This window comes from Lissotriton vulgaris, chromosome 1_2, assembly GCF_964263255.1.
Source record: "Lissotriton vulgaris chromosome 1_2, aLisVul1.2, whole genome shotgun sequence".
In the NCBI taxonomy this organism is placed as follows: domain Eukaryota; kingdom Metazoa; phylum Chordata; class Amphibia; order Caudata; family Salamandridae; genus Lissotriton; species Lissotriton vulgaris.
In genome coordinates, this window is record NC_141686.1 from 146,871,989 (window position 1) to 147,448,704 (window position 576,716).

General features: G+C 45.7%; 1 protein-coding gene across 1 annotated transcript; it reads right to left on the bottom strand.

The window, feature by feature from the left end:
- Positions 1 to 125,986: 125,986 nt before the first annotated feature.
- Positions 125,987 to 455,675, bottom strand: LOC147734718 (uncharacterized). The gene is made up of 9 exons (XM_086952477.1): positions 455,400 to 455,675; positions 355,197 to 355,418; positions 247,486 to 247,614; positions 213,229 to 213,514; positions 137,023 to 137,871; positions 131,244 to 131,317; positions 130,806 to 130,995; positions 127,541 to 127,600; positions 125,987 to 126,135 (listed from the first exon to the last, which is right to left on the bottom strand). The coding sequence occupies exons 1-9, from the start codon at positions 455,673 to 455,675 to the stop codon at positions 125,987 to 125,989; spliced, it is 2,235 nt and encodes a 744-aa protein (XP_086808603.1).
- Between the last annotated feature and the right edge of the window lie 121,041 nt (positions 455,676 to 576,716).

A 576,716-nucleotide genomic window follows, 5' to 3' on the forward strand; every position in this document is an offset into this window, starting at 1 on the left:
TCCGCCGACTTCTACATCAGGCCCTTTGTTAGGCTTGTTTTTAGTTATACTTCTTGTTTTGGAGTTGTTTCCCCATTCTCTCCAGTTGAGTGACAGTGGCATCTAATCAATTTCCATTAATACTTAATACGATTTTTTGCATTGATTGAATGGTTTTAGATTTGCCTTGCTAATTTAGAGAACACCGTTTTTTGATGTTGCCAATTTGTGACTAGTTCCTATTATTTCATCTAGTTTGATCTTAACCATTGGGTGCATTGATCCAGATTTAACTAGTGAAGTAGAGAAGACTGTGGCAATAAATCCAAATTACAGCGGGTTAGCCTACCTTGTTAGTATGAATTAGGTAGGTCGTGAATTGCAACCCATGGCGACTGGCTAGAGTCACAGACATGGAGGCCTGCTGGGGACAGCAGCCCACCATGTCTGCGATTGTTTTTAAATAAAGCAATATTTTTTTTTACTGCAAGCCATTTTCCTAATTTTCCTACAAGAAATAACAGGACCCTATAAAAAAAAAAAACACTGCTGACTAAAAAAATATTTTTAGCAAAATACCCCTGGTTGTGAATGCCTTACCTTTAATTTTAAATTGGTGGTAAAATATTAATGTTTTGCACCCGGAGTATGGCGGTCCCAAGACCGCTGTACCCGTGGTGGTGATCCGACAGCCACCTGCTCGCAGTCCGACCACTTGATTACAAGGCTAGCGGTCGGACCACCAGAAGCCTGACAAAAGACCGCTGGCACCATCAGGATCCTGGATCCTAATGTGGCGGCGGTGGGGAAAGCGGTGACCAATGACTGATCATGACCTGCCTTTCCGACAACCTGTTCATGGCGGGAACCCCACCATAAAAGGGTTGTTGGAAATGAAGGGAAAGGGCCCCAAACAGGGCCCAGAGCAATTGGCCCATGGGAGTTGTGCATGGGGGCACATATTGTGCCCCCCTCTGCATTCACTCTCGTACGTACACTGTGTGCCATGCATGACCTGGCACATGGTACACAGTGCACCGACATGTAAGCGGCGCTGCCATAGTGCCGGCACATGCTTCAGTCTCTTTCTATGAGCTGAAGCATGCTGCAGCAGTGGCACCACTGACACAACACCGCCATTCCAGTGGTGTTCTCGTAATATGGCGGTCGGACTGCCTCCAGCTTGGTGCGGTTCTCCTGACTGCGGTAGTGGCAGCTGTACCGCCAAACAGGCCTATGATCATGTATAAATGTCTCCTTAGCTACTTACCTAACCATTGTTGTGTGGGTACTTTGTACAGACAACCTCCTTATTACCAAAACCAATGACTTGGTGAGTTTCACAACAGCTCATATTCTTTGACTCTAAATGAAAACCAACATTTTCATATTACACCTGCAGCAACTCAGCAACAGTTTCCAATACAGGTTTATGAGTTTTAATTTCTTGGGATGACAATACCCCCTCATTTTGCTAACACATGAAAACTAGAAATATGTTTTTTTTAATTCATTTTCCAAAAAATAGAACAAGATAGTAAATAAGAAACCATAACAACACAGCATCGTATTGTTACATAAACCATGATCAAAGAGTGTGACATAGCATCCTTGTTGATTCAGCAGGCAAGAGGCTCAGCATTTGGAGATATTAGCTCAGGAGAGGTTTCGGAATGAGGAGGGGAACCAACCCCCATTGTTTGCAGCAGGTAGAAGCGAAACAGGGTCCAAATGTCCTTAGGGCGAGCAGGAGGGTGTAGAAGGTCTGCCATGATGCAACAATATGGTATGTCTTGTAGCAAAGGTTTGATAGCTGGGACTCTCGTTTGCATCCATAGTAGGGTGATCTGCCTCTTAGCAACCACCAATGCGATGGGCGCCAATCAACATACACAGAAGGTAGTGCTAAAGCATCACCCAGAAGAGCTGTTTGGGGTGCGGGATCAAGACTCAATTCCAACATGTCCAAGAGCATATTAAATGTATCATGCCAAAATTGAAGAATAGGATAACATGACCAGACCTTACCAGTCACTGGGGACCTAGCGAGTCCTCCCATCTGTGCGTTGCATCGCGACCTTCGTCGCCGATGTGTAAGTGGAGTAAAAGAATGAAATGGCATGGCCCATATCAGCTCTGCCCAAATATGCAGTGCAAAGAGCCATTTCTGGAGGAGGGGCTGAGAAAGCTGGCAGGTTGGCACTGAAAGCAGAGCATAGTCTATGGTAGCATGAGGGGGGCATTGCCATGACGTCTGCAAAACTCATGCATCTATATGAAGTAAGCATGGGCGGAAAATCCGTTTCGCTCGCGGATTTTGCGGATTTTCGGTAAATTCGCAATCCGCGAGATTTGCGAATCTCCCGCAAAATCCGCAAATCCGTGAGCAGTGGATTTTGCTCGCACTGCTTGCACTGTTCGCGTGAGTTCGCGGCTTCCCAGTACAACTTCGCGCCCCAAAATTGCAGAAATACGATCTTAGCAAAACTGAAACTACTTACCAGGTTCAAAAGTTCAGGCTCATCATTAGTAGCCATTTCCTGTAGTGCTTCCTGAGGGGCCCCTCCAGAGTTCAGTTGCCAGTTGCAACTATTATGTGACCCTGCTCTGAACCTCAGAATAGTTACACATATGCCACAAAGGTCCTGAATTACAGCTAAGGGAGACAAGCAGGAGCCAGGCTGGAAGTTCAAATCCATTAATCAGCCCCTAATTCATTATTGTCAGTTGGGGCAGGGCAGGTGTTGTAACTAATTTTGCAACAATGAAAGCACTTAGCAAGTGCAAAAGATCACTAATCAGGAAGCACTAAGGAAGCAGGTGCCAGCTAAAAAAATATTCTGTGACACATTAATCAGCCCCAAATTAATTCAGGTCACTTGAGGCAGGGAAGGTGTGCTTGCGTTGCCACAATAATGTACACTGCCTGGACAACCAGAGGGTGCTGTGATGAAACAGAGGGTGGCATGGGTGGGCCAGAGGGTGGCATGAGTAGTCAGAGAGTGGCAGTGGTGACAGAGAGTGGCAGTGATGAAGAAGAGTGTCCCAAACAGGCTGGAAACGTAGAAACAACAAGTTCGCGAAACTTGCGACCCGACAGGTAAGTTCGCAATTTGCGACATTGTACAAAACCCTCGCGAACTGGCAGAAACCCGCGCAAACACACAAAAAAAAATCCGCAAATTCGCGAGAATTCGCGGATTTTGCGGATTGCGAGTTCGCAAATCCGCAAAATTCGCGAACGCGAGATTCGCAAAATTCGCCCATGCTTAATATGAAGATCCCCTTTAAAAAAGGTCTCCCAGTGTGGTGAACCCCCATTTCACGTAACAAGTTGTTTATTAACTTGTCACGAGTAGGAAGGAGTAGGGGGTTGTCTGCCATTGGCAGTAATGGGGAAAGGGTCTTTCCAAAGTCATCCCCTATGCTGACGCACACCAAGCGGGACAGGTCAATGTTATCACGTCAACATTGCTTCGGGCAGTTTGAGAGGGGACATCTAATCCAGGGAGGATAGAGCTCTCCCAACGTTTGCATGTGGAGCCAATGTATGTGGCATTGCCCATTACTTCAGATAGTGCGCCTGAGCTACTAAGTAATAAGTATGAAAATACATTAGGGCATGTAGCTGTCTAGTGACAATGTCCCAGTGTGTTCTCGGTTGACCTCCATGCCACACAAAGCGCAGTAAGGCCAGTTGCAACTCCTCCGCTAAGGCAGAGAAGCGTCGCCCCACTGAGCAGGCCAATAAGGAGAAAAAAAATAATAACTCATAATTATCATTTTATTTTATGTTTTTGCTCAGCTGGGTAGGCTGCACTCCTCACGGAGCAGGACAGGAGTGGTTTGCCCACTCCAACTGCGCAAGACTCTTTGGCTAACCGTCTCCGGCCAGCCAAACCATCATGCGCACTTTGCATGTTCTCCCCCCTGTAATGCAACAGCCTGGGTGCAGAACATGCCCAGCCTCCCATTCCCTGGGTGAGCGCTGAACCACCGTGCACAGACCAATCACAATGCTGCCTGGGAGCCAGGTGCTTCCTGCTCCCTGCCCTAGAAGTGGGGAAGAGGAGCAAGAGGTGGCTACAACAAGTAAGTGTTTTAAATTTTTTTCATTCCCTACCCCTCCATCCCGCCCCGCTACCTGCCCCCCAACCACCGTTAAATGCCAGCCCCACTGAGTTGGGCCTGCCACAACTGTTTGAAAAAATGGCAAGTTTATAAAGAGGTACAAACATTTGGTTAGGAAAACCATCTTAATCAGGGGGACTTATCCTAACAGGGAGAGAGGGAGAACATTGAAAGTTGGTAAGTGGGAAGACCTCAGATTTGGACCACAGCAATTTCCAAACCATATAATCTCCCACACAATAGGAGAAAGGTTTTTTTTTTGGTTGCAGGACATAGAGGATTGCGTCATCCAGGTACAATGATATGACTAGTGACTCACTGGAGAAGTGTGGCTCAATGGTTAGAGCAGCAGACCCTGATGCAGAGGTCTAGCCTGGGACCAGGGTTCAATTCCCTGCCGCGGCGGGTCTTGGGCTCAAAAATTCCACGGACCTGATAATTCTCGCCTCGGTGCCTATTCCAATCATGGAGTCCCACTCTGGGCAATAGCTTGCTTAATCTCCACAACGGCCCCCACAACGCTAAAGATGCCTGGCCTCCACCTTGGGGGTGCCCAGGAGTGGACGCCTCACAGGGAAAGCCAGGATGGGTTCCACAGCGGTATTCGTACAAGCGCCTTGAGACCCTTGCGGGTGAGTAGTGCGCTAAACAAGTATCAATTTACATTGTTGAGGCATACTCCAGGGTGTGCGTAATGTTCCCTGATCAGGCATGCTAGAGGCTCCATTGCTATGGCAAAAATCAGGGGGGTACGAGGCAATTTTTACCAATATTTTCTGTGTTGAGACTTGACAACGCCTATAAGCAGAACATAATATAGGATCCTTACCTGGTTTCAGCATAACCGTAATGATTTACACCATCATGGTTGTGGGGAGATTGACTGCTGTTAGAGCAGTATTGTACACATCAAGGAGCCATGGCGCCAGGATATCTACATCGGTTTTGTAAAAATCTGTTGGTAATTCATCCCCCCAGGAGCTTTCCCACTGGGGAGAGCCATAATAGCTGTTTGACAAATTTAGCAATTCCCTGGACTCTCTGTCCAGCGAGGCTTGCACTACCTGATCCAAGCACTCTGCACTGTCCACCTGGCAAGTGTTGTTTTGATACCAGTAGCGGTGTATGAACTTTCTAGGAGTCTAAGCTCTGTCTCAAGGTGTGTGAGGTGGTGTATAATTGATGTAAGCTTTAAACAACAAAAGGCGTCCATGGGTCTCATCAAATGAACCTTCAACCTGTAAGTGGTAAGAGCCCAACAAAACTAAATATTTAAACAGAGTGATACTAACGGGGTGTGACTAAAGCAAAACAGGATATCACTAAGGCGTAAAAGATACCCATCAGTTACTATCCGATACCGCCCTTGTCATCATCTGGGTCTCCTCACACCAAGGAGATCACAGTTGTAGCCATAGGTACTAGATGTAAGTATTAGATGCTACAAAGCTAGTGTTGCAAATAGATTATTTAAGGTATCAAGATGTTATATGTTAACTGATTTGCAGGGCATAAAGTGGTGAAAAAACAAAAATTGTAATGTGTATAAAATTGGAGAGATGGGAGGAATTGAAATTTTAATGGTGCCTCTCAATCTTCCAGTGATTAAAAACAGTGCAAAGAGGTAGCAGTTTGAACAAATGTCTGCTACAAAAAACTTATGGTCAACATGTTTCAGCAGAATTAATGGACTGGATTGTCCTCTGCCTTCGTCAGGACCTAATGTTCGCTACTGCAATGGGTGAAAAAATAATAAAGTGAAGAACTAAATTTCAACCAGGTCACCTGGTAGTCCTGGGTACATCTGGTTGCTCCTCCTGATTGTTAATAGGCAGAAGGGTATTGCTTCACCTCACCTGGCTGCGGTCCAGGTAAATGGAGCACCGCTCTCTCCGTCGGTACTCCTGGCAAACAGCAGAGCCGTCTGGGTGACATGGTTGAAATTTAGTTCTTCACTTTATTTTTTTTTCACCCATTGCAGTAGCGAACATTAGGTCCTTGAGCAAGGGTTCAATTCCTGACTGCCTCAAATCAGGACAAGTCACGCCACTTCTAAAAATACCTGGCCTTGACCCCATGGACATGAACAACATCAGACCGGTCTCGAACCTTCCGCTCCTATCCAAAATTCTTGAAAGATGTGTGCTCGCACAGTTCACCCAACATCTAGAGAACACTAATCTACTTGACCCACACCAATCAGGGTTCAGAAAGGGCTGCAGCACTGAAACCGCAATCCTAAATGTGCTAGACGATCTGCACATGTCACTCGACTCCAACCGATGTAGCCTTCTCATCCTCCTTGACCTCTCGGCTGCGTTTGACACAGTCGATCCTTCCTTGCTACTCAATGTCCTCCAGGAGAGAGCGGGCATTGAAAAGACGGTCTTAAAATGGTTCTCCTCCTTCCTCAACAACTGCACGCAAAGAATAAAGATCAACAGCTTCGAATCGGACCCCCTCCCCATCAGTAGAGGAGTTCCTCAAGGGTCAGTACTCTACCCGCAACTCTTCAACATCTACATGGAACCCCTCACCTCTCTTCTAAGGAACTCCAACATCCCCTTCCACCTCTACGCAGATGACACACAACTCTATTTGGAAACCACATCGATTGCAGACATTCACAGACTAAACGGTACACTCATGGTGGTCCAACACTGGCTCTCAGCCAACCACCTCAAACTGAATGAAGAAAAAACAGAAGTACTACTCATCTGGAATAATGATGATAACCCCCAAATAGCGGAATGGCTCAAAGCCTTAAACGCCCTCAATGTTTCTCTGGCGCCAACGGACTCCGCAAAACCCCTAAGGATTACTCTAGACCCCAAACTGGACATGAAAAAACACATCTCAAAAACAGCTAAAGGTGCATTCCTCAACTTGAAACTTCTCTACAAAATTAAACCCTTCCTACCCCCAAAAGATCTGAAACAGGACACTCAGGCACTGGTGCACTCCAGAATTGACTATGGCATTGCAGTACTGACTGGAACAGCCAAATCTCACCTGGGACCTCTTACCACCACCCGCAACGCAGCAGCAAGAATGCTCACAGGAACTAAGAAATATGAACACATCTCTCTGGCACTCAAGGAACTGAAGTGGCTCCCGATAGACCAACGAGCCAGCTTCCGCACAGCTTGCCTCACACATAAAGCCCTGCACACAGGCAAACCAGAATATCTGGCCACCAAACTCAAAACGGCCGGTCAGTCCAGGAACCTCAGAAGCTCCAACACGCTCCTACTCATCCCCCTGAAATCAAAGAAACACCAAACCTCAAACAAATCCTTTGCGGGTAATGCCCCCAGGATCTGGAACTCCATCCCCCCCATATCAGAATGACTGCCTCCTTCCCGCAATTCAGGACGCGACTCAAAGCCCTCTTCCTTGAGCGCTCCGGTTCGTAATGAGAACCCCACGCCTGACTGTTATAGACCGCTGTCTCTCTGAACCCAGAGCAGGTTGTACCGCTCATTACCTCTGTTCCCGTGGGGCACTCTAGTCGATGTTGTGCTGATGTTACCCTGGCCTGCGTGCCTTGTTCTTGTTTATCTGTCCACTCTTTCCTTGATGCTTATTTGTATTTACTGTGAAGGGCTCTGATACCCTCGGGTCCAGTCAGCGCTATACAAAACTTCAATAAATAAAACAATAAAAAAATATCTTTTACGCCTTACGGATATCCTGTTTTGCTTTTCCGCCCCGGTCGCCTTGCGGCCGGGGCAGACAGGGATTAATATGGTGGTGGTGTCTTTCAGATACCGCCAGCCATATTACAATAAGCTTCTTATGATGCCTTTCTGCGGCGGCGATGCCGCCACGGAAAGGCATGCGGTCTTCACTCTGGGGGCCCCCTGCGGGCCCCCAGAGTGAAGGAGAGGTGGGGGGTGCACACGGGGATGGTACCTGTGGTACCCCCCTTCATTTGCAGTGACAAAGCGACAGGCACCGCGCGGGGCCTGCCGCTTTGTCTATACAAATGCTTTAATGCATTTTTAGCATTGTGGCGGGCGGTGCTGAGAGCACCGTCCGCCACAATGCAAAAAATGCAGGATGTGCCCACCACAGTGGTGGGCAGATCCTAATACCTCCCACGGGACCCCTGCCCTTATGGCGAGCGGTCCCAATCCCCGCTAGGATGTCCGCCCGTCATCCTAATAGGCCCCTTAGTTTTGTTGGGCTCTTACCACTTACAGGTTGAAGGTTCATTTGGTGAGAACCATGGACACCTGTTGTGGTTTAAAGTATTCTGTTGGGGGTTGTGTCCGTGCCAGGTCTATAAACATGCCCTAGGACCCTTTTTCCAATTGTGTGTTTTGATGTAATTGATTTAAGCACCACTAAAGCACTCCTAGACAGGCACATACCCCTGATATAGGCCTTGAACACCTCCCAAAGGGTCTCCACTTGAATTATAGATTGTTCATTGAGGCAAAAAAATGAAAGTACGACCTCTCTAATCTCATTCTGAAACAACTCACTGGGAAGCTCTGTGCCTTTTAAATGCCGGCTATCGCATGTTGGAAGTGGGGTAGGAGTATGTAAGGTCAGCGTGACTGGGCAGTAATCAGACAGAGTAGGGGGGAATATATCCGATGTCCTAACCATCAGCGATCTCGAAATGAACCACATATTAAGATGAGAGGACATGTCGCTTACCTGAGATATTAGCTATGGCGGGAGGATTGAAGGTGAAGCTCCCTCCAAACATTTGCCAGGTCACAGATCTGCATTAATGTTCCTAGGGCTGTGGAGGGTAAACACCCAAAATATAGAATTTTAAATATGGAGGGCCCGATTCACAGAATGAACTTAAGACTCAATCCTAAACTTACTACTATTTTGCTATTCACAGAATGCGCTTACTACTTTTGGAATTCACAGAATGAACTTTCTACTTTTGGTATTCACAGAAGTTAGGATTTTGTCTTAAGTCTGTCTTAAGTCTGTCTTAAGTATGTCTTAAGTTTGTCTTAAGACAAACTTAAGACAAAATCCTAACTTCTGTGAATACCAAAAGTAGTAAGTTCATTCTGTAAATGCCAAAAGTAGTAAGTGCATTCTGTGAATACCAAAATAGTAGTAAGTTTAGGATTGAGTCTTAAGTTCATTCTGTGAATCGGGCCCGGACTGTCCAGAATATCGAATCATAAATATTGAGAGGTCAGAATATCGAATTGCAAAAATATAGTTGTATAGAATATCTTATCAGGTGAGAAATATAGATTTCCATAATATCGAATTTTTCGTGTGTGTTATGTATGCTAGTATATGTGTTAAAATTATATATTATTTTTGTAATGTATGTTTATTTTTTTTAAAGTAAGGAATTTGATGTTATTTAATTGTTGTACAATTTAATTCTGTAGCGGGTTATGGGTTTATAGGGGAATATGGGGGGAAGTAATTTAATTATAGTAAATTAAATATGAATTTTTAGGAATTATTAATTATTTTTAATTTAATTTTGCAATTTAGTTCTGTAGCGGGTTGTGGGTTTATAGGAGAATAGGGTGGGAAGTAATGTAATTGTAATTAAGTAAATATGTATTATATTTATATGTATTGATAATTAATTTATTGTTAATTAATTATTAATTGGTAATTCTTTTTCATTAATTGGTAATTCATTTTTAATAATTGATAGTTATGTTAATTGTATTAATTTATTATTTGGAGTGGGTTGTGGGTTTATAGGGGAATAGGGTGGGAAATAATTTAATTGTAATTAAATAAATATTTCTTTTTATTTATATGATTTGATAATTAATTTATTGGTAATTATTAATTGGTAGTTATTTTTTAATAATTGGTAATTAATTATAATAGGAGTAGGTTGAGGGTTATAGAGGAATAGGGTGGGAAGCCGTTTAATTGTAATTAAGTAATTATTGAAATTATTTTTGTGTACTTATACATATTTTATTGTTAATTAATTATTAATTGGTACATTTTTATTACTTATTATTATATTTTTGGTATTCAAAATTAATTGGCTGATTAATTATTAACAGCAAATTAATTGTTGATACATAATATGTATTGGTATTTATAACTAATTAATTATTAAATAGTTTTGATTGGTAATTCATTTTAATAATTTTTAATTGGTATTGATAATTAATGTATTCTTATTTAAATATTAAATCATTAGTTTCCCTACTGTTGCACTCTCTGGCATGGGAATGGTAATTTTTACCCTTCCGCTATCCAAAGCTTTCCCTGTTGTTGCACTCTCTGGAGTGGGAATAGTAATTTTTACCCCTACGCTATCCAACGTTTTCCCTATTGTTGCACTCACTGGAGTGGGAATAGTAATTTTTACCCCTACGCTATCCAACGCTTTCCCTACTATTGCACTCATTGGAGTTGGAATAGTAATTTTTACCCTCCTGCTATCCAACACTTCAAGGTAAGCAAGTACCTGGCGGGACTTAAGTGGGTTGTTGGGCACACCAGATATTCCAGGTCAGCATCTAACCAGAATAATACACTTAGAAGGCAGCCAAGGTGGCCCTAATCATAGACCTTTGATTGGAGAATCAATACAGAAACCTTCACATAATCAATAGGGGCTTTATGCAATGAGATGGCTGTGCAAACAAAGAAATTAATCATGCATCAAGGCATCACATAACAACCTAGTCACACCCTCCCATCACCTGCGCCAACCCCAATTCTCAGCTGGATCCCCATAAAGAGAAACAAAATGTAAATCCCACAACCAGAGAAGAACCTCAAGAATAATGTATGCACTCCACACATGGGGGGAACCAGGGAAAACAAAAAAACCCATGGTGCAGCTCACAAGACCATAGTTATAACTACTAAACTAACACAAGGAGATGATGGACGGAGCGCTGAAACCTTTCAGACACTCAACCCCAGTCACAGATCTGGATTGAATCCATCAGAATTCTTCAGCTCAATTAGCCACCTCAGTCCAGACCCAGGTATTGCAAATCAGTCTTGACCTTCATGGAAACAGTCCAGCCCACACTGCCAAGCCAAGTCCTCCCTGAACCGGAAACATGCATCCTGCGATCAGTTTCTGGGTAACACCCTTCATCAGCCAGGCTAGCTTGAATCCAGTCTCAAAGTGAGCAAGGGACCCATGTCTGGGCATAGCCTGACAACTTAGGTCAAACAAAGCAAACACAAAGAGATGATGGATGAAGCGCTGAAACTTTTCAGACACTCACCCCCAGTTACCGATCTGGATTGTATCCATCATCATTCTTTACCTCACTTCGCCACCTCAGTTCAAACCCAGCTATATGTAAATCAGTCTTGACCCTGTGCCTCATGGGAACAGTCCAGTCCAAATTGCCAAGCCAGGTCTTCCCTGAACTACTAATCTACCTTGCAAAAAATGGTTTCAATTGCTGGGGGGAGGGGGTACATGTCAACGCAAACTTATTCAGTACAGTATCAATTTATGCAAATGCATTGTAGCAGAAATCTGGCATAGAGATCACCCCACAGTCACAAATGTAAAATAACTAATTCAATTGTAAATAGAAAGAGAAACAATGTTGCCAACTAATGTCCACATACAGACATGATATCCGGGCCACGCAGTTATTATCAGAGTTCTAGAAATTGTTGCTGAGGGTTGAAGCACCACGTAGACGGCCATTCTTGGTGGAGACTGGGCTGCTCTCACTGGTTGTCTGAGCACTTCCTGGGCAAACAGAATGTTCAATGGTTTTTACACACAGAGACTGGTTTTAGGAAGAAGTGGGTTTTGTAATTGTGCTCAATGTGGAGCTTTGCCGGATACAACATTGAATACTTCATTCCATTCGACCTGAGAAGTTTCTTGATTTCCAAGAATGACCTGTGGGCTACCTGAACTGCAGGAGGGAAGTCAGGATAGAAAGATATCTGGGAACCTTCATATTGCAGGATGGGGTGTTTCTGTTGAGTGGCAATATATGGTCACGATCTCTGTAATTTAGCAGTGATGCTATAATGGGAGTAAGATATTGGCCCTATTTAGGCTTGGCCACAAAAGAGGCCAGGTAAAAATTTGCTACAGTCAAATAGGGTATCAAGGGGATTCTCCATAAAATACTCCATGATGCTGGGGGTGACAAACTCGTGAATGCCCAGATGCGGACATTGTTGCATCGGAATTAGCCCTCAAGGTCCTCATTTTTGTCCTTAATAACCTTCAGTTCTCGCAGAGTAGAGGTCAGTGTATTTTCCATGCGGTGTTGCGTGTCTTCCCAGTTAGAAATTCTAGCTTCTGTGTGTGTTAATCTATTATCATACTGGTCAACACGTTCATGGAATCTATCTAGTATAGAATTAAGGGTGTCTATTCTAGAGCATGGCTGCAATATATAAGTCGGACATTTCTGGTGGAGTGGACCCCTGTGAGTCGTGTTGTGCCACAGACTAACGCTTCTCAAAATGAAGCTTGGTCTGTTTATTGTCTGTCTTTCCCATGGTGAGTATAAGGCTGGTGATATGCCAAGAACATTAGAATCATGATAGGTTGTTGATTACAAGTGGAGCATCACCATAGCACAGTGTTAAGGCAAACCTTTGTGTAAGTTCCAGGGAAGAACAATTGATAACTCCTGGAACCTAGAACTGTTAAACGGGTAGTAGCCATGGAGGAGGAGAAAGCATCAGCAGGGCTCTGGTGCTGTCTGGGCTCCAACCAATCCAGCAAGGGGTCAAGCGTCACAGGCGGCAATGGCAGATACCAGTAGATGACTGGTGGGGGACCGGGTCTGTAAGGGTGGAGGCGTAATGCAATTAATTTGACTTAGCTGCAACAGTTGATCCCCTCCATTGAGGCCCCAATTTAGACCAGTGAGGAATGTTATAAGTAATGGGGCGACCCAGTGTCCCTCAGAACCTGGGTATAAGTATTAAAGTCGAAAATGGTTCTGTCTGGGTTTTCAATTGCTTAGAGTGAACAAGTAGCAACAGCATTCTTTTTACACATATCAATGATTTGAGAATGAAGAGAGAAATAATACAACACACGCCAAGATTAGAATTCAATAATGTATTCAGAGAAGGGTATCATGTGGTGATTGGTGATGAAGACAGTACACTATATACAAAACAAATAAACGTGCAGTCAAAGGAGGGGAAGATTTTTTCATTTGTCCTTGTTATTTTATCACATATGCTTCAGGATTAATTGATAAATTAAACTTTGATCATGATCCAGAGATTGTGGTTGCTGCTTGAGTAGGTTTTCATCCCCTCAACCAGTAACCCAATTTCCAACATTGATGTTCAGGGTGGGATTAGAAGTTGTGTTTGTGTAGTGCCATATAGTGATTTTGTGTTAGACTCAAATCCCAGATATATAATATGAGATCATTTCAAGCCTTTTTCAAATTCTCCTTTTTTTTCTCTCATTTTGTCATTTTTTCCAAATTTGATTCCTACCTCACGTTTATACACGTGGGACTTTCTTTTTTGCTGTTGCACCGGTGATACCTTGCCAGAATGATACTGTATCTCAACTACCTGTCTTACTACAATATATGAGGGAGCTGAAGGAATTTTGCATGGAGAGAGGGCTGGTCATGGAGAAAAAGACAACCAATCAGGACCTTCGGGCATGGTGGTGGAGGACCAGATGTCCTACACCACCATGAAAGCAGCCCTTATCAAGAAGTTTACTCTCCACCCCAGAGAGATACTGCTTAAGGTTTAGGGACAGTGACAGGGTAGATTTTCTGGACTCCTCTAGTAAGGCACTGAATGGTTGGGTGAAGGACAGCCAAGCGAGTAGTTATGAAGGGCTGTATGATCTAATTTTGAGAGAGCACAAGCTCAGTAACTGTTACAAAGAGTGGCATCAACACCTGGTTGATTGCTAACTTATTGACCCCAAAGAGCTTGCAAAGGAGGCAGACCTATGGGTTAGTAGTGTCTTTGAAGGTACCTGGGAGTGATCCTAAGGAGGGTAGTTCAGGTTTCTCCCGAGATAGTAGGGGAGGTACGCAGTGACCCAGACAGGTCCTATAATAGTGTGTGTTGGGAGGATTCCCATAGATTCCCGACTGAATTTAAGAACTACCGCCCCATCTCGCTCCTCCCTTTCCCTGCCAAGGTCATAGAGAAGACCGTCAACAATCAGCTCGCAGCCTTCCTCGAATCTAACGGCTCCCTCGACCCCTCACAGTCCGGCTTCTGAGCCAAACACAGCAGCGAGACCGCCCTCATCGCAGCCACAGACGACATCCGAACACTTCTCGACAACGGGGAAACAGCTGCCCTCATCCTCCTGGACCTCTCCGCAGCGCTTGACACGGTCTGTCATAGCACCCTTGTACAACGCCTCAGAAACGTCGGGATACAAGGAAAAGCACTGGACTGGTTCATCTTGTTTCTCGCTGGAAGAACCCAGAGAGTCTGCCTCCCCCTTTCAGGTCAGAGGCCACCGAAGTCATCTGCGGCGTACCACAAGGATCATCGCTCAGCCCCACCCTTTTCAACGTCTACATGAGCCCCCTCGCATCCATCGCACGCCAGCACAACCTCAACATCATCTCCTACGCCGACGACACCCAGCTGATCCTCTCCCTCACCAAAGACCCAAACACCGCTAAAACTAACCTACACGAAGGGATGAAAGACGTTGCCGAGTGGATGAAAAACAGCCGCTTAAAACTGAATTCTGACAAGACGGAAGTCCTCATCTTAGGATCATCCCCCTCCACATGGGACGACTCATGGTGGCCACCGGCCCTGGGCAGCGCACCCAAACCAACGGACCATGCTCGCAACCTGGGATTCATTCTAGACTCCTCCCTCTCGATGACCAGACAAGTCAACGCCGTCTCATCATCATGCTTTAACATCTTACGTATGCTCAGAAAGATCTTCTGCTGGATCCTCACCGAAACAAGAAAAACGGTCACCCAAGCACTTGTCACAAGCCGACTGGACTACGGAAACACCCTCTACGCCGGAACCACAGCCAAATTACAGAATAAACTCCAAAGCATTCAGAACGCCTCCGCCCGACTCATCCTAGACATACCCCGCCACAATCACATATACGGTCACCTGAGAGACCTTCACTGGCTCCCAGTCAACAAGAGAATAACGTTCCGTCTCCTCACCCACGCACACAAAGCCCTCCATGACCTGGGACCCAAATATCTCAACACGCGCCTGACCTTTTACACCCCCACCCACCAACTACGATCGTCCAATCAAGCCCTCGCCGCGATTCCACGCATCCAAAGAGCCACCATGGGAGGAAGATCCTTCTCCTACTTAGCGGCCAAAACCTGGAACTCTCTCCCCACCCACCTCCGCCTTACACAGAACCACCTCTCCTTCAGAAAACAACTCAAAACTTGGCTATTTGATAAGCAACAAACATTCCCCCCCCCCCCTCCTCCTCAAGCGCCTTGAGAACCTCTGGGTGAGTAGTGCGCTATACAAATTTTTGACTTGACTTGACTTGCAGCTCCTAAGAATATGGGGGGAGGGTCTGTTGGGCAGACTGCTCCCAGTTGGTGAACAAGCAAGGGAAGATTGTCTGTACCAAGAGCCCATCCACTGGAGGGAGCTCCACAGTTTCAAGGCACTGGGTGGGGGGCTGCCCAGAGATCCCTGAATGCCCAGTTTTCTGGGGGTACCACTCTAAAGGGGAGGGTGCAGAGGCCCAGATGGCGGGACATGAGGGGGAAATAGTCAGCAGTAGGAGGACCAGTGGATCAGGGGTTGACTGCTCTGACAACAGAGCACCACAAGACTGAACCTGGTAAGCACACTTCGGACCTGCAGGTGCTCCCTCTGCCTGTCACCTTCGGACGGAGTGGTGGTTGCCCCCTGGAAGTCCTGGTTCACCAGAAACCTGAACCTGTTCAGCCTCAGGGTACCATCCTTGGACTAGTGGCCAGTCTCAGGCTACCATCCTTGGACTAGTGGGGAGAAAAGTACAAGAATGGTGCCTAAAACCTGAGGCTATTGCCCTCACTCAGCGAAACCTCAGAGGTCAGAGACCCTTTGATGACCTGGGGCCTGATTCTTGACAGTGGCCCCTGGTGGTTGCCGCCCTTACGGCAGAGGTTTCATTTGGTTGGGGACAAAAGTCTGATCCAAGGGGTGGAATGGGCCACATCACCCAATTAGGTGTTTCACAGGTGGAATCCACAGATGAGGATAAGATTTCCCCATGAGTCAGTCCAGTGGCTCGGGAGAATGTAGACAGAGACATCCAATTGAGTTCAGAGAGGTATAGAACTGATAAGTGGCCCTTTATACAAAGGCCTGCATCCATGTTCTGTCACTTAAGCAAGGAGGCCCATCAAGGGATTGATTTGCCTACCGTGACTTTAGGCTTGAGGGGAGTTATGTTGAATGTGGCCAGTTTGGCAGGGTCATCCCCAAACATTTTGCGTTCACCTTCCTGTTTTCTGAACACATTTTTATTGACTTTGAGGACTCTGTGCATTTTACCAAAAATAACCAGTGGAAAAATTGCTTATGCTCTCTCCCTTAAACATGGAAAAATTGGCCTACACCCAATTGGCACATTTAATTTACTTGTAGGTCCCTAGTAAAGTGGTACTATACGTACCCAGAGCATGTAAATGAAATGCTACTAATCGGCCTGCAGCCCTCATTGTGCCACCCACTTAAGTAGCTCTTTTTAACGTGTCTCAGGTTTACCACTGCAGCATGTGTATGCATTTTAACTAGCCATTTCGACCTGGCAAAATAAGCCTTTTGCCAGGCCTAAACCTTCCTTTCTAATGCATTGTCCCCATACCAAGTACCGGTTGGTGGCTGTGGGGAAAAGGCGCAGGGTGAATGGGGGGTGGCGGACCACCAGTCATTGATAACAGGCTCTTGGGAGTCGGCTCCGTGACATGCATATACTTCGCCCCTAAGGTAGGCCCTAAACAGCCCAGATAGCATGGTATAGTGTATTTAAAAAAACGTGGGACATATAATTGTAACTTTTACATGTCCTGGAAGTGAAAAAGACATACATTTTGTTTATCACTGCTCCAAGGCCTAAGTCTCCCATAGGATAAATCTGGGTTACCTTATTACATTTATTAAGTGATAACTTTCAGTTGGGAGCAGGTAGAATGATCGAGTTTGGTGCCTGAAGAGTTGTAATTTAAAGCCCTCTTTAAAAAGTTGGATTTTAAGTCACAATTCTGAAAATGACACTTTTAGAAAGTTGGTATTTTTTTGTCCCAACTACTTGGTGCCTGCAGGACTCTCAGACCCAACTCTACAGCACATATCTGGACCTGAGGAAGACTCAGAAGAAAGAATGCTGTGATGCTTTTCTGCAAGAAGTACTGCCACTCTGTGGCCCTGCTGCCCTTCTGCCTGAGTGAGAAGGACTGTAACTTGAACTTATGACCACCAGAGTGGCTCCAGGGGCTAGTTATCTGGCCTCCTGATCAGAGCCCCAGGGACAGACCAGGCACCAACAACCGTGAACTCAGCACCTGGACTCTATCATTTATGAGTACAGTTTCCCTAAGTGGTGCAGTCCCAATCCTAGACCTTCGGAAGTGGGCCTTAAGGTGCTCTGCCGTCCCATTTGTGGTCCCAACGGAACCGACACGGTACAACACATCGCCTCGCAAGACTACGCAGGACGCAGGACATTGCATCACCACCACAGCTCCTTGGAACTGCAGCTGCACTATGCATCTCCACACAAGGATCATGCATCGCCTCTGCTATGTGACGCATTCCTTGAAGCAGAACTTTGCATCACTCCGCAACCAGGATCTAAGGTACTTTTCTTCAGCAGACCTAACTTGGTCCCTGAAGCTGGGCTGTGCTCGTTCATGGTCGGTATGAACCTGTAACTTTGTCCCACTCCGGCACAACCGCATAACGACAGTTGGTGCTTTGTGCTTCTAGGCAAAATCATTTTAAATTGCATTTCTCAGTTCTATTGATCACATTTTTACCATTTGGATCGTACATACTTATTTTGCTCTATTTTTCTAAACTTGTGTGGGATTTACTGTGTTGCATAGAATACTTTACACATTGCTTCTAAGTTAAGCCTGGCTTCTTTTGTGACAAGCTACCAGAGAGTTAAGCACAGGTTGAGTTGGGGTTTGCTTGTGTTTTAGCCTGGCAGACGTTGTGGTTGTTGCTTGAGTAGCATTTCACCCTCCTCAACCAGTGACCCAGTTTACAAGAGCACGCTTGGTGCATAGAAGCCAGTGGAGGTCTTTGAGTTGTGTGGAGATGCCAATGTAGAGTATATTCCTGTAGTCCCGCTTGCTGGTGATGAGAGTGTGTCATGGTTCTATGGGTGTTGAGCGCGACCCATCTGAAGGTTTCTCTGAGGACCTGAGTGTGTCCAAACCGGAGGTGGAAACAGTTGATCTGGTTGGTCATGAAGAGGTGATTGTCCACAACTATTCCTAGGTTCCTGGTTTGGTTAGGTGGGTTGGTTGCTGGTCCTAGTTCGGCTGGCCACCAGGCTGTGGTCCATAGTGAGGTGTCTGTACTGAAGAGTATTACCTCTGTCTTCAGACAGATGGTCTTCTCATGTTGGTGACTCCAGAGATGCAAGAAGCGAACTTTTTCTGAAAGTTCATGGTGTTGTCAGAGAGGTAGAGATAAGCAAGATGTCACTGGAATATGGGATGATGCTCATTGCATGTGCTCAGATGATGTTGGCATGTGGTGCCACATAGACATTGAACAGAGTGGGGCTGAGCACAGATTCTTGGGGGATTCTGAAGATCAAGTTGGCGGAGGTGTATAGCCCCAAGGTGATCAATTGGGTGCAGCCAGTGAGGAAGGAGCTAAACTATCAGAGAGCAGGTCTGTGTATGCTAGTTTTGTGAAGGCGATGGATGAGGATAGAGTGGGAGATTATGTCGGACGTGGCTCAGAGGTAAAGCAGGATGAGCGCTGCTGTCTCCTCTGTCTAAAATCATACAGATGTCATCAGTCAAGTCAAGTCAAGTCAAGTCAAAAGATTTATATAGCGCGCTACATACCCGGAGGGTCTCAAGGCGCTTGAAGAAGGGTGGGGAGTTACTTGTCGAATATCCAAGTTTTAAGTTGCTTTCTGAATGCTAGATGGTTCTGAGTGAGAAGAAGGTGAGTGGGGAGTGAGTTCCGGGTTTTAGCTGCGAGGTAGGAGAAGGATCTACCTCCCAGTAGCAGCTATTAGCTGATGCTGTTTTTAGATAAAATCAGGGCTCAAATTGAGGATAGACATGGGTAGGTGCTGTATACTCACAATTTTCAGAGGGTTGGCATCATCTACTCTTCTGCATAACTGGCAATTATCGGCTGAATGCCACATTCCTTTCCTTCTTCTCCTGGAATTGCCACATTCCTTTCCTTCTTCTCCTGGAATTCACAGAAATATGCTGACCTCATCCTGGTGTAATTCTCTTACACCAGAACACTTTCAGAAGTGCCTGCATGTTGTCTGCTTTTGTTCTGAACAGATTCCATCTCGTCCATAGCAAAAGTCAGAGTTAGGGGGCCATTAGGCCTCTATTTGTTGGAGTAGCCTGGCAGGGAGGTATCTGGAACTTCATGCCTACATGCAATGGAGGGGAAGCCAAGGCTCACAGTTATCACAGATTCATAAGAGAGACATGCTTTTGACTGTGTTCAGTCCCTGTATGGAAGGGATATGCATAATGTAAATAAAAGGACTCCTGTTACTAATTAACATTCCTAGGACAGGGAAAATGTACGATTAGAAGAGATATGCATGCACTGGAAAAATTTCAGATGTGTTGCTCTGTCCCAGTATTTACACAAAATAATAATTTAAATACCACTATTTAAAAATGTTCATTTATAGCGCTTTAGCACTACTCATCCCAATGTAGGGAGTCAGAGTGCTTCCCATCACATGCAAGGATTACACATTGACAATAAATCATATGTGTGTATATCAATATAAAGGATGTGTTACTTAAGACTGTGAGGGTTACACATGTGGGAACCGCATGTCATTGATACCTCATTGTGCTATATTAGAAGGATTACAAGTTCTGAACAGCTAGTAACAATAGGATTACTGTCTTAACAGCAGTAACTCACTTACCCATCTACCTAAGACAAAAAATCTGCCATCTGCATGTTACATAATGTACTTTGCAGGAGACATATTAACCCTCTATGCTACTTTGATGCAAAACTAGGACTAGGCAAAACATCGACCTCTCCAGCAAATACGTTATACTCCAGAGTTATCTTACCATTATTATTATTTCCCTGAGATTTATCTGGCACACAAAGATCTCTGCAGTTGGTGCCTTAACCACATGAGATTTTCTAAAATACAGACATTGCGACCAATTAAACAGAACAGCTATACTGCCTCATTTCTCCTAGTAGACAATTTATTTGTGCTTAGCAATAAATGATGGACGGAATTCTGAATAAATCAAACATTCCCCCCCAGACAAGAGATGTGGTCCTATGATCACCATGCCACTGGATTCAAGCTAGCCTGTCCCGAAGCCGTCCCAGGATGCTGGTTTCCAGCCCAGGGAGGATCTGGCCTAGCAGTTCAGGCTGGACTGTTCTCTGTACTGGGGGTGAATGTTTGACACTGTTCAGCATTCTGTCCATCAATTGTTCTTTTTGCATTTGCCAATTTCTTTGTGGCAGGGTATAAAAAAATAAATGTTAAAGTTGAGACCAAGATTTTGTGTCAGGGTTGCGTCTATATTTTGGCACAACCCCAATACAAAATCTAATTTGTTAGTTATTGTATGCGCTCAAATGTACTCATAATAGACCCGCTAAACATATGTAAGATTTTTAGATCTGATCTCATTTCCTGTGAGGTCATGGGTTGTGATACCACTTCCTATGATACATGTGATTTCACAAGCTCGCTGTCACTTCCTGTGTTGCCACTTACTGTGATGTCACATATGGTAATGCTACTTCCTCTGATATCACATGCAGTGATGTCACACGCGGTGATGTCAAACCCATTCTTCCTAACTTGGTAAGTACCCTCACTTCGGGGAAGATTTATGAAGGGCTTGCGCCACGTTTACACCGCCGTTGCGTGACGCAACGGCGCAGAAACGTGGCGCATCCCTGCGCCCTATTTACAACGTGACGCATCTAGGAGATGCGTCACGTTGTACAGCACTGCGCCATGAGGAGGCGTTCCTGCGCAGGAGGGGGCGTTCCTGCGCAGGAACGCCTCCTGAAAGTGGCTGAGTGAAATCTATGAGATTTCACTCAGTCACTTTCAGGGCAATGCTGCGTCAAAACCCTGCGCCTGCTTGAAGCAGGCGTAAGGCTTGAGGCAGCATTGAAAGAATAGGCCCCCCCAGAGCATTGCTGGAGCTGCGTCGCGCTTGCGACGCAACTCCAGCAATGCGTTACTTTTACGGCATAGATGCATGACGCATCTGTTCCGTTTTTGCCCCATGGTGCGCCGCATCATAAATGCGGCGCACCATGGGCGGCGTAGCTGTGGCGCACTGTGGCGCATGTTAACTGGCGCATCCCTCGGGATGCGCCAGTTAACATAAATCTGCCCCTTCTTTTTTTAGGATTTAATCCCTGTATAAAATAAACATAGGTTTTATGCACAGCACTTTGCCCAGTTTCCTCCCCCAAAAACAACATTTTGGGATATTTTGGCTATTTTCTCAGTTTCCTCCAGGTGAATCTACAAACCCTAAGTACCAGTTGAATCCCAAAGATGTTGGAAAATAAAGGATGCAAATTTGGAGGAAAAAATGTTTACAAACGTTTAAACACAAACTATCCCAAAGATTTTTAAAAAGTGCTTAGCATTGGGGGATGAGGGGAAATTAGGTTAAGCAAACAGGTCGTTAAGTTATTTTGTGGCACTTTGGAAAATGCTAAATTATAGTTCTACATCACAATGTTTGGGGAATGCCCAAGTTTTTCACCCTAACGGATGTAGGGTCCCCAGGCACACCTGGCCAGTTAGCTGGCACGCACACACCGACGATCCTGGCCGCGTGGCATCGATCGTCTATAAAAGACACAGTTAGCTGACCTCTCAGAGCCAGTCACCAAGATTTCAGTTTTGTGCGCGTTCTCTTTCACAACCTCACACGGAGAACAACTCTTCTTGACTTGCCTTCCCACGCCATTTGTAACAGCTACTGCTATTTGTTTATCAGGATCGTCCTTCGCCACTTCACCCGCTCCCCTCCTTTCCGCTAACTGGCTCATTTGCTGCTCAGTACGTGATTAATTAAAAAGGATTTTAAATTACTGTGTTGGTGGTAATTCACAGCCGTCCTTCCAGTACACACGCATTTTGTGGAGGCAGTGCACTGGCAAATGCAGTAGATGGCGCTGTGGGAATAGTTTCAGCTACAATCTTTGACAGTGCCAACGCTTTTATTCAAGAGCAGCAGCACCTTGAATGGGAACAGTCGACCTGAAGATTGTAGTGAACCTCTTAATTTGCAATATTTGTATTTTGTTGTTTCTTGTCAATCAGTGCTGTTTCTTCCAACTTAAGTTGTTTTACTTGATCTTCTAGATTATATCTCTTCTTTTCTTTTTTTTATTATCGAGAAATAAGGTGTAATTCCATTAAGATCCAATACATATTCACTTCATACATCATAAAGAGATATAAAATTCATAATATGCAATAAATTAGTCACCATTATTCGATAATAATATAAATACAATCATGGCTCATGGAAAATTCATACATTCATTTTTAAAAGCATAAATCAGCTTTAAAACTCCTAAATAATGTGATCATAGAACTTAACTTTTTATTTCCTCCATTTCTTCAGTGGCGCCCAGATGTTCCTACCAAATTTTTGTGACTTCCTCCCCTTAAATTCATATAAACATGCCTCTAAATTATGCATACCCAGGAGTCTGGAGAGCCACATATGAAACATGGGGGCGATGGTGTCCTTCCACCCAGCAGAGATGAGGATTCGTAGTACCGCAACTGCAATGAACAATAGCGCTTGGGTGTCCCTCCCAACCTTAAGTTTAACATCCGTCCCTGTAAGAACCAAGGTAGGGGATAGATCAATATTAAGACCTAGCAGCCCCCCCAAAAACAGAGTTATCTCACTTCATATTAAGGCCAGATTGGGGCAATGATAAAACATATGCAGTAGGTCTGCCACACCTGTGTTACATTTAGGGCATTTATCGTCTTCTCTTAGCCCCCACCCATACAATTTCGCCGGGGTATAGTAGAGGTTAAACAGAGACTTATAATGTTGAGCCCTCAAATTTGACGCTCAAAATACTTTCTTACTTAAGAGTAGGGCGAGGTCTATGTCAACATCAGGGTCCCCCAACTTCTGCGCCCATGTGGCCTCAGTTTTCTCCAAATCATCTGGAATGCCCGGCAGCAGAAGATTGTAAGCTATACCTATCTTCTTTCCCCCTCTTTTTAAATATTTAACCATTTGACTGTCTGGGGGCAGCAGAATCTTTGGTCTATATGCTAATAAGGTTTGAGCAATTTGCCCATGTAAAAACCAGTGACTGTCGGGAATCCCATATTTCTGCTGTATTTCACCAAAGCTGAGGATGACGTCGCCTGTCATAATATCACCCAGGCATCTTATCCCATGCTCCCTCCATACAGTGCAGTTCGCTCTTTGGCCCAGATGAGGAAATAGAGTAGATTTCCACAGATTAGTATTGGCGTTTATTTTAGGGATCTTCAAGGTTTTACTGATGGCCTTCCAGGTTCCCCAGACCCCTTCAATGATCTTATACCTTGCCTTCCTATAATACCTTCGATCCACCTCACACTGCAGTAATCCATAGGCCTTTCTCCCTAGTAATAGCTCGAAAATAGAGGGAGGGTCCTGACTCTCAATTTGGCCTTCAAATGGTAGGGGATCAGATTGAATCAGTATATTCATTGGCGTAAAGAGGCATACCAGATTGTATAATTCAAGGTTCGGCATAGCCAGGCCTCCCCTATCCCATGGTAATGACAGGTGGTTAATTGAGCATCTAATTATGCCATACTGCCAAACAAACCTAAGAAATGTGGCTTCAATTTTCCTGATCACACTCTCCCCTAACAGCAGTGGAATAGCCCTAAACAGGTATAATATTTTGGGGAACATTGTCATTTTTAAAACATTCACCCTGCCAATCAAAGATAGGTGTAACACGTCAATTCTTTTCAGATCTGTTTCGATTGAATTAATGAGGGGAAGATAGTTCTCTCCAACCATCTTCTCAACTGATGCATTAATTCTGACCCCAAGATATACAGCTGAGTCTACAAATCTATGATCAGCCTTCGCAATATTTTTAGTACAGATAATCTGGGCTTTCCCCTTATTTAACCGATAGCCTGATCGAAGCCCAAATTCATTGGACAATTGTATCAGTACAGGCATTGCTTGGTGTGGGTCCGGAGTTGTTATCGCCAGGTCATCGGCGTAGGCAAGCAGTTTTGTAGTAAAGCCATTAAACACCACAGGGCTAATTAGATGGGAGGCCAAAATTCTCTGTATAAAAGGATCTATATATAAGGAAAACAGGATCGGGGAGCAAGGGCAGCCCTGGCGCGTCCCCCTCTTAATCACTATTTATCCGACCGTTGTCCCATAACCATGACCCGTGCCACCGGGTCAAGGTATATAGCTTTAATTGCCCTCAGGAAGTTACTACCAAAGCCTCCGCCGGCCAGGATACCCCAGAGAAAGTCCCAGACCACTCGGTCGAAGGCTTTCTCCGCGTCGAGGAGGATCATGGCCATCTCCCCCCCGCGGCACCATGGGCATCGAATAGCGCTATTGCCTGTCTAGTATGATCAGTGGTGCCCCTTCCAGGCACAAACCCATGCTGCCACGGGGAAACAAGACGGCCAATAATCCCCCCCAACCTGCTAGCCCAGACCTTAGAGTATAACTTTGTGTCCGCATTAACTAGCGATATTGGGCGATAAGACCCCAGCAGTTCCGTTGATTTCCCCTTCTTATGAAAGATAACGATGTTAGTCTCTTTCCAAGACTCCGGTATAATACCTGAGCACAAAATCCCATTAATAAATCAAGGAGAATTGGGGCGATCTCCTTTTCTAAGCATTTATAGACCTTGAGGGGGATTCCGTCAGGGCCTGCAGCCTTGCCTGCAGCTAACTCCTGTAGGGCCTTAGTTAATTCCAACATATCTAGGTCTCTATCAAGTTCTTCTCTACACTGTGCATCTATACCAGGACCACCATCCACATAGCCAGGGCCCTGCTCACCAGTCACACCCTCCTCGTCATACAGTTTTTTCTGAAAACCCCTTAAAATATCTTTAGGCTCCGTATACTCCTTGTCTTCATCCTGTATACGGGAAATTAAATTCTTAGTCCTCTCTTGTCTTATCTGCAAAGCCAATACCCTACCCGCCTGTTACCCATTTTCATAGCGTCTTGCCTTAGAAACCCGGTACTAGCTGGTTTCCTTCTGTATAACTATTTTCTGGAGATCAGCTTTAATAGTAGTTATTCTTTTTAAACTCTCCTGTCCATCCCGTCCTTGGCCTATATCCTTAATATGCTGCTCTTCAGCTACCACTAACGTGTCCATAAGCTTCTCAATCTCTCTCTTATCATCTCTCCTAAGCCTAGCTGAACAGCTTATCGTCTCTCCCCTTAAAGAGGCCTTAAAGGCATCCCACACGCCGTTCCGGGACGTGCTATATCGGTTAGCATCATAAAACTCACCAGTCCATTTTCTAAGATGTTCCACAAATCTGGTATCTAATATTAATTTCCTCTCAAAAGACCATCTAGTTTGTTTTCTCTCAACTGTAGGCACTTCACAAAACAACACCAGGGGATTGTGGTCCGAAATTGACTTTGGGAGTTTCTTGATGCAAACCTTATTCAACTCTGAGGAGGAGATCAGGAAGTAGTCTAACTTAGAATACCTCAAATTAGGACTAGAGAAGTAAGTGTAGCCTGGATCTAAGGGTTCCTTGACCCCCCCCACACATCCTTGAGGCCATGAGACTTCATAAGAGAATCAAGGGCTCGGAACACTCTAGGTTTCCGCCCAGGATAACCAGCTGGCTTATTCCAATCTACTGAAATATTTAAATCCCCACAAACTATTATGGGTGTTGGCCAGTTGGCTAGCTCTCCATCCAAGAAGTCAAAGATTTCTGGATCATCCTGATAAGACCCGTATATCACACAGAGAGTATAACCTAAATTGAGTTCCACTATCACCCATCTCCCTGCGATATCGGCCTTGTGACGCTTAGCCCCCCCTAAATAGGGTTTAGCTAGGATGGCCACCCCCCTAACTGTTGATGTTTGGGATGAGCAAGCCAGGATTTCAAACCCCCTAAAATTCATCATATTTCTTTTTGCCCAAGGGAGATGAGTCTCCTGTACACAAAAAATATCAAAGTTATTATATTTAGAGAAGTGTCCCACCCTTTGACGCTTCCTCGCATCATTCAGACCACCCACGTTGGCTGTACAAATTTTAATGCTTGACATATCCTTGTATCAAATTTCCCTGACGAGCCTGGATTATTGTTATAACCTTCAATGAGACCTTTAAGGCCAATATTATTTACCATAACACACCTTATTTTCTCTTTTTTTGCTTTTTCCCCAAACCCCTTGTCCTCCCCCTCCTGACCCCCACCCTTCCCCCCCACCCCCACCCTTCCCCCCCACCCCCCTCACCCCCCCACTCCCCCCTCCCTTTCCCAGCACCCCTGCACCCTTGCTCGTGAGGCGCTCAGACCAGGTCTGTGCCTGTGATGGTCACAGTGAGAGCAGTGAAGCCCTTAACACGATAATCCGAATCAACATCCTGTTACCCCTTAAAACCATACTCCGAATTCACCTGGCCCTTCGATAATACTTCAATAGTGCTTCATACACCAACATATATACGTCCAGTATTGAGTGATTCTACTTCCCATAAGAGTCCAAATCCTCTTTGGCTTTAATCTCGGAGGCAAAATAAATAGTTCTCCCTTCATTGATAATTTTTGACTGAGCTGGGTTGATCAGGTAGGCCTGCATTTTTTTCTCCTGAAATGGGTTGATCAGTTGCCTAAGTCTCCAATGCCTCTTCACCGTTACATGGCAGAAATCCGGGCGGACAAAGAAAGAGACCCCTCCATGTTCCTCTTAGCATCCGGTCTTGCCTTCTCCGCGATTGCCTGCCTCAGCACGAAATTGCCCAGGAAAATTAGAATTGCTCTGGGTTTGTCGCCTTCCTTGGTACCTTTTTTGATTTTGAACGGGGTGCGATGCGCTCTCTGGATCTCCGCTGCCTAGTCCCTGCTTAAAAGCTCCAGAAATGCCTGCTCAAATAGTTTAATAACGTAGGCTCCGACATCGGACCCTTCCACTCCCTCGGGTACCCCAAGAATCCGGAGTTTATTCCGTCTGAGCCTGTTCTCAAGGTCCTCCAGTTTCCACTGGATGTCTATTACTTGTGAGTTTTGGGCTTCGACCTTGTTAATTGCGGCTGCTGCCTCCGCCTCCGTAGAGACCACTCTGTCCTCCAGATTAGTTACCCGATCTCCCAGGTTAATACAGGCCTTGGACAACTTCCTAACAGCCCCCTGTATTTTCCTAACAGCGGCTTGAGACTTCCGACTATCCTGCGGGGCTTCCTCCCTGTGGGCCAAAATCTCACTATGAATTGTTTCCAGAAGTGACATCTGGGCAGCAGCCCCCCACGGGCTCCCCTGCAAGGGCATTGCTGAAGAGTGGTCCCAACTAAGCTCGCATTGAGGGAGCCCGCGGCTTTTCGGTCCCGCTTGAGGTTTGACTGCTGTTACCGGAGAGCCAGGCTCGGGATCACTTTCTGCGTCAAGGTCTGAAACCACGTTGGAGCCAAGATCTTCTTCATCATCATCATCCTCTGACCACTCACCTCCCTTGGACAATGAAAAAACCATTCGCTCGGGACCTTTTCATTCTCTTTTCCCTTGTTGGCTTCCGGGCGGGTCACCGCGTTCTCCTGATCATGCCCGTGGCGTGCCTTTGTTAACTCGCCGGATTTCTGCCCATCTTGGTCTTCTGCCTTGTTTTTGACTTCATCCAAACCAGCTGGACTCCTTTGAATGGCACAAGCAGCTGGTCCGGCATTAATATCCCCTGGCTCGCACTCATACAGTTTCTTATTGCTGATAGTCCCATTTTCCGTAGTCTCACTTTCCAAATTGCCTGGGGCATCAAGCTCAATTATATCAGCTCCTTTCATCATACTTTGTCCTGCGGCACTCAGGGGCAGAGGGGGGCCAGTCAAATCAGGCATGATTGAGGAGGTTACATCATCCCCTGCCTCTAGTTCAGCCTCGCCTCCCTCCCCTGCTAGTGTTGTAATCTTTATCCCCTTCTCTCTGCCAGCCTTGGTGAAGATATCTGCAATTGGGGCTGTGGCTGTAGCCTGCCTCGTTCTAGCCGCCATCTGCTTTCTTACTGGGGGAGGGTCTGTATTTTGCCATCAGTGTCTCCCGGTGCTGTCTCCACTCCAGTCTTCTTTTTCTTTTCAGCGGCAGATTTTCCTCCCGTATTAACTTTGGGAGCTATTGCCCTTCGTCTTGTCTCTGCCCAAAGCCTCTTTGTGCTGTAATCCCCTTCGCGTCTTGCTGACTTCACCAGCTCCGCCTCATACGCTGCTCTTCTCTGCGAAGCCCGCAGAGTTTCGCCCATGCCCCGCCCCTTCACTCTCCGACGGGTGCGGGAACACACAGAGAGAGCGGACCGGGTCAGCTCCTGAAGCAGCCGTAACGCCGAGCCGCGGCAGGTGAGTGGAAAGAGCATCCGTTTAAGTGCTCCGCCGGATTTATTTATTCAGTTCCGCAGTTTGTTCCTTTACAGAGGGATCAGGGACCTCCGGAGTGAGAGGGGAAACATCCCTGTGGTTCTGCTGGGGTGATTACTCGAGCTTCACTGCTCTGCTGTGCTCGGCCACAACTAGGCGGCCGCCATCTTGCCTCCCTGTACAAAGGAACCTTCTTCTAGATTATATCTCACGGTACCAGGGCGTGAGATTTCAGGGCTTTGAATTTTCATACTTGCCAAGATTTCAGATTGCTTATATGTGACACTGCAATGCTATATGGCTGACAAACACTTTATTACGAGAAGAACAAGCCTGTCATGCCCATTCAATGAAATGCATTTCAGAAGTCACTGCTCCCCACTTGTGCAAAGTAAAGGCTTAGAAACTGCTTTGAAACATCTGTTATGTTGCAGAAATGTTATAAAGTGTAACACACAAAGAAGGGTGGTCCAGCATCGTCCATCCTTACATAAACACAGTACTTTAACATAGGGGGGGTCCCTCTAGATCCCATTTCTGTCAGCTGTTTCTGGCCCTTATTGGGTTCTGGCTCCCCCAGGGAAACACGCTGAATTTGCCCTGGTGTCATTTTCCGGCACTGGGACGTAATTCAGCTACGCACGTTTGGATCAGCAACCTGTAGGCAGAGAGGGCCCTTTCTAATTTTCACTTCCATCCGAGCCAAAGCAAAGGCCTGATTTAAAGGGCCATCAGCCCTTCTTTTGCTCAAGTATTATGTTGACTGGGAGCCACTTAACAGCGAATCACTCCACAAGTAATCCAGAGAAACTGTCACTTGGAGGCAGGATTTTAGCCTTGTTCAACTACTTACAAGAAATGTGCATGCACAGTAATAATGCCAGTTATCTGCATGTTTAACAAATCACACGTAAAAGGATTTAAATGGCACCTACTAAAGGTCTAGGAATCACTAAGGGACCGATTCCGATCTCGTCGGTCGTATCGGGTTCGGCATTAGCATTAGCGGACTCCTGCAGTCCGACCGATCCGGACTGCAGGAGTCCGGATCGGTCGGAAAACACCCCGGATCCGGCTCGGTCGGAGTGATTTCCGACCCAGATCGGAATCAGCCCCTTATTGTTCATACTTGGAAACATTATGGGGCCGATTCCGATCTGGGTCGGAAATCACTCCGACCGAGCAGGATCGGGGGTGTTTTCCGACCAATCCAGACTCCTGCAGTCCGACCGAGTGAGTACGATGCGGCCATATACTGTCGGACTCGGTTCAGTCACACTCCCATTTAAGTCAATAGGAGCTGCTCGTACGGCGCGTACATGGACTCCCATTGACTGAAAGGGTACGTTGCGGACAAGTGCACCCCCCTACAGTGGGTACGCACCGGTGTCATCCGCACAGTACATGCCTGTGTTGGGGAGACCCATGGGTCTCCCCCTGTGTCCGAGTCGTAAGGCTGCGGGTAACAGGGGGTCCGATGCGGACCCCCAAAGACCATCTCCGGGAGCTATTGCGAGCCGGAAGCTCCGACTTGATCAGGCTGTCAGAATCGAGCATCGTACTAGCTCGGTTGTGAAACGTCTCCATTGCACGCCACGGTTAGCTTACGGCGGAGTCATATGGAGCGGTTCAGACTTGGAAACGATTCGGACGGAGAATTCACGCTTGTTTGCATCGTACTTTGACGTCCGGACCCGTGTGCGAACCGGACGGAAATTCTGCCTCCGAATCGGGTCCGCTAATGCCCTTCCGACCGAGATCGGAATTGGCCCCTGAATATAAAGAGTGAATAGTCGGGAGAAACCCAAACAGCTAGAGCGGTCGACCTTGAAACTGGGGAACCAGGTTCGAGTGTCAGCAAGGATGCTCAACATCCTGTGATTCTAGGCAAATAACTTAATCTCCCTGTGCCTAACAAAAAAAATGTAATCTGTAATGCAATTGGTGCTTATGTAAAGCGCTCTGATATCTACGGGTCAAATTTGCGCTATATAAAACAAAAAATAAAATAAAACATAATACAGTGATTGTGGTTGTCTGCACTAAGAAGACTTTATTACTTTTTATTAGGAACCCTTCTTTGCAATCTCAGAATAACAGATTGAGAAAAAAACAATAAAGATCTAACCCTTTGACTGACAGTTTGCATGCAGCTCCTTGATGCTGGTAAATAGATCAGTGTGCCTTATTAGAAGGATTGCACCTTATGAACTGGACCTAATAAAATTATTTCAGTGGCCTAAGCAGAAGCCCACTTACCTACTTACATACAATACAAATCTGTGATCTACATGTTACACAATGTGCTTTGCAACAGACACATTAACCCTCTATGCTACTTTATGATTCAAAACGGTGACTGGACAAAACACATAACACTTCCAGAATTGCAGTAACCATTAGAGGCATCCTACCAATATTACAATCCCTTCAGAATTGCTGGGCACACAAAGATCTCTACAGCAGGTGTCATTACCCTTAAAGATATTTTAAAATGCATCCTCTTCGTAACCAATAAAGTAGGTTAGACCAGCTTTACTGTCACATATGCCTTTATTATACATTTCTTTGCAGTAAATTGTTTTAAAATAAATGTATAAGTTGATTGTCAGACTCTGCTTTTGAAGCTTCGATGCTCGTGACCCCAGTCCCTTTCCTCAGCCACACCTTAACCCCCATTTATACATTCCAGGAGTAAATTGTTTCCAGTTTCCGAACTGTATAATTATCTTACATTGTTTTACCCATGTACATAGCTACCAAGTTACCCAGATCCAATCATGAATAGTGGCTCCAATATAGTTTTTTTTGCATTCTGGAACATGTAGTTGTTTTAAATTAGATAAACAAAATTACGAGTAACAGGATGCAACCTGGATTTGAGAAGTTTCTTATGTATCAACTTGGGAAACTTGCCAGGGCCCAATTCGTCCCTTGTAGTGCCTGTGGCTGCCTAATAGCCTTCTATTTGCTGTTGAGGGTCTAAGTGAGAGCAAGAAGGTAAACTGGTTTATTTGAGCCAGATTAAGATTCTCTTCCTGATATATATAGGACCTTGGAAAGGGGTAGGTGATATCTTTCTCAAGTCAGGAGGGTAGAGAGGTTCTTCCACATTAAGGAAGGGCTACAGGAGGGATACTTCCTCCCAAATTACTATCGGGTTCACCCTGACTCCTAAAGGCCGGGTGGGCTTGACCATGTTCCAGGGAGCACTTGAAAGAAAAAGACTAGGGGGTATAAAGATAAAAAATCCTCCAGCTTGCTCCAACGTATCCCTTTATTGATGGAGTAGTTGGGGATGTTAAAAATTAAAATTAATATGTCAGGTGTTAAGGATACAATGGTCCTATGACCCTAAACCAACATGTGTCAAATCTTCTCCATGGCCCCAATGGGTCCGGGGCTTTCATCAGGATGATTAATGTCATCTCCCTGGTATGTCACCTCAACGAGATGTCTTTTTCGTATACAGAATAGATGCAAGTAACTAACTGCATCCAGGGTGGGCGCCAGAGGGCACCAAGCAAGATGGCCACACTTGGGTGAGGCTCTTGCAGCTCGGGGCACAATCCTGCTAAGATCCTCTTCATCTGCTGCTCCTAGACGCTCAAAAAAACACAGCACTGACAACGGAACTCAGCTGCTGCCTGCTGCTGTGGGGGACATTTGCGAAACTGGCTAATTCGCCCCAATATTCGTGTTTGCAGCCGGGGCGCCTGGTTGCCTAAGATGGCGGCCACAACTGCAGCCTAACATCGCCCCAACTGACGCAAGACCAAGGACCCCCACGGAGGCCAAGAAGACACAGCAACGTCGCCTGCAGTTGCCCGTGTCAACCTAAGCTGACCACGCTGTTGCAGTACTGATAGCTGGGCCCCCACCCAAGGCGACAATGCTGTGATACACCCAACGGACCCCTGCGACATCGGGCCTTCACCCGGCTGCCATGATCCTGGAAGGCCCGAGTTCTGCCTTGCTGCAGTTCATCGAGGCCTGGCACTTCTACCACAGCAGCCACCAGCCACGCGACCAGCCTGTCAGGTGAGTTCGCTCTGGCCAGCAAAATCTAACTGCCTGCCCAGTCCTTATCCCTCAAAACACCATAGCTGCTGATCAGTGCACGCACCCACGCTTTGCCGGGATCTGCGTGGCCTGCCAATGCTACTCACCCTCCAGACCACCAGCTCAGTGCCCCTGCTCACTGCAGAGCCCGCACAGATAACGCGCCGCTCTCCACTGCTGCCTGTGGTCGCTTCATTGCCCTGCCAGCCTTCAGCCCCCAACCGCACGATACCACAGACGGAGGGAAGATGTGCCTAGTGCACCTCTGTGGAGATGAGGCTTGACACTGTCTGCCCCTCCAGAAGCCATCCACAACCGGGGTCCCTGACACCACTAGCCCTTACTAATGGCCACAACTAGGGCGGTGGGTACGGGGCGCACCGATACTCCGCCGGTAAGAGACCGCTACTCTGCACCCTGACGCGGCCCTCCTGCCTCCTGCAGAGACCACTGCCTTTGCCCTCCATGCTGGAGTCTCTGATGGCCGCCTTCCTTGTTTAAATACTGCCTCGCCTCTCCAGTGGCGGGCCTCACTACATCGCTGACAACCAGCAGGGTCCACTGGCCTGCGTGCCAACAGGTGGGGCACTGCCCAGCCCTGTCCCCACTTTGGACTAGCCCACGAGCCTCATTCCTCCTGCTCTGGGTACTTCCCTATCCATCCATTGCTCCACCTGCAGCTTCGCGACCGCTCAGAAGGGAACAGAGCTCCTGACCCGCGCCATTGCTCCATCACGGTCTCCCAGGGCCAAGGCTTAGCGTCCTAGCATCGCCCCGGCCATGCTCCGCCACCTAGCGCAGGATTCCTTTACAACATAGCGCTACCGCCGGCACCCCACTGCGGACCGCGTCCAGATCTTGCATGCCCTACTTATCAGAACTTATCCACCTTGTGGCCGCCTCACAACATCTTCAACGCATCTCCTGGGGAGTTGACGATGAGAAGCCCTCAATACGATGCACACCTCTCTGCTTTATTAAAACTCCCCCTCCAGATCAACGTTTTTGACTGAAGCCCCACTTGGGTGGCGGCGGTGCCGGGTGCTCCAGCGGCCACACGTGAAGGGCATACCTGACTTCCTCCTTGTATCACCATCTCCCAGCTAAGCTCCACCCCGGCAAAGCCAACTACGATCCATCCCTGGTACCTCACTCGGCCTTTACACCACTCCGACTCTCTTGCGTCCTCTGCAAAACACTACATGGGAACCTTGGCTCGCAGCTCTCACCATGGGCAAAACTGACAGGAAACAACGGAATATTACATTCGAGGCCCGCAAATCTGCAAGAACACAGGCTGAGATGGACAAAGACCACACTGACACTCCAGCGACCCATACATCTACCTCCACGGAGGACCTGAAAGAACTCCTCTTCGTGATGATATCCAGCCTGACCTCCATTGAGGCCAAGATGGACTCCTTCAATACGCGACTGGATAACCTCACCCACAAGATTGATCGGCATGAAGACCGAATCAAAGACACTGAGTGCTGCATCTCAGATATTGAGGACACCGCGACCACAGAGAAGACCCTCAATGTGGAAAAAATCTCAAAGGTAATAGCCCTTCAGAATGAAGACCTAGACTCCCGCTCGAGAAGAAACAACCTTCGGATCCTAGGCTTGTCGGAATCAATGGCCCGGGCAGGATGGAGGATTACATGGAACGATTGCTCACCTCGCTCTTTAGCAGAGAGGCGTTTTCAGCAGTAATAAGCGCGGAAACGGCTCACCTGTCGTTGGCCACCCGACCTCTGCCTGGAGCTCCTCAGAGGCCAATCATTGCGCGTTTACCTGACTATAGGGACGGTGATGTCGCTCTACGGCTGGCCAGAGAGCAACTGAAACTGCTGTTTGATGGCGCAGAAATAACCCTATATCCGAACTTTACAATGGCACTTCAGGAGGCCCGCAGAAAATTTCTTCCAGAGAAGAAAAAACTTCAGCAGGCATACATCGCCAATGCCATGCTTTTCATGGCACGCCTGAAAGTCACATTCCGGAGAAATCAACACTTTTTCAACAACCCTCAACATGTGTGTGACTTTTTGAAATCATTGCCCAAGACGCTCTCTGACCGGGAATCCCCTTCCAACCACACTGCTGACACTGCAGCCCTATCTGACATGGAATGATGGACATACAGTTTTATGCACACCACTCATTCGGCAATAACGCTTGCGCTGGTTCCCTTGGGACACGTACTTGATCTGATACAACCACGCAAAGGACTGCTACATAGACTCTGTACCTATTATGCTGGTGCCACACTTACTTTTTGCCTTGCAATGACAGCTGAACAATTAGCATGATGAGACTTTTTACTTCACCCCGAGCACCCTCGCACTAGCAAGGTGAACCTGGTTCACCCTCTGTCCGCTACCTAACAGGGAACGCCTACACTGTTCTGTTTTTTTCTTAATACAGACTTCACTCTGCACTCCCCGTTGGGAGTTTGGCCTGTGGGACATTTGGGGAGGGAAGGATGGCCATACGCCACAGCACGATTGGGCTGCTGATGTGGGATGGGGAGGAGGGGTGTTTTGTTTACAGCCATTTAACAACAGCCTGATAATCACCTGCTTTTCACACACAGACGATCCGCCAGACATGACCACAACACCCATTGCGAAAACTTCAGACGTGCAATTATGACAAGCCGCCCTAACCCCCCTAACTATAACCTATTAATATGGAACGTTCAGGGCTTGGGGGACCCCGCAAGCGCCAACACATTCTAGCGTACCTAGATAGACACAACATACATGGCGCCATGCTCCAAGAGACGCACCTCGGCCCTATGCCCCAACCTTGTTTGCAGTGATCTATATCGCTGCTTTTTCACATATTCCACTTATACGTGCAGTACTGCCATTTTGATCAAATGTAATCTCCCTTACACCACCATCACACAGGGCCGCTATTGTATCTCATGGTGGCGGTTGGCATCCCAATCCATAACATTTGGCAATTGTTATGGTCGAACACTGACAACCCTAAATTTTTCAGAGTCCTATGGGGCAGGATGCTGGACACTGGGTCGATGCACGTATTATGGGGAGGAGATTTCAATGTCACACTAGATCCATCAATGGACCTCTCGCACCCACAACCTCACCATTACTCCAATGCCCAACGTCTCCTGAACCACATAATCACAGATCACGGGCTATCTGACGCCTGGTGTAACCTCCACCCTCACGACAAAGAGGAGACATGCTTCTCCACTGTCCATTCTTCCTGGTCACCCATTGATAGCTGGCTCATATCCAGGGGGTTGACGCCGTGGCTAACCCGAGCGTTACAACTCCCACGCACCTAGTCCGATCACTCACCAGTGCTCCTCACGCTTGCTCCCCCTTGTGAAGACTCGCCATACATGTCCTGGCGGCTACCCACAAACGCGCTATTAGATCCTATTTGTAAGTCTGAGCTAGAGCAAGAAATAACAGACTTCTTCCCACGCAACGAGCACTCAGTCGCCTTCATATTGAAAAACAAATACAAACCGCACCCACCCCAGAGCTGCAGTCATGACTGAGAGACCAGCTCACTGAATTCCAAGAAACAGCAGACAGGGAATGTAAATTTAGGGGTAAATACCACCAAGCCCGACACTACGGAGAACGAGAAAGACCAGGTAAAGCGCTAGCAGCACTAATCCGCCAACCTAGATTCTCCAACACAGTACTTGAAATCACTGACGAGGAAGTCCACCTACACAGAAACACCCCAGACATCGCTGCTACCGTTAAACGATTTTACAGCACCCTATATACTTCGCATAGAACGCAGCCTGTCAAATTCACCCCCTTTTTTCAGGATACAGCAATAGGCTGGCTTGGTGAGACCCAAAGGGAATTCCTTCTTGCAGATTTCGAAGACGACGAAATCACTGCTGCAATCATGAAGCTGCAGTCTGGCCGAGCCCCCGGCCCTGATAGCCTAACTGCTGAATTTTATAAGACCTTCCGCACCACACTCCTTCCCATTCTTTGACAGGTCTACGAGGAGGCTAGCGAGACAGAAACCCTCCCCCAGACAATGTGTGAGGCTCTCATAATATGTTACTAAAGCCGAGGAAACAGGCCGCACAATGCGACTCATACAGGCCGCTTTCCCTCATTAACGTTGACGCTAAAATCTTAGCTAAAATAATTGGGAATCGCATCAGCCCCTTCATGACTACTCTTGTGCTCTGGACCAATCGGGTTTTGTGCCCGGCAGAGGAACTTTCCACAATATTCGTACCTTGTTTGCTATTTTGAAAGATATTGAACCTGACACAAACGAGGTGGCTGCCTTTCTTGACGCCATCAAGGCTTTTGATTCCCTGGAATGGGACTATCTCGCCTTTGTACTCAGGCGTATGGGCTTCCCCACTCCTTTCCTGGTGTAGATTTAACTGTTATCTATGGGTCTGTAGGCCAGCACATTGGTCAATGGCACCAGGTTTTCAGCCTTCACAATCGCCAAAGGCACCAGGCAGGGATGCCCCATATCACCCCTCCCCTTTACCCTAGCGATCGAGCCCCTAGCAGCCAAGGTCCATCAACACTTTCGTGACCATACCCTCATCTACCCTGAGAGGCAAATCTCAATTTCACTGTACGCTGACAACCTCACTCTTTACCTCCGCAACCCGGAGGACAGTCTCAACCCAATATTACGGGCGCTCATCCTTTTTGGGCGTCTCTCTGGGGTTAATATAAACTGGGGTAAATACCATATTGTTCCCTCCATGATGCAACTACAAAAATTACACCCGATTATCCCCTCGCTTGGTGCAATGATACAGTAACATACCTGGGTATAGTGATAACCAGAAACAGGGACGACTTGATGACAGCCAATTACGGGTGCGCATCAGACCTTCAGACAGAAAAGATCGCTAGATTGTAGCCATGCCGATCTCGATAGCCGGGAGAGCCTCGCTGATAAAAATGGTAATCCTTTCTAAACTATTATATTTATTTATTAACATCCCCTACGCCCCCAGCAGACACTTTTTCAAAACACTGAAAACTCAACTCATTCGCCTCACCTGGGCGGTAAACAACCCAGATTAAACTGGGACACCCTTACCTGAAATTCCATATCTGGAATTGTACTTCAGCTGTGCGCAAGCCCACTGCGCTGTGTATTGGAAGGCCAACACTCTCTCCCTGCCTCATTTAGCAATTGAGGACGGTTATATGACCCGACCCCTTGTTCAGCTTATTTAAGTTCACCTGCTACTCCGAGACACCTCACTTCAACCACGGTAGACTGCACCACCAGTGCCTGGCGGGGCCTAGCTTGCTGCCTTCACTTAGACATAATGTACTCCCCCCTGTTACCTCTCCAGGGCAGACTTGACCTCCCAGTCACACAGGAGAGTGGATGCCGTCAGGTCCAGACCTGGGGAGATTAATATACCAATGGGAAATTTTGCACTAAAGAGGCAAATTTTGGAGATACCCCACCCACTCTAGTGGAACTTTTCCTCTATATTAGACTGAGGCAGGATGTCACAGCCCTTACCCCAAGCTTTCCACAAGAACCCTCACCATGGCTCCACCACACGCCCTGCTTCGGAAAGACACTCTCACACATATAGTGTCTCCGCTGTATCGCACTATCCTAACAGAAAGCTCACACAACGCTTCCTCTGCCAGAGCGCACTGGGAGGGAGAACTTGGCTCTTCCCTCACCTATGAACAATGGTCTTACTGTTGCCAACAGACTTGGAAAATATCAGCTAGCAGCAGACTGCGCATTATCCACTACAAATACGTACACCGTCTTTAACACACACCTGCACAATTAATGCGCCTCCATTTGCGAGACTCTGATTGCTGTGACCGATGCGGTAGAGAGGGAGCGGACTTTAAACACCTAGGGGCCCATTAGGATGTCGGGCGGATCGCCACTGCCATGCAGGCGGTGGCGATCCGCCCGACATCCTTTGCCGCCCACCACCCATTTCCCCCTGCCATATTAGTATGGCGGGGGGGGACCGCGGCATACGGGAAGACCTTCCGCCACTTTTCCACCCCGGTCGCCTTGCGGCGGGGGCGGAAAATGTTTAATATGGTGGCTGTGTCTATTAGACACCATCAGCCATATTATGAGGGACTTTGTCCAACGTGCATTTTTACCATTGCGGCGGGCGGCGCTTTCAGCACTGCCCGCCTGAATGGTAAAAATACAGGATGCTCCCGCCAGTGTGGTGGGTGCATCCTAATGGCCAAGGCTGGACCGCCGCTCCGATGGCGGGCGGTCCCGTTTTGCACGGGGATGGCGGGCAGGCAAATTCCGCCCGTCATCCTAATGGACCCCTAGTCTGGGACTGTGCCCCTATTCAACGTTACTGGACAGAGGTATTGGAGGCGCTTGATCAGATAACCGGGTTGCATGTCCCTGATGACCCCCTTATTGCGGTCCTTGGCTACACAAGGGCACTGACCACTCCTTTTGGGAAATACATATCCTTGGCACGCCTGCTAGCTAAGCGACGAGTGGCCTGCAGATGGGGAGGAGGGAGGGCGCCCAAATTCAAAGATTGGCTGAATGACTTCATATTTTGTCAAGGTCAATTAAACACCTATGCTGAGCTCCTGCCACCTGCGCAATATTTGGTCTCCCCTACAGTTTCACCTTTTAGCGCAATCTGCCTCCACTGACACCGCAACAGAAGCGCCACCTGATGGGTGATGGCACTCCCACAGGGGGTTTGGACTAGCTCTTACTGAGGCCTTGTTATTCTGAAATGTAGATCTCCCAGTATTTATGTGATTGAGATGGTTTGGATGTTTATAAATGCATTGTGCTAATGACGTTCCTATACTATATGACTGGGTAATAAGCTATGTTGGCTATGTCTTGTGGCACTTTTTGTCTATTAAATCTTTTTGTTCTGTGATTAAAACCAATAAAGACATTAAAAAAAAAGTACCTGACTGCATCCAAGGGCCAAGTGTATACTTATCTTTTTTGTTGTTTTGTTCTTTTTTCGTAGGTCCACCCGTTTGGTATTGGGTCTCTTTTGTCACCGGTTATGGCGGCTGCGGGGGTCGCCCATGTAGTCACACTTACAACAAGGGTCCTACCTCGCCGGTAAACTTACATTCTCTTCCTTTACTGCTTTTATGTCTCTTAAGGCCATGAATAGGAAGGGCAGTGTCACACTTAACAAAGGTCTAGCCAGCCATTTTAGTTGCTACCTATGGCTACCTGCATTTAATGAGACGGCTATAGAAAGGGACTAGAGGTCAAGAAAGGTCCAGCATGCACAGCCCCTTTCAGGCTATGTAAGTAAATTGGTATGCAGTTCCTGACAGTTAAAAGAAAAGAAAGAAAGAGGTCGGACTACAAGTAGAGTAAGATCGGAGGATCTGATCCCTCAGGAGCAAGGGCCCAAGGGGTGTCATGCTTTATCACCTGGCAGCTCCTCATTGGGCCGGCGCTGGAGTGCCCAATAGGTCCCTCGGGGACTCTTTGCCGGAGTTCTTTTGTTTTCTTGCCGATGTGAAGAGTGAGGTGTAGTGTAGGTGTGATAATGTGAGTAGACTGGTGTAGGGGTGAAGTAAAAATAACTGAGGAATACCCAAAGCAGTTTATAATAACTAGGGGCCAGATGTAGGTGGCCGAAAATAGCCATTTACCGACCGGTAACGGCCGAATTCGGCCGTTACCTACCAGTAAATGGCCATTGACATGTAGGGGCCCTTAAATCTGGCATTTTCGGTAATTTTACCTATTAGCTACATATAGCCAATCGGTAAAGTTACCGAATCGGTAATTTTACCGAATCGGTAAAATTACCGAAAATGCAAGATTGAAATGTGGGTAGCTAATTTTCCACTGGCACATGGCTTTCAGAATCGGTATTTTACCATGGAATACAAATCCATGGTAAAATACCGATTCCTGTGTACATGCACATCTGTGCATGTACACATGTGCCATGTGACAGACAGACGTACCCTTAGGGCATGTCTGTGTGCCACATTGCACACATGCCCGCTTTGGGGGTGTTAGAGGGTGTCAAAGTGACACCCCCTGCACCCTTGACAAACTCGGTATTTACCGATTCGGTAAATACCGATTCGCTATTTGAATTGAATCCTATGGGCTTCAAGGCCCATAGGATTCAATAGCAAATACCGATTCGGTATTTACCGAATCAGTAAATACCGAGTTTTTAAGGAATCGGTAACAAATCCAGATGTTGGTACCTACATCCCATTTACCGATTTTGAAATACCGAATCGGTAAAATTCGGTAACATTCGGTATTTCAAAATCGGTAAATGTGATTTACCTACATCTGGCCCCAGGTCCCTCTGTTATGGTTAAAAACAATGGCTGGCTAGAAGTGGATACGATGGTCCAATCAAGCAGAAGGTGATGTTTAAAAGAAGGTACAACAATTTTCCTCCCTATTTATTGTCAAAGTGATCAGGGCAATTCATCAGGACCAACATCTAAATCTACTCATGTGTGAGTCAGTAATAGGTGTCTATGAGTTAAACTGTACCCATAAACAAACACACTACTATGTAGTATAACTTCAGTATAAAACCGACCTAGAGAGGAGAATAAAGCAAAGTAAGTCAGCAAGACATGCAAACAATAGCATGCTGTGCATTTTGGACAGGTACATGCTGAGGTCGTCTCCACCATAATAGTGCAGGTGTGGCTCGCCCTTGTCTCATCATGATTTTCAACAAAGATACCACACACCAACAAACAGACATGTAACAGCAATGTAAGCTAGGTGTATAGCTAGGGGACAGAAGTGAAGGTAAGTTCCTCTGTCCATAGCATAGAGGTTTACCATGTATGAGGAAAACTTCACCCCAACAATGAATGTCAGAGTAGAACACTCAATGGCGTATAAGTACCCTGGGGGACACAATGAAAAGCATCAAAAGTACACGAGCATATGAGACAAGCAATTCCAGCGGGGCCAGTCCAGCGCGTGTAGCGGCCGAGAATTGTCAAGTCCATGGACATTTTAGGACTCAAGACCCCGTAGAGCCGGAAATTGAACCCTGGTCCCGGGCTGACCTCTGCTTCCACGTTTGCCTCCTCTAACCAGTGAGCCACACGTCTCTGGTTAAACCCTGTGCACGCTAGCAGATGTGGAGCAGTTGTGAGTGTAGCCATGTGTTAGTTACTACGTCGCTGTGACTGAGTCCAAGGTCGGGCGCCATTTTGGGTGTAGCGAGCAGTCATGTACAGTGAAGGGAGAGTCTCTCTTTATTTAATAGGACTAGGGTAGGTGGTATTTTTGATTATGCCAGACTTATATCATGAGATATAAGAGGACCAAAGATGATCTGCCTCCAGGAAGAGGGCCTGATAGTAAGTGACCTCAAACTACCCATCCCTGTAAGGCAGGTGTATGGAGGGGCATTCAATGAGGGGTGTAATATTGGTAGTGGCAAGCTCATATCTCAGAGGGCCACAGTATCAAAGGTATGAATAAAATGAAGTCATGTTGATGACAACAAAACCAAAAGAAAAACGGGGTATGCATTTAGGCAAACAGGAGTCCAAAATGACATGTGTTCTTAGAAGGCTTGGTGGATGAAGGATATGAACCCTCTGTGCAAGGCAGAACACTGAAAGTGTCCCTGCACGAGTGTCTGTCTATATTCTGTGGATGGCCACGGACAGAGGACCTGAAGTATGTTTGCGCATGCAAAAACAGCATGGGGAATGTACAAACCCTATTTTGCGACTCGTAATTTTTTGAGACTCGCAAAATAGGGTTTTGCAACTCGCTGTTAAAAAGGGGCGTTCCCTTCCTAATAGTGTGTGCAACCCTATGTACAGATGTTTTGTGTCGCAATACACTTGTACATTACCACCTTCTTCAAAGGGGTGGTAATGGGGTCGCAAAAGGGAAGGGGTCCCCCCTTCCCCTTTGCAAACGCAGGGGAATATATTTTTTAACCCGTTCCCAGCGTCGAACGTTCAGCGCCCAGTGCTGAACGTTCGGAGAACGAATGCTGGCCCGTCGGCCAACGGTCGTGCGCAGCACTGGGGAGGTAGCGCTTGTGACGACCGTTGGCCGACGGCAGCAATTAAAGGGTTAAGGGCAGGCAGTGGTCCCAGTGAAGCATTTAAAAAAACAAACTGCTCTATTTAAAAGCAATCCCAGACATGGTGGTCTGCTGAGCCCAGCATGCCACCATACCTGGTAGGGCTTGCCATTCCCAATGGGGTCGCAAATTGTGAGAGGCTCATTAATATTCATGAGCCTCTCTATTTGTGACCCCATTGGGAATCGCTAATAGTGCGTGACACACTGTTGTACATCCTAAATAGCGCCTCACAAATTGCGAGTAGCAAAATACTCGCAAATTGCGAGTAGCAAAAGACTCTCAATTTGCGAGGCGCTATTTAGGCCATCATATATCTGGCTCTAAGTCTCTTAGGACCAGATGTAGGTGGGCAAATACTTTTAGCCATGTGGGATGTAGGGAAGGAATCGGTAATAAGGAATCGGTAAATGCCGATTCCTTAATGGCCTTGCATGTAAGGAATCGGTAATACCGATTCCTTAAATGCAATGTAGGTAGCACTTAAAACAGTGCAACTCAGCCTTAAGGAATCGCTATTTACCACCAACTTGAAGTTGGTGGTAAGTAGCGATTTCCTATCAAAAAGCACTTTTTTGCTTTTTGAAATGCGCCATGTGGCACACATCCATGCCCTTAGGGAATGTATATGTGCCACATGTGCACACATGCACATTTCAGGGGTGCAACAGGGTGTCCTTTGTACACCCGGCCACCCTTGAAATACCGAATCAGTAATACCGAATGTCTGCACATGCATTCCTATGGGCCTCCAAGCCCAAAGGAATGCATGGGTAGGTATTCGTTATTACTGAATCTCAATTACAGATTCGGTAATAACGAATATTAAGAATTCAGTATTTTTTACCAAATTCTTACCTACATCTGAAATACCGATTTCTAAATACCGAATCGATAAAATTCGGTATTTAGGAATCAGTATTTCCCTATTAACTACATTGGCCCTTAGTGGGATCCTGTATATTTTGAGTGTAGTATTTCTTGTTTGCCAGCTGATGTTGGCATTCACGATTGCAATCAGCAGTTGCCAGAGGCGCAACTAGAGCCAAATTTCGGGGGGGGGGGGCGTAGAAAACATTTCGGGGGGGAGGGGGCTGAACTTTAATCAGTAGGCAGAGTGGAGCTGCAGGGCCTCCAACAAGGGGTGAAACAACAACAAGGCCTAATTAACATTCAAAGGGTCTTTTAAAGACCTGTGAAACGTTTGGGTGCGGCTGCGTGTGTGCCCGGGATCTGTCTCTTCCCGGACTGCCACACACGAGGGGGGGGGGGTGGGGGGGGGTGGGGCTGAGGCCCGGTGAGTCCAATGGGTGTTGCGCGCCTGGCAGTTGCCATTATCACGATCGCCCCACCCTTGTCAGCAGGTTTGATGTTGATCTGGGTGTTGTTAGCAAGGGACGGCAAAGTGCCCATTTCCAGGTTACCAGTCACTGGAGCAGGACGTCTCCTTCACACTAAATACTGACTGTGCCTTCAGCATGGCTTATACCTAATGACACAGTCACCTTAGCAGGACGTCTCCGTCACACTAAATACTAATTGTACCGTGTGCTTGGTCTTCCAGATTGTCCACTGCTTAATTCTCGATAAAATCACCCAAGATAAGTGACAATCTACTCGAACTTCGAAATAACAAATCCCTTTTTTCCATGACATATACCAATATGAAGATTAACATAAGAACATTTACAATTTTGATTTCTGAATCTTCGCATGACTTGACAAATGGAACTTTAAAACTAACAACTATCGCTATGTGTAGTCTTTTCACCATGGCTTAAATCGAAAATGCCAACCAACTACGCCAACCGAGGACTCAACTATGAGTCCTTCTTCTATTTTTACTTTGAGCGCATGAAAATACTGGCTCTGGGCGGGCCCGCATCACCTGGGGTACCACGCACAGAGCCAGTACAAGACTTTTCCTTGAACGGAATCGATGAGGAACCACAAGTAGTCTCCACCGACGCGCCCAACCAACATCAATAATATAAGATTAACCCTCCTTTTCATCCCCACAGAATTGGTATCTAAAGCTCATCAGCACCCGGAGGAGGCTTGACATAACGACCTTAAGGTAAACGGGTGCAATGAGAACATACACAATGAAACCATTAGCAGGTGTAAATATTAACAGCATGTTACCTCCCAAATACAAGGCATGTCACCAGTACATTTTACCCTTCGTACACGATTGAGACACACATGTCTTTTGATAACTAGGATGCGCTGATAATCATGACCGCCCAAGTGTATTGCAATCATGGGCGTAGGAACTGTGGGGGACATATCCCCTCCAGATTTTGGAGTGGGAGGGACACGGGGGACAAGGGTGGGGGGGACGAGGTGGGACAAAAGAATTGCCCCTCTCCCTTCTGTTATGCACAGGGCCATTAGCGCGCGAAAGCGCTACCTAATGTCCCTGTACTTGATGTGTGGTTCACCTGCCCGCAGTCAAAAGAGGCCACCCGCCCTCTGCCCTTTGTTATTCTGCCGTAAGGGTTGGCCAGTCTGGGAAGGGCAGAGAAGGGAAAAAACTCTTGTCTCTTTACCGTCATTCCCAGAGAAGGCAAGGGCAGTGTCCGCTTCTCCCGCTCAGCCTCTGGTAGATTCCCTCCTCCCCCCTCTCTCTCCTTATTCCTCCATCTCTTTCTGTCGCTGTCTCGCTTATCTTTATGTGCGGATTTCAAAAGACAGCTGTTACATACTCTCTCTTGCCTCTCATTTTCTTTATGTGTTCCCCCGTGAAATGGATCCAAAAATGAACAGAATACTTTAGCTGGAAATGTCCGAATTTTCTAACAGGGTTCTATTCCAAAATACAACCTCGGGACGGAGAGAAAAAAGTATCAAAATAAGAAAAAATATTAAATAACCAAATAAAGCAATACAGAGTGGTCAGCAGACAGGCCAGATTGTTATTTACACCCATGCACCTTAGCGCTGCTTTACAGAGTTTTCCAGTGAAGCTCTACTTTCTTTTTATCTTCTTTCTTTGAACAACATTGTTTTCCCAGGGTGGGCAAGTGCACCATTCATAAAGGGACTGCAATACCTGGTTGAGGGGTTGACTGGAAAATATTTAATATGAACGTTTTTAACTGTTTTAATTATGTAAGCCTATAAAATGTGTACCACAGCTCTGTGTTGAGGGATTTGGTCTTCTTTTTTAAACCAAACTGCTTATATTTTATAATGATATAAGCAATGGACATTAAAACGGCCCTTCCTAGTCCTGAAGTCATGTCCAAAACTATTCAGGCAAAATCACTTACTGATTTCTGAATAATGAGTTTAAAACATTTAAGGTAACCTTGTTGTTCCTGCTTACATTTCACATGCTTTGCTCATCCTTGCATTCAGTGTTTGCTTTTTACAGGGTGTTGTTACTTTTTTTCAGGCAGCATTTTACTCTTGTCCAATGCATAATTTGAATTGAGTCTCAGCACAATTGGATTGCAGCTGAAGGCAGTGCCAGTTTAACCCAGTGGGGCAGTATGGTGTTCAGTGGGGGACAGGATGTGGCACTCTGGCCAGAGCTGCTAAATTTGGAACTGGAGCATCATTTTCAGCCTTCATGACCAGTCCACCAATCCACACTCCTGACAGAGCTCATTCCGATGCTACACCTTAGAAGGCCCGATAGACCTTAGAAGCCCTGGTGTCTTAGCACCAGCAGGTGGACCCTAACGGTGGCAAGTGTGGGTTAAACTTGAAGGCCTGTCCACCACAATCCATGCAGTTCATCTCCAGTCTTGCGAGCAGGCATACGAAGAAGCACACACTAGAGCGACAGTGACTCTGTCACTGAGGTCACAGGACCCTTGAGGCCAGTCCACCTCGTCCATTGGTACCTCCATTGGACTTTTTCAGCACTAGTAGTGCAACTTACATGGGGTTGGTAATGTTGGATTTGCATGCACATTAAACTCAGGGGGTGATTATAATGGTGGTGGGACTGCCACATCACCGCATCGTTGACAGTCCCACCACCATTGATGACTGTATTACTGCCCGCCATATTCCAATGGCGGGCGGCTCCCTGGCACTCGGAGAGACCGATCGCCACGCACACTTCTCCCTTCCATAGGGAAGGCAGAAGTCTAGGATCCTTGTGTCTTGCAGAAAGGAGAGAAAAGGGTGTATCTGCTCTTCAGGAAGGATATACAATGCAGAAAGGGCCAGAATAGCCAAGCTGGCATTTCCTTTGTGGGCTGCAAGCTAATGATGCTTACTTTAAGTTGGTGTCTGCAGGTGAGGCGAACTGTATTCTTTGTTAGAGACCGGTACATTATTTAAACCATCAGACTGTAAAACTGAACAAGTGAAAGGCATCAAGAGTTGTTGGCAGAAGGAGGAAGGGAAATATGGAAAACAGAGAATAAGGAGAAAGCAAAGATGAGAAAGAACCTGGAAGAGTGAGATAATGTGGAGGGAGAGTATGTTGGGGGATAAAGGAGGCAGGAGATGAAATCAGATAGACAGCCTTGGTATTCAACAACCCAGCTCCAACACAGATTCACTCACTACCACCCTTTAATAGTGCTGCCCAAGTCTCCATACCTACTCTCTCAGAAGCATTCAATTAGTTATATAGCGCCACTCATACCAGTGCAGGGTGTCAACACTTTACATCATTCACACTACACAGAGGCAGTCAATCATAGGTGTGTAAATCCGTGCATAGGAAATGTTAAATAAAATTCCAGGGTGTAGGAGTCACATGTCATCCATACTTGTAGACAGTATTGTTTAAGAGTGTTTGGTCTGGATGTTGGAAAGTGGGTTAATAGTGGGGGCAAATGTATATCTGTCCCAGGCAATAAGGACACTACCTCAATATATAGCTATACCAGTCTTTGAAAATTATTCTCATGCTCAACCCTTGCTAGCTTGGCTGTTAGCAGGTATGTAAAGCATTTAAAAACACCAATTCAGTAAATAATTAAGACACAACACAATAGAAATCCAACACCAATTTATAAAATTAAAAAATATTTTTTTCTTTAAAATGAAAAAAATCCAATGCAGGGAAACGGGAATATGACTTTTAACATTTTTTGCACGATATAGCACATAGAAACGTATATCCCCTTTTGGTACATCTGGTCATGCTGGACCTGCTCAAAGTCAAAGTTTCAGGCCAACCACGATGAAGCCCTGCAGGGGCTACTCCTTGCGGTAGGTCTCGGTCAAAGTTATTACCTTCTGACTTAGAAACTTTTCTGGAGCTTTTCATCACGGGGTCCGTCGAAGCTCTCAGCCACCCCTGATTCGGTGAGGGTTCGCCAGCTTGTCTTGCAACAAACTCCCAGTCAAACTTATGGAAGTCCAACCTGCGGAGCTTTCCAGTGGTACGAGCTAGGGATGCAGGCTGGCACACAGTTGTTAGTGGGTGGCTTGGCTCTCATGGTTGGCCCGGTCACCTTTTCTAAGTTGAGAATTAGAAATGTTTGCAGAGCTTTTTCTTGCAGGGTCCCTCAATGCTTTTCACTAGGCCGGATTCGGTGAGTGTTCGCCAGCTTGGGTTTCTACCTATGCCCGATCAAACTCTGGAAGTCGGACCCCTGGAGCCTTTCAGCCGGAAGAACCTGGGCGGCAGGCCAACTCATGGTTGATGGTTGTCGGCTTGGCTGGACAGAGTGAGTCAGTCCACTTATAGAGCTTTTTACCAAAGTTGCTCCGAACTTCTCCAAACCTCTGGAACTTCTTCCTGAAGTTTTCCAAAGGGTCTCAAAGTGTCCAAAACTTACTCCACGGGTCTGGAATCTCCAAGATGGTCCTTGAAATGGACTTCAGTTACCACAATCCACTTGGACAAAACCCTTTCAAATTCACTGGTAGTTCTCCGGGCTGGGGATTCTTGGTGGGCCAGGTTAGCTCTGTTAACCTTCAGCTTGCAGGGAGTCCACTCTTTAGTCCTTTTGAAGCAAGGTAGTCCATAGGACTGTAATTCCAGATTGTGCAACAGGCACAATCTTCAGTCCAGAGCCTGGTTGGTTCAAATCAAACTTCTCAGCAGGGACCCTTCTTCTCCCAAGTTTGAAGCAGCATCATCTGAGAGGCTTTGTCCCTTTCAGATACTTATTCCAAGTTCTCTGGGTCAAGAAGGAGGACACTCCTGTCCAATGAGGTGCAGGGCAATGCTCCAGGGTATGACCACATCCTCTGAAGTGGGGAATTATTTTCCCAAAGAGAGCATCATTTCTCCAAAATTCATAATGGCTGATTTTCCAGCAGAGGGAGCAGAACTAACTCAACCAGCCTACAGGATGGCTTCATATACCTAGGTCCACTCCCCTTACATCTGGGAATTCCTCCTTAATCCCCCCATCCGGCTGTGGGAGAGGTGTAAATGAAAGTGATTTTTCCAGCTTGTCTCATTCTCTTGAAGAGCATTGTTTACTACCACTCCCCCTGGCTCTGGCGTTCCTCTGCCCAGCAACCTTTACTCTCAGACAGGCCACCTAATTCCAGGGGTCATTTATCACCTCTTCAAACAGCCAGTCCAATCCATTTATCTCTGACAAATCATGGCAGGGCACTACGGGCTGAATTGGGGCTTACAGACAAGAAAACCTTATAACTTCTTGTCTGTAAATTTTAGAATAAATTCAACAATACCACATTGTTGCATTTATCATTAACATTCTTCTGAGTCCTTTAATCCTAGTTGTATGGCTTTCCTTTCTCCAGTTATTAATTAATAACCTCTTGCTATGTTAACCTATGGGCTGGGGATCTGCAATGGAAAAATTAACTGGCCAATTTCTCCAATACCAGGGCCTGTATAAGGATCCTCCTTATACCTACAGGACCCCCACCCCTAGAATACATAGGAAAGACTTTGGGGGTTCTGATTATATCAAAATATTGCAGATCCTCACTTCACAGTGCTCAAAGCACAAAAGCCGATTTTGGAAAGCACTACACTACAATGTAGGCAGTGAAATGTGCAATTTCACTAAACCCAGGGCATATAACACTCATTTTATAAGGGCCCTCCTTGTAGATACCTGACCTCTAACCCCTAGGACACCTAGGGGACCCCCTGGGGATACCTAATATGCCCCAACATTGTAGTTTATCAATGTGTAAGTGCCCTAAACCCAAAATTCAAGATTGGGCACACTTTGCATTTTAAAAGCAGTCCTCCAACACGGTTCTGCTTTTAAACTGACCTCAGGCTACAGCAGTGCACACATGCAAGAGCAGAAAGGGGTTCTGGCCTCTAAACCACTATGCCCTAATATATACTAGGGACTTAAAGGTAGTTTCAATCCCCATGTCCTATTATGCACTAGGGCCGTAGGAGAGGAGAGAACCTGTAGGAACCCTAACCCATAGTGCACCCTAGTGTATGTAGGTATTTTTACTGTATTTGTAAGTGTCTCTTTCAACATAGCACTGGCCCTGGGCCTGGTTAGTCAGAGTCCAGGGTCAGTCAGAGTAAGGTACCACCAATACCAGTCAGCAAAAAGTTGGGGAGTGCCCAGGGCACAGATGGCTTTGCAACACTAGAGAAGCACAAACCCAGAATTTAAAACATAACACCATGGTTGGGGGTTCTCTTTAATAATCAGAATTGATTTCCATCCTAATGAACCCATTTTCAAACTTTAGGATAATGAAACACTGACTGGGTAAAAATCATAACGTTCTAATCTTTAGCTTGCAGTTTTCATGCAGCTCTTTGATGACGGTTAATAGCTCACTGTTCAGTGTTAGGATTTTAACTTATAAACTGCAAATAGCAAAAGAATCTCTCAGACAAAAGCAGTAACTCACTGATCTATTTACATTATATGCATTTTGTGATCTGCGTGGTACACGATATTTGTAGCGGGCATATTACCCCACTGTGGCTACCTTACCATGAGTCAAAACTTCCAGTACTCAGACCTCTGATCTCTCTCAATAAAGATCACTAATCACCGAAGTTATCTTCACATTTTTATTGTTGCCTGAAAATTTCTGGAGACCAGGAATGCAGCAGCAGGTACTTTTCAAGCCATAATGCACTTACAACCATGACGCCCTCACCCGAAGTCAGCATCCTTTTTTGCTTGGTGCATGAAGATGCAAGATTCATATACATTTTTTTTTTAACATTTGGTCTGATTACTATGTGAATGTAAACAACAATAAAGCATACATGCAAACTGTGACTACATGCCTGCTTTTCTCAATATTTCACTTCAAAACGATGTGAATGTATTTGTTTAACGGGTGGTGATTTGTATAGGGTCAATGGAAAATCCACAAGGTTGTCCCTGTCCCCCTAGAATTTTAGTGTCTCCTACACCCCTGATTGCAATGATTTAAAGGAGGCACATAGAACCTGCAGTTAATCTTAATCTTAATTTTTAATTTTAATTTTGACTGTTTGCCTTATGCAACATACGGAGAAAGCAAAGGGCCTCGATACGACTTTAACATGTGTCTACTTTGCAAAACAACCTCACATATATTTCCCTCTCAACAATGCTCCCTTCCCCTTGGTACATTCGCTGTAGGTGCTTGATTGAGCCTTATTCATTTGTATTCACTCTGTGAGAAACGTAGACGCATAGTTTCTCATCCCGAATATGGTGATTTGAGTTTGTGTAATCTGTCTTCAGCAGACTCCAATATAGCAATACCTGTATGCAAGTTATGAATATGCAATTGCACCTTTGTTTTTCTTCCAAGTACAGATACTACAGGTCTGACCTTAAACTACAAGAGTGGTCAGTACACCTCTCTGGTAAGAGCCACAATGTGCTCTTACTGATACACCTCGGTCCTGACGAAAGCCGCTAGAGTTTCCACAGGGCTGAAACATGTTGACCCTTTCAGTAAGAAAGATTAGTAACTTGATCTGAATACGCACCGCTAACCTTTTTAACTTTCCACGTCACCACTTACCGAATAAAATACCAATGATGATAGTGATGGAGGGAATCTTAATTCACTACACTAGAGCACGAGCACACCCTCCTTTTTATTCCTGACCACTACTGACAAACCAGTAGGTCTTCCTCCAGGTGGAGGTCAGCATATTCACAAACAAAAAGACCCAATGATTATGCTGAAGCAGTACACGTAGGCGGAGAATCAAGTTATAACACCAACGGCCTGTGTACTCATATGAGGGTTTTTTACGACGGCTCCCACACGAACTAAAAGACCCTGGTTATACAGGACAAATGGTCCATTCTCCCCCCTCTTTGATTGTTGTACTAACCATTTGTAGACTAATGGATCACAGCTTCTCTTTCCCTCCACATTGATTATTAAAAACATTTCCAGGTTAGACATATTGCAAAAGGTGGGCGCCTGGGTGCATTTTTACACCTCCTTGAGAACCACCTGTTGGAATGTCAATACCTTGTGGGGAGTCATTGCTGCCGAAAGGGTGAAGGTAGAAGTATTGCCTAATCCAGTGTCATGATTCCTTATAAATTGTTGTATATCGAAAAACGCTTGAAGGTGTATTCTCTGAACAAATTGGTGCAGCTCATAGGCAATACGAAACTTGTGATCTTTGGGGGTGGGGACAAAGCCTAGCCCTTTTTGTAAGACCTCCGTCTTGGCACTAGATAGTGTTCTTGTGGAGATGTTTTCCTGTTGCTAATCTGACTCCTTGGCTATTGTTAGGTTTACATTGGTGGTTTTGCCACTGCTCTATTTTTTGGAGTTGTGTGACTCTTCTTCTTCCTCTCCCTCTACACCAACCTCTGCCTCAAAAAGGTGGGTTGTAGGAATGTGGAAATGCCTGATGGGGGCCCTGAGGGTATATGTGGTAAGAGTGGGGCCACAATGCCGGGGGGCCCTGACATGGGACCATCCCAAACCCAAAGAGGGAGGGAAGTGGGCCCCACTGAGACTCATCACTCCTCCAGTTTCCTAAGCTGGAGTTGCTACTAAACAAAGTATTCCTTTTCGTGAGTTGTTACTGTCATCAGGGGAAGGGTCTCACCCCTATCAGGTAGTCCTCCCGTAAGCGAGGATAGGCTTTCTCCCCCTCAAACTTTTTAATGTCTTTTTGAAGCTTTTTTATGTTTTGCTTCATCAGGTAGTCCTTATTTTAATTAATCTCATTATTGATCCTAGCTAATTTGGATTTTTGAACCGAGATCAAAATTCCTGCCTTTAAGGCATTTTCAGCTACGTTGATCCTGATAGTAAGGGCATCAGCAAGGTGTTTAGCCATGCTAATGATCGAGGAAAGCCAGCCCACAGTGCGCGTCCATGCTACCAGGGACCAGTCATGTTTGAAAACTAGATCTTCCAAGAAGATACGAGGAGTGTTGGTGACTATCAGCTCATTAGGGGATATATTAGCCCGAAGGTACTCTGACATGAGTAGCCTGTGTAGTGTCATCTTAACAAGTTGTCTCTTAAGGGCCTGCCGTTGTTTTGCCGGTCAAATCTGTATTCTGACTCCCTGAGGGGTTCGTGCCATTGGCCCCCAGGAGATATGGGGTCTTGAGGATCTCGGAGACCATGTCATAATCAAAGGACAAGCCCTGGTGATCGTCCATAGTGGAAAGTGTGGACACGTATTCTGCATGTGGTGGATGAGCGAGCTAAGTCAGCCAGTGAGAGGTAACAAAAAAAAGCAACAAAGGAAGGAGAGATGAGGGATAGCAAGCCAAAGTCCAGCTAAACTATGAAGCACCGCCAGGCTGCTTCCTGGAGAAGTCCCACAGCTGGGCTTACGCTGCAGTAATGTGTTTGTTTGTCGATGTGTGGTAATTTTGTTAAAATTATCTTAAGACTAAGGCGATCCACACCTGAACTATTAGGGTGGAGAAGACCTCAGAATGTACCTGTCCAAAATACAAAGCATGCTACTGTTTGTATGTTTTGTTGACTTACTTTGCTTTATTTTCCTCCCTAGTTCGGTTTTATCCTGAAGGTATACTACATACTAGTGTGATTGTTTATAAGTAGAGTTTAATTCATAGACACTTGTTACAGACTCACACACGAGTAGATTAAGACGTTCGTTCTGAAGAATTGTCATGATCACTTTGACAGTAAATAGGCCAGAAGCATCACCTTGTGCTTGATTGGGCCATTGTATCCCCCTCTAGCCAGCCATTGTTTTTAACCATATCACATAGAAAGAAATATATCATCTGAAAGGGATTAGCCATTTTGTGTAGCCATCCCTATGTACTACATAGGGGACCATTCACGCGGCACAAAGTCACACACTTACAGGACTCACATATGATGTCATAGACAGCATATATCAGACCTGCTATCTTGGAGGGGAAAGACCACACACATTATGGGGAGATACCATAAGGTTTTCCTTTTCTTCCCTTCTCTGTTATAATCCAAAGGACCTCTGCCCTTGATGTGAATACACTAACGCCTTTCTTACATGGTCCCTACAGCCTGTTATGAGGAGCCTTTGCCACTCCTGACTCAGGCTAGAGTTAACACTTAAGTGCTACCTGAGTTGAAATTTACACTTAGACTCACCTGCTGAAATTCAGAAAGGCAAGAAACCCTGCTTAGGGTATTTCAGCAGTCCTTTGAGGAATCCTAGTTGCGCTGTAATTAAATCCACAATAAAATAAATAAACAAATATGGAGCACCCCAGTGAACTACTTGGTTCTTGAAAGCACAGGCCAAAAAAGGTTCTCTCGAAGCAGGGTGACAAGTCTTTCCAGTCATGCATGGCCTTTTATGCCTAGGCATTCTAGTCAGGGACACCTTGCTATTAATTGCGGGCCATATTATCAAGAAATGGTGATACATTATCGCCGCTTTTATCGGCAGGAAACTGCTGCTAAAGCGGCGATAATGGGCTTGATAATACGCCCTTGTGAATTCCCATAGCAGCCCAGGTTAACACCAGAACCTGGGCTTCTATGGGAATTCACAAGGGCCTATTATCAAGCTCATTATCGCCGCTTTAGCGGCAGTTTCCTGCCGATAAAAGCGGCGATAATGTATCACCATTTCTTGATAATATGGCCCTGCATTTCTTAAAAATGTCATGGCCTAGAAGTGACACCATGGAAGGCACATCAACGGGTTAATTAGCCTAAGTGGTCAGCACGTTGCTCTCTCATAGATTCATTGCAGAGAGGGAGAATGGGGGAAATTATTAGCTCGGCCCTGCGAGCATTTTTATAAATTGCAGACTCAAGAGAACAGAAAAGGCAAAAGAAAACAAAACTTTCTTTCCTGGACACACTGGGCCGATTCACAGAACTAACTTAAGACAAAATCCTAAACGTACTACTTTTGGTATTCACAGAAGTTAGGATTTTGTCTTAAATTTGTCTTAAGACAGACTTAAGACAGATTTAAGTTAAGATTTTGTCTTAAGTCTGTCTTAAGACAAACTGAAGACCAAATCCTAACTTCTGTGAATACCAAAAGTAGTAAGTTTAGGATTTTGTCTTAAGTTAGTTCTGTGAATCGGGCCCTGTAAAGGGAGAACGTCCCTGGTGCAATAACCAGGCTTAGCGTGGCTCCTGATTTCATCATTTTAGACGGACCCGTACGTCGTCCTGCGCTGGAGACTGGTGCCGCTAGTCACCGCAGAGGCATCCACAATGATTTAGGAATACATTGCTCACCAAAAGAGCACCAACTCTACTGGAGATATGACCCTCCCAACTTCCAAGCCAGAATAAGACTGCTTATTGGTGCAAATTGATCGATAGTCATAGGTGTGAAGGACTCTTTGATCGCCCTTCCCTGTAATTCTATAGGCATTCAATACAGGGACCCCTCACTTCCTCCCACGTGTGGGTTGTAAATGTGTGATATTTTACATGTATCGGTGGTGATCAGATATCACAGGCTGGGGTTCGCTATGTGCCTATGAAGCCCCAAGTTGTGGCCACCCCATTAGCCTCCACAGGCCTCTAGATACCTGTCTGCCTTTGCCAGTCTGCAGGTAAGGGAGCTGTTCCTTTATCGCAGATCATTGTCGCCAGGTTGTCGTGTCTGGAACAGACCAACACAACCTCAATTGGAGACGATGAAGGTGGAAGAGGTGTGGCGCAGTGGCCAGGGTGCCTCACTCCGGACTATGGGGTTCACCGTTCGATCCCCGATGCCGGCGGCAAGTTAGCCCACCACCATGTGACTCTGGGCAATAGCTCGCTAAATCTTCCCGACGGCCCCCAGCACCTCTTCGGAGGTAGCTGGGCGCTTTACAAATACTGGTATTTCATTTCATTTTATTTGTGTGCAGCTAACTGGGCCAAGTCAGCTCATAAAGGTCAGCCTGTGAGAAGTAGCACATTGACACAGACGGGTGCCCAGTGGATGGCCCCAGATCTCCACTGTACAAACAGGACATGCTGCCTGCAAACCTCCCTGCGTCATGAAAGATGGAGCCCCAGCAAACAAAAACAATCCTGCCTGTAACGCAGGCCCCCTTGGACTATAGCACGAAGGAGCCTGCATTGGTGCTTGTCAACCACAAGTGCACCATCACAGAGAGACAGCAAGAATGCGCTATATGTTAGTAATTATGGTGCGTTCCTGCTCCCTCCATTTGAAACCGCAAGTGTCTTGCTGTGTTGCACTGCATCAAATGTTCGTAAATCTGGCCCTAGGTGTTGGGTTAGACTTTAGATGCTTTGGTCTGTTATGAGGTGGTTAAGATTCGTAGCATTACTTTGACCCCACTGAGAATTTTTCCTCAGAACTAATGACCAGGCTTGAGCTACCTTTGACATGAGATGCCTCACCTTTGCTAGTAAAGTCATTTATGAATGGAGGTGTCTTTTTGTCATTTGCCCTTGGCTTTGGCCTTATAGTGGTCATCTGGTGAATGACGTTGCAATAGGTCTCACACTCAAACAGACATCAAACGTAGGGACATTCGTGCATGTCTATTCTTGGTGATTGTTAGAAATGCAGGAGTGGGTAAAGAGACCCTTGTTTAAATGTGCCTGCCCGTGTGCCCATGCTTCATACCGTGCCCTGCATGTTACCATCTGCAGAACACCTATCGCAGGAGTACATTTACCTTCCAAGCAAAAGAGAAACCAAAGGATCCACAACTGGGCAGACATTTGAATTATTGTGCTATGGTATCACTGTACTAGCTGACATACATGTGACTATAGCACTCCATCTTTTGCAAAACATATAATGATGCCTTTGCACAATTTACAGAATAATATTCCCATGTTAACTGAGTCTGAGCTTCCAAAGAGAAAACCCTTGATTATTTGACCTTGCTACTCCCTGGCAGGCATAGCATAAATAGGCTTCCCTGAGATTGCACCGGTAACTACTTTCCTCCGTCCCCACATGGAAAAAACACAATATACAAGCATTGCTCCTTTGACCCGGGGATCTGTAGGCCCTCCAGAACAAGTGCTGACAAAGGAGGCCTTTCCTTCTGTTGACCTCTTCTTGGCCAGAGCCCTTCAGAGAGAAGGCATGGCCAAGTGGACCACTCCAGATAAGGTGTGATAACAACATCCATCCCAGTCGGGCCACTCGTAATGAGGGCGTAAGTCTTCAGCGAAAGGCTACAGGCCAGTTTACAGAACTGTTGCATGTTTGGGCGGGAAGTTTCTGTGCATGAAGTGACATGGATTTCAATGAGGGCCTTCAGAGTTGGGCTAAGTCTAGACACTCTCAGATACTTTATACTGGTTTAGGTGGTCCCCATAGGTTGGGTTAGGTCTAGGTAGGCCAGAGATAAACAGGGACAACAAGGCCCAGATGTTTGCCTTGAGTGCGAGTAGGTGTGATGATGTGTCAAGGGAGATGGACTGCGATGAAGTCCATGCAGGAGCCAATCATGGCTTTAGTCATATGGTTCTGTGGGAGACGGAAGTCGCTAAAAGAGACATTGCTCTCTCATGGGTCATAAACCTAGGTGAGGCTATTTTAGCTGACTATTCCACATTAGAGGTCTTAGTTTGGAAGCACTGACGATTTAATTATGTATTTAACTATATAGGTTTATTAGACTTTTTTAAACACATGACATATCATGTAAAATAACAATGCAACAACAAATAAGCCAGAATTGCAGACAGGCACCTGAGCGCTAATCAAAATATTGGGCATGGATATAGTATAGCCTAGATTATTACATATAGTGGATACAATCAGCAGAGGAATCGTAGAGATAAAGTCATGATGAGGCTGCCACATATGATCTTTAGGGTACATGACATAAAAACAGAGGGGTCAGGCAGGTGCACAGAGAAGATACGAATTTCAGCCCTAAGTGTGATGTTCCAGGGTGAGTAGGTAGCCCCTGAGAGGTTGCCAGATGTCTCTAGGCCTTGAGGGAGGAGGTTGTAATTGGGCATAGTCCCTACTGACTGTCACTGTATATTATGCTAGTCAACCCGTTTGAGGTGGGAAGGGGCGGTTAGCGACCCCAGAGAACTACGATCGTACACTTAGCCAGCAAGGGCACCAGCAATACAAATCTGCAAGTGGATCTAGGGATATCCCCAGTATAATCTAAGATTACAATGAGAGGGTTTGGTGTTATCTCCAGGTGGACCATGGTGGAGAGAAGGGAAAAGGGAAAGGACCAATAGGGGTTGATCTGAGGGCACGTCCAAAGGACCAATAGGGGTTGATCTGAGGGCACATCTATGTGTGTAAAATCCTGGACTGGAGCAAAACATTTGACACAGTAGGCCGGCATGTCGGATTAAACTTTGCAATAGCTGTACAGGTGATGTAAGCTTGATGCAGGAATTTAAAATGTAATAGTTTGTGTCTGTGATTAACCACTATATGGCTTGTTTGAGCGCAGCAATAAGATCGTACCTTTTTGAGAGTGGAAAGCCCAGGTCGACACTCAAGGTCTCCCTGACTTGGGCTGTAGTGGACAGACAGGAATGGTACAGTCTAGAGACCAGTCTGTCACCGTCTGAATCCGCTAGTACTCCTGAAAGTGGAGGAAAGTCTTCAGGGGCAAGGGGGGAAGGTAGTTAAGCGTGAGCGCAGAGTGTTATGAAGTTGTCAGAGTATAAAATGGTCCATGAAGGAGGCGTTATGAAAACGTGTATCATTGGCATGTGCAAGGATATGCCCATCCGTGAAGACGTCTCCCAAGGTATGGAGGTCATAGTGTTAACCTCAATACAGGCAATGGATCGACGACTTGCCAACACTCTTGCCCCGATCAAGAAACCCTCTAACAGACGCACCTACAGAAAGGCAACATGGTTCACCGCCGACCTCCAGGCATCCAAGTAGGCCAGCCGCAGGCTCGAGAAGAAGTGGCATCATGAACAGACACTGGATCGCAATGTAGCCTACAAGAGCGCCATCCGCAGACACTACCAACTCATCCAAACTGCCAAAAGGACCTCCTTCAAAGAACGCATTGACAACAATGCACACAACAGCAAAGAGCTCTTCAAAATCGTGAAGGAACTCTCAAACCGCAGCTCCAACTCCAATGACACACTGCCATCGCAAAACCTCTGCGACTCCCTAGCCACCTTCTTCCACCGCAAGATCGCAGACATCCACGACAGCTTTGACAACCAGGCCCCCCCCCGGCAGATGCCGACAACTCAGACTCACCGCTCCCCAGCCACACCGACCCCCTGCTTTCCGGGACCCACGTCAACGACGACGACACCATCAAAATCATGTACACCATCGACTCGGGCACACCATCAGACTTCTGCCCGCACCACTTCATCAACAAAGCTAGCTAAATCATCGCACCCCATCTCCGCAAGATCATCAATAACTCCTTCGAGACTGCCACCTTCCAGGAGAGCTGGAAGCATGCCGAGAGCAATGCCTTACTCAAGAAACCCAACGCAGACCCCAAGGACCTCAAGAACCTTCGGCCCATCTCCCTACTCCCGTTCCCGGCGAAAGTCATCGAGAAGATTGCCAACAGGCAACTGACCTCCTTCCTCGAAGAGAACAACATCCTGGACCAGTCCCAATCCGGATTCTGCAGCAATCACAGCACCGAACCAGCCCTCATCGCGGCCACCGGTGACATCAGGGCCCTGCTAGACAACGGAGAAACCGCGGCCCTCATCCTCCTGGACCTTTTGACCGCATTCGACACTGTATGCCATCACACCCTATGCACACGCCTCCACAAAGCAGGGATCCGCGACAAAGCCTTCGACTGGACCACCTCCCTCCTCACCGGCAGAACCCAGAGTGCCCGGCTCCCTTCTTTCCAATTTAAAGACACCAAGATCATCTGCGGTGTACCCCAAGAATCGTCCCTCAGTCCGACACTCTTCAACGTCTACATGGCACTGCTCGCCAACATCGTCCCATCACACGACCGCAACATCATCTTATACGCCGATGGCACCCAGCTGATCCTCTCCCTCACCAAGGCCCCCACCACCACCAAAACCAACCTCCATGAAGGAATGAAGGCCATCTCTGAATGGATGAAGAATAGCCACCTGAAACTGAACCCGGAAAAGACGGAGGTCCTCTTCATCGGATCCACCCCCTCCGCCTGCGACGACTCATGGTGGCCGGCGAAGCTGGGAGCTGCACCGACGCCCACTGACCACACATGCAACCTGGAGGTCATTTTTGACTCATCGAAGTCAATGACCCAGCAAGTCAACGCCGTCACCTCCTCCTGCTTCAACACCCTCTGCACGCTCCGCAAGATCTACAGATGGATCTGTAAAAGGGGTGCCGACAACCAGTGACCAAAGACCCTTTAGTGTTGCCCGGCGATGTCGCCTCAATGACCCACCAATATTAATCAAATGAAGAAGCAGGCGCTGGAGACTGAAAGGCAGGAAACGAGGGTTTATTCTCTCCGGAGGAGAACACATCAATTCAGACAGCAAGTATCGTCACGAGGTGCTCTAACCGCATCTCTGAGGCCTGGCCTCTTATACTCAGGTTTACTGCTTTATTACATGAAACACATATTTGTCAGTACTTTGATGTACGGAAAAGCATCCTAGGAATCCCTGCTTCAAGCCCGTTCCCACACATTTACAGTTGAAGTCCCTACCCCGGTCACAACAGGTGGTGATTATCGCGCAGCTGGACATTCCGCCGATTCACGGAATGTGTGGAGTTGATCGGATCTCATGGGGTGAGGGGTGTTCGGTCGACCCGAAGGTCCTTTGATAGGGGGATGCTTCCTACTGTACGGGGGGGGGTAATAAACAGTGTCCATAGGGCAAGGTGGCGGCTTGGGAACAGGGGAGACAGACGGGCACACAGGAAAAGGGGGTTTGCATCAAAGGGCCTGAGGCTATGAAAGGAATGAAGGGAGGTGTCCGTGCTGGGAACAGGATGGGATTCTGAGGCCGATCTGCGCTGAAGAGGGGTTTATGACCCAAGGCATGTGAGAGCGAGGGGGTTGTCAGCGTGCGGGGGATGTCTGTGAGGTTGAGAGAGAGAGTGAGAGACGCGCTGGCTATCAGCGAGTGGCAGAGGGGCCATGGTGCCTAAAATGGCTGCCGCCTACGCGCACGAATGAGCCTGAAAGGGGCAAGATGGCGCCGATAATGTTGACGTTTGCAGTCTAATCTTTAACAGTCCTCCCTTTTCAACATATCTTAGCCAATCTTGCCTACTCAATGTCAATCCTCATCAAATTCCTAACCTCGGCATCATATAGTGCTTTCATACGTTCGTTTCCAGAGTCCACAGTCTTAGGGCAAATACAATTTACGCATAATGTACACAGAGGTGGCAGACATTGAATTCCTAAGCATAAACCGCATATCACAACTACAGGAATCAGGATAATGGTGAATAGTCTCCAGCCCCAGTTCTTAACGGTGTTCCAGAACCAACCACCAAGCGACCATTCTTCTTGTTCTTGGTGGACTTCTGAAGAGAGTCTATGAAGATGTTCGATGGCTTTGTACACTGAGGGTGAGTTGTCCGGTATGTACGTACAGCAGCTGGACCCGATAATGCGGCATGCTCCACCACGGTCCGCAAGAACCACATCTAGGACAAGGCGGTTCTGGAGGGCCACCAAACGGACCGCTTGAAGCTCGGCGGTGTTATTAGCAAGGATCCCAGCTGTGATGTTCATTGTTGTCTCGACTGCTTGAGTCAGATGTCGGATGGCACGGCTGTTTGCCATCGGGCCCCAGAGGGGGACAAGTCCCTTCATAGCATCGAGGAACTGTGCTCCTGTTGAGTCGGCTTGTTCAATGTCCTTGGCTCGTTTTTGTCTGTGATGATTTGCTGGTGCCACATATGTCGGAGGAAGGATGAAGGAAATGAAACAAGTGCCCCCCCAGCCTTTGGGGAGCCAGGTGTAAGCTTTCGTGCCGCATACGAAATACATGTTTGGGGATGCCACAAAAGAAGGTGGGTCGGTGGAGTCCAGAGTTCTGGAAAACCGGCAAGCACTGTGGCCTACCAGCTGAGTCCCAAGCCCTTCTATGCACATGTGGCCGGTGACGTTGATAACTGACAGGGCCACAGTCAGAGTGGCAGCCGTTCGTTTTCGCAGGTAGGAGAAGGTGGTTCTTGTTGGATTATTGAACACCTGCATTTCAATTTGCTCTTTAGCAGGAATGTCCAAGTGGATTGTGTTGTTGGTGGTCTGTGGGCAGAAATGTGTCTTTGTTCTGTTCCGCCAGGCCCCGTGGTAGAAATGTGTTACGGTTTTGCTGGAGGTGGCATTGTCCTTATAGCTTTCTTGCAGAAGGATCAGCCAAGCAAGACAAGAGCCGTGAACTGAGAAAGATGAAGGGATGAATGGTATCGAGTGTCCAGTGGCGTGGGGTAGCAACCCACAGATCCAACAGTTGGTGGCATTGGTGGCAAGGTTGTGCTGGTGAAGTAGTTGTATGAAAGAGTTATTCCAAAATTCCTTTCGCCTCTCTCTGAGTTGGGGAGAGAGCGAAATCAAATAATGCTCCTTCATGGTGGTAGGCTGAGCAGTAGTCAGGAATGTTTTGTGAGCAGGTGTATTTTCTTCCACAATCCAGAGTGTGGTCATGAGGAGAAAGCAGAAAAGGATTGTGATGAAGAGTGCAATTGTCTTTGAGCTGAGGAGTCTGTCTGCTCTTGGGTTTCTGTAGTGGGTATTTCCTGTTGCTTCCATCATCTTCTTATTTGGCGCTTCCATCATCTTCTTATCTGGCGCTTCCATCATCTTCAAGGTGCTCGGTGGTGGGCAGAACCTCAGACTTCGTTTAGCTTCTCTCCCGGTAACCCTTGGTTGTGTTTAGGTCACCGTTCTGAGATTCAACTTAGTCCGTGGTCTGCTTAACCGGAGCTCCCTCCCTTCGGCGCAGGAAATACCCTTCTCTGGATGGTACAGTAGGATCAGAGAATTTTGAGAGTTCAAGTGCTTCGGTATCAGGATAGCAGGTCAGTGACGGTCGGTCCTTGTTCAGGAGCTCTTCTTGGTTGTCGATGTTTTCTGTCGTGGCCAGGGTCGAGGAGATCTTCTTACAGTGGTGCGCATGCACCCAGTTGCGTTTTCCCTCCACTCAAAGTGCTGTTCGGGTGGTGATGAGGACTTGCCAGGGGCCCGTCCACCTGGGTTCCAGACTCTTGGTACGCTGGAAATTCCGGATCAGGACGAACTCCCCAGGTTGGATGGTGTGTCCGGGACCCCTGGAAGTGTCAGGGATGGCATGCAGCACCTGTTGATGGATAACAGACAGCGTTTTAGTCAGCTGGCATAAGTAATCAGACATTAGGACGTCCGGGACGTCATGAATGGAAGTTGGTTTCGGTGCAGACCAGACATTCATAGGTCGGCCGAATACAACCTCGTATGGTGTCAAGTGGTGTTTGGTAGGGGTGGAACGCATTGAGAGCAATGCCAGTGGGAGTGCGTCCGGCCATTTCAGTCCTGTGGTAGCCACTATTTTGGCCAATTTTAGTTTCAGTGTGGCATTATGTCGTTCAACTAGACCAGCAGATTGGGGGTGGAAGACTGCGTGGAACTTTTGTTTTACACCCAACCCTTTCAAAATAAGTTGGATAACTTCGGCTACGAAGTGGGGGCCATTGTCGCTCCACAAAATTCGACAAAGGCCGTAACGGGGAAAAACTCCTTCAACAGAACTTTTGCTGTGGCCATAGCAGTGTTGTCACGGGTTGGGTATGCTTCCACCCATTTGCTAAATGCGCATACCACAACAAGTACATATTTCAGGCCTTGACATCTGTCTAGTTGGATGTAGTCCATCTGCAGGACTTCAAACGGGTGATTTGGGACCCCAAACCCTCCCCGGGGTACTACAGTTCCTTTCCCGGGGTTGTGTTGCAGGCATATCAAGCATTGCTGAACCAGACGTTTGGCGGAGTCCGTGATTTTATCGTTGTGCCAAACCCTGGAGACAAGTTCAATCATGGGGGCTGATCCTATGTGGGCAGGGGAGTGTGCCATAGTCAGTATGGGAATCAGGTACGAGTCAGGTAGCAACCATTTGTTTGTGTCTTTTGTCCGCCAGCAGCCTTCGTCATCTTTTAATCCCACCCGTGTCCATTCTGTGAGTTCGTGTTGTGTGCTAGCCATTTGAATGTCCCTAATAGTGTCCCTAGCATCAGTCCATTTTTCTGCTTGTGACCTGGTCACGTACATATGTGTTGTCGTCCTACTTTCGGCTGTCGTTCGGGCAGTGATGTCAGCTAGTGCATTTCCTTGTCCTATAATGTCCGTCACCTTCTTGTGTGCCTGGCATTTGATGACTGCAAGCTTTTTGGGGAGAAGGACGGCTTCGATCAAGGCGGAGACTAGGTCCCCGTGCAGAATGGGGGTGCCGTGTGAGGTCAAGAATCCCCTCTCCCTCCAGAGGAGCCCAAAATGGTGAACCACCCCAAAGGCATACTGGCTTTCGGTGTAAATGTTCGTTGTGGTTCCTGCTGCTAGAATGCAGGCTCGTGTTAGGGCGATCAATTCCGCTGCCTGGGCAGATCGTTGCGTGATGCGGGCTGTCTCGACTACAGTTCGAGCCGTGGTGACTGCATAGGCAGCTGAAGTAGTGCCATCGGGGAGTTTGATGCAGGAACCGTCCACCCACAGCTCTCCGTCAGGGTCAGGAAAAGCCGTGTGTCTGAGGTCAACCCTGCTTCTAGTCTGTTCGTCCGTAAGGGTCATGCAGTCATGCACAGGGTGCACATTGGGATCGTTTTCTGGTAAGGGTAGCAGAGTCGCCGGGTTCAGTGTGGTGCATCTCTTCAGAGTGATGTGGGGTGCGAGCAGAGTCAGTTCGTATCCAGTCAGTCGGGCACTCGTCAGGTGTTGCGTCTTGGTTTGGTTTAGGAGGGTGTCAACTGCATGGGGTACCAGTACTGTGAGGGAATTCGAGAGCACGATCCCCTCACTCTGTCGGATAGAGATTGCAGCAGCAGCTACAGCTCGAAGGCAGGCAGGCAAGGCTCTGGCTACAGGGTCAAGAGTGGCAGAGAAGTAAGCGCACGGTCGTTGCTTTGGGCCAATGGACTGGGTCAGGACAGATAAAGCGCACCCTTCCCTTTCGTGAGTGTAAAGGGAGAAGGGCTTCGTGTAATCGGGAGTACCTAACACAGGGGCCGAACAAAGGGCGTCTCGTAGTCGCGTGAAGGAGGTCTGACACTCAGAGGTCCAAGGGAGTGGGAAAGGGACGTCTTTAGCTAGCAGTGCAAGCAGTGGTTTTACTGTGAGGCTAAAGTTGGGTAACCACTGTCGGCAGAAGGAGGTGAGGCCAAGTAGGGAGCGAACCTGTTTCTGAGTCTTAGGGATAGGAGTTTCGAGAATGGTTTGGATCCGGTCGGGAGTGAGTTTTCTTCCGTCTTTGGACAAAAGGTTGCATAGGTAGGTGACCTGGGGTTGGCAGAATTGCAACTTCTTCTTGGAGACCTTGTGGCCATTTTCTGCAAGGAAGTGTAGGAGTTGAATGGTGGCTGTGACAGCTAATGGAGTGGTATCAGCTGCCAAAAGGATGTCATCGACATATTGCACTAACACCACTCCATCGGGTAACTGGACTTGATCCAGTTGTCTCTTGAGGGCTTGGCTGTAGATGCTGGGGCTTTCTGTGTAGCCCTGGGGTGCTCGGCAGAACCTATATGAGCGGGCTTTGAGGGTGAAGCCGAAGAGATATCGGCTGTCTGGGTGGATGGGGATGGAAAAGAATGCGTTTTTAAGGTCAATGACAGTGCAGGTGGTGGCAGTAGAGGGAATCAAAGTCAGGATGGTGGTGATGTCTGAGACCACGGGTTACTGGGGTACCACCACCTTGTTGATCTCTCGAAGGTCAATGATAAAGCGGTATGCTTTCTCATCTCCCTCTCCTTGCTTTTTGATGATGGGCAAGATTGGGCTGTTGCAAACGTTGCTAACCACTTCCTCTACCACTCCTGCGTCTATCAGTGACTGAATGATCTTTACCAATGCCTTCTCGCCTCGGGCGATATCCGATATTGTGGAAGTTTTGGGAGTGTTGCATCTGGTCGGACAGTAATGTGCACTGGGTCAATCATCATGCGCCCTACATCCGAATCCGTTTTGGCCCACAGATACGGAGGCAGAGTGTCAAGCAGGGATGTGTCAGCGTCGGTGATGGAAAACATGCGTCTGGGAGGGCAATGTCTAAGCAGAACGGGGTTGTCGTAAAGAAAAACTCGAACTCCGTCTTGAGAACATCTAATTGTCGCTCGGAAGTGTTTCAATAAGTCAAGTCCCATAATTGCGTCAGGGCTAATGGAGGAAAGCAAAAACGTGGTGTCAGTGGTGTTGTTTTCTAAGTCGAAGAGGATCGGGGCGGACAAAGGGTTAGTGGAGGGCGTTCCATCGAAACCTGTCGATGTTATTAGTGAGCCAGACAAGGGTGCCCTTGGAATCAGTCGTTTAGATAACGCACTACGTGTTGCGCCAGTGTCTACCAGGAATGGAGACTTTGTACCCAAGACCTTAGCAGTGACGTAAGGGCCTTGCTGGTCAACATGGAGCTCGACTGGATCCCTCCCTTGCCCTAGGCAGTCCTATGCAAAGTCGTGAACGTCATCGTAGTCAGATTGCTGGCATTGGTTCTGTCTGGGTCGGTCAAATGTGTTTGGCCTGCCTGATCTATCGTTAGTTGCATCATTTGGGGGCCCTCGCTGCGGTCCCCTATTTCTCGGCCCACTTGCTATGTCCCTAGGATCTTTATTTCTGTTGATTTCCAAAAGAACTGGGCACTGAGATTTCCAATGGCCCGTTCCTTTACAGAAAGCACACTGGTCCTCTCTAATGTCTGTACGTCCAATGTGGGGAGTCGAAGTGCGGTCCCTGGGAGGTGCAGTTTTAGGGACGTTCATCTGATGGTTTCCCCGGTATTGGTCTCGTTCTATAGTCACCCCTTGCAGTTGAGCAATCATCACCCTCTCTTTTAAGTCCTTCTTCTTTCTCTCTGTTGCTCTATCGTTTTCGTTTTTCTGATGTTCATAATATTGGGCCATCTGGAGGATAGCCGTAGGTTTGGAGGCTGCCCAGCTACTCTCGCTGGCCTGCAGTTTCTGGGAGACCTCTGGTGATAGACCCTTAACGTAATTCTGGACAAACAGATGGTGTCCGGTTGCAGTGGTCAAGTCCTGGCCGCTGTAATCGGAGAACACCGTTTCAAACCGGGAGAAGTAGTCCGATACATCCTCCTGAGGTTTCTGGCGACAGGCCGTTACTATCGACCAGTCCACTTTCTTTTCTGGGATCAGGGTTTTTAATTTCTGTACGATTTTATCCGGGAGGTCTAAAATGGCTTTCAAAGGCTTTTGTCCGGGTTCTCGTTGTTTATCTATGCCATCGAGTTGTGACCAGTTATGTCCAAACAGCTCAACGTGGTCGACTTTCCGGATTTGCTTCCACACATCAGCTGGTAGGCATAACCCGAAAAACAAGTCGATGTCAGCCAGGGTCATAATCGTCGATCCTAGGGCTGTACCCAACTCAGTATAGAAGGCAGTGGGGTTTTTACGTAGGTCAGGCAGAGATTTCCGGAATGTCAGAATCTCTTGCCGGTCCCATGGCTGGTAGACCCAGTTGTACACTACCCTCCCTTTTGCATCTTTGTTGTTTGCATCATCGTGAGTCCCTTCACCTCGTGGAGGGACCCAGTAAGGGGCAGCCTCTCGTATCGGCATCATGGCGTTAGATTGTTCAGTCTGAGGTTCGGTCACTACAGATGCCGTAGGTTCAGTCGTCGGTTTTCGTTCAGTGAGGTGGCGGAAAACCTCAAGCGTACGCGTAAGGAGGTCCGTCACATCACACTCACCCTCATCCCCGATATCGACCTTCCGGTACAGAGTCGTTATGCTCTGGGGACCTTTGTCTCGATATCGGTCCTCGTATGCGTTCAAGACATGGTAACACAGTTGTACAGTAAAGTGTCGTCTGTGACTCCCTGTATACGAGTTAAACACATCCGTGATGTATTCTTCATCTTCCCTCCTTTCTACCAGTGTCCTTGCTATCTTATCAACCCCTGCTCGCTCATCTTTGCCTAGTCTGTTTGTTCTTGGAGAACCAACCCTTCGGGCCTCGGGGTCGCCTTACGTTGTTGTTTGCGTAGTATCTAATGCAAGGGGTCCGGCCGGTACAGAGGCCCTGGGGGCCGAAGCTGTGGCGTTACTCTCGCCTGTACCTGGGGGTGGTGGGTGCTGTGCTAAGGGTTGGGAAGGGGCATATGGAGGGGGCATGTAGATGATCGGAGGACCTAGCAGCAGATCATCGTTGGCTCGTTGTTTCGAGGGTAATTCAGGGTAGAGCGTGGAGGATGTTCTAACCGGACACTGGCTTGACGTTTCTATTTCTAGTTTCAGTTTGGCTTCCTCTCTTTCTTTTATCTCTTCTTCTAATTTCTGAGCCGCTAGGTGGGCTGCTTTCCGCAGCTCCTTTCCCAACCTACTCTCAGTTCTCTTTTTACGTTGTTCAGTTTCTTTGCGCCACATGCCGAAACTATCAAGCATAGTGGGCGTCGTCTTGTTTTTACCAAGGGCTGTTTCTAGTGCGTTTATTTTATCATCATCGAAGGATCCTATCAGTGGCCACTGACTTTCTCGATCCTTTTTCGTATATTTATGCCACAGCTTGCTATAGGCTATAGCGATCAATCCATGCTTCATGAACATGTCCTTATTAGGGGTGCCTTCCAGCGGAGCCGGATGGTTCATCTCTAATAAGCGGTCCGGGCTAAACAGGCTACTAACCAGTGGGGAGAAGACAGGCATGACGGATCGCAATAGGGATAATAGTCAGCACTACCTATCTTATCACTGCGTGCAAAGACTAGACAGAATATTTCTATTCTACGTTGTTTGCAGGCAGTGAATACCTCAAGAACCAATATCGGGCAATCAGTGTTTGGTCAATAAATAAAAAATAAAAAATGGTCAATGGGGAGAATAAGTAGGCCCGCAAAGGTCTGCGTCACCTACCCTTTCACTATCTGCAAAGAGGGGGACCTATTCTTTCCTATTTGCAGACAGAGAATCTCCAGAAAACAATCCGTAACAGTTAATCAATGGGGAGGGGCAATTGATCAGTGGGGGAGAAAGATAGGTCCAACGGACGCGTACCTATCCTTCACTGTTTGTAAAGGGAGAGCCTGTTGTTTCTCCGTTTGCAGACAGCGAATCTCCAAATAAATTAACAAAAAGTAATACTAGTATTTTTCATCAATTATCAATCATTTCGCGATTTGTCGTGTTTACACGACCTTACCCGGACCGCATGGACAGTTTCTTGTCTTCCGAATCCAGCGCCCGATCGTCCTCTTCTCTTCGTACTCCTCGTGGCACTCCTGATGGTTCCCAGTCAGGACCGTAGATCACTCGAGAGAGGTCCGTTCGGAACCAGTGAAGTTCGGATGATCGGCTGTCAGACGAGGGTCTATCGGACAGGGTACCTTCCGATCGTTGCAGTCGTTCACTCTGTCGTCAGGACCTCTCCCACTGGATCCACGAGTCGCTGATGGGCCCCACGCTTGGGACGCCAATTGTAAAAGGGGTGCCGACAACCAGTGACCAAAGACCCTTTAGTGTTGCCCGGCGATGTCGCCTCAATGACCCACCAATATTAATCAAATGAAGAAGCAGGCGCTGGAGACTGAAAGGCAGGAAACGAGGGTTTATTCTCTCCGGAGGAGAACACATCAATTCAGACAGCAAGTATCGTCACGAGGTGCTCTAACCGCATCTCTGAGGCCTGGCCTCTTATACTCAGGTTTACTGCTTTATTACATGAAACACATATTTGTCAGTACTTTGATGTACGGAAAAGCATCCTAGGAATCCCCGCTTCAAGCCCGTTCCCACACATTTACAGTTGAAGTCCCTACCCCGGTCACAACAGGTGGTGATTATCGCGCAGCTGGACATTCCGCCGATTCACGGAATGTGTGGAGTTGATCGGATCTCATGGGGTGAGGGGTGTTCGGTCGACCCGAAGGTCCTTTGATAGGGGGATGCTTCCTACTGTACGGGGGGGGGGGTAATAAACAGTGTCCGTAGGGCCAGGTGGCGGCTTGGGAACAGGGGAGACAGACGGGCACACAGGAAAAGGGGGTTTGCATCAAAGGGCCTGAGGCTATGAAAGGAATGAAGGGAGGTGTCCGCGCTGGGAACAGGATGGGATTCTGAGGCCGATCTGCGCTGAAGAGGGGTTTATGACCCAAGGCATGTGAGAGCGAGGGGGTTGTCAGCGTGCGGGGGATGTCTGTGAGGTTGAGAGAGAGAGTGAGAGACGCGCTGGCTATCAGCGAGGGGCAGAGGGGCCATGGTGCCTAAAATGGCTGCCGCCTACGCGCACGAATGAGCTTGAAAGGTGCAAGATGGCGCCGATAATGTTGACGTTTGCAGTCTAATCTTTAACAGATCCCCACTGGAACCAGAAGGACGGTCACCCAAGCCCTCGTCAGCAGCAGGCTGGACTACGGCAGCGCCCTCTACGTGGGAACTTCAGCCAAACTCCAGAAACTACTACAACGCATACAGAACGGCGCTGTTCACCTCATCTTCCACATTCCCCTCCACAGCCACATCACAGCCCACCTGAAAGACTTGCACTGGCTCCCCGGCAACAAGAGGATCACCTTCAAGTGCCTCACCCACGTTCACAAAACACTCAACAACACTGGACCAGTTTACCTCAACAAATGACTCACCTTCTACACCCGAACCGCCAGCTTCTCTCCTCCGACCTCACCCTCACCACCGTCCCCCATATCTGACGAGCGACCACCAGCTGCAGATCATTCTCCTACCTCGCCGCCAAGACTTGGAACACCCTCCTCACCCACCTGTGACAGACCCAGGACCTGCTGACCTTCAGGAGACTTCTCAAGACCTGGCTGTTCGAGCAGTAGCAGCACCCCCTCCTCCCCCCAGCCCATTGAGACCCTCACTGGTGAGTAATGCACTCTACAAATGGATATTGATTGATTAATTGAAGGGTGCACTGGACAATAGTTTCACCCATAAGAGGGAGCCAAGGTTTATTAACCAGCGGTAATGCAGGAGAATAAATGACATCACCAGCCAAGAGTTAACGAAGTCTCCTCCACACGCCATGTTGTAATAATGGTTTGGATCTCCAAGGAGTCTAGAGGGATGCCCTCAGGGTCGGACTGGCCATAGAGGGCACCGGTCATTTCCTCCGTGGGCCGCCAGGGTTGGGGGCTGGTTTAGGGCCCCTGGAGGCCGATTTAGTTACAGGGCCGTTTTTGCAGCATAGCTGTAATATCGATTGCTGTAACAAAATCATCAGAAACCGGCCCTGGTAAACAGCTCAGCCGCACCACCAAACCCCTGGGGGCGGGCCAGCACTGTGCCAGAACCAGTTTTGGGTCCCAGTCCGGCCCTGGATGCCCTTTGGCAGTATAGATGAATGTAAGAGACCCCCCAATTGGTCTCTCTCTGGCTTCAGGTAGGGGATACACACATCTGAATGATACTAGTGAAATTAATAGTGAAATTGAGGTGCCACGTAGTAAAAGCGGAGATTTGGAACTTTAAAGCAGCCTCGTTCTTAAGAAAGTATGAGTGTCCCAGCATATATGGGGTGTGCGGCCAGCCCAGATTTGTTGTGTAAGTAGACTACGTAGGGAATTAAAAAAGTTCTGTGAAAGATGTATAGAAATGTGTAAGAAAAGGTATAGAAAGCAAGGCAGGACCACCATTTTGAATATTGCTACGCGACCAGACTTGGAAAGAGAATTTAATTATTTAAATTTTGAAGTGAAAAAGAAATTCACACTGTATAAATATGTTGACATTAGAAAATTCAGTGCAGAAGGGATGTGCAAATGTAAATGTATGTTCTGACATCTGGGCAGAAAAGAATTAGCTGCGGATGTGACCCGCAGTCTCTCTAAACTGCCTGCTCTTTAGGGATGCAATCATGCTTGCAGACCACCGGCCTGCTTGCAAGCGTGGGTGCTCGTGGTACCCAATAGTGCATGCATACGTCACACACAAAGCCATCAGGGCCACTGCATCACATTCTGACACTTTTCCCAATGTATACACTGCAGTCGAATCAGAAAAGCGTTTATGGCACATGAAGTGATGCTACAGTAATACTACTTTATTTACTAATAAACTGCTTAGTGAAATGAACCTGAAATATTTAACTCCCTATAGTAAACGTGCAAAAGGGCAGATTATTTTCTGTGTGTACCAAATTCATATGAATATCCCTTGAATATTCCTATTTCATTTACATGTTAGATATTTTAGGGCAAATTCACAATGAGTCACATACCCACATCTGCTAACAAAGAAGTGCAACTGTGTGCCATGTTTGGTGTGGCATTACTTATAAATTGCCAGTGCTTTCTTTATTCCATTCTTTATCTTTTTTTGTTCTCCTGATGTGTTTAAACTATGTCTTCAGAATATAGTAGTTCACAGCTGATTGTTTCTTTGCTTTGCACCAATAAGAATCCTGAGATGTGTACTGAAATAGGTCTCGCCTTTGGGACCTTATAAGTGTTTGGTTATGCAGCACAATATCCTTGGTGCAACAACATCAACTGTTGCATGGCTAAGCACTTATAAGGTCCCAAAGGCGAGACCTATTGGGTATGCCAATGCTTGTTTATACATAATAATCACCCCTAGGGTAGGCTCTGGACAGCCAAGAGTGCAGTGTGTTTGTAGCTAGTAGGATCTTTAACATAAGACTACATTGCGCACGATGTTAGGCATTTCTTCTTTATAAAACGAATCCTCGGATGTGTACATGGGATGCACAAAATCACACCCTACAGCAGTTTAAGAATAAGTACCAGGAGGAAGCGGCCACAAGAACGTCAGCCAGTCATTGCAACGCCATGTTTCCAGAATTCTGTCACAAAGCCGAATACACACTTCCGTGCTTCTGACATTTTATGGTACTTTAAAAAGCTTGTGGCTCGTGCATCTCTGAGTCGGAGGGTTAAATTAAAGATAAATGTGTACCTCCATGCCAGTATAGGAAAGAACAAGACATGTTCAGTGTTCAGTGTTCCAATCTTTTTTCCTTAAAATAATGATTTCTCAACCTTTTATTGTCTGAAAAGTAGAGGGTAATGGGACCATTTGGAGTTTGGTAGATGCAAACGAGCCACCAAATATTGATGAAACTCCCACCCGTTAGCCAGTATGCTGTCCATCCTCATTAGAGTTTAGAGGTTTGGTGGTCTGTGCATCATGGGTTCTCTACCACCATGTCCACGATATCCAACACCACCATTGCGACCAAATCACTGCTAAATGGCAGACGGAGTGGCTAAACCTTGATGGTCTACCTGCCTTATTAAGAGTCATTTGGCCTGAAAAGTTAATTAAAAAGTCAAGCACAACCTAGAACACCTTTAAATAGCCATGTGTGTACCATAAAAAAGAACCTGGCTTGTCAATACCATGATTTCGCAGATGCATTTTGGCACTGAACATATTCCAAAAATGTGACGTATGAGGAAGACCATAGTAAATAATGACCGGTTACTCACCGGTAATATTCATTACTCCGAGTCGTAGCCCTCCCCGTCCCAGTCCTTACTAATGAGCATAGCTCCTCCCACCAGAAACTCCCAAGCAACTAAAAACCCATCCCTTCCCTCCAGGCCACACCCACACCCGAAGGCAGATAACCATGTGACCCGCCCATCCACATCCTGTACTACCAAGCACAAGAAGCCGAACAGGGAGGGAGGGATGGGAACCAGGATTGGGACGGGGAGGGCTACGACTCGGAGTAATGAATATTACCGGTGAGTAACCGGTCATTACCTCCTCGTCAGCCCTCCCCGTCCCAGTCCTTACTAATGAGCAGATACCAAAGCAAGAATCGGCTTCACATAGCAGAAAAACAGACTCAAGCCGCACAAGCAGAAAGTCACACAACCCGAGCAGAACGCAAGCCAGCGTTCCCAAACCCAGGAGACACAGTCCCACATATCACTCAACGACTACAGGACAGAACAGCACGAGGAGAACACCCAGCAGCAACCACACAGAACACGGCCAGGGAGCCCCAACCCGGAAGCAAGCCCAACGAGCAGCCACCCCAGAGGCGAGGAACCTCGAACCGACCCAGGCGTCAACACACCACAAGCCCAACAGCAGGCCGCACAGCCAACACTGCCACTGACGGAGAGCAGCCACAGAAGGCCCCAGAACACGACCAGCCAGCCTAAAGGCAACAAAAAGGGAACACCACCCCATAAAAAAAAGGCACAGCAGGAAGGAGGCACACCGCCAGAGCCCACACAACCGCCAAACAGAGCAGCAGCACCCAAACCCCAGTAAGAGGTACAGGACAGAAAACAGGCAGAACCAGAAACTCCAACAAGGAGCAAAGGAACGAAAGAACGGCGCCAGGAGGAAACAACCCCCCAACCACCCGGACGCCAAGGGGCGCACCAGCCCAACGCCCGAACCCCGAAAGGCCAACCAACCGCCCACAGAGCTCGCAGGGAGGATACAGGCCGACCCAAGTCGAAGCCAAACACCCAGAAACCCAAGACAAGCCCCGGAATCCAATGCAGACACACCCTGTGTCGGACAGCAATCCAGGAAAGAAGACCCCATGACAGGCACAGGACAGGAGAGGCGAAGGGCTCCCGAACCGAGAAAAAACTCAGCCAGAACACCCCAAAGCCAGGAGGTCCAGACACACCACAGCCAACCCGCAAGTGGACCAGACACCCCGAGACATAGGGGAAACAACAAGGGACCACCGGCAAACACCAGCAAGGCCCCACCGTCAGCCAAAACAGAGGGAGCCAAGGCCACCCAGACCAAACCGGAGCCACCAGGACAAACGAGGCCCGACCCAGTCCAACCCGCAGCAGGACCCACGGAACCAGTGCAAACGGGGGAAAAGCACACAGCAGACCACCGTACAACAGAAGGACAGGGCAACTACCCCGCAGACAGAGCCTGACCAAACCAGAGAACAACCTCAACCCAAGGCACTCCCCGGAGAAGCAAAACAGGCCCAACCACGAGACACCGAACCTGGACAGCAAGAGGCATAACACGGACAGGGAGGGAAACACCCCACGCAGGAGAGCCGCCCCGGGAAGAAAAACCCCCCGGGAGACGAAAAGTCCAAGGGGCCACAAGGAATATAATGCCCCCCCCCCCCCTCCCGGCCGTACAGCCGAACCGTCAAGTGAAGCCATCCCAGCACAACAAAGGCGGACGACCAAACACACCACCAGCACACAGTCCGACGAGACCCCCCCGAACCTCAGGGGAACCAAGGCAGAAAGAGGCCAGGCCAACCGAACCGACCAAGGGACAGACCGAAAGCACAGGCAATCAGGATTCAACCCCAGACCAGAGCGAGCCAGCGCCACCAGAGGCACAAGAGCAGCAACAGCACCCCGGGCCACATGAAAGCACCCCACGAACGCAACAGCACCCGGCATACCCAGGCGACCTCCCAACCAGGCACCAACCAGGCCAGAAACAGCAGAACCCCAGATCCATCAAACAAGATCAGGTGCACCCAGGCAAGCAAGGCCAAAGGCACAACACCCCCATGGGACACCAAGAAAGCAGAGGCAGGAAATGAACCCACCGTCCAGCGGGAGCCTGCGACAGCAGAGGCACAAAACACTCCACAGAGCCCCAGAGCCCAGGTCAGAGAACCAACGTCACTCAGGACCCAAATGGATAGCCCCGCAAGAGGCCTAGTGCAAGACACGCCAGGGGGAACAAGAGCCACCGGGCCCAAGGACAAACCACACAGCAGCAGGAAACAGCCGCCGAACATGGAGCCGCCGGGGAGTAGAGGAAGACCGAGCCCCCAACCACCACCGTAGACTGCGGGGCACCGTCAGGAAAACCCCACCAACCTAGGAGCCGAAACCACCCCACGCACAGCAGCACATTCCAAACCGACGCAGGAGGCAGCAAACACCCCTTGAAAGGGCCCCAACCGGAAGGAAAGAAGAGGAAGAATCAACCCACCGAACAAGGCAGGGAACACCCGGAACCCCCTAGTAGGCAAAGAAGCCGCGGGAACCGGCCTAAGAAGAATGTGTCCCGGAGAACCAGAAGGATCGACGAGGGAGACACAAGCGTGCAGCCGCCAGAACCAGCACCGGACAGCAGACCCCAGAAGGGCCCCGGAACCGAAACAGGAGCGAGTACACCCCCAGACCCTGCCGAAACACAAGCACTCACAACACCGCCCCCACAGAAAGGAGACCCGAGCCCTGCGCAAAGAGCCCGCCACAGTGCCTGAGAAATGGGAAAAAGGGGCAGCACAGAACACAGCCAGAAGCCCAGCCCAACAAGGAGGGACAAGAAGAAGAGGAAGCACCCCGTAGACCCTGGGACAAGAGGAAGGAAGGGATCCCCCGGCCCCATTCCATACCCCCAAAGGGCAGGGCCACCAAATCAGAATGAAACGCCGCCCAAAAGCAGGCGCACAACCCCACAGATCCCAAAATAGTAAAGAGCCCGCGAAGGGAAGCACCATCAAGGGAGTCCCCCAAGCAGTACCATCCTCCAAGGCAAAACCCAGCGAGCAGACACAGAGGACCCAGCCACCGTCGCCAACGCCCCAAGGGTATCAAAGGAAAAAGTCTGCCCAGAAATGTCACTGCAGTCCCAACCCGGAAAAAGAGGCAGAGGGACCCACAACTAGCAAACCAGCACAGAAAAAACGGACAGACACACAAAGTGACCGACCCAAAAGCCAGGGCAAGACGCAGCCCGGACCGCAAAACCAGAGGAAGTACAAGCCAGCCTCAAGGTCCCCCAACCCGCAAGACCACAGGAGAAAAAGGAACCGCAACCACGGACACCACCAGGCACCGAGACGCCACACCAGCCACTGGGAACCACCCGCTCCACAGCCAGGAAACCCCAGGAAACCACCGCAAAGGAAACCTCATTGCCAGAAACCGGGGAAAGGCATGACTGCAACCTCCCCCCACACCCCTTTAGCAGGATCCGAACCCATGACTAGTGAGATCCACCATCACCACAGGCACAAGACATACCACCGAGCCACAGTTCCAGGCTAGAGATCCAGGAAAAGGGAGGCCCATAAGCCCCAACAACAGGCGAATGGAGAAAGGTCTACCGACCAACCATCCACCAAGGGCCACGGAACCCAAAAAGCGTCCCGAGCATGGAGCAGAACACCACGAAGGCACGTCCAGACCATGCCCTATGGAAGGAGCAGTGGAAGACCCAGCGACCACCACCTCCCCGTTACAGCGGAGCCCAAACTACAGAACTCCATAAGGGGAACAGAACAGAGAAATTAGAGCCCAGATCAAGCAATGCAAGATCCACAAGGGCTAATCAGGGAATGCCACACCCCAACAGGACAGTAGGCCAGCCCAAAGTAGTAATGGATATCCACACAGAAGCTGGGCTCCAAGTAGATATAATATCCAGAAGAACAGCTGGACAACCACAGATGAAAGATGTCTTACTTCCCAGTAAGAACACCCAGCAACAGATACAGAAATCAAGAATATACATTCCAAGTGACCTGTATCAATACCAAATGACATAGGCAAATTCCAAATGACATGAAAACATGGAATACCACACCAAACATGACAGAAAGAGGGAGTCCCGGACTCCCCCAAACCCCATGGTCCCACCAAAGCAGGGACACAAACGTACATGAAACAGGTATCCAAGGGGGAATAAAAAAGGCCGCCAAGCAGACCGTCACACACCGACCTGAAAGGAGGCCAGACCGCCATGCCACCGGGGTGCAGAGAAGCCAGCCGTGCACAACAAACCACCCCTCCCACCCCGGGCGAACCCGCTAGGGCAGAGAATCAACCCGGAAGAGGGGAGGCCCCAACAGGAAGACAAGACGCGCCACCACCACGGGTCACCGCCATAAACACAAGCAATGCCCCAAATTAAGGGGCAGAGAGCGACCCACGGCAGGGAAAAGAGGCCAGGGGAGAAACCAAGGACATGCAACCACAGCCCCAGAGTCCCGACCCCCCAAAGCACCGGCCCCAGGCATGTGTCATGAGGCGCAGCCCAACACCATCAGAACACCAGGGCGCCCCTAAAAACGTAAACACAAATGAAACGAACATAGAAAGAACAGGCAGCCCTAAAATAGGACACAAAAGAGAGAGTAGATACTACCCATCAAAGGAACCTGCCCCTAAACAGACACGGGAACCGAAAGGAGGCCAGAGCCTAAAACGTATTGGCGCGCTCTGCACGAGCACCAGCCATAACACATAAAAACTCCAGATTACGTTTGGTAGGAGGGGGAGGAAAAGCGAAACGCTCAGAACCATACGAGGTTGAAGCAACGCCAATACCCGAACCCAGGTAACCGAGTTCAAAGCCGGAAGCATTGCAGGGCACACCACATCCGTACCCCCCAACTCCCGGACAATCCAAATGGCAGCAAACAGCGGGAAACACGGGCCCGATACGAGCACCCAGCCTCCAAACACACCACCAAGTAGGAGCCAAACCGCCACGCCACAGGCGAGCAGAGAGGCCAGCCGCGCCCAACACACCTCCCCTCCCACCCCGGGTGTACCCGCTATGGCAGGGAACATACCCGGAAGAGGGGAGGCCGCAGCAGGGAGACACCACCCCACACCAGGTAGTCAAGGCCCCCCAACCCCACGATCCCGCTAAAGCAGGGACTCGAAAGTACATGAAAAAATAAAAACAGGTACATCAGGGGAACAAACGGCCGCCCAGCAGGCCGTTTCACACTCACCCGAAAGGAGGCACCGGTCCAGCGCCTCCCCACAACGAAGTTGCCAGGAAATGAATTCCGCTGAAAAAACAAACAGGATGTGGATGGGCGGGTCACATGGTTATATGCCTTCGGGTGTGGGTGTGGCCTGGAGGGAAGGGATGGGTTTTTAGTTGCTTGGGAGTTTCTGGTGGGAGGAGCTATGCTCATTAGTAAGGACTGGGACGGGGAGGGCTGACGAGGAGGTAATGTCAGTGAAGTTGCCACCCTAATCCATAACATTGATGTGTCCTGCCAGCAGAAAAAAAGGATAAGGAGAGCACCTGCCTTGCCAGCAAGGGAGAACTGAAGCGGGGTGCTTCTATGTGTACACCTCACCCCCAAAAGTTGCTGTGTAAGAGGCGGCACTTCACCTGCCTGGTGTGAAGCTGCTGACTGTTGGTGCGGCACTCTGCAAGTAGTAGGAATGAGCCTGCACCAACCCGAACTACCTGAGGCCGTACCTGCGCCAAATGCCCCCGGCGATTCTTCTGCAAGGACGCCCGCACGTGTTGGAAGGCCCAAAACATCTGTTAAACTGCCCTCAGTCTGAAAGAAGTGGCAACTGCAGTGACATCTAGTGGCCGTTTCCCTGCACTGTGTTTAAATAAAATATGAGCAAGGCCCGGCCCTCAGCTGCTCCCCGCTGTATCTCATCTCCTGCGCCTGTTCCTTCAAACTAGCCCGAGAGGAGCCTTACAACCGCAGAGTCAGTAAAGCTCTCAGCAACCCTGGAGGAGTGTGGCTCAATGGTTAGAGCGGCAGACCCTGATGCAGAGTTCTGGCCTGGGACCAGGGTTCAATTCCCGCCTCGGCGGGTCTTGGGCTCAATTTCCTCGGACCTGACAATTCTCGACTCAGAGACTATTCTAATCATGGGCCCCACGCTGCAACTCTGGGTAATAGCTTGCTTAACCTCCACACCGGCCCCAACAGCGCTGGGATGCCCGGCTTCACTCTGGGGGTGCCCAGGAGTGGACACATCACAGGGAAAGCCAGGAAGGGTTCCACAGCGGTATGAGTAATAGCGCCTGGAAACCGCTTGGTGGCAGTGCGCTCTACAAATACCTTGACATTTACATTTACATCCCTACATGCGGCCAACACAATGTCATTGAAAGGGACGTTGTGATGGTGATAGGGGCTTGTTTACCACTGCATTTCACACGCCTTGTTAACGCTGCGGCAAAATAAACGTGAAAAATATCGCAGTCTGCAGTATATTACGGTCTCTCGAGTCTCCCCTCAAATGCACTCCCTGCTTTCACACTACCGGACTATATTTCAGAATTTCTGCAGCCTGCCTGCAATCTCGTGTAATAGCGTAAGTGCTGCAAATAACTCTCTACTGGCTTTTAACATATGAAAAGAATGCCCCATGCAGGTGTAATCTTCCTATAAGTATCCAGACATTGCCTTGTGGCACAGATGAAAGACACAGAGGCGAGGAGGATGCTTTTCCAAGCGGCAACGTCCGTGTTTATTTTAAAGATGGTAAAAACCTGTGTTGATCTGCAAGGAAGAGAAAAAAGACTCCATTATTTTCTAGTTTAAGGAAGCTGCTTGCATCACTTCATTACAGTAAACTGCACTCTGTGCTTCTGGAACAATGGAATCAGCACATCCCATCCACTCTAGCAATTTGCGAATGTACCAGTCAATATTACGTCTTTATAAGTCTTTAAAATGATATCGCGCCCCATGGTGAAGATGTGCTCCCGCCCAGCACAATGAGAATGCATGGATTATCGGCTAAATTGGGGTGTTGGGAAATGGGATCTGGGAGAAGTATAGAGGAAACCTTATGATAACAATCATTTGTAATCCCCTCATAAATTCAAAACTAAAAACCAAAACATACCCATAGTGCTAAAGAGGGCATGCACCCCTTTTCTCAGTGGCAGCTTTTCCATTAAGGTCAGACCATATACAGGGGGCCTGAGGGTTTCACTGAACCCTGACTGTTGTTGGAATTTTCTACCCAGCCTTTGGACATGAGGTCCATTTTCCTTGCTTGTTCTATGGCCTATGGCACTCTTGTTACACTGCTGCTATACTAACTCCAGTGCTTAATTTGCGCTGGTCTTTGCCAGTGCTCAGCACCAGTAGGTATTTCTTAACACATCACGTAATTATCACAGTCTACCACATGGTGGCGATGTCTGACTTTTTACAAGAAAGCACATCAGCATAGTGATTAAAAATGCATGTATAGTTTAAAAAATAACACCAGAGTGCACAGGCCCTTGTTACAGCTTTGTGTGACATACAACAATTCAATTTGTCATATAATTAGGAGTTTTATGGTTAATAGGTAGCCTTGGTGCAGCCATTTGGCAGTGCTGGCGGGGACAGTGGCTGGTGGTGGTGAAGCTGCAGTGGTCTCTCGAGAATTCTGTTGGCCCTGGTACCTATTTGTATTTTATAACTTAACACCTTGGTTGCTAGAGGTATTCTCCTCCGGTGCTGCATTCCCAGATTTACCATTGTTCATGACGAGCTCAGCTCGTCACCAGCACAGCTCAACCGTGCCTCATGACGAACTGAGCTCGTCATGACCATCGAAGGGGTTAAGCACTGACACTCACACATTACACAAGCACACCCAAGCACACTGTTGCTGAGACACAGTGACACTGCAGCGCTTGACTATTGACTCTTTGAGGAAGTGAATGTTGTGATGAACATTGTATTAGTGTGTAGAAAGTCGGCAAGCTTTAAACAGAGCACAAAATAAACAGAGTATGAGTAATAGAGAAAAGCAGGAGTGATGATGGAATGGAAGGTACAAGGGTTCGATGCAGCCAGTGACGACGGGTGACATTTAAAAGTGGTGAGGCGTAAAAGTTCAAGATAAGTACCTATTGGCGAGCGAGCGTAGACACCCAGCCTGACCATCGCAAGGGGGATTGTAGTTGAGCCATCAATAAAGAGATTTCATATGATAATGATGCAGGTAGCTTCTTATTCAGAATAACCACATAGCTGTTAGTTTGTCTGCCATGGCTGCCTATCTGTCTCTGCCCTGGCTCATCCCCATCCTGCCTCCATCCTCTATCCTGCCAGCCCCACCTGTTTTTGTGCTCTCTCTTATCTCCACCTAGTTGCCAGCCAGTCAACCCCTGGTGGTGCCTGTGCTTCCTCGGTTCTAGCGCATTGCCTGGGGTCCCCCCCCCCCCCCCCCCTCCCTATGGTCTCTCCTCTACTGTGGACTGTACCAGAGGTGGTCTCTGCTATCTTTTGACACTTTTACATTGCTCGTGTGCTTCCTCTCTGGACCATCAGCCTCCTGTGGAATCCATCGACTTCAGTAAGTGTATTCTCCAGATCATTTTTAAAGTACACTGTTCGCAACAAACATACACAGAGTCTTGTACATGCAAAGAACTATCCAGAGAACTGTCAATCTGACAAACCTGCAGAACCATTCCTACAGTGACGTAACTGATCTGTATTATCCGTAAAATTCCCTGCTCACAAATCCCTTACTCCACACAGGCATTCGATTTGTGATTGCAAAAATCTCTTGTACATGAGACCTACATACACCTTTTGCTAGTGGGCACACTGGATGCACTGTGGGACAGACTACCGTCTATCATTCCTAATATTAGTCTGTCTTCTTTCTGTATCCACACAAAGGAAGGCAACAGACTGATAGGCAGCAACAACATCAAAATATAAAGAAGAGGAGAGAGGAGTTGGCCTAACGCGTAGGGCAGTCCAGCTCGAATCTGGGGAATTGGGTTCGAGTCTCGGCAATGACGCTGAACATACTTAGATTCTGGGCAAATCACTTAATCTCCCCATGCCTAACAAAAATGAATGTGTGTTCTCATGTAACGTAACTGGTGCTATGTAAAGCGCTCTGATACCCGATTCGGGTCAAGTTCGCGCTATAGAAAACTCTGCAAAAAAAAATAAAAGAGCAAAATAAGTTAACAACAACATAATTGAGGAAAGGAGGCAGTGAGGACTTTAGCTTTCCATTGCTCATGCCAACATAAACATTCTACGGAGTTACTTCTATTCGGTAAGATAGCTGAGCACATGCTGCAGTGACTTATCAGAACCTGCATGTAATAGTTCAGACACTCTGCTGGTGCTTCTCAGTGTTTCACTCTTTTGTGAATCCTAAAATGACTCTCAGTGGAGTAATATAAGCTATATTACACACAGCTCATGAGACAATTCTGTACATGGCGTAAGCTATTTAACACCAAATCATCAACAAGGTTAACCAAAGCAAATTTTGTTGATCCTATTCATATAAGGCTCCCACTGTCAAATGTCACTAGCCGCCACTGAAATGGCCTAGTAATCTGTTTCTGTGACTTTGTGTATATTTCCAGGCTGCAGTTCGAAGTACCATAATGTCAAACATTTACTGTAGTCAAAATAGTTTTCAGAAATCTGCCACTCTGATCTAATCAGACACTGAAACTCAACATCACCTGCTTTAAATCCTCCATCGACAAAGTCAAACATATGCCTTACAGACATGGTAAATAGCACATTCATGCGAGACAGCAAAATCCAGAGACGTTATTACTGTTTATTCTGTTGACAATTCAGTTCTGTGAAAAAAGTAGCAATTTCAATGAATACATTTAATACTAAACTGTAATAACAACGCATGTGTAAGTAGTGCGCCCTCTGCAGGTCTCTGTTGACCCGCAGGTAACGAGTTCGAATACCGGCAGGCACGCCTAAACTCCCATGCTTCTGAAGAGGATACATTTAATAACACTTAGTAGAAAAGTAAAACATTTTCGCGGTTAAAATTTTGCAAACTTCCCAATTTTTGCTCAATTCAACGTTGACATAGTTTGACGGATTTCCTTTACTTTTCTCAGTGCAATGTATTCCTTTGCATAGGAATATCATTTTGACCGCAGAACAAAATAATGTTGACCTTGCCAAATCCGGAAAATTTATGCAGAATTTGACTTTAATAGTTTACTTCTGCGTAGCTACTTTTCTATGACGTAGGGCTGTTTTATTGGTGTTTAGTAACAATATAGAAAACAAGACATAAATTGTGTCAGAAGTCACGATTTTTATGCACAAAGAGCTGTATTTTGCGGAACTTTGTAAAACTGACAAGTTTTCAATAGAGAATTATGAAGGTTGCTAAATAAAACACCTTTGCAATTTCGAACACTCCTGAATGTGGGTGTGTGTAGAAGGAGTAAGTGCAGTCTCTTCAATCACAACACTGCATTGCAGTGTTGTGATTGGTCAGGAGAGTCTAGGTGTGCTTCCTGGCTGCTGTTCGGCCAGACTCCCACGGAAGAGAGACAGAGCAAAGAACTGGGACGCGGTGACAAGGTAAGTGTTTTTTTGTTTATTTTGTACATTCCCTTTCCTTCTGCAATCCCCCCCCCCCCCCCCCCCCCCACCCAGCCCGCCACGCCACGCCACGCCAGTATCCATGCTGGCTGACACTGGCTTTAGCACTGGTTAGTAGTCATAAAGTGCGCAGAGTACTAAAGCCAACAAAAATAAATTGAGCAAAAATGGAGTACTAAGGCAAAAGGTTTGAAGGAAGACCACCTTAATGATTTGATGAAGTATTTTTAGGTCAAGCCTAGGTACCGCGCATGTGCTGTCTCATGACATGCTCTATCTCCACAGTCAACTTTGGCATGCTCATTGATTTCCAGTCATTATTTTGTTAACCGTTCTGACATGCAGTTTTTTTTTATTGGTGAATTGGTTGTATTTGTCCTTCCTTTGTGTGCTACGTTCCCACCCTTGGCGACTGGCCCTACTACGTCAACTCTTCACTCCTGTCGTTTTATGCTTGTTGCGGCAAACAATTTTAGTTTTTCCTCTTGCTCGTGTTTTAGGAATGTGGTGCTGCTATTTGTTTTCAATTGCCATTGTTTAACTTTATCTGTTATGAATGGCATGTTTTTGTTTTAGGGAAGAGCCGACGCCAAGACTCGAACCCTGTTCTCCATTACCAGGTTGGCTTGGGGAGCAGCCGAACGTAGTGAGGTCTGCCCCCGGGCAATTTGGGAGGGGCCTGGGCTGACCGGATCGGCCATTTTGTGGTTTTGGGCTTTTTCGGGGTGTAGCCCAATTATAGCCCAATTGTAGCCCAATTATAGCCCAAGTAGCCCTATGTTTATATAATCCTATGAGGGTTAGGTTTTGGTGACCTGGTGGCTAACAGCAGGGTAGCTAGTAATAATTTTCATTGCTGTTTAGTTAGTTGTTTTTTTGGCTGTTTAATTAGCTGTATTTAGCAAGTTAGGCATAGTTATGCAGGATTATAAGGTCTTGGAGGCGATGCGACTGCTGAGCGAGGCAGGCTGCCTTAGATGTATTGATCCCTTCAGCTGCGTTTATATTCAGTAGCATTTTGATTGCCGGAGCCTGTAGTATCACTTTTTCTGTTGGGGAAAGCATCCGGGGTAAATCATCAGAACTGTTCGAAGGTGTCACACAATACCACAACACCCAACTCCATGCCACATAAATCCACTACACACAACACATTTCAACATCTCATAATAACTTGCCACACAATCCAACTACACACACTTTTGCACCACACCATTCCACTCCATGAAACACAATTTACAAACCAATAAAATAAACTACACATAATAAAACTCTGCTCCATACCACAAAATTCCAATTCACATAATACCACTATGCTACATAACTCTACTCCACTCCAAACCATATAATTACACTCCACACAACACAATTTAACTCCAGATATTTCGACTACACATAATTACACTTCAACCTACATTTCATGCAACATATTTACACTGCACCCATATTCACTCAATTCCAAAACACATAGTTACACTCTACAAACAATGTCACATAATTGTACACGACACCACACAATTCAATGTCACATAATTCTGCACCACACAACATGATTACACTCCACATAATGCCACTCAGCGCCACAAAATAAAACTCCACATAATAACACGCTACAGAGTGCAACATAAATGCACCCACATAAATGCAGTCTATCCCACATGCCAGCTATCCACACTAATTCACTCCACACCATAACACATAATTCCATTTAGCATAACGTTGCTCAGTGCCACATAGTTCCACACTACACAGTTCAAATTCACACATTTCCCATACACACCACATATTTCCACACCAAACCACATATTTCAAATGCACAACACAATTCTACAACACACCACATACCTGCAATACACACCACAGATTTACACATCATACCACAACTAATAAATCCAATAGAACCCACATAATTCCACTCAACACCATATACATCCACTACACTCCAAACCAAACACGTAGGGAAAAGACATTGTCATTTACAACGCCAATAGCGCTAACTCTCACAAATGCATCATTTATTGCATTGCAAACGCTTGTTATCTCTGAGATACCTAACACATCTGGACCTGTGGCTGAACCAGTGCTTAATTTGTAAAATAATAAGTCCCAGGGCTCTGACCAGGAGGCCACTGCAGCTTGCATTGCTGCCAAAACAACTACTAACCATCTCTCTCACACGTAAATGCGAGAGTTCAGATTATCCCAGGTCCTCAAAGCTAAAGGAGTGGCTGGGGAGGCAGATATTAGCAACGTTAATGTATATTGTATTCGTAAACTACTGTTGTTCTGCTCATCTCCTAATTAGATGAGCAGCACCACTATGTGGTGGGCTATTCTAAGTATGGTGTAGACAATTTAGTGCTGGTGCTAAGCACCGGCTCAAATTAAGCACTGGGCTGAACAGTTTATAAAATGTGATGCATTGCCTGGGGCATGGTCTGCAGGCTTATCTATCAACTGTTACTCATAGCGTTTGGATGTCTGTAGTAAAAAGAAGAGAAAACACAATTGAGGAGAATGTAGAATTGTACAAACTAACACACTTTGCTTTGTTTGAAAGCAATTTAAAAAGGAGAGATTGTGGAAACGTTTCTCTACAAGGTGCAAATAACAATAGGCACTGATTGAAATTAGAACGTCCAACGTGTTATTGACGTTTCACAAATGGAATGTTATTTCAACAATGGACAGTGTTAAGGGTCTGCAAAGTGGTTTGGAGTTGTCATGGTGAGAGACGAATTATCTGCAGGGAAGGGAGCCTGCAGATAATTATATATGAGGGCGCCCTCTGAGAACAACATGTTGAGCCCTCCCCCACTCACACAAAAACAGAACATGGCAAAATAGTAAGAAATAATCCAGTGCAATGGCCACAGTGTCCCAGTGGGCAGCTGTGTTGCAGTTGCTCACGTGACCCGGAATTCCTAAATCTGAATTGCGCATGGCACATCTTACACCTGTTTCCATGAGTCTGTCCCCTGGTATAAAATACTCTAAGTATCTTTAAGAAAAACAAAAAAAATATTATGCGACATAAAGTGGGATCCCTGCCTGTGTGATGCACACCCGCTACCAACTCTCACCTATGGCGGCCAGGCTCTCAAGTAAAAAGGAAAACAGTATGATGCACCGCAGCCGGTCATTACAGTATTATATTTCGATTGCTCCCAATACCATCACCACCTGTTACTTGAGGCATAGAGTTTGTTCTCCAGGATATCAGTTTCACAAGACAAGCCAGGATCTAACTTCTGCCTAGAGGAGGAAGAGGAGCTCTGATACACCACAAGACCTGAGGACTCAAAGATGTTGCAACACCAGAGGATCTCTAATCACTAATAATAATAATCCACATTTGTAAATTGCGACGCAAGCTATTGCCCAGAGTCACATGGTGCTGGGCTAATCTGCCACAGGCGCCGGGGATCGAACTGTGAGCCCCCGGATTGAGACACCCTGGCCGCTGCGCCACACATCTCACTCCAGTAGCTGTGTCAGCCTGAGAACTAGAAAGCTGCTGAGATCCTAGCAGACAAAATCCTGAAGAACTAGACTACCGAACCGGGACATTGCAGGTTCATTCTCTCAGCCTACAAGAACCTCATACCAATTACCCCCTTGTAATTACTTGCCAGAAGCAGTGTACAGTTCCTGAGAACTGAGGCTCATCTCTGTAGAGGCACTTGTTGGGGTTTATTAAAGATTGCATAGGACTTGTTGGATGGTAACAAGAACTCATGGATCTGCAGGACTAAACGCAGCCTTTCTTGACACGTTGTTTCCTCAAATTTTCAGTTTCAGTGAAGAGTTTTAAAAGGAAAGTGGCTCAATGACATGGTGACCGATCAGTGATGTGCCATCTGTGACGTCTACAGGGTCAAAGGGATATAGGGCCAGATGTAGGTAATATCAATTTACCTATTCTTAAATACCGAATTTTACCGATTCGGTTTTTAAGAATAGGTAAATGGGATGTAGATAATTTTTCGGTAAAAATGACCGAATCAGTAAGATTCGGCAATTAAGAATCGGTATTTACCGATTCAGTATTTACAGAATCGGTAAATACCGATTCAGTAATTCCCATTCATTCCTATGGGCCTGGAGGCCCACAGGAATGAATGGGAATTACCGATTCGGTAAATACCTATTCGGTAAATACCGAATCGGTAATAGGGGAAACCCTTTCAAGGGTGGCAGGGTGTCACATTGACACCCTGCTGCACCCCTGAATAGTAAAAGGGTGCACATCTGGCACTCATACATGCCTTAAGGATATGTATGTCTGTCACTTTGCACTGAATAAAAAACTCAAAATTGCTTTTTAAAAGGAATTCGTTATTTACCACGAACTGATAGTTGGTGGTAAATAACGAATCCTTAAATGTAAGAAGCACTCACTTGAGTGCTCCCTACATTACGGATTCGGTAATTTACCGAATCGGTATTTTAAGAATTGGGTAATTTACCGATTTCTTAAATTACTGATTCGGTAAAATACCGAATCCTGAAATGTGGCCTCCTACATCTGAAAAGCCTAATACCGGTCGGTAACGGCCGAAATTCGGTAATTTAGGCCGTTACCGACCGGTATTAGGCTTCCTACATCTGGCCCTAAATCTCCAAAAAATGTAAAGTCCCAAAGGAAGCAAATGCCATAATAGAGAGAGGTCCCAACAAAAGCTCTCCACTTTAATCGATATTCCCTCAGGCAAGGTTGTTTCCGACAAAAACAAGCCCAAAATGTAGGCACCCTTCAAACAAGAATCTGCCATATAAAGTGCACCTATTTTCCAGTAGAACTAACAATCTCTTGTAGGAGGAAGTGAAGTCCTCCTGTAGAGATATCCCCAACACAAGCAAGTTCACAAATGACATAGCTCCCTCTCCACTCAATGTAGGGTCACCACCATTGTAGACAAGCCCACAAAACAACAGGAATACACCAATACCCCAAAAAGGCAAGCATTTTTATTCTCGCTATATGTATATGGAACCGTAACACCAAACAACTGCGTCCATACTTACGGCACTACTATACAATGAGCGCCCCAAAGGACCTCTCCACTGGATGTAGCTGCAGCACATGCAGCCCCCGACCCTCTCTGGGGCATAGTCTAAGACACAAAAGGGCAGCCCTACCACCCACCAGCAATACTGGTATAAAGTAGCCGCTCCTAGAGGAGACCGACAACACCCATAGGTAGTTCACTACAAATCAAATGTAATTGCAAACAGTAAAAAAACATATAGACCAAGGAGACACACACCACACCCCTATGTGTGGTGCCAAGTCAATTTTTTTTCCCTACTGAATGAACTGGAACTATAGATATGATTACAGGTCTGGTGGGTCTGGAATACCTTCTCTGGAGATATGTTTGTGGGTGTAGCCCTCTCTTGGGCTTGAAGCTCTGCATCTATAATGCCTGTTAGCACTTGCAATGTTCTTGTTACATGAGTGACTTGTTAAGTCATTGTTCTAGACTTTTCATGTCACTCTTGCAGCATGTAGTTTACTAGGTGGTTTACAAATTGGATACTCATGGACAGTCTTCAGTGCATTGGTGCGCTGCCCTCCTAACACTAGACACCACTTGTATCGCTAGAGATTTGGAAGAATCTGGACATTCTTCCAGTTCATTTGTGGTTCTCTATCTATGACCAACTTCTCAATGATTAGACCTATTGTATTTCGCGAGTTCCCTGCTTTCCCTCCAGTTCCATCCTGTGTATACTTTTCCTGCACCTGGTGCTGTAACTGGAAGCTCACAAGCGCTTCAGGTACGAGTGCACTCCTTGCGTTGCTTTTCCTTGCTAGTGCTCGACATTTGCAAGCAGTTGTGGCAACGCCAAAGTAGAGTTGCACGCAAAATCACAAACGTGTGTCCTGACCCTCTCAGGTAGAGGTCTGCGATTGCTGCAGATTGTGTGTAGTATTTGCAATATGCAATGAAAAATTACACACACCTATTGCATATTCTAAATACACATACCAGCCTTGTTCACACAGCTTTCATAGCCTGGCTTCACTTCTGTGCCACCCATCATCTTCCTCTTTGAGGGCAATCCAAGGGTGTGCTTGAGATGAGTATCGTCCCTTTCCTCATCGCATGGTACCATTGTACTGTAGTGCACACACATAATGTACACAATATGAAAAGAATACCTAGGGAACTGACAGCTTCCATGCTGCAGATCTGGGAGGGACATGTGCATCAGACCTGAGCATGCGCAGCAGGCGTTCAGATGGAGCAGGTGGCATGGGTACAGCACTCCACAACATATGAGAAACAGTCTGGGGACATGCATGCAGAAAGTGATAGAAGACCCGAACATTGAAAGCCCCTGGGCACTGCCCAACACGCCTACAATACAGGTAGCCCCAGAACATACTTGGGAGGCCTGCAGCATGGATAGCAGAGATGTTATGTGGCACTATACAGGTTAAGGAAACAATAGAGCAGACTCAACACATACGCACCATCCATGGTTTACTTGTAGCCACATACTCTGCATGCATTGCAGACCTGGCACAAGGGCTGCCCATTTATGACTATCAGATGTGTCACTTACAGAAGCAACACACACACGAAAAGCCCTAAACTAGACATAAAAGTAGCAAGATCCTGTCCTGGTGCAGGAGAAACAGACCTGGCAAATGATCATCAGACCTGCAGATGGGCAACTCAAGGCAGTCACAAAAATCAAATGGGCTACTTGAAAGAATCAAGCAGCTGGGCAGTCACCTGAAGATTAAAGACACCTCGAGAAGAGACAACACCCCTAGAGGGTGCAGGATAACCCTGGATAACCCACTGAGACTGAGTTCATCAAGGTCTTGGGCTGTAGGTGTAGCTATGTGGAAGTCTTCAGACTGTGCAGGTACCGCTTACAGCTGCGGCTCGATGCCGGTTCAGGGGACTCGGCTTGGCTGGGATTCCTGTCCGATATGGATGCTCCTGGTGGCTTGATGATCCGAATTCCAGGCATTGTTTGAAAAATACCAAGTACAGCTGCAGATTTCTTCAGCACTATTTTCACTGAAATATGCCCCTTCTGCCATTTCCATGAGCAGCTTCCTCAAGGCACAAGGTCTTATCGACTCTTGAGCACTCAGGCTCCTCATGTCCGTTCCTCCAGGGTAGGTAGCACCTTCCAGTCAGCTCCATGCAAGTTCCTCCACCAGCCAGGCTTTTCTCAGGAGATGGACGCAAATGTTCCCATGGACTATAGGGCAGAATACGAGCTCTAGAGGCACATCTGGAATAGAAAGTTGGGAACAACTCAGCCACCACAGGCCATGCATGAACTCCTCTCTCTGCAGGCAAGAAACAACCTCTTTTGTTCTTCTTCATTTCCAATCAGCTCCTGGCAGTAGCTTAATCATTGGCTTGTAATAGCTAAATCACTTCCTCTTTGGTGGTGACTCCTAAATTAATCTTCGTAGAAAAACCTCCATCCTTCCAAATCATATATCTTCAACAACGTGATGCACATCCTCTTCACGAAATGTACCATCTCATTGCTTTCCTAAAGTTCAGTAAGTTGGTACAGCCTTGTTTCATATGTGCAGAGCTCTTATCTGCCTCTTTTTCTCCTAGTTGAGCCTCAGGACTGCCAAGGAACCGCCCCCAATCAACACATGGCCTAGGCCTCTCCTACATGCAAAGAACACTGCCACAGTCCCATGGCCTTGTCAATAAAAAGGGAATGGTGTTGCAATATCTATTCACATGTGTCTTTACCAGGCCACATGGCACCTCCTCCATTCCATCTTGTGCCATGTGTGAGAGCACTTTAGAGCCCTTCTGGCGAGCCAAGTAATTAAAATGTGTGTAGTGTTTCTGGATCGGAATGTGGATGTGACTGGAAATCACCACAATTAATGCACTAGAGCCCAGTGCAGGCAGAATGTCTTGTAAGCCTGCAGCACAGCTGAAATATAAATTCACCCCTGGTCTGTTTCATTTAGTCCCAGATTACTCATATATTCTGAATTTGGTTCCGAGCATATATTCCACCCACAATCATAAATCAAATGTCACGTTACATTATATATTGCTCTGGATGTGTTCCTGCCGTAGCAGCTGCCAGAATACAGGCAGGCTAAAATAAACTATTTTGATTAAAAAGCAGCATGGATTAATTAATTTTTCTCTGCTACTTCCCAAACCCCCACGATTGCATAGGGTACCCAGCTATCAGGCAGATGCTCTACAAATCTCATAGCTTTGGTATTCAGCCAATAAACATGGCTAACTTAAACCAGAGCCTTTAGATATGAATTAATGACCAGCCACAGCAGAGGACAAACTCCAAATATCAGACTCCCAGAGCGGAAAATAAACAAGGAGCAACCAGGAAGATAAATTCCCTTTTAAGGAACATAGCAGCAAGCGTGTATGTATATGTATGTATAGGCATTTATATAGCGCACTAATTACCCGGAGGGTCCCAAGGCGCTTCGACCGCTGCGAAACCCTTCCTGGCTTCCCTGAGAGATGGTCCCTTAATGGGTATCTCCAGGGTGAGACCAGGCATCCCCGGCGGTCTGGTGGGGCCGTCAGTGAACATGAGGCAAGCTAATGCCCAGAGTTGCCGAGTGTGATCGCTGATCAGAGTGGGCACCGAGGCGAGAGAATTATCGAGTCCGCTGACCCTGGTCCAGAAACCTGCCGCGCCGGGATTCGAACCCTGGTCCCGGGCCGTCCTCTGCTCTCGGGTCTGCCGCCTCTAACCAGTGAGCCACACTACTTCACGTGGAACATAAGCAGCAGACCTGGCACATGAGCAAGGGCCAGGGAACATGACCAGCATCCTTGGTGCATAAGAGGCAAAGCTCTCGCAGGACCATGGGTTGTAAACACGAGCTGGAGACCTGGCTTGACATAAAATCCCGGGTACATGAGACCAATCATGAGCAGCACCAGACTTGTCACCCGAGAGATCACACTATCTCCTTCAGCATGTCTGGAGCATGACCAGAATACCAGGCCCCGGCAGAGCAACCTTGGCACAGTGAGTCCTGGTCTCCACCACAGAACTAGGGACTATGAGCAGCAAGCCCATCACGCGAGGAGTGGCACATGGCACATGCCACGAGAGAAGCAGGCTTGAAACCTCATGTGAATCCTCGGTATATGAGCTCTAGACCTAACTCTTGAGCAGCAGATCTTGCACACTTTGTAGCACCAGCGGCACAAGAGTAATGGAGCAGGACCATGAACAATAGACCCCGCACTAGAGCTGCAGGCTTGAAACCTCATGTGAATCCTCGGTATATGAGCTCTAGACCTAACTCTTGAGCAGCAGATCTTGCACACTGTGTATCACCCACAGCGCAAGAGTAATGGAGCAGGGTCATGAACAATAGACTCAGCACTAGAGCTGCAGGCTTGAAACCTTAGGTAAATCCCAGCTATGAGTTCTAGACCTGGATCATGAGCAGCAGCTCAAGTAAGTGATGGTCTGCAGCACTCACAGGTAGACAGATGTGGAGTGGCCTGGCATGAACAGTACACATCAGAGGTGAGCAGCACATGTAGAACATGACCAGCACAGAAAGCACAGGGGTAGTTGTTGATGATCGGGGACTGTCAACCTAAGGATTTACTCTTGCTTAGCTCCTATATCTGTTCACTGGATGATAAACAATGTCTAAGTTCAGTTTTTAGGATCCATACATAGATTGTTCCTGTTGTATCTCTCCGGTTCCTGTGATACAGAAACTTACAAGTTTACTTACACTTGCAATGCAGACCCTTGACTACCAAAAAACACAAAAACTGCACCGAGTTAAACATTCTCTTCTGGCTTGTTAGGTAGAACAACAAAAAAGACTTGACAATTGAGCACACCTAATTTAAAAGTCTCAATACAGATAAAGATAAGAAGCCAAAGTAAATTATAAACTTTGCTGTTTCTAGGCCTTAAACAACAGGTGCATCAATATAGTCAATGCACAGACAATGACAATGTCCTAGCTTGTCTGTAAAATTATCTGAACAGGAAAAGCCCTGGCACATGTCACCAGAATGAAGGAGTGAGTTTTTGGTGACCTTCTGAATCTGAGCAAATCATTTTGGAGTCTTGGATGTGGTGGAATAGTATTACACAGGGCGGTACCTTGATCATGGAAAGATCTTCTCCTGCACTTCTGTCAAAGTCAAAGTCAAAGTCAAAAAGTAACTTTATTTCGATTGAATTTACAATCATAAAAAGTACATTTAAAAACGAATATTTACAACAGTATAAAAAATTCCATTTGCTCGTTAATTACAAAAGAAAGCGGAGCGCTATTGCTTCAAAACAATAAGAAATCGTTTACGTTCAACTAAACACTGACACTCTATGCACAAATATATAATCACAGTAGTCATTTGCGCGGAAATAAAGTCTTAAGAGGCAGTGGCCAGTAATTGGGAATGGATTTTCAAGCAGGCTTTGAGTTAGCAGGCTACAGTTTTGGCAACATACGGGGTATCTAAGTATTGAAGTGCCAAAAGAGCCGGTCTGCATCTTCTCAATCCTAAGTGCCGGAGAAGTGGGACCAGCCAACGTTTCCGCGGGGTCTCGTAAAGACTGCAGAAGAAAGTTACATGCAGGGTTGACTGGCGAGTGTGACCATCACATGGACAGTTAGGTATTTCACGTGACCAAACAGAGGGCACAGGCAGTGAGACAAGGCGGTAAAATACATCAAACCGAAATCTGGTTAAAACATATCTCTCATAGTTAGACAGAAAAAAAGACAGATAAGGTTGAATGCCATAGGAGGATTGAATCATCGTTAAATGAACATTTGACTTTTTACCAAGTTCTGAACACAAACGTAAATCGCTTAAATGGGCGACACATAGTTTTTTCAAAGTTTTTCTAGGTATAGCCAATAGAGATTCAGGGTCAGTGAAATATGCAGGGCAATTCAAATCATTCAAAAATTTGAAAACATATAACAGCCAGGGAATCTTTTTCCAATAGGTCAGTGTGAGACAGTCAGATATTAGTGACCTAGTAAGATGACATTGCTCCTGGGTCCATATACGATGCCATAGGAGAATCGGCTGGTATCTAATGATGTCAGTTAGATACTCCCAGCCGAGCTCCATATGGGTGCCGTAAGTAGGAGCACTTCGGGGAAGGGCTAATATATATTTCAAAAAATCATTTTCGATAATTTTAAGCTCGTCTGCGGGCGTATAGCCCCATACACCAGCCCCGTACGCGGCCACGCTCATGCATTTAGCTTGGTAGATCTTCAAAATCACAGCAGGGGCGGGCTTGCCCAGTTTCCTTGTGAATGAAGTCAACGCCGATGTTGTGCGTTGAAACTGCAATTTCTTGCTGGAAATGGCAGGTTTCCAGGACAGATGTTTATCAATGAGAATACCTAGATAAGGGTAGGTGTTAGCAGATTCTAACCTGGTCTTCTCAATAAAAGGAGATTTGCATTTTTGGGCTTTCTTGCCAATATTATAACAAAAGTTTTGGACTTATTAACTTTAAGTCCAAGAGAAAGCATGAATTGGCAGTATTTATCTAGTTGAATCTGGAGTTGGTTAGGTGTCCTTGCTAGGATGACAGAATCGTCTGCATATAATAATGCAGGGATTGGGCGGGTGTTTATGCAGGGGAGATCTTTACTATCAACTAGCATCGCTTGCTCCAGTCCATTAGTGTAGATGTTAAATAAGAATGGAGCAAGGACGCAACCCTGCCTAACGCCTTTTGCAATGTTAAAGGATTCAGAAAGCTCCCCTTTGATGCCGTATCTCACACAAGCTTTTGCATCCGAGGAAATTCAGCAGTGCAAGATCTATGCCCAGATTACTCAGGATCGCCCATAGCTTGGAATGAATTACGCAGTCGAATGCGGAACTCAAGTCCACATAGACTAGGTAAAGGTTACCGCCTTTGGCCCAGGCGTATTTACCCATAAGCAGAGTCAGGTTTAAGGCCTGTTCCACGGTGCCCAGACCCTCCTGGAAACCAAACTGTAAGTCGGTTAAGATCTTATTCTCTGTGGCCCAGTCCCGTAGTCGCTCCAGAATTAGTCTGCCGGCGACCTTGCCCAGAGAATCCAAGAGGGAGATGGGCCTGTAGCAGGCTGGGTTGTCCTGTTCTCCCTTTTTAAATATGGGTAGGAGCACAGAAGTGGACCATGAATCAATAAGGCCGATCTGAGTCACTGCGGACATGACCTGCGTAACAATTGGGGACCATAGGTCTATGTTGCTCACAAAGATGTCTAAGGGGACCCCATCAGGACCGGGCGCTTTACCGGTCTTTGAGGAGGTCAGCGCAGCGGTCACCTCCACTAGATCGAAGTGGAGGTCAATAGGGTAGATATTGTTACTAGTGACAGCTGCCGCCTCTAGTCTAGGAGCCTCATTTGTCAAGGTGGGGTCCCCGAAGATCTGCGAGTAGTGTGCTACCCATTTATCAGCGGGTACTGCCACATCAAGATGCCGTACAGCAGTTGCATCAGCTAGGAAAGGGGCCTTAACTGTTCTCCAAAACAGGGTACAGTCCTTGCTTAATGTGCTCTGGTGTAGTTGGGCCCAGAGATTATTTTTTATTTCCCGTTTACAGGATTTTTGTGCCATCTTATAGTTTTTTCTTAAGGAGGCAATTAGGGGCTGGTCCCTGACTTGATTGTGTAGAGCGTTTTTTAGTGCACGCTGGGCTTTACGGCAGTGGGAATCAAACCACCCTCTGGAATCCTTATCGTTATCGTGAGTCTTATGTTGGCGAGTAAGCTCTTGTCTGATGGCTTCTAAGATTTTAACAAAGCTAGAGAGGATCAGCTGAGGGGATGATGACATCTCCAAACAGTGATAGATTAAGGGAAGGGTTTTTTGGATGATCTTGCTAGTGGCCTCTGAGGGATTGATCATCGACCATTTGACAGTATAGCCATTAATTTTACTCATCTCCAGGGAATGCTGCGTTAAGAGACTTGTTTTTGGGCAGGCTGAGGATGGGGTATTTAATACTATAGTGGTGCTGTTGGAGTAGTGATCGCTTGAGGGATCGGTACCAGTTATAAAGTGTTTCAAACGGTTGTTTAGAGATTGGGAACATAAGATAAAATCAATAATTGTGGTAAATCCTCTACCGTGAAAAGTCGTCTTGAACTCAACAGCAGGACTCACTAAAATGTTCGCGAATTCAAGTTCTAGAGCAAAAATACAGTTGTTTAAAGCGTCACCAACACTACTGTGGGCAAAGTGGGCCAGGGGGGCGTCGTGCTCGCCTTGGAGCCCACAGATACCTTTGTTATAGTTGTTACACAAATAAACATTGAAATCCCCACCCCACACAACATGGCATTGTAGCTGTTGGTTCTTGGCTTTCTGATCTTGTAAATATAAAGTGATTTCCAACAAAGATTTTACACAGTCGCCGGGCGTGGAATTATTGTACATATTGATGAAATATTAACAAGAACTATTGTCTGGAACTAATTTGAGAATTTGAAAGATGGTAGAGATTAACGGGACTTCCGTGGTCGTAAAAGGAATTAAGTTGGAAATGTAAATAGCTAAGCCACCCTTGGGTCTTCCATGAGTGGACCGTATGGCCGGAAGATGGAATGTTTTGAAGCCCTGGTTGTGAATAGGATCAATTGCCCAGGTTTCTTGAAGGCAGATTAGCTTATATTTATGGGTCACTTCTATCCAGGACTGGAGATGGATTTTGGATCTAAGGCCAGCTGCGTTCCAGTATATGACTGGAAGTTCCTGGGTTGATGAAAAAATAGGGTTTGAAAACTGAGGTTCAGCAGAGGAGTGTGGGGGTTGGGACGAGGACTGAGTGATTGGGACGGAAAGGGAGAGGGTAGGTTTTGGATCACTGGGTTGAGGAATAATAGGTTGTTGGCTCAGAGGTGAGTCAACTGGGGTAGCTGACAAAGTGTGACACGAATCCTGGTGAGTAGAAGGTGATAGCTGTTGGGTCAAGGGTTGCTGGGGAGGACAAGACTCGGGCTGGGTACCAGACAGGGGTGGCAAAATAGAGCCGACCGTCCGAGTGCTCTTACAGGAGTGTTTGGGTTTGGGCGGGACATTGTTGGGGCCACTGTCTGAGATGGGTAGAGTTGGTGGTCAGTCCACCATATCCAAACAGTCATATCTATTGGATAATGGTGGGCCTCTCCAGTTGTTAAAGTGGCCTGGTGGTGAATTGCTAAAACCGTACCCAGACCACTGGTCTCGATCTCTAATCCCACCCCAGTTCCCTACCCTCGTCCAGGACCACGGAGGACCAGCGTTACGTCGTGTAGTCGGGGGATAGAAGTACGACAAATTGTGAGTGGCTATCCCTTCAGTAGAGGTATGATCACCCCAGGAGCAGATATGCTCGACTGTATTGGGATCTGCAAAGTTTACTATAACGCAGTCGCCCTGGATGTTTTTCGGTTTGTTGCCTAGCCAAGGCACTCTGCGCACTGTAGTAACTCTGTTGTCCATAAAGATTGGAAGAGGTCTGTTGCTGGACAACCAGTATATTACTTTATTTTTTAAAGACCAAACCGGTTCGTCTTGGTTTGGGGAGAGTTCCGGAACACCAGTCATTATTACTACATATGGAGAAGCCTCGGTGGGAGATGAATAGGGGGAGTCCTTCTCTTACGGTTTTTCGGAATGGTATTAAATCCAGTAGGGTTTTTGGGATGGGTGGGGGCAGGAGTGGGGGCTGCGGTGGTAGGAAGGGAAGAAAGAGGATTTAATTGGGTAGATGATGTTGGGTTGGGATTGGTTGCAGAATGTGACGGTAAGGGATTAGAGGATTTGGGAAGTGAATGCGGCTTGTTTGTAGGTGCTGAAGAATGTTTTTGAGTAGGCTTCTCTGGGGCTTTTTGTTGGTTGGTGTTGGGATTCTGCGCAGAGGTTACAGGCTTTGATGTTTTTGCGTTTAAAGTAGTGGGCCAACCTTGCGCCAAGTTGGAATCCTTCTTGTTTCCCTTTCTTTGGTTTAGTCCTAGAGACAGTTGGGTTAGTTGGGACTGGACCAGGTGTAGAGCCTTTTCTATTGGTTCCAAGTGGGATTTAAATAAATCTCCAATTCTGGTAAGCAGTAAGCTATCGTTGCTACATGTGTTAGTTGTAAGGTTACCATTTTCCATGTCTCCTCCACTGTCATAGCTACTGGAGCTAGTACAGCTGATATTCGGGTTAACAGAGATAGGATCCACTGTTTGTACACTTGGCAGTGAAGGAGAATGGTGGGGGGTTGAAGGATTAAGGGTTTGCGGGGGAGGATCAGAGACAGAAGGAGTTGCAAGGATAGTTGTAGAAGAAGGAATGGTGGAGTAGTGCTACTTAGTAGTTGCCTTCTTCTTCAATTTTTTGGGAATTGCTCCTTCTCGTATACCCCTGGCTATTGGGGAGGAGGGGGTATTATCTGGTTGGGTAACAAAAATAACTGGAGATTTTTCAAGAGAGAAATGGGATTCGGAAAGATCTAGGGATGCAGATAGGTCCACTGTGCGGGGGACGGTGTGCATTTCTGCATGTGCTGTCACTGGAGGGGGTAGATCAACAGGACGTAGGGGGGTTTTTGCAGTGGCCAGTAAGCCCATTGAAGAGCGTCTGGCAATCATCAGGTCCTGTGAGATCCTCCGGTCCAATAGAATGATACCCTGCTCAATGGCATCGTTACCTTTGGTTATACATTGGTCTATTGGCCCAATGACCTCGGCTGCAGATTGAGCCTGCTTTTTAACAGTATTCCTGGTGGTTCTCGGAGACATTGTATCATAGGAATCGTAACAGTAGTAAGGTACAATGAAACTTCTAAGGCCAATAGCAAAAACTGGCGGGACCTAAATAGATGTATTGTCAGTGGCAAAATATAAAAGCAAACTGAAAATAGGGTGGCCCAGTCCAGTCCTGCCCGGTCTGGAACGGGCTTAAACGGGCCCGCCCTTGGCCCGGGCTTCGCCTCGCGCTTCTCCCCGCGCGCGTCCCGCGTTGCGTGAGGGACTGTTCAATTTAAGGGGAGGATCGTGCAAGGGGGCGTTGCCGCCGGGGGAAGAGGCACCAGCTGGAAGATGAAAAGGCTTCTGGTCCTCGCAGTCCCCCGGTACAGGCAGCCAATAATTAGGTGGTCAAGCGCTCGCTGGGAGCAAGTAGACAATCCGCCGACTGCGGAAAAGCTCCCACCAGCGGTGCGACCTCCCAAGTAGCTGATCGTTGCAGAGCAAGATTAAAATGAAAAGCACCCTCCGTTTGGCAGCAGAAATCCTTTCCTCGTGAAAACGAGAGTCAAAGCTATGTGAGCGGCACCCGCGGAGCGGGTTTCGCGAAAAGTAAATAGGCAGCAGGTGGGGGGGGGGGGCGTTGCCGCCGGGGAAGAGGCACCAGCTGGAAGATGAAAAGGCTTCTGGTCCTCGCAGTCCCCCGGTACAGGCAGCCAATAATTAGGTGGTCAAGCGCTCGCTGGGAGCAAGTAGACAATCCGCCGACTGCGGAAAAGCTCCCACCAGCGGCGCGACCTCCCAAGTAGCTGATCGTTGCAGAGCAAGATTAAAATGAAAAGCACCCTCCGTTTGGCAGCAGAAATCCTTTCCTCGTGAAAACTGCACTTCTGTGTTGCCTGCCTTTTGGTGAGTGGATTTTGATTGACTTTCTGGTGCTTGACAGGAAATAAACATCTGGGTAAGATAATTTAGACAGGTACCTTGAAGACCTTTATAGAGAAGGAAGTGGGTTTCAAATTGTGATCTTTCTTTTATCGGTAGCCAGTGGAGGGACTCTACTGTCAGGCTGAAGGGGTCTTTTCCATTTCATTAGTCGAGCATATTGAGTCTCCTGGATGATAAGAGAATGTGTTCCATGTGGCTGCCATCATAGTAGTCAAGTGGGACACTCTTATTGAGAGGAATAATGTGATTTTCTGAAAAGGTGACTATTCATTTGGGTTAGGAAGGCGTGCTCACTGGTGAACCTCAATCCAAATTACTAGAGTCTACCTACAGGCAGTAGAGGAGTACCCAAAGGATAAGGGCAGGCAATGAGTAGAGGAAGGGGGCTTACAGGACATGCAATCAGTATCTCAGACTTGTTCTCATTCAAGCAGAGCCAGAGCTCGAACCTATTCCTGCATCCAGGGTTGTTGAGTGCTCCAGCGTATGGCCGAAAGAGGGATGATAGCAAAACTTTGTGTTCGATCAAATGCGGTTTCATATGCCACTTCCAGTTAGAGAGAAGAACCGCACAGTGTTACTGGTCCCTGCACGAGGCAGCAACCAGGAGTTCACACAAATATAACATCTCAAAAACTGTATGCTAAAGGTGCTCCAAAGCTGTACATGAAGATTGGTCTGGTGTGGTATGGTATGGTTTCTGGTATTATTTAGATCTTGTAGCGTCTTTCCCAGCTATGGAGCATGCGGATAGATCATGCCACACACAGGCGCTGCAGTTAAACATATCTTTATTCTCCAACATTCATTCATGCAATGCTCATTACTCCCAGAACCACACCTTAACATCTCCCCTGCATATCACGTAGTTCTTGTTCAGAGTCCGCCCAGAACTACAAGAGTCCTAGTGCATAAGACATCAATATACTACAGCACTGATGAGGGACCGGAGAACTTCGCAGACAGGCAGCACAGCATTCTGTGTGGGTCTTATGTTAGACATGTCATCATGTATGAGGAATTACAGCCTATCATGCTGATTGTCAAACAGTTATCATATTGTTTGTATACACTCTGCCTGTCAACTGTCATAAATCTGGTGCAGTTCGAAATGCTGTTTATCACATAGCATGAAGTTTGTAACATTCTCTCATGCTAATTTGTTGGGCATTTTGTACATTAGGCTTTGTTGAATATCACACCGTTGTCATGTAGTTTGTAACACTTATGCACAGTTTTTAGGTTAAAATAGCTCAGTTATCATGGGGTTTCTAAACACTCAGGTATGTCATTGGTCGTACATTTCCTTTGACATGATGATCTTGATATGCATACATTCACATATACCTTACCATGATATCAAAGTCTGCAAGGCTCTCACAGCTGTGTTGAGGTGAGAACATACCCAATTTGGAGATGCTGTAGTTGATGTGTATCCGCTGGCCAATGTGGTATGTGCTGCTCCCCCAGTAGAATCAGACCATTGGGAGTCACTGTTAAACCCTGTTAGAAAGTCATGCTTTTGCCCTATCTACCCTCGTTGTTTGCTGAATGATACGGTGGTAACTGACTTTGACTGTACCATGTGCTCTGCTCTCCAGGCCCAGGGTCAGTGCTATGTTTAAAAAAGAGCATGTAATAGGGGACACTTATATGGCAATGACACACTCTATAAGTCCCTAGTCGATAATAGGACAAAGGTGTTCCATCTACCTATAGGTTCCTAGTATATAATATAGCACGGAGGTTTAGAGTCTCAGCAGATTTTCTGCACTTGCATGTGTGCACTGCTGAGTGCCTGCTGTCATGTTGAAGGCAGCCTTGCTTTGCAGACTGTCTTTAAAAGTAAATTGTATGCAAATTCGACTGTGGTAGTATGGGACTTTAAAAAGTGATAATCTACCTTATTGTCACGTATTAGGCACCCCCAAGATCTCCGCTAGGTGTCCCAGTGTGTGTGTTTTACTGTGTGCTTTGCTGTCCCAGGTGTGGGGCCATGTAACTAGTAAGCAGAGACCTTATAAAATATGGTTTATTGGTCCTGGTGAAGGAAAAACTGCTCATGGCATTTTTCCCCATTGTAGATATTTAGCTCCATAGCCTAACATTGCAATATTTTTATTTAGGTATAAGTATTGCTAGGAAAGGAGTAGAAATATCATTCAGGGACTTAAACGATTAGTATTGATAAATCAAAAAACTTGCCCCTGTTGAATTTATCATAGTTAGTAAAGAAGAAAAGTTAAAGAAAGTTCTCTTCTGAAAGCCACAATCTAGCCTTCTAGGGGTCTCTGCTGATGGGTCATCCTTAGCAGCCTTAGCCAGGCTGCTTTGATTTGGTGATAAGTGGCATGGCCGGCGCAGAGGTTATCTGATGGAGAGGTATCTGAAGCTGAGGAGAGTGGGTCATCCAGATGGGGCTGGGTCACTCAAACTGAGCTCAAAGAGAGAGCAGCTCAGTAAGAAATGCGAGGCATACCTACCCCACATCCTGTGCCCCAGCTAGATGGCAGACTTAAGACAGGAATTTACAGAGGTCAGGGGGAGGAAAGCTAACAGAAATGAGCTGCACTGTGGGTTGGTTTAGATAGCTCTTACTCCTCTGGAGAAAAATCCCCCATGTTGGAGTTTGGGTGTGCAGTGCTTTGTGGGATAAAAAGAGGCCACACTTTGGAGGAAGTTGTCATGCTTTTGGGTGCATCCCAGAATCTCATGGACAGAAGTACCCCCCTGTTTGTCACCCCAGAACACTGAATAAATAGGTGAGAGCTGCATAGTCTCTCAGATCTGCTGCCGGAAACTACAAGGAGAAGAAGGACTGCCCTGTGTGGAATATGGATTTGCACCGAAAGGCCTGCACTCTAACTGACTGCGCCTGCTGCAAAATCTGGTAATACAGCCCTGGGGACTGTGCCTTGCTTCAAGAAGGGTTAGGGAGTGGACTCCCTGCAAGCTACATGATAACAGAGTCCACCTGCATTGTCTCTACCAAGAATCCCCATCCTGGAGTGCGCCCAGTGAACATTTAAGGACTTGGCCAGGTGCATTGTGGGAATTGTGGTTGAGACATTCCAGAGACCATCTAGGAGATTCCAGCCAAGATTTCAGGTTTGTCCACTGAAAGCTCTAGAGCTCGAGATTGCCAGGATTTGAGCGGGGCAGCGCAGAAAGTCAAGCTGTTGAACCCTCTTTGAATCTGGCCTGCCGTGGAAGGTCGAGCAAGTCAGAAGAAAATGCTCCAGAGAAGTTTCAGTGTGAAGGCAACATTTTGACCGGTGCCTCCCGCTTAATAATAATAATTGGGGCATTTATAGAGCGCCTGGTTACGCACACCTAGACACAAATTTCACACACAATCTTTGATATTATTCCAAATGAATTGTCTCAATTCTTATTCCATGCACAAAATCAATCCTGTGTTGAAAAATTTCTTGGGAAACAAAAAGGAAGAAACATACAATAGCCCAAAAACAGGTGTTCAGTAAGCACACAAAAGAGATATTCAATTGTTTTAAAAATAGAGGAGAGAAGACTCTACTGTTTATTTTCAATAAAATTCCTCCTCAACATAACCTTACACAAAATAAAAATATATGCCAATATTTCAATTCAAATAAAGGGGTTACCAGGAAAAAGTACAGTTCATAGTGTGAGAGGTTTTGTGCTCGTGTGAAAGACAGAAAAGACCAAGAGGTCAAGGGGATATCAAGTTCCACAATTGTATTTGAGTCCAAGGCTGAGATAGTCCTTGGTTTTGTTCAGCAGGAGCCTGCCCTCAATGGTTTATGCAAAGAAAAAGTCAATCTTGTTGTCTTTGCGGCGGTCAAAATCGCTCGGAGCTTCGTGTCTTCAGAGGGGGTGAGTGGGCAGGGGCATAGGAGATGCAGGCTCAATGCAGGGGAGATTGTCGACGTTTCAACCCAAGGATACGAAGGGCAGTTTATATCCTCATGGACGGGTCTTCAACAGGACGGGAGGTGATGGGAAGGGCAAAGTTACATTATAATCATGTAACCCCAGTAGTGTGGGCTGACACCTGTAACAAACATTTTTTTTCAAGGGCTAAGTATTGCAAACCTACAACATGAAGGTTTTTGACTGAGAGATAGTACTCCAAAGGCACTCACCCTTTAATGGTGTGCCATTATGTGAAAGGATCAATTCAATTTATGAAAGCCGTCCAGACGTGCTCTCGAGTACTGGAGAGAGAAAGAGAACACATTGCCATCAATGCTGTGTTTTCTTCAAGTACAATTGGACATGAAATACAAGGACTAGACTGAGACAATACTACACATAATGACATACAAAAGCGTTTGAAAACGCTAGTTACACTCACCCTCGCTGTGTTGGGCGACGGATGGTGATTGATTAGTAGGTCGAAGGGTATACACGCTTTGTCTGTGGGCAAGAATGTATAGTTAGCTAAAGGGTTCAACAGTCCGAAGAGGGGAAGATAAGCTCAAGGATGCCTATTGCTATAACATACCTCCTCAGTAGAACTGCGTGGCCTATCAGTGGGGCTCTGTCAGTTGGCGACTGCTGGGAGATGCTCAGTCGGCGCCAAATTAAGTAGTAGACGTGACGTCAACGTGCACGCCACTCAAAGTCACATTATAGTCAGGGCTGTTGCCTAGCAACACGCATGGGTTGGAGAGAAGACAGACTCAAGGCGTCTTAGAAGTTGCGGAAAACATAGTAAACAATGGAAGACAGATATATGTAGAAGAAATTTACATGATATGTGTCATATAGTACATAATTACAAGATACAGAGATAATTATATACAAGCCGGTCACATGTTTACATATAGTCTCCAATGGCTGCCTGCGAACAGAAAATACACCAGCACGATTACATCAACCATTATACAAGATAGCCATTTGCCTTGTTGTTTCCTCATATTCATTCAGACCCCGGTTGACTGTGTCAAATATATGCATCCATTTACATTCTCGGAGGCTAAGGGTATTTGCAAAGTTCCCACCCCCTACATTTACCTGGACTTTCTCCGGAACCCACCAACGGATGCTTTCTGGTGGGTGACCGAAGGTCAGGAAGTGTTCTACCAGGGGTGCGCCCTGCACTTTGCAGCGTATTCTGCTTACATGTTGCAGAATGCGAGCTTTCACCTTCTGTATGGTCTGGCCAACATATAGGAACCCACACGGGCATTTGATCGCATAAATAACACCGGCTGTATTACAGTTGGTTTGTTGGCGCATAGTGTGGGTGTAGTTGTTGTGCGTACATTGTTTTATTTCCAGGGTCATGGGGCAGGCTTTACACGAGCCACATTTATAGTGGCCGATCACAGGTGGAGTATTCCAAAGTGTTGTTTGCGTGTTGCTGGGTTTACCGAGAAGCAGGGATCGGACTACATGGTCCCTCACGCTTTTCCCTTTTCTAAACGCATGCATAGGGGGTTCCGGGATCCCTATCTCGTCTGCAACTAAGTGCCAGTGACTGTTTATGATTCTCTTAATGTCACTACTCCTGATGTTAAAGGTAGTTACACAGGTCATTCTGTTGTTGGTATCTTTCTCTCTTGATCCTGGTTCCAAAAGGACTTCCCTATGGCAGAACCATGCTTTTTTGCGGGCCTTTTTTAGCAGCCTACGTGGATAGCCCCTGTCTGCCAAGCGCTCAATCAATAACGATGATTCATTGAAGAAGTCAACCTTCCGGCTACAATTCCTACGCAACCTCAGAAATTGCCCATATGGTAGGTTATCCCTAAGGTTGCGTGGATGATGACTTGAGTAGCGAAGCAAAGTGTTCCTTTCGCTAGGTTTTCTATAAAGCGTGGTACGAAGGTGTCCCTCATCTTCGACTATACTGATATCCAGAAAATTGATCTTATTGTCACTAAAGTCGAGGGAGAATTGGATATCATTAGATTGGCTGTTAAGCCACGTATGAAAATGTCTTAAGTGTTCCTCACTACCCTGCCATATCATCAACACATCGTCTATGTAACGACGCCATAGTACGATGTTGGCATGAAAAGGGTTGGTCTCATTCAGTACAAAGGTATGCTCATAGGAGTCCATGAAGATTATGGCCAGGTCAGGGGCGAAACTGGCCCCCATGGCTACGCCCTTTGTTTGAACATAGTAGTCACCATCAAAGTAAAAGAAATTCTTCTTCATGGCAATTTCAAGGAGATCAAGAATGAAAGTCGTCGGGACCTGGCAAGGTCTCGGTCTCTCATCCAGAACCCCTTTGATGACTTCAAGTGCTGCCTCTTGTGGGATATTGGTGTAGAGTGATGTTACATCCATAGTGACCAGCAAGTTGTTGGTGCGATCAAAAGGGTACTCATCCACCATTTGTATCACCTGCATGGTATCTCTTAAGTAAGCCGTGGTTGTTTCAGCAATGGGTTTTATGAATATATCCACGTACTTACAGAGGGGTTCTAACACTGAACCACAACTGGATACGATGGGGCGTCCCGGGGGTTTTTCTAACCGTTTGTGTACCTTGGGGAGCGTGTAGATTGTAGGTAGCCTAGGGTGGCTATTATTAAGATATTCGTATTCATGTTTGGTTAGAAAACCTTCCTCCAAGGCCTTGCTAGTGATAGATTTTATGTCAGCACTTATATCTTTGGTTGGATCAGACTGTAGTTTTTTGTAATTGCCTTCCACACCAAGCTGTGAAATTATCTCAGACTTGTAGTCATCCCTACTCTGTATGACAATTGCCCCGCCCTTGTAGGCTGGTTTGATCACGATGTCAGGGTTTTGTTTGAGGGTTTCCAGTGCTAGTCTTTCTTGTTTGCTGGTATTAAATTTAGTGTATTTCTTTTTCGCTAGCACCTGGTTGATGTCTCTCATTACCACTTGTTCAAAAGCCAGAATTTTGTTTGACATCATTTGTGCTGGTGGCGTAAAGGTGGAGGGAGGCCATAGACCAGTATTGCTAAATGTGGGTCTGAAAGGGATTTTGTTGAAGTGATGTTTTCATAGAAGATGTGTTGATGATATGGCAGGGTAGTGAGGAACACTTAAGACATTTTCATACGTGGCTTAACAGCCAATCTAATGATATCCAATTCTCCCTCGACTTTAGTGACAATAAGATCAATTTTCTGGATATCAGTATAGTCGAAGATGAGGGACACCTTCGTACCACGCTTTATAGAAAACCTAGCGAAAGGAACACTTTGCTTCGCTACTCAAGTCATCATCCACGCAACCTTAGGGATAACCTACCATATGGGCAATTTCTGAGGTTGCGTAGGAATTGTAGCCGGAAGGTTGACTTCTTCAATGAATCATCGTTATTGATTGAGCGCTTGGCAGACAGGGGCTATCCACGCAGGCTGCTAAAAAAGGCCCGCAAAAAAGCATGGTTCTGCCATAGGGAAGTCCTTTTGGAACCCAGATCAAGAGAGAAAGATACCAACAACAGAATGACCTGTGTAACTACCTTTAACACCAGGAGTAGTGACATTAAGAGAATCATAAACAGTCACTGGCACTTAGTTGCAGACGAGATAGGGATCCCGGAACCCCCTATGCATGCGTTTAGAAAAGGGAAAAGCGTGAGGGACCATGTAGTCCGATCCCTGCTTCTCGGTAAACCCAGCAACACGCAAACAACACTTTGGAATACTCCACCTGTGATCGGCCACTATAAATGTGGCTCGTGTAAAGCCTGCCCCATGACCCTGGAAATAAAACAATGTACGCACAACAACTACACCCACACTATGCGCCAACAAACCAACTGTAATACAGCTGGTGTTATTTATGCGATCAAATGCCCGTGTGGGTTCCTATATGTTGGCCAGACCATACAGAAGGTGAAAGCTTGCATTCTGCAACATGTAAGCAGAATACGCTGCAAAGTGCAGGGCGCACCCCTGGTAGAACACTTCCTGACCTTCGGTCACCCACCAGAAAGCATCCGTTGGTGGGTTCTGGAGAAAGTCCAGGTAAATGTAAGGGGTGGGAACTTTGCAAATACCCTTAGCCTCCGAGAATGTAAATGGATGCATATATTTGACACAGTCAACCGGGGTCTGAATGAATATGAGGAAACAACAAGGCAAATGGCTATCTTGTATAATGGTTGATGTAATCGTGCTGGTGTATTTTCTGTTCGCAGGCAGCCATTGGAGACTATATGTAAACATGTGACCGGCTTGTATATAATTATCTCTGTATCTTGTAATTATGTACTATATGACACATATCATGTAAATTTCTTCTACATATATCTGTCTTCCATTGTTTACTATGTTTTCCGCAACTTCTAAGACGCCTTGAGTCTGTCTTCTCTCCAACCCATGCGTGTTGCTAGGCAACAGCCCTGACTATAACGTGACTTTGAGTGGCGTGCACGTTGACGTCACGTCTACTACTTAATTTGGCGCCGACTGAGCATCTCCCAGCAGTCGCCAACTGACAGAGCCCCACTGATAGGCCACGCAGTTCTACTGAGGAGGTATGTTATAGCAATAGGCATCCTTGAGCTTATCTTCCCCTCTTCGGACTGTTGAACCCTTTAGCTAACTATACATTCTTGCCCACAGACAAAGCGTGTATACCCTTCGACCTACTAATCAATCACCATCCGTCGCCCAACACAGCGAGGGTGAGTGTAACTAGCGTTTTCAAACGCTTTTGTATGTCATTATGTGTAGTATTGTCTCAGTCTAGTCCTTGTATTTCATGTCCAATTGTACTTGAAGAAAACACAGCATTGATGGCAATGTGTTCTCTTTCTCTCTCCAGTACTCGAGAGCACGTCTGGACGGCTTTCATAAATTGAATTGATCCTTTCACATAATGGCACACCATTAAAGGGTGAGTGCCTTTGGAGTACTATCTCTCAGTCAAAAACCTTCATGTTGTAGGTTTGCAATACTTAGCCCTTGAAAAAAAAATAATTTGTTACAGGTGTCAGCCCACACTACTGGGGTTACATGATTATAATGTAACTTTGCCCTTCCCATCACCTCCCGTCCTGATGAAGACCCGTCCATGAGGATATAAACTGCCCTTCGTATCCTTGGGTCGAAACGTCTACAATCTCCCCTGCATTGAGCCTGCATCTCCTATGCCCCTGCCCACTCACCCCCTCTGAAGACACGAAGCTCCGAGCGATTTTGACCGCCGCAAAGACAACAAGATTGACTTTTTCTTTGCATAAACCATTGAGGGCAGGCTCCTGTTGAACAAAACCAAGGACTATCTCAGCCTTGGACTCAAATACAATTGTGGAACTTGATATCCCCTTGACCTTTTGGTCTTTTCTGTCTTTCACACGAGCACAAAACCTCTCACACTATGCACTGTACTTTTTCCTGGTAACCCCTTTCTTTGAATTGAAATATTGGCATATATTTTTATTTTGTGTAAGGTTATGTTGAGGAGGAATTTTATTGAAAATAAACAGTAGAGTCTTCTCTCCTCTATTTTTAAAACAATTGAATATCTCTTTTGTGTGCTTACTGAACACGTTTTTGGGCTATTGTATGTTTATTCCTTTTTGTTTCCCCAAAAATTTTTCAACACAGGATTGATTTCATGCATGGAATAAGAATTGAGAAAATTCATTTGGAATAATATCAAAGATTGTGTGTGAAATTTGTGTCTAGGACCACCATATCTGTAACATTGAATACCCAGGTCCTAGGACTTGTTTTGGGTTACCCCGTATGCAATAATGGTTACGCACACCGGCGTGTCCCCACGTTATAGTGAATAGAAGCGACAGAATCACAGCAACCAACCCTGGCATCTGTCTACCGGCCAAAAAGTTGGGTTTTGAGTTTGCCTCTAAATCTAGACTCTGACGCCTCAAGGCGCAGTTCCAACAGGAGTTTGTTCCAACTATTGGCTGCCAGGAACCTGAAGGACCTACCCCCCATGCGTACCATTTTTACTTTGGGGATCTTCAAAAGCCCCGAACCAGAGGATCTCAGGTCTCGAGGTGGCTCATATTGGGTAATAAGGTCTTGTAACGGTAGTGGTGCCTTACCGACAATGATGCGATGGAACGTGCACAGAGCCTTAAACTCGATTCTGCTCCTAACTGGGAGCCAGTGAAGCGCCTGAAGCGCTGCCTTCGAGGCCGATCTCCTGGGTAGCCTCAAGACCAGGCGTGCCGCAGCGTTTTGCAACACCTGGAGGCGGTCAAGGCTCTTTCCTGTTGCGCCCAGGTAGAGGAGGTTGCCATAGTCCAGTCGTGCTGTTATGAGGGCAGGCACCAGTGTCTTTTGGGCCTCTGTGGGAAGAAGCTCAAGAACCTTCCGTAGGCTTTTCAGGACACCAAAGCAAGCCCCCACCACCCGGCTAATCTGGGGCCCAAGTGTTAGGTCAGCATCGAGCCATACACCCAGGTTTTTGGCTTCCTGACATGGTATGGGTGCAGACCCCAAACAGGGTGGCCACCATGCCGATGACCACACCGACGGCCCCCCCCCCCAACACGAGCACCTCCGTCTTGCTGCCATTCAGCCTCAGGCAGTTGGTTGACATCATGCATGCTCTGAATCTGTCCGCAGCAAGACCAGGAGCGCGGGATAGGGAGATGACCAGCTGTGTGTCATCGGCATAGGACACTATGCGCAGCCCATGGCCCTCCACTATGGTAGCCAGTGGGGAGACATACAGGTTAAATAAGGTTGGGCTCAGGGACGAACCCTGTGGTACGCCCTGACCCAAATCGACAATTCTAGAGTAGTGGTCCCCCTGCCTGACCTGGAAGCCTCTGTCTACCAAAAAGGACTGGATCCATTTTAGGCAGCTCCTGAAATTCCACCTTTATTCAGACACTGTAGCAAAGTGGCATGTGCTACAGTGTCGAATGCTGCGCTTAGAACCAGAAGGATCAGGGCCATGGTTTGGCTCTCATCCACCCCCTGTCTAATAGTCTCGACCGCCATCAATAGGGCCGACTCAGTGGAGTGGCGGGGCCGGAATCCGAACTGAGTGGCGTGAAGGAGATTTGCTTCCTCCACAAATTCCATCAGCTGGATATTCACAACCTTCTTCGCTACTTTGGCCATATAGGGTAGAAGTGAAATGGGGCGGAGGTTCTCCAGTTTCTCAAAGCTGATCTTTGCCTTTTTTAGTATGGGAAGCACTACCGCCTGTTTCCACCCAATAGGTACCGTGTGGGTCGCAAAGGAAACATCTAACAAATGCCTAATATAGGGCTCCAAAGTCACTAAGCTTTCTGCAAGCCGCTTGGGGGATGTGGGGTTCCTAGGGGAGCCTGATTTTACGGATCTACAGATCTGTATAAGTGTCTCTGGGGAGGGGGTGGTGAGGTTTACCAGACCATGCTGACCCCTAACTTCCCCCGCTGCTTCAGCGAATTCAGACCCTGTTGTCGTTTGGCGCGGGAAGGATGAATACATTTTATCAACTTTTTCTGCGGAAAAATCTGCAATGCGGTTGCACGCGTCCACAGAGCAATCCCCCGATACCACGGATGACTTGGCTACCGAGACAGATTTATATAGTTTAAAGAGTTCCTTCGCAGAATTCTCCGCGTCCCTAATCTTCTCTGCGTAGTAGGCTGCTTTAGCCTTCCTAATCAGCCAGTGATATACCCGCCTCATCACTAGATGCTCCTGTTTAGCCTGGGTCATAAAAGCCACCCTCCACTGCCTTTCAGAGTGCTTACACTTCCCTTTAGCCAATCGCAGTTCCTCATTGTACCATGGGGCCATTCTCTGTGTGCGGCGCCCCGCCTTAGTCTGACAGAGTGGGGCCATGGAGTCAAGCGCCTCTATAATACGCTTGTCCAGATTACTGCTTGTTGTTTCCACATCCACCCTGCCCGGTCTCCCACCTTTGGTGAGTGCCTCCTCAAACCTCGCCTGAGAGAATTTTGCCCACTTCCGGCTCAAATAGTTAAGGGGTGCCTGTTCCATTATTCTCGCGCCCGGAATCTGTATCACAAAGGGCACCAGAAAGTGGTCTGACCAAGGAACCGGAATAGTGGGTTTAACCTCTACTTCCCTCCAATTCACAAATATCAGGTCCAATACGTGGCCCTGCTGGTGAGTGGGGGTCTTCACTCTCTGATCCAGCTGGAGTGCCTGCAGTTCCTGACAAAACCCTGCCGCCCCTCTGTCCAGGGAGTCTTCCACATGTATGTTTAGGTCCCCTAGCACGAGGAACTTATCTCTGCGTAGAGCGGCCTCTGTTATTCCCTCTACCAAGCTGGCAGCAAACCTAGGCAGGGGACCCGGAGGTCTATAGATCAAAAAGCCCTTCACCGTGGTACCCCCATTCACCCTAATGGTGAAAGCACTTGTCTCACTGTCAGTAATCAACATTTGCTCCATTTGACAGCCTAGCGGCTGCTTAAATACAATAGCTATACCCCCCTCTGCCAATAGGCCTGTCCTGCCTTGTCATCAGATACCCTTCCGGTAAGACCTCAGTAACATCAGGGTCTGAATCCATATCTAACCATGTTTCCGTGAGGAACAATAGGTCGAGTTGTTTATCCGCAAGCAGGTCATAAACATCTAGTCTGTGTTTGCGAAAAGATCTAACATTGAGCAGCCCACAAGCTAAGCTGGTATGCTCTTGCTTGCCCTCCCCTCCTATGTTGCATACATAGTTGCAGTGTTTACAACCTGCACCCTCCTCCACTCTTATGCTGTGTAAGCAAGCATTCGGGGTTTTGGTGCGGAAGCTCAGGAGAAGCTCTTTGCTCCAGGTCCTTCGGACTCCCTTTTGACCAGGGATCATGGCCCTGGGCCGCGCCCGGCCGCGGATGGGCGCAGACGGGCTTGCCTTCAGCGCACCGCCGGCGCGCCCGCTGCGCTCGTCTGCTGCGATGCCGAGCGGCCATCCGCTTTTTATCTCCCCCAGCGTCCAGATAGCCTAGAGCGCTGCCTGTCCTCCCCCGCGCAACGGAAGTGGCTGCCTTGGACCTTCCATGCCCTCCGCACAATCGGTGCTAGTCACCGTGTCAGAACGAGGCGGGAAGGAAGAGAAACGAGAGCAGCCCCCCGGAGCGGTGACGCGTGCCTGCAGGTAAGCCCTCAGCAGTGTCAACAATAGTGCTGAAGTGACAATAGCAGCGAAGATGTCTAAGTCGCTCTCCCCACAATGCCAGCAGCTTAGTGTATCCGATGTAGGTCTAAAACTTTGACTTTATCCTGGTCCAGTACGACCAGATGTCCCAGAGTAGCGCTATATGTTCTTAAACACTTTAAAATGGTTAAAATGCATATCTCCGGTTCCCTACATTAGATTTTTGTTGTTTTGGTATCATTACGGTCATTAAAAATATTTCCTATTTTTATAAATTGATGTGAGAATGTTATTGTGTGTTGTGTCTTACTTATTTTTTTCTTGACCCACAAGTTTGGCTTGACTGCTCGTCACCTACCAAGCGTTGAGCATGGGGCTAATTTACTGAGACCTTTACTCGACCCTTTACCATGTTGGTGGCCCTATTACTAGTGGTAGGTGCATACTTAACCCTATCAATAATCCACTTTCCAACAAACCCCAATTGAGTGGTAGAGACAGGGAGGCAACCTACTGAAGGCACTTTCAAGCCACAGAAGGAGTGCTCTAGGGTATCCACCTGTGAAATCTAGTTTCTGATACTGACTGATGATTGTCTACAAGTAACTAAAGGCACCTTTAAGCACCCGGTCAATGCTCTGCACACAAGAACGTTTTAGGCATGGTATAGAGGGAAAGTGCCCTGGGCCCCCGCTTTCCAAGGGGCTCCTAGGAAATGGAGCTTTTTCTCTACCTCATTCCTTTCTATTTCTCCTTTTCAAATGTAAAAAGATGTCAATATCGTTAGACATCACAAGGCTTAAGTTAGTAGAAAATGGGTAAAAAAAATCCGAAGTTGTTCCGAATAAAGTCCCCAAAATATTTCTTGCCCAGGGCCCCCAAAATACATAATACTAGAAATTATATATTCAGTCATGGTATTAATTCTGCGCATGAGCGGAGCAAGCCCAGTCCCTTAGCATGGCTTGCTGAGCTTTTTTAGAAGGAAACTCCTTATGTTGACCAAAGATGGGGAGAAGAGGGTGAGTGGGTGAAGGGAGGAGGTAAGGAAGTAAGGAAGTGAACAGACAGAGCACGAATTATGGACCCACCTGGCCTAAACAGAAAGATGCCAAAGGAACACAAACTTAAGCTGGTGCCCTTCAACTAGATGGAAGGGCAAAATTCTGTCTGGTCACTAGTATGTGGCCCCTGAAATATTTCTGAGAGTGTGTTTAGCTCTCAGAAAGTTGACTGGGTAGACGGAAGGAGGGGGAGGGAAAAGACTATGGCCCATGAGGGGGAAGCAATGGAGTCAGCAATATGCAGGAAACAGAAAGCCTGGTATACAATAAACAGCAATCATCGGAGCAGGAGGACTACATTTGAATAAGTTTACACTAGTTTTGCTGCTCAGGGCCAAATATGTGGATCAAAGCAGCAACTTACATGGTTACAATGCGCGTTCACTTTTGCCTCACAGTGAGGTTCTGGGGCCGGGCAGGGTGTGCAGTAGGTCTTCAGAGCACTGGCACAGTAGAGTCCTTGTGATGATCTGGCTGATGATGGTTTAAAAAAGCTCTTGGAAGTGAGTCTGCCTGCGGCTGAAGGTCTAAGCTCACCACCATTCTGAAAAGAGAAATCAATGGGTGTGGGGCCTCGAGAGGAATCAATAAAGCAACTCCAGCTCTAAGAGTACTAAATCAGATGCAAATCAATTTATATAGAGACAATTCAGTAACTATAACGACACACACCCATGTTGACCAGCAGCCAACTTAGATCTTGAAGAACTGCAACATATATTGTTATTCGCAAACAGGTGGGAGGCCACACATACCATAGAGGTTGGGCTGTCTAAAGGTTGCCAGGTCCTTCTCACAGTTCTTACACATGTCAACAACTGGCCCTCATCCTCTTTGACCCATCAGCTGACTCTGACAGAAAAGACCCTGAGCCCGATTCACAGAATGAACTTAAGACTCAATCCTAAACTTACTACTATTTTGGTATTCATAGAATGCACTTACTACTTTTGATATTCAGAGAATGAACTTATTACTTTTGGTATTCACAGAAGTTAGGATTTTGTCTTAAGTTTGTTGTAAGACAAACTTAAGATAGACTTAAGACAAAATCCTAACTTCTGTGAATGCCAAAAGTAGTAAATTCATTCTGTGAATGCCAAAAGTAGTAAGTGCATTCTGTGAATACCAAAAAAGTAGCAAGTTTAGGATTGAGTCTTAAGTTCATTCTGTGAATCGGGCCCTCTCTGATTCTGCTCAATGGCAACAATTGTCATGGGTGTGGACATGCTGCCATGGGGCTGCTTTACAGTTGCCAAGGGACTATATTACTGAGCTCTACTGGCAACTGCTGTACACAAATGAACATTAACACACCTTCAGATGCACATGCTAACTGGCAGCATTGTCTTAATGTATCTCAACAACATCTGAATAGGAAAAGCTACCATTTGCAGAATGGGATAGAACAACATTAGGGCTTGTAAAAGAGGTGTTGTGAGCTACCCTCCCCTCTCGTTCTCTTATCCCCATATTCTGGGATCAGCTCTCAAGTTGCAAAACATTAGAAATCTAAGAGCTGTATTTGACACATTCATTGGCTAAACAGTAATTTTCCAAGTTTCATACTGATTTGATAAACCCCAAGGTGGGCTACAATACATGCAGATCCATTCGGAAGCCGGGATGTACACACTATTTGCTTTGCAACTGGATAAGCAAGCCAGCTTCAAACTAATAAGTAGACCTCCTAACTGTATATTTGCAATGGGTTGCCAATCAGCCTACCTAAATATAAATCATTTAGACAGGCCACAATTTACTACTCCCTATGAATGGCTGCAGACCACTATCCTTGCATTTGCTTTCGCAAATGGATTTTTTTTTGTATGCAGCCGTTGTCCAGAGGAGCTGCTTTAAAAAAATGGGGCTTATATACAAGCCCTAGGCATTGCCCGTGTGCCACTTTTAATATGGGGAAAAACTGATATACTGGCGTCACAGGGGGTATGTAGTTAAGACCTAGTGTTTCCCGGCTGGGAACACAAAGGCGGGACCAAGCTGTGGTGCACAACTTCCCCTTTGCGAATCAGATCGACACAGGTGTCAATATCTCATCAATGGCCAAACTTGCTAATACAAAATCATATAGGGGAAGATTTACAAGCCCCTTGCGCATCATTTACGCCGCTGTTGCATCACTTTTGTGATGCAGCGGCGGCGCAAATCCTGCTCCATGGTGCAGGGGTACTTACAACGTGACACATCTGGGTGATGCGTCACTTTGTAATGCCCTGCGCCACATGTAGGCGTTCCTGCACAGGAGGGGGGGGGCGTTCTGGCGCAGGAACGCCTCCTAAAAGTGGCTGAGTGAAATCTACAAGATTTCACTCAGTCACTTTTTGGCCCATGCTGCGTCAAAACCCTGCGCCTGCCTGAAGCAGGTGTAAGGATTGACGCAGCATTAACTAGATAGGGCCCCCACAGCATTGCTGGAGCTGCATCGCGCTTGCGACGCAACTCCAGCAATGCGTCACTTTTACGGCACAGATGCGTGACGCATCTGTGCCGTTTTTGCACCATGGTGCGCCGCATTGTAAATGCGGCGCATCCATGAGGGGGGAGCTGCGGCGCACAATAACTGGCGCATCCCTGCTGATTTGCAGGGATGCGCCAGTTATTGTAAATATGCCCCATAGAATCTAGACCTGGTGGCCTGATTCTCAGGAAGTTTAACTCTCATGGTCTTCCTCAAAGACTTCCCGTAGCTCCTGCTCCAAAAACAGGAATTAATGAAAGATTAAGGGCTTTATTAGATGAGGCTCGGAAAGCTTCCGACCGCAGTTGCAGTTTTATCAGTGAAGCAACGTTTGGTAACTCTTTTATTCTTTTAATATTTCATTTTCTTAGCCCCCAGACACGCGTGTTTGCTTTTTATGAGCTCTTTGGTGAAACATAGCAGGTACTGGGCATTACACTTATTTGCCTCGTAACATTTAAAGCCCAGTGTTTCTTAACCTGGGAACCATTTTATAAAACATTTTACTTTCTTAGCTCCGCACACTTTGTATTTCATTCTTCACGAGCTCTTTGGCGGAACACAGCAGATATCCTCCTCAGGATGCTATGTCTAGCTCATCAGGCCTTTTATAATTTCAAGCCCTCTCTACCTCAAACTAAATTGATGCCCAAACATCCTGCTAGAGTTCTTAGGCCAGCCTCTCTTTGTCTGTTTCAGACCCCTTGCTTTTACTGCCGCAGAATAGGCGGTCACATCTTCTCCTGTCTTGCCACCAAGCAATGGAAACTTCTTCTAGTCAAGCTCTGACTCCATTTCAATCATCGCGCCTTCCCTAGGGTCACCAAAACATGGCTTTTCTCTTCTTAAATCTTTGTGCTCAACTGGTCAATCTTTCATCAGAAGTCTCCTCTAATGGCTAGAGTTGTTGACCTTGAAGCTGGGAAACCGGGCTGGAGTCTAGGCAGTGATGCTCAACAAACTGTGATTCTGGGAAATCTACCTGTGCCTAACAAAAAATAATGTGGCTGTCTGTAATGCAACTGGTGCTCATGTAAAGCGCTCTCATACCTTCAGAATTAGTTCACGCTATATACAACTCCGAAAAAATAAAAATAAAATAGCCTTTTCGGGTGATTGTCACACTTAATAAATGCCAAGGATAGGCCCCTTGAAAGACACAGCGTTGTTTTCATGAATAATACCCATTGAGCCTAATTTTCCAAAAATTATTTTCACAAAATACCAAAATCAAAGATGAAGTACATCCGGGGTCAGCATTGTCATTCATGCATTTCAGTCTATTGTGTGTGACTCTGCTGTCCCAAATTCTCTATACCCACAAAAATGACAACCACATGTTGATGATACTCTGACCCATCTCATGGTTGAGGACCACTCTGGAGATCTCCCTAATGTGACCCACTGACTATGACAGTTGAGCACTGGATGCAGGAATAGCCTCTGGCTCTGCTTGAATGAGAAGTCTGATGTACTATTTACATGTCCTTTAAGCCCCCTTCCTCTTCTCATTGCCTGCCCTGATCCACCGGGTACTCCTCTACTACCTGTAGGTAGACTCTAGTAAATTTGGAATGAGGTTCACTAGTGAGCACTCCTTCCTAACCCAAATGAATACAGTCACCTATTCAGAAACCCACATTATTCCTCACAATAACAGTGTCCCACTTTACTACTATGATGGCAGCCACATGGAGCATATTCTCTGAGCCACCAGGAGACTCATTATGCTCGACCAATGAAATGGAAAAGACCCCATCACCGCGACAGTAAAGTCCCTCCACTGGCTACAGGTAAAAGATCACAATTTGAAACGCACTTCCTTCTCCACAATGGTCTTCAAGGTACCTGCCCAAATTATCTCACCAAGATGTTTGATCCCTGCCAACCACCCGATAGGCAATCAAAATCCACTCACCAAAAGGCAGGTGATACAGAAATTTGTAGGAAGATCTGTCCATGATCAGAGTACCACGTTTTGTAATACTATTCCACCACATCCAAGACTCCAAAATAATTTTCTCAGATTCAGGTCACCAAAAACTCACTCTTTCATTCTGGTGACATGTGCCAGGGCTTTTATTGTTTAGATAATGTTACAGACAGGACAGGGTTTTCTGCATGGTCATTGTCTGTGCATTGACTATATTGATGCATGTGTGGTTTAAGGCCCAAAAGACAGTACTGTTTAGAATATACTTGGGCTTCTTAGTTTTATCTGTATTTAGACTTAGAAATTAGGTGTGCTCAATTGTCAAGTCTTTTCCCGTTTCTCTGCCTAACAAGCCAGAAAAAATGATTTTTTACCTTGTGCATTTTTTGTGTTTCATGGTAGTCGACGGTCTGCATTGCAAGTGTAAGTAAACTTGTAAGTTTCTGTATCAGAGCTACTGGAGAGATTTAACAGGAACAGTCTACGTTCCTGTTAAATACTAAAAACGTAGACATTGTTTATCATCCAGTGAACAAATATAGGAGTTAAGCGAGAGTAAAACCTTAGGTTGACGGTCTCCAGAATGGCGGGAAATTAGATGATAGGCCACGGAGTTGCTGTGGGAAAGATGACTGAATCAATTCCTGATGTTAGGTCCTACTCTAGACAGTAATGTAATGTCACATGGAAAGCCTGTTGGAAAGAGAGTTTTGGCGCTCATAGCAGGTCCCCTTCTCCCTGCGGCCTCCGGTTGGGGGTCAAGGTAGCTTGTGTCTGTTATTGAGAACTCTGCCTCTCTCTAAATTGCAGGTGTGATCTAACCAGGAGCAGCCAGGGCAGGTAAGCATGGTGGGGCGGGGTGGAGGGGGGAGTTGACAGACGAAGACAAGGGAAAATAACATAGAAAAAAAGAAAAGCACTTACTTGCGCTCACCACATGGCCAACTGTTTGTTGACGCGAGCGCAATGTAAGCGGTTTTCTTTTTTTAATGTTATTTTGTAAGACGGGTGATTAGAAGTCCTTTTCTTGCCAGCCCTGGCTCCAGACTACCTTTAGTGGGTAATGAGCCCTTTGTGTGGGGACAAGACTCCTCCTATTCAGGTGTAAGTGTCAGTCCCTCCCTACCTTCCTGCCCAGGAAGAGCCATCAAAATGCAGATGAGTTCTGTGTTTGTGGCAGTCTAGAGGGAATGCACAAAATAAAGCTGTCACCCACCCCAGATGTGTATTGGAGACAAGTTGCAGACATACACAGCTGTAAGAGCAGAGAAATGGCAAACCTTCTAAAAGTGGCATTTCTACAATAGTAATGTTAATACCAACATTTACCAGGAAAGAGTAGTTATTATTTCCATTCCAAAGATATAAAACATTTCTAATCAGGAATAACACCTTAAAAGTGGAATTCCAAATGGTGACCAATGAGAGGAGCAGGCCTCACAATCATGAAAAACGAATGTAGGTGTTTTTCACTACCAGGACATGTAAAACGTAAAAGTATACGTCCTACCTTTCGGTTACACAGCAAGCTTACCTTGGGACTCTGTAGGGCCTACCTTATGTGTAATAAAAGGGGAGTTTCAGGCTTGGCAAGGGTTTTTAAATGCCAAGTTGAGGTGGCAGTAAACTGGAATATTCTTTCTGCTGGAAGAGCTGAGGATCTGCCTAGTGCCAGAAGTCTCCCTGATGAGAGAGGTAAGGAGTGCAGGCCTGCACGAAGAGAGACTGATCAGGAGGAGAAAGCCAGCATTGTCCAATTTGAGGACACCCAGAGAAAGCAGATTGCCTGACACAGCAAATCCACAATCAACCCATTCTGTAGTGGATATCCAGGTCCCTCTCTTTGCTTCCTGTCGAGAACAATAACACCCTGAGATAGGCTACAGCTACCTTGCCATGTGAATATCTGCACTGTCTTAGAAGGGAAACAACTGCTTGCGAACAGTCTGGATTGGCTTTCACTGCTTTTCAGTTCGATCTGTCTCTCCTGCTCAAGTGGGCCACAACTGCTTTGTGTGAGATGTCTTTGCAACAGCCCAAAATTGGGCAACTGCCTGAGATCCGTGCACCGGCACGAGCTTACCATGTGATCTGTCTGTGTTGCAGGGATTCTGCTCAGGAATAGTACTAGGCTTGGGACCATAGAACATCAGCATGCAGGGACTGAGTCACCATACTGCCTCAGTATCCATGAGTGTGAGTCAGACCAGCTATAGTGCCTCACTTGCCCTCCTAACCTTACCAGAGGAACAAGTGAATTGGCACCCCCAGAACATAACTCTCTCGATCCTCTCAGGAACTGCGGTACCAGGATACACCCTTTCGTTCTTTCACTTGTCTACAAATGAGATAACCAGGAGACACAAATAATGTTTAGAACATTTATTCAAACTATCGTCCTCTGACATGTAGTATCCGTGCCACAATCAGCCAACAAATACATAATAAAAATACTGTTAGCATGTTTATTAATCCATACAGCATGAAAATATTCATGTTATAGAACTGAGTGACCTAACCCACCTCCCCTGCTACTAAAGCTAAATGATTATATGAAAGATTACTGGGATTATCAGCATACCCCGTACCTTATCATAAAGAGGTGGACGCTCTACATCTCAAAGGACGCAGTGCTCTTGTCTCAGAACTCTTATTCCATGTATGTGTTTGTGGCTCTTGTACCCATCTTTATGATAGGACATGTGTGCACATAAACAACAGCTGCATTCTTGTGTTATGTCTAGGTGCTTGTGCCTGGTCAGAAAGAATAACAAAGGACACTGTTTTTTGACCTTGTTGGTGGTGCTCAGACTAAATCCCAGGAAAACAACAGAACATGAAAACATACGGAGGTTACGTGTGAAAGTACAATATGGCACAAAGGCAAACATGTTTATACAATAACATGTGCAAAGGAAAATGAGGCCTACAGTGTGTAAAGTTAGGCTAACATAGGGAAAACTGCAATAGGACATGCAGAAAACACGACTCCCTCCCCTTGGTCAAGTTAATAGCAATAAGAAGACAATAGGTATTTCCAATGTATTCAACAAGTAAACACACTCAAAGCTTTGTTGCAGAAATGTGAATGACTAAACAAAAAATACTAACATTAGATGCAAAAGTCAACTGGTCAGGATAATAACACTAAAAATATATTAGGCATTACCAATGTACTCAACGCTTTGTTGCAGAAATGTGAATGACTAAAAAAAAATAATAACACTAGAATCAAAAGTCCAATTTGAAAAACTGTCAAATTATGGTGATTTGGAGGAATCCATAACGTTTCTCGCCATTTTAAAGGCTAAAGACTCCATGAAGGAATCCAACTCCGTGCATAATGATTGGTCAACAGCCTAAGTCACGAGCTCTAATGAACAAACATGCTCTCTAGTCTAAGCTGATGCCGAGAGAGTTAGCCGGCAACCTGCTTCTGGGTTAATAAAGCCTGTTTCCTGTGATCCACATGCCGCTACACACATTTCCTCATATGTTTAAGGCTCAAACCTTGCATTGTGAAGAAGTAGCAAGCCGAGTGCCCATTCAAAGGGACACAAGATACAGTGGAACATGGGTGGCATACAGGTAAACCAGGCAAGCTGGAATGTCAAAGACCAATAAAGATCCAGAACCTGTAGTAGAAGCATTCAAAAAATATGATCCATACACTCAATGTAGTGCTGGAGAAAAGCCAGTTCCAGAGTGCCAATAAAAAGAACATCAATTGCGGAGAAGCAGGAACAGGACAAGAATGCCACAAATGAGGAATAACAGTCACTGCAGACTTCCAAATACACTATAGCAAATGAAGTGAATAAAGCAGTTGAGTAATCGAAAGACGGTATGAAAAGACCTAATGAGGCCGGAGTCTACAACCTTAAAAAAGTGGGCAAGGCCGGAGGTACTAGAGGCATTAAAGCTTTGATGCACTAATTCCCAGAAATGCAGGGGAAGGTTAGTGTTTAAGAGTTAGTATATTTCACTAGATGCTCTAGCCACCTATAATTCAGAGGTCTCGCAAGCAGATGTAAGAGCTACTTCTTGTTGAAACAATAATTTTGAGTCTGCTCAGCTTGTTAAAGTTTGCCTTCTAAGTCGTAATGGAAGGCCACAGTGATCTATCTACTATCCCATGCAGAGTGCGGGAACAGGACGTTAATGCAACAAGTGACTAACTGGGAAACGGACACAATATACGGGACTTCAGCCCGCATTCCACAACAGGCTTGATCACTAAGCATTAGATAACTCCTGTTACAGAATACAGTAATTAAGGGGAGAATTGTGGGTTCAGGAATTCTTTTAGAAAACAAGCCAAATTGGGTGCTGAAGTGCTGCATGCACCGTGAATGCCCGATAGTAGAGTTGCATTCTTCACCAGTGATAAAAACGTCCTTGTCGCCATGTTCACAAAGATAAGCAAAGGGAAGTGGCCATACTTCATTTATGTAACTACTACCTAGGAGTTCATATCTACATACATTAACATTTTCATGCAAGCAGTGAATTGAAATATCAAAATAGGCAGTGAAATAACTCAGTGAATCAACCACACTGCTGAAAGCATTTCAGCTATAATGAATGGAAGTTGGTCTGATTTTTCTAAAAGCAGCATTGTGTAGGTTGCAATTGTCATGGCCATTGTTGTGTACATGTTAAATTAAAAGGTGTAAACAAGTCAGGACAATTCAAATAATGCCATGGACCGCGCCCATTTTTAAGTGTGTGAAGTGTCCAGCTAAACTGCATAATAGAGCTAAGCTGACTTTGCCCATGATACAGCGTAGACATATCGCTTTGCACAATATCAATAACAGATGATACAATATTGTTAAAGTTATAAATACGAGATGACAACGTATTAATACTATTATCGACAACAGCTAGCACTTTGTCCTAATTATCTTGGTCTATTTGTCAGCTTCCATTTGCGATAATTTCCAGATTTCATCATAAGTATCATATATATATATATTATAGAACGTAGAGATATGGGACATAAAAGAAAATCTGATGAATTCATGTCCTCGGACAGGAAAGGAAGATTTTATTTTACTTCATCCAGTGTGGAATGTTCCAACCATTGTTGACATAACTTACCCATTGAATAGGTGGTAATAATACTAGAATGTATTGACTGTAAATATCGGGGATCAGGTCTGTTTGATTTAAAACACAGTGTGGAATTATGAAAATGAGCACGTTTCTTTTTCCGTTTGGTACCTGTGGCTCGCTTACCGCTCCTCTCCGCCACCGCTCCTCCCTCACGTTTGCTTTGATCAATGCTTACTTTGAGCCCTACCTCATCCACCGCTCACCACTCCTACCCGCCGCCGTTCCTCACTGCCTGCCCGCCGATCCTCACCGCCTGTCACCACCTGTCCCCCGCTCATGTCCGCTGCTCCTCCGCTCGTCACTGCTCCTCCCCGCGCTGATCTCCGCCGCTCCTCGCGCTCGTGTATGCCGCTCCTGATGTAAGCGCGCACGTCACGGCCGGCGCTACTTTGAAGGGACTACTTTTTTTTTTAACTTGTACTTTTTAAATAACGTATTTATTTTTAATTTATATAGCCTATGTCCATCTGCACACCCTGAGGATTACAACGATGTATCGGGTATGTGGATTCGCACTGTGGTTCCCGAGTTTACCAGCCTCAAAGCCTCAAAGTTCTTCCTTTATAATAGTAGTATAGATATATATAAGCTTAGTTTGAGTATGGATATATTTCTTTATGAGAATTGGAGTTAATTTGAAATTATATGACATGGGGTCTGAGGTTTGTGCTAATACTGTCCTCACTGACACAGATGTGTGACATGCTTCATCATAGGGCTGCTTACAAAACACCCCAGCGTAGCCACGTGTGGGGTGAAGCAATAGGGCAGGGGAAGACTATAAAACACAAAGAGACACAAAATAATTATACAGTGACTGGGAGCAACGGTAGTGAAAGTGCAGTGTAGTGTGATTTAAAACTAGCTCAGATGTGTCGCTGTGACTAAAACTTTATTCCTGGATCTTCTGGCCAGAGTTAAAAAATGTTAAGGATGGTGGTGAGTGGGAGATACTATGTGCCACTAGCACCCCTCCTTTACTGCCAGTTTTGCAGAAAAGAACAGCCATTCTGTGGCATACTGTTATGTATCGGCCACACACAGTGTAGTTTGTCTGCTTTAAGTCATGGTTCATTCTCTCCACAATTAAATTTCCCTCGGGTCTATACGGAGAAGAAACATGCACCTGCTATCTTTGGACTTCATTGAATCATGGTACGTCTTAGAGGCGAAAGCCGGACCTTGGTCCAAGTGGAATGCACAGCAGGCTTACGTCCCGCTAAAGACACGCAAGTCTTTAATAACAGTTTGAGCATCAGCCAAGCGCTGCAGCCAAACCCAGAGGAACATAGACCAAGAATCAACTGCAACCAAAATATATTTGAATGCAGTATCAGAAATTAGAGGGACGCAGTGATCTAAATAAATACAGCCAAAACATTTGTTAGAATTAAACAGTTGTGTCTGTGGTGGATGAGAGACAGTACAACATTTAATTTGTTGACATAAGCCACAACATAAAACATATTTTCTGGTATGTTAGTATAAACCTTGCCACCAATATCTATGCTGTAAAAGTGAAATGGTGGCAGCCACACCGGCATGTGCAGTAGCTATACCTTTTTGTGCAGTCACAATGAAGTCATTTCTGTGGTCCGCGTTAGAAATCATGCGATGCCAATGGCAGGAATAGTTACAAAAGGGTCCTTTAAATGATAAGAAATTTAGAAGGAAAGCCCTTTGGCAAGAGGGAGCCGCTTTTAGTAGCATTTATAGAAACCAAAATATCATTGTCTATACGTGTCTTAGAGTGAGTATATTGCGGCTATTTTGGCTGTGAGAACTGCAGATTTGGCAGCTTCATCAGCCAAAGAATTCTCTAAGGTGTGTGCTCCCACACGCTTATGGTTCAAAATATGTATAACATGAGTGTGTAGCAACCTATCCTCAAGATATGCCACTTTAACCCAAAGCAACTTGTGCTTGATTGTGGTATCCTTAGAATCTCTGTAATAATTTTGTTTAAAAAAATGTCAATTATCATTAAAAGATTGTATGCATCGGGCAAACCGGGCGCTATTAGAGACAAACTTATTGGTGGCAAAGCGTGATATTGCAGCCCAATGGAAATCTCCCAGGCCCCCTATGCCAGCAATATGGAGAAGGGGAGTGGATTGGTGTGCCCAACAAGAGAAACCAGTCTATGAGGCTAGGGGCTATCCAGCTAAACATGTCAGGGTGTGGAATAAGTGGTTTGAGGGGGGAAATATGGATTTGATTTAGCAATGCTGCCATAGGGAATGTGATTACATTTTGTATTGGGTTCTTCGTCCTGTCACAGTCATACATGTAATGCTGTTTACCTCCATCGGGGGTTCTGTATTATAATGAAAACAATAAAAAGGTGTTCATAAAGGAAAAAAAGATTGTATGCAATAAGATGAATCACACACAATCAGTGTGCGGAATTTAGGATCTGCATTTTCAAGTTCAAGAAGCACATCCTTCAATTCAGCCAACAGCGCAGTGCTTTCTCCAAGAGACTGTGGGCGAGTAATTTGGGGGTAAACAAATGCCATCAGAGATAGTACCAAGAATGATGGTACATTCTGCAGAATATTGCTGCTTAGAACCTATAGCCGGTTGAGCCGAACCATCAGTGTAATGATGCACTTATATTGGTGAAGAGGCAGAATCGAAGACGGCAAGGGGTAAACATATTCGTATTGCAAAACTTCTTGTGCTTGCAGAGAAAGGTCAAAGACAAAGTCTACATCCATGCCTGTTAAGGATGTAGCCCACTGTATCCAACGAGGTGTTTACCTTTAGCAGGTGGCTGCTCCTTCAGGATGGCCATCTGCACAGTGGAAGCAAAACACATTTCTGTAGGTGAATTTAAATGAGTTTTATATGCAACAGAGACTGTTTCACATTCGTTAAAGGTGACATTAGTAAATCCAATTGCACCCAGTAAAGCGAGGATGACCAAGTTTGTAGTACTGACATGTGTAAGTAAATGGCGTTTCAAGCAACTCAGACTGTAAGGGCCCCATTTATGAAAAGTGTTGCAGCGCTGTGGTAAAACAGTGATGCATCACTTTTCAGTGCGCCCTCCTTCCGACACTATGAATGCTGTACGATGCTAATGTCGCAAGGATTGACAGGTACATCAGGAACCCTGACGTATCTGTTGATGCAAAAATGGTGCATCGCTGGAGCATGTCTGGAAACTCTAGCAATATGTCATTTTACATGGGGCAAGCTCCACGTGAAAAGGCCTGCGTCACCCCTTACTCCTACTTCAAGTAGGTGTAAGGATTTGATGCAGTGAGGCCATAGAAGTGTAACAATGAAATCTCATGGATTTCACAGCAACACTTCTATGAGCATTTTCTACCGTGGAATGCCCACCGAGCATACATTATACCTGTTGCAGGTATACTGTCGCGCAGGGGTCTACAAAGTGATGCATCTGCCTAGAAGGGCCACTTTGGTAAAAATGGCGCAGTGTAGCACATTTTGTACACCGCTGAGGTCACAAAAAGTGATGCAACAGCGGCATAAGGGCCTCATAAATAAGGCCCTAAAGATCTGAGTGGGGGAGTGTGCTCCGACGTCCAGCTGGAAGCAGAAAAATCAGGTTGTATTAAGGCATAAAGTAGTTTAATACGTTGGGCATAATCAGGTATATAAGTTCTGCCAAAATTCAAGAATCCCAGCAGAGACTATAATATTCTAAGTGTACTTGGAGGTTGTAATTGTGCACACTTCTCTGAAAGATGAGGGGCAAGACTTTGTCCCTCTTTGCTAAGTTTTTATCCCAAGTTTTTATCCCAAGAAAAGGACACTGAAAAAAGCTAAGTAAGGTTTTTAAAGTTAAACTTCTAACAATGTTGGCAAATGCAAAATAATATGATCCACTCTTGCCAAATTGGCGTACAGCTCATCATCTGTCAAGTAGATATCATTTATGTACGACGAGTTTCAAGGTTGACATCATGAAAAATTGACATAATCTGTGCTCCAAAGATTCCCGAGCTGTTCTTGTGGCCCATGGGAACGTGGGCGTAGTGCCTCTAAAAACTGAGGGAGCTAAATGCAGACCAGTTGCGGCTCTCTAGATCTAAATTGTGACTGAAAAAACTATTGGAAATATCCAAGGTAGTTTTATAATTTTTGTAGACCTTTTTATTAATGAGTACTGTGCTATGCATATTTGGTACAGCAAATGTGCATGCATGGCTATGTAAAGCTCTTTAATCTAAAACTATGTGATAGGAATTATTTGTTTTCAGAACAGGAAAAAGTGGAATAATCATCTGAGGTACATTGGGTTCAATCCCTCCCTGGTACTCCAGGTGGAAAATAATTTTGTTTGATGTGCGCTTTATAGTTTAATAGGATACTGTGGTTGTACCTGGGAGTAGATCATAGAGGAATAATGCGTTAAAGAGAATCATTATTCCAACCTCTATGATTACGATAAAGTGCAGAGGCCAATGCAATGGCCCATTCAGAGGCATAAGCCTGTTTGACTTCGTCAGGGACATGGTGTGAGAAAGAAGGTGTAGTGTAGTTCCTATATTCCCAATAGGCTCTGCGAATTGGAATAATATGTCCTATAGATAAGACGTAGGACTTAAGTCGACCAGGTCTCTATCAAATATATTAGACTTAATTGTGAGTGCCAGCTAGCTCAGAGGTCACTAGAAACTTTCTCGAATAAACAAGAAGGGATTAGTCTCTGACAACCGCATAAACATGACAACTTTGTTTCCCCTAGAACTGGAACAATATCTTCAGAGTCGTGGAAACAATAGATAACTATTTCACTCAGTCAATCGTGCATGCTTCGTTTCTACAGAGCTGCAGAGAAATAGAGAGACAGGCGTTTCAATAAAAGGGTTTATTGAACAGTCTTATTTCTCATGCAAGAGATATGAACTGCTACAATCGTTAGATTGCGAAGTGTAATGCGTACAGCGCAAACAGTAATATAAAATAATACTGTAATAGCAGAGGCTGTTGCTATGACATATATAAAAATACATACATAAATAACACTGGCTAAAAATACTCAACTGGTGCTTCTAAAATACGCCTACCCCAATATACCTAACCAAGGTCTAGTACCAGGGAAGAAGTAGGAGCTGTTTAGCATAGGTTTTAGTTCTGCCAAGAATTGCCAAAGGTTTCTCCAGGATCTAATCAGCTCCATACCTTAGAATGAGAGAGGTTGGTATCTCTTTCACGGGACTCGATTTCCCAACACCCTTCAAGGGAAGTCAGAAACACTGGAGATGGATTCTCGGCAGGAGGATGTCAGCTTCTTGTCAGTGTGTCATCTGGAGAGTTGGCTTCCTTCGGCGCTTGCTGTAGCGAGCTGCGTCGTGCAAGTAGGTAGTCGAACTGCACCAAACCACACAGGGCTTTACTATAGCAAGTGAAGGTATATTTATACCTTGAAGGTGTTTAGGAATGCCAGTATTGACGTAAAATGTGAGCATATGAACGTCATGAATGAACCCCTAAGAAATAGATGTTCATGCATAATAAATGAGTTCTTGGAGAAATCAATATCCAGAGGAGGGGAAGTCCCTTCATCTTAAGAGTCTGGTTTCCAAGAAATCGTTGTGACGTAGATGAATGTATGGAAGTAGCCATGCCTGTATTTGGGTAGCATGGGCTATGCCTAAATAAGGACTGGATTTCTATGCTTATATAAGGGCAATGTGAATTATACCTATATAAGGGCAGGAATCGGGAAATTAATTTGGAATCTATAATCGAAGACAACAAAGAGAGAATGACATCCTTCCCTGAGGGCATACAAGAATAAAAAAGAATGTCATAAGACGTAGTCAAATTGCCCCAAAAGATTGCTTCAATGGTGTGTTTAATATCACCTTCAATTTGAATATCCAAGTGACATAATCTGACCGGTGGGGCCACACGTGGGTCCACCTTTCAACTGTGATAAATGTTTCACCACTAGAGATTGGTGGAGACTCCGGCGTACTATGGTCACCTCTGCTGTGCTGTTGAGGAAAGTCACCACGCAACTCCTGTTCAGGAATTGTGTTCTCACCTTCTGTGACATATTTAGCTGTTAATGCTGCAACTTTCTTTTTCTGAAAAGTGGCTTTATAAGGAGGAGGTCTATCCACTTTCTTTATCTTCACATCAGACGAGTGCTTTGTCTCCCTCTTTGGTTGCACATACTCTCCTTGTCTGAAAGCAGATCTCCCTCCTCTGTCGTACTGTTGGTCAGGCAATTCCTGAAATGTGCAGGGATTATGGGGATCAGGAATCACGAAAATATATTGCCTTTCAGAGGAGTTGGGGGCAGAGAGGCTCTGCGTTTTCTAGGCTTTTGTTGTTGTTTAGATTTGTCCCATGGTTTTTTAGAAAACTCACAGGCAGGTCTGGCTTCCTTGTCCAAACTAGGCTTGCCAAGTGAATGTACAGAAGGACTGGTTCTCAAACTATTACATCCTAACGGCGTATACACTTTAGAAGTAATTACCCGCATTTCGCATTCATGGGCGGCGAAGGCCGCCAAAGCAAGTAGCTGGTGTAGGGCCAAAGACGCTGCTTTACCTTTAACATTTAAAATAATAATTTTGGAGAAGACAGGAAAATTCCCTACAAGTTTCATTCTCAAACCAAGGGCAGGACCTGCCCAATGTTCATTCTGTATCTGTTTGAGGATGTTCATAGAATTGCCATCGAGGGAGTGTCATGACAAAGAGTGTAAACTGTGGCAAAAAGTTCCCCAGGTGTTGCAGTCAGCCATAATGGTATCCAGACCATTAGGTAAGAATATAATAACAATATTGTGCTTGTCTTGTGGTCCCATAAGGGGGAATACAGCTTTGAGTTGATCTACTTTCTGGGCAATCCAAAAGGGGATTTGCCCATAAATTAATGAACAATTACAGGACTGAATAAGGCCCAGGAGGCTGCAGCGCCTGAGCCACACCAGCCAACTAAATACAAGAAATGAATTGTGTAAGGTGTTTATAGAGGCCGACTAACATATTATAGAAACCACACGTTTGAACTTAATTGAAGCATTCAAATCCGGATACGGGGTATAGCTCACTAATGTCGCCCATGTAGCCCCACCATTTAACAGTCCCAAGGACCTGGGGTAGGCCACCATTAAATCAAATTTGGTGTTCCCAAACCATGAGAGGATTTTCCAGAAGTGCATATGCTTGATATGCAGCAGGTGCCTGACGCACTGTATGTTCATGAGAAATATTGTCATTAGCGTCAACAGCTGGAAAGGTGACCCATGAATAAAAAATCTCAAAGAGGAACAGGGCATCCACCTCAACCACAAAGAGTACAGGAGCTCCCCTATTAGGGACTCCATGTTGAAGTAAATGCTGACTAACAGCCAGACAGCAATTAACATTAATAGGTATGGGTTGAGCCATAGCCGACTAGAAAAGGATTTAAAGTGTAGCAGGACAAAAACCTTTTTAATATTCAAGTTTGAATAACCAACAGACTAGAGGGTCCATTAGGATGGTGGGCGGGCTTTGGCCGCCGGCCACCCTAACAGAGAAGTGGACCGCCCGCTAACAGTGCGGGGGTCCCGACAATGTCATTAGGATGCGCCCGCCACACAGGCGGGCGCATCCTGTATGGTCACCATTGCGGCGGGCGGAGCAGGAATCTCCGCCCGCCGCAATGGTAAAAGTTCACGTTGTACTTTGGAAAGCGCAACATGACAGGCACTGCGCGGTGCCTGCCATGTTACACACTGAAACGCGGGGGGCACCATAGGTACCCCCCATGTGCACCCCCCAAGCCACGGACTCCCAGGGGGCCCGCAAGGGGCCCCCGCAGGGAGTTTCCGCATGCCTTTCCGTGGCGGCAATGCATTGTGCAAATCCCATTGTAATATGGCGGGCGGTGTCGAAAAGAAACCGCCACCATGTCACAGGTTTTCCGCCCCGGCCGCTAGGCGACCGGGGCGGAAAACAGGCAGGCGGTGTTTCACACCGCCACTGTCCCCTTCCCCATCCTAATATGGCGGGGGGAATTGGGCTGATGATGTCGGGCGGATTTCCTCCGCCAGGCTGGCGGTAGCCACCGCCAGCCTGGCGGAGGGAATCCGCCCGACATTGTAATGGACCCCTAGGTGCTATCTAATACTGTGAAGGAGAAACCCTTAACACCACGGACATCTCCAGGTAATGGTACAAGGGTATTGTGGGCATGCACAAGCAGTACTCAGGGTTCCCGCAAATAACTACCAGACCAAACATTGGCAACGCCATGTTGCAGGCCTTCTGCTCAGGAACAGAACTATGCTTAGGACCATAGAACATCAGCATGCAGGGACTGAGTCACCGTACTGCCTCAGTATCCATGAGCCAGAGTCCAACTAGCTATAGTGCCTCACTTGCCCTCTTAACCTTACCAGAGTAACAAGTGATTTGGCACCCCCAGAACACAACATTCTCGATCCTCTCAGGAATCATGGTAACAGTACATGGCCTTTCGCTTTTTCACTCGTACTTGTCCAGAATGAGATAACCAGGAGACACGAAGAACGTTTAGTATATTTTATCAAACTATTGTGCTCTGAATAGCTGTATCTATGCCACAACTAGAAAATAAATGCATAATAAAAATACTGTTAGCATGGTTAATGATCCATGTACCATGAAAAGCGCAGTCATTTTATAGGACAGTGTTCAACCCCCTTCCTCTGCTTCTAAAACTAAATGATTATATGGAAGATCTCTGGGATTAATGGCAGACACCGTACCTTAGCATACACAGATAGAGGCTCTGTATCTCAGCGGACACAGTACTTTTGTCTGAGAATTCTCATTCCATGTGTGTGTTTGTGGCTCATGCACTCATCTATATGATATGTGTGCACATAAACAACAGCTGCATTCTTGTGTCATGTTTAGGTGCTAGTGCCAGGCCACAAAGAATAACAAGGGATATTGTTGTTTGACCTTGTCGGTGGTGCTCAGATTAAATTCCAGAACTCGAAAACATATGCAGGTTACTTGTGAAAGTACAATGTGGCACAAATCAAACACGTTTATATAGTAGCATGTGCAAAGGAAAATGAGGCCTACCACGTGTAGATTTTGGGTGACATACAGAAAACTACAATGGCCCATGCAGGAAACAGATGATATCTGCACTGGTCCAGAAGCAGGCCATGACAGCCGAAGATTGTCACACCAAGGCCCATCAAAGGCTACACATGATGGCCCTGCAACCCCTGCAGAATCTGCATGCGGGCACAATGGGCCTCTGCTTAGGGTCGGGACCAAATTACTACAATGTGGTGAAGTGAGTAGACTGTTTCCTACTCACTACAATAATGGGGAAAATAATGAAGTGCATTCCACCTTCTGGCGATCATAATCTCTAGCTCATGGTCCTGCCAAAGTTTACTGTCAGTACCAGGGTTGCCCAGTGAAAGAGAATATGGAGAGAGAGGGTGGGTCTAGCAACCACATAGGACTCGTTATTTGGGGTATCACCCTGAATTCATAAATTGGATTGTGTAGTGTTGCTGAGCGAGTAAAAGTACTTTCTTTTTCAATTAGACAAGGACTGGGTTGTACATCAAGTTATTGTGTCCATTAGTTAATTGCTGAATTCTGAGTTTCCACCCCATACTACCTCCGAACGAAGGCTGTGTCCTTGCGGGATCACTGACAAAATATAGAATACAAAAATATAGAATACTAAAAATATCGAAGTAAAAATATAGAAAGCAAAAATATCGAAGTCCTATCTACAAACAGGTAAGTACAAAAATATCGAGAAAAAATATATAGTTTGTCAAAATATCGAATTTTCTTAAATGTCTTAAAAGTAATTTTAAATTAATGAAATAATAACTATAAATAACTAAAACATACTTAAAAATACATACATAACTTTAAAAGTATTAAATAATTAATTTAAGTTAAAAAAATAAACATACAATTTAATTTTGTAACACACATATATATATTAACATAACATTAATTAATAATATACAATATTTTTACTGTAGGATAGCGGGAGGGTAAATTTACTATTACCACTCTAGCAACTGCAACAGTAGGGTAAACGTTGGATAGCGTAGGGCTAACAATTTCTATTCCCACTCCCGTGAGTGCAATAGTAGGGAAAGCGTTGGATAGCGTAGGGGTAAAAATTACTATTCCCACTGCAGTGAGTGCAACAGTTGGGAAAGCGTTGGATAGCGTAGGGGTAAAAATTACTATTCCCACTCCAGTGAGTGCAACAGTAGGGAAAGCGTTGGATAGCGTAGGGCTAAAAATTACAATTCCCACTCCAGAGAGTGCAACAGTAGGGAAAGCGTTGGATAGCGTAGGGGCAAAAAATTACTATTTCCACTCCAGAGAGTGCAACAGTAGGGAAAGCGTTGGATAGCGTAGAGGTAAAAATTACTATTCCCACTCCAGAGAGTGCAACAGTAGGGAAAGCGTTGGATAGCGTAAGGGTAAAAATTACTATTCCCACTCCAGAGAGTGCAACAGTAGGGAAAGCGTTGGATAACGGGAGGGTAAAAATGACTATTCCCACTCCAGTGAGTGCAACAGTAGGGAAAGCATTGGATAGCGTAGGGGTAAAAATCCTATTCCCGCTCCAGTGAGTGCAACAGTAGGGAAAGCGTTGTAAGCGTAGGGGTAAAAATTACTATTCCCGCTCCAGAGAGTGCAATAGTAGGGAAAGCATTGGATAGCGTAGGGGTAATAATTACTATTCCCACTCCAGTAAGTGCAACAGTAGGGAAAGTCAATATTTCATATATTAATAAAAATAAATTAAATATTAATACCAATAAAAATGTATTAAAAGTAATTACCAAGTTAATATAATAATTAATCAATTAAAAATACAAATACAAATTAATTATTAAAATGTATTGCATATTAATACAAATTAATTACCAATTAACAATTAAATAATTAGCAATAAAAAATGTATTAACAATTATTCAAAATAAATACCAATAAATAAATTAAAATGTTTAATTAATTACAATTAAATTACTTCCCACCCTAGAAACCCACAACCTGCTACGGGGAATACATTTATAAAATTAACATAATTATCAATTAATCAATTAATAAAAATGAATTACCAATTAAAATGTAAATAATTACGAATTAAAAATTATTTAACAAATAATTCAAAATAAATACCAATAAATAAATTAAAATATTTTATTAATTATAATTAAATTACGTCCCACCCTATTCCCCTATAAACCCACAACCCACTACGGAAAATACATTAATAAAATTAACATAATTATCAATTAATCAATTAAGTAAAATTAATTGCCAATTACAATTTCATTAATTACCAATTAAAAATTAATTAACAATTAATTCAAAATAAATAACAATAAATATATTTAAATATTTAATTAATTATAATTATAATTACATTATTTCCCACCCTATTCCCCTATAAACCCACAACCCACTACAGAATTAAACTACGCAAAAATTAAATACCATAAAATTCATTACTTAAAATAGGTTATAAAATAATGTACACTTTTCATACATATACTAACATACAAAACACTTTACAAAAATTCGAAATTATTAAACATTCGGTATATTTAATACCTATATTATATATTTCGATATTTTGACTTAAATTCGATATTTTTGTTGACTATATTCTGTCCATTCGATATTTAGTCCATTCTATATTTTCACTTTGACATTAGTGCTATTCTATGTTTTTTTATTCAATATTTTGTCTGTATACCGTCCTTGAGAGCCAAGTGAAGAATGGGTTTTACTTGTCCCAGTTTGCAGATCTATAGAAGGAAGGAGCCAAAGTCACCAATAGCAAACAACCTCAATCACCAAGGTTGGGGTCCAGTAGTACTGGTCTGCCCTGTGGTACGCCCAGAAGGCAATTACGCTATTATTAGTAGATTTGTTAGAATAATTAACAATCAGTACATGTTGATAGGGGAAGATATGCCTTTATGTTTACTGGAGAGGTAGAGACTTGTGCTACATCACACAGGAAATGATGCAAGCCCATCATAATCCATAAAAAACAATATTACTGTGTTACTTTAATGATGCAACAAGTGGAGGATAGATCCGAAGTAATCAATAAAACATCCTTTTGCTGCGGCTCACGTGTATATGTTGGACAGATGTGCTGAAATGTAGATGACATTATGGGCATAATGAACAATTTACATCAGTGGTGTTTCCGTTTGCTGGCACTTTTGGGTCCAGTTGGTACATTCCCCTGTGTGTGAACTTTACATATCTTTCTTATGCTCCTGTTGTTGGCTGCCGCTGGGACCTGGCTTGTAGGCATGGGGGCGGAAGGAGTAGTTGTGCCCCCTGCTAGCTGCATGGCTGTGACTTCATTCGCCTGCTGCTGTTGCTGAATAAGCTGCATCAGTCGCTGATTGGTACACTGTGTGTCCTGCTGGCACTGGACTATTTCCTGAATAATACTGCGGTTCACCAACGCAAGTCCATTTGTGGAGCGTACTAGGTCTCTGTTGGTGGTGACTAAGGCATTAAGTCCTTGGCGCATCATTCTGAGCTCGATATTGACTCCCTCCAGTTTGCTGCGGCTGTCCGATGAATATGCTTGTAGGAGCTGCTGTATGGACTGCAAGACCTGCACATTTTGCCTGCTGTTGTCAAGCAGCTCTTGCTGTTTTGTCTCCAGGCTCTGCAGGTGGTCTGACATCTCTGGTAAGTGTTCACTGTGTGATGCCACTGGTGTGCACATGTGTCCTGATGGAGGCACATTTGGTGGTGCTTCACTAAATGATGGTACTGTTCTTGGTATGACTTCAATTTCAATCTGGTCTTCCTCACGATGGTGCATCTCCAGAATGACCTGGGCATGTGGCATTGCAAGGATCTCAGGGGGGATGTTGATTGTGGCTTCTAGGCCCGCTTCCGCTGTGCTGACTGTGGCCACTGCAGTTGTTCGGCTGGGTATGGTTCTCAGGTCACCCTCTGAGAAGTTGCCAGTGACTGGAGTGAGGGCATTGACAGTGATTGATCTTGCCACTCTTTTAGGCTGCCACTCTGGTGTCCCTTGCTCGGTGTCTCTACAGATGAGCACGGGTGATGCTTCTTGCTCCAGGACACCTGCAAAAGGGTGAATTAAATCAATGGGTGTTTTTTTGTGATGTGCACACATATACAATGGCATCACTAGGCAGTGGTTGACGGTGGAATGCAAGTGTGCTGCATCTATGCAACTGTGTGTCAACAAAAAGAAGTGGGTGACAAGTGTGTGACCCTCTGTATGCATTGCCAACTATGAGTGGGCCTCAGATATACAGGTATGGCAGTGGCATGCCATGGAGAGTGTACAGTTGTGCATGGTGCACATACAGAAAGAAGTTTGATTTTGGCATTTGTCTTGAAGCTATATGATGACTGCCAATCATCAGTGATTTGTTTTTCTGGTTTAGTTTTGGAGGAAGATTTGGCAGTCAAGAGAGTTTTGTGCAAACTTGAAAACACATTATATTACACGTAACTGTAAGGTTGAATAGATCACATGGCTCTCATTAATCAGTCATGGGCTAAATGCTGCAGAGGACCGAGATGTATCCTATGAGGTTAGCATCAACCATTTCAGGAACCTAACACCAATTTCAAGTATGTGACTATGATATGATCCTACCTGGACATACCCACTCCTGAACGTATCATTCCAGCTCTTTTATTGCTAGTGCACTTGTATGGCTTTAGAAAATTTACTGAATGATTTTGTTTTCTAAGATAAAGTTTGTGCCTAGACATTGTCTGAAAAGTGTCACTTGAGGACTGATCTGGAGGAGGCCAAATAATGTCACATGCCTTGCGTGTCTGCCCGTCCATGTTCTCCCACTTCATTCCACCAACTAGTCTATGAGGAAGACTTTTCAGCTATCTTGTACCCACTAAATCAGGCTCGCCACTGGATCCCTGCCCCACTGCAGTACTTGGTAAGCTCTCCCACACTGCCCTGAAGGAGCTAATACAACTGCTAAACTCATCACTGTCGGAGGGCATGGTTCCCAAACCTTCCAAATTTGCCCTGGTTACCCCTCTATTGAAAAAACACAATCTGGATCCATTTACCTGGTCAAATGACAAACACATATCTCTTTTACCCATTTTGGCCAAAGTGTTGATGAAACACATGAAACAGCAGCTCACAGGGACCTTAACGGCCTACTCCTCCTTTCACATTCTGGGTTTCAAGCAGGCCATAGCAGTGTATCGGCCTTCCTCAGTGTTATCAAGTTACTGAGGCACTGGTTAGATCAGGGTGGGGCCGCTGCACTGATCCTTTTAGACCTCAGTGCAGCATTTGACACTGCAAATCATACACACTCCGACAAAGATTATAGGTAATGGGAGTTTGTGGCTCTGCCCTATCCTGGCTAAAATCCTTCCTGCATGATCCTACCTTTCAGGTTCATACACACCAACACAGATCAAACTCTCACTCCTTAGCCTCAGGTGTGCATTAGGGAGCCACTTTGAGATCACTTCTCTTCAACTTATATGTTAGACCATTAGCAGAGATAGTGGAAAAAGGTGGCCTCACAATCTTCTCTTACGTAGATGATACACTAATTGTGTTATCTTTGATGTCTAAGGTCGATCAGAATGCATATGCCCTCAACGCTTGCCTTTCCCGTCTCGTCATGGATGAATGCCAACTCCAGGAAATTTACCAGGTACAAGCCTGATATTCTGATGGACCTCACATGTGGCCTGCGACCATAGACAATCTCCACAGCCCAGCACCAATTGTAAAGAATCTTGGAGTTTGCCTGGATGACAACCTTACCATGAGCCATGAGATCAACAAGGTGGCAGGCACTTGCTTTGGCATCTGGAATTGGCTCAGGAAGATTCTCTACTGTCTTCCTACCTCTGCCCGGGGAACCATAGTACAGGCCCAAGTTGTCTCTAGGCTGGATTGAGGTAATGTCCTTTATCTAGGGGCAGCAAAAGCACTACTCAAGCACCTGCAGATTGTTCAAAACGCTGCTGCATGTCTTCTATTTCACCCTCCCAAGTTCACCTCTATAGCCAGTATGCTACGCGACTTACACTGGTTGCCTATTGGATGGCGTGTGCAGTTTTAGGCTCTATGCTATATGAAAAAATTGCCAATTAAACACCGGACTACTTTATCTCGGTTCCTTGGCGTCCATGTACTCACCAGCATGCGCACTGCATTCAAACCATCTTATACTGGCCGTAACTCCCAGAATTAGAAAAAGCGTTGTCTTTTCTTGGACCAACACTCTGGAATTCTCTACTGCAAACTGTGAGAGAGTGTCACTCACTCTCCTCTTTTCACAAATTCCTTAAAAAATGGTTGTTTCAACCCCCTGATCTTTCTTAATCTTCCTTCTCCTTAGACACCATTCTGGACTGACCCATTATTCGCGATGAGCCTAGTGCTGGGAAACCTTTTCTAGGTTGAAATGCGCTTTATAAAAACATGTGTAATAATCATAATAATGCTTATATGGAGCCAATGGAAACGGTATAAAATCGACGGATGGATTTAGAATGGATGGTGCACTACCCTGTGCAGTGGGTTTATGCAAATCTGCAGTCCTGCACAGTTCTGGGTTTATGCAAATCTGCAGTCCTGCACAGTTCTGCTGGGAGTTAGCTTTTACTCTGCATTTGTGTTTGTCCATGTACAATGCAGTGCTACCTTTTGGCTAGGCTCACCTTTAGAAATACCATAAATATCATCTACTTACTTAGATATATTCATGTCAGCGACCTTTGTAATGTGGATAATGAATATATGCCCTTACTTATGATGGATAGATTTCCAGTACCCAGAAATGTTACTTTTATAACACATTACTCACACTTCTACCACTTTTTTTGTCTCACGGTGCCCTTTCTTTTTTTATTCAGATTCATTTCTTCTTATAATGTACTTTCCGAGCACAGGTAACACATTTATTCTGCATACCGAACAACTCCAGTACCGGAAGGTGCTGTATATCAATGAATGGGGTGCAGCAACATATGTTATGAACTACCCCTAAAATGCATAGAAAGGATATTGCAATTCACCTCAGAGGTCCATGACCTAAAAGGTCGCTGGGCTCCTTTAGCCCATTTGATACATCTTGTCTAATATGTCACAGCGTCGAGTGCTGTGCTCCATAAAATCTGGATGTATTAAATACATTTCTGTGTTATAAAAAAAATCTGGGCCCATATTTATCACTTCTGCATGCAGCAATCCCCTGTGTTGCTCTGCGTGAAATGGAAAGGGCAGTAATGCGCTGCATTTAACCTTATACGGCGCATTCCTGTCCTTTCCTAGCGCTGGTGCTCTTTTGACGGCCTAGTACAACGCAGGAATCCTGGCGTCATGGTGCATGGGTGCCTGTGTTGTAGGTAGGATTATTTTTGAGCCGGAAAGGAGACCTTCCTGCATAAAAAACAATCCTCAGAGGCATTGATACTCTTTCTATGTATGCTGCAGAATGCAGTACACAGCTAAAGAGGAAAAAACAAGGGCGCATATTAGCAAGAACTTGCGATATTTATCGCAAAAAGCGCTTAGCGCGTTTATTTTTATCGCTGCCTATCGCTGGATATTTTAGTGGTAAAAACATGCTATTAGCAACGTTTATCTCCACTGTGATAAAATATCTAGCGATAGCGGCGAAATGCCTGAATATCGCTGGAAATCCAGCGATATTCACTCATTAACGCCATGGTGGACTTATGCTGAAAATCCACCTCCCATTGAGGAATACAGGTAAGTCAGGTTTTCAGCAGGTGTTAAATACTAGCGATAATCGCACTGAGCGTGACTTTTTTTATTGCTTTGCCTGCGTTGGTAATAGGGGGAAGTAGTGTTAGCAACTGTTTTCAGTCGCTTCTAGTTGGGAACGCCCACCTTGCATGTCATTAGCGATAATCATCGCTGGCATGCAAGGCGATAGGAAAACCGGTCGCTATCGCCAGAAACTGTCGCTAACACCTGTTAGCAACAGCTTGCTGATAGGGCGATAAAATAAGTCGATACTTTAGCGGCAAAAAGTGCCGCTAAAGCGGCGATGAAGCCCTTGCTAATATGCCCCAAGGAGAAATAAAGACATTTCTCCTCATTACTCCTCATCTGGGGAGGCGTAGCATTTTGATACATTCCCAGGTTTACCACAAGTGGTCAATCTGGGAATGCATCAAAATCCATGAATGGATGCATGGGAACACCCACACTACTTATGGAATGCTTCCCTTAGGCGGAGTACCGCAAGACAATGACTTGCGCTGCTTTCCGTTACTCCAGATTTAGCAAGCCTTTCAGGGTCACGCAAGGTGGCCTTGCATGGCGTGATAAATCTCACATACGTTTGCGTCGCCCTTGTGCAGCCTTGTGTGGAGCAAGGGTGACGTAAAACCTTGATAAATCTGGCCCCTGGTTTCCTGCTAACTTGCTGTCAGAGACTTCTGCCTTAATATTCTTTCTAATAACTGGTATTACTGTCTTCATATCAGACTGCACAACCTTCTAATAGCACCCACTCTCCGATGTCGGGATTGCTGCTAGCAGAAGGTACTATGACCAACACCTAATGCTGTATACTTGATCAACATTAGACGAATAAAGGCTAAGGCTGCACAGCTTGGAATCTGGAAAATAACTTGAAGAATGCACGTCATTGTTTTCAGTACTCACGACACCCAGGTTACCATGTGTTCACTTTCCTAACTAGGAATATGGTCTTACATAATGAAAGAAAATTAAGTGATCTATTTTAAAACTTTGATTCACTGATAACTGGGGTGTAGTGCTAGAGGCACTCCTATGTATTGACTCCACATGATGACCTTTGACTACCATTATTATAATTGACTTTTGGTGTTTTACTTTACCCTAGCCTGAATATACGACAGTATTTCCCTGCATGTGCACATTTCCCTCGAAGATTTCTTTCATGCCTCTTTGTAGTTTTGAAGTGGGAGAGCTTTCACAGAGTAGAACAGCCTTGCCAGGAACAGAACGTGTGGGATGTGCATTTGAAAGCATAAGAGGGAAAGAGAGGTGCGGAATGTACTTCTTGACCTTGAAATGCAGTGTTGTAAGCAGTGGTGCTCAAATGTGCATTATGTTGTACATTGAGAGATGAAGTGTGTGATGATAAAGGCAGTGGTGCACAAATGTTCATTGTGTTGTACATTGGGAAGTATTGTAAAGTTCTCATTATTGGCTTTGACATGCTCTTATGTCATGTCTTGAATTCTGTCAGCTGACTTGAGCTTTTGCGCGCACAGGCCCCCAGATTACTTAAGTTGTTTAGGTTATTCATGTTCAAGGTTGTTTTGTTTTCGGTGCTTTCGGAGATTACAGAATGTACTGCCGGAGACTTTTGTAAGCTTTGTTGAGATAAGGGCTAGAACATGTGAAAGTGCAAAAGGAACGTGAGAACACTTTTGCCTTTGAAATGCTTGCTTGGAAAGGGGCCCATTCCAGTAAGTTTCCTTGGTGCAAAGGAGGGCCTCTATGAACCTTCTAGTGTGTTTTGAGATGATAAAGCTGGAATTTGTTGACTTGGAAACTGGGATTTGGGAAACTGAATGGGGACGGGCACTTCTCTTTCAGTACAGCGGAATCTAGTTTGCTTAGGGTCTTAACCCCGGCTGTGAATCCCCCAGTCTGGAGTGGGCTAAGATGCAGTGTTTGCAGCCAGTGAGGTGTTTTCTTTTTGAGTATTGACTTTGTGAAGTGTGAGTGAGTTTGTGTGCACATCCCAGTCTCCAGTGGTTATAATCATCCAAGGGGTTTTTCTTGTGATGTGTGAGTGTCTGTGTGCACATCAAAGTCTTCAGCGGTTGTAACATCTGCTGTATTTAGTAAATATATATTTCTGGTTTCTTGCAGGGCATCCAGCATTATCTACTTGTGTTTTGTTCCGTATTATTATCTGCACGTGTTTCATTTTATTATTGTTATCTGCTTGCATTTCACATCATGTATATTCCAAACAATGCACATATATATTTATGTATATATATATATATATATATGTATATATATATATATATATATATATATATATATATATATATATATATATATATATATATATATATATTTTTTTTTTTTCCTTTCACAGTGTGAAATGAAATTAATTAACACTGCAAAGTCTAATAGGTTTTACATTGCCCATACAGGGCAAACATTGTACCATATGAATTGAAGTAATTTGTTTATCAAAACTCTAACATATTTAACCTCATAAGTGCTGCGCCTAGTCCAACGGCCGACGGCACCACTACCTCAGGAGTGCTGCCGTCGGCCGTTGGACGCTCGAACCTCACCTGCGCAATGGAACGTTCAGCACTCGAGCTGGACGTTCCATAGCTGCTAAGGTGTTAAATATGAACTGGTATAGGATAAATGACCATCTACACCAGCTTAAGATGGCCGCTGTAGAAACCTTCTATACATAGGAAGAAAGATACAATGTAGTCCTCTTTCTGTCACAATGAAATAACTATACAGAGGAAATGATGTATATAAATTTGTAAAAAACATTGTTTGCTTTGACATTGACGAAGGGCAGCATGGCTGAATGCGTTTATCTGCCGAGGGAGCGGAATAAAGCAAATCTGAAATCATGGAGGAGTGTGCGCCACGCTTTTTTGTAAAAAAAAGTGCATTTGAAGTAATTTACCGACGAACTCACCAACGTCTGTGGTGGCACCCACCCAGAGAGTGTGCGGCGATATCGTTGGTGAAAACTTGGAGGAATCTCTATAAGGAAAATGCCGGCACCACCATACGGGCAACAACAGCGGGTCCAGGAAGGGATGCAGAGATTGTATTGGGCAGGACGGTTACCGGAAATGAAACAGGGTCGGAGGCAATCGGGTCGGAGGACGCGTAGCCTAGGGAAGATCAGCTCCGGTAAGCCAAATATGCCATTTCAATCGTTATACTCATAAACTCGTCTGGTTGGGTGTACTCTTTTGAATTAGTCAACATAAAAGACGCAACGCTGACAGAAATCGGCAAAGCGGACTCTGTTTGAAAATTCTGCTAATACGAGCCGAGGCACACGTTGACAATGTTTACCTCCCCTCCAGCACCCGTTCCGGGTAAACGGGAATGTCTCAGGTCAGCCAAGAATAGAGTAGCAAACCCCCCGAGGAAACACTCTGAGGAAGAGGAGCATGATCTGACTAATGAAGCATATATTACACTTTCGAATGCCCAATTTAATAAACTACTGGCTCTGATGGACACAAAAATTAAAGGTGTGGTCAAACCCCTGGTTAGCAAAATAGATAAGTTAACTTCTGAGGTTAACCGATTGGAAGGTCTATTACAAAAAACCATAGGTGAGATAGGGAAACTTCCGGAAAATGTCTCTGCAAAGATAGAGGAATCTGTAAACAAATCAGTAACTACAGCTGTTAGTGGTCTCATCCCTGTCCCTGTATCAAACCCCCTAATGGCAAGTAATAACACTCTACCAGGTGATTCTCATATTACCTCGATCCCTGCTCCTGCTGTTGAAGACCCGTTTATCGAAAAGGGGACTTTCGAACTTGTGGTTGAAGCTTCCCCATTGGTACTTGTCCTTGCCAATGTTCCTCCCTTGGCTCAAGGCGAGCGGGAAACAACATCTTCTCTAAGAAACAAATCTTTATCATGGTTAACCACCAACATGGTAATTACTCCTTGGGGAAAGCAGCAACTTTCTGAAGAGCTCGTCAAAGCGAGAAGGGTACAGTGGATCGGGGACAGGGTGAAAAAGTTCAAAGGGGAGTGTGTCGTCCTCCACTTCTCTGACCCTGGGGTCTTGCCTAACATCCTACCAAACATCTTACCACCACAAAGGCGAACAACTTCAATTGTTCCATTGACTTTGGACTTCTTTTATCCTAGAAAGGGAAGCGGACCAAACTCAAGTATTTTAAGAACCAAATGGAACATAGTGTCTAAGAGGGGGAGGAAGGATGTTGCTTCTGTGGACTGGGGTCTGGGGTTGGAAAATCGTTTTTCTGCATTGTCTAACTTAAGCGATTGCGACTGACAACCATCTACCTGTAATACTGTTACCGTGCCTCTTTGTGCCTAAAGTACACCAGATTTAGCTTGTAATTTCACAACAACTAGCCCTCTGGGGCTTTTGACTGTCGATTTACCTGGGGTTTCTAATGTTACAACCATAGACCAGGCTACAGGGGGTAAGGTGTTAAACACGCATACTACAAGCTCCGGTATTCCTATGACACCTATCTCAGGGAATCTTTTGTCATGGAATGTGGCTGGGATATCTTCCAAAATGGACAGCGCTGATTGGTTTGAATTTATTAATAAGTATGACCTCTGTATTTTTCAAGAGACTTGGGCGTGTGAGCCTACTTTTGCATTGGGGTATGTAAACTTTCATGTTCCTGCTATTAAGGGCCCTAAAGGGCGGCCTATGGGGGGCCTTACTATATGGGTTAGGCAGTCTTTAAAAATTGCTGTAAAATGTGTGGAACTTGACCAAAAAGATATCCAGCTTATCAGATTGACCAGTGATTTACCCCTCTCCATGGATATATATAATATCTATGCTAGAGGTGGTAGCAAAGGTAGATCCGAGGTTCTTATGTGCCTCTCTACACTTCTTGAGACCGAATCTGCAGGAAAAATCATCTTAATTGCAGGTGATTTGAATCGGACATTCGAACCTCTCATCACTGGTGATTCTCCTCTCGGATCGGAAGAAGATAAGCTTTGGGACATTCCCGCACTAGAGTCCCCCCCGATAACTCGGTGGACGGCTGACATTCTAGGTCTAAACGCCATGTGCTTGGAGCATGGGTTACGAGCCCTGAACGGCCGAACCCAATCAGACCGTGTTCCCGCCATGACGTTTAATAACGGGCGAAGCAAAAGCCGTATTGACTACGTCATCTGTAGTACATCGCTATGGTCATCTCTCAGCGACATGGTAGTTACAGCCAGGATAGAAAGTGACCACGACCCGCTATGCATCTCGCATAATTGGTGGACATCTAATGTAATCACTCCAATCCCTTGTGACTTACTTGTGCCACCAACGATCACGCAATCCAATAATATGCGTAGGTTAAGATGGTCTGGTGTTAAGACGGACCAGCAGGCCCTGGAAAAGATAGGCGTAGCGGCAGACAAGGCCATTCTGGCATTGGAAAATATCACTACTTTTGGACAAGGACAAGAAGATGTTAATAAAGTTCATATGACTCTCTTTGATGAAGTCAAAAACTTTTTCTTAAAACCCGCACGAAACAAGGCGGCTTGTCCATTTAAATCAGCAAAGTGGTATAACCAAGATTGCAGGGCAGCAAGATTTAAACTAGGAGCTGCAATCAAAAATAATAATTTGAGCGAGACTCGGTCTGCTAGGAAGCACTACAAAAACTGTATCGCCAGGGCAAAAAGAGACTGGGACGAAGACCATTGGCAGAAACTGAGATGTGCTAGTGAAAGTAAAAATTCTAGACAATTTTGGCATATTGTCAAATGGGGCCATGATAGATCTCCAGAGCCTCCCAACAATAATGTTCCCCATGATGCCTGGGTTAAGTTCTTCAGCGAGCAGTACTCTTCCAGAGATCAGCCTGCTAGTAATTCTAACCTTATATATCTGTTCGCAGATGAAGATATATTTATGCTAAGCGAAATCCTGATTGCACTGAAATCTGTTCATAGGGGCAGAGCCCCGGGCAATGACGGAGTTCCGGCAGATGTCTTCTTAGATGACATCGACAGGTGGAGTAAGTACATCTGCCTTTTATTAAACCATATAGCCAGGGGGGCTGAAATCTCGGTATCCTGGCGGGGTGCTGTCATTATACCAGTATACAAAAAGGGGGATCGTGCCCAACCCTGTAATTATCGCCCAATCAGCTTAATAGACACGGTCCAAAAGGTGGTAGGACGTGTAATCATTAATAATCTGCTTGATTGGGTTGAGGAGCAGAACGTCCTATCCCCTTTTCAGGCAGGTTTTCGCAGAGCAACTAGCACTGTAGACCAGGTGTTTCGCTTCCAACTGATACAATGGCGGACAGTGGTCCTGGGCGGATGCAGTCTCTACGCAGCTTTTGTCGACCTACGGGCTGCATTCGACCTGGTGCCGAGGGCAAAATTGTGGGAGGTGTTGGCAGCCCTGGGGGTCCCGATGGTTATTTTAACCTTGATCATGAGACTTCATGAGGGCACTTATGCTAAGATCCAATGGGGTGGCTACGGTAACGATACTATTGACTTCCCTGTCGAGCGGGGGGTTCGGCAGGGTTGTTCAGTGGCACCAACACTGTTTACCCTTTTTATAAATGGAATTGTTCCCCTTATGCAAGCTGAGCCCGTAGATGCTCCCTCACTCGCTGGTGCAAAAGTTCCTATTTTAATGTTCGCAGATGACACCTTAATTTTATCAAAATCCCCAAGTGGTCTGCAAAAGGCATTGGCAATTTTTGATAAATTTTGTTGTGATCATGGCTTGGAGGTAAATGCAGCTAAAACAAAACTCATGGTTTTTAATCCTTGTAGGAATTATAAATCCAAAATAACCATGAGTGGGCGCTGCCTTGAAGTTGTGAATTCCTTTACTTATCTGGGGATACATATCTCAAATGACAACAGATGGAACCACCACTTGAATTTGGCAATATTAAGACACAAACAACTGGCTGGTACCATCATTAAGGAGCACACGAAATCTTTAACTAAGCCAATCAAACCGCCACTAATCATATATGAGGCTAAAGCAATAGGGTCTGCACTATACGGGGCAGAGCTGTGGGGGCAAGAAAACCTCCAGGAGCTACAGAGGTCAGAGAATAGCTTCCTCCGAAAACGAACTGGCACCCCACAGAGCAGTCCCCTCTTGCCACTCAGATATGATCTTGGTAGGAAGGAAATCTCGGCTATGTGTAAACTGCGACCGATATTATATTGGCGCAGAATTTGGACCACTCCCGAGTTGTCACAATATGCAGAAGGATTTGCGGATGTGATCAAAGCAGATCGATTTCATGAAATTAAATGGTTTAGATCTTTGAGAACTGCACTAAGTGAACTAGGGTTAAGTGAACTGTGGTCGGATCCAACCGGGTCATCCTTTCCATCAAAGTTGTTTATAAAAAACCTTTATTGGGAACAGGTTGAAAATAAGAGACTCCTTAACAATAATAATGGGTCTATGACGACTGCCTTCCTTGAAGCTAAACTGTTTCCAATGTTTGAAATGTACTGGGATATTATAACTAAACCCATGGACAGGAAACTGTTTTTCCAAATGAGGGCTGGCTCTCTACCTCTTGGTAATCTAACATCTAAATGGAGAAATGGAGGTCCAGCAACTTGTCCAGTTTGCGGGGAAGGCAATGAGACGCTGGGTCACTTCTTGTTTGTCTGTCATGCATATTCTGTTCCTAGACGTGTGTGGTTGGCCCCCATGTGTAGAAATTTGGGTACTAAAAGCTCCATGGTAGCTCTACGCATTGTTAAAACTACCTCCTTAAATTGGATTATCATAGCGACCGCAAAGTACTTGGGGTGGGCGTGGGTAACTAGGCAGAGATTGCTAGTAGGGTGACTACTCTCTGCCTAGATGATCAGAGACTGCTAGTTCATCTATTCTCTGTTCCCATGCCAGGTGTCTATCTGACGAAAAAAATTTAAATTAATTTTTTACTATGTAATTGGATTGTTTTTTAATATGACTTTATAATATGAACTTTGCACCTCGATGGTAAATAACTGGATGTAATGCTATTTTAAACCTCTTTTTTAATGTGTATTGTGCTAAAAGTCATGCTGACTTAGTAATTTAATTGTATTTTATTATGTGTTTGTTTGTCTGCTTTTATGAGTAAACACTCGAATAAAGCACTTTTGAATTGAATTGAATTGACAATGTTTAGCGGAGAGACTGGAAGCAGCGGACCCAGCCTTTACAATTGGAATCAATGAAGGAGCTAAAGAAAAGAATAAACAAGCCAATAACACGCCCCCCAATTCTTTGAAAGGATTATTTCAGGTACTTGAAAAAACCTATGAGAAAGAAGTCCGAAAATGGTGGGAGTCGGCGTCTCTGAAGAGGTATCTCAAAGCTGATTGCATTCCCCGAGGTTTCAGGATATATTTAGTACCTTTGTATGAGAATCTGTACCCGAATTTACTGCTAGAGTGGTCAATGCATACCACCAGGTCGGCAAAGGGGATGGTGGAGATTTTAATAAAACACACCATCAGTGACAGAGCCAAACTGCTGGAAGAGATAAGAAAATTAGAAGAGCTGATTGCCGAGGACTCGGCAAAGAAAACAGCAGAAAATCTGAGGCAGCAGATGAAACATTGGCTAATTAAGTACGAAGAGGTCATTAGGAAACGCAAACATGAGAAGTTTGCGAGGGACCAGCGGGAATATGAGTCAGGCAGGGTCCTGACTTTTGCGAAAAAATTTGATCTTCCGAGGGAATCGGTTCAGGAAGCCAAAAAGACCAAAGTCATGATAACAAGAGATACCTTTGAATCGGAATTTGAAACTGAACAATCGGAGACGGAAGGAGCACCAGATGCGACAGAAATGATGGGTGGAAGAGTACATTTTCCCCAGGAATACGAAATCATTCATATACACCACCAAACACCTCGGGTAGGTCTAAACAGAGGAAAAGGAAAAAATGGAGAAAGGACAATGATAAAGTGCGTAACGGGTTTGCGGCAACAGTTTCCTCTATTGGAGAAGAGAACCTCTTGTGCCAAAACCCATCATTCACAAATTGTGATATCCCATCATTTGGGTCTGGCCTCCTCTCGCCAGGGACCTCTGTCTCGGAAAATGACTGGGGTGCCCTTAGCTGATAGAAGAGCTAGAGGATGGCTGATGACTCCATGCAACCCAAAGGCACAGCTACCAATTATGTGAAGAGGATTATTTACTCAAAAGAAAAAGAAAAAGCAGCGCTGAGTGATGCGAAAAGGGTGTGTTTAAAAATGACTAAGGGAACTCTGTAACCAGTTTATTCTAAGAGTGCCGTTGTCAAGGTTAAAAAGCAGTATGCTAACACTCGAGGCTCTCAAATGTTAGGCAGAGAAATAAGGTCAACATGTTTCTGCCCTCACAAGGATCTCACAGTATCGGGGCATTCTTCAGGACCAAAGTAGTGAATTATAAAGCTGCTGCTAACAGTGAAAAACTATAAAGTGAAACAGTATACTCCACCGGTAATGTCCCACTGGGCAAGTTTGGAAGTGATTACCGGGTACCCATATCATTTGGGTGTCACCCTCACCTCAACCTGGTCACTACTCAGGGAATGGGAGCCCCGCTCTGTCCGTCGGTACGCCGGGCGGTCATTGAGCATTGCCCGGAGGCGGTCATTGAGCATTGACCGGAGGTCACCTCCGTTCAATGCTCAATGACCGCCCCGGGGTACCAACGGACAGAGCGGGGCCCCATTCCCTGAGTACGGGAACGGGAGCATGGAGATGGGCCGGAAGTTCTTGAGGTCCTTGGGGTCCACCTTGGGCTTCTTGAGGAGGGCATTGATTTCGGCGTGTTTCCAGCTCTCCAGGAATGTCGCTGTGTCGAAGGAGATGTTTATGGCCTTCCGTAGTCGGGGTGCAATGGTTGCGTCTGCTTTGTTGAAAACATGGTGCGGGCAGGGGTCTGACGGGGATCCGGAGTGGATGGAGTTCATGACCTTGCGTGTCTCGTCGTCGTTGACGTCAGCTGGTTGGTGCGGGTGGTGTTCAGAATCGAAAATGTTATAAGGAAGAACATCTAAATCCTCTGCAGATTCAGATCGGACAATTGACCCGATGGATTCTTTAACAGGAAGTGAATTACCAGCACTAAGGGCACTGCATGGGTTAAGAGAAGAATTGGAAGAGGAAAATCTGACACAAGTGTCAAGTGATACAGAATTCTGAGCCAGAATGAGTACAGTTTTATTAAAACAGACCATCCTATGACCCCAACCTTTTACCACATACCAAAATTGGACAAAAACAATAAAAGACCACCTGGGAGACCGATAGTCTCCTCGATGGGTAGCCTTTTGGAAAATAATTCAATTTTGGTAAATGAAGCACGTTGTCCTTTTTTCTTTGATCTAGTATTCTATATTAAGGATAGCACTGATTTTATCAAACAGATAGCAAATACAGGCTATGAAGATACATACCTACTGGTAACTCTTGATATCACCAGCCTGTATACACGCATAAATCATGGTCAAGGTGAGGCGGTTGTAAAATCCTTCTTAAAAACAAGACCACTTAGATATACAGAGCATAATCAGATGATCTTACAATTTCTTTCATTCTGTTTAAATAACAACATTTTTTCCTTTGGTGAACAACTGTACATCCAGAGGCAGGGTACCGCGATGGGCACATGCTTAACACCTAGCTATGGAAATTTATTCGTGGGCAGGTGGGGGAACCACGTGACCTGGGTTGGTACCAATGAGGCATGGTCTCAGAAAATAGGAATTTGGACCCGCTTTATTGATGATATATTCTTCACCTGGACAGGGGATACACAAGAGCTAGAGGAATATATTGACAATTTAAACAGGATGGATGTGAACCTCCACTTTACCAGTATTATCAGTGATCGAGAAGTACCATATCTGGATTTACTAGTGTATGCAGATGGTGGAACTTTAAAAACAAAACTGTTCTGTAAACCAACAGGGAGGAATGCAACTTTACATTTTTCAAGTCAACATCCTCGCTGTTTAGTGAACAGCATTACCTATGGGGAGTGTCTACATCTAAAGAGGATCAGTACCACTGATAAATATTATCAAGAAGCCAGAACTGAATCAATGACCCAATTTAAACAAAAGGGGGACCCAAGGCAGATCTTAAACACAACAATGACAAGGGCAGAGGAACGTAGGAAGGAAGATATTTTAAATCAACCTCCAAAGGGAGAAAGCGAGGGCATAACTAGGTTGGTCTTAACTTTCTCCTCAGACTCAGGGTATATATGTGAGATTTTAAACAATCACTGGAAGTTACTCCAGACAGATGTAACTATAGGTAAGAAAATAAGTAAGCGACCAAGCATTACCTATAGAAAGAATGCCTCACTTAAGGATTTACTGGTACACAGTCATTTTATTAAACGGGAGGCAACCCAGCATGAAATCAAAGATTCCTATCCGTGTTTAAAATGCAAGGCATGTAAAAACAGTGCCACAGTAAAAAACCTACAGAATCCCAGGGAAAGAACAAGCTAAAGTTGTCACTAAGCTATTAAACTGCAACTCAGACTATACAGTCTATTGTCTTGTATGTCCGTGCAACCTACGGTACGTGGGGAGCACGATACACCAGACAAAGAAAAGAATCTTGGAGCACATGCGTGCTATAACCAAGAAGGTTAGCAGCTACCCCGTGGCTAGGAATTTTGCAGAAATGCATAAAAGCAATAGCAATTTACTGAGATTCTTCTGCCTAGATCGAGTACCACCACTGAGAAGAGGGGATGATAGGATAAGGGCTCTAAGACAGTTAGAATCCAGGTACATAATAGAAATCCACACCCTGACACCGGATGGTTTGAACTGTGAGGAAGAACTGTGTGTAAATGTGGGCTAAATCACACATACACTGGGGCTGAGGAGAATGATGAAATATCGATAAGATAAAGGTCATCTATATCTGAGAAACTTTTGTGATTAGAAGGATTTAAATTGTCTGTTTCCATCTAAGAAACGATCAATGCAGAAGTAAAATAATTGATTTAGAGGTTAACAGTTGAGAAAATCCTATATTTTTAACCCTGTAAACAGTGAAGCTTAGATGGATGAATTATTGTTATGACAAAGTGGTAGACCTATCCGCTGCATCTGAGACCAGAAGGGGATAAATGCTACGTAATCCTCATGAATAGTGAGTTTTTAATCTTTCTTGCAGAAAATCAAGTATGTTTTTTTGCATGAAAACATCAGAAAAAAACCTCTGGGTTTGTAAATAGAAAACATTTAAAGATGAGATGTTGTGACATTGCCCATTCAGGGCTGCATGCAGTACAGTGTGAAATTAAATGAATTAATACTGCAAAGTCTAATAGGTTTTACATTGCCCATTCAGGGCAACATTTCTACCATATGAATTGAAGTAATTTGTTTATCAAAACTCTAATATATTTAAATATGAGATGGTAAAAGGATAAATGACCATCTACACCAGCTTAAGATGGCCGCTGTAGAAACCTACTATACATAGGAAGAAAGCTACAATGTAGTACTCTTTCTGTCATAATGAAATGATGTATATAAATTTGTAAAAAACATTATTTGCTTTGACATTGACGAAGGCCAGCATGGCTGAATGCGTTTGTCTGCCGAGGGAGCGGAATAAAGCAAATCTGAAATCGCGGAGAAGTGTGTGCCACGCTTTTTCTGTAAAAAAAGTGCATTTGAAGTAATATATATATATATATATATATACTAGCAGCCCGTCCCGACGTTGTCCGGGTATGAATTGCTGCCGGCCAGTAGTATATTGTTTTGTAGGATCTCGCTTTGTTAGCATTTCTTATCTGTGACAGGCCTGTGAAATGCTCCGATTCACAGTGCACTGCTGATGCATTTAGAAGTGCGCGTTCAGTAGAGTGTGAACTCGAGTTTCCCTACTTTATTTTTCCTTGCAATATTATATTGCGCCAACTCGACAACATGGCATGAGCACAATTTACATTACAGAAGAACACATTCATTTGTGGTAGGCACGGGGAGACAAAGCAATTTGCCTGGAATCACAGGATGTTGAGTTGATGCCGAGATTCGAACGTAGCTCCCCAGCTCTAAAGTTCGCAATTCTAGAACTTGTGGCGGGAGGTGTGTCTAAAAGTGTATGTCAGTGCTGGCCATCAATGAGAGAGACCGGTGCATTTTTCAAATGGGTGGTGAAAAAATATGAGTATGTTGCTTGAGATGTGGGCCGCCGTGCCACCAATGTACTTACCGGGGAGGGAAACACCCATTATTCCGCAACTTTCTTTCCGCATACCATCACTCCGCATACTTTCATTAGGAAAGTACCTTGACTCCGCAATGCAATTATAACGCATGGCATTACATTTTATATGCTTTTACCACGCATACATTTACAACGAAATTCGTTGTAAATGCATGAATGTTAAAAGCATGTTTTTTATGTTTGGATATGGTAAGTATGGGTATAGGGGTATATGTTTTGGGGTACTGAGGTATATGTTTTGGGGTGTTTGGGTATTTTAAGGGTTCAGATATAGTTTTGGGTTATGGGGTACGTTTAGGGATAGGTATGGGTTTTGGGGTACAGGGTTTTTTTAGGGTTCAGGGCTAGGTTTGGGTTTTGGGGCATAGGGGTATTTTTAGGGTTCAGTGGTAGGTTTGGGTTTTGGGGTACAGGGGTATTTTAAGGGTTCAGGGCTAGGTTTGGGTTTTGGAGTAGAGGGGTATTTTTAGGGTTCATGGCTAGGTTTGGGTTTTGGGGTACAGGGGTATTTTACGGTTCAGGGGTAGGTTTGGGTTTTGGGGTACAGGGTTATTTTTAGGGTTCAGGGCTAGGTTTGTGTTTTGGGGTACAGGGGTATTTTTAGAGTTCAGGGGTAGGTTTGGGTTTTGGGGTACAGGGGTATTTTAAGGGTTCAGTGCTAGGTTTGGGTTTTGCAGTACAGGGTTTTTTTTAGGGTTCAGGGGTAGGTTTGGGTTTTGGGGCATAGGGTGTATTTTTAGGGTTCAGTGGTAGGTTTGGGTTTTGGGGTACAGGGGTATTTTAAGGATTCAGGGCTAGGTTTGGGTTTTGGAGTACAGGGGTATTTTTAGGGTTCATGGCTAGGTTTGGGCTTTGGGGTACAGGGGTATTTTAGGGTTCAGGGGTAGGTTTGGGTTTTGGGGTACAGGGTTATTTTTAGGGTTCAGGGCTAGGTTTGGGTTTTGGGGTACAGGGGTATTTTTAGGGTTCAGGGGTAGGTTTGGTGTTTTGGGGTACAGGGGTATTTTAAGGGTTCAGTGCTAGGTTTGGGTTTTGCGGTACAGGGGTATTTTAGGGTTCAGGGGTAGGTTTGGGTTTTGAGGTACAGGGGTATTTATAGGGCTCAGGGCTAGGTTTGGGTTTTGGGCTACAGGGGTATTTTTAGGGTTTAGGGATAGGTTTGAGTTTTGGGGTACAGGGTATATTTATAGGGTTAAGATAGGTTAGTGTTTAAGGGTGTTGGGTTATTTTAAGGAGTAAAGGTGGGTTATGATTATGGGGTGCAGGGTGGGATTAGCAAACGATATGAGACATGGCATGAAGGGCGGAACATACCACACGCAACCAGCGTTTTTCACGCCCACAGCACAACGCAGACACGCCCACAAGGGACTACTTTGCTGGCACGGTTCTTTTACTTTTAAAATGTATATGTGAGCGTCTGCATAGCCTATGTCCTTCTGCTGCAACTGCCCTTTCCAACGCGGTATTGGGTGTTGTGATTGATGCTGTGGTTCCTGAGATTACCCGCCTCAAAGTTTTGGGCTCTGTCTTTATTATATTAGTATGGGTATATATATATATATATATATATATATATATATTTCATGACAGACATGCCAGTGGAAAGCAGTTAAGGCTGTGGAGGGTCAGTCAGATGTTAGGCAGATCATGGCTGACTTTGCACCAGCCACACTACATGGCAGGTTGATGATTCTGAAAGGATGATGACGCTGAAAATGGATGAGTCTGGCGTTAGGTATTGCCTGTCTGACTTTGCCTCAGCCATATTTCATCTCTGGCCGGTGCCCCTGAAAGGCTTTCTGGTGGGAAAGTTTTCAAGCATGGCCGGACTCAGGGCCTGATTTACAAGCCCCTTGCGCAGAATGCAGCACACATAGAAACAGCAAAAACGAGAAATTAAATAATGTTTCCTGGTTAAGCCAATCTAATGCCTGCTTTTGTATGACCCTACTTTACTCACTGCCTCAGATTTACGGATCCTTGTAAATCTGGGGCAGCATCAAAAAGGAATGGCTGTTGCGGTGGAATGCCTACACCAACACCCATTGCACACTCCTTTTATGCAGAAAACTGTTTGAAAGGGTACCATATTTACAAATAAGTGTTGTGCCACACAAAGTGGCTTAAACATTTTTTTTATGGTGCAGGGCATAAATATGCCCTCTGGTCATTTATGGTGCACTGTGAGGAAACCATGCACTTAGAGGTGAGCAAGCCACTGAAAGCTTGAGCCCGGCTCTAATTCAGCTTGAGATTTACTCGAAGCATGAATCACTTCGTAAACAACTGCATCACATAAGTAAGCTCATGTTTTAACCTCCTGCCCATTTCCCCCCCCCTCCTTTACGCAACATTGTTGTTGTTTTGTTTTCTGGTTTCCTTCTCTAAGGTCACCACAGTGCCCAGTGCAGGACTACTAGGGCCCCAGGACAGGCTACCTTCAACCAATCTGGAACCTGTCTTTAGCTGTGCACTACACATTCATAGGCCCTGAAGAAGTGTCACACGATTCCATTAGGAACAAGCAGGCACGAAACATGTCAACCTCACACTAGCGATTGCCCACTGGGAACATTACTACCCACTAGGACATCCACTTATTGTATAGGACTATCCCTGACCTATTTTAAATCACCACCTCTGTGCACACACTTTCTCACTATCCCTATACCCGCACGTACCCATTTGGCTTTTCTAAAAAGATCTCCGATAAAGAGCCCCGGAAACGAGAAGCCGTCGAGCATTGCAACGCCGGCCCGACGAGGAGCATGACACCTCTCGGGGTATGTGAGGGCAACATGACAAAACTTTTATCTTTTCCATCCCTTTTCCTTCCTTAGGAACTACACTCTCCTTGCGTTACGTAATAGTTTCTAGGCCACAAGAACAACTGACTTACCACTGGCTTGCCTCTTAGTTCACTAATGACATTCTAGTCAAGGGGGAGGCAGTAATGTTTCTTAAACTCTTGTTGAAAAACTATAATCTTCAATAAACGCCTCTCAATGCAGAGATACAATCTGATGTACTTAGGTGCAGTCGTAGCCGGCATGACTCGCGGGTCGGGGTAGGGGGATCGGGTTGGTTATGCGGGGCAGGGGGATCACTCAGGGGGTTTAATTTAATTAAAAATATATATATATTGAAACTTACCTTTCCGCCGGCCTGGTCTCGCTTCTGCTCTGCTCTTCTGCTCCCCAGGAACAGGAACCAGAAGCAGTCAGGCTTCCACCCTCCCCATAGCCAATCACAACACTGCACACAGTGTTGTGATTGGTCAGGATGCCGCCCAGCCAGGGGCTTATGGGGAGCCCATTTGCTCCATGTAGGCTGCATTGCAGCTTGCATGGAGAAGTGCAGAGTGCGCATGGCTGGTTTGGGCAGCCCCAGGGGACTTATCAAACAGTATTTGCTCACTTGTGAGTGGGCAGGCACACTCCAACTGCCCGCCCGCAACCAAACATAAAATGGTAATAACGGAAAGTTATTGCCCTTTTATGATTTGCTTCTCGCACTGCGAGAAAGCAGTGAGACAATGCTCCTCCGCCCTAGTGGAGTAGTCACCCCTGCTTAGGTTAAACACTTCCCCAAGTGAAAGAAATCCACTCTTCTGAATTTTGAAGAGACTTTATCTTAGGGTTACAATGATGTTTGTTGCATGACTTACATGTCAAATATTTCCACGATTAGCTACTTTGTTGGCTCACTCACTCACTTCCACTTGAACTTGCCATCTGCCTGCCCTCTTTATCTGAAAAAAACAGGAACAGGGTAGCGATCATCATTCTTTCTGTCCAGCTATAGTACCCACAGCAAAAAGTTCATTCAGGCAGTCTCTGATCAATGATAGACCACACACTCGTTAAATTAAACCCCCTTGTTTTTTGCAGTTGGTTTTAAGCGCAATAGACAAAAAGCACAGTTGGTGGGCAGCGGCTGCATCGCCCTCCAGCACCAAAAGCAGCCCCTCACTTTCAGTATCCAGGAAAACTGCCCGGAGCCCAGTAGGACCAGTCCAGGCCTTCCAGCAAACAGGTGGTAACTGTTTTTTGGAAAAGTGTTGCCTCCATTGGTACAAAGTCAAAATGAGGCATACGGTAAAGCAGATCTGTTTCCTTTACCACACCACTGGTGTAGCCGGATTTCAGCCAAACACCAAATTATCCCTCTACTGTATGAGGTGATTGGTTTGCCTCAAATTTTAAGGGGCTGAATTAGGAGTGAGTGTTAAAGCACTCAGATATTTGGTTGAATTGTTAAATCCAGAGGATTATTCACTGGTGCGTCTCTTACATGGCTGCGATAAGGTGGATTAAATTGTTAAATATGGATTTCAGAATGCTGAGCATCATCACATAAATAGCTGCTAAGGGGAGCATGTGTTGTTTTGAACTACCTATTTAATCCCTTATTGCAGCAACCAGCAGTTCCCAAAGCCTAGAAACATGCTTAGGTTGTTTCTTTACTTAAGAAGCCTTCAGCAGACTCGAAAGTCTTAGCAAATTTCAGACCAATTTCCCTTCTACTGGCATTATCGAAAAAGTAATTAGTCAGTCCTCAGATTAATCAATTCCTTAAGACCAATCATCTTTTGCATAGTACTCAGTCGGGTTTCCATCCATGACACAGCTGGAAGTAACTGAGTTAATCAATGTTGGACTTGGACATTTTTGCAGGGTTATCCCTGAACTTTTTGCCTTCCTCCTGTATTTTGTCTGACCTGTTTTTGTTGGTTTTATGACTCTGGGCACTTTACCACTGCTGGTCAGTGCTAAAGTACATATGCTCTCCCGATTGTAAATTAATGTATGGATTAGTGATTCCATGATTTGCCGATTTGGTTTACTGGTCAGACCCTAATACAGTGCACTGACTGTGCCCAGGGCTTGAAAACAAGCTGCTAGTGGGCTTGCAGCACTGGTTATGCCACCCACTGAAGCAGCCTATAAAAGTGTGTCTATGGCCTGCCTTTGCAGAGCCTGTGTGCAGTCTGGTACTGCCATGCTGACTGGGCAAGTGCACCAACTTGCCAGTCTCTAAACCTTCCTTTTTCTTCGTATCAGACTCCCCTACGGTAGGCCCAAGGGCAGGGTACATTGTAAGTATAAGGTAGGACATGCCCTGGTGTGCGTGGCATGTCCTAATAGTGAATTACAGCCATTTTCGTTTTTCACCATTGCAAGGCTACCTGTTCTCCATAAGCCAGAATGGGCAGTTAGATTATTACATTTTATAATCCTAACTGACTCAGGAAACATTGTAGAAATTCGAGTTTGTATGCCTGAACTCAGAATGATAAAATACATCTTTTAGTGAAGTTGATTTTAACATTCTGTGTTTGAAAATACCACTATTAGAAAGTAGGTATTTTCTTGTCTAGCTTTATTCAAGCCTGCCTCTGGTAGGTTGTGTATTCCTTGTCTGGAGTTTAAGTGAGGGCTGGGGGATTCCAGGAGACAGGGTGAGTCCACCCAGTGGTGAATAGAGAGATCTGCATCTAGATGGGAGGGAGGAGTTGCACCTGGGACCTGAATAGGACTGTGCCTGTCCCCCACAGTGCTGGCTCCACCCCCTGTGATGCGTCTGATGTCTCTACCCTGCACTGTGAAAGGAGAGAAGGAATCATGTCAACAGAGTGCTCCAGGGCTGTGCCTTTCCTCCACAATGCTGGCTCCACCTCTTGTGGGGCGTCTGATGTTTCTCCCCTGCACTGTGAAAGGAAAGAAGGAGTCATGTAAACTAAGTGATCCAGAACTGGTTTGGACTAGGCAAAGGCCCCTCAGCCATCAGAGGACAAATGATTTTAGGGTATAAATATTGGGACCCTGATCCCAAGAAATTAGATCACTTTTGGACAATCAAGAAGAAATCTTTGCTGAGGAGATGAACCTGAAGAAACTGAGGCGAGACTATCCCTAAGCTGAAGTGTTGCTTGGGGGATTGGCCTGCAGTGGTTGCATGACTGCCAAAGAAAGGAGAAAGGACTTTGTGTGCACTTTATTCAACTTGTAAAGGATCTCCAAGGGCGTGAGAGAGGGGCTTGCCTCCAGCTGAAGTCTCAGGGACAACAGACTTCAACCCCCAGCTCCCCAGAGTTCCTTGGGAAGTGCCTGCTGCTGTTTTGGGCCTTCTGAGGGACTGCGTGTCGCAAGGAGCTGGAAGCGCGACTCAAGAGGAAGAAGCGTGTTGCTGTTGCTGCCATTGGATCTTGGATGTCGCCGCTGTAGCTGTCGTATTGCACCACATTGAGAGAAGCGTCTTGCAACGAAGAGGAAGCGGGTCGCCGTCGCTGCTGCTGCCGTCGCATATTGGATATCGCCGCTGTAGCTGTCCTATTGCACTGCATCAACAGAAGCATCTCGCAATGAAGGAGAAGCATATCGCCGTCATTGCTGCTGCTGTGGCATCTTGGATGTCGCTGCTGTAACTGTCGTATTGCACCGCATCAAGAAAAGCAGCTCACATCCATGGAGAAGTGTGCCGCCGTCAGAGCTGCTGTCGTCACATTGTGGATGTCGCCGCTGTAGTTGTCGCATTGTGCGGAAGCGTCTCGCAAGATCAGAGAAGAGGGTCGCAGCCGAAGCTGTTGTGGTCGCATCCCAGAACAAGGGTGTTACCGCTGCAGCTGACGCATTGAATCGAGACTTCTCGCACCGTCGGAGAAGCGTGTCACATCAGGAAGATTTCACGTCTTTATTTCTTTGCACCGGAACTTTGCAGCATTTCCATCGCTGCAACACTTTTGTTGTGGACTTGTGATAAGTCTATATAAAGACTACTTATTTTTTATATAAAACCTGTGTGGTGTCCATCCGTAGTGTTGTCACTGGATTACTGTATGTGGTCACAAATGCTTAACACACTGCCTCTGAGATAAGCCTGTCTGCTCGTGCCGCAGGGGTTATTTTAGGAGTGTACCCCCTTACCCTGACTAGAGGCAAGGGTCCCTATTTGTCACAAGTACATACCTGTGCCAACTAGAGACCCCCAAATCTAACAATCAACCTAAGCCTAGACATGGATCAAGGAGTGCTGTGTTCAAGGAAAGCAAGTCCAGTTTTGCTTTAGGTTCTTAAGACAGCAGGACAGTCCTTCTTCCAAATCCTCACAGTTCCAGGAATTTTATGAGGAAAGGTGCCAGCCTATGGTGATGGACAAGCATTTGTCCACCCCAAAACCAGCTCAGGTAGTTCATCCCTCTCACTGGGTTTAGTGTTAGCCTAACTATAGAGTCAAAAAGGAGGCAAGCCTAGTTTAAACTTTGTCTGCCAGTGACAAGATAAGCATCCTTTGAAGCTCAGGAAGGAGCTTGGTACAGCCCACAGGTCTTCCTGACAAGGGAGAAGTCCTCCTCTCCACACACAGATCCCTTTGTCAACTGTCTGGGAGCATTAGACATCTCACCACGTGGGAGCTTTCAGTGGTCAAGTGACTGCTAGACATTGGCAGGAAAGCCTTTTAGGCAGGAAAATTATAACTTTCTAAAAATGACACTCCAATCTTGATATAAAATCTGACCTCACCATTATGTTGGATTTTGAATTACTAATAAAGTGATTTGTTGAACCATCTTTTACCTATTCCCAAGCTGAATTTATCTCTAACTAGAAGTAATGGTATAAACAAGTGTTAACCTTTAAGAAATCCAGCCTTGCCACAGTCAAAAACAACTTTGGAGGTTTTTACGCCAGAACATGTGAAAATATATATACATATATATAAATATACGTGTCCCACTTTTAAATACCATGCACTCTGCCCTATTGGCTTTTACGGCATACTGTAGAGGTAACTTATAAGTATTAAATAGGAAGGTTGAAAAAGGTTTCTTTTGCCAGGTCGAAATGGCAGTATTAAACTTCACAACCAGGCTGCAGTGGCAGGCCTGGAGACATGCTTTATGGGGCTACTGCAGTGGATAGCACAATGAGTGCAGAATCCCACTACTAGCATTTAATTTGTGCGGAAGCGTCTCGCAAGATCAGAGAAGAGGGTCGCAGCCGAAGCTGTTGTGGTCGCATCCCAGAACAAGGGTGTCACCGCTGCAGCTGACGCATTGAATCGAGACTTCTCGCACCGTCGGAGAAGCGCGTCGCATCAGGAAGATTTCACGTCTTTATTTCTTTGCACCGGAACTTTGCCGCATTTCCATCGCTGCAACACTTTTGCTGTGGAAGCGTAACGCATCGTAAGGTACATTCTATCAAAGTGTTGCATTTTCAGAACTAAAGAGAACTAAGCTAAACCTACCATTTGAAGTACAGTATTGTGGATTTTTGTCATTTGTGGTCTTGTGATAAGTCTATATAAAGACTACTTATTTTTTATATAAAACCTGTGTGGTGTCAATCCGTAGTGTTGTCACTGGATTACTGTATGTGGTCACAAATGCTTAACACACTGCCTCTGAGATAAGCCTGTCTGCTCGTGCCAAGCTACCAAGGGGGTGAGCAGGGGTTATTTTAGGAGTGTACCCCCTTACCCTGACTAGAGGCAAGGGTCCCTATTTGTCACAAGTACATACCTGTGCCAACTAGAGACCCCCAAATCTAACAATCAACCTAAGCTTAGACATGGATCAAGTAGTGGGTTTTCAATTGACTTGCTCTCTCAGCTGCTTTTGACACTGTGACCCATTGTATTCTGTTAGAAGAGTGGCATCTGCGGTTCTGCCTTACTTTGGCTTAAGTCTCTCTTATCTGACCGTTACCAATCATCTACTTTCCACGTCTTCTAACACCATTTAAGCCATGGTGTGTCCCACAGGATCGGACTTAAGCTCTACTCTATTTAGTGTTTACATGCCCCTTTTGCAAGCATCATGCAGCCTTTTGATCAAAGGTTGTGCCCTATGTGGAGGAGATGCAACTTATGGTCTTCTTTCTAGAGACGTATTGTAAGCTATGGGACATCCTTAAGGCTTGTCTGGTGAAAGCTGCGTAATGGATGAAGAGCAGTTGTTTAAAAGTTAATTTGGATAGAACAGAAATACTTCTCTTCAAGTGTTCACATTTCATTTAGTACAGTGCATGGTAGCCCTTCAAATGTGGGTCCCCTACCACTTCAGGTAATGAGGTAAGAGATCTTAGTGTTAAAGTCTATTAAGATCTTTCTTTTCACTAGCAAGTGAGAGCAGTTACAGGATCCTGTTTCACTCTCTTTAAAAGCTTACAATTATCCTTATCATACACCAGAAAAATTGCCTACGCTCTTTGGTCACTTCTCATCTGGACTATGTAAACATTTTAAATTTGAGGTTTTCTGACTATTTACATTGTTGCCTTCAATCAATACAGAAAGCAGCTGCTAGGCTTTCACTCTATCTTCCCAGACATGAATCTATCTCTCTGCATCGAAGGAATCTTTACTGGTTTCCAGTGCGTCATTGCATCCAGTTCAAATGTTAATCGTTAACCTACAGGTCATTTCACAACAGTGGCCCAACCTATCTGAGAGATAGAGTACATGCATATTGTCCCTCTAGATCCCTGTGAATGTCCAATCAACTATTGTTGCAAGTCTCCAGAAAGTGTTGTGCTCCTTCAGGTAGATGCTCCTTTACATTTCAGGTCTGTTAACTGTGGAACACTCATCAATACAATGTTCATGCCTGGCCCAATGAACAGATTTTCAGAAAACCTTTCAAGATTTGGTCATTTCCCAGTACTAGAGTAAAGTTTAGAGTGGGTGAAGTTTGTGTCCAGTAAGGCTTTAACCTTGATCAAATGCTGCTCGGCGGTGATGCCAATGAAGCTCTCTACATTCTGACTTCGAATATGTTTTGGAAGCCAGAGGAGCAAACCAGCAAGCTGAGGTTGACCATCAATTCAATGTCAATGACTGTGCTTCAATGGCGATCCCATCCCTGGTGGTTCTCCAGGCAAAAAGTTGGCATAAAGTTTATATCTTCCTCATCTTGCAGTTAGGGAACAGGATGAGTATACCTTGAGGGCCAAATGTCTCTGGGGGCCCCACTTTGGGGTTAGGACTCACTCCAACAGAGGCTAGCAGCAGGGTCCAACGCAGGCCCTGTAGAAACTGGTCAGCTGGGTAGGCCTCTGGAAGCTTGTTGTGTCCCTGCAGCTAACACATGAGGTCAGCCAACTGAATCTCAGAGTCACCTCTGGAGTGCTGTGTTCAAGGAAAGCAAGTCCAGTTTTGCTTTAGGTTCTTGAGACAGCAGGACAGTCCTTCTTCCAAATCCTCACAGTTCCAGGAATTTTATGAGGAAAGGTGCCAGCCTGTGGTGAAGTGCAAGCCTTTGTCCACCCCAAAACCAGCTCAGGTAGTTCATCCCTCTCACTGGGTTTAGTGTTAGCCTAACTATAGAGTCAAGAAGGAGGCAAGCCTAGTTTGAACTTTGTCTGCCAGTAACAAGATAAGCATCCTTTGAAGCTCAGGAAGGAGCTTGGTACAGCCCACAGTACTTCCTGACAAGGGAGAAGTCCTCCTCTCCACACACAGATCCCTTTGTCAACTGACTGGGAGCATTAGACATCTCACCACAAGGGAGCCTTCAGTGGTCAAGTGACTGCTAGACATTGGCAGGAAAACCTTTTAGGCAGGAAAATTATAACTTTCTTTGAGTGACACTCCAATCTTGATATAAGATCTGATTATGTTGGATTTTGAATTACTATTAAAGTGATTTGTTGAACCATCTTTTACCTATTCCCAAGCTGAATTAATCTCTAACTAGAAGTAATGGTATAAACAAGTGTTAACCTTTGAGAAATCCAGCCTTGCCACAGTCAAAAACAACTTTGGAGGTTTTTACGCCAGAACATGTGAAAATATATATACATATATATACATATACATGTTCCACTTTTAAATACCATGCACTTTGCCCTATTGGCTTTTATGGCATACTGTAGGGGTAACTTATAAGTATTAAATAGGAAGGTTGCAAAAGGTTTATTTTGCCAGGTCGAAATGGCAGTTTAAAACTTCACAACCAGGCTGCAGTGGCAGCCCTGGAGACATGCTTTATGGGGCTACTGCAGTGGATAGCACAGTGAGTGCAGAATCCCACTACTAGCATTTAATTTACAGGCCCTAGGTGCATGTAGTACCATATATTAGGGACGTGTAAGTACATACAATTTGCCAATCTGGTGTATTCCAAGCTTAGCATGTGTAAAGAGGGGAGCACAAACACTTTATCTCTGGTTAGCAGTGGTGAAGTGTACAGAGTTCAACAGCCAAAAAACATAGGGTTTGAAAAAAAGGCAAAAAATCTTAGGTGAGCTTGCAGGAAGAGCAATTTGTCAACAGTTAAAATTTCAGCTCATTCCAGACATACTCATTTCAATTTGATCAATAGTTTGCTTCCATATATCTCAGTATTTTCATTTTGTCCTTTGTCATAGTTCCTGTTGATGTTTAGGGGTCAATGAGGATAATGCAGAAAGGCCTAATCCATATAACACCTGATGGGGATAAAAGGAAACTGGGAATCCAAATCATAAATAGGGGTGCTACTTTCTGGCAAAAAATACAGAGTGTATTTAGCTCTTCCTATTCAGAGGACTGGCGCTTTGGGGCATGGTTCTTTAGTGTGAGAAAGCTGTGCCCTTAGGCCTATTTCTTTTCTTTCTGGCAAAGTGACAGCTGTGTTACCAGCCTCACTTTTTTGACAAAAAATACATATTATTATAAATATGTACTCCCCCCCACAGACACCCATATAGGGGGCGTTTCAATCATCCTACACCATTGGTCTGTTCAAGGGCCATTCATATTTTTAATCCGCCAACCACAATCTGCAGCAATGAGGAAAGGGTCAGCGCACTTTAGCCATTGGTTCTCTTCACTGTGATTGCTTACATTTTGCTCTTTTATATTTACACATCCATCTCAAATGTGGTTCAGTTAAGTGCCAGGGCTATTAAGGCCATTTTTCTTTCATTTATTGATTTTCTTGCAATATTATTTTGCAAACATGCACTCCGCCTTTAGCTAGCAGCATTCCGACTTTTTATTACTTTTACACTTTTAGGGGGTGATAATGATGGCGGGAGGCTCGCCGCAGCCAGCCCAGCTGTGGCGATCTGCCCGCCACCCCAACCTGATTTACCCCCCACCATAATATAATGGCGGGGGGGATTGCGGCGGACGCAAAGTGCATCTACCACTTTTCCGCCAGTCGGCAATCAGAACGATTGCCGAGGCCGCTGCATGTCTGGCAGCTGGTCCCAGCACCGCTAGGGTGGCGGGTAAACTGAAGTCCGCCAGCCATTCTAATAACCCCCTTAGTGTCTATTGAATATGTCTGCAAAGAAAAAGAAAAACAATCCAAAATCACAGGCTTGCCAAGTCTAGATCTATTGGCATTGTCCAAGGCCTATTGCTTTTGTGATAGCTTGTACAAAAATAGGCTGTGGTCCCAGTAGAGGTGCTCCACATTTGACTTTTTCTCCTTCAACAGTGTGATTAGTTCTGTTGTGAAGGATTCTGCCCAAAGTTTGCCCCAAACTGATGATTATGGAGGACTTATACTTATAGTATGATGATCCAACAAATAATCAATATTATGCTTTGATTAAAACACTCTGCCTTTGTTCTTAATTAGCTATTGGTTGAACCTTTTCATAGGATAAGTCCCTATTTAAACCCTCTTTTTCTTCCTAGTAAGTTGTTTAATAATGTGACCACCTTCCCTGTTGACTACTTCTTTATCAGGTTCTCCTTGCCGCTAAACAATGTTTTCTATGACAACATGGATCTGTGACTCTGAGGGACCATCCCTAAATGATGCCTACTCCCTTAAATCATCATCTGTTCACCTCTAACTTCAAGAGGGTTCTGATTCAGGTCAAGGTTATATATTTTCTCCTGATGGATCTAGGATGATGGGTCTCACTCTGATCTAAAAAACACATTTCACTCTAAATCTGTCCTAGAGTACAAGGTTTCATTAGTCAAGCTAAAGATGGAAGTGCACCATGCTAAACGGTGGGGAGACTGGACTCTTGTTCATACAAGAAATAACCAAAGATAACTCGTACGAGTTATCACAATAATTTCCTACGCCAAAGGCCCTCAAAGTTAATTTAAAAAAATGAATTGGTAGATCAACCTACTGCTAACTTATTTGTTACTCATTTACACATACTGGGTTTCTCCATCGTGTTCTTTATTTTTCCGCAAAGTTATTCCCATCTGTGCTGAACATAGAGAGGGCAATTTTCCACTTTGGCATATACCTGCTGCCTGCTCACCACTTTGTTGACTTTCCTTGACTTTCACCAAAAATCTTTGATTGGGAGCCCATTATAAACTGAAGTTGAACTCTCCACTGCAACATTATCCCCTTCTGCATCTTAAGCAGGCCAGGTTTGTTGTCGCTGAACTACTAGAAGATATTCCTATCTACTCTTTTGTGAGTAGAAGGGTTCCAGTAGCCTTTAAAGTAGCTGTGGTTATGTTGATATCCAATCCAATTATTGGCATGCTATGCTCCTGCCTTCAGCTGGTAAACTACTGGAAGGTCACAACGCAAGTCAAGATCCCTCCATTCTGGAAATTTATGGGTTCCTTAAAGATGCTCCGGAAGGCTTTCGCTTCTCATGCAGCTCTGAGTCTATCTTTATTGCATAAAGAGATATCATTCAGCAATCTGTGGTTGCTGTGGTGCCAGACCCCTAATATTATATGACAGATCTGCTACTTTAGCGTCTCTTGCCGCTCTCACTGTGTCTCTTTAACATCGACTTCTTTTGTACTTCCGAAGGGTCATGTACACCGGTGACACCCCTTATTCCTTGGGTTGGGAAGTGGAGCAAGATTGGCTGAGGCTTCACAACTATGAATGAGGGAGGTTAGGAAGGGGATAGGCAGCCAGAGGGTCCAACTGAAAACCAATAAAATAGAAGTAATGATAATGAGGTGACCATTGACCATTTGCAGGAAGGGTTTCAGTTAAAACGAACAAGACACCACTAAAGCGAATATTTATTTTTAAGTAAAACAATAACGCACCATATTCTGCCTCAGTTTTACATCTTTAGTGCCCTTTGGCATCAAAGCAGTACGAACGCAGTCCGTACCCATACATGTTTTTTTGTGATCCATGCTTCTACCATGACCCATTCATGCAATGGTAGGAAGCCACATTATATGCAATAATGACCACCCAAAAGGTCCCTGGCCCAAGACCTGATTCTACTCTTGTTTTGGGAGCATGGTTCATCTCATATGGTTTTAGCTCACTGCCCACTGCACATTACTGTGTGGTGCCCATCTGGGTAGCAGCTGAACTCTGAGCAGAGTTTCAGATCAGAGTAAGCACCAGCACCAAGATGCCATCTTATTTCAGTGAGAGCAGGGTAGAGCTTTGCTTTCTGAAAGTTCAGGTATCAGGATCGTAGCCACAATGTCACTGTCCATGGGGTGCCTTCAGAATCAATTTTTTCCCATGAAGGGCTGCAGCCAACATTCCTTCTTATTTCTATATTGTGATGATAGTCTATGAAGCAGGCCTGTTTAAGCCACATCTCCCCATACATTAGGATCAGGGCTACATCATGAACACATTCTGCACCAACGTACAGGTTTGCTGAAATTCTGCAGTTTATGTTGCATATATTAATTCAACAAATCTACAAGTTAATGTATGAGCTGTTCACAGTACCATTTAGAAACATGTTGAGTCAGTCACTGTGATTCCTAATTTGTGCTTAAGGCAGAACAATTTCAGCAACAACAGGTGTATGGATATGTTGTGACCCAATACACTAACATTGTAAACGTTCATGATGCAGCCCCAGGATCAACAAGTTCAGCAGTCATTCCTTCTGCCTCATGTCAAAATTAAGCTTGGAACTTATGATGTTGAAACAAGCCTTGACACTCAGTAACATTAGTCAAATAAACACAAACTCTGAAAGGCACAGCCTAACCAGATAGAAGAAATTTCACTCACAGTATGAACTGCACCGGCAAACGATCCAAAGCATGCTGCATGTTATGAAGTTTCTACACTACCTTAGGTTGTCATGTAGTTCCCACTAAATAGATACTGCTATGAGATTTACAAGTAGCTCTACATTGGACTCCTTCTTTGCCCGGGCAGTAGAAGTTCAGTTATTTCTACTGAGATTTACTTGGCTGAATGTAGATTATCTCTAGATGTGGGGGAAGGCTCTAGTCCCTGTTAGGGGCTATGTCAGCACAATGTTTACAGACTGCATCCCAAGTTCAGCTATGTGTGGAGGATAATTATAGCTCCTCTAATGTTTCCGCAGTGGCCCAGGACCGCCTCCATGAGAGATTTGTGCTGGAAGCTCCAATTATGCAAGAGGAAGTGACAACCAAAGCACACTAGACCAGCCAAGGGCCCATCTCAACTATTAATGAATCAGGACAGTTCAAACCAGGCCCAAGGTAGCCCCTTGGGCAGGCTGCAGTGTATGTGAAAGGTAGGACATGTACTGAGGTGTGTGACATGTCCTCATAGTGAAATACAGTGTATTTTGTTTTCTCTATTGAAAGGCTATCTGTCCCTTAGGATAGAATGAGAGTTCATTTATAAAATCTTATAAATATAACTTCCCATTGCGACAAGATAGAAAGATGGAGTTTAGTATGACTGAACTCAGAATAGAAAAATGCATCTTTTAAGAAAGATGATTTTTATATTGTGTATTTAAAAATACCAAATATAGAAAGTGTATTTTGCTTAGACATCCAGTTTGCCTCTGTTGGTTTGTGGATTGATTGCACGACTGTGGATTGACAGGGGCTAGGGATGTGCATTCTGTTCAGGGGTGAGGTGTGTCCTGACTTTCCAGGGTGAGTCAGGGATCCGCTGAATAGACCTGGGCTACGTTCAGAGTAGGGGGAGGAGATTTCTTTCACACCTGAATGGGCCTGGTCTGCCTTAGACAATGCTGTCTCCACCGGCCAAGAAGCTGCACCAGAGAAAACAAAACTGGTTCTGGCTGGCCAAAGACACTCTATGCCTCCAGAGAACTAAGGATTTTGTACTATAAAAAGTGGGGCCCAGACCCCAGACTTTTAGATTACTTCTGGGATTCAATAGGAACCTTTGCCAAGGAGAAGAGCTGGAGAAACTGAAGGAGAAGTACTGCCCCTTGCTGTGTGCTGTTTGGGGTTGGCTTGCAGTGGCTGTTTCTGCCAAGGAAAGGACAAGGCCATTACTGTGTTCGGTGTCCAAGGGCTTCGAGAAGAGCATGCCTCCTGTTCTGAAGACTCAGGGACACAAAGACTTCACCCCAGGCACCCGTGAACTCCTTTGCTGGGAGTTCTGACCTCCCAAGAGGTTCCTGCCAGTGTTCTGGTCATCTGGAGGTTGTTTCTGGGGCTGGAGAAGAGTAAAGAACTGTGAAAATCGATGCATCACTGGGTTCGGACACATTGCAGCAGTGCAAGAAGCATTTCCGCTGCATCGCCACAGCTGAAGAATTGACAAAGCATGCTGAGCAACGAGTCCTCTGCACCGATCTACACGCCCGAGATCACTGCACCAATTCTCTGACACAGGCCCTGCTGTGTAAGAACCGACACATCAAGGGACACGGCTGGAATCGTCGCAGTGCAACCCAGATGTTCACACATCGCATCATCCCAAATCGTCACGCATCGCATCGAGGCGCCAGGTCTGTCACATAGCTTGGGGACGCAGTAAGAAACCAACGCATCACCTCCTCACATAGTAAGTAACCTATGCATCTTCTCTCCGGTAAGGAACAGACGCATCACCTCCCCTGCGCAGCAGTAAGAAACCGGCGCACCACCTCCTCCAGAGCAAGGAACCAATGGATCACCTTACCTGTGTGTAAGGAACCGACGCATCACCTTCCCTGCAAACCTTTTTGCTTGTGGTTACGACGCATTCAAGGTACTTTGTGTTGAAAGTGTCACATCCACCACTTTCTATGGACAGAACTGTGTTTACCTCCTAAAAGTCATATTTTGATTAGTGTATTGTGGATTTTTGTCATTTTGGTCTTGTTTGGTTTAGATAAAGATTACATATTTTTCTTTACTGGCGTGGTGTCCATTTGTAGTGTTTTCTAAGTACTACTGTATGTGTGCACAAATACTTTACACCCTGTCTCTGAGACAAGCCTGTCTGCTTGTGCCAAGCTACCAAGGTGTTGAACAGGGGTTATTTTAGAAGTGTATCCCCCTTACTGTGACTAGGACGAAGGGTCCCTAATTGGACAAAGGCTCAGGGACACAAAGACTTCCCCCCAGACACCCGTGAACTTCTTTGCTGGGAGTTCTGACCTCCCAAGAGGCGCCTGCCAGTGTTTGGTCCTCTGTAGTTTGTTTCTGGGCTTGGAACTGCAGTAGAGTAAAGAACTGTGACAATCGATGCATCACCGAGTTCAGACACATCACAGCAGTGCAAGAAGAATTTCTGCTGCATCGCCACAGCTGAAGAATCAACAATGCCTGCCGAGCAACGAGTCCTGTGCACCGATCTCCACGCCCGAGATCACCGCACCAATTCTATGACATAGGCCCTGCTGTGTAAGAACCGACACATCAAGGGACACTGCTGAAATCGTCGCAGAGCAACCTGGATGTTCACGCATCGCATCATCCCAAATCGTCACGCATCGCATCAAGGCACCAGGTCTTTTACATCGCTTGGGAACGCAGTAAGAAACCGACGCATCACCTCCTCATGTAGTAAGAAACCTATGCATCTTCTACTCTCCGGTAAGGAACCAACGCATCACCTCCACTGAGCAGCAGTAGGAAACCAGTGCATCACCTCCTCCAGAGCAAGGGACCAATGGATCACCTTCCCTGTGTGTAAGGAACCGATGCATCACCTTCCCTTGCAAACCTTTTTGCTTGTGGTTTCGATGCATCCAAGGTACTTTGTGTTGAAAGTGTCACATCCACCACTTTCTATGGACAGAACTGTTTTACCTCTTAAAAGTCATATTTTGATTAGTGTATTTTGGATTTTTGTCATTTTGGTCTTGTTTGATTTAGATAAAGATTACTTATTTTTCTTAACTGGCGTGTTGTCCATTTGTAGTGTCTTCTCTGTATTACTGTATGTGTGCACACACCCTGCCTCTGAGATAAGCCTGTCTGCTTGTGCCAAGCTGCCAAGGTGTGGAACAGGGGTTATTTTAGAAGTGTATCCCCTTTACTGTGACTAGGAAGAAGGGTCCCTAGTTAGACAAAGGTGCAAACCATTGCCAACTAAAGACCCCCCTTTCTAACACAGATGATCTTCATAAGGATGTTGATTTGAGTCCACTGTGAAGCAGTATGTCCTACAGGAAAGGAGGGGACTTCTTAGTTAGTGGGCATGAACTGCACAAACAACGTCTAATACCAGCGACATCTAAGACTTTGACAAGGAAGCACTAGACTTCCTTGAGTTACTGGTAGTCCTAATTGTTGTGATGTGTTTGCCTTCTACTACTTTAGAGGGATTGGATCTTGATGGCTACAACCTGTGGTGGAATTAGGAGGATGTTACACAGACTGCACATTTGGCCCACCACATTAGGAGTAGCGACTTTGTGTTCCAAATGGGGTAGGCACATTCCTTTGGCTGTGGTAGAAGCCAGCTTCGGCAGGAATAGCAGAAAGAAGCTAGCAAAACCAGAGATACAATTCCACTGCAGAATGGACACAGGAATGGAAACCACTTATTTTCTTCAGGTTCAGATCTCCTAGTTTGCTAGCTCTCTCTAAACAATGACCTAGCTATAATGGCATTCTGATCAATAGTGAGGTCACACTCCAAGAAGGATTAGAAGATATATACCAACAAGTCTTCTCAGGTAATGTAAACTAACGTGATCTTTTCTCATTTCTTTAATAAGAGGCCACAGTGAGAGGCCACATGGCTCATTATTATGCCATGTTATATTTCCTAGTATGGCACAAGCAGCTACATAGTGCCAAAAGAATCATAAAGAACCATAATAAAATATTAACTACCAAGAGTTATTGTTTATAGCTTTATGTAACTTTAAATGACAGAACATTGCATAATGGTGGAGCATAAGCTGCTCAGTGAAAGAGACCCTACAAATAGTAGGGTCTCTTGAACTCGAAAGAGCAGTTTTTCCTGTGAGACGACATGATGGGATTTTCAGCAACAAGTGTGAAGCACATTTTAGCTTATTTAAGAAAATATTTAACAGACATATACTTATGTATGTGGGGGGGCTGTTCTATTAAGCGCAGTGGGCCCTAGCAAGAGACTTAGGGGCTTTTTCAATGGCAAATGAATATTCTTCCAAAATTCGGCTTATGTCTAGTCCACACACCTCTTGGCTTCCCTGTCTCATTGAGAGGTGAGGTGGCCACTGTAGTTCCAATAATGTAGTCACAGCCGCAATCACACCCCAAAACACTCTGACCACTGCAGGATTGTCACTGTCAAATCATAGGCGGCAGAACACCACCCTGCATAGGGTGTGGCTTCTTACAACCCTCACCACTTTTTGTGACGTCCCATGGCGCAGAAGCCTGCGTGATATTTATCATGCAACACCAAGCCACTTTTTTTGGCTTAATGCTGTCTGATAAATATCAGTTCCTTTAACGCAGTGTTCTGCGTTAAAGGGGCGTGCAATGGGTGTTGCTGGGGGTGTCCCCAGCAACATCCATGGCATTTTGACACTACCCCAGATTTACGAGAAATCGTAAATCTGAGGCAGTGCCAAAAGCTTACGTCTCCCCAGGCCTAAGGGAAACGCAACAGGGAAAAATATATTTATTTCTCCCCGGTTTTTCTTTTTCTATGTGTGCTGCATTCTGCAGCACACGCAGAAAGAGAAAAAGCCTCTTGTGATTATTTTTGTACAGAGAGGTTTCCCTTCCTGCACAAAAATAATCATCCCCCGCACGGCAGGCTCCCTTGCACCATTGTGCAAAGGAGCCTGCGTTGTCGCTCGGCAGCCCACAGTCTGCTGGCGCAGGGGAAAAGGGCATGAATGAGCAGTATCTTATAGATACAGCGCATTCCTGCCCTTTTCTTTTGCCGTAGGGAAGCGCAGCAAAAGAAAAACCTCATAAATGAGGCCCTCAGTTTTTATTTTTCATCAAAATAATTAGGCTCGCAGCCTTGGGAGTGAAACTGTGAGTCACTGTGGTGTTTGGTGACGCGGGCCTATCAAGAACTTTGCCGTTTGCTCCCTGGATTGTAAGAAACGATCCTTGCCGTTGTCCCTGGATTCACGGAACTGACCTTTTCCGTTTGCTGCCTGGATTCCCTGACTGAAGAGGAGAAGCTTGCCGGGTCGTCAGGGCGGGACTGCGAGTCCCAGCAGGACTAGCGCTCTGGTCATCAGCGCACCTGCGACTCTTCCCGCCCCCCCGCTCCGCCTGCAGTACTTAGACGGCTCGCGGCCCCCGCTCCGCGGGAGCCGCTCGCAGCCTTGGGAGTGAAACTGTGAGTCACTGTGGTGTTTGGTGACGCGGGGCTATCAAGAACTTTGCCGTTTGCTCCCTGGATTGTAAGAAACGATCCTTGCCGTTGTCCCTGGATTCACGGAACTGATTTTTTCCGTTTGCTGCCTGGATTCCCTGACTGAAGAGGAGAAGCTTGCCGGGTCGTCAGGGCGGGACTGCGAGTCCCAGCAGGACTAGCGCTCTGGTCATCAGCGCACCTGCGACTCTTCCCGCTCTCCCCCCTCCTATCTACTTAACCCCGCCCGTCCACGCGTACGCGGGACGCGCGCGGGTCGCAGCCCGGGCAAAGGGCAGGCCCTCTGTGGCCCTCAGAGGCCTGAGGAGCCTGGCCTGGGCCATTACCCCTGCCCGATTTCCTTCAGCCCAAGTAACTATTGGACACAGAAACTGTAAGTCTGCTAATATCTCACTATATGATACAGGGTTGTTAGTTGCCATTCATTGCTAAGCCCTAAGTACATGGGCCTGTCATCACACTGTTAACATTTCAAACGGTCATTTGAGATCAGCACTGGGGATTGTCATGAATTGTCGGGAGACCAGAAGCATGGCTGTTGCAGGAGCGAAAAAGTTAACCGGGACTCTGAACGACTTTATTGTTCGCACTAACGCATTAATTGATGAGGGGATAGTATTAATGGACAGGAGGGTGTCCCAAGATCTAGCTATGGCCAAGAGATCTTCCTTAGGCCTCATTGCCCCGGCATGTACGCCCAACATCGAGTCCCGCCCCAACACTCTTGCCATGGTACACAACACTGGGGATATTGGGGATTTTGATGTCTTAAGCTCACAACAGGATTTGGAAGCTACCCCTAATCTTAATCTTCTGACAAAGAGTGGCTTAGACAGAAATGAGCTAGACAATCCACCCTTGGCAAGTGCCACAAATCAAAGGGGTTTGAAAGAAGGGGCAATCCCTAAACAAAAGGCCAATAAATCCACCACCCTTAAAGGGAAGAAAGCACAAACTGCCCACAACCGAGACAATACCATCTTAGACCCGGCAACTGTGAATAATAACTTGGCAGTCTGTGCAAATGATATAGGGGGGGGTGCACTCGACAAAAATTGGCTTGCCTCTAAGTCTTCCAGACGACACCATTATCGACAATAGTCTGGAGGAAATCCTGAAACTTAGTGGTGAAGTCACTAATCTAGCCAAACATAGCCAAGATGGGAGTGGGTCAAGCACGGCTAATAATAATATTTTTAATATGTTAAAAGCCCTACTCGAACCCATAGAGGTTAGATTACGTTGCTTAGAAACCATTTTGAAAAACATCCATAAGGATATAAGTGCCCCAAGCTTTACCTTGAACGCTAAGACATCCCACGTCGCGAATACAGCTAATAAGTCATCCGTGACTGGCAAAAGCGTCACTGTGGCTAAAAACAATGTTCCCAAGAACCCTAGTAACATTCCAAATCTGGGAGGCACTAAAGCAAAGACCCCTGATCTAAAACAATCAGAGAATTCAACTAAATCCAAGACAACTCCCCAAGTTAAACCTAATGATCCCACTCCCCTGACCCCAAATCCTGACCCGGCCCCAAGAGTTAAGGTAGCGGCCCGTAGAAACATCCATCTTCCCCCAGATGCCTGCCCTTACGTAGTGATTCTTACTGGAGTCACTGAAATTTCACCATCTGAAGTAGAATCCTACCAGGCCCTGAAAAATAAAGTGTACCACTGGCTCTCCAAAAACTATCCCCTACCGCCGAATATTCCAAGTAACATTCTAATGGTGGAGAGAACCCCATGGGTGGGAGGGAATAGAAAAAACCTACAAGGGGACTGCGTTGTGGTCACTTTCGAGAACACACAGGTGGTAGAATGTATATGTAGAGGTTCCTCTAGATATCAAGCAAGCACTGTTACTGCTAGGCCCCTCTCTTATTTCTACCAACCTGGGAATCAAGTAGATAAAAGATGGAGTTGGCTAAGGGGCCCACACGACCAAAAAGCCAGACAGAGGTTTAACCCCCCATGGGAGGCGCAATCTTATGGTTGGGATGAGGGTGAAGATGAGGAATGGAACTTGGTTAGGAGAAGAAGAGGCAGACCGCTTCAAGGTGGGTTTGTCGCAGGGCCACAAAATAGTCACCCACATTATTACCACCAGACTGCAAATGGGTAATTACTACAGCTTCCCAACTGCTAATCGCTATGAATGTCTGTCAACCATGGACTGGGTCGACTGACAAACACAGGGCTCACCATTTAGACAGAGGCCTAATATCTCCCCCACCCCTCTGCAAAAGGAAAATAGTATTTTGGACATGCAGAAGTTAAATCTAATTCCAACTTTTGACAAGGGTCCTGTAGTCGCTGAGGTCAGGGGGGTGCATATCTCTCAAAAAACATTTTACAAAATCCTTACTTGGAATGTGGCGGGAATAACCGCTAAGGCTCTAGATCCTATCTGGCAGGGGTTTGTTAAACAATACGATATTTTGGCCTTCCAAGAAACATGGGATATATCAACCTGTTTCTCATTGGATGGCTTTCACAGTTTCTCCACCCCAGCAGTATCGGGTGTAAGAGGGAGAGCTAAGGGAGGCCTGCTCATACTGTTTTCACTTAATCTGGTTGGGGTTTTAAAAAAAATAGAACCTGCTCCTATGAATACGCTAATAATTGAGTGGGCTATTTCGGACCATCAAACCTTTTTATTTATTAACTTTTACAATTCGAGGGAGGGCTCTTTTGTGAATGAGCACCTGATTGCCCTGTCGAGTTTTTTGTACGTCTATAAACACGATTGCACTTCCGTCCCAGAGATGGTTATCCTGGGCGATTTTAATATTCACCCCTGCGAGGGGGACTGTTATAATGATATATACGGAGGATCACCGGTTGAGGGGATTCCCCACTTTGAACATACTAAGGAGGGTGAGGGGCTTGAGAGCCTTCTTGCCAACTTAAATTTATTTGAACTAGGCCTTGGCAATAATGAGACCAGAGCGCCCACATTTATTGGGAGAGACGCAAATACCATCATTGACTACGTCTTTGTCTCACCTGGGGTGCTAGCAAAAGCACGGGAATACAGGGTGGTGACCGCTATTTTCAGCGATCACAACCCTGTCTTACTGGCCGTGGACCTGGATTGTTTCCTGACCGGAAGAGACACAGGTATGGTTGCCCCAAGAGATCTTTCAACTAAGGAGCAGGGTAGGAGGATAAAATGGGAGAAGATTGTCCCCGAAAACTTCTTCACAACATTAGCGCAGGAAACCGAGGCAAAGATGGCAGTCTGCCTCGATCCCACTTCACTAGGGCCTGACGTTGTGGCTGCCTATGTTGAGATATGGTCAAGGATCTCCAAGAACTTGGAGTCCAGGAATGGCTCACAAGGTATTAAGAAGACTTATAAATGGTTTGATAAGGAATGCTCACTCACCCATAGTGCCTTACTGAAAGTACTTAAACACAGACCTAGAGATAAGGCACTTGTGGCGAGTCTTCGAAAGGAATATAAATTTGCACTTGCTAATCGTAAGAAACAAATCAAGGAGGAAGCCTGGGATAAACTATTATCCACAGACGTACTGAGAGACAGCAAAGAATTTTGGGCCATTATTAACCAGTCATTTTTTTCACCGAGGACGGGAAAACAGATATGGACTGTGTGATCGAAGACGAGAGATGGCTTAACCATTTTAAACAAATCTATGAAACTGAGTCAGGGGCTCCAACTTCCCCAATTATAGCGGCTCCCCGAAACACCATGACCATGAAGTTTAATATCTCCGAGGTAGAAAGGGCGATTAAAGATACAAGCAAACATAAGGCCCCTGGACCCGATGGGGTCCCTGCCGATCTTTACATTCAGTACCCACAATTTTGGTCCAAAATATTAACTAACGTCTTTAATGCAATACCTTCAACAGGCTTCCCATCCTCCTGGTCCACCTCCATTATTGTCCCGATTTTCAAGAATGGGAACAGGGGGGATCCTGCCTGCTACAGGCCAATCTCCTTGTTGGACTCTGCTGTTAAAATCTTGGGCAGAGTCATTCTACAAAGACTTGGAGATTGGCTTGAGGGGAGTGGGGTTCTCTCTGACCTCCAGTATGGTTTTAGAGCACATAGGGGGACCATGGACCAATGTTTAAATCTTCACCTTATTATTAGTAAATACACAGTGGTGAAGGGGGGGCTTTTATATTTAGGTTTCATAGATTTATCCTCCGCATTTGATTTGGTTGATCGCTCTAAACTATGGTTTATTTTGCGGGACATGGGTCTGGACATTACTTTGGTTAATTTTCTACATGATCTTCATCAGAATTTGTCCGCTTCTGTTAGGGTAACAAGGGAAGGCAGGTGTACTGAGCAATTCAGATCAGGGAGAGGGGTCAGACAAGGTTGTATTCTGGCCCCTCTCCTATTCACACTCTATATCAATTCCCTGGGTAAATCTCTGAACCTAGCCACCCTGGACGTTCCGCGTATGGGAGGGTCATCCATCCCGGTCCTCCTGTACGTGGACGACGCCGTCCTACTTGCACGCACAGGCACGGGCTTACAAAGACTGCTAGACCATTTTGGCTCCTTTACGGAAGCCTTGGATTTAAAAATTAATACATCAAAATCCCACGTCATGGTAACTGGTCCCCGCAGGAAAACTATGAAGATCAAAACATTTAGATGTAATGAAACACCAATCTCCAGGGTGCCTTTCTTCTGTTACTTAGGTGTTACCTTTGATGAAAGGGGAACCTGGGGGCCTCAGTTGAAATTCAAGGGCAATGGGGTTGTAAGATCCACCACAGGTCTTATGAATTTCTCTAAAAGACTTGGCTCGAGACCCATGGAGGCTATGATCCGCATCTATAAATCAAAATGCTTAGCAATTGCATCCTATGGGGCCGATATTTGGGGCTATGTACCATCACCAGGCATTCAAACTATAGAAAACAATTTTATACGATCTCTTTTGTCACTCCCACAGTCATCCCCTACATTTTCAATTCATTGTGAAGTGGGCTTGGGATATATTAATGATCTCATAAAAATGGCCCCCCTGCTACGATGGGTTAAAACCTGGACAAATGAGGAGATTACGCTGAACCACCTCATACTTAAAGACTGTATGGCCTTGGATAAAGCGGATAGTATACCCTGGCTTGCGTATGTTAGAGCGGCATGCGTGAGGCTGGGACGCCCGGACATGTATTCATTACCACAGGGCCTCAGGAAAGAGGATGTAGGGTGGGTTAAGTTGCATTTCCGAAATCTGTTGGAGACAGAAAGGGAGGAGGTCGAACTTAGTAAACCAATGGTGAGATCAATATATCAATTATCAATCTCCCCAGTCATGGAACCTTACTTAAAATGCGTGACTAAACCATACCATCGTTTTCTTTTACTTAGGTTCAGGTTGAACCTCATTCACCTTGTGCTTGGCGCCTATACAAAGTGGGGGACCCCAGAAAATACCCCACCTTGTACCTGTGATAGTTTTCCTACACAGGACACGCTTCATCCAGTGATGTTTTGTGAACACTATCTGGTGGCCCGCAAAAAATTTTTATATCCAATTTTGAAAGATCTTAACTTTGTCCAGGTGAGGCCTGCACTTTTACATTTGCAAATGCTTAATTCTGTGCAGGTCACATATAGTGTAGCCAGCTTTTTGGTAGCGGCAGCGCGAATAAACAAATTAAGACTCACCCAGACGAACAATTAACTAGTTTGATATTCTGTCAATTACGTTTTGGGAAAATGTATTAAGAACAGTGGGAAACATGGGTGGCCTCTTTGAATCTGTACTGCTTAGTATCTACTCTTTGTATCACAGATTTTAATTGTTTTAACAATGAACGGATGAATTGCAATCATGTGTATATCTGTATATTTGTAAATTTTTACTTGTATATTGTATGTATGTTTAATAATGAACTGTGTATTGCTTTTATGGTTTTAATCAACCGAACTAAAGATATTTGACTGACTGACTGAATTAGGGGATTTGTTTGAGGAAATAAAAAATTAATAGCTGACATATTTTTTCGTTGAAGAGGAATTACTGCTAAGTCAGCTGACGTAAAAGGTAACAGTGTAAGGCTACTACTACAAACTTTTCATATGTAGGCAACACCACAAGGACGGAGATCTCCCTTTGGCAAGCACAGGGAAAGTTTAAAAGTTTATTAAACTTTACAAAAACTGCAATCATATTTGTATTTTAAATATTAATAGAAATTCATTCATTTATTGTATTTGTTTTTTTACTTTTTACTTTTAAATGTGGAACAAATAAAGAAAGCTAAAGCACTATTACATTAAATTTTAATTAAATATTTACATTTAAAAGATTAAAACATCTATTAAAAAATACCATTTAAGTGAAATGCTTATACATACTTTTTATTTGAGAAAAAAGGGGGAGTCAGGTCCTGGGGCGTGAATTCGGCTGGACCATAAATTGTAATTATTGAATAACATTTTTAAATTATAAATTAAGGTAAAAGGAATTCTTAAAAAAAATATTTAATTTCATTTAATCCTATACTTATCGCTTTATCATATTTAATGCCTAAAAAGTATATATATTGAAAAAACAAATTGCCAACTGCACACTTTCTTAGGTCCTCTATTTTGAGGACAAAACCAAGTGATTGGGTATCTTTCACTCTTACCCTCTTTAGTTTATTATTTTCGAATTATTACTATTGCACATATAAAAAGGACACTTGACGTTTTTACTTTGTTTACACATAAACAACACTTTTCTACAACATAAGTACTACATTTACTTGTACGCAAGACATTTCTACAACATAGATACATATGGCATAAAAAGAGAATAGACATTAGTTCTTTAACCCTTTCGATGCTGATGACGAGCTCAGCTCGTCATGATGCACAGTTGAGCTGTGCTGATGACGAGCTGAGCTCGTCATGAATAATGTACTATATCAATGTCCAGCACAGGAGGGGGAAAACGCCTAGCAGCCAAGGTGTTAATGGACCACAGAATTGATTTATTGTTTACTGTGTAGAAAAAAGTATTTGGTAGCATTAATTTGTTGTCTATCAAATCTTTGAGTTTAAGTACTAAATTACTGTTTATTTAAACTTTGAGTACATAGCGTGACTCTTGCCTTTTCAAGAAAACAAATGCTTGTCTGGTGTATAGATAAAGATGAATAATTGTGTATATATTAATGGTGTATCTATGTTGTAGAAATTAAATATTTTTTTTAAGAATTCATTTTACCTTTATTTATAATTTAAAAATGTTATCAAAATATTTTACCCATAAAGTAATATTTATTTTCAATTTATATATAATTCTGTTAAAATTAATTTTAATGTATATACATTTTAATAATGTCTGAATAACAATTTATTTTAACATTATTTCTTATGATGCAGGTAAGGAAACCTAACAGAGGAATCTTCTCAAGAACAGCACCTAACAACAAGTGGCCCCAGATAATAATAGGTACCCAAACTAATTTCATGGGGGTTCGTGTGCACACTGAATAGCACCCATTGTAACAGTGCTTGTTCCCTAAAGAACTAAGTCAATTAATCATAACAGCACAGGTGCGCCACAACATTTAGCATGAGGTAAGTCCATATTTGATAAACAATTCCAATAAGTCACGGAGATGGCAAATCCTCGGTTTGATTTCTTTATTTCAAAAACGTGTGTAGCACCATACAGCCGACGTGTTTCGTCCCAAGGAGGGACTTCTTCAGGGCTTCTGCTAATAGAGAGAGATGAAAGTTTATGGCCATGTGTAGTGCTGGACTTACTCGAGATATGAGATGGAGTATATCTACTAGTGTTTCGCGCTCTTTTGGCTTTAATAACTTTAAAAGTGCAGCTTGTAAATAGCAATTGGCTTACGCTTCTTTGGGTGGATGTCTGTTCCTCCTGTACCACTCCATAATCCTTGCTAAACCCCTTCTCACTCCACTCTGCACCCTTCCCATTTAGTAGTACATACTCCAGTTTTTCTAGCCACTCCCACAGTCCTTCCCACATTTACTACTATGGGCCTGAATCGATGTTGGTCGGAAAGCCTCCGACCGCTATTTAGAGGTTTTCCAACTGACATGGTAGGTTTAAAGTGTGACCGCTGTATTATGAAGATGGTGGTCAGTGTTTAAACCGGCTAGGAAATCTGAGGCGGTTCTGATGGACTTAAGGATCCCGTCCGCCAGTTGGTAAGCGCTCATAATCCCTAAAGGACGGCGTTTCTGCCCTCAGGATAATGTTGTCAGTCTCCGACAGCCAATATATGTCGCTCTTCTGACATGAATTGGCTGTTGAAAACTGACTTTGGGGGCTCCTAGCAGGGCCCCTTTCACCCTGACCATACGCATTTGGGCCTCGGGGCACTTACGGTGCTCCCCTAAACATCCCTGCACGGTGCAGGGATGTTTACAAACTCCCGGGGACTCTTAGGCATATTTTGGATGGGGGCATTTATTTATGCCACCCATAATTGAATGGCACTTGTAGGGATCTTGCACCTGGATTGGGAGCAGTTACGAAAGTGACAAATGGCTCGGTTTTAAATGTATCATGAATCATATCGTGCTGACACCGGCGATTGGGGATCATAATTCTTGATTTGTTTTCAGCTATAACAATATGCACAATGCAAGACTTTAGAGTATTGCGACGCTCCAGTCATGCGAAACGCCCCTTTTCTTTGGGTACTATTGACATATTCAAACTTAGCGTGGAGCACACTTCACGAATGGAGTGTAACGTGTAGGATTGGTAGACGTCAGATGCACACTATGCTGTATACAATGGAGGGCTTTAAAAGTTGCCTGGAATTCGTGAAACTTGTTGCTGGTTTCCAGTATCGTGGGACGTGGTGTAGGTTTTGCCGTTCTGTTTTGAAGGCCAACAGGGTAAGTGTATTGTATGGGTCCCTTCTTTTGAAGTATGTGGGCAGCATGCCGATAGGGATTATCATGTTTGGGGCCATTGGTATGATGGCGACCTGCGAGCCACGGGCGCATAGTTTTCATAGTTGAAACTTGCAGCGCACTGGGTAGAATACGTGATAATTTGAAGCAGGGTGGATTGACTGCAAGAGCGGCTCTGGCATTGTTCTTGGAACTAAGGGCTCATGCTGTATCACCTGTTTTTATGGGCAGACTTAATACGTGGTATGGGTATTGATACGGTAGCATAGTCTTTAGCGTATGTTTGCTTGCTCGTAAGTCATATGGCCTTAGTATAAGAGAAGTGTTTTTAATTCCAGATTTCTACGTTTGTGATTTATTATAACCTCGTGGGCATATGAAGATGGGCCCCTTACAAGAACGACCTGTATAATGTTTAACATATTGATTTGCACCTTTGCTCTACACAACGTTGGCGGTCTAGATTTGCTTAACCTAGGCTTGTGTAACAGTGCACTTGCCTTATAGGGCCTATGTGGGTGTTTTATACATTGATGGGCACCTTTAACTTTATTTAACACTTACGGATTATATTTGTTAAGCTCTATATACCCATTCGAGGTGACAATCCAAGATAGAGTAAATTGTAAATTGATACTTGTATAGCGCACTACTCACCTGCAAGGGTCTCAAGGCGCTTGTACGAATACCGCTGTGGAACCCATCCTGGCTTTCCCTGTGAGGCATCCACTCCTGGGCACCCCCAAGGCGGAGGCCAGGCATCCTTAGCGTTGTGGGGGCCGTTGTGGAGATTAAGCAAGCTATTGCCCAGAGTTGCAGAGTGGGACTCCAAGATTGGAATAGGCACCAAGGCAAGAATTATCAGGTCCGTGGAATTTTGAGCCCAAGACCCGCCGAGGCGGGGATTTGAACCCTGGTCCCGGGCTAGACCTCTGCATCAGGGTCTGCCGCTCTAATCATTGAGAAAATTACAAAAAACAACAAAAAACAATTTGATGGACAGAATGTAGATCAATGTCTTACATTCACCCCAGTACAAGGATCTGGGCCTAAATCCATCGTTTTTTGCACTCCACACCACCCTGGGTCAGATAATGGCTTTATGCAAATCAGCTCTGACCCTGTGCCCCATGGGAACAGTCCAGTCCGAACTACAACAGCCATATCTTTCCCAGACCGGAATCAAGCATCCGAGGACCGGACCGGTTTCGAGGTAACACCTCTCATCAGCCCGGCTAGCTTGACTCTAGTGGTGTGGAGGCTCTGGGACCCACGTCTGAGCTACCCCAGTACAAAGAAGCTAGCCGGGCTGATGAGAGGTGTTACCTCGAAACCGGTCCGTTCTGGGAAGGATATGGCTTTTGTAGTTCGGACTGGACTGTTCCCATGGGGCACAGGGTCAGAGCTGATTTGCATATCGCCATTGTCTAACCCAGGGTGGTGTGGAGTGCAAAAAAACGATGGATTTGGGCCCAGATCTTTGGACTGGGGTGAGTGTGTGACATTGATCCACATTCGGTCCATCACCTGTTGTGTTTGCTCTAATCATTGAGCCACACTTCTCCACAGTGACAGGGCACTTGCTTTACTAAACGTACAGATGTTGTATGTGATTCGCTACGTGTGCTGGGACATCTGAACACTACTCATTTAGTAGGGTTGATACCGAAAGGTCGGGTTTTTTAATTATATATGTGAACTAGGGTCGTCTACGATATCGTTAGGAACGTTAAGGATAATTTAATATACGATAGGCGTCTATCCTTTGTAGATACTCAAGTGAATGTGCACTATCTGTGATAACTAATGCTGCGATATGTGGTTGCAGGCTATCTGAATTGGATCCTTCAAAGCACGAGAGAACACCTCTCTTTCAAGTGGATTTCCCTTGGGTAATTATGACTACGAACCCTTTTGTGAACTAATACTGTTGATGTTACATCGATATGTATACATCTCTCTCTGTGCCTGTAACAAACTCTTTTATCTTATATAATTTTTTTCTCTATGATACCTATCTCTAGATGTTGTGGATACTTACTGTTCTCATTATCAAATTAGCTGATTGTAAATATTGTTGATATTAGAGCTCGGCCTCAGCCTGGTTCTGCTGTGTATATTAGCGGAACTACCATACTTAGGTAATTGTTATCACTTTCTTTTGATATAGAGGCTTTGATATAATTGATCGATGTTGTGGACATAACCTCTTTATATCTTTGTATCAAATTTTAGATTCAGTATTTAATTGCTTTTTCCACTTGGACTTCTCTTATATATTGGATAAACATTATACATACAAGGGTTTTGTTTTGTATAATCTGGAGTGATTACCTGTAGAAGAGGTAACTTAACTGCGTCTATGTACAGGCGTTTTTGAGGTGAGGCCATAGAGATATGATATGACACTGTGCGTTTGGGTTAAGATGTTGGCCTCTCTACCTTTCCTTTTTCCGCTTTGGGACAGAATTAATATTTGAAGTGGAAGAGGGTTCCATATGGTACTATACAGTTCTTCATATACATTTGCCGAAACCCCTCAGGCCAGATATTGGCTCTTCAACAATGATGACTGTGATATTTGATGATCCAATGAAATTATACTTTAATTGGTCATACTTATCGTATCTTTATTTGCTCTAAACAGAATCTGAACTACGCTTAAGATATCCGATCGGGTTTATCATTATCCCGACTCACCGAATTGAATTTGGTCCATCTAATATTCTATGTTTTCGGTGAGTGTTGCATATTTCTACTTTCATATTCTCTCTTCCGTCATGTTCATTTCCCCCTTCCCTTTCCTCCCCTTTCCTGGTGATCATACACCTCACTCAGTGAGAAAAGTGTTTCTTGTCAGGTCAGACATGCAAATTAATATCAACATTGAGGTTACAAGTGCCTACTATGAATACATCTCTAAAGAATCAAATAGCGTGTGTGTCTTTGAATAAGACTGTTATATTTTGACTTTGGTCCTGTTTCGTTGTAGTCTTCTCAACCATTAGTGCCATGCAGCTATCGTATATGATTGTTTATGCCAATATGTATATTTATATGTGAGTCTTTTTGTACATTTATATTTGTATGCATGTGCTTTTGAAATGTTATGAATATTTATGTGGCTATTTATATGTTGTTTTATGTTGCTTACAGCCGTGATGAAGTACCTATAACAGGAACGAAACGCGTTGGCTGTTGTCCTGTGTTTTTATGAAGAAAAATAAAGAACATTCGAAACAGTCTGGCTGAATTGTGACTCCATCCCTGGTGCTGCCTTCACCTTCGTTATAAATGTTTACAAACTTGCATTTTTCAATGGGAGCTTGTACTGCGGGCGGTTTCACCCTGCACACAAGCTCCCATTGAAAAATTGAAGTTTGCAACCGCATCATGTGCAGTAGCATCCTAATGGGGTTGTCGGAAGCACCGACCTATAGTCAGGCGGTTCCTTCCCCGAAATGGTGTCGATCAGTGGCAACTCCAACCGACATCGTAATTAGGCCCCAAGTATTACATTTACATGCGTGAGAATATTCCCATAGAAAAGGTAGGTGAGAGGGAGGTGGTGATTTTCTCTCATAGGTTGGTGAATTGCAAATTGTAGTAAGCAAGTAATGAGTCAGAGAAAGCAAATAATATTAACATAGTAATAGAGTGTCTTTATTTACCATACATTTAAATTTGTACGTTGTGACAATTATAAAGACACTGTACTCATTTTGTGTCTTACGGAAATAAAAACAAAGGGCCTGATTTTCCAGGGCCTCAAGAACTTCACCCGTGATTTACAGCGCTTAAATATTTTTTATTAATTTATTTTCAAACTGCATTTTGTATTGCATACACTACTACTACAGTAGTACTACTTAGTACAAAATACAATCCATAAATCTATAGGTGGAAATCCTAAACTTCTCCTCTTGCATTTATTCCACAGGGAAATGCACATGTAGGTTTACTACTTAGTAGCAAATGTGTGAAGGGCTAAAGGAGTGGTAGGAAAATGAGAAACATCTATTACTAAATGGGAGGGATTTAAGGATTAATAAGGAGGGTTTTGAGGAGGGGTAAGGAGACGTTTCCGAAAAGATATTCTAATATAAACATCCACTCACAAAAGAGTTTGACCATTGTTATTCACAAATTACACTTCTACAGTTATTACTGCCCAAATGGTACAAAACAGTAGTGAATGTAGTCCAGCCCAGTATTGGAGTACGTCTAACACCACAGAAGAGACCTCACATATACTTCAACATACTCCCAGAGAAATCACTGGAGGTATGGACTTAATATACCTGTCTATAGAAAATAATGTTAAAATAATGACATTTTTAAAGTTGTAAATTGTGTGTGTGTGTATAGGTGTGCATATATACATATACATATATATGTATGCAAAATTAATAATTGAATATTTTATTGGTTTAAAAAGCAATAGTTAGCTGATTAGAAATAAATAGAATTTTTCAACTCTCATTAAAATGTAAATCTAATTTACCTTAATGAAACACAACTTTTTATTAAATTTACTATATAGTAATTACAAATTAAATTGCTAGGTAGGGTGTACTTATATTATTTTATTTAAAAAATAACATACATTTTTCTTCCTGGCCTGTGTTAAGTTTCATCTATGAACATTCAATAAAAGTTTAAATAAAAAATATCAATAAAATAAGGTAATATATTTACATTTGTGGTTATTTAGTAAACATTTATTTTGAAGCACTGTGTTCTAATATTTTATTTTATTAGTTGTACAGTAAGAATAATAATTTTCCTTTTTTTACTTTCATAATTGGGAATAAAATAAACTTAAAATGTGAAATATGTGAATAAGCTTTAATAATTTTACCTATTCTTTCCCACGGGGAGATCTCCACCAAGGTGGGAGAGATCTTCTCTCCACATCCATGTGAAAAGTAACAAATAGTAACTTTACACTTATCAATTTGGCTCCTCCCCCTAGTTTCAGGCTGTGGATACACGTAAGTCTATGGTGAATGGTGAATAGCCAATAAATGTACTCCAAAGTGTAAGAGTACATTTACATGTGTAGATTTACTCATATGTGTTGAGAAAATGATGTTGCTCCATACAATGTAACAAAAATGGACTTGCAAACAATGTGCATGAGAACCTTACATGTGATAGGGTATATATAGGGTCTCTGGAATATTTCAAAATGTATGTTTACATTTTTTTTAAATGTCACTTAGTGCTAAGATATCATATCCTTCACTAAACTTGAACACTTCCAAACATTTTAAAGTTTTTTTTGTTTAAATGTAAACATCACTTATATTTTAGATGACATTTTTTTTTGGATCTGCATGTCAAATATTACAGGGCCCGATTCACAGAATGAACTTAAGACTCAATCCTAAACTTACTACTATTTTGATATTCACAGAATGCACTTACTCATTTCGGTAGGCACTTACTAATTTCCGTCTTCACAGAAGTTAGTAGTCCTAACTTTAGGACTCCTAAAGGCCTTCTGTGAATACCAAAAGTCTTAAAATTAGGATTTTTCTCAGTTTAGTAGTAGTAAAGTTAGGACTCCTAACTTTAGGACTACTAAATGCCTTCTGTGAATACCGAAAGTCTTAAAATTAGGATTTTTCTCAGTTTAGTAGTAGTAAAGCTAGGACTCCTAACTATAGGACTCCTAAATGCCTTCTGTGAATACCGAAAGTCTTAAAGTTAGGATGATTTTTCTCAGTTTAGGAGTAGTACAGTTAGGACTCGTAACTTTAGGACTCCTAAATGCCTTTTGTGAATACCGAAAGTCTTAAAATTAGGATTTTTCTCAGTGTAGGAGTCCTAAAGTTAGTCCTAATTTTACTACTACTAAATTGAGAAAAATCCTAATTTTAAGACTTTCGGTATTCACAGAAGGCATTTAGGAGTCCTAAAGTTAGGAGTCCTAACTTTACTACTACTAAATTGAGAAAAATCCTAATTTTAAGACTTTCGGTATTCACAGAAGGCATTTAGGAGTCCTAAAGTTAGGACTACTAACTTCTGTGAATACCGAAATGAGTAAGTGCCTTCTGTGAATACCCAAATGAGTAAGTGCATTCTGTGAATACCAAAATAGTAGTAAGTTTAGGATTGAGTCTTAAGTTCATTCTGTGAATCGGGCCCACAGTGTCTTGTTCCTTAGAGCTCTGCTCTTCATGTTAATTTGCTGGTTTGCTCAGCTCTAATCACAAACCTGCAACCCTCCAAGCATCTGCATTCAGTGTGCACTTATAGTCCACATTAAGGTTCTGCTACGAGCAACCCCCTTTGCTTCAAGCAAAATATGGGCCTGGGCGGTGAGTTCTGCTCCATTTGCAGAGTTTGTGGACTTTTCCATGCTTCGCAGAGCATGCAGAATGGCAAAAAACTCCACTCCGCGAAGTGCATCAGAGGTTCTTCCTCACTCGCGCCGCCAGCGTTAAGTTGGCGAGCGCGAGCAAGAAAAATCCAAAACTAGACCACTTCCCAGCACTATTTCTCAAAGTAGGCGGTCGCGGATGGTCGTGATCTCTCATGTTGGAAAATCATCTACTGCTGCTCGAGTAGAAAATGTAATCGAGCGGCAGAAATAAGCAGCACCCTCTTGCACTGTGCATGGTGTAGATCACGCTGATATTCCAGCGTGGGACAAACACCCGGGGGTTAAAAATCACTGCGACTGGTGCTACCTAACGCACTCCATCACTTGTGGAACTTTGCGTAGCATGGCAGAGTTTTTTGGTGCAGAACTCTGCAAACTGCACCAAGGCCTAGCAAAATACTGACATTCAGCCCTGCCATGCAATTTTCAAACATCCCTTTGCAGGAACATTTTATCATACACAATACATACTTATGTGTGCAAACACCCACATATTTGCTTGAGTTTTTTTTTATATGTTTACCGTCTTGCAGTATTGTCAGTGCAGCGCTCGGATTGGCCTCTTCAATGTGTTACTGGGGTCCAACCAATGGAGCCTCACCTCCACCTGGGAGAGGGGGAGCATAAATGCTGGCAGAGTGATGGATTGGCCAATGAGAAAGGGAGTATGATAGTTTGCAAGTGCCTGTAGTTCGCTCATGCTATGAGGTGACGTAATTACAATGAGAAAGATGGTGTTCAAAGTCAGGAGACTCAGCAAGCAGCTATACATCAGCTCAAAGGGCATGCCAAGAAAAGGTTCCGCTGTAGCATAACAAATGCCATGGAAGGAAACGTGTGTCAAACCTTTAATAATCCTTCTCAAAGCAGGTGATTTGAACAAGGAGCAACGGGGAAAAGCAGAAGTAGAAAATAAATAACCTTTTAGAGTGCACACTGCAAGGTGTTGCAGGGCTTAAGGCAAAACAAACCGAAGGATGTCTGACAGGTTCAAGAGGTCAGGGTTGCAAACACCACACCAGGTTACAAATTGGCACATATGGATATTGCGGAAGGTTGTGTTTCTTCAACGATGATATCAAAAGCGGTCAATTGCTGCTTCTCAGTCTCCATGCGAATATAATGAAACTGTGCAGGAGGACACTGCCCTGTCACTGAGACTGGAATTTCTTGTGAGGTGTCAGTCATATTGGTGAACAGATGCCTATGCCCACGAGTTTCAGGTACCACACTTTCCTGGCCCAAACCATGGCCACCAGGATGATGTGGGCGCAGTTGTTTCTGATCTTTTTCAGAACTTGAAGAAGAGGTAGTGGTAGGAAGGCCTACAAGAGTCCTTTGTTCCATTCCAGCCACAATACATCTCCAAATGAGTGCTCTGAAGCACAAAATAATTGACACTTCTCTTTCTCGATAGGGACAGAAGATCTTGTTAGTTTTGCCTCCACTTTCAGGACACACTCTCTGCCACCTTGACATGCAGGTGCCACTCAGGATCTGCCAGACAATGTCTCTTCAGCTTTGACATTCAGGGACTCTGCTAAGTGATTTGCAATCAGGAAGATGCCCTGGTTCTCCAGCCAACTCAAGAGATACAAAGCCTCCTGGCTCAGGACCCAAGACCCCAATCCACTATGTTTATTGCAGTACCACATGGGGGTGGTGCTGCCCATGAGAACCTGCACTTAATGGACAGCTGGAAGGCCTTCGGAGCCAGATGAATGGTTTATGAACAGGTTTATGAAAAGATCCGTCCTGCAAATCCACATATAGTATCCTGTTGCCCATGTCCAGAGCAGACAAAACTTAGGCCTACATGATCATTTTGAATTTGTCATTCTGCAGGAAGGCATTCAGGGGTAGAAGGTGGTAGAGTGGTCCCATTCTTTTTCGGGATGAGGAAATCGTGATTGGTACATCTACTGTAGCAGGATGGATAAATACTCTTCTGAAATTCGGTCTGGAGTGGGAGAGATAGCGGGCAAGGAGGACAAAAAAGTCAGAGTACAGCTGTTTTAACAATCTCTTAGAACCATATGTCGAATGCGATGGACCGACAACCCAAAGAGGAAATATTGAACCTTTCCCCCTAAAAATTGGCCAAATTGTAGCATGGGAGGGATTGGAAGACTATTACCCCTGTTGTCCTGTGCACTCACTGCCAGATCCACACCCACTACATGTAAAGCTGGGGTGCCTGCTGTAGCATGATCTGGGAAGGTTGACACTGTCTATGTGCCAGCCCTCCAGAATAGCCTCTGAATTTCTAAAATTGAAGCAGAAACTGGCTTGCAAGGGTCAACAGCTCCAAGAAATTTGCTGTAGCCCTGCTATCGATAACATGTTATAGAACAGAGTCAGCCTTAACTCCAGAGAGACAACACCCATCAAAGGGCATGTCCATTACGGAGGCCTGTATGGTGCTGGAGAATCCAGCGGATCTCATTAAGGAGTGTCTTTGATAGACAACACTGGTACTGACTGGGACCTCTGGCAAGATATCGTTGGCCATGTCCCAGCAGACAGATTGACTACATTCACAGACTGTACTGCCAGACTGGCAGAAGAAAACACACACTTGCCAAAAGCATCAATCCTCTTGGATTACCCATCTAGAGGAGTGGTTGTAAATAATAATAATAATAATAATAATAATAATAATAATAATTCTGAGTTTCTAAAGCGCCTGGTTACACTTGCCAATGTGTCCCCACGCTATCAAAGGACTGAGCAGCACCCTGAGCAGATAGAAGGGAAATATCCCTGCGTCAACAAAATTAAGGCTTCGGGAACAGGAATGTTTTCAGCTCCTTCCGGAACACCACCTCCGAGGGCTCCACACGAAGCCTGAGTGGGAGGGTGTTCCTTCTCCGTGCGGCTAAGGAGCAGAAGGATCTCCCTCCCATTCTCGCCCTATTGATTCTGGGGACCGAGAGCAGGCCGGAGCGCAGGAGCCGGGTGGGCTTGTACGGGAGGAGCAGATTTGCACAGAAAGCCTGGACCCTTGCCATGAACGATCCTGTGACTGACACAGAGTGCTTTGAACTCAATGCGTTCTTTGATGGGGAGCCAAGGGCCCTTTTTGAGGAGGCTCTTCTGGGTAGCTGCAGCACCAGGCGCGCGGCTGCGTTCTGGATATGCTGCAATCTTAGGATGCAGCTCGCGTTAGCTCCCATGTATGGGGCATTCCCATAGTCCAGCCTAGAACTAACTAAGGAATGGACCAGGGCCCTTCTGGCAGACGCTGGGAGGAGGTCGAGTGTCCTTCTCAGACTGCGGAGGATTCAAAAACACGTCCCTGCGACACGCCAAGTGTGATAATCAAAGGACAATTTGGAATCTATCCACATGCCTAAGTTCTTCACATGATCCTTGGGGACGGGTAATGGGCCCAGAACCTGCGGCCACCGGGCAGAGGTCCACACCGAAGGGGACCTGCCAACATTGAGTACCTTGGTTTTGTCCCTGTTCAGACAGTTGTTGGCCATCCAGCCTGCCAGATCTTGAAGGCAGGATGCGAATATGCTGGCTGCGTGCTCAGCTGGTTGCGACAGAGCCACAACCAGCTGCGTGTTGTCAGCATAGGTCACCACCTCTATCCCATACTGCTCGGTAATAGCAGCCACCGGCGCTACGTACAGATTGAACAGGGTGGGGCTAAGACTGGATCCCTGAGGAACTCCCTGCTTTAGGTCAAAAACCTCTGACTTATATACACAATGTTCCACATAGAAGCTGCGGTCATGAAGGAAAGATTCCAACCATGACCAAGCCCTCCCAGTCACTCCACTTCTCCTCAGACACTGTAGCAATGTGTGATGGGCTACAGTGTCGAACGTGGCGCTGAGATCGAGGAGAATCCGCGCCGCTGTCTGTCCCTTGTCTACGTGTTTCCTCAGCGCCTATGTGGAGAAGAGGAGGGCAGATTCAGTGGAGTGATAGGCACGGAAACCGGCCTGGGAGGGATGGAAAAGCCTATGCGCTTCGATGTGAGCTGACAGTTGATGGTTAACCAGTTTTTTGGCTACTTTAGAGAAGTAGGGGAGAAGGGAGATCGGGCGCAGATTACTGAGTTGAGTTATGCTGATTTGTGGCTTTTTCTTGAGTGGAAGTACAACAGCCTGCTTCCATGTGTTCGGCACCCTGCCCGATTCAAATGACATAGTTAAAAGGTGCTTGACATAGGGTGCCAATAGTTCCATGCTACCACTCAAGATTTTAGCAGGAGCCGGATCGCTGGGGGAGCCAGATTTGACTCCCCTTGCTACTGCAATTAGCATAGCCTCATCCGGGACCGAGAAAGTCCTGATGCTGTCTTTCTCCAAGATATCCCCTTCCATTGGCGTGTCACCGCTGAGGCCAGTCCTGGCCTCACTAGGAAAAGTGGTATAAATATCTTGCACTTTCTTGTAGAAGAAATCAGCAATCTGGTTGCATGTTTGTCCAGAGGAACCAACTTGTTCGCTTCTAGAAGCCAGCAGTGATATCTCCTTATAGACTACAAAGAGTTCCTTAGTCGAACACTCAGCCTTATCAATACGGTCGGTGTAGTAGACGATCGGGTTTTCCTAATCAAGGCGTGATAAACTCTGAGGCTATCTTTGTACGCCTTGCCCGCCTCCAGAAGGTAGCCCTTTCTCCAGGCTCTTTCCAAGAGTTTGCATGCTGACTTTTTTTCTTTCAAATCAGCATTAAACCAGGCAGCCGATTTAGTGCAGCACACCGGGCAATTCCTAGACCAGGGGGCAGTTTGATCTAAGGCTATCTCAATGCGTTTGTCTAGTGCAGCGCAAGCTTCATTAATAGTGATGCCCAGCCCATTAGGGGAGCCCCCCTGTATTAGACTGGCACCAAACGTGTCAGAAGAAAATTTAGCCCATTTCCTCTGTTTCTTTTTAGTGACAATTCCTTTCTCCGGGTTACTGCCCTCTATGAAATTAAAACGGAAAGGTACCAAGTAGTGGTCAGTCCAAGCCATCGGGACAGGGGGATCGGCCTTGATGCCCTCCCAATTACAAAAGAGCGGATCCAATTGATGGCCTAGCCGATGTGTAGGTAGCGCCGACTGCAGTGCCAATTGCATGGTCAGCAGCTCCTGGCGAACCTCTTGGGCCGCCACGTTAGATTCATCATCAAAATACAAATTAAGATCGCCTAATAGAAGGAATTTGTCGTAGCGCATAGCAGGGGATTAAGCTCTCCACAAACTTGCTGCTCCAACCCGGGGGTCTATATACCAGTAGGCCTTTGACAATCATATTACTGGACACTGTAATAGAGAACGCCCCTGTCTCACTGCCCGCTATACTAGCAGGCTCCATGGTGCAGATAATATTATCCCTGTGGATCAATGCGATCCCACCCCCCTGCCGCGGACTCTGTCTTACCTACAAATGCCATATCCCTGGGGCAGGGCATCGAGTATTTCAGGGTCCGACTCCCCATCGAGCCAGGTCTCTGTTGCAAAGAGAATGTCCAATTTATTATCCAGCAATAGGTTGCGTACTTCCATGTTGTGCTTTTTTATTGACCTGCAATTAAGCAGCGCACAGCTAAGCTCCTTGGTGGTGCCTCCTACACGGGCACCACCATTCAACGTGATACCACAGTGTTTGCAAGCCCTTACTAAATCCCCCTTACTGGGATCCAGTCCATGACTGCACTGTGGGCTAGCCTCTGTGCATAAATCAATCAGCTGTTGCCGGGTATAGTCTAAAACTGCCCCAGTTCCAGCAGGGGTTCTGGCCCCAGGCCCCGCTCGGCCGCAGACGGGCGCAGATGGGCTTGCCTTAGGAGCGCCTTCGGCGCGCAACCGGCGCGCCCGCTGCGCTCGTCCGCTGCGCGTCCTGTACATATGTGGCTAAATACCCTTCCTTCCGGTGGACGACTAGACCGCGTCCTGCCAGAAGTAGGGATTCTGTGGACTAGTGGTTACCGCCCTCCGCACAAACGGCACAACAGCCGCGGCGGAACGGGTCGGTAAAGCAGTGGAAAACGATTAAATGCCCCCAACAAAGCAGTTCACAGTACCCCATGCTCACACAATAAAAAAGTAGCAGTTAAAATATTCACAGATTTTAAAATGCAGAGCACTAAGAATTGCACAAAATTAGCACAGATTTTCACAGGAGTAATAACGCAGAGCACTTAAGAATTGCGGCGCCACCAGGGCTACTCGCAGTCCCATGAGTTTGCATTTACTTTACTGGTAGAAGTCTGCACAAAAAGACTGTCTGGAGTAGGGTGCTCAGTGAGAAAATCCCGGTCACCAGGCACTGGTCTATGACTCCTGGTCATCTGTCTATTCACAGTGGGAAAAATACATAGTTTCCACCAAGTAGCCATCACAGAATCTGTGAAGGAATCATTACAAAGAAGGAGGAGCTCAGATGTTGCTTTCCCAGGCTATATAATTTCCTTCAAAAATTGTGTAAATGAAGGGCAAATGTAATTCTAGTACATAGTATCCTTAGGTCCCTAGCACACGTTAAGTAATAAATTGGTTTCCCTATTGTATAAAAAGCTAAAGATTATATGCAATAAAATTCTTGAGACAATTCCGTCTGGTTCTTTTTTTGTTTATTCCAGTGTTCTTGTGTAACAGTTGAAACAGCCGCAGCCAACGCGTGTTTCGACCATTTTGGGGGGGTGTAGTCCCGCGACTTCTTCAAGGCTGTATAAATGTAAACATAAAAATGCCTATGTACTTCAAAATGACCTGCTTTAGTTACAAGAGAGTTACATGTACTTTGTCATAAACTAAAGTTATTGACACAAGGCTAGGCTGTACCGATTGAACTTGAAGTGTATATTTTAATCAATCACTAGTTTAGTACACAGACGTACCTCTTGTAAAGAAGACGGCTATAACCCGAATGTGATGGAAAGAAATACTGGAAAAGTTTATATCTCATCTAAAATGTAGGTGCAACCTTACTGCCCATAAGTCCATTGATATGTGACATGTTTTTATCCTCATAACTCAGAAGTCAGTGCTCTGTAGTGATCCGTGCACGATAAGTGCCATACATTTTGTGATGACTAAGAACAATCATGATGTCAATAAATAGTGGCAAAAGTGAAACAGGTGAATAAACCACGAGCACTGTACCACAAACCATAAATCCAGAATAAATACCTATATGCTTCATGTCTGTTACTTCTGTAATATGAAAGAATAAAGACAAAACAAGTGTCCAAAGCACTTTAGACATCTTGCTCTTAATCACTATGTATAATCTATTTTCCTAGTATCATCCTCAATCCTGAATCCAAAAAACAACCTACTTCAAATGTGGTGATAATTCCGACCCACATTGGGGTTTCGTAGTATGCGACATGTCCACGATAGTTAATACTGAAGTACAGTCTCCTTTCCAACTCTTATTCCCAACTCTTATTCTGGGTTCTGTAAAGTCCATATACAGTGAGTTAGACAAAGTTCTAGTCACCAGAGTGACTATCTATTTTCCATTCTACATACTTTCTCAACTCCATTGCTGTGGGAGCGAGATATCACATGACTGTGAATACTCTAATTTATTTGCATCAGGGCAAGTCCTTTAGATATATCATGACCCCATACCTAAGTATGATTAAACAAGATTAAACAAATATGTCGATTACTTTTGGAGACATAATGATAGATAAACAAATCAGGAAATGCAGGCCAAAAGACTGTGTCTCTTTACACTGCAAGCACGGAGGTAGATTAGACAAGATATACTTAGGTATGGGGTCATGATATATCTAAAGGATTTGCCTTAATACGAATAAATTAGAGTATTCACAGTCATGTGATATATCGTTCCTACAGAAATAGAGTTGGGAAAGTATGTAGAATGGAAAATAGATAGTCACGCTGGTGACTAGAACTTTGTCTAACTCACGTGTTGGCTGTGGCTGTTTCAACTGATACACAAGAACACGGGAATAAACGAAAAAAGAACCAGACGGAATTGTCTCAAGAATTTTATTGCATATAATCTTTTGCTTTTTATACAATAGGGAAACCAGTTTATTACTTAACATGTGCTAGGGACCTAAGGATACTATGTACAGAGTTGAGGCTCCAAATTTGTAGAGTTTGTGGTCCCCTACACCCTTTAGCACCGTTTTATACTGTAGTTGCAAACCCAAATCTCTCACTGTGATTCTACCAAGTGGCGCCACAATCCTATTTATAATACCACGCTTTTATACTTTATCTAGTGTAATTCTAGTACCTCTGCTGCCCTCAGAATCACAACTGCAAATGATGCCCATGTGACAAGTCAAGGAGAGGTATCAAGTCCACTGATGTTCTGTGAATCAATGTTTAAGGCATCATCAGTATGATGAGTGGGGAGCAAGATGTCCCTGTTCACCTTTATCATCACCCTACTCCGGCACATGATCAGAATCAGAACCAAAAAGATAAAAGAGCCTCTGCTGGGGGTTTCAATGTGGTAGAGGCGTAGTGTTACAGTTAGTGCATAATGACCTGTTTGTAATTTTGTAGCATGACATTGGTTGAGCTCAGGCAGGCATTAGTTTGGGAATCCGACATTGGTGTCACCATTCATTATCCTCCAGTGATGGTGGCATCAGGGGCTGGCGTAGTCCTTGGGGCTGGAGTAAAAGTCTGTACTGGGGTCGGTAGAAGCCCAGTAATAGGTCTCAAGAGGGCAGAAGATGCTGAAGAGGAAACTGCTGACAGTAACCCGACTAGAGGTCCCTGTGGATCCGTAAGGCCCAAAGACAAGCCAAAGGTAGCCAGAAGCATATTTAAGATTTGCAGCACAGTCTCTTTAAATGCCTCGATCTGCTGCGGGGTTGATGATGGCCAAGAAAATTCAGGGCAGGTCAGGGCCAACTGAGGAATTGGGTCCATGGGTGTAGACTTTAAAGCAGTGCTACTTCTTTTTTCTGGGTTGTTGAAGACTGTCCTGCGTAATTTACTATCCAGGGATGCCCCAGCAATTGCATTTCCAGCCCTGCCAAGTGTGACACTTCTCACATTAGTAACGCATTTTAAGTCACTGTACAGCATTACCGCAAGTAAAAGGATTGGCACATAAATTAGCTTATTAAACAAGCACTAAAAATGCATTAGGTCTTGCCTTTCATTAAGTTAAAGCCATTTGCATTGCTATACAATACCATTAACAAAGCAAATGGCTTCAACTTAATCAAAGGCGAGACCTTTTGCATTTTCAATGCTTGTTATTACTGTCGGTGCTGAGCACTGGCGGGACCCGGCACACTTAAATCCCTTCTGGGCCCCACTCTTCTACGCTGTCTCCCGTCTAGTGCCCTCATTTTACCTGCTCCCTCTTATCTCTTAATTTGTTCTTCACCCCACCCCCTTCCATCACTCTGTCCTCTCCGTCACCACTCGAACCTCTTCCTATCCACTCCACTCCACTCTTCCCCTACATTCTGTGTCTATTCTCTTCCATCTCAGACAGTTTTGCAACCTGTCCCATCTCTCCTTCACCCAACAATTTCTCTCCTCTGGTTCCACCTCCTTCTGCTCACCTCTCTTCCCCTTCCCCCACCCTGGCACCCGTGCCCACCCCTCTTCACATCACACTTACTCTTCTTCACACCCTGCCCCTTCTCTTCCCCTGTTTTCCTGATGCTGTCGCTCCCATCCCAACCCGAATTCTCTCCACCTTGCTGTTCTCCGTGCAGCGCCTACCCCGCCCTACTTCTATCCCCTGCCTCCCTCAGTGTTCCGAGCCGTGCTGCTCTTCCCGTCGCTGACGCTGTAGACACCGCTCTTGAATGACTTATTTCGAGTCATCCGCTTGTTTCTGCTGTATGACAAGCACGCGCTGCTCCCGCCCCTCCCACGCAGGGATGCTGGATGCACGGAACAGTAATTCCTCCCCAGCAGAGGTCCCTTTCATTTAGGGAGCTCTCGGTAGGAAACAAACTCTCAGGCAATGGGATCCCTTTTATTACTGAGGGGCTTCATTTATAAAAGTACAAACTTTTTTTATACCCATAGAGATTACCCGAATATAGATGTACTGTAAGCTAATGTGCAATTGTACGTATATAGTTCCCAGCACCATATTGTGTCCTGCTTCTTGGAGATACTAATGTTATTGAGATAGGAGGGAGTTGAAAAACTGATTAGCCCAAGATTACACATTGCGTGGATGGACGCTACCAAAGTTACTGAGATAGGAGGGAGTTGACAAACTGATTTGCCCAAGATTACACATTGCATGGATGCGGATACGTTGAAACTTCAATTCAGCTCGTCGTTTTCCACCGCCGTCTTCACGCACGTCACCACAACATATTATCAGATGCTAATAATAACTGGACAGCACTTCTCCTATCGATATTGTGAGGATGAAGGTGAAGTCACCGCAAGAATGAAGGTGGCGTACAGAGTAGTGTCAGGCTTTGAAGAAAGGGAGCGGATTTTCCTAGCAAGCTTTTCAACCTTCTGCACTATCTGAACACCTCTCTGTTGCGAGAGGCGTCCCACAAATATAAAGTATTTTAATGATTTACATTGTTCATTAATTTTTTTTAATGATTTACATTTCAAAAGAATCAGATTAGATGTAAAAATACTGATGCCAGGGAGGGAGGAGATAGCGAACTGAATGCTGGGAAAATGGCATAATTTGGACAGAACTGAGAGAGCCAGGTAGAGACGGCTTGAATGTTAGGGAGGGGTACACGAATGTAAGAAAGTGCTGGAGGTGAAAAATATATCAGATGCAGGCGACATGGGGTTGGAGGGCTTCCGAACCTTTTGATATTTCTTGTCACAGACAGAGCATGGGCCGCCGTCGGGTCCCATCAGGATTCCGCCTGTCTGCATTGCCAATAGTTCTTTCTAAACGCTGCAGGGCGACCAGGAAGCATCTGGTGTTTTTTTTAGTTTTTTTACCCTTTTCACCTTTTTTGAAACGCGGAATAAGGATAATTGATGCTTCTGGCGCACGATACACTATAAGAAAATACAAGCATTTGCAATGAAGCTGCCTGCTTATTCTTAGACTGTCACCTCGATTAAAAGCATGCCAGATGGAGCCGTGTCCGCACAGTGGGGGGTTCGCCAGATGACTTCCTGCATTCGCTCACACCGCCGGGACCAGCCGAGCTTGGCGCTTGTTTTATTAATGCTCGTTATTGAAGGAGAGCTAACGGGCCCACAATTACCTCGGAGCAATAAAAGCCAGAGGACTTTCTGCTATATTATTGTCAACCGGAGTACATACAAATGTTTAATATTTGCCAACGTGCTCACGTCTGCATATAGATAATATTTGCCTAAACACATATACATATGCATATACTGAAGCTGTCTGCCCATTCTTAGACTGTCACCTCGATTGGCAAAGAAAGTCCCTGAAGCAAGCCGCTGTCGTCATTGCGCTACCTCCCTGTCTCTTGTTCCGACGGCCCATACATAACACGTCTACTGAAGATAAGAAATTGCTTCTCGACAGCCATGAAGTAAACGATCCAGTCCAGATGGGCCGTCCAAAAAGGCGAAAGGGCGGTAACAAAGAAGCCTAATTTTCAATGGGAGGCCACCGTTTCCCATAAACGACGAAGCCTTCCAATGAAAATGAGGGGCAGGGCTTCAAACCCACTTCTAAAATGTACTCTCTCACTATAGGTCTCGCCAAGCGAGCAGCGCATGCGCTGCAATGCTAGGCGAGACCTAAAAAGCTGAGGGATTACCTCTTTTTTTGATTGTAGAATCCGCTGTTTTTCGTGAAGCTACTGTGAGGCAAGGCAGGCGATGCAGAGCAGCCAATGGATGTTCAGTTAAGCTTCAATAACGGCTGAACGTTACGCTGATTGGACTGTTTTTGGTTGCATTACACAGCGCAGGCTACCTGCCTACCTTCCCCGGCACTATTGTTCAGCATTAGTAGTACGCACATGCATGCGGTCGTAACACCTGCTGCCCACCAAAGAGGTTACTGCTGCAGTGTTAGTGCCCATGAACTAAGTTCAGCAGTCGCCTCTTTTTGAAGTGACAGTGACTAAAAGGCTCCAGTCAGCGCAGGCAGGATCATAATTTTTATTTCAAATTCATGCCACAGCCAGCCCAGGCCACCTGGAATTGCTAACGTGGAGAAGTGTGGCTCACTGGTTAGAGCAGGCAGACCCTGAAGCAGATGTCAGACCCGGGACCAGGGTTCAATTCCCGACGCGGCAGAGTCTTGAGCTCAAATGTCCATGGACTCGATAATTCTCGCTTCGGTGCCTGACCTAATCATGGGGTCACACTCTGCAACTCTGGGCATTAAGCTTGCTTAATCTCCACAACAGCCCCCCCCGCGGCGGGATGCCTGGCTTTCACCTTGGGGATGCCCTGTAGGGGCTATCTCACAGGGAAAAGCCAGGACGGGTTCCCAAGGCAAGCGCGGAGATACGCCTTCGGGGGTCGATTCAGGCGCTATATAAGAAACATAATAATAATAATAATAATTGCTGAAGCTGGAACTAAATGAAAGGACAAGGAGCGTCATCTGGGACCTACACGACACGTGCTGCCTTGCCCTGCTCCTGGGGGGCTGCCGGGGGCTCGGCTGTGTCGAGTTTCTAAAGGCACACGGTATGGCGCCGAAGACAGCGTGTCCCCCGCCCTGGCCACTTCATCCAGACTTCAGTCTACAGCTCAGATGCAGAAGAGATGCAACGCAGTAGTGACTCCACAGACTGCACCGGAGCTACAGGGACCAGGTCGAGCAAGAGGAGGTATTTTCCCAGCACTGTCAGTGACTCTGTTGGTAAGTCAAAGAGAACGCTTGTTTGCTGTTCTTGCTGGAGAGAGATCGGAATTGTGTCTAGTGTAAGTTTTGACCTATCAGTAGCACAGAGGGTTAATTGTGCCTGCTGCAAAGTCTTGTGTATCATGCATATCATAGACCTAATGTTGCTAAAAGGAGTTAGTTTGGTTACAAATGCATTTGTATTAGTAAAGCTAACCCAACCACTGGGGTACGTTTTAAAGCTGAGTTTCTTCTTCTCTATACCAAACATCCTTAAAATATACCACCTCCTAGCACCTGTGAATATGTGACTCCTACACCTTGTAATCCTCATTGTTTTATTTACCATTTCCTAGACTGATTTACAAACATATGATTCTTTGTCTCTGTGTAATGTGTGTGTGATGTTAAGTCCTCTATACTGGTATGAGAAGCGCTATCAAACAAATTAAATATTTGTGACAGAGGGACTATGGAGAGAGGAGGGGCACTGTTGGCCAGTGGTTGTGAGGGAAGCCAAGGAGAACGAGGTCATGAGGCACCCAAAAAGGTTGTTGCACTGGGCGCCATCTGCTTGTCCTGAAAGAGTGAGCAAATAAAGTACTCACCGTGCTGTTCATAGTTTTGTCCAGTTGGGAAGGAATTGTTATCGGTCTTGACGGTATGTATGCTTGAACTTTAATAGCACATTGCTAATTTAACAATGCAAGTGTCAAACCGTGACAGTATTTTAAGTAGGCAGAGTTAAATTATGTTAATTATATGGTTTGGGCGGAGTGGGCGAGCTTTAGGCCAGTGGGTGTGGTACATTTTAAACTAAATATTTGATAGCTGTGCTGTTAAATGTTCCTGGAAATGGTTTTCAAATGTTAGCAACTATGTCAGTGCGTTGTTATTGAAAATCTTTTTGTAAGGAATATGACCTACACAGTAGGGAAAGAAAGGTTTCAGTCATAATGTGAGCTGTGACCCAGATTGGCGAACAGAATGACTCTCATTGATGAACCATTTTTATTACTAGTAACCGTGACTTACATTGTTAGCATGCACAATAAACGTGTGAGTAGTTGTATGTCCCAATCAACCAGACGACCCTACAGTTAAAGGAATAAAAAAGCTGAAGGTTCAAATCTAACTTAAATAAAAAGAGGAAAGATTAATAAAAAAATAAAACAAAAATGGGGAAAATCGGACAAGGCATCTCTCTAAAGGCAAGACGTTTTGGGATAGTATTTTTTTAATTTTTAAGTAAATCATAACATATAATTTACAATACAATAATAAATAATAACGTGTTAATGCTGATAGCTGCTAATTATAATGTACTTGAAACTGCAAGGTTGCCTAAACATTGCAAACAACAAGTGATGCTATTAACTAGTTTTAACATATCCAATTTATCAATCAATCAATCAATTAAGCATTTATAAAGCACACACTGAAAAGGAACAGCCCCCGCTGCTGCTGTGATGGATGGGAGGGGGGGTTGAAGGCGAGTGAGGAGGAGCACAAATCAAATCAAATCAAATCAGGGACATTTGTCACTCGAAAGTCTCATGGCGCTTGCAGATGGCTCTGAAAGATTACTCATTTAGTTGTCAAACAGCCATGACTTCCACTTCTTTGGAAAGCAGTTGTGATCTGTAATAGTATGTAGGTTTAAGGGCAGTTTGTTCCAAGAAACAGGGGCAAGAAATGAGAAGGACCTTCGTCCATTTCTGACGGTGCAAATTCTGAGGGGTGAGAAATGATTCGCTGCTCGATCTTAGCGTCCTACAAGGCTGGTACCAACGTAATTTTTTTGACCAATACCCTGGGGCTCTTCCATACATATTTTGTGTGTTAAACAATTAATCTGAAATAGGATTCGTTTTTTGACTGGGAGCCAGTGTGGAGATCTCAAACTGGGGGCAGAAGGGGGTCTGGGCAGGAGATTCAGAACTAGCCTAGCCGTGGTGTTCTAAAAAATCTGAAATCTTGTAAGAAGGCCTTCGTTGATTGAGGACAACAGGGCATTTCCATAGTCCATGCAAATAATTATCAGTCCCTGGACTAATGGTTTCCTGACCTTGATCGGAATCCATTTGAAGACCTTTTGTAAGCTGCGCATCACTCGAAATCAGGAGCCAAATATAATATTGATCTGACTTTTCATTGACAATTGATTATCCATAAGGAAACCCAGGTTCCATACAGTCGATTTGGGTGTTGGACAAGGGCCAAGGTTCAGAGGCCACCAGTCATGAGACCAGTGCTCTTGAGCCTTGCCAAAGAGCATGATCTCAGACTTGCCTCAGTTTAATTGAAGGTGATTTGTACTCATTCACCTATCAACGGGACATGCATTCTTCGAAATGCAGCTTTATTTCTACTGGATCTGGGCCAAGAGTGACCAAGAGCTGCATGTTGTCCGCATATGACATGACATCAAAACCGTAAGATCTGATCACCTTGGCCAGAGGTGTTATGAAAAGATTAAAAATAGTCGGGCTCAGGATGGAGCCCTGTGGCACTCTCATCTTGACCGGTCTGTCACATGAAACGGTGTTGCCCACCTGTACCGTTGTAACTCGGTCTGTTAGGTAACTCTTAAGCCATTTTAGAGCAATCCCCCTGACACCAATCTCCCAAAGCCGATGTTCTAAAATGCTATGGGAGATGGTGTCTGGAGGGTTGGTGGAAGCGCAGTCAACAGTTGATGTATGCAGGTCTTAGGTTGTGAAGGCTTTTGTAGCTGTGTGAGGACATTGAACTGGCATCTCTTCAGGATGAGGAGCCAGTGGAGATCTTTCAGGTGGGGGGTGGAGTGGATTTGTTAGGGAAGGTCCAGGATGAGTCTGGCTCTGGCGTTCTGTATGGTCTGGAGTCTCGAGGATCTGGATGGGGATATCAGCATAGAGGGTGTTGAAGTAGTTGACGCAGCTAGTGATCAAGGCCTGAGTTATGGTCTTTCTGGTGTTGGTTGGAATTTATCAGCTTTCAAACAATAAAAGGCCGAGTTGGCATTGCACAATTCAAAATTGTGGTCTGCAGATCAGACTTCAGCAGTGAATGCTCAACTCATTCCGGCTCTATAAAAAGTGTTACATTATAGATCAGTTGAAAATTGAAAAAGAGCAAAAATATTGTCTGTGTCACCAAAGGTCTGTCCTGGAACAAGCTACGTCAAGAAGCAGTCTTAAAGTGCACATAGTTGGACAGAAAAATGCGGAACATGCTGGTCAAATGCCTATATTTGCCAACTGAACAAATGCTGGAGCAGGTAAATGCTGAATGGCTCCAGAAAGCCATATGCAGCGCGCAGGAGCTATGGATGAGCAACCGCTATTACCAAGTTTCAAACCTGACCAAGGGACCAGCAGGGCTTTAAAGCAAGTGCTCATAAATGAATCTAATGCTGTGGCTGGCCCTAGTCAAAGGTTCTACATTTCAACATAGAAATTTGCACAGCACTGCAGCTGTATACCGGTATACTGGTATGAAGTGAAAGGCTTAATCCAGAAACAGACTTCATAAGATGCACTGGCTTTGTGGAAAACCTAAATGAACACCTTCCTCAGGCTTACAAACTACACGCAGGAAGAGGTGATGTAGCTTTCCAATAATGTTGTGTCTTAGTTGGAAGGATGCTCCTGGGTTTATCTGTCATCTGCTATCTTCAAACAGAGATTCTTCAAAAGGATTTCAAGGTGCATTTGTCCTTCTAAGTAGGTATTGGTGCTGCTTTCTTCTGGATTTGAACTCCATAGTCATAGGACACCCCACAGTTGGTGTCAGTGTTTTCTGCAGCACAGCAGTTAACCGGGACCTTCTGGACTTTTTATTTAAGGAGTTTTGTATAGCGTGAACTTGACCCGAAGGTATTGGAGTGCTTTACATAGATGGGAACGTAAGAGCTGCAAAAGTTACATATGTGTGGATACAAATAAATAGGATAGGGGCGAATACAAAACAACAACATATAGTTGACCAGTGATAGATTATATATAAAACTCTCATAATGGAGCGGTTATAAGGGATAAACACAGATACACGTAATGGTGTGTACGAAGAGTAATGGGTGATAGGGAATTGAGCCTTCGGTAGCTGGATTAATTCAGGTCCGACAGACCGGCACCAATAGGGTAACACCAGGTGTCAGTCACGCCAACCGGGCCGGAATAAAGGCAGTCCCTTTCAAGTCAAGTGGCAAACCCTTAATCGGGCTGGGGTCGTGGTATGGCAGCACCAGGGGCCGGTTTCACTCTCCAAGCTGAAGTGAGCTGGCCACGGAGAGGGCTAGTGGATTGGGACAAAATGGCTTCCTCGCACTTACCATCCCCACCGATAAGATGCAGGCATGCAGGTGAGGTTTCCGATGGGGGAGCATGAGTGGGCCCCTGTAGTACTTCGTGAGACATAGATCAGGCTGTTGATCCTTGATAAAGACAGCCTGCATTTGGCATTCCTGCTTAAGATTTTTCCTGCCAAGATGGGGATTCCGTCCACGGTCCCCAGCCCCATGGACCTCTCCTAATCAATGGTGGAGTGCAGATCCTCTAGACCCCAACCACTTATCAGTGGAGAAAGCCTACTTCTGGCTGCTGGATTGAATGAGGGCAGTCACAGGGAAGAGAGGGTGGCAGACTCGTTGCTCTTTCCATTTAATGTGGGAATCCCTTATGGATGAGAGGGTGGCAGGCAGGATCTCAGTTGACTCACCCTGGTTTGTCTAGGGAAAACATCTCGGACACCAAGGCAGCTGCCTTGGAAAGTGTACAAGGGTCACCGCTTCGAAAGCTATCCAAATTTCATGCATTTTTTTCTTTATTTTTGCCAGTGAGAGGCTTTTGTAGCAGGAATCAGAGTAACATTGGCAGTACCCGGAAAGTAGATGACAGGTGTGGATTTACACTGGAACGGTGAATCCCAAGACAGCCTCCTTTCAGATGCTTACGAGAAGCTCAACCGTGCATTCGGCCATCTTCATCTCTGTCGGTGATAGCATCGGAGCGGCCCTGGAACCCTTCAGATCCCTGGGGTGGTGGTGTCTCGATGGGGGGGGGGGCTAGTCTCAGGGATTTTCTCCATAAGGTTAGCCCTAGCCTGGGAGCTCCCGGCGGGAGCTCCTTACCCGTCTGCCATCTTACTTCTTCCATGACTCTTCAGGCACATGAAATTCTCTGCCTTGTAACAACTTCAACTTTTCATGAGTCTATTATTCGATTAGGCAAGCAGCGGGTACCAGTAGACCAAGATCAAAATATTCTAGGAACCCGTTCAGGGAACTGACCTTCTTAGTTCCTCAAGTCAGCCCGAGGATGCACCAGCTAGCTCACCCGGTTATTACTGAATGGACAACAGTGTGTCTTTGTTTCAACAGCAGGCAGGAAAGTCATCTTTTATTCTCCATCATAGGACTGTTTTGGGCTTTGGGTGAAGCTAAGGTTGCTTAGGTTGAACTAGTTTTTCATTGGTAGATATATATAAACCAAACCCAAAATTACTCTCACACTGCCCCCTCCTATTTCCGCAACAGTGCGAGCACCAGTACAGGAACACTCTCAATATCTCAGAATCGCTGAACACTGAATCACAACATAGCAAGGGCTTCTCAAGGTAGAAAGAGCTCTTCCTACATCCTCGACTCCCTCTCCAATAAGTAAACATGAAATTCTCACTGATAAAGAGATTCAACTACCTTCCGTTAATACTCATCACATGGTACACCCAGGGAATGGACCAGTGGCAGCTCCTCCGCTAAGGCGGAGGAGTTGCCCCACTGTTTCAGCTGCAAGCTGAATACAAAAAAGAAAATTATAATAACGTTTGTTATTATCATTTTGATTTTTGTAGTCAGCTGGGAGGGGCAGGGCTCCACTCGTCACAGGGGGAGGAGTGGTGGCAGCACCTAAAGTGCGCATGACGTGTTGGCTGGCCGTCTCGGGCCAACCAAAGCGTCCTGTGCACTCTGCATGTTCTCCAACCAGGGAGTGCTTGAGGGTTATCTGTCATGCTTAGACTCTGTTCCAGTTGAGGTGTTTTGTGATGATTTCCCATCTCCCTTTTAGCACCTTTCTATTTGAATACCCTTGCTTGATGTGAGACGTCAAACTACCCAAGCACTCCCAAAAACAATCAACATAGAGTGTTTCCACCCTTCATATTATTTCATAATTCCCACAGTTAGATGACAAGAGACAGATGTTTATTGAACGAAGCTTGTATTTGAGTCAGGAAAAACAGGATGCACGTGTTTCGTCACACAGGTGAATTTTCCAAGGCTGTAATTACATATTTACAAATATATCAGTCGATAACATATTTTGTGTATATACATGACTTAAATTTGATACATCTGTTATGCATATCGCTTTGTTTTAGTGGCAAAATTCCAGGAAGGAAAAGAGCCATGCCATGTCCCCTTGCAAAGAAAGAGTGTATATTCTTTCGTGCTATCTATTTTAGATAACATGCCAACTATGTATAGAGAAATGGAAAGCAGCTGTGAGCAGTGTTCTTGTGGTGCACACCCCTGTAGAGGGTGGAAAGAGAAAACACAGAAAATTGCCAAGATGATGGCGTATGTGATCCTCCAAGTGCAAAACATAGAACCTGCACCAAAGAATAAAGTGAGATACACCAGGACCTGCACCAAAGAATAAAGTGAAATACATCTGGACCAAGGGTTCATTGTCCTTTGACTGACCTAAAATAGTGGTGGAGTAGTTATAATCCTGTAGGAAGACGAGTATAAATCAAGATGTGTCGTAAAAGGGTAATGAGAGGAAAAGTAAATAATTAATCATCTGTCAATTACAGATAACGATATAACCTTACATGTAAGTCCTATATCAGAGATACACATGAGAAATGTGTCTCACTCTCTCTTACGGTAATTGACAGATGATTAATGATTAACTCTTCCTCTCATTATCAGTTTACGATAAATCTCGAGTAATACTAGTGATCCAACTCGACCACTATTTTAGGTCAAAGGACAATGGTCCTGATCAATCACACTTTATTCTTTGGTGCAGGCTCTCTGTTTACCACTTGGAGGATCACATACACCATCATCTTGGCAACTTTCTATGTTTTCGCTTTACACCCTCTACAGGGGTGTGCACTAAAAAGTCACTGTTCCCTCTTTCCATCCTCAGCAGGTGTGTGCACCACAAGAACACTGCTCGCTGCTGCTTTTCTATTTCTCTATACATAGCTGGCAAGTTATCTAAAGTAGAGAACATGAAAGACGCTTTCTTTGCATGGGGACCTGGCTAGGGCTCTCTTGTCCTTCCTGGAGTCTTGCCACTAAACAATTCTATATGCATATCAAATGTATAAAATTTAAGTAATGTATATACACAAAATATGTTATGGACTGATATATTTGTACATATGTAATTAAAGCCTTGAAAAAGTCATCTGTGTGACAAAACACGCATCTGCTGTTTTTCCTTACTCAAATACAGGCTTCTTTCAACAAACATCTGGCTCTTGTCGTCTAACTGGGTGATTATCAAATAATACGAAGGGTGGAAACACTCTATGTTGATTGCTTTTGTGAGTGCTTGGGTACTTTGACTTCTCATATTAACACTGAGGATTTTGCCAAAGAGTATTATGCATTTAGGGTAGCATGATGCATTCGTACCGTATAGCACGACATTAAAAAAATTCTTTGGAGTCCTATTTAAAAATACAGTGGCACATGACAAAAGAGGTGCAATCGATAAAACCACCACTACCCGTTCTAGTTGTTTGACCCTTGCTTGATATAGATAATAACTTTGGATACCAGTGATAAAGAATCTATTCAAACTCAGCTCCTATCACACATCTTCAGATTGTTGAACTGTCCTCCGATGCTGCACCTGAAACAAATTAGTGCCTAATTTGTGCTGTGGTTTCCGGTGCTCGGCACCAGCATTTTATTGTTCACACTATCTGCAACATGGTGGCGCTGTTTGTCTAGTTAAAAATGAGCACAGTAATAGTAGTGCATTAATTCATCATACTTTAACAATGACTAATACCTGCCGCCCAAGCCATTCTTATAGTTTGGGGGCCTGAATAGTCTGAAGTTGTAGGAGTGTGATGAGTGGGAGCTGTGTTGGCACTGTGACTGGCAGTGCTGTCGGGAGCAATGCATGGTGCAAGATTCAGTGACCCTGATGAGGGCACTGGCACTTATTTCTTTACTAATTAAGCACTGAAGCAAAATATCTATCAGTCTAGTCTCCATGTGCTAATTTCATTTCTTTTCAGCCCAGAAGGTATAATTCTCAGCCTGGCCATATAAGACACAATACATTCAATCTCTAATAACATGAAAACTAAAAAGTTAATGTCTTCAGATTTGATCTTTTCTGGCCAGCTTACAGAAAGCGTGATGATGTTGAAATAAATACCCTACACCACACCATAAAGGTGATGTTATGGTGAAATTATACAATTCTGTGCGAGAAATAATGCTGGCTAAATTAAATTACTTCATGAACATTTGCCCTACAGGAAATGTAACTGATCTGAGTTGTCTAGAACTCTATAGTTAACTGGTAATGTTTCACTTATTAATATTGAAGACCTCTCCTCGTTTCAGACTGGTGTCCTGAATATGAAGCCAGGTGAGGCCAGCAGTGCAGTGTCTCTATTAGAGGGGAAGGATGTACATTCTAACAGAGCACATATGGTACTGATGCTGGCCCAAAGCAAAAACAGTCTCATTGGGGATACATGAGGCAAATGGAATAACCTACATTTGCTCCAGATCTAAATCCAATGCCCTTTTTAATAAGCAAAATAGCATAGGGTTCCCCCTTACAAGTGATACAGTTAACCTGCACTGACAATCCACACCCTCATCAGATACCAAAGTCATGAGTACATTTGGGAATTGGGATCATCAGTCTTTTTGGGAATTGTCCCTGAGAAATGTCAATGACAAATCCCTCATGTGGAGAGCAGTTTTCCACCACCTGCTTTGAGGAGCTGACATTCTGGGGCCAATTACGAGTTTTGGGTGTGCGGGAGCGGGTGGTACGCTATTGCTGCCTCCCTCACCCCTGAAACTCGCCGCCAACTACCCAAATATGACTTAAAAGTGCTTTGATAAAGGCACTTAAATGGGACCGCACAACAAGCTTCCTGCACGGCATGGTCTCAAATGTCCATGCCGTGCAGGAATTGTTGTGCATGCACACATGGGGGCCAATGTTATGGCTCCCTGTGCGAAACTGCATGCAGAGGAGGAACAGGGGGGCCCTTTTTTTTGCTCTCTGCCACGGTGTACATGGAGGAGGCACCTCCATGACACCGCCGGCGGAGAGAAACTCGTAATATGTTTGGTGGGACCACAGTGGTCTTGCCAAGTATATTGCAGCTTCTGTCCGCCACAACACTGCCAGGGAATGGCAGTTCCCTGGCGGCACTGGCGGCCTCAGGGCCATCCGAACGCCCAACTCGTACGGTTGGACTGCCAGTGCAGTGGTGGCTGGACCACCAGACTCATAAGCAGGCCTTCTGACTGAAACACTTTGGATGCGCAGTGTTCATGCCGATTGTGCAATTTGCAATGTGGCAAAATTGGGAAAAACACGCCATTTTTCAAAAGAGCACAAAAGTCTGAGTTCCCTAGTGAAGAATCTATTTTATTACAAACGGTTTCTTTTGAATCCAGTTGTTGGAACATGGGGGTTTTAGAAATCAGCGGAACGTTTCAATTGTTTTTTTGTGTCTTGGTATGGGTTCTATTTTCTACTGATTTTCTGTGCCATTTGTATTTACTCTGAATAATTTATCTTGATTTCTTCGGCATATATTGTCCAATTTCCAATAATCGATGAGGTAAATGGATGCTTCAGAAACTATTTGTCGCTGGCCAAGCCAGCTTCAATAGAATCAAACAATCCATTGGTGAGTGCAGTAGTCTGACTGTGAAACCTTACACGATTCCTAATGTACATTACAAATATAAAAACACTGTTAGAAATGGGAGATAAATAACAAATGTTACCTGGGATCCTCTCTTGACAAATTAAGGTCGAGAAGTCTTTGAAGTACTGCGGGAAACGTTCAAAACTTTCTCCATATGTTGTCAACTTCACACCAAGAAGGAGCAAGTCTTTTTGAAGCTTAAAAAACGAGTCGTCATCTGTCTTGCGAACCACCATGTAATGCTCTAATTCACGCTTTTTGGACGACATCTTGAAAAATAGGGAGCGGAAGATGCGGTCGTGAAGTATTCTTTGGCAGCCAAGAAACAAGAAAGTTTTGGTGCAGTATAAACGATGGAGAGCATCCTGTGAAGAGCAAAAAAAGACTATCACACGAGGGAAACTTGGGAGCAACTTTGCTCACATCAAGCGATTGGAATGTGCCTAACCATGGTGCATGCAACGAGGGTCTGGAAACATCAAATGTAGAGTCTGTGAAGGTTTGATCAGTCAGACCGAGCCCCGTACAACATGGGTAGGCAATCAATGCGAAAGCAATTAAAACACGAATGAATTACAAGTGGGAAAGAACGAACCTAGAGAAAAAAATCACATTACTTCCATGCAGGCACTGCTATTAATGGGCGACTTCTCCTTGTTCCCTTAACAATCATACCCAGTGGTCTGTCTCTTTTACAGCAGTGAACATTATTTGAATGTATACTTATCTAAATTCATCTATTACGAGTTTATTTTCATTTGTATGTAGTAACTAGCCACTATTTCTTGTCCAGACATGAATTTATCACGAGGATCTTAACATAGGTCACAAATATCTTAAAATATCACGTAAATCACTGAATTTTAGCATGCATGGTTCCTCAATATTTTGAATAATTGTACATGGTTACACTATAATACTTCTAGAAGTGGCCAGTATCAATAAGTAAGAAAATACACCAATTACATGCAGTAGATTTTATGTTTACACAATTAGCAATTTGTGAATAATTAAACTCATTTTGGGAGTTCCTTGAACTAGTCTCGTGATTGCTTTAATATCTGTTCTAAACAACATATTAAAAAAAACAGAAAAGTGGACCATTTCGTATCTTAATGATAGAGTTATGACTCATAATTGATCGAGGGGGCGTGGCTGACTGCCTAAGATGGCGGCTGTGGTCCGATAGAGCTCCGGACCTCCTGTACCGTCGTCTGATCTGTTGTTGGCCTGGAAAAGTAGAGCCTGTGATACTGGAGCCCTCCAACACTCGAAAATGCCCCGATTGACCCGAAGGACGAAGTTATGACAGAGTTGGAAGCTAAGGCCTATATGCCGCGGACCGCAGGCTGAGACTGGGACCTGCTGCGAGGCGCGAGCCCCCGCGCGGCTCGGATGGCTGTGGGCGCTGTCGCGTGGAGCCTGCCCTCGATCTGGACACGCTGTGGCCCCCTGGCTCCTGCTCAATTCTGCGCTGCCTGCTCTGCATGGGCCGCCGGAGTGCGGATATACAACAGAGGACCTCTGGCGTGAGGCGGAGTGCGACCGCGAAGTCTGAGGGCCATACTGCTGTGGAGTATGCACCGTGCAGAGAACGGCACCTACTGAGCGAGGGAAGGCGCGGGGGCACCCTGATCGACCCAGGAGATCGCACCACACTGAAGGTACGGACTGCGGCTTACCTGCTGCCGGGCGCGGAGGGGCAGACCAGGGCCTTTGGTGAGATGCGGGGCCGCGCGCTTGGGCGTGCCCCTGGTTGAGCACAACGGGGCACAATGGAAGGAGGACAGCGATAAGGCAGACAGACCCATGAGGAACGGTGCAGACACAGCGCGATCTTGCGCTGGCCGCCTCAACCTGCTCCTGAGACTGGCGAGCTGAGAGGTGTGCCCAGGTGGGCCCTTGGACACTGGAGGACGGCGGAGCTAGGGTGCCGCAGGCGACAGGCGCAGGCATTGGAGGTGACCCTGTCGTCTGCGGGGGGCCTTGTGTGGACCGGATTGACACATCCCCCCCCCCAATGCAGTGGAGAGCGACCTCCACAGGCTGCCCATCCTGTTTGCGCTGACCCCCCTGTGGAACTAGAGCACAGTGACAGATGTTCCCAGCTTGCTTGATCTACCACCCCTACATGGGGCCTATGCACTTACAAGGTTGAACCGCGTGTGGCCACAATCTAGCACGTAACAGGGCTCACATATAGATTAGAGCACACTGGCTGGACTTGGTTGGAGGCTCTGACCGAATACTGTGATACAACACTAGCTATCCCGGACAGAACATTAGAACTGCCTTGCCATACTCAATGTGAGACCAGCTCATTTACTCCTATGAGTGGCTGGACCAGCAGAATGTTGTGTATGAGAGGCATACTTGCGGACTTGCAGAAAGGGGTGAACTCTGGCACCTTTTCGCCCTCCCAGACTGATCCCCCCCAAGGCCACTGGGTCGCAGCAGCGGCACTCACCTAGCATCCACTGCCTGGGAAACAGAGGCCCAGGGTGTTGCAGGGATTCCTTCCGACAGTCCGCGGAGACGGGCTAGGGTTGCACTTAGCCTTGAATTCACATCATGGGCAGAAACCGGGCGAAGACGCTGGAGGGTCAGCAAGGAACGGACCCTCCTCAAGCTGTGACTGAACACTCTAGCCCCCCCCCCCCCCCACCGGGGACAGCCTCTACGGGTCACACTGATGGAACACCTAATAAGCTAGACCTTTTTTCTTAAAGAAATCCGGGACTCTAGAACAGCCCTCGAGCTGCAGATGGGAACCCTTACCTCAGGGCTGACACTACTCAGGGTGGACCATGGTAAGTTGGTTGACACGGTCAAAGAACACAGACAATCTATTGCTGACCCCCAGAGTTATGGAACACTCGTCTACTTTGCAGGAGCTGCAACAACAGATAACGACACTCCTGATCGGGTTGAGGATGCAGAGGGCAGAAATAGACGCAAGAACATACGCGTTATTGGCCTTCCGGAATGCAGCGAAGTGGGAAGGGTAGCAGAGTTTATGGAACAGTGGTTCAAAGACCATGTAGCACCTGAGGGACTCTCTCCATACTTCTGCGTTGAACGAGCCAACAGGATCCCCACTGGACAGCCCAGGTCTGGTGCACCACCACGCCCTCTGATAGTTAAAATTCTAAATTGCAGAGATCGCGACATGCTGCTTCAGAAGGCGAGAGTAAAGTTGCTTATACAATTTGAAAACTACTGTATATCGCTGTACCTCGACTATACTGTCCTAGTGCAGAGGCAGAGATCGTCCTATCAAGCTGTAAAGAAAAAACTCCAGAAAGCGCAACTCAAATAAGCACTTTTATATCCTGCCCGCCTGAAAGTTATTCATGACAAAGAGACTCACTTCTTCGAAAGCCCAGCGGATGCCGAGGACTGGATGGAAGTAATGTGAATTGGACCTAGCCAACTCAACCACTCAGACTTCTCTCCATAGGACTCTGGAAAACTCCCGAAACAGAACTCTCACCGATCCCAGACCTCCCATCGGAGCAGCGGGGACGCTGGTCCCTCACGAGAACAACAACAACGCGATCAGGAAGTGGCCATTGCCGTTGCCGGTGCATTCCGTGAAGATACCAACAAGCTCCATACAGATTCAGAGGACAGTATTTTACACTCAGACTCTGAACACAGTATAACTCTTTTGCTCACGAACACACCTCGGACGGCTGATGACATACTCGATAATTGATCACGGCAGACGAGTTTATCGCGCCCTGAGGAATACTCTGTACTACTAGTCTCTACAGATAGCAAGGACTCCACACCCCGGAGACTGTCATTTCCTTTTTTCAATATGGTTCATGTGTATGTTATTATTCTGACCTTTCCTGTTAAATTATGTACAGGCCTGAAAGATTTGGTACACTGCTATAAATTATGAAGCTTCATTGATACGACTTGGGTTGTGCATTGGTGGGGCTTCGGGATTCTCCTATTAATGTTCCATGGAGACGGAAACACTGTCTCTGACATGTCTGGTTACAACTCAACCCACCCCGCCCCCTCTCCCCCGGGAAAGGTCCAGTAGAGCCGTCAGATTACGGTTCTTTCTATGATCATGGCCATGTTTAGATACAGCTACCTCCCTACTGGCACATGCACCGTTATATGTTATGCACTGTTTGCACACTACTGTTGGGCACGGCGCCGAGCCAAGTTCCGTTGATGTTTTGGGGAAAGGGAACTCCCGGTCAGCTGCAAAATGTTGGCTCCGTATGTGCGGTAGCACCACACCACACACAGGGACATGCTCAGGACTGTTCACACTATAGGGTCTTATAATCTAATCACATGGAACGTACTGGGTTGGGGGCAATCCAGAAGCGGTATTGCGTTCATGCATATCTTCTTAGGTACACGACACAGATAGTATTCCTCCAGGAATCCCACTTAACTGAGTCCGAAACACAAAAAATGAGCAAGAAATGGAGAGGGCAGATTTACTCTACTAATTATTCTGCTTTTGCCAGGGGTGAACCGTTTTCTATCGAGCTCATTCTGAGCCAGAAACATCCCGTTGTGAAGCTGCCTGTATCGTCTCTACAATTTCCAAGGATAATACTCTTGAATGATTTTAAATGGCAGCTTTCACCAGTTCCTTTTGATGTCCTGCGGCAAACACCAGACCGTTACAGCTTAACTGTTAACAAAGTTATGAAAATTGATTACTTCGAGTCGTTCCTTTGAACATATCTCAGATTTTAACGCCGTTGCCCAGTCATGACTCTTATGTGAGGAGTCTTTACTACCACCATTCTAATTGAACATATATGGGCCAGATTTCTTTTTCTATCACGAGCCCACGGGCTCATACCTTCGAGAGTAATTACATTAAATAATACTTCCTTGCATAGATATATAGCTCTGTTCTATCTATACCGATATACAGATCGAGCTGAAACCACAGTATATTATTGTGTGCTATCAGTTTTATGAGTAGTGGACGGCTACCTGATGAAGGCATGTATGCCGAAACGCGCGTTGTGGACATCTGCCGCACTGCCTGAGTCAACGTTTTCGTCTATCACATGGATTTGTATTTTCATATGACTGTTCATTAATTTATTTACATGAAACTGCTAATTTGATTCTGAAATGCATAATCGAATCATTGTTTTGTTTGTTTAAGTATGAACTTTATATAACTCAGAAAAAAGTTTTAAAAAAAATAAAATAAATATACTTTTCAATAAAAGTTCTGGTATATGCACATCATGTCTTTGTAGGGTGCTCGACATACACATGTCTATATCTTAGACATAGAAGGGTATTCTTCGATATAGAAATAGCTATAACTTTCTAACACTATTTGCCAAGGGTACAACCATTTGGGTGCGCCACTGGGTCCCATTCCTTGAGCTGGAACGTCGGGTTGATGACCAAGGGCGATACATCCTGGTGAAGGGCACACTTGATGGCTCCCTGGTGATCCTCGGCAGCGTTTACCCCCCTAATTTTGATCAGGAGTGATTCTTGCATCCACTGGGGACAACTTTAGTGGACTCGGACGGTATCCCTTGGGATTTGGGGGGGGGACTGGAATGCTGTATTTGACACTGCCCTAGATAGAGCACACCCGCCCCTACATGGTACGAACGCTAGCAAACTGGCCGAACAATTTCTGACTTGGGCTGAGTGGTGGTCACTCTTTGATACATGGAGCTGCCTCTACCCCACCCATAAGGAATACTCCTTTTACTTTCCAGTACATAGTCTTCATACCAGATATGACAGATTCCTCTGTTCCAGCTCAATTATCACCCAGGCCCATCAGTCCACGTATTTAGCAAAAACCTTTTCCGACCATAGCCCTCTGGAGCTCACATCGGCTGGGGTACGGTGCCCACCCCAGTGCCCACCTGGAAGCTCCTTCCACAATTACTGGAAGATGCTCCCTTTCGCTCCACTCTCTCCAACACTATCACTAACTACCTGGGTGAAAACTGGAACACAGCCTCCTCTAATCTAATTGAGTGGGACGCCCTGAAGGTGGTGGTTAGGGTGGACTCGATTGGCCAACTAGTAGGGGCCAGGCAGGAGATACACCAACGTTTAAAGGGCATCGAACAACGCTTGGATGTTCTTGAACAGGAGGCTGTGTCTGACCCGGCCAAACGATAGGCGTTGCCGACTGCCCATATAGACCACGCCGAAACATTGGAGACACTTAGGACAATAGACCATAGAGCATTCCTACAACGGAAACACACAGAGGCAGACAGGTCTGGTGCACTACTAGCCCGTATAGTACGGGATAGACCAGATCCGCCAATTGTTACTAGTATCCGGGCACCTGAGGGACGCATGGTCCACACACAAAGTGAAATAAACACTGCCTTTTGTGATTACCTTGAAGTACTTTATGCACCACCTACTACTTTGGATGGCTCCTCTATAGCGGAGTTTTTACAAGATCTCCCCTTTCTGGTAGTCCCGGACGATATGCGAACAGACATAGACGACCCCATAACTCAACAGGAAATCCGAGTGGCAATTAAGGGTTTGAACCGTAACAAAGCACCTGGAATTGACGGACTCCCGGTCGAGTTCTATCATACCTACTTAGAGACCATGGTACTGACACTGGAATCTGTATACAAAGTCGCCTTTGAGAAAGGGCACCTACCGACTTCCACCATGCAAGTGCTGGTCACATCAATACCCAAACCGGTACGGGATAGTACAGAGCTGGCTAATTACAGACCTCTCTCTCTGTTAGCCACGGAGTACAACATTTTAAGTAAAGCCCTGGCCAATTGTATACAGCCATTTCTCATTACACTCATACACAGGGATCAATGTGGGTTTCTGCCGAACCGAAGCACTTCCCTTAATACCAGGCGGCTACAATATGTAATGACGGCCACCTCTCCTGATTACCCGTCTGCAGGATGCATAGCTATGGAACTTAAGAAGGCCTTTGACTCCCTTTCCTGGGACTTCATGTTCGCGACACTACAACGGTTTGGTTTCCCAGACACGTACCTTAAATGGGTGGGCCTATTATATACATCCCCCACGGCCAGGGCACGCACTGGCCGGTACATATCAGGGCAATACACCATTCACAGGGGCACAAGGCAGGGGTGCCCACTATCCCCCTTGCTATTTGTGCTAGCGTTAGAACCCCTGGCCATAGCTTTATGAGGCTCGGCAGACTAGCCGGGCATCCCCATCGATGGGGTAGACTACTTACTATTCATCTATGCAGACAACATACTTCTGTTTCTACCAGATCTGCAAGCTGACAATGCTCCACTCCCTGATATATTCACCCCTTTTGAACGCCTGTCGGGCCTGGCTATAAACATTTCTTCCGGGAAACGCTATACCCCTTTAACTTACAGTTTGTCAGCTATGTCCTACCAGTGGCCCGACACCTTTAAATATTTGGGTATTTATGTATACAGGACGCAGAAGGATCAGATCGAAGGCAACATAGAGCGAGCGATATTGAGCCAATGTGGCTTTCTGGTCCTCTCTGCCGTAGTCGTGGATTGGGAGGATTGCCATATTGAAAATGGTGATGTTGCCTCGCCTTTTGTGTTACTTCGTAAACCTGCCTGTGGTCCTTCCACAGTCTATATTTAACTCATTGATACTATCTTGGTGACCCTCATTTGGGGCACTGGCCACAGACGACTGAGTCTGCGGAAACTACAACTAAGGACTCAAAGTGGAGGTCTGGGTGCTCCTGATTTCAGAAGCTACTACTACACCGGTCAACTCCAGTGGCTCTCAAACTGGACAGCAGGGAGGAATCTACAGGAGATTGGGTTTACGCCACAGAAGTTAGACCTAGGTGAAATACACTCATTATTCCAGGAGGGACTTGGTACTGTTGAGCAGGCATTGAATCTAACCCTTCTAATAGGCAAATACGTAGGGGCAAAAGGAGGTAACCTGTATCTAGTTTACGTCGATCTCAGAGCAGCATTTGACTGCGTGATACACTCTAGGCTGTGGTCCATTCTCAGCGAATTGGGGGTAGACCCTCCTCTTATCCAATTTCTCCACGAACTCTACTCCGATGCTACTGCTTGCGTGAGATATGGGATCGGCGGCGAACTATCCCCATCCTTCCCAGTAAACAAAGGAGTTAGACAGGGCTGTGTCCTGGCCCCTTTCTTATTTAATCTCTACACCAACGGGCTGGAATCGGCCATGTTAGCAGGGAGCCCGGACCTTCCATCTATTAATCACCGCCCTATTACCGCGCTGCTCTACGCGGACGAATCTGTAATCTTAGCAAGAACACTAATTCAGTTACAAAGACAGTTGGACAAATACTGTCAGTTTATGCTTTCCTTGGGGTTGAAAGTAAATAAAAATAAAACCTTTGTTATGCACATGGGCCCCAAGGCGAAGAACCCAAAACCTGTCTTTATAGAACAAGTTAGATTGGAACGTACCAGGGAATATCCCTATTTAGGAATTTTAATGGACGACCAATTATCCTGGAAACAAGCTATGACAAGTAAAAAGTTACTCTACCAGAGAGCAACTTCAGCTCTTGTTTCCTTCTCGAGAAAATTAGGCAAACCTGCCCCAGCCGAGTTGCTTAAAATCTACCACGCCAAATGCCATAGCGTAGCAACCTACGGCGCAGGGGTCTGGGGCTACGCTCCTGCAGATAACTTACAAAAGGTCCAAAACGGGTTTTTAAAATACATTCTGGCACTTCCTCAAAGTGCCCCAATATACGGTTGCCACATCGAGCTGGGCATCGACTACCTGACAGATAACATCAGATGCCAGCCGATTCTCTTATGGCACCGTATTTGGAATAAACCGCAATGTCATTTAACCCGTTCACTAATAACCGATTGCTTATCCCAGGCAAATTGGAGCAAAACTCCTTGGCTATTATATATCTCCAATTTCCTCAAGGATTTGAAATGCACATCTTACTTCTCTGAGCCCATCTCAATATCAGACATCACCAGGAAAGCCCTGAAAAATCTCTGTTTAAACCATCTCGGAGATTTGCGTCTTTCCCAAGAAGTAATGAAACCATCTAATGTGCAGATCCTAATGATTCAGTCCGCCCCTGGGATTCAGCCATACGCAACTTTTTTCTTAACCAATTATGAAAAATATGTTTTGACCAGGTTTCGATTTAATTCTTTTTTTCGCCTTGTTACTTTCCCCAATGAATTTGACTGGTCACATGATTTAATGAAATATCCTTGTGACGGAATATCATCCCAGTGCACAATGCATGTAACCTTGTTCTGCCGATATTACGAGCAACCCCGCAAGCGCTGGATTATTCCCCTCCTTCGTGAAATGGGCTTGAGAACCTGTCGGCCTGCTTATTTGGCCCTGCAGTCACTAGATTCCCAAAACGCTGCTAAATGTGTAGCCTGCTTTTTAAAATCATGTTTAAAAATTTGCTGCAAAGTTTGAGCTACTGTTTACACGATTCCATGCTTCCTTGAACACCATTTTAATGAATTATTTTTACTAAATGTTTTTAAATGCCCAACAGTTTTTATCTGTATCATAACATTGTGATTTAAACATGTATTGCAAATTTTTATGTACTTTTTATGGTTCTGTTATGTGATAGCCGAATAAAAGTTTTGATATGATACGATACACTCATTACTATTGCCGAAGGCCAAGATTCCCATAGATAGTCCTCCCCTATTGAAAACTGCCCTACATTGCTGGAGGAAGGCACTATCATACACTTCTGCAGCGCCTCCTTACGCCCCTTACATCCCCATCCTAGGGATTCCTACACCTGAAGGAAGGCTCACAAGGGCCAGGATACAGGACTGGACAGATAGTGGGGTAGAAGATATCGGTGCGTTCTTCGGGGATGGTACCATACTGGATCATGACTCCTTTGTGCAGGCTACAGGCGCATCCCCTCTTCTATACCTATTACACGCTACAGTGACACACTATATTAGGAACATATGGGCCCCACAGCGGACTGAACCCCCGCAGCACAACCTGGTACATCTCTTATACTACATGGGACCTGGGGGGCACGTAGTGCGGTGGCCATATACGGGGGTCTGGGCGCACGCAGCGATCACACTCACCTCCCTGAGAGCGCATTGGTCCGAGGATGCTAATGTTGAACTCACTGATAAGGCATGGAAATGCATGTTATAACACCCCAAAAAAGTCTCGCGTAACGCAAAACTGAAGTTCATCAAATTGATGATCCTTCATAAATCATACCTTACCCCTAAGAGGATTCATTGTATGTTCCCGGACTCTTCTCACTGCTACCCCCGCTGCAAAGGAGATGAGGCTGACTTCCTGCATATGTTGGGGTCCTGCCCCTGCCTCCGAGACTACTGGGTGGGAATATGCCACACACTGCATGCGGTCACACAACTACCGGTCCCAGGTGAGGCTCTGAACTGCCTCGTAGGCCTACATAGGCGCTCAGGAGTGCAGAAGGTAAGGTTAAAATGTTTAGACTTAGCCCTCATATTGGCAGTCCGAGCTCCCACCATGAGGTGGAAATCCCCTAGACGCCCTGCGATCTCCACTTGGCATGCCGATTTGATTCAGTGGAGAAGGGCAGAGGGCTCAGCTTTTCGTAGGGAGGAAGAGAGGGGGCTGAGAAAACACCCTGTCTCGTTGGAATGGGAGGCTATGCTGTTTGATCTGGAATCAATGGACGAATTACCCACGCAGGATACTGCGACCCCATAGCACATAATGTCATCTGGTGACTCCCCAACCCTAGACCCCGTGATCCAGACCCGCACCTTATGCCCCGGGGAAACTACAGCCCGTAGAGGGGTCTATCTATGGTGATTTACCTTGATTGCCGTTGCAGTGGTAGCAGGATGGAACGGTTAGGGAGGGAGGGAGATGGGATTATACAGGTTATTGTTGTTCACTGAAATGTACTTGTGTTGTGTTGACGATTCCTATATTGAACCTTTGCAGTTTGTAATGCTAACGATGTCCTTTAAGATATTGATTTTTTTTTTTAAATGACTCATAATTGATCAATATTAATTGCATTGGGAAAGTATCTAATAAATGAGAGAAAAGGTGTGTGGAAAATTATTTTGACTGGCGTATACAAATGAAAGTCTTTTACTTATAAACTAGAAACACCACACATAACAAGTATCAGAGGGGTTAAACAAGTGCTAGCATTCAGCACTTCAGTGACCTATAGAAGTTCCAAGATTTGTAGTCCATAAACAAGGTCATAGACAGCGTTGACCTACCCTGGTAATGAACCAATCCGTGAATGATGAAAGTCCTAAATGGCTTGAATATGCAGAAACAACGTTCAATCAACGTTTCGGTCTCTTGAATAATAAATATGTAAGACCATCTGTAGAGTAATTTCAGGATAATTTCAGCTTTTCCAAAACTAGCAAAGTGAGCTGTTCATGCCAGTATTTTGTAACTAATGTCACAGAACCGTGCCCTGCACTCTGATTGGAGGAGCCTTTTCTGAAGTATTGAACTTGAAATTTACCTCAAACAACACAATTAGGAGTTTTACTAGCTTTGTAAAAGCTAAACTTATTCTGCAGCTTTTCAAATACAGATTTTGGGAGCATTGAAACTATGAGGTATTGTGCTGTTGCTACGCATTGTCCTGAAAATGGTGGCGCATATTAATTATTTAGGAAATTTCGCCTCCAAAACTGACCTAAAGTTTCGCGTGCAATCTGATGCCATGTGTTGTCTGGAGGTGCATGTTGCAGCATCTCTGTGATTGTCACCATATTTGTGCCTGTGAGGGTGCATGCTGAGGCACGGGTCACAGGTGTGTGAGTCGTGTTCTAACCACAAGCACCACAGGGAAATGGAATGGGGGTCTGTGATAGACAGCTGTCCATCACAATTCTGGCAGGGCTGAAAGCCTGAACACTTACTGCTTGAACAGCAGATTCCCAACCATTCCACCAGTGCCTTGAGACCCTTATGGGTGAGTAGTCGTGCTGTATAAGAAGCTTGATTGACTGCCTTAGGGGGCGAACTCCCTAACACTGCACCAAATTGTTTTGTGATCCTTTGATGGGCTGAGGGGGGGGGGGGGGGAGGCTAGGTAGTTCCTTGGCGGTGGTTGTTGATAGGCTTACTCAGTTAGTGAGTGTGAACCACCTGAAGTTAGTGGCTGTTTGTATTGCTAGGATTGTCTAATCAAAAGCTGTTGATTGAGTATGGGGTGGATGACAAGGAGTTCTTCCTAAAGTTAGGTAGTTTGGTTTCTTCCGTATTGTGTGGGTAGACGCCTGATTGAAAATTAATCAGCAGGTTTGACAGTGTGCAGTCGCTACTGGTTTTAGTGTCTGTAGGAATTGGAATGCCTGATATAGGAGTGAGGCGATGAATCGCTGTATTGACCCTTTTGCCGGAGGATATATTTGTATTGATGATAAGAATGTTGATGAGTGTGGTGAGTGCTGGGAAAGCACAAATGAGTTGCAATTTGCAGATGTCTGTAGCGGAGAATATAGTTTTGAAGGATTCTTTGATCTTTGTGATTACGACATGTGGATGAGAGCAAACTTGGAGAAGGATGATTAAATCCAGGGCCCAGTGATGCAGTAATTCTCAGTGGGTGGTCTGAGGTCACACTGTTTCCTCTAACTCCAGTGTGTCCTTGATTTGCACACTGGTACATTAGGGACACTCTTGCAACTCTTGCACGCCTTCTGACTCTGCAAACAATGCCATTGGCGGGCACAAGGTGCATCAGCAGTCATGCACAAGCATTTCAATAAGACCATTAACCTGTTAGTTGCGGCACAGACACCAATGGGTGGACCATGCTAGTTATTCTACATGAGATATATATTGTATCCCATCTCCTCTCAGCAAAATGATGAACACCAGATTCAAAAGCGAGGGTATGATACGAATGGCTCATGAGCCCACACCTTATAATTTCCTCAGACATAGTTAATACTTTCATGACACATTATTTACAAACCAGTAAAGTCAAGACTTATCATACTTTCATGCAGTGCAATGCAGCAAGCCACCTTGCTGCCTGAAAGGGAAAGTGCAGGAATGTAGCATATTTAACATTATATGGTTCATTCCTGTCCTTTTCTTGCGCTCGTGTACTTTTGGCTGCCTAGCGTCAACGCAGGCAGGATTGATTTTGTGCAGGAAGGAAAACCTTTCTGCAGAAAAACAATCCTCAGAGGCATTTTACTCTTTCTACGTGCAGAATGGGACACATAGAGAAAGAGAAAAAAAAGAACAGAACTAAAGATATTGGTCCTCATTACGCCTGCCCTGGGGAGGTGTAGCATTTTGACGCATTACCAGGTCTACCCCTTATGGTAAATCTTGGAATGCACCAAAATCTATAGGTGAAAGCCTGGGAACATCCACGCTCCACCTATGAAAAACCTACCTGGGGCAGGGTAACTCAAGGCAGCGATTTGTGCTGTCTTATTCTACTCCAGATCAATCAAACCATGCAGGGCCAGGAAAGGTGGCCGTGTGCGGCTTGCTAAATCTGACTTCGATGCGTGGCGTAAGGGTGACGCAACACTATGATAAATCTGGTCCTAAACCTGATAATTGGCTAACTGATAATCTCCAGTACATCTTGAGTCCCCTATTTCAGCGGTCGCATACTGTCTTACCTTGGCGGTCAAGAAACAAAGGGTTCTTGCATCCGTTTGGTCAATCTTGTCTTATGTTGCGGTAATACCCAGGGAGTGGATGTGCACTGTTTTATTAAACACAGGTAATGAACAGTAGCGGCTGGTGTCTTGATAGAGTGGAGGCACGGGGGGCATGGGTGAGGATGGACAGATGGGGAGACAAGGAAATAAAAAACAAAAAAACACTTAACTGCCGCATCGCGCTCCTCTCCACTGCAGGCACCGGCTCCTAGACTTCACTGTGGCCAATCCTAACTCTGCTTTCCTGCATAAGAGCAGCATCAGGATTGGTCTAAGCACTCTTGATTGATGCTCCCATACAGACTGGGAGCCTGTGGCTGCTCCCTTCAACCAGGCACCGCAGCTTGGGTTGGAGAGAGCTTCCGTGCGCATGACGGTTTGGCCGTCCTGAGACGACCAGCCAAACCGTGATGCGTACTGAGAGCAGTGCCACCACTCTCCCTAGTGCCTGTCATTCCTGGCCCTGCCCCCAAGCCTCGTCTCCGAAATGTTTCATTTCTTTGGCTGTTGGCAGGGGGGCGACACTCTTCCGCCATAGTGGAGGATCCACTGCTGGTAATGAACCTAGTATTAACAGCCCACCCTTTGTCGCTTAAAGCACAGTTGCGGACCTCAGGAGGGGTTCTTTCTGATGTCCAACTCTGAGGAGGTGGCTGCTTGAACATTGTTCACGCGAACGCAACTTCCTGTGTCACTATAGGCATTTTTCGCAGTAACCTCTCAACAAGTGAGCTGTTAGCATTCTTAACAGGCAAACCCATGATTCACCTGCCTCTTTTAGGATCATAGGAAGCACCAGGGTTAGCTGGGACCCAATGGACCATTTAATGTAGTGCCGTTGGTCAATGTACTTCAGAAGGACTGCACTATTGAGGGCATACCTTTTGAAATATATATTTTTTTCAAGGCGGGCAAGAAAAGCCTTGGGGTCCTAAGCAGGAATTAACACCCTGGAAGTACTGTGGAAAAAGGTTCGGGCCGATGACCTTTTTCAGAGTTGCCCGGCGCTAACCGCCTCTAATACCACTCAAGTTACCAAACAAAGAGGCAGGCGCTGGAGACTGGAAGGCAGGAAACAGGAGTTTTAATCCGACGGAGCAGAACACATCAATTCAGACAACAGGGTATCTTTACGAGGTGCTCTAATCGCATCTCTGAGGCCTGGCCTCTTATACACAGGTTTATGATCTTTATTACAGTTTATTGCATGTGGCACATTCTTGCAAATACTTTGAAGTACGGAAAGGCATTCTCGGAATCCCTGCTTCAAGCCCGTTCCCACAAACATTTACAGTAGGAGTCCCCACCCCGGTCACAACAGGTGACGATTGTCGCGCAGCTGGACATTCCGCTGATTCACAGAATGTATGTGGTCGATCGGATCTCATGGGGTGGGGGCTTTGATCAACTCGTGGATCCTTTGATGGGAGAAGCTTCCTACTGTATGGGGGGCAATAAACAGCATCCGTAGGGCCAGGTGGCGGCCTGGGAACGAGCAAGACAATCGGGCACAGAGGAAAGGGGGTTTTATCAAAGGACCCGGGATCATGAAAGGAATGGAGGGAGGTGTTGAGCTGGGAACAGGATGGGATTCCGAGGCAGGGTTGCGCTGAAGAGGGGTTTATGGCCCGAGCATGTGAGAGTGGGGGCTGTCAGCGCGCGGGGGATGCCTGCGAGCTCAGGAGAGAGAGAGAGACGCGCTGGCTATCGGCATTTAGAATGGCTGCCGCTTACGCGCACGAATGGGCCCAAAAAGGGAGCAAGATGGCGCCGATAATGTTGACACTGCAAACTAGATTTTAACAGTCCTCCCTTTTCGACATATCTAGCCAGCTTGTCTACTCGATGTCGATCTGCATCAAATTCCTAACCATGACATCATACAGTGCTCTCATGCGTTCTTTTTCAAAGTCCACAGTCTTAGGGCAGATACAATTCATACATAGTGAACACAGAGGCGGCAGGCATTGAATTCCCAAGCAGAACCCACATATTACAACCACAGGAATTAGGATAATAGTAAACAGTCTCCAGCCCCAGTTCTTAACAGTACTCCAGAACCATCCACCAAGCGACCATTCTTCTTGCTCCTGGTGAACTTCTGAGGAGAGTCTGTGAAGATGTTCGATAGCTTTGTACACCGAGGGTGAATTATCCGGTATATATGTACAGCAGCTGGACCCAATAATGCGGCATGCTCCACCACGATCCGCTAGAACCACATCTAGAACAAGGCGGTTCTGGAGAGCCACCAGGCGGACCGCTTGAAGCTCGGCTGTATTGTTTGCAAGGATGCCAGCTGTGATGTTCATTGTTGTCTCGACTGCCTGAGTCAAATGTCGGATGGCACGGCTGTTCGCCATCGGGCCCCAGAGTGGAACAAGTCCCTTCATTGCATCGAGGAACTGTGCTCCTGTGGAGTCGGCTTGTTCAATGTCCTTGGCTCGTTTTTGTCTATGGTGATTCGCCGGAGCCACATAGGTCGGAGGGAGGATGAAGGAGATGAAACAGGTGCCCCCCCCAGCCTTTGGGGAGCCAGGTGTAGGCTTTTGTGCCGCAAACAAAGTACATGTTTGGAGAGGATACAAAGGAAGGTGGATCGGTGGAGTCCAAAGTTCTGGTGATGCGGCAGGCACTGCGGCCCACCAGCTGTGTCCCAAGCCCTTCTATGCACATAAGGCCTGTGACGTTGATGACGGATAGGGCCACAGTCAGGGTGGCAGCTGTTCGTTTCCGGAGGTAAGAGAAGGGGGGTCTGGTCGGATTGTTAAACACCTGAATTTCGATTCGTTCTTTGACAGGGATGTCCATGTGGATGGAGTCGTTGGAGGTCTGCGGGCAGAAGTGTGTCTTCGTTTTGTTTCGCCAGACCTCATGAAAGAAATGCGTCATAGTTTTGCTGGAGGTGGCATTATCCCTATAGCTCTCTTGCAAGAGGATCTGCCAGGCAAGGCAGGAGCCGTGAACTGAGAAGGGGGAAGGGATGAAGGGTATTGAATGTCCAGTGGCGTGGGGTAGCAACCCACAGATCCAGCAGTTGGTGGCATTGGTAGCAAGATTGTGCTGGTGCAGCAGTTGCACGAAGGAGTTGTTCCAAAACTCCTTTCGCCTTTCTCTGAGTTGGGGTGAAAGAGAAATCAGATAATGTTCCTTCATGGTGGTAGGCTGTGCAGTGGTCAGGAATGTCTCATGAGCGGGTGCGCTTTCTTCCACAATCCAGAGGGTGGTCATGAGGAGGAGGCAAAAGAGGATCGCAATAAAGAGTGCAATTGTCTTTGAACTGTGGATTTTGTCAGTCTTTGGGTTTTTGTAGTGAATCTTCGGATGTCCGGTTGCTTCCATCATCTTCTTATCGGGAGCTTCCATCATCTTCTTATCGGGCGCTTCCATCACCTTCAAGGGAGCTCGGTAGCGGGCAGAACCAAAAACTTCGTCTGGCTTTCTCTCCTGACAGCCTTTGTAGTATTTAGGCCACTGATCTGAGAATTATGACTTAGTTAATGGTCTGCTTAGCCGAAACTCCCTCCTTTCGTGGCAGGTTATACCCTTCTCTGGATGGCACAGTGGGGTCAGGAATCTTTGCCAGTTCGAGTGTCTCTGTGTCCGGATAGCAGTTCAGTGATGGTCGGTCTTTGTTCAGGAGCTCTTCCTGGGTGGTCACGCCTTCGGTCATCGTCAGAGTCGAGGAGATCCGTTTACAGTGGTGCGCATGCACCCAGTTGCGTTTTCCCTACACTCGAAGAGCTGTTCGGGTGGTGAGGAGGACTTGCCAAGGGCCCGTCCACCGGGGTTCCAGACTCCTGGCACGCTGGAAGTTTTTTATTAACACATAGTCCCCGGGTTGCAGGTTGTGTCCGGGACCCCTGGAAGCGTCAGGGATGGCATGCAGCACCTGTTGGTGAATAACAGACAGGGTTTCAGTCAATTTATACAAGTAATCAGACATTAGGACGTCCGGGACGTCATGAATGGAAGTTGGTTTTGGTGCAGACCAGACGCTCATGGGCCGGCCGAAAACGACCTCATAAGGTGTCAAGTGGTGTTTGGTGGGGGTGAAAGGCATCGATAGCAATGCCAGTGGGAGAGCGTCTGGCCATTTCAGTCCTGTGGTAGCCACTATTTTAGCTAGTTTTAGTTTTAGTGTGGCATTGTGTCGCTCAACAAGTCCAGCAGATTGGGGGTGGAAGACTGCGTGGAACTTCTGTTTAACTCCCAGCCCCTTCAAGATGAGCTGGATAACTTCGGCTACAAAGTGGGGGCCATTGTCGCTCCATAAAATTCGGCAAAGGCCGTAGCGAGGGAAAAATTCCTTTAATAGTACCTTTGCAGTGGCCATAGCAGTGTTGTCGCGGGTTGGATAGGCTTCCACCCATTTGCTAAATGCACACACCACAACAAGTACGTATTTCAGGCCTTGGCATCGTTCTAGTTGGATGTAGTCCATCTGCAGGACTTCAAATGGGTGATTGGGAACCCCAAACCCTCCCCGGGGTACTACAGTTCTTTTCCCAGGCTTATGTTGCAAACATATCAAGCATTGTTGGACCAGACGTTTGGCGGAGTCTGTGATTTTGTCGTTGTGCCAAACTCTGGAGACAAGTTCGATCATGGGGGCTGGTCCTATGTGTGCAGGGGAGTGTGCCATAGTCAATATGGGTCGTGTCTTTTGTTCGCCAGCAGCCTACATCGTCTTTCAGTCCCACCCGTGCCCATTCAGTCAATTCGTGTTGCGAGCTAGCCATTTGAATGTCCCTAATAGTGTCCCTGGTGTCTGTCCATTTCTCTGCTTGTGACCTGGTCACGTACATGCGTGTCGTCGTCCTATTCTCTGCTGTGGTCCGAGCAGTGATGTCGGCTAGTGCATTTCCCTGTCCAATATTGTCTGTCACTTTCTTGTGTGCCTGGCATTTGATGACTGCAAGTCGTTTGGGGAGGAGGACGGCTTCGATCAAGGCGGAGACTAGATCTCCGTGTAAGATGGGGGTGCCGTGTGAGGTCAAGAATCCCCTCTCCTTCCAAAGGAGTCCAAAATGGTGAACCACCCCGAAGGCATACTGGCTGTCAGTGTAAATGTTTGCTGTGGTTCCTGCTGCTAGGATGCATGCTCGTGTCAGGGCAATTAGTTCAGCTGCCTGGGCAGATCTTTGTGTGATGCGGGCTGTCTCTACTACAGTTCAGGCTGTGGTGACCGCATAAGCGGCTGAGGTGGTGCCATCAGGATGTTTGATGCAAGAGCCGTCCACCCACAGCTCTCCATCAGGGTCAGAAAAAGCTGTGTCCCTGAGGTCAACCCTACTCCTAGTCTGTTCGTCCGTGAGGGTCACACAGTCATGTACAGGGGGCACATTGGGATCGTTTTCTGGTAGGGGCAACAAGGTTGCCGGGTTCAGTGTTGTGCATCTTTCAGGGTGATGTGGGGTGCAAGCAGAGTCAGTTCGTATCCAGTCAGTCGTGCACTCGTCAGGTGTTGTGTCTTAGTTTGGTTCAGGAGGGTGTCAACTGCATGGGGTACTAACACCGTGAGGGAATTCGAGAGCACGATCCCCTCACTTTGTCGGATAGAGATAGCAGCGGCAGCTACAGCTCAAAGGCAGGCAGGCAGGCAAGGCTCTGGCTACGGGGTCAAGAGTGGCAGAGAAGTAAGCGCATGGGCGTTGCTTTGGGCCAATGGACTGGGTCAAGACAGACAAAGCACATCCCTCCCTTTCGTGGGTGTAGAGGGAGAAGGGTTTCGTGTAATCGGGGGTTCCTGGGACAGGGTCGAGCAGAGGGCATCTCGTAGTTCTATGAAGGAGGATTGGCATTCAGGGGTCCAAGGGAGTGGGAAGGGAACATCTTTAGCCAGCAGAGAAAGCAGCGGTTTCACAATGAGGCTGAAGTTTGGCAACCACTGCCGACAGAAGGAGGTGAGGCCTAGTAGGGAGCGGACTTGTTTCTGAGTTTTAGGGACAGGGGTCTCTAGGATGGTTTGGATCCGGTCGGGAGTAAGTTTCCTTCCGTCTTTGGACGAAAGGTGGCCTAAGTAAGTGACCTGGGGTTGGCAGAATTGCAGCTTCTTTTTGGAGACCTTGTGGCTATTTTCCGCAAGGAAGTGCAGGAGTTGGATGGTGGCTGTGACTGCAAGTGGAGTGGTATCGGCCGCCAAAAGGATGTCATTGACGTATTGTATCAACACCACTCCATCGGGTAACTGGACTTCGTCCAGTTGTCTCTTGAGGGCCTGACTGTAGATGCTGGGGCTTTCTGTGTAGCCTTGGGGTGCTCGACAGAATCTATATGAGCGGACTTTTAGGGTGAAGCCAAAGAGGTATCGGCTGTCTGGATGGATGGGGATAGAAAAGAAAGCATTCTTGAGGTCAATGACAGTGAAAGTGGTGGCAGTAGGAGGAATCAAAGTCAGAATAGTGGTGATGTCTGAGACCACGGGGTACTGGGGTACAACTACTTTGTTGATCTCTCGAAGGTCGATGATGAAGCGATACGCTTTCTCATCTCCCTCTCCTTGTTTCTTTATGATGGGTAAGATAGGGCTGTTGCAAACATTGCTAACCACTTCCTCTACCACTCCTGCGTCTATCAGTGACTGAATAATTTTTACCAATGCCTTCTCGCCCTCGGGCGATATCCGATATTGTGGAAGTTTCGGGAGTATTGCGTCCTGTTGAACAGTGATGTGCACTAGGTCGATCATCATGCGTCCTACGTCTGAATCTGTCTTGGCCCACAGATACGGAGGCAGAGCGTCAAGTGGGGGCGAGTCAGTGTCAGTGATGGAAAACATGCGTCGGGAAGGGCAATGTCTGAGCAGAGTTGGGTTGTCGTACAGAAAAACTCGAACTCCGTCTTGTGAACATCTAATAGTAGCCCGGAAATGTTTCAGTAAGTCAAGTCCCATAATGGCGTCAGGAGTATTAGAGGAAAGCAAAAACGTTGTGTCAGTGGTGTTGTTCTCTAAGTCGAAGGAGATCGGTGTGGACAAAGGGTTAGTGGAGGGCGTTCCATCGAAACCTATCGATGTTACAAGCGAGCCAGACAAGGGTGCCCTTGGAATCAGTCGTTTAGATAACGCACTACGTGTCGCGCCAGTGTCTACCAGAAATGGAGACTTCGTACCTAGGACCTTAGCGGTGACATAAGGACCTTGTTGGTCAACATAGAGCTCGACTGGATCCCTCCCTTGCCCTAGGCAGTCCTATTCGAAGTCGCGGGCATCGTCGCAGTCAGACTGCTGGTACTGGTTTTGTCGGGATGTTCAAATGTATTCGGTCTGTATGATCTATCGTTATTCGTGGACCCCCCTTGCTGTCCTCTATTTCTCGGTCCACCCGCTACGTCTTTGGGGTCCCTATTTCTGTTCATCTCCAACAGGACCGGACACTGGGATTTCCAGTGGCCGAATCCCTTGCAGAATGCACACTGGTCCTCGCTAATGTCTCTACGTCCAACATGGGGTGTTGGGGTACGGTATTTAGGGGGTGCGTTCCTAGGGACATTTGTCTGGAAGTTCCCTTTGTATTGCTCTCGTCCTATGGTCGCCCCTTGCAACTGAGCAATCATCACCCTTTCCTTTAAGTCTTTCTTCTTTTTCTCTATCACTCTATCGTTTTCATTTTTCTGGTGCTCGTAGTATTGGGCCATCTGGAGGATAGCCGCGGGTTTGGAGGCTGCCCAACTACTCTTGCTGGCCTGTAGTTTCTGAGAGACCTCCTACGACAAACCTTTTACATAATTCTGGACAAACAGATGGTGTCCGGTTGCAGTTGTCATGTCCTGGCCGCTGTAATCGGAGAACACCGTCTCAAATCGGGAGAAGTATTCTGATACGTCTTCCTGGGGTTTCTGACGTCAGGCCGTTACTATCGACCAGTCCACTTTCTTTTCTGGGATCAGGGTTTTCAATTTCTGTACAATTTTGTCTGGGAGTTCTAAAAGGGATTTCAAAGGCTTCTGTCCAGGTTCTCGTTGCCTATCTATGCCATTGAGTTGTGACCAGGTATGTCTAAACAGCTCAAGGTGGTCGACTTTCCGGATTTGCTTCCACACATCAGCTGGCAAACATAACCCGAAAATTAAGTCGATGTCAGCCAGGGTCATAATCGTTGAACCTAGGGCTGTACCTAATTCAGTGTAGAAGGCAGTGGGGTTTTTAAGTAAATCGGGCAGAGACTTCCGGAACGTCAGAATGTCCTGCCGATCCCATGGTTGGTAGACCCAGTTGTACACTCCCCTCCCTCTTGCATCTTGGTGGTTAACGTCATCGTGTGTTCCCAGACCTCGTGGGGGAACCCAGTAGGGGGCAGCCTCTCTTATTGGCATCATGGTGCTAGCTTGCTCAGTTCGTGATTCGGTCGCTACGGGTGTCGTAGGTTTAGCTTCCGATTCTTGTTCAGTGAGGTGGCGGAAAACCTCAAGCGTACGCATAAGGAGGTCCGTCACGTCACACTCGCCCTCATCCCCGATATCGACCTTTCTGTACAGAGTCGTTAGGCTTTTGGGACCTTTGTCTCGATATCGGTCCTCATACGCATTCAGGGCATGATAACACAATCGTACGGCAAAGTGCCGTCTGTGGCTCCCTGCATATGAGTTGAACATATCCGTGATGTGCTCCTCACTCTCCTTTCTTTCTACCAGTGTCCTCACTATCTTGTCGATCCCTGCTTGCTCATCTTTGCTTAGCCTGTTCGTTCTTGTGGAATCTGTCTTTCGGGCCTCTGGGTCATCTAACACTGTTGCTTGTGTTGTATCTAGTACAAGGGGTTCGGCCGGTGCGGAGGCCATGGGGACCGAAGCTCTGGTACTACTCTCGCCAATTATTGGGGGTAGTGGGTGCTGCGCTAAAGGTTGGGAAGGGGCATATGGAGGGGGCATGTAGATGATCGGAGGACCTAACAAGAGATCATCGTTGGCTCGCTGTTTCGAGGGTAATTCAGGGTAGAGCGTAGAGGGTGTTCTAACCGGACACTGACTTGATGTTGCTAACTCTTGTTTCTGTTTGGCTTCTTCTCTCTCCTTAATCTCTTCCTCTAATTTCCTAGCAGCTAGGTGGGCTGCCTTTCGTAGCTCTTTTTCCAACCTAATTTCATTTCTCTTTTTACGTTGTTCTGTTTCTTTGCGCCACATGCCGAGGCAATCAAGCATAGTGGGCGTTGTCTTGTGGTTCCCAAGGGCTGTTTCTAGCACGCTTATTTTATCCTCATCGAAGGATCCTATCAGTGGCCACTGACTTTTCTGATCCTTCTTCGTATATTTATGCCACAGCTTGCTATAGGCTATGGTGATCAATCCATGCTTCATAAACATGTCCTTATTAGGGGGGCCTTCCAGTGGAGCCGGATGGTTCATCTCTAATAAGCGGTCCGGGCTAAACAGGCTACCAATCAGTGGGGAGAAGATAGGCATGACGGATTACAATGGGGACAAAAGTCTGCACTACCTATCTTATCACTGCGTGCAAAGACTAGACAGAATATTTCTATTCTTTGTTATTTGCAGGCAGTGAATACCTCAAAAGAACCAATATCGAACAGTCAATGTTCGGTCAATCAAACAATCAATGGGGAGAATAAGTAGGCACGACGGGTTACAACGGGGACAAAAGTCTGCGTTACCTACCCTTTCACTACCTGCAAAGAGAGAACCTGTTCTTCCCTGTTTGCAGACAGAGAATCTCCAGAAAACAATCCGCGAACAATAATGTTCGGGTCAAACATTCAATCAGTGGGGGAGAAAGATAGGCACGACGGATTACAAGGGGGACAAAAGTCTGCGTTACCTATCCTTCACTACCTGCAAAGAGAGAACCTGTTCTTCTCCGTTTGCAGACAGCGAATCTCCAAGAAGAACCAACAATTCAAAGAGTAATACTAGTATTTTCTAATCAAACAATCATTTTGCAATCTGTCGTGTTACACGACCTTACCCGGACCGTATGGACAGTTTCTTGTCTTCCGAATCCAGCGCCCAATCGTCCTCTATTCTTCGTGACCGTCGCGGCACTCCTGATGGTTCCCAGTCAGGATCGTAGATCACTCGAGAGAGGTCTGTTCGGAACCAGTGAAGTTCGGATGATCGGCTGTCAGACGAGGGTCTATCGGACAGGAGCTCTCCCGATCGTTGCAGTCGTTCACTCTATCGTCAGGACCTCTCCCACTGGATCCACGAGTCGCTGATGGGCCCCACGTTTGGGACGCCAATTGTGGAAAAAGGTACGGGCAGATGACCTTTTTCAGAGTTGCCCGGCGCTAACCGCCTCTAATACCACTCAAGTTACCAAACAAAGAGGCAGGCGCTGGAGACTGGAAGGCAGGAAACAGGAGTTTTTTTCCGACGGAGCAGAACACATCAATTCAGACAACAGGGTATCTTCACGAGGTGCTCTAATCGCATCTCTGAGGCCTGGTCTCTTATACACAGGTTTATGATCTTTATTATTATAGTTTATTGCATGTGGCACATTCTTGCAAATACTTTGAAGTACGGAAAGGCATTCTCGGAATCCCCGCTTCAAGCCCGTTCCCACAAACATTTACAGTAGGAGTCCCCACCCCGGTCACAACAGGTGACGATTGTCGCGCAGCTGGACATTTCACTGATTCACGGAATGTATGTGGTCGATCGGATCTCATGGGGTGGGGGCTTTGATCAACTCGTGGATCCTTTGATGAGAGAAGCTTCCTACTGTATGGGGGGGCAATAAACAGCATCCGTAGGGCCAGGCGGCGGCCTGGGAACGAGCAGGACAATCGAGCACAGAGGAAAGGGGGTTTTATCAAAGGACCCGGGATCATGAAAAGAATGGAGGGAGGTGTTAGCTGGGAACAGGATGGGGTTCCGAGGCAGGGTTGCGCTGAAGAGGCGTTTATGGCCCAAGCATGTGAGAGCGGGGGCTGTCAGCGCGCGGGGGATGCCTGCGAGGTCAGGAGAGAGAGAGACGCGCTGGCTATCGGCGATGGGCAGAGAGGTCATGGCATTTAGAATGGCTGCCACCTACGCGCACAAATGGGCCCAAAAAGGGAGCAAGATGGCACCGATAATGTTGACACTGCAAACTAGATTTTAACAGTACATTCAATGTAATAAGGGCCATTTTTTTTCTTCAAAAAACCAAAACGTTTTACACAGCAGGGCTAGAACAACATGAGACCGGTTTGGAACACTTCTCAGCCTTAGTTGACGGTGAAAGGCAATGAAATCCCCACAGTGCAGGAAAAGACCTCCTAATATATCTCCTAGGTGTATGCTCGAAGCCACTGATTAAAATGGCAGCTGACCAGACGTGAAGCACAGTCACTATACTGCAGTCATTAACAGGATGAGAAGCGGCGATCCACATGAAGTTCTAACTGTTAACTGATCAAATAAGCAATATTAGGTCAGTTAATGCCCACCATTTTACCTGTGAGAAATAAGAAACTTTCTTATCCACCAACCATCGGGCAATTTAAGTTGGAAAACTCTTAAGAACGCTGGGACATATTATCAAGACAGGAGATAAAATTATTGCCATTTTAGAGGCAGAAAACTGCCGATAAAACGGCGATAATGGGCTTTATAATATGCTCTATAGAATTCCAACTGAAGCCCATGTTAAATGTTCTTCACATTTAACATGGGCTTCAATTGGAATTCCATAGAGCATATTATCAAGGCCATTATTAACGTTGTTTTAGTGGCAGTTTTCTGCCGCTAAAACGGCGATAATTTTATCACCTGTCTTGATGATATGCCCCAAGGCTCTTATAATTAACTTAATTAAGAAAAGGATTTCTTGACACATACTTATGTGTGTCAAACTCAGTTCACTGTGGACCACTCTACATACCAATTCTTGCCACCTTTGATTAAATGTCATGCCACCGTGGTCAACAGCCTGATGGCGAAACTCCCTATGCGGTGGGCAACTTAATTATGGTTATCACTCTTACTACTGTTTTGTCCACATCTCCGTTCTCTGAGAAAACAGGCAAAAAGATGAAAAGAACAGTTAAAACCACAAAAAGTATTTTGCTTTACCCAGTGTCTCTTAGAAGTTCTGGTTTCAGTTACACTTACTCATGCTAAAAAGTAGACATATGGGCATACTCTCAAGGCGCTATTGCCACGGGAACGTCACTTTTATTGACGTTCCCCTGGCGATAGTGTCAGAGCCCTATTGTCCAGGCAGCGTTAACCCACCTATCGTGGCTAAAAGCCACGTTAAGTGGCTTAACGCTTCCTTGAGAATAGGGCCCCTTTAATGCCAAACTTACAGTGAAAGGGGGTGTGCAGTGGGTGTTGCGGTGGGTGTTGCACCCCAACCCCCATTGAGTTTGAGGCTACCGCATATTATCAAGGGCGGCGATAATAGGAGGTAGCACCAAGAATGGGGCTATTACACTAAGCACAACCCTAAGTAGTGGAAAGACTCCTATTCATTTTTGAAATTACAATGAAATTTTATTAGTAGCCCCAGGGACATATGCGGTACCTGGGTATCGTTTCTTATTAGTTGAGTTTTATAGTGTCCCCTGAATTTGGACAAACTGCATTGTCACTGGTTTAAAACCATGTAGACCAAAGTGTGCTCTAGGCTATTACTGCGAAAAATGCATTCCCTATTAATTGCACAGTTTGCCTAAATGTTTTGAAGATAATTATTCTTCCTACAAAATTGTAAGACTAAAGAAGAGATTTTGTTGCCACAAGGGATTGGATATAAGCTCTGTGGATCTAAATTCAAGAAATGTTCTAATATATTAACGCCAAACCTTTTTGGAAATTTCTTAATGACTTATCTAGACCAATGTTAGCTACTAGGTCCAGTTGTGTTTTGCTTTGTTGCTTTGAGCAGCGTGTTCATCTACTGTATATATCAAAATTCACTGTACTATTGGAACCCCTTCCCCTTGATGTGTCATGTTATCTATTTGTTGTTCCTTGGCTAAAGGTCTTCTTTCAGAGTGGGGTGTTGGACCATATATGGATCAGGGTCCAAACGGGATCCCTATGTTCTTCTTCAAAACTGATCCAATGTTTTGCTTCTTCTTACTTACTTATTTTTTTAAACGTATGTAGGCTACATCAACTATGCCAGACTCATGGCACAGTCCTATTCTCGTCTGGCTGTTAACAAAAGGAGAGCCTAGTCACCCAAACATTGATTGAATGAGCACCCTCTTGTACACCACAGCAAATATTGCTAAAATCCTTTTAAGTGAATTACAAGCCTTGGTCGAAGCCAAGGAAATTCACCACCTTTATCAAAAACTGGTTTTGTGCTGTTATAGGAGAAAAAATAATGTCTGTGTTCCACTGCTGAAGACCAGAAGGGCAATTTATAGTTTATAATCCTTATGCAATTGCTGGGTTTATTGATTTTTGCCTCAGCATTCTTTGTAACAAATTGTACCTTACTGGCGAAGAAGCTCTCAAAATATTTTAGCTACATTTTCTTTATGGATATAGTTGATTTTTACATATTTCGGACACTAGAAATTGGGCATGGATCTATTACCTATCTCTTGTACATAATTTATTATTTATTCATTTTTGAGTTTTATATAGCGCTAGCTAAACCCAAGGGTATCAGAGCGCTTTATATATTACTGGATGGTCTGTTTACAAACAACCCGGACGACCGGGCAGCAGTACTACCATTGGTATGGTCTGACCACCAAGCCATTATCTTTAGAATTCGAGCATTACAATCTAACCCCCCCCCCCAGACCAAAGCCCGGTCGTCACTGGGCATACGAGCTTGGAAAAATGCCGATATTCCACATCTTTCAAATCTCCTAAGGACTTCGGTCCCGGAGAGCTCTTGTGATCCCGAAATCTTGTCCACTAACTTTCAGGGCTGGTTACTAAAGGCAGCCAATCAGGTGGCACCTGAGAAATCTCATCGCCCAAATAGAGCTACTCCATCGGCCCAGTGGTTTACAGTGGAATTGCGTCTCCAGCGTCAGTACTGTAGAAGCTTAGAAAGACGCTGGAGAAAGCACTACAGTCCCTCCGCTAAGCAAACTTATAAAGATGCTCTAGCGATCTATAAGAAAGCCATCACCACTCAAAAAAATATATTTTTTACTGGTCAAATTGAACAGGCCCAGAATTCAGCGAGGATGTTATTCCAGGTGGTGAATTCTCTTTCTATCCCACCCACTGGACCCGTAATTGAGCAATCTCAGGAACTCTGTAACTCGTTGGCCACTTTCTTCACCACTAAGGTAATGGACATTTATTCCATTTTCCCACAGCAACCGGCGGCAGATGGACTGATCCATCCTCCCGCTTGGCTGTGACCCATCCTTCTTTTTCTGGTTTCAAGCTAGTGACAGAAGATCAGGTCAGCATACTAGCTGCCAAGATCAAATCGGGTTCTCCGCTTGATCCATGCCCTCCTGATATAATGAATCAACTTCACAATACCATTTCGCAGCCGCTCACCACTATTTGTAATGCCATCTTCAAAACAGGTGTCTACCCAGAGATCTGGAAGAAGGCTATCGTTAAACCTTTGCTCAAAAAGCCTTCCTTAGACCCCACTATTACGGCCAACTACAGACCCATTGCATGCCTTCCCTTTCCCGCTAAAATCGTAGAGGCCATCATGAACCAGCAGCTCTCAGAGTTCATTGAACAACACGAACTCTTGGATGATACGCAGTTCGGCTTCCGGAGGGGACACGGAACGGAGACAGCACTGATATAGGCCTCCGATGAAATTAGAGACATCTTGGATTCGGGAGGAGCAGCAGTGCTTATTCTGTTGGATCTCTCGGCGGCCTTCGACACGGTCGACCATGCCATCTTGGTCGACCGTGTCGCAGCCCTGGGGATTAACCATCTGGCCAAAGATCTCATAGCTTCTTTTCTAGCTAACCGCAAACAGGCAGTTAAATTGGGCAATCATTATTCACCGACTTCTGAACTGCCATGCGGGGTCCCCCAAGGATCCTCGTTAAGTCCTGCGCTCTTTAACATTTATGTCGCAGACTTGGCAAGGGTCATAAAATCTCATGGGATGCGTTTAACTACCTACGCTGATGACACCCAACTTGTGCTGGCGGTGCATAAGAACGGCCCAATGGTGGCAGCTAAGTTTCAGGAGGGGATACTGGAGGTACAAGCATGGATGCATAGTAACTGCCTAAAACTGAACGCGGAGAAAACGGAGGTTATGACCTTTGGTAACATCTCTCCAGAATGGTCCCCGACTTGGTGGCCTACTCTGATGGGTCCTCCTCCGGTCCCAGTCGCAAAGGTCAGGAATCTTGGAGTGATCTTTGATAAACATCTATCTTTTAAACATCATGTAAATAAGGTTGTTTCAGCTGCCTTCTTTACGTTGAAAAAGATTTTAAAAAACTGCTACCGTACTTACCAGCATCAGCTGGAAAAACCCTAATCACCACCTTGGTGTTTTCCTAGCTGGATTACGGAAATGCCCTCTTTTTCAACACTCATAAATATATTCTGAACAAGCTCCAATCTGTTCAAAATATGGCAGCCAGAATCCTTCTCAACATTCCTAGGCTGTCCATCTCGGCAGCTATACGCCATCTTCATTGGCTAAGAGTGGAGAGCAGGATCAAATTTAAAGCCTTATGCATTGCCTATAAGGCCATTCATCATACTGGCCCGAAGTTTCTAAGAGAGGCATTTCAGGTATATACCCCTATAAGGAACCTAAGATCAGCAGCTAGTTGTCTACTATCTGTTCCCCGAACAAGAACCGCCACCTGGGGTGACAGACAATTCCTGGTAGCAACTCCCAGATTGTGGAATTCACTCCCTTCACATATCAAAACCGCCCCTACTCTCATCTGCTTCCGTAGGGCCTTGAAGACTTGGCTCTTCAACCAATAAGTTTGCGTACTGATCACTGTATCCTAGAGTATCTTACTGCGCCTAGACACCCTTGGGTATTAGCTGTGCATTAAAAAATCCCATAAATAAATAAATAAATAAATAAATATATTATGTGAATAAGCTTACTCGAACTACATGTGAGGATGCGGTGGTCAAAACAGTCAACAAAAGAGAATAGAACAATAGATCATTAAGGAAGTCAAATCAGTCACAAGAGTATATAACAATGCAGCAAACAGGTAACAGTCTTAGTGATAGATAGGAGACTAAGCGAGTTATTAGATCGCAATGAGGCATCCTGACAATGAGGGTTGTAAATTTGGGATGTATTAACTCAGAAAGTGAGCGTGTTGAAGTAGTTGTTAAGCAGCACCGATTTGAGGTCTTGTTTGAAGCAGAAAAAGGAGGGGTTGCAGCGGAGATCCTTAGGTAGTGAGTTCCAGATCTTAGGAGTGTTTCATGAGAAAGAGCAAGCCTGGGGTGATTTCTTCTTCATCTTTGGAGGTATGAGTAGAAGTGAGTAGGAGCTTCTCAGTGCCCGGCCTCTTCCTGTTCTCAATAGTTTGGCATCTAGGTATTTGGGTTTTCTCCGTATGAATGGTTTTGTGAGTGATACAAGCTGTCTTGAAGATGCATCTTTCTTCAATGGGAAGCCATTTGAGACTTGAGGCCTGGTGAGATGTGATCAAATCGCTTTATTCCTGTGAGTAGTCTGGCAGCCACATTGAGGGTTGCACTTAGGGGCGCAAGGTGACTTTTAGGGGTTCCAGTGATGATGGCGTTACCGTAGTCAAGTATCGAGAGGACTAGTGATTGATCTACTATCTTAAGGTCGTTGGGGGAATAAAGAGTTTGATCTCTTTAAATGCTTTAGTGTGTAGAGTGCTCCTTTGACTGAGTTGTTAATGTGGTGATACCCAGGCACTTTACAGAGACCGAAAGTGGGAGAGAACTATTTAGTGCGTCCAAATTCTTGATCCAATCTTGGATAGGCTGACTGACACATCATGATTGGAGATATGAATTTAACAAAAATGGTCTGCATTTTTATTAGGTGGTGTGAATACATGCAGAGAAAGAGAAATGTATTGAAAATGGATACTGTGTTTTTTTGGGTTGGGATGGCTAACGGAAGGTATTCACTAACCAGATATTGTGTATAATGACTCAGTTGTTGAGAATATGTTGTTGATTAAGGTATGATTAGTAAATAAGGATGTGTATTTATGGTGCTTTAATTAATTGCATGGCAGACCTAGTCCTTTAGACCGCATATTGACCATATTCCTGCCTACGTTAGGACTGTGCAATCGCCATAGTTCCCAGACCTTCAAATGAATCTGAGGAACCACGAAATGTACTGATGGGTTATCTGATGTCCTATTACCATCAACCTCCAAATGAGGCCAATGTTCAAGCATTTGTATTTTTTTCGAACTTTCTTTTCGTTTGAACTGTTCGCATTTTAGAAATGCAGAAAATATTTTTTCACCGCTGTTTACATTTGTTTGTTTTATCAGTAAGACAATGGAGTAATGTACTTTATTTAGTGTCTAATTTAATGTATGGCTTACCAGCCACCGAATTGCGTGCTCCAGCTTTCAATATGGGATCACTTTTACTGAAAATGCAATGCCAATCAGGCCACCTTGTCAGATGGTACCCCTTGGTATAAGCCTAGCACTGAATAGGGTGATACCTTCCAACACTGTGCAGCTGGCAGCATTATGCAGTTGGCATCATTGTGGCGCTTTAAGGCTGGCAAGAGTTTTTATTTAAAAAAATCTAGCCCTGACCCTTTAGACCTGGGAAATTATTACCCTATTTCGTTGCTCTCTGGAGTTAGTAAAATTACTGAAAATTTTAACTTAATATTATCATCACACCTGGAGACCCATAATCTAATCTTCTCCATCGGACTCAGACCGGTTTCCGCCCATTACAGGGAACAGAGACAGTCCTTCTCTCTGTGGTGGAAGAGTCAAGAAGGATAATTGACGCTGGTGGCACAGCGGTGGTCCTCCTTTTGTACCTTAGCGTGGTCTTTGATACCGCAAACCTTCAGATTCTGATCCACAGGCTCGGTAAATCAGGTATCACTGGAATTGTCCCGGCTTGCTTAAAAGTCTTTTCTGAACAATAGATCCTTCCAAGTTTTTGACAAGGAAGTCTCGTCCAAGTGGATATTCCTCCATTGTGGAGTGCTAGAGGGATCTTCTTTAAGTCCAACTTTGTTTAATGTCTATACCCGCACTCTTGCGGAGGTAGTTTTACCCTTGGGATTCCATATAGTCACCTATGTGGATGATACGCAACTGGTGATTGGGCTCAATAAAGCGGAAAGCTCTCCTTCCTGCCTTCATCTTTGCATGTAAGAAATTGCAAGATGGATGAGTGACTCCTTCCTAAAATTGAATGGGGGAAAGAGTGAAATCATGATTTTGGGTAACCACTCTCCCCATGATTTGACTGAAATCTGGCCTATGTCCATGGGTTCAGTCCCCATCCCTAAAACTCAGCTAAAAAGTCTGGGTTTTGGATGGACCATGAACTTACATTTAAATCTCAGGCCTGGAAGATATCCGCTTCACGTTACTGGATCCTCAAAATGATCCGGAAAGTCCTTCCCCTTCTCCCTTTCCAGGCCAGAAAAATAATGGTCCAAGCGCTGGTGCTATCCAGACTGGATTATGCCAATGCCCTTTATTTGTGCTCCTCTGCTGCTACTCTTTCCAAATTACAGACAACTCAAAACCGGGCAGCAAGACTTCTTTAAGGCATTCCTAACCATCGCTTGGCTAAACCTGCCCTTAAATCACTCCACTGGCTGCCAGTCCAGGAGAGAGTTAAGTTCAAAGCCTTGTGTATCGCTCATAAGTCTATGTTTAAAACCGGGCCCTCTATTCCTCAGGGTATCATACAGCCTTATGAGCCCAATAGATCCCTTCGCTCCAAAACTAAGAACTCGGCCTTCATTCCTAGAACTAGGAAGGCAAGAAGCAGAGGTCGATAAGTCACATTTAATTCTGCCAGACTCTGGAACTCCCTTCCTCTCCACCTCCGCACAGAAAACTATCACCTTCCTTTCGTAGATCGCTGAAAACATTTCTCTTTCCAAACTGATTAACACCTCTCTATTGTCACGGTAAGCGCTGGGATGCCTGCGGGTAGCCATGCGCTATATAAATGCTCCTACAAATACAATTACAATTACAGTGTCATCAGCCAGCTGACGCATGTAGGTTCGCCTGACTCTGAATGAAGTGGGTGAATTGCAAGTGACGGGATGGGAAATGTGCTTATTTTTGGCAGGTTTGCTGTTATAGATCCCGTCTAAGGGCCTCATTTACACGCTCATTGTGCAACCGGTGCATACTTTTTTTGATGCACCGGCAGCGCAATGGGATGGGAAACAACACTTACAACGCAACTTTTACAACGCACTACCTTTACAACAAAACTTTTACAACGCAACATCCATTACAACGCATGCCATTACAACGCAACCATTACAATGCATGTAACTACAACGCATACCACTACAAAGCATGTCATTACAACGCAGTCATTACAACGCATACCATTACAATGCATACCTACACCATCCAACACTTACCCTACTGTTGCACCCCCTGGAGTTAGAATATTAATTTTTTACCCCTACACTATCCAATACTTACCCTACTGTTGCACCCCCTGGAGTTAGAATAGTAATTTTTACCCCTACACTATCCAAGACTTACCCTACTGTTGCACCCCCTGGAGTTAGAATAGTAATTTTTACCCCTACACTATCCAATACCTACCATACATGCAATGTAATGGTATGCGTTGTAATGGTATGCGTTGTAAATGTAGTATGCGTTGTAGTGGTATGCGTTGTAAAGGTAGTTTCAAAGAATTCTTTGTAATGGCATGCGTTGTAATGGAATGCGTTGTAATGAATGTTGCGGTGTAAAAAATGTGTTGTAAAGGTATGCGTTGTAACGACATACATCCCAATGGGATTGCCGTATTTATAAGGCCACCTAAAGTCACCCTGCATTCCTTTTCATGGCCTTGTAAATACGGGTCCCATTTACGCATTACTCTGTATGAAAAGGGCCTTCCTGTGGGTGTTCCCACACAACATCCATTGAACTTGATGCATTTGTAAAGATGGGAATGCGTAAGAATCTTAAGCCTCCCCTGGGGAGATGTAGAAATGGCACAAGAAGGAGAAATACTTTTATTTCTCCTCATTTCTTCCTCTGACTAAGCGTGCTGCATCATGCAGCACAGACAGTAAGAGGATAATGCCATCAATGATTGTTTTTGTGCAGGAGGAGGGCCCTTCCTGCTCAAAAACAACCATCCCTGCAACGCAAGCACCCTTGTCACATGAAGCAAGGGTCTATGCTTTGACGCACGGCTGCTGTGTGTGCGCCGGCACAGGGCAGAAGGACAGATATGTGCCGTATCTTGTAGATACAGCGCATTCATGGCCTTTCATTTTGATGGAGGGCATTGCATCAGGAAGGCTTGTTGGTCCTCTGTGCATCAAAATATTGTACATGAGGGCTTCAATGACGCCCTTGAAATAATCCTTTAACATGAAGTTAGGGAACTTGATGAGTCTACCACTGGACAAGGTACAATAACCTGCTCACTGTTCTTCCCAGCTGGATAATTATGCATAGATCTAGGAAGGAACCTGATGAGAAGGAGAGGTGTACATCGGACATAGTTCCAATAGAAATTATGATGGGAAAACATTAAGCATGAATAATTGTCTATACATGCTTTGTAGTTGAGCTATTGTTCCAATTACTTACCATCACTTCGCTGCTCTTAGTTAAAGCTTCATATCCGCTGGGGTCCAGTCCGATTCTAGCCGGGTCGGTACAAATGCCATGGAGGTGAAAAACTCCATATTGTGCGCGGCCTTTTGCCCACTGAAGAACCTACAAAACACACTTAAATGAATATTGCACATTGGATCCAGGAATTATAGCAATGTCAAGTATAATCACAGTGAAACGCATAATGCCAAAACACAAGATGCTTAAAACTACGAACCTCACTTTTGAGGTTTTGGTGTTGGGCAGTGCCACAAGGAATCTTGCTGCACTGCCCTGCATCAAAAGAAAAGGGCAGGAATTTGCCATATATATGAGATATGGCGCATTCCTGTCCTTTTCCCCTGGGCAGGAGCACAATGGGGCTGCCATGCGCCAATGCCCCCTTGGGCACCCTTGGGCCATGATGCAAGGGTGCCCGCGTTGTACGGGTAATTGCTTTAGTGCAGTAAGGAGAACCGGAGAACCTTGCTGAACAAAAGCAATCACAGGACATGTTTACCTCTTTCTATGTGTGCTGCAGCAAGCAGCACACATAAAAAGAGGAAAAAACAAGGAGAAATAAGGATATTTCTCCTCCTGGCGCCTCCCTAACGCCAACTCTGGGGTGGTGTTAGAATCTGACGCATTCCCAGGTTTACGATTCCTCGCACATCTGGGACTGCTTCAGATTCCATGGGTGTTGCGTGGTAACACCCACAGCAACTCCTTTGGAACGCCCCTTTCACGCAGTGTTCTGGTGAAAGGGGAACATATTTAAAAGAGTTTAAAGAAGATGTGCAGTTCCTGTGTGGACGTGGGGGGAAGACAGGTCTTTCTTCATGATGCCCTCACACACCCGAGAGGTATCATGCTTCATCATAGGGCGGTTGCCCCTTGTCAGGCCGGCGCTGCAATGCCTGACTTGCTCCCGAAACCGGGGCTCTTGTCTGGGTTCTTTTGAAGAAGCAGCCGTAAGGTGCGTGCAGGTGTGTGGGCTGAGTAGTGCTCTGTGAGGTGAGAAAATTGATAAAATAGGTGTGGGGCAGTCCTCCTAAATCAAACTTTAATAAAGAGGTAGCCTCAGCCTAATTAAAAGCCAGTGTGTACCCCTGGGTGGAAGATGATGTTCCTAGGGGGTGGTCTATATGTGAACGGTCGACATGTTTGGTGCCTAGTCTTGCCCCTAATGGGTCAATTGGCACTTCTTCAGAACCAAAATAAAGAAAGTCTGTGAAATAAGTGCACCACTGCCTGGTATTTGTAAAAAATTACGAGCTCTGGAGCTAGGGTAGGAGGACGGCAAGTTGCTTCCCACCACCTGTTTTCGGAGCAACCAGGTGCTCCAGATATCCCCGTCAGCCGTTTGACGTTGTATTAGGGGTCTACTATATTCCCCAGTACATGTCAACAAGGGCATATCTACCGCTTCTGGTAATTTCTACTAAAATTTACAAATACCAGGTGGTGGTGCACTTATTTCACTGATTTTCTTTATTTTGGTCCTGAAGAAGTGCCAGTAGACCCGTTAGGTTCAAGACTAGGCACAAAACATGTCAACCTTACACATATAGACCACCCTCTATGATGAAGCATGACACCTCTCGAGGTGTGTGAGGGCATCATGAAGAAATACCTTGTTCCCCCCAGGTCCACACAGGAACTGCACATCTTCTTTAAACTGTAGCCTCGCTCGGGAGCTTATATGCAGGACTTCATAACCTAGCTCTCTGTCCCCACTTTTTTTTATAAACTTATTTACAAGGCCATGAAAAGGCATGCAAGTGCATTTGCGTGGCCTTGTAAATATGCGGCCGCACATTGAGTCACCGGAGCGTCAAAAAAGTGATGCTCCGGTGGTGCAAAAGTGCCACTAGTGGCCTCGTAAATGAGGTCCACCATATTTTGTTGAGCAAGAGAAGGAAGTCTGCGAGCATGATCTATGTAACTACCTTAATGAAAGTGATTATAGTACAGTTCAGATAATTAGGCCCTTGTGTAATGCTCTGATGCATTGATATACGCTGCATTCATTACTGCTCCCTGACTGCACTATTATAGCATAAAGAAGCAGGCAGACAGAAGATCATTTGAACGCATTCAAAGTGTCTGGAGTGCAGAAGGGCAGGCAAAGAAATTCAGTCTTCACCAACATCATTTGGTTCACTACACGTGAAGCGGTTGCTCCTGCCCACCTCCTACAAGCGCCTCTGTGGTATCGTTCTTGCTGCATAGCCTCTGGCTTTTATTCACTATTTGGCCTCCCATTCCTATTTAGCACCCAGCTCCCTGCGTAGCGCTCCGCATTTGCGTAGCTATTTAATCTCATTCATTTCCTACGAGCATCGCGCTGCTGGCTGCCGATTACCATTTCTGGACTTAAGTATTGCGTTTGTTGACTTATGTGCTTAGCGCTGCTGCTGGAATCCTCGCTTGTGATTATTTACTTGTTGCTTGACCTCCCATAGCGTACTGCTGTTGTATTTGTGCCCTCCATTTTGTTGTGCCTGCAGACCGTCCCTCCCACTTCGCTAACGCCTCCCAGCTACCCCTCCCACCCACGAAGCACTAGGACCGACTCGGCTGAAGAGCCCCTGTGACCAGCTGCACTACACGTGAAGCGGTTGCTCCTGCCCACCTCCTACAAGCGCCTCTGTGGTATCGTTCTTGCTGCATAGCCTCTGGCTTTTATTCACTATTTGGCCTCCCATTCCTATTTAGCACCCAGCTCCCTGCGTAGCGCTCCGCATTTGCGTAGCTATTTAATCTCATTCATTTCCTACGAGCATCGCGCTGCTGGCTGCCGATTACCATTTCTGGACTTAAGTATTGCGTTTGTTGACTTATGTGCTTAGCGCTGCTGCTGGAATCCTCGCTTGTGATTATTTACTTATTGCTTGACCTCCCATAGCGTCCTGCTGTTGTATTTGTGCCCTCCATTTTGTTGTGCCTGCAGACCGTCCCTCCCACTTCGCTAACGCCTCCCAGCTACCCCTCCCATGCTCCGCCCCCTCCACCATCCATTTATGGCCAATGCCCCCACGCGCAGCGTCCACGCGCTACGTACACGCCGAAGGTGCGCCTAAGGTAAGCCCGTCTACGCCCGTCCGCGCCTGTTCCGCGCCCAGCGCCAGACCCCCTGCCCCTCGCGCTGCCCAGCCCTCCCGCATTACCTACGATGCCGCCACCCTCCTAGCCCTCAACCCCGGTCACGCCCCCAACTGCGTCCAAGCCGCTCCTTGACAAACCCATGGACCTTTCTCCTGCTACTCCTGCAAATTCAGCGGCACCGACAACATCTCCGCTACGACCACACCACAGACTCCCGACCCCAACCACCTACAATGCATCCTTCTCAACACCCGCTCGGTCCACAGACACGCCATTGACCTATGGAATCTACTAGACACCATCTCTCCAGACGTCGCCTTCCTAACAGAAACATGGATGAACGCTTCCTCCGCCCCAGACATCACTATTGCCATCCCTGAAGATTATAAGATCACACGCAAGGATCGTACCGGCCACACAGGAGGAGGAATCGCTATCGTCCATAAAAAATCAATCCGCATCTCAACCAGCTCTGATGCCAACCTCGCCAACTCCGAACACCTTCACTTCCAGATCCACATCGACCCCAAAACCACACTCAGAGGCACCCTCCTCTACAGACCACCAGGACCCCGCGCAAAATTCAGTGAAGACATCACGGACTTCATCACTCCACACGTGCTCCCCTCCAAAGAATACATCCTTCTGGGAGACCTCAACTTTCACCTTGAAAAGATCAACGACCGCAACACCACCACCCTCCTGGACAACCTCGCCAACCTCGGACTTAAACAACTGGTCACTTCCCCCACCCACATCGCAGGTCACACACTCGACCCCATCTTCACCTCCAGCAATCATGTCTCCGTCAGCCACACTACGGATCTCCTTTGGACTGACCACAGCTGCGTCCACTTCACCTACAACAAGCCCAAACCCACCAACCACCTCCAACCAACTCTGCAAAGACACTGGAACAAAATCACCACCGACCAGATCTCCTCATCGCTCCTTCTAAACACCCCAGCCCACTCCTCGGACCCAAACCTAGCCGCCGCCAACTTCACCATATGGTTATCCAACACCGCCGACACCTTAGCACCACTGAAAAAACGTCAAAGCAAACCTGGCAACAAGAAGGCCTCATGGTTCAACGATGATCTTAAGAAGTCCAAGAAACTCTGCCGTACCCTTGAAAAAGCTTGGAAAAAAGATCCAACCACCAGCACCAAGGACGCCTTCAAAAACGCCACCCGCACTCACCACCAACTAATCCGAAAGGCCAAGAAAACAGCATTCAAGGATCGACTTGACAACAACGCCCACAACAGCAAGGAACTTTTCAACATCGTCAAGGAGTTCTCCAATCCCTCGGCCAACTCCAACAACATCACCCCCTCTCAAGTCCTCTGCGACTCCCTAGCCTCATTCTTCCACAACAAGATTGCAGACATCCACAACAGCTTCGACAACCAACCCGGAGTCCAACCCACCCAACCACATGCTGAACACTCTCCCCCCGCGAACACCCTTAACGACTGGAACCCAATCTCCACTGAGGACACCATCCGCCTGATGAACTCCATCCACTCAGGATCCCCCACAGACCCATGCCCTCACCACATCTTCAACAAAGCAGACTCCGTCATAGCACCGCACCTCCGAGACGTCATCAACTGCTCCTTCAACTCCGCCACCTTCCCGGAAAATTGGAAACACGCTGAACTCACCGCCCTTCTGAAAAAACCCACAGCGGACCCCACCAAACTCAAAAATTACCGCCCCATTTCGCTCCTTCCATTCCCGGCCAAAGTAATCGAGAAAGCTGTCAACAACCAGCTCGCCGCTTTCCTCGAAGCCAACAAATCCCTCGACTCCTCACAATTTGGCTTCCGAGCAAAACACAGCACTGAGACCGCCCTCATCGCAGCAACAGACGACATTCGAACTCTCCTGGACAACGGAGACACAGTCGCCCTCATCCTCCTCGACCTCTCTGCAGCATTCGACACAGTCTGCCACAGCACCCTTTTACAACGCCTCAGCAACATCGGAATACAAGGAAAAGCACTTGAATGGATCACCTCGTTCCTCACCGGAAGAACCCAGAGAGTCCGCCTTCCACCATTCAAGTCCGAGGCCACCGAAGTCATCTGTGGCGTACCACAAGGATCCTCACTCAGCCCCACCCTCTTCAACGTATACATGAGCCCCCTCGCGGCCATCGCCCGCCAACACAACCTCAACATCATCTCTTACGCGGATGACACTCAACTAATCCTTTCTCTCACCAAGGACCCCAGCACCGCCAAAACTAACCTACACGAAGGAATGAAAGAAGTTGCTGAATGGATGAAACACAGCCGTCTGAAACTGAACTCAGATAAAACAGAAGTCCTCATCCTAGGTACATCCCCCTCTGCATGGGACGACTCCTGGTGGCCGGAAGCCCTTGGAAAAGCACCCATCCCGACAGACCACGCACGGAACCTAGGCGTTATCCTGGATTCCTCACTTTCAATGAACAGACAAGTCAGCGCCGTATCCTCATCCTGCTTCAACATTCTTCGCATGCTCAAAAAAACATTCCGCTGGATCCCCACCGAAACCAGGAAAACAGTCACCCATGCTCTGGTCACGAGCCGACTGGACTACGGAAACACCCTCTACGCAGGTACTACCGCTAAACTCCAGAAGAAACTCCAACGAATCCAAAACGCATCAGCCAGAATCATATTAGACATCCCACGCAACGAACACATCTCTGGTCACCTGAAAGACCTCCACTGGCTACCCGTCAACAAGAGAATCACTTTCCGACTGCTAACCCACGCACACAAATCACTCTACGACATCGGACCAGAATGCCTCAACTCACGACTGTCCTTCTACACCCCCTCCCGCCAACTACATTCTTCCAGCCAAGCCCTCGCCACTGTACCCCGCATCAACAAGACCACCATGGGAGGTAGATCCTTCTCATACCTGGCTGCTAAAACATGGAACTCACTCCCCACTTACCTTCGCCTTACCCAGAACCACCTAGCATTCAGAAAGCAACTTAAAACGTGGATATTTGACAAGTAATCCTCCTCCCCTTCCTTAGCGCCTTGAGACCCTCTGGGTATGTAGTGCGCTATATAAATTCTCTGACTTGACTTGACTTGACCTTTTGCATATCTAATAACAATTATTTATCGCATGTGACCCTTTGAGTGAAGAGTGAAATGTCAATCCCTGGCCAGAAAATATTTCATAGTGGAATGGTGTATGAATATGCATAACAATGCTGGAACTTATCTTGGCGTGGAACATCCTATTGTCCAAAAATATGTGACTCGTACATGACCTGTGGTACATCGAAATGTTCTCCCTTAAGGTGCATCACAATTTGCTATCACGGTGTACCTCCCTGTCAACGCTGCGGCACATTGCCCAGTTAGGAGTGGCCCGTGCAGGTAAGAGCGGTATGGCGTGGTGGGGGGAGGACTCTACAGACAACAAGGGGGGAAATAATATATTTATTTAATTTTCCAGCATCATTGTCTGTCGAGTCCCCCCCCACCCTGCCCCCACCGCTCTTACCTGCACGGGCCGCTCCTTTGCCCAGTGACCCCTGTGCCGCTGACATGTACTCCAACACCGTTCCTCTGATTCCCACTGCTTCGGGCCGGACTGGCTACACCGGGCTTCAGGTGTTTCCCCGGGAGGCTGGAAGTGCGGGGGCAGTTATGCAGCTGTGGGGCCTGTTTGTTTGTTAATGGGGGCCTGTTTGGCTTTGGTGTTACAATATCAGCCCCCAGTAACATAAGCAGCAGTGCTTCACACCAGCTCTTAACCCCCCAACTCCTCCTCCCCTTGAGGGGGAGAGGGAGGGCTGGTCCTACAAAAGTTCCAGGGATGCTGTGGGTTTCCAGTCTGGCGCTGCAATGCTCTCCTGTGTCACACCGCCCAGTGCTCTCCTAAGGGACATCACCAAGTACTCACTTTCTCCTAATGATGATGCAGGCGATGGAATCTGTGGATTAAAATCAATATCCAGAGAAGCAGTAAGCGACATTCGTAGGCATTGGGAGATGGGTGAGGCAATATTCCTTAGTGGCGGTAGGTGTCTTCATTAGGACACACAATAGTGTAGCACAGACAATGCCATGGCTGGTGAAAGAAAGTTTGTATGTGCGCAACATATTTGGCTGGTTACTTTCACCAGGGGATAACCTGTGTTAACTTTGTTTCATCAGTGAAAAAATACTCTCTTCGCAAATCCCCCTCCTCAATGACAACGGGTCTATGGTGGCCTTTTCAAAGTCCACCACAGCAAAATGGTCAAATAAAGAAAAACAGGAGAAAGTTCTCACAGAGCCCATGAACTGAAAGTGGGCTTTAACCAGATGCATTTAGCTCTGAAGAATAGCAATGCTGACAGTCTGATCTATTATAATAAATGGGTGACCCAAATAAAAGTCTTCGGACCTGGGTGTCAAATGATACAGAAAACATTGGTCCTGGAATTTTCTTCACACATAAATTCCTTTTGTAGATGATTATCATTCAATAAAGACTTAAGAGCCTACAAAAAGTCAGCTCACGGTTACATGGAGCCAAATTAGTTAAGGTACTCAGATATGCAACCACCCTTGGTTCTAAAAAGGCATGTAGTTATTAATCACAAAATTAAATCAACAGATGTTGAATATTTTACTTAACTATAGTTTTTAGAGAGAAAAGGAACATACAAAAAGGGGTGCTCTAGTGTGAAGTGAGTGAGAAGAAAGGAGTAGTTTCTGTCCTGTACCTCCAGTTCTGTAGTAGGGGTATCTCTGTTATATTCATAATCTAGTGCATAGTCCCGCCCATGTGCGTGGACCCTGGAGCAATCAAAAATAATCTCTTAAGATGTCAAAAAATGCAGAACTGCAAAGACACTTAAGAGAGAACTTAAAGACAAATAATGCAGGGCGTGGCTTGGATGCCGCGCAGGATGGACGGCTAGGTGAAGAGCTCCTCCGTACCGTATTACCTCCTTCTGGCTTCCCGGAGGTGAAGTGGGCTATTTCTGTCGCAACTCACCGGATTTCTCAACCGGAACATGTTGTGAGCAGTTTGTACCTTTTGGTATCTTTTTCGGACCTTCCCTGAGGTTTTGAAGTCGGAGACCGGGAATGAGATGCCGAGATCCGCCATTTTGTGCAATGCCTCAGCGTCAGCGGCTCCTCTGACGAACTTCTGCCCTTCCGCTTTCTGAGAAGACTTTCCTCATTTCGGTGCCTGTATTACACCGACAGCTCTTGGAGGTGAGCGTTGGGGGTTATTTCATGGCTCTCGCCGCCCTCGTTGTGTTCAGGTGCGTCTTTCACCTTGAGGTGTTGCAGCCGCCATTTTAGGATTACCGTGGCTGATTTGAAAGTCGCAGTTCCTCTTTTTGGCGAATTATCTCCACCTGCCGCACGCCTCCTTACTAATGTGGCTGTGACCTCCTGCTTCACACAGATACCTAGCTGCGACATGTCCTGAGGTCAGTGATATATGACTATCCATGCGTTATTGGTTGCTGTGGCATGCGCACGTTCTTTTCTCTGAGGGATTCATGCCTTTTGCTCGATACTTTCTTGGATTTTATAGTTGAACTTTGGCCTAGATTGTCTACAAATACAGCTGGCTAGGCATTCGGCCTGATCCTCTGCAGTATATCATCCTGTGTTTCTTGTCATTTGATACCAGTCACTCACACAAAATGGAGGTACCCGCGCCGTTGATGCTGTTATAGTAAACATTATCTTCAATTGACTTATAGTAAACATTATCTTCAATTGCCTTGCTGTATGCTAACCCACTTGAGGCTCCGTATGGCTCACTCTAGATGAGAGTTTCACTACTTTCGATGTATCAGCGCCTTTGTTATTGATATTCAGGTGGAGTGAACTCCCTATTGTTCACTTTACGGAGTTTCTATATACATTCCTTTGCCAGGTGTGTCCCTCGTGACTCAATCTCATTTATGGTGCGGTTGCGCAAACCCAAGTTTGTGTTTAATCCCTCTGAGAGGATTCCTGTGAGTTCTTCCACCTTGGGTGCCTCCTCACAATCTGTCAAGATGTCGACTTCCGCCACTTAGCGCTCTTCTTCAGGCAATCCACCATCAAATAAGTCTTCACCCTCCGCATCGTCTATCAAAAGGTTGAAGCAGAACTCTCCTACACCTGACTCTTCTCCTCCACCTTCTATGGACTTGATTCTGGAAGAGATCCGTGCGTTGCGTCCATTCATTGAGGACACGAGCAGAGATATGCAACTTTTGAAGGACAAGTGGGGAGTAATGGACACTCGAATCTCCTCCATAGAAAATCAACTTCCCGAGGTCCACTCCAACACTCAACGTATTGAGTCTCTGGAGAAGACTGTCCTCTCTTTGCAAAGACACACAGAGGATTTGGAAAATCGTAATAGGAGGAACAACCTACGCCTTTATGGTTTACCGGAAACTCTTGAGGGGGATGATCCAGTCACCTTTTTTACCTCCTTCCTTCCGAAGTTATTGGACATGCCTCCGTCCACATCCATCAGCATTCAAAGGGCCCACAGACTTGGAGCACGCTCATCCACCTCTACTAAGCCTTGTGGTGTTATCATCCTATTTTTGAAATTCACAGATCTATTGTCCATCCTCTCTGCTGCTAGAACCAAAAGACAGTTAGCCTGGCAAGGTCAACGTATCTACATATCTCAGGATGTTTCTAATGCCACCGCATCTAGACGCAAGGAATTCCTGGCTCTACGACCATCTCTGCGTTCTCTAGGGGCCCGATATGGCTTGTTCCACCCATGTACCTTCAGAGTCACTCATCAGAATAAGTCTTGGTCTTTTCAAGAACCTGGCGAACTCCGTAATTTCCTTCTTCTACACAACAACGATGGAATGGAATCCTCACCTTCTACTAGTGGCTGATAGATACTCTTATATTCCTTGTGTATTTGCTGTTATTTTGCTCTTTGTCTTCATTGACCAGTTTTTCAATTGACCTCCATCATATTGGATCCCTGCTTTACTTAGGTCTTTCTCATATTGCTTAGAATATATGTAATACGTTCCTGATCTCATTGTTTTTCTCTTTCCTTCCCCTTACAGATGTGTCTCAGTTTCCCCATCACCATGTATTATCCTTTGTACTCCTGTGAGGTTTCAGCGCGGCTGTGTTCCTGATCCTAGTTTCCCGTCTTGTTCCGCATCACCACTTCCCCACTTCCCTTCGTGTACCCTTCCCTTCAGGTATGTTTCCTACAGTCATCCGTATGGATTTGTACTGTCTTCTATGCGTTCTCTCTCTTCTTTCCTTTCTACCTTTCTCAGTGCCTATTCCTTTTTCTCCACTATTTCCCCTTCCTCTTTTCCTATTCCTTTTCCTTTCTCCCCCTTTTCTCCTACTTTTCCTTATTCTTCCTTCTACTATTCTACTGGTTACCTTATTTTTTACTATGCTACTGATTGCTTTATTACTTGTACAGTATGTTCTTGCACCTTTCAATTTTGAACAGTTTATTATGTTGTGATTTTCAAAGTTATCTCATGGAATGTGAAAGGATTTAATCATCCTATTAAACGGCAGAAAGTACTCTCCCACCTCTCCTCTTATAATCCCGATATTGTTCTCATTCAAGAAACCCATCTTTCAGATGTTGAATCCTTGAAACTTAAAAGACTGTGGGTTGGCAATGTTTTATTTTCTCCGGCCTCACATAAAAAGAATGGTGTTGCTATTTTAATCCACAAACGTCACAAGTGTAAAGTACTTCATGAAGACAAAGATGATGAGGGGCGTTGGATTCTAGTCAAGTTAATAATATCCCACTTACTTTGTTCAATGTTTATGGTCCTACAGGTTTTGATTCCTCTTTTTGGCCCGTAATTACTGCAAAATGTATCCAACATAAAGTTGATTCCTTCCTTTTAGGCGGGGATTGTAATCAAATTATTGACCCCTTTTTAGACCGCAAATCCTCTGTACGCTTCACCCCCCACAAACCCCATAAACAGTTTCTCGATACTATCACACAGGTTCACCTTGTAGACTCATGGAGGCTTACCCACCCAGACACTATAGATTTTTCTTTTTTCTCCCCACCTCATGCCTCTTTTTCCCGTTTAGATTATAATTTTCTTTCTTCCTCCTTATCTCAAAATCTTATATCCTCGTCTATTGAACCTATTGTCATTTCTGACCATTCCCTTATTATCACTGATTTTGATCTTTCTCCTCCACCTCCTAAATCTTCTCGTTGGCGTTTTAACTCTTCTCTACTTACAGATCCTCTTTTTTCCTCCTCTTTTCGCTCTTTGACGTCTGAATTCTTCCAACCTAACTCTGACCCTGATATCTCTCCCCATGTTCTTTGGGACTCCTTCAAGGCCACAGCCCGTGGATTTATTATTGATTTTGTATCCAAAAAAAAAGAAAAAGTTTCTCCAAAAGCGTAAGGTTGCTCTTGCAAATCACTTGAACATCAATTTTATACCTCCTCTCCAACTCAAATACCTTCTGAACTTCTTCAAGCTAAAATTGCATTTAACAAACTTACTACAGATTCGGCTTCCTCCTTTCTCCTTCGAGGTAGTGCACGGTATTATGGGGGCGCAACAAATCGGGCAAATTGCTTGCTAATTATCTGAAATCCCGTAAAGAAAGAACTCTCATAGACTCTATCTATTCCCCTTCCAACGTCCTCTTGCACACTGATAAAGACATTTTACAACAGTTTCAGTCCTTCTATGAGTCTTTATATTCTCCTGAGAATCCCCCTACCCCAGATCTCCTACAATCATATTTTGAGGGCTTGCCTAAACCAGACGCTCCTACACTTAATTTCTCAGACATTGAGGCGGATTTTACCCTCTCTGAATTATCCACAGCACTATCTTCTCTAACCAAGGGCAAGACCCCGGGGCCTGATGGCTTTCCCGTTGAATTTTACTTACACTTCTCCGATCTCCTCTTACCTAAACTTCTTTTTCTTTTTCAATCTTTCTGCTCCACAGGTTTGGCTCAAGGCTCCTTTCAGGATGCTACCATATGCCTCATACCTAAGGAAGGGCGTGACCCAAAATTCTGTAAGAATTATCGACCAATATCCCTAGTCAATGTGGACTATAAAATCTATGCAAAATTATTAGCCCTTTGTTAGACCTGTCTGGCTTTTTGCGTAGTCCCTCCAATTTATTATTTATTTTGTCCCCTTTTTGCCCCTCATACCTTTATTAATTTTTGTGTCCACTAGCTTTTTCAAGGTGTTGGTCAAGGGGATAGGTGTTCTTTCACCCTCATAGTGTTTCACCTCAGGCCTAGAGGCCTTTTCTGACAGGAATATAGTTGGAGTCACAAAATGGTGGCTACCAACTGTCCCAACTGTCAAACCTAGAACCTGTCCCATAGAGTAGAATAGGGCGTTCCAGAACCTTCTGGTCCCTTCTGGACCCCTGAGGGTCAGCCTATAAAAGGCGGAATGCTGGACAGCCATTTTGTCTTGCCAGTGAAGAACAGCTAGAGTGAAGGCTGAGGTCTGGTAGGGGTAGGGTCCTGAAGGGTGGTCTACTCTACAAGGGTTGCCCTCTGTCTAGGTACTTTCCCCCCAGTCCTGTTGTCCTAGCCAAGTTAGTTTTGTCCTGCTGACTCTGGACAGTAAGGAGCCTCCAGTCAGGTGAAGGGGTTAATCCCAGTGGGCTGTGGAGCTGCAAGAATCCCTGCACTGAGAATAGAACTGGGTGCCCTTCCCTTCCATTTGCCCCTGTCCAGTACGGAGAGCTGACAGATCTGTGAGGAAGATAAAGAACTGGGAGCTTTTATATGTGGTAATCCAGCTCTACTCCCCATCTGCAGTGGTGAAAGCAGGTTCTTGTCCTGCGTGTGGTTGAGACCCTTGTCCCTCCCCCTTACCGGTGACTGGACCTGCCGAGCGAGGCTGAGTGGGGTGAGAGGGTAAATTGAAGACCCCCTGCTGTCCTGATTCTTTCATGAGCAGGCTCCCCTGGGGCGCCGATTGCGCTTCTGAGACAGCGCTGACCGAGGAAGTGTGAGGAGAGACTAGGGGTATTGCAGCCGGCGCTACTGCGCATTCTCCAGTTTGACCTGCTAATCTTCCCAGGAGGGGCCTAGGGTCGAGCAGGCCCACTGCGGAGACACTACCAGCGCCAAGCCGGCAGAGCAGACTCGGGAGGCTGTCCGCTATTCCCCGCGCATGCGCGATTGCGCTTTCGCGGGTGAGAGAACCCAGTCAGCAGACGCCGAGGGAATCTGATTAGGAGCAGCCGCCGGGCATCAAGTTTCCCGCTCAAGCGCGGGAAGCGACTTCAACGTGGACCCCTGCTTCCCTAAGGAGAGAGGGAGCGGGGCGGTCCGGTTACCAGGAGAAGAGCACTTCGGGAGGAGAGGTGCAAACAGTGTGATTTTGTCCCTTGCCTCCGCACTAACGAAGCGGGAGGTCAAGAGACCACGGAATCGAGTGGAGGAATCAGGAGCCTTTTGTCTGTCTCCTCCAAACAACGGAGACACGGGCCGGAGGGCCCCTACCCCCCCCCCCACGGAATGAAGTAAGGAGAGGTTGAGCAGGGGGAGGTCAGAGGTTGTGAAGTGTCTCTCACAGGAGCAGAGACTTCCGATTGACTAAACCAGGATCAGGCTGGTGCTGGGGAGCACCCATCTGGTTTCTGGAAAGTAACACTGGGATATACACCTTTGAATGTGGAGTGTTCTCTCTTATGTAAACCAATAACCTGATTCAAATGTCACTTATGTTAGCTCTAGTGGATAATCCAGCTGAAAGGAACTAGAGAAGAGGGAGGCTAGTCAATCCTTCTGTGATCTAAAGTGGGGAGTCTAATGTAAAGTACTGTTGATTCTGAGTATTGATATGATTTAGCAACTTTAAGAGTAATGTGATTAATGTCTTGACAATCTGTAGTGTATTAATCGGTGATTCCTAAGAGCAAAAGAGCAAATATTATTTTTATAAACTAGCTCGTATTTTTCCAACATTGGTGTAGTGTCCTTTATGTGTGTTATTGCGTTAATTTACTGCTGGGAAGTTTGCAACCTTCACACATGTGCCTCTAGTGAATGTGTCTTACCCTAGGCCGGGCTACCCTAGGTGACCTGACATCCCAGGTTCCAACAAATTGGTGTCTAGCGGTGGGATCCTGACTGTGGTTGCAGCTACTCAGTAGTAATTAAACGTAATACACTAAGCCTACACCAGGAGTTTTCTCCTAGCGGCCCTCCTAATTTGTCTTTTTGCTTTTCCAAATGTGTTCCTGGTGGTGGGTGGAGGTAGCTTTAGGTTGCCCTTGCAACTCTAAATTCCTGGTGTGTATAATCTGGTTTTGCCTATTTCAAAATGGAGTTTGCATTAGAAAACCTAGATACCTATTCTGTGGCTCAGCTGAAAGAGTTCTGCCAGCAAATGGGGGTATTTTTCAAGCATGGTGCCAGGAAGGGGGAGCTCCAGACCAGTCTAAGGGCTTGGGTGGAGGCACACCATGAAGGGAAGGAGGAGGATGAAGGGGCAGACCGGGACACGGTGGTGGAGATAGATGGGTTATTCCACTCTGAGGGGGAAAACTTACTCCCAGGACCAGTGTCCTACTCCAGGAGGGGCAGTAGCGCCTCTGGGGGAAGCTTAACTGAAGCCAAGCTCACTGATAGGAGGGAAAAAAGGCAGTTGAGATAGGAGTTGGCTAAGCTGGAGCAGGAGAAGGAGGAGAGGAGGATGGCCCATGAGTTTAGGTTGAAGGAATTAGAACTCCAAAGCCTGCTACGGGGGTCCTCTCCTGAAATGAATGGTGGCAGCGAATCAAAAGAGACAGCCAGGGAGTCCAGACCCTATTTACCAAAAGACCTTATAGCTAGCTTTAGTCAGGGGGACGACATAGCCAAGTGGTTGGCTGCCTATGAGGTCTCCCTAAGAGCCCATGGGGTGCAGGAGAAGCACTGGGGGGGGGTGGTTTGTATAAATACATGCCTCCTGCTGGTCGGGACACCTTGCTGGCCCTGGAACCAGAGGAACAAACCAACTACCCCACCATGAAGCTGGCATTAGTAAGGAAGTTTGGGCTTACCCCAGAAAGGTACCATCAAAAGTTCAGGGGGAGCCACAAGTTGGGTACCCAGAACTGGGTGGACTTCCTTGACTACGCACGTAAGGCATTGGAGGGCTGGGTCAAGGGCAGTGAGGTGAAGGATTATGAGGGGTTGTATGATCTATTTTTGAAAGAGCACCTCCTCGAGAAATGTTTTCCCGAGCTGCGCCAACACCTGGTGGACAGCAAGCTGACCAATCCCCGGAAGCTTGCAGAGGAGGCGGACATCTGGGCAAGTACCCGGGTGTCCTCAAAGGGGACTGGAGGGGATTCCCAAAAGGCCGGACAGGGCGCCCCCCAGAAGAAGGAGGGGGGAGATAAAAAGAGGGAGTTCTCTAAAGGTCCCCAAAACAATTTCCAAGGAAAGGGAACGGGTTTCACCCCTAAGGCAAACCCGCCCAGAAACCCTAATCCTGGCCAAAGCTAGCAGCCAAGGGTTCTCTACTATTTTGAGTGTGGTGGTGTTGGACATTATAAGGGAGATGTCAGATGCCCAAAGAGACCACCCCCTCCCACTGGAGGAAAACCACCGGGAGTAGCTAGTGTAGCGCTCAGGGAGGAGTTGCCCTTAGATAAGGAGGGTGAGTGGGCAGGTGTCACCTTAGTGTCCCTGGGAGAACGGGAGATGGTTCCTAAGATCCAGGTGCCCCCAAATACTGCAAAGTATGGGCAATGGGTCACCATCAATGGCCAGAGAGGGGAGGCTCTGAGAGATACAGGAGCCAGTATGACTATGGTGAGAAGTCAACTGGTGTCTCCAGAGCAGGTGGTTCCCCATGTACTCCACCCCGCCGCGATGGCTGATGGCAGAATGGGCCACTATCCAGTGGCTGAGGTTCCCTTTGAGTGGGAGGGGGTTGCAGGTTCACTTCGAGTTGCCGTAAGCCCTGCCGTGCCAGTTGATTGTCTGCTGGGGAATGACATGGAGCACAACACTTGGAGAGAGGTGGAATACCGGACGCACTCTGCGATCCTGGGTACACCTGACTGGGCCTGTGCGAGCACACGGTCTGCGACTGCCCAGAGAGGGAGTTCGCCTGGGTTGGAGCCTGGAACAATGGCCCAACCCGCTGCCAAAACAGGACAGACCCGGAGACAGGAAGAGCCTGCTTCGGCTTCCACACCCCATGTGACAGATCGGCCACCTGCGGTGGTGGAACAGGAGTCCGTGGAGGGAGAAGTAGACTCTCTGGAGGATTTACCCATCCCTGCTGAGTGGCATGTGGAGGGAGGACCTACCAGAGAGGAATTCTGTAAGGGGCAGAGGGAGTGCCCTACCCTTGAGGGACTGAGGCGACAGGCTGAAGCCCAGGCAGCAGGTGATGTTACGGGACACTACCATATTTACTGGGAGGATGGACTCCTCTACAGTGAACCCAAGGTACCCTTACCTGGTTCATCAAGGGCCTTGGTAGTCCCGCAACAATACCAAGCCTTTCTGCTGGAATTGGCTCATGCTATACCCTTGGCAGGACACTTAGGTCAGGACAAGACCTTTGCTCGGCTTGTCCTCCACTTTTACTGGCCTCAGATGAAAGTGGCGTCCAACACTTACTGTCGGACATGTGTATCCTGCCAGGCCAGTGAGAAAACAGGGGTGAAGCTGAAGGCTCCCCTGGAACCACTTCCAGTCATTAGCACACCCTTTGAAAGGGTGGGCATCGACATTGTAGGGCCTTTAGATCCACCAACAACAGCTGGTCACAGGTTCATCCTGGTTCTGGTGGATCATGCCACACGGTACCCAGAGGCAATTCCTCTGAGGACAGTCACTGCACCTGTAGTGGCTAGAGCCCTAATGGGGATCTTTACCCGAGTGGGATTCCCCAAGGAAGTTGTGTCCGACAGGGGGACCAACTTCATGTCAGCTTATATGCGGGCGATGTGGAAGGAGTGTGGAGTGACCTACCGGTTCACCACTCCTTATCACCCCAAGTCAAATGGACTGGTTGAGAGGTTTAACAAAACCTTGAAGGGCATGATCAGAAGTCTGCCCGAAAGCCTGCGGAGGAAATGGGACGTCCTCCTACCCTGTTTGCTATTCTCTTACAGGGAAGTGCCACAGAAGGGAGTGGGCTTCAGCCCCTTTGAACTTCTGTATGGGCACCTTGTACGCGGTCCTCTCAGCCTAGTGAAGGATGGTTGGGAGAAGTCTCCCAGGAAACCCCCCCAGGATGTGGTGAGCTACATGCTGGCCTTCAGGAGCCAAATGGCGAAGTTGTGGAAGCAGGCTACTGACAACTTGGAGGCCAGCCAGGCAGTTATGAAAGAGTGGTATGACCACAATGCTCACCAGGTGGAATTGGAGCCTGGCCAGAAAGTGTGGGTGATGGAACCTGGAGAGCTTAGTGCCCTCCAGGATCGCTGGACAGGCCCATTTGAAGTGTTGGAGAAGAAGGGTAAGGCCACATACCTGGTGGACCTTAAGACCCCTCGACAGCCCCTACGGGTGCTGCATGCCAACCGACTCAAACCCCACCATGAGAGGCCCGAGGTCATTTTGATGATGGTGACTGATGGGGGAGAGGAAGCGGAAAGCGAACCTCTCCCGGACTTGTTCTCGTCTCAAGAGAAGGATGGGTCAGTGGAGGGAGTGATTCTCTCTCCCACTCTAACTCCTGAGCAGCGGGAGGACTGCCGCCAGATACTGGAGCAGTACTCTACGTTGTTCTCCCTTGTCCCGGGAAGGACTCACCTGTGTACCCATGATGTGGACACAGGGGACAGCCCACCAGTGAAGTCGAAGACCTACCGGCTGTCCGACAAGGTGAAGGCTAGCATCCATGGAGAGGTTGCCAAGATGCTAGAGCTGGGAGTTATAGAACCTTCCAACAGCCCTTGGTCCAGTCCGGTGGTGCTAGTGCCAAAAGTCGCTCCACCAGGCACCACACCAGAACTGAGGTTCTGTGTGGATTACCGGGGACTGAACTCAGTTACAAAGACTTATGCTCATCCGATCCCTAGGGCGGATGAATTAATTGACCGGCTAGGAGCTGCCCAATATCTAAGTACCTTTGACCTCACTTCAGGGTACTGGCAGATCTCCTTGACAGATGGAGCAAAGTAAAGGTCAGCCTTCTCCACGCCTGAGGGACACTTCCAATTTTGTGTAATGCCCTTTGGGCTCAAAAATGCCCCCGCCACATTTCAGCGGCTGGTGAACCAGGTCCTCTCTGGAATGGAGAGTTTCTCTGCTGCTTACCTGGATGACATTGCTGTCTTCAGTAGCAGTTGGGAGGACCATTTGCAACATTTGCAAGCAGTTCTGCAGGCCCTGAAACAAGCTGGATTGACCATCAAAGCCAGCAAATGCCAGATTGGGCAGGGGTCGGTTGTGTACCTTGGACACTTGGTGGGTAGGGGGTCGGTGCAGCCCCTGCAGGCAAAGATTGAGGCAATCATGGCCTGGGAACCCCCCAAGACACAGACTGAGGTCCGAGCTTTCCTGGGCCTCACAGGCTACTACCGTCGCTTTGTGAAGGGATATGGCACTATTGTAGAGCCCCTCACAGAGCTCACCTCGAAGAAACAACCTCGACGGGTAGTTTGGACGAAAGCTTGTCAGCAAGCTTTTGAGAAACTGAAGCAGGCAATGTGTGCGGCACCGGTCCTGAGGGCTCCAAACTTCTCCAAGGAGTTCATTGTCCAGACAGATGCATCAGAACATGGCATTGGGGCAGTGTTATCGCAACTAAATGAAGAGGGCCTGGATCAGCCTGTGGTCTTCTTATCCAGGAGACTGCTTCCCCGGGAACAGAAGTGGAGTGCAATTGAGAGGGAAGCTTTTGCGGTGGTGTGGGCTCTGAAGAAGCTGCGGCCATACCTCTTTGGCTCGCACTTCCTGGTTCAGACTGACCACCGACCCCTTCGTTGGCTGATGCAAATGAAGGGGGAGAATCCCAAGCTGTTGAGGTGGTCCATCTCCCTACAGGGAATGGACTTCCGGGTGGAACATCGGCCTGGAGTGGACCACGCCAATGCAGACGGTCTCTCCAGGTATTTCCGCCTTAGTGATGAGGACTCCCAAGGGGTTGGGTAGTTCTCCCCACTTTCAGCTGGGGGACGCGTGTTAGACCTGTCTGGCTTTTTGCGTAGTCCCTCCAATTTATTATTTATTTTGTCCCTTTTTTGCCCCTCATACCTTTATTCATTTTTGTGTCCACTAGCTTTTTCAAGGTGTTTTCAAGGTCTCCAACTCAAATACCTTCTGAACTTCTTCAAGCTAAAATTGCATTTAACAAACTTACTACAGATTCGGCTTCCTCCTTTCTCCTTCGAGGTAGTGCACGGTATTATGGGGGGCGCAACAAATCGGGCCAATTGCTTGCTAATTATCTGAAATCCCGTAAAGAAAGAACTCTCATAGACTCTATCTATTCCCCTTCCAACGTCCTCTTGCACACTGATAAAGACATTTTACAACAGTTTCAGTACTTCTATGAGTCTTTATATTCTACTGAGAATCCCCCTACCCCAGATCTCCTACAATCATATTTTGAGGGCTTGCCTAAACCAGACGCTCCTACACTTAATTTCTCAGACATTGAGGCGGATTTTACCCTCTCTGAATTATCCACAGCACTATCTTCTCTAACCAAGGGCAAGACCCCGGGCCCTGATGGCTTTCCCGTTGAATTTTACTTACACTTCTCCGATCTCCTCTTACCTAAACTTCTTTTTCTTTTTCAATCTTTCTGCTCCACAGGTTTGGCTCAAGGCTCCTTTCAGGATGCTACCATATGCCTCATACCTAAGGAAGGGCGTGACCCAAAATTCTGTAAGAATTATCGACCAATATCCCTAGTCAATGTGGACTATAAAATCTATGCAAAATTATTAGCCCTTTGTTAGACCTGTCTGGCTTTTTGCGTAGTCCCTCCAATTTATTATTTATTTTGTCCCCTTTTTGCCCCTCATACCTTTATTAATTTTTGTGTCCACTAGCTTTTTCAAGGTGTTGGTCAAGGGGATAGGTGTTCTTTCACCCTCCTAGTGTTTCACCTCAGGCCTAGAGGCCTTTTTTGACAGGAATATAGTTGAAGTCACAAAATGGTGGCTACCAACTGTCCCAACTGTCAAACCTAGAACCTGTCCCATAGAGTAGAATAGGGCGTTCCAGAACCTTCTGGTCCCTTCTGGACCCCTGAGGGTCAGCCTATAAAAGGCGGAATGCTGGACAGCCATTTTGTCCTGCCAGTGAAGAACAGCTAGAGTGAAGGCTGAGGTCTGGTAGGGGTAGGGTCCTGAAGGGTGGTCTACTCTACAAGGGTTGCCCTCAGTCTAGGTACTTTCTCCCCAGTCCTGTTGTCCTAGCCAAGTTAGTTTTGTCCTGCTGACCCTGGACAGTAAGGAGCCTCCAGTCAGGTGAAGGGGTTAATCCCAGTGGGCTGTGGAGCTGCAAGAATCCCTGCACTGAGAATAGAACTGGGTGCCCTTCCCTTCCATTTGCCCCTGTCCAGTACGGAGAGCTGACAGATCTGTGAGGAAGATAAAGAACTGGGAGCTTTTATATGTGGTAATCCAGCTCTACTCCCCATCTGCAGTGGTGAAAGCAGGTTCTAGTCCTGCGTGTAGTTGAGACCCTTGTCCCTCCCCCTTACCGGTGACTGGACCTGCCGAGCGAGGCTGAGTGGGGTGAGAGGGTAAATTGAAGACCCCCTGCTGTCCTGATTCTTTCGTGAGCAGGCTCCCCTGGGGCGCCGATTGCGCTTCTGAGACAGCGCTGACCGAGGAAGTGTGAGGAGAGACTAGGGGTATTGCAGCCGGCGCTACTGCGCATTCTCCAGTTTGACCTGCTAATCTTCCCAGGAGGGGCCTAGGGTCGAGCAGGCCCACTGCGGAGACACTACCGGCGCCAAGCCGGCAGAGCAGACTCGGGAGGCTGTCCGCTATTCCCCGCGCATGCGCGATTGCGCTTTCGCGGGTGAGAGAACCCAGTCAGCAGACGGCGAGGGAATCTGATTAGGAGCAGCCGCCGGGCATCAAGTTTCCCGCTCAAGCGCGGGAAGCGACTTCAACGTGGACCCCTGCTTCCCTAAGGAGAGAGGGAGCGGGGCGGTCCGGTTACCAGGAGAAGAGCACTTCGGGAGGAGAGGTGCAAACAGTGTGATTTTGTCCCTTGCCTCCGCACTAACGAAGCGGGAGGTCAAGAGACCACGGAATCGAGTGGAGGAATCAGGAGCCTTTTGTCTGTCTCCTCCAAACAACGGAGACACGGGCCGGAGGGTCCCTACCCCCCCCCCCCCCCACGGAATGAAGTAAGGAGAGGTTGAGCAGGGGGAGGTCAGAGGTTGTGAAGTGTCTCTCACAGGAGCAGAGACTTCCGATTGACTAAACCAGGATCAGGCTGGTGCTGGGGAGCACCCATCTGGTTTCTGGAAAGTAACACTGGGATATACACCTTTGAATGTGGAGTGTTCTCTGTTATGTAAACCAATAACCTGATTCAAATGTCACTTATGTTAGCTCTAGTGGATAATCCAGCTGAAGGAACTAGAGAAGAGGGAGGCTAGTCAATCCTTCTGTGATCTAAAGTGGGGAGTCTAATGTAAAGTACTGTTGATTCTGAGTATTGATATGATTTAGCAACTTTAAGAGTAATGTGATTAATGTCTTGACAATCTGTAGTGTATTAATCTGTGATTCCTAAGAGCAAAAGAGCAAATATTATTTTTATAAACTAGCTCGTATTTTTCCAACATTGGTGTAGTGTCCTTTATGTGTGTTATTGCGTTAATTTACTGCTGGGAAGTTTGCAACCTTCACACATGTGCCTCTAGTGAATGTGTCTTACCCTAGGCCGGGCTACCCTAGGTGACCTGACATCCCAGGTTCCAACAAATTGGTGTCTAGCGGTGGGATCCTGACTGTGGTTGCAGCTACTCAGTAGTAATTAAACGTAATACACTAAGCCTACACCAGGAGTTTTCTCCTAGCGGCCCTCCTAATTTGTCTTTTTGCTTTTCCAAATGTGTTCCTGGTGGTGGGTGGAGGTAGCTTTAGGTTGCCCTTGCAACTCTAAATTCCTGGTGTGTATAATCTGGTTTTGCCTATTTCAAAATGGAGTTTGCATTAGAAAACCTAGATACCTATTCTGTGGCTCAGCTGAAAGAGTTCTGCCAGCAAATGGGGGTATTTTTCAAGCATGGTGCCAGGAAGGGGGAGCTCCAGACCAGTCTAAGGGCTTGGGTGGAGGCACACCGTGAAGGGAAGGAGGAGGATGAAGGGGCAGACCGGGACACGGTGGTGGAGATAGATGGGTTATTCCACTCTGAGGGGGAAAACTTACTCCCAGGACCAGTGTCCTACTCCAGGAGGGGCAGTAGCGCCTCTGGGGGAAGCTTAACTGAAGCCAAGCTCACTGATAGGAGGGAAAAAAGGCAGTTGAGATAGGAGTTGGCTAAGCTGGAGCAGGAGAAGGAGGAGAGGAGGATGGCCCATGAGTTTAGGTTGAAGGAATTAGAACTCCAAAGCCTGCTACGGGGGTCCTCTCCTGAAATGAATGGTGGCAGCGAATCAAAAGAGACAGCCAGGGAGTCCAGACCCTATTTACCAAAAGACCTTATAGCTAGCTTTAGTCAGGGGGACGACATAGCCAAGTGGTTGGCTGCCTATGAGGTCTCCCTAAGAGCCCATGGGGTGCAGGAGAAGCACTGGGGGGGGGGTGGTTTGTATAAATACATGCCTCCTGCTGGTCGGGACACCTTGCTGGCCCTGGAACCAGAGGAACAAACCAACTACCCCACCATGAAGCTGGCATTAGTAAGGAAGTTTGGGCTTACCCCAGAAAGGTACCATCAAAAGTTCAGGGGGAGCCACAAGTTGGGTACCCAGAACTGGGTGGACTTCCTTGACTACGCACGTAAGGCATTGGAGGGCTGGGTCAAGGGCAGTGAGGTGAAGGATTATGAGGGGTTGTATGATCTATTTTTGAAAGAGCACCTCCTCGAGAAATGTTTTCCCGAGCTGCGCCAACACCTGGTGGACAGCAAGCTGACCAATCCCCGGAAGCTTGCAGAGGAGGCGGACATCTGGGCAAGTACCCGGGTGTCCTCAAAGGGGACTGGAGGGGATTCCCAAAAGGCCGGACAGGGCGCCCCCCAGAAGAAGGAGGGGGGAGATAAAAAGAGGGAGTTCTCTAAAGGTCCCCAAAACAATTTCCAAGGAAAGGGAACGGGTTTCACCCCTAAGGCAAACCCGCCCAGAAACCCTAATCCTGGCCAAAGCTAGCAGCCAAGGGTTCTCTACTGTTTTGAGTGTGGTGGTGTTGGACATTATAAGGGAGATGTCAGATGCCCAAAGAGACCACCCCCTCCCACTGGAGGAAAACCACCGGGAGTAGCTAGTGTAGCGCTCAGGGAGGAGTTGCCCTTAGATAAGGAGGGTGAGTGGGCAGGTGTCACCTTAGTGTCCCTGGGAGAACGGGAGATGGTTCCTAAGATCCAGGTGCCCCCAAATACTGCAAAGTATGGGCAATGGGTCACCATCAATGGCCAGAGAGGGGAGGCTCTGAGAGATACAGGAGCCAGTATGACTATGGTGAGAAGTCAACTGGTGTCTCCAGAGCAGGTGGTTCCCCATGTACTCCACCCCGCCGCGATGGCTGATGGCAGAATGGGCCACTATCCAGTGGCTGAGGTTCCCTTTGAGTGGGAGGGGGTTGCAGGTTCACTTCGAGTTGCCGTAAGCCCTGCCGTGCCAGTTGATTGTCTGCTGGGGAATGACATGGAGCACAACACTTGGAGAGAGGTGGAATACCGGACGCACTCTGCGATCCTGGGTACACCTGACTGGGCCTGTGCGAGCACACGGTCTGCGACTGCCCAGAGAGGGAGTTCGCCTGGGTTGGAGCCTGGAACAATGGCCCAACCCGCTGCCAAAACAGGACAGACCCGGAGACAGGAAGAGCCTGCTTCGGCTTCCACACCCCATGTGACAGATCGGCCACCTGCGGTGGTGGAACAGGAGTCCGTGGAGGGAGAAGTAGACTCTCTGGAGGATTTACCCATCCCTGCTGAGTGGCATGTGGAGGGAGGACCTACCAGAGAGGAATTCTGTAAGGGGCAGAGGGAGTGCCCTACCCTTGAGGGACTGAGGCGACAGGCTGAAGCCCAGGCAGCAGGTGATGTTACGGGACACTACCATATTTACTGGGAGGATGGACTCCTCTACAGTGAACCCAAGGTACCCTTACCTGGTTCATCAAGGGCCTTGGTAGTCCCGCAACAATACCAAGCCTTTCTGCTGGAATTGGCTCATGCTATACCCTTGGCAGGACACTTAGGTCAGGACAAGACCTTTGCTCGGCTTGTCCTCCACTTTTACTGGCCTCAGATGAAAGTGGCGTCCAACACTTACTGTCGGACATGTGTATCCTGCCAGGCCAGTGAGAAAACAGGGGTGAAGCTGAAGGCTCCCCTGGAACCACTTCCAGTCGTTAGCACACCCTTTGAAAGGGTGGGCATCGACATTGTAGGGCCTTTAGATCCACCAACAACAGCTGGTCACAGGTTCATCCTGGTTCTGGTGGATCATGCCACACGGTACCCAGAGGCAATTCCTCTGAGGACAGTCACTGCACCTGTAGTGGCTAGAGCCCTAATGGGGATCTTTACCCGAGTGGGATTCCCCAAGGAAGTTGTGTCCGACAGGGGGACCAACTTCATGTCAGCTTATATGCGGGCGATGTGGAAGGAGTGTGGAGTGACCTACCGGTTCACCACTCCTTATCACCCCAAGTCAAATGGACTGGTTGAGAGGTTTAACAAAACCTTGAAGGGCATGATCAGAAGTCTGCCCGAAAGCCTGCGGAGGAAATGGGACGTCCTCCTACCCTGTTTGCTATTCTCTTACAGGGAAGTGCCACAGAAGGGAGTGGGCTTCAGCCCCTTTGAACTTCTGTATGGGCACCTTGTACGCGGTCCTCTCAGCCTAGTAAAGGATGGTTGGGAGAAGTCTCCCAGGAAACCCCCCCAGGATGTGGTGAGCTACATGCTGGCCTTCAGGAGCCAAATGGCGAAGTTGTGGAAGCAGGCTTCTGACAACTTGGAGGCCAGCCAGGCAGTTATGAAAGAGTGGTATGACCACAATGCTCACCAGGTGGAATTGGAGCCTGGCCAGAAAGTGTGGGTGATGGAACCTGGAGAGCTTAGTGCCCTCCAGGATCGCTGGACAGGCCCATTTGAAGTGTTGGAGAAGAAGGGTAAGGCCACATACCTGGTGGACCTTAAGACCCCTCGACAGCCCCTACGGGTGCTGCATGCCAACCGACTCAAACCCCACCATGAGAGGCCCGAGGTCATTTTGATGATGGTGACTGATGGGGGAGAGGAAGCGGAAAGCGAACCTCTCCCGGACTTGTTCTCGTCTCAAGAGAAGGATGGGTCAGTGGAGGGAGTGATTCTCTCTCCCACTCTAACTCCTGAGCAGCGGGAGGACTGCCGCCAGATACTGGAGCAGTACTCTACGTTGTTCTCCCTTGTCCCGGGAAGGACTCACCTGTGTACCCATGATGTGGACACAGGGGACAGCCCACCAGTGAAGTCGAAGACCTACCGGCTGTCCGACAAGGTGAAGGCTAGCATCCATGGAGAGGTTGCCAAGATGCTAGAGCTGGGAGTTATAGAACCTTCCAACAGCCCTTGGTCCAGTCCGGTGGTGCTAGTGCCAAAAGTCGCTCCACCAGGCACCACACCAGAACTGAGGTTCTGTGTGGATTACCGGGGACTGAACTCAGTTACAAAGACTTATGCTCATCCGATCCCTAGGGCGGATGAATTAATTGACCGGCTAGGAGCTGCCCAATATCTAAGTACCTTTGACCTCACTTCAGGGTACTGGCAGATCTCCTTGACAGATGGAGCAAAGTAAAGGTCAGCCTTCTCCACGCCTGAGGGACACTTCCAATTTTGTGTAATGCCCTTTGGGCTCAAAAATGCCCCCGCCACATTTCAGCGGCTGGTGAACCAGGTCCTCTCTGGAATGGAGAGTTTCTCTGCTGCTTACCTGGATGACATTGCTGTCTTCAGTAGCAGTTGGGAGGACCATTTGCAACATTTGCAAGCAGTTCTGCAGGCCCTGAAACAAGCTGGATTGACCATCAAAGCCAGCAAATGCCAGATTGGGCAGGGGTCGGTTGTGTACCTTGGACACTTGGTGGGTAGGGGGTCGGTGCAGCCCCTGCAGGCAAAGATTGAGGCAATCATGGCCTGGGAACCCCCCAAGACACAGACTGAGGTCCGAGCTTTCCTGGGCCTCACAGGCTACTACCGTCGCTTTGTGAAGGGATATGGCACTATTGTAGAGCCCCTCACAGAGCTCACCTCGAAGAAACAACCTCGACGGGTAGTTTGGACGAAAGCTTGTCAGCAAGCTTTTGAGAAACTGAAGCAGGCAATGTGTGCGGCACCGGTCCTGAGGGCTCCAAACTTCTCCAAGGAGTTCATTGTCCAGACAGATGCATCAGAACATGGCATTGGGGCAGTGTTATCGCAACTAAATGAAGAGGGCCTGGATCAGCCTGTGGTCTTCTTATCCAGGAGACTGCTTCCCCGGGAACAGAAGTGGAGTGCAATTGAGAGGGAAGCTTTTGCGGTGGTGTGGGCTCTGAAGAAGCTGCGGCCATACCTCTTTGGCTCGCACTTCCTGGTTCAGACTGACCACCGACCCCTTCGTTGGCTGATGCAAATGAAGGGGGAGAATCCCAAGCTGTTGAGGTGGTCCATCTCCCTACAGGGAATGGACTTCCGGGTGGAACATCGGCCTGGAGTGGACCACGCCAATGCAGACGGTCTCTCCAGGTATTTCCGCCTTAGTGATGAGGACTCCCAAGGGGTTGGGTAGTTCTCCCCACTTTCAGCTGGGGGGACGCGTGTTAGACCTGTCTGGCTTTTTGCGTAGTCCCTCCAATTTATTATTTATTTTGTCCCCTTTTTGCCCCTCATACCTTTATTCATTTTTGTGTCCACTAGCTTTTTCAAGGTGTTTTCAAGGTCTCCAACTCAAATACCTTCTGAACTTCTTCAAGCTAAAATTGCATTTAACAAACTTACTACAGATTCGGCTTCCTCCTTTCTCCTTCGAGGTAGTGCACGGTATTATGGGGGGCGCAACAAATCGGGCCAATTGCTTGCTAATTATCTGAAATCCCGTAAAGAAAGAACTCTCATAGACTCTATCTATTCCCCTTCCAACGTCCTCTTGCACACTGATAAAGACATTTTACAACAGTTTCAGTACTTCTATGAGTCTTTATATTCTACTGAGAATCCCCCTACCCCAGATCTCCTACAATCATATTTTGAGGGCTTGCCTAAACCAGACGCTCCTACACTTAATTTCTCAGACATTGAGGCGGATTTTACCCTCTCTGAATTATCCACAGCACTATCTTCTCTAACCAAGGGCAAGACCCCGGGCCCTGATGGCTTTCCCGTTGAATTTTACTTACACTTCTCCGATCTCCTCTTACCTAAACTTCTTTTTCTTTTTCAATCTTTCTGCTCCACAGGTTTGGCTCAAGGCTCCTTTCAGGATGCTAACATATGCCTCATACCTAAGGAAGGGCGTGACCCAAAATTCTGTAAGAATTATCGACCAATATCCCTAGTCAATGTGGACTATAAAATCTATGCAAAATTATTAGCCCTTTGTTAGACCTGTCTGGCTTTTTGCGTAGTCCCTCCAATTTATTATTTATTTTGTCCCCTTTTTGCCCCTCATACCTTTATTAATTTTTGTGTCCACTAGCTTTTTCAAGGTGTTGGTCAAGGGGATAGGTGTTCTTTCACCCTCCTAGTGTTTCACCTCAGGCCTAGAGGCCTTTTCTGACAGGAATATAGTTGAAGTCACAAAATGGTGGCTACCAACTGTCCCAACTGTCAAACCTAGAACCTGTCCCATAGAGTAGAATAGGGCGTTCCAGAACCTTCTGGTCCCTTCTGGACCCCTGAGGGTCAGCCTATAAAAGGCGGAATGCTGGACAGCCATTTTGTCTTGCCAGTGAAGAACAGCTAGAGTGAAGGCTGAGGTCTGGTAGGGGTAGGGTCCTGAAGGGTGGTCTACTCTACAAGGGTTGCCCTCAGTCTAGGTACTTTCTCCCCAGTCCTGTTGTCCTAGCCAAGTTAGTTTTGTCCTGCTGACCCTGGACAGTAAGGAGCCTCCAGTCAGGTGAAGGGGTTAATCCCAGTGGGCTGTGGAGCTGCAAGAATCCCTGCACTGAGAATAGAACTGGGTGCCCTTCCCTTCCATTTGCCCCTGTCCAGTACGGAGAGCTGACAGATCTGTGAGGAAGATAAAGAACTGGGAGCTTTTATATGTGGTAATCCAGCTCTACTCCCCATCTGCAGTGGTGAAAGCAGGTTCTAGTCCTGCGTGTAGTTGAGACCCTTGTCCCTCCCCCTTACCGGTGACTGGACCTGCCGAGCGAGGCTGAGTGGGGTGAGAGGGTAAATTGAAGACCCCCTGCTGTCCTGATTCTTTCGTGAGCAGGCTCCCCTGGGGCGCCGATTGCGCTTCTGAGACAGCGCTGACCGAGGAAGTGTGAGGAGAGACTAGGGGTATTGCAGCCGGCGCTACTGCGCATTCTCCAGTTTGACCTGCTAATCTTCCCAGGAGGGGCCTAGGGTCGAGCAGGCCCACTGCGGAGACACTACCGGCGCCAAGCCGGCAGAGCAGACTCGGGAGGCTGTCCGCTATTCCCCGCGCATGCGCGATTGCGCTTTCGCGGGTGAGAGAACCCAGTCAGCAGACGGCGAGGGAATCTGATTAGGAGCAGCCGCCGGGCATCAAGTTTCCCGCTCAAGCGCGGGAAGCGACTTCAACGTGGACCCCTGCTTCCCTAAGGAGAGAGGGAGCGGGGCGGTCCGGTTACCAGGAGAAGAGCACTTCGGGAGGAGAGGTGCAAACAGTGTGATTTTGTCCCTTGCCTCCGCACTAACGAAGCGGGAGGTCAAGAGACCACGGAATCGAGTGGAGGAATCAGGAGCCTTTTGTCTGTCTCCTCCAAACAACGGAGACACGGGCCGGAGGGCCCCTACCCCCCCCCCCACGGAATGAAGTAAGGAGAGGTTGAGCAGGGGGAGGTCAGAGGTTGTGAAGTGTCTCTCACAGGAGCAGAGACTTCCGATTGACTAAACCAGGATCAGGCTGGTGCTGGGGAGCACCCATCTGGTTTCTGGAAAGTAACACTGGGATATACACCTTTGAATGTGGAGTGTTCTCTCTTATGTAAACCAATAACCTGATTCAAATGTCACTTATGTTAGCTCTAGTGGATAATCCAGCTGAAAGGAACTAGAGAAGAGGGAGGCTAGTCAATCCTTCTGTGATCTAAAGTGGGGAGTCTAATGTAAAGTACTGTTGATGCTGAGTATTGATATGATTTAGCAACTTTAAGAGTAATGTGATTAATGCCTTGACAATCTGTAGTGTATTAATCGGTGATTCCTAAGAGAAAAAGAGCAAATATTATTTTTATAAACTAGCTCGTATTTTTCCAACATTGGTGTAGTGTCCTTTTTGTGTGTTATTGCATTAATTTGCTGCTGGGAAGTTTGCAACCTTCACACATGTGCCTCTAGTGAATGTGTCTTACCCTAGGCCGGGCTACCCTAGGTGACCTGACATCCCAGGTTCCAACACCCTTCGTCTTGATCTTTTTATGGCTCATCTTATTGAAAAGGAACAATGTGGTTTTGTTAAGGGCCGCCTCACCTCAGACAACTCCAGACTCCTCCTCAATGTTCTCAACAATGCTTCCTCTCTTTCTATCCCCCTCGCGGCTATCTCGGTTGATGCCGAAAAAGCCTTCGATCGAGTTGATTGGTCCTTTCTGATGGCTTCACTGAAATGGCATGGCTTTGGTCCGAAATTTATTTCTTACGTTTCTTTGATATATTCTATGCCCAAAGCATCGGTCCTTGTTAATGGTCAACTTACCTCCCCCTTTGCCCTTAAAGGTGTACGTCAGGGCTGTCCTCTTTCCCCTCTTCTTTTTATTTTAGCACTTGAACCCTTCATTTCTTCTATTCGTAACAACCCATCCATTTCTGGTTTCCCATATGGTGAGCATCAACTTAAATTATCGGCTTATGCGGATGATATCCTTTTATTCATTTCAGATCCACATACTTCTGTCCCAGCCCTACTGTATGAATTTGAGAAATTTTCCCAGGCTTCAGGGTATAAAATTAACTCGGATAAGACAGAGATTCTTCCTTTAACTAAATTCTGCCTTCCGCATTTCTTTGCTTCCACCGGTTTTGCTTGGAACAGTACGAACATAAAATATCTTGGCGTCCTCTTCTCTAATTCTATCCTCTCTTCTATCCGACTTAACATGACTGCAGTCATTTCTAGAATTGATTCGCTTCTCTCTTCCTGGAATCCTCTATACCTTTCCTGGTGGGGTCGTCTTGATTCGATTAAAATTATGATTGCTCCGATTTTGATCTATTTACTCTCCATGCTCCCTGTACATATCCCAGCCCTCTACTTCCGTCGCATTGACTCTCTTTTATCCAAATTCCTTTGGAAGCAGAAGAAAGCTCGTATATCTCTCTCAGCTCTTCGCGCATCTAAGTCAAATGGGGGGATTAATTTTCCAAACTTCCGTCTTTATCACAAGTCCTTCTCTCTTCGCCAGGCCTCACGTTGGTTATCCCAAGATATGACCCCTTTTGCCCCTTTATGGTTATTGGTTGAACGTGAGTTATTGCTTCCCTATTCCTTTCAGGATGTGATACGCTTTACTGCCAAGGCTCCTTGTCTTAACCCTCCATTATTCAAACATACCTCCTCTCTTTTGCGACCCTTGCTTTCCACAACCCGTCTCCCGTGAATCCTTTTTAACGTCACCCATTTGGTATAACTCATCCATTCTCATACGGAATAGACCTATTGCCTGGGCTTCGTGGAGATCAAAAGGTATTATATGGGTTCATCATCTTTTTGACGGTTCATCCCCTCGTTCCTTTCCCCAATTTCAGGCCCAGTTTCATTGTCCTGCGTCGTTTGCAAAGAAATACTACATTCTCATGGACACCTTTCTTGATCAATACTACTCTTTACCCTCGGATGAACTATCTACCTCCCTTTCCTCTTTACTCACCATTCTCTCTACTATTCCTAAGGCTTCTCTTATTTATCGATACTTCTCAGCTCCTGACCCTGATCGTCCCAAGTCTAAATTGGAACTCTCTTGGGAAAAAGACTTAAACTGCTCGTGGCCGACCTCTCTTTGGGACAAACTTTGGGCTAAATCCTTGAAGACCTCTCGCACTGCATCTCTCACTCAATCCTTATTCTTCTTCTATCGCAGACTCTACCTCTCTCCTCTTTCTCTCTCTTGTTTTCTCTCTTCTTCTACAACCAACTGTTGGACCTGTGATGCTCCCAATGCTGATCTCTATCATCTTTTCTTTCTCTGTCCTTCTGTCCGTCGTTTTTGGATTCAAGTGTGGTCCCGCATCTCTCATATCTTTAAACTCTCTATTTCCTTTTCTACCTCTTTGGTTTTTCTAGGTAGCCTTTCAGAGTCTTTAGACCTCCCCCACATTCATGTGGTCTTTTTGACCTTTTTTTAGCCCTTGCACTCCAACATATCGCCTCCAATTGGAAATCCTTGAACAACCTTTCCATAACCTCCTGGTGGAATTTACTATGTCATTCTCATAGATTGGATGTTGCCTTTGCATCCTCCTGCAAACCCCCTCGAAATGTTGAACTCTACTGGTTACCTCTCACCTTATACTTAGATCATTCCACCAAAAAGAAATATACTTCATTGACCCCTGACAATTTTAAACCCCCTTGAACGTTTGTACTTCTGCTTGTAAGTTTATGCTTCAGTTTTTCACTATTGGAAGTTTTTCCTTTTCCTTTGTTTACTCATATCTTAATAATGTTTTTAACACGTGCATTTATTAGTTACTCGTGCATTTACTGTTCTATTTGCCATCACTTAATTTGCTTCTTCTATATTGTAGCCTTAACTGTATTATACATTGTTCTAATTTTCCCTTTCCCTCCCTTAAAAAACTCTTAACATGCTTTGTTCCCTCATTGTGCCATCAGCTGACTTAATTTTATTTTCCTATGATTGCCCTTTCTCATTTTATTCTGCTGTCGTCACCTTATTGTACTGCTAATTCTTTATTTCAATAAAGCTTTCAAACATAAAAAAAGACAAAAAATGCAGCCTATATCCACAGGCTACACTGTCCAGTACTTCAACTAGAAATTCCACCAAAAATCCACACAACAGCACAGCCTGCCCAGTTTCCTCCATAGAGAAACTTGCCTCTACCAGCAAAAGCCTCTGGAATGATAGAGAGGAAGGTATGGACAGACAAGCCACATAGGCTGCCATTATGTTGCTCAAACAGGATACTGTGCCTTTAAGAGAACTTTCCAGAACTTCTCCCAGTATCTCAGAATGCACAGCAGGTCCCTTTTACTTTCAGTTCTTTTTGAAGGCGTAACACGCCAGACCTGTAGCATTCCTTACATGAATATCTTTCTCCACCGGGGAGGAGGGCAGGCGCTTATGACTATAATAGAGATACCCCTACTACAGAACTGGAGTTACAGGGCAGAAACTACTCCTTCTGTAGTAGGGGATCTCTGTGTATAGTCATAATCTAGTGAATAGAATGGCAAGCCCATCCCCACACCAAAGCGGCGGTGGAGAGTAAAGAAATAATACCACTATTGTGCGAACAGATTCGGCAGCGAAGCCTGCCCAACCTGAGCGTCTGTCCTGGCATCAGTGTCCAGGCAGTAATGCTTAGCAAAGGTATGGACCGACTTCCAAGTGGCCGCCTTGCAGATATCTGCAATTAGAACATTACGTAGCAAAGCAGTCGTGGCAGCTTTGCCCCTGGTGGAATGAGCCTTAGGTTTACCCCCTAAGGTCTTATTAGCCTTTTGGTAACACAATTGTATACAGGACACAATCCACCTAGAAATGGACTGTTTGGAGGTAGCAAGACCGGTCCTGACTGATCCATAATTGATAAACAATTGGTCTGACCTACGAATATATTTGGTTTTATCCAGATAAAATTTCAATACCCTCCTAACATCCAGGGAATGTAAAGACCTTTTTGCTGGAGATGAAGGATTCTGAAAAAACGTAGGCAAAGTTATGGTCTGGTTGGCATGAAAATCAGAAATAACCTTGGGAAGAGATTTAGAGTGAGTACGCATAACACCTTAGCAGCATGAAATACAGTATAAATAGGCTGTGGGGTTTTAGGTTTAAACCTATAATAACTGATAAAACTCCACTGAAAAAAAATAGCCCTCACCGGTAAAAACATATAAACACTGAAAAAACACCTGCACAACCACAAACTAAATGCCATTCAAAGAAAGGAAAAAGAGAGTGAATGAGTCATTTTTTCTTCCTGAAGGGTTCAATACAATGTAACTTTGTTATACAAGCTAGAAGTAAGAAAGACTGGCTAATATTATTCTGCTTGAGTTTTGTTCTTTAGGGATGCCACTAAAATATTGTTTCTTCTTCCTTTTACTTTTTTCAGTTTTGTGGCCTTTGATCTAAAGATCCATGTTTTAGGTCTAGTTTAATTATTTTATAAACTGTAGAGAATCAGGAAATATCAAACTCAAATTTGATATTTTGGCTGCTTTTGATTCTTTCACTGATAGGTAAAATGGCTAGTTTCATAAAAATATTTCCTAATATGTGTCATCACATTTACCCACAGAGAATGGGTAAAAACCCTTAATAGATCAGACCATAGTTTCTAGTGGGTCAGTATTGATATTAGGTGAATTTCCAACGCCTCAGTCTTTAAACATTCAATGCAACGTATAGTGACACGTATATATATCACCAAGCATCTAAGATAGTGGTGAAAACATGACACCAGACTTTTGGAAAACATTAAACGCAGTGTCACTAAAACGCAAATATTTATAATTTTGTGCTTTATGTGGCATCAAAGAAAGAATCATCCCCACTGTGTCCCAGGGGGCTATGAATGCTGAGAGGGCATTTTCACAGAAGTTTACATGGGAAGGAAAGAGCGAGCGCACATGACCCAAAGACTCATGGAAGAAGTATTGTATGGTGTACTACAATAAGATTAATTTGCAAAAATCTATTTGGACCTCATAAACACTATAAGTACACTGTCTATATACCATGTTCTTTCAGTGCAGAAAGCAAGCAATAATAAAAGCAAAACATTCCAAAAACACCGGAAAAACACTTTTTCTGTTGTTTTTAGTGGCGCGAAAATGTGTAACCTCTGATAACAACTGTTTTTTAAGATATTGAAAACACTGAAAAAGCCCCACCAGAATTTACCAAAAATAGAAACTGAAAACAGGAAAGCCTAAGTATAAAGTTCTTGGCAACACAACGCCTGAATTTCACTCACCCTGCGGGCCGGTGTGATGGCCACGAGGAACGCCGCCTTCCAGGACAGGTGCTGCAACGAAGCCTTCTGAATAGGCTCAAAAGGCTCCTTCATCAATCTGGACAGCACCACATTTAATTCCCATGAAGGCGAAGGAAGCCGGACAGGAGGGAATACTTTCTTCAAGCCTTCCAAAAAATCTTTGATCACAGGGACCTGGAAGAAGGAAGTCTGTGAAGAGCATTTCCTGTAGGCAGTCAATGCAGCTAGATGGACCTTAATGGAGTGGAATTCATGAGCCGGGAAGGCGCTGCGGCACAACTGTATGGAAAGTGGGGCTTGCTGAAAGGAAATTGTTCATGCTGGTGAGCTGATTTGAAGGAACCATTTTCAGATAGTTTGTTTCCAGTTTTGCCTTCAGTGCCCCAGACAAGGAAGACTGGGAAGCAGACTGATGAGTGTATGGAATCATAAAAAACAACTTCAACTTTAATTACGGACAGAATACTGGTTATGGATTATTTGAAGTCATTGTAGGGTGACAACCTTTTTTCATTTGTGGGAATTAGATTATTTTTCGCTATTATTGACTACTATTGCAGCACTGAGGGGGTCTCACGCCGGCCGGGCTTTGCTCCGCTGAGGCGTTCCAGGCTCACCATTGTTTGCTGGGTGTAGCGTCCGGGCCTCGCTCCGCCAAGCAACCAACCCCCACTTCTTTCCTGTCTGGCCAGGCTTTGCTCCGCTGGTCAGGACTACGGTTCCCAGCAGCCCCAACCCAGGACACCGCCACTGTCATCATCTTGCGCATAAAGATCAGCGTGCGATCTCATCTCATCTCATCTCGTCCCGCGAGGACGCGCCGGGCTCTGGGGTCGAACGAGGCTGGGCTGGGCCACGGACTTTTGGCCACTGCGGACTATTGCTTCCCCACATACGTGAGACTATTGATTCCATGCTTTTTTATGGTCTTTGGATTGTTATATCTTGATTTTAAGTCAACATGTTTATATTAGCGTGAGTGTTACATGATAGTTTAGGTGCTTTTAACATATTGTTTTGTAGGTTTACCCCTGAAATATAACAATGTCGAAACTCAGATCAGCCAAAACCCCTTTAGCGAACACTACTATGGACAACTATTTGGTCAAAGTGGTAAACGAAATTAACAATGACAGACGCCTTTCATTAAACAGGGTTAGCCCCCCGGCTTCGCCTACTAATCTCTCTAACCCCTTAAAAGCCCATGTGCTAGATAATAGCTGTAACGAAGGTATACAAGCCATTACTATTAATCAAAGTTCAGCCTCCCCAGTACAAAACCAGGTTGTGCTGGATGACCCCTCTGATTCTTCACAACAACCTTCTCCGGTATGTAGAGTAGTAAGGGCTTGCAGGAAGTTACCGAATAAGCGGGGGGGGGGGGGTTAACAGGAAAGCCAAAAGAGTGGCCACCCCACAAAAAAGCTCAGTAGGAGTTAATGAGCCTTTGAATAAGGATGGGTTGACTACTCTGAATCCCGATCAATTTGATATGTTAGTCAGCATTATTGAAGCTAAACTGGAATTGGTCATTAAACCTTCGGTGGCCAAATTAGATCAGGTCTCTAAAGAAGTTATTAGATTGGGTGATCTTGTGAATGCCCACATTATCCAGGTTGAAGCAAATAAGGTTAAAAAAGTGGATAACATTGTAAATAAGGCTGCAGTAACATCTCGGGGGGGGGGGCGGTTAGCGCTATTCAAACAGTCCCAACTGATCAACCACCCACAGTAATCCATATTAATCAACCTCCCAATCAATTAACTACAGCAGTGGAGAATAACGAGGGATGGAAGGAAGTTGGGAGAAGACGCTCTGTTTTTTTTTTAAAATACTTTTTATTGTTGCATTAAAAGTATCACAAATGAAAAGGTAAGCACACGGACTGGCTTCAACATTCAGCCAATGCCCGTCAGTTACGCAACTTTTTCTTTTTTAGATTCCAAGGATTCCACATGAATCAAGTAAACGCGTGGGGTTTTAACAGAACTCATAGTAGGTACATAAGAAATGAGAAAAGCAACCCCCGAAACAGCCACCTCCATGCCCACCTCCCCCGCCCCCCCTCCCGGGTCCTTCCCACCCTCTCCTGACGTATTTTCACCCACTAGTCATATCTGGGTTGTACAGTACAGTCTATGGCATAGCCACCCCTAGTCACCGCCGTTGGGCCGGTGTCGCCAGTTAAGTTCTCCAAGGCTCCCCCTCAGGTTCCCTGTGGCTTCACTCCAGCCCGTGGTATTGTCTCCACTTTACCCACACTCTCCGAAACTTTTTTGGGCAGCCCCTGGCTTTATAAGTCACTCTCTCTGCCGCCATGTATAAGTCTAGTCCCCTCCTCCATTCCTCTAAATCTGGCGGTTCGGCCGCTCCCCAGTATCGGGCAATGTCTCTCTTTGCCACCATCAAATCCAGCACTAGGAAGATGATCAAGGGGCGGGCCAGGTCCACTTCGGTTGTCAAACCCAATAAAGCCAGCCTAGGGTCGCGTGGTAGAGTAGTTTCCAGTACCTCATCCAATTCTACAAATATTCCTTCCCAGTACGCTTGTATGATATCGCAACCCCAGAGTGTGTGATAGAAGTCGCCCTCCTGCTGATGGCAGGTAAGGCACGCTGTGTCTGTGACCTTCCCCATTTTAAAAAGGCGTACCCTGTCGAAATAGGCTCTGTGTAGCACCTTTCAGCTGTATGAGGCGAAGCCTAGACTTAATCGCTACCTCGCGCGGGTGCATAAGAACCATCTCCCAGTCTAGGTCCTCCATGGCCCCTGTGTCTGCCTCCCATTTGGTTCGCAAATCTTGTAGGTTACCTAACATATTGTTGGTCAGTGCTCTATATGTGAGGGATACTGCCCCCTCCCCCCTATCTGCTCCTGTAGTAACCTACCCTCCAGTGGAGCGTATTCTGGGATGTCTGTCAGAGTGATATTTTGTGCCCTCCAGGCATGTCTCAGTTGCGTGTATTTGTAATACTGTGTGTTATGTAAGCCAAAATCTCCATGGAGTGTGTGGAATGTTTTCAGTTCTCCCCTTGCAATCACGTCCCCTACTGTTGAAATGCCGATGTCATCCCAGCGCCGGAAGCCTTTCAATTTGTTGAGTTCACCCAACCATTGACAGTGCCATAGTGGTGTCTGCCGGGTGGGCCGCTTGTCCCATCCCATGCGTTTGGTCGCCCTATGCCACGCAGTCAGCGTAATCCTAGTGGCCGGCAGAAGTTGCTTCCCTCCGGTCCCTCCGTACAGGTAGTACAGTACGTTGGTAGTAGACCATTTCGACCTTTCTAGTGCATAGGTAGGGTGATCTATTGCCGCATGCAGCCATTCATTAATCGGAGTGAGATGCTCCGCCCAATAATATGCTTCTAGGTTGGGAAGGGAAATCCCTCCACTGTACTGGTGGCGCTGCAGTGTGGCTAGGGCCACTCTCAGCTGTTTCCCCAGCCATAAGAATGCACGCAGGTCCGCATGGATTTTATTCAAAGTTTTAACCGGTAGCGGATAATATTCGTTTTGAAGGGCATAGAGGAACTTCGGGAGCAGAACCATTTTATATAGTGCTGCGCGACCCAATAAGGTGAGCGGGAGCTGTCGCCACCGATCCATTTCTGCCTTCGCGCTTGCCATGATTCGGGCCACATTATTATTAAAGGAGAGCGTCCTATCTAGTGTTATGTACACTCCCAAATATTGGAAGCCCTCTGTGGTGTGAATGAGGAGTTCTGGCAGGCAATCCCTCCGCTCCAAGCCTTGCGGGTCATATAGAACCGATTTATGCCAATTAATAGTATGGCCTGCCCTTGCACCGAAGTCAGCCAGTTCCTTGAACAGTACCGGGATTGTGACGTCCGGGTCTGTCACAAACAACAGGATCTCACAGGGGAATACCAGGACGGGTTCCCAAGGCAAGCGCCTTGATGCCTTCGGGTGATACGTGCGCTATATAAATCGCAATACATTTACATTTACATTTACATTTACATTTACGTCATCGGCATACAGTGAAATTTTCTCCTGGGTATCCTCAGATTCCCCCCATGTGAAGCCCCTAATTCCCCGATTCTGTCTGATCCTGATCGCTAGGATTTCTATTGTCAGTGTGAAGAGTAGGGGGGACAGTGGGCACCCCTGGCGCGTTCCCCTACCTATGTGGAATTCGCGCGACACCCTTCCATTGACCCGCACTCGTGCCCTCGGGGCTGAGTACAAGAGCTGAATCCATTGTAGAAACTTAGGGCCAAAGCCAAACCTCCGTAGTGTCTCTAGCAAGAAGGGCCAATGGACCGCATCGAAGGCCTTTTCTGCATCCAACGAGAGGAACCAGTGGGGCTTGTTCCTCTCTCGGACTTCCTGCAGCCAATTATGCGTGCGGCGGAGATTCAATTTGGTTGCCCTGTCCAGGAGAAAACCGGACTGGTCCGCGTGTACCAGATCCGAGATTACCCTCCGAAGGCGTCTAGCAAGAACAGTGGCCAAAATCTTTGTCTCCATATTGAGGAAAGAAATCGTGCGGTAGGAGGCACATACGTCCCTAGGTTTGCCCTCCTTGTATATTGGGACAATTGTGGCCAAGGCAAGGTCGGGTGGCAGGCTCGCCGTCTGGAATGCCTCAACAAATAAGGTTTTTACATGACGTTGTAACAGGTCAGCCGTCCGTTTGAAGAATTCCGCCGGGAAGCCGTTGGGCCCCGGCGCCTTCCCCGGTTTCAGGGATGCTATAGCCTCTGCTATTTCCTCTAGTGTCATCTCTGCGTCCAGGTCCTTGACGTCCTCAGGTGACAGGGTCGGGACCTCCATGTCGCACATATAGTGGCGTGCTTCAACCTCGTCACCCAGATTCCTGGCCCTGTAAAAGTCTTCATAGTACGCTGCAAAGGCCTCTGCTATAGCCTCGTCCGTGCATGCTGACCTATTCTCTGTCAGTGTAATCCTATCTTCCCATCTTGCTGCCCTTTCCTTCCTGCTCAGCCACGCCAAAAGTTTACCCGATTTATCCCCCACGTCATACAAGCGGTGGAGCGTCGCCAGCGCCTGTGTGCGTGCTTCCCCAGTGACAAGTTCTCTATAGTGTCTTTGTGTGTCTAACAGTTTCCTAAGTATTGCCTCTTCCTTCCTATGGTGGTATTCTGCTTCGAGGGCTAAGATCGAAACCTCCTCACTAGTGACCGTGTCCCGCAGCTTCCTCCTGGCCTCTCCCAACCTGGTTGGTATGCGATCCCTGAGGACCGGCTTCATTGCTTCCCAGAGTGTGACCCCTGATTGGACCGTGCCCTCGTTTTCAGCCACATACACCTTTATGTCTGCCCTGATACCCTTCAGTAGTTCCGGTGTTTGGATCTCCCAGGCTGCTATACGCCATTCCACTTTCCTTTCTCTCCTCCCCCGTCCCAAGTGTGCATATAGTGGGGAGTGATCTGAAATTCCCCGTGCCTTGTATTCCGCTAAATCGTTCACAGAGACGTCCTGTCGGGACGTGAATATATAATCCAGCCTGGAAAATACCCTATGGGCCCCGGAGTAGAAAGAGTAGGCCTCCCATGTAGGGTGGAGCCATCTCCAGACATCTGTGAGGCCTAAGATTTGCATCTGTCGGGCTAGTGCTGTGTCGTGTCCTATTGTGGGTGGCGTCCCCGATCTGTCCCTTGCGACACACATCACGTCATTTAAGTCCCCCCCCCCACTATTTGAATCGTGTTCGCCGTATCCAGAAGGATAGCGGTGATTGCCTTGAGGGTGCGTGCCTGTAGTTTTGGGGGGGCATAGACTGAGACGATCGTGTACCTGCGCCTCCTCCATATTCCCTGTACTCCTGCGTAAGCCCCCTGGGGGTCTAGCCATGTACGAGTGGTAGTGAACGGTGTAGACTTTTTAACGAGGATCGCAGCCCCCCTGTAATCTGTTGTGTAGCCTGCGTGTGCTAGTACCACGTGCCTGCCTCTTGCTATAAAAGCGCATTGATTGCCTCTGAGGTGGGTTTCCTGGAAGGGATTATGTCCGGTGCTAGCCTTTTAAGGTAGGCATTTACCAGGCTTCGTTTAATCTTTGACCCAAGACCATTTACATTCCATGATAGTACGGTGACTCCTGTGTCACCAGTGTGTGTATTATCTAGTGCGTCTGCCATTGTGTGTTCCCTCCTTCCTTCCAAGTGGGTCCCCCGAGCAAGGACCGCTCACGGTGCGGCATGGCATGTTGTTGCTGTTTCTCAACTGGTTACCCCCTCCCTCCCCAACTCCCCTGATCCCCCAACTTGCATGTGCAGAAAAACCATCCCATCCCTTCCTCCCCCTCCCCATCTCCCTCCCCTTCCAGTCGCGTCCCAACCGGGGACCGAACCATCCGCGGGAGAAGGCCTGTCGCCCTCCCACATATCCCCCCCATCACACACCAAACAACTGTGCAAACAAGGAAAACAACATAGGAGGGGGTGTCAACTTGCGTGTTCCCGGTAACCGGGCTGCTATCTCATTGTCCCCCAAAGATCTGTGCTCATGAGTGCGAGTCCTGAGTGTCCGTTGCGGGACCCAGTCCCGACGAGTCCTGCTCCAGCAGCTGTATTTCTGTAACTAGAGGGTGGACTGAGTCGCCAAGACCGTCCTCCACGTCCCTTCCGGATTCATGACCCTCCGATTCTTCCTCCTCGTCACTTTCCGAGCGGATGCCATTCCGCAGGCAGCTGAACCTGGAGCCCGCTACTGAGTTGTTACTCGGAGATGTCGATCTGCCCCCTCTCCTTTCGCTGGTACCCCGGGTCTGATAGGGCGTCGCTGGCTTACGTCTCCTTGTCTTTCCAGATCGTCTACGTTGTGGTTTCGGCTGTTTCCAGCGCGTCTTTTCCCTCAGTGATCTGTCCATGGCTTCTCTTCCGGCTGCCTCCCTACTGTTCAGGATAGGGCGTTCTTCAAGCCATTGCCAGGAGTCCTCCGGACATGTGAAAAAGATGGTTTTGTCCTTATGGATTACTTTAAGTTTCGCCGGAAACAGGAGCATGTAGGCTATATTCAAGGATCGTAGCTTCATTTTCACAGAGTCAAAGGATCAGCGTTGTTTTGACACTTCCTGGCTATAATCCGGGAAGATCATGATCGTGGCATTTTCGAAGCGGATTTCCCCCAGTTTCCTGGCTTCTCGAAGTATTAGGTCCCTGTCAGCATAGTTCAGGAATCTCGCTATGACTGGTCTCGGTCTTGCACCCTCTGGTGGTTTAGCCAGGAGCGCCCTGTGTGCCCTCTCAATGACGAAGCATGCAGAGAACTGTGCCGCCGGGAAGGTAGACTTTAGCCATGTGTGGAGGAAGGAGGCCATATCCCTCCCCTCGAGCCCTTCTCTAAAACCTACAAATCGAAGGTTATTGCGTCGAGATCTATTTTCGGCATCGTCTACTTTCCATTGCAGGTGGCGATGCGAGGCCTGAAGCTCTGCCATGTCCTTTTTTAATGCCGTGATCGATGCCTCATTATCTGTGACTCTAGTTTCGGCCACTGTCACTCTCTCTGTTAGATTTCGAAAGTCCTGGCGCAGCAACGTTATCTCGGAACCTACTTCTCCGATTTTTACCTCCAGTGCCGCCCTTGATTCCTGGATGTCACTCCTAGAGGCTTGGATGGCTGCCAGTAGCATTGCTGTTTCGGTTAGTGGTCCATGTGTTTCCGGCCGCTGCTCCGTTGCTGGCCGTGATGTCGCAAAATTATCCATAGGGCCCTGTTTCGTTGTCTTAGGAACCGGGTCTCTCTTCCCCATGGTGATCCTCGTGGCGGGGCGGGCTGCACTACTGGTGGGCCGCCTGTTGCGTCTGAAGCTTGTTGTTTATAGGAGGCTGTACTCCTGCCGCCGTCGCTCTCGAGGTCGTCGCCACTCCAAACTCAGCGGTCTGTACGACAGTATCTCCAGGGGGGGGTGGGTAGTGGCACTCTTTGGCGTGACTGGTTCTTCGCCCACCTCAGGGCTCCGGGTGGAGCGACCCGGTCACCCCCCTCCGTGTCTCCAGGGGCCTTTCTTCCCTGTACCCGGCCTCCAGTCGCTCCGAAACCCGCTCCTTGGGGTTGTCCCAGGAGCGTCTCTGCTATCAGGGGCGTACTGACTTTTTTCGCGCGGTCCACCGCTGTGTGGCCCTTGGAGTCAGGGTTGGCAGAGATGGCTGTCTCGTCTCCTCCCCCTCTGCCTGAGCCGTGTGGATCTTCCGACCATCTCCCGTGTAGCGCCGACCCCTCTATAACGACACCTCGTGCAGGGGGGGCACTGCCTCCACTTCCGGGTCCTGGTTGCCCCACTGTTACTTCAGGGCCTTCTCCCCCGTCTGACTGGGCTCAGTGTCTTGTAGCGGGGAGATCAGTGGTCAGAGGCCCACCTCCAGCCCCTCTCGTGTCTTCGCTGCTGTCCCGTTCTGTGTGGACCGGGTACCTGGTCGCTGCCGCCCCAGACGGGGTCTGCGTTCGCTCCCGGCGCCCTCCGTGTTCTGCCGCCGGCCCCCGTGCCCCGGGGGTCCTCCCTGAGGGGGGGGAGGATGCCGCCGCCGATGCGGGTGTTAGACGGGGGCTCGGGGGTAATCACCGGCCTTGTAGGCCGCTACAGCAAGGCCTCCCCCCAGGCTGCCCCTTCCTCCGGCGCGTCTCCCCCTGGGCTCACCTCCGTCGCTGATTTCCGATTCCGCCTGTGGGAGCGGACAAGCTCCGCCGATTTAGCCGCTCGCCTCCTTCGTCGCTGGGGGGGGAAGGGGATCCTCCCGCTCTCCGCTCCCGGACACCGCCACCTCCAAGTGCTGCGACTCGCTGGAGGGACCTGCTCCGCTCCTCCTTCGGTCTCCGTGTCCGTGCACCGGATCAGCACTTAACCAGCCGCCATCTTGGTAAAGGCGGCCGGACTTCGATCCGGATCTACCGTTACTGTGCGGGCACCGCTCTCAGCACCAGAATGGGGCCCGGGCCCGGTCCCGGTCGCGCTGTGATTCCGGCTCCGCCACAGCGATCGGGCAGACTTACAGGTCCGTTGCGCTCCGCTGCTACAGCCGCCTAGCCCCTCGCCGCCATCTTGTCCACCACGGGCGCTCCCGGTCTGGTGTTGGTTCCGCAGGTTTCGAGGAGTTCCACGCTGGTGTCGGTGCCACAAAGCGAGCACCTGCTGCTTAATATGTTCACACACCGCGTAGTGTAAGGTGCATTCTCCGGGGTGGTGTTAAACGACGGATTAGTGTGCAGTCCGGCCGGAGCTCCGGCAAGACACGTCTTAGCTGGCCATGCTGCTGGCCACGCCCCCGAGAAGACGCTCTGTTAATCTCCCCCCAGACTGCGCCCCTTATGTGGTTGTACTAACTAATGTACCCCCGGCTGACTCTCATTTTACGGAGTTCCGGCAGGAAAGCCACGACTCCTTGAAAAATAAATCAGTATCATGGCTGAACAAAAATTGTGGGTTCCCAATTGCCTACTCCAATGATATTTTATCTACCAGTAGAGTTAGCAGGATTGGTAATTCTAGAAAGAGGAGCAAGGGGGACTGTATTATTGTTAATTTTAAGTACCCACAACATGTTGCCACAGTCTTGCTCAGAGCGGCTTCCCTACCTTTTGCTGAAAATACAGTATGCGCCCGCCCACTCGGCTTCTTCTATAGCCACCTCAGTAATATTCCACCCACACGTATTAATCAGCCCAAGGCACTCCCACCTTTTTTTAGGCCTGGTTTTAATATCCCACTGCAAAATAGTTTTCAAGCATCAAACAGATTGGATTCTAATGATTGACTAAGCGTGGACAGTACATCCGTCATGCTAGAGGTTATTAATTCCCCACCATTGGTAACAAATGTAAGCTCTGTGGACCCTATGGCAATTAGGCTAGAGAACCCAAACTACCTAACGGATAGAGTGATGTCGCCTTCTGGGATCCCAGGGGAAAATGACAGACCAAAAGTAACCCTACAACCTGCCGGGGTTAGTTCAGAGGGAAGAGGGGTAATTATTACTAGCTGGAATGTGGCAGGACTAAAATCAAAGGGGAATATATTGGGATGGCTGAATTTTATTAATAGTTATGATATCCATTTTTTCCAGGAAACATGGTGTAGGGAAGAAGTCAACTTTGAGGGGTTCGTTTCATACAACCTTACGGCGCAGGGCTCTGGGCCAGGCGGGGCGAAAGGCGGTCTTTTGGTTTTAATATCTATCCTCTGCCAGATTACTGTAAAAAGGTATTTGACTGTGGGTGCACATGCTCAGATCCTTTGGTTAACTGAGGGGCCAGACCGAAATATCCTTTTGGTTAACTTTTGCAATAACATCTTTGACATCACTAGGGCCCCTACTTTTAAGAGCCGAAATGCCAGCTCAGTTATTGACCATGTAATTGTCTCCTCTGGTATTATACCCTATTGTGCCCCCCCTAGGATTGTATTAACTACTTTAAGTGATCATAATCATATTATTCTTGAAGCATCCTTGTGGGGTAAACATTCTGTTAATGTGGGCAACTCGGTTTCAAATGTGGAACCCCATAGACCTAATGGAGTACGTTTGATATGGGTAGGGGATAAAGCTTCTGAACATATGGGCTCTATTGTCAGGGATTGCATAGGAGACATTACTCTCATCCTTGATAGTAGTGCTGATCATAAACAGGTTTTATTGGCTTTTAGTGATATTAATAAACTATCGATGCCAAGTTTACCAAACCTAAAAGGGGGCAGCGTAGTAATGAACCGGCATGGTTTGATCACTCATGTACCAGGCTTTTAACGGGATTAAAACATGCCCTCGCAAAAAAAAACAGGGACACCGACTCTGTAGTAAAACTAAGACATGAATATAAGTGTGCCTTAAAGCAGAGGAAGAGTGAGCTGCAGCAGTTGGCATGGGATTCATTAAAGCAGGCTGCCGAATGCTCAAATAGTACTCTGTTTTGGGCCACTGTGAATTCTCCTTTTCTTAATGACGAAAATACACCTGTGTTAACTTCTAACGTCTCAAGTGATGGTTGGGTCGCCCACTTTTCAAATATTTTTTACTCTAATTGTAGTTTGGACATTGATCCGAATAGGTGGGAAGTTCGGCCCCTGGATATTACAATCAGTGAGGTAGAACTAGGCATACAGGCAAGCAAGAGGGGAAAAGCCCAAGGCCCCGATAGGGTGCCTATCGACGTTTATAAAGCTGCGCCGGAAATGTGGAGCCCTCTTTTGACTATTGTTTTTAATGCAGCAGTATGTACCGAGGCCCCTGAAACTTGGGGGGAATCTATTATTATCCCGATACATAAAAATGGCAGTAGGTCGGAGGTGAAAAATTATTGCCCCATCTCTCTCCTTGACTCCTCAGTTAAGATCATGAGTAGAGTAATGTTAGTGAGGTTAGAGGAATGGGCGGAGCAAGAGGGAATCCTTGCTGATAGTCAGTACGGATTTAGAAAGAGCATGGGTACACTCGATCAGTGTTTAAACCTTGATTTACTGATCGGGAAGTACACCGAAGCAAAATCTGGCTCTATCTATCTCTGCTTTGCAGACCTAAGTAGTGCCTTTGACATGGTTGACCACTGTATCCTATGGACAACCTTGCTGCTGCTAGGAGCACCAGAGGGCATAATTCATTTCCTGGCTAGGTTGTATGGAAAACTTGAAACCTGTGTCCGCTTTGGTGCTAACGGTGAATGCACCCCTAAATTTGGTGTTAAAAGATGGATTAGACAGGGTTGTGTCCTGGCCCCCCTCCTTTTTATTTTATTTAGAACCCAGCGGCGCCGAGGATAACGCCCGATGTCTTCGGATTCCCCTGCCTCGGCAAACAGAGACACGGGACACTTCTTGATGACGTCAAAGACCAAGTTTATTGGCTGCAACCAGGAACAGAGGTCTACGAAGCACAACACGGGTGGTTCGCTAGAGACTGCACAAATTCAATGAGCGGAGCATGGTCTTTTATGCCAAAAATCACATTTCAGGCTAGCATCAATTCCTTATAAACTGAATAATAGGAACATGGCATTTCAAAAGTAACGCATGACGACAATCCCACTTTCCGCTGTCCAGCCCACCAGAAATGACCAAGCACATTCCAATATCCTGTTCGATCAGGCCGGACAAACCCATCATAAAACCTCAACCCAAATCAGTGATTGAGCCATAAAGGAAGGAACAGAAACAGATGAGAAGCAAGATAGAAGGGTGGGTGCAGTGTACCATAAACTCAGCAATGTCCTGCTCTTTGATCTTTATCTGGCCAGCTGCTTAACAAGGAACTGGCTCAGCGAGGTCAGCCTCGGGCAAGGGAGTCAGTTCGGCCAGGTCACACAAGAGACAGCTAAGGTGTACGTGTCCCAAGGACTCGTTCGGCCATAGTCATCGGCCTATGTGAGGGCAACCACACAAAATGGCTGCCGTACACAAAATGGAACCCGAGGGCTCAAACGAAATCCCTGAATATGTAGTGTTCTCATTGATCGATTATGACGAAAACACTCGTACACACCGCACTCGTGATTTGCGGTCCGCTGATACCAAAATCGTCTATATCCGACGACCTTTATTACACGGGTTCAGAATCTACGAACCACGGACCCTCAAACTACGGAACCACACTGTCCTACTTTCTAGAACCCCACTAGGATTACAGCGCCTGATTAACAAATTCTCTAGTTTTATTAGTGACAGAAAATTAATAACTAATAAAGGGAAAACGTTCACTATGACTTGTGGGGCTAAAAGTAAAACTGTGAACTGCTTTTTCATTGATAAAGATAAGGTGTATCAGGTGGATACCTTTTGGTACCTTGGTATCACCTTTTCTAAAGATAGAACGTGGTCTAATGAATTTAAAAATATTAGTATTAAAATGGCAAAAAATGCCCACAGAGTTTTTAGATTCGCCAGCAAGGTTGGGGATCGACGTACTTGTGGCATGCTGAAGATCTACCAAGCCAGGTGTGTCTCTATCGCACTCTATGGGGCAGGTATTTGGGGACATAGATGCGACCATAAGTTGCAGCAGAAATAAATTCTTTTTTTTTTAAACTCTGTGTTTGCCAACATCTGCCTCAACTGAGTTAATCCATCGGGAATTGGACACCAACTATTTGATCGATCAGTTATCACTGAGGCCACTTATGATTTGGCGGTCAATCTGGCTTCAAGTGGAAAAATCTCTTACTAGATCCATCATCGAGGATTGCCTCTCGTTGGATAAATACTGTAAGATACCGTGGTTAAAATATGTTATCAATTGTTATTCTGAGATCTTCAACATTAATGTTATGGTTGAGCCTGGCGCAGCGTCTTCAATACCCAAGGCTGAAATGAAGTCTAAATTTCAGGCCTTTGCTGCGAATAGACAAGCTGTTGCAAATTGGTCTTTATCTACTGTCACGTTTTACAATAGTTACTCTATTGTTGAAGGCTTTCCCATTTATTTAATGTGGGTGACTAGGCCTTCACATAAGTTTGTGCTAACTAGAATGAGGTTTGGTGTAGCTCACCACCTAGTTGCACTACCAACACTTAAGAAACACCCTCAGGGGCCTTGTATGTGTGATGGTATAACTAAACAAAATACTCTGCACTTTCTCTTGATCTGTAAACTGTATATGAATTTTCGCATAACCTTTTTAAAACCTATGTTTCTTAAATATGGTGTACGTACAGTTACCCAGGCAATGAGTCTTATTTTTAATTTGCAATTTATCGATGTCTGTTTTTTTACTGCCACTTTTTTAACTAAATCTATTAAGGCTAGGAAAAGTATGTGTTTTTATACCATCTAGTCTGTCATATTGATAGTCTTTTAACTTTAAATCATTGTATTCATTTTATTTTGTATCTGTTGTGCTTTTATGGTCATTCTTAATGCACCGAATAAAGCTTTATGACTTGACTTGACTTGAGTGGAAATTAAGGCCAGACTGCGCCAAATGCAGAAGATAAAGAAGGATGACATCTGCCTTACACGTCGTAGGGTCATAGTTCTTGGACTTGCACCAGATGCAGAATCTCTTCCACTTGTAAGCATAGGAAGTCCTAGTGGAAGGTCGCTTAGCCTCCTTCAGTAGGTCCATACAATCTTCTGGTAGATTCAAATGGCCATATTGCACTATCTCAGGAGCCACGCCGCCAAACTCAAAGACAAGAGTTTCGGGTGCGCCATCCGCCCCCCGAACTTCGTGAGAAGGTCCGGCCTGCACGGCAGCCGAATGTAAGTAAGGAGAGACCGGTGAAGCAGGTCGTGAACCACTACTGTCTGGGCCATTCCGATGCGATCAGGATCATAAGCGCCCTGGACTGGGTTAGCTTGATGAGCACCGCCGGAATGAGGGGAATGGGTGGAAAAGCGTACAGAAAGCTGTTCGACCAATCGATCCATAGCGCATTCCCCAGCGTCTCCTGCTGGTAGTACCTGGAGGCGAAGTCTTGGCATTTGCTGTTTTCGGCGGTGGCAAACAGATCTACATCTGGAGTCCCCCACCTTGCGAAGACTTCTCCTAGTACTTTGTCGTTTATGACCCATTCATGGTTTTCCTGAATCAGTCTGCTCAGTGCGTCCGCCTGAACATTCTGCACACCTGGCAGATGGGTAGCCATTATTGTCAGTCCTCTGGCTAGAAGCCAGCGCCAGATCGTCTGCGCCTCCTACGAGAGAGTGCGCGATCTCGAACCCCCCTGCTTGTTGAGGTAATACATCGTGGTCGTATTGTCCTTCTGTACAAGCGGAGAGTTGGTCTGAAAAGACGGAAGAAAGGCCTTCAGTGCCAAGTGAACAGCTCTGAGTTCCAGGAAGTTGATGTGATAAGTGAACTCCGCCGGGGACCACGTTCCATGTATCTGTAGGTCCCCGGAGTGCGCCCCCCAGCCGTGGAGGGACGCATCTGTCACCATAGTCTGAGTGGGAATGTCCTTGTGGAAGGGAACCCGTCTGAGGAGATTCTCCGCTGAACACCACCACTTCAGAGACTGAAGCGCATGCAGAGACAGTCGTATCTTTTCGTCCCAAGATTCTTTCCTCTGATCCCACTCGTCCTCCTAGCACTCCTGCAGAGGTCTCATGTGTCAGGGTTCACCATGCGGTGCCTGCCTAACAGTTGAACTACAACACCCATGAGCCTTTGCTGCAGGAAGTATATTGCTGGCTGTGACTGGGGGTAGGTGCGCATAATTCTGGTTCCTGTTCCTGAGAGGATGTGCCTCTCATTTGTTTCCATTGCTGGGGAAGTTGCGGAGGTCGAAGGAAGTGCTGCTAGTCGGGAGATTGATTTCCCGCATCACCAGGTACTTTTGTTGCGAGGCGCTGGGAGTTACGTACTCGCCCATTCGCTTACTCTCTGTTTACTGAGTACGAACCGGAGGCAGCGCAACGAACTTCCGTGCGTGCCGGTTCTTGTTTTCCCAGCTGATCGGATTCTGTATAATAGCAACGGAGCGTAGTAGTAACCGCTACACGTTGCCGGTGCGAATTGGATTGGTATTGAGGAACTGTAATCTGTCTAGGCAGCGGAGCGTTGTGGGGGCTCCTACACGTTTCCGTGTGCTGCATATTTCGGCGTATTGTTTTACCGGAGCGGCTGTGGTGGTCGAAACTACCCGCTTCCGGTGTTCATTCTATATTCGTTCGCATTGGTGAAGCGGAGAATAGAGGTTTTTGCAACCCCATGCTACCGTTTTGAATATCCTTTGGTTTTCTTACTTCAACGGAGCTCAGTGGTGGTCGCAACTACGAGTTACCGTTTACCGTCCTTCCTTCTATTATTGTTTTCCTTTTGGCTCCTTCTTCATTTAGGATGGTGTACTTTTTCTTTCTGCTCACATGTCCTTGGTAGAAGTGCCTTAAGGCTTGTCCTTTATAACTTTGCCACAGAATTCATTCTTTACGGGGATTGGAACTTATTAGGGCATTTACAGCATGGATTATTAGTAGTCCTCTCCACATAGGAGGTGTGTGTATGAACAACAGCATTCTCGGTTATGCAAGGTGCCTAGTCCATAGTTGTAATCAGTGTGCTTGTTTACAGGAGAGCTATACAGAGAGGTACCTAACGGAACGCTGGAAGAAGTATTACAGCTTTTCTAGGTATTCATGGTTTAGTGTAGACTTTCTGTTGCCATTTGTTTTATGCATGTTCTTTGTTCTGTCATTTCAGGTCCTTTGTCCCTGCTGACCCTTCCCCTTCCCAGTCCCTTTTCCTTTATTATCCCTCGCCTGATGGTTCGAACACCTTGTGTTTTATCTTCAGGGTGTTGGGAACGTCTGGAGGTGGACCCATATATTCTTCATCCGGATCCTGCGAAGCGGGCCTTGACATCATGTGCAGCCGTGCGTGAGGCGTTAGGAAGATACAAGAGGCCATCGACCCCAGTAGAGAAGACACCGTCCTCACTGTTGTAGATGGAGCGGTCATAAGAGCCTGAGCCTTCCGAAGAATCGATAGTCGTCGCTCCTCCGAAGGAGACATGCTTGCTGACAGCGTATTGATGAAGGCTCCCAAGTACTGTAGGCACTGGACCGGAGTCGGGACAGACTTGGACATGTTGATGTGCAACCCCAACTTGTTCAAGAGAACGCACATCTTCCGTAAATGTGCTTGAGCTTCCGAAAAGGAGGATGCTTTGATCAACCAGTCGTCCAGGTACGGGTAGACGAACACCTTGTTCTTCCTCAGGTGTGCTGCTACCACTGCCATGCACTTCGAGAATGTCCTGGGCGCTGACTTCAGCCCGAATGGCAGCACTGTGTACTGATAATGATTAGCGCCGACTTGGAATTGCAGGAACTTCCTGTGCTTGTGTGCAATGGGCACATGGAAGTACGCATTCTGTAGGTCCATAGCACACAGCCAATCCCCTTGCTGCAAATGAGGATAAATCTGATGCAACAACAGCATGCGAAACTTTTCTCTGCGAATCCACTTGTTTGCTTGTCGCAAATCCAGAATGGGCCTGAACTTGTTCTTGTCCTTCTTGTGAACCAGAAAGAACCATGAGTACAGACCTCTTCCTCTTTGGGACAGAGGTACCTCTTCGATCGCCCTTTTCCTTAACAGGGTATCGGCCTCCGCCTGGAGCTCGAGCAGTTGAAACTGCGAGCCCACCGGTGGAACCACTGGAGGCCGGCTCGTGAACCGAAGACTGTATCCATTTCAAACAATATTCAGCACCCACTTGTCCTGAGTAATTTTTCTCCACTCTGTCAGAAAAAATTGAACGCTTCCCCCCCACCGGAGTGGGTAACAGATGTGGAGGAAGTAGATGCTCAGGGCCGAGACCCGGCCGGGCCTTTGGTCGCTGCTGCCGACTGTTGGCCGCCTCTGCCTTTCTGGCGCTTCTGGAAGGGCCTTCGGAACTGCTGCTGTTGTTGTTGCTGCTGTCCCAAAGCCTGGCCACGCCCTCTGCCCTGTCCACCGAACCGTCTCTGGAACGGGCGGTATGACTTCTTGGTATCCTTGGGCTTTTCCAGACCTACAGCCGTGAGCGTTTCCGCCTCTGCCTTTATGCGGGCCATTTCATCATCTGCATGTTTTCCAAACAGGGTTTCGCCGGAGAATGGTTAATTGGCAACCCTTTGTTGTGCTTCAGGCTTCAGCGACGTGAGGCGGAGCCAGGCGTGTCGTCGGTGGTTAACTCCATGGCAGTAACCATGCGCCGCCAGGAGGGAAGAATCAGCTGCAGCACTGATGACCTGATTCGCCACCAACATCCCCTCATTCAACACCTCTTGGTAATCTTCTCTCTTCTCACGAGGCAGGTGTTCTACAAACTGCTGGAGGGATTCCCAGAGGGCTCGGTCATACCTCCCTAATAAGGCAGGGCACTCGCTGCCTTCATGGAAGTCGCCGATGTCCCACAGACCTTCCGCTCCGCTGAGTGCAGCCATCTAGATTCTTTATCTGGCGGGACTGTGGACGACGGAGTGGTGGCATGCTGCTTCCGAGCCGCCGTCACTATCACCGAGTCTGGCGGAGGATCCACCCTCAGGAAAGCCGGATCGAGTCAGGATCCCGGTACTTCTTCTGGAGTCTCGAGGGGGCCACCTTAGTATTCGCCGGGGTGAGGAACAGTTCCATGGCCGGCTCCTCCAAGCCCGGCACCAGAGGCAGTAAGGGCCGCGACAGATGCTTCTGGTGCAGCGTCTCGAAGATCACCGATGTTTTTGGCATGAGCACCGTCAACGTGATGCCCAACTTCGCTGCCCCTCTCAACAGGACATCATGAAAAAACACAAGATCGTCAACCGGTGACACCCTTGCCCCGGAGACTCCGACAACGTCGGTGAATAGTCCCTGGTCCCTGAAGTCCCCGTATACGAACGAGACCTGCGCCTCCTGTTGCGTCGTCTCGACCGCGTCGATGACCTGTTGTGACTCCGCGATCGCTCCCTCCTCCTGGAACGAGATCGCGACCTCCCAGTTTTCGGACGCTCTACAGGTTTCCGCGGAGGTGTCTTCCGTGGCCTATCCGAGGGTTTTGGCCTAGGCGTCCCCTTAGGCGGTGTAGGGTAGCGAGGTAGCGATACTGACCTCGGTAGAATAACAGGAGGTACGTCCGGCCGAGGAACAGCATGAGGGGGAGGAGGTGGTGGGAGTCGTAGTAGCGGAATTGGTGGGAGAGGAGGATTGCTGGTAGGAGCCTCCATAGGTAGAGGAGGAGGAGGTGGGGGCTTCTTTGGCCGAGGAGGTGTATAAACCTCCGAGTACACTGAGGCCGGTGACTTCTTTGGGGGAGGGGACTGCGAACCAGCCCCTCCAGTCGGTGATCGCCGTCTCCGGCGTCCTCCCCCAGATCCAGCGTAGGAGAGTTGGAAAGCCTCCAAGACACTGATCTCTTTCTTCTCGAAGTCGTGTGCTTCTCCGATGCCGAACGCCGCCTCCGCGACGCCGAGCGTCTCCTCTCCGGCGTCGAACGCCGCCTCCGTGACGTCGAACGCTTCTTCCTCGACGCCGAACGCCACCTCCGCGACATCGAACGTCGTCTCCTCGACGTCGAGCGTCGATTCCTTCTCGGCGTCGACCGCTTCCTCGAGGTCCTCGACGTCGAGGATCCCCTCGAAGCTGACCGCCTCCTCAACGGCGACTGTTGGTGTCGCCTCGACGGTGAGCGCCGACGCCTGCCGCTCCCTCTCAGACGTTGACGGCTCGACGCTGACGTCGACGACGAAGAATCCGTCGACGGTGATCTCGACGGCGGCCTACCCAGGCCCTTCGACGTCGATCCTCCACGCCATCTCGACCCGGAGGGCTGGGGAGATGGGGAACACACCATCTTCATCCCTCTCGACGTCGTTGTCGATGCAATCGACGCCGACGGAGACCGGGAGCGTTTGCTGGTCTTCCTGCCTCTGGGGAGCCCCCCAGAGGCCTCAGCAGGGGCAGAGGGAGCCTTCCCAGCCTGCCCAGACCCACCTGCAGCCTGCAGTCATCTCTCCTCCAGGCCTTGCAGCCTGCTCTTCAGCCTTTCCCTCAGGGTCCTTGCTGTAAAGGTCTGGCAGATGTCACATTCCTCAGGGAGACAGAGGATGCAGACGTCGTGTGGATCTGACTTGGACTTCTTCCTTGCACATCCTGGGCACTTGTCGAAGAGAGCAGGCATTTTAGAGCCCTAAAAAGCCTGAACAAATACACAGAAGTGAAGAAAGACACCAAGCACACACACTGAAACACTTTTAAAACACCAAAAGTGCTCAAAAATCCAATAAACCCTTGAAAAGGGAGAGCTCAATGCTCCAGGGTCCTGCTAGCAGGAGCCGGAAAAAAGAACTGAAAGTAAAAGGGACCTGCTGTGCATTCTGGGATACTGGGAGAAGTTCTGGAAAGTTCTCTTAAAGGCACAGTATCCTGTTTGAGCCACATATGGCAGCCTATGGGGCTTGTCTGTCCATACCTTCCTCTCTATCATTCCAGAGGCTTTTGCTGGTAGAGGCAAGTTTCTCTATGGAGGAAACTGGGCAGGCTGTGCTGTTGTGTGGATTTTTGGTGGAATTTCTAGTTGAAGTACTGGACAGTGTAGCCTGTGGATATAGGCTGCATTATTTGTCTTTAAATTCTCTCTTAAGTATCTTTGCAGTTCTGCATTTTTTGACATCTTAAGAGATTATTTTTGATTGCTCCGGGGTGCAAGCACATGGGCAGTACTATTCACTAGATTAGGACTTTACACAGAGATCCCCTACTACAGAAGGTAAAGGTATCCCAAACAGAATCAGAAAGCAAAAAATGAATAGAATTCTGAATGTGATTGATAACCAATAATAAATCTCCGAGGCTTGGCCAGTAATAATTCAATATACAGATAATTTGTTCAGCACAATTCACAAACAATACAGAGATATATCATCTTTAACAGGATAGGGGGAAAGGACATGTAGTCCCGCATAGATTGGTTAGACAAGCATATTCACAATTAAATGTGTCCAGCACCATTAGGCAATTTAGTAATTTGCCCCCCTTTTTATTCTTTAGGGTTGCTTTCCTTCCCCATGTCCTGAAGAAGACCCGCAGGCTGAGGTTACAATTACACGCATTTGCCCACAAGTTGGGTTAAAACGTTGACGCCTAAACCCAGCAGGCCTGGACCAAATGTCCTTTTCCCTTTCTTCTCACTCATTTCACACTAGACCACCCCCTTTTGCACATTCCATTGGAGCAAACACCTTTTCTCTCTAAAAACCATAGTTAAGTAAAATATTTACTGTCTGTTGATTTAGTTTTGTGATTAAAAAATACATGCCTTTTTGGAAACCAATGGTGGTTGCACATCTGAGTACCTTAATTAATTTAGTTCTATGTAACCATGAGCTGACTTTATGTATACTCTGAGTCTTTCTGAATGATAATCGTCTACAAAAGAAATTTATGTGTAAAGAAAGGTCCATGACCACTGTTTTCTGTACCATTTGACAGTCTGAGCTGGGTATTTGCAAGAATACATTCTGAAGTCTAGCTGACAGGCAGTGAATGTCAGGGTCGAACTTCTCCTTAAAAAGAGAGGCCTGGCTGAAGACGGCTGTAATGCCAGAAACCGGTCCTAGGAAGCTTGTTTCCGGTCCAGGGAAAGCATGGCTTGGCAGTTCGGGCTGGACTATTCCCATGAGGCACAGGGTCAGACTGATTTGCATATGGCCATGTCTCAACTGGGGTGGCAGAGTGGGCTAAAGAACGGTGATGGATTAAACCCAGATCTGTTGACTGGATGTGAGTGTTTGATTGGTTTTGATGCACTGTCTATCACCACGCCCTTTTGTACCGCAGTATTTTCTTCCAGCATAGTTGCAAAAAGGTAGGAGGAGTTTAATCAATGATTCAATCGATCAGAATTTGCATAGTGCAACACTGTCAACTCTAGTGGTATCTGGGCACTGTGGAGGTGATATCTCAATCGAAAAGATGTGTCTTGAGTATCTTTCGGAAGTCCGCCAGGTAGAGGGCTGTTCGAAGATGGAGGGGTAGGTTGTTCCAGGTCTTGACAGAAATGTAGGAGATGGAGAGACCTTCGCCGTAGCAGCAACAGATTCGGCGGTGTGGGCACGTGCTAGTGAACAGGAACATAGGTGTTTTGTGGGTAGATGGAAGTTCAGTCAGTGATTGATAAAGGCCGGTCCTTCATTGTGCAGAGCTGCGTAGGTGTGCGTGAGGATATTGAACTGGCATCTCTTGTGGATGGGGAGCCAGTGGAGGGTTCTGGGATAGGGGGTGATGTGGGTCTGTTTGAGGAGGCCAAAGATGAGTCTGGTTGCAGCATTCTGTATGGTCTGGAGTCTTCTGAGGAACTTGATTGAGATGCCAGCATAGAGGGCACTGCCATATTCAGGGCAGCTGGTGATGAGGGCCTGTGTGACGGTCTTTCTGGTGTTGCCTGGGGTCCATCTGAAGATTCTGCAGAGTATACGAAGGGTGTGAAAGCAAGAGGATGAAAATGCATTGACTTGTTGTTCAATGGTCAGTTGGCTGTCGAGGACGGTGATAGGTTGTGCTCATGGTCTGGCAGAGTGGGTGTTGGTCCCAGTTCCGCTGGCCCCTATCTGTGGTCCCATATGGAAGTGTTCTTCCTGAAGATCAGTACTTCTGTCTTGTTGGAGTTGAGTTTAAAGCAGGTGTCTCTTATTAAGTTGGCTATGTTGGACATGGTGATGCAGAAGTTGGTTCTACTGGTGGAACAGTCTTCGGTGAGCAAGAGGATGAGTTGACCTGAGTGTCGCCTACGTAGGAAATTATGTTGAGGCAATGGGATCTGACGATGTCAGCGAGAGGTGGTCAAGAACAGCTACTATAATAGATAATGTGTCTGAAAATTGCCACCCTTTCATCTTAAACCTGAAAAGCAGAAGGCAAGTTCAAGTTGGTCTTCAATGGCTTTAACCTTCAATATCAAAATGCGAAGTCTAAAATATAGTCTCCTGGGGAAAGATTTTATGGAAAGACACTAGGAAGTCAAGCAAACTAAGAATAAGGATTGTTCTTGCAGGTAAATAAGTACCAGATCCAATGACCATGTGACCCTGTGTCTAGGGACACAGAATCTAAGACTATATTAAATGATAGCTTTAAAACTGGGATTGAGGATACACTTTGAAAGGATTCCGTCATCATGAAATACTTACAGAACAGCGCATTGACTTCCCTACAAATTTCAGGTAACAGTTTGAAAAGAAAATATGCATAAGTTTATGTGCATGAGCCCATTTGAGAAGCTTGCTTATACCGAATACATGCTACTTACTATTGGGAGTTTAAGTCAAGAGAAAGTCACACCTGCTTACAGTTTCAGAAATGCTTGTGAATTCATCCCCCAGTGGCCTGCATGGAAGTGCATGGCCACTTTGTACTTTGTACATGGGCCCTATGTGGCAATGAAGGCCATTGGTGAGGGCTGGGAGTTAGAACCCTTGATGGACTTGACTTCCTAGCCATTAGTACATGATAGAGGTGGGTGAATAGGTATCTAATACGTTCACTCACAGCCGAATTAATGCACTACAGTGAAATGTCTTGAAGCTGTTTGACAGTTTATGAGTCCTGTAGAGGAGAAGGCTAAACATTAAGATGAAAAAATACTTCTGGTAAAGACCCAACACTAGGTATAGCAGGAACAAACTACTGAATGTGATAATAGCGCAAACACTCAGGGCAATGCATCTTGAATTATTTATGTATGCAGACATCTTTTTCATAAATGCATCTGGCAGGAAAAGTCATTATCCCCGGCTAAGCTGCCTTTCTTTCTTCCTTTTGCAAATGAGAAGTTATAACTGCAAATATTCAGCACAGCTGCAAATACAATTAATTTTCTTACTCAGTGGTGCAGTGACCCAATACCATCTAAATTGGTCTGCAATTAGCTCTCTCTGTGTGTCCTTCTCTTTCAAGGTCTGTGAGTAATAAGCTCTTCCTGGTTTTTTAACTCTAATTTCTTTTGTTAACACAAATTAAATCTAGCTGGCTAAATGAAATAAAGTTTCCTGTTGTCCCACTGATGGAGTTTCTCTTACTTGGGGCTGGACACCAGCAGGATGGAGATGCAGATGGAGATATAAGGACTTGTGCTGGGCCTCTAAGCTATGAATGTGTAGAGCATGGAATATGGCTACTAAGGACTTGGTTGGTTCTAATGACTTTCGCTGTGGGAGCAACAGTGGAGTAAATGAAGTTTGTGAGCGTTGGAAGTATTCCGCTTGCTGCAGATCAGCTCCTAAGATCAGTCGGGCAGTCGTGAAGATTACAGTGGCCATTACCAAATAAAGGGTGCTCCCACAGGGTCAATAGACCTAGCTACTCTATCTCCTGAGGCGGAAGCCAGGAGCTGTTCTAAATTGTACTCTGTTGTAAAATTTTACTTGCGCCGCATTTGCACTTACTTTGGTTATTTTAAAACGCATCACCCCTCATTTTCACTCAGCCGAGTTAGGCGCTGAGGGAATCACCGTGACACAAGGATCAGCTGCAGGGGCGGCGGACATATTGGGCAGATACTGGCACATAGCGCTCTAGTGGTTGCCTCCTCGGGTGCATAAAACGAGGCGGCCAGCACGAGCCTTTCAGACCTAGCTACTCTATCTCCTGAGGCGGAAGCCAGGAGCTGTTTTAAATTGTACTCTGTTGTAAAATTTGGTTTGCGCCGCATTTGCACTTATTTTGGTTATTTTAAAACGCATCACCCCTCATTTTCACTCACCCGAGTTAGATTTGAGGGAATCACCGTGACACAAGGATCAGTTGCAGGGGCGGCGGACATATTTGGCAGGTACTGGCACATAGCGCTCTAGTGGTTGCCTTCTCGGGTGCATAAAATTACGATGCGAGCACGAACGCACAGCGGACGCGCACAGCGGGGGCAGCGATGGAGCGCCGAAGGTGCACCAAAGGTAAGCCTGTCCACCCCACGACAAGCCCAGAGCCCAGAGGAGCTGCACAAGACAGCCTTCATGTCCATGCTGTCACTCGGCTAACCTACTCTGGCTCTGCCTTGCTGGACTTCAAAGCCAGAGCAATTAATGAATCTGTGGGTAGTATTTGTTGCCCGCTAAAGCTCCCAGTAGCCCTTGAAGGCCCATAGGTTGTAGCTCTTGCAACTTCCATATTTTTGCCGACACCACAGCTTGGTACGGCCTACTTAATAAATCCCCTCGAAGCCTGAATTCCCCCAAATATATTTTATGCAACGCACGCTCACTTGTCAAACATTCTATAGAGGTATGGGACATGATTGTTTCCCATTCAGACTATGTTTGTTTTATCTTGGAAAGCTGGATGACAGCAACTAATCTCCCTGGAATCTACCTGGCTATCCTCGAGGGATACAAAATTATTCATTTAGATAGAGTGGGTAAAATGGGTGGCGGAATTGCCATTGCCTTCAAAAATCATCTAATGGTTCAATGGCTAGCCCCCGTTACTAAGGACACCCTAGAACTTGAGATTTTTAAAATCACCTGATCCCCCTCAGAGGTCTGGAATGGCGCCTTAGTTTATCGTCCTCCTGGCCCAAAATCGAACTTTGCAAATCACCTGATCGAACATATAGCCATGCAAGTCCTTGCCTCCACAAAATGTATCTTACTCAGCGATTTCAACTTCCATGGTGAAGACACAATAAACCCAGAGGTTAATAAACTGGTCTCCAGCTTACACCAAATGGGCTTGGTCCAAAAGGTGGAAGGCCCTACACACCAGGCAGGCCATACGCTGGACCTTATTTTCACCAACATGGAAGGTATAAGCTGCCTTTCCGTATCCCCTCTTAGCTGGACGGATCACTTCATGATTCCATTTTCGAACGAAATCCAGCCTGCCCCCTCTCCTCCTGATCACTCACGACAGGAAAAGAAACGTTGAGGTAGACCATGGTATAAACTCACTTTAGAGGCATTTAACAGAGCTATGTCGCGAAATAAGGAAGAACACAAGAATAAAAATAAAGACAGTATATATGAAAGTGTAACGGACAAGTTGGCCAATTTTAACTCAATATTAACGACCTCATTTGACCTAGTGATCCCCCCATCCAATCTCAACACGATTCAGAAACGACTATCAGCCCCCTGGTATTCGGGTGAACTAAAACATGAAAAAGCCGGGTGCAAGCACCTGAAGAGATGCTGGAGAAACACAAAAAATCATCAGGACCGATTAGTATACAAATCGGCACTTGCCAATTACCCTCAAAACATCAAGACGGCAAGACGTTCTTATATTTTGAACCAAATTGAACTTGCAGCCAACTCCTTCAAAGCCTTATTCAGCATAGTCAAAGACTTTGTGGCACCTCAGGCATGTAAGGAGACACCAGCGGAGTCGCAGACACTCTGCAACTCTATTGCAGATTTTTTTCATAATAAAATCGAATTGATCTCTGCTAACTTCCCTCTCCTGCAGCTAGATACCACAATCACCACCTCCAGCCAAGAAGTGGAGAGGGCGACATCGCCCGCTCGGTGTCTCGACCAGTTCAGCATCATCTCACCGGATGAGATAGAGACTCTCCTGAAATCAGCAAAATCAGGTTTGCCAGGGGACCTCTGCCCTCCAAGAATTATGGCCCTACTTTCCCCTCGTTGTTCTCAGGACATTGCAGAAATATTTAACTGCTCAATTCAATCGGGTAGTATCCCTGCTATCTTGAAAGAAGCCTTTGTTCGCCCGATCCTAAAGCAAGCTACCGCAGACCCCCAGGTGCTCACTATATCACTGCTTCCCCTTCTAGGGAAACTACTAGAAATGGGATCCTTCATCCATCACAATCTGGGTTTCGTCCGGGGTTTAGCACAGAAACAGCAATCCTCGCTGTAACAGATTCTCTGAGACGGTCTCTGGATGCAGGTGGTTCTATGGTTCTGATTCTCCTCGATCTCTCCGCAGCATTCAATACTGTCTCTCATACCATGCTTGGGGAGAGACTATATGCCTGTGGCATACGAGGAAAGGCCTTAAAATGGGTCAACGACTTTCTGACAGACCGATGGCAAACCATCATGTTAGGGCCCTATCGATCAAAAAATATTGGCTGGACAAAGGGGTACCCCAGGGCTCTTGCTTGAGCCCCACTTTGTTTAACATTTATATGGCCCCATTGGCTTCCATCATCGAACCTTTTGGGTTCGAAATTGTCTCATACGCTGACGACACGCAGCTACTGTTCCCAAAAGGGTACCAAACCAGAAGAGGAGAAAGTGCGTTTTTCACAGGGCATGCTGGCCATTTCCCAATGGATGACCGAAAATTGCTTACAGCTGAATACAGGGAAAACAGAGCTAATGCTCATGGGCAAAGTAGCTTCCTTTTGGGATGAGAAATGGTGGCCAGACCTTCTGGGAAAATCCCCTGTTCCTTAATTTTCAGTAAAAAAATGTGGGCCTAAAACTAGTCCAAGCCCTTACCATGAAGGACCACATCTCAGCCACAGTGAGCTCCTAATATTACAGCTTACGTCTTCTGCGCAGAATAATTCCTTTTCTGCCAGATAGCCATTGTAGAACCGTGGTACAGGCACTGGTCATCAGTCGCCTTGACTACGCTAACGCCTTATTGGCGGAAGTGGGTGAGACCTCACTGGCCAGACTACAAGTCATTCAGAACACGGCCGCCAGGATGACATTAAATTGCCCCCTGGTTCTCCATCACTCGCCCCCTACTAAGAAAACTACATTGGCTGCCAATAAAGAAACGTTCTTTCTTTACAATTTGCTGTTTGACGTTCAAAGCTTTGGAAGGCAGGGGTTCTAAATACCTTAAAAAGCTGCTTGTCCAACAGACCTCATCAGGTCTAAATCTGAGGTCCAATTCCCTAGTACTACTGAAAATTCCACGCATTCGTCTTGCGTGCACTGGTGGCAGAGCTTTTTCCTATGTCGCACCCAAAATTTGGAATCAGCTCCCATTACCCCAGCGAAAATGTACCACCTACCTGATCTTCAGAAAGCTCCTGAAAATTTTCGTGTTTTAATCTGCTCCCGACTTCATGGTTTACTTTCCTGCCTTCACTATATCTGCTGGGTTGAAGCGCCGAGATGCCCCCGGGTGATTCATGCGCTATATAAAACCCCTCCCTAACATAGGACCCTAGTCTGGAATGGCAGTGTGCAAGCCATTTTTATGCAGAGGTAAGATGGGGTGTTAGCAGTGCAGGGGCCAACCATTGGACACTTACACTGAATTTCAGTCAATGAGTAAAGAAGCTGTTAATTAATATTTGCTCCACCTCAGAAGATATAACATGTGTGTTATATTTTAAACCTATTTGTTGTGTACTTCATGGCATCAGAAAATGCTGTGTGTTTTTGAAAGCAAATGTTGCCATGCTGTGCAGCTACAATTCCGTCGAGTTGTCCTGCTTGGTCAATTTTTGGAATACTGGAGATTTTTAATTAGGACAATTGTGTATCTTTCTTATCTGAGAGAAATGTTTAACATGCAACTGATTAACACCTAATAACTAGCTGGACATTCTTGCATTTATTGGCTGCTCTATCTACGGAAATGGAGAACAAGTTAGTGTTACAATGACTTCTCCACCCTGTTGCTTATACCAGAGGAACAGTTTGATTCCAAAGTCTTACAAAGATGCGGCAAGTAATCGCAGAATAATACCAGCTCACCTCAATTTGTTCCCTTATATTTTTTTAAAAGTAAAGGATACCATCAGCTACAGTACTCAACAAATCATTAGCCACAGTGCCACAAAATACCTTCATACAGATTTCGGTTTCAGATACTATGAAAATTAAAGACATTATTTTTATTTCATACTTTATTTCCTCAACAATAGGAGTTTTTTGCTAACAATGATATCTTACTAACTGTAAATTGTGATATATACTTGTCCAAGCCGAATCGCGGGTAAAATGGAATCCTGAAAAAATCTACTATTTGTATATCTATACTAATATAATAAAGAGAGAGCCCAAACCTTTGAGGCGGGTAATCTCAGGAACCACAGCACCAATCACAACACCCAATACAGCGTTGGAAAGGGCAGTTGCAGCAGAAGGACATAGGCTATGCAGACGCCCACCATATACATTTAAAAGGTAAAAGAACTGTGCCAGCAAAGTAGTCCCTTGTGGGCGTATCTGCGTTGTGCTGTGGGCGTTTGCTGGGGGCGTGACAAACGCTGGGGGCGTGTGGTACGTTCTGCCCTTCATGCATTGTCTCATATTGTGTGCTGTGGGTGTGTGCTGGGGGAGTGGGCGATTACGGAAAAAAAAGGCGAGCGTGTGCCCAACATTTCATTGTTTTTTCTTCCCAGGTTCTGTAGATTCCAGCTCCGGGTGTCCATCCTGCTCCCTTAAAATACCCCTGCACCCCATAATCATAACCCACCCTTACTCCTTAAAATACCCTAACACCCTTAAACGTTAACCCATCTTAACCCTATCAATATGCCCTGTACCCCAAAACCCAAACCTATCCCTAAACCCTAAAAATACCCCTGTACCCCAAAACCCAAACCTAGCCATGAACCCTAAAAAATACCCCTGTACCCCAAAACCCAAACCTACCCCTGACCCTAAAATACCCCTGTACCCCAAAACCCAAACCTACCCCTGAACTCTAAAAATAACCCGGTACCCCAAAACCCAAACCTACCCCTGAACCCTAAAAATACCCCTGTACCCCAAAACCCAAACCTAGCCCTGAACCCTAAAAATACCCCTGTACCCCAAAACCCAAACCTAGCCCTGAACCCTTAAAATACCCCTGTACCCCAAAACCCAAACCTATCCCTAAACCCTAAAACTACCCCTGTACCCAATAACCCAAAACTATATCTGAACCCTTAAAATACCCAAACACCCCAAAACATATACCTCAGTACCCCAAAACATATACCCCTATGCCCATACTTACCTTATCCAAACATTAAAAAAACATGCTTTTACCATTCATGCATTTACAACGAATTTCGTTGTAAATGTATGTGTGGTAAAAGCATATAAAATGTAATGCCATGCATTATAATGGCATTGCGGAGTCATTGTACTTTCGTAATGAAAGTATGTGGAGTGATAATATGCAGAAAGAAAGTTGCGGAATTATAGGTGTTTACCCTCCCCTGGTAAGTACATTGGTGGCACGGCGGCCCACATCTCCAGCAACATACTCATATTTTTTCACCACCCATTTGAAAAATGCACAGGTCTCTCTCATAGATGGCCAGCACCGACATACACTTTTAGACACCCCTCCCTCCACAAGTTCTAGAATTGCGAACTTTAGAGCTGGGGAGCTACGTTCGAATCTCAGCATCAGCTCAACATCCTGTGATTCCAGGCAAATCGCTTTGTCTCCCCGTGCCTACCACAAATGAATGTGTTCTACTGTAATGTAAATTGTGCTCATGCCATGTTGTCGAGTTTGCGCTATATAATATTGCAAGGAAAAATAAAGTAGGGAAACTCAAGTTCACACACTACTGAACGCACACTCTTAAGTGCATCAGCAGTGCACTGTGAATCGGAGCGTTTCACAGGCCTGTCACAGATAAGAAATGCTATGGAAACGAAATCCTACGAAACAATATACTACTGGCCGGCAGCAATTCATACCCGGACAACGTCGGGACGGGCTGCTAGTATATGTATATAGAGATAACTCTAACCACTAGTATATGTAGTTGACCTTTGTACTCACTACCATTCCTCTGCGATTCTTAGAGTTAATCCATTTGTATCTCTTCCTTGAGTGACTTTACAACTTGTACATTTGCAATTTTTTCTAGTTGTATCTCTTCCCTGTGTGACTTTACAACTTGTACATTTGCATTTTTTTTTCCTGTTTGTATCTTTTATGTAACTCATGTAATCCTAAGTCCTTATGTATCGCTAATGGTTCTTTTGTAAAGCGCTCTGACACCTTCGGGTAATGTTCGCGCTATAGAAAATCGCATTAAATAAATAAATAATAAATTGGCAACCAAAAATGTCGTATGGCAGTCCATCTTGGCCAAGGTGAATGCAGTAGGAGTGAAAAGAAGGGAAGTGGACAACTGCAAGAAGTGCTGGAATGATGTGAAGCGCAAAACCAAGCTGAAACTCGCTAACAACCGGAAAGCCGCAATGCAGACTGGAGGTGGGAGTTCAGTGCCACAGCAGGAGCTGGATGAGATGGAAGAAATGGTGTCCACAGTCATCAGTGAGGAGACGGTGGTAGGAGTTGGGGGACCGGACACTGCTCAACATGCCCTAACCCAACAGCAATAGGGTGCGCAACAACCGGAGACTGGGGGGACGGGGGAGATGAGCACAATGGCACACATGCACAATTAAATATAGCACAGTGCACACCCACAATGACTCTGGATCATGTCCCTAATCTCTTTGGCATACTGCAGCACACATTGAAACAGCAAGTAGACCCCCTTAGAGAATGTGCCCTGAGGGGGCCCCCCACACATCACCAATCTCACCACAAACCCATGCACATTAGATGAACCCAGAAAAGCTGCGGGTCCATGAGCCACACTGACAATGCAAGTGACACTGCATAACGATTAGCATGGCTGTAGTCCAATCATCATGACGTGGTGCACGCCACAACACTGACACTGAGGTGGCTGAGTGTGGACCACATCTGTAAAGGAGCAGATCACACTCTGACACATCCATGTGCACAAACAAGCCCTAACGTCAATAAGACATCTGTGGACTAACCATGCCCAAGAGTCGCAACTCCAATCAGGAGCCCAATTTACCCAAGTCTGTATGAGCACATAAGTGAAAGGCACACCGCTTGAAACGGATAAGGGCCAGAGAAATCAGAGCTGCAGGTCCGACTCTCCCACAATGCAGAACACACAAATAAGAATCAGAGCACATCAAAATTGACAACAATGTGGTACAAACTGCAACACTTTCACAACAGAACAGCGGACACAATTGCTGCAGCTTGTGTGTAGAAACTTGCCAATCACATTTGGCATAGCAGGAAACTGTGAGATGATAATGTACAAGTACAGACTCACATCCCTGTTTGTGTAGAAATGTCCACTGTCCCGCATCAAATAGGAATCTCCTCCCAGACAGTCACAATGTACATTGTCATGCAGTCTGTTTGTAAACTTGTCCAATGCGTGAACATACATGGAGGACACTGTTAAACTGCATCCCCCCTTTATATTGCAGTGGGAGAATGAACACCTCCTGCAAAGTAGACCGCACAGCTCTTCACTGATGATGAAGAGGACCTCCACACCATTGACATCAACGCCCTTCAACAGCTCATGGACACCCTCAGCACCCTACACACACAACAGTTGGCATGTATGAGCCAAGACCCGAGCGTTCTCGCACTCCTTTATTTATCCATTTGGGCAAGCCCGCTCTCCGGGTGCATGCTACATTGCAACATTGTCGATTAAGGTCCGGGTGGCGCCGACACTACAACCAAGAAACATGCCATAGTTATGTTTGTGGCCAGCCTGGAATTGATCCACGCCCAGAGCCCAGTACTGAACCACACCCAGAGCCCCAGACCATTTCTTCACACTCCTCACACGCCTACGTGTGGACCACGGCACTGGGATGTCGTGTGATTCTGAGTATGTCTCCAGATGTTTCACCCAGGCTTTCTAGTGGCCTGCTGGGACAGGGGTGGCCCAGTGACTGTGAAGGGCTCCAATGGCCTTACCGAGGACATGCTGTTGGCTGCTGGAGGAGGAATTGTGGGGTAGCTCCTCAGGACAATGACTTGCGGTGCACTGAGGTAGGCCCAACGGAAGAGCTGAGCGGGTGTGCAGCCTGGGATGATGCTGTAGGCCTGGAGGTTGGGACTGGATTTGATTTGTGTGAGACCTGCTGAACCACAGTGTAGGTGGGAGGGAGCAGTCAGTACACACAGAACTCCGCAGGGTGCGCTGGTAGCCTGTTATGTGGAAGCCAGGGATCGGCTGAGGAGGCTGCCAAGCTTGCGGGCCTTGGGCTTGAGGATTGCACCAGCACGTGGTGGGCCTTCTTGGAGACACGCCGGCGGCGGCTGGTGAGCTGTGAGGTCTGGGTGCACAGTGGAGCGCAATCACCGCTGGGCGCCGGAAGGGTCTGGGAACCAGCGGGCTGGGGTGCAACAGGCGCACAGGATCACACCGTCACAACTGGTCACGGCGGTGGCCTCGTGGCAGGGTGAGGGGTGCCACCCTGGCAGACATGCCCCTACAGGCGATGATGCGATGTGCACCGGTGTAAAAGCCTTGCTTGGTCTTCTGCTGTTCCTGCGCAGTGTGAGCGAAGTGAAGGTGCTGGGGTATCAAGCTGATGATGGCATCCAAGACAGGTGTGAGGAACTTTGATAGGGCTGGCTGTCAGACTCCTCCAACTCTGGCAGTTGATAGTTGGAAGGTACCAGGGGCCAAAAATTGCAGCACAGCTAGCAGCTTTGTCTGCGGAGGGATGTTGGTTGTCCGCTGTGTTGGTACGGTGGGCAATGTGCGTCAGGCTGCTGAGGATGGTTGTCCTTTGGAGCCTGTAATGAGGAATGTCATCCTCTGGCATTAATTCTCTGAGGCTGGTGCGGTTTCTTTTTTTTGTGTGTCCTCATTTGCCTTGTCATGGGTCAAATGGCCTGATATAGCCCTAGAGAGGGAAGAGAGGCGAAGTAGAACGGTTAGGTTCCAGCGTAGTGGGGGGCATGCGGGCTAGCGCCCTGTCTCAAGGGAGAGGGAGGGAGTGTGTGCAGCTTCCAAAGGGTTCACCACCCCACCCCAGAGACTGGAGGGTTCCTTAGAGGAGTACTAGGATGGAGGCCTAGCGCTTACTTGCCATCTGTGCGAGGGAGAACACCTAGCGCCAGGAGGGCATGGGGAGTCTGTCACCAGAGCTCTCACAGCACTGATGTTTGTGGGTGCCATTCCTAAATGGCAGGCACAGAAATCTAAATGGAAGGTTAAGGGAGGAAGGTGTCCCCCTGTGGGAAAACCTGTGAGACCGTGTCCAGCCAGTAGGGCTAGGTCCCCTAGGAGTGACCAGGATAAACTCACTTCTAACCTGGAGAACAGGATAATTGGGAACAGTGTCCTGGCTGATGGGTCTTCCAGGAATACCGCTCTAGGTGGGGATGGCAAGGGACCAGCACCCCTAGAGAGGCCCCAACTGCCAAGAAGTACCAATGGAGCGGAATAGTAGGCCCTGGGAGTAGTGACCAAGAGAATCTCCTGGGGTCAGGAAGGCATAGAACAGGAGGGTGTTCCTGCGTTAGCGGGCCTGCGTCATGGTTCTATCGCCCCAAGCAGGGAAGTCCATAAGGTAGTCGATTGGTCTATCCTGGCTTTTGGCTGGGAGGGGTTGTGTAAGACTTGGCCCTTTTTGGCTAAAGTTCCCTAAACTTTTTGATATTATGATATGATATGATATGATATGATAAATGGAATTTGTAGAGCGCATGTTCACCTACGGTTTCTTGGTGCTGAAGTGGGAGGGCTGAGCGGAGCAAAGCAGAGTGAAACTAGTTGTGAGCCAACGAGAAGAGCCAAGTTTTAAGTGACTTTCTGAAGAGGGTGTAAGAGGGGATAAGGCGGAGTGCAGGGGGCAAAGAATTCCAGATAAGGGGAGCCTGTGTGGAAAATCTCAGGCCTCCATGTTTCTTACGTCTGAAGGAACAGGGAGTAAGAAAATTGGAATCGGAGGAGCGAAGAGCACATTGAAGAACATATCGGTGTAGAAGAGAGGAAATGAAAGAGGGTCTGTTGGACTTGGCCCTTTTCCCTGAAATTTTTCGCTTTTCGCTCCCCTAATTCTGGATGTCCCCCCCTCGTATAGGCCCTGTGTAGTTGAGATGCCCTGTGTAATGTTAAAATCAATGCTAAGGTGCGGGTGCTCTCTTCCCCTAACATGGCTGCCACTGACCCCTGCTACTGCAGCGCGGTCTTGGTAGACGCACTCTAGTAGCCAGGAGCTGGCTGGAACCCTTAAACAATGTTGCGATACCAGCCTGCCAGCCTGAACATAGCTAGAATGAGGGAAGCTCCTGGAACCTTCTAGAACAGGGGAGGTGACACCAACTGCCACTGCCAACTTCCAACTGTCGCTATATAAGGAAAGGGAGGGAAACTTTCCAGTCAGTTGGGGTATCACTGACCTGGGGGACCCACGCAGGAGCTTTAGGCGGTAGGGCCTAGTCAGGGGCCTATGTCACTGGGAGTGACAGGGCTTAGGTGCTGGCTTCCAAGTAGAGTGAGGAACCCTGAACTAGCCCACTGATCTGGCCCGGCGGGAGGGGAACCCAGGGACCATCTACAGTGACCTGCTGAAGAATCCTGTCAGCAGCCCTCAACTCAACCCCCCTTCAAGAAACAAGGAACTTTCCACAAGGGCGCCAAAACCATCAAGCACCAAGAAGAAGAAGTCTAACTGCGCTAACCAGGACCACTGGGGATCCACCAGGTATTGGGCAGCGCTGGGCCAAGTAGGGCCTAACGGAGGGCCAAAGCTCTCCCCTGCAGCCCAACCTCCGCAAGGGACCAAAGAGAGAAGGTAATCACCCCCCCCCCAGGGGAGGAGGGCGGGAGGCCTGGAAGAAGAGCGGGGCCCCCCGAGGAGCGCACCTGGGGAAGACTATTGTTGGGGCCCATAGTGCTACTGAACTGGGCCCGAACACTGCTGGGGTCCCATGGTGGACTTTCCACCTGTTTAATAAAGTGCCTTTGGGCTCATCGTTATCGGAGTTGTACATCTGTGCTGTTAGTAGGGGCTGTTACCTGGACCACATGTCATACTTACTCCTGCCCTATGCACTATCGGGTGCACCCTAAGAGAGTAGAATTGGTCAAAGTCCTCTGAAGAATGGGTTACCTGATGCCAAGTGTTTATACGCTCATTCTACCTTATGCATGGCTTATTCTGGCCTTAATGAAATTCCCTACATATGGCTGATGAAATGTTATACTCCTGCCTAATGCTCAGTGTTTCCTGACTGCTTCTAGTTATACAATGAAATGTCTATAATTGCCTTACTGCCAGAGAGCTGTAATTCAGCTTAATGCCAGGTTGAGGAGGTGCCCACAGTTGGGCTCTGATAGTTAAACCCTGCCTGGGGTAAAGTTAGTTACTTTAGCCTTATACCTGGCTTATTTCGCCTTCTTAAGTGCCCATTTTGGCCTGACTTGTAGAGATCTGCGTATTCTCCCTGGAAGTGAGTCTTAATATGTTTACGCTGGCCTAAAGAAATGTTGGGTTACTCTTGGGGGCTGAAATGTTTATGCCGGCTTAGTGTAGGCACTGAAAAGTTGATTTTATCTACTGACCTGGGGGTTGGAAGCCTACAGTTAACTCTGGAATTGCTCATATAATGAACTGGCTCCCTTTACCTACTGAAAGGTTTTACCTCTGCTGAATAACTGTTTATTAGGGCCCTAAGGAAATGCTCATGTTGCCGTAGGCACTGTTTATTTCTGCCTTGAAGGAATGGCTTTGAATTCCTGTTAAAATGGTGGCCTGATGCCCTGTCTAGTTCAGCACGACGGAAACGAGCGTTTACAGTTTATAGGCCTCAATTCATAAGAAGTTAATCCCTGATTAGGAGTTGGTATGAAATGCCTACAATCCTATAAAGAAGAGGCTGCTTACATGATGGGAGGGTCATCCCTATTCAATGAAATATTGGCCTGGTTTAAGTGCTAAAACACCATTCCTAGTTAAATGCTCTGGTTACTCCTATTTGAGGAGATGTTTATTCTTGATTAAGAAACTGTGGTACCTATGCCTAGGAGGTGGTTCTTCCTAACTGTTGAATGTTTTTATTCCTGCCAAATGAGATGCTAGAGGTAGCCTACAGTTAACCCCTGACTAGGGGGAGGGTGAACACTGATGCGGAACTGCTTTAGGGAATCTCCTCGGCCCTGTTCTAACGTTTACCCTGAGGTCCCCAACCAGGGTTGAGACCTGTTAAATGAAAAGGTGATTACTTCCTCAAAGGTATCCTGGGAGACGGTTAGTCCAGGACAAGATTCATTCCTATCTAATGTCCAGTTTATTCCTGCAAGGAGGTTATGTAATGTTCACCCTGGCTTGGTAAGAAGTTAATTGTTTTGCCTACTGAACAGGTTACTTACCTGATGACATGTGGACTCTTGCTACATGACATGATCATCCTTGCCTGATGAGCTGGTGGTCCACGCCTAATGCAAGGCTCACCTTCGCGGGGTGCCTTGGTATTTAATGCCTAATGAAATGCACCCTGGTTTATTGTAGAGTACTGAAAGGCTAATTCTTAAATTAAATGTTTTATTGTGAAGTAATGAAATGCTAATCTCTTTATGAAATAGTTATTGCAAGATGCGACATTGATAAATGAACTGTTCCCTTTACTCCCCTGAATTGATACTGTGATTTTTGACTCTGCTCTAGATAAAATTAGTTTGATTGTTTTAATCAAACTTGCTGATGTGGTCTCTGTCATTGCCTGTGCGTTTATTGTCTCAGTGGATGCGTGTGCTGTGTAGTCACTTAGCACCTAAGCTTTTGGGTGCCTACCTGCTCGTGCCAGGCTACCCCCGGGGAACTGGTGACCCCAGTTCCTACAGGGTCCTTGAGGGGAAAGTGCTTGATGGATCAGGCAGCCGAGTTTTAAGAGGCTGCGCTGGGCAACTGGGAGCCAATGAAGGTTCTTAAGGAGAGGTTTGGTGTGGCTAAATTTTAGCAGACCGTAGATCAACCTGGCTGTCTGATTCTGAATGAGTTGGAGATGTTGTAGTTGGTATGCTGGTATGCCTAAGTATAGGGAATTCGCATAATCGATGCAAGATATAACTAGTCCCAGGGTGACCTGCACAAGGGCTTCTTGGGAGAGAAGTCTGCAGATTTTGCGGATGCGTCGCAGATGGTAGAAGCAGACGGATATTGCTGAGTTGATTTGGGCCCTCATGGAAAGGTCCTTGCAGATGGTGACGCCTAAACTCTTGACAGAGTCAACCGGGGAAGGGGGAGGGCCGAGTGCAGGTGGCCAGAAAGAGGAGTTCCAGGGATTGTAGGGGGGCCTGTGAGAACCAACTCAGTCTTAGCAGGATTGAGTTTGAGCTGATTCCGGTTCATCCAGGACCTGATGAAGTTCATGACCGAGTGGACGTTATGAATGGAGGATTGGAAGGGGTTGATGTTGAAAATAAGCTGTAAGTCATCAGCGTAGTTGAAGATGGTCACAGATTTTTGTTGAAGCTCCCAGATGAGGGGACGGATGTAGAGATTAAAAAGAAGTGGAGAAAACGAGGAGCCCTGCGGGACTCCACAAGCGAGGAACCTTCCTGCTGAGGAAAAAGGTGGGAGGGAAACAGCCTGAAAGCGATCTTGAAGAAAGGAGGAAACCCAATTCAGTGGTTGCCCCCGGATGCCGGCATGCTCGACACGTTCGAGTAGGATGGAGTGGTCAACAGTGTTGAACGCCGCCGACAAATCCAGGAGCACCAAAGCCTGTGAGATGTTCTGGTCCGCCCCCTTTCTTAGCTCTTCATGAACAGCCAGGGCCATGGATTCGGTGGAATGCTGGGGCCTAAACCCAGCTTGGTGGGGTCAAGAAAGTGGGTGGATTCGATGAAGGTGCTCAGACAATTGACCACGAAGGCTTCCAGAACTTGGAAATTGGACGGAGGGTCTGCTCCCAGTTTTTTAAGAATGGGTGAGACCACAGCTGTTTTAAAGGAGATGGGAACCACCCCTGAAGAGAGAGAATTGTTTAAGAGAGAAAGAGGGGGCGTGGGGATGTTGAGGTAAATCTCACGACTAATGTGAGGAGGACAGCTGTCCTGGGGAGAACCAGACTTGATTTTTCCAAGAAGAGAAAAAAAAGATTTCTTCAGTAAGTGTGGGGAACTTGAGGTAGTGAACGGGGTGGGGGGGGCAATTGTGGGGTGCAGTGAAGTAGCGTCAGAGGGGATGCTGGCTTTAATCGTAGAGATCTTCTCAATAAAATAGCTATTGAGGGAGTCGCAAACCAATTGCGATGGGGGGGATTTAGCGGTGACACGATCAGGTTTGACCAGTTCATCCACGATGGAAAAGATGGTTTTTGATTTACAGCTGGAGCTAAATATTTTCGTGGAGAAGTAAGTAGATTTGGCCGCAACAATGGCTGCTTTGTAGTCCTGTAAGGCCAGTAAGAACAGAGTTTTTTTGAGGGGTCAGTAATGGAGCCTCCACTTGCACTCCAATTGGTGCAAAGCGAGCTTCATGTTTCTAAGATTTTCTGTAAACCAAAGTTGGGCATCATTGGGTCTTTTCATTTTGAGGGCCTTCAGAGGGGCAAAGTGGTCCCTTGCCTGGACCTGCCAGGAGGCAGGGATGCAGCCTGCCCATGAGGTGAGCATAGAGGGTCCGTGAGGTCGGGAAGCGGAAAGAGTGGCGGTGAGGCCAGTGCAGAGGGAGGGAATGTCAACCTGTTTCCAAGTTCTTACCATGGTGGGAGCATCTGCATGCGTTGTAGTGGCGGTCGGCAGGCTGATGGAGAAGGAGACAAAGTAGTGGTCGGACCAGGCACAAGGGGAGACTTGAGGATCAGTAATATCGAGATTGAGACTCCAGACCTGGTCCAAAGTGTGCCCTTTGATGTGGGTGGCCACTTTGATGTGTTCGATGAAATTAAGCCTGGTGAGTAAATCCGTGAAATGTTTGGAGCAGGGGTTCTCAAGTGGGTCATGTGGCCAGTAGTTGAAGTCTCCTAAGACGAGGAGCTTAGAGTGGGTGACCACAAGCTCTGCGGCCAAGTTACTAAAGAACTGGATGAAGTTCGGCGAAGGATTAGGTGGCTGGTAGCAGAGTACACATGTGAGGGGAAAACATTTAGAATGCAATGTGACTGCTAAGATCTCAGCCAGAGAAGTGTTAGGAATAGACAGAGATGTGAAGATGTGCGGGTGAGAGATGATGGCGGCAACTCCCCTCCCGATCTTCCCATCTGGCCGGTTTGCCTGAAGAATATAATATTTATCAGGGAGAGCAGCCAGGATATGTGGCATAGATTCAGACGAGAGCCATGTTTCAGAAAGGAACAGAATCTCAGGTCTGATGGCATCAAGCAGATGAAAAATCTCTACCTGATGCCTGGCCAGCGAGCGGGTGTTTAGGTACCAGATGGAGAGTTTGATGTGAGTGGGTTTAGGGTGAGTGGGGGGGGGTAGGAGCCAGAGGGACACTAGGATGTACCAAGGGAGAGGGAGGGAAAGGATCAGCCGGTGAAAGGTAGAACATGTACTAAGGTGTGAACCATGTCCTGACAGTGAAATAATCTCCATTTCGTTTTTCACTGTGGAAAGGTCATCTTGCACCTAGGACAGAATGGGGAGGCTGTGTAATATGTTTTCTAGCCTATCTTCCCAAAGGCTTGAGATGGAGAGGTCAAGTTTAGTATGCCTGAATTCACCATATAATAACACATCTTGCTATGAAGGTGGTTTTTGCATTGCGTGTTTATAAGCCACTCTATTAGAAGTGGCTGAGTTTTTGTGCTCTAAAATGTCTGTGTGTCTGTTATGTTATGTTATGTTATAGGTTTGTTGAGCGCGACAGCTGCCCCAGCAACGGGGCGTCCCGGCGCTAAGTACCATAGCACAACCTACTGGGGGGGGGGGGTAGGGAGAGTAGAGGCTACAAAAGTGGGAAGAGGTGAGTTTTTATTGCTTTGCGAAAAGCGGACAGGTTGTCGAGGCGGCGGATGTGGAGGGGCAGGGAGTTCCAAAGTTTTGCTCCCAATAGTCTGAAGGAGCGGCCCCCGATACGGCAGAGCTTCGTGCGAGGGACCACTACTAAGTGTTGACCAATGGAACGCTGATTGCGTTGGGGGGTGTAAGGTGTTAGCAGCGATCGGAGGAGTTCGGGGCCATCAGTTTTTAGGATTTTAAAAACAGTGGTAAGGGCCTTAAATTGAATGCGGGCTTCCACAGGAAGCCAGTGGAGTCTCTGTATGGTGGCTCTAGCAGAGCACCTTCTGGGAAGGCCTACAATTGCCCTGGCCGCTGAGTTCTGAATTCGCTGAAACCTGGTTGGCTCGGCTTTGTTAGCGCCTAATAATAGGACGCTCGCATAGTCCAACCGGGCAAGGATGGTGGATTGGACAATGAGCTGCCGTGTTTTGGGGTCAAAGAAGCCTAGAATGGAGTTGAGGCTTCTCAGCAGCCCAATGCGTGTAGCTGCTACTTTTTTGGTGTGAGTTTGGTAGTTCAGCGCGGAATCCAGCCATACTCCTAGGTTTTTAACCAGAGATTTGGGAGGGGGGGTGGGGCCCAGCAAGGGGGGCCACCAGTGGTCATTCCAGCAACTGGGGTTCTTGCCCAGGAGTAACACCTCGGTTTTCCCTGCATTCAGTTGTAGGCAGTTTGCAGTCATCCAGTTGGCGACTGCGGCCAACCCATCCCTAAATCTTGTGGCAGAGGTAGAGGGCACCTCGGTGAGGGTGATTACCAGCTGTGTGACGTCGGCGTACGACACCAGCGTGAGATCTCATTCTTTGGCTACTGCCGCAAGAGGCTGCATATACAATTTAAAAAGGGATGGACTGAGGGCAGAGCCCTGCGGGACTCTTGGCCGATAGAATGTGATTGGGAGATAAATGGGGGGGCTGACACGCGAAAGGATCTGCTTGTGAGGAACGATCAGAACCATTCAAGTGCCAGATCACTGATCCCGATGCTTTCCAGGCGGCTCAGTAGGATATTATGGGAGACTGTATCAAAGGCTGCGCTGAGATCGAGCAGTATCAGCGCAGCACTCTGACCGGTGTCCATAATCCTCCGGAGGTGTTCAGTGGTGGAAAGAAGGGCGGACTCCGTACTGTGTCCAGGCCTAAACCCGTGTTGGGAGGGGTCCAAGCTGTTATTTTTGGCCATATGTTCAGTGAGTACGGTGTTCGCATGGGCTTCTGCTAATTTGGACACCCAAGGGAGCAGTGAGACGGGCCTGTAGTTCTCCGGCTTTGTGGGGTCTAGAGTGGGTTTTTTAATAATGGGAGTGACCCAGGCCTGTTTCCAACTTATGGGAACTGTGGCCGATGAAAAGGAGAGATTAAGGAGCGTGGCCAAAGAGGGAAGAAAGAAGTCCAGAGCTCCTAGAAAAAGGGCTGGTCTCATGGGATCTGAGGGGGCACCGGATTTCACCTTTCTGCAAACTTTAGCTAGGTCCTCAAGAGAGATAGCTGGCAGATAGGTGAGCCTGGAACCTTTGAAGGAGAAATTGGGAGAGCTAGTGCGGTCAGAGGGGATATGTGAGAAGGTGTTATAAATCTTTCTCACCTTTTCTGTAAAGAAAGCGGCGAGGTCCTCGCACTGCTGCGTGGAGGAAATACACGAGGCAGGGTTGCCACCGTTTTGTAGTTTTCGGACCAGTTTAAAAATTGTTTTCGTGGGGTTGGGGCTGGAGTCAATTTCCTTGGCATAGAAGGATGCGCGAGCAGTGCGTATAGCTTTATGATATAACTTGAGTGTGGCCAGGTTGTGGATTGACTGTCTGGGTTTGAAAGCGATAACTATGAGAGCCAAGGCCCGTGAACATTGGCGAATGGCTTGATCAAGATTGAACAAGATTGAAACGACTTTGTGGTCAAGGGGAACCTTTGCCAAGGAAGAAACAACTGAAGAGACTGAAGGAAAGGACTTACCCTTGCTGTGTGTTCTGGGGCTGGCCTGCAGTTTGCTGTTTTATCCAAGGAAAGGCTTAAGGGACTTTGCTATGTACTGTGTCCCCTTGCTTGAAAGGACTTTGCTGTGCTGTGTCCTGAAGTAACTTATCCCCAAGGGCCCAAGGTGAGCCGGCTCCCTGTTGCAGAAACTCAGGAACACAAAAGTTTCCAGGAGAGTCTCAGCGATGCTGTGTGCGTGTGCTTTTTGCAGCCTGAGACTCTCATAAGGTTTGCCCTGTGATCGTGGGCACCTGGAGTCCAAGTGAGGCTCAGCAACGCTGTGTGCATCTACTTTTTGCAGCCTGAACCCTTCGTGAGGATGGTTCCTTTATCGAGTGCACTGGAATCCAACTGAATCTCAGCAACACTGTGTGTGTGTGCTTTGTGCAGCCTGAGACCTTCATGAGGTTTGCTTCATGAGGATTGTCTTGTTATCGTGCACCAGGAATCCAAGTGAGTCTCAGCGACACTGTGTGCGTGTGCTTGCTGCAGCCTGAGACCTTCGTGAGGTTTGCCTTGTTAACGAGTTAAAGTGAGTATCAGCGACGCTGTGTGCGTGTTTTTGATGCAGTTGTGAGGAGTGCCCGGTGATCATGCTCCCAAAGCTCAAGTGAGTCTCAGCGACACTGTGTGTGTGTGCCCTGTGGCAGCCTGAGATCTTCGTAACAGTAGCAGCTCGGACCGGCATCCCCAGAGGAGCTGAGCCGCCGGCCTGAGCCCGCCGTTGCCAGTTCAAAAAGATTGCACTGGAGGCCCAAGCTGCTGAAAGATGAGAGGAGAGTGAGGTCGCACCCCCTAGGTAACGTGTGTCAACGCCTGGGGGGTGATGCGGGCTCGGAGGGAGACGCTCTTGGCCTCTCTCTCATTCCCGCAGTGCGAGCCTCTGCTCATATCGCGGCCTGTAATTGCCATAGGGGTGGCAGTACCGGGCCGGAGTGCAGAGCTGCACTTTTTGTCATACCATACCTGTGTTAGGGGCAACTGTTGACAGAGGCTAACTGCGAGTCAGAACGAGTGGCAGAGAGACCACCTAAGGCACCGTGTGAGCGGGGGCTATCTAGAAGGTGTCCTTCCTTTCCCTGACCTGGAAACGAGGGTCCCTATTTGGTCTAAGGTACCTACCTCAGCCAACCAGGGATCCTGGGTCTAACAGGGACTAATGGAGGAGAGCACAGGTATGCAACAAGCAATATTTCTCCATGCCCTCCAAATGTCTGATTGGTACATGATGCCTACTTTACATCATTTATGAAATAGATGGACAAAAAGTGGTGATGAATTTGTCCGCCAAACTTACTGTACAGAATTTGCTGGTCAATTACACCTGAAATGAAATGTATAGCCTATTGAGGATGATGAAGCATTCATTTAAAAATATTAAGTGAAAAACATGGAGTCAACTTGCACCCGCCACTTTCCACCAGAGAAGTGGAAACATAACTCACTCTTGATACACAAAATGGTAATTTTGGATAAATCTATAGAGAGCATTTTCTTAAGTATACATTTATAACTCTCAGAAACGTATTGCTAAATTTACCTAAAATGTGCGACATTGGTCTTTTAGAAATTATTGTAATTCATCATACCCTAAACTTTATCCTTTCTGGCTTAAGCTTTTTGATAGAATCATAGAACTGTCAATTCTAGCATGGGATTCAGCATTAGCTGATTTAGAGTGGCAACAAAGGTTCTTGGATAATTAAATGGCCATGCGGTTTGTGGGAAAAGTTAGGAACGCACCAGGATAATAGACAAAAAATATTTTGTATTACTAGGAATGCATGTAATCCCTTTTCTCAAATTTGTAGAATATGTTTAACATGCAGACTATAAGGACTTTGTTATAGGTTTCTATTTCTCTTACTTGCTGCTTTTTCTTTTTTATCCTTTTAGTTTTTTGTTTCATTGTAAGCATGCTTGGACTGACAAAAGGAAAATGGTTTATGCCAATTATTCTTTAAGTAGCAGGCTTCCCATGTTTTCAGATCCTGTTAATAGTAAAAGGTCTTGAGTATCAGTGGTTTCTCAGTAGACGAGGAGATCATTTTTAGGGGAAGGCCATATTCTCTCCTGCCTTACCAGGGAAATTCGGTGCCTTATCTAAAAGGCCCCTGCACCACTGGAACATCTCTTTTAATTACACTCCTGCAGCATACGTTGCAGTGCCATATCTACAAGGAGAGGTAAAGCCATCCTGCGTGGCATTTTATGGCCTTGTAGATATGGTATGAGGCAATGCAGCGACACTGTGATGGAGAGGCGTGCCATGTTATGGTGGATGTTCTCATGTATTACCCATGTCATTTGACACATCTCCAGATTTACAATATTCTGTAAACCTGGGAATGCATCAAAAGCCTGTGCCTTCCCAGGAGAGGAATAGGGGAGGCGCAATGAGGAGAAATTACTTTATTTCTCCTTGCTTTTTCTCTTTCTATGAGTGCTGCCTTCAGCAGAACGCATAGGAGGAAATTGCCTCCATTGATTTTTTTTGTGCAGAAAGGTGTCCCATGGTGCAAGAGTGCCTGCATTGGTGCATGATAGGGTGAAAAGTACCTTCAAGGGATTTTATTTGTGTTGTTTATAACTTAAAGCAAATAGCGTACATTTTGAGACTCAAAGTAATTTCGGTCAATCATGCAAACATGCAACAGTAATTATTTGCTTTAGTTCAAACAGTCACATTTGGTGATCTAAGAGCAAAGGTAGAACGGGTGTATATGAAATATTTGTATTTAATACGTTTCAAAAGATTAAAAAGGGTACACAATCAGTGATAACAATGTTACAAGAAGTACATGTTGAAACAATAAATTGAACACTTCTTTGAAACAATTGTATGAGCTTTTCTCCCTATTCGTAATCTATCAAATTCAACAGAGAAAAAGCGCGAGTCGACGTTTCGGTCTCTAGTTGTCAGTTGATGAGACCATCTTCAGGACAAAAAATATTTCTGAAGACCCTTAACTGCCAGAGGGTGAGTATCCTATAGGCTGATGGCTATTTTCTTCATCGGTGTTTCACTCGTTGAGAAATTCCTGAAGTTGAAATAATCTTCAGTCAGGTGCGTGACGGCGTGCCAGTTTGTATAGCACTCTCAGTATCGATTGATCACCTGCTTTATATGTATATCAGCTCCTGAGCAGAAGCTTAAGAAAGGCCAGTGAATGTGCCTGATTTCGTAAATGTAATCGTCTCTATCGGGAATCTCGAATAGTGGGAAAACAATACACTTATTGTGTACCCTTTATAATCTTTAGAAACGTATTAAATACAAATATTTCATATATCCCCGTTCTACTTTTGCTCTTTATGCTTAGATCACCAAATGTGACTGTTTGAACTCAAGCAAATAATTACTGTTGCATGTTTGCACGATTGACCGAAATTGCTTTGTCTCAAAATTTACGCTATTTGCTTTAAGTTATAAACAACACGAATAAAATCCCCTGAAGGTACTTTTTACCCTATCATATTTCTTGCCCGAACCCTCAAGGGTATATTGGGTTGCTCGCTTTCCTGATATGCATTGGTGCATGGCAGCCAATGGAGCACCAGCACAGAGAAAGAGGACAGGAATGTGCTGTATCTGATAGACACCAAACTGGGGTGGCATGGTGAGCAAAAGAACGATGGATTTAACCCAGATCTCTTAAATGGGGGTGAATGTTTGATTTATTCATTATTCCGGACATCATTTGTTGCCGCAGCACTTTTTGCCCTAAGTGGAATAGAAATGGCCAGACGTGGGTCCCTTGTTCGCTGTGCCACAGGATTCAAGCTAGCCTAGCTGATGAGGGGTGATGCCATGAAACCAGTCCCAAGATGCTTGTTTACGGTCCAGAGAGGACCCAGCTTGGCAGTTCGGGCTGGACTGTTCCCATGAGGAGCAGGATCAAGACAGATTTGCATATGGCTGGGTCCAAACTGGTGTAGCGTAGTGTGATAAAGAGCAATGGATATAACCCAGATCTGGGGGTCAATGTTTAATTTATTCAGCATTCTGTCAATCGTTTGTTGCCACAGCACGTATCTGATAAATATGGTGCATTTCCTTCTCTTTTCTTTTGCCATAGGGCAACGCAGCACTGTGGCACTGCCCTGCAGCAAAATATTGTAAATGAGACCGTCATGTTTTCTAAAAAAAAGTTTAACTTTTTTATTTATTCACTAAGATTCACTAAGATTCAACCTAGAGGAAAAATGATATAAAACAAAATTGCCACCTGATGGTGGGAATAACATAGATACTCTAGAGGTAAAGCTAGGGTATGTGTGGTAGGCACGGTAGGTTTGATATGGCAGTTTGGTATTATCAGCTGGAAAAATGTGAAAAGTTGAATTGAATAACAAGATATTCATTACATCCAGTTTATGTTGTTGAAGTATAGACATACTGTGGTGTAGCCAGGCTCAAGTGGGGGTAAACCCCTTTAATAGAAGTGTGCATCACAGCAAAACCATCAAAGAACACAACATTGCTCTCAATGTCAAGCCACGTGTCATGGTGCAACTGCTGTTTAATAAAAGCACAACTTTATCCTATAATTAACATCTAATGGGAGCACAGATGGGACAAAATAATCATCCTCAACATTTCATTGTCTTAACAGAGAACACTCAAGCAAGAAATGGCAAATCACAAACGACACACAACAAAATAAATCCCAATGTCTGAAGGAATGCTGTACCAAAGCCCACTCTGTCTCTCATCACCTCCTCAGTCTTCCTTTTTTATGTACTGAGGGAAGTGCCCTTTAAATAGACAGATAATAGTGTCTGTAGTGATATCTAAATAACTGGGAAACGTGCCAGGACACAGTAAATATGTTATTGTAATTATTTAAATCGATATTTAATGGCCAGTTATATAATTCATAAATATTTTGAGCACACCATAATAGAAGCTAATAAAAAATGCCAATAAAGTTACATCATAACAATTTAGAAGCCAAACAAATTGAGAATAAAAAATAAAAAATGTGTTTGCTATGAATAGTATGATAGAAACAATTAATCCTTAAGTATATTAAAGAATGACAATAATATAGTATGTATGTATGTAGTATACATATAAATATTATAAGTATATTTATAATACTTTGGTTTGAATAACTATATTGCTTTGCCCCACACTCTAGACTCGCCTCACCAGCTGGTGGGATGGGTTTATTTAGTTTTTCTTCATGAGGCTTAATGATGATGTTGGGGTGATCGCTTACAGATGAACAGAACACCATGTTGTGGCTGTTACCCTTCACCTGATGTCGCAACAGTGATGCACTTGCTGCACTTTGTGTACAATAGGTGCAACACTGCCACGCCAATACAGCGTTAATGTGGATTTCCTTTCATGGCCCTGATATATTAAATTCAGGTGTGGATTTGCCCCTCGACCGCTCCTCTGCAATCTGTAATGCATATAGCCTGAAGGCAGTGCTAAATTTGTACCTGTGGGGCAGAACATATTTTTCCTTGCCTAGCAAGAGAGGGAGAGAAAGACGAACAGCATGAATTGAGACCATGTTCAATTGTCCAATATAGTGTTAAGACAAACTTAAGACAAAATCCTAACTTCTGTGAATACCAAATGTAGTAAGTTCATTCTGTGAATGCCAAAAGTAGTAAGTGCATTCTGTGAATACCAAAATAGTAGTAAGTTTAGGATTGAGTCTTAAATTCATTCTGTGAATCGGGCCCTAAGAATGTTTTGTATAGCTTGGCAGAGCAGACTTACCTATAAGTGTGTTCTGGTTGAAAAGGTGTCAGAAAAGGGGTTATGAAATTAATGTTTTTCTATTATTAATCAATGGAAGGAAACTTTCTTCTTTGTGGATGCTGTTGCAGACTCACTTTAGCCTACATTCATGGCCCACAACCTAAACCCCAAGATTTGGACTCAATGCTTAATGATCTTAGTGTCTGTAAGCATTGTCAGGTGTCAAGTTACAAATATGTTTCACAACAATGTGATAATACTTATTGAATTGTTCCACAATATATGAACTAAAACTATTCAAATGATATAAAAAATGAGGTGTGGGAAGTTATTGCTGCCAATTCTAATAACGTAAGTCTATAAAAAGCATCGTAAAACAAATCCCATAATATGACATCAAATGTTTTTCCCCCAAATCAAAAGTTGTACATATACATACAGATGACAAAATGTGTCATCTGGATTTATGAAGCAATAAATCTAATTGTACCTTCAACTTTGGGCAATAAATTTAATTGTACCTTCAACTTTGGTTTTCAATTCCTGAGAGCGCGTTCAACTTTTTGCATTATATATATATATATATATATATATATATATATATATATATATATATATATATATATATATATATATATATATATATATATATATACATATACATATATATATATATATATATATATATATATATATATATAAATAAAAAATGTATGTATATATATATATTCTTTTTTTTTCACGCAAAAAACCATAGGTTTCAGGGATGTTATAATTAGTTAGACATTTCACTCATACAAAACCATAGAAATTCTGCCAATGTAGTTAGTTGAGATAACTATAACTTGCATCCCCGCAATGCACTGCTGATGACGTCACATATTACATCATTCATGACATGGTCAGTGACATCACCGATGATCTACGTTCCCTCTAAGGCGCTAGCGCACCGCTCCTGACCTCACCGCGCAACACCTAGCGTGGAGCGCACACACGGTCAGGAAGTCGCGCCGCCGGCTGCTTTGAAAGAAGCGAGCGGCGCGAATGCGGCGGAGCGGTCGTGAGGCGTGCAGGTAAGGAGGTGGGGGAGGTCTTGTGGCGCTTGAGGCTATGAGGGAGGGCGGGGTAGACTCTGGCCTTTTGTTTAAGTATTGCTGTTAATCAGAGCCCCTTCACGGGCTCCGATTAACAGTAATACTTAAACAAAAGGCCAGAGTCTTCCCCGCGCTTTCCTAACAAAAGAGTAGACAGTTTCCAAACACATGCTGTGTTTGGAAACTGCCTACGCTTTTGTTAGGAAAGCACGGGGAAGACTCTGGCCCTTTGTTTAAGTATTACTGTTAATCGGAGCCCGTGAAGGGGCTCTGATTAACAGCAATACTTAAACAAATGGCCAGAGTCTACCCCGCCCTCCCTCATAGCCTCAAGCGCCACAAATTGCTATGTGTGCCATTTTCATAATTTCATTGTAATTTTGAGTGACATTTCAACAACTATGAGTGACACTTTATCGAAGCATTCAATCCCTCGATAATTGATTGACAGCCCATACTGTCTGTTTGGGAACGGTGTCATTTTTTATCATTATATTTATTATTACTATTATTAATAATATTATAACGTATTTAAACCAAAAGCGAGTGGGACAGAGGGCAGGAGGGCACCAAAAACGAGTGGGGCAGAGGGCAGAAGGGCACCAAAAGCGAGTGGGGCAGAGGGCAGGAGGGCAACAAAAGCGAGTGGGACAGAGGGCAGGAGGGCCCCAAAATTGAGTGGGGCAGAGGGCAGAAGGGCACCAAAAGCGAGTGGGACAAAGGGCAGGAGGGCACCAAAAGCGAGTGTGGCAGAGGACAAAAGGGCACCAAAAGCGAGTGGGACAGAGGGCAGGAGGGTACCAAAAATGAGTGGGGCAGAGGGCAGAAGGGCACCAAAAGCGAGTGGGGCAGAGGGCAGGAGGGCACCAAAAGCGAGTGGGACAGAGGGCAGGAGGGCACCAAAAACGAGTGGGACAGAGGGCAGAAGGGCACCAAAAGCGAGTGGGGCAGAGGGCAGAAGGGCACCAAAAGCGAGTGGGGCAGAGGGCAGAAGGGCACCAAAAGCAAGTGGGGCAGAGCGCAGGAGGGCACCAAAAGCGAGTGGGACAGAGGGCAGGAGAGCACCAAAAACGAGTGGGACAGAGAGCAGAAGGGCACCAAAAGCAAGTGGGGCAGAGGGGCACCAAAAGCGAGTGGGGCAGAGGGCACAAAAAATGAGTGGCATTTAGCGCCGCAGACACGAGAGCTTCGGTTCCTGGCGCACATAGCCATGGTTGCAGCGCACAGAGACCCTCCACTGCCGCACACAGAGGAAACAAATTTGAGGGAACATTGCTGATGACATCTGAAATGACATCACTGATCACATCATCCAGTGAATGTGTGTTTCTATAAAGTTTAAATATATTTTATATATATGCCAAGGTGTATTGAAGAATAAGTGGGTGTATAAATGCCTGGATGATGGATTTAGTAGGTGCGTGACTGTATAAGTGAGTGATTAAATGTGTCTTACAGAATGCATGGGTTAGTTACTAAATTGTCTGAATGTCTGTATCAGTATGTCTTGTTGTGTAAGCTGCTACATGTGTTGGTCAGGGGCTACATGAGTGTCTATATGGGTTATTGATTGGTTGCCTAAGTATTTGTATGGGAGACTGAGTGTGTGTGGGTGGGTGGGTGGGAGGTGTGTGACTGTGCATAGATGTGTAAGTGGTTGATTCACTGGGTGTATGACTTTAAGAGTACATGTGGAAACAGCTGTATGGGCGGGTGAGTGTGTGTATGGATGTGTTGGTTGAGAGATTGGATGTGTCAGTGGTACATGTCCAAGTAACTTCATATATAAAGGCAGTGTATGTGAGAGTTGGAGTACATAAATGACTATAAGTGAGAGTCAGTGATTGTGAGAGTGGCAGTATGGATGAGTGTATACTTGTATTAGTGATTATATAGGAGAGTAAGTATGTGTTAGTATCTGTATGAATAAATGAGGTGGTGTGTGTATGACTGTGTAGGTGAGTAAATAAAACTATGATTAAATCTTTCCCTGACTGACTACGAGGAGTTCACGACTGACTAGGATGAGTGGTGGTGTGCGAGTGTCTGTATAGGTGTATGAGTGCATATCATAGTGTTGTATTGATCAGTGCCTACATGTATGAATGGTTGTATGGGTGAATGAGTGCATGTGTCTGTAGACCTAGGAATTAGTGAGTGCGTTTGTAGTAACTGGTATTGGTGTCTCATTGGTTTTGAAAATGGTACTCTGTCTTTTACAGGGGGTGTATCAAAGGTTATATTAGGGTGTGAGGAGGTGCATCAGATTGGACATGGATGATGTCATCAGTGATGTCATTTGAGATGTCATCAGTAATGTCATCAGTGATGTCACTGACCATGTCATGAATGATGTAATATGTGACATCATCAGCAGTGCATTGCCGGGGCGAGAGTTATAGTTAGCTCAACTAACTAGAACACCGGAATTTCAAAGGTTTTGTGTGAGTGAAATGTCCAACTTGTCCCTGAAACCTATGGTTTTTTCAGTGAATTTCAATGGTTTTTAGGTCTCGCGACCTATCGATGCGCGCAAGCGCATCGAGCGGAGCGAGAATTCATGTGGCGAAAACATCTTCAAACCAAAGGGCTTTCAGCCCCGCGGTTTTCATGAAGTTCACGTGAACATGCATGCGCATCGCATGCAAGCCCAGCCTCTCCCGTCCCCATCCGGCATCAGGCTTCTCCTCCCCTAGCAGCACTCCTCTCACACCAGCAACTCCCCCCTCCCACACCAGCACCTCCCCTCTCTCTCCAAGCAATCGCAGCCTCCCCCTCCCACACCAGCATCTCCCCTCTCTTTCCACGCAATCACAGCCTCCCCCTCCCACACCAGCACCTCCCCCCTCCCACACCAGCACCTCCCCTCTCTCTCCACGCAATCACAGCCTCCCCCTCCCACACCAGCACCTCCCCTCTCTCTCCACGCAATCACAGCCATGCCGCACTGCCGAGCCTGGGCTTTTCCAGCTCTTCCCTCCCACTCTCTCACTCTCCCGCCCCAACCCGCGCATCGCATGCAAGCCCAGCCTCTCCCGCCCCCATCCGGCATCAGGCTTCTCCTCCCCTAGCAGCACTCCTCCCACACCAGCAACTCCCCCCTTCCACACCAGCACCTCCCCTCTCTCTCCACGCAATTGCAGCCTCCCCCTCCCACACCAGCACCTCCCCCCTCCCACACCAGCACCTCCCCTCTCTTTCCACGCAATCACAGCCTCCCCCTCCCACACCAGCACCTCCCCCCTCCCACACCAGCACCTCCCCTCTCTCTCCACGCAATCACAGCCTCCCCCTCCCACACCAGCACCTCCCCTCTCTCTCCACGCAATCACAGCCATGCCGCACTGCCGAGCCTGGGCTTTTCCAGCTCTTCCCTCCCACTCTCTCACTCTCCCGGCCCAACCCGACTTGTTCTTGGCGTCTCTTGCCAGCTCGAGCCTGCCCTAAGCACGGGCTTGTGTTACACACCCCTCCCTCGCACGGCAGCCAGACCACTTCCTAATTACAAGGCCGGTATGTGATTAGCAGGCACCGTAGCAGGCTACCCTGGACACGGCGAAGGGCCTGCACACGCAAGAGGCGCATACCCCGTCATTAGGCAGCTTCTCGCTTTTCACTCGGCACAAAGGCGAGCCGCCATGCTCCCTTGTAGGGCCACGGCCTTGCCTTCAAACTACTCCCTGTCCAGGATGGCACTGTGAACGCGTCCTTGTAGCGCCTGACACGACAGCTACTGCCAGGCGGCGCTTTAGAACTGCAAGTGTCATGTTCTGCGGCTGGCTGAGCCGCCATGCTCCCTTGTAGGGCCACGGCCTTGCCTTCAAACTACTCCCTGCCCAGGATGGCACTGTGAACGCGTCCTTGTAGCGCCTGACACGACAGCTACTGCCAGGCGGCGCTTTAGAACTGCAAGTGTCATGTTCTGCGGCTGGCTGTAAGCATGAAACCCGTGTCAGGCGGCGACGGCTTCCTCGCTACACATGTGCTGCAGCTGTATACAGTCCCCCTCCATAGCCAGGCTACCTCGCTTCAGATGGGTGCCTGATGCGTGCCTGCAGCTGCACACAGCGCATTTCAGATGGTGGCTCTTTCGTTGCATACGGGCATCTTCTGTAGGTACATAGTGAGTCTCAAGTCACATGCCTGTCAACGTTGTAAGACCAAAAATAAGATCTGTCAGGTTTTAAAACTACTAATTAGCATAAGGATGACAGCAGAGAAAATTACACTTGTTGGTCAGAGGGTGATGTCACATAAAAATCCTGTGTTTTTATTCAACTCAATTAGTCTGCCCAAACCTTCCGTAAAAACAGAAACAGTAGTGTTGACAAGCATGGTAATGCATCAAGTGTACATGCAGACACTAACGTGTTAGGCCTCATTTTATATGTGCTGGCGATGCAGAGACAGGGCGTCCACGCTGCACAAAGTGGCCGTCCTTCTCTACTGCATTTTTTTTAACCCCAAGTTGCTATATCTTTATTACATTTTCGACAAAAGGCATCAAGCCCAAGCCTCCAGAAATGGACTGAGTTAACTTATTATTTACAAAATTAAAAGCCATTGTTATTTGTAATATCAATACATATAAGTCACGTAAATACAACACACATTGCATTACAAATGCTATAGGTGTCACATTTGCGAAAGTTAAAACTATTGACATTGTAACTGACAAAGCTATTAATTTTGCTATTTTCAAAACCAACACATAAATTAAAAAAGTGTCATTTACAATACCAATCGCTCAAACTTTCCTAATGCGAAAAGTTAAAAGTATGGGAATTGTAAATCACAAAACAAAAAAATAAAATGTCATTTAGAAAACCAATAGCTCAAACTTTCCTACTGCGAGACCTATTGGCAACGCCAGTGCTTGTTTTAAATGCTAATTTCTAACTATGCCTACAAATGTAGGACATGTGAAGAAAGATTAAGAAAAGCCCGTAAAGAAGCAAGACAAATACTGAAAGAGTCAACAGAAGACCAGAAAGGAACAAAAGTGCAGGAAGAAGCAAGAGATGTGCAGAAAGAACCAACAGAGGAGCAGAAAGTCCTCCTGTGCCCCCAACTTTTACTGACGGGTACTGGTGGTAACTGACTCTGACTAACCAGGACCGGAGCAAGTGCTATGCTAAAAGACACTTAGAATACAGTGAACTTACATACCCTAGGGAACACTATGTATTGGGGTTCCCCTGTAATTAGCATGATCTCCTCTGTATTTGCCATGAGTTAGTGCCTGGGTCTTTGCATGAGTACATGGGTACTGAGTGGATTATTAGAGTACTGCAAGGAGAGTGCATGGTGAATTTATAAGAGCTTGGGTTTTGGTGGACTGATTGCATAAGTACACACATGATATATCAGACCCGCCCCCTCTCTTCACCACTGTGCAACCGCGCCCCCTAGTGCGTTCTAAGTTGGGGAATTAATTACCCTTGAGTCCTGATGGTAGCTGGGGGCCAACTAGCACACCAGGTACCTCCAGTAAGCGCCACAGAGCTGCGTTGCAGAGAGGTGTAAAAAGGGGCGTGGCCTCTAAACACCTCTGTGCAACACAGCTCCCTGAGCATACTGGAGGTACCTGGTGGGCCAACCGAAAATGCACACTTGGCACATAAGGCTATGCCCCCTCCCTGTACCACTGTACAAATGCGCCCCCTGGAGCGTTGTAAATTGGGGGATTACATTCCCTTCAGTTCTGAGGGTCCCTGGGGGCCATCTAGCCCACCAGCTACCTCCAGTAAGGGCCACAGAGCTGAGTTGCAGAGAAGTGTAAAAAGGGGCGTGGCCTCCCAGCACCTCTCTACAAGGCAGTTCCCGGGCGCATACTGGAAGTACCTGGTGGGCTAATTCATCCACTTGCTATGTCAGGCCCCTCCCTTCACCACTGTGCAAACGTGCCCCCTGGCGCGTTTTAAGTTGGGGGATTAATTCCCCTTGAGTCCTGATGGTCCCTGGGGTCTACTAGCTCACCAGGTACCTCCAGTTAGCGCCACAGAGCTGCGTTGCAGGGAGGTGTGTTGCAGGGAGGTGTAAAAAGGGGCAAAGCCTCTGTACACTTCTCTGCAACGCAGCTCTCTGGTGCATACTGGAGGTACCTGGTGGGCTAGTTGGCCCCCAGGAACCCTAAGGATTGAAGGGGACGTAATCCCCCAATTTACCATGTGCCAGGGGGTGCGTTTCCACACTTGCTATGTCAGGCCCGCCCCCTCCCTGCACCACTGTGCAAACGTGCCGAAAATATATAAATCTTTTTTAGGCCCTGGGGGTTCTTCTGGGAACCCCTGAGCAGGGCTAGAGGGTCAGGGTCTTTCTACTCTGCCCCCTTCTCTTGTTTTATACCTTTGTTTATCTGTTTTCTAGCGACTCGCTACTACCAAGCCACAAGATGGCTGCCAACACTTCCTGGTTTGGAGTGTTGGCAGCCAATCACAGTGAAGCTCGTGCACAGGACTTAGGCTCCGCCCAGATATCAAAACTTTTATTTTTCTAATTTCTCAGCAAGTACTGAACGTTTTTACACCATTTAAAACAAAGGTCGCTTTATGACCCACGCACTACCTTTGTGCTAAATTTGGGATAATTCCGTTCAGTAGTTTCGGCTGTAGCCTTTTACAAAGTTTGCTATGGGAAATTGATTTTTTGACTTAATTGATTTAATTCCGTTCAGCAGTTGGGGCTGTAGCTCGTCGCAAAATTTCCTATGGAAATTAACATGGGGAAAACTCATTTTTGGACCTCCCTTTTTTCTCAGCCCCCGCTGGACGAATCACCCCCAAACTTTCAGGATAGGAGCTGACCTGGATAGACTTTTTTTGGGAGAATTTCAGGAAGATTCGTCAAACAACGCCAAAGTTATTAGCAAATTCTATGTAAACTAGGTTGTAACTATAACTTATATATATATGCTGGTGAAAGTCCCTTCAAACCCAAAAGTAAATTTGTCCCCGTCATGCCCAAGGATGCGGTGGACATCTATCACGATTGTATTGTTGAGGATTTAAAAAGACTTAACAAACAAGTCTACTCCAAAAAAGACATGTCAAGTTTTCCAAATAGGGAATATCAGAACTTAATGACCAAGTTATCCAAAAACCAAGAAATCATTGTGAGTCCCTCAGACAAAGGGGGGAATATCGTGTTGTGGCAAAAGGAGCAATACATTGCGGAAGCAAAACGCCAGTTGGACAATATAAACTGTTACGCACTCAGTAATGGCGTTCAGTACAAACAGGCGAAGGAGAGTATTAAAAAAATGCTGTTAGGTTATAAAAGAGATAACTTGATCACCTCCACCGAATGTGCATTTTTACTGAAGGAACATTCAGTTATTCCGCACATGTATCTAATTCCCAAGGTACACAAGAGGCAAAATCCAACTCCCGGGAGACCCATTATCTCCGCAATTAACAGTATGGGCGAAAATGTTTCTCGATACATCGATGTTTATTTACAAGAACATGTCCAGGCATTACCAAGCTACATCAAAGATACAGGTGACTTTTTGTCCAAATTGGAAGCCATATCATGGCAGAAGGATTGGTGTATAATAACCCTGGACATCGAATCTTTATACACTTGTATCGAACACCACAAAGGAATTGAGGGCATAAAACATTTCCTGGGACGTAAGACTTGTGTATATTACAGTCACAACAAAATGATTTGTAACTTGGTATTATGGTGTTTAAACAACAACTTTTTCTTGTTTGGAAAGGATATATGGAAACAAATACGTGGTGTAGCCATGGGCTCCTGCTTCTCCCCCAGCTACGCGTGCTTGCACGTTGGGCTGTGGGAGGAGCAGGAGCTACCAGGCGTTGCTGGATTTGAATGCGTCAAATACTGGATGCGGTTTATTGATGATATTTTTTGTGTGTGGAAGGGGGACATTAGCAGTGCTCAGATTTTTGTTGATGCGCTTAACAAGAATCAATCCAACTTATTTTTCACCTCTAATATCAGTGTAAGCACTGCTGAGTTTCTTGATGTTTCCATCAATGTCGTCAATAATCAAATTATTACTGCCCTCCACAGAAAATCCACTGCTGGCAATAGTATTCTACATGCCAGTAGTGGTCACCCAAAACATGTCATCATGAGCATCCCGCTGGGCGAATTGTTGCGCCTTAAGCGAATATGCAACACTCAGGATAAGTTTGAGGAAGGGGCATCCGCAATGCTTGCAAGACTGGAGGCAAGAGGATACAGCAAATCCTGCCTTGCTACCGCATTGAGGAAGAGTAGTGAAAGAACTAGAGACTCTTTACTGTTACCCAAACCCCTTGATGCAGACGCTACTTCCAATTCCAGCAGACTAATAACTACTTACAGTAGACAGCACCGCAAGATCAAATCCATAATAAACAAACATTGGGCAGTCTTAAAAACGGATGGAGTCTTACGTGATCTAACTCCTGACAAGCCTACAATTACATTAAGGCGTGCGTATAGTATGCGCAGTAGGATAGTACAATCTAGCCCTGAATTGCCTAGGATAGATCAATGGTTTGGAAGAAAGGGATTTCACAAATGTTCCTCCTGTCGGGCGTGCAAGTTTGGACAGAATACCACTCATTACCGCACTCCGTTTTCTTATACTGAATGTTTAATTCAAGGCAATTACAACTGCCGTACGGAGTTCGCGGTTTACGTCCTGACTTGCACCTGCGGCCTACGTTATGTGGGCAGTACCGGTGCACAGGTGCATGTCAGAATACTGTAGCACCTTAGAGCTATAGTTAATCACGATGGGGCATACCCGGTGGCGCGTCACTTTAACAGCAGACATGACAGGGACCTGTCATGTCTTACCTACTATGTCATTGACGCCGTTGCCCCCTTGAGACGAGGGGGTGACCGTGATAAACTATTACGCCGATTAGAAACGCAGTATATTATCAAACTCGACAGCATACAACCCAATGGGTTGAATGCGACGGAGGACCTGCACAACTTCCTGTAGGAACCCAGATTCTGTACACTCACTCTGCAGATAATTCTTATAGTGGATACAACGTGAGAACAATTGAAGAATTGTATATAGTTTGTATATATATGAAATCCTGTATTTCAGCACCTATTTTAGGTATCCTGTAGTCCTATTTCTTAAAACAGAGCTGTCTGCTTAGTTTTCTGAACAGAACAGTTTTTTAAACAAACACTTGGGAAGTTCTCTTTTTTTTGGTGATTCTGTTACACTGTACATTTACTTAAGCACCCTTTTTTATACACATTTCTGCTGTAAATAGTTCTTATATTTATGAAATTGAAAAAAATGAATAATATATTTTTTGAGAACATGTATATAGGACTAAAATGTATATATGTGTGTTTCTTACACAAAGGTGCTATTTTTTGGTGTTACATGTTAATATTTTTGGTTGTTTCATGCTAGAGTAACAAATTACATTGCACCGCTATGATTTGCATCTGTATATTTATGTTTCAAGCCTTGGTTAGTCAATAATCCGATTTTCTTAATGGAGTTTTGTGAAGTTTATAATGCATTTGTGCACATTATTACTTTTAGGCAAACCCCAATAGATATTTACGCATTCTTGCGGCTATTCTTGACATTAAGCAACATGTTACTGTATATATAATTACTTGTACAGAACCGCTGTTTGATTTATTTAAGCACATCAACAGGCTTGGATTATTGTTTCTGTTTGAGATGCAACATTGTTATAAGAACATAGCGACATATTGCACTGTTCCTTTAAATTAAGATTGTTTCTGGCTTTTTTTGTGTTTCAACCATTTGACTCACGTTTGGGAGGTGTGGCCCGGAAGGGCGTGTCCTCACTGCATAGATAAAAAAGTTTCCGTTTTGTGCAATGTGGTGTGTGAACAAGACTACGTCAGTAGTCGAAACGTTGCATTTTGGAAGGCACAAGGAATAAATAAACATCTTGCCTGGAGAGCGAGGGGTCTGTCTCTTCTTTTGCCGCTGTGAGTGGAGGTTTGAAGACTTTGCTGATATATATATATATATCTATATCAAAACAATGGGCTGCTCTCAGCAATGAGGCACCTCACACTCCGTGTTTGCATTCCATTTATTGGGGGTTTCACAATGTTAAAATAGCTTGCAAACAGAAACCTTCTTTAGAGCCATTGTCGTCCATACGCGTTTCAGGAGCCTTCTCCCTTGTTCACTGGCACAGGCATCATCGAGGCACTGCAACACAATTTCTTTAACACAGCTGCGCCGTTTTAAATGTTCCGCCCAGTGGGCGTAAGCACCCAGTGCATGTTGGTAGATTGAGTTCTACTTGATATATATTTATGTAGCAGGTAACTACTTCACCATTTCCTCATACCATGAGAAAGAAAAGAGCGCGGACCACGAAAGCTAATTTGCTGCAAGTTATTTTATTTCCATACGAGGTGCAGCAGCAGCCATGACGCGTTTCGTCCCTCCTGGGGATCTTGATCACATGACCCGCTCACGGTAGCACAATTCGTTTAAATATTTTTAACTTTTTTTCTCCATATACCATGTGTCCTTTAAAGTGACAGTGCATGACATTAATTCTAACAAAGTCTAAAGTGCAAGTGCAATGTATACATTGATCCCTTTGCAATAATCTGCCGCATAACAAAAAAATCATTCCTGATGTTGACAAACATTGATGCCTAAATGCATAGTTATACAGACCCAATTGGTTATGAAGTATAAAGCTATATACATAAACACATATAAATAAATAAATATGTGCAAATATTTCCATGAGGCTGTACAATTGAAACAATAACTGTACATACTATACTCTTATACAGATTGTCGCAGTAAATGGTTGTCACTGTTTAGCATTCTATAATTGATTAATTCAAAATTTTAAACCATTATGCTTAATACTGTATTTGCTAAGCCCCATTCGAACTTCTATAAAAAGCGGTCTGTTTTCAACCTTTGTCAACTATTTGTACATTCCAAATCGAAATTATGACAATTTAAATACCATCAATATATTTAAATAATGCAGTTCAAAGTTCAGGAATTCTTCATGTTCACATGTAGTGTAAGTGTTAAGTTGACATATCAAGTGTGCCAAACCCAATAAAAAGAGTGCGATACAGTTAGCAGCTGGCCTGGCAATCTATAGGTTCAACCATTGTTGTTGAGTTCTAGACGAAAAAAGTATGGAGAACAAAAAATAGTCTTATACAATTTAGAAAGATTGTGTTTTACTTCGCTAATGGTTATCTAATATCATTCACTGTAGGATGGGTATTATTTTAAAGTAGGGGATTTGAAATAGCGACAAGTGAGAGCATGTGCAAACTGCGTATTAGTGTAAATATAGATTAGCTAAAATCGAATTAATCACTACAAAAAGAGAATATAGGTATATATAATATAAATTATAACCAAATAAATATCTAAAACCAAACACCTAGAAGCATATTACAGTCACTTCATCCTACAGCTAATATTGATTATCAGTCTTTTCAATTTTCATACAACCATTGGTCTCCCATATATCAAAAATTGTTGTTATACTTCAAGGCTTGACCAAAGTTCCTCGGTTGCATTAAGGCCTCCCGGAAATTTGGTATCTAAATTGAGAATGTACAGCATCTCTAATTTATGAAGGGCCTTTGCATTCTGGGGCAAAACAAATAGATAAATTACGGAAATCACACTTGAATGTACTAAAAGAATAACTTGGCAGTGTTAGATATAATAACGGAGCAAGAAGGAAGACTGCAATTTGAAAGCTGGATGGCTAAATATCGAGTGTGCCTTCCCAATGCTACAGGGCACTTTGAGGGAACATTTACTTACGCTGCAGCCTGGCCGCGGGAAAGAGCACCATTGCAAGCCGGGGGAACAAGCTCTCTCTAGCTGGAGTGAGGCTGTGGTCCTGAACTGTTCGAAACAACAAACGGCACGGTATTTGTATACAGAATTAATCATCCTGACAGCACCGTGACCTACTTAAGGAAATAAACAAATTGATAAATTACGGAAATCGTACTTGAACTTACTAAAAGAATAACTATCTTGCATAAAGGACTTCTTGCCCCAGAATGCACCAAGGACAGAAGGTACGGAGTACACGTCATGAAGGGCAGGACTGGGTTGTGAATTAATCCGGTGAATGCAATTATGCAAGTTTCAAGAGTGTTTCTGTGCCCAGGATGAAGAGGCTTCTGGCCTCGAAACGCGTTGGCAGTGTTAGATATAAAAACGGAGCAAGGAGGAAGACTGCAATTTGAAAGCTGGATGGCTAAATACCGAGTGTGCCTTCCCGATGCTACAGGGCACTTTGAGGGAACATTTACTTATGCGGCAGCCTGACCGCGGGGAAGAGCACCATCTCCAGCCGGGGAACAAGCTCTCTCTAGCTGGAGTGAGGCTGTGGTCCTGAACTGTTCGACACAACAAACGGCACGGTAGTTGTATGCAGAATTAGTCATCCTGACAGCACCGTGACCTACTTAAGGATATAAACAAATTGATAAATTACGGAAATCACACTTGAACATACTAAAAGAATAACTATCTTGCATAAAGGACTCCTTGCCTCAGAATGCACCAATGACAGAAGGTACGGAGTACAGGTCATGAAGGGCGGGGCTGGGTTGTGAATAAATCCGGTGAATGCAATTATGCAAGTTTCAAGGTATTTCTGTGCCCAGGATGAAGAGGCTTCTGGCCTAGAAACGTGTTGACAGTGTTAGGTATAATAACAGAGCAAGAAGGAAGACTGCAAATTAACAGCCGGATGGCTAAATACCGAGTGTGCCCTCCTGATGCTACAGGGCACTTTGAGGGAACATTTACTTACGCGGCAGCCTGGCCATGGGAAAGAGCACCATCGCCAGCCGGGGAACAAGCTCTCTCTAGCTGGAGTGAGGCTGTGGTCCTGAACTGTTCGAGACAACAAATGGCACGGTATTTGTATGCAGAATTAGTCATCCTGACAGAACCGTGACCTACTTAAGGATATAAACAAATTGATAAATTACGGAAATCACACTTGAACTTACTAAAAGAATAACTATCTTGCATAACGGACTCCTTGTCCCAGAATGCACCAAAGACAGAAGGTACGGAGTACACATCATGAAGGGCGGGCTGGGTTGTGAATAAATCCGGTGAATGCAATTAGGAAAGTTTCAAGGTTTTTCTGTGCCCAGGATGAAGAGGCTTCTGGCCTAGAAATGCGTTGGCTGTGTTAGATATAATAACGGAGCAAGAAGGAAGACTGCAAATTGAAAGCTGGATGGCTAAATACTGAGTGTGCCTTCCCGATGCTACAGGGCACTTTGAGGGAACATTTACTTACGCGGCTGCCTGGCCGCGGGGAAGAGCACCATTGCCAGCCGGGGAACAAGCTCTCGCTAGCTGGAGTGAGGCTGTGGTCCTGAACTGTTCGAGACAACAAACGGCACGGTATTTGTATGCAGAATCAGTCATCCTGACAGCACCGTGACCTACTTAAGGATATAAACAAATGGATAAATTACGGATATCACACTTGACCTTACTAAAAGAATAACTATCTTGCATAAAAGACTCCTTGCCCCACCAATGACAGAAGGTACGGAGTACACGTCATGAAGGGCGGGGCTGGGTTGGGAATAAATCCGTTGAATGCAATTATGCAAGTTTCAAGTTGTGTCTGTGCCCAGGATGAAGAGGCTTCTGGGCTAGAAACGCATTGGCAGTGTTAGATATAATAACGGAGCAAGAAGGAAGACTGCAAATTGAAAGCTGGATGGCTAAATACCGAGTGTGCCTTCCCGATGCTACAGGGCACTTTGAGGGAACATTTACTTACGCAGCAGCCTGGACGCGGGGGAAGAGCACCATTGCCAGCCGGGGAACAAGCTCTCTCTAGCTGGACTGAGGCTGTGGTCCTGAACTGTTCGAGACAACAAACGGCACAGTATTTGTATGCAGAATTAGTCATCCTGACAGCACCGTGACCTACTTAAGGATATAAACAAATTGATAAATTACGGAAATCACACTTAAACTTACTAAAAGAATAACTATCTTGTATAAAGGACTGCTTGCCCCAGAATGCACCAATGACAGAAGGTATGGAGTACACGTCATGAAGGGTGGGGCTGGGTTGTGAATAAATCCGGTAAATACAATTATGCAAGTTTCAAGAGTGTTTCTTTGCCCAGGATGAAGAGGCTTCTGGCCTCGAAACGCGTTGGCAGTGTTAGATATAATAACGGAGCAAGAAGGCAATTTGAAAGCTGGATGGCTAAATACCGAGTGTGCCTTCACAATGCTACAGGGCACTTTGAGGGAACATTTACTTACGCGGCAGCCTGGCCGCGGGGAAGAGCATCATCTCCAGCCGGGGAACAAGCTCTCTCTAGCTGGATGAGGCTGTGGTCCTGAACTGTTTGAGACAACAAACGGCAAAGTATTTGTAGGCAGAATTAGTCATCTTGACAGCACCGTGACCTACTTAAGGATATAAACAAATTGATAAATTACGGAAATCACACTTGAACTTACATAAAGAATAACTATCTTGCATAAAGGACTCCTTGCCCTAGAATTGACCAATGATAGAAGGTACGAGTACACGTCATGAAGGGTGGGGCTGGGTTGTGAATAAATCCGGTGAATGCAATTATGCAAGTTTTAAGAGTGTTTCTGTGCCCAGGATGAAGAGGCTTCTAGCCTCGAAACGCGTTGGCAGTGTTAGATATAATAACGGAGAAAAAAGGAAGACTGCAAGTTGAAAGCTGGATGGCTAAATACCGAGTGTGCCTTTCCGATGCTACAGGGCACTTTGAGGGAACATTTACTTACACGGCAGCCTGGCCGCGGGGAAGAGCACCATCGCCAGCCGGGGAACAAGCTCTCTCTAGCTGGAGTGAGGCTGTGGTCCTGAACTCTTCGAGACAACAAACGGCACGGTATTTGTATGCAGAATTAGTCATCCTGACAGCACCGTGACCTATTTAAGTTTATAAACAAATTGATAAATTACGGAAATCACACTTGAACTTACTAAAAGAATAACTATCTTGCATAAAGGACTGCTTGCCCCAGAATGCACCAATGACAGAAGGTACGGAGTACACGTCATGAAGGGCGGGGCTGGGTTGTGAATAAATCCGGTAAATACAATTATGCAAGTTTCAAGAGTGTTTCTTTGCCCAGGATGAAGAGGCTTCTGGCCTCGAAACGCGTTGGCAGTGTTAGATATAATAACGGAGCAAGAAGGAAGACTGCAATTTGAAAGCTGGATGGCTAAATACCGAGTGGGCCTTCACAATGCTACAGGGCACTTTGAGGGAACATTTACTTACGCGGCAGCCTGGCCGCGGGGAAGAGCATCATCTCCAGCCGGGGAACAAGCTCTCTCTAGCTGGAGTGAGGCTGTGGTCCTGAACTGTTTGACACAACAAACGGCACAGTATTTGTATGCAGAATTAGTCATCCTGACAGCACCGTCACCTACTTAAGGATATAAACAAATTGATAAATTACGGAAATCACACTTGAACTTACATAAAGAATAACTATCTTGCATAAAGGACTCCTTGCCCTAGAATTGACCAATGATAGAAGGTACGAGTACACGTCATGAAGGGCGGGGCTGGGTTGTGAATAAATCCGGTAAATACAATTATGCAAGTTTCAAGAGTGTTTCTTTGCCCAGGATGAAGAGGCTTCTGGCCTCGAAACGCGTTGGCAGTGTTAGATATAATAACGGAGCAAGAAGGAAGACTGCAATTTGAAAGCTGGATGGCTAAATACCGAGTGTGCCTTCACAATGCTACAGGGCACTTTGAGGGAACATTTACTTACGCGGCAGCCTGGCCGTGGGAAAGAGCACCATCGCCAGCCGGGGAACAAGCTCTCTCTAGCTGGAGTGAGGCTGTGGTCCTGAACTGTTCGAGACAACAAAAGGCACGTTATTTGTATGCAGAATTAGTCATCCTGACAGAACCGTGACCTACTTAAGGATATAAACAAATTGATAAATTACGGAAATCACACTTGAACTTACTAAAAGAATAACTATCTTGCATAACGGACTCCTTGTCCCAGAATGCACCAAAGACAGAAGGTACGGAGTACACATCATGAAGGGCGGGCTGGGTTGTGAATAAATCCGGTGAATGCAATTATGAAAGTTTCAAGAGTGTTTCTGTGCCCAGGATGAAGAGGCTTCTTGCCTCGAAACGCGTTGGCAGTGTTAGATATAATAACGGAGCAAGAAGGAAGACTGCAATTTGAAAGCTGGATGGGTAAATACCAAGTGTGCCTTCCCGATGCTACAGGGCAGTTTGAGGGAACGTTTAGTTACACGGCAGCCTGGCCGCGGGGAAGAGCACCATCTACAGCCGGGGAACAAGCTTTCTCTAGCTGGAGTGAGGCTGTGGTCCTGAACTGTTTGAGACAACAAACGGCACGGTATTTGTATGCAGAATTAGTCATCCTGACAGCACCGTGACCTACTTAAGGATGTAAACAAGTTGATAAATTCGGAAATCACACTTGAACTTACTAAAAGAATAGCTATCTTGCATAAAGGAGTCCTTGCCCCAGAATGCACCAATGACAGAAGGTACGGAGTACACGTCATGAAGGGCGGGGCTGGGTTGTGAATAAATCCGGTGAATGCAATTATGCAAGTTTCAAGGTGTTTCTGTGCCCAGGATGAAGAGGCTTCTGGCCTAGAAATGCGTTGGCTGTGTTAGATATAATAACGGAGCAAGAAGGAAGACTGCAAATTGAAAGCTGGATGGCTAAATACTGAGTGTGCTTTCCCGATGCTACAGGGCACTTTGAGGGAACATTTACTTACGCCGCTGCCTGGCCGCGGGGAAGAGCACCATTGCCAGCCGGGGAACAAGCTCTCGATAGCTGGAATGAGGCTGTGGTCCTGAACTGTTCGAGACAACAAACCGCACGGTATTTGTATGCAGAATCAGTCATCCTGACAGCTCCGTGACCTACTTAAGGATATAAACAAATGGATAAATTACGGAAATCACACTTGAACTTACTAAAAGAATAGCTATCTTGCATAAAGGAGTCCTTGCCCCAGAATGCACCAATGACAGAAGGTACGGAGTACACGTCATGAAGGGCGGGGCTGGGTTGTGAATAAATCCGGTGAATGCAATTATGCAAGTTTCAAGGTGTGTCTGTGCCCAGGATGAAGAGGCTTCTGGGCTAGAAACGCATTGGCAGTGTTAGATATAATAACGGAGCAAGAAGGAAGACTGCAAATTGAAAGCTGGATGGCTAAATACCGAGTGTGCCTTCCCGATGCTACAGGGCACTTTGAGGGAACATTTACTTAGGCGGCAGCCTGGCCGCGGGGAAGAGCACCATTGCCAGCCGGGGAACAAGCTCTCTCTAGCTGGACTGAGGCTGTGGTCCTGAACTGTTCGAGACAACAAACGGCACAGTATTTGTATGCAGAATTAGTCATCCTGACAGCACCGTGACCTACTTAAGGATATAAACAAATTGATAAATTACGGAAATCACACTTGAACTTACTAAAAGAATAACTATCTTGTATAAAGGACTGCTTGCCCCAGAATGCACCAATGACAGAAGGTACGGAGTACACGTCATGAAGGGCGGGGCTGGGTTGTGAATAAATCCGGTAAATACAATTATGCAAGTTTCAAGAGTGTTTCTTTGCCCAGGATGAAGAGGCTTCTGGCCTCGAAACGCGTTGGCAGTGTTAGATATAATAACGGAGCAAGAAGGCAATTTGAAAGCTGGATGGCTAAATACCGAGTGTGCCTTCACAATGCTACAGGGCACTTTCAGGGAACATTTACTTACGCGGCAGCCTGGCCGCGGGGAAGAGCATCATCTCCAGCCGGGGAACAAGCTCTCTCTAGCTGGAGTGAGGCTGTGGTCCTGAACTGTTTGAGACAACAAACGGCAAAGTATTTGTATGCAGAATTAGTCATCCTGACAGCACCGTGACCTACTTAAGGATATAAACAAATTGATAAATTACGGAAATCACACTTGAACTTACATAAAGAATAACTATCTTGCATAAAGGACTCCTTGCCCTAGAATTGACCAATGATAGAAGGTACGAGTACACGTCATGAAGGGTGGGGCTGGGTTGTGAATCAATCCGGTGAATGCAATTATGCAAGTTTTAAGAGTGTTTCTGTGCCCAGGATGAAGAGGCTTCTGGCCTCGAAACGCGTTGGCAGTGTTAGATATAATAACGGAGCAAGAAGGAAGACTGCAAATTGAAAGCTGGATGGCTAAATACCGAGTGTGCCTTCCCGATGCTACAGGGCACTTTGAGGGAACATTTACTTAGGCGGCAGCCTGGCCGCGGGGAAGAGCACCATTGCCAGCCGGGGAACAAGCTCTCTCTAGCTGGACTGAGGCTGTGGTCCTGAACTGTTCGAGACAACAAACGGCACAGTATTTGTATGCAGAATTAGTCATCCTGACAGCACCGTGACCTACTTAAGGATATAAACAAATTGATAAATTACGGAAATCACACTTGAACTTACTAAAAGAATAACTATCTTTTATAAAGGACTGCTTGCCCCAGAATGCACCAATGACAGAAGGTACGGAGTACACGTCATGAAGGGCGGGGCTGGGTTGTGAATAAATCCGGTAAATACAATTATGCAAGTTTCAAGAGTGTTTCTTTGCCCAGGATGAAGAGGCTTCTGGCCTCGAAACGCGTTGGCAGTGTTAGATATAATAACGGAGCAAGAAGGCAATTTGAAAGCTGGATGGCTAAATACCGAGTGTGCCTTCACAATGCTACAGGGCACTTTCAGGGAACATTTACTTACGCGGCAGCCTGGCCGCGGGGAAGAGCATCATCTCCAGCCGGGGAACAAGCTCTCTCTAGCTGGAGTGAGGCTGTGGTCCTGAACTGTTTGAGACAACAAACGGCAAAGTATTTGTATGCAGAATTAGTCATCCTGACAGCACCGTGACCTACTTAAGGATATAAACAAATTGATAAATTACGGAAATCACACTTGAACTTACATAAAGAATAACTATCTTGCATAAAGGACTCCTTGCCCTAGAATTGACCAATGATAGAAGGTACGAGTACACGTCATGAAGGGTGGGGCTGGGTTGTGAATCAATCCGGTGAATGCAATTATGCAAGTTTTAAGAGTGTTTCTGTGCCCAGGATGAAGAGGCTTCTGGCCTCGAAACCCGTTGGCAGTGTTAGATATAATAACGGAGAAAAAAGGAAGACTGCAAGTTGAAAGCTGGATGGCTAAATACCGAGTGTGCCTTTCCGAGCTACAGGGCACTTTGAGGGAACATTTACTTACGCGGCAGCCTGGCCGCGGGGAAGAGCACCATCGCCAGCCAGGGAACAAGCTCTCTCTAGCTGGAGTGAGGCTGTGGTCCTGAACTCTTCGAGACAACAAACGGCACGGTATTTGTATGCAGAATTAGTCATCCTGACAGCACCGTGACCTATTTAAGGATATAAACAAATTGATAAATTACGGAAATCACACTTGAACTTACTAAAAGAATAACTATCTTGCATAAAGGACTCCTTGCCCTAGAATTGACCAATGATAGAAGGTACGAGTACAGGTCATGAAGGGTGGGGCTGGGTTGTGAATAAATCCGGTGAATGCAATTATGCAAGTTTTAAGAGTGTTTCTGTGCCCAGGATGAAGAGGCTTCTGGCCTCGAAACGCGTTGGCAGTGTTAGATATAATAACGGAGAAAAAAGGAAGACTGCAAGTTGAAAGCTGGATGGCTAAATACCGAGTATGCCTTTCCGATGCTACAGGGCACTTTGAGGGAACATTTACTTACGCGGCAGCCTGGCCGTGGGAAAGAGCACCATCGCCAGCCGGGGAACAAGCTCTCTCTAGCTGGAGTGAGGCTGTGGTCCTGAACTGTTCGAGACAACAAAAGGCAAGGTATTTGTATGCAGAATTAGTCATCCTGACAGAAAAGTGACCTACTTAAGGATATAAACAAATTGATAAATTACGGAAATCACACTTGAACTTACTAAAAGAATAACTATCTTGCATAACGGACTCCTTGTCCCAGAATGCACCAAAGACAAAAGGTACGGAGTACACATCATGAAGGGCGGGCTGGGTTGTGAATAAATCCGGTGAATGCAATTATGAAAGTTTCAAGAGTGTTTCTGTGCCCAGGATGAAGAGGCTTCTTGCCTCGAAATGCGTTGGCAGTGTTAGATATAATAACGGAGCAAGAAGGAAGACTGCAATTTGGAAGCTGGATGGGTAAATACCAAGTGTGCCTTCCCGATGCTACAGGGCAGTTTGAGGGAACGTTTAGTTACACGGCAGCCTGGCCGTGGGAAAGAGCACCATCGCCAGCCGGGGAACAAGCTCTCTCTAGCTGGAGTGAGGCTGTGGTCCTGGACTGTTCGAGACAACAAAAGGCAAGGTATTTGTATGCAGAATTAGTCATCCTGACAGAACCGTGACCTACTTAAGGATATAAACAAATTGATAAATTACGGAAATCACACTTGAACTTACTAAAAGAATAACTATCTTGCATAACGGACTCCTTGTCCCAGAATGCACCAAAGACAGAAGGTACGGAGTACACATCATGAAGGGCGGGCTGGGTTGTGAATAAATCCGGTGAATGCAATTATGAAAGTTTCAAGAGTGTTTCTGTGCCCAGGATGAAGAGGCTTCTGGCCTCGAAACGCGTTGGCAGTGTTAGATATAATAACGGAGAAAAAAGGAAGACTGCAAGTTGAAAGCTGGATGGCTAAATACCGAGTGTGCCTTTCCGATGCTACAGGGCACTTTGAGGGAACATTTACTTACGCGGCAGCCTGGCCGCGGGGAAGAGCACCATCGCCAGCCAGGGAACAAGCTCTCTCTAGCTGGAGTGAGGCTGTGGTCCTGAACTCTTCGAGACAACAAACGGCACGGTATTTGTATGCAGAATTAGTCATCCTGACAGCACCGTGACCTATTTAAGGATATAAACAAATTGATAAATTACGGAAATCACACTTGAACTTACTAAAAGAATAACTATCTTGCATAAAGGACTCCTTGCCCTAGAATTGACCAATGATAGAAGGTACGAGTACAGGTCATGAAGGGTGGGGCTGGGTTGTGAATAAATCCGGTGAATGCAATTATGCAAGTTTTAAGAGTGTTTCTGTGCCCAGGATGAAGAGGCTTCTGGCCTCGAAACGAGTTGGCAGTGTTAGATATAATAACGGAGAAAAAAGGAAGACTGCAAGTTGAAAGCTGGATGGCTAAATACCAAGTGTGCCTTCCCGATGCTACAGGGCAGTTTGAGGGAACGTTTAGTTACACAGCAGCCTGGCCGCGGGGAAGAGCACCATCTACAGCCGGGGAACAAGCTCTCTCTAGCTGGAGGGAGGCTGTGGTCCTGAACTGTTTGAGACAACAAACGGCACGGTATTTGTATGCAGAATTAGTCATCCTGACAGCACCGTGACCTACTTAAGGATGTAAACAAGTTGATAAATTACGGAAATCACACTTGAACTTACTAAAAGAATAGCTATCTTGCATAAAGGAGTCCTTGCCCCAGAATGCACCAATGACAGAAGGTACGGAGTACACGTCATGAAGGGTGGGGCTGGGTTGTGAATAAATCCGGTGAATGCAATTATGCAAGTTTCAAGGTGTTTCTGTGCCCAGGATGAAGAGGCTTCTGGCCTAGAAATGCGTTGGCTGTGTTAGATATAATAACGGAGCAAGAAGGAAGACTGCAAATTGAAAGCTGGATGGCTAAATACTGAGTGTGCCTTCCCGATGCTACAGGGCACTTTGAGGGAACATTTACTTACGCGGCTGCCTGGCCGCGGGGAAGAGCACCATTGCCAGCCGGGGAACAAGCTCTCGCTAGCTGGAATGAGGCTGTGGTCCTGAACTGTTCGAGACAACAAACTGCACGGTATTTGTATGCAGAATCAGTCATCCTGACAGCACCGTGACCTACTTAAGGATATAAACAAATGGATAAATTACGGAAATCACACTTGACCTTACTAAAAGAATAACTATCTTGCATAAAAGACTCCTTGCCCCACCAATGACAGAAGGTACGGAGTACACGTCATGAATGGCGGGGTTGGGTTGGGAATAAATCCGTTGAATGCAATTATGCAAGTTTCAAGTTGTGTCTGTGCCCAGGATGAAGAGGCTTCTGGGCTAGAAACGCGTTGGCAGTGTTAGATATAATAACGGAGCAAGAAGGAAGACTGCAAATTGAAAGCTGGATGGCTAAATACCGAGTGTGCCTTCCCGATGCTACAGGGCACTTTGAGGGAACATTTACTTACGCGGCAGCCTGGCCGCGGGGAAGAGCACCATTGCCAGCCAGGGAACAAGCTCTCTCTAGCTGGACTGAGGCTGTGGTCCTGAACTGTTCGAGACAACAAACGGCACAGTATTTGTATGCAGAATTAGTCATCCTGACAGCACTGTGACCTACTTAAGGATATAAACAAATTGATAAATTACGGAAATCACACTTGAACTTACTAAAAGAATAACTATCTTGTATAAAGGACTGCTTGCCCTAGAATTGACCAATGATAGAAGGTACGAGTACACGTCATGAAGGGTGGGGCTGGGTTGTGAATAAATCCGGTGAATGCAATTATGCAAGTTTTAAGAGTGTTTCTGTGCCCAGGATGAAGAGGCTTCTGGCCTCAAAACACGTTGGCAGTGTTAGATATAATAACGGAGAAAAAAGGAAGACTGCAATTTAAATGCTGGATGGCTAAATACCGAGTGTGCCTTCCAGATGCTACAGGGCACTTTGAGGGAACAACTCCACATACATGTATATGTATCTTGATGATATATATATCTCCAAGGTGCGTAGATGGGGAGTTAAGATAGTAAATCTATGTTTACCTATTTGCACTTACCTTCTCAATATTTTGGTTCTCGATATTTTTGACATGCTGTTTATGTTTCAGATAGTCAGTCAGTGATCCGGTCCCACATATGAGTTGTTTCTCAGTTAATCTGCATTCAAATGTATGTATGTATGAATTTTGTATGGCACCCACAAATCATATAGGCTATTTAGTGGTGCTGTGACAGGAAGATTTGGGGTTCTGAATACTTACTTCATGGGGTTGTGGAGATGATATGTCAAGATCATCCACTTGCAAGGATTTTGCACCTTAATGCATACATTTATGTACAGCACATGCAGAAAAATCAGAACAATATAGACGGTTCATCAAAAGATAAATACCCCATGAAAGACAACTGAGATGATCAGCAAACTAAAACGTGATAAACAAGTCAAAAGACATCCTTACTAAATTCTAGTATGCGGCCAGACAACTGTTCATTATTCCAACTCTGTAAAATACTTTTCTAACTGATATGTCTCCTCTCGTTCTTCCAAGAATCCAATCACAACTTCTTTGTGCTAACCAAGTTATTTTATCCTGGGTTACCAATCTGCAGTGGAGACACAGAGGGAACCTTTGTCTTGACCAATTATTTCTCTAATAGGAGGAAAATTCAGGGAACCCATCAAAGAGCCTCTGGTTTCCCAATCCCACCTGAACCATGTCTAGTATGGGCTCATTTAAAAGACATAACGCACCAAGTGATGTTTAAGAATAGTCACTCGAAAAGGTAGCCAAAATATTGATAGATTTTTAAGAAGGTTGCTGTTAGGAGGCAATGGCTGCTTTTTGCAAGATCACTTGCTTAAAATGGATATAGGTCTCCATTGGCTTATTTCTGAAGTGATGGTGAGGAATGTTTTAGTTTGATTAAGAGGATATTCCCAGGAGCACTAATTCGGTATCTACCTACTCCAAGTTTGAAAAGGTATAGATTGTAACAGAGCATATTACTTGACTTTTTAATTTTCTGAAATGTTCAGTGGTCAGATTAGATATCCATTTGGCTAATGCTGTTTTTCATAGCTGGACCTGGCAGTTCGTTAACACATGGGTTTGCATGATTGTTCAGGGCATTATTAGTTTAAAATTATTGGGGGCTGGCTGGTGGGTCTGGTGGCATTTGGACTGACTATCAGTATAATTGCCATGAACTGAAGTTCTGGCATAGTGACTCAAATTTTCTTCATTCAAAATACAGCAATTATATAAACATTTGAGCTGGACAAGAATGCAAAGTATCATAAAAGAAAAAGTGTTCAAGCCCTTAAAAAGAGATATCCTGATGAGTTTTACTTACCATAGAGAAAAGTTAAAATCTGTCCAACATACGTGTTATTATCATACCTTTGACTTATCGAGCATGTCAATAGTCGTCACAGGCTTTCCTTTAAATTGTCCCATTGATTCTAAGAAGTTGTAAAAGTTGGTGGTGATGACCATGGTGCCCCTTTCCATGAGACCTAGGATGGCATCGACAACATTTGGGCTGGTCACGTGGCGCTCCAGGCATTCAGCAAATTGTTTGAAACATTCCCGTAATGAGGATGGCTTTGGGTCATCTGAATGCTAAAAATAAAAAGAAATTCATTGAGTTCTTAGATCATGACCTCTGCATGAACAACCAGTGTTGAAAGTAATGTCACCCCCCCACAGGACAATCAGTTACCAGGTGACAGGCAATAGTTACAAGAATGGTTTCTTATTGCTACCTTCTTATTGGACGTGACAAATTCTTGACCAAGTGAGCAAAAAGTTATTATTGGATTAAATAGGAAAGAAAACATAAGCACAGCTCTGTTATCATATTGCATAGTGAAATCAAATCATAGAGTCAATTTTAGAAGAGGCAGAGAACAAATGGAGGGCACTACAATTAATAAGGGTGTAGGACAGAGGTGTGATCCGACAATCACTAGTGTGTAAAATTTAAATTACAGTTACAAAGTGAAGAGAAGCTTTCCACTTATTAAATATAGCACAGTTTGTCATCTTGACCAATCTTCAGATGAATGCACAAATTCTGACAAAAGTACAGGTTTTGTAGAAACATTTTTCTACAAACTTTTTTGCATGACAATTCTCATTCACAATGAATGTTTCTGCTGGGATATTGTCTCACACATGAAAGTTGTCACAGCCGTACATATCTCTAATCCTAAACTTTTTACTTTGATATTCTGAGATGTGCTCTCCAGAAGGTATGCTCTGATGTGCCAGGAGTGAGAGGCCATATTGTGTTTGTCTTGCTCTGATCAGACCATGGCTTCATCGTAGCAAGGAAAAATCTATATTTTACTTTGATCTACTTCAATGCTCTAAAGTAAAGAGGTTTGGCACTCACTTTGAAGGGAATTCACTTGTGACACCTTGAATGACAGTGAGCTTGCGAAATATCACTGTTGGGCATTGATCAAGTGCAATTCAGTAAGATGTACTAGCAATGTTTTTATGTCATCACCCATTAACAATATGGCTTCTATAATACACAGCAATACCAAAACATTATAAAGGAAAACTACATGTTGGATTACAGACTCTGGGACCCAAAATGGAAATCCATAGTCAAAAAAGTGCATCAAATCAGAGAATTATCAGACTGCACACAAAGGCAATCATGTTGTGGGGGTAGCGGGTAGCAATAGGGTTTAGGGCAATCCAGAGCAATGGATAACTAATGCAAAGGGTGCCTCCAAAGAACTGTTCTAGATCTACAATCCTGCAGTTTCCCAGCAGAGGACTCTGTGAAAACGGAATGTCCTTCTTCTATAGCAACATTGATAATACCAGGACAAACATCACAACATCTGTCTGATCTCTGACAATCGCACATCAATTATCTGAAATCTCTAAATGGACCAGGAAGAGAGTATCACAGAGCTACTATCATCCTTCAAAATCCTTTCATCCCACCAAGAAGTGTAATGCTAGTCAATCAACACATCATTATCCCTAAACATGGGTGACATCCTATATAATTTCAAACATCAGCCTTGATAAAAGTGATTGCTAATCCCATAATCTAGACTAACTACGGAGCCATTGTGGACCGACCCTGCATTCTGAAGAAAAATAAATTGCTGATTACTAAGGTTCAAACCTCCCTGTTAAAGAGAGCCGGTGCTAATCAGCCTGAGGGATCACCCATAATGCTGGACGTCCCAGGAACAGGTGGCCTCAGCTACAAGCCGATGCTTGAACATTGAGGGGTCTGCTCTTCAACTAGTCATCATCTTTTCTTAATAACCGCATATAGAAAATCATACTAGGATCAACTCTTTAAAAAATATCCACATCAACTCACTATACTGAAAGGCCAGCTTATTGACCATCACAGGGAGGGTGATGACATCAAGACCTACCTTTAACTAGAAGAAAGACCTGGGACACACCACCAAGGGGAAGAAAGGGAAGAAAGTGGAGCAATGGATGTAGAAAGTTTGGCTTTGTCGCTGAAGACAGAACAATCTTATATTCCAAATAATATCCAGAACAAGAGGCCCAGATCATGGGTGACTTGGACCTCTCATGATTTTTGTTTGCCTGGTTTGACCCCATTTGGGCCTTATCAACATATGGCAAGATGATGCTTAACCACTTAACTGCGCCGAACGTTCCGCGCTAGTGCGGAATGTTCTATTGAGCAGGCGTGGCCGCGACGGCCAGTGGACGTGCGCAGCACTTCAAAGGTAGTGCACGCGACGGCCGTTGGCCGTCGGCAGCAGCCATGAGGATAGAACTGATAGTAGCCTCTCCTTCACACCAAGTCAACACAACGACTTTAGTAATAATAATAATACCAGCATTGTTAAAGTGCACAGCTAACTCTGGAGAGGTGTCCCGGCGCTGGGGGTCGTTGGGAAGTTTAAGCGAGCTATTGCCCAGAGTCACATGGTGCTGGGCTAACCTGCCGCTGGCACCGGTGATCAAACCGTGAAACCCGTGGTCAGGAGTCAGGCACCCTGGCCGCTGCACCACACCTCTTATAATACAATCTTCTATCTTCACCGCTGATGTATTTACTGCTTCTGTGACACCTTCATCACAAAATTGCTATGGTATTTACATAAGAAACTCTTCGTGGTACAAAGAGTTTACAGACATGCTGCTCAGTTAGTTGTTGGTCTGCAACATAATGACCACTTTTAAAGCCACATACCATCTTTTCATCATGGAAAAATGCATTAAAAAACTCTGTACTATATCTACAATGCACGACAAGATCACACTTTAGAATATTTTCTAATGTCTTTAGTTGAACTCAGATAAGGACGCAAATCCTTGTAAGGCAGCTCCTAAGCTGTGAAATATTCTCTTCCATTATCACAAAATTCCTTGGATGTTATTTTTAATTGTCCCGGGCCCCTCGTTGGTGAAAGTTGTTTTAAGAAAGTGCCAATGAATATGTTTGCCCAGCAACCATTTAACACGTGGTTGATGATAGTAAATTGTTAGCAGCAAGGTTTAGAGGCTATCTTGATGATGTTAGCCAGTGATTGCTTGCAAAACCTTTTGAACCAAATGTCAAAATACTAACTATATGTTGCTTGAGGATGGGTGAGGAGGATTAGACATCAGGTTTCTAGCCTTCTTTAATCAACCCTTGGTCTTGTTTTGGTCAGGTATTATCTCCAAGTTATCTTTTTTTTAGTAGACATGCAATAATAGAAATGAACCTCATTGAGAGGTCAAGGTATGACATTAAAATGTTCTTCCCAATAGGTTGCTTTCCTTTAGAGACTTTTATTATTTCTAAGCCCATCTTAGAGTTTTGGGTTTTGTGCCCTAGGTCACAACAGCATAGATGTTATTGATCTTGGAGCGTTTGCAATATTGTCACTAACTCAACCAACCACACAACCCAAGTTTAGTAGTTGGCACCATTCTACACTGAAATTCATGCACAAGTGATTTTGCTTTTCTGATATTTGGTATGAATCTTGTTCAATGAGTGAGGGCTCAGAAGACCCGACTTTACAGTGGAGGAATTCTTTATCCATTCTCTCCTTTCAAGATCTTTCCTCATTGATTACACTTGAAAGACCAAGTCAATTTGGAGGTAGATCTTTCAAATAACTATCTTTAAAATGATATAAACATATACAGTCACCAAGTATTTCTAAAGGGGAAACTAGGTTCTACCTAATTCATTAGTCGCAAAGGTTACCTAGGATCTATTTCTAAAATAGTGAGGGGAAAATGTCTCAGATGTAAGAAATAAAATCCCAAAAATCTAATCTTGTTTATAGCTGTGTATACCATCAGCTACAAAAGAGGACAAATATGTGTCCTAAGGCAGTCAATCTTGTTAGTATTGTAGAAGAAAAATCATAGACATACTGAGTAGGCGTTCAGTCAAGTCGAACCATATCTGTTTGTTAATGCATTATTTCTCCTATTTGGTTGAAGGTGCCATATTTATGCTTCTTTGCCCTAATGATGATCAGTTGCTAATGGGTTGAAATGTCAAATAAAATCCCCATTGACTGTCTACTATTCATCACTTAAATATGGCCATTGGACATTAATTGATAGGATTGTTTTAATTGTTATTGCTGTTTTAACAAAAGTTTACACCCATGTTGGCGAGTAATGCACCAGCACTTCATTTTGGGTTGAATACATTTTTGATCACAGGTATAACATGGCTTGGTTGGGGTATAAGGCATTAACTTCAAACACAGTTGAGTATTTTGAATGTTTCTTCAGAAGCCATCATATCAGAAATAAATCATAGGGAACGACTTTGTCTAGTGAGTTTACTTAAAATGATTCACCTCAAAATGACTTATTTCACATTCACTTCACACATTTTGCCAGTTTTTGGGCCAGATGTACGGCTGTTTTTTGCGGTTGCAAAGGGGCATTTGGCCCGTTTGCGACTGCAAAAACGGATGCACAATGTAATAACCCTATTTTGCCAGTCGCTAATCAATGGCAAACCATTGGCAAACGAGAATGGGTGTGCAAATATTTTTTAAGAGCAGGCAGTGCTCCCAGGGACCACCGCCTGCCCCGAAAAATGTAAACTGAAAAAATGTATTTTTCTTTTTTAACTGTATTTTGTTTTCCTTTAAGGAAAACAAGCTGTATTTTTTTAAAAAACTGCTTTATTAACAAAGCCGTCCCAGACATGGTCTGCTGACCCTGGCAGGCCACCATCCCTGGGAGTGCTAGCCATTCCCAATGGGGTCGCCAATTGGGACAGCCTCATTAAAATTCATGAGGCATGCAATTTGTGACCCCATTGGGAATCGAAAATAGTGTATGAGACACTGTTGCACATTGAATTTTGCAACTCGCAAATTGTGACTCGCAATTTGTCGTAATTTGCGTGTGGCAAAATTCAATGATTATACATCTGGCCCTCATTAATAAAGAAAAATTAAACTTTTCAGTTCTAAGGGCAGGCACTGGCCCCTGGGAATATGCTTCTACATAAAAGGTCAGGGTGAGTAAATGATCTTCCTCTAAAAAACGCACACAATTACAGCGGAAAATGCTAAGCAGCAGAAGCCCTGACGCAGTTCCTTTTACTTCACTCATTGTTCTGCTTACGCCAGGGGTGCTCTGGTCTGGGTTAGGGCAGGAGACCCCTTTTAAGCACTGAACACAGCTAATGATAGGGCTGTTTGGTATGTTTTTATGAAGGAATGTCTGGACAGCACCCTAGTCCTTCTGGGCAGCATATATGCCCCAACTCTGACAAATCCACCTTTCTAACCCACCTCACAGACACATTATCACATTGGACAGATATACTGTGGATCATAGGAAGAAACCTCATCTACATCCTCATCAAACATCTGAATAGGACACTACCTCCCCCTCCCCTTGCTGCAAGCCCCAGCTCCCCACATAGTTCGGCATTTTGCAAGATGGCTTTCACGCAGGTCCCTTACTGATGTCAGGAGGCAACAAAACCTGGTCGCTCTGGTATACCAAAATATGAGGCTCTTCCATCAAGTACCCTCTCTTTTCCCCTGCAGCCACCGATAGCTATGGAGCGAGAGGAGCTAGAGCCAAACTACAGTTGCCCCTTTAAGGAAGAACCAGAGAATCCCGGACCCGCCCCCTGGAGGCTGGGCGAGCCCTTTGACGAGGCGGATATCTACCCGAATGATGAGCAAGGAGGTGTCCACTACCTGAAGGGAGAAGCCGCTTCCAGCCCAGCCTGCGAGGACACTGAGAGGAGCCTGCCCGATAGACGGAGCGGAGACAAGGAGGACCGTTGCCTGCCGAAGAAGGCCACCGTTATTGAGGAGGAGGACGCTGCGCCCCGCCACGGCCCAGGAGGGACGTGGCTACAACAGGTGCGTGAACGGTTGTGGGGACCCGGGTGTGGGGTGGGTGCACTGACGTCCGCTCTGCCTGACAAGCCTCGCACCACATTGAGTCCGTGAATTCTGGAGACCGGCTGGGCGTGTGTCCTGTCGTATTCCTTCCCTCCTTACCTGATACGGATTGCCCCACTACACACAGTCTTCCTGACGACGGTGATTCTTCCTGCACTTCCCTTCCCTTTTGTCACGGACCACGAACACCGCACTAATATTAGTGCTTGTCTTTGTTTTCTTTTCTTTGAGCAACTCGGAGACGTACCTCGCCAAAGAGCAGACCACGAGAGGGCGGCAACCACCGGATTTCGTCCTGAACCTTGGGCTACAGCCAGACATTTTCTTTATCATTTCCAAGCAAAATAAATCTTTTGTGAAGCATTCCACCAAGTTGTTTTTGGGCTCTCATTGACGAACGCCGACAGTCCCTCATGACCTATAACTGTATACTCTGCTCTGCCTGCTGAACCCCCTTTGCTGTCTTCAGAGACTACCTCAGCAGAGTGATTTCAGACCACAATGCCCAAATTGTACCTTCCAATAGGGCACTTTTTCCTCCCCAGCCCCAATGAGACAGCTCCAGTGCAGAATCCCTAAAAAAGGGTAATCTTGCCACCATCCCTTGTTCTCTATCCACAAACATGTCCATCACCCCACCAAGTTATCATCCCATAGACTGTTGGCGGTCTTGGATACCAACCATACATTTTTGGAAAATCCTTGGGAACAGATATTTGCAAATACTCCCAGACCTTATCCACTTTGACCAAAAAGGATTTATTCCAGATCGTAGCATCTCGCTCAACATCCTTACACTGTTACACATTATGGATAAGGACTCCCCCTAGTTTCCACACTCTTCCTGTCTTGTGTTAAACCTGGGAAAAGCATTCAACACCTTGAACTGTTATGTTACAGATTTTTATAGAGCGCACAGCTGCCCCAGCAAAGGGGCGTCCCGGCGCTGAGAGCAGAAAACTGCAAAGCAGGTCACAGAACGAGACAGCTTATTACGGAGGAAAAGGTATGTTTTCATAGCTTTCCTAAAAGGCAGGTAGGATTGTATACTGCGAATGGAGATGTGGAGCGCATTCCAGAGCTTCGAGGCTAACACCAGAAAGGAGCGCCCACCAGCACAAGCCCTCCTGACCCTGGGAACGGCCACAAGATTCTGACCCATGGAACCAAGTTGGCGAGAGGGGATATAGAAGGTATGTAGATTAGTCAGGATACAGTGAGATGAAAAATTAAGGATTTTAAAGGTAATGCAGAGGGTCTTGAACTCTGAACGCTTCGCCATGGGCATCCAGTGACGGGGGCGGATGGCATTAGAGGTAGGACACCTCCTCAGCAGACCAAGGAGAGCTTGAGCCACTACATTTTGAACCCTTTGTAGTCTGACTATCTTGGACTGGTTGACCCCCTATTAGAGGGAACTGGCATAGTCCAGTCTTGACAGAATCAAGGCATGGATGATAATCTACCTGATAGAGGGATCAAAAAAGCCCAACAGGGGCTTAAGCCCTCGCAATAGCCCGAAACAATTCCGTGCCACCTTCTTGGTTTGGGTTTGAAAGCAGAGGGCGGAGTCTATCCAGAACCCTAGGTTTTTTACAACCTGTTTGGGAACAGGTGCTGACTCCATCGTGGCAGGCCACCAGTGCTCACTCCACAGCTCTCCATCCCTCCCCACCAGTAGTACTTCATACTTGCTGGCATTGAGCTGGAGACAGTTGTCAGTCATCCACTCCGAAATGGCCTCAAGATCGCTATGAAACTTACAAGTGTTCCCAGTAATGTCTTCGGAGAGTGTGACCACCAACTGAGTGTTGTCTGCATACAACATTATCGTAAACCCTCTGTTTTTAGCCACTCTCGCCAGCGGTTGGACGTACAAATTGAAAAGGGTAGGGCTCAGAGCCGAGCCCTGCGGTACACCCTGCTTGATGGAAATAACTCTAGAGGTAAAGGGAGGAGCGGCAACCTGGAAGGTCCTTCTAGAGAGAGAATAAGCAAACCAATCCAGGGCGGAGCCCGTTATACCCACCTCCTCCAAACGCCTCAGCAGGATCTGATGGGAGACCATATCGAACACGGCACTGAGATCGAGCAGAATCAGTGCTGGTGCCGGCCCTCATCTAGCCCATCTCAGATGCTCGGTAACAGCAAGAAGAGCAAAAGAAACCATCTGAGAGGGGTCCAGTATGTTATTTTCCTCCTGATACCTTGTCAAGATGGAATTGATATAGACCTCAGAGAGTTTAGAGACCCAGGACAGGAGGGAGCTTGGGCGGAAACTCTCCAATTTGGCCGCAACAATTTCGGGCTTTTTTAACAGGGAGACCACCTTAGCGTGTTTCCAAGTACTCAGTACAACAGCCGTAGAGAGAGATAAGTTGATCTCAAGGCTCAAAGGAGGAATGAGCACAGGTAAGATTTTCAACGCATTGGCCAGCTTGAGAGAATCAGATGGGAAGCCAGACTTGACTTTGCGGCATAACACAGAAAGAATCTCATGGGAAATAGCAGGAAAAGTAGTCAGAGTGTGAGGAGTGGGGGAATGAGGCACAAGATCTGGAACGGGCACGCTCTGAGGGAAGGAATTATTGATCTTCTCAACCTTCTCCACAAAGAAGGAGGCCAGAGCGTCACATTGCTCAACAGATGAAATCGGAGTGGCAGTTAGGGCATTAGATGATTTCAGCTCCTTCAGTATCGAAAAGATACTTTTAGATGGATTAGCACTAAGTAAGTGGCCTGTACCGACTGCATGGATCTACGGTATTGCTTAATGCTGTACAATAGAGCTTCTTTAGATGAGGGTCATAGCTCCTTCTCCATGCTCTCTCTGACCTCTTACACTCTTTACCCACCCAAGTAAGCTCAGAATTGTACTAAGGACTGGATTTGGTGCCGCGGCCTTTAGACCATTTTACTGGAATAAGAGAGTCAAGAGCACCGCGAATCCAGTCGAACAGTGATTTGTCGGCAGAGTCTGGATCTGCTGAAAGAGTGGGTGGGGATGAAGAAAGAAGATCATAGAGTTGGGTAATATTAAGTTTATGCCAAGGGCGCCTATGTGTGCTTTTGAGGCTCTCTGCTCATAGGTGTAATCCCAGGGAGTGTCATTGCTATGAGGTGATGATCAGACCAACACAGCAGAGAGGGAGAGTGAACAGTCAGAAGAGCAAGATTGGTAAAAACAGGATCCAACAAATAACCGGCAGAGTGCGTGGGCCCTTGCACCAACTGGAGAAGTTGGCACGCTGTAAGATCTGCCAGAAAATTACCCAAGCCGGCGTCATGAGGATTATCCAAATGCAAATTCAGATCCCCAAGGATACTGAAATTAGCTGCTCTCATAGCTAGAGGCCCTACAGCGTTAATCAAGACCGTTCTAAACTCTTTGGAGGGACCAGGTGGACGATAGATCAGTAAGCCCGACAGAGTATAATTAGCATTAAAGGAAATCCTAATGTAGGTAGCTTCGCAACCAGAAAGAGGGTCCCTCAAAAAGATGCACATATGAGAGGATTTAAATATAACTGCAATGCTACCCCCCCCCGGACCCTCTATGAAGCATCCTAATATTAAAACCAAAACCCGGTGGGAGTGCCAGGCCAGGTTCAGCCACATTATCGCCAGACAGCCATGGGGCTGCCTTTTTCAGGTCCTCTCTGATATAATAGTGGACCAGCACCTATTAGTCATTCCTTGGCTCCTGTATACTCCCTGACCTTGTGTGTCCACGTACGTAAATTAATGTCTGCTCCGTTCTCTGTCCATAGGGGCACAGGCAAGTTTGCCCCTTATTCCTGTTACTTTTTACAATTGTGATGGAGCTCCTTGCTATACAGCTCCCTACTGAAGCTGTGACATGAGGTATTTTCCGGGCTGGCACTACCCATGCCGTCTTAATCCACGCAAATGACATGCTGTTGCATCTGGGATCTCCTCATTGGATATTCCTATATCAGTCTGGCATTGCAGGAATTCGGGGACGTAGCTGGACTTCAAATCAATTGGGGTAACCATGCCTATTCCCCTTTCAGAAGTGGCATGCCACAGCAACTGATAGACCTTGGGGGTAGTCAAATTCCCTGGGTGGAACATATTCCTCCTATGCTTTCCTCCTATGCTTTCTGATAACTGAGCTTTAGGATTTATTATGAAGGTGTTGACCAACTAATAGGCAATCTGGTTCCCGCCAAATGGCGTTACAAGCCCAAATTCAATTTTGAAGGGGTCTTACTCTGGCAACTACCAGGAAGATAGCTCTGTCAAATATGGTAATGCTTCTACAGCTATTATTTTGCAAATATCCCTGTAGCCCCTTAGAGAACATTATTTTGCAAACTTGATAGTATTCTCTGTGGCCTAATCTGTGGTTCTGGCTGCCGGGGTGTAGTGCTTAGCAAACACCAGTTACCAGGCAGGGAGTTTTGGGCGCCCCCTCCTTCGAACAATATTACCTAGCGGCTCAAACAGCCGCGGTCGGTAGTAGGTGTACCTGCAGGGCGGTGACGTGGAGAGGGGGAGGGGCAGGGTGGGGGGTAGTAATCTATGGATTACAGAGCTTTACAGGTAAGTGAACATTTAAATAAATAAAACGAAATTTATTCTATTTATTTATATTTTTACTTACCTGTAAAGCTCCGTAATCCATAGATGACTCCCACTCACCCTGCCCCTCTCCCTCCCCACGTCACCGCCCTGCAGGTACACCTACTATCGACCGCAGCTGGGCTCAAACCTAGTACCTGGCCTCTGGCTTGCTACCCGTTCTATAGAAGATACTTGCTCGGGGAGCGCTGCACCCTGGTGGAATTCTTCAACTTCTACCCAACACCAAAGTGGGCCCTCCATCGCCCAGATCGGTGGCACTGATTAGACGCTGTGTTAATCGGGTAGTCCGTCTCACACATATATTGCATCCCTCTGCTCCTGAAAGACCCCTCCAGGAAACACCCTGTGGCAATTTCCTTTTAACACTCACAGATTTGTGGCACTGGCATAACAAAAACCACTCTACCCTTGGAGACTTATTCCTGCATGGCCAGTTTCTTATGTTTGGTGGTCAGCACATTACACAGCACGGTATCCAGCCAGGGAAATTTGTATTAGGTACACAACTCAAGTGGGTTTGTAACACGTTGTGGGGAATTACCCAGGATGAACTACAAACACATGCAGCGTTTCAGACATCATTAGTGATGGGCACAGGTCGACAATCAATTACCTGGCTTTACAAAGCCCCGTGATAGCACTCTCTCGCCTCACTCTCACTACTTCAAGAGTCCTGGGAGACATAGCTCAGGAGGGGGCTGTCCAACTGAGAATGGCTATTTGCTTTTGAATATGTGAAAAAGTGACATACCGGCGGCACAAGGGGCTTGTAAAAAGCCCCCTAATGTGTAGAAGCGCTCATTTAAAAAACATTCAATTTTCTTTGCTCAACAGAGCTTGTTTCGCCTCAGCAGTTGTGAAACAGATATATCCGGATGCCCATCTCTCTTATTCCCTCTGCCATTCAGACACTGATGACCATTACCGGCGTGTCATACTGTCTACTATAAACAAGCACTGCCAAAGCCAATAGGTCCTGCCTATGCGAGAGCTATTGGCTTTATCAATGTGTCTTAACCATGTTGTACAGCTTCTTGACTGCTGTGCATCATTGCTAAAGTTAGGAAAAGAAGCGCCATGATCCGGCCAGTGCTGGCAGTGTCATAGTGATTTTTTGTGGCAGGAGTGGAAGGAGCAAGCAACAACGGGGAGGGGGTTAAGGGTGGTGTTAGTGTGCTGTTCATTTGCACACAATATATCATGGTTGTTTGATATGTTAGTGCATGCACAGGGACCGATTATAGATGTGTGCTGCTGTGCTTTGTTGCTTTACACAGCTCCATCTCTGTCTTGTAAACACTGGTCTGTTGCTCATGAGGCTATGACTGTACTGATTTCAGTTGTGCTTCTTTGCATGGCTTAGAGGCTAATGGTCAAATCAGAGGATGACATGTTGCCACGTGAGACCAGGATGTAAGGATTTATATACCCACAAAATCACTGTTCACCTCAGACGTAAGCGTATTCTTAACTCATTAGCACTCGCCTCTTTGAAAGGAAAAGTGGAGATTAGTCTATCTGATTGAAATATATCTGATCAAAAAGAAAGCAAAATTTCTGCCCATCGATCATCCTCACAGAAACGTTAGTCCAATTGTTGCGGACCTGCCTGGTGACTCAATGTTGACATTCTCAAATGTGCATACCTGCCACCTCACACGGTGCCCCCATTTGACAAACTAAATCCTATCCCATCACACAGTCTTCCGGTGAGGAGCCAATATCACACGGTGGCAAGGGAAACAAGCTGAAAACAACTGTAAATAGTGGTTTTCCAGCTCATTTTCTGAAGCTTTGAATTGCTGACATCATTAAGGGGTGTGAAAATACCCCAAGACATCAGCAGCAGCCTCAGCATTTTATTTTTTTGGAGAGGAGGTGATTTGGGGGCAGGGTGGGGTTGAAAAGGGCCTCATTGGTACTTCTCGGCACGAGGCCCCACCTGTTTCAAGGCTCCGCCCCCTTCTCACACTGTGAGATTTTTCTTTGAGTTGGCAGGTATGAATGTGACAGCGAGCCCCAATGATGTTTTTGACCCTCTTGATGGTTTCGCTGGGAAAACGGGAGAGGATGTGGCATTACCGCCAGATTTGCCAACTTTGATTACACTGCGTTGCTCTGGTATTACTACCATCGGAAGTCGAAAAAAAGCACTTAGCAATCAGGTGGAGGTGTGTAATGTTGATGGGTTAATGGGAGGGGGCATGGGGGAAATGGAAACATTAAAGAAAATGCTATGAAGTGGCCAGTGCTGTCAACTTCATAGTGTTTTCTTTACTTCTGTCAGTGGTAGGCAGAGAAAAAAACAGGGATGGTAGGGGGTAGGAGAAGAAACAATGTGTGTGTGAGGGGGGGGGGTAAAAATAAGTGCCATGATGCAGCTAATGTTGACTGAGTCATAGCGTTTAAAAAAAAATAGCACCTGGAGTCACAGTGTGAGCGGCGGATGGTCAGCGGAGGCACACTAATTAGGGTTAGTTAATCTGTGCTTGGTCCATGTGCTACGAAAAGAAAAAAGGAAGTGACGCATGGCAAGCACTGCCCAATTGGAAAAGAATGGTAAGCAATGGGTGGATTCCAAGCCCATTATAGAACACAAGATTCTCACAACCAAGAGCGCATACAGGCGAGACCTAATGACATCACTACTGTGAATGGACTGGATTCCTAGGAAGCTATAGGCCCCAGAATTTACAGACGCACTAAACATAACAGAGTGGAGGCCTTTTTTGCTGATCTCATTCGTCTCCCTGCCAGTGGAAGCCAAAGGCATAGTGATTCGCAGAGAAGAGTTGAGAGGCCTCCGTAAGCACCTCATATTGATGGAATGGGATGCCATGCTGGTAAAGCTTCGGGCTGCCATGAGAGAAGATTATAACCCACCCTAAGGCAAATGCTTCATGCCACCCTTCAGGGTGCCCAATGCCAGTACGCTTGCACCTTTCCATCCTATCTAAAAAAACTCCAATCCATAAGACTGTTACTACCCCTGTGCAAACCATATCAATTAATATGACTTGACACCGCGCACTAACGCTCCTCTATCTTGAGCCATATAACCGTCTTACAGCTCTCACCAAATTCTCCCACTTATATCGCTCATGTGCCCCCACAGCACTGTGCATGTTCTGTTTGTTCCTTCGTTCACACTGGCTAGAATCTTTAGTATTTTAGCTAAAATAGCAGATGCATGAATATGCCAACAATACCCTAATCTACCTTTGAATTTCTGCCTCACTAAAATAACATTGTCTTTCTTGCCAACTAATTTCTGAATGCTTTATACAACTGTAATTTAAAAAATACTCAATAAAATGTTTTTTTAGAAATCACACTTTTGGCAGACAAGTATTTTTAAAGAGCTTGAGACTAAATAAGTATTTCACATTATGTTGTTTCCTTTTGTTCCTTTTACTACACTTACCTTTCCTGCTTCTAAAAATTAGTGAGCCTCTTTCAGAATACACTAAGAGCAGGGCCACTGGAATTATAGATACTACATCTGTAACATTTTCTGCATACATATAGATGTGCTGCATTTGCCATAAAACACATAATTTTCAGCATAATTTGAAGATATAGATTAAAGTGTCATAGAGTAAAGTGGCATAACGTAAAGCGGCAAAGAGTAAAGTGGCATAGAGTAGAGTGACATATAGTAAAGTAACACACAGTGGAGTGACTTAGAGTGGAGTGACATAGAGTGGCATTGTGTGGAGTGGAGTGACATAGTGTGGCGTAGAGTAGAGTAGATTGGCATAGAGTGGAGTGGCATGGAATGGCGTAGTGTGGCATAAAGCAGAGTGAAAAAGAGTTGAATGGTGCGGAGTGGAATGGCATAGAGTGAGATGGAGTACAATGACATGGAGTAGAGTGGCATGGAGGAGAGTAAAGTGACAGAATAGAGTGGTGTAAAATTGTATAGAGTGGAGTGGTGTAGAGTACAGTGGTGTAGAGTACGCTGGAGTGGCATAGAGTGGTATAGAGTAGAGTGGTGTACAGTGGAGAAAAGTTTGTGGTGTGGCATAGAGGTGTGTACAGTGTAGAGTGGTGCAAAGTGGTAGAGAATGGAGTAGGGTGGTGTGGAGTGAAGTGGCATACAGTGGAATGGAGTGGTAGAGAGTGGAGTAATGTAGAGTAGAATGGCATCAAATAGAGTGGGGTAGAGTAGTAGGGTGTAGAATAGAGTAGCATAGAGTACAGTGGCATTGAGTGGGGTGGCATAGGGTGGAATGGAGCACAGTGATGTTGAACAGAGTGGCATAGAGTGGAGGGCATAGAGTGGTGTGGAGTCAGATTGAGTAGAGTGGCATGGCATAGGTGGAGTGGTGTAAAGTGCTGTAGAGTTGAGCGGCGTGGAGTGGCATGGAGTGAAGTGGTCCGGAATCGAGTGGCATAGAGTAGAGTGGGATGGCATGGAGTAGAGTGGAGTGGCATAGAGTGGAGTGGTGTAGAATGGAGTGGAATGTCTATCCCAATAGCTCCGCAATCCTCAGAGTTCCAAGATATAAAATTCATTACCCAAGATAGACAAATGTACACCATCTTGCCTGAAAAGGGAAATATCCTCTTGCACTATCTCTGAGTGTTTCAAGACTGAAATCCCCATAGAGCTACAAAAACCTCTCGTCCTCTGTTTCTCAATAGCACCTCTCGAAACTCTGTGGAATCAATGCCGTCCATTAAATATGTGGGTCAACCCAACAGTTTGTTATACTTTCCAAATCTAATTGCATGGCCTTCAACAAACCAATACCCAAAAACGCTACAAGATCATTTGCCCTAGATAAATTACCAACAGACCAGGGCAATGTCTCCCTGCCATCTGTCTAGAGAGCATCCTGAATAGCTCACCCCATGTCATCCCACTTTTCCCACAATCTCTCTGCTGAAAAATCCGGGACTACATTTGCTTTGCTGCCCAACAAACCAAGGAATGTCCCACAATCCAAACCATAGATATGCCAGTGGGTGCCCCAGCTACGTAACCTAGAAAAGAACAGATAGTTAACACACCCTCAACTGAATAAATGATTCAATCCAACCCAACTCAACGACGCCTGCAGCACTTGTAGAAATTAGATTTCCATCTTCCCAAACTCTTTACCATATCCCCTGGAAGGCCCCGCTATTTGGCTGCAGTAGTGGCCCCAATCCAAAAGTAATGTTTCTCAAATGGGGCGTATATCCAACTGACCCAATGCATGCCTTAAAATGCCCAGGACTTAAAATGCGGCCAGTCGAGTTGTTTCTTCATGAACAAAGACCTGCCTTAAAAAACACACAAAAATTGTTCAAAAGTAAACCAGCAATCTACCGGGCAAGAAGGAGGAGTACTCTTCGTCAAAATTCCCTCTTGACCTCTATGAAACTGATCTGATTTACAATGAGTCATCCAAATCCTAATCTCACCATCTGCAATGGCCACTTTGGAACTTAACAGCCCAGGTCTCCCTTTCAGCCCCAACAATTCGGAACTTTGAAATGCTCCATGGAAAAGCCAAACTAACTATACATAAAGAATAAAATGCATGTGACCTTTTTTGCATTACTTGGGGGCAATCGAGCTGACAGACTCACCACCATTGCTGCTGGCTGCCCAGTCAAGTCAAGTCAAGTCATAAAATTTGTATAGCGCGCTACATACCCAGAGGGTTTCAAGGCGCTTAGGAAGGGGAGGGGGATTATTTGTCAAATATCCACGTTTTAAGCTGCTTTCTGAACGCTAGGTGATTCTGGGTGAGGCGAAGGTAGGCGGGGAGTGAGTTCCATGTTTTGGCCGCCAGGTATGAAAAGGATCTGCCTCCCATGGTGGTCTTGTTGATGCGAGGTACAGTGGCGAAGGCTTGGCTGGAAGAGCGGAGTTGGCGGGAGGGGGTGTAGAAGGACAGTCGAGAGTTGAGGCAATCTGGTCCGATGTTGTAGAGTGATTTGTGTGCGTGGGTAAGCAGTCGGAACGTGATCCTCTTATTGACGGGTAGCCAGTGGAGGTCTTTAAGGTGACCAGAGATGTGTTCGTTGCGTGGGATGTCTAATATGAGCCTGGCTGAGGCGTTTTGGATTCGTTGTAGTTTCTTCTGGAGTTTAGCGGTGGTGCCTGCGTAGAGGGTGTTTCCGTAGTCCAGTCGGCTCGTGACTAGAGCGTGGGTGACTGTTTTCCTTGTTTCGGAGGGGATCCAGCGAAATGTTTTTCTGAGCATGCGAAGAATGTTAAAGCAGGAGGAGGATACGGCGCTGACTTGTCTGTTCATTGAGAGTGAAGAGTCCAGGATGACGCCAAGGTTCCGTGCGTGGTTTGTCGGGATGGGTGCTTTTCCAAGGGCTTCCGGCCACCAGGAGTCGTCCCATGCAGAGGGGGATGTGCCTAAGATGAGGACTTCTGTTTTGTCAGAGTTCAGTTTCAGACGGCTTTGTTTCATCCATTCGGCGACTTCTTTCATTCCTTCGTGTAGGTTAGTTTTGGCGGTGCTGGGGTCCTTGGTGAGAGAGAGGATCAGTTGAGTGTCGTCCGCGTAAGAGATGATGTTGAGGTTGTGTTGGCGGGCGATGGCCGCAAGGGGGCTCATATATACGTTGAAGAGGGTGGGACTAAGAGAGGATCCTTGTGGTACGCCGCAGATGATTTCAAAGGCCTCGGACTTGTATGGTGGGAGGCGGACTCTCTGGGTTCTTCCGGTGAGGAACGAGGTGATCCATTCCAGTGCTTTTCCTTGGATTCCGATGTCTCTGAGGCGTTGTAAAAGGGTGCTGTGGCAGACTGTATCGAAGGCTGCGGAGAGGTCGAGGAGGATGAGGGCGACTGTGTCTCCATTGTCCAGTAGAGTTCGAATGTCGTCTGTTGCTGCGATGAGGGCGGTCTCAGTGCTGTGTTTAGCTCGGAAGCCAGATTGTGAGGGGTCCAGTGATTTGTTGGCTTCGAGGAAGGCGGCGAGTTGGTTGTTGACGGCTTTCTCGATGACTTTGGCCGGGAATGGAAGAAGCGAGATGGGGCGGTAGTTTTTGAGTTCGGTGGGGTCCGCTGTTGGTTTTTTCAGAAGGGCGGTGAGTTCAGCGTGTTTCCAGTCTTCTGGAAAGGTAGCGGAGATGAAGGAGCAGTTGATGACGTCTCGGAGGTGCGGAGCTATGACGGAGTCTGCTTTGTTGAAGATGTGGTGAGGGCAAGGGTCTGTGGGGGATCCGGAGTGGATGGAATTCATCAGGCGGATGGTGTCCCCAGTGGAGATTGGTTTCCAGTCGTTAAGGGTGTTAACGGGGGGAAGATGGTCAGCAGATGGTAGGGTGGGTTGGCTTCCGGGTTGGTTGTCAAAGCTGTTGTGGATGTCAGCAATCTTGTTGTGGAAGAATGAGGCTAGGGAGTCGCAGAGGGATTGAGAGGGGGTGATGTCGTTGGAGTTGGCCGAGGGGTTGGAAAATTCCTTGACGATGTTGAAAAGTTCCTTGCTGTTGTGGGCGTTGTTGTCAAGTCGATCCTTGAATGCTGTTTTCTTGGCCTTTCGGATAAGTTGGTGGTGGATGCGGGTGGCGCTTTTGAAGGCGTCCTTGTTGCTGGTGGATGGGTCTTTTTTCCAGGCCTTTTCAAGGGAGCGGCACCGTTTTTTGGACTTCTTGAGGTCATCGTTGAACCATGAGGCCTTCTTGTTGCCAAGTTTGTGTTGACGTTTTTTCAGTGGTGCTAAGGTGTCGGCGGTGTTGGATAACCAAACGGTGAGGTTGGAGGCGGCTTCGTTGGCGTTAGAAGAGAGGGCCGGGGAGGTTCGAAGGAGCGATGTGGAGATCTGATCCGAGGTGATTTTGTTCCAGTTTCTTTGTAGGGTTGGTTGGAGGTGGATGATGGGTTTCGGCTTGTTGTAGGTGAAGTGAACGCAGCTGTGGTCAGTCCAGAGGAGATCCGTAGTGTGGCTGAAGGAGACGTGGTTGCTGGAGGTGAAGATGGGGTCGAGTGTGTGACCTGCGATGTGGGTGGGGGAAGTGACCAGTTGGTTAAGTCCGAGGTTGGCGAGGTTGTCTAAGAGGGTGGCGGTGTTGCGGTCGTTGATCTTTTCAATGTGGAAGTTGAGGTCTCCTAGAAGGATGTAGTCTTTGGAGGGGAGCGCGTGTGGGGTGATGAAGTCCGTGATGTCTTCACTGAATTTAGCGCGGGGTCCTGGTGGTCTGTAGAGGAGGGTGCCTCTAAGAGTTGTCTTGGGGTCGGTGTGGATCTGGAAGTGAAGGTGTTCGGAGTTGGTGAGGTTGGCGTCAGAGCTAGTTGTGATGCGGATTGATTTCTTATGGACGATAGCGATTCCTCCTCCTGTATGGTCGGTGCGGTCCTTGCGTGTGATCTTATAGTCATCAGGGATAGCGATGGCGATGTCAGGGGCGGAGGAAGCGTTCATCCAAGTTTCCGCTAGGAAGGCGACGTCTGGAGAGATGGTGTCTAGTAGATTCCATAGGTCGATGGCGTGTCTGTGGACTGATCGGGTGTTGAGAAGGATGCATTGTAGGTGGTTGGGGTCGGGAATCTGTGGTGTGGTCGTAGCGGAGATGTTGTCGGTGCCGCTAAATTTGCAGGAGTAGCAGGAGAAAGGTCCATGAGTGTGTCCAGGAGCGGCTTGGACGCAGTTGGGGGCGCGACCGGGGTTAAGGGCTAGGAGGGTGGCGGCATCGTAGGTGAAGCGGGAGGGCTGGGCAGCGCGAGGGGCAGGGGGTCTGGCGCTGGGCGCGGTCCAGGCGCGGACAGGCGTAGACGGGCTTACCTTTGGCGCACCTTCGGTGCGGAATGGGCGCGGTCGCTGCGCGTGAACGCTGCACGCGGGAACTCCTGTCATATATGGATAGTGGAGGGGGAGGGGCGAGGGCGTCTCAGCTGGGAGGCGGGGCGGGCACACGAGGACAACAACAACAATACTAAAATGGAGGCGGAGGGGGGAGCAGGGCGGAGCGCTACACTTTAGACGCGCTGAACACAGTGAAATCACAAAAACAATTATCCAAATAGTAGAAGCGGTGATATTATGCAAAGCGGCAGGCAGCAGGCAAATCAATTCGGCAGAGGCACAGGCAGAGCAGCGCTACGATACCACAGCCAGCAGGGGGGCGCTGGGAGCGACCACTCGGCTCGGAGAGAGGAGTGAGTCACAGCGCGCTGAGGGGGAGAAGCGCTATTTCAGTGCCGTGGGAGGGCGTCTCAGCTGGGAGGCGGGGCGGGCACACGAGGACAACAACAACAATACTAAAATGGAGGCGGAGGGGGGAGCAGGGCGGAGCGCTACACTTTAGACGCGCTGAACACAGTGAAATCACAAAAACAATTATCCAAATAGTAGAAGCGGTGATATTATGCAAAGCGGCAGGCAGCAGGCAAATCAATTCGGCAGAGGCACAGGCAGAGCAGCGCTACGATACCACAGCCAGCAGGGGGGCGCTGGGAGCGACCACTCGGCTCGGAACTCGCCGCCGCAACTCGTCATCTTGCGGCCGCAGAGCGGAGGGAATCTACAATCCCCAGGATCCCTAGCACCAGCACCGGAAGGGGGAAGTAGCGAGGCCGCGCCCGGAGGCACTTGAAAAACGCTGCAGCCCCGGTGGAGCGGGTGACCTTTTTTGCATTACTTGGGGGCAATCGAGCGGACAGACTCACCACCATTGCTGCTGGCTGCCCAGTCTCCCTCCCGCCGCCGCAACTCGTCATCTTGCGGCCGCAGAGCGGAGGGAGACTACAATCCCCAGGATCCCTAGCGCCAGCGCCGGAAGGGGGAAGTAGCAAGGCCGGGCCCGGAGGCGCTTGAAAAACACTGCAGCCCTGGTGGAGCGGGTGACCTTTTTTGCATTACTTGGGGGCAATCGAGCGGACAGACTCACCACCATTGCTGCTGGCTGCCCAGTCTCCCTCCCGCCGCCACAACTCATCATCTTGCGGCCGCAGAGCGGAGGGAGACTACAATCCCCAGAATCCCTAGCGCCAGCACCGGAAGGGGGAAGTAGCGAGGCTGCGCCCGGAGGCGCTTGAAAAACGCTGCAGCCCCAGCATCGCGGGAGCGCGCTGGAGCGCGCGGGAGCGCCCGGGGCAAAGCCCGGGCAAAGGGCGGGCCCTCTGAGGACCTCAGAGGTCGAAGAGGTTGGGTCGGGTGCACACCCATAACGACTGTATTGCTCCAACTTTCAGGGTTTGTTACTGCTTTTATTTTGCGGGGATACCGGGAGGCTGTTGGCCCTGTACGACAACACCCTTTGCTTACTGGGTTCCAGTAACATTCGTCTCAACTTAGATAACTTCATTTATTCCATTATGTCTACCAGAGGTAGTAGAAGTAAGACAGCTGCTGGAGGGATGCCCGTGATTGGACCAATAGACAATTTTATAACAAGGACTAACGATGCAATTGAACATAGCATTTAGCTCCTTGAGCGCAGGGTCTCGCAAGATCTAGCAATTGCAAAATGATCCTCCCTTGGGAGCATAACATCAGCAAGAACCCCAGTTCGCGCTAAAAATCCACACACAGGTTGTATACGCGAAACCCGAGTTGACCTCCATAGTATACCTAACGAGGTTAACCTATCAGCATCAAATCTCTTAAATGACTCTGATCTAGAATCAAGTAGGGAATTGGAAAGGACCCCAGAACTACATATTGATCTCACACCAGAAAAGGTAGTGGAATATAGCGAGAGACAGCGAAGAGGCAGGCAAGAGGGTGCAATCCGAATGCAAATTAAACATACGGCTCACTCTATCACGCCTGCTGTTAGAAAACGCATCCCAAAAAAAGGACAACCTAGGAAAGGCACAATTATGCACTTAAATGCAAATGGTACAAGCCCCTCCATAGAGATAGTAAGTGGAGACTCTTAAGGGATCCCCCACGCGTCTGTGGACAAGCCCGATGAAAATATTGCAAACGACCAACTGCTTGAAAGAATGGGCGAACTCTTTAGCATCTTCCTGTCCCCGATAGAATCCAGGCTTGTCCGTATAGAAAAGCAGTTAGAGGAATTAACAGCGCACAATAAAAAAGTTTCCAGTGATGGCCTACAAATTAACGCAGGTTCCAAGACAAGTACTAGTAAACCAACGTCTTCGAAAGCTAAGATTCCCCCAGCCTCAGGTACTATTACGAAACCAAAACCCACTATTTCTTCATGCAAAGAAACTGTTACAAATAAACCAGCAGTAACTAGCACCTCTACTCATAATAGCAACATGAATAGTCACACCTCAAATACACAGCTAGGGAAGATGCAAACAACTTCCCAAAGCAAAGGAAAGGCATCAAACCAAACTAGCGACCCCGCTCCTAATTTCCAAAGGGCCCGGCCGACCCAGGATGCAGTTTATAACTCAAGGCAGATACCTCCACGCATCAGCCTTGCGCCTGAATGCGGGGCCTATGTGTTGGTTTTGGTTAATGTCCCCAAATTTAGGAACGATGAAGATGAAACTCCTTCCTCACTAAAGAACAAGATCCTACATTGGTTAATTGCTAACGGCAATTTCCCAATGGAAGGGCCTGGAGAGATTATACACACCCAGAGAGTTGGATGGATAGGCCCATTGAAGAAAAAGTTCGAGGGGGATTGTATAACTGTTAATTTTAAAAATCCCCAATGGGCTGAAAAAACTCTGGCCAGAGCTCCTTACCCCTCTACCTGCGAGAATTCAATACCACCCTTCTCCCTCTGGGATATTTTTATAGACACCTGATCAGTTCGAATTCCATCATGGCAAACAATCCGATTATTCCTTTTCATGACCAATACTTGTCAACTAAAACTAATTCTCCTTTTCTTCATCAGAACTCACAATTCACTTACCCGAATGGCCCAGTACAGTGGCATCATGGACAAATCCACCCACATTCGATACATCATCCTTACTTGTTCACAACGCCTCAGTATGAGCATAGAGACATCCGTTGGTGTCAAGTTGCTGCAGCACCAGGTAATTCCTACAATATCCCCACTTACAACAGATTCAGTGCATTGTCTGGGCTGGACTATAATGATTGACTGAACCATAACCAGTCCACAGGGGAAAATGTGCATACATCAAATATAGGAGAATTCCCAATAGTAAAAAACACTGTCACAGAGAATAAAATTATAATCCTTACTCCTGGAAAACCCATTTCTACTGTTTCTTTCCAACATCTGCCGGGCGATCTGGATAAAATATCAATACCCCCCATTAAACCTAGGCCAACAAATAACTTAATGGCTCCATCGTTCCTGCCCAGTCCTAATTCATCTACCTCCCAAGTACATTTCACATTCTGGAACATAGCTGGTTTATCTGCAAAACAGACAAATAATAACTTCATGAATCAGATAAATCTGAGCAACATTATCTGCCTCCAGGAGACCTGGGTTGCTGATCCTATACACATAACTGGGTATAAGACTTATGTTTCTGTAGCCAAGAAATCAGCTTCTGGAAGAAGCAAGGGTGGCTAAATCACGTACATTGCAAATACTCTACATTGTGAGGATATTTTTCCCATGAAGCTAGAAGAGAATTATCAGCTAATAGTTCTACAGAGAACTAGACAAGAGATCTATGTAATATTACATTTCTATAACAACCTGAATGTAAGTGACTTAATCAACCTTTTGTCAGAGATCTTTTCAATATTGCAAGAGCTTCGAGTGAAGTATATAAAGAAGTCATGCACATTATTATGCGGTGGTGATTTCAACCTTCATTTATGTAGAAACAACAACGCCGATAATTGTGGGTATGAAGAGGACGATGGTAATAGTATAACACATTTTTCCCACTCGATTGAGGGGGAAAAAATGAATGAGACCATGACGGAATTGGAACTGGGTTTTGGTAACGAGATAAAGACCCTCCCTGTAGCCTTTGTCCCAACATTTAATGGCAGAGGACTGACAAGCATGATAGACTATGTCCTGATATCATTATGTAAGGGGCCAAACATCGAAGTCTTCGAAGTAATAAAAAACCCATTGAGCGATCATTTCCCGATCACCATTGCTTTATATGAATCAAAAAGCTCATAAAGATCCCGAAATAATGAACATTCTAGACCAGCAAGAGCTGGAACTAGGATCTTTAAATGGCTACACATTAAAATGGGGAAAAATCGACCAGGGAGTAACTACCGCAAAAATAGGCAGGCAAAGCCAGACAGACATAATAAACTGTCTTGACTCCGGGACAAAATCCAAAGGTCCTGGCTAGTTTCAATACCATTTCTCAAAACAGATAGAAAGAACTTACTAGAACACAGAAGCGAAAATGTCAGGGAAAAAAGGGCTGGTTCAGCCCGGCTTGCACCAAAGCATATTCGCGGCTAAAGGAGGCCCTAACAAGGGGAGAGAGAGATAGAGGGGAGGTCGTTAGACTAAGCAAGGAATATGCACTAGCCTTAAAAACAAGAAAGAAGGAGCTAAAAGCTGACCTATGGGACCAACTAAGTAAAAGCTCAGAACTGAAAGACAGCGCAGCCTTCTGGCAAATAGTCAGATCTCCTTTTTAATAGACAGGGAAGATTTACCATCCATAGACGTTGCGATCAGTGACAGAGATTGGGTGAACTATTTCTCCAAAGTTTTTACCAATGATAACGTAAGGGGTATGGATTATCTAGATCCCCTGACCCATGTTAATTACCCAATAGCATTGCAATTTACACATGATGAGGTAGTAAAAGCAATAAAATCCTCAAAATCAGGTAAAGCTCCAGGTCCAGACGGGGTTCCAGTGGACATTTTTAAATATGACGTAGATCTCTGGTCCCTGCTACTGACAAACGTCCTAAACGCTACTATAGACGAGGGTTTAATAGAATCTTGGTCAACCTCAATATTGGTCCCTATATTTAAAAAAGGGGACCGAAACAGCCCATCTTGCTACCAACCTATTTCGCTCCTGGATTCGCTTGGGAAGATGGCAGGTCGCATTCTTCTCGACCGACTCCAGGAGTGGACAACTAGTCAGAACATTATTTCTGTAATACAATATGGATTTCGAGAGGGGCTAGGCACAATAGACCAAGCATTAAACCTGTCTCTGATGGCAGGAAAATATGTGGAGGCCAAGGGGAGTGCACTGAATATGGTGTTTGTTGATTTATCCGCAGCCTTCGACTGTGTAGTACACTCAAAGCTGTGGAAAATCATTTTAAAAATGGATGTGGACCCCCCAGTTGTGGATTTCCTATAGGAATTATACACAGGAACAACAGGAAGAGTAAGATTTGGGACTAAGGGGCAACTTACGGAAAGTTTCAGGGTGGAGAAGGGGGTCAGACAGGGATGTGTGCTGGCCCCCTTCTTATTCACCCTATATACAAATGGGCTAGAGACTGCTATGCTCGAGGGAAGTAAAGATCTCCCTACAATCGGTCGTCGGCAGATACCAGCTCAGTTATATGCCGACGACGCGGTTATCCTAGCAAGAACTCCTGTCGAGTTGCAGCGAGCACTAGACAGATACTGTGCCTTTATGTTATGTTTAAATCTTAGTCTGAATGTAAAAAAAACGTAAAGATCAAAAGCATTCATGTGAATGGGGAGGCACTAGACAGGACTGCAACATATCCATATCTGGGAATTGTAATTGACGAAAAATTTAAGTGGAAAGCAGCGATCAATGCAAGAAAGCTGGCTTTTTTAAGGGCGACTTCAGCACTAAAATCGTTCGCACAAAAATTGGGCAAGGGACCTCCATTAGAATTATTGAAAATATACAATGCAAAATGTGTCAGCACTGACACGTACGGGGCAGGGCTATGGGGTCTAGCAAATATAGACGAACGGCAAAAAATTGAAAATTCCTTTATAAGATATCTACTTGTAGTACCAAAGAGCTCCTCCACATATGGGTGTCATCTAGAGCTGGGGATAGACTACATATCAGATACCATAAAAACTCAACCAGTAATGTTGTGGCGTCGTATTTGGGTAACTGAACAATGTCAATTAACAAGATCAATTGTGCAAGATATTAAGACACTCGACCACTGTGGAAAGATAAAATGGTTGGCATATGTTAAGGCTCTATTAACAGACCTAGGCTATGAAAATGTTTTCGTTGAACCATTAACAATAGCAGAGATTTCAAAGGCAGATCTGAAGAAAGCATGCCTGGCACACCTGGGGCAGGTCCGCTTGCTAAAAGAGATAGGGAAACCTTCTGTGCAACAGGGTCTATTAGTTCAGACTACTTTTTCTATTGAACCTTACTTGTTGTACAGATTAAGTCAGTTCAAAAAATTGTTGTTGACACGTTTCAGACTCAATGTGTTTCATCGAATGGTATCCTTTCCCTCTCAAAACGATTGGACATTAACATCATTCCCATGCCCGTGTGATTCTGTTTCGGCACAATCCACCATACACGTAATTCTTTTTTGCAAGTTTTACACTATACCACGAAGGCGTTGGATACTGCCCGTATTGAGAAACTGGGGGTTGCGCCAATGCCGTCCAGCATATTTGGCGCTTCAGTACCTTGAAGATGAAATAGTAGCAAAAGTGATAGTGTGATTCCTTGTATCCGTCATCGCTTGAACCTTTGACAAGAACAATCATCTTATTTGCACATTAGAGGGCTGATGAAACCATTGTTAAAAATGTACGTCATGCCATGGTCATACTTTTTATGAATTGTGATTTATATGCAAACTGTGTTTTAATGTACTGTAAAAATTAATATCTAATTTTAATTGATTTTTATCTAAGAAAGTGTATAAACAATGTATTTTATGAACTTTTATAGTATTTCTACAATTATGAAAAACCGAATAAAGTTGGTTTTGATTTGATTTGAATAAAATGCCACCTCCTATGCAGAAAAACAAATTGCATCCAAAAATTTGATAATGTCACAGAGGAATTTACTGTAGATCGGACTCCTCCTGTCACAATGAGCCCCACTCTCCCTAGTCCAACCAGATAATATCCTTCTACAAACTCACTCTCCATCAGGTCATAACCCTAGAAACACTTACTGTAGAATGACACAACTGCCATCCTACCAGATATTGTTACAGCTGAAAGACCCAACTCAATCTGCCCCTTGATAAACTGCACCGCATCTTTGCTCCGAAGCAAAATAGCCGAAGGGCCTACCTCCATTCAGCAGGCCCCTGAATGTATACCTTCAATTCAAGCCTTTTTGTAGGTCGGTTGAGTAGAAATAGCTAATGAAATATCAATCAAGTCCAAAATTCTCAGACAACACCTGAGTATAACATTTCCTAACATCAGGCTTACGACTTAAAACATCTTGTTATTAATTTCTTTATAGCATTGTTGGACAGCTTAACATACACTAGATCTGAGATGTTGCCATAATGGATTGGTGCAGTACAGTATGACACATAGATCTGAACGAACTGAGGCTATACGGTATGTCCAATTGGATGAGCTCAGTATGATAGTAACCTACTTTTGTAGGTCACGGCTCAATATCCTTTAAAAAAATGTCTTCCCCCCATAGAACTCATTACTCTGCCGACAATAGACTTTCATATATGCCACACTAGAGATAGGAGAAATTTAGGTAAGATAAAAATGACCCTCAATATATTCCATATTAGTGTATGCAACTTGGAAACTAGCACTTATGACACGCATTGCTTTATCTACCTTAAACAAAGTGCGGCGAAAGTACTTCGAAAAATAGTCGCAAAAGCAAAAAACACAATTTTCTGTGGAGTAGTATTGGTAGTAAGTACTTCAGAGGAGCTTTTATCCTCCATAAATTGTCCCTACATTGTAATGTAGGGTTATTAGCACTTTCTTGCCAATTAGTGGTGTTTTTATTCTGTTTTTTTATTTTCTCGTCTATTTTAAATTGCTTACTATGGTAAATTGAGGTGGAAGTACAACTATATTGTTCTACCATTTTTTGATTTTATAAAAAATAAAACCTCCCTTAGTAAATAAGGGCACGTTTATGTGGTTAACCTCGATGGTGGATGGAGCACACTTTTTGGAGGTATGCACCTCTTGTGGATATTTACATTGCTTGGTCACAACCTACTGCACTAGTAAATCATAGTTTGTGCATGAAGGTCCAATCGATAAAATTTGTGTTAAATCATGGGCTGTGAATTTATTGTATTTATACTTTTTCAGGTATCCCCTGGGTGTACCGATATTGGTCTGATATCTGGCTATGGTCCTGAGGAATGTGGTGTTATCCATTTTTCGAGCCACCAAACTGAGTGTTGACCAATGCTGTACAGATCCTGCTACATGCAGTTGCTTTAATTGGTTGTGAAGATTAAAATAACTTTCTGTCTCCCACTCTCCAGATATATGCATTTATTAATGTGGTATGAGTGCATTTGAGGAGGAATGCATGTGAGGTATGAATGTTCTATTTTTGTTTCTTTACCCGGGAGTTTATGATGGAAACATGTTTACACAAGAAGATGTCATGTCATCATTATGCAACACTGTGTGTAGATGTTTATAATATTGATTTTATATGTAAAAATATGTAAAAAAGGACAAACATATTTTTGATAAAACAAAGAAAATTAATAAATAATGTGAATATTCATAAATATGATTATGTTTTTGGATTTTGTTGTTTAGTTCGATTTCAGCCCATGTTGAATTCATTTTCAATCAGATAAACGAAATATAGGTCATGAAGGAGTGTTCTCAGCGTGCACAATACTGAACATCCCAAAGGTAACATCCTGTCAATGTAAATCTGACCCACAAACTGCAACCCAAACAAGGAGAAATCATCAGGATGAACCGACATAAGACAAAAAGTTGACTTAATATCCGATTTTGCCATCTCTGCTCCAGCCCCACAAGACCTCACCAAAGCTATAGCTTTGTCCACAGATAAATAGCTTACGGCTGAATCTTCACTTGCAATGAAGTCATTCACCGACTCACTAAGGGCCATGACAAATGATCAATCAATCGAAATTTCCCTTTTTGCCTGCTAATGGGGAAATGGTTAGATCCGACAGGGGGCAACACTGAAATAGACCAACAATCCTTCACTCTTTCACTTCCTTTTCTAGTTCAATTCAGACCAACTCCAGATTCTCCTTAGCAGGGCGCAAGTTGTTGGCCCACGCCTAGTCCAGAGTCCCTAATAACAAAATCTGAAACCTTCCAAAAAACCTCAGAATGAACATGTTGCATCCTCCTTGTGAAGATAAAATTGCAACCAATAACTAAGAACCTGAATATAAATTGGTGTAGGGCCTAACCACGTGTTACACATGTCCTCTGTTCCTGTCACCACCTCTAAATTGGGCACCTTGCCACCCAATTGCATGCCGCTGACACATTGCACAACTAGGTGCCTCCCTCCACAATTGGCGAAGCCACGTTGGAACCTGCATTGAGGTCTTGTACATGTACCCCTATTGAAATACCAGAAAGCTCCATTCTGTGGCAATTGATCTCACCGTGCAATACCCACCCCAAACTGGGTGAAATTCCCCTGAAAGGGCTTATGTTGTAAAAGTAAACCACTAGCGGTATGAACTACCGGAATTGACCTGATCGATCTCAATCACTGCATCCATAGCTCGTTATCTTTGCCTCCCCACTCTTTATCAATGTTCACTGCCAAATGGGACCTGAATTCCTCATCATATGGAAACCAACCACATCCTTCATAATTCATTTGGCGCTCTTCAAAAATACAGATGTCCAATTGTCAATCGTTCTCAGTACCCCAAGCCAGCTCATTAATTCCCATTCCTCTCATTAGAGGCTTCCTTAACCCATACCTATGCAACAATTTAAAAACTCACAAATTCCATCCTCTAAATTTTGTCTTTCATATTTTGGGAGAGATGCTCCCCCAAAGTCATTGAAATACCCATGTAAGGAAATGTTTTACTCTTGACACTGCCCCCAGTACCAGCATTTGCAGAACGTTACCAGCTATCTCACTTGCAGCTGTAGGCGTATAATCCTTTGTATTGCATGTATCTGCCTCCGCCCCCAAATGTACCTAGTCTGTCTGATCTGCAACAGTTTGAACAGCCATATTCTTACTTGTAAGCCCGTCTCCAGCTATGTAAACAACATTTTGATCGGACTACTCCCTACTCCTACTAAGACCAATCTAAAAATGGGCATGCCCTCACTCTTACCGTGAGCACACTCACTTTGACTGAGGGTCTTGTTATACGGTTATTACAAAAATAGCAGGACTGCATATTGGACCAATACGCACTTCACAATATAGACACTTAGTCCACATATACCATCAGTAAGTGTTGGCATGTTTCGGCTAGCTTGCAGTACCACATCCAACCCCTAAACTGACCAGGGTAACAGATATTGTCTGCAACCTTGAACCTGGCAGAGTTCCCAAGGAATCATGGAAACAGATCTAACCCTTTCATTAGACACTCTTGCATGCCCAAGGTAAACAAAAGAAAGATCAGTGGCCGCTTCTCCGCTAAGGCAGAGGAGCGTCGCCCCACTGCTTCAGCTGCAAGCTGAATTAAAAAAATAAAATGATGATGACGTTTGTTATTGTCATTTTATTGTTTGTGTTGCAGCTGAAGCCAGGTGGGCGGGGCTGGGCTCCCCGTGTCACAGGGGGAGGAGTGGTGGCAGCACCTAAAGTGCGCATGCCGCTTTTGCCGGCCGACTCAGGCCGGACACAGCGTCATGCATACTCTGCAGGTTCTCCACCCAGGCTGCTTTTCAGCCTAGGTGGAGAACATGCACAGCCTGCCAGCCCCTGACCAAGTGCCAAACCATGGTGCTCAGACCAATCACAACACTGCTAAGGCAGCGTTGTGATTGTTAAGGGGATTCTGGGAGGCACCGTGCTTCCGGCCGAGAGGAGGGCAGAAAAAGGAGAGGCTGTGGCCGGCGGTAAAGAGGTAAGTGCTATTATTATTCCCCCTCCCTCTTTCCTCTCTCCCCCTGCTCACCACCCCTAGTCGGTAGCAGCCGCTACTGAGAAAGATACAAAAAAGCATTCTCAAACATTTATTGAAATGATTGCATTCTTGCAAAGAAAGCTTGAACTGCTGTTATTAGAAAGATGAGACATGCTACTGTACTCAGTATTATTAGAATGGTAAACAATATGAACAATTCAACCATGTTAATTGTTGCTAATATTTGACTTTGTATCTGTATTTAATACTATACTAAAATGAGCATAGCAGGAGTACCCTCTGCCAGATCAACTGGGTTAGCCTAACCCCAATACCTTAGTCTTAGGCGTCAGGAAGCCGGGTAAGTATACAATTTACCCTTCCTTAGAAGGATGGTGTCAGTGTCAGCAGGGCATATCTCAGTCACAGAGGTTCTGTGATAATCCCAGTGTGTAAGTGCTCTTCTCAATGGGCCCGATTCACAGAATGAACTTAAGACTCAATCCTAAACTTACTACTATTTTGGTATTCACAGTATGCACTTACTACTTTTGGCATCCACAGAATTAACTTACAAAATGTATTATTCATAGAAGTTAGGATTTTGTCTTAAGTTTGTCTTAAGACAAACTTAAGACAGACTTAAGACAGACTTAAGACAAAATCCTAACTTCTGTGAATACCAAAAGTAGTAAGTTAATTCTGTGAATGCCAAAAGTAGTAAGTGCATTCTGTGAATACCAAAATAGTAGTAAGTTTAGGATTGAGTCTTAAGTTCATTCTGTGAATCGGGCCCAATGAGTATAGCACTGGTGATGTTAATATAATAAAACTCTCTTCATATCACATTGTGACAGAGGTGCAAAACAGCCACATTGATTTGTCTAACAAAAAGAAGAATGTCTCCTAACAAGCAAATAAATACTATCACAAGGACATCGCGTTCTGATTGTTCGTCCCTGAACAGAATCTGTAGATTACAGGGCTACACTGACTACCAGGAAAAAGGCATAAACAGAGCATTCTTGTGTTACGTGAAGGGTCAGCGTTAGAAAAAGATGCCAAATTAAAAACGTGAATCCGAAATTGAAACTAGGCTTCAGGTCTCACTACACCCTCCAAAAAGAAAATACAAGCATTGAAAGCAATATAAAGAGTCTAAAATACATATTAAAATACTTTAATAATTCTAGCTGAAAGTAAAAGTCATAAAAAAACTTGTCAATGAAAAAAATGAGTGAAAGTAATAAAAAAATGAATAAAAACAATTTAAAAATCAAAAAGCCAAATTAAAAGAGGCTAGGTGGCACCGGAAGTGCAGGACTGTATCTTCAACACTTGTACCATGTCCATACTGTCATTGGAGTCTAGGAAGGAACCTGCATCTGCAAGCAACAGATCCACAAAGGCCTAAAGAGCAAGTTCTAAAGAACTAGTATAGTCAATACCAGCCCAATCAGAAGACATCGGTGCCGTGAGTGCAGCCTCAAACAAAGTAGAACCAGTCACCAAAGAACCTGGAGCAGAAGCATCCCTTCAAGATGGCAGCTCATAGAAAGCAGATTGCAGCACCTGTAATAACATAGGACAACACTGGACATGTATCCTTAACAGATATAGCAGCAGATTCAGGTCCATAGTTTGTGCCAATTGCGTACCAAGGCATAAGCCTAGTGCATACTCAAAAGAGCACCACAAGCAGTGAAACATGGGCTGTATACTCCGAAACCACATGGGTCAGAGAGACAAAGTCCAATTCTCATTCCATGTTTGTAATAAGGACACTTACACAAAGTACTGGACCATGCATTCACTACACTGGAGAACGAGTGGCAGTTCCATCTTCATTTAGACTTGTTGAGAAACCCTCATTGCAGAGCAACAAACATAGAACCAAAATAGCAATAATCAGGAATAACACAAGCAGGATGCCTCCAAAAGTGCTTGACAATAAAGAATGTATAAAAGACGAAATCGCTCCAAGTACAGTCTGAAATGCAGAAACAAATCCAGACCCAATTGTTTTAAAAGAAGTGTTCCACTCCAGAAGCATAAAAATTGTGTTGCACAAGTTCACCGAAATACAGCAGCAAGTAAGCGCAAGTAAATGCGCCAGAGCGATTGTACTTCTGAGGAAGACTGAGCTAGGCTTTTGCGTTAGGAACACTTCCCTTGGTGAAAGCCTCTAAGGCTGGTATGGGAGAAACCCCATTTACGCGTTTCCACTGAGCCAGTTGATGCTCCTTGAGGATACCTGTCAGAATTATTTCTGTCAATTCGAAACTCATTTCTGCTTTAGAATATAAGTGGGATTCATATGCAATCTGTACAGTTTCACCTTCATTAAATGGTGAACCTGCAATCATGCTGATCACTAGATTATTGGTGGTAACACGAGTGTGTAAGTGTTTGAACGCAAGCATGCCTGTTTGTAATGTTCTGAGTATATTTGTATGTTACATAGTCTAAACTTTGTCTGACAGGATCAGGACAAATTAAATCATATAATGGTTTGACCCATTGCACATAATCTGGTATGTATGTTGTACAACATTTAGAAAGCCTAAAGTGATTGTAGCATTTTCTATGTATTTCGTGGGTGTAGAAGAGCACACCTTTCTAAGAAGTATGGTGCAGAGTTTTGCCTTCATTTGAAACTTCATATCCTAAAAAGGATGCTAAGAAAAGCAATTTTTATTTTTTTAAATAAATTTGGATCCATGAATAGCAAATATCACGATTAGGCGAACCACTGTGGACAAATGTGTGTTTAAATCATCATCTGTAAGCTAAATGTCATCAGCGTAAGATAACGATCAGAGTGAATTTCGTGCAAAATTGATATTACTTGGGCAGCGAACAACCCTGGACTGTTCCTATACCCATGTGGGAGCCGACAGAATTTTCTCAGGGCCCCTAAAGTGATAAATGACGTCAAATCTCTGCTTTGAGGTGCTATATTTTGACAGAAAAAAACGCTGGAAATGTCCAATGTAGTATTTTATTTTTTACGAACAATATTGTTGATCAAAGCTATGCTGTGTGAATTTTGTATTGTAAAGTTGCGGGTATGTCTGGTTAAATGTCTATAGTATAAGGCTATGCAATAAGAATGATATGGCTTATCTACAAGAAATAAAAACATGGGAGAGATGCAAGGCTCAATCACTCCTTGATATTCTGATTGTGATAGAATTTCCCTAACAGGGCATTTAACTTCATGTTTAATAGGGTTTTGTGGCTGTACTTGCGGGCTGGACCTTATAGGTATAATGTGATAAGGCAAGTCCTTATCCCAGCCTGCTTGACTGTGATATAATGCTGGGAATTGTGCAAGAGCCCATTCTGTTTTATGTCCTCAGGAACAAGAGCAGAAAAAGATGGTAATATTATAACCTCCCCGTGGGACTTTTGTAACAACCTCAGGCTGCCAATCTATCCCAGCCAAGAGAATGCCATAAGTAGTTGTCAAATTCTGACCAAATATTACTTTCATAGTATGCAGTATATCACCCACATTTGGATGTCCAATACATAAAGACTATCTGGAGGGCTTAGCCACTGATCTATCCCAGCATTTTTTAGAAGACTCAGGTGTCTGCTTGGTGGTAAGTGTATCAGATTTAGGGGCATATTTACAAGGAGCTAACACTGATGCAGCGTCATTTGTTTTGCAATCAGTTTTGCAATCAGTGCTTAACACTGCACCATAGTTACAAACTGAAACATTGGACCCAAGGCGTCAATTTGTAGAAGCTTGTGTCACACTATGCTTGTGCGAGGTGACTTTCTAGGCCTGGTTCCCGATCTAAAGAAGCATAGGTCTCCAAAATATTGTTAGGTGGCTTGCGTTCTTAAATCACAGCAGGTACTGTCACAAGACATGAGCATATTGCCAAAGAAGATGCCTCCCATTTTATGTTACTTAAAATCATTGCGTATACCATGGCAAAGTTGCCACTTAATTTCATTCCAATATCCAGGGCAGGGGCTGCCCTATATTCATATTGAATTTGTTTTAGCACTTCAGGCAAAACTGCAATTGATGGGGTGTCATGCATTATGCTATGTATGGCAGCAAAGATGGTGCCTCAAGTGGCACAATCTTCAGTTCGGGGAGTCATACCAAATGAAAGAAACATATTTAGAATTCTACAATTTTCTTGGGTCCCCTTATGGGGAAACACTGCATCACGCTGATTGGCTTTTTGTGCTAGCCAAAGTCGGATTTCCTTCCATTTGCTGGGTACTTTACCCATATTGACATTAATAATGATTGGACTGGCACAGCTTGAACAGCCATTGTTGGGGCAGTAGTTATTGTACGCATAACAATCTGCATTTGACATCGATGCAGTCTAATAGAGAGCGAATAGTTGGAGAGAATTTAATGAGCCTGCATTTGGAAATGTCCAAAACATTCACCTCTCTCCACACCTGCGCACTACCCCTTGCTCTCTGAATCCAATATTAAAACTGGAGCCTCTGCAGCCGTGTGCGGTGCCATCTTGGCAGGCTTTGCTAATGTCCCTTCTTACCCGATAAAACGTCTGGGCTTCCTAATCGCCCTCCGTACGACGCACACGCCGGGTGGCTCTCCGCTGACGCGCGCTAGTAAAAGCGCTCAATTGGTCTCCATTTGGGCTGCTTTTGGGTGGGTTTGGGCCGCGTGCCTCAGCGAGATTCCCTGATAAGTTTTAAAAGCGTTCTTTAGGTCAGTTTGCCGCTTTGCTTACGATCGCCTGCACCAGGTTGTAAAATACTGGCCAAACAAGTGGCACACTCTCTCTATACATTTTACTGATTGGCCCTGGTCTCTGACCACTGTGAATACAGCTTTGCTGAGGGGGTATAATATTGATATATTGATAGTGCTTGCTAGTGTGCTTGTCGGCTGACCCCCCCCATTACCCTTCCTGGTGGCTTTACATGTTGCTATTGCAGCATTATTATATTGTAAGTCTTGGATAATAATCCTTTAGCCACCTTGAATATGGAAGATTGGGTTAAATATACCGATGAAGATGAGGAGGAGGTGTATGTCGGACAGCAGGAGGCTGTCTTAGAGGACAATCTAGTTAAAGCATTGGACGCCTCGGTCCAGTCTCCCGTCAGTAGGGCAATGGAAAACACGGTTCCACAGACCCTGGCAGTAGCCTTGTGACCAATCAGGAAACAACTTGAGGGTTTTGTTAAACGTCATGGCTATGGCAAACGACCCCCGATCTTTTGACTGGTCACCACCTTCCGCGGTCTCCGACTATTTACACGAGAATCTATGCAAAGGATTTTCTCGGGAGGTGCGCAATCGGCTTCGGTCTGAATGCCCACGCCCAGACCTGCCTGATAAAGTGGCGGAGACGCCAGAAATAAACGCGAGTCTCCTAACATTTCTCAAGAAATTTTCTAAGGATCCTAAACGTGGCATCGACCGCACCTGGCGCAGCTGCCAAGATAAGATGTTGGATGTTGTGGGCCCTTTGGCCAAAATCTTGGAAGTGGCCAAGGAAGGCACTGCTCCAATTGACACAGATATTCTGGCGGGCTGGACCCATCAGGCCATATGCCTCGTTGGAAATGCTAATTGTGCGATTTTTGCGGAAAGAAGAAAATCGTTGCTCAATAGGATGGACAGTAATCTCACCGAGCTGGCGGGCACCGAACCTGGTCCCTTGGCAAACGGACAGCTCTTCGGGGAGCGCTTTGTTGAAGACGTCTCAAAGTAGGTAGGCACGTTTACATCCCTGGACAAGGCACAGACTGGAATAAAGAGGGTCTTCCAGCAACAGGCCGCGGCTTCCAACAAGGCTCCTAGAGAGGCGACTTTGGCCGCGGCCGTGGGGACTGGGACTCCACTCGTGGAGGTACCTTTTATACCTCAAGACCTAGATTCAACAGGGGACGATTCCAGAATGGCAACAACAGGGCCAACTTCAAGGCCGAGCAGTCCTCAGGTATGTGTCACCGATCATTCTCATCTTCCTTTGGGGGGCCTGCCACAGTGGCGGCAGCTAATTCAGCACGCGTGGGTGTTGCAAACAGTCATGGGTTTTCACTTAGAATTTTATTCTCCTCCTTTTTAGGATGCTTTCCCCGCGAGTCTACATTTTTCCCTACAAGATCGCAGGTTTATAGAAGAAGAAATTGCAGGGTTGCTGCGGAAACGCGCGATAGCACAATGCAATGAGGGGCCTCACGGTTTCTGCAGCAACATCTTTCTGGTGCAGAAGAAGGGAGGTGGCAACAGGCTAGTTCTGAACCTCAAGGATTTCAATCAGTGTTTCAATTACAATCATTTCAAGATGGAGGGGATCCATCTTTTAGCAGACTTATTGCAGCGAGAGGACTGGATGGTTAGGTTGGACCTCAAGGACGCCTACCTATCCATTCCGATTTTCCGACCGCATCGTCGATTCCTACAATTCCGGTGGAACGGCCGATGGTACGAATATTTGGCCCATCCTTTCGGGCTCTCATCAGCTCCTTGGTGCTTCACCAAGGTGATGAAACCGGTGGTTGCCCACCTCCGGGATCGAGGGGTAAGGCTGATAATATACTTGGACGATATTCTGATCATGGCACAGAGCCAAGTCACCCTCTTACAACACCTGAACCTCACGACAACGCCTCTTCAGGTCGGCTCAGCGGTGTCTTCCCAAGGCGAAACTGAGGGACATAAAGAAAGAAATTCTGGCCCTGCTGGGCAAGCAGACAGTTTCACTCCGGGCCATTGCCAGGGTAGTAGGGATCTTGGCCTCATCGATTAAAGCCATATTCCAGGTCCCTCTTCACTACAGGGCCCTTCAACGTCTGAAGATCAGACACATTCAGAAAGGGTTGTCATACACGGATGCCATTCCACTGTCTTCAGCGGTCAGAACCGAATTGCAGTGGTGGCTGAGTCATGTAGATGCCTGGAACTGCAGAGCAATCTTCGGTTCTCAACCGGAGGTGGTTATATAGTCCGATGCCAGCCGTTGGGGCTGGGGCACGCGCTGCGGCGACATCTCCACAGGCGGAAGATGGTCTCTGCAGGAATTGTCCCTGCACATAAATTGCTTGGATTTGCTCGCCGGTTCGTTTGCAATTCGAACGTTATCCCCGAGGCAGACCTCATGCTGCATCCTCCTCCGCATGGACAATGTGTCCGCAGTGCGGTATATCAACAAGTCTCTTCTTGTCAAGATAGCCAAAGATTTTTGCCATTATTGCCTCAATCACCAGATCTCGGTGATTGCGGAGTATATTCCGGGACAATCCAATCAGGTGCTGGATTGAAATTCCAGACACCTCAGGGACTTCAGCGACTGGATGTTGCTTCCGGAGGTCTTCCAATGGCTTCAACATATATGGGGTATGTTTCAGACGGACCTTTTCGCCTCCAGACTCACTTGTCAGATACCCCGGATTTTCAGCTAGAGGCCGGATCCAATGGCTCAGGCGACTGATGCTTTCCTACAGGAATGGTCGGGCGAGATTCAGTATGCGTTTCACCTGTTTCTACTGATCCCCAGGGTGATGTCACAGGTGATTAGGCAACAGGCAGAAATAGTCCTAGTGACTCCGTGGTGGACTACCCAACCGTGGTTTCAGATGTTACTCCAGTGGAGCTGCGACCTCCCCAGGTTACTTCCCCAATCAAAGTCGTTATTGCTGTGCCCTCATCAGGAGCGGCATCCAATGATATTGGAAGGAAGGCTCACTCTGATGGAATGGAGGCTTTCAGGGAACAGTGGCACATGCCAGGAGTTTCAGAAAAGGCTTCTGCATTTATCAAGCAAGCCGGGGCACCTTCCACCAGGAAGCGTTATTGCTCGGCCTGGAAGAACTGGGTGGATTGGTCTTGGAACAACATTTAGATCCTGTGAGGGCGAAGCTTTCCCAAGTGCTAAACTTCCTGTCAGATAAAGCTGCAGAGGGACTGGCTTATCGCTCAGTCAACAATTTCCGATCAGCCATTTCGGCGGGGCATACGCTGGTAGATGTTAAGCCAGTAGGTATGCATCCATTTGTGTGCAAACTGCTAAAGGGAATCAGGGTCGCTAACCCTCCTAAACCCAAGTATTTGGGTCTTTGGGACGTGTCTTTAGTTATTTCCTTGTTCTATCAATGGCCTATTAATAGCGTACTTTCTAGAAAACAGCTCTCGGCCAAATTGGCTATGTTGTTGTGTCTGTCGGCGTGCAGACGTTCCTCGGACGGGAGAGCACTCGACGTTACAGGTAGAGTGTTCACCCCTAAAGGGGTTTCTTTCACTATTACAGGACGTACCAAAACAATGCTCGTCATATTGATTATAATGCTTTTCCCGAAAATGAAAAATTATGTGTTGTGAATTGTTTAAACGGTACAAAAGGGGGTGGTGATGGACGGAGCATCTGAATCAATCAAACACACACACCCAGTCAAAAGATCTCGGTTTAATCCATCACCGTTCTTTAGCCCACTCTGCCACCCCAGTTCAGACATGGCTATGTGCAAATCAGTCTGACCCTGTCCCTCATGGGAACAGTCCAGCCCGAACTGCCAAGCCATGTCTTCCCTGGACCGGAAACAAGCTTCCGAGGACCGGTTTCTGGCATTCCTGCTGTCTTCAGCCCGGCTTGCTTGAATCCAGTGGCAAAGTGAGCAAGGGACTCACGTCTGAGCATACCCTGCCACACTTATTGCGGGCAAAAGCGGTACAAAAGGGGGTGGTGATGGACGGAGCATCTGAATCTATCAAACACTCACACCCAGTCAAAAGATCTGGGTTTAATCCATCACCGTTCTTTAGCCCACTCTGCCACTCCAGTTCAGACATGGCTATATGCAAATCAGTCTGACCCTGTGCCTCATGGGAACAGTTCAGCCCGAACTGCCAAGCCATGTCTTCCCCGGACCGGAAACAAGCTTCCGAGGACCGGTTTCTGGCATTCCAGCCGTCTTCAGCCCGGCTTGCTTGAATCCAGTGGCAAAGTGAGCAAAGTACTCACACCTGAGCATACCCTGCCACACTTATGGCTGCCAAAAGCGGTACAAAAGGGGTTGGTGATGGACGGAGCATCTGAATCAATCAAACACTCACACCCAGTCAAAAGATCTGGGTTTAATCCATCACCGTTCTTTAGCCCACTCTGCCACCCCAGTTCAGACATGGCTATATTCAAATCAGTCTGACTCTGTGCCTCATGGGAACAGTCCAGCCCGAACTGCCAAGCCATATCTTCCCTGGACCGGAAACAAGCTTCCGAGGACCAGTTTCTGGCATTCCAGCCGTCTTCAGCCCGGCTTGCTTGAATCCACTGGCAAAGTGAGCAAGGGACTCACGTCTGAGCATACCCTGCCACACTTATGGCGGCCAAAAGCGGTACAAAAGGGGGTGGTGATGGACGGAGCATCTGAATCAATCAAACACTCACACCCAGTCAAAAGATCTGGGTTTAATCCATCACCGTTCTTTAGCCCACTCTGCCACTCCAGTTCAGACATGGCTATATGCAAATCAGTCTGACCCTGTGCCTCTTGGGAACAGTCCAGCCCGAACTGCCAAGCCATGTCTTCCCCGGACCGGAAACAAGCTTCCGAGGACCGGTTTCTGGCGTTCCAGCCGTCTTCAGCCCGGCTTGCTTGAATCCAGTGGCAAAGTGAGCAAGGTACTCACGTCTGAGCATATTCTGCCACACTTATGGCGGCCAAAAGCGGTACAAAAGGGGTTGGTGATGGACGGAGCATCTGAATCAATCAAACACTCACACCCAGTCAAAAGATCTGGGTTTAATCCATCACCGTTCTTTAGCCCACTCTGCCACCCCAGTTCAGACATGGCTATATTCAAATCAGTCTGACCCTGTGCCTCATGGGAACAGTCCAGCCCGAAATGCCAAGCCATGTCTTCCCTGGACCGGAAACAACCTTCTGAGGACCGGTTTCTGGCATTCCAGCCGTCTTCAGCCCGGCTTGTTTGAATCCAGTGGAAAAGTGAGCAAGGGACTCACGTCTGAGCATACCCTGCCACACTTATGGCGGCCAAAAGCGGTACAAAAGGGGGTGGTGATGGACGGAGCATCTGAATCAGTCAAACACACACACCCAGTCAAAAGATCTGGGTTTAATCCATCACCGTTCTTTAGCCCACTCTGTCACCCCAGTTCAGACATGGCTATGTGCAAATCAGTCTGACCCTGTGCCTCATGGGAACAGTCCAGCCCGAACTGCCAAGCCATGTCTTCCCTGGACCGGAAACAAGCTTCCGAGGACCGGTTTCTGGCATTCCTGCCGTCTTCAGCCCGGCTTGCTTGAATCCAGTGGCAAAGTGAGCAAGGGACTCACGTCTGAGCATACCCTGCACACTTATTGCGGCCAAAAGCGGTACAAAAGGGGGTGGTGATGGACGGAGCATCTGAATAAATCAAACACTCACACCCAGTCAAAAGATCTGGGTTTAATCCATCACCGTTCTTTAGCCCACTCTGCCACCCCAGTACAGACATGGCTATATGCAAATCTGTCCGACCCTGTGCCTCATGCGAACAGTCCAGCCTGAACTGCCAAGCCATGTCTTCCCTGGACCGGAAGCTTCCGAGGACCGGTTTCTGGCATTCCAGCCGTCTTCAGCCCGGCTTGCTTGAATCCAGTGGCAAAGTGAGCAAGGGACTCACATCTGAGCATACCCTGCCACACTCATGGGAAGCTTGATTCCGGTCCAGGGAAGACATGGCTTGGCAGTTCAGGCTGGACTGTTCCCATGAAGCACAGGGTCAGACTGATTTGCATATGGCCATGTCTGAACTGGGGTGGCGGAGTGAGCTAAAGAACTGTGAGGGATTAAACCCAGATCAGTCGACTGGGTGTGAGTGTTTGCATTGTCAACGCTCCGTCCATCATCACCTTTGGTTTTTCTGTGAATTGTTTATAGGCATACGAAGAGAGTATGTTATAATCTAATGTGATTGATGCAGAGTACAAGGGCATTGAGACCTCAAAATTGCACCCAGTTGTTAATTGCACTGCAGAAACCGAACAGACATGTGGCGTCTGCCACCATTGCCAGATGGCTCAGATTCATAATGCAGGAAGCTGGTGTTGAACTACAGATCTTTGGTGCACATTCTGTTAGAGGAGCTATGGCCTCGAAATCATACATGTTGGGTTCTACCATTCAGGACATTATGCGTTGTGCAGATTGGTCCTCAGAGTCAACTTTTGAAATGTTTTATTATAAGCCGGTGGGAGATATTACTTCTGTGGTATTTGGACAGCGTTAAACTAGCATAATCTGAAGCCTCCGGTCCTGTAATAGAATCAAACATTTGCTTGCATTCGCGCCAAGAATTTTCAATTCTATGAAGGACACGGAGGCGAGGATTATCCCACCCGGCTTTTGTTAACTGTAAAAAGCTTACCTGCCCATGTTCACTGTTATGACGGATTGGTTTATGCTGTGGTTACGGTTGTTTAATTTCCTTTATTTCAGGATCAGACAAGAAGACGATGGATTGCACGAGTTTTTGCTTGAAGACTGGTTGTTCTTCCACGTTGGAGGAGATTGTGGACTTGTTCATGTTATTGTTGGCACTTGCATTCTCTGCAAAGAAAGAGGATGATGGGACCACGCAGAGGGTTCTTATGGACTAGGGAGGCGTGGCTAATATGTGTGCATCATGGGCAATGTAGTTGTTTTTAATGTTTATAGAAGAAAATATGCATTTTCATTGGCTGTTGTGTTTTGCAGTAAAGATAAGAGAAGCATAATCCTCGCCTCTGTGTCCTTAATAGAATTGAAAATTCTTGGCGCGAATGCTAGCACATTTTTGATTCATGTGGAACCTTGTATTTATTGCCTTCATCAGGTATGTGACAAACTTTCCTTCCGCATACGCTTTTTGCTAGATTTATGTAATGGCTGGTACTCCCCTGCTGACACCCTCTTTAGATGTTTTAGCCCACCCAGACTTTTTCGAGAATGACCTTTTTTATCAGATGTTACCTGACATCACCTTCTAAATGCCTCAACTACTCTACTAGCACCTGCCATGCTCAACCAACTGTAGCCACTAATATATATTAGTACTCAAGACAACGATCCTGCCCCAACTACGCCCTGCACCTGTGACGATGGCCAAAATGGCCACCCACAGCACATCAAACAATAAAAATGGCCCACATATACCCCACCCACCAGCTAACCAGTAAAAACCCTGAACGTCGTTGGAGCTCACCACATGCCTGAGAAGCCTGGACCAGATAAGTCTCCGCCCCCTAAGCCCTCATTGACTTGCTGATGTCATATCACATAAAATCGGCCCAAATACACATCAGAGTCAGGCCGATATAATTTGACCTGAGCCTCCTTTAGTCGAGCATCCATTATGTGTGAGGGCGTCTTTATAAGTATAAACTGTGGGGCAGATTCACAGAACTAACCTGAGACAAAATCCTAAACTTACTACTTTTGGTGTTCACTAAAAGGCATTTAGTAGTAGTACAGTTAGGACTACTTTCTTTACTACTACTAAATGCCTTCTGTGAATACCAAAAGTAGTAAGTTTAGGTTTTTTTCTTAAGTTAGTAGTAGTAAAGTTAGTACTCCTAACTTTACTACTACTAAATTCCTTCTGTGAATACCAAAAGTAGTACGTTTAGGATTTTGTATCAGATTAGTTCTGTGAATCGGCCCCTTCAGTCATTAACCAAAAATACTCTTCTTTGCACGATTTCTTCTGTAATTGAACTATGTTGTTTACTTGGGAGCCATTCCGGAACATTACATATTTATTAAGGCAATGCATTTCATACAATGCATATCTAGTTCCATGGGAATTATCATTGTAACAGGAGCTTCATAAATCAAGGTGAGGTGGCAGACGCTACAGCTCCCACATGGGTGGTGGCCTGTAGGTAGGGTACTGATCACCTGCTGGTTATTCTTGTTTTGTGCTTTAGGATGGGTGTGTAATAGCATGTCTTTTAGGTTCTTTGCCCGCCTGTGTGAGAACATAGGTGCTGGTATGTTTAACGTGCCATTATTAACAATCTGCCAGTGTTTTTTCACAAGTTTCTCAACTTGGCTAGATGCTATGCTGAATGTTGTTATGCATATTGGTCTTTTATCTTTCTCTGTCTCATCACTCTCATAGGTTTCTAGAAGTGCTTTCCTGTGGTTATTTCTTGCACTTTTCCTAGCCCTCACAATTGTCTTAGTAGGATATTTCCATACTCTTAGTTTCTCAGCAAGCTCTTTTGCTTGTATGTCATAATCTGTTGTTTCTGTGCAGTTCCTTCTCAACCTAAGGAACTGTCCAAAGGGGAGGTTTTCTTCAAGGTGGGGGGGTGGAAACTATCATATAGAAGGAGGCAGTTTTTTGCAGTTGGTTTGAAATGTGTTGTGGTTTTTAACATGCCTTCCTTTGCAAAAATGTTTAGGTCCAAAAATACCAGCTCTGTCCTGCTCATGTGTGGGTAAACTTTAGAAACGGATCTGGTAGATTCAGCCACTCGATGAATATGTTGGCCTCCGTTTCACCCACTTCCCATATCAACAGGATGTCATCAATGTATCTTTTCCATTACAAATTTTTTGGGCGATGTGGGTTTTCTTGTGACAGGATCTTCTGCTCTTCCAGGTGGTGGACGTACAGTCCTGCCACACTCGGCACAAAAGTGCTTCCCATACTTGTACCATGTTGTTGTTTGAGCAGTAGTTCTTCAAACTGGAAGTTGTTTTCTGTAAGTGCCCATTTACAACATTCAAGGACCACGTGTTGTGGTGTGTGGTAGGGCCAGGTTGTTCCGTACAAGGTTTCCTTGAGGATAGCTAATGTTTCTTTGTGGGGTAAGCTGGTATATAAGCTTTCCACATCTAACCTTATCAAGACGTGGCTTGTAGGGTCAAAACTGAGACCCCTCAGTAGGCATAGTACTGCTTTTGTATCCTTCAGATAGGTGTTGGTTGATTGTATTATTGGGCATAGGAACGCATCGGCGAACTTGGAGAGTGCTTCCAAAATGGATCCAATCCCTGAAACGATTGGGCGCCCTGGTGGTTTTTCTAAAGACTTGTGTATCTTAGGGATTGTGTAGAAGTAAGGCACGGTCGTTTTTTTGCTGTTCATGATTAGGATTGCAAGCATGGTGGAGCAAGCCACCATGCTTGCTCCACCATGCTTGCATGATGCACCAGAGCACTTACCATTGTTTTTAATCTTCATAGGCACCAACTACTTTGAGCTGCCACTGTGTAGAGACCGGGACCTGCCCATTTGGGCAGGCAGTATGTAATATGCAATCTACTTTCTCTCCCACAATACAGATACTGCGGGGACAGCAATAACCATATGTATAAGTGAATTGCGCAAATAATAGATGTGCGTTCTATCTTTTTGTTTATTTTTCACCTTAAGTTTAGGTTTATCCACCGGAGTGGTACACATGGGGCTGGCCCCCATGTTGTCCTGAAGAAGAGGTGTAGGGGACACCTTGAAACATGTCGACTGAATATTAGGGAATATAACCACATAACAGTTATTTTTCCTTTTATCTACCCCTTTTTATCCTACCAACTAGGAGCAGGAATAAAACTTTTGGCTTACTAGTTAGGTATTTTTAACTAGCACAACACACCACTTCCCCATACACTGCACTACACATATGTATATGTATGTATATGTATTGCGATTTATATAGCGCACGTATCACCCGAAGGCATCAAGGCGCTTGCCTTGGGAACCCGTCCTGGTATTCCCCTGTGAGATAACCCCAGCAGGGTATCCACAAGGTGAAAGCCAGGCATTCCACCGCGAGGGGCCGTAGTGGAGATTAAGCAAGCTATTGCCCAGAGTCGCAGAGTGTGAACCCGTGAGTCGAGTAGGCACCGGAACGAAAATTATCGAGTCCGTGGAATTTTGAGCCCAAGACCCGCCGAGGCGGGGAATTGAACCCTGGTCCAGGGCCGAACTCAAGCTCCAGGTCTGCCGCCTCTAACCCCTGAGCCACACTTCTCCACACATAGATTCACAAACCAGTGCTCCTACGTATCCCTTGCAAGTCGTAGCACGCCCCAAGCAGTAGATGCTTGGGATGGCCCCAATGATGAAGCATGTCACCTAGGTGTAACCCTGGGTGAGTGAGGGGACTCAAGAAAAGAAATGTTCTTTTCTGTCTAGTCACACCCGAATAGGGTAGACCTAAAATCTTTCCCCGGCTAGGTTCCTATGATCCATCACATATGGATCTTTGTGTTGTACTACGATATTTTGCACAGGTCATTGGTCTTCTTTCATCTTCAATACAAACAGTATTTCCAGGTCTGCTGCATTACTGGGCTCTGCAACTCTTAAAGAAAGCACGTTTAGTACGTGGTCCATGGTATGCAGACAAGATACTGATGATGGAGGAACTGAGACTGGAGTTGACATGGTGCTTAGAAAACTTGGATGCATGGAATGGTAGAGCAGTTTTTGGGACAAGTCCAGATTTTGTATGGGGAACAATGTTTATATGTAGGGAAATTGGATTGCCATCCCATTAAGTTAGATCCTCTTTCAACAATGTACACATTTCTTTCTGTATTCCTCCCTTTAAATTCAATATGCATTTTTTTTCATACCCATGAGAGGTATGGGTTGCCTGGTATAACCTGTGGGGGAAATAGCAAGTTTCTCTAGGGTCACATTACCATCTGCACTCATGTTTACCAAATCTGCATGGTTTAACAAAGTAAATGGTGAGCACGATTCAGCATATATGGTGACAACATTTTTGTTTAGTCTGACATCACATTTGGGAAAATTGACATTTATACTTTCCACAGTATCTTTCACCTGGAATTCCATATTTTGTTTCGCAAGGAGAAACTAGACTTATTCCTCTTTCAAAACTCACTTCTTTTCCCCTACCCTCTCAACTGTTCTGATCACCTTCTCTACACACTCTTGCAAAATTCCCCCTACGATTGCAATTTTTACATGTCACATTTCTAGCTGGGCTCTGAACATTGTTAGCTAGCTGGTTGCTGCTGCAACAACGGTAACATCTGAGTTTCCATCATTAGATTGCATTTGTTCTGAATGCTTTCCCTACCTGTGACTTTACAAACCCCAGCCTCTTCTACATTATCTTTTATGTTGGCAACCAACTCATTGGGAGATTTAATTTCTTTAATGCATTTGGACATGTGTTCTACAGATTGGGCAATGGCAACTGCCTCTCTGAGGGTAGGACCCTTAGCCAGCAATTTTTCTTGTATGCACAAGTTATTCATGCAGCTTGCTAGCTAGTCCCTTATGAGAGAACCTGTTAGGTTGCCAAAGTCACACAATTGACTCAATCCCCTTAAGGCAGCAATGTAATTGCTTATAGACTACTGTTTCCCTTGTGTCCTGAAGAAGAATTTATGGCACTCAAACACAACGTTTACCTTGTCTCCAAAATGAATCTCTAATTTTGCCTTAGTGTTCTCAAAAATGTCCAAGGCTACTTCTTCCCCTTCTCTAATATTCTCTGTTTCAGGGAGGGTCTCATAGATTTTCCGACCATAAACACCCAAGTTATGAAGTAAAATGTGCTGTTTACGTAACTGAGAGAATTGTTCACCCCAAATCGCAATAAGGTAGGATTCAAATAGTTTGACCCAGTCTTTCCAATTTACTTCTGTGTCTCCATTTTCATTGGGAAATTACAGGGGATGGCTCATGCTCGCTGCAGCCATCATTGCAAACTGTAGGGGTGGACTTGAAGCAGAGGGCAAAAAGGGTGAGTTAGGGAAACCCACAGTCTCTTGGAACAGTGATGAAGGCTGTATGAGGAGGTACACAAAAGTACATAAATACATGGATGGCACGGAAGGAAGAATCAGAGCAGATATAAGCACCCTGAACAGTACTGAAGTCTATTAGAATGTAGTGCTCTGAGAAATATCAAAAAGAGTTACACATCTAAGAGTGTATTAAAACTAGAAGCTTCGTCTCCTTCCAAGTTCCACACATACTTAGCTGGATACCAGTGAAAGTTGCATCTTCTCTTAAAGCCAGTAACAGAAGGTGGACGTGAGCACCCTTACCAGGCAGGCAGGGGCTAAATACTGGAGAAAATATGACACACCAGTTGTGCCGCTGACCGCGTGACCCACAGGGGAACATGGGCGGGGCAGCGCTTTAGTCCCACCTGGCAAGCTCCAGCCAACACCGATGGGGCGCCCCTCCCCGCGTCCACTATTCACCGGCCAGGGAAGGGCTTACCTGTGGGAGGGGCGAACCCGCTATTTATACCGCGGTGGCCAAGGCTCGGCCTCTCTCCATCCCTGTCCACCCGTGGCTCAAGCGCTGTTTTCCTGCTTCGGTTTCCTGTCCGCCCGCCTGAGCGCTGCACGTCTTCGTTCGGTTAGGGATCGTCGTCTGTTTTAGGTGAGTGCCACACTCTCTCCTCCCCCCCGCCCGTACCTGGGTCAAGCCCAGGTTGCACAGGGATTCAGAAAAGGGGGTGGTGATGAACAGAGTGTCTGAATTAAGCAGACCACTCTTACCCAGTCCAAAGATCAGGGCTTGATCCATCACCGTTATTTAGTTCACTGCACCATCCCAGCTCAGAACCTGGCTATATGCAAATCCGTCTGTCCCTGGCCCAGTGCATCATGGGAACAGGGCAGACTAAACTACCAAGCCAATTCTTCACCAGAAAGGAGACAAGCTTCCGGGGACCGGTTTCTGGCATTTCAGCCGTCGTCGGCCCGGCTTGCTTTAATCCTGATGGTGCAGTGAGCAAGGGACTCATGTCTCAGTATACCCTGCCACACCTATAGTGGCCAAAAACGATTCAGAAAAGGGGGTGGTGATGAACAGAGTGTCTGAATTAGGCAGACCACTCTTACCCAGTCCAAAGATTAGGGCTTGATCCATCACCGTTATTTGGCTCACTGCACCATCCCAGCTCAGAACCTGGCTATATGCAAATCAGTCTGTCCCTGGCCCAGTGCATCATGGGAACAGGGCAGACTAAACTACAAAGCCAATTCTTCACCAGAAAGGAGACTACCTTCCGGGGACCGGTTTCTGGCATTAAAGCCGTCGTCGGCCCGGCTTGATTGAATCCTGATGGTGCAGTGAGCAAGGGGCTCATGTCTGAGTATACCCTGCCACACCTATAGTGGCCAAAAACGATTCAGAAAAGGGGATGGTGATGAACAGAGTGTCTGAATTAAGCAGACCACTCTTACCCAGTCCAAAGATCAGGGCTTGATCCATCACCGTTATTTAGCTCACTGCACCATCCCAGCTCAGAACCTGGCTATATGCAAATCAATCTGTCCCTGGCCCAGTGCATCATGGGAACAGGGCAGACTAAACTACCAAGCCAATTCTTCACCAGAAAGGAGACAAGCTTCCGGGACCGGTTTCTGGCATTTCAGCCGTCGTCGTCCCGGCTTGCTTGAATCCTGATGGTGCAGTGAGCAAGGGACTCAGCTGGGATGGTGCAGTGAGCTAAAAAACGGTGATGGATCAAGCCCTGACTTTGGACTGGGTAGGAGTGGTCTGCTTAATTCAGACACTCTGTTCATCACCACCCCCTTTTCTGAATCATTTTGTCCACCATAAGCGTGGAAGGGTATACTCAGATGTGAGTCCCTTGCTCATTGCACCATCAGGATTCAAGCAAGCCGGGCCGGCGACGGCTGAAATGCCAGAAACCGGTCCCCGGAAGCTTGTTTCCTTCCCAGTATAAGAATTGGCTTGGTAGTTTGGTTTGCCCTGTTCCCATCATGCACTGGGACAGGAACAGACTAATTTGCATGTAGCCAGGTTCTGAGCTGGGATGGTGCAGTGAGCTAAAAAACGGTGATGGATCAAGCCCTGATCTTTGGACTGGGTAAGAGTGGTCTGCTTAATTCAGACACTCTGTTCATCACCACCCCCTTTTCTGAATCATTTTGTCCACCATAAGCGTGGAAGGGTATACTCAGATGTGAGTCCCTTGCTCATTGCACCATCAGGATTCAAGCAAGCCTGGCCGACGACGGCTGAAATGCCAGAAACCGGTCCCCGGAAGCTTGTTTCTTTCCCAGTATAAGAATTGGCTTGGTAGTTTGGTTTTCCCTGTTCCCATCATGCACTGGGACAGGAACAGACTAATTTGCATGTAGCCAGGTTCTGAGCTGGGATGGTGCAGTGAGCTAAAAAACGGTGATGGATCAAGCCCTGATCTTTGGACTGGGTAAGAGTGGTCTGCTTAATTCAGACACTCTGTTCATCACCACCCCCTTTTCTGAATCATTTTGTCCACCATAAGCGTGGAAGGGTATACTCAGATGTGAGTCCCTTGCTCATTGCACCATCAGGATTCAAGCAAGCCGGGCCGACAACGGCTGAAATTACAGAAACTGGTCCCCGGAAGCTTGTTTCCTTCCCAGTATAAGAATTGGCTTGGTAGTTTGGTTTGCCCTGTTCCCATCATGCACTGGGACAGGAACAGACTAATTTGCATGTAGCCAGGTTCTGAGCTGGGATGGTGCAGTGAGCTAAAAAACGGTGATGGATCAAGCCCTGATCTTTGGACTGGGTAAGAGTGGTCTGCTTAATTCAGACACTCTGTTCATCACCACCCCCTTTTCTGAATCATTTTGTCCACCATAAGCGTGGAAGGGAAACTCAGATGTGAGTCCCTTGCTCATTGCACCATCAGGATTCAAGCAAGCCGGGCCGACGTCGGCTGAAATGCCAGAAACCGGTCCCCGGAAGCTTGTTTCCTTCCCAGTATAAGACTTGGCTTGGTAGTTTGGTTTGCCCTGTTCCCATCATGCACTGGTACAGGAACAGACTAATTTGCATGTAGCCAGGTTCTGAGCTGGGATGGTGCAGTGAGCTAAAAAACGGTGATGGATCAAGCCCTGATCTTTGGACTGGGTAAGAGTGGTCTGCTTAATTCAGACACTCTGTTCATCACCACCCCCTTTTCTGAATCATTTTGTCCACCATAAGCGTGGAAGGGTATACTCAGATGTGAGTCCCTTGCTCATTGCACCATCAGGATTCAAGCAAGCCGGGCCGACGACGGCTGAAATGCCAGAAACCGGTCCCCGGAAGCTTGTTTCCTTCCCAGTATAAGAATTGGCTTGGTAGTTTGGTTTTCCCTGTTCCCATCATGCACTGGGACAGGAACAGACTAATTTGCATGTAGCCAGGTTCTGAGCTGGGATGTGCAGTGAGCTAAAAAACGGTGATGGATCAAGCCCTGATCTTTGGACTGGGTAAGAGTGGTCTGCTTAATTCAGACACTCTGTTCATCACCACCCCCTTTTCTGAATCAGGTTGCACAGGGGCCTGTGGTTGTGATACCACGGGGGAGGGAGACGTGGCCAAATTGCGGTCCTGACCGCATGGGCAGGCGGGCGGATGAGCCGCGAGGGCATTGTGCGAGGTATCCGTTGAGCTGCGCGTGCACGCTGTCCACTCGCCGGGAGCACATGCAGGTAGAAGAGCAGAGGGTGGGCTGACTACCCCCGCATCCCTCCGTCCGGCACATTAGAGGAGGGCATTCAAGCGTGCAGCACTTAGTTCCTGGTGCGCAGTATTAGAGGCAAGTAAGCCCGTCTATCGCTTCATGCACGCGGTCCACGTTACCGGGAGCACGGGGTAGTCGGGGTCGCGTGCCCTCGGCCTGTGCTGTTCACCCCGCAAGGTCCTCATGCTCAGGTCTCGGGAGTGATTTGGAGGTGTTTTGGAGTCACGGCGGTGGCTGTTCCCCGGGGCATTGTGAGCGGCGTCCAGGCCCGGCTCAGGCACTGGGTTCCCAACTGTGTTGGCGAGGGGCTGATGCCCGCGTCGGGACGGGAGTAGTGAGCGGGGCTCGCAGCATTACCCCCCCGCTACGTAGAAGTACAGTGGAAAGACAAATGGCGTGGCTGGAATGGATTGTTCTGCCACATTTGTGTATAGCCCCCCCCACACACACCTTGCAACGATGGTAGCACAGGAATTCTCCGCAGAGTCGGTCATAGTAGGGCTCGCAAGCGGGTACGGCAATAACAGGGACAAAATAGGAACCGCGCGAGCAGAGACATGATAGATTAAACCTTCCTCGCATGTCGGGTCGTCCAATCCCCTTGACTTGTGTTCCCTACTTTTCTCTCTGAGAAAGCGTTTGATGTACGTTTATGATGCCAGACAGCTTAATAAATGCTGGTAGCCACTGGAGACTGATGTATCAAAGGATCTTGTTGTTGCTAAGTCTATTGTTTAAAATAGCATGGGCGCGGCGAATACAAATCATGAGTTGAAATGTACCCAATGTATGCCTGGATACAGAAGCGTCCTTACAACATGCACTCCTTCATTTGTTCCCAGAATAGAGTGCGAAACACAAACAACTTGGCTGAGGCCTTGCAGGGGTCTCCGATATCCCCCCCCCCCCACCCTCGTGCCTTGTGAGGCGTGCCGTGAGTGAGAGGAGGCCACGGGCTGAAGCCGTCCTCCCTGGCTAGTTTGAGGCGTGCATGATGGGTGAAGGGGGAGCGGGGTTCCCAGCATGGTGCACACGAGGGCACGCAGGAGCACACGAGTGCATGGGAGGCCCTGGGCTGAGCCCCGCATCGCGGAGGTCCCTGTGACTCCTTGAGTCCCTAAGATGCCTTTTTGGCGTGAGTTCGCCCGCCACTGACGGGTTACACCCCTCCCCCCCAGAAAGGCACGCGCGTCCGACCGGGAGCTGGGTTGGAGAGGCCGAGCCCCCGAGACATATGTTCGGGTAAGCGTGGTAGAATGGGTTACAATGATCAGGGCAGGAGCTGCGAGCAGCGTAAGTTGCAAGTTATTGTCACATAACCAAGCAAGTGGAAGGGGTTGTCGAAATGGCAAGTAAGATGACACCAATGAAAATAGTTCAACAGCCGATGCAAGTTGTTCTATGATGATGATTTTGCTTAGATCAGCGGGCCAACTCACAGTCAATATACCCTGTGTTCAATTCACTATTAGGAATTCAAGATAGGCTGAGGAGACTTGCGTTGTCTGAATGGTCGCCGGCTTTCTCAGAGAGCTGAACACTCGCTCATTTACAGGCCGCCGGTTCGAATACCAGCATTCCAGCCTACCAAGGTTGGTAATTTGAATATCTTTCCCAATCCAAAATAGCTCACATCATGTCCCTTGTAGGTGTTTGATTATTATTACCGAACTGAGAAATAAACCTTTATTCATCCTAGGAGCGAGGAAGGTTGTGGTGGCCTCAACGAGATTTAATCGTGTTACATTTCCAAGGTCCTCAGCAAGCAGTACAACGTGGTAGGCAAATAGATCTGCGGAAGAATAGCATGAAAGGTTAAAGTGCTCAACAGAGCCACCGGTTGTACTAAGCAAGTTTCTGGCAAGATTGGCGGCAGATATTTGAAGCCCTGACACATATGACCCTGTTGGACTTACAGATGTCCCCTGGGATTGCTCGGATCTGGTGTTCAGAACGCTAGCAGGATAGTGTGGGCTGGAGCACGCCTGTGCACTAGAAAACGTGCTCATACAGATGAAGACGCTACTTTCCAGTCAGGATCCACTCCGCCCTGCACCTGCATGGTGATGTAGATCTTCAGCTAGTTGCACAGTCCCCCCCGGCTCAGTGGAGTAGTTCACGGCTCCCAGGAAATACGACACCTCAGTCGGCTAGGAATGTGGCACAACTCTGAAGACCACTCTGTGACAGGGTGACTCGCCCCGGTCCACTGACTTCTTACTGACTGAAACTTGACAGCTGGAATGTCGGGAACAGAAAGCTGTCGAGTGCACTCCACAAGTATGCTGGCCAGCACTACTTTCCTCGCTTCGCTTCCCACCACAGAGTGAGGAAATCGGCATATCCTCCACGCGGTCACATATGCTGTTCACTGAGAACATATGTGACTTGCTAGAAGAAACCAGAGTATCAAGATGTGGATCGGTATGATACCAGTGCATATACACAACTCGCACAGAAGATGATAGGAATAGCTGATGACGTAACCACCCCATTGTTTCTGTATTCACTTCATTTCTGCAATTGGAGAGAGTACACAAAGGGGAGATGGCTAAGACTGCCACCTTCGCAGTGGGTCGTTGCCAGTGTAAGAAAGTCAAAGATGACCAGACGAAGTAAGGTTACAAAAACATCTTTATTAGCCACCCACTCTCCGAACTGAGACAGAGGACTCCAACATGCTAAGTTGAACTCCCAAGGGAGAGTCCACTGAACTACAAAGGTTAGGGGTGGCGGGGACTTACCATATATGGAAATCAGGTTACAACATTTCGACGGTTATAGGGGCAGTAAAGACTCTCACATTATCTCTCTTCTGCATCTTCTCGGGTTTCTGTATCATCTCTCTCTTCTGTGTCTTCCTGCGTATCTCCTGATTACGATGAGGAAGAATTGGGGTTTCCTGAGAGTTTGTCTGCTCTGAGGGTAAAATATATTCAAAAATAGTAAATACCTTTTATTTGCTATCTTTCCTCAAACCTGCATCTGCTGGTGGATTCAGATCAGCCTTCTTCAAGCGATGATTGGTTCAGTCAGTTTCAGAAACCTGCAGTTCAAAAACTTCCTATAATTCTAGCTGTTCAAGGCTTGCTTCAGCAGGAATGGAGACACCCAGAGTGGGTAATTCTTCCTAGGTTTTAAGACAGACTTTATTCCTTGGCTAAAAGAGACCTTGAGTTACCTCCGTCTTTATCTATATTGACCCCCTCTTGGCTAATTAGGTTGGTCAGCCTTCACTTCTGAAAGAAGATATTGTTGTTGCTGATACTGTGGACAAAAAGGCTTAAACTAATGGGATAACCCAAATGACCAAAGAACCTGGGTAACATGATTTGATACAAACGACACAGGATCCTATTAGCAAGGACAAAAAAGGACAAGAATACAATATCCACTAACGAATCTTAATTGAAATTCAATCCAGGTATGTAGAGATTCGTCGACATCTCAGCCTGAATAATAGAGGAGGTAATTTAAGATCTCAATTACCTCTTAGAACCTAGGGGTGTACAGTCAAAATATCGAGTTTTTTTTATCGATTTACATTAATATCGATTCAAAAATATAGAATGGACACAATATCGACTGGACAGAATATACACTACAATAATATCGAATAGAATAGCAATATTATAGATTCCAAAATATAGAATAGACAAAATATCGAATGGACAGAATATAGACAACAAAAATATCGAATTAGAAGTATGTAAGTTAATATCAATTTTTTAAAGTGTTTTTTATGTTACTATATGTGTGAAAAGTGTATACTTAATTTATAATTTATTTTAAATAATTAATTTGATGGTATTTTTTTTGCGTAATATAAATCAGTAGCGGGTTGTGGGTTTATAGGGGAATAGGGTGGGAAGTAATTTAATTATAAATAATAACATTGTTTAATTTATGTACTGTTTTTTGCTGTATTAATGTATTATTATTTAGTAATTGTTAATTAATATATTGTTAATTGTTAAATACTTTGTATTAGTAGGTATTTTTTTAAAAAAAAATATGTTTTATTTGTATTTTTAATTGATTAATTAATTTATTATAAATATTTATTAATTATTTAAAAAAATATTTATTGGTAATAATATTTAATTAATTTTCATTCATATATGAAGTATTAACTTTCCCTACTGTTGCACTCTCAGGAGTGGGAATAGTAATTTTTACCCTTACGCTACCCAACGCTATCCCTACTGTTGCACTCTCTGGAGTGGGAATAGTCATTTTTACCTCTACGCTATCCAATGCTTTCCCTACTGTTGCACTCTCTGGAGTGGGAATAGTAATTTTTACCCTATGCTATCCAACGGTTTCCCTACTGTTGCACTCATTGGAGTGGGAATAGTAATTTTTATCCCTACGCTATCCAACACTTTCCCTACTGTTGCACTCGGTGGTGTGGGAATAGTAATTTTTCCCCGTACGCTATCCAACGCTTTCCCTACTGTTGCACTCATTGGAGTGGGAATAGTAATTTTTATCCCTACGCTATCCAACGCTTTCCCTACTGTTGCAGTCGGTGGAGTGGGAATAGTCATTTTTACCCCTACGCTATCCAACGCTTTCCCTACTGTTGCACTCACTGGAGTGGGAATAGTAATTTTTACCCCTACACTATCCAATGCTTTCCCTACTGTTGCACTCTCTGGAGTGGGAATAGTACATTTTACCACTACGCTATTAACGGTTTTCCCTACTGTTGCACTCATTGGAGTGGGAATAGTAATGCTTATTCTCCCGCTGTCCAACGCTTTCCCTACTGTTGCACTCATTGGAGTGGGAATAGTCATTTTTACCCCTACGCTATCCAATGCTTTCCCTACTGTTGCACTCACTTGAGTGGGAATAGTAATTTTTAATCTCCCGCTATCCAACACTTTCCCTACCGTTGCACTCACTGGAGTGGGAATAGTAAATTTTACCCCTACGCTATCCAATGCTTTCCCTACTGTTGCACTCTCTGGAGTGGGAATAGTAAATTTAACTCTCTCTGAAAATATTGTAGATGTTTTGTTATTAATATGTATATGTATATATATATATATATATATATATATATATATATATATATATATTACCTACTGGCGGTCGCCAGTAGGTAGTTATAGTTAGGATTTTTTTCAATGTTAAATCTCAAAATTCTATTTGGAATAACTTTGGCGCCGGTTGACGAATCTGCCTCAAAATTTCCTCAAAATGGCCTCGCGGCGTTCCGGTCCTTCCCTGAAAGTTTGGGGGGGATTCGTCAAGCGGGGGCCGAGATAAAAGGGGGGTCCTAAAACGCGTTTTCCCCATGTTAATTTCCATAGGGCGGTCGATTTCACTTTTAGCCGGAACGGCTGAATGGATTTCCACCAAACTTGGCAAAATTGTAGGGACTGGTAGCCCGATGTGCCTTTGTTATGTCTCAAAATATGTGCTCCAGTCGATTTTGAGTAATTAAGGTTCAAAAAAATATATATATCTATAGCCGCGCACTGGTACGTGCACCGGTACGCGCACCGGGCACGCCACGCGAGGTGCGCACGGAAAGCTGATTGGCTCTCGGGTGTCTGTAAACATTCGAAACAGTCTGGAGCGGCCGCCATCTTGTGTCTCGGTAGGATCGAGACACGAGAGGTGGGCAAAACAAAGAGGGAAATGACCATAAGGGGGCAGGGTAGACCCCCCCTTGACCCCCTAGGTTTGATGTGGGGGCTATAAAAGGGCCCCGCGGGGCATTTAAAATATTTTTTTTACCGTTTTGCGCGGGGGAAGCGCCCGGTACGCGCACCGGGGAGCGGCCTGGGGAGCATACTATGAGGAAAAAAGATGACAGTTTTTAAAAAATTAAGTTTTTATTTAGAAATTGGAGGTAGTTCTAAAAAGAACTTTTTTTTTTCTTCTTTTTGTTGTTTTATATTTTTTTGTGTTTTTTGAACTTTTTGAACTTATTTTGGCTTTTCAAAACAGTTTTATATTTTTTTTTTATTTTTTTAGGGGGAGAAACAAAAAAAGGGAATTGAAACTGGCTCAACTGGAGCAAAAAAATAAAAACCCCCAAAAATTACTTCTTTATGGGGCACTTGTGATTATCACCTGCAAGGACGATGAGCTTAACGCTTTTTTCACCATAGGCGATAAGCTTGCCACATGCAGAACAAGTGATTTTAAAATCAGCAAATCTTGGCTGAATGCAAGGCATCATCTCGGATGTTTCTGGTCCCGATGAAGTGGGTTGGTTTGTTTGGGAGGTGGTCCTTGACGACTGGGGGAGGTTACTGGCCAGTTCCCTGAACTCAGCACGAGAGTAGTTGTTTGGGTGCTTTCTGGTCATATGACGAATCATGGTATAGTTACCAAATGAATATTTTTTGTTTGGGTTTCCCCGTGAAAGTTCATCATTGCAGATTAGGCAAGTTACCTTGGGCGCATTCACTTTTTTCTTGCCCTCTGGGATTGAAAAAAACTCCCATACAATGTGTGGCTTGGGTTTGTATGGAGTATTTTCTTCAGGCAGCCATCTTCTCCTCCCCTCCTCCTCTTCCTCTTCCTCCTCCTCCTGTTCTTGACCACCAATATAATCTTGAGGTGGTCCTCTTGGTGGTTGTGGTGGTGGTGGTGGGGCAGATGCACTAGCTGCTGCTGCTACTGAAGCCATTATTAATATCAAAAAGGTACAGAGATGTACAAACAGGTCTTCCTCAGTCAAAGGACAAAGTCAGAATAAGGAAAAAAGGTGGGGTCTTTCATCATTTAGAAAAAAAACTGTCCTGAACCAATGAGAAGTGTTATTTTCAGGTCACAAGACCAGGGGCTTCATCATTATGAAACTAAAACTGTTATGAACCAATGAAAAGTGTTATTTTCAGGTCACATGACCCGACGCGCTTACGCTACGCGCCCCGGGGCGCGCCCGGGGGCGCTTCGGGTCGCGTAGCGTAAGCGCGTTGGATGTTTACGTTGCGCGATCGTATTCGCTCGAGTACTTCCGGGTGCGCTTACGCCGTGCGTATCACGCGGACGCGGCTACGCGATACGTCATGATCATGTTTTCGTTCGCGATATTGGCGCTTACGGGACGCTCCTCGGAGCGCGCCCGGGGGCGCTTTATAAAAGTACGCTTTTCGGGGCGCTCCCCGGGAAGCGCACCGGGAGCGCTCCAAAGCAAAAAATAAAAAATAAAAAAATGGGAAAAATTGTAGGGAATGGTAGCCCTATTCTTAAGTGGTTTTTACGAAAATTAACTTTGATAAAATATATATTGTGCTACATTGGGCTATATATATATGCCAAAATGCCAAAATGTAACCCAAATGTAGTCCAATGTAGCCCAATGTAGCCCAAAGATGGCCACCAGAGACCAAAAAATGTAAATGTAGCCCAAATTTCAACTAGATGTAGCCCAACTGTAGCCCAATGACAGAATGTACCAGAGTGTGGACAGAATGTACCAGAGTGTTCTAAAGAACAACTAGAGTGCTAACAGTCTTATTTATAAAGTGAGACTTATAGTTAGGAATTAGCATTAAAAAAACCTATGAAATTCACTGAAAAAACCATAGGTTTCACACCAGTTATAGTTAGGAATTAGCATTTAAAAAACCTATGAAATTCACTGAAAAAACCATAGGTTTCACACCGGTTATAGTTAGGAATTAGCATTTAAAAAACCTTTGAAATTCACTGAAAACACCATAGGTTTCACACCAGTTATAGTTAGGAATTAGCATTTAAAAAACCTATGAAATTCACTGAAAAAACCATAGGTTTCACACCGGTTATAGTTAGGAATTAGCATTTAAAAAACCTATTAAATTCACTGAAAAAACCATAGGTTTCACACCAGTTATAGTTAGCTGGAAATTTTACTGATATAAAACCATTGAAATTCCCACGTTATTGTTAGTTGGACTCACTATAACTTGCGCGTGCAATGCACTGCTGATGACATCACATATTACATCACTCATGACATGGTCAGTGACATCACTCATGACATCACTGATGACACCATCCTTGTAACACAGTGACAGACCTCCTTTCACTGTAAAGTAACCTTTGAAACACATATTCAAAAATAGAAACTAACATTAACAAAAAAGTGGATATACCCATACCAGTTACAACAACCAATTCAGTAATTTCACCATCTAGATGGCGTCACCAAGCGCTTTATAAGCCCCTTTATTATTATTATTATTATATACAAATTCACACATTCACCAACAGTTTTATGTATTCACTCATACATATACTCACTCATCATATGTAGTGATACCCCTATTCATTCTATTACACACTGACAGTCAGCAAAAACTTACTCATACATATACTCACATATGCAAATACACTAATAAACATCCATTTATTTGCATATACAACTATACACACATTAGCACATTACTTCTAAGGAAACTTACACATACTTACTCTCTTAAACAATCACTTATAGAAACACATACTTATTTAAACAGGAACTCTTTCAATCTCTCACTCTCACATATACTTACTTATATACATCAATTCTCATATATACAAGATTAAAACATATGTAGTTACTCATAAAGACACTAGTGAGAGAGGCATTCACTCTCTAACACACACATATACACACTCATCCACCCATACAATCCTACACAAATGCTGTCTTCAAAACACATACAAACAGTGAGTCAGTCATTGATGCATCTATGTGCTAAGTAACAGTCCCACCAAACCATACAGACACTCATACTGATACTAAAAAAACATCTAATAACCCATATACACACACATGTAGCTACTCACCAACCCATGCAGCCACTTATACACAAAGTAAAACACTGATACATATATTTAAATATTTTAACATTACTCGCTAATATATGTATTCACTAAGATACACTTAATAAGCCAGTTAACCAATCAATTTTTTTTAAAAAAACATCCATTTAGACACTTATTTAAACATTTATTCTTCCATCGATCTTAACATATACATATATAAAATATATTTATTTTTCAGAAAGACACACATTCACTGGACGATGTCATCAGTGATGTCATTTGAGATGTCATCAGTGATGTCATGAGTGATGTCACTGACCATGTCATGAGTGATGTAATATGTGATGTCATCAGCAGTGCATTGCACGCGCAAGTTATAGTGAGTCCAACTAACTATAACGTGGGAATTTCAATGGTTTTATATCAGTAAAATTTCCAGCTAACTATAACTGGTGTGAAACCTATGGTTTTTTCAGTGAATTTAATAGGTTTTTTAAATGCTAATTCCTAACTATAACCGGTGTGAAACCTATGGTTTTTTCAGTGAATATATATATATATATGTATTACATTTATTAAAAAAATTAAAGTTACATTAATTATTTATTAATTTTAAGTTTATTTAAGTATTTTAAGTATGTTTAAATTAATTATATTTATTAATATATTACTTTTAAGACATTTAAAAAATTCGATATTTTGACTGTCTATTTTTTTACAACGATATTTTGGAGTCGATATTTTTGTACTTACCTCTTTGAAGATAGGAAGTCGATATTCTGGCATTTTATATTTTTTCCACGATATTTTGGCAGGTCGATATTTTGTCCCTCGATATTCTGTCAGCGATCCAACCTAGGATGGGTTTCTCTGGTACTGTCTTAAAATAGTTCTGCTAATTCCTACAAAACAGACCTCAAATAGTCCTAATCAGTCATGACTTATCAGAATAGACGCCGGTCACTGTCGACATTTCCCAAGGTTCTTCACTTTCCTCCGCCCTGTTTAATCTTTACATGGCATCCCTAAATAAAATCGTCAAATGCTCTAACATCCCTACCATATGCACGCTGATGATACGCAATTGTTCATTAAGATTACCTCCCTTAACAACATCCACACTCTAAGTAACTTCTTGAACAAAACTCAACACTGATTTACTCTTAAGCACCTTAAACTTAACACCCTCAAAACTGAATTCCTATTAATCCCAGAACCCAACCCCACCTCTAACATCAAAGATTGGCTCCCACTACTCACCACCTTAAACTGTACCCCAACATATCATTGATTCAGAAAAATCTCTAGGAATAACACTAGACAACAACCTCTCTATGCTGAATCACATCAGCTCCATAACCGGAGGGGCCAATTTTCATCTCCAAGTCTTAAGAAAACTAAAGCCTTTCCTGACCAATGCAGATCTGAAGATAACGATTCAGGCTCACGTGATCTCCAAACTTGACTATGTGAGTGGTACCCTTGTTGGCCTACCAAAAATAAAACTAGCACCGCTGAAGGCTACCCTCAATTCGAATGCAGGACTCATCACAGGCATAAAGAAAGATGATCACATCAACCCGGCCCTCCACTCTCTGAACGGGCTACCCTATGAATTTAGGATCCACCGAAAAATAGCATGCATGACATACATAGCCATTCACCACAACACTCCTCGCTACATGGCTCAGAAACTGTTTCTATATGGAAGACATAGAGCTTCGCGTAGTACATGCTCCCTATTGCTGAAACCCCAAAGATTTCACAAAATGAAAACCTATAAGAGAACTTTCTCCAGAATTGCCTCAAGAATTTCAACTCTTTTTTCCCCCAGATATCAGGACCATCACTTCACTGTTTTAAAAAGCGAAGTAAAAATGAGACTACTGAATAATCTCCTTACTATCAAAGGCAACTATCAATACCAAATTGGATTTCATTGTTAGTGTTTTTAATATGTCTCTTTGTATTATCTTTCCATGCTGTATAGTCTATATTTTGCTGCTTGTATATTTGATGCTATTTGTTATGTTGTACAGCTTTTTACACCAAAAGGTTGGCCTTGTTCGCGCTTTATAAAAACTTCCTAATTTTTTTTTTTAACTACGGGTCTTCATCAGGATGTAAAGAGGAGAAAAAGGGGGCAATCGTAAGTGGTGCAATGCCTGGACTCAATGCAGAATCCACAGATGGTAAACACATGTGAGGGTCTACGGGCTCCTAGTCCAGAGTTAAATATTTAGAGAGATCCCTTCAATATAGTGATGTGAAGGAATGATCAATGAATCTGGTAGTGCTGCATGGTTAAATTAGGCCTCACGCGAAGGCAAGGATGTGGGAGCCCATAATCGAATTAATCAGATTGGGTCTCTTGAGGGGTAACAAAGTATGCGGCTGAGAGATACTTTGTTACCCATCAGGAGACTAGGTGCTCAGTTTACTGGTAAGTCCCTAGTAAAGTGGCATTACCTGTGCCCAGGGCCTCTAAATGAAATGCTACTAGTGGGCCTGCAGCATTGGTTGTGCCACCCTCTTTAGTAGCACTTAAAACATGCCTTAGGCCTACCACTGCAGATCCTATGAGTGCAGTTTTAAACTGCCATTTCGATCTCGCACAGTAAACCTTGTGCTAGACCCAAACCTTCCTTTCGAATACATATACGTCACCCCTAGGGTAGGCCCTGGAGAGCCGAGAGGGCAGGGTGCAATGTATTTAAAAATTAGGCCATGTATGTTTAAGCTTTACATGTCCTGCTAGTGAAAATTATTTACATTTGTTTTTCACTACAGCAGGGAATCTCTCTCTTCCACAGGATAATATTGGAGGTGCCTTATTACATTTTATAAGTGTAATTTCCAAATGTGAAAAGATTCCCAGTACATGTTTGGCGTCACTTATGATGAAGTGGGATTTTAAATTGTAATTCTAAAAATGCCATGTTTAAAAAGTTGGCATTTTCTTGCCTTAGCCATTCGGTGCCTGCATCATGACTGGATGCAGCTGGCAGTTGGACTTTGTGTATTTCTCCTAGACTGCCACACACAGTGGGAGCTTAGGTTTAAATGGATGGGGCACAACTGGTAGGATGGGAGGGAGGAGCTGGGCCCAGTCTCACTTAAACTTGAATAGGCTGTGTCCTGTCTTCACACAAAGGGCTGCATACCCCCTGTAGTTAGTCTGGAGCCAGGGAATGCAGGCCCTCTGTGAACCTCAAAAGCATTCCTCCAGACGCTTCTCCCCACTTCAAAGGCACAGCAGTGTATAAAAGAAGGACATCAGACACCACCATTTCAGTACACACTTCTCGACCTGTGAATACGATGCCAGGAAGAAGGACTGCTGTGCTGCTGAAAGGACTACCACTCTGCTGGACTACTGCTATGAAGGAACTGCCGCCCTGCTGGGCTGACTTGCTGCCTAGTGTCCTCTTGCCAGGTTGAGACGGACTGGACCTGCTTCTCTTGAACCCAGAACTAGAATGACGTTAAGGGCTATTTGACTAGCTTCTGGATCTGACAGGCTTCTAACAACTTTGCATCTGCACCTAGACTTGCCATCTGAGAATCTACCCTGCCAAGTGGTGCAGTGGATCCAGTGGATATGATGGACCTCCTCTGCTGCACGGTCCAACGCTGTGCAGAACCAATGCATCTCCACTGCTGCGTTGATTGGATCCATCGCAAAGACTCACAACGCACCACAAACTGCATCATCTTCAGAGCGCCATTGCACAAAGCATCTCAGGCCCCATCAATGGGATCCTCAACGGCAATGCAGGCTCTTGCACTGTATCCTCACCACATCTCGACGCATCAGTCTGACTGCGCATTGCATCTTCGACACAGATCCATGCAACTCTCCAAAAACATGATTTAAGGTACTCTGTTCAGCGGGCCTACGCTCCATCACGGTTGGCCTGAACTTGTGATTTTGTCCTTTAGTGCGTCCAGATATCCACAGTTGGGGCTTCACGCCTTTTGGCACCATTTTCTCTAAAAACTATATAATTCAAAAGTTCCGGTTTTACTAATTGGATTTTTGTCGTTTTTGTCTTGTTTTCTTATTAAATCAAACTCTAGTATTCTATACTGGTGTGGGATTTTTTGTGTGATGCTTTCACAGTTTTACTGTTTCAAGTGTTGAACAAATACTTTACACATTGCCTCTAAGTTAAGCCTGACTGCTCTGTGCCAAGCTACCATGGGGTGAACACAGGTAAATGTGGGGTTGGCTTGTGACTTACCCTGACTAAGATTGTGGTTGCTGCTAGACAGAAGTCATTCGAAAAATCAAAAACATACTCAGCCTTTTTGGATCAAACATAAAGGGTTTGCCAATAGTAAAAAAGTTTGGACAAAAGCATGGATAAATGTCTCCTTTATCCTTCAATATATCTAGATTCCAGTCTAAATCCCTGGGTAATGAATCTTCTCATTTTCCCTCTGGGGTGAAAGTCAACCCGAACCAATATTTCTGACTGTGCTGGGGAGGTAATTCTAGTCAGGCGCATTCTTTCCTTGCAAAAGCAATGGGTCTCCAACATCTTGGACAAGTGTGCCCTTCGATTAATTTCTGTGGGATATACCATACAGTTTACTCCTTCTCCCCCAAGTTCTTACCTACTCCGGTTTTGTTGAATCAATCAAAGAGGCAGGCATTGTTGGACAGTAGTGTTGTTTTGGTCCAAAAGAGGGCCATAGTTCAGGTTCCATTGTAACTAAGGAGGTTTGCCTGTTCTCAATGGTCTTTCTAGTACAGCAATCTTCAGTGGAGTACTGAATAATCATACATTTGAAGGACTGAAAATTATATTCCCACAGTTCCTTTCAAAATAAGTTCCCTGTACAGCAAAGTATCAGCGCCTACTCTTACTTCGATGACTTTTTCATACAGGCCTCCTCTTGCTTTCTGCCTGTAGTTCACAGGGATATGGTCTGTCAGAAATTGGTAAATTTTGGCTTCCTCATAAACCTGTTTTAGAGCCATCCCAAAGTCTAGACTATAGTGGAGCCACCTTCAGGCCAAATTTGAGGAAAGTGTTCCTTCCTCCTCAGAGTCGACTAAAGCTTTGCTACCATCTGAAGCAGATCCTGCATAAGCAGGGGGCTCCAAGAGAGAGTAGCTTCAGATGAAGGGGAATATAGTAACTATTTATTATTTTTTGCTACTTTCTTTGGTGTCTTACATGGTTACAAGAAGGGAGTGAGCTTTTTGTTTTTTCTTTTCTTTTTCTTTCATAGGCAGCAACTGTGTTCATGGTATCCTGGGACAGGTTGTTCCACACATCCAACAGCATTGGTGGCCTCCCTACAAGAAGTACAGTGTCAGCATTCCTGTGACTCCTTTTCTTTTTAGATACAGATGGCATGGTGGTCAGAGACTCAGGCTTTGTATCAGAGGTCTCCCTTCTCTCGCCCAATGACTTTTATCCTGAGAATGACAAGCATTCAGGGCTGGGGAGCAGTTCTGAGGGAATCTCATTGCTCAGGGTCTTTGTGGCCTCAAGAGTCAGAGAGGTGTCTGAACTGGAGGGGGGTCAAAGGCAGTTCTGAGGGCCCTGCATGTGTTTTCCTCCTATCTCAATGGCTCCTCACTAATGCTCAGGACAGACAACCTGGTAAAGAAGGCCTCTATCAATCGGCAGTCTGGGACAAAGTGCAATGGTCTAAATCAAGCTGTATACAACATGTGTTGGGTAGAGAAGAATCTGCTTTCCATTAAGGCAGTACATATTCATGGTTATCTAAATACTTAAGCAGACAGACTGAGTCCTAGGTCTCAGGATTTCTTTCTCAATCCCTTGATCTTTGGGGCTCTTTGTCTCAAATGGGGAACTCCAGATATAGATCTCTTTACAGAGCACAGATCACTTGAATGCTAAAGTCCTGATATCTTTTTTAGTTTCAGCAGCAGTCAGGCACTGGGAGGGGATGCATTCTGCACCAATGGACAACTTCTCTTCTGTTTGCCTTCCCTCAGTTCCCCTGATTTGGAGGGTTCTGTTGAGGATTCAGAGGGAGAGATTGAATGTCATCTTTGTTGTCCCATTTTGGCGGAGGAAAACTGGGTTCACCTTCCTTAATCCATGGCAGTGGACAGAGAGTGGATCCTTCTCTTGCCCCCTAACCCCCCACCCTCCTCTGTTCTCTACAGTTCAATCTCTAACCTCCCTGGAACCTGTCTGCTTGGAGATTGAAAGGGATGGTCTTTCTTTACCTGTCTCTCTTTTTATATAGGCTTCCAGGAGAGACTCGACCAAGAAGTCTTATAACCACCATGGGACTTCCTTTCTTAATGGTGTGGTTTGAAATAATTATCTCCTTTGGAATATGGCCCAGAAAGGATATTGGAATTCCTCCCGGAGGAGTCTGACAAGAACTTGTCTATGTCTACCTTGAAACTGCAGTGGCCAGTGATTAAAGCTTTTAGATCCCCTAGGGGGAAGTAATTTGTCTGAGGAGGACTTACTTTCTAGGCTTTTTATAGGATTTCTATTATTAAGGCTTAAAACTTTGGGCCCCATTACGATGGCGGGCGGACTTTGTCCGCCTATCACCGTAATGGAAAACAGGACCAACCGCCAGAGGTGCGGCGGTCCCGTGGGGCCTATTAGGATGCGACTGCCACCCTGGTGGTCGCATCTTTTACATTGAGGCGGGCAGTGCTGTAAGCAGCACCCGTCGGAATGCAAAAGATGCATGCTGTGCATTGACAAGCACAACGTGACAGGCACTGTGCGGTGCCTGCCACCTTGTGCATGCCAATAAATGGGGGTACCATGGGTACCCCCAAGTGCACCCGCCACCCCTCAACACCCGGGCCTTGTAATGGGCCCCAAAGACTGCATGCCTTTCCATGGGGGAGTCTCCGCCATGGAAAGGCATACGCATCCCAAGCATCATAATATGGATGGCGGTGCCTGCAAGGCACCGCCACCATATTGTGTGTATTTTCCGCCCAACCAGCAATCCGACCGGCAGAAAAGCGGCTGACGGTCTTTCCGTCCGCCGCTGTACCCCCGACATTGTAATATGGCAGGGGGTAAATGGCGTGCAGGTGGGGAAAGATGTCGGGTAGATCGCCACCGCCGGTCGGGCAGGGCTATCCACCCGACATCATAGTGGGTCTCTAAGACTGTTTTTCCTCCAAGGGACCTTTCTTTATCGACCACAAGATCTTCGTCGACCGTGTCGAACGACTGGGGGTCCAGAAAACTGCTCTGGACCTGCTTGTATCGTTTCTGGCCAATAGATCACAAGCAGTATCTCTAGGACCCTACCAATCATCGAAGGTGTCTCTGCCATGTGGGGTCCCTCAAGGCTCATCCCTGAGTCCGACACTATTTAATATCTACGTGTCGGACCTTGCAAATGTCATCAAAGCATTTGGGATGAGCCTGACCTCCTACGCCGATGACACCCAATTGGTACTGGCTATCAAAGGGGACGGGGAGGAAGTGGCCAATCGATTCACGAGAGGAATGATGGCAATAGGTGACTGGATGGCCACGAATTGTCTGAAACTCAATTCAGAAAAAACTGAAGTGGTCATCTTCGGTCACCTCTCCCCGGGCTGGTCACCTGTCTGGTGGCCACCATCTTTCGGTCCCCCGCCGAGTCCAGCTAGCAAAGTGAGAAATCTAGGCGTCATCTTCGATGCTGGCCTCAATTTTATGGCACATGCGAATAAAACTGCGGCTTCAGCTCATATGAAATTGAGAATGATTAGGAAAATACTACCTTTCCTACCGAACACGGCCGGGAAAACACTGGTCAGCTCACTAGTCCTGTCCTCCTTGGACTATTGTAACGCTCTATTCTTAAATGCCCAAGTCCGAGTGACAAATAAGATGCAGTCAATCCAAAATGCAGCCGCACGAATGCTGGCTGGGATCCCCAAGTTCGCACCAGTTACAAACATCATTAGGGATCTCCATTGGCTCCCGATACGCAGCCGTATCAAATTCAAATCGCTGTGTATTGTTTACAAGTCACTCAATAATCAAGGTCCCCACTTTCTCAAACAGAATCTTCTCCATCATGTCCCAACCCGATCTCTTCGTTCCTCTATTCAGAACTTCTTGGCTGTGCCTTGCACTAGAACAGTTACCTGGGGCGACAGGCGTTTCCTGGTTGCCGCCCCTACACTCTGGAACACCCTTCCTGCACATATCCGAGCAAGTCCCTCCCTGTTCACATTCCGCAAACAGCTAAAGACGTGGTTATTTGACCAATAGCCTTGTATATCTTCTTTACCCCAGTTGCTGATCCATCCCTTAACTAGCGCCGAGACGCCCACGGGTATTCGCCGTGCTCTACAAATGTCAATAAATAAATAAATAAATAAATTTATCATATATGCAGGGTCCTGCCTTTGGAAGACACTTCTTACAAATTCCTTACTTTAAAAGTGGTTTTGTATTAGTATAACATCTGCTAGATTAGCAGGGGAATAAGACTCCCTGCAGTGCAGACATCTATATTTGAAGATGTTTGAGATTAGAGCGGTATTGTCTCTAGCCTCCAATTTCCTCCGTTAGGTTAATTTTTCATTCCTGGCAAGCCTGCCGGCCAGCTAATGCCTCACCCCTTGTTTATGACCCCTAGCAGGGCACAAGTCCTAAAAAAAGAAGTGGGGGGATGATGATGTCATGACAGGAAGTGACGTCACGAAAGGTGGCTTGCACCATCAGACTCCTTGCCTCCCCTCTCTCACCTCTTAGATGCGATTGCATCAGAGAAGCCAGCGTGTGAGAAGCGATCCGCATGAGCTCCGATCTCGCCCCAGAGAAGCCAAAGAGTGAATGTGTGGCTCTATTTGCTCCAGTTATCGAGCTCCAAGTAAAATAAGTGGGGGGACACCATCCACCCGCATGATACCCTGACTCGAGCCCTGATCCCTAGTATCTTGTATTTTGTACCTAAGACACACAGGAGTATACATAACTTGTGCCCCCACTGACCGGGAATTAGAATGCCTGTTGTGAGGCAAATGGTGCCCATAGGCCGTCATGTGGTACAGTGTCTTGTTTTTGCCATTGCTGGTTTGCTAGTGCAGGGCTTTGACTGTACTTGTGCTTGTTTACAGGACTAGTCTTGCGAGGTTTTAGCAGGCAAAGTTGGAAGCAGTGGCATTATAAACCACACCCATTCTCAAATGCACCATTTGCTTTCTGGGACCAGACCCCCCAGGATATAGCGGCATTGATTAGCAAATTTAGCGGCACAAATATGGAAATTTAGCGGCACAAATATGGAAATTTAGCTGCATTTTTGCGGCACTTTATTTTACTCCTAATCATTCATTTTCAGCCTTATATCAATGGAAACTGTTTTACCAGAGTATTCTGTTTTGAAATAGTCAACCTGGGATATGGAACAGAGGAAACAGCCCACAGGTGAAGGCTGTTATCCCTTGGAAATGCAATCCTTCATAGAATTTGGAGCTGTAGAAACAGGTGGTGCAGGACAATCTTCCCTTATGTCAATTTTTCAGGTGCAAGAGAATCTGGATAGGAAGAACTCATTTTGTCAAACAAGTTGTCATAAAATTAGGCTGAGGTATGAAAGTATCACTAAATGTGGTAGAGAGGTCGTACAAAGGCACACAATAGCCCACAGAAAGCTCTACTAAAAGAAAAGCCCTAGTCTGTGGTTTCCACATTTGACTCTCACACAAAATTTCCAAAATCACCCGGTTGAACTGTAAAATCCTTGACACCAGACTTAACCGTATAATATAAATCTGCTAATCACACAGCAGATTAATTAATTTGGACATTCCTTGATCAACGTAGCCTAGGCATGCCCACACACGAAACAGCCAGTATACTCCTGCAAAAGAACAACATGTTATGTTTTATGAGAAAACATGGTTTATATTCCTGATAGGCTCTGCAGAATGGAATGCCCCAGTGATGATTTAAGAAGCTCTCCTACACCGTGGTTTCTGATATCAGAAATAGGTGGGTTTGCATTCAAATTAAACAAGCAGACTCAAGTCTCCAGTGTTCCCTTTTAATATGATGTCATCATACAGCCATTGTATCAGAGCTGACCAGCTTTTTAATATAAGTGAGACCACTGTTTTATAATTTGTGGGGAAGACTGTGGGGTCAACTTACAAAGGCAATTATGAGAGTTTGAAGGAATAACTTTATGAGTCAGCCCCAAAATGTCCAAATTCCCATTAGAAAAACAATTGCAACAAGCATTTACAATGCAATTGGTCCTGCCTTTGGGACATTATAAGTTAGTATCCATGCAGGAAATTATCCTGGGTGCTGCAACAAGACAGGCAGGTTGGTTTTGACAAGTTTTAAAATGCTGCAGCCGTGTAAACAGTTTCTGTGAGCTCCCACCTGTCACACCAAAGTAGCTGCTTCTTACACAATGCAATGTGTCGGCGACTGGTGCCGATAGTCAGTCACATGATGGTGGCATCTGAGAGGCCTATAGGGCATGTCGGGCATAGCTGTGAAAGTCTGCTAGAGCTGGGGAAGAGTCAGTTGAGATATTGCTGTATCGAATATTGCCATGGGTCCATCAGATGTCAGAAGTGAGGCTCGGGTGAGAGAGACAAAAAAAAACCGAAAATAGTCAGTTACATGTCAAACAGCATCAACATTGAGACATGCCTCTCAGACTCAACTCTTGCATGTTTATCTCAAATCACATACATGTCTGTCTGATCACATGAAGGCAGAGCAACTGGAATTATGGACCGGGGGAGGGCCAAATTATGCATCAGGTGTAGTTCCGTGAGTTTGTGGGTCTGGATCGGTGGTTCCGAACCCGTTCAATAAAGGTCGTTGGAAATAGGCGATTTTGGTGTCAGCAGACCGCAAATGACGAGTGTAGCGTGTATAAGTGGTTTCACATGAATCGATCGATGAGAACACTGTATTTGGGGATTTTGTTTGAACCTTCGGGTTCCATTTTGTGTGCGGCAGTCATTTTGTGTGGTTGCTGTAGGAAGGTGGATACCTGACTATGGTTACCCCCAACTTTTTGCCTGGTGTTTTGCTGGTTTTCCGACTTAGTTGGCCTGGGACCCTGCCAATCAGGACCCCAGGCCTACTGCTCTCTCTGTAAAATGTATTCCATGTACCTTAGGTACATATCCAATTGGTACTGGGCCACCTTATCAGACCCTGTAACTCAGGGCATAGGTGTACCCAGGGCCTACCAGGGGCTGCAGCATGTATTATGCCACCCCTGGATGGCCATCTAAATCTGACACAACTGGCTGCACGACAGCTGGGGCAAGGTGGTGTAATCACCCTTTGCTTTAGATATAGTATACCTATATCTAACCCTAAAATGGATACATAGATTCCTATCAGTCCCTCCTACGGCAGGCCTTGACAATCCTGAAGGCAGAGTGCTTGGAATCGTGTGAGATGGTGCTCTGGCATGAGCTGAACCCGTTTGCAGCTTGCGGAACCAAGTCCTAATAGCTGTTCCATGATAACGCGTACCATATACTCTTAAGTGCATTATAATCCTCGCGGTTATATGCTATCTTTGGTATCGCTTTATCAAAACATGTCGAGTAAGGTGTCATACGAATTGGAATACTAACCCCTCGCCAATTCTGGCGACAGGGTTAGCATTCCACCCTTCTAGAGGGACACGACATGTATGTAACTGTGAACCCCGGTTAAAGTTAACTCAAGCCTCAGCATCACAAAATGGATGCTGCCACCACAGACACAAGTCTGACCCCCTGCAGCTGGGAGTCCTTCCAGCGAGGGGAGCTTGGACAAAGGGCTTCCTGTCAGGGGCGGTGCTAGCACCATCCCAGACAGGGTTTTGTGTATCCTGGGTAGGCAGGGCTTTAGAGGAAGGTGACTGCAAGTGGCACCCCGGTGCTCACTATGCATCTGCCGGCTAGAACCAGTTCCAGGGGCACACCAGCCCCTGAGCTGGGGAAAGTCCGGCATGGGAGAGGGGTGTAACCACCCCCCTTCCTGGTCCCACCCATGGGCAGGACCTAGTCGCGTGCCAGCCCCTTTTCCTAGTATAAAGATAGGAGCGGGCCCCCTTCCAAATTAGATCATCTTTGAATCCTGAAACTACTTTCTACGAAAGGAACTCTCGACTTCTTCTCAAGATTTCTCCCTTGTGGCTAAGGAGTAGTCACCCTGCACCCGCAGGCACCATCCAAGAACACTGCGGGTTGCTGCACGTCCTTCCTCCGGAATCCGACTGACCAGCATGACGAGACCCAGCTTCCCTGGCACCTCTGACCTCTACCCACATCATCAGTTCAGCTGAGATCCGTGGGTGCGACGATACCTCGAGGGACCGGCCATCTTCAAGACTGCACGACTCTTGCCCAGCACGACCGCCGAGGGATCCTCGAGTGAGTGCTTTGGGGTCCGAGAAGCCCCAACCCTGAGCAGCACCGAAGTTCAGCCCTCCAGCATCCACCAGATCTGCATGGGGCCCTTCTGCTCTTTGCTGCTCACCGCGTTGTCTGGCTACTAGCCCGCTGGCTTGTGGCCTTCCCGATGACGAACGACGACATCAACACTGCTGGTCTGGTTGCTACTGACTGGCTCTTGCTCCCCTCCAAAAGAGGAGCACCCCGGACCCTCCTGGTCCACTCCAGACGCCATTTTGAGTCCACCGCGTGGGCTTGCATTTGCCAAGACTTGTTGCCCCAATCCTGGGTCCAGCGACGTCGACAGCAGATACCATCGTGGGACAGCTCGCACCTCCATCCTGGTCGCCGACAACGCCTCCTGGTCCGTGAAACTGCAGAGCCCAGCGTCGCCCACTCACCTGGTCGAGGTGACTTCATCCGGTGCCATCCTGGTGCCCATCTAATCACTGGCTAGTGATTCAGAACTTGGTACCCTCTGCTTACAGGTGTCTTCCATCTCCGATCCAGGCTTGGATCCATCCGAATCTCTTCACTGGTCACCTGCCAGCAACTTCTTCTTTTAGGCTCCTGGTTCGTCAACGAGAGTTTCCGACGACACTTGAACCCTATGCAGCCGCAGCCCCTGGGCTAGGTAAACCGAGTACCCCGGTGCTTCAGCGTAGAACAACTCTCTAAGTGCCTAGATCCACATTTTCGTTTTTGACCTACCTAGTCGGGTTCGCCCGAGAACACTAACTTTTGCATTTACTAGTATCCATAGACTTTGTCCCGCATCCCGCAAGAGAGTGCACACTCTGCACCCGAGTCCCCAAGGCCTCCTGCTAGTAATCTGAAGGTTCAGTAGTCCAGTCCTAGCGATTCCAAACCCTATGAGATTAGTACTTACCTGCTAGTAATTTCGCATTCCACTTCTAGAGTATATGGTTTTTCGTGCCCCTCGGGCATTTGAGTAAATTGTGCAACTTAAAGTATTTTCGTAAGAGTTTTGTTGTGTGCTTAGTACCCTGTCCTCATAAAGAGTACAGGGCTGTTGTGATCTAAATAAATACACTGTTTATTTTCATAACACTTGTGTGGTGTCCTTTCACTTGGTGTTCAAGGGGTGTATGTGATGGTATAACAGCTGGCTTAACACGCCCTCTAGAGTTTAGCCCGAAGACTGCTCGTATCCATGCTACTAGGATAGCTGGTCTATAAAAGTTGACTTACAACCAATCATCAATAAGGGTTGTTTGGACTGATACAAAGTGCTCACTAGAATAGTGAACATTATATATCAGGCCAACTTCTCACAGTTGCCCTCACATAGGCCGATGACTGCGGCCGAATGAGTCCTTAAGACATGTATACCTTAGTTGACTTCTGAATGACCTGGCAGAACTGACTCCTTGCCCGAGGCTGACCTCGCTGAGCCAGTTCCTGTTAAGCAGCTGGTCAGATAAAGATCAAAGAGCAGGACATGCCCGAGTTTATAGTACACTGCACCCACCTTTCTATCTTGTTTCCAATCTGTTTCTGTTCCTTCCTTTTACGACATAATCATTGATTTGGGTTGAGGGTTTTATGATGGATTTGTCCGGCCTGAGCAAACAAGAAATTGGAATGGGCTTGGTCATTTTTGGTGGGCTGGACAACGGAAAGTGGGATTGTCGTCATACGATACTTTTGAAATGTCACACTGTCATTGGTCAGTTTGTATGAACCCAATGTTAATTTGGAATGTTGCCTGAAGCTTAATTTTTGGCATAAAAGACCATGCTCCGCTCATTGAATTTGTGCAGTCTCTAGCGAACCACCCGTGTTGTGCTTCATAGATCTCTGTTCCTGGTTGCAGCCAATAAACTTTGGTCTTTGACGTCATCAAGAAGTATCCTGTGTCTCTGTTTGCCAAGGCAGGGGAACTCGAAGGCATCAGGCGTTTTCCCTGATGCCGCTGGGTTCTAAAGCCCGGTCCTTCAGTTGGCGCCCAACGTAGGGCGACTTCAGCGGTACCGGTCCAAGCACGAAGATCGTGAGGAGCTTTGTGTCAAAAATTCTAGAGGAAGGCCAACCACTTCATCGACCCCTGTATGTCGGCGTGGTCCAAAAGTCTTTGCTGCGAGGTTTCCCGCCTTCCGACGGCTACGAAGGACTGCTGCTCTGACTGTCGCCCTGTCTTGGAGCCTTAGACGTTTGTAGAGCGAGGCGATTGACGGGTCTTCTGGTGACGCCATCGACATTTCAGTTAAGTATGAGTGGAGCGTCTCCTAGTCATTATTTTGTTTTGGTATCCCTTTAGTGGATCGCTTTGATTTGGTACCTGCAGGCCCCAAAGCCAAGGGACTCGTGTATTCGCGAGACTATCGTTTTTAGATTTCCCTTGTTGTTTGAAGCTAGACTAGTGAGCAAGATGCCTGGTCTTAGCAGACTTGGAAAGATATTTGGTTGTGGTTGTTCTAAGGATTCCCGGTTAGAGGATTCGTGTCCGGTTCCTCCGATTGGAACTCCTACTTATGAATTATACGTGAAGCATGGTGTAGGTCCCATTAGCTATAATGAGATCTGGGTAAAGTATACGAGGAAAGATGGTGTCCTACAGTGGCCCCGTTACGGTAGTTTTGAATCTGAGATTTTAGATAATCTCGAAGTGAAGCTGTTCAAGAAGAAAGCCCGGCCGGCAATGTTTGACTCTTTCCGCATATGGCGCAAAGAAGCCAAACAGAAAGAAATTAAGTTAGCGAAGAAGAATAAACGAGAACGAGGTATGTCAATGGTACAAGCTGCTATTGCGTTTAGGGATAATGAGGAAGAGCAAGAAAGTGAACAGATGCTTAGGGTGAAGAAGTTAGCGGTAGATAGATGCTATCCAGTTTTGCCGCCTAAAGAGCAGGAAGACAAGAAAGATCTTGTGAAAGATCCTTTAATGTCGCATCTATTTAGTTCGCCACCCCCTTATGCACAGAGTGCTACGGCACCACCGCCACCAGTCGTGGCTGTGCAACCTCCAGTTGTTGTGCCACCTGTAATTCCTCTATTGCGAAAATGAGTGTTCCTATGACACAGAGAGAAGTACGTGCGTTTTTGGGTATTATGTCGTACTGTAGACAGTGGATTCCTAATTTTTCTTTGTTAGCGAAGCCTTTGATAGCTCTTACTGTTAAGGATACTCCAAATCCTATTCCTTGGACTGATGACTGTCAAAAGAGCTTTTCTGAATTACGCAATGCGTTGTGTTCGGCTCCTGTGTTGGGTACTTCCGAGTACAGTAAGCCTTTCACATTGTATGTCCACGAGAGAGAGGGATGTGCATTGTCAGTCTTGACTCAGCAGTTTGGCGATAAGCAACGCCCATGTGCGTACTTTTCGCCGACTTTAGATCCGGTAGCTAGAGCGTTGCGGAGTTGCTTGAGAGCTACGGCGGCAGCGGCTGTTTCAATTCGACAGTCTGCTGGTTTAGTTATGGACAACACCTTAGTAGTCATGGTTCCACATGCAGTGGATACCTTGTTGAACCGTACGAAGACACAGCATTTAACTAGTGCTCGGTTGTTGGGTTACGAGTTGACGTTGTTAGCGAGTCATGTGCACATTAAATGATGCAACACATTGAATCCAGCCACGTTGTTGCCAATTGCAGTTGAGACAGATAGTGAAGAACAGCATGACTGTTTTTTGAGAACTGAAGAAGAAACGAAAGGGAGAGTAGACCTTAGAAACACTCCTCTTCCAGAGTGTGATGGTACTTTGTGGGTTGATGGTTCGTGCTTTAAGTTACCGAATGGTGATACGACAGGGGCATATGCTGTTACGACTTTGCATAACGATTGTTGAAGCTGCACGTATTCCACATAATTCAGCACAAGCAGCAGAGCTGATTGCATTAAAGAGAGCATGTGTGTTGGCGAAAGAAAAATGAGTGAATGTGTATACTGACAGCCAGTATGCCTTTTGGCTTGCCTCATAGCTTTGGACGTTTGTGGTGTGAACGTGGGTTTTTGACTTCGCATGGAACGAAGATCCAGCATGGACAGTTGGTGAACGAACTTCTTGAATCTCTTACTTTGCCATTACAAGTAGCGATCGTAAAATGCAGTGCCCATAAGAAAGTCACGGATGATGTTGGTCTCGGAAATGCGTTTGCGGATGAAGTTGCGAAAGAAACTGCGAGAAATGTGATGAGTCGAATGTATGTTGCAGGTCCGGCGAGATGGGTTCCAGAGAAGAGTATGTGTGAAGATACGATTGAGAGTGTGAAATCCATTCAAGCTGAAGCTACAGAGAAAGAGTTGAATGAATGGAGAGAAAGTAAGGGTAGATTGGATTTGAATGGTTGTTGGATTGATTTGTCTGAGCATCAGAGATGGTTGTTGCCTAATGCGTATGTGCTTCCGGTTGTTACAATGGCTCATGGAATGGCACATATCAGCGTGAAAGGGATTTGCAAGTTGTTGGCTTGTGTTTGGCAAAATGCGGGAATTCCAAAATGTGCAGAGAATTTGGTTAGGAACTTGATGTACAATCCTGGCAAGGGAACTCCAACACCAGCTGGTCATTTTGCTCCTCCTACGTATCCGTTCGAGGCTTTGCAGCTAGATTTTATCCATATGGAGAGATGCAACAACTTGAAATATGTTTTAGTGGTTGTTTGCTCCTTTTCTAGATGGGTAGAAGCTTATCCCCTTAAGGACAATGATGCCTTGTCCATAGCGAAAGTCCTGATAAAAGAGTTTTTCCCGAGGTTTGGAATGCCGAGAATTATCTGGAGTGACAATGGGAGTGAATTTGTGGGTCAAGTCATGAAGAGAGTGTGTGGGGGACTTTAGAGCTTCTGTCCACAAGAATGACTGTGCATTCGCGAATGGGTTTGAGTCCTTATGAAGTTGTCTTTGGTCGCCCAGCGAATGTTTGGGGTGTACCAAGGCCAACTAAATTTAGCGAGATTGAGTACCCTGTGTTGCTTGACTACTTGCGCGAACTGACGACTAAATTGCGTGTTTTACACCAACAGGTGAATGAGAGCCTACCACAAGCTTCTGCGGATCCAGGCCACGCAATTGAACCTGGCAGTTGGATCTTTATCAAAAAATTCTCCACCGAGGATCTACTCATTTTTGTTTTTCGAACCGCCATCCGGGTTCAGCTGTAGGGTCGCGGTTGCCGAAAGTCTTTGGAGTGCAAGCCTGAGACACTAGGTCGAGGGTTCTGGTTGGCCTAAGGGAGTTGCCCTGGGTTGACAGAGGCATTCCTTAGCATAGAACACCCTACCATCGCGAGCAGCATATTTAGTTTAGGATGGATTTCTTCGAGTTGGAGAGACCTGCATGGACAATGATTTTTAGAAAGAAGATATGTAAATTGATCTCAAAGAAACGTTTTCTAATGCTGTGTGTATTTTTGCTATTGAGTTTGATGACTTTCATAATTGGTTATGTGACATTCTCTTTTAAAGTAACGTTTGTTCCCACTGTGCAACCTACACCTACACCTACTATTTCTTCTCATTCTCTTCATCCTTTGCCTGAACATGAGGTAGTTAGACGATTGGAATTTGCCAATAATTCCTTTATTCAACTTTTGCACCAACACCAGTTAGTGATGAAAACGACAAACGGTTGGGTTTGTGGTCTAATGCCCCATACAAATGATAAGGGTATTCCGTACTTAGTTTTGCCTTTTAGTTTAAATGGTTCGATTTGGGCTTACAGAACGATGTTTATTTATGCCCATAGTGTCTATCCCCAACGTTCACCGAAGGACAATCCGAGGAATAGTGTAGTTGCTAGAGGCATAGTCGACATGGTGAAAGGGACTAATGCCATTGAAACTATTCCGATGGATGAGAGGCAACCCTATAGTGGTTGGGATATTACTGGATATGGAGTTAGTCTGAGTGTTAACCAGCGAGCAAAAAGTTCTCCACCGATTTGGATAGTGCCCCATCAGGGTCGCTATTGTCTGCAGGGTAATGGCAAGAACCGAGAGCTCAGTTAGGGAGGAGCGTTTGTACTGATACCTATGTATTTACGTCTCAGTCTTCCCCAGCATTTTTAGCGGCTAAGGGTACCTACTTTGTTTGCTATGACAAAGCATATACATGGTTGCCCCCTGATTTTTCGGGCACATGTTTTGTTTCTTTCCTGTTGCCTCCCACTTTTACAGCTGCGGCAGATTACCATAAGATGAGAGTTGATAGAGGTGTCTTCAGTCAGGAAGACACTGCAGGGTAAGAGTTGGGAGATTCCTCTAAGGGTTTTCTGCCGTTCTGGGGACCGATGGCTAATAGCAGGAATATTCGCCAGTTGACGAGAGTGGTTGAATCCACCATAGTCGAAACTGCCGGTGCCCTCAGTAACTTGACTGCTGAGCTCCAGTCGGATAGACTTATGACACTCCAAAATAGAGTTGCCCTTGATGTCATACTAGCAGATTGAGGTGGAGTTTGTAAACTGATTCAATCAAGCTGCTGCGTTTTCATTCCAGACAACGCTCCGTCAGTCCTCCAGGCCATTTCCAAATTACATAAGATCTCCGATTATGTCCATTTGGACAAAGGAGATTGGTCGTTGATGGGATGGTTATGGGGATTGATATCCACTTGGGGTTGGAAGATTTTGATGGTCATTGGGATGGTCTTAGCTATCCTTTTCCTGTTCTGTCTCTGTGTACAGTGTGCTCCTGCTAGTTGTGGCCTCTGTGCTACTGCGTGTGCAAGGAGACCTGTCCAGAGAGAGGTACTAAGTAATAGGATGATGCTACAGCAACACATCGATGATCTGATGATTATAGATCCGGATTCAGATTGACATGGGTTTGGGTCTGTTGCCTATGTAAGGGCAAAAGGAGGGACTGTAGATCCGTGAGTTTGTGGGTCTGGTTCGGTGGTTCCGAACCCGTTCAATAAAGGTCATTGGAAATATATGATTTTGGTGTCAGCAGACCGTAAATGACGAGTGTAGCGTGTATAAGTGATTTCGTTTGAACCTTCGGGTTCCATTTTGTGTAGTTGCCCTCACATAGGCCGATGACTGCGGCTGAATGAGTCCTTAAGACACGTATACCTTAGCTGACTTCTGAATGACCTGGCCGAACTGACTCCTTGCCCTCGCTGAGCCAGTTCCTTGTTAAGCAGCTGGTCAGATAAAGATCAAAGAGCAGGACATGCCCGAGTTTATAGTACACTGCACCCACCTTTCTATCTTGCTTCCAATCTGTTTATGTTCCTTCCTTTTACGACATAATCATTGATTTGGGTTGAGGGTTTTATGATGGGTTTGTCCGGCCTGAGCGAACAAGAAATTGGAATGTGCTTGGTCATTTCTGGTGGGCTGGACAACGGAAAGTGGGATTGTCGTCATACGCTACTTTTGAAATGTCACACTGTCATTGGTCAGTTTGTATGAACCCAATGTTAATTTGGAATGTTGCCTGAGGCTTGATTTTTGGCATAAAAGACCATGCTCCGCTCATTGAATTTGTGCAGTCTCTAGCAAACCACCCGTGTGTGCTTCGTAGACCTCTGTTCCTGGTTGCAGCCAATAAACTTTGGTCTTTGACGTCATCAAGAAGTATCCTGTGTCTCTGTTTGCCAAGGCAGGGGAACTCGAAGGCATCAGGCGTTTTCCCTGACGCCGCTGGGTTCTAAAACCCGGTCCTTCACAGGGTTGACTAAGTTATGAAGCAAGAAAGGGCAGATGTTGCTGTGTAATGCAGTATATTTGAAAACCCTATTACTTCACAGTTTTGCACTTTTCAAGATGAACTATTGCATAAGTAAAAGATGCACATCATTAATTTTAGTTTAACACTTAAATACGGCAAATTCATAAATATGCAAAAAAAAACGCTGCTGTGGAATGGCATCATTACCCCCATGGCATGATAGGACATGATTATGTGTCTCCTGTTGATGGGTAATGTCGTCCTCTTCTAGCCATCACTGACATGCTATGGATGATGGCTGAACACTGTTGTGCACCCTTGGTGAAGCAGTCCTCCTAATGACTTCATAGAGCCAATGCAAACCACAGGGGTGTGAACTGGCTCAGTTTTACCTCACAATAAACAGTGCTTTGTAGAATGTTGAGGCCAAGGGTTCAAAGGTTTGCTCAGAAGTCCGTGGTTGACACTACAAAGATTAGGCTGCCAATCCCAAGTCTGCCTAGTCTTGATTCCATCACCGGACACTTCCTAACACTTTTATCTTGCGCCTGTATGTTGTTTGTCATCCCTGTTTCCAACCTTTGTAATTGTTTTCACCTTTTTCTTGCTCTTTCATTCCTCCTAAGTTTCTCGCTCTGGGTGAAAAAGTCTGGTCAGTCAAAATAAGTGCAGGGCCACAAAAAGGAGTGCCCCACCTGCAACAACCCACTCAAATTAAGCACTGCAGTGATATGGCATCATTGCTGTATGTAAGGACTCAGGTAGGTGTTTTCAACTGCCGTGGCTGCCTCCCACAGTAGATTGCAAAATGCCACATTTCTAGGCTTTGTGAAATGTAGTATTTGCTTAAAATCGCGCAATTTGGGCAAGCAGGGAAGCCGGCCCGATCCCAGATTTTCCAGTCTCACCCTATCCAATTCACCCACTAGATGTGTCTCTCTTCCTGACATTAAAGGTTAATTTGTTGTCTTTATTAGAGCGTGGGAGACAGGCAGAACAACTTTTTAATTCTTTTAAAGTTTTATAACAGAAGGGTTTAGTTGGTTACACTGTTTATTTGACCAGAGGGAGATTTGCATCATTCTCGGGATGCTGAGGTGAGGTCGGGATTCCAATTGGCTTCTGGTGTTACATTGATGGACAGGCAGCGGTAGCTACACAGACACATCGCCGCACATACAAACTCTGCGTGTTGTGGGCTCGAGGTTCCAAGATGACCTCGGGCTGAGGCTGAGCCAGGCATGTGGTGAAATGAAACATCATAGTGTACTTGGCATATAACTTATTTTCGGCAATATTGTCACCAATATTAAATTTCACCAAAATATTGTAGCATTTTCTACATCCTCATTCATCTCCACTTCAGCGCATTACTAACTATTTTCAACAATTACTGACCTCAACTACAGCAGCTTTCTGAAAACATTTACTTTTAGCAACTATCAGAAATATACTCCGCAATAACAGCCCTCAACAACCACAAGCACTTTTGTAAAAATCACGGACTTTTTACAAAAGTGCCGATTTCGCGGGCACTTTCGTAAAAATCGCGGCATTTTTACAAAAGTGTAGATTTTGTGGTTTGCCGCGAAATCCTGGAGGGTCTGCTTGAATGCAGCAGGCCATTCTTTAGCTTCCGTGACAATTGCATCAGGGGTGGCCTTAGGCATGTGCAAGCTGTGCACCTGCAAAGGGCCGCCAAACCCCAGGGGCCGCCACACCAATATATATCCTTAATATAAAAATCCTCTGAGGATGGATACATATTTGCGTGGCGGCACCTGGCAGGGATTTGGCGGCCTCCGGCTCTGTTCCACTTCCAAACACCCTGACCCCCTCTCTTCACTGGTCTCCGCGCCTATGTTCCTCCGGGGGCCCCTACCTAAGCTTCCTGCCCAGGACCGCCATGAGCCTAGAGCCGCCCCTGAATGCATCTTGGCCAACCTGCTCATACTTGCCCAGCCAGTCTAGATGAACTGGGACTACACACCAGTCTGTGCCTTCGGCTTCTCATGCCTCTTGAATATCCTGGCTTCCTGCAGTGCAGTAGCTGAAGGGAAAACAAACAAAGTCAGCTATCCTTGTAGCAGTAACGAGCCGCATCACGTGCACTTAGGCAATGCTTTAAATACTTACAATTTCTGTCATGAAGCTTGTGCTGAGAACGTCCCTTGATTACAACACTTTTTTGGCTAATAGAAAACCTGAGCTTCCTGCATTCATTTGAATGTTTGCTAATTACCTAGTGTTGACCCGCATTCGTTCTTTGTTCTTGAACAGGCATTGTTTTGTGTATATCATTCTGTGTTATAGTCCACGACTTAGGGCACATCTCCAGTCTTTACTGTTTGTCATTGTCCCCAATTTAGAAGTGTATCTCCTCCGATAATACATGTTAATCTATAGGTGTATTTATGCAACGACTAATCGTGCATTGGTCACAGCGCTTTGTGTCATAGCACTTAGTGTTCATAGAGCTTGGTGGTTATTCCTACTGTGAAGCAACAGCATACAAATTATCTTAATTCTTGTATGTGATATGGGAGGCTTTTCCAAAGTTCTGCCCTAAACAATTCTTGATGTGTTTTACCAGTTTTTTAATATTATTGTTGCCTAAGAACATGAACATTGTATAGTTATATTATGCACTGTTGTGTCGCATGAGCTTCTTTCTTGTGCATTAAGCATTCAAATGAGCAAGATTCAACAACGCACATCACCACCATAGTGCAGAGGGAGGGAGTTGTCTACACTTAGGAATGCAATGTTAGCTTCCCATTCCTTCTGTTGCAGGGTTCTACTAGAGACTCCTGGGGACCCATCGAGAGAGTGAGAGCAACAAAACAACGGGAAAGGGGATAAACACAGGTACATAGAGCTGTAATCCTTGTACACACAGCAAGGAAACCACAGTGTAGTGTAGTGTAGGGTAGTTTGCTACCCAGTAGCTCATTTTTTACAGGAGATATCTACCTCAAAACTTCACTCCGACTCCATCCATCAGACGGCTTGCTGGAGAACCATCATCGCTCTCTCTCTCATCTAAGCATGGGCGAATTTTGCGAATCTCGCGTTCGCGAATTTTGCGGATTTGCGAACTCGCAATCCGCAAAATCCGCGAATTCTCGCGAATTTGCGGATTTTTTTTGTGTTTGCGCGGGTTTCTGCCAGTTCGCGAGGGTTTTGTACAATGTCGCAAATTGCGAACTTACCTGTCGGGTCGCAAGTTTCGCGAACTTGCTGTTTCTACGTGTCCAGCCTGTTTGGGACACTCTTCTTCATCACTGCCACTCTCTGTCACCACTGCCACTCTCTGACTACTCATGCCACCCTCTGGCCCACCCATGCCACCCTCTGTTTCATCACAGCACCCTCTGGTTGTCCAGTCAGTGTACATTATTGTGGCAACGCAAGCACACCTTCCCTGCCTCAAGTGACCTGAATTAATTTGGGGCTGATTAATGTGTCACAGAATATTTTTTTAGCTGGCACCTGCTTCCTTAGTGCTTCCTGATTAGTGATCTTTTGCACTTGCTAAGTGCTTTCATTGTTGCAAAATTAGTTACAACACCTGCCCTGCCCCAACTGACAATAATGAATTAGGGGCTGATTAATGGATTTGAACTTCCAGCCTGGCTCCTGCTTGTCTCCCTTAGCTGTAATTCAGGACCTTTGTGGCATATGTGTAACTATTCTGAGGTTCAGAGCAGGGTCACATAATAGTTGCAACTGGCAACTGAACTCTGGAGGGGCCCCTCAGGAAGCACTACAGGAAATGGCTACTAATGATGAGCCTGAACTTTTGAACCTGGTAAGTAGTTTCAGTTTTGCTCGTATTTCTGCAATTTTGCACTTATTCGCGGGGCGCGAAGTTGTACTGGGAAGCCGCGAACTCACGCGAACAGTGCGAGCAAAATCCGCTGCTCGCGGATTTGCGGATTTTGCGGGAGATTCGCAAATCTCACGGATTGCGAATTTACCGAAAATCCGCAAAATCCGCGAGCGAAACGGATTTTCCGCCCATGCTTACTCTCATCCAATCCCCTTTCCTCCAGTACGTCCCTGTGCTAGGTAAGTAGAATCATGTGTAGAGCTTGAATGTCCAGGTGGAGTTGAGAACCAGCAGTCTGGGTCTATGTTGTGTCTCCGTGGGATAACAGCTCAGTGCTTGACAATTCCATAGGAATTTTTTTTTTTTACTCCCTTCCTTTGTGAACTCTTCTTGCCCAAACTCTTCTATGTCTTCTTTAGATGTGATAAGAGCTCTTGCTATTTATCTAAGGAGATTTTCTGCAGTTAGGGAATTGGATTTTGCTTATTCATTTTGTCAATGCAAATAGAGGTGGTAAACGTTGAAAATAAACCTTGGCCAGGTGGACCAGAGCTGATTTGCATATCGCCATTGTCTAACCCAGGGTGGTGTGGAGTGCAAAAAAACGGTGGATTTGGGCCCAGATCTTTGGACTGGGTTGAATGTGTGACATTGATCCACATTCGGTCCATCACCTGTTTTGTTTGCAATTGCCGCCATAAGTGCGCTGGGGATGCTCAGACGTGGGTCCCAGGCACTCCACACCCCTTGGAGTCAAGCTAGCCGGGCTGATGAGAGGTGTTACCTCGAAACCGGTCCGGTCCTCGGATGCTTGATTCCGTTCTGGGAAGGACATGGCTTTTGTAGTTCGGACTGGACTGTTCCCATGGGGCACAGGGTCAGAGCTGATTTGCATATCGCCATTGTCTAACCCAGGGTGGTGTGGAGTGCCAAAAAACGGTGGATTTGGGCCCAGATCTTTGGACTGGGTTGAATGTGTGACATTGATCCACATTCGGTCCATCACCTGTTTTGTTCTCAAGAAATGCCATCATCTCCTATACCGACTGTTCTGACACTTGGCCCAGAATCTTCTAGGGACAGTTCGCAGGATATACAGTTGTCTGTCCTTTATTTTGACACTCTTGAACACCTATTTAGGACATACACACTACCAATTTTAGAAAGACTAATGGGGGTAGAGCAACGGCTGGGGCAGTTGGAAATGGTTATTTCCAACAAAGTGGGCCCACCAAAAGATCCTGTTAACCTAGTCCCAACCCCTGCTGTCGCAGTTATATCTATTATTCCTGCCTCCCACAAATGGCTCAAATTAGCGAGCCGCAACCAACAGGGGGTAAATTCTTCCAAACCTGCCCACCAACCTGTCCCGCATGCTTCTGGCGCTATCCCTAAGGGGAAAAACACTATTGTTGCAAGAAGCATGTGGGAGGTAAGTCGTCCCCTAATAGAGCTGAACACCGCAGGGGCCGCCAGGTTGAACTACCCCCAGAAGCGGTTCCCTACGTGGTGGTGCTCACGGGTGTCCCTACACTTGAGACTGATAGGAGAGAAGGCCCCGTTCAGCTCAAAAACAAAACTATGCATTGGCTCACCCAGAATAGACCGCTCCCTGGTCACATCAATGGGGAGATTGTGCATGTACGCCGACTCCCCTGGCTGGGGAGCCGAGAAAAAGACATTAAGGGTGATCTTATAGTGGTAAACTTCAGAGATCCAGGGGCAGTCAGGCACATCCTTAACTGGATACCATGGAACGTAGGCAAAACAATCGCCCCCTGTGATCTTACATACTTCTATCCAAGAGCCCTAGTGACTCCCATGTTGTGTCCCTGGGCACCCCCTGCCCTATTGAATAATCCATGCACAAAATTCAGTAATCAGTATTTGCCGCCGTTGCCCAATCCTATGGCCCCAAAGAATGCATTTGGGTGGGACACTTTTCCCTATAGGGGCTATGGTAGTAATTTCGGGAGGGTGGACCACCCGACAGGAACAAGGGGGATGGAACACTTGCTTCCATTTACCTCTTTGGAAGTCACCAACAGATTCGAAGTCTTCTCAGGTCTCGAAGATTGCGAATGACGGTTGGGGTCCCATATTAATATATCGTCGCCCCTGAGGATTAATAGCACAAAAGCGAACCCAAGCCACGGCAAACAGATTCTGCCAACCACTAGTGAATCTACAGGGCTGGGGATTGTGGGAGGCAATGCTGGTACCATCATTCGAGGATGTGATACACTCCAATCAGACAACTTAACTCCTCTTAGGTCGCGGGGCCAAGTAAATATTTTACCTGGAAGTCCACCTGCCCACATTCTAACACCCACTGACCTGCCTGACCCGAACTCATTACCTCTTGCCTCATCCAACCCAGAAACAATACAACTGCAAGGGTCTGCTGTTCCCTCAGTGGTCATTGTACACGAGAAAACTGGGGGATTGAGCTCTAAATCTCTAACCGAAATTTTGAAGGTCCTGTCCTGGAATGTGGCGGGTATTGCCAACAAATTATATACTGATGACTGGGACTCCATAGTAGGTAACCGTGATGTTTGTCTCTTTCAAGAGACTTGGGCCAGGGAACCCCTGTCCAGAACGGGTTATGCAGTTTTTGAAATTAAAGCCAGCTGGAGTGGCAAAGGGAGGCCTTCAGGTGGCTTGGCGGTGTGGGTAGCCAGTCACATTGGATGTAATGCGGAGAATGTAGTTACGTTCTCGCAGGACATACAATGTGTTTTACTTAAGTGGCCCAATGCTTTCAAGTTGCAATTATTAACGTGTACTCTCGCCCAGTTGGTGCAACCATGGAATCACCCACACTTGATGATCTTTCGTCCTTTTTGGGCCAACTCCCTAAAGACTGTAAGGTAGTGATGGGTGGAGACTTTAATTGTCACTTTGAACCTCTGGAAGGGTTGAGGGAAGGTGCACTCACTGCAGAAGATGATTTTTGGGGTGTTCCACCATGTCAATCCCCCCACCCCAAATCTTGGTCTCCTCTTGCGGTGCAAATTATGTCCTTGACACTAAATTTTGCGTTAAGGGCTTGTAATAGTCGCACAACTTCAGACACCCCTTCACTATGTACCTTCAATAGGAAGGATCACGAATCGTGGCTGGACTACATCTTTGTAGACATCAGCTTGTGGTCCAAGGTCCAGAATTTCAGAGTAGTTGCACGAACGGACAGCGATCATAACGCACTTCTATTAGATATGGTGTACCCTGTAGTTGATGCTGGATCGCAGCCCGCTGAGCCCAGTGAGGATTTAGGGAACCTGGTTCTCAGCTCCAACAGGCGCAGGGTAAAATGGGAGAAACTGGCAAATTCACAAGAGAGTATCAGGAAAATTTATGAACTAGCACTCCCCAGGCTAAAGGACTTGGACGACTTAATCAATCAGCCCAGACCCCAAGACTTTAACAAGAGACTAGCCCAAATTCATGAAGAGCTAGTGGGAGCTCTAGGTGAGGTCCTCTACCCGGTGGTAGTGCAGTGGAAGAAAAAGACTCGAACTTCAACCTGGTATAACTCTGCCTGTAAAAAGATTAAGGCAGAGCTAATAGCAACAATAAAAGCAGGTTTGGATAGGGGCAAGGTAGTTGAGCTTAGGCGGGAATACAGGGAAACAATGGCACTGGCAAGATCGGAATGGGATTGGAACAGATGGCAGGACCTCTCCCTAGCTTTAGAAACGAGGGACTCCAGAAGATTCTGGTCCTTGGTAAACATTGGCTCAGGTGAACCCAAAGCCGCAGTGGAGCCTAACATTGCAGCTTCTGTTTGGGAAGCCCACTTTGGCAAACTATATGAAGATACCTTTGAATTTGCCAATGATGTGGTTGCTGATGTTTCATCCCATCCTGATGATGGATTGGAATTTAGCCTTGGGGAGGTGGTCAGTGCAATAGAGAGACTGGCGACGGGGAAAGCCCCGGAATCGATAGACTGCCTGGTGACCTCTTTAGGTTCCACCCTAAGATCTGGGCCCCGTACCTCCTTATTCTCTTTAATTCCATCGCGGGAGGCATGGAGATCCCCTGTACTTGGCTGGGGGCGGAGATTGTACCCATCTTCACGAAGGGCTGTCCTCTTCTCCCAGCCAACTACAGGCCGATCAGCCTTATAGATGTCCCTCAAAAACTTTTCTCCCGCCTTCTCCTGGACCATCTTTTAGACTGGATGGAGGATAAAGAAATTCTGAGCCCCCTCTAGGCTGGCTTCAGGAAAAATACGTCCACCATGGACCAGATTTTCCGCCTCGTTCTCCTCTATTGGAAAACTGTGAGGATCGAGGGGGGAGCCTGTATATGGTGTTCGTGGACCTGAGGTCAGCATTCGATTTCGTCCCTCGAAAGAAACTCTGGGAGGTTCTAAAAGAGCTGGGTGTCCCTATCCATCTTTTACGGGCCATAATTAGGCTTCACAATAGTAACTTTGCCCAGGTTAGGTGCGGGAGGGACGGAGCATTGTCAAAAAGGTTCCCAGTCCTTAGGGGGGTAAGGCAGGGTTGGGTCTTGGCGCCAACCCTGTTTTGCCTTTATGTTAATGGTGTTATATCCCACCTTGGTAATGTGGGGGACAACAACGCCCCAGTTGTGGCAGGCAGGAGGGTGCCGGCCATCATGTCTGCTGACGATACACTCCTGCTTTCCAAATCCCGATGGGGATTCAACAGATGCTGGATGGATTTGGTCTTTTCTGGAGACAACACAGGGTAGACCAAGTTCATGATATTTAACCCCTCACCCAAGACTAGACCTAATCCATTATTGAGCTCAGTAAGACTGGAAACGGTAAAAACATTCCAGTATTTGGGGGTAACCCTACATGAGAATTTATCTTGGGAACCACAAATAGCAAGATCTCGGATAAAGCTGTCGCAACTGTCAGGGGCAATTTTGAAGGTTGCGAACACTTCTACTTTCAAACCCATCACCCCGGCAGTAGAAATGTATAAAACACAAACTAAAGCAGCTGCATCGTATGGTAGTGAGCTATGGGGGTATAAAGCAGGGACAGCGCTGGCCAGTGTAGAAAACAACTTTCTAAGACATCTCCTGGCCCTTCCTCGTGGTACACCTCTGCTTCCCCTAAGATTAGATGTGGGTCTCACCCCCAAAGGAGAGGATTTGGAATCAAAGCCACTAAGATTCTGGCATAGGCTATGGTTCACCAGTGAGCTTGCACACTACAGGAAAGACCTCATCCACGTAATGAATTTGAATCAGTGTGATAGAATTCCGTGGCTGGCTTTTGTAAAGAAAGAACTGTACCGGCTGAGTCTCCATGAGCTATGGGAGGCCCCTGAGCTGGGCTGCCAAAAAGTCTCTCAAAAAAGATTGGTGGAGATATATAAGGAGAGAAGTCTTGCTTCCCTAGTGTCTGCACCCCACAATGGGATTTTAACCGACCGATTCCTGGACTCCAAGAATTCTTATCACTTTGAAAGTTGTATGGATATCATTTTCCCAATCTTAGCAAGAAAACTGTTCATCCAATGGAGGCTAGGCACATTGCCCATCAAATCTTTTACATGCAAATGGGCAAAGGGGGACGATAAAACTTGCCCTGGGTGTAGCAACTATGATGAGGAGGAAATTCATGTTCTGTTTTTTTGCCCAGCCTACAATACACTAAGGAAATATTGGCTAGTGCCTCTATGTAGGAATTTGGGCGTAAGGAGCCTTTCGACTTCATACAGAATATGTATCTTTTATAGTCTAAATGGCCGAAATAAAGAATTTTTGGATTGGATTGGAAGAGAACTGATTCTTCACAGCCTCCTGTATATAGGTTTGTCATCGATCTTCGCGAAGTGAACAAGATTGTTGTTCCACAATTTCCTGTCGTGCCTGATATCACCGCTTTCTTGAGTCTGATTTCGGCTACTGCCACATGGTTTTCGGTGATCGACTTGAAGAATGCTCTCTTCAGCATCCCGATTGCCATTGAGAGTAGGGACATCTTTGGATTCTCTTTAGGAGGACAAAGTTTCCGCTTTAAGCGCGCTCCTCAAGGTTATTGCGAGAGTCCATCGATCTATAGTCAAGCTTTGAAGACACAACTTGATCTGTTTGTTTTACCTGATGGTGCAGCCCTTATTCAATACGTTGATGATTTGCTAGTGACCGCTGATACTGAAGAGATGTGTAGGGAAGCCACTTTGTCATTGTTACGCCACTTGTCTGATTGTCATCACAAAGTTTCTCTCTCCAAGTTGCAATATTGTCGACAAGAAGTAACATACTTAGGTCACCTCTTATCGAAGGAGGGAAGGAAATTGACCCCAGAGAGAATTCAAGCTATTGCGAAAATGAGTGTTCCTATGACACAGAGAGAAGTAAGTGAGTTTTTGGGTATTACGTCGTACTGTAGACAGTGGATTCCTAATTTTTCTTTGTTAGCAAAGCCTTTGATAGCTCTTACTGTTGAGGATACTCCAAATCCTATTCTTTGGACTGATGACTGTCAAAAGAGTTTTTCTGAATTACGCAATGCGTTGTGTTCGGCTCCTGTGTTGGGTACTCCCGACTACAGTAAGCCTTTCACATTGTATGTCCACGAGAGAGAGGGACGTGCATTGTCAGTCTTGACTCAGCAGTTTGGCGATAAGCAACGCCCATGTGCGTACTTTTCGTCGACTTTAGATCCGGTAGCTAGAGCGTTGCCGAGTTGCTTGAGAGCTACGGCGGCAGCGGCTGTTTCAATTCGACAGTCTGCTGGTTTAGTTATGGACAACACGTTAGTAGTCATGGTTCCACATGCAGTGGATACCTTGTTGAACCCTACGAAGACACAGCATTTAACTAGTGCTCGGTTGTCGGGTTACGAGTTGACATTGTTAGCGAGTCATGTGCACATTAAACGATGCAACACGTTGAATCCAGCCATGTTGTTGCCAATTGCAGTTGAGACAGATAGTGAAGAACAGCATGACTGTTTTCTGAGAACTGAAGAAGAAACGAAAGGGAGAGTAGACCTTAGAGACACTCCTCTTCCAGAGTGTGATGGTACTTTGTGGGTTGATGGTTTGTGCTTTAAGTTGCCGAATGGTGATACGACTGCGGCACATGCTGTTACGACTTTGCATACGATTGTTGAAGCTGCACGTATTCCACATAATTCAGCACAAGCATCAGAGCTGATTGCATTAACGAGAGCATGTGTGTTGGCGAAAGGAAAACAAGTGAATGTGTATACTGTCAGCCAATATGCTTTTGGTGTGGCTCATAACTTTGGACGTTTGTGGCGTGAACGTGGGTTCCTGACTTCACATGGGACGAAGATCCAGCATGGACAGTTGGTGAACGAACTTCTTGAATCTCTTACTTTTCCATTACAAGTATCGATCGTGAAATGCAGTGCCCATAAGAAAGTCACGGATGATGTTGGTCGCGGAAATGCGTTTGCGGATGAGGTTGCGAAAGAAACTGCGAGAAATGTGATGAGTCGAATGTATGTTGCAGGTCCGGCGAGATGGATTCCAGAGAAGAGTATGTGTGAAGATACGATTGAGAGTGTGAAATCCATTCAAGCTGAAGCTACAGAGAAAGAGTTGAATGAATGGACAGAAAGTAAGGGTAGATTGGATGTGAATGGTTGTTGGATTGATTTGTCTGAGCATCAGAGATGGTTGTTGCCTAACGCGTATGTGCTTCCGGTTGTTACAATGGCTCATGGAATAGCACATATCAGCGTGAAAGGGATATGCAAGTTTTTGGCTCCGGTTTGGCAGAATGCGGGAATTCCAAAATGTGCAGAGAATTTGGTTAAGAACTGTATGGTGTGCTTGATGTACAATCCTGGTAAGGGAACTCCAACACCAGCTGGTCATTTTGCTCCTCCTACGTATCCGTTCGAGGCTTTGCAGCTAGATTTTATCCATGTGGAGAGATGCAACAACTTGTAATATGTTTTAGTGGTTGTTTGCTCCTTTTCTAGATGGGTAGATGCTTATCCCCTTAAGGACCATACTGCCTTGTCCACAGCGAAAGTCCTGATAAAAGAGTTTTTCCCGAGGTTTGGAATGCGGAGAATTATCTGGAGTGACAATGGGAGTGAATTTGTGGGTCAAGTCATGAAGAGAGTGTGTGAGGGACTAGGTATTCGGCAGAAGTTCCACCCTGCAAATCACCCCCAATCAGCTGGTTTAGTCGAGTGCTATAATGGCACTTTAAAGCTCAAATTAGCCAAAATCCAAGCGAGCACTGGTCTACAGTGGCCAGATGCTTTGCCTTTAGCGCTTCTGTCCACAAGAATGACTGTGCATTCGCGAATGGGTTTGAGTCCTTATGAAGTTTGGTCGCCCAGCGAATGTTTGGGGTGTACCAAGGCCAACTAAATTTAGCGAGATTGAGTACCCTGTGTTGCTTGACTACTTGCGCGAACTGACGACTAAATTGCGTGTTTTACACCAACAGGTGCATGAGAGCCTACCACAAGCTTCTGCGGATCCAGGCCACGCAATTGAACCTGGCAGTTGGATCTTTATCAAAAATTTCTCCACCGAGGATCTACTCATTTTTGTTTTTCGAACCGCCATCCGGGTTCAGCTGTAGGGTCGCGGTTGCCGAAAGTCTTTGGAGTGCAAGCCTGAGACACTAGGTCGAGGGTTCTGGTTGGCCTAAGGGAGTTGCCCTGGGTTGACAGAGGCATTCCTTAGCATAGAACTACCATCGCGAGCAGCATATTTAGTTTAGGATGGATTTCTTTGAGTTGGAGAGACCTGCACGGACAATGATTTTTATAAAGAAGATATGTAAATTGATCTCAAAGAAACGTTTTCTAATACTGTGTGTATTTTTGCTATTGAGTTTGATGACATTCATAATTGGTTATGTGACATTCTCTTTTAAAGTAACGTTTGTTCCCACTGTGCACCCTACACCTCCACCTACTATTTCTTCTCATTCTTTTCATCCTTTGCCTGAACATGAGGTAGTTAGACGATTGGAATTTGCCAATAATTCCTTTATTCAACTTTTGCACCAACACCAGTTAGTGATGAATACGACAAACTGTTGGATTTGTGGTCTAATGCCCCATACAACTGATAAGGGTATTCCGTACTTAGTTTTGCCTTTTAGTTTCAATGGTTCGATTTGGGCTTACAGAACGATGTTTATTTATGCCCATAGTGTCTATCCCCAACGTTCACCGAAGGACAATCCGAAGAATAGTGCAGTTGCTAGAGGCATAGTCGACATGGTGAAAGGGACTAATGCCATTGAAACTATTCAGATGGATGAGAGGCAACCCTATAGTGGTTGGGATATTACTGGATATGGAGTTAGTCTGAGTGTTAACCAGCGAGCGAAAAGTTCTCCACCGATTTGGATAGTGCCCCATCAGGGTCAATATTGTCTGCAGGGTAATGGCAAGAATCCGAGAGCTCAGTTAGGGAGGAGCGTTTGTACTGATACCTATGTATTTACATCTCAGTCTTCCCCAGCATTTTTAGCGGCTAAGGGTACCTACTTTGTTTGCTATGACAAAGCATATACATGGTTGCCCCCTGATTTTTCGGGCACATGTTTTGTTTCTTTCCTGTTGCCTCCCACTTTTACAGCTGCGGCAGATTACCATAAGACAAGAGTTGCTAGAGGTGTCTTCAGTCAGGAAGACACTGCAGGGCAAGAGTTGGGAGATTTCTTTAAGGGATTTCTGCCGTTCTGGGGACCGATGGCTAATAGCAGGAATATCCGCCAGTTGACGAGAGTGGTTGAATCCACCATAGTCAAAACTGCTGGTGCCCTTAGTAACTTGACTGCTGAGCTCTAGTCGGATAGACTTATGACACTCCAAAATAGAGTTGCCCTTGATGTCATACTAGCAGATCGAGGTGGAGTTTGTAAACTGATTCAATCGAGCTGCTGCGTTTTCATTCCAGACAACGCTCCGTCAGTCTTCCAGGCCATTTCCAAATTACATAAGATCTCCGATTAAGTCCATTTGGACAAAGGAGATTGGTCGTTGATGGGATGGTTATGGGGATTGATATCCACTTGGGGTTGGAAGATTTTGATGGTCATTGGGATGGTCTTAGCTATCCTTTTCCTGTTCTGTCTCTGTGTACAGTGTGCTTCTGCTATTTGTGGCCTCTGTGCTACTGCATGTGCAAGGAGACCTGTCCAGAGAGAGGTACTAAGTAATAGGATGATGCTACAGCAACACATCGATGATCTGATGAATATAGATCCGGATTCAGATTGACATGGGTTTGGGTCTGTTGCCTATGTGAGGGCAAAAGGATGGTCTGTAGTTCCGTGAGTTTGTGGGTCTGGTTCGGTGGTTCCGAACCCGTCAATAAAGGTTGTTGGAAATAGACGTTTTTGGTGTCAGCAGACCGCAAATGACGAGTGTAGCGCGTATAAGTGTTTTCGCATGAATCGATCGATGAGAACACTCTGTATTTGGGGATTTCGTTTTAACCTTCGGGTTCCATTTTGTGTGCGGCAGCCATTTTGGGTGGTTGCCCTCACATAGGCCTATGACTGTGGCCGAATGAGTCCTTAAGACACGTATACCTTAGCTGACTTCTGAATGACCTGGCCGAACTGACTCCTTGCCCGAGGCTGACCTCGCTGAGCCAGTTCCTTGTTAAGCAGCTGGTCAGATAAAGATCAAAGAGCAGGACATGCCCGAGTTTATAGTACACTGCAACCACCTTTCTATCTTGCTTCCAATCTGTTTATGTTCCTTCCTTTTACGACATAATCATTGATTTGGGTTGAGGGTTTTATGATGGGTTTGTCCGGCCTGAGCGAACAAGAAATTGGAATGTGCTTGGTCATTTCTGGTGGGCTGGACAACGGAAAGTGGGATTGTCGTCATACGCTACTTTTGAAATGTCACACTGTCATTGGTCAGTTTGTATGAACCCAGTGTTAATTTGGAATGTTGCCTGAGGCTTGATTTTTGGCATAAAAGACCATGCTCCGCTCATTGAATTTGTGCAGTCTCTAGCGAACCACCCGTGTTGTGCTTCGTAGATCTCTGTTCCTGGTTGCAACCAATAAACTTTGGTCTTTGACGTCATCAAGAAGTATCCCGTGTCTCTGTTTGCCAAGGCAGGGGAACTCAAAGGCATTGGGCGTTTTCCCTGACGCCGCTGGGTTCTAAAACCTGGTCCTTCACAGGGTTGACTAAGTTATGAGGCAAGAAAAGGCAGATGTTGCTGTGTAATGCAGTATATTTGAAAACCCTATTACTTCACAGTTTTGCACTTTTTAAGATGAACTATTGCATAAGCAAATGATGCACATCATTAATTTTAGTTTAACACTTAAATACGGCAAATTCATAAATATGCAAAAAACACCGCTGCTGTGGAATGGCATCATTACCCCCATGGCATGATAGGACATGATTATGTGTCTTCTGTTGATGGGTAATGTCGTCCTCTTCTAGCCATCACCGACATGCTATGGATGATGGCTGAACACTGTTGTGCACCCTCGGTGAAGCAGTCCTCCTCCTGACTTCATAGAGCCAATGCAAACCACAGGGGTGTGAACCGGCTCAGTTTTACCTCACAATAAACAGTGCTTTGTAGAATGTTGAGGTGTTCAAAGGTTTGCTCAGAAGTCCGTGGTTGACACTACAAAGATTGGGCTGCCAATCCCAAGTCTGCCTAGTCTTGATTCCATCACCGGACACTTCCTAACACTTTTATCTTGCGCCTGTATGTTGTTTGTTATCCCTGTTTCCAACCTTTGTAATTGTTTTCACCTTTTTCTTGCTCTTTCATTCCTCCTATGTTTCTCACTCTGGGTGAAAAAGTCTGGTCAGTCAAAATAAGTGCAGGGCCACAAAAAGGAGTGCCCCACCTGCAACAACCCACTCAAATTAAGCACTGCAGTGATATGGCATCATTGCTGTATGTAAGGACTCAGGTAGGTGTTTTCGACTACTGTGGCTGCCTGCCACAGTAGATTGCAAAATGCCACATTTCTAGGCTTTGTGAAATGTAGTATTTGCTCACAATCGCGCAATTTGGGCAAGCAGGGAAGCCAGCACGATCCCAGATTTTCCAGTCTCACCCTGTCCAATTCACCCACTAGATGTGTCTCTCTTCCTGACATTAAAGGTTAATTTGTTGTCTTTATTGGAGCGTGAGAGACAGGCAGAACAACTTTTAAATTTTTTTAACGTTTTATAACAGAAGGGTTTAGTTGGTTACACTGTTTATTTGACCAGAGGAAGATTTGCATCATTCTCGGGATGCTGAAGTGAGGTCGGGATTCCAATTGGCTTCTGGTGTTACATTGATGGACAGGCAGCGGTAGCTACACAGACACATCGCCGCACATACAAACTCTGCGTGTTGTGGGCTCGAGGTTCCAAGATGACCTCGGGCTGAGGCTGAGCCAGGCATGTGGTGAAATGTAACATCATAGTCTACTTGCCATATAACTTATTTACGGCAATATTGTCACCAATATTAAATTTCACCAAAATATTGTAGCATTTTTTACATCCTCATTCATGTCCACTTCAGCGCATTACTATTTTCAACAATTACTGACCTCAACTTCAGAAGCTTTCTGAAAACATTTACTTTCAGCAACTATCAGAAATATACTCCGCAATAACAGACCTCAACAACCACAAGCACTTTTGTAAAAATCACTGACTTTTTACAAAAGTGCCGATTTCGCGGGCACTTTAGTAAAAATCGCGGCATTTTTACAAAAGTGCAGATTTCGTGGTTTGCCGCGAAATCCTGGAGGGTCTGCTTGAATGCTGCAGGCCATTCTTTAGCTTTTGTGACAATTGCATCAGGGGCAGCCTTAGGCATGTTCAAGCTGTGCACCTGCAAAGGGCCGCCAAACCCCAGGAGCCGCCACACCAATATATATCCTTAATATAATAATCCTCTGAGGATGGATACATATTTGCGTGGTGGCACCTGGCAAGGATTTGGCAGCCTCCGGCTCTGTTCCACTTCCAAACACCCTGACCCCCCTCTTCACTGGCCTCCACGCCTCTGTTCCTCCCCTACCTAAGCTCCCTGCCCAGGGCCGCCATGAGCCTAGAGCCGCCCCTGATTGCATCTTGGCCAACCTGCTCATACTTGCCCAGCCAGCCTAGATGAACTGGGACTACACACCAGTCTGTGCCTTCGGCTTCTCATGCCTCTGGATTATCCTGGCTTCCTGCAGTGCAGTAACTGAAGAGAAAACAAACAAAGTCAGCTATCCTTGTAGCATTAAGGCGCCGCGTCACGTGCACTTAGGCAATGCTTTAAATACTTACTATTTCTGTCATGAAGCTTGTGCTGAGAACGTCCCTTGATTACAGCACTTTTTTGGCTAATAGAACGCTTGAGCTTCCTGCATTCATTTGAATGTTTGCTAATTACCTAGTGTTGGCCCGCATTCGTTCTTTGTTCTTGAACAGGCATTGTTTTGTGTATATCATTCTGTGTTATAGTCCACGACTTAGGGCACATCTCCAGTCTTTACTGTTTGTCATTGTCCCCAATTTAGAAGTGTATCTCCTCCGATAATACATGTGAATCTATAGGTGTATTTATGCAACGACTAATCGTGCATTGGTCACAGCGCTTTGAGTCATAGCACTTAGTGTTCATAGAGCTTGGTAGTTATTCCTACTGTGAAGCAACAGCATACAAATTATCTTAATTCTTGTATGTGATATGGGAGGCTTTTCCAAAGTTCTGCCCTAAACAATTCTTGATGTTTTTTTAATATTATTGTTGCCTAAGAACATGAACATTGTATAGTTATATTATGCACTGTTGTGTCGCATGAGCTTCTTTCTTGTGCATTAAGCATTCAAATGAGCAAGATTCAACAACGCACATCACCACCATATTGCAGAGGGAGGGAGTTGTCTACACTTAGGAATGCAACGTTAGCTTCCCATTCCTTCTGTTGCAGGGTTCTACTAGAGACTCCTGGGGACCCATCGAGAGAGTGAGAGCAACAAAACAACTGGAAAGAAGACAAACACAGGTACATAGAGCTGTAATCCTTGTACACACAGGCAGGAAACCACCGTGTAGTGGAGTGTAGTGTAGTTTGCTACCCAGTAGCTCATTTTTTACAGGAGACATCTACTCCAAAACTTCACTCCGACTCCATCCATCAGACGGCTTGCTGGAGAACCATCATCGCTCTTTCTCTCATCCAATCCCCTTTTCCTCCAATACGTCCCTGTGCTAGCTAAGTAGAACCATGTTTAGAGCGTGAATGTCCAGGTGGAGTTGAGAACCAGCAGTCTGGGTCTATGTTGTGTCTCCGTGGGATAACAGGTCAGTGCTTGACAATTCCATAGGAATTTTTTTTTTTTTTTACTCCCTTCCTTTGTGAACTCTTCTTGCCCAAACTCTTCTATGTCTTCTTTAGATGTGATAAGAGCTCTTGCTATTTATCTAAGGAGATTTTCTGCAGTTAGGGAATTGGATTTTGCTTATTCATTTTGGCAATGCAAATAGAGGTGGTAAACATTGAAAATAAACCTTGGCCAGGTGGACCAAAGCAGTAATTTTGTTTCCCTACAAGCATGAGGAAAGAATTTCCCAGATAAAGTGCTGGCTCACTACAGGCATGGCCACCTCTTGGACCAAATAGGTGGGGTCTCCTAAGAGGATTTATGTTCGACTGCTACATGGGCTTTCCCGTCCACATTTGTTTCCCATTACAGGCTCGATTTGGCACAATGTATTGAGTTACATTTAGGCTCAGGAATTCTTTGTACAGCTGTATCTCGTTCTTCTTTTTACCTTTAGGCAGATGTTTTTTTAATTGAGTTTTTGGCTCATTCTTCCATTGCTGGTTTTGTTAAACACACTGGGTATTTCTTTTACATAACATTTGGGTGTTTACACTTCTAGTGTGTTTTTTATTCTTATTTTGGAAATATGAAGGCCTGAGTTTAGGCATATCCTCATTTTTATAAGGACTGGGACGAGGGATTATGGCATCTACCAGTAGACAAGGGGCTTCTCTGGAGGGGAAACTACCCAAGACAGGCCTTAAAACGGATTGGTGACGTTACAACGCAGGCTATTACAACGCCTGCTGTTACAACGCGGTTTTTACATTGCATACCATTACAACGCATAGTGCTTTTAAGCGCTGGATAGTGAATTATTTAATTTACTATTCCAACTCCAGTCCCCGTGGATAGTAGGGAAGGTGTTGGATAGTAAATTAAATATATTCCCTATCCTAGAGCGCCCCCAAGCGCAATGCGTTGTAATGGTTTGCGTTGTAATGGTTGCGTTGTAATGGTAGTGCGTTGTAATGAATGCGTTGTAAGTGATGTTTCCCCTTAAAACAAATATCAGTAGAGGAAATAGATGTGCAGATGGGATTGTCCTCTTTGGGTAGCACTTAACCACCCATCTTTGAGTATGGTGTCTGTGAAACTTAGCTGGGCAGTCTCCAGGACTCCTGCCACGCCGTGCACTCATAGCTGACCCTCTCCCATCGGCCCTTCTTACAATGAAAACTAGGCAACACATGGCAAACATTTAAAGAATAAGGCTGGGCAGAAAGCCAAAGGGGACTGGAGAGAGTAACCCAAACAGCGGGAGCGAGACAGACTGCAAACCACAGGCCCTCTCTTATGGAGTGCAACATAAAAAAAACTCTCTTATGGAATGCAACATAAAAAAAAACGAAATACCTCTAGAAGAGCACAACCAGTGGAAAGATTCTGGCCACAGAAATAAATGTCTAGTGGGTCCATGCTCTACGGATCAGCTAGGCACAGGAGGACCTGAAAGCCCTCCAAAGAGTACCAAGGAAATACCAGTGACATCACAGCCAACCAATGATAAGTAAATGGCTGACTCTAAGCCCTTTTTAAAGTTGTGTTTATTTACAAGAGCTCTCAAGGGAGAGTGCATGCGCTGCCAAATGAGACTTAAAAATAGTACATTGCAAAAAGGCAAGAAAGAACAAAGAAGAGGAAGAACACATTTACTTGGTCAATACTCCAGGGAGGAGCTAACAAAAATGGAAGTCTATGGAAGCTAAACAATTGAAAGATTGCAAATGGGAGTGACAACGAAAATAACTAATGGTATGCTGTAGACGGCTTGTAAGCCCGCTGAATTGAGTTCAATACGTTTTGTAGCACAGTGCATGTACTCTGTAGGCAAGACCTAAAAACGCAGTAAAGTGTAGCTGGTCACCTTTAAATTTTCTTTTGCTGTATTTGAGCGTTAAATTGTTACTGGTGAGGTAGAACCATTGCTCAGAAAGCATTAACATGTGTAAAATAAAAAGTCAAAATAATTCAGTAATACGGTCACAAAATGTGCTGCATGATTTAGTCATCCCTGTTGCATAATGTAATCCTCCCCTGTTCCAGTTGCTGAGTACGAGTATTCCTATGGGAGCAATTCCTACTGATAGCAACCCTTGTTTTCCACCTCTCCTCTGCTCTAAAACATGAATTTATCAGCGATGACTTTGAGGGGAGTTTGTTTCACATAATTCGTTTTGAAGCACTATAGTGATTCAGTCTGTGAAACACTGTCCTATTATCATTTACATTTTCTTCAATTAATGCCTCTCTTGATCCCTGCTAGAAATGTTAAATGTGGGCATGTACATTTTTAGTGAGCATGGCACCAGACACTTAGAATCCGCTGCTCTGCAAACACGAGGACTCACCGGCAACATTTCATGCAGGAGATCATGTGCAACGGAGAGCATGTCGCTCTCGCTCGTCAGGTGGGCACGATATTTGCCAACATCGGTAGGGTGGAGCACCTGATGTTGTTCCGCAGCATCGACGACAGCCGCGAGATAGTGCCGGCAAGACCGAAGTGCATCACTGGAGGGTGCCAGGACTGTGCTCACGCCAGTACCAATCACCAGAACGATGTCCTTGGGTTCCTTCGTTGTTAAAGTATTCAAAATATTCCTATGGTTAAAAACAAACCTCATTAGCAATTGTTTTAAGTTAGGAAACACAAGCCAAAGAATATACATTGAAATGGTATAATGGCAGGAGTAGGTACAAAGGGAAGAAATGCGTTACTTACCAGTAACTGCAGTTATCCAGTATTGGTGTCTTTCATAGATTCACATGCCTGAATCATTCCCCGTCGTCGAGATGGGAGTCCCCGGTAAATAGAAAAGTAATGTCCTATAGACATACATAGAGAAAAGTAGGCCTAAGGGCCTTGCCTTAGTAGCCTATCTATGTCCTTTTTTTTTTTGTTTGTTCTTATATAGCGCTCGACTACCCGGAGGCATCTCGGCGCTTGCCTTGGGAACCCGTCCTGGCTTTTCCCTGTGAGATAGCCCCTTACGGGCATCCCCAAGGTAAAAGCCAGGCATCCCACCGCGGGGGGCCGTTGTGGAGATAAAGCAAGCTTAATGCCCAGAGTTGCAGAGTGTGAACCCATGATTAGGTCAGGCACCGAAGCGAGAATTATCGAGTCCGTGGACATTTCCGCTCAAGACCCTGCCGCGTCAGGAATTGAACCCTGGTCCCGGGTCTGACCTCTGCTTCAGGGTCTGCCTGCTCTAACCAGTGAGCCACACTTCTCCACTTTTGTAAAAAGGACCAAACTCTAGAAGGTAGCCAATCAGCTACCACCTCCCTCTAGAACCTTCCTGCCAGGAGCCTCAGTCTCTCAGATATTCGTACGCACCAAGCTAGGTAGGCATAATATATGATAGAGAGAGAGAGAGTAGACCTTCCTGGGGAGGCGGAAGGGTTGCATGTGAATCTATGAAAGACACCAATACTGGATAACTGCAGTTACAGGTAAGTAACGCATTTCTTATCCAGTATTATGGGTGTCTTTCATAGATTCACATGCCTGAATCAGAGTAGCGAGCAATACATTATGCACATTTGTGATGAGACAGTATAAGCAGTCTGAGATAATACATATCATACGACTAGCAACCATCAACAAGTAAATATAATAAATAAGAAAATGTGCATACCAACGAAGGATGGAGGGAAGGAGGAAGGCTCATCTCACTGGAATAGATGGCGAAGTACAGCCTGGCCTACAGCTGCATCCTGCATCAGTTCCGTATCCAGGCAGTAGTGCCTGGTGAACGTGTGTGGCGACTTCCAGGTCGCTGCCCTGCAAATGTCCAGAATTGGCACTCCAGCAAATAGTGCCGCCGATGTGGACACAGCGCTTGTGGAGTGAGCTCGAACTGTGGACTGTAGCGGTTGTCCAGCTTTATCATGGCAAAAGGCAATTGCAGAGGATATCCATCTTGAAATGCTTTGTTTGGAAAGTGACATGCCTTTTCTTGGTCTGCTGAAGGCAATGAAAAGTTAATTCTTTTCCTGTTTTGTTTTGTCTAGGTAGAATTTAAGACATCTCTTTAGGTCTAAAGAGTGAAGGGATCGTTCAGCTGCAGAACTAGGATTAGGGAAGAATTATCTGAGGACTAGTGGTTCATTTAAGTGGAAGTCCGAAGGGACCTTAGGAATGAAGCGTGGATTAGTCCTTAAAATCACTCTATCTTCTCTGAACTGCATGAAGGGATCTTGAATGGTAAGAGCTTGCAGCTCGCTGACCCTTCTCGCTGAAGTCAAGGCTAAAAGTAGTGCTGTTTTCCATGAGATGTATTTGATATCAGCCCTATGGATGGGCTCAAACAGATGTTTCATTAATTGGTTGAGTACCACATTAAGGTGCCATGTTGGTGGAACTCTGCGTGGTTGAGGAAAGGATCTGTGGAGCCCTTTCAGGATTTGCTTAATTAATCTGTGGGACCATAGAGATGTTCCTTTTGATGTTCTTGTGAAGCGGGAGATGGCTGCCAAATGATCTCTGATAGATACATGGGCAAGTCCAGATTGTGCCAAATGTAATAAATATGGTAGGAGCTGTTCCGGAGTGATCTGAAAGGGATGGAGCTTGTTGTCCATACACCAAACACAAAAGCTTTTCCATTTTAGTGTATAAGTTTTATTTGTGCTGTCAGCTCTTGCCTTTGCTAGAACATTCTTGCACTCCTGCGGAATGTTTAGTTGAGAGAACTCTCTGTACTCAGGAGCCATGCCGATAATCTGAGGGATTTCAGATTCGGGTGGAGTACTTGGCCTTTGGACATCGTGAGTAGGGATGGATGGTGTCCCAGATGGATTGAGGGTTGGACTGAGAGGCGACGAAGGTCCGTGAACCAGTGCTGCCTCGGCCAGAACGGGGCAATAAGTGCTCTGTCTTAATTTTCCGAATGACTCTTGTTAGTAGGGAAAATGGCGGAAATGTGTACGCAAACACGTTGCGCCATGCAATGGAAAATGCATTTCCTAGTGACCGCGATTGGGGATGCCAACTTGCGAAGTTGCAGCATTTGGCGTTCTCCCTGGTGGCAAATAGATCGATCTGCGGTCTCCCCCATGTTGAGAAAATGTTGTTTAGAACATTTTGGTTGAGTTCCCATTCGTGGGACAGAGACCTCTGTCTGCTCAGAGCGTCCGCTATGACGTTGTCCTTGCCCGGGACATACTCTGCCGTGAGCTTGATGTTGTGGAGTACTAGCCAGTTCCACATTTTTTGTGATTCGCAAGATAGTGTCAGCGAACTTGTTCCTCCCTGCTTGTTTAAGTAGTGCATTGTGGTTGTGTTGTCCGTTCTCACAAGCACTGCTGAGTTTTTGATGCGCGGGAGGAAGGCCTGGAGAGATAGGAAAACTGCCCTCAGTTCTAGGAGATTGATGTGGAGTTTCCTCTCTTGGTCTGTCCACTTGCCACTGATTTGCAACTCTTAAAGGACTGCTCCCCATCCTTCTAGAGAGGCGTCTGTAGTTATGGCATGTGGAGTTGAAGGCAGCAGGAACGTTAGTCCATTTGATAGGTTGGTGGAATTCTTCCACCAGCGTAAGGCCTTGGTGATTTGTGGAGTAATCACGATGTGATCCTCGAAAGAGTCTTTACACTGAGTCCACTGTTTGGTCAGTGCCTCCTGGAGGTGGCGCATTCTGAGCCGACAGTGAGGAATGAGTAGTATACACGAGGACATTATCCCTAGAAGGGACTTGAAAGTACGGACTCGGATGGTGTTCTTTGAGGTCACTGCGGTGGCCATAGCGATTAGTTTCTGTTTCCTGTCCTGCGATGGGAATGCTGTTGAAGATGTCGTATTTAGAGTTGCCCCTAGAAAAGTTATCATTTTGGAGAGTAGTAAGGTTGACTTTCCGTGATTGAGTGTCAGGCCCAGTTTGTCGAAAATATTGAGACAGGCGTTGGAAGACATTTGTGTGCCTTTCATAGATGGTGCTTTCACCAGCCTGTCGTCCAGGTAGGGGAAAACCTGGTGGCCTTGCTGACGTGGGTAAGCTGACACTGGAGAGAGGCACTTTGTGAAAATGCGAGGCGCCGATTTGAGGCCGAATGGGAGGACACAGAATTGGTAGTGCTGTCTTGCTACAACAAATCGTAGATATTTCCTGTGGCGCCTGTGTATTGGGACGTGGTAATATGCGTCTTGGAGGTCCAAGGACGTCATAAAGTCTCCTTCCTCTAGAGATCCTAAGATTTCGTGAAGGGTTACCATCCGAAACTATTGGCTCTTCAGGAATGAATTGAGTGCCCTGAGATCTAGTATGGGCCTCCATTTCTTTCTTTTCTGTTGTATCAGAAAGAATCTGGAATAAAATCCCTTCCCTTTTTGAGCTGATGGGACTCGTTCTAATGCCCCTTTCTTCAACATTGATGAAATCTCTTGAAGGAGTAATCGCAGGTGTGTGTGTTGGATCTTGCGAGGAGGAGTTGTTGGAGGGATTGAACTGAATTCCAATGAGTGTCCGTATTGGATTAATTGGATCACCCATCGATCCGTTGTTATTGATTTCCAATTGGGGAGGAAGTGTGTTATTTTGCCTCCAATTTTGAAAGAATGAGATGGTGGAGGGACAGGCTGTTGGAAACTGTCATTGGCGTCCGCCTGTTGGTTTCCTCTGGTTTCTCCCTCTGAAATTTGATTTCCCGTAGGAGGTCTGGCGACCGTGTTGCTGTTGCCGCTGCTGGTATTGTGATCTGTCCTGATTATATGAGTATGAGGGTTTTCCCTGGTATGATCCTCTGTAAGAGGGCTGACGTCTGCCTCTATGTACTCGAAAGGACTGGTTTCTGAACTGTAAGGTGCCTAGAGCTCGTGCAGTATCTGTGTCTTTTTTGATTGCCTGTAGGGCCTCGTCAATTTTTTCACCAAATAGATGCTGTCCGTCATAGGGCATATCCAATACTTTAGTTTGGATTTCTTGGCGGAAGGATGTTGCTTTGAGCCACCCTTGTCTCCTTAAGACTGCTGCACCTGCCAGTTGCCTGAATCCTGTCATTGCGACATCTACTGCGCAATCGATGATCTCCGATGCTAACATTTGTCCTTCCTTTAGGAGGGATTGGACTTCCTCCTTCGAGTCTTCTGGTATTTCTGTTAGGTATGGGACAATGTCTTCCCACAATTGTCTGTTGTATCTGCCTATCAACGCAATGGCGTTAGCTATTTTGACAGTCATGGCGGACGTAGTTGAAAAGCGTTTGCCTATGCTGTCTAATTTCCTGCCCTCCTTGTCTGGTGGTGCTGACAGTGGGGAGGATGGATTTCTAGAATTCTTTTGAGCCGCTTGGGTGACTACAGAATCTGGTTTGGGATGTGCATTAAGGCAGGTAGCTGCTGTTGTTGGTGCCTTATACTTTTTATCCAGTCTGGGCACCACTATAGAGACCGATGCTGGCGTTTGCATCAATTGCTGACCTTGTTCCCATATGTGCTCTATTATGGGAATAGATCTAGTTGTCTTCCTGATCGGATCTTTAAAATCATAAAGAAAACAGTCTGTTTCTTGAGATTCTACAGCCATGTGGAATCTTGTGGCTGCTCTTTCCACCAAGTTGTGGAATCCGCCAATGTCCACTGGGGGGGATTCTGAAGTCTGAGGTTCAGGTGTGGCTGGAGAATGAGCGATATAATCCTCATCATCTTTGTGAAAAGAGAGATCATCTCGTACCTCCCCTTCTTCTGGTTCCTCACCGTCGTCATCCGAGGATTGAACATTATGAAATGGTTCTCCTCCTGAGGAAGATCCAGAGGTGGTGGTCTTGTCTTTGGAGATGGATGCGGCTTGGATGATAATGGAGATTTCTCTTTTGAAGGTGCCGCTGGTGATTCAGGGAAACGTTTCTTGTAGTCTGTGATCAAGAATTGGAGATCTGAGACAATAGAAACTGGAAGGCAAACCATAGGAGTGACCTGTTGTTGGACCTGTGTATGTACGGTCTCTTCCGGAGCGCTTGCGATGTAACATTGCATATTGATATTGAGTTGCTTGTATATTCAGTTGTTTTTCGCTTTGTAATAAACCCACTAACTTGGAATTTGGAGTCTGTAGTTCTTCGGAGTCATAGTCTTTGTAGATTGAAATCTTGATTAATGATTTAGTTCTACCCCCTACATTTCTCAGCAGGCAACAAAGATTAATTGACCCTGAGTTCCATAGTAAATTTTGTAGAAAAACTCAACCCTTTTTCAGATGAATAGATGGATAGATGGATGAGCAAGTGAGTACAAGGGTGGAGGGCTGAGTGTAGGGATAAATGGAGGGATGGATGGATGGGAGGAAGGGTGGATTGATGGGTGTAAGGATGGATAGCTGAGGGATAGGGTGGATAGATTGATGAGCCAAAGGAAGTATAAGGGATGGATGGAGTGAAAGGATGGACAGATGGAGCGAAAGGGTGGATGGATGAACTAAAGGATGGATGGATGATTAAATGGATGAAAGGGGGATGGAAAAGTGAAAAGATTGATGATTGAGTGGATGATTGGTTTGATGGATAGATGTTCTCTCACAGAAAGGAATTTAAGAGGGAGAAAGAACCAGGACAACCACCGGATGTAGTCACCACTGTGAGAAAACACACACCACGACCAGTGGCAACTCTCTTTTATGGGCTCCACAGATACACAACACCCTCTTTGTTTTGTGGTCCTATTTTATTGTATGAAGGGTGAATAATTATTCGTTCTTGACATAATAAAAATTAAATGCAGACCCGCTTCAGGTCCAGCAACAAACTGAGGCAACTAGTGACATTGTTTGATTGCTGACACTGGTGCATGAAGGTGCCTGCCCCATTCCAGTACTGTGATCATGTCTGTGTGACTATGTATGTGAATTAAAGTTAGAGAGAGTCAGTGAAAGAATGCATCACAGTGAGTGAGAATGAGTGAAAGTAAGAACCAGTATGAGTGAGAATGAATGTGAGCGAGTGAGGATGAATGATAGTGAGTGCAACTGAGTGTTACTGTGCGTGAGACTGAGTCACAGTAAGATTGAGTAATTAGGAATGAGTGAGAATGGGTGGGACTGAATGAGACAGGCTGTGCAAGAGCAGAATGAGTGAGACTGTGTGAATTAGTGAGCCCACGTGAGACTGAGTGAGACAGTAAACTTAATGCAAGAAAGTGTGAGAGAACCTTTCAAGAAAAAGCATTTTTTGAATTTGAACCAAGGATTACACACCACCACTTTTAAAGGTCACCAACCGCCACTGCAATTAGCCTCCGTCATAGTGGCTGAGAGTCTTACCCAGACAATCAACACTTTCATAGAGGCAGGGTGCTTTCCCAGTGCTTGGAAAGAAGCAATGGTCATCCCACTTCTAAAGAAATATAACCTAAATTCTAAAGAATCAAAAAACGACAGGCATATTTCTTTGGTACTGACTCCAGATGAGATCCTGGAAAACACCTTAACCAGCAACCTATGGAGTATATTGATATTCATGAATTATTGGATCCATTTCAGACAGGCTATAGAAGTAAGCACAGCACTGAATCCACTTTGGTGGCGGCAGTAGACAGTATCAGGTGTGTGGTGGGCGATGGAGAGGCTGTGGGTTTGGTCATGTTTGATCTTTTCACACTAACTTAAGACAAAATCCTAAACTTACTACCAATTACTCATTTTGGTATTCATAGAAGGCACTTACTCATTTTGGTATTCACAGAAGGCACTTACTCATCAATGGTAGTAAATTTAGGATTTTGTCTTAAGTTAGTTCTGTGAATGGGGCCCACAGTCTCACCCACACTTTTGGCATTCACATTTCTCAGCTGGGAACTGAAGGTAAAGTGCTCAGTCCATTGAAGTCTTTTATAGCTGGTAAACTTGAGATAGTGAGATGTGGACACTTTTTAGCCAAAGCTTTTTGTCTTCTGTGTGAAATGCCTCATGGCTGCTCATTGAGTCCAACTATGTTTAATCTGTACATTTCCTCTCTAGTCAAATTGATACAGTCATTTGGTTTCTGAGTTTTGTCGTACACGGACGACACCCAGATTATTGTAACTATCACTGATAATGTGACCGGTGGCAGCTAACTTTAATAGATGCATGTTAGGAATGAGCTGTTCGATGAAGAAAAACTGTTTAAAGCTTAATGCCAACAAACGGCGGTGTTGGTATTTGGCGCACAAAGTTCTATGTGGTCTTCTACCTGGTGGCCTGATACCTTTGGCCGCACCCCAACCCCAGTGAAATCTGCCAAAAATCTTGGGGTCATCTTTGATGATACTATCTTTTGATAAGCAAGTGAGTCAAACTACTACATCTTGCTTACACAAAAGTGCTTCCTTTCATCCCTCCTGAATTACACGAAACAGTGGTTCTGGCATTGGTGTCTTCCCGATTGGATTACTGCTATGCGCTCTATCTCAACATCAATCAGGTCACTCTTACTAAGTTACAGGTAACTCAGACCGCCGCTGCTTGACTCATCTTGGACAACCTGAAGCATCAGTCAGTTTGGGAGGGTCTGATGAGCTTTCACTGACTTCCTGTGTGGAAACTAGTTACATTTAAAGTCCTGTGAATTGATCTGAGGGTCTTACATAACGTTGGTCTGTGGTTTTTCAGAACCCTACTGCAGCGGTAGGAGCCTAGAAGTCTGCTGCGTCCAGCTCATGTCAGAAGTGTGGTAGTACCTGAAATTCATAGAGTTAGATGGGGCGGCAGATCTTTTCTGTATGCCGTGGCTAAACTCTGGAACAAGTTGCCTGATGTTCTGCAAGCGTGTAAATACATGGGTCTTAAGTCTTAAGGTCTAGTAGTATTTTAGTACTTTCTCTGACTGTGTTGTGTTCCGGTCCATTTGTACTGTGAGCTCTTTGGGTATATGTTGCGCTTTGAAAATATATTTTCACAATGGGTCAAATAAAAACATGTACAGCTATCAATGTATCTCCAAAGAACTTATTACCTAAATGGAAAGAATGTAGTAAAATGAACTGAAAACACTTGAGGAGGTAAAGGCCTAGCATCTTTGGAGTGGTTTCTACTGACTTTTTGTGGGCCTGATTGTGCCACCCACATGAGTAGCCGTAAAATGGTGTCTCAGACCTGCCACCACAGTGCCTGTGTGCAGTTGCTAACTGCCATACTGACCTGGCCCGTATCCCCACTGGCCAGGCCTAACCCTTCCCTTTCTGTACATATTAGACACCCCTCCGGAAGGCCCAAGGTACCCCCCTGGGCAGGTTGCAGTGTATGTGAAAGGTAGAGCATGTACTAGTGTGGGTGACATGCTCTGATAGTGAAATACTGCCAATTTCGTTTTTCAATATTGAAAGACCACCTTGCCCATAGGCTAGAATGGGGAAAACTGTGTATAATGTTTACCTGCATATCTTCCCATAGAGAGCAAAATGGAAAATTGAAGTGTGGTAACCCTGAACTCAGAATTTAATAACCCATCTGTTAGGAAGGATGGTTTTTTAAATCCTGTGTTTGAGAATAGCTCTTTTAAAAAGTGACTGTTCTCTTGTCTAACCTTTCTGTGTGCCTCTGCCTGTTTGTGAATTGACTGTCTGGTTTGTGAGTGACAGGGGCTAGGGTGGCTCCAGGAGGCTGGGTGAGTCAGCACTAGGCTGAATAGCCTCATCTGCAACTTGAGTGGTGGGATTGGATAGCACTTGGGCCTGAATAGAGCTGTGCCAGCCTTCCACAATGCTGGCTCCACCTCCTGCTGGGCGGCTGATGACCCTGCCCCTCTCTCTCAAAGGAAGAAGGTGTCCACTGGCAGGAGACACCCAGAACTGGTTTATACCGGGCTCAGAACCCTCCTGCACAAAGGGATCAAATACTGTTTTGGGGTATACCAACCCAACCCCTGAACTTTAGATCATTCTGGAATCAAGAGGGAACCTCTGCCAAGGAGAAAAGCTAGAAGACTGAAGGGGAAGGACTGACCTGCAGTTTCTATTCTGCCAAGGAGAGGGGAAGGACTTTGATGTTGCTGTTTCCCCTGCTTAAAGATATCTCCAAGGGCCTGAGGAGAGCTGGCCTCCTGTTAAGAAGTCCCAGGAACAAAAGGACTTCACCCCCAGCTCTTCCCCCTGAACTCTGCTGTGTGAGTTCTGACCTGCCTAGAGTGCTCCAGCCAGTTGTGGGGCCTCTGGGGGTTGTTCCCTGCGTTTGGGAAGATGGAAAAGAAGAAATGAACCAGATCAACAATTTTACACCCATCGCTCGCTCGTGGAGCACATCGTCGACAGTGCGAGAAGATTCCTCTTGTCGCGAAGATTGTCGCAGTGCCTGTTGCCGCTGCAAGATCCAACGTGTTGCTCGCTTGCGGAGCGCATCGCCCTGGTGCAGGAAGATTCATGTTGCTGCGAATATCGCTGCAGAGCCTGTTGTCGCTGTGAGACCCGTCGCACCGCTTGCCTGCATACCGCATCCAGTCGCTGCGAAAATCGTCTAAGAGTCCAGCACCACCGCATCGAGGGGCCGCAACAAAAGAGGATCAACGCTGTGTCGTGCATCACCGCTGCACCAAAGATGGCCGCCACCCCGAAGATCGTCGCATCATGCCTGTGCGAGACGCTTCGTACCGGAGAACCTGCAAACCGGTATACATACAAGGTATTGCATCGCTCCACATACAGACCGGATTCGAAGCAACCCACCCTCTGCGTGCAGAACGGTTGTTGCATCGCCTCCCCAGGGTCTCAGGAGTGACGCATCACTTGTTTTCTGACACTGCAGCTGCCGCTTGGAACTTTTGTCGCTAACAGTGAAGCAACTGTGGATTATTTTGGTGGAAATCTTTGAACTCGTTTTGAAGACTTATTTAGGAACAGTATATGTTGGATTTTTGTCGTTTTGGTCTTGTGTAGTTTAGATAAAGATACTTTAATTTTCTAAACTTTTGTGGAGTCCATTTTCCAGTTTTCACTGTGTTACTGTAAATACTTTACACACTGCCTTTGATAAACCTGCTCATGCGAAGCTATCAGGGGGAGAGCAGGGGTTATCCAAAGAGTGTATCCCCCTTACCCTGACTAGAAGCAAGGATCCCTATTTAGATATTGGTGCCTACCTCTGCCAACTAGAGACCCCCAGATCTAAAAGGAGGGAACAGAATTGTCATCACAATTAGGAGGAGAAGATAGAAGGTCAAGAAAATCAAGGGAGGGCAATGAAGAGGCAAGTGCAGGGTTCAAGTCATGAAGAAAATAATGGCAAGAGCAAAAGACAATGAAAGTAATCAAAAGGACATAACTGATCGTTTACATTTCCCAAACACAAACAACATTCACATTGAACATTTAAAAGAAGCTGTAAAAATCTTGCAACAACCTAGGTAACATTTGCACCATCAATATAGCCACCTACACTCCACCAACTCTACTTGAGTCACAGCTCCAACAAATTAATTGGAACATGCTTCCACTGGTCTCCACGCCAGTGAATAATCGATGGTATAAAACAGTCATCAACGCAAAGTCTCTAAAATTGAAAGTCTAATTCTAGACCTGCACCTTATCGTGAAACAGATTGAATATCTCTTCTTTGCCCGCACTTTTGTGGGGGTCATTTTGCCCATCAGAAGGTCTGCAAGAAACCTAGGCAACCTCTTGGACACCAACCTCAGCCTTGACTCCTAATTTGGAGCAGTAGTTTAGTCCATCTTCCACCATTTTAAACTGCTCCAAAAGACTCTTCATTTATTCCCAAATGTCCTCATGGCACTGTGGTAGTTTTACTTGTGAACGTCAGTCTGTACTTCTGCAACCCTCTTTATCATAACTTACTAGCCTACAAATAAATAGATCCCAAAAAGTTCAGACTCCTAGAGTCTTGTTCATACAAAGACTGGAGAAAAACACACCTCATATTTCCCCAGAAATCTCCCCTGGCTCTCAGTTGAAGACAAAAACAACTTCGAAGAGAAACAAATTTCAGCCACTATTAGCTCCCAAATCAAAGACCAAGCCAGACCCCTCTTTCTAACCTTAGCGCTAATTCACAAAGAGCCTCCGCACTCGTGGCTGAGGCCCCGCTTTCTTGGGGGAGTCTCTGGACTCGGGGCGGGATCTCTGCAAGGAGAAGTCTCCATATAGAGATTCTGCCCCGAGTGCAGAGACTCCCTCCACGACTGCAGGGCCTCCGACATGAGTGCAGAGGACCCTAGTGAATTAGGGCCTTAGTCGCTGCAACACTCCCAGATCCAACTGCAAATCCAGGGGCACAGACGTTTCTCAGTGGCATGGCTCTGCATGTGGAAAAGTTTCTGCAGAACTCAAACAACCTCCTGTCCTTGTTCTAACTAGTAATCATCCGTCTCCTGCTTGCCTGGCCCATTTCTCTCATGCGCCGAGAAGCAATTCAGCTATGCAATTTGCATGGTACAAATATGGTTAAATAAAAATATTAAATAAAAAAAGGCTGATAGAAAGAGTCAGTAAAGAATTGTCTTTTGGAAAAAAGAGTTTAAGATCCTTTTTGAATATTATGCGAGAAGTAGAGCAGGTTGAAGTGAATTTTAAATTGTGCTGCCAGGGAATGACTGTGCCATAGGGCACTGTTTTTTAATGTCTTTGGGCCCGATTAACAGAACTAACATAAGACAAAATCCTAAACTTACTACCATTTTGGTAATCACAGGAGGCACTTACTCACTTTGGTATTCACAGAAGGCATTTAGGAGTCCTAAAGTTAGGACTCCTAACTTCTGTGAATACAGAAATGAGTAAGTGCCTTCAGTGAATACCAAAATGAGTAAGTGCCTTCTGTGAATACCAAAATGGTAGTAAGTTTAGGATTTTGTCTTAAGTTAGTTCTGTGAATCGGGCTCAATGAAAGCCGTAAGTTGCAGTAGGAGAGATTCATCACTCCATAGGGATTACTTTTACATTTTTAAGTCATATAAAGAGGAGTATCTTTATGTATGCCTTTAAAAGTGTTATAGGCCATCTTGTAGATCAATTTAATTTTAACGCAACTCCAATGGTACGCTTGTGAGATGTGAAAAAGGATTTCTCTGGGGGGGGTCAAAGAAAGCTTTTTATTGCTTCTAGAATTGTTGTCTATGATGCAAGTGCCCGTTTGGTTGCCCTTTTATGTGTCAGTTGCCACAATCAAGTCTTGGGAGAACATGGGGTTGTATTATGACCTGAGTGTCCCTCTAAACCCTCACAATTATCTCAATTGGAAGAGGTCACTCATATTCTTTTTGCAGTGTGATATCTAAGGTCAAGTGTTTTTATAAGAGTAATGCCTTATGATCTTTTGCTGTTCCAATGATCACAGGATTATATGAAAAATGGTACTACATTAAATCCTGATTGCACTGGGATGTGTATGTGTATAGGAGAAATAAAGATAAATACAGTTTATAATGGGTTAAGTTTCAAATGGTGGATTAACATCACATCTTAAACAAGCTGGAGGGTACTGCTAGGAGTTAAATGCTATTAGGTGACAAGATCTTGAGATAGATCCAAGTGACATCAGGGTTCTTGTGGAATAATCTTCCTGAATGATTGAGGATAACACCTTATGTTCAAGGAAAAGATTTGAGAGGTTTTGAGCCAAATTGGAACCTTGTGACAGTACTTGTAACTAGTTTGCAGCACCAGAAAATAAGTTTCCATTTTAGATCTGCTGAGAACAATGAGTGCCTCATACAAATAAAATAGCCAGAGTCAATTGTATTATGTTGCAGATTCCATTAAATCAATGCAGCATCGAACCTAGGCAAAGCTCCTAATCTAGACTGACAGGGTAGAAACAGAATCAATGATACTTTATTTGTGTGATGCCCAAAGTTTGCAGGTATGAGAGAAACATACTGGCATCCTTGGAGTGATTTTCCCCTAACCTTTTGCCTTCAGACCTCCTGTTTTTGCTGATCTTATTTTTGCTGGCTTTCAAATGATGCACACTTTACCACTGCTAAACAGTGCTAAAGTGCCTGTGCTTCTTTCGTAAAGCATGGTAACATTGGCTTATACCCAATTGGCATTTTTAATTTACTCGTAAGTCCCTAGTAAAGTGGTACTACCTGTGCCCAGGGCCTGTAAATTAAATACTACTAGTGGGCCTGCAGCACTGATTGTGCCACCCACTTAAGTAGCACTTTATACATGTCTCAGGCATCCCATTACAGATCCTGTGCGTGCGGTTTTAAACTACAATTTCAACCTGCCAAAGTAAACCCTTTGCCAGGCCCAAACCTTCCTTTTTAATACATATAAATCACCCATACGGCGTGCGGTGGAGGCCAAAGCATGGTACAGTGTATTCAAAAGGTAGGACATGTACTTTTAGGCTTTACATGGCTACTGCCAGGTCGACCTTTCTTATTGATAATATTGGAATTATATTACTACATTAAAAAAGTATAATTCCCAAATGGGAACAGGTAACCCCTTCATGTTTGCCGTCTCTAGAATGCAATTTAAAATCGTAATTTATGGTGAAGTCAGATTATAAATTTCTAATCTGAAAATGCCACTTTTAGAAAGTTAGCATTTTCTTGCCTTACGCATTTGGTGTCTGCAGCCCGAGTCTGGCTTGCATGACTGGGTATGGGCGACAGTTGGGCTTTGTTTATTCCTCCTAGCAAGCCACACACAATGGGGAACTTAGGTGTGACTGGACAGGCCCTCATAGGCAGTATGGGAGGGATTCAACCTATGAAACATGAGATGTGGTCATAACAGACTTTATGCAATAAAGTTCATGATTTTGTGAGTGGCTGGCTTTATAACAGGTAAAGCTAGTCAGCAGAAATAATCTCATATTATGGTGGTCAAGTGGGGATTGTGAGAGACTCTGGGACATTAGGAGTTTTCTGGCTCTGACAAGTGGGAGATGTGTCACCCAGACTGCATCAGGAAGCCCCATCAGTTAGCAAAGTTACAGAATTAGTCATAAGCAGCCTATCAGAAGATGAGAATACTGAAGAAGGCAATCTAAATGACGAAAAACTGGTTGGAATGTTAATGCAGAGGGAAGACTTGATGAGAGAGGCAGAGTATTAAAATCACAAATAAAATTAAGAGAGTGTAAATGGAGTGATGGGGAATAGACACAGGAGGTGATTACAAAAAAGAGATGAGAGAAAATATTCAGAGAATTCAATGATTGTCTGGGAGCAGGTCTACTGGTAGCTTGGACTCCAGCACCGACGATCTTCAGACAACTCAAGAAAGGGTCATCAAAGTCCTGTTGAAAGCAAGAGCGGACAGAGCACCGGGTCCCAATGGACTACCTCAGAACTTATTTAAATCTAATTTACCCCTCTGGGCCGGCTATCTAACCAACCTTTTTATAATTATTCCCTTAGAACCTCGATTATACCGGATTCTTGGCGTGGAGCGATAATCCACCCAATCTACAAATCAGGTCTCCATTCATCACCAAACAATTACAGACTGATAGCTCTCTTGGATATTGAGGCCAAACACTACGCAAGCATTCTCCTGAGCGAGCTGAGAGCATGGGCGGAGGAGAAGAATCTGATACCAATGAACCAAACCGGCTTCATTGCCAAATCCGGAACCATGACTAACTTATTGACATTAGCCATCATTGTTGATAAAGCATGCTTAACATCTAGGGCTGTTTTTTGCTGCTTTGTTGATTTTAAAGCTGCTTTCGACAGGGTTCCCAGGGCAGCCCTATGGGAAAAGCTAAGGAGATTGGGGAATCCCTCGAAAACGTCTGGAGGCAATAATTCAGTTACATTCAGGTACATGGGTTCAGGTGAAGTTGGGGCCTGGCACACATCTCTCTCGGAAAATCATGACAACTAGGGGTGTCAAACAGGGCTGTGTGCTGGCCCCACTTCTTTTTAATCTGTTTATTGCTGACTTGACAACAACTTTAGATGAAACTAATAGTCACCCCCCAAAGGTGGGTGGTGTTCCCATAAGCAACCTGCTTTACGCTGATGACCTAGTGCTTCTCAGTCTAACACGCGTTGGTTTACAAAGGCTCCTGGTAAAATTATACAATTACACCACTGCAAACCTGTTAGAGGTTAACCTAAAGAAAACTCAAGTGGTTACCTTTGGGAAAAAAAGAAAAGTCGGGGGAGGATGGTCATATAACAACACGAACATTGCAGTAGGAAGTCTATACAAATACCTAGGGGTCAATCTCGACTCAAGGGGCAATTTTGCGAAACAGCGTAAGGAGATATCTGCTAAAGCTGTGACCCTACAGGTGACCCTTTCCAAGCTCTCAAAAAAATTGTCTGGCCCAAGTTTAACTCCTCTACTAGAGGTCATGGGCGCAAAAATAGGCCAGACACTGTCATATGGTAATGAGATTTTCAGGGGTAAACTGAACATGAATTTAAACCAACACGTGACCAAAATTTATAAAAAAAGTCCTTTGTTTGCCCAAAAATGCCTCTGCTGCCTAGATTAGGCTAGAATTTGGTTTATTAAACTATGAAGCCTCCAGCATTGGCACATTTCTAAATCTCTGCCACAAATTCAGACAAGCAGACATAGGCTCATTGGAGTCACTAGTTTTAGGCAAGACATCTTTGTGAAAAACCCAGGAGGCACGTATGGGCGCCTCTTTAACGAGTACATTCAAGAACTCTCTGCAGGTGACCTATGGGATCTCAACCCTAGTATGACAGTATTTAAATCCACCATTAAGAAAAGCGTCCGAATAAGTTCCCTCATCATGGATAAAAATCACTTTGCCAAACGTAGACACGCCTGGGCCATTATGAACCCGTACGGGCGTTTAGCTCCTGCAACCTATCTGTCCTGCACCTACTCCCTGCACCTAAAACTCAGTTTTATGGCTATCAGACTTGGTGACTGGCAATTTTTAAAAGATCTGCCAGGCTGACGTTGCACGTCAGATGAAATATGGTGCAGAGGGTGCGGCAGGACGGCTGAAACTCTGGAGCATGTAGTTTGTCTTTACCAAGCACTCATGACACAGCGCAGACTTAAATTGAAAGTGGAGTGGAATAGGTTGGGAATCCGGTCCTGCAGACAGGCAATCATTGCGGCCTTGTGCCCAGAAAACACGGCTTTAAATATCGGCCTTATACTGTTTATACGCTTTACATACCGCAACTTTTTGCATGCTCCCCTCATGTTGGGAGCAGCCTAAACCAAGTTGTATCATCTGTAATTTGATTTTATTTACCTTTGCACAATCATGATTTGCTGCTATTGACCTGCTGTTGCTATTTTATCTGATCTCTTTTTTAACATTTGTAATTATTTATTAACGGCGGGTGGGCCTACAAGTTCAACACGGTAAATCACTGTATAACAAACTCCGTATCTTTTAGCCTCTTTTTTAAAAAAAAGTCATTTTTAAACGTCACTTGGATTGTTCAATAGGGAACTGCACAATGCAATGTGCGAACTTTTATCCACTTAAAGTTGATCATTGATGTTATTTTTGCTCTTACAATGTGTATTGCTGTTGGCACTTCTTTTAAGGATGTTATTTTATATCCAAATAAAGATTATTATTACTGCAATGATTGTCTGGTAAGGGAGCTGTGAGGAAAGAGGAAAGAAGAATAGAAGAAGGGCAATATAGAGAGTCTCTAGTTTTTAAATGCTTATCAAAGGTCAAGGGCAGTTTTTCTTCCCATGGTTTAGGCATGCATTCTGTTAGGGCGTGCAGCAATGCTCGCCGGTTCGCGGATGTGTATTTCCGACCCTGGCCACATTTGTTTTCCCTGTCTCAGGAGGAGCCTCTGCAACGGGGAGCATGACGTAGGAGTCCAGCAATAAGGCCAGCCTAACACCTCATAGTACCATACACTGTGCCCTTCCGCCATACTTTATTGCAGGACTCTCTCTCAAAGTGAGGATGCTCCACGGTTGGAGAGCCCCTTCTTTTTCCACACCATGGGGCACAGCAAACAGCAAGGCTGAGGAAGAAGCGTGAATTGGAAACTCGGCTCAGACTTGGCTGGGAAATGCTGTCTAGAGCATGACGGAGCCAAAAGGTTAAGGTTCTGTTTGCAAAACAGTCTCAGAAAGGACAGAACACACTCCTCAACACCCAACAGCCATACAGAGTGTTGGGAGGACTACTGTGCAGCATAGGGCCATAATATGCATTTAAAGTCTATGAGCAAACCCAAACTAACCTAGTGGAAGGCCTCCTCCAGGTTAGAATTCGAAGACCCATGGAAACACTCTTATAAAAGGCAAGTTAATATTGGGGACCTGATTCACAAAGGGCCTCCCTACTCATGGTGAAGGTCCCGCAGTCATGGGGTAGTCTCAGCACTTGGGCGGAATCTACGCAATGAGCAGCCTCTGCATTCGGGGTGGAATATTTGAAATGAGAATTCTCATGGTGGATATTCCCTACCTAGGGGCCGCTCGGTTTCCTTTCCGACTGCCTCATTATGTTGGAGGCTGTTGGAAAGGGAACCAGACGATCATTCTGGCTGGCTTCCGATGGGCTCAGAAGCCAGCAAGTAATCTCAAGGGCGGGTCTTTCCGCCCGTGAGAATACGATCACGGTTTCCGACATGGTTTCCATGCCAATCTGTCCGACATGGAAACCATGTCAGAAAGAGTATTTGGGGGCTCCCAGCAGGGCCCACTTTTGGAGGCCCAGTGGGCACCTGTGTGCCCCGCTGTTGATCCCTGCACCCTTGAGGTGCCTGCCACACAGTGCAGGGATGAATGCACCTCTCTTTTCTCGATGGGAGCTTGTGTTACGGGCAGTTTACGTCCGTAACACGAGTTCCCATTAAGAAAAGGTGACCGAACAGTGGTCGCATCATAATAGGCCTGTCCGAACCGCCGACCGGGTGTCAGTCAGCCCCATGACCGGGTTGTTGTCTGGTGGAATTCTTTCTGCCCGACATCAAAATAACCCCCCTTGTGTGGAGAGTCTCCCATGACTGTGGGGCCTCCGCCATTTGTGCATCAGGCCCTCAGTGCAGGGATTTGTGATCCACGGCTGTGGGGCATATCCGCCCTTGGTGAATAAGGCCCTCAGTGCAGTGCATTGTAATCCACGACAGTGGGGCCTCCACCCTTCATGAATCAGGCACTAAGTGCAGTGCATTGTAATCCACGACAGTGGGGCCTCCGCCCTTTATGAATCAGGCACTAAGTGCAGTGCATTGTAATCCACGACTGTGGGGCCTCCGCCCTTTGGGAATCAGGCCCTAAGTGCAGTGCATTATAATCCACTACTGTGGGGCCTCCGCCCTTTGTGAATCAGGCCCTAAATGCAGTGCATTGTAATCCATGACTGTGGGGCCTCTGCCCTTTTTGAATCGGGCCATCAGTGGGGTGCATTGTAATGCACAACTGTGGGGCCTCCGCTCTTAGTGACTCAGGCCCTCAGTGCAGTGCATTGTAATCCACGACTGTGGAGCCTCCGCCCTTTGTGAATCAGGCCCGCAGTGCACTGAAATTCACGACTGTGGGGCGGTCCCCGTTTGTGAATCAGGCCCTAAGTGCAGTGCACTGTCATCCACGACTGTGGGGCCTCCGACCTTTGTGAATCAGGCCCTCAGTGCAGTGCATTATAATCTACGAATGTGGGGCCTCTGCCCTTTGTAAATCGGGCCCTCAGTGCAGTGCATTGTAATCCACAACTGTGGGGCAGCCTCCCTTTGTGAATCAGGTCATCAGTGCAGTGCATTGTAATCAATGACTGTGGGGCCTCCACCCTTTGTGAATCAGGCCCTCAGTGCAGTGCATTGTAATCCACGACTGTGGGGCCTTCCCCCCTTTGTGAATCAGGCCCTCAGTGCAGTGCATTGTAATCCATGACTGTGGGGCCTCCGCCCTTTGTGAATCAGGCCCTCAGTGCAGTGCATTGTAATCCACGACTGTGGAGCACTCGCCCCTTTGTGAATCAGGCCCTCAGTGCAGTGCATTGTAATCCATGACTGTGGGGCCTCCGCCCTTTGTGAATCAGGCCCTCAGTGCAGTGCATTGTAATCCACGACTGTGGGGCAGCCGCCCTTTGTAAATCAGGCTCTAAGTGCAGTGCACTGTCATCCACGACTGTGGGGCATCTGACCTTTGTGAATCAGGCCCTCAGTGCATTGTCATCCACGACTTTGGAACCTTCACCCTTTGTGAATCAGGCCCTCAGTGGGGTGCATTGTAATCCAGGACTTTGGGGCCTCCGTCCTTTGTGAATCAGGCCCTCAGTGGGGTGCATTGTAATCCAGGACTGTGGGGCCTCCGCCCTTTGTGAATCAGGCCCTCAGTGGGGTGCATTGTAATCCAGGACTGTGGGGCCTCCGCCCTTTGTGAATCAGGCCCTCAGTGGGGTGCATTGTAATCCATGACTGTGGGGCCTCCGCCCTTTGTGAATCAGGTCCTCAGTGCAGTGCATTGTAATCCACGACAGTGGGGCCTTCGCCCCTTTGTGAATCAGGCCCTCAGTGCAGTGCATTGTAATCCAGGACCGTGGGGGTCCGCCCTTTGTGAATCAGGCCCTCAATGCACTGTATTATAATCCACGACTGTTGGGCCTCAGTCCTTTGTGAATTAGGTCCTCAGTGCAGTGCATTGTAATCCACAACTGTGGGGCCTCCGCCCTTTGTGAATCAGGCCCCAGTGCAGTGCATTGTAATCCAGGACTGTGGGGCCTCCTCCCTTTGTGAATCAGGCTCTCAGTGCAGTGCATTGTAATCCAGGACTGTGGGGCCTCCGCCCTTTGTGAATCAGGCCCTCAGTGGGGTGCATTGTAATCCATGACTGTGGGGCCTCCGCCCTTTGTGAATCAGGTCCTCAGTGCAGTGCATTGTAATCCACGACTGTGGGGCCTCTGCCCTTTGTGAATCAGGCCCTCAGTGCACTGCATTGTAATCCAGGACTGTGGGGCGTCCGCCCTTTGTGAATCAGGCCCTCAGTGGGGTGCATTGTAATCCATGACTGTGGGGCCTCCTCCCTTTGTGAATCAGGCCCTCAGTGCAGTCCACTGTCATCCACGACTGTGGGGCCTTCGCCCTTTGTGAATCAGGCCCTCAGTGCAGTGCATTGTAATGCACAACTGTGGACCTTCTCCCTTTGTGAATCAGGCCCTCAGTGGGGTGCATTGTAATGCACAACTGTGGACCTTCTCCCTTTGTGAATCAGGCCCTCAGTGGGGTGCATTGTGTTGGACAGGCCACATGAAGGGCTCGCTCCCTCCCCGCACGACCAGGCCCGAGCCCGGCCCCTCAAGTGTTACACGCCACCACTACCTGTTTTCCGTCCCCTCTGGGACCCCTGCCTCCGAACATCTCGACCTCATGAGCCCGATCCCCTACCGGCCCTCTCGCCCGACCTGGGCGCCATCTTGGACACAGCACCACGAGGCCGCGTGGCCTCCGATCGACCCTAACCCTGGGCCTGGCCAGGCCCCGACATTCCGGCACCACCATCCACCCAGGAGGTGAGCGGACTACTTGGCAGGTCAATGGGAGGAAGAGGTGTCGATGGCTCTCTCCCGCCAAGTGCCGATCACCCCCAGCTCCCCCAGGCGCTGGCTCCACCCCCCTGCTGGGTGTCTGGACTCCCTCATCCCGGACCTCCCGACCTCCAAGTGCGAGGGTCCGGACATCAAAGGGCGCCAGACCTATAACTGGGGCAGCTCCAGAGCAGGAAGGCAGTTGTATCCTGGAGTCGAGAGACGCAGTGAAGAACTCATCCTTGACGGACTACTGGCGCTGCCGTAGCCCTGCCTTGCGAACTATCGTCCTGCCTGCTGGCGCTGCCGCAACCTTCTGAAACCTTCATCGTCGTCGGGACCTGCTGGCGTGGCCGCGGACCGTTTGTAACCACCACCTTCATCGGGACCGGCTGGCTTCGCCGCGGACCGTCGCTACCTTCAACCATCTCGGGACCTGCTGGCTCCGCCGCGGCCCGATCATCTAGAACGCCGAGCTCGAGGATTGAGAGCTACTTCATCTAACCGATTGGTAACAAGACTGTCCCGCTACCCCTTTCCCCATCCAGAGACCAGAACCGAGGGGACCCCTGAGTCCAGACCTCCTTGTACCATCCTACAGTACTTAAAGAATTGCTTATAAAGTATCGTTGAACCTTATCCTTGTGTGGTGTACGTCTGTGGGGGGGGGGGGGTAGTTACTTATCTGTACGATCGCTGGAGACGGTTCTCCCCGGAGACCTCTCCCCCTATCCTCGGCCGACCCTCCCGGTCCGTCTAACATTGGTGGCCAGCGGCGCGATCCGAATCACCGCATAATCGTACAGAGAGTAGCTCACCCCACGACGAAATCACAATGACAACCAAAGAAAGCGGATCCACCGAGAAATTCCAGATGGAGAAATTGGAAGAATACAGCCATCGTGAGTTGAAACAATTCTGCATTGAACTAGGTATCGCTACCACCGGTCTAAGTACTAAAGACGATTTCAAGCACGCCCTTGAGTCCTGGGCAGAAACCGGGGCCGTCAGACCCCCGGACCAAAATGTCGCAGCAGCAGAAAAAGACACCACGGCCCCCGAGGAGCGAAGAACGGGTCTCTCGCAAGACGAGATCCAAGAACGAGAAAGAACCCGACTACATGAACTAGAAATGGCCCGGCTCAAAATGGATGGTGAACTCAAGTTAGCCGAACAGAAACTGAACCTAGAACATCTGCGGCTCCGAGAAGAACGGGAAGAGAAACAGAGACAAAGAGACGAGAGGAAAAGAGACTGGCATATGAACATGAGCGCCAATAAGCTGAGATAGACTTACGCAAGCAGAACAAAGAATTAGGGGTGGCCGAGCAACCTCGCACCCCAGGGGCAACGGAGAAAAAGGTACACATCCCCAAGGATGTCGTCCGAGAATATTTCCGAGAGGACGACATCCAGCAATGGTTCAAGGCCTACGAGATCGCTATGACCTCCCACCGGATCGATCGAAGCGACTGGGGAGCCGGTCTATGGGGGAGGTTCCTCAATGAGGGCCGTGATGCCCTGCTACAGCTCCCAGATCATCTGATGACCTCCTATGACCACATGAAAGCTGCCCTCCTCACCCGCTATGGGCTCACACCCGAAATGTACCGCCAGAGGTTCCGAGACTGCACCCGAATCCCGGGTACGACTTGGGTGGAATACGTGAACTATTTCAGCCGGGCCTTCGAGGGTTGGATCAAAGGAAGCAACGTCACAACTTACGAACAACTCTTCAATCTCATGGTATGGGAGCATCTATCAAACAACTGCTTCATCGAGCTCAGGCAGCACCTCCTCGACAGCAAATTGACTGATCCACGGCAGCTCGCCGCCGAGGCTGACCGATGGGAAATCACCCGAGTGGGCCGAAACGGGTCCTATGAACAGAACCGGAACTACCACGGTCAGCACCGTCCCCGAGGAGGAGGAGGGGGCCAAGGACGAGGAAGGGACAACACTCCGGCCGCCCCCGCTACCAGCACCCCACCCCCGGCCAACCGGGGCAACACCCCGGCGCGGCCGGGATACAGAGCCAATGTCACGTGTCACCGATGCCAGCGAGTCGGCCACTACGCAAACGACCCAAATTGCCCACAGAGCCAGACTCCGAGACCCCGCCAGATGGCTGCCGCCGCCCTGGGGGAAGAACAAATCTCCGAGGAACATGAAGAATATGAGCAAGAACACCAAGAGTGGGAGCCAGCCGCCATGGCTCTAGCATGCTTAGGGGGAAGAGACATGGTCCCGCGGGTCCCCCTACCCGCCAACACCCGGAAGTACAGTCAATGACTCACAGGCTACTACCGGCGGTTCGTGAGAGACTATGGCAGTATTGTGGGGCCCCTCACGGAACTCACATCCAAAAACCAACCAAAGAAGGTCAACTGGACCCCAGACTGTCAAGCGGCCTTCGAGAAGCTGAAGGCCGCCATGTGCTCCGCCCCGGTGCTCCGGTGCTCCAGGCCCCCGACTACAGTCGGGAATTTATCGTCCAGACGGATGCCTCCGACCATGGCATTGGGGCAGTCCTTTCCCAGTTGAACACCAAAGGACTTGACCAGCCAGTGGCTTTCATCAGCAGGCGACTCCTGGCCCGGGAACAACGCTGGAGCACCATCGAGAGGGAGGCCTTCGCCGTGGTATGGGCCCTCAAAAAGCTCCGGCCCTACCTCTTCGGCACCCACTTCCGAGTACAGACCGATCATCGGCCCCTGCAGTGGCTGATGCAGATGCAGGGGGAAAACCCGAAACTACTACGTTGGTCCATCTCCCTGCAGGGAATGGACTTCACTGTGGAACATCGACCTGGGCAAGACCACGCCAACGCAGATGGCCTGTCACGCTTTTTCCGCCTCGACGAGGAGAGTCCCCAAGAGGATGGGTGACTCTCCCCGCCTTCAGCTGGGGGGGACGCATGTTGGACAGGCCACATGAAGGGCTCGCTCCCTCCCCGCACGACCAGGCCCGAGCCCGGCCCCTCAAGTGTTACACGCCACCACTACCTGTTTTCCGTCCCCTCTGGGACCCCTGCCTCCGAACATCTCGACCTCATGAGCCCGATCCCCTACCGGCCCTCTCGCCCGACCTGGGCGCCATCTTGGACACAGCACCACGAGGCCGCGTGGCCTCCGATCGACCCTAACCCTGGGCCTGGCCAGGCCCCGACATTCCGGCACCACCATCCACCCAGGAGGTGAGCGGACTACTTGGCAGGTCAATGGGAGGAAGAGGTGTCGATGGCTCTCTCCCGCCAAGTGCCGATCACCCCCAGCTCCCCCAGGCGCTGGCTCCACCCCCCTGCTGGGTGTCTGGACTCCCTCATCCTGGACCTCCCGACCTCCAAGTGCGAGGGTCCGGACATCAAAGGGCGCCAGACCTATAACTGGGGCAGCTCCAGAGCAGGAAGGCAGTTGTATCCTGGAGTCGAGAGACGCAGTGAAGAACTCATCCTTGACGGACTACTGGCGCTGCCGTAGCCCTGCCTTGCGAACTATCGTCCTGCCTGCTGGCGCTGCCGCAACCTTCTGAAACCTTCATCGTCGTCGGGACCTGCTGGCGTGGCCGCGGACCGTTTGTAACCACCACCTTCATCGGGACCGGCTGGCTTCGCCGCGGACCGTCGCTACCTTCAACCATCTCGGGACCTGCTGGCTCCGCCGCGGCCCGATCATCTAGAACGCCGAGCTCGAGGATTGAGAGCTACTTCATCTAACCGATTGGTAACAAGACTGTCCCGCTACCCCTTTCCCCATCCAGAGACCAGAACCGAGGGGACCCCTGAGTCCAGACCTCCTTGTACCATCCTACCGTACTTAAAGAATTGCTTATAAAGTATCGTTGAACCTTATCCTTGTGTGGTGTACGTCTGTGGGGGGGGGGGAAGTTACTTATCTGTACGATCGCTGGAGACGGTTCTCCCCGGAGACCTCTCCCCCTATCCTCGGCCGACCCTCCCGGTCCGTCTAACACATTGTAATCCACGACTGCAGGGCCTCCGCCCTTTGTGAAACAGGCCCTCAGTGCAGTGCATTGTAATCCACGACTGTGGGGCCTCCGCCCTTTGTGAATCAGGCCCTCAGTGCAGTGCATTGTAATGCACAACTGTGGACCTTCTCCCTTTGTGAATCAGGCCCTCAGTGGGGTGCATTGTAATCCACGACTGCAGGGCCTCCGCCCTTTGTGAAACAGGCCCTCAGTGCAGTGCATTGTAATCCACGACTGTGGGGCCTCCGCCCTTTGTGAATCAGGCCCTCAGTGCAGTGCATTGTAATGCACAACTGTGGACCTTCTCCCTTTGTGAATCAGGCCCTCAGTGGGGTGCATTGTAATCCACGACTGTGGGCCTCCGCCCTTTGTGAATCAGGCCCTCAGTGCAGTGCATTGTGATGCACAACTGTGGGGCCTTCTCCCTTTGTGAATCACGCCCTCAGTGGGGTGCATTGTAATCCACTGTGAGCAAATACACCCGTGCACCTCCAAAAAAGCTTATACATAGATCTTAGTATGTATACTTTACTTTTCTTGTTGCATGTATGAGGGACAGCCTTGAAAAAGCCCATGGGGGGCGAAACGCGCGTCGGCTGTGGACGATTAAGTTTGGAAAAATAAAGACTTGAATCCGGTACAACGTCTGGTGTGATGAAACTGATTTGTTTGACCAAGGATACGAATGCCAGATGTATTGCTAAATAAGCGAAAGGATTAAAGAGACTTTTTTGGAGGTGCACGGGTGTATTTACTCACAGTGTAAGGATCTCCATTCCAAAATCTTTGGGAAGGTGGTCGAAGGTTGATGCCCGAGGTGGATGTGCATCCAACGCCAAGTAGCACTCCATATTGAACTGTGTGGATATTGTAATATGTGTTTGTGACTATTGAAAACCAAGGTTGATGTGCGAATCTAAATAGCAAATCCGCCAATTTTTTGTCCGTACTGCATTGTAATCCACGACTGTGGGGCCTCCGCCCTTTGTGAATCAGGCCCTCAGTGCAGTGCATTGTAATGTTTTGTGAGGCCATCTCAGTCATTTCCACTGCACTCCATTACCTTGTTTCTCTTGTGTCTGATTCTTTGTGGTTGTTCTTAATTTCTGTTACTAGCCTGTTTTTTATCTTGTGTTTATGTCCATTGTTTTCTTCCTTTGAAGATGGTTTTTCTAACATTATGTCATTTTTTGCTCTCTTTCAGTCATTTGCAGGGTTTTCCCTCTTTTTCTGTAATCTAAATTTTAGTTAGCCTGTGATTTATATCTGGTCCTGAAAGTGTGAAGAGAAGGCACATTGGGAAGGCCGCCTTCATCCTCATTCTGAGCACCGGGACACAAATCATGGGCACTCAGAGGACCGCATCTATAATAGGCATTCAGCGAAACGTTCTTATTGCTCAGTGTCCCATGTTGGTCGAGAAATTGCCTTTTTTTAAAAGAGAAATTAATTACCTTGCCATACCAATTATATTCTTCAAAGGCCATTAATCCTCCGCTCTTAAACTAACATGCAATCTGGAGGGCTGCTGGTAACGCACTGTTCTATTTATTTCTTTTAATTGGCACTTAAATAGCCTTTTTCATAGATTGCCTGCACCTCTGAACATAATGTAAAATCTGGAGCCAAACCAAGGTCTTCTATTTATTGCCTCTCACACCCACAAACTCATCCCTTACTAGGTCCCAACCTACTTCACAAATGCTTTTCCTAGTTCAACCCCTCCCTTCCCATGCACAGACTGGGCAAAGATACTGCCAGCTGCCCTGTGTCATAATCTGGAAAAATGTGGCATATACTAGAGGAAAACTGGGATTTCAGAGTGTAATAAGATCATATCACGCATCCGGTTGCTCTGGCAAGTCACAATTTCCTATCTTTTCTTCATGTGCTGAAATGTCCTGAGGGGAGGAACTGCATGATATTACCGATTTGGCTGGAATCTTCATGGCTGGGAGACTTGCAAAGATTTTTGAGTGGATTTTTTTATTTATTATTATAATGGAAATCACTGTAGAATACTACACAAACCAAGCCCATCTCCCAAAAATCCCCATGTGTCCCAGGATGCACAACAGTAAACTCTGAGATTTAAAACGTTAGACCGGCCAAATCTTTCTATTGGCCCGTCATCAAAATACATTTTGCAAACAAATATTTTGCGAACTATCTGTGAATTGCTGTGTGTTATTGAATTATTGTTGACATCTTGGTTGGATCTTAATATAGAGGCGTTTATTACATAGAAAGAGAAAAGAACGAACTTGCAGGACAATTTAACCAATGTATATCTATATAAATGCAAGTATAGTATTATATTTACCTGGGAGTATCTTTGCTTTCTGAATCCATATGTCTGCTCTATGAGAAGAAGAGGAAAAGGAATTACGTTAATTTGCTCTGTACAGCAAATGCGTTTCATCTTATGCCCACTTCTGAGTGCTTTATGGACAATGAAATGGGAATAAAGATAGAAAAAATTGATGACTCCTAAACCAATGTCTTAAATCCACCTCATGCCTCTTTAATCCACTACCAGACACTCCCTGTCTCTTTTGGCTTATGTTGCAGCTGCCGGCTTTCTCCCTTTTTGATAGTTTTTCTATCTATCTCCATCTTTGCATTTTCCGTGTTTTTCCTTCTCTTGATAAATGTCTGATATAGGAAAATAATTGCTGGTTCCCAAAAATGAGTGCATGTGGTCACCACCGGCAACCACTGGCTCAAATTAAGCGCCGCATATACGCATGAATCATAAGAACAGTGCAGGAATAGGAAACAATATCTATACAGACAATTGTGCCCTCAATTTAAGCACTGGTATGTGCTAACAAAAAAGAGGGTATGAATTAGGAGTAAAAAGGCAAAGTGATATGCTAGACTCTTGCACATCACTTCCCCATTTTGAAATAAAATAACTTTTTGAAAAACTCCAACCTTCCAATTAAAATAAAAATGTAGATTTTTTCATTTGTTTCGTAGAATTCAATAAAATATTTCATAATATGAGTATTTGTTTGATGTATGCTTGTTTTGAGGTTCAAAGTGTTGAAATTGCATAGACTGGGTCAGAAGTGATTCATAGGAGGTCCACAGAAGTCAAAAGGTTAAACACCACTGGAATAAGGCAATTAAGGCATAGCATTGAGAATTATATGACACACAAAATATGATAGCAGGTATGATATTCAGGTTCCCCTTTCTTCATCCACAGTATTATTTAAAATACAATTTCACATCATACATTCACAGTGATGTAGTATGCTTTTGCTTCTGGATCTAACCTACTATTATAGTAGCTAATTATGAACATATTGTGTTTCACTCAATTAGCAAAATTATATTAATCCAAGGGAACTTTACAAAAAGAGAATTGCAACTGCAGCACTATTGAAAAGTTTCAGATTTGTGTTTGGGGGGTCCTCTGTTCATAGACTTGCTCCATTATTTTATTCTTAATCCACGATAAACCATTGCAGCAATGTGAGATCATGGTTTGGCTGTTGTTATTTTCTAGTGAAATACCCGGATGGGGGTCCCCTTTCGACCCCGGCCCTTTTGGGAATCAGTGTGGCAACTTTGGGAGAGTAGGAAATAGTTTGGTGGACCACTACCAATTTATTTTACCATGAGTAAAATAAAGAACCACTAGAAATTCTGACAAGTCCAAAGATAACTTCTACTCAGCTACCTTCAGTGGTCCTAAACCCATTTTCCATAAAAAAGTGGAATAATTAATTGCAGGACAAATGTGCATTTAGGTGTTTTAAAATGTACTATTTGTTTAGTTTATTACTTACAATTGTGATATTCTAAAACTCCAAAAATAGTGTCCCAAATAATTCTAACTTTTTAATTTGCAGGAGACTAAAGTTGAATATTTTTTAAGCCTTATTATTGTGTTAGATTCTAGATTACTTGATAACTTTTTTGAAGCATCCCCATTTTGTTAAATACAAATGTTTTCTATTTGGAAAATATTTCAGTGAGAATTGGCAGTGGTCCCCTGGACTACCATCTACACTCATGAAGTTGCCACCCTGATTCCAAACAGGAAGGGCTCCAGAGGGGATAGTCGGTAACTATTTAATGTTTTTTTTAAAACAAATTTGATAAAGTTTCCACATACGATACATTCACATCTTATACATGTCTATCCACCAACCAGTGAACCTTCAGTGCTGGGACAATACTAACGCCCCACCCCAAGTCCGCCTCACTGCGCCCATACTGTTGTAAGCCATTGAACTGTTCCACAGAAAGAGCAAGGCTTTTCCGGCAGTAGGAATGATATCGCAAGTGACCAGTGACACAGTCGTAAGGGGCTTATGTGTGCTGCCCAGTAGTTCTTCCTGCAGTGTCAGCGGTTATGCTTCAGCACAGAAAACAGAAAACAAAAACAACATCGCCCCCCCAACTGAACTCTCTCTCCCCCAGTACCCCCCCGACCAATACCTCCCCCCACCCTTCAGACATGCTGCTTCCCCTAACACCGCACACATCTACTCAGTATATGTACCATACACTCCAGTCAAGCCCTAAATCGGTAAGCCAGATCTCCACTAAGAGGACGCACCCACCTTCATGGTCCCACCTCCCATTCACATATCACACTGCCTGCTGCTGTGGTCTCAAGTGTCCAAGAGGGCATTCATAGCTAAAAAGATCAGGCATCATCTTCAGCCCGGTTTTTTAGCAGATCCACCAACGCCACCCAGGCTCTCGCCGAGTCAACTATTTAATGGTTTGTGACCAGAATTATGGTCTCAAACCATTGATATATAGTACCTGTAGGAAATTGAGTTATTAATTGTGTGGCCTGCACATGTAATAGGTCCACAATTCGCCTTTATAGGAACCAAGCACCCCATTCTAGTGTTTGACTCTCTCAGGGTAGTGAAACAGAGCAGTCCAAGGTCTACACACAGGAGGTCGTGTGGCCTAGTAATCACCATTCGCTGGCACACAATAATAACACTCAATACATTATTGTCCAGTCAGTGCTTTTGCTTTAGAAAAAGGAAAAGTACATTTATCACAAACACTACTAAATACGATACAGTAATTTACAAATATGCATATAGGCGATGAAAAATACCATAAATGAGATTGCATATCACCTTTGACCCTTTAAGGGGATCACACAAACATATAAGATAAGTCTATTTGCTCAAGCAAAGGGTCAAGAGAATAAAACCACATGTTAAAGACAGGATTTTGCATGTATATGCCATCATCAATAATAATAATGTGTAAATGCACGTGTTACTGTTAATAAAGCATATTCTATGGGATCAATCATCATTGTCAACATTATTATCTCAATAAAGCACTTACAATGAATAAACTTGCCTGTGTATTTTTTATAAACTTCCTAACCAGGAAATTGAAAACATATAAATAGCTCCAAGAGGGTATTATAGTTTGACTACATTAACATGCAACCATAGTGAAAGTGAAATTCTTCATTGTTTAAGTTACCATAACAATTTCGATAAAATTAAACAATCCCTAGAGAAAAATATAATATACATATTAAAATCCTTAATTGCCATTAATAAGGTTTACAGCTTTTGATAAAATCATATCAAGACGGTATTGTCACCAATGTTATATACATGTTAGATTTGCTGATGGTCCGCCAGAGAACCGCTTACAAGTAGATAAGACAATATTAAACAGTGCATCAAGAATATTTCTCTCTTTGATAAAATGCCATTTAAAATACCAATTCAAGTAAATTTCTCATATAAAAGTAAAACTTTTACCAATTTGCATTTAAGTTGTCGGTCATTTAGATCAAGACACCTTAGTATGGAAGATCTACAAGTGCGTATGCTCCTAGCATATACAGATCAGATTAACAAAATCAGTAGTGACCCAAGACATATTGCTAGCAGTTTCCTTTTTAAATATATAGCGTACATTATGTTCAAGTAGGCCGCCGGTTGTAAGATCGTATAAGATTGTAGTACCATCCAGGCATAAGAGCGCTTGCTGAATTTAATTTTATCCTCCGTTAACGAGTGTCTTTTTGCTGCTTCGTTTATTAGTTGTCGAAATGTTGTGAATGGTAAATTCAGATTCCATAAATCCGACACCTTCATTAACTTTATTGATAGCTGCAAATACTTATAAGCTGATCATAGATTATTCTTCTATGCTTCCCAGATTTAGCGGGTTCTGGCAGTTTAACCGGATTTTGTACCATAGTTTGATTGTCGCATACATTCTTGCTAGACGTTGCTGCAGTAAACCAAATTCTAGGCAAATATGCGCTGGGGAGGAATTTCTCTGTAACCCAAAAACTGTTTAATATGTCTTAATTTGCATTCTTTCAAAGACTGCTGTTTCCTAGCCATATTAAACTTCAGTAGCATAAGCTAGAGTCTGCAAAAGCTTCACTTTAACAAAGGCCAATAGTAGCTTAAATGATGGACCACTTAAGGTATTCGCTATTACGCAGAAAGCATGTAACAATCCATTTCCTTTCTTGATCCAACCTTCATTATGTGCTCTAAAACTAAATCGGCTGTCGATATTTAAACCGAGATATTTATAATTTGGGACTCCCTCCAAATTCACACTGCTTAGTGTCAATTGTTGTCGTACCTGCAAGCGGTGACTAATTGTCATGACCATTGTTTTCGCTATATTTATTTCTAATAGATTGTCCTTCACGAAATCGCTCAATCATGCAATCATAGACTCAGCCCCTAGAGAGTGCCTCAGCAAAAGTATTTCCTTAACACACTTTCAGGCCACAATAACTACAAACATAAAATAAGCCATTCGAAGGCATAGCACTCCCCGCTGTAGAGCAGAAGCTCCAACCTGGGAAGTACTTTTAAAAACATTGATGAAATCCTGGACAGTCCAAGATGCCTGATGCTTGTAGACATAGGGTCAGCCCTTGTAGGAAAAACTTCTTGGGAAGAGTCGATGTGCTCCTGCAGCCTCCCCAGGCCTCCTTTTTTATATTGGTGCTCCCTCTACCATCCTGGGCCCACCATGAGTGAAGAGGAAGTAGGCAAATGGAAAGGCCCTGCAGGGCATTATTGTGAGCTCCCCTGGGAGCAGTGCATTACTCATTGGGTGGCTCACCCGTCGGCAATATGATGGACAAAGCAACTGCCTTGTCTTTGACGAGCAGCTTTTCCTCCTCTTGTTTTATATTTTTCTGGGGGGCTTGGTCCCATCCGAGTACCCCGCATGCCTCATTTGCTGGGGGCAGCCCAGGGAGCCCACCTATGGCTACCATGGGTCAGCTCCCTATCTGGGCAGCGCTCCTCTGAGGGGCCATGGGAGCCAGAAGTTTTCTGTCTCTGCCCTCTCCTGTGGGCAGATGCTCCTTCCAGTGGTGGCCGCGTGCTCCCCTGGACACTGTCATGGGGAGCGTGGCAAGGCCACCAACTGTGCTCCCCAAACCTTTGGTGCTCAGAGATGGGGGTCCCACCCACCTCCATTAAAAATATGGCCCAGGGGATGGGGTCCCTGGGGCCGAAGTAGAGCAGGAACTTCAGAGAACTGAGCTACCAAGGAGAAGGAAAAGGAAAGAGAGAAGGTAATGCTGAGAAGAGAGCAGCATGGGAGAAGGAGGGGATAGGAATAAGGCAATACTGAGAAGAGAGCGGTCAGGTGGGGTGAGAGAGCAGGGCCTGCTGAGGTGAGAGGGGTTATGGAGATGAAAAGGGATGACAGCAGGTGGTTGGTAAGTCAGAGGATTCGGAGAAACATGTCTGCAGAGGAGAGAATATCCAGGCAAAAAAGTGAATGGAGAACGAGCAAGCAGTGCTGAGAAGAGAGGGACTAGAGTGAGCAAGGGAGAGAAAGCAGGCATTGCTGGGGTGGACCTGGAACTTGGCCGGGCATTGACTCTCACGACGGGACATTCACTGCACCACCTGCCCCATGCCTTCTCATCCTGGGATAGCCAAGGAGAGAGCCATATCTGCTTCAGGAGCTCATCCTGGGAGATCCAAAGAGAGAGCTGTATCTGCTCCAGGAGATCAACTGGAATATCCAAGGAGAGAGTCATATCTGCTCTAGGAGCTCATCCTGGGATATCCCAAGAGAGAGCTATATCTGCTCTAGGAGCTCATCCTGGGATATCCAAGGCTCTCCTTGGATATCCCATATCTGCTCTAGGAGTTCATCCTGGGACATCCAAGGAGAGAGCCAAATCTACTCCAGGAGCTCATCCTGGGATATCCAAGGAGAGAGCTGTATATGCTCCAGGAGCTCATCCTGGGAGATCCAAGGAGAGAACCACATCTGCTGCAGGAGCTGATACTGAGATATCCAAGCAGAGAGCCATATCTGCTCCAGGCGCTCACCCTGGGATATCCAAGGAGAGAGCAATATCTGCTCCAGGAGCTCATCCTGGGATATATAAGGAGAGAGCCATATCTGCTCCAGGAGCTCATCCTGGTATATCCAAGGAAAGAGGCGTATCTGCTCTAGGCGCTCTTCCTGGGAGATCCAAGGAGAGAGCCATATCTGCTCCAGGAGCTCATCCTGGGATATTCAAGGAGAGAGCAGTATCTGCTCCAGGAACTCATCCTGGGAGATCCAAGGAAAGAACCACATCTGCTCCAGGAGCTGATCCTGGGATATCCAAGGAGAGAGCCATATCTGCTCAAGGAGCTCATCCTGGGATATTCAAGGAGAGAGCCATATCTGCTCCAGGAGCTCATCCTGGGATATTCAAGGAGAGAGCCGTATCTGATCCAGGAACTCATCCTGGAAGATCCAAGGAGAAAACCATACCTGCTCCAGGAGCTGATCCTGGGATATCCAAGGAGAGAGCCATATCTGCTCCAGGAGCTCATCCTGGGATATCCAAGGAGAGCGCTATATCTGCTCCAGGAGCTACTGAGTGAAGTATCTTTCTGACAAATGCCAAAACGTACCCCTTTCAGCATGCATCATGGCGTACAACCTTTGCAAGGTTGTAACAAGAGATGTCTAACTTTTCGGTGCACACCCTCACAGCTTAACTCGAACGTTTCATTTAATGCACCGTCACCTTTTCAGAGGCTTGGGAGAGAAGTTTGATCCTTCTCATCCAGAACTCCCATGTTTTTATTGTACAGGCATTCATGCAAACCTTTTTCTAGACCATCTGTTACTTGTACTGTTGTTTTCATAATAGAAATCAACAAGACTACAAACTCCATAATCCCAAATCATCTGAAACTATCGTACTGGGACACTTCTAGTTTATTGATTCCCACTGAAAAACCATCTTCTGATCTCAGGCTTTTTAGAGAGGATAGTTAGGCCAGTGTTTAATTAGGCCTTGGTCAGTCTCTGCCTGTCATTCAGGTGAAGTTTTAATTTGTTCTTCAGGTGCCAACACTGAATAGTTTATTCTGAGCTTTCCCAGACTTCCTCGCACCAGCTCAGACTTGCGTCAGCCATCAGCTACATTTTCCCAATTGAAAGCTCAGGCAGAGTTCAGGCAGACGTGATGACATCACTAACTTGATGATGCACATTGATCATGCTTGGACCAGGGTGGACCAGCCTGAGGACATACCCGGCCACCGCACCGAAAGATAAGATGCATTTATTTTTAACAATTATCAGGCCAACCTCCCACAGGAATAACATTCTATATTCCCGGCCCTGTGAAAGAAGTGCTTGTGCTGAGCACTAGAAACCAACGGCACAAATTAAGAACCGTTGACCCTTAATCGGAGGTGCAGAATTTGGATTGATGCAGTAATCCCGCAGCCTATGTTTACGTGGTAAAATATTCAAAATAATAGCCCAACTGCAATGCCAAAATAGCACTTCGACAAACTATAAGTTTGTCGAAACATAGGTTCTTTTAAGAGAAATGCAAACTTGCATTGTTGGGAGCATTACTTTAAAATGGTAGAAAACTATTATGCGGAATAAAAAACTTTCAAGAGCTATGCGGCAATCGCTGCGGGTAAAAAATACTGAGGGTGGGTGGAGGCGGACGGAACTTTTCCATAAACAATCCTCTTAACTTTTTGTTGACAGTTAAAGCAACCTTGATTGATGAGATACACAGAATGCATTTGTGGGATTGACAGTAAAAGCACTAATGGAAATGTCAAAATTGAGTGCATCCAATATGACTGTTCATCTTCAACAAATAAATGGAATGCAGCTTAAAGGTATTGCTGTTTGATAAAAATAAGGCATACGGTCCAAATAAAGTGACATTTGTAGCATCAAACCCTAGCTGCACCCATGGGAGTCACTGGGTGAAAGCATGGAGCTCAAAACATGCAGAAGATAAGGGCATTGGTCTTAAGAAGGGACCTCTGCTCAGATTTGCAAAAGCCAGACAGTGCAGCTTTGCATGAAAATCTGCACTGCTGCATTGTATTAAAGGTAAACAGTTGCAATGCATCATTTTTATAAAGATTTGGCCACTGATAAAGTCATCAGATAAAATCACACAAAAAATGCCACTTTAACTTAGCACTAAGGTTTCCACCATAGTGCAAAGTTGAGACACGGGGTCTTGCTTGAAATGTGTACTCAAGGTACACCCGCCTATACATGTAGCTTCAGTTCTTGCAAATTACACTTGATAAGCTTGGGATTATTGAGTGAAATTCTGCTTGACATTGCTTAGATTTGGTTTCATTCAGTTTTAGGATTTCCTGAAAAGTTTCGGCTTGGGAAATCCAAACAGTATAGCTCCTTGCTGGGGCACAGGCAAGCAGGTCAAGGAGCCAGATGTTTATTGCTTTTTTTCTTTTTTAATAGGCTCAGGAAAAAATGTAACCGCACACAAACATATTTGCGCGCCAGCAAGGAATCCAGATGTTTTTTAACATTTTTTTTTTGTTACAGAAAAAATCCAAACTCACAAATATCTGTGTCCCAGCAAAGAGCCATAGTTTCATTGAATGTTTTTTTAACCCAAGAAAAAACCCCAACAGCATCTGTTGGATGGATCAGAGGCGTTCAGGTGTCTACCGTGTCAAGGAGCAAGATACTGTTTGGATGTTGTCTTAGCGTAAAAAAAATCTAAACAACCTGTTGCTTCTTTCTGAAGCAGATACACACATGTCTTCCACAGCAAGGAGCTAGACACTGTTTAGTTTCTTTCTTCGCCTAAGAAAAAATCTAAATAGCGTCTGACTCCTTTCTGGTGATCAGATACACGTTTGTCCTTCAGGAAGGAGCAGATACAGTTTGGATTTTTTCTTAGGCTAAAATTGTATCCAAATAGTATATATTGCTCATTGCCGAGGCAATGAATTGTGTGTCGCTGTTAGATATTGGATTACAAGTTGACTGGGGTGTGAGCCCTAGTCAAGCAGCAACCACAAACCTAGTCGGGGTAAGGCACAAGCTAACCCCAAATTAACCTTTGTTCAACCCCCTGGTAGTTTGGCATGGAGCAGTTAGGCTTAATTTAGAGGCAATGTGTAAAGTATTTGTGCAACACTTCAAACAGTAAACATGGAAAACATCGCACAAAAATATCAAGCACCAGGTTTCACAAATAGAGCTGAAATTGAAAAATAAAACCGAGAAAATGATAAAAACTAAAACAACAAAATTCAATCAGTAGAACGGGAATAATGAACTTTCAAAGAGTACATTGCAATTTAATTCCTAAAAGCTTCAAGCACCAACCACACCTATCTGGTCACGCTGGACCGGGTCTATGTGAAAAGTTCAGGCTGACCACAAAGGAACACTTGTTGGATACTGTCCCAGATTAGTCCCTGTTAGAACAGGGGGTATCTATTTGGCAGAGGTAGGTACCACTGTCCAAATAGGGACCCTTGCTTCTAGTCAGGGTAAGGAGGAAACACTCTTTAGATAACCTCTGCTCACCCCCTTGGTAGCTTGACACAAGCAGTCAGGCTTATCCAAAAGCAATGTGTAAAGTATTTGTATTAACACTCACAGTAACACAGTGACAACACCACAAACTGACTCCACAACAGTTTAGAAAAATAAAGGTATTTAACCCTAAACTACACAAGACCAAAACGACAAAAATCCAACATACACAGTTCAAGAATATGGTTGTAAAAGAGTTCTTAAGGTTGCGATAAAATAATTCACAGTTGCGTGAAAAGTTCACAGTTGCGTCACGTTTAGCCAACAGTACCTTTTAAATGCGACAAAGTTCCAAAGCAGAAGTTGCTGCGGTGGAAAACAAGCGATGCGTTGCTCCGGAGATCCTTGGGAGGCGATGCGACAACCCCGCTGCAGCAGCGGGCGTTTTGCGACGAATCCGATCTGTATGGGGAGGAAGGCGGACTTGTATGGATTCCGGTGCGTAGGTTCCGTAGGAAGTTTTCTCTCGCAAAGTCAAGATGTGATGATCTTTGGAGTTGCGACGATTTCCGGGGGCGACGATGCGCGGACCAGCGGTAATCTGTCTCTCGCAGCTCCTCGATGCGATGGCTTCTGTGACGACACTTGCAGAGAGACGTGATGCGGTCCGCAAGCAAGTGGTGCGGCAATCTTACCCAGCGACGACAGGCTCTGCGACGACACTCGCAGCAATGGTAATCTTCCCGCACCGGTCTGGTGCGTCCTGCAAACGAAGGATGCGACGGCTCTGGCAGCAGCAACAGGCGCTGCGACTATCTCGGCCTTCGTACGGGTAGGCCTTTCCTCGCGCTGTCGGTGAGGCGCTCCGCAAGCGAGCGACGCAACAAAACTTGCAGAAAGTCTTGAAAAGCTTGGTTTCCAGCTTCCCGACACAGGTACAACTTTCAGAGGCACCACAACTGGGACACGCACTCCAGGAAGGAATGAACTCTCTCAATAGAGTTCAGGAAAGCTGGGGGTGAAGTCCTTTTGTTCCTGGGACTTCATAACAGGGAGCCATCTCTTCTCAGGCCCTTGGAGATTCCTTCAAGCAAGGCACAAAGCAAAGTCCTTCCCCTCTCCTTGGCAGCAAAGTAACAGCAGGTCAGTCCAGCAGAGCAACAGCAGGACAGTCTTCCTTCTTCAGATTCTGCTTTCTCCTTGGCAGAGGTTCCTTCTTGATTCCAGGATGATCTAATATTCTGTTGCCAGGGGTCCTGTACTTATACCCCTAAAAGTCTTTGTTCCCTTTGTGCAGGAGGGCTATGAGCAAGGTCTGAACCAGTTCTGGGTGTTCCTTGAGCACTTTGTTTTCCCGGCTTCTCCTTTCCTTTCAGAGTGAGGGGCAGGGTCGTCAGCCGCCCAGCAGGAGGTGGAGCCAGCATTGTGGAAAGCAGGCACAGCCCTATTCAGGCCCAGATGCTATCTCCTCCCACCACTCAAGTTGCAAATGCAGTCATTCAGCCTAGGGCTGACTCAGCCAGCCTCCTGGGGAATCCCCAGCGCCTGTCACTCTCAAACCAGACAGTCAATTCACAAACAGGCCAAGGCACACAAAAAGGTCAGACAAGAGAACAGCAACTTTCTAAAAGTGCTATTCTCAAACACAGGAATGAAAAAACACCTTTCCTAAAAGATCTGTTATTAAATGATGAGTTCAGGGATACCAGACTTTTATGTCCTATCTTGCTCTTATGGGAAGTTATGCTGGTAGCCACTGTAGCCAGCATCCCCTATGATAGCCTATGGAGCAAGATAGCCTTGCAGCAGTGAAAAACGAAATCCAGCACAGCATCAAAAATACAGGAGGTAGAGGCAAAAAGATAGGGGGAAACCACGCCAAGGATGCCAGGTCTAACAGTCCCGCTGAAGTTTGACCTTCTCAAATTTTTGTCCAAGAGTCCTGTTGCGTCGGAGAGTATCACAGGAAGACAAAGAAGACCATCGTCGGCAGTGGTTCATGGGATGTGAAGAGCAGGCCGAGTGTTGTGGACGTGAGGGCTGGAGCTTCACGTTGGTGATCCTCTGCGGGCGATCTATGCTTGCTATGCACAGAGATGGGCTGGCAGCTGCTCACACTAATTTTCGGTGTGCGTTGCTATGTATGTGAGACTACAGTGTGGGAATTCAATGAAAGAATTATTAAATTAAAAAAAGTCTTATACTAATTATTAATGTATGGTCAACAGAATAACGTGCTTATGGCTGTGGGGATCTCAGGATTCCTGCCACAAAACTCTGAGGTGATTGTGGGGTCTTTAAAAATTATTTCAGGGGGTGCTTTAGTTTGTACAATTGTAAAATGGCACAGTCAGTAAATGCTTCAAGTTCATATAAATGTTGCAATATTTGGGAAGGATGTCTTCTGTCTGTTTTTGGCTAGAACAGAAGTGTGCTAGTTAATGTGCAACACAGATATCCATACTCAGGGTGTGAGATGAATAGCACGTTTTTTCATCTGACTTGGAAGAGCTTTAGTTCTTTCAATGAAGCGTATCGGAGAGATTTCCATTAGTCCGTCTTTGCATTATGAATGTCCGTTTGGTGGGATTCAACAATTCTCTGTGTATGCATCCAAATGCCAGGAGGTAATGAACAGTGCATCAGCTATACTGCCCTCAAGCGATGATCTGTAAACATAGTACAGTAGTCATTTTTGGGGTTCCATGGATCCATGACCACAAAATAGCAGTGGTTTTTTTTGGAAGGACACTGAGACACAATAGCCTTAATTTGCTCAGCAGAAGAGTCCTTAAACAAGAGACAAGTGACTCGCAATTAGCCATACTGCCGAACTAGTGCTGTTAACATGGCCCCTTCGCCCAACATACATTATATTTACATTACATATTACTCAAATCAACTAGCCAGGACACATAAGACCTGAACCCTAAATTCACACAACCATTTTCAGATGTACATGCAACCATCATTCCAGTCCAACTACTGGTGATGCCCCTAGCATTGGCATTTCCATGTGTATGCTTTGCACACTTGAACGCTTTTTGTTGACTACCTTCTAGATATTGCCTACATTGTGCTTCTTCTGGGTGGAAAGCTCTTCTGATTTGGTGAGCAGAACTGGCAACAGCACCTAGTGAAACACTGCACTACACATGCTTAGCTCTTTCAATGCATTGGGGAGCTGGACAATCCCAATACTGGTCCCATTTTAGGGAGATTAGAGAGAGACTCTATCCATGTCTCTGCCTCCTGCTTCCACACACTCATACGTTCAGGAACAGTTTAATGTGGCTACCCTTAAACACTCACAGAAATGTCACCGATGCGATCATCACCAGCAACCTGGACTATGGCAACATACTCTTGGAATCAGTGCACAACCAGAAGACTCCAAACCATACGAAACCTCAGCTGTCAGACTCACATTCAGACTCCTCCCTGCATCTACATCACCCTGCACCTCAAAAATATCCACTGGCTCCTCATCCACAGAGCAACATTACCACCTACCTGAAGAACTGCATTACCTATCACAAAGCTAAAAGACACTTCCGCTCAGCTTGACTTCTACTTGCACACATCCCACACATATGCAGAACCAAATATGGCAGCAATGACGTCTCCTTCCTGGCTCCAAAAGCCTGCCATGACCTATCTGTGCACATCAGAACCACCTCCTCAGTTCTGGAATTTCAGAAGAACTGAAGCAATGGCTCTTCACCTAGTCTTGGCCCAGGCTTAGTCCAGGCAGCTCCAGATTTCAGTGGCATCTGGGTGAGTTGCATGATCTAAAATACATATAACATCCAGTGCTTGACTCTGAGCAAGTAAGGGAAATATTGGAGGAGAGCAGACCCATCTGAGCTAACTGATGAAGACAAAGAGACAATACATGTACCTATCACAACATTGGAGGCAACTATAATCTTTTTAAACAATAAAAGGGAGCAGGACTCTGAAGAGAAATGGATGGCCAGAAGAATTCAGTAAAGCATACAATGACCATACAGATGCTGTACCTGCAGTAGAAGGCAAAGGAAGCAGGAAATCTACCAATAATGCTGACTCATTAGTACTTAAGACACATAAGGACCACATAGGCATCTTTCTAAGCTCATTTTAGGTATAAAGGTGCTTAACAAAGTAATTGCTTTTTGACTACAGAGACAGTTCACTACAATAGTGTAATATAGCATAAAGAAGGATGCAGTTGCTTATGGAGGAGTGAAACAAGGGAAAAGGAGCCCTTGTATGTGGATCAGACGAAATGACCAGAGGAAACCAGGGGGATCCAAGTGATCAGATCTGAATGCCCTCACACACCAAGAAGAAGGCATGCTTCACTCCTCGTCAGGATATCGCTGCAATGCCCGATGGGCCCCTCCGTGAGGGCTCTTTAGCAGAGCTCTTTTGATCTTAGCTATCGTCTTTCCTGATTCGACTTGTTTTTTTCTAAATTCCCACTCTAGATGTTGAACCTCTGCTGTTGGATCAGGTCCAGGTGTTCTGCAAAACAACAATTTGTTATTGACCTTGGCAAGGAGGGGATTTTCTTTAATAATATTTTATGCCCTGCTTATGCAACTTGATGTGCTTTACAGTGTATTGAAGACTCATACGTAATTGGCCTGGTACATGTTTTAGAATTGAGATGTCCTTATTTATTTTCAATCAATTAATATATTTGTTTGACTTGACTTGTGGTTGGATATGAGCTTCATGTGACAGTTGACTATGAGATGTATCATTCAGGGCACTTTACAGCTGTACACCTATATCTGGATATTAAGTACCTGCTCAAACACCTTGTCAGTCTTACTGGACAACTTTGCCTAAGTGTCAAATGGAACCCACACAACCAGGAAGATGACAAGGGAGATGATCTGAAAGCATATTGTAGCTATTTGCGACTGAGCAGGGCAAGTAGTAGTTGGTTCTTTTCATTAGAAGCCCCATGCACGAAATGACTACCAGAGCTATTTTGGCAGATAGCACTGGACTCCACCTGAGGTGGAGTAGGCTTGTCTGGCTGGCAGTGGGTGTTACTTAAGGAGGCTCAGGAGTTCTGTACAACCATTGTTGTTCCTTGTCTTCTAGGCACAGTAGAATGTTGATACCACTGGGCACGTGCATTGTTTAAGAGTTTTGAATGGCGAAATGACTCGCAATATTCATGACACTTGTTCAACAGGAAATTATAATCCTCATCTGTGCCATCTTCTGAGATTGTAATCAAATACACCCTTTCTGGTGAAGCATATTACCGATTTGGAACTCTTTTTCTGGTAGCTATTTACTAATCAATATTTTACTGTCTTCCGATTCCCAAAATGACTCCCTCCTTGTCTTCAATTCTGGCTCACAACGCTTCAGATAACAGGTTCTCTTTCTGGGGATTTATCCAGCCCTAACTTTAGTGACCGTTTCTAGTTCTTGGCATCTCAGAACCTTGTCTCCCACTTGACCCTGAATATTGTTCAGGCTTTTGCTTGTCAATTCTCCCCACAGTGAATTTCCTTTGTTAAATAGAGGTCTTTTTAACTTTGATTTTCAGTTGAAACTGGTCAGTTTCATTATTTTGATTAGAGCCTTCTTCTTTTCGCTCCCACCTATGCTTTGCTCTTTTGCTTGGCAATAGCCCTTCACTCTGATCATTTTGTACATGGACCTCTGGAATCTCGAACTTTTCATCTGAACTCTCACTTACTTGGAATTGTCTTTATTAAATTCTTTTTGAATTTTGAACTAGACTTTAAACTTGATTTTCACCAGTTACAAAAGAATTTTCAAACGCATCTTCACCCCCCTTTGGATACTCATTGCAAACCTGATCAAGATGGTGCCTTGAACTGTCACTTTATTAATCAGTCCGTGCAACCTGAGCATCAGCTTCTGTCTCTTCCACTGTTCAACTGCTCAAACTTTCTTTGTGTTAGCAGCATAGATCCATGAAGGCCTATCTGCACATTTGAATGCACTATTTGTCATTAAAATAACTTGAAAAGAGTCCCTCCAACATTTATCCAAGCATCCTTTAAGGACTTACTGGTGAACAAGTATCGGATCCCCATTATTTAAGCTGCAACAAGGAGCATTTCTGTAGCTGCATTCACATGGTGAGAGACAGATTGCACCACATCTGCTAGACCTTTACAATAGTCCAGGACAACATCTTTAGTTACTGAAATTAAGGCAGCTGAAGGGACATGGTAAGTCTTATTGTTCTTCCCATGACGATCTCATAGGGAGATGAACCTGTTTTTCTGTTTGGAATACTTCTCATATTCATCAGTACCAAGGGAAGTGCTTCCAGACATTTTGAACATGTTGCGGCACAAGCTTTTGCTAGGTTACTTTTGAGGGTGCCATTCATTCTCTCAACAATGCCAGAAGGTAGTGGTCGATAAATATAATGAAACTTTTGCGTAGTCTCAAAAGCTGTACAAATAATTTGTAGAACATCATTCTTAAAAAAATGAGTGCCAAAATCAGTTTCAATAGAAGTTGGGAGGCTGGATTTTAGAATTAATTGCCTCAGCAACATTTTGCCTATTGTAAGGTTATCTGATCTCCTTCTGGGAAATACTTTGACCCATTTTGAGAACAAACAGACTAGTACCAACATATATTTAAGGCCACTGCAGAGTGGGATCTCACTAACGTCTGCTTAGAACCTCGTAAATGGGACTTCTGATTTGCCAATGTGATTCATGATAGTAATAGTCCTTTTCCCTTGCTTGATCAATTGATAAGCCATACACCTTTTACATATATTTTCAACATGTTGAAACCCTGAGGCTATCTCTTCCAGCATGAGTTTGATTATGTAAATAGTTATACATGGTTTGCAACAAGGAGTCCGGCAGTATATATTTTTGATCCTTGTTGACATGCAATTCCTAATTCTTCTTGCAACCCAATCTATTCCGTTTTTATTTTTTATTTTCAGGAGCATCATCCTACAGGTCCCTCAACTCAGTTAATGAAGTCTGCAAAGAATTCATAAAATAGCAATTCACATTGTTGGAACTCTGTGTATCACCATCATTTATAAATCCTTCATTTTCTAGATCAATAGTCCCATACTGCAAAGCAAAATACGTCGCCATTTGGTCAGAATATTTGTTCCCTAATGTGACCAATTCCTTGCCAGCCTTATGGGCTTGCTACTTCACCACTGCACTTCCTTTGGTTTCTGAATTGCATCCACAAGGAGATGATGGACGGAGCGCTGAAGCTTATCAGACACTCATCCCCAGTCACAGATCTAGTTTGAATCCATCATTATTTTTTACCTTACTTTGCCACCCTAGTTCAGACACAGCTATATGCAAATCAGTCTTGACCCTGTGCTTCATGGGAACAGTCCAGCCCGAACTGCAAAGCCATTTCTTCCCTGGACCGGAAACAAGCATCCTAGGACCGGTTTCGGGGTAACACCCCTCATCCGCCAGGCTAGCTTGAATCCAATGTCAAATTGAGCAAGGGACCCACCAACTTAGGATGAACAAAGCAAACACAACGAGATGATGAATGGAGCACTGAAACTTTTCAGACATTCACCCCAGTCACAGATCTGGGTTGAATCCATCATCATTCTTTAGCTCACTTGCCCACCTTGTTTAGACACAGCTATGTGCAAATCAGTCTTGACCCTGTGCCTCATGTGAACAGTCAAGCCCCAACTGCCAAGCCATGGCTTCCCTGGAGCGGAAACAAACATCCTGGGACTGGTTTTGGGGTAACACCCCTCATCAGCAAGGCTAGCTTGGATCCAGTGGCAAAGTGAGCAAAGGACCCACGTCTGGGCATACCCTGCCAACTTAGGGCGAGCAAAGCAAACACAAGGAGTTGATGGACGGAGCGCTGAAACTTTTCAGACATTCACCCCCAGTCACAGATCTGGGTTGAATCCGACATCATTCTTTAGCTCACTTCGCCACCCCAATTCAGACACAGCTATATGAAATCAGTCCTGTGCCTCAAGGGAGCAGTCCAGCCCGTAATGACAAGCCATTTCTTCCCTGGACCGGAAACAAAAATCCTAGGACCGGTTTTGGGGTATCACCCCTCATCATCCAGGCTAGCTTCAATCCAGTGGCAAATTAACCAAGGTACCCACGTCTGGGCATACCCCGCCAACTTAGGGCGAACAAAGCAAACACAGGGAGATGATGGACGTAGCGCTGAAACTTTTCAGACACTCACCCCAGTCACAGATCTGGATTGAATCCATCATCATTCTTTAGCTCACTTCACCACCTAGTACAGACACAGCTATATGCAAATCAGTCTTGACCCTGAACCTCATGGGAACAGTCCAGCATGAACTACCAAGCCATGTGTTCCCTGGACTGGAAACAGACATTAATGGGACTGGTTTCGGGGTAACCCCCTCATCAGCCATACTAGCTTGAATCCAATGGCAAATTTAGCAAGGGACACACGTCTGGGCATACCCTGCCAACTTAGGGCGAACAAAGCAAACACATGGAGATGATGGACGGAGCTCTGAAACATTTCAGAGACTCAACCCAGTCACAGATCTGGGTTGAATCCATCATCATTCTTTAGCTCACTTCGCCACCCCAGTTCAGACACATCTATATGGAAATCAGTCTTGACCCAGTGCCTCATAGGAACAGTCTAGCCCAAACTGCCAAGCCATGTCTTCCCTGGACTGGAAACAAACATCCTGGGACTGGTTTTGGGGTAACACCCCTCATCTGCCAGGCTAGCTTGAATCCAGTGGCAAAGAGAGCAAGGGACCAACGTCTGGGCATACCCTGTCAATTCATGGTGAACAAAGCAAACACAAGGAGATGATGGATGGAGCGCTTAAACTTATTAGACACTCTCATCATCATTCTTTAGCTCTCTTCAAAACACCATTTCAGACACAACTATATGCAAATCAGCTCGATACACCACCGGTTTCAAGCTCGCCTGGCTGATGGGGTGATGGGCCAAACCCAGACCCAGGATGCTTGTTTGCTGGTCCAGGGAGGACCTGGCTTGGCAGTTCGGGCTGAACTGGTCCCATGGGGTACAGGGTCAAGCCTTATTTGCATACGGAATTGCATGGTGAGCAAAATAACAATGGATTAAACCCAGATCTGTAACTGGGGGTGAATGTTTGGCAATGTTCAACATTCCGTCCATCATCTTTTTGTGTTGCATTTTCACCCTAAGTGGGAAGGGTATGCCCAGATGTGGGTCCCATGCTCGTTAAGCCACCGGTTTCAAGCTAGCCTGGCCAAGGAGGGGTGATGCCCCTAAATCGGTCCCAGGATGCTTGTTTTCCTGTCCAGGTAGGACCTGGCCTGGCAGGTCGGGCTTGATTGATCCCTGAGGCACAGAGTCAAGGCTGATTTGGATGTGGTTGGTTCTAAACTGGAATGGCATGGTGAGCAAAGTGGATTAAACCCAGATCTGTGACTGAGAGTGAATGTTTGACAATGTTCAGCATTCCATCCATCATCTTTTTGTGTTACATTTTCACCCTAAGTGGGAAGGGTATGCCCAGACGTGGGTCCCGTGTTCGCTACGCCACCGGTTTGAAGCTAGCCTGGCTGATGAAGGATGATGCCTCGAAACTGGTACCAGGATGCTTGTTTTCTGGTCAAGGGAGGACCTGGCGTGGCAGTTCAGGCTGGACTGTTACCATGGGGCACAGGGTCAAGGCTGATTTGCATATGGCTGGGTCCAAACTGGAATGGCATGGTGTGGGTTTAACGATGGATTAAACCTGGATCTGTGACTGGGGTGAATATTTGACAATGTTCAACATTCTGTCCATCATCTTTTTGTTCTGAATAGCATTCAACAAATCTAATATGTACATGCTGTCTTTTACTGGAGCACCTACGGATCTCATTAAGTCTTTATAACCAGAGCTGGCCAGAGTCATGCACAAAACCAAATCCATATTGACTATCTGCAGCCGCGTTCCGTGCAGGTAACAGCGTGGGGGCGGTGGGGCTGCGTGGGGGGATTTCAAGGGACGATGCAGAAGGAAAATGTGTTAAATAATTTTCCCTCTGCATCGTCCCTCAAAATGGATCACAGCTGACTATCTGAATTGTAGTGTAATTCCTATTTCCCTGATAGGTTCTGTGCATTGGAATAACATACATAATAGGCTTGGCATAGGACTGAGGTCAGTATGTCCCTATTGTGTATATTAAACTTAATTAGTGTGTACCAGCTAGCTCAGAGGTCACTAGAAACTTCTTGAAGACAAGAAGGGAATAGCTTCTGGCAACCACATAACATAAAACCCTGATCCCTCAGGATCGTGGAAACAATATACTACTTTTCATTCAGTCACTCATCTTAGAGAAGTATATAGAAGAAACAGTCGGGTGTGTTTACAATAAAATTTATTGCACAGTTGTTATTCTAGTACAGGTTATAAGTGCCGCGACAACTGTTGGACAGTAGCAGAGAAATATGGCCAGCAGTGCAGGTAAATAAAAAGGCATTGTATAGTTCTACCATTTTGGAATAGTAATGAACACATACATGAAATACAGAATGCATTAAGATAAAGCCTATACCCCTATGAAGCCTAACTAGATGTACCTAAGTGTACCTAGCATGTGTTTAGGTCTTAGAGAGCCAAGAATTCCCCTAGGATTTATTCTAACCCCATTCCATCCTGATCTCGAGCTGGACACTCCAGGATAGGTGGATGAACCTCTGCCAGCTGGAGCTGTGGCATGACCCAGGTTGCAGCGTCTCAGGTCAGAGTGTCGTCATGGAAGTCTGGGTCTCCTCTGGTTTACTTGGGCAAAGGGAGGTATATCTATACCAGATCGGTGCCTTGGAATGTTAGTATTGATGTAAAGCCGGTCAGAGAAAGATGTCAGGAATTAACCCTTAGGGAATAGTGGTTCATGAATATTTAATGAGTTCTTGGAGAAATCAATAATCCGGTGCTAGGGAAAATCCAAAGAGCTTAAGGGTCTATTTCTAAGAATTTGTTGTGACGTAGGTTAGTCATTGTTGGACATGGAGATTACGTATTAAGGATGGACCGTCCTCTGCGCCCAGAGCACACGTCAGATAAGGGACAGCCTCTGTTGCTCGTTATTGTGAAGGGAGGGCTAATGTAGGTGAAAGGGCCTTGAGTGGGTGAAAGGGCCTGCCTGTCTTTGTGGCACGAAGGATTTGTGCCTCTGAAACAGCGCACCTATGTTAGGGCCTCAATCCAGCACATAACAGTATAAATAGTTACATTCAAATTCTTTGACAAGCAGCAGGTTCCCCTTAAAGCAACACATTCTGCTACTTGTGATGAAGATGCCTCCAATGTTTCTGAAAAAGATCAAATGGCATAAGCAGCTCTCAATCCTCCATATGGATACCTCAGACAGGAACGATCAACAAACAGTGTCAAATCTCTAAAGGAACTTTTAAACTATCTGGTCTCGTTTTGTGCATAACTCAGACACCTCAATACAAATGTGCTTCTATTTGTCATCAATTATGTTTTCTCTCCTTTCACTTTTATATGAAATTAGAAACAGTGTTGCTAGATTTAGGACCTAACATCTTCTAATTGAAATGTTCTCCACTCTAAGTATTACCTGTTCATGTCAAGTTAATCTGCTGTTTGTAATATGCTGTGGTTTTGTCATCATCAACAGGATTTCAACCGAATGTGGAACATACACAATCAAGGTATGACCCATCACAATCTCTACACTTTGCTCTATCGCCAAACTGCTGCAACTAATTTTAGACATCCAGGAAGAATTACAGCAACTGGATCCAATGCTCCTGACAAATAGGCTAATGAACGCATTACACCTACATGTTTCTCAACACGAATTAAAAGTGCACATCCATCCTTCTCATGACAAAATAGGTAAAAAATCTTACTGTAATCAGGCATATCGTGCGTGGGCGCATAAAACAAACTCTCTTTCAATTTCTTAAATGATTCAAAACACTCATTATCAAATGGTACTGAACTTTGTGTAGCATTACATGGTAATTTACTAAAGGTGTCCCTATCTGGAAAAAATTCGAATCCATTGTCTACAATAACCAACTATTCCAAATGTGAACTTCACTGCGTAAGTTCTACATGGCTTTTTGGGGAACGCCCACCCTGCATACATTATACAAGACGCATTTATAATGTGACGCAGGGCTTTACAACTTGACGCATCTCCCTAGTTGTAAATAGGCAGCAAGGTGGCGCATTGTTTACGCTGCCGCTGCATCACAAAAATTAACGCACCGGCAGCGCAAAAGTGTCACAAGTGGCTTGTAAATCTTCCCCTGACTGTGTAGCATTCTTCCTCTGCTGGAATTTGGAATAAGATCACTAGTGAATTTGGCACTACAGGGCAACAAGGGACCACAATTTTAATACTCTTTTGAAAATCTTGCACAATTCTCAATGTTCCTGTTGGTTTCTTAATTCCCATAACAGTATAATTGCATGGACTGCCAAGAACATCTCAAAGGATTTGCTGCTCAATCATTTTCTTAAACACTGGTTTCATTCCCTCTTCTGCCTCTTTTGACAATCTAGTTCTCTGAAATATTGCATGTAGTTTAACCTTTAACTTTACTGGTTTTGCTATTTTTATTAATCTATTTTACTTCCCTTGAAATCCCCATATGTCTTCTCTAAGTGTGAGCCTCAAATCAGGAGTCAGTTCTTCTTTTGTGGAAACTGGGTACATTTCAATTTAGGAATCTTCTGTGCTAATTTAAAAAAGTGAATCTTCATCCTATGTTTTCACTGCAACACCATCTGGTGTACAGTAAATACCACAATTCATCTTGCAAATAAGATCCCTTCCAAGCACGTTAACTGGACTCAAATCAAATAGAATAAACTGATGTTTATTTTGCATCTGTTCTATTTTAACGGGGCTATTAGCTGTCACTTGATTTACAATTTGTCTATTACGAATCCCTACAGCTTGCACTTCTTTTCCCCAAGACGGGTAGGTAAAGAACTTCCACAGAATGAACTGTAGAACGGGTAGCCCCTGTATCAATTAAAAATGAAACAGGATGGCCATTGACTTCTCTGTCATTATATGGGCCATTTTGATTTACCTCTAACACTGCCCCAAGTAAGCAATTTTCCTCCCTGCTCAGGCACTATCATTTTGAACTAGTGCCCGCCATCCCATCATTGATGATAATGGCGTTCTGTGAATAACTCGGATTATATAGCACTTTATTTCTCTTATTCTGCTGTATTACTGGGGCTGATGGTACTGGCATTTGGAATGTGATCTGATTTTGCATATGTGTCCCAAACTCTGCTTGATTGACATTAAATGATCTCTTTGCACTACTTAGGGTACATCTTGAATTCTATCTAAATTCTGTCTACTTTCCTTCTACCAATGCCCATTTCACCCACATAAATGACAAGCTGTGGTCATTTTCAACATCTCAATGTTTTTAATTAACCATTTACCTCATTGTTCTGCACTATCTGATTCATGCCATTAATATCATTCATTTCACTCCCATTTCTCACAAAATTCATATCTGGACCCATTTGTCCCATTTCATACTGCTTCATCAGGGAAATCATTAGTTGTTCCTGCAATTTCTTTTGTTTCTTTTCCAAATAATCACTACTATTCTTTGCCAATTTCAACATTTCATCAGTACTCTTCATTGACCAACATAATTCACCCTTTTGAATGTGATTGCTAATCTCTGACTTTAACTCATTCACAAATGCAAGAACGAAACCCCCAACAGCATCTCTCTCTGGATGTTTGACTTCGCTATGTTTCTCGAATATCTGCATCAACCTCTCATAATAGGAATGCAATGACTCTTTAGGTGCCTATGTCATTTTAAAAATCTTTTCCCAATTAATATCCCTTTCTGGAATTAATTTGTTCAAATGCTCAATCGCATATATTTCTGAGTCACATCTGGTTAAGTTGAATTGTTAGATCCCACTCTAGGTGGTTCCTTTGTTGGCCATCCTGCAGCCACCTTACATTCTAACCACAAGTGTCCTGGGACATCAATTTCGACCAACAAATTCAACATTTTCCACAACATTGGACAACGTTGTGTCAATTTTACTGGGTATTCTCTAAATTTTGGAAAGCTATGCATAAAAGCAAACAAATCTACCGTTGTCCAAGTAACATGCACCAGATTTCCTTCCGGTACTTCTTTCAGAGGAAAATCAGCTACTGTATCTGTTCCCATTCCCAAATCACGTGTTATGCTTTTTCCAGTTTTCACCTCACTGTTCTTCATCTTTTTCGTATTTACAGTTTCCCTTTTCCATTTTTCTCGATAGGTCTTTAAATTGCTTCAGTCCTGTGTTTTTTCAATCAAATTTAGAATGTAATGAATTTCATCTTTAAAGCTTCATCTTGTGTTAAATCCATTTAATAATTTCGTTTCACATTTTTCTCCCTATAAATGTCAACATCTGATTCATCTGTATATACTTTCAATTTCTATATTTTTCATTAGCAGATCTGGCTTCTTCTTAGATCAAATATCTAATTTCATCAGTATTGTGCGCCAGCTATCTGTTGGTGGTTGTATTACCACTGTCTCTGTAACTTGCTCCATGCAACTAGTGCTGGGCATTGGTCAAATAACTGAAGTCTCTATGATGGGGGACTTGGTGCAACTCCGGTAGGAGCCAGCCCTGCCACCGTATTTCCCCCTCCACCAAGCCCAACAGTAGTCTACATTTGGGTTACCTGTTTATCAGTGCATGGAGGAGGTCATGAAATCAACATTTCACTGAGGGCCAAATGTGGGTGGCTAAATACCGGTCGGTAACGCCGAAATTCGGTAAATTTCAGCGTTACCGAGCGGTATTTAGCCATTCCTAATGTAGGTAAGAAATCGGCAAAATAAGGACTCGGTAAATACCGATTCCTTAATACCGATTCCTTATTGCTCTTGCATTTAAGGAATCTGTAATACCGATTCCTTAAATGCAATAGATATGAAGCACATTAAAGAGTGTTTTTGAGCCTTAAGAAATCGGTAATTACCACCAACTTCAAGTTGGTGGTAATTCCCGATTTCTATTAAAAAAAAACACTTTTTTGCTCTTTTAAAGTGCCATGTGGCACACATCCATGCCCTTAGGGCATGTATGCGCGCCACATGTGCACACATGCACATTTCAGGGGTGCAAAAGGGTGTCCTTTGAACATCCTGGCACCCTTGAAATACCTCCCGGTATTACCGATTCGGTAATACCGAATCGCTAATTCTGAATGTCTTCACATTCATTCCAAAGGGCCTCCAAGCCCTTTGGAATGAATGGGTAGGTATTCCGTATTACCGAATCTCAATTACCGATTCGGTAATAAGGAATATTAAGGATTCAGTATTTTTTTCCGAATCTTTACCTACATAGGAAATACCGATTTCTTAATAGCGAATTGGTAAAATTCGCTATTAAGAAATCGGTATTTCTCATTTACCTATATCTGGCCCTAAAACATTTATCAGCATCATCATATGTCTCGTCTCCATGTTTCTTCTCTTTTGCCTTAACTGTTTTGACCTGCTCTGTTTCCGTAAATATAGCAGGCAACATCTGAACCCTATACGTTTTATTCACTCTACATGCCTTCGCTTCACTGTGCGTCTTACAGTCTAACCGCCCCTTAAGTATTTCTTAATAGATCTATGTTTTTTTTCTCACTCTCCCCTTTTCAGTACCCGTCCCACTGTGGCTTGCAGCTTCAAATGCAAGCCTTTTCGGCGTAGCAGGAACAGTTTTGTCCCGCATTGACTGTTTCTACAAGTAGTGAATATACAAGTTGGACAGGATGTACACATTTGTAACAATTTGGATTGAGGCAACCCATGCTTGCGGGACCCATGTCTGTCCCACTTAGGGTGACAAATGCAAAAAGAACAATAGATGGACGGAATACTAAACAATGTCAATCCCTCACCCCCAGTCAGAGATCTGGGCCAAAATCCATCGTATTTTAATCACCACGCCATTCAAGTTTGGACCTAGCCATGACAAAAGAACAAAACTTCTTTCCTCTCTGATTTGGGCATTAAAATTCTGAAAATTCTTCAAAAATCTTTTGGGAACCCCTTAAGGAGGAGGGGCTCTAATGCTAACTATCCTCTGCTACCAATGTTGGGGGAGCTGAGCCCCAAACATTGGGGCTCATTATGATCGCGGACAGACTTGAGTCCATCTGCGACCATAGAGGAGGAGGGAACCTCCGCATGGCCTGCGGAGTTCCCTCCTGTCAAATTAGGATGTGACCGCCACCCTGGGGGTCACATCCTCTATTTTTATCATTGCTGCGGGTGCGACTTCAAGCTGCACCTGCCGCAATGGTAAAAATGCATACATTGCATTTGTATGCAGAAAGCGGCAGGCACCGTGCGGTGCCTGCCGATTACTGCATACAAATGCAGGGGGGTACCATAGGTACCCCCATGTGCACCCCCCACCCTCCTTCACCCAGGGGGCCCGCAACGGGCCCCCGCAGTGAAGTTACACATGCTTTTCCACGGCGGAAAAGCCGCCGTGGAAAGGCATCTCTTTTACACCATCCTAATGTGGCTGGCGGTGTCTGATAGACACCGCCAGCCACGTTATAGCTTTTCCGCCGCGGTTGTAAGTCAACCACGGCGGAAAAGCGGCGGACTAAAACCAGGACCCACCAGCCATCCTAATGTGGCGGTGGGTCTTTGGTGGGTCCGCAGAGGATTTTCCGCATCCTCCGAGCCGGCGGTGGCTTCCGTCGGCCCGGAGGATGCGGAAAATCCTCCATCACAATCAGCCCCATAATCTGTAAGCCAATTATTTATCACCTCAATATTTACCAAATTATTTCCCCTCCAGAATTTCTCAATGATCTTGCAGTTAGAGACTACACTCCTCATCAAAAAAATAATAACTTAATAGAGTTAAATGGCATAAAATATTAAACAAAGAAAGGACTGAGTTCAAGATAGAAACAGATAAAAGAGATTTCTATTACTAAAATGTTAAAGGCTTCTGCTATAAAGAATAAGCAAAATATCACCATTGATTGGACAGAGCAGAGTATCTAGGAAATAACGCAAAATCATAAAATGTAGTTAGCTATTATTTTAAACACAATTCTAAGGGGCCCATTAGGATGGCGGGCGGATTGCCTCCGCCAGGGTAGCGGTGGCCACCGCCACCCTGGCGGAGGCAATCCGCCCGCCATCCTTCCCTGCATTCCCCCCCGCCGTATTACGATGGCGGAGGGGACCGCAGCGGTCGGAAAGACCGCCCGCCTGTTTTCCGCCCCGGTCGCATAGCGGCCGGGGCGGAAAAGGGATAACATGGTGGGGGTGTCTATCAGACACCGCCAGCCATATTAGAATAGGCATTTCTCAATGCCTTTCCGTGGCGGCAATGCCGCCACGGAAAGGCATGCGGTGTTCACTCTGGGGGGCCCCTGTGGGCCCCCAGAGTGACGGGCAAAGGGGGGTGGCACACGGGGGGGTACCTGTGGTACCCCCCTGCATTTGCATAATCGCAGCGGCAGGCACCGCGCGGTGCCTGCCGCTTCGAGTATGCAAATGCGTGCAATTGTTTTTAACATTGTGGAGGGCGGTGCAGTGAGCACCGCCCGCCACAATGTTACTTTGAGGAATGCGCCCGCCACAGTGGCGGGCGCATCCTAATGCCACTGTCGGGACCCCCGCCCTTAAGGCGGGCGGTCCCGATCTCCGTTAGGGTGGCGGGCGGACTGTTTCCGCCCGCCCTCCTAATGGACCCCTAATTGTCTAACTGATGAAGAGTGCTACCAGCAAAATAGAACGTCTAAAAGTGACAAAGTATCCCCACCCATAACAAAAAGAGAATGAAGCTCACAAAAAGGTCATGGGCCAAAATAATGATTTTCTCCCACAAATACAAGAACTCCGAAGATTTTATAGCAAAACCACACATTCTTTAACAGATTCTGCAAATTCAGCATTGCATGATCATGGTTAGGGTCACATTTAACAAATCAGAAATAACAACATAATAATTAAAAACTATGCAAATATTTAAACACTAATTCATTTCCTAAGGTAAGAGAAATCTTCCATTGCTTCCTCAGCAACTGCACTCTGGGATGTATAATAAAAAGTAGCTCATAGAACTAACATGCCTTCCACAGAACCTCTAGTGAAATCCTTGGAAATTATATTTTGAGTACATCATGGTAGCCTCATTCATACTACACACTTTCTAACATAATATTGTACAATATTGATTCATTTAATTCATCTGCTTGAGACTCTGTGGAACAAGAGGGGAGACCTCTTTGCAGCGGGACACTGATTAACGGGGAATAAGCAGGAGCAAGTTAAGTAGAATCACAAAAAACAGCATCCATTAGGTTTTGGCTGGGAAAGCTGTTTTTTTTTTTTTTTAAAGGATCCTTAACATAATAAATCTTTTTATTGAAACAGAACAGCTCCATCAAAATACACATCTGATAGCAATGGAAGTTCATTGGTAAAGTTACAACACACAGACATAAAAACCATTTGGCGAGATCAATGTTGGCCTACCCCCACAGCGTACCCCTTACGAGATTCAATATTCGATGCTTAGGCACCCTTACCCTCCCTGCACAGGCCCCCCCCCCGAGATGTGTCCCTACCCATCCCTCCACCCCCCCCTCCTCTTCGTGACCATTCACTCTTGCGACTGTGAATGGGTGGTCCCCCAGACAGCGGGGTTCAGCAAATGCAGGCAGTGTGTCAATCAGAGGGGGAATTCCAATAAGGGCCTCCCTCAACCCAGTGGTGATCCGTCTGGGGTATTCTGCCAGTCCCACCTGTATCGTCTCCATGCCAACCATATCTTCTCCCATTTCTTGGGGCAGCTCCGACTATTATAAATAACTTTCTCTGCCCTTTTGCACCAGTCCAGGTCCTGCTCCCATGGTATGCAGTCTAAATATCGAGTTTTTTTTATCAAGTGGACATATTATCTAGTCAGGAATATCGAGTCTGCAATAATATTGAGGTAAGTAATATCGAGGTAAGTAATATCGATTTTTATAGTGGAAAAAAATATCAAAGGTATCGAGTTGTTAATATCGAGTGTGTAAAATATCGTTTATGTTTGTAAGTAATTATTATTGAAAGTAAAAATATAGAGTGTCAGAATATCGAATATAAAAATATAGTGTCAGAATATCGATTGTAAAAATATAGTGTTAGAATATCGAATGTAAAAATATAGAAAGCTAGAATATCGAAATTATAAATATAGAGTGTAAGAATATTTATATTTGGATTTTAGAATGTTAAATATGTTATTTAAGTTATAAAAATATATATAACATTTTATACAATTTTTAATAAATAATGCATTTTTTTTTTTAAAGTATAATAAAGTTTAGGAGCGGGATGTGGGTTTTTAGAGGAATAGGGTGGGGAGTGTTTTAAAAAAGTGAATTTGGATTATTTTTTTATAAAGAATAAAAAAATGTATATATTTAAAGAAATGTATAATAAAATATTATTATTTATATTCGGATTTTAGAATGTTAAATATGTTATTTAAGTTATAAAAATATATATAACATTTATATAATTTTTAATAATTTAAAACAATTATTTTTTTTAAAAATGTATAATAAAATATAGGAGCGGGATGTGGGTTTTTAGGGGAATAGGGTGGGGAGTGTTTTAAAAATGTGAATTTTGAAATGTATTTTTTAAATTTTTTGTAAAAAAAATGTTTTTTATAAATGTTTAAATAAATATATAATAAAATTTAGGAGCGAGATGTGGGTTTTTAGGGGAATAGGGTGGAGTGTTTTAAAAATTAGAATTTTTTATATTTTTATTTGAATTAAAAAAATATGTATATTTAAAATTTAGGAATGGGATGTGGGTTTTTAGGGAAATGGGTGGGGAGTGTTTTACAAATTGGTTTAGTAAAAATATATATTTTTTTTAAATATTTAATTTTTAGAATTTTTTTAAAACATTTGTAATAAAATTTAGGAGTGGGGTGTGGGTTTTTAGGGGAATAGGGTGGGGATTGTTTTAAAAATTTCAATTTGTAATTTTTTTTAAATTTAAAGAAAAAAAATGATACATTTTAAAAATGTATATATAAATTTAGGAATGGGATGTGGGTTTTTAGGGGAATAGGGTGAGGAGTGTTTTAAAAATTAGAATTTTTTAAATTTTATATTATTTTTATAACAAAAAAAAGTAAACATTTTTATACATTTTTTCATAAAATTTAGGAATAGGATGTGTGTTTTTATGGGAATAGGGTGGGTAGTTTTGTTAAAATTTGTATTCATAAATTTATATATTTATTTATATATTTTTTTTAATTAAAAAAATTAAATGTGTTTAAAAAAATATTAACATTTTATATTAAAATTTAGGAGTGGGATGAGGGTTTTTATGGTTATAGGGTGGGAATTGTTTTAAAAATTTGATTTTGAAAAATGTAAATTTGTTTTATTTATAACACCTTAAATTTGTATTACACATTTTTTAAAATTTCTAATAAAAATCAGGAGTCGAATGTGTGTTTTTATGGGTATAGGGTGCGAAGTGTTTTAAAATTTTTGAATTTGTACATTTTATTAAAAAAAAATTACAATTAAAAACATATATATAAATAGTAAATTATATTGGTTTTGTGTACAGCACCTTCCCTGAGTTACTATTTGGTGGAGTGGGAATAGTAAATTATATTGTTTGAGTGTCCAGCACCTTCTCTGAGTTTATACATGGTGGAGTTGGAATAGTAAATTATATGGGTTTTGTGTCCAGCACCTTCCCTGACTTTGTACTTGGTGGAGTGGGAATAGTAAATTGTATGGGTTTTGTGTCCAGCACCTTCCCCGAGTTTGTACTTGGTGGAGTGGGAATAGTAAATTATATGGGTTTTGTGTCCAGCACCTTCCCTGACTTTATAGTTTGTGGAGTTGGAATAGTAAATTATATGGGTTTTGTGTCCAGCACCTTCCTTGAGTTTATACTTGGTGGAGTGGGAATAGTAATTTATTTGGGTTAAGGGTTTAGCACCTTCTCTGAGTTTATACTTGGTGGAGTGGGAATGATAAATTATTTGGGTTGACTGTTCAGCATTTTGGTAGAATATATAGTTGATGGAGTGGAAATAGTAAATTATAATATATGAATGTTTAGTATTTTGTGAGAGTATATATAATGATATTAACTATGTTTAACTCATGTTGTATGGTAAAATTATTATAACAACATTAATTAATTATTGTAATTGTTAGTAATTAAAAATAAATTAATCAGAGTCACTGCATGTTTTAAATATTTTATAATTTTCAAAAAGTAGGTAATAAAATAAGAAATCAGAAAATAATTTTATTGACGTTTTTAAATGTTATCAGTACATTTTTATTTACATGAAATAAATTACAAATATTTACATTTTGATCACAGTTGTACATTTGTCTCAAAAAAGTATTATTGCAAGCATAATTTATTACAATTATTTTTAAGTAAAGTAATATTTATTAAGTGTACATTGTTTTGTTTATTTCACAGTTTGTAATGTAAAAATAAAGATTTATTTGACAAGTCATATACAACAACTATTTTTATAATTTTTTAACACTGGTAGTATTTTTAAACATTTTTAGTAGTACACACATTTATAAACATTATTTTTTTAACATTAATATAATATTTACATTTGTGTTTTTTGAAATACATTATTATTATTAATATATAAAATAATAATAATAATTTTTACAGATACAGTGCTAATGTTTTTAGGTAAAATATTAGTTTATACAAACAGTAAATAATAGTTATATTAATAACAGTATTGTATATTCATACAGTCATGTAAGTAATTTTTAATAAGGTAAATGTTTGTTTATTTAATGTACAGTCATTGAAAATAACATATAGTACATTGGAATAATTTTTATAACAATGTGACATTTTTGTTTCATAAAAAAAATACAATAGTTACATAATGTATATTGTAAAATAATTTTAGAATGGTATTTGATGTTAATATAAATGGGACTATTTGTTTGTTTGGGGCTATTTTGTAACCGCGCCATGTTATTTTGGCCCATTTCGACTTGGAAGAGCTCGCGGTTGGAGGCTGCTTCGCGTGTGGAAGGGTAAGTTTAATTTTAAGTACTTTATTTAAGTTATATGTTTAGTTTGAGTGTTTGTGGAGTGTGTGTATGTTTTCTATTGTTTGGTAGTTGTAGGATGTGTGTGTTTTAGGCGGTAGTTACGGTTATCGTTTTGGTTCCGGTTTACTAGTTTTGGGTTAGTATGTTGATGAGGTAGGAATAGGGTTAGAAATGTAACTTAGGGCCCCATTAGGATGACGGGCGGACATTGTCCGCCCGCCACCCTATCGTAGAACGGGACCGCCCGCCATAAGGGCGGGGGTCCCGTGGGGGGAATTAGGATGTGCCCGCCACAGTGACGGGCACATCCTGTAGTTTTTGCATTGTGGCGGGCGGTGCACTCTGCACCGCCTGCCACAATGTAAAAAATGCTGTTTTGCATTTGCATATGCAAAGCGGCAGGCACCGCGCGGTGCCTGCCGCTTCGCATATGCAAATGTGGGGGGGTACCATAGGTACCCCCCTAATGTGCCCCCCAGACAGTGGCGCCAACCTGGGGACCCTGCAGGGGGCCCCCCGAAGCAATCACTGCATGCCTTTCCGTGGCGGCATTGCCGCCGCGGAAAGGCCTCTGTTTTTTGCCATTGTAATATGGCTGGCGGTGTCCATTGGACACCGCCACCATATTAATCTATTACCGCCGCGGTCGCAAGCCGACCGCGGGGGTAAAGTGGCGGACGGTCTTTCCGTCCGCCGCTGTCCCCTCTGCCATTCTAATCAGGCGGAGGGGAACACGAGAGTGGTTGTCGGGCGGATTGCCTCCGCCTGGGTGGCGGTGGCCACAGCCACCCAGGCGGAGGCAATCCGCCCGATATCGTAATGGGGCCCACTATGTTTTGTATTATGTTTAATAATGTATAAAAATTGTATGTTGGAGTGCATTGTATGCGGGTGGGTATGTTTTTTTCTATTTTACAGGTACTTCATGTGGATGTCGTTTTTGGGAGAAGATTGCGTTTTATTTTCGTAAGAAGGGTCTCTATTATTTTTTAATATATTAGAGACACAATTTCTAACATTTTCGGTTTTTCCAGGAGCGTTTTTTATCTTTTACACTATTTTCGGGTTTTTAATGGGTTATAGTTGAATCTATTATGGAGAAGAATCGTTATGGATGTGTTTTTTTTATTTTATTTATATTACATTTTCATGGAGCGTTTTTTCTGTTTTTGTGAACTATTTTCGGGTTTTTAAGGGTTTTCGAGTGGATTGTGTTGGAGAAGAACTTTTTTGGATTTCGTATTATGTTTGGATTATCTCGTTTGGATTGTTTGGGTGGATTACTTCTAAGGAATGATTTATTTAGGTTTTTTTTGGGTGGGATTGTCATGTTATTTTTTATGGAATTTTATGGTATATGTTAGAAATTGTAAGGAAATTATTTAGATATATTTAAATAAATATATTAAATATATTTGAATAATTTTGTTACAGTTTCTAACATGTGTTTAATATGTATATTTTATGTTTACCATTTGAATAGTGTAGGTATGTGAGTTATGTTTAAAGAATTGGTTTAGCTATGGTAGATAGGTATGGTAGGTCTCTGGTAGTTGGGTATAGGGTTACTTGGCTTTGTAAGGTGTTGTAAATTTTTTTTGTTTCTTTAGTTAGTTTAGGGCCTATTTGTGTTATAGATTGCTCCATTTGGAGTTCTTAGTAGCTTTGCTCCTTTTGTAATACTTGAAGGAGTTTATGTAGGGTTAGGGAACCTCTGTCGGTACCTGCTTGGAAAGCATTGTGCCATCCTTCGACAGCGTTGTTGCTTTTAGTTTGTTTATTTAGTGTACTTAGATAGACGTTCCACCAAAGGGGTTTGGAATTTTGGTATGCCTTCTGTGTCCAGATATGTGTAGTCTCCCTACCCATGTATCTTTGAAATAATCTAAGAGAGGGCTTAGTTTTGTTTAAATTTTTTTATAATAGGGGCTGTCTATTAATAGGTTATAATGTTCTGCTACGTCTGTAACTGGAACGTAGGCCAGTGCAATTCATTTTTTTACCTGGTAGGCAAAAGTACTGTCAGTGCAGTATTGGGTGCTTAGGGCAGATTTTTGTATATGTTTCCATATACATTTGTTAAAGTGGTAGTAGCAACCTTGGATTGCTGTGTGAGGGTAGGTCTTTTGAATTGTATTTATCATTGCTTTCTCAAAGTCAATGATAATTTTTTGGGGGAAGTAATTATTTATTAGGTCTTTTATTTTATTTAGTACTTAGTATAGGTTGTTTGCTGTTTGTTGGGTAGTGGGGCATATATGAAGGGGATATTGCAGTTTTGATAGTGTCCATGGATGGTGTATAATTGGTAGAATGGTTTTAGGCACACTGAGAATGTGCCGTCCATCATCCATGTGGAATCTCACCATATTGTCTGCTGTAGCAAACATTATAATTCTTTTTTCTTTAGATGCATTGTCATATATGATGAAAGGTTCGTTATTATGGGTTATTGTTCAGGGGGAATTTGGACTTGTTCAAATGTTATTGGGGCAGGTGATGTGGCTGTAGTTGTTCTTTTTTGCCTAGCTATTGTCCTTTTTAGAGAATCTATAGAAGGGAGTTGGCTTGCTGCATGTTGGGGGAGAGTTCTTAGATGGTCTTTAAGAATAGTTGTAGATGGGCGGTCTGTGTTAGTGCTTGCTTCTTTTAGTGAGCCAAGCATTTGTCTAATTAATATTTCTGTCACGTTGGGAGGGTGGTTATGTTCTGTTGTGTTAGTTACAGTTGTTTCCTGAGTTATAGCACAACCATAACAATAATTACCGTAAGATTTGCTGCCTTTCCAAAACACTTTCAATTGATGTTGTTATTCTTGGGTATATGTATAGCCCATATAACAAAGAAGCATTTTGCCTTTCTGTGAAGTTACAAATTTAGCTTCTTTTGTCATTGTTCTGGTTTCTTTCTACAGTAAATAAATGTTACATAGAGAAATTTGGATTTGTTTTATGTTTATAATTATATTTAACACATTTTCACAGTATATTTACCAGTTTTTCAGTTGTTTGGAAGGCTGTGCTCTGTTTTTTTATGCTTTTCTTCTCTGTTTCTTTTGTTGATGACTCTGTTGGTAAACGTAAAATCATTTATTGTATATGTTTTGTTTACAATTATTGGATTCCGTTTTTAGTTGGACGTTTTCTTTCTAGGTTTTGTTTTATAAGTTGTCTCTGTTATTTCAGTTTGTATACTTACTTTGTTTTTAGAGTTGATAGGTTTGTAAATGTTGGCCTTTTTTTCTTTAATTGTGGTATATCTGCAATAAATGGTAAAAATTAAAGAAAATGATTAGTTTATCGTTTAATTTATTGTTTGTAGCTTGTAGTGCTAAGCCTAGTAGTTAATGTCAGGTACTTACTTTTGTTTTTTTATCCTTTGTTTGATGGTAGCAGCTTTCTGTTCTTGTGAACATTTGGCAGAGTTTCCCCTTCTTCACATTTTGTAGCACTTGCATTTATTTTTCATTCTTTTTATTTAATATTGTTTTGTAAATGTGAGCTGTATAATGTATTATATGAATATATTATGTGAACTTAAAGTATTATAAAAATGTTTTATATGTTATAAATGTTGTTTTTTATTTATTGTTTGATTGTAGTATGTTATATTTTATATAGGTATGCTGATTAATGTTATGATTTACTGTGTTTTTTTCCTGATATATTCGTATATTTATTATGTATAGTGAGGCCGATAATTTGATTTAGCGATATTTTAGTGGTCTATATTTTTGTTTTCGATATTTTTGATTATGTCTTTATGTGTGTTGAAAGTCGATATATTTTGTTTGCGATATTTTTTAGGGTTGATAATGTTGTTTTTTTGTTGCGATATTGTTGAGTCGATATTTGTGTAGTTTTATATGTTTAAGTATTGGGAGTCGATATTTTTGTACTCGATATAATTACGTCAATAATTTTTGTACTCAATATTTGGTCCGTCGATATTGTTTCAGTGATCCCGCTCCCATTCCTCCACCGTTGGTGACAGGTCACTCCCCCAGAGCCGGGCTATGTTCCTCTTGGCCACCATACTTGCAAGAGCTAGCCATATCTTGCCCCACTTGGGCCAGGTAACGTCACCCGTCACCCCCAGAACGTGCCATCAGGCCTCCAGCGGCACCTCTGCCCCAATCACTTCTTCCATGATTTCTTTTCGTCAAACCCAATACGTGCAGATTTTGGGGCAGTCCCATAGAATGTGAAAGAAGGTGCCCTCCTCCCCGCAACCCCTTAGGCAGAATTGTGAAGCCGCAAACCCCATCTTATTTGCACCGTCCATGGGGTGTAGGACCTATGGAGGACACGCAGCTGAACCAGTCTGAATCTAGCCCGGATCGCAACCTCTCTAGGGCACTGCAAGGCCTCGTTCCAGTCATCGTCTTCCAATAAGCCAAGATCCGACTCCCATTTTTCCCTCAATGGTCCGAGTGTGTCCGGAAGGTTATTAACGAGCTTTTTATAGGTAAGGGAGATAGCTTTATCAATCATAGGGTCTAACAGTAACCTATCCTCAAGTGGGGCATATTCAGGTAGTTGTTCCCCCTGCATCAGATGTGCGTGTATGGCGTGTTTGAGTTGTTGATAGTGCTGGAATTCACCATCACCCATGTGGAACTCCGTCTGTAGAGTCGCAAAATCCACCAATTTTCCCCTCTTCCATAAGTTCCCCAGCATGTCTATACCTATCAGACTCCACTGGCGCAGGTCTCGCAGTGTCACAACCTCCCGAAGGAAGTGGCCTTTCCACAAAGGTGTATGGTCTGTAAGTTTCGCCTCACCACCCCAGGGACTTCATTGCCCGTTTCCACACCTCTACCACCACCGCTGTCTGGGGAGGCAAGGTCTGGCTGCGTCTGGTTGTAGAGTATAAAGCCGCCAAGTAGGATTCTTCCCCCAGGGCCATACGGTTCACCCAATATGCGGGTTCCTCCTGTGGGGCAAACCCCCAACCATTTATATTGACCAGCTGTGTCTCCCAGTAGTATAGATGAATGTCGGACACCGCCAACCCTCCCTCATACTGTCCCCGCTGCAGTTTTTTAGGAGCTATTCTTGGGCACCCTCCACTCCACAATAAGGAGCGTTGCTCTGACTCTTCTGTTTTGCAGATGTGCTCCGGGATCGGGAAGGGCGAGCTCTGCAGTGCATCGAGCGACCGAGGCAGGGCCATCATTTTGAATAAGACGGCACGACCCATTAGGGAGATCGGGAGGGTCCTCCAGTGCATCACGTCAATGTGAAGGCGCTCCAGTTGTGTCTGCTCATTTAAACGGAGGAATTCGGTGTCATATGGTGTGACCCATATTCCCAATTACCGGAACTCTGTTCGCCAATCTAGTCCCTCGCATTCGTCCATAATTTGAGGCTGGGGCCCCGCCAGGACATAGCCCAGGGATTTGCTCCAGTTGATGCGATATCCGGAGTATTCCCCAAATGTGCGTAGTATGACCATCAGCCTTTGTATGGACTCAGACGGTCTCTGGGCATACAGTAAAATATCGTCGGCATATAACGATATGCGCTCCTCCCATCCACTCCCCAGGTCTATGCCCCATACCCCAGGGTCCGTTCGAACCCAATGCGCCAGTTGCTCCAGCGCTAGGGCAAAGAGTTGGGGAAAGGGGACAGCCCTGCCTCGTGCCGTGCCCCAGTTGGAATTCCCGCGACATAGCCCCATTAACCCGGACTCTCGCCAGTGGCTCTGTGTATAGCAGAAGTTGTCTCCAAATCCTAGCTTCTCCAAGACTGCATATAGGTAACACCATTCAATGCTATCAAAAGAAATACGGGCATCAAGAGATAGCAATGCCGCCGGCACTCCCGGGCGCTTAGTTACTGCTTGCAGGACTCCAAACAGGCGTCGCAGGTTGAGTCGCGTGCTTCTATGGGGCATAAAGCCCAACTGGTCCGGATGGACCAGTGATTGTACCACCGCACCCAGGCGTGTGGCCAGGATCTTCCCGAGGACCTTAGTCTCATAGTTAAGGAGGGAGATAGGTCTGTAGGAGCTGCATTCCCCCTGTGGCTTACCGGCCTTATGGATCACTACGATAGTTGCCAGCCGTAAATCCTTCGGAAGCTGTCCAGTTTCCCGCGCCTCGAGAAACATATTGCACATGTGTGGTGCCGTGCGACTTGCCACGCACCCGAACGCTTCTGCTGGGAACCCATTGGGTCCAGAGGCCTTACCCGTCTACAGGTCCCCCATGGCCTCCTCCACTTCTTTGACTGCGATATCTGCTTCCAGAATATCCCTGTCAGCAGACTCCAGTAGGGGTAGCCGCAAGGGGGCCAGGAAATCGTGACACTCACGCTCCTCCCTAGCTGTTTGAGATCTGTAGACCTCCTCATAATAGCGTGCAAATTCCTCCGCAATCGCCACACTCGTGGTACTCACCGACCCGTCCGGTCGCTCTATTCCCGGTACCCAACTGCGCTCCCGATCTCTCTTCTCCAGCCAGGCGATCATTTTGTTTGCCTTGTCTCCCAAGTCGTACACCCGCCGCTGGGTAGCAAGTGCATGTGATCGTGCCTGTTCCGTCAGAATGTCCCTCAACTCTTTGCTTAGGAGGCGTGCCTTATGCTGCCTGTCCAGCCCCTGTTCCTGGGTAAGCCCCGTCCTACCTCCAGAGCAAGAAGCTCCAGTTCTAATTTTTCCACCTGTGCATGTTTTTATTTGCGCCATCTCCCAACCTCGGCCTGCACGAAATCTATGGCCACTGTCTTGTACGCTTCCCAGCTGTTCCCGGGGGAGCTCACAGACCCTACATTGTCCTCGAAATAATGATCCACCCTCTCTGGGAACCTCTCCTGGAACTCCCTGTCCTTAAATAAAAAGGTATCAAGCCGAGGGAGGACACTCCAATCTTGCCTGGACCCACCATCTGAACCCCCACCGGTGAATGGTCAGATATCCCTCTAGCTTTATGACGTCCGTCCCTGAAGAGGCTCATGCAGTCTGTCTGTGTGAATATGTAATCGATCCTGGAGGACGATCCATGGGCCACGGAGACATGTGTGTATTGTTTAGCCTGCGAGTTATGTGTCCTCCAGAGATCCACCAAACCCAGCGCTTGTGCAAAGTCCCTAAGGTGGTTCGCCCCTCCTCTACTCAGTTGAGGCGGCAACCGGTCCACCTAGCCATCACATCGTTCATATCTCCTCCCAGGATCAGTGTCCACGTGGGCATTTCCAACGGCAACTTTCCAATATCGGGGAGAGTAGTCGTGAGGAGCTTTGGAGGAATATAAAGGGAGCATAGGTTCAAAGTTCGCCCCTCCCATTGTGCCGACAACGTCACAAAGCGACCCAGGAGATCCAACCAACACTGCCCCAGGACCAGTGGCAGGGATTTTTTGACAAGGATCCCTACTCCCCTGGAGCCCGTAGTAAAGCCTGAGTGGGCAGGCAAGGTGTAACCAAATCTGTTTAGGGCCTTGCAGCGGTTCCCTAACAGTTGCGTCTCCTGTAGGAGTACGACATCAGGGGCGTGCCTGCGAAGGTATTGAAGCACCACAGTGCGTTTAATCTTGTTTTGCAGGCCATTCACATTCCAGGATACTATATCAATGTGTTGCGTCCGTGTCGTGTGTAACCCAGCCACCGTTCCCGCCAATTATAAGGGTTAGCAACCAAATCTCCCCTCCACCCTCTTCCCACCCGCCAGCTGATTGTGTCAATAGAGTCAGAACAAACATATAGCAGAAAAACAAACAGTAAGAACTAGAACAAAACCCCCCATCCCCCTCATCATCAGCCACCCACCCTGCTACCCTGCTACTCCGGCCAACTGCGCAGAACATCCCCAACAAGCAGAGCGCCTGTAGCCCTTAAAACGAAAAACTCAGGGGCAAGTGGTGCAACCAAGTCCAGCATCCGAGGCTCCCATCCGACCCCCCCTTACAGTTCATTATGTCCTCCACCGATTGCCCTAATCTGGGGCAGCGTCCCATTATGAAAGAGTAATTCCAATAGACTCAACCGGGGCTCACCGCCAACACGGTAAAGGAGTAACAGCAAATAATGTTCGGGACTTCAAATCTGTCCCTCGCAGGACCCCCATACATTTTGAGACCCCCCCATCCCTCAGTCACCCTCTAGGACCAGTATCAACAGCCCCTGTATACATTACGTGTCCACGATTTCCGGCCAGTCCAAACCAATGTGTTCTTTCTTGCCACCCCAGGTCCGGAGACGCCGAAACGCTGTGGGTCCTCCTCCTGTTCGCTTGGCTCGAGCTCTCCTGTCGTTGTCGTGCCCCCCCTCCCCCCGCTGATCCCACAGATGAGGCTGGAGACTGGAGTGCAGCGCTTCACCAACTTCCCCCACGCTCCGGGCCCCTCTGCTGCTGGCCACGTTCTTCAAGCCAGGTATGTACCTCGTCCGGGGTAGTGAAGAAAAAGGATTTCCCTCTCGCCAAGACCTTGAGCTGCGCCAGGAAGAACATCATGTACATGACTCCGCGTTTCCGGAGTCCCCTCTTGACGTCATCAAACGAACGGCGCTCCTGCTGGACCTTAAGTGTTAAGTCTGGGAAGAAGCGTATCGTGGCGTTGTCCACACGAACGTCCCCAAGTTGCCGGGCTGCCTGTAGGATTGCATCCCTGTCTCTGTAGTTGAGAATCCGCGCAATGATGGTGCGCGGTGGTGCCCCCGGGCATGGCGGCGGGATCGGTGCCCTATGTGCCCACTCTACGACCAAGAATTTAGACAGTCTCTTGGGTTGCAGGCAGTTTAAAATGAGATCTTCCAAAAACAGTTCCATGCTAGCCCCTTCCATTTTTTCTGGCAATCCCACCACCCGCAGGTTGTTTCTCCTGGCCCTCCCTTCCTGGTCCTCTAGCCGCGCCACCATCTGTCTCTGTTGGTGTGTGAGCTGTTGGAGCTGTTGTTGTAACTTCTTGGTCGCACCATGTAGTTCCGTAATGGCGGCGGCATTCTGTGTGGCTTTCTAGGACGTCTTGTTCAAGTCCGCCCATTGAAGCGCCAGTTCGATAGCCATTTTATCTATTTTGGACTCCAGAGTGCTGCCTAGAGATTGTATGGCCTGCATTATGGAGGACAGGATGGCTCACGGGGCTCCTCCGAGGTCTCAGGGCGGGGCCCGGCTCCCCCTCCTTGTTCCGCTTTATAGTTGTCCATAGTGTTGGATTGGGTCACCGTGGACTTCATGTGTCTCATGGCAGTGCATGAGACAAGGCGCCCGCCACTAGGCCCTCCATCCGCACCCCACCTCGCTCGGGAGAGGCAGGGGTGGCCTTCATCAGACCAGCACTATCCCACTGATGCCAGCTGGCCGACTGCCAATCGTTAGGGCCGCCCGATCCGCGGTCTGTTGACACCCCGGGCCTCGGTACCGTGGTCACCAAGGGCCTCTGCTGCTGCTACCTCCACTAATTAGTGCACCCCCGCTGCTTCCACATCCTGGGGCTGCCTGGCAAGGATTCTTAGGCCTCTACGCCACCTTGTTCCGCCACGTGGTAGGGGCGCCGCCACACTGGCCTGTCCTCTCTGCATCCACTCACCACTGCACCGGAGAGGGCAGCACACCACACCGGCACACACCAGGGGGAATGGGGGGGCAGGGGTTCCAGCCGCTACTTCGCGAACCCCCCTGTGTCGTGCGCCACTCGGGCGCCCGCCTGTGCTCCCGCGGCCGTCCGCTCTCCACTCGAGGCCGGTGCTTCACTGGCGGGCCTCCACCGCTTAGGCCGCTCACTCACTCACCGATCCCCGGTACTGGACTTCCCGGGGCCGGATCCGGATGGGAAACACACTGTTGGGCGTCGGAGTATGTCAATTCTCTGATTCCGGTGTGCAGCGACGTGGATTCACAGGATCGATAATGAATTTTCAGGGGTCTTCAGGTATGGTATGCCGCCGGATGGCGCCGCGGGATTATGCAGCCATCTTGGTCGCTGCCAAGCCACGCCCCTGGGAAAGCTGAGTTTTAATCAGGTAATAGTGCATAGAAGCTCTACCCTGAAAATATGTTTGGTCTTTAAAAATCTATTTTTCATTTCATTCAAAAGGTTTGGCCAGGACATAACTGCAATGATGAAGAAGTTGTTAAGGTGTAATATACACCTTGTGACCGATTACTAGCATGAACAACTATACAATCAGGAAGGCTTTTCTGTGAGTGATAATCCAACTCTCAAGTCAGAGAGGCCCTGTCATCACCTTTTGGTATCTTTATTTTAAAGGATATTGAAGCCCCAAGGGTTAATGACAAAGATGAGGGAAAAGCCATCTTCTATGTTATGTTCAGGTCAACTACATACTAATCACCATTTGAATTAAGGCTGCAAGCATGATCTGTGGTTCCAGTTGACTAATAGTAAACAAGACCCGGTGTGAAGAATTAGAGCTGTTTCACACAACTGGTCGAGTTCAACCACAGTGGGCATCTAAGATGGTTGCACCAGACAGCTGTTCGAAGAGGCACGGTAGGACCAAAGTCGGTGCGCTACCTTGATGATAGTGTGACAATAGGCAGCGTTATATGCCTCCTGAAAATACTCTATGGTATTTTTAAATAAGCCTAGAATACCACCTTAATAAAGGAACTTTTGTGGTTTACTCTCAGGCTTTTTTACCAAAAAACTGGATTCTAGTATTTTAGCCAGAAAAAAGAAGTAATTTCTAAGAACTCGCTCAGGCTACCACTACCCCCCCCCCAATCTCCCCACCCCCGCCTCCCGAGGTTAAATCCGCCCTAGTAGTACCATCTTAACAGGATGGGACGAGGTGGCAAAAGCCACATTAATGAGTAAACCTATCGCATCCAATTCTTGGCATTGCCCTTATTCTGGGATTTTGCCTTTAGTAGGTAGATAATACACATTTAGGGAGTTTCTTTCTGCTCATGACAAAAAACCCAGGGTGTCATGCCATTTCTTGGTGTTGTGATTTTGCATTTAAGTTGGTTAACATAACATAACACAACCTAACATAGAGTAACGTAACATAACGGAAGGAAAGTGGATTATACACCCCACCTCAAAGGATAAGGTCACCAGCTGCTACGTCACACAAATTAAATTAAATAAACCTATGCTTAATCCTTAGTAACTTGACACAAAGCAGTCGGGCTTAAAACAAAGGTGAAGCATAAAGTATTTAAGCACACACACAGTAGCAAAAGTCACACAAAACATAAAATTCAACAACCAATCTTAATATAAGACAACAATTTAATGAGTGAAATAAGACAGATACAACAAAAATCTAATAAGTTAAGCAGGAAAAGTGATTTTTTAATCGATGTTAGTGAAAATAGTTCAAAAAGCTAAAAGAGCCAATGATAATCTATGGAAGTGGTAGACCGGGATTTAGGCATATTTTTAGGCCAACTACAATAAAGCTCTAGTTGAAATCAACAAGTGGATTGGTCCAGGTAAATGTCTGGAAGTCAGAAAAGTTTGAACAAGTTTTTAAATCCAAACACAGAAAGAGACACTGCTAGTTTTTAAGAATTTAATTCTGACGAGAAGGCCACTGCTGAACTTGAAGCCTACACTGTGAAAGCAAGGGTCAAATGCTTGAAACAGATTGGTTTTGCTGGGACTATGGAGCTTTGGTAATTTCTTGCTGAGAATGTTTTTAGTCCCCATACAAATTTTTTTTAGAGCAGCTCTGAGTCTTGACCGGGACAAAGCTGAAATCCAATCGGAACCCGTGAAACTATTGGTCAGGTACTTTTCCTGCAGCTCCCAAGAAGCTCTGGAGGAAAAGTTTTTCAAAGTTTCCAAGCTTCCTTTTTTGTGTCCAAACGTCCACAGGATTACACTTCTAAGGCCAAGGACCTCAGGGGAATCCACTCTCAGGGTGTCAGGCAGAGGCCCACAGCAAAGTCCAGTAAAGGTCCAGTTTCCACTAGTCTGTTGAGTACTTCCAGGAAAAGGCCTCTTGCAGCTTCTTATTTCCCTCTAGCTACGCAGGAGATCCAATGGGTAAATAGCAGGTCCAGTTCTTCAGGGGTCCTTTCAGGTCACAGACAGCAGATCCAGTTGTCTTCTTATCTTTCACACATGCAGAAAGTGTTCTGTGGAAGGCCGGGTGAGGATCCAGCTTTGTAGAGTTCATCAGCCTGTGGGTTGGGAACACTCTAAGATGCTCCTAGACCCTCTCTCACCAATTGAGTAATTGTTCCCAGACTATGGCCTACCCCCTTTTTCAGTAGGTTCTGGTTATCCAACTGCAAAACAAGATGACAATGCACCCTGTTCCCAAATCCCATGATGGGCGCACTCTTCTCCCGATGTGCAGAACATGTGTGTCCACCCAGAGGTGTGGACAGGATAATGAGCAACATCCTTCCTCTGTGGCCACTCAAAACATTCTGGAGATAGCTTTCTTTCAACTGGGTTTGGTGCCAGCCTGACTGTGGGACACGAGCTGGGACCTTTCCAGGTCTCATATAACATTTACTTGAGACAGGGAAGGCACTTTTGAAGTAAATTAAGTTCCTGGGCTCATCCTAACTGGTCTTTCTGCCAGGGGAAGAAAACACCTCACTAACCCCAAGCCATTGTTTCTGCTCAGGGAGCCGTTTTCCTTTCGCATCTAAATCAGACCAAGCACAGGCTGGGAAGTTGTTGAAGAGCTAATGCAATTAGCCTCCAGAAGCTTTAAGCAGAGTGAAGGTAAATTTTTAAAAGTTACATTTCCCATATCTTAAATACAAATGGTTTACATTTGATTGGATAGTTATTAAATATAAAAGTATATTATTGAAGAGATTCTGTAGCTGGTGCAGGTCAAATATTATAGACTAAACTATTTAATCTACTTATCTACAAGCAACAGCCTGACCAGTGACAATGTTGTTTTGGACATAGTTACTGGAGGAACATGCCATTTCTAATGCCATACGTGTTCCACTTGTACATATTACACCCCCTACTTTGTGGGTAGGAAGGTGTGCTTAGGGGTGATTTGTTTAATATTTAAAAACAGGGTTTTCTACCTGTTAAAAGGGGCTTTTGATAGGTCTGTACATCAAGGTCCAAACTGCGGCTGTCAGGCTACACAGGGAGGTCTCATGCCATGGTTTCACTGCTACTATAGTGGATGGCACAATACATGCTGCTTTCACAGGTGGCATATGTGTTTTTCTGTCCCACATACTAAAGCCTCATGGTAATGTTAAATGTGCCAATCACGGTTTAAGTCTATTTCAACATGTTTTAAAGGGATCACTGAAATAATATCGACGGACACAATATCGACTTGCCAGAATATCGTGGACAAAATATCGACAGTCAAAATATCGAGTTTGTATCTACAAACAGGTAAGTACAAAAATATCGAGTACAAAATATCGTTAACAATAATATAGATGTAAAAAATATCGACTTTATTAAAAACAGTGTTAAATTAAATTAATATTAAATTTAAATTACTAAATATACTTAAAACTACTTAAATTAAATTATAATAATTAAATAATAAATGAAAATAATAAAAATAATTTTTTACAACCTTATTAGTTGACCCTGAACCCTAAAAATACCCCTTTACCCCAAAACCCCAAACTGACCCTGAACCCTAAAAATAACCCTTTACCCAAAAACCCAAAACTGACCCTGAACCCTAAAAATGCCCCTTTACCCAAAAACTGAAAACTGACCCTGAACCCTAAAAATACCCCTTTACCCAAGAACTGAAAACTGACCCTGAACCCTAAAAATACCCCTTTACCCATGAACTGAAAACTGACCCTGAACCCTAAAAATACCCCTTTACCCATGAACTGAAAACTGACCCTGAACCCTAAAAATACCCCTTTACCCATGAACTGAAAACTGACCCTGAACCCTAAAAATGCCCCTTTACCCAAAAACTGAAAACTGACCCTGAACCCCAAAAATACCCCTTTACCCTAAAACTGAAAACTGACCCTGAACCCCAAAAATACCCCTTTACCCTAAAACTGAAAACTGACCCTGAACCCTAAAAATGCTCCTTTACCCAAAATGTATCAATATTATTTAATTACCAATTAATTATTAATTAACAATAACAATAAAGTAAATATATTAGAACATTAGCTGTAATTATTTTAATAATTAATATAATTTTTTCCAAATTAATTAATTAAAAATAACACAAAATTAAATATATTAAAAATTTACTCTAATTAATGTAATTAACTAATTACAAATAATTAATTAACAATTAATTACTAATACAAAATATGTTCAAAATTATATTAATTAATTAACTAATTAATATTAATTAATTATCAATTAATTATTAATTAAAAATATTAACAAACATATATTAATTAATTAATTATTATTAAATTACTTCCCACCCTATTCCCCTATAAACCCACAACCCGCTACAGAATTACATTACGCAATTATTATAAAAACAAAATTCATTTAATAAAATATTTTATAACATTAATACACACTATTCACACATATTATTACATAAAAATACACTATGAAATATTATATATTATTAAAAATTCGATATTTTTGCTATCTATATTTTATACAGTCGATATTACTTCACTTACCTGAAAAACGATATTTTTGTAGTCGATATTATGTCCAGTCGATATTATGTCCAGTCTATATTTAAAACTCGATATTATGTCCAGTCGATATTTTGGAGTCGATATTTTGTCTGTACACCGTTTTAAAGGTTACAGCATATACAGTTGGCACTGGTTCATGATTACCAGTAGGTGAGTCCCAAAAAGATGAAAACCTAGGCGTGTCAATAGTAAAAAAGGGCTCACTTTGCAACAATAACATAACATGTCATAGTACAATATCATATTTTATTATATTGATATAATTGTACAGCTGTGAAGGTATTGAACAATGATTAAAATGTGAGTATGCCCAAAGTTTATTATTTGCTACTCCTGGGTTGATCTCTGCTATCTCTGGCACTGCCATTCCGATACCTAGATTGAGTGGTCATGAACGTAGTGGCAGAAGCATATGGAAAACAAGCACTGGCAAAGCCAATAGTTCTCACGTTTTAGACATATTCACCTAGTCAATGACTTTTGGCAATGCTCTACAGGGTCTGACTTATCTTGACACTGTGCAGAACAGTCAAAAATATGAATACATTTAAAAAGGCATGATGACATGACTGCCAACAGCGATTGCAGCATTCCACTGGTAGACACCAGTATGATGATGTATGTGCATGCACGCGTCAGAACATACACACACTCATGTGTCAGAAGGCATGCATGAATTAATGGGATGGTACACTGCATTTTTTATTTACTGATCCAAGATGGTGGATAACGGAGGAGCAAATGAGTGGAACGGGTGGGGGTGCGGAGGATGCAATGCAGGAAGGGAGGGGAGAAAAGAACAGGGAGAGCAGGGGGCAAGGGGAAATCACATGAGTGAGAAGGACATGAAAGTGACACACATCTGGGTGGGAGAAGTACACAAGAAACATGGAGGGCATGATGTTTGGGAGAGCACACGGGAGGAGAAGGACAGAGCTGGGAAAACACATGCACTGTCATGGAATGCTTAAACAAAAAGAAAAAAATCTTAAAATTGAGCAGTGGGAGAATAGAAGCCAACTAATAAGGGAGATGGTAAAGAAGCTACGCTCTAGGGGAGAGATATACATAGGAGGGGCACGCTGGGACAAAGAAAGCAATTGAATACTTAGCAAACAAAGTAGAGACAATGTAGACAAACAAAGGGCAGTCTGTAAGCGTCTGTAAATTCTTGGTTAGCCCACAAAAGGGCTTTTGCAACCAACCTCAAAAACTGCCAGGTAGGCTTGAACTAAAAATGGCTTAGAGAGCCATTTTTAATTTCCAAGTTACACTTGCACTCTAGGTTACACTTCTTGCCCTTATCCTAGCCACACCGTAACAAAGAAGAGGCTGTCCAGTGGTTAAGAGCAGGATGAAGGGGTTAACCCTGCAATGCTATCAAGCATAGGGCAATGAGTCACATCTGCTATCCCTGGCTTTTTGGTATATCGTCGTCTTTGCTGCCAGACCGACATGTGAGGCACAGTATTGCCGAAAACGACTATCATGAACTGAGATGAACTCGCTAAAGACAGTGGAGGTCTGCAACAGCAAACTAAGAATGGAAAGGGGCGACCACTCGGTCCCCCCGAACGTATGGTGGAGTACCCCGATCCCCCCGGGAAGCCATTTTGGGCGGGAGGCGTGTCCCGGCTGGTATGCCCGAAGCGGCGTAGCTGGGGCGCGCCTTTTCCCGCCCAAGAGAGGGTTGTCCTAGACACCGACACCGCTAGCCACGCCCGGGAGGCAGATTGGAGGTGGGTCTACGCCCGCCCGAAGAAGGATAAAAGGAGCGACAAGCCAAGGAAGCATCCTCTTGTTCCTGTGCTCTGAAGCTGCACCTCCCCGTTGCACGTGAGCTCGAGACGGAACGAAGAGCCAATTTTGAAATTTGTAATTTTTCTGTTTTCTCTTTTAGCGCTAGAAGCCTTGTCCAGGACCTTTCAGTCACTTATCGTGAGAAAAATGCCGCGCAGAAGGGTCGGAAAGAAGGTTAGCACCGAGCAAATGCTTCGTATGCTGGTGAAAGACATGGCGGAGATGAAGAAGCAGATGGCGGCCAGGGACGGTACGGGCCGGCCTAAGAAAATCATCGGGCCAGCATTGCCGGGGGTGGTCCCTTCCAGGAGAGGAAAAAGGGCCAGGAACAGGGCAAATGGAGACGAGGTACCAGTTCCGGAGGCTCCCCCGGTGAGCCCGCCCAGACCAGTAGGGGCTCCTGTGCCGATTCCCGACGCAGGGCAGCCGATCCCCGTTGTAGTTACCCCTGTAAACGAAGGGGATATGCCACCGGAGTTGGCCGCCCTGCTGGCGGCATGGTTGGGCAGGAACAACGAGGGTTCTGTTGCTCCGGGGGACACGGCCGAAGAGGCCAAATTAATAATGAAGCAGTTGCGGCAATCCCGAGATGCTGCAAAGGCACCTTGTCCTTTTGTTTCCCCACAGGCTCCCGTGGGTCAACCAGGATCGGGCGTGGGTTCGGCAGGGTCTACAGTTACGACGGCAGGTTCAGGTAAGCAGCCATTGCCGATGGTGGGGGAGGGATCGGTACCTTCGAGGAGGGAAAAAGTTGTTCAGCATATCCCGATCGAGGTGAAAGAGAGGATTTGGGCAGACAAATATGTGAACATGTTTTCCTTGTTGACCGATCACTACGAGATCGAGCATGTAAAAAATCAAAAAGAGTTTCTACATCCTAGTGTATGGCGAGCCAGGATGGCCGGCTTCAGAGTCGATGAATCGATGGGCAATTGGGGCAGAGCGTTTGGAATGTTCATTGCAATTATGGGGGAATGTAGGCCCGAATTGTTGGGGGAATTGGCCGTGTACCAGACACGTATCATGGAATTTTATGAAACTTATGGGGGTAATCAATGGTTTTCTTATGATAATATATTTCGTAAATCCAAGGAGCACGATTCATCCCTGACGTGGGATTGTTTTGACTCCATTTCATGGCAAAAAATGGAAAAGCCAGGCGTGGGGAAGTCGCCATCGTTGGGGGGTGATGTGGTTGAGTATTCCCGCCATTCGTCAGGGGCGCCCTTTCGGGCAGGTTCAAGTAATGACCGGAATTAAAGGAATAGTGGCAGCTCAGGTAAAAAAGGGGTCTGCTGGGGCTTTAACAAAGGAAAATGTACTAGGCCACAGGGTTCTTGTAAGTTCAGGCACGAATGTTCAGGGTGTGGGCAGTCCTCCCACCCTGAGAATATGTGCAGAGCCAAGGCTAGTGATACGGGGAGTAGAGGAAGTGCCAAACAGGTCTGAAATAGTCCAAGGGGCGCCTCTACCTACCCCGGTTGATATCATGGCACTGATCCCTTGGCTAAACGAATACCCAGATCATATCTCCGCTGGGGTGTTGCGAGATGGTTTCTCATATGGTTTCCGCATCCCGGCGGGGGATTTTCAGGGTGAAGCACAATGTAAGAATCAACTATCGGTGCAGCAGAATGCGGCGGTGGTACAAGCAAAGATTGGTAAAGAGGTGGCCCGAGGTCGGGTTGCTGGACCATATGACAACCCGCCAGTTGCTAATTTTGTTTGTTCACCCCTGGGTGTAGTCCCCAAAAAAGATCCGGGGGAATTCAGGTTGATACATAATTTGTCAGCTCCAAGGGGTCTTTCGGTGAACGATGCGATTGACCCGGGAGTTTGTTCGGTGCGGTACGCATCTTTCGATGAGGCCGTCGCCATTTTGAATCGCCTAGGGCCCGGAGCGCTGATGGCTAAATCAGATATCGAGTCAGCGTTCCGGTTGCTCCCGGTACACCAGATGATCAGCGTCTCCTTGGTTTCATGTTTCAGGGTCGCTATTACATGGATAAATGTATGCCAATGGGTTGATCCATCTCTTGTGCGTATTTTGAGAGATTCAGTTGTTTTTTGCAATGGGCTTTCACAAGAACAACAGGGTTTACACATGTGATGCATTATCTTGATGATTTTCTATTCCTGGGGGCAGCCGGGGACATAGAGTGTGCACAAGCTTTGAATGAATTTTGTGATCTCATGAGACGCTTTGGCGTGCCATTGGCACCAGGTAAGACAGTGGGGCCGTCTACTTCGCTCGAGTTTCTTGGAATAGAGCTCGATTCCGAAGAGGGGTGCTTCCGCTTGCCTAAGGAAAAGGTGACGAAATTTAAGGCATCGCTTGAAACATGTATTAGCGAGACGAAAGTAAGATTGCATCAGTTGCAGCGGGTTGTGGGTCAACTAAATTTTGCCCTTAGAGTAATGCCAATGGCGCGCCCATTTTCCCGCTCTATTGCTCAGGCCATGGTTGGCCTTAAGGAAGGCCACCACCGCACAAGGCTCTCGGCAGAGGTTCGCCAGGACATGCGCATATGGTTGGCATTCCTGGCGGATTTCAACGGTCGAGTCGTGCGGAGTAAACCCGCGGTTTCCTCTGAGGAGCTGGGGTTGTGGACGGACTCGGCAGGGAGTGTTGGATTTGGCGCAATTTTTGGTAATCATTGGTCAGCACAAACCTGGCCGGCATGGTGGCACGAGAATGGGCTCACAGGTAACATTGGGTTTCTCGAGCTGTTCCCTATTCTGGTGGCCCTGAAAACATGGCCTGAGGGGTTTCGTGACCGCTCTGTGGTGTTCTGGTCGGATAATATGACCGTTGTTGAGTGTATCAATAGTCAGGCTGCCCGCTGCAGATGGATCTTGAGATTGCTGAAGGAAATTGTTCTGCTGTGTATGAGGCTAAACGTCCACTTTAGGGCAAGACATGTGCCAGGGGTGTTAAATCAGGCAGCTGATGCGCTTTCTCGTTCCCGTATGCAGGCCTTCTGGGGTTTCCTACCCTCAGCGGACTCAGTGGCGGCACCATTTCCCGAAGCTCTGGTCTCTCGGTGCCCCGGACTACAAGACCTCGTGGGAGAGAGTCTAGCACCCAGGACAAGGAAGGCGTATGAAGGGGCGTTCCGTTCCTATTGGTCCTTTTTGGGTTCTGCTGGGGGGGAGCTTTGGGGCCAAGAGGAGTGTGTCCTGAAATTTCTGTTATCTTTACATCAGGCAGGCAAATCAGTGGCCACGGCCCAGAGGCACCGGGCCGCCATTTCTTTCATGGCACGGGCTCATGGTATCCAGGACCCCACAGCGTCTTTTGTGGTACAGAAAGCGCTGCGAGGGTGGCAACGCCTTGAGGGTCGCAGAGTGGACGAAAGGCACCCGATAGGTCTGGAAAGGTTGGCCCTGTTACTGTCCGTACTCCCTGCAACATGTTCATCTCAATCGGAGACAGTACTATTTCGGGCCACTTTTGCATTAGCATTCCATGGGGCTATGCGGGTAAGCGAGCTGGTAGCAAGGAACAAGCAGGATACGGGGGGGTCTGTGCCGAGAGCACATCCAAATTAAGGGGGAGACAATGGTAGTCTCGTTTGCCAGGTCCAAGACCGATCAGGGAGCGATCGGGGACAGTATAGTAGTCCAGCGGATTCCCGGATCTCCCATGTGCCCGGTTGCATGCGTTGAGGAATATTTGGCGCAGAGGGCGGCATCATGGGGGGGAAGCTTGCTGAGGCACGCCGACGCCACCCCACTGACGAGGTTTCAGTTCCAACGGGTGCTTGCGATGGCAATTGCAGCTGCGGGCTTGAACCCGTGCGAGTTTGGGACCCATTCCTTCCGGATAGGGGCTGCTACTGAGGCTACAGCCAGGGGTCTGAGTGTCGAAAAAGTGAAACAGTTGGGGCGTTGGTCCTCGAATTGTTATAAAAGGTATGTGCGGTTGCACATGTTGTGAAGCTAATGTCATGCACTCACGCTTCTTGTTTTGTTTGGTTTACAGTTTCGCAAGCTTACGAGGCGGGGCAGACTGTGCAGTTGACCCGACACCTGGAGACCAGCGGTCAAAGATCACCGGCTGAGGAGAGAGTGGTGTGGGTCGTGGGACACTCATACGTGAGGCGTGCCGCAGACGTATTCAAAGCAGGTGACATGATTCACATGGCTGGGGAATACGGTTACAGGGTGACCTTCTACGGAAGGGGCGGGCTCTGTATTGACCAGTTTCAAAATTTTATGGAGGGTTTGTTAGGGCGGACGAGGTCACCGCCATCTATAATCATAGTGCATCTTGGGGGCAATGATTTGGTGGCCACTGGTCGACGAGTACTTCTCGAGGCGATACTATCCACTGTAAGTTGGTTGGCGAGAAGGGTCCCGGGGTGCACAATTGCATGGTCCCACATGATCCCACGGAAGGTATGGCGGGGGGCTAATTCTGTGTCTGCTTTAAATCATTCAGTGAAGAAAGTGAATAACAAACTTGGTAGATTGTTTCGTACGAATACATTGCATTCTATTCCTCATGGATGTATCAGGGGGGATCAGATGTATCTAGAGGACGGGGTCCATTTGTCCCGGGTGGGGAATGCTTTACTCATAGGAGACTTCGTAGCTTTGTTGAGGAATTTGCAGCCATGACCTTTAAGTAGGAGTTTTTGTGGGGGGTCCGGATAGCCGGTCAACTATCCGGGCCTGTGGCGGTAAGGTCATGATCGGTGAGCAGTAATTGGAAGATCCCTAGAGGTTTGGGCGTCACCCATTATGGATGGGAGCGCCCGGGGGGAGGCGGCCATTGGCCCCTCAAACGGGGAGGCGGTCCCCTCTAAGGATGGGGACGCCGAAAGGGAAGGCGGCCATGGGCCCCTCCCTGGGGAGGAGGGGCTACGGACCCCTCCTCGGAATTTCCCGGGGCCCGGACATCTGCGACGGCAGATGTGGTAAGTTGTGTGGGGTGGGAGGGGGGTCTACGCTACCTTCTAGACACCTCACACGAGTCCTCGGACGACCACTAAGATGTAAATGTAAATGTAAATGTATAGGCATTTATATAGCGCACTACTTACCCGTAGGGTCCCAAGGCGCTTCGACCGCTGCGAAACCCTTCCTGGCTTCCCTGAGAGATGGTCCCTTAATGGGTATCTCCAGGGTGAGACCAGGCATCCCCGGCGGTCGGTTGGGGCCGTTAGTGAAGATGAGGCAAGCTAATGCCCAGAGTTGCCGAGTGTGATCGCTGATCAGAGTGGGCACCGAGGCGAGAGAATTATCGAGTCCGCTGACCCTGGTCCAGAAACCTGCCGCGCCGGGAATCGAACCCTGGTCCCGGGCCGTCCTCTGCTCTCGGGTCTGCCGCCTCTAACCAGTGAGCCACACTACTTCACTTCAAGATGGCGTTGAGTTAACAGGGGGCCCCCGCTAAGACAAGGGAAATTGGAAGTAGGCACAGAGGTACAGTCCGCTGTGCGACCGCCCCTCACAAGTGAGGGGGGAATTCTGGTATTGGGGATCTGACACCGGTTACGACCTTGCCGTTGGCCCGTAATGTTAGGATGTACAATTTCAATGTTCAGAAATGCATTTGCAGGATGTTTAGTATCGGCTAGGAGAACCTTTGTATTAGAGATGTGTTAAGGTCAGCCAAGAACATCGTAATGTGTAAATGAAATTGTACATGATATGAAACTGTTATTTTAATGTTTTAATTTTGTTTCATATTTTAATAAATACGGCCGGGAGGGTAACTCCCTCCCGCCTTCCAAAAGTTCAGAACCGTTTCCGTTTTCCCATCCTTGGGGATTGTGTTGAGAGGGGGTGGCGGGTATCTCAGCCATATGGAAAGGGGCGACCACTCGGTCCCCCCGAACGTATGGTGGAGTACCCCGATCCCCCCGGGAAGCCATTTTGGGCGGGAGGCGTGTCCCGGCTGGTATGCCCGAAGCGGCGTAGCTGGGGCGCGCCTTTTCCCGCCCAAGAGAGGGTTGTCCTAGACACCGACACCGCTAGCCACGCCCGGGAGGCGGATTGGAGGTGGGTCTACGCCCGCCCGAAGAAGGATAAAAGGAGCGACACGTCAAGGAAGCATCCTCTTGTTCCTGTGCTCTGAAGCTGCACCTCTCCGTTGCACGTGAGCTCGAGACGGAACGAAGAGCCAATTTTGACCCACCCACCAGCCCCTGTTGACAGCGATTTGTTTGAATAAAGTTGAGTGACGTGATATTGTTTCTCTTACAGGTTGTTTTGAATAAAAGTTGATAATGTGGTATGTAATAAAGTGATAATTTTTCTTTTCGGCATGTTTATTCAGCAGAAATGATTGCAATTGAACTGAACAGTGATGCTCAGTAGAGTTTATACTTTGAATTGCTTAAATGTGATTGTTTTCCTCCTCGTTAGCTTAGATTGTCGTATTTAATTTTTGGTCGGGCGGTAAGGTCATGATCGGTGAGCAGTAATTGGAAGATCCCTAGAGGTTTGGGCGTCACCCATTATGGATGGGAGCGCCCGGGGGGAGGCGGCCATTGGCCCCTCAAACGGGGAGGCGTCCCCTCTAAGGATGGGGACGCCGAAAGGGAAGGCGGCCATGGGCCCCTCCCTGGGGAGGAGGGGCTACGGACCCCTCCTCGGAATTTCCCGGGGCCCGGACATCTGCGACGGCAGATGTGGTAAGTTGTGTGGGGTGGGAGGGGGGTCTACGCTACCTTCTAGACACCTCACACGAGTCCTCGGACGACCACTAAGATGGCGTCGAGTTAATAGGGGGCCCCCGCTAAGACAAGGGAAATTGGAAGTAGGCACAGAGGTACAGTCCGCTGTGCGACCGCCCCTCACAAGTGAGGGGGGAATTCTGGTATTGGGGATCTGACACCGGTTACGACCTTGCCGTTGGCCCGTAATGTTAGGATGTACAATTTCAATGTTCAGAAATGCATTTGCAGGATGTTTAGTATCGGCTAGGAGAACCTTTGTATTAGAGATGTGTTAAGGTCAGCCAAGAACATCGTAATGTGTAAATGAAATTGTACATGATATGAAACTGTTATTTTAATGTTTTAATTTTGTTTCATATTTTAATAAATACGGCCGGGAGGGTAACTCCCTCCCGCCTTCCAAAAGTTCAGAACCGTTTCCGTTTTCCCATCCTTGGGGATTGTGTTGAGAGGGGGTGGCGGGTATCTCAGCCATATAAGGACATCAGTTTCAATATAGCCTTGCCAAAGACAAATGAAATGGGCCAATCGTGAGTCATGAGTGAAAAGTATGACATGGCTGGCAGTCTAGTAAGTGGTGTGTGCGGTAAAGCTTGTATATGCATTCATTGAGTTTTTTGCAATTCAGTCCTGCATGTATAACAGTGCATGCAAGTTAAGGTACTATGTGGGAGGTGTAAGAGAAAGGTTTATATAGTGGGCCTGTTCATTTATACAGCTAATAAGTGGTTTCCATGATTTTTCTTAACTCATGCCAACAGTGCAGAGATGAAAAATTTCCATTCCCTGGTGCATGCATTATTTGTAAAAGTTGTAGCTGCAAGATAGCTTCAAGGGAAGATGATCTTGTGTGGTCCATCCCATAGGAAGGAGGAAGGGGAAGTGGCAGTAAGTGGCTGCATACTTTTATGAGCAAAGGTATTGTTCACAATCTTGTATAATGATTCATGAGCCTAGCCTAAGCCAACACCTCCTTTCTCTAAAGGACACTTAAGAAAGGCATATCAGGTATTGGTGCAGGGGTGGAGTTACACACACAAACGTTTGATGGACAGGATGTTGAACGGTGGAGTTACATTTTCAGGCGTAAAGGCAAATAAGGTACATAGGAGGCATTACGTGGTTTGATATATTTTTATAGCACTTGCCTAACCATGGAATTTGATGGCTGAGTATAACTTAGGTAAAACTAGAACGGGGATGTATGATGAAATATGATTGGGGCATATTCTGTGTAATTACTGCTGAGAAGTTTATATTATAATCATTCTAATGCACATGATTTGCAGGTGAATAGTGTATAATACATGATCATGTAGCAGAAAAACTATTATTGTGTCGGTCTAATGATTTTGGCATATCTGGCAGGGGCTCTATGTGTAATATCTTTGTAAGGGAGGTTCTCTGACTTGATTGTCTGACTCGCAACACTCTCTTTTACTGGTGCTTTATGTCACTAGGGGTGACGTGAGAGGCACCAGCCAGTTCTCCTTTTCTTTAAAAAGAGTGTATCTACCTAGTGGGGCTTTGTGGATCTACTAGGTGTGCCAAAATAAATTGGGGCTAACACGACAGTAGGGTCTGGAATCAAATGTCATGCATGAGAATAGATTATTGCTAATAGGGGCAGCATTGAATGTCCGCCATGATGGCCAGTCTTCTTCCATAAGGAGCCACATCAAATGTAAAACATGTGGGTCACTCTATTAACAGTGACCAGCATTAAACAGCAAATATGAGGGCCACAGAGTAGGATTGATACAAGCATGAAAATAATCTCACACCAAGGTACATTGTACAACACCGTATTCAATGTTGAAACTCTCTACCTCATTTAAGTGGCAGCAAATGGCAATGCTACTCACCTTCAGATTTTCACTACAACACTGTCAAGTGGCTATTGAGTGGCAGACATAATCCAATATACCAGAAGCTAACTATTACAATTTCTTCAGAACCAACCACTACTCCCCTCTCGCACAGCTACACACATCACTTGAGCCTGCAATAACTTATAACACCATTCACTCAATGGCCCGATTTAATTCTTGGCGGTAGGAATACTCCATCGCAATAGTAACAAAATGTAATTGCGGGCAAACACTAGGGTTAATCAGTACTGAACCACTCCATCTCTGCCGTGATGAATCCCTTCCTTCCGCCGCCCCTGTGGAGTAAGAGCCACCGGAGCCTGACCTATCATTCCGCCTACCTAATTTATATGGGAGGAATTACAGGTTGGTTTTGACCTCCCGTCAGAGCCAGTAAAACCCATTTAAAACTATTAAATGCTCGCCTCGCCATAGGAGATAGCTCCCATGGTGAGGAGAACACTGCATTTTTTATCTTTAAAAATAAAATCCCGTATTGGGATTTTCTTTTTGACAATAAAAAAATGTATCTGTTTGGTACAGGGCTACATCCTGATGAAGGAGTCCTGTTCGAAATAAAAAAATGCATTGACAGCGGTTGTTGTGAATGCATCATAAATGACCGCCAGCTTGAGGGTCATTTATAAATTTGGCGAGTGGTGCCTTCCCTAGGGCAACAGAGTCGTTTACACCAGTCACACAGTGCAACAGGTTCTTCCTCCGCTGTTCTTCCTCAAGGTCAATTTGCAATATGGGGTGCTGCTCTGCCTACAGGGCTCAACAGTCATAAATTGATAGCAACTCCTAAGAATGATCCCAGATTTAAATAAAATTTCATTTGCAGCAATTCCTGGATTTTGTATGGAACTATCCTAGAAACCCTTCAAAGTAGAAGGAACTCTGTGTCTATGTGTGGCACTCTTACTTCCCAGCCAAAGGGTATTTTATTCAAAAGAATGAATGTTTGTTGAAAACCAACACTGATTGGTTCTTCGGTCAGATATCCTACTGCTAAGATTGAAGATAATTTGGCTGGGAATAGCCCACTCTCAGAGGCCTTCCTAACACTATGACCCTGCTTACTAGCAGCATACCAACTATCCAGGCCTCAGCCTGGTCTTTGAGATGCCATCTGCACTTTTACTCCATTCCTTTATTCCACATCCCAAGATAACTAGCAGTAGATGTTCTGCATGCAAATCCTCTCTTTCTTCCTGTCAGCAAGCAAGGTTTGGTGTTCTCTCTAAGGAAGGTATTTCACATCACTGAATGAGCTACTTACAGCCACTGGAAAAGGGAGTCTGGCCAGAAGTAAATAAATTATTGTCAAGGATTTCAAGAAGGAAAAGTAAGTTGTAATAGATCATTTATGCAAAATATTTAACAAAACATCTTTCTTTACCATTGAATTTAATGTAATGTTTAACAAATATTGGAATTGCGTGAAAATGATTTATCTAGCTATTTTCTAATCTGACCTATAGAAAATATTAATTGTTTTCACATGCCATGGCCTAACTCTCTGATAGAGAGCTTTGGTAACATGTCAATGCAAAGACATACCAATCAAAATATCACAGAATATCCCATGTGTTTGAACATCATACGCCTAGGCCTTGCAGGCTTCAAAGAACTACTTTAGGTGACTTGGCTAATTTCCTTTGACATAAGCTTGCTGCAGTTTTTCTCACAACAGCTCAAGACTGCACTGGCAGACTTGAATCACGCTTTTAAACTCACTTATATGAGTGGTGTAACTCTAGATTGCATCCCATGCTACTTTTCTGCTGTGGGTCACATGACTGTGACCTTATTTAAAAAGTAAATATGCCATGTGTTTGCATGTGTATGTCTAGTAAAGCCTGTCGGTCATGTCCAAATGACGTGCTCTGTACCACCACTTACCAGTGACCATGAGCTCAGAACTCTGAATTGAAAATATGGAGTTGGTTGAGTAGTGACGCAAGCATGCGATTCAACCTGCTGGCTCACCGCGGTGCTCCGGCGTGCCTGTACTAACAACGGGTTCTTTCTGCCAATATAACAGGGCAATTTTGCTCCTCTAAAGAGTTTCTCCTTCCTTATGGTAAAGAACTTGATGGTTTGGTCTGGTGGCTCTGGCTGCTTTTGGGTTTCTCTGGTCCTCGTCTCCTCCTGCACCGAGGCTTCTCACAGCTCTGCCCCTGCAGTTCCTGTCGGGAGGGAGAGGCTCTCTTCAGGAAAGGACACACCTTCAACCTGGAAATCCTCCCACTGTTGGTTTTAGCTCCCGCACTTGAATCTTTATTTAATTTTTACACTGTTTTGGTACGTTTATGTACATTTTACTCTTTTCTGATATTTCTCATATACCATCAAACGAGGGTCCTACGATCTAATCATCAGGAGCTTCTGGTGACTCCACGCTTTAGGAAAGCAAGGATTAGGGGACGGGCCTTCGCTGTTAGAACAGCCTTGCTCTGGAACTCCATGCCAGAACACCTCCGGAAGGCCAATTCTGAACGTTTGTTCAGAAAAGGATTGAAAACATGGTTATTTAACCTGCCTTAAAGCCCACCTATTTCACATGGTCATGCCGCTGCTTCCGCTGTTAGCGCCGGGACACCTCCGTTGGAGGTAGCCATGCGCTCTATAAGATGCGTTAATAATATTAATATATATATTTTCACAATTTTGTTACCATGGAAGGCAAAGCTTCAGGATTATCAGCGCATAAACATAAACAAACTTCGTATCCTCGGCCTCTTGAATCTAAAATTATAGATTCATCAGAATCATTACTAACTACCATTCTGGAGGAAATGCAAGCTGTCAGGCCCAATATAGACAATATTGCTACGGAAATTAAAAACATATGCCAATCCTCATAATTCTCACTTGGGTTTAGACCATTTGTTAGAGTCTAGAGATTTGATAAAATCTATCACTCAACCGTCTATTGGAAACATTGAAGATTCTGACCATGCAATTATTTCACTATATCTACAAGTTACTCATTTTCCGTTTCTCATTTATGTTGGTGCATAAATGCAGACATTTTCCTCCAAGATATGCATAAGGACACAATTTCAGCAGCTATTCAAGAGTATTTGTCCCTCAATCCTGATGGTGTAACCTCACCTATCATAAAATGACATGCTTTTAAATTATATTTACACGGGGTGATCATTTCTATAATGGCCCATGAAAATAAGACCTTTAACACCAAATTATTACATTTAGAGAAGCAAATTTCAACATTTTAAAAATTATTTATTTTGTCCCAGAATCTTACTTTTAAAACCACGTTGCAAAAACGTAGATATGAATATCATTTAATGTTTAGCAAAAGAGTTGTAATTCAACTTGCTAATCAGAAAGCTAAGCTTGTTTTTAATGCCAATAGGTCGGGAAAACTCTTAGCTAATTATCTTCGCATCAAAAAAGATAGAAATCAAATTCATGCTATCCATAGGGACAATGGTTCAACTGCTGTGTCTGCACAAAATATTCTAGATTCATTCTTTCAATTGTATTCATCATTATATGACAAACCCACTCTCCAGGATCCTCACGATTTTTGTTTCTGCTAATTTGCCACAACTTTCTCAATGCGATAAATCCAAATTAGATAGTCCTATCTTTGAAGAAGAACTTTTACTAGCTATTCACTCACTCAAACCCCAAAAGTCCCCTGAATATGACTGCATCCCTGCAGAGTTTTATAAAACATTTGCTAATGTTCTTAACCCTCATTTACATAATTTATTTACAATGTTCAGCCCATCTGGTCTCCTTGAGGGCTCCTTCACAGGCACTTTAATTATAGTTTTGCCTAAACCAGATAAAGATCAGACTAAGGTTTCCAATTATCGCCCTGTTTCCCTCATAAATCAGGACTGTAAACGTTTTGCAAAAATCTTAGCTACTAGGTTAGCTCGTGTGTTATCGTCTCTTATTCACATAGATCAATTTGGCTTCATGAAAAAAAGATGCTCTCTCAATAATACTCAACTACATTTTTATTTCATTGATAAAATAAAATGTCTACCTACACTTCACACGTTGGCCTTCTCTCTTTAGATGATGCAAAATTTTTATTTCATACGCTCTCCTAATTTAATTTTGGAAATCATTTTATAAAAATAGTTTCAACATTATATGGTTCCCCTTAGGTGTGCCTTTTTATCAATGGTCAGTTTTCTAGCTCTTTTTTCTTTATAGAGGAACCCGACAAAGTTGCCCCTTGTTGCCTCTTTTTTTTTAGCAATTGAGCCTTTTCTCTCTCATATTCATAATTCTAACGATATCACAGGAATAGATCTAGCTAGCATTACACTTAAAACATCTGCTTATGCAGATGATGGTTTACTATACCTCAGTAATTACAGCTACTTCTATACCTGCAGTTTTAACTATTATACATGAATATTCTATTGTTTTTGGTTATACCTTGAATACCTAGAAAACAGAATTGTTCCCCTAAATGTCCAATGCACACCTACAGTACTGGGTAATACTGGTATTATTTTGCAAAATGAGAAATTTAAATATATTGGAATACTATTTTCAGATTCTTTAAAACATTCTATTACACTCAATTGGGATATTTTAATTACTAATATCACAGAAAAGATTCACTTATGGTCCCCACTACACTTAAAATGGTGGGGGGAAACTTGAGGCCGTCAAAATGGTACTTGACCCTATTATTTTTTACACTTTAGCTATGATCCCATTACAGTTACCTCTCTTCTTTTATAAAAAAATTTGAATAACTTATTTCCAAATTTCTTTAGAATCATGTACCACCTCGTATTTGTTATAATGTCAAACTTAATGGAGGATTTTGGTTTACGTGATTTTTTCAAATATTACAATGCATTTATTTTAAAACAAGACCCCTTTGGTTTACTTTTATTGATCCTAGTTATTCCCCTAAATGGCTATTGATAGAACAAAATTTAGTTTTGCCATTCCCTCTTTCGTTACTTTTGACTATGTCAAATTAAGGTAAACTTCTTAAGTCCTCCTCCATTATAGCCTCTACTAAATTGATTATTACTGACTTTAATGCCCCATTTTCTTCCCATATCTCAGCTTATACTATGAAATCTCTTTTACACAATCCTAAATTAAAGTTCAATCGTACTATCAAATTTTAGAAATGGATAAAGGATGGTATTTCCCTCCTTCAGGATATTTAGGATAAAGAGGTTTTGTTACCATTTTCTGACTCACAAACTGAATACAAGTTACCGGATACTGAAGCCTCTAAGTATGTACCTCTTTGTAATGATTAACTTAATTATTTCCAAATGTGTTACCCCAGATTACTACCCTTGATTCGGTGCTTTGTGTTAGGGTCTTCTCAGCGTCCCAGCATACTGTCTCCAAATTTTACAAACAGATCAACTGTATGAGTGCAATTAATGCAACTTTTCAGCCACACTTTGGAATACAGAACTCTCTACATTTTCCTTAAATGATTGGAGATGAATATGGTCTATTAATATTTCTGGGTGGTTTCCTGTATTATTGTCACCAGTTAATGCTTTTATTTTATTGAATTGTTTTTGGACTTCATGTAAATAATATAATGGCTAAACGTTTTGTTTCACCTCTTTGCTGGCACTGCAAACGTTATGAGTGATCCTTACAGCATGTTCTTTTTGAGTGTGCATCAATATTTCAGTTTTGGAGAAATGTTTTTGGGATATTATTGTTAAAATACTTCCTATTACCGATGACCTCACATATAGCATGCTTTTTTGTAAATCTCTTGTATAATCTTTTGTCTTATCAGAACCTTATTCTAAACATTTTGATCTTCTTATTTCTATCCCTATCAAATCAATTACCTGTAATTGGAAGTCAGCTGATACAGTGTCAGTCCAGGCGTGGTGGTCCTGTGTTACTTCTGTTACATCTGGTGCCCAATTATCCTTTAAGGGAACGTGTAAAAATACATTTTCATTTCAATAGTTATAAAGGCCACTTGCTGATTATATAAAGACATACATGTAGAGTATTTACTAAGTTTTAGTTATCATTTTATAGATGTCATTGTATACCTCCTGCATTGGGAAGTAGCCTACGTTTGTTCCATAATACACCTTCTTTTCTATTGTGTTACGACAATTGCAAATTTTGGGTATATATTTAATAAAGCAAGAGTATTTTAAAGTTATGTAGCGAATTGTTCTATATACAACATTGTATCATTCTATGTATTGTCTTTTGTTTGCAAAAAACAAAAAAAAAATCTTGAATGCGAAAATATGGAGTTGGTAGGCAAAGCTTTCTGGTTGTTAGAACTATAGTGACTGGAGGGTTGGACACTCCCCTCCTGGGGAGGTAGCACAACAAACATCATACCTAAAGGACAACATGTAAGCCTCCTTCACTCAACAGCAACATTTGTGCTTGCTGCTACTTCAGAAATGTAGGCAGAAGTTATGTTATGTTCTATTATGCAGAATTGTAGAGAGTATCCCAGGAGGGTATCCTGATGCTGTGCAGTTGTGGGCCTAGGTCGCACATAAGACCTAGTGGGACTATTTGAAGAGTCAGGTCTTCAGTTTCATGCAGAATTCAAGAAGTGAGGAGGCTTTATCTCGGCACCAAGACGCCTCGGTATTAGTGCGCTTTATAAATATCAAGTCAGTCAGTCAGTCTTATGTATAGAGGCAGGTCATTCCATGCGTTAGGAACTATGTAGGAGAAAGCTTGACTGCCAGATCTGGTCTTCTATATGCGTGGATTTTGTGCACATAAGAGTCTGAACAAGTGGAGGCATCTGGAAGGTTTGAGAAAGCAGATGCGATTGTTGAGGTATGCTGGACCAGTGTTATGTAGTGCCTTGAAAATGTGGTTAAAGAGCCAGTGGAGCTCCTTCAGGTATAGTGTGATGTAACTGCGGCATAAGAGGTTGAGAGTGATATGAATGGTCTGTAGCCTTTTGGTGAGTTTTTTGTTGATCTCGATATGGAGATTGTTCCCAAGGTTCAGCTTGCTTGTGACCAGACTGTGTGTGATGGATTTGTGGATGTTGACTGGAAGCCATTTGAAAATCGTCCGCAGTATCTTCAGGGTATAGTAGCATGAGGTGGTGATGGCATTGACTTGGGAAGCATTTTCTGTAAATAATGATGCTACGGTTCTTGGTGTGGGTGGTGGGTGTTGGTCCTAGCTCTGTTGGACACCATATGGAGTCCCACAATGATGTGCCATTCCGGAAAATCACAATTTTGCTCTTGTCGGTGTTCAGCTTTAGACAGTTGGTCTTCATCCAGTGGGCAATTTCAGTCATGCAGTCACTGAACTTGGTCTGGGCACTGGGAATCTTGTCAATGAGGAATAGAATGAGTTGCATGTCATTGGCGTACGACAAGATGTTGATATCGTGAAAGTGGATGGTGCTAGCTAGAAGGATCATGTATACATTGAAAAGTATGGGGCTCAGGAGGATCTTTGCGTAACTCCGCAGAAGAGGCAGTGGATGATAGGTGTATATGCCAGACTGACTGACTGGTTTATTCCTGTCGATTTAATTTGATTTAGTATCTTTATTTGGTTTGAAATAAAAACCGTAAAAGTGCAAATTACAGTTCACAAGCCACAGAAGATGGGACATTGTCATGTCGGTTTTACATCTGACATAGAGTGTAAAATATGAATTTAAAGTTCTGGAGCGAAAGATGTCAATATATAATACAAAATGTAAAGTGCAGAATATAAGCTAAGGTAGCAAACTGCAAACAGTAAAAACAAAATGAATACAGAATATCATACTGGTCCTAACATACTCCTATGCTTATCGCCATAGCAAAACCACAGCATTTGCAGAACGTGGAACCAGATAATTTATTATGAAGTGCAAATACAATTAAGTGAGGTTAGATTAAACCTCTAGAGGATTACAAAGTGCCTGTGCAACTTAGTGAGTTAGTGGAGGGCTGATTAAAAGTTTCCGTATTGAGGTGACTCCTGCTTTGCTACTAGACTCTAAGAAAACAAAAACCGCTCACTAGGATCCGCTATGTTAATATAAAAGAGAGTTGAGAACCATCTGTACATCATTCTCAGACCAACAGTGAGGCACTATGAGCCTTGAGTCCCACTAGATCATGCTGGTGCTTTCCTGGGATTAGAACAATTTGGCTAGTCTATCAAGCTGTTGTCCCCAAATAGGTCAATAATCCCTCAGTAGAAGTAGATAAAGGCTTGGACCATCAGGAAGTCACATAAAAATATCAAAAGAGGGGTGGATGTGTTAATTAAGATATTTTCTAATGGATATGGCTTTCTATATAAAGGAAAAACTAATAAAAGGGTCCTCCAGAAAACCTAGGTATAGAAAAGCATCTTTATGATTCCTGCTACTCGTAGCTAAAAACAAAAGGTTCGAAATAGTTTCCTGATCCCAGTATAAAAACAAACATTGGCATAGCCAATTGGTCTCGCCGTTGGGGCGGGCGAGCAACATAAGCATGTGTGAGCTTTGGCAAGTGCAAAATACAGGGCATAAGGTTGAGAGGGCTCCCCAGGCAGCAAGCAGTTTCTGGGAGTGGCAGCAGGCTCTTAGGCTCCAGAAGAGGGGCAGATGTAGGAGGGTTGTTCTATTACAAATGAAGCACTGATGATAATGGACCAATCAGAAAAGACAGGCCTTAATCAGATTCAGTTTCTACCCAGAAACGCCCCTATGAGGGGCGAGAAGACATCAAATGACGTGTTTAGTCTCAATGCACAAGTTTAGGGTACTTTGTCTGACAAGTGAAATTCTGCATGAGTATTACCTGTTCGGAACTCTTTCCAGCACCCCGGGGGCACTGTGTAAAAGCTAAAGACCTGGGGGCACTTACAAGCTGTCCAACAGGTACCAGTCGAAAATTAGTCGGAAAGCTACTCTTTAATGATCAAGAAGACCTCCCTTTCCACCCGCCTAAACCACGCTCACTCTTGTACACTGACATTAATATGGAGGTTGAGTCTGATGAGTATTGTAACTGCATGAGTAAGTCGAGATCTTTTTTTTCTGCTGTGTTTTGTTCCAGTATGAGGGAAAACAGTCAGATCCAAGACGGCCCCAGTAAAACATGTTGAATTTCAGACTCGCGTGATCTTATTTATTTATACATGCGTTTTTAAATAGCGCATGCTTTACCCAAAGAATTAGTAAGATGGGGAGGCAAAGTGAAGGTATCTCCTGCAAGAACCAGGCAAGACAGGCGGGCACCGGGTGCCAAATAGCAAGGAAGCCAGGTGCAGGGGTGCCTTTGGGAAGGGATTAGAAAGTTAAACACAGGTGATGGATTATGTGGTAGATGCTGCAAATCCATAATTATCAGGAAAACGCTGTGATCACAAAATCGCATAATTCTAAATAGCCCTGACTGGTGGGTCTCTCTGTCACACAGGCACTCTTTTTGCTGCACTCTCTTTGATAATCATTTAATACTTTCAAAGGCATCGGTGTATGAATAAAAACTATGGCAGGATGGAGGCGCACAATATGTGTGCATTTCTTTAATAATTGCTCTGACCTGCCTGCCGAACAGTGTAATACCTAATACAACTAAGTACCGGGAAAGGGCTCCCTATACTGGCACAATGTGGTAGCCATTGCAGAGGTGCTATCTCAAGCACTGTACGTACACTTCTGTACCTGCTGTTCCATTATTGTGATAATTGTAAGAGTTTTGAAACAGACTTCAACTACGTGGTGAAATAAATAAAATACCTTAGTAAAAGCAATACATTGCCAATCCTGCTTTATTACTGGAGCATAGTTGCTGACGGTGCACGCATTAGTGAAAATCTTTTTTGTACTGAAACTAACTGCAGAATGCAGACGCTACGCATCCCCAAACAGCTTAAATAAATAAACAAGACAACCCTGCTAAATGGAGAAGGAAAAGGGCAATATTTGGCAACCTGGGGTTCTCGAGGGGCGGGAGGAGAGAGTGGGAGGAAGCGGTGGGAAGAGTAAAGGGGGCGTAAGGAGCCAGTGAAGGGAGACAGATTGGAGCGATAAGAACTGCTAATTAAAACAAGGAATACAGCTGCCACAATGTGCGCTGGTGTTCGCTCCCAACACCAAAACGCTATGGGAGTGAACATTTAGAGAAAAGGTGGGACATTCACCCGCCTTTGGCCATTTGCGTGCTTTAATTATTGAAAGCCACAGGTAAAGGCCAATGGAATGTGTGGGAGTTGCCAGACCCACACAGAGAAGTCTCAGGGAAGTTTGGAGTGCTCACAAGAAGCCTCCCATAGAGCAGCGCATGCGTGCTACGCTAGGCTCGACCTAATGGCAAAAAAGCAAAAAATGCATTGTTTTTTGGGTGGATCTACCATCACACGGAGATTCGGAGATTCGACAGCTACATTGGTCACGGTTTCATTTTTGGGAAATCTACCAAAACATGAACTATACCCATTCTTAGTTGTGTCATGACAAATCGATGTTGGGTGTTAGATGAAAATGTTAGGTACCTCTGGAGGCCCTCAGTTTGTGCCACAGCAAGGTTTCTAACCACTACCAGTTTGATACTGTCATTGGCATGTCTGGCATTAATAATTTTTTGGTGTAATGAACATTTGAATTCCCCTTTACCACAGGATGCTATGCTATTAGGTTCATTCAATGATATAAGTCAGTTCAGTTGGGCTACATGTCTGGCGTTACACAAGAGCCATGGGATTCTCTGTGCATTGTCAGGGCCTAGACAATCATAATAACTCCAAATTGAATGCCACAGCTGAACAGGCCTAATTACTAAGATATCTTGCAGTCAGAAAGTAGCAGATCCATTTCAGTGAATGTCCTTGAATTTAGAAGTTGTGTAGGCATTGGATGAGGATGGGTAGGAGTAAGATGCCAGTCTGTCAGATTGTGTACTATCGATTAAGAAGGAGCAGATCCCACAGATATCTGAGATGCACTTTTATTTTGCAGCGACCTCATTTGAACATATACAGAAACTGGTGACTAAATGACTATTTCGAAATGCTGAATTTTGAATTACGAACCATGATAGCGGCCGGCCCACTGGGTTGTAGGCATTCCGCTGTGTACTATACAATGTGCAATAAAGGTTTTAAAAAAAAAAGAAAGAAAAAAAAAAAAGAAGGAGCAGATCCAGTGGAGAGTGGGCCCTTGGATGCTAATCTCGTGATGAGGGTAGGATGTCATACTGTGTCAAATGCTGCAGAGAAGTCCAGGAGGTGGGGGCCACTGTGTCACCTCTGTCCAGATCATACAGATGTCATCTGTGGCAGCAATGAAGTCAGTTTCCATGCTGTGGTTAGGTCTGAAACTAGACTGAGTGGTGTTGAGGAGTCGATGGTGTTGAGGTATTTGGTGAGGTGTATGTTGATGATTTTCTCTAAGACATTGGCTGGGATTGGTAGCAGGAATATTGGTTAGTAGTTGGCAAGCAGTGAAGGGTTCAAAGAGGGTTTCTTCAAAAAAGGTAGAACAGTTGCATGTTTTCAAGCATCTGAGAAGCTGGCAGAAGAGGTGAAGGCATTCAGAATGAGTGTGAGCATGGCGCTGATGGGCTGCAGTCCTTTGGAGGAAGTGTGGTGGGGCCATGGTTCCGATGAGACCCCTAAGTGGATGGACTTCATGGGGTGATGATGGGCCAGGTGGCTAGCACTGGTTCTTTGGATGAGATCAGGAGGTGTTTGGCGAGGTCTGTTGGGTCCGGTTGCAGGCTGAAGCTGTGCAAATGGCAGGGATTTTGTTGCTGAAGAATTGAGAGATTGTTGCAGAGGTCTTGCGAGAGAGTGATAGAGTTGGAGGCGGGCAATAGTGAGGCGAAATCTGTCACAGTGGTGAAGATTTCTTTGCTTCTGTAGGTGCTGGCATCTAAGCGGTCCACCACAGCAGAGCATTTGGTGACATGGATCATTTGATAGTAGCGTCTTAGGGCAGATTTGAACATGCTCCTGTCTGCATTGTCCGTGCTCATTCTCGATTTGCGCTCAAGTTGCCTGCAGTGGCGTTTCATCAGTCTTCATTCCTCCGGGGTCTAAATCTTGTTTAACTACTGTGTTTCAGGAGTGCCAGGGAGTCAGAGCTATGAGGTAGAAGGCTGAAGAATGGATCAGCTCCCTGTCTTTTTTCTTTTTGCACTTCCTTCTTCCAAAAAGCCCCCTGAAAGTCTGTAACTCAAAGATCTTGAAGAGCCATGAAATGTACCACTTAATGCATACTCTAGTGCCAAACGGTGCTGGCAATCAATTTCTGACATAAGGAATATGTTCTGCTAAAATGGACTGACATCAAATTCTGGCCTACGGCGCTCTGGAGTAAGTGGAAGCCAACAGAAACTTACTGTGAATGTGGATGCCTACTATGAGGAACACTTTACTGTAAACTGGAGGAGCACAAAGTTGCTGATGGGAAATACATAATACTGTTAATACTGTTGACCAATGACTGTCTCAATATGCTCAACTTGAAGTTGAGGATGTGATGTACAGAAACCTGTTTACTGAGTTTAATATTTACTGCCTCAAAGGAGGGGTTCCACTATTCATAGAAACCAGCATGATATTCCTGATGTGAGATACTCAACTGAGACCAGGGGTTAAACCTCAATGTCTGCCATGATGGACACACTACTGTCAAATGGACAGGCATAGGGTTACTATTTTTAGATGCACAGTGCTGTGTAAGAGGCTTTTCATGGACTGTTTCAAATTAAGAACATTGCTCATAGGGACCAGCATGCAATTATTATTTTTTTATTTTTATTTTTTTGACGTAAAATTATTGATGTCAGACACTACCCTGATTTATTTATTCATTTCTAAAGCGCCAGAATCGACCCCCGAAGGGGTATCTCTGCGCTTGACCGGGCGGCGTATGGAGGACTATCTGCTGAAAATCAAAAACAGAAGAGAGAGGTTTTAAGCTGTTTCCTGAAGTGGAAGTGATACGTACACTATCTCAGTAGCAAAGGAAGCTTATTCCAATAGCGGGGGCCCAGATAGGATAGAGATCTCCCGCCCAGTCTGTCTCTTTTTATTCTGGGTACCTCAAGTAGAGATTTGGATCCTGAACCGAGAGACCTCCGAGGTGTGTAAGGAATTAATTTGTCAGCAAGGTAGGTAGGACCAGACTTGAACAAACCTTAAACTTCACTCGCTCCGATATAGGGAGTCAGTGGAGCAGAGGGCGGGGAGCAGTCCTGGGAGTGGCATTGACGATCAGGCGAGCCACCGTATTCTGGACAACCTGCAGTCTGTCGAAGGCAGCCTCATTGTCAGAGACCAGCAGACCATTGCAATAAAACAGACGATTTAAGATTAGTGCCTGGGCCAATGTCTTCGAGGTCCAATCAGGGAGCAGACGGAGGATAGGGTGCAGGAAACCCAGCATGTGAAAACAGGAGTTGGCTGTCTGGGCAGCGTGCTCCTTCATAGTAAGGGACTGTTCAAGGCAAATGCCAAGATTTTTGACACAGGTTTTCGGAGCGGGGGGTTACCCATATCAGTTGGCCACCAATTAGGGGTCCATAATAATTGGGCCTCACCAAAAAGCATGATCTCCGTCTTTCCCACGCTGCACTGAAGGAGATTGCTCCTCATCCATTGTGACGCTCCGGAGGTGCAGTGTGCCGGCCCATATTTCAAGGCCGGGCAAAGCCACCCTGAGTGACTTTTCATGGCCTTATAAATATGGAGTAAGGCAATGCCTTACTCAGCTTGTAAGGGCCATTCCATGGGTGTTGCACAGAAATTGCTGCTCTCATCTGCTGCATCATTGCCCTTCGACTGATTTCACAAGTGATGAGGCAGAACACAGAGCAGGGAGCGAACAAGGAGGTATGGAAACACAAAGGAAAGCAGCAAAGTTTAACAAATTGGAGGCAGTGAGGCACTTAATACTGGATTAAGAAGAAGGGGGGTAGGAGTATGGGTGTGTTAGCGTGGCAGTCCATAAGATGGGGACAGTGGCGGCTCTTCCGTTATGGCGGAGGAGCGTCACCCCACTGCAAACTCAAGCCTGAAAAATACCAAATAAAATGATAATAAACAATGTAATGCTGAGTGTCTGAGCAAGTAGAGCAGAGCAATCCTGATGGACAATGGCTGCAGCAGCTGGAGGAGGAGTGGTGGCCACTGAAAGCGCGCAAGTACGTTTGGCCGGCTGTCTTAGCACGACCTAACGTACATATGCGCATAGCAGCCTCCAATCCGAGCAGTTTTGCACAGCTGGATTGAAAACTGACACAGGCTCCAAGTCCCTCTGTGAGCGTAAAACTAGACCACTCACACCAATCCTGGCTTATCTCTCATGCTGGGAATAGCATTACTAGCAGGAAAGCAGCATCTGGATTGGCCTAGAGGAGGCTGGGAGCCTGTGTGCAGTGCACCCCCATGGACTTCCGGGAGTCGGGAATCGAGACAGGAGAATAGCCCAGAGGCAGCACCTTAGTTTTACAGCTGCACCAACGGTTGAGTCATGGTACCAGTTGCCTAATTCTTCACACACAACTGTCTGGGATACGAGTAGTATTCTGTTGTAACCACCAGCTTCACTTCGGAGGCGGTAGAACATGACAAGGGCCCCTACCTTGAACACACGAGCATTAAAGAAACAAGGTCCTGGTGTGATGTCTACATGGTGCACTCCAGTAGTTAAGAGTGTGCCTGACTCTCATGTAGACCTGAGAAAGGGGACCCTATGCTGACATACAATGCTCTTGGCCTCGACTGGCACAGAGTGCTCCTGGCAGTTGCAAAATACTTCAGTCCTGTTTGGCATAGAGTATACTAAGGCTTTTAAACGGTGCACCTGGCTGGTATGATCCCCCCAGCTGGCAGAGAATACAAAGGGGGCGGGCACAAACTGCTTCCAGATTTCATAGGGGCAACCCTGGTTGTCAGAGGGCACCTCGGCGCTGTGTGAAGCGTGTGCTGATGACTCGTGCCCAGGGGCCTCTGCCATGAAGCCGTCTGGGAACCCAGAGGGAGAGAGCACCCCGAGAGAGAGGGCAGGAACCCTGGGAACATGCCCACCAGTCGCACCAGCTTAGGGGGCAGCAGTACCCTGTCTGCTCCAGTGCACTGGCACCAGCAGGAAGGGCCACCACCCTGTCCTCTCACCACCAGCTCCTGCACAAGTAAGAGACTGCGTACAGTGTGTTCACTGCCCAATATGATATTTCTCAATGTGCACTGGGTAGTGTATTTAGAGATTGGAGTATACACAATATTATTAAATATGTAAGACATATATGATTGTGTTTTTTAGGATCCGTCCTGTGTTATTATTTTAATAAAATTTATAGGAAGTAGCCGTCATTTTATATTTTGGACTCAACGTCATTTTGGACTGGAGCCCAAAATGGCTGAGTGTTAAGGAGCTCCCAGCAGGTGCTCCCGGGCTAGGGATTGACCTATGGAGTAAATCCCCAGGAAAAGCCCCCCTATCGAGCCCCCCTATCGAGCCATCAGCCATTGGGACCCCTGCAGTGGCAGCTCCTCCGCTATGGCGAGGAGCATTGTCCAATGCTTTCTCGCAGTGCGAGAAGCAAAAACATAAAATGGTAATAACTTTTAGTTATTACCATTTTATGTTTCTTTTGCGGGTGGGTGGGTGGACTTCTCTGCTCTGTTTACAGAGCAGGGCAGGGGAGGAGAAGTCTGACCACTCCTGAGTGCCCAATGAGTGTTTGGTCGGCCCTCCTGAGCCACCCATACCAGTTATGCGCACTTTCCTCTCCTCCATGCAGGCTGCATTGCAGCCTGTATGTAGAACATGCCCAACCCTCCAGCCGCTGACTGAGCGCCGTGTCACAGCTCTCATACCAATCACAACCCTGCACTGCAGCGTTGTGATTGGCTTAGGTAATGGCGCCTGATTGCCTTCCTCCTGTTCCTATCAGACGCAAGTAGCAGGAACAGAGATGACGCAGGACCTGGTCTAAAGGTAAGTTTTTTGGGTTTTTTAATATGCCCTGCGACTCTCCTCCCTCCCGTGGCCCCCCTCATCAGCCCCCCCCCCAACCCGCGAGGCATGCCATTCACAACTGGATCCTTGGGAAGGATCCCGTAATCCTACATCGTCGCTCCTATGTGAAGTCTGTGCACCGTACAAGCAGTAACAAGAAGGATCGCTGCCACAAGAAACCCAGCAACATGGCCAATTGCACGGCTGAGATGTGAGAAGACCCAGATCCGGAATGATCTTTCTGGTGTAAATCCACACCCGCAACCTAACATCTGTGGGCTGTCACTGCAACTTGTCGGTACAACAGCATTTCCCCGACTTTGGGAGACTGGGAGTGCTGCCTGTGCATTGGCAATCCAAGTGCACTCACCGCGACAGCTGCTGCGATGCCCGAGTCAGATCCCAAAGGTGCCAGAGAGGCTGAGGACCCGTCTGCCACCATTGCATCTCTTGAGACCACCCCTCTTACCAATGCAGCCGCTGGATTTACTGTGCCCTGATATTCAGCTAAGACCGAAACATCACTCTCCAGCTAAGTGGTCGGGGGCCCTGGGCCTGCACTCAGAAGGCACTGGAAAACCCCTGAGATCCCCAATGCTCCTGGTGCCTAGAGTTAGGCCCTGCCAACCCGGTGCGAACCGTCTTCTCACGGATGAACGGCAGCTTGTACCACGACCCCCTCATCAATGCTCACCCACCCCGTCCCTGCACGCTGGCAAATCGCCTGAGGAGATGGACAGAGCGAGGCGGCCATGTTCCTCTTTGCTGCCAGCCTCCTTTGTCCCGCGGCTCCTGGTGGTGGGTCAGAGCGAGAGCTAGTGGGGAGGATTTCTAGCCCCTTAAATGTGACTGGATCTGCAAATGTAATTTTGTTTTAAAGGAAAGATAGCAAAGTAGACAGAAAGAAGAAGGGGGAGCCACGAAAAAGAGAATAGGGCAGCCATGATGTGCCCACCCGTGCACTCCTCAGCTATCAGCCTCCAACGGTGCTGAGGTGACCCCGGCGCCGTAAACTGTTCTCAAGGTCCCAGGAGCATTGAGGCAACCAGGTTAACAAGTGTGGAAGACATCTGGCCACCACCAGCTCAGGGATCCCTCTAGGCTCTAGTTCATCGCCCTTGAGTGCAACAACACCCTGAAGGCCTGGCTGAACGAGCACCACAAGAACCCCAACAATGGCGAGAAGATCATTCTCTATAAATATGTAATATACATTTGTCCAACCATTATCTCTTCAAATTTTCTTAAAATGTAATCATGAGTGAATTTGCAACTTGTACATATGTAACTCTAACCACTAGTATCTGTAGTAGACATATGTATTTACTACCATTCTTTGTGAGTTTAGAGTTGATCTGTTTTGTATCTTTTATGTAATTCATGTACTCTGAAGTCCTTATCTAATGCAACGTGTTCGATTGTAAAGCACTCTGACAGCTTCACGTAAAGATTGCGCTATAAAAAAATGCATAAATGAATCAAAATTAAAAATCACATGTCGTGTGACAGTCTCTATAAAACATTGGCATGATTATTGCGCAGTTGTCCATCATCTTCTTCAAAGGAATTGAGTCAAAACAAGAAAACGAATATAAAAATGTTCCAAAAACTGCTGTCAAATAGGTTGCTGAAAGCAGCAGTAGGCTCTCTGATGTAATAAATGTCTCTTTCATCAACTGGTGTTAAGAGTCGCCCTTCGCATGAAGTATTGAGTCTGTTGGGCGTGAGATACGGTATCAGAATATTCAACAGTGCTTCATTTGTAAGAAATGAAGTGCAGGTGCTGAAAATTTTGCCAAAAAGGCCACAGCTCACTTCTTCCCCCGGTGACCCTACTTTCAACACTCTCGCTGGCTCAGTCTCTATCTTCTAACCCTGATCTGTTGTCTGTCCCCTAAGTCTTTGCTCTAAGAGTCTATCCTCTCACCTCTCTAATTGTTTTCTATCATCTTTGTCACACCTGGTGTGTTACCTTATTCCCTGTATTTCTGGTTTGCCCTCTATTCATTTTAGCCCTGCCCTTTTTCCTCTTCATTTGTATCCATGCTTTGCTCTCTCTCCTCTCAATCTTGGCTCTTTACTATCCCTCTTCTAGCAGTGATTAGCTGTGTCTCCGTTTTACCAAATGTCGGCTTTTTTTTCTCTGTCCTGTCCTCTATGTCCTTTCATTCTATCTTCTCTTAATGCTCTCTTCTTCACGTCATGGCTGCATTCTCTTTATATCTGATTTACTCTCCTTTTCTTCTACTTAGCTCCGTCTTATCTATCTGCTCTCCTGTTGTTTCTTTCTCGTCTTTACTCCTGCTCTCTCTCTTTCAACTATAACACTGCTGCTGCCTGTGACCCCTGTCGTCAACCTGTACATGTCTCTGCTATTTCGAACATTGTGTTTTCCTGTTGTTATTCCTAAAGAAGTGGAAGATGGCGTGCTTTACTTTCTTACCTACACCGAGTGCAAAAACAAAATGTTCATGCCTATATTAATCAGTGCTGTATGACTGGGTTTATTGCCGAACAGACGGTGGCTTGAGCACAGCAGGTGATGTCACTGCTAGTGCTGCCTGTAATTAGTAGGTCCAGGGATTGGGACGGCATCGGCATCTACTGCTCAGCTTGCTGTGACCCTGCCTGCTATAGCACAGCCATTGTCCCCAGCCGTAATGCTGTCAATGCCAGTAAGTATGGCTGTGGTTCCGACTGGACTCACACAAGCTCAGCAATTACCATGCTGGCGCACAGAATCTACAGGTGACACCATGGTGCACAATAGTTGTGTTGGGCCACAGCCGCATCAAGCACGTTGAGGATAGCAGCAATGCAGGGTTGCAGGATATGCTACTCAGCAAGTGGAAAGCCCACACTTACTTTTGTATATTCTTCCTCAAGAGCCCTCACTCCCCATTTCCAAATGCGCTCTCGCAGCTTCCTTGCCTCAATTCCGTCATGAGCCAGCCCCCAGCTACAATTATCCAATGGGAGGCTTAGGCTCAGGCAGTGGCATGGTGCAGCAGCCTCTGGGAATGGAATGCAAGACATAGTTGGACGATGACTTCTTGGATTTGTGATCGGCGTGATGCCATCATCACTAATGTGGTGATAGACAATCATGCCTGCCTGGACAGGCGTATATTGGCCTGTCAATGAACATTTCCAAGCCAGAAGCCATGCAATGTATGTTATTCTTTTTATTTTGAATTTGAACAATTAATATTGAGACCACCACCTGCAGGGTCAGAAATTGTAGCCCCGGCCCTGTATAAGAAGTGTCGGTGCTGAGCACCTGAAAGCATCTGCTCAAATTAAGCACTGGTATTCAAGCGTTGGTCACTGCAGAAGAAGAGCAGACTTTGTTGCCAACCCACATCGAAATAGTGTTAAACCTCCCTCTACCTGTCTCGGCTCTCATCTGGTCGAACTGTAACACCCCCAGCATGTAAATCTCATCACCCCCGCATGAGCAGTACTTTCCACGCCGGGTGAATATTTCCAAACTCTCGCATGGGAAGTATATTCCCCCACTGTGGACATTCCTGTGTGCTGCATTGCATTCGAGCAGTATGTTCAGTTTTCTGTGAAGATAAACATTGTGCTTCATCATGTGTTCGAGGTGAGGTCAATGCAAAGGATGGGTAAGCAAGGGGGGTGGGAGGGTAGGGGCTTAACCCCAGCAAATAAATTCTTATGCAAAATGCCTGTTTCTGCGCAAAGAGCTATTTGTTTTTCCCAAACATTACTTATCCCCTGAAGAACGCCCTCCTTTCTGCTCAAAATTATATACTCTCTGTCCAATTTATGAATCTATCTCCCCTCATGTATAAATCGTGTTTTCTGTCCCCCAAATGCTATTCCCTATCATCATATTACTCCTTCGCCTCGGAATACAGTAACTTCTCGTCAAAATATTTTCTTTCTCACCAGAAATTTCTTTCTCTGCACTGAAATACGTCTTCTCAAAAACATCATCAATTTTAAGACCTGCGAAAAAACTTTCCTCCCAAAATTGTACTCTCTTTTCTTCACAAAGTTCTGACTTCTTCCCACCATATTGTGCACTCCTACTTCTTTCACACAAGCCCTTCACATATCAAAAATTCATTGTGTACATCAGTAGCGGCTTGCACAGGTAAGAGGGGTGAGGCGTGGGGCGGGGTGGTGGAATTTGACATAAGACAGGATAAGTAATATTAAATAAATAAATAAATAGAACCACTTACTTAGCACTTGCTGCAGCTCCTTCGGCGATGCGGCGAGGGCAAAGTTAGTAGCTTTATTTATTTAATAATACTTGTCCCATCGTCTTTCGACTTCCCCCAACCCTGCCCTGCCCTCCCCCCCCACTGCTCTTACATGTGCGAGGCGTCACCATGTACATTTGGATCAAGTGCTAAATTGTTTATTTGTGGAAGTAAGGACACTGTTGGGGACGGGTGGACCCGTGGAGAAAAGGAGTATGGTGTAGAGTTGATGGCACCGTTATGACACCAAAGTGCGATATATCGAAATGAAACGCCTACTGTCAAGGGTACATGAAATGTACTTGACAGAAGCAACGACACACTCTATGAAGTGCATTTTCACGCAAAGGTAGGTGTGTGGCGCTAATGCATCAATCAATCAATCAATCAATGGCATTTATAGAGCACACTACTTACCCGTAGGGTCTCAAGGCGCTGGGGGGAGGGGGGGTGCCGCTACTGCTCGAACAGCCAGGTCTTCAGCTTCTTCCTGAAGGAGAGGTGGTCTTGGGTCAGGCGTGCGTGCATGTGTGTTTCTGTAGAAAAACATTCTAAATATAATTAATTCCGTTTTCTAAAGGGAGAGTAGGGATCTTGTAAGAAAGAAGGAAAGTCATTTTGTGGTTTCACTGAAATTTGGCCTTGCAAAGATACTGGTTTGCTATATACAATAAATTAAATATAAGATAGTAAAATTAAAACATGAAAAAGTATTTTATTCTACTTTCAGGGCCTTCTGTAACTGCTAAGTAAACTGTACAGTCACTGTACAGCAGACACAAGCCCTGTAAAAAAGAGAATAAGAATTTCATATACTTAATGCTGCCACTTTACAACACTATCATGCTTTTCATGGGACAGTGTTGTTACTCCAAGCAGGACCCACTACGTTGCAGACAGAAAGAAAGAACTCCTAATAGCCCAACACTTTCACAGGAAACAGAGCGTGCTCAACTCTAGTGGATTTTCATGTCGCCCCAAAGAAGAAGCTACCGCTAGCCATGCTCTATGTAGCCATATCTTAAAATACAATTTAATAAACATTCCTCAGAAATCAGCCAATAGTAATATAATATATAGCTAAATAAAACAGCATTTTAATGTGCATGACCTTTAAAACAAGGTATGCATTACTAAACTCATATGCATGTTACGTATAAGGAACACAGTAATGTCCTGGTGCTGTAATATGCAAGGTGACGCTGGGCAGTGATGTGATAAATCTGCAGAGGGCCTACCCACGTTCATACTGACAGATGTTTTGCCTTGTTTTATGTGAGCAGAAAGGGGCACAAGCTAACATGTAAAGCTGCCTGTGAAATCTCTTTATTAATGTCATAACTACACTTTCACAATTACCTTATTGACCTTCATGAATTCTCACATTTGCTTGAAAATGCACCATTTGCCCACTCTTTTTTCAAAATTTCTCTTGCTGGGGCTTGCTCGCTTGCCACAGGGCACTCAAGAACTTTTACGCCCCCCACTTTCAAATGTCACCAGCCGCCACTTCTTGCTTTTAATTTTAATATCTTATATGTAATTTATTGTATATGGCAAACCAGTGTCTCTGCAGGGGCAATTTATACCGAAACCACAAAATGACTCTCCTTTCCTACAAGATTCTTTCTCTGCCTTTAGAAAATTGAATTAATTCAATTCAGAATGTTTTCCTCCTGAAACACGCGGGCATGCACACCGTGTGCACGCACATGTTAGCACACACAGTTGCGGTCGGCATGACTCGTGGGTGGGAGGTCCGGGAGGTCGCAAGGGGAGGTTAATTTAAAAAAAACAATGTAACACTTACCTGGGGCCAACCAAACAGTCAGAGCCCACAACAGTGGTCAAGCCTGCCTTGAGCCGGACCCCCCCCCCCCTCCCCCCCCCCCCAACCAAACCCTTCTGCTTTCTCACAGTGCGAGAAGCAGAAACATAAAATGGTAGTCATAATAGCATTTTATGTTTCTGTTTCTCGCACTGCGAGAAAGCAGTGGGGCGACGCTCCTCCGCCCACTTGAACGAGACGCCCCTGCGACACATGCATTCGCATAAGCCCACACACTTACCTTTGCATGAAAAAGGACTTCCTAAAGTGTGTCCTTGCTTCTGTCAAGCACACTTCAGTACTCTTGACAGTAAAGGCGTTTCATATCCATCTGTGAGTCATAATGGTGCTATCAACTCTACACCATTCTCCTTTTCCGCAGGGGTCCACCCGTCACCCAACAGTGTCCTTACTTCCACTAATAAATTATTTAGGAAGCACTTGATCAAAATGTACAGTGGGGAGGTGGTTGAAAGTGAGCAGGAAGTGCAAGAAACAGAGGGAATTTCTTATGGTCTATCCAGTGTTTTTGTGCACCGTAGCAATAGGTTGGTGGCCAGGTTGGTGGTGGCAAATGCGGTGTAGTTGATACAAAAAAGACGTTTCTGGACACAGTGGACTTTAGACACCTAGATCCACCCCCTTAGCAATGATGTACAAATACATACAGTTGTATATAGCTCACAGCATAATCCAATCAAACAAAACAAAGTTTGGCAGAAATAAAATGGGAACATTGGCAGATGCAATGTAGGCATAACTCCAAAACGAGCAGGGGACCCTGATGTTATACTCAGACTAGTACAATCGGCCCATAGCATTAACACGAAGAAAATAATTGAATATACATTTTTTTTTGCATTCCAGATTTCCCTTACCTGTGTGTTTTTTCTGGTGAGAGAGGAGAAAGGAATTGGTTTTGACCTTCATGTGCAAGGAACTGAGACGCATATGTAAATATGACAGTGGTTGACTTAATATTTAAAACGTTGCTTCTTCGAGAGGATCTTTCGTTGAGTTCCTGTAATGCTGCTTCTGGATAGTTCGTTTTCTTCACTCTCGAAGCCCCTGCTGCTTTCTCCTTGATGTTAATAGCAGCCTGGCGATGATGGCAAAAAGCAGCCGAGAGAGCGAGGCTTGTTGACTTTGGGCTGGTGACGTCATAGTGGGTAGCAGGAGACAGGCCATTGGTCACGCGTTTCACACCAACACTGTCTTCATTGGTCACCGCAACACGATGACTTCATGCCATTGCCTAGAATGCTTGGTTGTCATGGATATCACTGTCAACATTCTAGAAGAGAGCAGAGTTGATTTGATTTGATTTGAGTCTGTGCAATCTTTCAACAGTCCATAAATAATTGAGAAATCTTTTAGAAGTACACTTAATAGTAATTTTGATTCCGAAGGCCAAGCACAATGGTCATATTTAAGAATATATAAAAATGCCACTCACCCTTCACCGCTGAAGCACGAATCAAATTTGCCTCTTCCAATATGAGACAGGAAGCAATTTTAAACCTGCCAGTTTGTGGAGAGTGTCTTCAAGTTATTTTGACAATAGGTCGACCGACATGAAAAAATGTGAGTAAGCGATGTCAGAGACAAGAGGAAATAGACAGGTTTTATTACCAAAGCTCTCAAGTGATGCTCTGGAATGTAAGTGGACATTTCTAAAAGTTTATACAAACAATTTTACTAAGTAAGAGTACTGAAGTATAGAACGTGAATGCAGACACATGGGCCATCTGTGCTATTTATTGATCGCAAAATACTAGTCACAATTTGTCCCCAATATTTTTGTGACCTGTAAAACAAATTAAGAACTGATCAATGTACTAAAAGTTCGCTGCTTATAGTTCCAAATTGTAGTGGGTAGGAATCTACCTACTTCATACACGCATATTAAATGAGGTAGGTGGCAAATTCCAACTGACTATGATTGAAGGCCATCACAGAGATGGTGGGGCAGCAGACAACCATGTCCCTAATTGCTTTTTAGCTAAGCAAATTGATTATTTAAATGCAGGCTATCTTTTTTAAACGAAACAACTGTGTTAAAAATTTTTTACTTTTCTTTTTAAAGTTTATTTAGGAGGAAGTACTGGTCTCATCATACAACTGTACAGCAACTAGATTTCTCATCTTTCATCTGCACAGGAAGTGACATCACTGGTTTCCTGCTAAAACTGTCTTTTTAAAGAGGAAAACAAGCAAAGGAGCAGGTGACATTACAGAATTTCACATCATGCATCTGCACAGAAAGTGACATTACCGGATTTCCCATCATTCATCTGCACCGGAAATGGCATCACAGAATTTTCCATCATTCATCTGCACAGGGAGTGACATTACACGATTCACACCAACAATTTCTTGACTTAATGCAGGCTGCAGCATGAATACCCAGTGGATGCGCGCAAAGGGTGTGCCAAAAGTGCACCAAAATGCAAGCCCATTTGAGTCCAGTGCCAGGGCTCCTGGTCCTCTTCCTAACAATATCCCCTTATGCTACTCCACCGCTTGCTTCCATGCCCTGAACCCCGCTTGCTTCTCCCAGTGCTGCTGCTGTGTCAAACCCTGCACTGAAGCTGTGTTCTTCTGTGCCAACTGCCATTTCACATGCACCCTCCCTCACTCGCCTCACTCCCCTGAGTACCTCATACACCAAACACACTCAATACATGACCACACACACCTTATCCCCACTACACCAGACCCTCTTCCTGTCCTGTATACTACTCACTAAACAGGGCGTTACAATTTGGGATCTGCTGCATGACCGCTCACTGGATCTGCTCTTTCTGACGGAAACCTGAATGACACTCCTGTCATCACCAGTCATTGCCACTGCATATCTACTTGGAAACAAGACTGCAAGGCAGGACAGGACAAATAGGCTCAGAAGTGGAATCGCTATTATCTTCAAATAATCCATTCAATGCTCCACCACCTCGGAAAGCACCACCATCAACATGGAGCACTTGATTTTCAAACTCCTCATCTCTGACAACAAAACCTTTAGAGGCACCTACATCTACTGCCCTCCTGGACCACATGCCAACTTTGGCAGCACCTTCCCAGACTTCATCAACCTCTGTTTCAGCACCTTCATCCTCCTCAGCAACCTCAACTACCATTAGTAGGACTAAACCGATCCCACACAACAAACCTCCTTGAGGACTTGTCTAATCTCGGGCTCACCCAGTGAATGGAAGGCCCCACACATTCTGCCAACCAACTACTAGACCCTATCTTTACCAGCTTCAATAATCACAGTAGACAAGCCCACATGATCAATTGGTCCAACCAAACCCTCATCAGCTTCAGCATACCTATTCCATACCACCACAGGAACACAATGGTCAAGTCTTTGAATGGGACTAGAATATGAACTCAGAAGCATTCTGGTTTAACAAACTCCTACAGCACCACTCTTGACACAACAACCTGCTTGAATCCATCTCCAACTTCAAAGTCTGGATCATCCCCTACGTAGGTACCCTGGCTCCTCTCAAAGTCAACAAATTCACTAGAAGCAGACTAGAAGTACATTGTAGATCTCCTCACCAAATGCCACTTAAAGCCCCTCGAACACAGATGTACACAAAGTCAGAATGACATTGACCAAAGCGCCTTCAAATCTGCCCTCGGATGCTACCATAACCAAATCAGAGCCACCAAATATGCCACACTCAACTACCACATCGAAAGCAGCACCAACAGTGCCAAGGAAATCTTTGCCAGAGTTTAAAAACTTCTCCTTTCTGGCAGCAAGCTCCTCCAGCGTAACCCCGCTCTCAAGACCTATTCTTCCAGATGTCCCTATATTCAGCAAGAAAAGCACCAGTACCTATGAAAACTTCAAGCCACAACTAAACCCTTCCACCCTCACAGCCCTCCTGTTCATCTCTACTGACACCCAGAGGATTACCTTCACCACCTGGCCCACCATCACCACTCAAAAAACACAACAACCATGTAGTCCATACATTTCAGAGTAGCTTTCTTCCCCTGCCTTCACCACGTCTTCAAGGGACAGAGCAGTCCTTACTTGAGCCTTAACGACTCAATCATCACAGGCACCTATCTGGCAGCTGGAAAACATGCGGCCATACTCCCCCTTTCAAAAAACCCGCTGCAGACCCGAATACACTAGCGAACTACAGGCCTAACTCCCTTGCACCCTACCCGGCAAAAGTAATGGAAAAGAGGATAAAGAAATACTCAGCCAGTCACCCACCACACTGACAACCACCTCCTTGACACTACTCAATCTGGGTTCAGGCCCAACCACATTAAAGAGATGTAGTTCTAAATGCACTCATATGTATGGCGAGACTATGGTGACCTTTGACAAAGTGATTTAATTGACTCTATGGGCCCGATTCACAAAACTAACTTAAGACAAAATCCTAAACTTACTATCATTTTGGTATTCACAGAAGGCACTTACTCATTTTAGTCTTCACAGAAGGCACTTACTCATTTCGGTATTCACAGAAGCCTGGAGTCCTAACTTTAGGACTCCTAAATGCTTTCTGTGAATACCGAAAGTCTTAAAATTAGGATTTTTCTCAATTTAGTAGTAGTAAAGTTAGGACTCCTAAATGCCTTCTGTGAATACCAAAAGTCTTAAAATTAGGATGTTTCTCAATTTAATAGTAGTAAAGTTAGGACTCCTAACTTTAGGACTCCTAAATGCCTTCTGTGAATACCGAAAGTCTTAAATGTCTACTAAACTGAGAAAAATCCTAACTTTAAGACTTTCGGTATCTACAGAAGGCACGCCTAACTTCTGTGAATACCGAAACGAGTAAGTGTCTTCTGGGAATACCAAAATGATTAACAGCCCGATTCATGAAACAAAATTCTGAGAATATGGCCCTTTGCAAATGCAATTATTGCATTTGGGATTCATCCTCCCAAATGCAAAATTCGCTATTTAAAAACTCGCAACTTTGCGAGGAATAGCATTTAAGGAATCTCTATTAGAGATTCCTTAAATGCTATTCTTGAAACATTTAAAAATTGCGAATTCGCAATTTAGAACCGCTATTTACCACGAGGTCAAACCTCGTGGTAGATAGCGAAAACTTAGAAAAATTCATTTAAATGCATTTTTCTAAGTTGCATGTTACACACACACATGTCCTTTGGACATGTGTGTGTGTAACATCTGTGTGAATTTACATTTCAGGGGTGTTACAGGGTGTCCTTTGGACACCCCTGCACCCTTGAAATCGCAATCTCATTTGCAATTAGCTAATTGCTAATCGCAAATAAGGAATGACTCCCCATTCATTCCTATGGGCCTTTAGAACAGATTCTACGCAAGGCACGGGCCCTCTCCTCAATCCAGTTTTGTGGGCATCAGCCTGCCCTTTTTCAAGACCTGGCGGCCTCCACCCTCATCAAGCGTTGCAGCTTTAAGCCAATCACCACGTATCTGCAGGAGCAAGGCATCCCCTATTCCTGGGGTCATCCATTTCGCATCATTTTTAAGTTCAAGGGGAAACTTCTGCAGCTTTGATCCCTGGATGCGGCATTTGAGGCCCTAGGCTTGGAGAAATCGGACTCCACCGCTGGTCCAGCTAGGTCTCCTGCTCTACGAGGCAGGAGCTCCGATGAATGGCAGACAGTGGGGAGATCGCTCCCGTTGAGGAAGCCTGACCCTTCTGCAAGTCTCATGGAAAGAGATGCCGCCGTCTCCTCTGTGGCGCTGGTGACTGACGGCGAAGATGCTTCATGACTGTAGTTTGCTTGGCCCTGGATGAGTTGCATGGTGGTGCTGGAAGGGGACACCGGGAGTTAAGACTGTGATATTCACTCTTCCTTGTCCCTAGTGGAAGGTGGTGCCCTCTATCAGGGTTGGGTAAGGGGCTGAATGGCGCTGCGTTCCCCTTCTAGGATGATTTTCTTGACGAACATTAGTCATTTTCAAGTTTGCTTTTCACCTGCTTTGAGATTGTGTTCTGTTGCACGATGGTTTGGGAGGGGGTTTTGGGGTTTTTGGGGCTCCGCACCAGTGCTCGGGGATTAGGGGTAGGTTGGGGTGGTTGGGTGCCCCCAATATGTCCTTCAGTGGTCCAGTTTCAGATGCCATGTCTAATGCCTTTATCCCTCTCTGGCGAGTATGGGTAAGGATTTGAAAATTGTTAGCTTGAATGTTCGGGGTCCCCTGTTAAGCGCGCAGCCATACTATCGCTGTTGGAGAGTGCGGAAGGGTATGTGTGTCTGTTACAAGAGACTCACCTCCTCTTCAAAGATACTAAGAGGATGAGGGACAGGCGTTTCCCAGTGCAGTTGTGGTCTTCATGTCCGGCGAAAAAGCAGGGGGTGGCTATCCTGTTTAGCGCTAAGGCCCACTGTAAGATCCTATCCCAAGTGGTTGATATTAAGGGGTGCTTCCTTGGCGGTTAGGGTCCAATGGGGGACCAGGCAGGTAGGTTCCCTGCATGCCCCAAACGAACACCAAGAGCCCTTTTTGAAGACGGCGCTCGCTGAGGTGCTAGCTTCCCCGGGTGTGTATGTGCTGGTGGGGGGAGACCTGAATGTAGTAATGGATCCTGTGCTGGATAGATCTGCTGCGCGTTCGCATCAGGCGGGGGCCATCTCACAGGGAGGGAAGCAGAGGGGGGCTGCATGACGTTTGGCGCACTCAGCATCTCATAGAGCGCGACTTCACTTATTACTCCGCAGCTCATAAAACATATTGCCGCTTGGATCACTTCCTCGCTACGACGTCTCTAATGCCCCATTTGTCTGCAGCAGATATTTCCCGGCGCTCTTTGTTTGACCATGCCCTTATTTTTGTACAGCCTGCCTGTAATGGACAGCGGCCGCCGTCATCCGGTTGGGGTCTTCGGGACTCCCTCCTCAACTCGGAGTCGTAGTCACTCGCATGCGGGCCACGATTACTCAATATTTTGTGGACAATGACAGGGATGGTATGTCGCTGGGGTCCGTTTGGGAGGCCCTCAAGTTGGTGGCCTGAGGGGACTTTATTGCAGTGTCTGCGTCATTCGCCCGGATTTGTAGGGAGAAGCGCGAGGAGTTAGAGAAGGAAGTGGGAGATCTAGAGGAGGTACATAAGAGGACAGGGGCTCCACGCATATGGCGGGAGCTGGAAACGAAAAGGCGCATGCTCCAACACCTCGATGTGGACCGAGCGGAATTTGCCCTCTTGCGCTTGCGCCACAAGTTTTATCTCAGCGGGGACAAGGGGGACCGGATGTTGGCACACAGGTTGAGGGCTCGAGCGCAGCAGTCCGCAGTTCAGGCCATTAGGGAGGCGGGCGCGGTGGAGCAAACCACCGATTCCCTTATTGCAGATTCTTTCCGGCAGAAGCGCTCAATGCTGAAATACGTATCGAGGAAGTCATCTCTGCAATTACGCGATTGCAACTGGCCAAATCGCCGGGGCCAGACGGCTTTTCGGCCATCTTTTATAAGAAGTTTTGTGTGAAATTAGCGCCCTTTTTAACTCGCCTTTTTAATTCCTTCCTGGAGACAGGAGAGGTGACTTCCTTCCATGTCGGAGGCCTCTATCACTGTTATCCCCAAGTCCGGGAAAGACCCCATGGAGTGTGGATCGTACAGCACGATCTCACTCCTCAACATTGACGCCAAGCTTTCCGCTAGCGTTCTGGCTGCACACCTTAGCCCACTAATGGATGGCATCATAGAGCCGGACCAGGTGGGGTTTATACCGACGCGGCAGGGGGGGTAAACACTAAGAGGCTTCTGCACCCCATGGACTCTATGCATCGCTCTCGCACGCAGGCCCTCTTTTTATCAATAGATGCGGAGAAGGCCTTCCACCGCATCGATTGGACGTATTTGTTTGCGGTTTTGAAAGCTTTCGGCCTGGGGGGTAACTTCCTACGATGGGTGCGCTGCCTGTATACGGCACCGAAGGCGGCGGTCCAGGTGAACGGCTGCAAGTCTACTCCTTTTCCCATCTCTCACAGGACGAGACAGGTGTGCCCCCTGTCGCCGTTGCTTTTTGCGCTCTATATGGAGCCCTTTGCCCAGAGAGTGCGGTCCAATGGAAGCATTGAGGGGGTTCGGTTTGGCGCAGACATGCAAACAATAAGCCTTTACGCCGATGACGCGATTCTTTCGCTTACGCGCCCTCACACCTCCTTGCGGCACCTATCAACAGAATTGTGCGAATTTGGTGACGTTGCAGGTTTTAAAGTTAACTTGTCCAAGTCGCAGATCCTTAATGTGTCGGTCCCTGCTGCTAACGTGCAGGATCTGCAAAAGGATTTTGCCTTCCAGTGAGTTCGCTCGACATCCCGTACCTGGGGATCCGCCTTGCCCCCTCTATAGCTCAGACAGTCTCTCTTAACTACAAGCTCTTAGTTGATCAAACAGCCAAATCACTGTCGGACTGGTCCCGTCTCCAGCTCGCCTGGTTTGGTAGGCTAGCTGCAGCCAAATGAAGGTCCTTCCTCGCATTCTATACCTTTTTCAGCTGTTACCGCTGAGCCCCCCGCCCGGTACCATACAGAAGCTGCAGGGGCTGATTACCAAGTTCGTATGGAATCACAAACGTCCACGGCTTGCCTCCTCGCTGCTTACGGCCCCTAAGGCCAACGGCGGGCTGGGCTTTCCCTCATTACAAGCATATTACCAGGCGGCCTGTCTGCGATTCATTCTCGAATGGAACAGGCCATATTCCAGTAAACACTGGAACTTCATGGACCAGGCGGTGGTGGGCTGCAATATTTGGCGAGAGTTATGGCTCCCTCAAAAACATAGAGCTTGGGGCTTATACTCGTCCCCGGTGACGTCGCCCACCATGAAGGCGTGGGACCAATTGGCAAGGCGTAAGGGCTGGACCACCTTCCCATCGCCCATGACGCCTATTGTTGATAACCCAGACTTCCCGCCTGGTTGCTCTTCCCCGATCTTTCAGGGCTGGTGGGAGGAAGGTTGCAAGAGAGTTGGTCACCTCTTTGACCTTGACGGCCTAATCTCGTTCCCTTCGCTCTGCCGGGACCACTTTTCCCTCTCTGAATCTGATGCCTTTCCTTATTCGCAGATGGCACATTGGGTCCCTTAATCTCCTATCATTGCTGCTATGTCTCGCCCACTGACAGCCCTAGAGCGTTGGGTGGTCTGCAAAAAGGATGATCGCAAACTTATATCTGACTTGTACGCCATGATCATTGCGCGCCCTAAGGCTCTGCGTAGTAAAGCGCAGGTTCGCTGGGAGACGGAGCTGGGGAGCCCGCTATCGCATAAGGAGTGGGAAAAGGTGTTCTACCGCGCGCACCACACTGCTGCCAATGGTGCAGGTGCTGAATCAGCCTATAAGGCGGTGGCATACTGGTACTATACTCCAGCTCGTATTAAGTCCTGGGGCCCGAAATACTCAGGCCTGTGTTGGCGGGGATGTGGTGCTCCGGGCACCCTGACGCACCTGCTCGGCATTGCCCGAAGCTAGAGCGCTACTGTAGGGGGGTCCTTGATGATCTAGATGACGCATTTCACATCACATTCCCCAGAGCTCCTGAACATGTGCTGCTAGGGCTACCGCATGCAAAAGCGTTTCCTTTGCGCTCTATGAGGGGTAAGCAGATCGCTCTGGCCTTGTTAGCGGAGCGCTCTGAGGTTCCGTGACAATTAAAGTGGTGTTTTCGACTCGTTCGAATATGGACGAGTTTGGTATCTATGAACCGCAAATGACGAGTTTAGTGGGTGTACGTGTTTTCGCTACGCTGACCTGAACCGTTCGTCTTATACATGGGCTTCTTCATCTGAACCCACGCGTTCCATTTTAGATACAGCAGCCATTTTGTCTCTTGCCCTCAAGTAGCCAGCGAACGGACACTGTCCGCTTCGTGACCCTGGGATTCCCAAGCTCTTGCGGAAGACACGTGTTCCTTTGAGGGTGTCTTTATGATGAGGGGGATGACACTGCAAAGGCAGATGGCCCCGCTCGAGGCTCATCTTGCCGTGCCGGTCTATTGTTTCAGCCGTGCAATCATTAGGCATGTCTCCTTTGATCCTGCAATCGTGTTTCCGATATCACCCCCTTACACTCTTTTCAATCTGTTGACTATCTTCGTCTTCCCTTGCACCTGTTTCTGACTCTTTCCTTAAGCTCGTTTACAGACGGAATGGAATGTACTTAATGATGGGATAATGTACTTTTACAGTTGGGAACCGGCGATGCTACTGTAATTATGTTCCGGGACCCTGAATACATGAAAGCAACCCCTTTGAAGTGTACTGTGGGAACTGAGTTGTAACCTTTTGTTCGCCATGTTGTGCTATGACAGAAATATGTATAAAAGGAGCGATCCACAGTTGCAATTTGAAGCAGTCTCCTAGAACCTACATGCGTTGTACTTCTTGTGACTTCTGTGTTCCCTGCAGTAAATAAACCTCGATCTTTGACGCCGAAGGAAGTGTCCCGTGTCTCTGTAATTTGTACGCCGGAACAGGTGACCCACAAAGGTTTCAGGTGTTGTCCCCTGGCACCCCTGGGCCTTAGAAATAGCCCAGTCCTTCAGTTGGCGCCCATTGTGGGGCGACATCAGCGGTACCGGTCCAAAGCCCGACGATCGTGAGGAACTTCGTGTGAAATCTCTGAGGGAAGGTGCACCCCGCTTCATCGATCCTGTTGTCGAAATAAGTGGCCCGAAGACTTTTCCCACGAAGATCCCCGCCTCCTGACGGCTGCGACGGACTGATGCCCTGACTGTCGACCTGTTTTGGCGCCTGGCGTAGTCCTTTGTATAGCGAGACGATTGACGGGCCTTCCTGGTGACGCCACTGTTCTTTCAGTTAAGTATTTGTGGGTCGCTCCCAGAGTCCTTGATTGTTGTTGAAACTTGGTTGTTTGCATGGTTCCATTGCATTTGTGGTTCTTAGTATTTGGTTCTTAGTTGTTGGGTTTTATTTGACGATTGCAATTGCCAAAAACCGAGGGTCTTGCATTTTTGCGAGGATATCGTAAATCGATAACCCTTGAAGTTTGTGAAACTCGGTTAGTGTGCACGATGCCTTGCCGTAGTACTTTGTTTAGTTGCTTTAAATGTTGCGGTGCGGATTCCCAATTGGAGGACTCATGTCCGATACCTCTAGTTGGAACTCCGATCTATGAGCTCTATAGTCGCCATGGAGTGGGTCCTATCGTGTATAACGATTATTGGATCCGCTACACTAAAAATGATGGTGTTCTTAGTTGGCCACCTCATGGTAGTTTCGAAACAGCAATTTTGGATAATCTCGAAGCAAAATTGTTCAAAAAGAAATCTAGGCCGGCCATGTTTGATTCCTTTCGGCTATGGCGAAAAGAGTCCAGGCAGAAAGAAATCAAACAACTTAAACGAAATAAGAGGGAAGGTATTGTTACGGTAATGAGAAATGCAGAGCAGTTCCAGCAAGACAAAGAAGAGAAGGAAAAGGAAGTTTTTGCTAGACTGCAACATATGGCGGTGGATAAGTGTTATCCCGTTTTACCGTCGCGTTCTGATAAAAAGGGAGAGGAAGCGGTAGAGGACCCTTTGTTGTCCTACCTACTGAAGTCACCACCTCCATACGCACAGGATACTACAGCTCCTGTGGTTCCTCCTGTTCCTCAACCTGTCGTTCCGGCAGCTGCTGGTCAGCCTGCCGTTGGTCCTGTCCTTCCGAATCCTCTTGTTCCTCAAGTCGTCCCTATTCCCTTACCTGCCCCCCTTCATACTGCTTCACTACCTATACCTTCTCAGTTTACTGCTCCCGCTACTTCCGCTCTTTTGACTACCCCTACTGCTCCTACTGCTCCTGTGTTTAGTCCCCATGTTGTTGCCCCGGTACTTTTCTCCTCTTCTCCTTCTGTTCGACGTCGCATACCTAATGCTGTTGCTAATCTTTACTCCCCGTTTGGACCAATTCTTGGGTCCGATGTTTCCGATGTCCCTCAGCGACGAAGTCAAATTCCTGGTGGTAGGGAGAGTGATACGTTAATAAAAATGGCTCGCAATTGGATTAGGCATCCTGTTAAAAACACCCCGCAAATAGTTTTTGAGACGCTCTCTCAATTCAATGAGCCCACGCAGAGATTCGTGTTTGAGGAAATGTGTAATTCCTTACGTGAGGTATGGGATACTGATGATGTGAACAATGTGCCTGCCGAAATGACTGAACTCCAGAACCAGTTTTTGAACGGTATGATTGTGGGTAGTAATGTTCGACGTGCTGTAGAACACCTTCTATCTTTTCGTCCTACTGTAATACCTCGAGCATTGTTTAAGGATGAAACTGAGGAGTGGATGGCAACACCTGGTCAGTATCCCATGCGGGAAGTCCCCCCAGTGTGGATGCCAGGTAACCCTGGTGCTAACCCTTCGATTTTGCCACACTTCCAGACAGTTTGGATACACCTCCCATGGAAGCGATCGGAAGTTTTGCAGGTGAAACAATCTTTGCCTGACCCCCGCGAAAATCCTGCAGGATACTATAAAGAGCTGTCCCAATTAGTGGATGCTACTATCATGAATCTTGCCGACATCGACATGTTGTTCGGCAACGTAGTACCTCAACCGGTTTGGGCGAAGATTCGTCAAGAGAATAACGCAGCTGAGTTAGGCGGTGATTGGGCTGCACTTGTAGCGGCTGACGCATTACAGGTTGGTGGGACTAAGCCTGAGCAGTTAATTACGGCTTTGCCTCAAAGAATTATTACGCTAATGAAGACACTTATGCGGGCAATGAAAGTTAATTGGGATAAACTGTCTGCGTGTAAGCAAAAGAAGGACGAGAGTATCTCCGACTTCTTTACGAGATTTGAGGAGGCATTCATCGATCACAGTGGTCAGGATATGAGCACTGAGGGAGGTCAGCGGTTGTTCGTAGATAAATTTGTATCGAATTTGTTGCCTGACCTTAGCAACAAATTGAAAAATTCCGAAAGTTCATGGGCTGTTTCTACTTCTGCTCAGATATTAGCTACGGCTCAATATTATGAAAATAGGGAGAAGGAGGAAAATGATCGTGCGGATAAGAAAACGAAGGATCTCAAAACCAAAGTTCTGTTACAGCAAGCGTATCCTCCGCGATCCAATCAAAATGCCTCTCAGCAACAGAACAGACCGCAATCACAGTCTTCTAGGTCGCAGTCGCGTAATGACTCTCCAACGCCGAGATCTATGCTCGGATATAATCAATGTGCATACTGTAGAGGAGAGGGCCATTTAAAGTTTGATTGTCCGGTTTTGCGCGACCGAAATAATGGTGGTTCGGCTCGAGGAGGTCGTAGTGGTCCTCAACAGGCTTCACGAGGTAGAGGTCGTGGCGTTATTCAAAACCAGAATGAGCGTTCTAATGTTTCATCAGATTCCAACAATTGCTTTGATCAGCGTGGTTTATCGTCAGGTAGATCTGCACAGTATCATGTAGATGATTGTTACGTCGAGCATGATATTGATGACGGTAATTACTAGGACAGCCATAGACAAAGAGAGGGAGTAGTATCAGTTCCGGTTGATCAGAGAGGGCCTTACGTCGCAGTTGCCACATCGGGCGTAGCTGAGCCTTTTCTGTTGGACACTGGTGCAGCGAAAAGTTCCATCATGCATTCGAAACTCCCTGGCGCACCTTTGTCTGGCTTAACGAATGTTTCCGTTGGATTCTCTGGCGCCCCCGTTAGCAATCCGGTTTCTAGCCCTTTGCCCCGCACAATTGGGCCTCGTGAGCTGGAAGCTCCTTTGATTTTGACTACTGGTTGTGGTGAGAATCTTTTGGGCCTGGATTTGCTGAAACGGTTATATGCGACCTTGTACTGTTCTCCTGCGGGAGTGGAGCTCACTTTGGGTCAGAGAGTGATCTCTCCTATGTACTTGTCAACTGATAAGCTCCCACCGGAATTGAGTTCTCTTCCTAAATCTTTGTGGGCAACAGGTCCCAATGATGTAGGCCTGTTGGACATCTCACCTTATATTGTCCAATTGAAATCGAATGTGCGATTACCACGTATTCCCCAGTACCGTATTTCTCTTGATGGTGAACGAGCGTTGTTAGCGATCATCTATGACTTGATCAAGAAAGACGTTATTGAGGAAACTCGGGGAAACGTGTGTAATAGTCCTGTGTTACCTATCTTGAAACGCACTGATCCATCCAAGCCTCCTGTTTACCATTTTGTTATTGATTTACGGGAGGTGAACAAAATTGTGATTCCACAATTTCCTGTGGTGCCTGACATTACGGCTTTACTGACTCTGATTCCAGCCTCTGCTTCTTGGCTCTCAGTGATCGATCTGAAGAATGCTTTCTTTAGCATTCCGATTGCTGAGGAAAGCAGAGATCTATTCGGTTTCTCATTGGGTGGTCGCAGCTTTAGGTTTAAACGCGCTCCTCAGGGCTACTGTGAGAGTCCATTGATATACAGCCAAGCCCTGAAGAGTCAACTTGATGCATTTGTGTTACCGGCTGGTGCGGCCTTGATCCAATATGTTGATGACTTATTAATGGCTGCTGACATCAAAGAGATCTGCAAAACTGCTACAGTATCGCTGTTACAGCATCTCTGTGACTTACATCACAAAGTGTCACCTTCTAAACTGCAATATTGTTGTCAAGAAGTAACCTATTTAGGTCTCTTATTGTCAAAGGAGGGAAGAAGGTTGACCCCAGAGAGAATTGCAGCGATCGCTCGAATGACTGTGCCAACAACTCAGAGAGATGTGCGTGCCTTTCTAGGTATCACGTCATACTGCAGGCAATGGATTCCAAATTTTTCATTGCTAGCGAAGCCATTGGTAGCACTTACGTGCAAGGATGTTCCAACTCCTTTGCCATGGACTGAAGAGTGTCACAAGAGTTTTTCTGAATTGCGTGATGCGTTGTGTTCGGCCCCTGTGTTAGGTACTCCTGACTACAGTAATCCGTTTACACTATACGTTCACGAGAGAGAGGGTTGTGCGTTGAGTGTCTTGACGCAACTATTTGGTGGTAAGCAGCGTCCATGTGCATATTTTTCCTCGACCTTGGACCCAGTAGCTAGAGCATTGCCGAGTTGTCTAAGAGCGACAGCGGCAGCTGCAGTGTCCATTCGGCAATCTGCAGGATTGGTCATGGATAATATGCTTACGGTAATGGTTCCGCATGCAGTTGACACTCTCTTAAATCGTACAAAGACACAACACTTGACGAGCGCAAGGTTGTCCGGTTACGAGTTGACGCTTTTGGCAAGTCATATACAAATAAAGCGCTGTAATGTACTAAACCCGGCGACGTTGTTGCCGACTAATATGGAATCAGATGACGTACCACCACATGATTGCTATTTGCGAACTGAGGAAGAAATGAAGGGTCGTGTTGACCTAACAAACACTCCATTGGCAGATCCCGATGGTACCTTGTATGTTGATGGTTCGTGTTTTAAGTTGCCAAATGGTGATGTGACGACTGCGTATGCTGTGGTGACGTTGAGTACG

What these genes read in the sequence shown, in the direction of transcription:
- LOC147734718 (XM_086952477.1), bottom strand. Translation starts at nt 455,675, where the DNA reads ATGAGGTTTGTTTTTAACCATAGGAATATTTTGAATACTTTAACAACG. An exon ending in CAGGAGCATAAGAAAGATAT is followed by an intron (nt 131,318 to 137,022) that starts GTAAAGTTCACA and finishes TAAATGTTAAAG; the next exon opens with GTAAAGCAGCGTCTTTGGCC. An exon ending in GGAGCAGCCACCTGCTAAAG is followed by an intron (nt 126,136 to 127,540) that starts GTAAACACCTCG and finishes GTATTTATTTAG; the next exon opens with ATCACTGCGTCCCTCTAATT.